General features: G+C 41.8%; 35 protein-coding genes and 1 long non-coding RNA gene across 52 annotated transcripts; 13 read left to right on the top strand and 23 right to left on the bottom strand.

Annotated features, from left to right (window-relative positions):
• Positions 1 to 1,644: 1,644 nt before the first annotated feature.
• dcaf17 (ddb1 and cul4 associated factor 17) lies at positions 1,645 to 6,793 on the bottom strand. Its single transcript, XM_062403436.1, has 14 exons — positions 6,659 to 6,793; positions 6,454 to 6,557; positions 5,708 to 5,798; positions 5,475 to 5,611; positions 5,290 to 5,368; positions 5,047 to 5,136; positions 4,848 to 4,955; positions 4,553 to 4,655; positions 4,283 to 4,425; positions 3,513 to 3,622; positions 3,271 to 3,358; positions 2,760 to 2,843; positions 2,491 to 2,646; positions 1,645 to 2,401 (listed from the first exon to the last, which is right to left on the bottom strand). Exons 1-14 carry the CDS (start codon positions 6,785 to 6,787, stop codon positions 2,294 to 2,296), a joined length of 1,530 nt encoding a protein of 509 aa, XP_062259420.1. The 5' UTR covers positions 6,788 to 6,793; the 3' UTR covers positions 1,645 to 2,293.
• Positions 6,744 to 12,703, top strand: mettl8 (methyltransferase 8, methylcytidine). The gene is made up of 10 exons (XM_062403438.1): positions 6,744 to 6,868; positions 9,483 to 9,639; positions 9,888 to 9,979; positions 10,078 to 10,436; positions 10,577 to 10,626; positions 10,938 to 10,998; positions 11,361 to 11,500; positions 11,846 to 11,952; positions 12,064 to 12,129; positions 12,406 to 12,703. Exons 2-10 carry the CDS (start codon positions 9,488 to 9,490, stop codon positions 12,558 to 12,560), a joined length of 1,182 nt encoding a protein of 393 aa, XP_062259422.1. The 5' UTR covers positions 6,744 to 6,868; positions 9,483 to 9,487; the 3' UTR covers positions 12,561 to 12,703.
• A 620-nt stretch (positions 12,704 to 13,323) lies between these two features.
• On the top strand, positions 13,324 to 25,104 carry tlk1a (tousled-like kinase 1a). 3 transcript variants are annotated; one of them, XM_062403435.1, is made up of 22 exons: positions 13,324 to 13,506; positions 16,323 to 16,444; positions 16,554 to 16,625; positions 17,348 to 17,386; positions 17,693 to 17,768; positions 17,866 to 17,909; positions 18,103 to 18,198; positions 18,288 to 18,374; positions 18,483 to 18,575; positions 18,715 to 18,825; positions 18,907 to 19,043; positions 20,424 to 20,612; positions 20,745 to 20,811; positions 21,329 to 21,426; positions 21,616 to 21,697; positions 21,785 to 21,876; positions 22,050 to 22,139; positions 22,233 to 22,402; positions 22,499 to 22,634; positions 23,272 to 23,383; positions 23,475 to 23,582; positions 24,003 to 25,104. In XM_062403435.1, exons 2-22 carry the CDS (start codon positions 16,328 to 16,330, stop codon positions 24,171 to 24,173), a joined length of 2,187 nt encoding a protein of 728 aa, XP_062259419.1. In that variant the 5' UTR covers positions 13,324 to 13,506; positions 16,323 to 16,327; the 3' UTR covers positions 24,174 to 25,104. The 3 variants fall into 3 exon arrangements, with proteins under 3 accessions (XP_062259419.1, XP_062259418.1, XP_062259416.1); XM_062403434.1 differs by having other exon boundaries at positions 13,324 to 13,797; XM_062403432.1 differs by lacking the exon at positions 13,324 to 13,506 and adding an exon at positions 13,849 to 14,222.
• A 180-nt stretch (positions 25,105 to 25,284) lies between these two features.
• On the bottom strand, positions 25,285 to 30,963 carry LOC133967779 (Golgi reassembly-stacking protein 2-like). The gene is made up of 10 exons (XM_062403437.1): positions 30,729 to 30,963; positions 28,451 to 28,531; positions 28,154 to 28,357; positions 27,979 to 28,065; positions 27,766 to 27,896; positions 27,020 to 27,149; positions 26,796 to 26,925; positions 26,593 to 26,649; positions 26,391 to 26,504; positions 25,285 to 26,052 (listed from the first exon to the last, which is right to left on the bottom strand). The coding sequence occupies exons 1-10, from the start codon at positions 30,957 to 30,959 to the stop codon at positions 25,817 to 25,819; spliced, it is 1,401 nt and encodes a 466-aa protein (XP_062259421.1). The 5' UTR covers positions 30,960 to 30,963; the 3' UTR covers positions 25,285 to 25,816.
• LOC133967781 (uncharacterized) lies at positions 30,148 to 31,814 on the top strand. The gene is made up of 2 exons (XR_009924063.1): positions 30,148 to 30,474; positions 30,651 to 31,814. It is a non-coding gene; the product is annotated as an uncharacterized LOC133967781 (long non-coding RNA).
• A 14,347-nt stretch (positions 31,815 to 46,161) lies between these two features.
• On the bottom strand, positions 46,162 to 60,492 carry LOC133967298 (glutamate decarboxylase 1-like). 4 transcript variants are annotated; one of them, XM_062402661.1, is made up of 18 exons: positions 59,646 to 60,492; positions 58,739 to 58,980; positions 56,967 to 57,029; positions 55,740 to 55,895; positions 55,035 to 55,277; positions 54,789 to 54,879; positions 53,067 to 53,179; positions 51,937 to 52,052; positions 51,747 to 51,826; positions 51,609 to 51,663; positions 51,081 to 51,197; positions 50,846 to 50,910; positions 49,671 to 49,749; positions 49,360 to 49,509; positions 49,159 to 49,266; positions 48,794 to 48,883; positions 48,075 to 48,291; positions 46,162 to 47,939 (listed from the first exon to the last, which is right to left on the bottom strand). In XM_062402661.1, the coding sequence occupies exons 2-17, from the start codon at positions 58,848 to 58,850 to the stop codon at positions 48,118 to 48,120; spliced, it is 1,812 nt and encodes a 603-aa protein (XP_062258645.1). In that variant the 5' UTR covers positions 58,851 to 58,980; positions 59,646 to 60,492; the 3' UTR covers positions 46,162 to 47,939; positions 48,075 to 48,117. The 4 variants fall into 4 exon arrangements, with proteins under 4 accessions (XP_062258645.1, XP_062258643.1, XP_062258644.1 ...); XM_062402659.1 differs by having other exon boundaries at positions 46,162 to 48,291; positions 59,646 to 60,490; XM_062402660.1 differs by having other exon boundaries at positions 46,162 to 48,291; positions 58,739 to 58,947; positions 59,646 to 60,490.
• Positions 60,493 to 67,989: 7,497 nt separating this feature from the next.
• On the bottom strand, positions 67,990 to 70,945 carry sp5a (Sp5 transcription factor a). Its single transcript, XM_062402830.1, has 2 exons — positions 70,660 to 70,945; positions 67,990 to 70,306 (listed from the first exon to the last, which is right to left on the bottom strand). The coding sequence occupies exons 1-2, from the start codon at positions 70,708 to 70,710 to the stop codon at positions 69,215 to 69,217; spliced, it is 1,143 nt and encodes a 380-aa protein (XP_062258814.1). The 5' UTR covers positions 70,711 to 70,945; the 3' UTR covers positions 67,990 to 69,214.
• Positions 70,946 to 74,015: 3,070 nt separating this feature from the next.
• On the bottom strand, positions 74,016 to 131,800 carry myo3b (myosin IIIB). Its single transcript, XM_062402321.1, has 37 exons — positions 131,772 to 131,800; positions 131,621 to 131,683; positions 131,192 to 131,372; positions 129,140 to 129,274; positions 127,852 to 127,956; positions 127,507 to 127,606; positions 126,145 to 126,221; positions 125,363 to 125,508; positions 119,483 to 119,548; positions 117,199 to 117,354; positions 115,206 to 115,290; positions 114,996 to 115,112; positions 114,296 to 114,400; positions 114,049 to 114,132; positions 113,731 to 113,933; positions 113,556 to 113,654; positions 113,360 to 113,474; positions 113,139 to 113,265; positions 112,220 to 112,430; positions 111,282 to 111,429; positions 109,538 to 109,691; positions 109,295 to 109,383; positions 109,028 to 109,157; positions 101,224 to 101,303; positions 100,441 to 100,461; positions 99,281 to 99,358; positions 98,085 to 98,290; positions 95,084 to 95,195; positions 94,657 to 94,819; positions 94,153 to 94,233; positions 92,625 to 92,721; positions 91,107 to 91,161; positions 90,072 to 90,195; positions 80,905 to 81,005; positions 80,480 to 80,526; positions 79,943 to 80,096; positions 74,016 to 74,124 (listed from the first exon to the last, which is right to left on the bottom strand). Exons 1-36 carry the CDS (start codon positions 131,798 to 131,800, stop codon positions 79,964 to 79,966), a joined length of 4,023 nt encoding a protein of 1,340 aa, XP_062258305.1. The 3' UTR covers positions 74,016 to 74,124; positions 79,943 to 79,963.
• A 7,277-nt stretch (positions 131,801 to 139,077) lies between these two features.
• Positions 139,078 to 177,279, bottom strand: ubr3 (ubiquitin protein ligase E3 component n-recognin 3). 3 transcript variants are annotated; one of them, XM_062403470.1, is made up of 40 exons: positions 176,611 to 177,279; positions 175,445 to 175,584; positions 175,094 to 175,246; positions 174,611 to 174,766; positions 174,197 to 174,237; positions 173,908 to 173,974; positions 173,694 to 173,824; positions 173,320 to 173,548; positions 172,413 to 172,592; positions 171,544 to 171,677; positions 171,302 to 171,388; positions 171,161 to 171,226; positions 170,986 to 171,075; positions 170,757 to 170,885; positions 170,600 to 170,652; positions 170,358 to 170,491; positions 170,047 to 170,132; positions 169,810 to 169,951; positions 168,935 to 169,031; positions 167,495 to 167,636; positions 166,595 to 166,699; positions 166,333 to 166,503; positions 164,910 to 164,942; positions 163,643 to 164,088; positions 161,849 to 161,937; positions 159,031 to 159,180; positions 157,950 to 158,083; positions 157,353 to 157,463; positions 156,769 to 156,969; positions 155,623 to 155,759; positions 151,686 to 151,771; positions 148,377 to 148,482; positions 146,857 to 146,954; positions 145,673 to 145,797; positions 143,711 to 143,818; positions 143,388 to 143,513; positions 143,040 to 143,219; positions 142,208 to 142,417; positions 141,957 to 142,096; positions 139,078 to 141,525 (listed from the first exon to the last, which is right to left on the bottom strand). In XM_062403470.1, exons 1-40 carry the CDS (start codon positions 177,042 to 177,044, stop codon positions 141,408 to 141,410), a joined length of 5,565 nt encoding a protein of 1,854 aa, XP_062259454.1. In that variant the 5' UTR covers positions 177,045 to 177,279; the 3' UTR covers positions 139,078 to 141,407. The 3 variants fall into 3 exon arrangements, with proteins under 3 accessions (XP_062259454.1, XP_062259453.1, XP_062259455.1); XM_062403469.1 differs by having other exon boundaries at positions 146,857 to 146,957; positions 176,611 to 177,278; XM_062403471.1 differs by lacking the exon at positions 164,910 to 164,942 and having other exon boundaries at positions 146,857 to 146,957; positions 176,611 to 177,278.
• Positions 177,280 to 177,819: 540 nt separating this feature from the next.
• Positions 177,820 to 179,929, top strand: mettl5 (methyltransferase 5, N6-adenosine). Its single transcript, XM_062403473.1, has 7 exons — positions 177,820 to 178,094; positions 178,181 to 178,295; positions 178,371 to 178,555; positions 179,015 to 179,097; positions 179,239 to 179,290; positions 179,362 to 179,411; positions 179,813 to 179,929. The coding sequence occupies exons 1-7, from the start codon at positions 177,995 to 177,997 to the stop codon at positions 179,852 to 179,854; spliced, it is 627 nt and encodes a 208-aa protein (XP_062259457.1). The 5' UTR covers positions 177,820 to 177,994; the 3' UTR covers positions 179,855 to 179,929.
• Positions 179,472 to 184,013, bottom strand: ssb (small RNA binding exonuclease protection factor La). Its single transcript, XM_062403472.1, has 12 exons — positions 183,861 to 184,013; positions 182,849 to 182,939; positions 182,660 to 182,763; positions 182,015 to 182,189; positions 181,696 to 181,803; positions 181,514 to 181,617; positions 180,986 to 181,057; positions 180,867 to 180,909; positions 180,622 to 180,762; positions 180,348 to 180,534; positions 180,120 to 180,245; positions 179,472 to 180,030 (listed from the first exon to the last, which is right to left on the bottom strand). Exons 2-12 carry the CDS (start codon positions 182,903 to 182,905, stop codon positions 179,951 to 179,953), a joined length of 1,197 nt encoding a protein of 398 aa, XP_062259456.1. The 5' UTR covers positions 182,906 to 182,939; positions 183,861 to 184,013; the 3' UTR covers positions 179,472 to 179,950.
• Positions 184,014 to 185,708: 1,695 nt separating this feature from the next.
• Positions 185,709 to 189,820, bottom strand: klhl23 (kelch-like family member 23). The gene is made up of 4 exons (XM_062401891.1): positions 189,645 to 189,820; positions 188,268 to 189,545; positions 186,729 to 186,881; positions 185,709 to 186,650 (listed from the first exon to the last, which is right to left on the bottom strand). Exons 1-4 carry the CDS (start codon positions 189,649 to 189,651, stop codon positions 186,340 to 186,342), a joined length of 1,749 nt encoding a protein of 582 aa, XP_062257875.1. The 5' UTR covers positions 189,652 to 189,820; the 3' UTR covers positions 185,709 to 186,339.
• Positions 189,821 to 191,492: 1,672 nt separating this feature from the next.
• On the bottom strand, positions 191,493 to 198,454 carry phgdh (phosphoglycerate dehydrogenase). The gene is made up of 12 exons (XM_062402993.1): positions 198,223 to 198,454; positions 196,901 to 197,052; positions 196,746 to 196,811; positions 196,588 to 196,642; positions 196,305 to 196,403; positions 196,082 to 196,214; positions 195,493 to 195,641; positions 195,232 to 195,384; positions 193,504 to 193,642; positions 193,141 to 193,268; positions 192,814 to 193,036; positions 191,493 to 191,950 (listed from the first exon to the last, which is right to left on the bottom strand). Exons 1-12 carry the CDS (start codon positions 198,358 to 198,360, stop codon positions 191,796 to 191,798), a joined length of 1,590 nt encoding a protein of 529 aa, XP_062258977.1. The 5' UTR covers positions 198,361 to 198,454; the 3' UTR covers positions 191,493 to 191,795.
• Positions 198,455 to 201,168: 2,714 nt separating this feature from the next.
• Positions 201,169 to 204,961, top strand: LOC133967424 (cilia- and flagella- associated protein 210-like). Its single transcript, XM_062402849.1, has 9 exons — positions 201,169 to 201,229; positions 201,365 to 201,564; positions 201,656 to 201,829; positions 201,914 to 202,119; positions 202,279 to 202,435; positions 202,505 to 202,644; positions 202,730 to 202,922; positions 203,682 to 203,846; positions 203,937 to 204,961. The coding sequence occupies exons 1-9, from the start codon at positions 201,184 to 201,186 to the stop codon at positions 204,294 to 204,296; spliced, it is 1,641 nt and encodes a 546-aa protein (XP_062258833.1). The 5' UTR covers positions 201,169 to 201,183; the 3' UTR covers positions 204,297 to 204,961.
• A 1,350-nt stretch (positions 204,962 to 206,311) lies between these two features.
• LOC133967091 (cilia- and flagella- associated protein 210-like) lies at positions 206,312 to 208,826 on the top strand. The gene is made up of 8 exons (XM_062402320.1): positions 206,312 to 206,494; positions 206,582 to 206,755; positions 206,849 to 207,048; positions 207,275 to 207,431; positions 207,501 to 207,640; positions 207,756 to 207,948; positions 208,229 to 208,393; positions 208,485 to 208,826. The coding sequence occupies exons 1-8, from the start codon at positions 206,312 to 206,314 to the stop codon at positions 208,824 to 208,826; spliced, it is 1,554 nt and encodes a 517-aa protein (XP_062258304.1).
• A 1,090-nt stretch (positions 208,827 to 209,916) lies between these two features.
• ppig (peptidylprolyl isomerase G (cyclophilin G)) lies at positions 209,917 to 217,382 on the bottom strand. The gene is made up of 13 exons (XM_062402515.1): positions 217,259 to 217,382; positions 216,693 to 216,776; positions 215,231 to 215,305; positions 215,031 to 215,138; positions 214,354 to 214,398; positions 214,180 to 214,267; positions 214,041 to 214,070; positions 213,798 to 213,937; positions 213,489 to 213,663; positions 213,219 to 213,404; positions 213,041 to 213,131; positions 212,808 to 212,941; positions 209,917 to 212,365 (listed from the first exon to the last, which is right to left on the bottom strand). Exons 2-13 carry the CDS (start codon positions 216,751 to 216,753, stop codon positions 211,384 to 211,386), a joined length of 2,115 nt encoding a protein of 704 aa, XP_062258499.1. The 5' UTR covers positions 216,754 to 216,776; positions 217,259 to 217,382; the 3' UTR covers positions 209,917 to 211,383.
• Positions 217,383 to 218,208: 826 nt separating this feature from the next.
• fastkd1 (FAST kinase domains 1) lies at positions 218,209 to 224,470 on the top strand. The gene is made up of 15 exons (XM_062402514.1): positions 218,209 to 218,492; positions 218,630 to 219,128; positions 219,207 to 219,275; positions 219,782 to 219,907; positions 220,278 to 220,676; positions 220,784 to 220,894; positions 221,279 to 221,410; positions 221,497 to 221,983; positions 222,066 to 222,180; positions 222,262 to 222,390; positions 223,177 to 223,308; positions 223,412 to 223,525; positions 223,687 to 223,831; positions 223,918 to 224,032; positions 224,158 to 224,470. The coding sequence occupies exons 2-15, from the start codon at positions 218,794 to 218,796 to the stop codon at positions 224,251 to 224,253; spliced, it is 2,505 nt and encodes an 834-aa protein (XP_062258498.1). The 5' UTR covers positions 218,209 to 218,492; positions 218,630 to 218,793; the 3' UTR covers positions 224,254 to 224,470.
• A 556-nt stretch (positions 224,471 to 225,026) lies between these two features.
• Positions 225,027 to 228,334, bottom strand: klhl41a (kelch-like family member 41a). The gene is made up of 6 exons (XM_062402516.1): positions 227,176 to 228,334; positions 226,834 to 226,991; positions 226,624 to 226,731; positions 226,342 to 226,527; positions 225,478 to 225,624; positions 225,027 to 225,360 (listed from the first exon to the last, which is right to left on the bottom strand). Exons 1-6 carry the CDS (start codon positions 228,259 to 228,261, stop codon positions 225,249 to 225,251), a joined length of 1,797 nt encoding a protein of 598 aa, XP_062258500.1. The 5' UTR covers positions 228,262 to 228,334; the 3' UTR covers positions 225,027 to 225,248.
• An 802-nt stretch (positions 228,335 to 229,136) lies between these two features.
• On the bottom strand, positions 229,137 to 232,500 carry bbs5 (Bardet-Biedl syndrome 5). Its single transcript, XM_062402723.1, has 12 exons — positions 232,316 to 232,500; positions 232,040 to 232,122; positions 231,896 to 231,961; positions 231,559 to 231,608; positions 231,205 to 231,332; positions 230,977 to 231,112; positions 230,625 to 230,720; positions 230,330 to 230,392; positions 230,063 to 230,197; positions 229,816 to 229,899; positions 229,552 to 229,575; positions 229,137 to 229,456 (listed from the first exon to the last, which is right to left on the bottom strand). Exons 1-12 carry the CDS (start codon positions 232,375 to 232,377, stop codon positions 229,355 to 229,357), a joined length of 1,029 nt encoding a protein of 342 aa, XP_062258707.1. The 5' UTR covers positions 232,378 to 232,500; the 3' UTR covers positions 229,137 to 229,354.
• A 1,223-nt stretch (positions 232,501 to 233,723) lies between these two features.
• col28a2a (collagen, type XXVIII, alpha 2a) lies at positions 233,724 to 249,230 on the bottom strand. Its single transcript, XM_062402319.1, has 34 exons — positions 249,095 to 249,230; positions 248,241 to 248,815; positions 247,680 to 247,700; positions 247,506 to 247,565; positions 246,266 to 246,319; positions 245,352 to 245,396; positions 245,233 to 245,259; positions 245,102 to 245,146; positions 244,970 to 245,014; positions 244,449 to 244,502; positions 243,254 to 243,322; positions 243,060 to 243,128; positions 242,867 to 242,935; positions 241,143 to 241,211; positions 240,143 to 240,211; positions 239,942 to 240,010; positions 239,657 to 239,725; positions 239,482 to 239,553; positions 239,232 to 239,300; positions 239,074 to 239,145; positions 238,861 to 238,929; positions 238,644 to 238,712; positions 238,470 to 238,538; positions 238,298 to 238,366; positions 238,109 to 238,177; positions 237,824 to 237,892; positions 237,489 to 237,557; positions 237,322 to 237,402; positions 236,934 to 236,969; positions 236,812 to 236,848; positions 235,693 to 236,250; positions 235,260 to 235,558; positions 234,905 to 235,169; positions 233,724 to 233,923 (listed from the first exon to the last, which is right to left on the bottom strand). The coding sequence occupies exons 1-34, from the start codon at positions 249,228 to 249,230 to the stop codon at positions 233,724 to 233,726; spliced, it is 3,717 nt and encodes a 1,238-aa protein (XP_062258303.1).
• Positions 249,231 to 251,496: 2,266 nt separating this feature from the next.
• On the top strand, positions 251,497 to 255,964 carry LOC133967192 (ATP synthase subunit beta, mitochondrial-like). Its single transcript, XM_062402466.1, has 10 exons — positions 251,497 to 251,646; positions 252,288 to 252,458; positions 252,548 to 252,722; positions 253,286 to 253,407; positions 253,486 to 253,670; positions 253,747 to 253,905; positions 254,056 to 254,178; positions 254,264 to 254,476; positions 254,819 to 255,020; positions 255,113 to 255,964. The coding sequence occupies exons 1-10, from the start codon at positions 251,550 to 251,552 to the stop codon at positions 255,217 to 255,219; spliced, it is 1,554 nt and encodes a 517-aa protein (XP_062258450.1). The 5' UTR covers positions 251,497 to 251,549; the 3' UTR covers positions 255,220 to 255,964.
• Positions 255,612 to 260,075, bottom strand: zgc:172182 (coiled-coil domain-containing protein 89). Its single transcript, XM_062402467.1, has 7 exons — positions 259,936 to 260,075; positions 256,946 to 257,418; positions 256,587 to 256,717; positions 256,375 to 256,511; positions 256,219 to 256,295; positions 256,031 to 256,130; positions 255,612 to 255,936 (listed from the first exon to the last, which is right to left on the bottom strand). Exons 1-7 carry the CDS (start codon positions 259,981 to 259,983, stop codon positions 255,850 to 255,852), a joined length of 1,053 nt encoding a protein of 350 aa, XP_062258451.1. The 5' UTR covers positions 259,984 to 260,075; the 3' UTR covers positions 255,612 to 255,849.
• Positions 260,076 to 260,929: 854 nt separating this feature from the next.
• Positions 260,930 to 306,218, top strand: lrp2a (low density lipoprotein receptor-related protein 2a). Its single transcript, XM_062402062.1, has 78 exons — positions 260,930 to 261,002; positions 265,947 to 266,054; positions 266,508 to 266,630; positions 267,075 to 267,191; positions 267,603 to 267,713; positions 267,809 to 267,922; positions 268,050 to 268,166; positions 268,684 to 268,827; positions 268,922 to 269,041; positions 269,244 to 269,372; positions 269,819 to 269,988; positions 271,503 to 271,726; positions 272,373 to 272,579; positions 272,681 to 272,883; positions 273,156 to 273,296; positions 273,487 to 273,690; positions 274,253 to 274,445; positions 275,029 to 275,154; positions 275,322 to 275,452; positions 275,672 to 275,809; positions 275,896 to 276,177; positions 276,320 to 276,559; positions 276,967 to 277,086; positions 277,558 to 277,674; positions 277,834 to 278,214; positions 278,847 to 279,095; positions 279,714 to 279,925; positions 280,049 to 280,233; positions 280,337 to 280,565; positions 280,697 to 280,874; positions 281,045 to 281,173; positions 281,977 to 282,143; positions 282,582 to 282,725; positions 282,869 to 282,978; positions 283,412 to 283,589; positions 283,720 to 283,933; positions 284,012 to 284,251; positions 284,427 to 284,615; positions 285,709 to 286,641; positions 286,733 to 286,898; positions 287,081 to 287,239; positions 287,334 to 287,623; positions 287,702 to 287,902; positions 288,389 to 288,631; positions 288,738 to 288,863; positions 289,579 to 289,698; positions 290,255 to 290,386; positions 290,987 to 291,188; positions 291,299 to 291,594; positions 292,110 to 292,776; positions 293,514 to 293,684; positions 293,773 to 293,996; positions 294,163 to 294,340; positions 294,819 to 295,015; positions 295,124 to 295,369; positions 295,489 to 295,617; positions 297,248 to 297,367; positions 298,452 to 298,568; positions 299,005 to 299,121; positions 299,239 to 299,376; positions 299,541 to 299,663; positions 299,804 to 299,932; positions 300,156 to 300,287; positions 300,399 to 300,530; positions 300,647 to 300,790; positions 300,903 to 301,068; positions 301,159 to 301,287; positions 301,377 to 301,600; positions 301,716 to 301,895; positions 302,473 to 302,592; positions 302,786 to 302,876; positions 303,045 to 303,112; positions 303,959 to 304,076; positions 304,161 to 304,281; positions 304,436 to 304,546; positions 305,107 to 305,223; positions 305,310 to 305,381; positions 305,482 to 306,218. Exons 1-78 carry the CDS (start codon positions 260,930 to 260,932, stop codon positions 305,650 to 305,652), a joined length of 13,977 nt encoding a protein of 4,658 aa, XP_062258046.1. The 3' UTR covers positions 305,653 to 306,218.
• On the bottom strand, positions 305,688 to 312,230 carry rdh1 (retinol dehydrogenase 1). 2 transcript variants are annotated; one of them, XM_062402063.1, is made up of 5 exons: positions 311,617 to 312,230; positions 310,169 to 310,499; positions 309,071 to 309,329; positions 306,996 to 307,159; positions 305,688 to 306,917 (listed from the first exon to the last, which is right to left on the bottom strand). In XM_062402063.1, exons 1-5 carry the CDS (start codon positions 311,758 to 311,760, stop codon positions 306,691 to 306,693), a joined length of 1,125 nt encoding a protein of 374 aa, XP_062258047.1. In that variant the 5' UTR covers positions 311,761 to 312,230; the 3' UTR covers positions 305,688 to 306,690. The 2 variants fall into 2 exon arrangements, with proteins under 2 accessions (XP_062258047.1, XP_062258048.1); XM_062402064.1 differs by lacking the exon at positions 311,617 to 312,230 and adding an exon at positions 311,015 to 311,431.
• Positions 312,231 to 313,217: 987 nt separating this feature from the next.
• Positions 313,218 to 327,733, top strand: LOC133967669 (bile salt export pump-like). The gene is made up of 28 exons (XM_062403265.1): positions 313,218 to 313,432; positions 317,786 to 317,876; positions 317,956 to 317,968; positions 318,083 to 318,131; positions 318,838 to 319,076; positions 319,157 to 319,241; positions 319,339 to 319,472; positions 319,553 to 319,724; positions 320,144 to 320,268; positions 320,370 to 320,544; positions 320,641 to 320,754; positions 320,852 to 320,962; positions 321,050 to 321,175; positions 321,261 to 321,464; positions 321,555 to 321,725; positions 321,819 to 322,008; positions 322,723 to 322,795; positions 322,889 to 322,997; positions 323,106 to 323,276; positions 323,362 to 323,466; positions 323,981 to 324,142; positions 324,373 to 324,576; positions 324,673 to 324,914; positions 325,015 to 325,171; positions 325,261 to 325,458; positions 325,542 to 325,748; positions 326,016 to 326,162; positions 326,766 to 327,733. Exons 2-28 carry the CDS (start codon positions 317,828 to 317,830, stop codon positions 326,964 to 326,966), a joined length of 3,933 nt encoding a protein of 1,310 aa, XP_062259249.1. The 5' UTR covers positions 313,218 to 313,432; positions 317,786 to 317,827; the 3' UTR covers positions 326,967 to 327,733.
• Positions 327,734 to 327,970: 237 nt separating this feature from the next.
• LOC133967351 (glucose-6-phosphatase 2-like) lies at positions 327,971 to 330,073 on the bottom strand. 2 transcript variants are annotated; one of them, XM_062402760.1, is made up of 4 exons: positions 329,827 to 330,073; positions 329,628 to 329,737; positions 329,239 to 329,553; positions 327,971 to 329,155 (listed from the first exon to the last, which is right to left on the bottom strand). In XM_062402760.1, the coding sequence occupies exons 1-4, from the start codon at positions 330,042 to 330,044 to the stop codon at positions 328,644 to 328,646; spliced, it is 1,155 nt and encodes a 384-aa protein (XP_062258744.1). In that variant the 5' UTR covers positions 330,045 to 330,073; the 3' UTR covers positions 327,971 to 328,643. The 2 variants fall into 2 exon arrangements, with proteins under 2 accessions (XP_062258744.1, XP_062258745.1); XM_062402761.1 differs by having other exon boundaries at positions 327,971 to 329,032.
• Positions 330,074 to 331,444: 1,371 nt separating this feature from the next.
• spc25 (SPC25 component of NDC80 kinetochore complex) lies at positions 331,445 to 335,484 on the top strand. The gene is made up of 7 exons (XM_062403370.1): positions 331,445 to 331,558; positions 332,501 to 332,679; positions 333,223 to 333,288; positions 333,551 to 333,697; positions 333,798 to 333,923; positions 334,283 to 334,381; positions 335,273 to 335,484. The coding sequence occupies exons 2-7, from the start codon at positions 332,529 to 332,531 to the stop codon at positions 335,395 to 335,397; spliced, it is 714 nt and encodes a 237-aa protein (XP_062259354.1). The 5' UTR covers positions 331,445 to 331,558; positions 332,501 to 332,528; the 3' UTR covers positions 335,398 to 335,484.
• A 509-nt stretch (positions 335,485 to 335,993) lies between these two features.
• nostrin (nitric oxide synthase trafficking) lies at positions 335,994 to 341,483 on the bottom strand. The gene is made up of 16 exons (XM_062403369.1): positions 341,412 to 341,483; positions 341,154 to 341,239; positions 340,984 to 341,067; positions 340,698 to 340,760; positions 340,530 to 340,611; positions 340,384 to 340,446; positions 339,446 to 339,544; positions 339,225 to 339,350; positions 338,689 to 338,787; positions 338,465 to 338,590; positions 338,029 to 338,137; positions 337,823 to 337,911; positions 337,588 to 337,713; positions 336,390 to 336,645; positions 336,216 to 336,308; positions 335,994 to 336,130 (listed from the first exon to the last, which is right to left on the bottom strand). The coding sequence occupies exons 1-16, from the start codon at positions 341,436 to 341,438 to the stop codon at positions 335,994 to 335,996; spliced, it is 1,665 nt and encodes a 554-aa protein (XP_062259353.1). The 5' UTR covers positions 341,439 to 341,483.
• Positions 341,484 to 343,068: 1,585 nt separating this feature from the next.
• Positions 343,069 to 359,287, bottom strand: cers6 (ceramide synthase 6). 2 transcript variants are annotated; one of them, XM_062403177.1, is made up of 11 exons: positions 358,875 to 359,287; positions 357,273 to 357,378; positions 357,054 to 357,184; positions 352,033 to 352,090; positions 350,385 to 350,435; positions 350,181 to 350,273; positions 347,657 to 347,785; positions 347,201 to 347,307; positions 345,557 to 345,713; positions 345,364 to 345,387; positions 343,069 to 344,055 (listed from the first exon to the last, which is right to left on the bottom strand). In XM_062403177.1, the coding sequence occupies exons 1-11, from the start codon at positions 359,042 to 359,044 to the stop codon at positions 343,897 to 343,899; spliced, it is 1,185 nt and encodes a 394-aa protein (XP_062259161.1). In that variant the 5' UTR covers positions 359,045 to 359,287; the 3' UTR covers positions 343,069 to 343,896. The 2 variants fall into 2 exon arrangements, with proteins under 2 accessions (XP_062259161.1, XP_062259162.1); XM_062403178.1 differs by having other exon boundaries at positions 358,811 to 358,877.
• A 1,309-nt stretch (positions 359,288 to 360,596) lies between these two features.
• Positions 360,597 to 386,218, top strand: stk39 (serine threonine kinase 39). 2 transcript variants are annotated; one of them, XM_062403214.1, is made up of 19 exons: positions 360,597 to 361,299; positions 363,031 to 363,143; positions 363,345 to 363,453; positions 364,248 to 364,386; positions 364,699 to 364,754; positions 365,809 to 365,918; positions 366,108 to 366,209; positions 366,824 to 366,957; positions 367,093 to 367,141; positions 367,753 to 367,818; positions 370,409 to 370,480; positions 371,528 to 371,650; positions 372,834 to 372,863; positions 373,255 to 373,311; positions 374,398 to 374,453; positions 380,616 to 380,668; positions 380,876 to 380,944; positions 381,441 to 381,505; positions 384,702 to 386,218. In XM_062403214.1, exons 1-19 carry the CDS (start codon positions 361,185 to 361,187, stop codon positions 384,774 to 384,776), a joined length of 1,593 nt encoding a protein of 530 aa, XP_062259198.1. In that variant the 5' UTR covers positions 360,597 to 361,184; the 3' UTR covers positions 384,777 to 386,218. The 2 variants fall into 2 exon arrangements, with proteins under 2 accessions (XP_062259198.1, XP_062259199.1); XM_062403215.1 differs by lacking the exon at positions 370,409 to 370,480 and having other exon boundaries at positions 360,600 to 361,299.
• Positions 386,219 to 388,143: 1,925 nt separating this feature from the next.
• On the bottom strand, positions 388,144 to 389,468 carry b3galt1b (UDP-Gal:betaGlcNAc beta 1,3-galactosyltransferase, polypeptide 1b). Its single transcript, XM_062402851.1, has one exon. The coding sequence runs from the start codon at positions 389,238 to 389,240 to the stop codon at positions 388,254 to 388,256; it is 987 nt and encodes a 328-aa protein (XP_062258835.1). The 5' UTR covers positions 389,241 to 389,468; the 3' UTR covers positions 388,144 to 388,253.
• Positions 389,469 to 431,924: 42,456 nt separating this feature from the next.
• On the bottom strand, positions 431,925 to 450,037 carry xirp2b (xin actin binding repeat containing 2b). 2 transcript variants are annotated; one of them, XM_062403282.1, is made up of 9 exons: positions 449,905 to 450,037; positions 447,153 to 447,314; positions 446,381 to 446,509; positions 445,620 to 445,709; positions 445,292 to 445,349; positions 445,098 to 445,186; positions 434,450 to 444,065; positions 433,499 to 433,629; positions 431,925 to 433,329 (listed from the first exon to the last, which is right to left on the bottom strand). In XM_062403282.1, the coding sequence occupies exons 2-8, from the start codon at positions 447,201 to 447,203 to the stop codon at positions 433,538 to 433,540; spliced, it is 10,125 nt and encodes a 3,374-aa protein (XP_062259266.1). In that variant the 5' UTR covers positions 447,204 to 447,314; positions 449,905 to 450,037; the 3' UTR covers positions 431,925 to 433,329; positions 433,499 to 433,537. The 2 variants fall into 2 exon arrangements, with proteins under 2 accessions (XP_062259266.1, XP_062259267.1); XM_062403283.1 differs by having other exon boundaries at positions 449,901 to 450,032.
• Positions 450,038 to 471,104: 21,067 nt separating this feature from the next.
• csrnp3 (cysteine-serine-rich nuclear protein 3) lies at positions 471,105 to 499,192 on the top strand. 2 transcript variants are annotated; one of them, XM_062401941.1, is made up of 6 exons: positions 471,105 to 471,313; positions 472,856 to 472,897; positions 493,416 to 493,584; positions 496,663 to 496,922; positions 497,111 to 497,407; positions 497,552 to 499,192. In XM_062401941.1, the coding sequence occupies exons 3-6, from the start codon at positions 493,422 to 493,424 to the stop codon at positions 498,680 to 498,682; spliced, it is 1,851 nt and encodes a 616-aa protein (XP_062257925.1). In that variant the 5' UTR covers positions 471,105 to 471,313; positions 472,856 to 472,897; positions 493,416 to 493,421; the 3' UTR covers positions 498,683 to 499,192. The 2 variants fall into 2 exon arrangements, with proteins under 2 accessions (XP_062257925.1, XP_062257926.1); XM_062401942.1 differs by lacking the exons at positions 471,105 to 471,313; positions 472,856 to 472,897 and adding an exon at positions 489,266 to 489,602.
• A 4,846-nt stretch (positions 499,193 to 504,038) lies between these two features.
• Positions 504,039 to 513,307, bottom strand: galnt3 (UDP-N-acetyl-alpha-D-galactosamine:polypeptide N-acetylgalactosaminyltransferase 3 (GalNAc-T3)). 2 transcript variants are annotated; one of them, XM_062403314.1, is made up of 12 exons: positions 512,072 to 513,307; positions 511,332 to 511,629; positions 510,504 to 511,038; positions 509,544 to 509,716; positions 508,956 to 509,105; positions 508,528 to 508,762; positions 508,327 to 508,444; positions 507,527 to 507,727; positions 505,489 to 505,620; positions 505,114 to 505,215; positions 504,872 to 505,024; positions 504,039 to 504,771 (listed from the first exon to the last, which is right to left on the bottom strand). In XM_062403314.1, exons 3-12 carry the CDS (start codon positions 510,998 to 511,000, stop codon positions 504,658 to 504,660), a joined length of 1,875 nt encoding a protein of 624 aa, XP_062259298.1. In that variant the 5' UTR covers positions 511,001 to 511,038; positions 511,332 to 511,629; positions 512,072 to 513,307; the 3' UTR covers positions 504,039 to 504,657. The 2 variants fall into 2 exon arrangements, with proteins under 2 accessions (XP_062259298.1, XP_062259297.1); XM_062403313.1 differs by having other exon boundaries at positions 511,332 to 513,307.
• Positions 513,308 to 513,420: 113 nt separating this feature from the next.
• ttc21b (tetratricopeptide repeat domain 21B) lies at positions 513,421 to 523,855 on the bottom strand. The gene is made up of 29 exons (XM_062402575.1): positions 523,716 to 523,855; positions 523,255 to 523,384; positions 522,801 to 522,911; positions 522,521 to 522,687; positions 522,283 to 522,405; positions 521,216 to 521,373; positions 520,630 to 520,714; positions 520,403 to 520,501; positions 520,097 to 520,289; positions 519,898 to 519,995; positions 519,482 to 519,682; positions 519,199 to 519,328; positions 518,952 to 519,109; positions 518,244 to 518,468; positions 517,912 to 518,150; positions 517,646 to 517,718; positions 517,049 to 517,159; positions 516,824 to 516,962; positions 516,356 to 516,462; positions 515,948 to 516,136; positions 515,628 to 515,738; positions 515,454 to 515,535; positions 515,188 to 515,338; positions 514,942 to 515,103; positions 514,646 to 514,841; positions 514,132 to 514,356; positions 513,848 to 513,968; positions 513,686 to 513,753; positions 513,421 to 513,603 (listed from the first exon to the last, which is right to left on the bottom strand). Exons 1-29 carry the CDS (start codon positions 523,737 to 523,739, stop codon positions 513,526 to 513,528), a joined length of 3,954 nt encoding a protein of 1,317 aa, XP_062258559.1. The 5' UTR covers positions 523,740 to 523,855; the 3' UTR covers positions 513,421 to 513,525.
• Positions 523,856 to 528,199: 4,344 nt separating this feature from the next.
• Positions 528,200 to 548,408, bottom strand: scn1laa (sodium channel, voltage-gated, type I-like, alpha). Of its 3 annotated transcripts, none has more exons than XM_062402572.1 (26): positions 548,145 to 548,408; positions 547,190 to 547,308; positions 546,912 to 547,001; positions 546,686 to 546,814; positions 545,608 to 545,699; positions 544,797 to 545,009; positions 544,635 to 544,698; positions 544,339 to 544,480; positions 542,444 to 542,647; positions 541,857 to 542,126; positions 541,028 to 541,396; positions 540,112 to 540,244; positions 539,785 to 540,023; positions 539,510 to 539,683; positions 539,070 to 539,426; positions 537,736 to 538,215; positions 535,654 to 535,783; positions 535,394 to 535,548; positions 534,905 to 535,078; positions 534,688 to 534,810; positions 532,978 to 533,250; positions 532,773 to 532,829; positions 531,914 to 532,051; positions 531,663 to 531,767; positions 531,305 to 531,575; positions 528,200 to 531,194 (listed from the first exon to the last, which is right to left on the bottom strand). In XM_062402572.1, the coding sequence occupies exons 1-26, from the start codon at positions 548,406 to 548,408 to the stop codon at positions 530,002 to 530,004; spliced, it is 5,958 nt and encodes a 1,985-aa protein (XP_062258556.1). In that variant the 3' UTR covers positions 528,200 to 530,001. The 3 variants fall into 3 exon arrangements, with proteins under 3 accessions (XP_062258556.1, XP_062258557.1, XP_062258558.1); XM_062402573.1 differs by having other exon boundaries at positions 535,654 to 535,774; positions 537,715 to 538,215; positions 541,058 to 541,396; positions 542,450 to 542,647; XM_062402574.1 differs by having other exon boundaries at positions 541,058 to 541,396; positions 542,450 to 542,647.
• Positions 548,409 to 549,536: the final 1,128 nt, after the last annotated feature.

Below are 549,536 nucleotides of genomic sequence, written 5' to 3'. Positions count from 1 at the left end.
TATTTGTTGTCCCTAGAAGTTCAGATGCACTAGTGACTAGTCCAATACAATTTGAACCTCACCATCTGGGGTTCCAAATTTGTAAAATTATACATTATATGTATATTGTTATCATTTTTCAGTAATTTGAAATAAATCCTGAAGAGAAAAAATTTGGGTTGTTTTGTGTCTGTACAGGACTACTTTGAAAAGCACTTTGCATTTTTAATGTTGGTGCTTGTACTTTTACTTTTGATACTTAAGTACTTTTCAACACCAGGTACTCTTGATACTTAAGTACTTTTAATAGGAGCTACTTTAAGACTTTCACGCAAGTCATTTTCTGACAGGTGACTTTTACTGTTACCGGAGACACTTTCAGGTAAGATATCTGTACTTTTACTCGAGTATGACTTTCAAGTACTTTATACACCACTGTTAAAAACCTATTGTTAGAGAATAACCCACTAATTTCAAACCTTGGCTTGGCTGGATGAAATGCTTCAAAATGCATGTGCTCAGGCCCGCCCAGTGCTGCTTTGCAGTCCTAGAAATTTTAGAAATTGTATTTTATAGTTTTCATTTAAATTTTAATGGGACGGAGCCAATGTAACAAGTTAATATTCTTTCTAAATGCCTTCATTAGACAGATCTGCTTTTACTTTTTATTTTTCTTTGACAAATCTAAGTCTAGACTACAGATATAGAAACATAATGGTACCATCAGACACAAGTCAAGCTCTTATCACTTGTTTTTTGTCAGCTATTAAACTAAGATGTTATAGTTTTATGATTCCACACTCAATACTAATACAAAAAATAAAGTGAAAATAGTTTAATAATAGTGAAAGCAAGCAGAAGTAAAACCTGTAACAATTAATTGTAATTAGCTATTTGAGTGGTAAAACATTATGATTGAAAGCTGACACAGACATGTGACTGGCCGAGTCCAAATGCCCAAGATGGCTGCATTGGTTTCTGCGATATTTTGGCATGAGAAGGACGGACTCCTCAATAAAATCTTGAAAGAATGGATTTTATATATTTTTTTTAATTAGTTGTGTGCTTCCGAGAGGTGTATCCAGGGACTTTGGGAGCCAAAGGCCAAAGGGAGCTGGGTGGCCCTACATCACACCAAACTGACCCCATGTACCAACAAAGAAACACATGGTACCAAACCACATCATTTCAATTTTCCATCTAATCCAACACCATCCCAAGCAAATCATTCTGTGTTTCTAGTATTTTGTCAAACTCACTTAATATCAGTAGTTAAAATAACTCAGTATGATGCAATGCAGTTCAATGGCACCACAGACTAAAGCTTTCACTTCATTATACAGTTGAATCAACAACATATTCCATAACATAATAACCAGCAACTGTGTATTTAACATGGAAGGAAATAATAAAACATAAGATGTACAATATATCAGATCACTGAAATAGACGCAAACAGACCTGTTGGTCCTGAAAATGTGTTAAATCTCAAGTAATTCTCTTTAAGGGTAAATAATCATAGCTAAAGATATTAAATGCTGGAGGAAATGCTTAAACTTAGCTGTACACAATGAGACACTGACTGTTTAGAGTAATATTTAAATGTTGTGTTTTAACTCTTCAAACAACTACGTTCTTGAGTATTTGCATGAAACACTGGATGCATTGTCTCCTTTTATCACTGCTTTTTAATTTGATTGACAGCTGCCTGACATCATAAGCAAACAAGTAACACCAGTGGGAAGACGCTTGGAGAAAAACGCAAAAACGAAATTCTCTCACATTAAACCATCAAAACTGTTGTAGCTTTGGTGGAAAGCCGTCTCTTCTTGTAGAGACCACATCAGTAACCGTACAAGACTGATTGTGAAACATGGTGGGAACTTCAACAAGCTGCAACTGTGGCTTGGCACAAACAATATATGCCAGTTATAAAATCATAGCCAAGTTGCACCAGCTTGTTTGTGGAATACATTGAGTTGTGCGTGTGAAAGCAAGAAGACGATAAATAACATGTCAACAACTTATAAATATATTAATATTTGGAAAACCATCTTGGAAAGACAATACGTATGTATACAGAGCAAGTTTTAACAATATATAATTTTAATTTAAGAAAAAAAGTGTATAAAAACGTTCACTTCACACAGTCCAATGAATACACACAAACAAACAGTTACGCACCGATTCAAAGTGTGAAAAACAGTATTGAGTTAAACTGAAAACTGTTAAAAAAACAACACGTTTGAAACAAATATTTACACAATTTAAAAATTAGCTATTAAATGCTTCCCAGCGGCTTTATTGAGGTCACTTATTTCCTGTTGGCTTTAAGTTTGTAAACATGGCAGCAGAAGTTGGTCTTCTTCTGTTCAATGTGAACAATGGTGTCTTTGTCAAAGAACAACTCGTGCCGATACGTCTAAAAACAAACGATAAGAGCACACGCGTGTAAATTCACATACACAGATCCGTGGAATAACGTTGGTGTGTTCATGTGGAGTTACTCACCTCATCCCAAGGTTCATGCAGATCAATTCTTCGCTGTAGCTGTCCACTTTGGTTGTCATGCAGTCGGATGTGAGCTCTACCTTCTCCATCCTCACCATTAGTGAGCACGACGGCCAAAAGGTCCAGCTCGTCCTCGTATTCCACCAAACGGAAAGTCTGCGAAATCAACCTTCTGTCACCACAAACACCGCGAGGAGTTCTTTGTATATATAGCTATAATATATTTATTTGCAAACAAACTGCGTGAGCAATTTAAAGTATCGTGATACCTCTTGATCTGGGTCATCATCCAGCTGTTGAAATCTTCTCTTCACTGTGCGGCCTGATGAGGTGACAGTGACTTGTGAGGTAGGCTGTTGAACAGTTGAGCACAATTGAGATTCTGTAAATGTGACATTAAGTCCACCTCTACAGTAACATCATCTACTTTGTGCCTCTTTTGTGGGTAGGAGTCATTGCATGGGATTTCCATCCACTGGTACGGTGACAATTATTCTTGTGTCATACGTACACAAGAATAATTCATGATCAAGGTAACGTATGTTTGACGCACACTGTAACTTTTCTAACACGCAAGAGGAAGACTACAAATATCTCAGGATGAAAAAGAGGTGACATGCATGTAAAAGATGCCGACAAAGATGTCAGCTCGGAAAGACAACGAGATTCGAGAGCTTTCCCTGACAAGTGTCCTACTACTGTTGATCTAGAAGACTTCGGGCTGAAATTTCTACAATCTTGATAAAAGAAAGATATCTAGATGAGTAGCATTATACTCACATTGATATTTCGAAGGGTCATCAAAGAGAAGTCCTTTACTACCTTCGACGGCAAACTACTGTTCAGTTCATCAAGGATTTGAAGGACACTGAGGGAAAAATAAATTTTGTGAAAAAACAAACGTCATATGCACCAAACAATATAATATTTTTGGCTGACAAAGGTTGATGTCACACCTAAGCCTAATTTCACTGCCATTACTTTACCAGCATTGCTTTGTAAAGGTTGACTAAAGTACTCACTTGATGGTGGTTGGTCCCACATGGATGATTCTTCCGGAGTCATCAGGATGAAAGAAGATACTGTCATTCTCCAAAGAGTTGCAGCTCATGTTCTGTACTCCATTTGTTGCCTAAAGCCATACATACACAATAAAAGTTAAGAATTAATAACTAATTCCAGACAAAAGCATGAGCAATTCACCTTATTAAAAAGGTAAATTGCATACTATTTAAAAAATAACACCATCAGGATAGTTTTTTTTGACACTGTAATCGTTGCAGTATTTGAAGTTTTCATCACAGGCACATTACATTGATCAGAGCAGAAAGAAAACTGCAGTAAGTTTTCTTTTGGAACCTGTGGCAACTTAAGTATGTGCCAGAGTTTGGACAATATATTCTAAAGCTCTATTAAGAAATCTGAGTGGTATTGTCAAGAGACTGTGGAAATCTAACGTCAAAAAAATAGAAAGAACCAAATTTGATACATGCAGCAAAGATCTGCAAAAAAAGTACTTGGCCCATTCTGTGGGTTTCTGAATTGCGGTTACAGACTTGGTTCCGTCCTGCCTTGTGCAGCAGCTGAATACAGAGGCTGTCAAAAACATCTGTGGCCATTCTTACCGTGACACTTTCAATAGGCTCTGACCAATTTTGTGGCAGTTAATTCTATCATACAAGACTGGGCATGGCTATTACAGTCGAGCATGTGTTCCATTTTATAGTCCAATTACCACAGTTATTGAAATGTGTGAGGGTGATGGTTAATGGTAAGGATTCTTTAAATTTACCATAATATTGTCCTTGAGTGAGCAGATGCGGTGAGTTCCCTTGTGATTTTTATGCGGTGGTGTATAGATGTAGTGCCATGGGTACCCTCCGATCTGGACTCCATTATTCGTGCAGGACACCTCGAAAAGCACAGGAAGACATTCTGTGCAATAAGATAAAAAGAAACTCATGCTTACTTTGTAAAGAAAAACATTTACTCTCAAAGTAGCCAAGGTGCTTCTAACTGAAAAACAAAGACAGCATCAGTTTGAACCGAAAAACGGAGCTACCTGTGATCTTTATGTTTACTGGGATACCAAACGGAGCCTCTCCCACTTTTTTGCCTCCAAGAAGAGAACTGTTCTCTCCAAGCACTAACTTCTCCGTCATGTACTGAGAACAAAGAAATATTCCTCAGTTAAACAGATCTAAGCAGCTACATAAACCAAAACTATGAGTGAATATTCAATAAGTGAATATTCGCAGAGACCTAATCTGTATTCTGGGAGCTATTCTTTATATTTTGATGGAATAAAATATTCACCTAGAAAAACATTGGGTTAGTTTTCACATAAAATGACCAACCTTTTGCACGATGTGTTCAAAGCTGTACAGCTTCACAGATTTGTTGCTGTGAGAAACAGCCAGGACACCTTGAGACAAAACAACATCGGTAACACCATTACCAAATACCTGAAAGAACAAGATTTATATGTCAATAATAATATATCAATCCTACCGACACATTTGAAACATGTAATAAGTTTAAAAAAAATCTGCCTACCTTTCTGTTAATCTCCACAATGCCTACAATCTGCAAGGGGAACACATGAAAGATGGCCAAGTGCAACACTGTATTGTGAGTGATACCTGCCTGTGGAATAACAAAAGGAAAAAGTTGTTTAATCAAATAAATAATTTACAGATTTATAGTTCTACAAGTGTCATTATATTTTTTTTTAGTCCGTAAAATGTGTCATGTCCCTATTAAATTAAGCATAAACCTAAATAAAGAGATTGACCTTACTTGTCTTTCCAAAGGTGTTTCTTTCTTTTGAACAGATTTAACATAAAACGTTTCTTGAGAAACTTCCCAGCCAAGATACCTTTAAAACAGAAAGCAACAGAATGAGGTGAAAATATTGTTGAAAGAACTAGAATGAAAAATAAATGTATTTATCTCCAACAGGAAACTCAGAGCATTGACAATACCTGAACTTATGGTTTGAAGAGAGGTAAACTTGTTGCATCTCTTTCCCCGTTTCAGCTGAGAGGCGATACAGCCAGTTATTGGCTGTCAAAGTCAAGAGACTGGGTTTCTGATCAGAGGGGGAGGCCAAAGATTTGTCCTGTCAAAAAAACACATGAGACAAGAGTCTGAAAGGAGGGTTGTCGAAAAAGGTTCAATGAAAGTTTAGTACTGCATGATTTTTAGTGACACTTACAATTGGGCTCTGACACAGCAGGGCATCTTCAAATTTCTCCAATTTCGACCTTTTAGGCAGTTTGTACAAAACTCGAGGCTCAGAGTGAATACTGCAAACACCGGAGGATTGAATCATCAATGAGCATGATGTGATGCATATACCCAATTTACAAAATAAACCACAGGAATAATTCATGTCTTCAAAAAGTGTTTATTTTCCACCTCTCCGCTAGTTCTCCCTACCAAATTTTGATTATGTCTTCTATTATATTACTATAACATTGAGATGATGTTTGGTTCTGCATAAAACAGTGAATGTCTCTTAGTAATAATAGCTTACGAGCTGATAAACACACTTTTGAATATATTTTGACTGTATTGTTAACTCAAAGAAGATTACTATCAGCTTTTTTCTTGTATTGTTTCTTGTCTTTTCCAGACACAGACGGAGAAATACTTAATTAGTTGGCATAGGTTGACTCAAATCCTTCATTTATGTGTTCAAATACTTTCTAAGTGCATAATCACATAGAAAGGTATGTTATTGTAGGCCGCTAGTATAGTTAATATATTCATTAGCTGCATCTCACAAATAGTTTACAGTATGGTAATAATCTTCAGCATTGTGATTTACTCTGAGATACATTATTCGACTCTGTTTTTGTTTGACTTGTGTTATTTTGAAAGGTTTCGTTCTGAATCTGTAACTGAATGGGATTACTTTACGATGCACATACTTATATTAATTTATGTATCGATACTCACCAACTGTAGCAGTTCTGGTAGTTTTCAAAGTAGATTTTACCATTCTCGTACATTATGGTCGATTTGGAGGTCTTGCTCCACACTTTGATGAAGTCCCTGTTCTCCTACAGAATAAAAACACATTTCGTTAAACAAAGCATGTCAGTAAAGAATCAACTTCGACCAACTGTCCCCTGGTGGTTATTTAAAACAGCCTCTCCATCACCTGGAGGAGGATGTTTCGGAGGATCCTCGTGTTCAGTCTGATCAGGGTCCCAGCATCGGTGACACCGCTCCTCCTCCAGCTCAGCAGCTGCGCGGCGTTCACGGCCCTGTTTCCCCGGCACGGCGCCATCACCAGGTGGCTCTTCAGTCTGCAGGCGAGCGGTCCGGTGACATGTCAGGAGACGGCAGCCAGAGGTGACCCCGAAACCAGGTGAGCGAAGTTTCCTGTCTCGTCTGACAGGTGTTCACTATATGTTTGCAGCGGGTTTAAGGGCTAGCAACAATATGTTTTTAGCTTCATTCGAAAAGACGTACCCAGCTAGCTATATAATGGCCCAGCTTAACCGGAAGCTGCTAGAGTATGATAAACTGGTAAGGTGTTGTCAGCAGCTGTAAGTAAGTGGAGGCTAATTTATCATGTTAAATGATGTGGCTTTATTTAGCAGCTAGCGCCACAATGTTTGTACGGCCGTCTTCTTCTACGAGGGAATTGAACTCACGACATCCTCCGTTGTGAATTGTTGCGCCTCCTCTCCGCCGCCGGTACTACAACTCAGTATTTTTAAAAGATGATTATTGTTAAAATCTTGCCTGCACAATATATTTATTGTATGGGAACACATTTTTTTTAAGAAGATTTTTGTGTTTTTAATCACTCAAATGCACGCAGCCACCAGGTTTGTACCGTAGATAGAGAGAACTCAGCATATCAAAATATTTTCCCTGGGAATATGTCATACAATGAAATTCCTGTTGCTCTTCCACAGAGACACAGGATTGTCATTAAATCATTTGCAGTGCATAATGAAGGAAATCAGGCTCAGGCAACAGACGGACCAGGTTTGAATCATAATACTTAAGGAATATAAAAAAACTGAAAAGCAATAAACACAATTTAGTGTTGTCTTTAAAGCCGTGGCCAGTCATCTCTCTACTACGCAGATATTAAACTGTGTGCACAACTTATTTATAAATATATTCTTCCCACCAGATAATTATCTTGTGCGCACAATAAAGGAACAGCACAGGATAGAGAAATATATAATCTTTTGAGACTTCATTATGTTTAAGCTTTTCCCAGCTCTCTATTTCAAAACTTAGTAACTGATATGGCAACATTTGGGCTGATCTGGGCTTGGTTCCGTATGGGATAAAAGTCATTCCATATTCAGAAGCTTAAAAAAGGCTTTGAAAGGTGGAAATTTGCTTTAAAAATAAACAACATTATTTTATATTTGAGTTTTCCTTCTTCAAATATGCAGGATTGTTTTTACATTATCATTTGGCAAACATATTTTCAGCACTTCGTTGTGTCACTGTTTGGCATCAGTTTGTTTGCCAGGTTTGAAAGCTTGTAAATACTAAACATTGGTGCATGTGTGTTATTTGATAGACGTTTCCTCCTTCAGTCCTCACTTGTCTACCTGAAATATGTGGCCTACATTGTTGTCGGTGAAGAAGCGTCCCTCATCCTTCACATTCGGCCTCACGTGACTCCAACAACTCTTAACTGTTGGTCGAACACCCACCGTAGCACTAACAAAACATTTGCATACAAGGGCATATGATGTCGAATATGCATTTCCACAAAATTCCTCATTATATATTTGGTATCTTTGGTAACATGGAGATTTCCTCTAGAGTGCAAATCAAAGATTTGTGGTCTGGCTTCACAGTATGAGTTTATAATCACTGGCTCACCTCAGTGTGGTAAAAAGGTGTGGGATCCTTATACAGTAAAATAGACGGCCAGGACCATTTATCCTTCAATTATCCCGACCACCTTCCCTCATACAGTGTTTCTCTTCGCACTATTGAAGAGATTTTGTTTTCCATGATTTCTATCTGAAGACCATTCACTCATACAATTATCAATACATACTACATACCATTAATTGACCCTCATGTGTCTGGTAGATGCCATTATATTCCATTCATCATATTCATTTAGTTATGTACTTATTGTGTGTTTTATTTTGTTTACTCAATGCTTTCTATCCAAAGATTGACAACAATAGAGCCGTTTGGAACTAGGTCAGTTTTGAGAGGCGGTGGTCTAGTGGCAGAAACTTGGACTATGGGCAGAAAGGCACCAGATAGGTCAAAAGCATAGGTTACATTTCCCTACCTGCATGAGTGTGCCTGTGCATGTCTGTGCATGTGTTTGGGACTAATAAATGCATCTTTGCTTCTATTTCTGAAAAGTTACACAAATTTAGAAAAGAAGAAAAATCACCATTTCCACAGAACAGTATTCATAATGGAAACAGTGTCTCTGTCGTAACATTTTATTAATCTTTCCTGAACAAAATCCTCCTTGTTATGTGAAAGCCAAAACGATTCAGGATTGTTGATTTGTTGTTTTCAAATAGCAACTCGAGTCACAGCACACGGGGGATGTGACTTACTAATTAAATTTGTTCCCGACAAAACCAAGATCCTAAAAATAAACACAAGACGAAATCTGTATGACGTCTTCATTTTGGACGTCATACAGTGTTTGTTTGCTCATAAAATATATTAAAATTGTTTACTGTGTGGAAGTCCCGTGCTATGTAATGTAATTTCGAGACTTTGTTATTAAGCCTTTTCTAACAGGTTTTGCGTGAATGATTTACATTATTCCTGAAAATAAATCCCATTTTAAACAGAAAACAAATATAAAGATGTTGATGACAATATCCAGCAGCAAAATATCAAAGATAGTATCAAAGATGAAACAATGTTAGCATTAAACAGCTACAGCTCCTGTCAAACTATTAGCTATATAGGTGCACTGGCGAAGCATTGTTAAAGGTTGTTCAACTCTTGCTACATTTTTACAGAATAAATGCTTTCACTGCGGAGCGTCTCTGCGGCCAGTTTGGCTAAAGTTTTCAGAAGATTGTCCACAAGAAGAAAGAGCACAGGAGGAAGACCTTCAGCTCCACTGGGTTCACGGATTCTGACCAATCCTGATGACATCTTTAAGCACAACATGTGGTCAGTGATGTTCTGGTATTGTTTTGTCACCAAACTGTTCTTGCCTGTCAGTGGATTGAAGGGTTTCAGTGTAGCTGTGCCAATAACATTAAGCTGAAATTTAGGCTGCATTTTTATTAAATTTGTAGAAAAAAAATTGTGGATTTTCAATGGTGTAGTTTAGTATTTTGTATACAGAATATATTTGGTTAATGGTCAAATATAAGACAGTGTCTGCATTGGATAAAGGATAATGTTTTACATTTTAGGGATCATGTTCAGTGGACGGAGGAAGACAAAGAAAATGCACGGCAGAAGGCACAAGAAAATTCCTCTGAACATATTCCTTTAAATGAACAAGGTTCGAAGATATTCATGTAAAATATTTCCCCAGATAAATTTTATTTATGTTACATGGCAACAAAATGTTAAACGATCTCTTAAATTCCATCCAATTAGGTAAATTTGACACAGAAGCTGACCGCTACTGGGACGAGTTTTATGAGACGCACCAGAACAAGTTCTTCAAAGATCGCAAGTGGCTGTTTTTAGAGTTCCCAGAACTACTTCCACCAGATAGAGAAAGCCAAGAGGCGACCAAGCGACAGGTTGATCAGCAGACAGAAATCCTGCGACCTTCTGGATCCAGCATCATCCAGCACCTAGAGAGCGGACACCATCAACACAGTGTTCCCATTCCCCATCACAGACACCCCTCTGATTATCAGGCCTGTCTGGGAGGATCGCTAGAACAAAATGAAGACGTCATACAGATTTCTTCTTTCCCTGGACAACATGCATCTTTCAGAATCTTGGAGGTTTTCAAAATTTATACATTCAATTTTCCACATTTTGATAATTTCCTTATCAAAATGTGTTATAGGTGAACCATTAGACCATTAGCTTTGGAATATTTCCTTACACAGAATTATCAACTAGATGTTTTCTCTCGTGACAGGTTGGATGTGGGGCTGGTAACAGTGTTTTTCCCATTGTTAATTCCATAAAGTAAGTAAATATTTTTTTTATTTCCCTATATCAATATATTTCAGTGTCATCAAATCTCAGTATTGTTTCTATTTATAGACAAAAAGCTATTTAAATATACCCATTAACAAAAAGAAAAAAAAAGTTTATTTATTTATCCTAAAATGCAGCAAAACCCTTTCCATTTGTTTTTTCCCAGAGAGATTGCTTAAGATTGCTCACATTTTTTTTCCATCATGGAGTGTGAACTGAGTTTTGAAGCCACAAAATAGCTTCATCAAAGTGTATTAAAGTATATGTTCTGATCTTAAAATCAAGGCTCTTTTTCACAGAGCAAAAGATGCATTTCTATACTGTTGTGACTTCTCTTCACGTGCCGTCCAGATCGTTCAGGTAAGTTACTCTAATATTGCCTAGGATGAATACATTTCATGGTAATACATCCAGTTGTTTTTGCATAATCCTCCTAACTCACAAGCAAACATAGCGGGAAGTAAACAAAATCTCCTTGTCGGAGGTAATAATTAAAGTGAATGCAGTTACTTTGAACGTGAATTTCTTCAAAGTAAACACTTCGGGGGGGGGGCAGGGCAATGGTCAGAGGTCAGAGGTCACAGAGCCAGAGGAATGGTTAAAACATGTCCCGTAGAATATGATAAAGAAGTGATAACAATCCTTATCTTGGCCACAATTTGGAAATGGACCCTGTTAATGACCCTGTTTGGGACGAAGCTAACTTTATTTTCCTCATATAGACCCATCCAGACTATGACGCCTCTGTGTGTCACTCCTTTGTCCATGACGTTCGTGAGGAGACGGCCTCTTTTCCCTTCCCTCCGCAGAGCCTGGATGTTATTCTGGCCGTCTTTGTGCTCTCCTCCATTCATCCGGAGCGGTAGGTGAAGGTAATAACTCAAAGATAGGAGAGATTGACGTCATTTATTTGTTTGTCCCCAACACACCTTCACTCCCTCGCTTTATCTGGATGTTATTACAAAACCCATTGCAAAACTTGTTACAGAGGGCATGGTATCATAGACGTGTGCAGGTGTTTGGTCGACATTAAAATAGATATAACCAACTGCACTGACATGATAAACCTATCACACCAACATTTCAGCTCAATGAATGACAGTACTCACATACATCATATATTGTGTCTTTTAATAGTTAGATCATCAGAAGATACAGAACTATTAATAAATATTATTGTCCCGTTAATTGATTATTTTGTTGACAGATTGCAAGGAGTCGTGAACCGACTCTCTACATACCTGAAACATGGAGGGGTCTTCCTTTTCCGTGACTATGGGAGATATGACCTCTCACAGCTCAGGTTTAAGAAGGGTGAGCCTTCAAGTAATGAAAAAAACAAGTTCGCCTAATTTAATGTGAATTCACTATACTATTTTTACTATTGAATATGCTTAATATTTTCCGCTGCTCTTTTAAAACCAGGACGATGCTTATCAGAACATTTCTACACACGAGGAGATGGAACCTGTGTTTATTTTTTCACAAAAGGTATTATTCTGATTTTCAAGGAGTAAATACTTGGTCACAGGGCCATGGGTACTAAAGAGGACACTTAGATACATTTGGGGTAATTTAAGAATGGGGTGAGTGAGTTTATAAGCTGTATTGATGATTTATTTTAGGAATATATAATGAAAACAATTGTTAGACCTTATTTTGAGTGTCAGTTTTTTCTGGAGGAGGGGGGACTTGATTATTGACGTCAGTGTGCAAAATCCAAGCTACAGCCCTTGTGATTTTTTTAAAATATATATTTCTTTACAGAAGAAATCCATGATTTATTTTCCAACGCTGGACTGGGAGAACTTCAGAATGTGGAGGACAGGCGACTGAAAGTGAACAGAGGAAAGAAAGTTACAATGCACCGGGTTTGGATGCAGAGCAAGTACAGGAAACCACATCCACCTCCGTCATCCTGACCTCCCTCCATGCAGAGTCCTTTTTATAAACTTCACGGTTTATTAATTAAATCCTGATAACTGTATTTTGTTTCTTCAAACGTAGTATGTGTACATCACCTTAACTGTACACAATAAAAGTATTAATCATGCTTTTAAACAAAGCTGTGGGTGATTATTTATATACGGTGAACATTCATGAAAGTGAAATGATTACAATTCACTTAATTATGTTAAGGTGTTGTAATTATTATTGATTTATTTTTGGTCAAGCAAAAACAAAAGAACATTTGGACTGTCAATTTCCTCAAATTTATTAACATGAGTATTCTTATTTCATAATACCGCACTCTTCAGCTAAAAGCTGGTCTAATAACTCAAATGTAAACTTATTTACGTGAGTATTTCCATCGTGCCTTACACTTAGGACAATCCGGGATTTAGTATAAAAGAATTAGCTCAGAAATGAAAATCAACAGAAAAAAGTTTCAAACTCATCAGATTGTTGTTTCTGTCAGATACTTTTTTCTAAATTGTCGAAATGTTGTCATTATCACTAAATCAACATTCTGAAGATGCCTTGCTCTTCACATTATTTGTTTTTTAACATTGTAACACAGACAATTATCCACACCTTTTTATATATAGGTTATCATCAGAACTTTTATGGTGGCCTTCTATAACTTTTCTTGATATGACCAATTAGATTTGTTAATTCATGGGTCTGAAAAGTGACCAGTCCCCAACTTGAGCCTAAAACTGCACAAAGATCATTTGTGCTGCGCGAGCGATTTGGGGTATGCACGCATCTTTGCATGTTTTCTGCTTGTTGTCATTGACGTGAGGGGAAAAACACGCATCACCCTCGCGATAAGAATTTTGCACACGTTGCGTGACGTTTCATAGCCGAACCACTTGAAGACGGAGGTGTCCCCGGAGCCAGGACGCACTGCCGAGGTGTGGAGAGGTTCGTGTCCTAAAACCAGACAATAACTCGATCATCTCACCCAGCGGCGGGCGCTGTGTCCGCGCTAAAAAAAAACAAAAAACACCCTTGCCTCGACCGTTTGCTCCATTTCCCCGCAGCCGTGGCACATCCACCGTGCGCGCTGCCACCTACACACGAAAAGTAGCTTGATGAGTGTCCAAAGTAGTGGAAGTTTGGAGGGGACGCCATCTTTGGTCCCAGCTCTCCACGTCCCCAACACGGACCGTGTGTTCAGCAACAAACCGCGGCGTTGGTGAAGGCCCCGGGAAGGTACCGTGAACCGTTTTGAAACGCTTGTGTCTTTTCCCTTTCGCCCCTGTGGCTCATTGTGCGCCGGACGCCGGGGAATTGCCCCTAAACAAAAATGGAGCGATGAAAATGTTTGTATGGCGAGAACCTGCTTCGCTAGCTAACGATACAGAGAACGCGTCGGCTCCAAAGTCCATTGAGCCTGTTTGGCTAGCTCGTAGCACCGAGGACAACAGGACCGTGCTCCCGAGCCCAGGCCACCGCACTAACCCCGGGACGTGTATATACGTGCGTAATGGCGATAAAACGAGCTTTACACCGGGGGGAGGTTAGCGCTGGAGTCCGTGCATCTTTCTCTAAAGCACGCTGCCGTTAGGAGAAGAGCCAACACTAGTCAAGTTGCCCGAAAGACGAACAAGATCGATACATGCGAGCAGAGATGTCGGGTAAATTCCTGGTGATGCTTTACGTTGTATGCAACGATCAACGCACAGGCTGTGCATCCCATTTAACATGTATTATACAGTGTGTAGTGTTCACAGTGTGTGTGCATGTGTGTGTGGTCGTATCAACCTTGCACAGGGGCAATAGCTCAGCTTTAAATGTGACTACATGCACCTAACGTCAACTGCAACTATGCTCCTGGCTGTCTGCAAGGGATGCTAATGCACTGAATGCTAGGTAGCCTCGTTTGACCTCAGTGCAACTAAAAGAGCGAAGTGTTGATGGAAGGCTGTATGGATGCCCCAGCACACACAACAAAGATGGGTGGGATAAAGGCTCCTTAGGGCTTTGCAGCACACACACAAACACACACACACATACAAATGATGCATGTTTGGTAATGTTGTTGTTGATCTCATGTGGCTGTCACTCATGTTGATAGAGCCTGGTTGCACCCTCATCAGTTTCTACAGGACTTTGTAATGATGCTGAACTTTTGCTTAGTTTCGAGAATTCAAACAGCTTTTGCATTCCTTTGTATTATCACTGCTGCGTGCAATGAGTGGGGATTAATGTGTGATGGCTGCCTACACCAGCATGATACTTTGGGGTTAATGTATGGTCACAACTATATGTGCTCTTTTTTTTTTCTTTTCTTGGTGCCTTGAATGAATCGAGGTAATCCAACCCATACTGCGCCAGAGATTTTTAAGACTTCCCAAAGTGTCTGCCATAAACAGGTGGTCACTCAGCCAGGCAGCATGGAGTCAAAATGACATCCACAGCCAGGGCTGTAAGGGTTCAACCGCTTGTTCCTGCAGGGGCTTGAAAATAGATAATAGTCATGCACTGAGGCCTTCATGGCAGAAACAAAGGGAAATCCTGGTAGGCACCACATGGCTGATAATGTATTTATGGCGTAAAACTGGTATGAACATTGTGGGTGAAAGGTGAGATATGGTTACGGCCTTGTCTCTTCAAATTAAAAAAGTTGTACAGAAAAGCCGCAATGAGAAGGTTTATGAAGCCACAGCGTCTCTCATAAAGGTTAAGGTTTTTATAGGAACAGAGTCAAATGCCTTCAGGGACCACACCTCATGAATTATTTTAGTGCCTTTGTTAAAGTTACGGAAACGCAACAGTTGATCTACCAGCCAATTCTTTTTGCATACAAGTTACACAAGGATTACAGGGATGAGCACGAAATCATGCCGTTTATACTGCAAAATCATCAGGCAAGTTCATGAGGAGACGGTTTCTACCTGGCCCTCACAGGGGGGCAGATGCATGAGCAGCATCCCTACTGTAGTCTCATGCAACCCAGCTTAAAAATTCATTCATACTTTAGTTAAAGATATTAATATTGGGTATATGTGTGGATAACTAATACAAATAGGCTCTGTTTTTTATTGTATGGTTTTTGTTTGTTATTTCTCATTTTAGAATCTCGTTCTCTGAAATGAATTTATAAATCCCTGCCCGCTGCACTATACTCCACAGCCCTTTATACATTCAAAATGGTTGTCTCATTAAAAGCCAGGTTTGGTGGGCAGACCCCTCAGAGTCTGCAGCAGCACTGAAGCCGAGGGAGCTCATGTAACAGTCCCACAGGAGCACAGTATTCATCATTGCCTAGCAGTTGATACATTGCTCTTGTACTCATGATAATAGAGCTTGTGAGGAAGAAATGCATGTTACTGTTAGGCCTGCTCCTCCTCTCCATTTTGTGTTGTAACAATTTTTTTCTGATAGATTTGTTATATTTGGTGATAGTGGTATAATGCTGCTAGTAGCAGATCTGATGGTGGCAACAGGAGTGAAATATTAATAAAAAAATCCTTATCTCTTCAGTGCTTCATTGATGTAGAATGAAAGCTGTCTTGAGAATACCACTGGAGATCGGGCATAAGCTTGGATTTGGCCTATATCCTGGTCTAGACGGAAATATTATCACCTGTTTGAGATTTATCCCAACTCTGCTCTCGAGCTCATCGCTACTTTGTCATCTGTTTTGTTTTTGTTTGAGTGGGCATTTAAGGGCTCCAATTAAGCTGATCCTTAAATAACCGAGGCGTACTGTGAATTATTGCTAATCCTCCCAGGCACCATGGAGGAGCTGAACAGCCTGGACCCCCGGAGACAGGAGCTGCTGGAGGCACGCTTTATGGGCGGGGTCAGCGGCAGCACAGGGGGCAGCACTGGCAGCATGAGCGGGGGAACCAAAGTGAGTGAATATATAGCAATGTCCGTTATCTTGTTGTTATGGAGTAATTGGTGAAATACTATTTCTAGAAAACAGTTATCTAAAGTAATGTGTAACTCTTTTATTTCAGGGTTTGACCAATAATGAATGTTCCAATCACAGTTTTGGAAGCCTGGGATCTTCAAGCGACAAGGAATCAGAGGTAAAGGTCCAAATCTTTGTCTTACAGATACCTCTTTTAGACAAATGTGTGGGTATGTGCAGGTTAACTTGCTAAAAAGGTGATTGACTCATTTCACATTGAAACATCGTAATCGAGGTAAAAGTTTGAAATCGCGATATTGATCTGGAGTCATATCGCCCAACGCTGTCACCTCATGAACATGAACACTTTCATTCTGACACTGTGAATTACAAAGCTCTGATATATTTCTAAATCAACTACTCAGTCATGTGGCTTCATGCCTTTGGGAACCTTCATTTGGGAAGCTGACCATTGTAATAGAGTTTGACTAGGACTTTAACCTAGGGTCCTTACATGTGTCACTGAGATTGATGCATGGGCAAAGAATGAGATGTCAACCACCATGTTGTGTCCTGACATTTCACATGGCTTCAAACTGGATTTTCATGTCCTCCTGTACACTGCAGCAACACACCCAACTCACTGCCCCTTGATAAAGTCTCCTAAATGTCCTTTAAGAATACAGTCACACATTTGCTGTATTTGTTGACAGACACCTTTACTGCATGTAGTTGATTGGATTTTTGTCGTCATGGAAAGAGTGAAGTAGTGGTGAGAAATTCGGACTTGATCCATATTTCCAATAAGGTCTTCAACTCGCATGTGAACAGAAAGTGATGGTTACCACGAGGTTCATTCTATCATGGTTTTGTTTAAAACTCTTTCTTCCCACTTTATAGGGTTCAGACGTGAAAAGAGGCAGCTCTCCAGCCTATTCGGTAAGTAAATGATCATATCTGGAAATGTGGTTGCTTCACAAGTGTTGCTCAGTGCAGTTGGCAGCGATCCCCCTAGGTTAAGTGATAATATAAAATAAACAATACAAAAAATGGAAAGCATGCGTGAGAATTGCTTAATTCATTTTCTGATAAAATATTATTTAATAAGATGAGATGAAATAAGATTGTTTATCATTAGAAATCACATTTTATAGCAAAACACGTACTGTATATACTTTATGCTTGTTGTATTTATTTACTTTTACTTCTTTTTTTTACTTTTTTACTTTTTACTTCTTTTGTTAGACCCCAGAGAAGAAACAACCAGAAACTCCAAGAGGCAGAAAAAGGAAACCTGAGATCCAATCAGAGAGCAGCCAAGGTGAGCATCTTCGTGTTTAACAGGTTTTACGTTGACTTGCTTTACTCTTTTGGAGTATTTTGATAAAACCCAATAAATCTTTATTTTACCTTCACAGGAAAAACCATTGCGCGAGGACCCAAAATAAGTGATTATTTTGATGTAAGTTTTCTGTTTGGTGTGAGATGTTCATGGATATGAAGTGATGTGTTAATCTTCTGTTAAATACGTCTTTATTAAACATCTGGCATAATCCCATTCCTGTTTCTAATAACACCAGTATGATTTAAACTGAGCCTCTGGCAGGTCTGCAATGTTAAGAAGGGATGTCGTTTGTGTCCTCTTACCTTTTTAGTTCCAGGGAGGAAATGGGTCCAGTCCTGTGAGAGGTCTGCCACCAGTGCTTCGCTCGCCCCAGAACTCACATTCCTACTCCACTCAGGGCTCTGCTGTGAGAACCAAACTTACTCTTAAAATCTCCTTTGCTGCTCTAGTTGTGTTTGGTCCCGTTACTAAACGATGCTGCCTCTTCTGTTGCAGGCTAGACAAAATAGCTCATCTCCCACTAGTCTGTCTTTTGGGGACCACATGATGCATCCAAAGCAACTAGCAGTCAAATTTGTTCAGGTGTGGTCCACGACTGACGAGAGTCCAGTCACCGTAACTTCCTGTAGTCACTCTTGAATGTGTGTTGGAGCTCAGAGAGTTTTTAAAATGTGGTGTTTCTCTCTCTAGACTGACCTTACAGTGTTAAAACTGGCTGCCCTTGAAAGCACTAAGAACCTTGACCTTGAGAAAAAAGAGGGCAGAATAGACGATTTACTAAGGGTGAGTAGGAAATCTCTACTCTCTACTTGACTGGCATGTGATGTTAATGTCATACAGACAATGTTGGATGAAAATGTGTTTGGTGAAAAATGCATAGTTAGTATTTGTCTGACTGTTGATGTTTGTTCTGGCTTTGTAGGCAAACTGCGATCTCAGGAGACAGGTAGATGAACAACAAAAATTACTTGAAAAGTACAAGGAACGCTTGAATAAATGCATCACCATGAGCAAGAAGCTGCTCATAGAAAAGGTAATTGTGTTGTTTCTCCTTATCCTTTAAGAACACTCAGCGTGTATGTTATATATTTATATGTTTTGTTTGGTTCTTCAGAGCACTCAAGAGAAGCAGGCTTGTCGAGAGAAGAGCATGCAGGATCGACTACGTTTAGGCCATTTCACCACAGTGAGACATGGTGCCTCGTTCACAGAACAATGGACAGATGGTTATGCCTTCCAAAACCTTGTGAAGTAAGAATCTTATATTAGTAATGAATAATTTGATTATACTTTTTATTCGTTTTGCTTATTATTAAAATGTTATTTTACCTGGAAACACCTGCAAGCTTCCCAGTACAACCACTCTGATCAAGTGTCCACCATTTTCACAGTTCACACAGATCACATTACTACTTGTGATCACCTCCTCAGCTTGAAGCACTGTCACTGTTCGATCCCCAGTCTCACCCATCTGCATGCCGAAGTGTCCTTGGGCAAGATGCTGAACCCTGAATGGCTAGAATAACTAAATGCGAATAGATACACTGTATGAATGTGTGTTTGAATGGATGAATGTAGAACTGTTCTGTAAAGCGCTTTGAGTGGTCATCAAGACTAAAAAAGCGCTATATAAATAGAAAAGCCAAAGCCATTTACCTTAAAGGGGGAAAAAATCAGGCACGTTTGGGTGACTGATATTTATGAGTGTGTGATATTGTTTAAATTAATATCTGGTTTCACATGGGGCCAAGTTGGGCCTTGGTGGGGCCTTTATAGATACAATGAATGGAACACAAGTAGGGGATAGCGGGGTAATGTGGGACATTTTTTATATTTGCTCCCATCTAGGCGAGCTAAAATGATATATCAGTAAGATTTACACTTTTCCCATTAATTTCCCCATCTCATCGATGAATATTCTCTTTACCTCAGCTACTGCACCCCAGGCTACTGATTTTACTTTCCCCTTTCTCTTTTTTCTTTATGAATCTTTTGAGGGTTGTCTTATCAATATTTCTATCCCTTCCAGCTTTTCTTAAGGACTTCTTTCCTTGCATGACATCAGCGGCTGCACTCTCCATCTCTGTGAGGGGTGTTTGGCCCCAGGTTGTCTTCCTGGTGTATAGTTTCCTGGCATGATGGCTTTTCTACAATGTTTATGACATTAAAAAGAAAACATATATAATGTAATATAACACTAAATTATGTTTAAGACTAAACTTAACTTGTGCTCCACAGCATTTGTCCCACTTTACCCCACAGCCACTGTTTTAGAAAAAACATCTCTTAGCAATTCAGGCTAATCTTCAGCTAGCATCAATCACATAGTTTTATATGTTGGAAGTTCACCAACATGTATGATATAAGTTTTTTTACCCGATTCAATTTGTTTTGACACAACAGTGGATTGAGTTCAAAGCAAGACATACTTTCCACAGCACCAGCACCAACTTCTCCTTCATGGCAAGGGGGGAATGGGAGGGGCTTGAAAACATAATGGTCAAATGACCACAAATGTGTTCCGTTGCCTAGATACAGGGGGTATCTCACATTACCCGATGTCCCACATTAACCCGCTCTCCCCTATAGAAACTGCTTAATTAACGAAAGTTGCGGTTTTCCCACCAAAAGGCAGCAAGAGTGTATAAACCAACAGAGAGAGGACATCGAGAGGCAAAGAAAACTTCTTGCCAAGAGGAAACCTTCATCCTCTAGCAACTCCCAAGCACCAACCACAAACTCGGAGCCAAAGCAACGCAAAACCAAGGCAGTGAACGGAGCAGAAAATGATCCCTTTCTAAAACCCAGCCTACCTCAGCTGTAAGTCCTGGACTCCTGTTAATCATAGATATCAGAGCAGTCCAAATAACTTCTACCAGTAATCTCTTGCAGCAGCAGTTGTAATGCAAATGTAACATGACTGTTTTTCCATATGTCTCTCTTCCTGTTTAGGCTGACACTAGCAGAGTACCATGAACAGGAAGAGATCTTCAAGCTGCGACTCGGACATCTTAAGAAGGTTTGTCAGCTGCTCAAGCAGGCAGACATTTTGTTATCTGTCCAGTGGGGAATTTGCTTCTCTGTGTATGGTGACATAAGAGCTTGTTTATAAACGTAGTTCTTGAGTTGATCAATTAGTCCAGGACCTCTATAATGGGGAGTTTTTACACAGTTAGAAGGCAAGACCTAATTGGAGTCAGTAAATTATTAAATGCTGCAAAACTTTTTCTTTATAAGAATGATTGAACATATTCAGCCTGATTCTCCTGTTTCCTGAGCTGAACTGCTGCTGCTTTTGTGTGAATCCCCCTAAGGATTGAGTTAGCCTGTCGTTTGTCGACGTCTTCATTGTTTTCCCGATGAGTAAGCCGTGCAGACAGCCCCTGACAGACTCTGTACCAAGTCAACCGTTAATATTTAATACAGAACTATTCAACTGTGCACAAGTGGGTTTTGATGAGCTCCTCTCCTTGTAGTCAGTACTCTGAAGTTTCTTCTGAGCCTTTTGTGTGTTTGTGCATCTGAATCATTTATAGGAAGAAGCTGAGATCCAGGCGGAGCTGGAGCGTCTGGAGAGAGTGCGCAACCTTCACATTCGGGAGCTGAAGAGAATAAACAATGAAGACAGCTCACAGTGAGTCTGAATCGATGTCTTTGACAGTTACTGCATTGCCACTGGAACATGATAAACTCACAAGGCCAAGGAGCTTCTTGACTTCTGTCCCGTTTGTCATGAGACGGTATAGGTGATGCTGAAGAATCTGTCTGATACTTGTGTCTCCATCTGTAATTTTGTTTTCTTTTTTCTTTTTTCAATCGCCAGATTCAAAGATCATCCAACGTTGAATGAACGATATTTACTTCTGTACCTGTTAGGGAGAGGAGGCTTTAGTGAAGTTTACAAGGTACGTCATTAGATGTTAATATCGTAGGTTTCAATATAAAGACAATTTATTTTCACTTATAAGCCATCGTTATTTTGTGTCCTTCAGGCTTTTGACTTGATTGAGCAACGATATGCTGCTGTGAAAATCCATCAACTTAACAAGAACTGGAGAGAAGAGAAAAAGGAGAACTATCACAAGTATGTAACTTCACCTGCTTTATGCCATCTTTCATTATTCATCGAACGTTTAAACAAGTTCTTCTGATGTTATTCCTCTCTATAAACCTCAGTATCTGAGTGTCAGTGCAGCATCTGCACTTTCCCGCTTTGGTTACGAATGGACATGTAATAACCCCCCCCCCGCTCCACAGGCACGCATGTCGGGAGTACAGAATACACAAGGAACTGGACCATCCCCGGATCGTGAAACTTTTCGACTACTTCTCACTGGACACAGACACGTAAGTCACTTGATGCATTTACGAAACCTTTCATTTGGTTGCTGTGAGACATCACGTTTATAATTCTGATCACGTCTGTTTTCCATTCGATAGATTTTGCACCGTTATGGAGTACTGCGATGGCAACGACCTGGATTTCTACTTGAAGCAGCATAAGCTAATGTCAGAGAAGGAGGCACGGTCCATAGTAATGCAGATTGTGAATGCACTAAAATACCTGAATGACATCAAACCCCCAATCATTCACTATGACCTTAAGCCAGGTACATATCTCCCCCCCCCCCCCCCCCCCCAACAACTTTCGACAGTGTCTACTTCATCAACAACACTGTGCTGACTTGTTGTCTTTTGGTTTCCAGGTAACATCTTGTTGGTGGATGGCACGGCCTGTGGGGAAATCAAAATCACAGACTTTGGTTTGTCCAAAATCATGGATGATGACAACTATGGTGTGGACGGCATGGACCTGACATCACAGGGTGCAGGCACCTATTGGTGAGAACAAAACAACCCACATACACATGCATTAAACTACATGTAGGCAGTACTTTCATGTTGCAGCTGTTTGACAGGGGTTCAGGTTTAACTCTTTTTTTTTTTTTTAACAATGGGGTAATAAAAGTAATATCTACATCCTATTAAATAGCTGACCATACAGCAGGGAAGTACCGCAGAGACACACGCACGACCAATCACACGTCAGTGTCCCCTATCAACTTTGATGTTTCACTCTTTTAAAAGCATCAGACATTAATTAAACCACACACTTGAACAGACACTGGTGTGAGAACTACCTAAAATGACAGAAACTATCTTTCAAACAACGTGTACTTTCATTTTTTTGGTCCACTCCACTTGCATGTCGGAGGTGTAGTTTATGGCCTTTACTGCAGTTGCCATGTTGTCCATATTTATGCACAGGATTGCAATATAAAGATCTTGATTCAAAACGTAACCACTAACATGTCCAATAAATGCATTGGACAAAAAAGTAGATGGGAGGAATTAGAGACGTTAAAGGAGCACGAGTATCTTTGATTAGTACGTTATTACAGCACTAATAAAGTTATTTACCATCACTGGACATGGAGGTTTGTACTAACTAAACCATTTCTTGTTTTATTTTGGTCAGGTACTTGCCTCCTGAATGCTTTGTGGTGGGTAAAGAGCCTCCAAAGATTTCCAACAAGGTGGATGTTTGGTCTGTGGGCATTATCTTTTTCCAGTGTCTGTATGGAAGAAAGGTAAGTTGGGAAAACAAGATCTTTCCCTTTTTAATGTTTGTTTTTGTTTTGTAATTCATGCCTGATAATTGTGCTTTGTTATACTTTGCAGCCTTTTGGCCACAACCAGTCACAACAAGACATCCTGCAGGAGAACACCATACTCAAAGCTACAGACATCCAGTTCCCTGTCAAGCCAGTTTCCAGCAATGAAGCTAAGGTAAGTGAACTTGTGTTGATGCCCTGTCCACACTAATGTGGATATTTAGCATATCAGTTTGGGGCCTATTGTACACAAACAGTGTTTGAAGTCACAAACATTTAGATATTGCCTTCAAAAGCTCACATTTTAAAGGAGAGTTTGTGTCTGTGTGTGCATGTAAACTGCAGCATTTGGGGAAACAATGACATCACAGTTTATTTGTCCCACTGTGGCTTTGTGTGATGATCATGCACCAGAAACCACAAGCTCACTGGGCGGGCTCCAGTGTTCTCCTGTGATATTTGACAGATTTATGTAAAAATGTGATATTTTTTAAAAACAAGGTCATGTTCATTTTTCTAAAAAAAAATTCCATAATAAAAAAATATCCTACTCCCTGACCTTGACATTTTGCACACTGCCCGTCCCCCCTTCTAGGCCTTCATTAGGCGGTGCCTGGCGTACAGGAAGGAGGACCGCATAGACGTCTACCAGCTCGGAAGCGACCCCTACCTTCTCCCTCACATGCGGAGGTCGAGCTCCTCTGGAAACCTTCAGATGAGCGCCGGCAGCTCCGGACCAGCCTCCTCCAGTATCATCTCATACTGACGCCATCGAACTGTGACAGAAAGGCAAACTGACCAAGTTGCTCCTACGCCCGCAGCGCTCCGCTCTTGGGATAGGCAACAGCCAGAAAGGAGGGAGGAGCAGGACACAGGTGGGGAGATCTCACCTGACACCCTCTGACCCGTGCCAGGCTTCTTCTTCCCCACCTGGACTTAATAAATGAAGGGACAGTGAAGGGATGTTTTTTAAAAAGGACATGGGTAACAGGATCTTTCGACGGTCCGACGAAAGCACTGAAACTGACAACGTACCTTGAAGAAAAAGTGACTGTGCACTCTGTTCAGATGTTGCAGATGGATAAAGCCTTAAAGAACCGAAGGGAAACTTGGCAGCCCGCCGTTAAGATTAAATAACATGGTCCTGCCAGGGTGCAAATGATTCCGCTGCTAGAAGTTCATATACTGTGAGGAGAGGACAGTCATTGTTAAGTAGAACTACAAAGATTTCACTGTTGATTTGGCTAAAATGTTTTTGTTTTGTCTTTTTTCCACAAATATTAGGCTTTAATTTGAGTTACCTAGCCATGGGAATGTAATGTTGTAGCATACAGGTGGCATCTAGTGACATGTAGGTCGGGGCAGCGTACTTAACTTTTAATGCACAAAGTAACCAAATGTAGAAAAAAATTACAATGTATAAAATCCTATGCAGGAATATTAATTAACAGGTAGATTGGAAGCTGTTTATGCTGTACAGGTGAATTCTCAAATTTTGAGCTGCAGCAGTAACGTGTACAAAGACTTAAAAACAAAACAAAAATCTCCCCGATGTAAAACTAGTTACCTGGAGTGGTTTCATTTGGCTGCTTTGTTGCTCTTACTTTTTCAAGGGCTCTATGTTCCACTTCGGGTATAAATTGTACAGTTCTGCTAAGAGTGAATAATAAATGCCAGGAAACCTTTCTCCCATTGAATAGCGTTGAACTGTGTTTACTTAACGTCCACATATTAGGATGATGTATACCAGAATTTACCAAATTTTATGACTGAGATTATACTGATCCCATGTGGCTTTGTTCGGTACTGCATCACTACGCTAAGGGATGCTCACAACATGAATTTAGGCGATGAGCATAAAAAAACGAAACCGCGGGTGAGATAGAGAAAATACATCAGTTTAATCAAACAGATACTTTTTGTACAAAATCAACAGTTAAATATTTCATGGCGCCAACAGCAAGCAAACCTGCTAATAAACTGGAAATCACAATCATGTAGTCATGGAGATTCAGTAGTTTCACCCCGAAAGAAAAGATGCGAAGAAACCGTTAGCCACATTTTCACACTTGCTTAGAAAAACCACATCAAGTTTGTTAACATATTATAAAATAGTTGTGGCCTATTTTTTTAAGTTGTCCTGCAACAGATTAATTTACTCTGCAGAGGAGTTTGAAACATTCATGTCCCTCTCTCACTGTCAAACCTACTGGACGGGGCTACATTTTTCTTTAGACAACCATTTTGTAGGATATCTGGCCATTTGGCTGCATGTGTGGAAAAACATCGGAGTACTCACACAATCTTCAACAGTGTGTAGGAGCAACTTGTCAACAGAGTAGTGCAGCTAATAGACTGTGTGTTGGAAAGGCTTGAGAGTGAACTGACATCCTCAAACGGAGCTCTCTGCTAAGAGGAGTCTGAAGACATTGGGATATTTATTGATTCAGAAGCTGTTGCTGATGAAGAGACTGGTGTTCTGGTCAGTGAACTGTTCATCTGGAAGGTGGAAGACGGAGATGATGTGTATTGTGTAGCAGCAGCAAATGTGTTCGCTGTGATGGGGGGAAGAACAAAGTCAGACGGAGGCAGAGTGAAACCAGGAACCACACCGGGAAGGTTTAGTGGAGGAAATGGTGGGAGACCTGTGGCGTAAAAAACACAACAAAAACAAGATCAGGACAGTGTTTGTGGAATTAAACCATAATGAAAGAATGCAATGCCTACATACACCTCTGAGGTTAAATATACAGTGTGATTTTAGTCTATAGCTTTTGGTCAGCTGAACAATTGACAATCATATGAAAAAAAATGGATATAAAGGTAGAATGTGATCTATCAAGTTATGAATTAAAGTGCTAATATCATAATTTCCCTGGTCTAAAAATCATATTATGTTAAGACAAAATAACAAACTACAGACTTGATACTTGATATTTTTTACAACTAATCCAAGTTCACACCAACAAAAACAATACAATACCTGGATGTTGTAATCCAAATCCAGGAGGCAACGATTGGCCAATGTCTGACAAGGACATATTGAGGTTTGGCAAATTCGGAAATGGTGGAAGACCTCCAGGTAAATGCATTAAACCTGTACAAAATATGATTTATACAAATTAGACAATTTGATGTTGTTATGAGTGAGAGTAGCTACAAGCACAAGAATAATTTGGACTCACCTGGTATTGTCAGAGCAGGATTGACCGACAGAGGAATGCTTTGTGAGGGGGGGGCTTCTGAAAATAGTCATAACACAACATATTGTTGAGGACTCCTGGCTTATAACTTTTACTATTTGTAATTTTGTCCTTTCACTTTTTGAATTAATATCACGTCGTCTGCACATAATTCAAACCGCTAATGTTAATCCGTTAGATGATACCTGTCGGTAGAGAGTCGGTGGTCGGATTACAGTTGACCGACAGGCCGGCGAGAGACAGCTCTAATCCAGTCGATGCAGAAGACGATGACACAGCGACTGGAACGGTTGGAACGACGGCAGAGAGATGGACCTGGGGACAAGACATCGTCTCAGCTCATGCTCACGACATGGGGAACCAAGATGATATCAAAATGAAGTTTGTCTTTGGATGCAAGTGATGATACCTCTGTGAAGCCATCTTTAGGTGAAGGATGTTCCTCAGGAGTCGCTGCAGGGAAACTGAACTTCTTGCCCTCTACGAATGGGAGAGTAGGTATCCGGTGCAGGTAGCCATAGCCAATCCCACAACCTAGACTGAGGTGAGAGAAATCGTGTGGTATAGTAGCAATTCAAAATCCTGCCCAGTCACTGATGGTTTCCACACAAACACTAATGTTAAGGCCATGTGTCGATGGAGAGGGAAATATTGATTTCTACATTTACTAATAAAAGCAACGAGATCTAAAAACAGCATGTCTAATAGAAATTGGCATAAACTAGAAAAATATGATTCTCTTATTTTTTTTAAACAGGATTAAAGAAAACTTTTCACCAAATGTTAAATGACAAATTTGCACGGTTGTTTTCAGAAAAGTAGCAAAAAAATCGAAAATAAATTCTGTCATCCTTACCGAATTACAACAATCAAAAACAAATCGAGTTATCAAAATAAAGACAACTAAAACAATTAACACTAATTCCAGACAGAAGCGGAAAAAAATCTGTACGATATTTTACATTTATATCGTGTAAAATTAGGCTTTAAACTTAATTATTCCTGGTCACAGTCGAAGCAAATATTTAACAACTGTGCCTGAAACATTATGCTTTTATGTCCCTGTATGAGCCTAAGACAAATCATTGTGTTCTTTGATTGGTTTCATAAAAAAGGTTCAGTTCGGGTAGAGGATTTCCTTGACGATGGTCATACCTGCCCTCTCCGCCCCATCCACCATTGGGCCTGATGATGACCTCGCGGCAGTTGTCTGTGTCCGTGTTGTAGACGTACAACTTCAGCTCCTTCCCTTCGTGGGTTTCAATGAGGGAGAAGAGGTCCTCGCTCTGTTCAGAAAGCAGAGAGGCACGGTGACTCGCTGTCCCCTTCACGACAACACTAGCGCGACATCAAGCATCTGCAAAGTACCTCGCTCATCACCGTGTCGGCTCCTATGATGTAGTCAGCGTGGGCCTTCAAACCAGCCAGGGCTGCAGGTGAGTTTGCCTCTACTTCCTGTGCTCCAAAAAAATATCAAGTAACTCATTCGCATTCATCTTTGACTTGTTTTTGACGCATCTGCTTTGTTATTTGCACCTCTCACCAAAACGTGCCAGATGTTTTCATTGGCTCCTTCGAAGCTGCAGAAGCGAATGCTGACGCCCAGCAGCCCCTGTCCTCCCCACATGTTGCTGGGTGTGACGGTCGTCTCCCTCACTGCCATGGACTTGCTGCTGTACAACAGCATCTTGATGGGCCTCTCCACGTTCACCTTCAGCAGCTCCTTCAGGGTGTCGTTGTCTCTGCTCTGTCGGCGGTCCAAACATTCACATCACGTATGAGACAGAGGGAAGCGGGGTCCAGCAGCTACAGGTGGTTAATGTTCTGATGGGAAACTCACCAGCCTCGTCTCACAAATGGAAAGGATGAAATCAAAGAATGGCTCCAGGCCTGCTTGGCGACCAGGGGAATTCTCCTGCACCTGTAAAACACAGCATCGTAGAGATAGGACAATAAAGCCTACAGGGTGAGACCTTAATGTGAAATACTTCATTCTTAGATAAAGGCAAAGGGCAGTGGTGGAAGAAGCACTCAAAACTTTAGCATAATTACATTAGAATAAAGTGAAGATACACAATTTGTAGTATAATCTATATTCAAAAGTGTACTAAAGTAATTATCAACAAAATACAATTTATCACTGAAATAAGAACAATAATCAATCAAAACATTTTTAATCATGTCATTAGTAGGTTTAGTGTTGTAGTAATAGAAGTCTTTCTCCTTCCTGATGCACAGATCACGATAACTCGATAACACTTCCTAGAAAATATTTCTGACATGAAATAAATCTGCGTTAACTGGTTATCTTGCTTCTTTGAGCAGCCCTCCCAGTTTGATTACTGCATTTCCTTAACGGATGCCACACTTGAACTTCAGAACAACTTAACTTCGCGGAGTTGACTGCTGCTTAGAGTGAAGTGATGAATCCAAATAAACAGCAACAATTTAAACATGGATGCGAAAGATCCAACTTTTCCGTCCCACACACTGATCTCAAGGTATCTGCCTGATTCCAGTTTCCACCAACAGATATCCCCACAACTCAATAATAGAGAACTCTTCACCATGCCTCACCGCCTCAGAACAAACTTTCACAATTGTTTATGTCAATCATCGTCTGTTAAAAAGACCAAACTGGCTACAAGGACTGTTGCTCAGCAGTGATATCTGCCCATCTTTTTAAAGTTCCAAACCACAGATTGTTTTCTCTTCCAGGGAGGTTGGGGTTTGGTCCCCATTTGTTTGAACTTGCTGGATTACGCAAAAACTCCTTAGATACATTACCATGGAATTCTGTAGGCGGTGGGGTCGGGAAGGAACACATTACATTTTTGGCACAGAAATGAAAATTCACTCAGTGTCTACTCACTCATCTACTCATCTAGGGTTTGAGTCCACAGAAGTTTCAGGGGTAACAGTGTTGCAGCCAAATCCAATACAATTGAAGTAATTGGGGATTAATTAATTCAATCATAAAGAGAAAAGACAACATAAAATGCCTCCATACTGCTCGTGTGTTGTCATTAAAGGGTTCACACGTGGATCACAGAGGACATTTTGGCTAACAACATGGTGTAAATAATGAATTTGAATGTTGGGGCTTTATGGACACTATGATGTATTGTATTTGAATTTGATTTGGCTGCAAGTGTTTTGTGGACTTAGACACTTCAACCAGCCCTCTGTCAGAGGGCATATTAGAGATGAGTAGATGATGAGTAGATTTTCATTTCTGGGTGAACAATCCCTTCAACATTTAGTCTCTGAGAATAATTCACCGACCTCCATGAATAAAACAAGGCACATTTAGGGTACTGATATCAAAGAGTGTGTGTGCAACGTGGGACTGTGAAATACTATGAAACAGTAACAGAAGATTGACAACTGAAGATTATGTCCAAAGCAACACAATGCGTCTCGTCCAGAGGAGGCCACACGTCCTCACCCAGCTGTACCAGCAGGGAGGTGCAGGAGGCATCAATGGGAAAGCTAAACGTTATTTTTGTTTGAAATCCTCACGTGGGAGGTCCACGCCCTTTTTCCAGAAGCAATGTTGTTATTCCGGTTACTCAACGAGACAACATCCAGGTTATCACTCTTTAGACAGGCTGTGGTTATCACACCGTGACACAGAGGAGTTCGCCCTACGGGGCCCTGACACGAGAGGAAGTCCGCTCACGTCCGCAAACACTACGCATGCGCATGTCAATAAAGGTGTCAAATCGATCATAAACAGCGATTCTGTTAACAAGCGTGAGGCGAATCAGCCGCGACGTAAAACAACGAGCCGCGTGAAAGACACACACACACACGCACACATGTGAGGTTTACGTGAGAGTGAACGTTTCTCCAGGTCTACAGGTGAGGGGCGTGAACCGCAACGCTTCATTCTACTGCTAGCCACGAGCTACATGGCTGACAAACTACAGGAGCCTCTCCGGTCGCCCATCACACGACTTCTACTGGATTAACCTGAGCTGGTTCATTTCCACCAGAGGGATTGTTAACACTAATGTCTGCCCCTCCTCCTCCTCCAGGTCCCTGCAGCTAACAGCAGGTTCGATGCCAGCAGCTAACAGAGTAAACACATGAACACAGCAACATCCGTCTCTTACTCTGAGGACGTGGTAGCCTTCAGTTCCTCCTCCGGGGATCTCGACGCTCTGAGAGAGCCCCATGTTTCCCACGAATGTGTGTGTGTGTGTGTGTGTTTGTGTGTGTCGGGGTGTCAGCAGCTGCGGGAAGCGGCTCTCCTCCAGATCATGTCCGTATTGCAGCGCTGTGTTTCCGGCATGTCCTGACTCCTGACCGCCTCCACTTCCGCTCCTGAGCAGCAGCAGCAGCATCACTTCTCTGTGGCGGCTCAGTGGCGACAGGACGGGACTTCACTCCTCCTGGTTTAATTAGAGACAGGTCTGATCTTTCTTGTTTTGCACAGATGGATTGACAGCTGCCTCCAGGGCCCCCGAGCCCTCAGGGTACTTTTATATAGACAATAATGTCAGAAAAGTTTAGTCAAATTCTGGTGATTGTGCATTTTCCTAAATATGTCTTTGTTGTGTTATCATCCAGTGACAGAGACTTCTCCGGATGGAAAATGAAACAGAGATAAGATAAGATAAGATACGATAAGATAATTAAAAAATGTATTGATCCACACAGTGAAATTCAGAATGGGGTAGACAGGAGATAAAAAAATGATGTATATAATATGTTCATAATATACACCTTTCACTGCTGCAATAATGTTAAAAATCATTGAGTTTATGGAAGAGTAATGTTCTTGAAACAGCTTTGCAGGGGCGCTTGCAAAGCTGTTTCACTGCCTATGTACAGGCGACATAGGCGGTGTTGCCAACTCCTCAGTAAGGAAAGTAGCTATTGGCATTGCATAATGTAGTGGTCGCTGTAGGACGTACAAAAAATGCGAAAAAAAACACCCTAAATATGCTTAGAAATAAGCGGAAGCATATTGCATTCTCTTGAGAAAAAAATATATATCTCGGAAATTCCGAGATAAGTTCTCAATAAATAAAGAAACATAACTTATTTTAATCCAAGTGAATACAATACGCTTCCGTATTCTTCTCTCGATTTTTTTTTTTTATTTCTTGTCATTGAAATGCCATCACTTCTCAAAGTAACTTCATGACTGTATTGCTGTATCTGGACCCACATACATAAATCAATTTTGACCTGTATTGTTAAATTTGTTTTTTTCCATAAGTTTGGTTTAGTTTTCAGGGCCCTGAAAGGGTTCAGTTTCACCACGTTCCACACTAGAGATCTGGAAATGTGTCGATTCTTAAATGCATCACGATGTGGACTCTGCAACGATATAGAGACTGAACTCAATGCAGAGCTGCCAACTCTCACGCTTTCGCCGTGTGACACACGCTTTTGGATGTTTTCACACGCACTCACGCCACACATCCAATTTCTCACGCCAAATAAAAACGGATCTTTGAAAATAAAAACTATGACTAAATCTATTTTAACTTGTTGACGAGACGAGACGAAAAGAATGGTTTTTAAGCTATTAGGCTGCAGCTATATGTTTTTATTTATTTAAAAATAGGGTTCTTCTTATTTCATACATTTTCCATAAATATGGGGAGGACTCAAATAGCCCTACATAGCTCTGCGTTTATTTTATTTCAAAGTGGTGTTACACTTCCCTGTGTATTGCGTTTGTTGATTTCCTTTGTTGTGACAGGTAAACATATCAATAAAATGTCAACAGTTTTCTTTATTGTTGTTCTATAATTACATAAATGCAACAAACTATAGTTAAGTATAGTATAACTTTATATAAAACTTTCTTAGCTTTGTTATCAAATATGTTTTGCAGCTCCAGACAAATTTTATTTGGGGGAAGAGGGTCCATTGTATTGCTTAAAAAGGCTACTGTTTAAGCATTTAAGCACTTAATTTGTTGCACCTTTTTGTTTGAACGTGTGGTGGGAGGCTTTGATTAATGAAAATATTTCTCCCTAACTAATCTTGTGTAATTTTTTGCTGAACATAAATCATTAACTGCTCTTAAGAATACAATTATTAACAATATAGCTTAGGTTTCAGTTAAGAATTAGTTGAATACCATTTTAATCAAAATGTCAATCAATCTACCTTGGTCAAATCTTAAACAAAGGTCTATTAATTCAGCTATATTGTGGTACATAGAAAGTCATTGAGGCACAACAATAATTTTCTGGTTGAATGTTCAGCTCAAGTCTAGAAGGCCCTACAAGTCATGATCAGAGGAACATGGATCAGAATAAGTTCAGGTATTGCACATCTTTAGCATACCACCCAAAAATCCACTAGAATGCAGGAAATAACATCTACTTAAACCAAAATGTCCTGAGGGTGGACCTTCAGGTATGTCTTTGCTTCTTAGAATGTAACCAATGTTGTCCATCTCCAGTAGGCCGCCCCTATCAACGACTTCGGGCCCCAAAAACCACCAGAATGCACAACATGGATACAACGCCAAATTCCTATTCACTGATATTTGAGCCACCAACGTGTGTGGCTGCCTGCGCTACAAAATGTTGGTCACCCCCAACAAAATCTCACTCCAAGGTTTTTTGAAAAGTTGGCAGCTCTGTCAATGACTCATGTTTTCCAGTGAAAGTGAAGATACATTGACACAAACAGGGCCGGCCCTAGCACATTTGGTGCTCTAGGCAAGCTTCACTCCTGGTGCCCCCCCCCCCCCACACACACACACGAAAACTTATTATAAAATTATTTCTTTCTTCGTCGAAGTTGCTTGGACACACACACTCTAACCATACGCCTCAATGTGCTAGCATGCTCTGACAACACCAAGGAGGTTCGTACCTCAATTTTTGCCTCATTTTACCCTAATGTTAGATACATTTTTTTAATGTCAAAGTATTGGTTGGAGATATATGTTATGGGTCCCAAAATTGATACCACAGCAACAAAGTATATCTGTAGAATACAGCATGAATGCAGCAGCAGTAACGACACGGAGCATTCACTTCCTCATCCAGACTGCATCTTATTCAAATTAAACACAATTTCAAGTACAAGCATTTATTTGAGTGTAACTGCATTTTTAAGTGCATAAAACATACATTCAATTATTATGGTGTCTCTTTCCTCCAAACATCTTAGTATACATCATCACTCATAAAGAAATATAAACATTTACAATATAGACCTATTGAACATTAGCTTATAACTGGTCTTTATAAGTCACAATAACAATACATGAATTACAGAGTCTGTGTGTGTCGGAGCTGAACTACACACTGTAAAGTAAACAATATACTATCGCGACCCGCCTGCAAGACGACGTGCAGGTAAAATAAACACCTATACAGGCGAATGTAGCCCCGCCCACCTAGTGCGCGAGTGTCTCTCCTCACTGCCCAGCGGAGTTTCTAAGTTTTACCAGTCAACACGTCTCAATGACACCCGTGGTGATCAAGCGAGGCTTTAGGAGCTAACGTAGGTGACTCTCACCCACTACTAACCTGTAGAATACAGGATGGAAGCAGCAGCAGGAACGACACGGAGCCTTCAGTTCCTCATCCAGACTGCATCTGACAGTACGGGGTGCAACTGCTCCCGTGCCAAACGTTCCACCTGAGTGCTGCTGTCATTCACTGATTTCTCTAATGAAACTACTTAAATTACTGTCAGAGTAATTAAATATAATATTTTTGGCCATACCACATAGAGAAGGGGGCGCCAAAAACTCTGCCTAGCAAAAAAAAAAAATATTTTATTTTATTTTATTTTTTGCTCTGCGCAGTTTTTGGCGCCCCCCTCTGAATGGCGTCCTAGGCAACCGCCTATGTCGCCTGTAGGAAAGACCGGCCCTGGACACAAACATCCCGCTCTGTAAGCCAGGGCAGGATCAGCGGCAGCTTTGCGCACGCGCGATTCATTTACAGTCTGGAGGACGCGGAGCGTGGGTCTCCTCTCTGCACTGACTGCAGCTGGGAGACTGACCGCCTGTGAGTGCGTTGGGACGGCGGAGGGGCACACGGCTGAATGATTCGTGCTTTCACGTCAGTCTCCAAAACACCAGAGTCCCCAATATCACCGAAAAAAACCGCTAGATTTGTTGCTAGTAGCTTTTGACAAAAAAAGTCAGGCAAATTAAAAATCTGGCTTTTTGAGGGCTTTCACATGCTCAAATTCTTACCAAAATTTGCAGAAAAGTCAAGAGAGTTGAAAATTGATGGATTCTGGAGAAATTTTCAATGTGTGTGGTAAATTGGCTTAATGGTGCACCCCGAGAACCTTTGAACACTTTCACATTGACCGATCTTCACAAAAGTCCAATTAAATTTATATAATTTATATAATTTATATAATTTTAAATTGAATATAATTTAATTAAATTTAATTAAATATCCTGCGCAGAAGCCCATTGCGCACATTCTGCGCTGAAGCCCACTGCACATTCTGCGCAGAAGACCATTGCGCACATTCTGCGCAGGATTTGTTTTTTATTAATTTAATTAAATTTAAATTAAATTTTTTCTCTTTTTTTATTTAATTAATTTAAATAGTGTAAGATATTTTGCAATTAATAAGTGATTGCAATCACTGCCAATTTTAAGAGTTCAGTATAATGCCGGTATGAAGATGGGAGGCGGTTGGGATTGAACCTTCTTATTGGGAAACCATCACCCTACCGACTAGGCCACACCAACTGTTGGTTCCCCATGTGGAACTAAGCACAATAAAAGATGGACAAATTATCGTGTGTGTGTGTGTCCGTGTCATTCTATGCTGCTTTTGATAATCAGCTCAGAGAAAAATGTTTCTACTTTTCTACATATATTTGACAGCCTTACTTAAAAGTTACTTTTATATTTTGGGATTTAGATACTGGATGCTTGTTTCCTTTTGATGTCCTGAGGCTGCCCCCTGCTGGCTACTGGGTTCCTCTGCACTCCAGCTGTTGTCTAGCCTGACATTGTCAGACTCACAATTCTAGTCAGAATGTGAGTCTGACGCCGGGTTCACAACGGACGCGGAAGCGACGCTGAAGCGTGGCGTAAACTGAAACATGCTTCTGCGTTTTCACGGGCCCGTAAGCGCAAGAGCCCTTCCGGGTCCCATACTACTTATGTATCCCTCCTTACGTGCTGACGGGTGTCGACCCCCTTTTCTAAAATGTACGGCAAAGCTCCGCAAGCTCACTCAGCCCGCATGGCTGTGATTGGTCTGCTCTACATCCTGTCCGGTGTGTAGTTTCCGGTTTCATGCCCCACAATACCGAATCACGGAAGATTTAGAACAACGAATATGGACCAAATAGATGAGCACTTGGCAGAAGAGATCCGAAAGTATGACCACTTGTATAACCCGTCACTGACTGGCCGATTTGTCCGCCAGAAATAGGCTATGAGGAGCCGGAGTGGCGATGTAAATAAACATTCGACGAGGAAGAAGATGTCTCTTCTTTGTGTGTTTTGTTTTCGAAAAAAAAGGTTACTCCGCCTAGTGTTCTGGCGGTGAATTGTGTTGCAACACGCGCAACACGTTTAGGAAGCATAAACCAAAACGGATCCGTCATAATTAGGCCTTTAATAACAGCTGGCTCCCATCCATTCCCACGTTAAAACTTTGTGCCTCCGGTGTGACCGGCACAAAGCCGTGCAGCGATCTACTGGATCAACGGGTGATATTATTAGCGCTGCCCGGCGTTCCACGTTCTCTGTTCCTCTTTCAAAATGAATGCGCTGTCAATGTCTTCTAAAACAGACTCAATGGCAGCATCTATACATCTCAGCTCACCAGCGGCAGGCATGTTTGTTGAAAACAAATTCAACCCGAGGGCACTTTGATGACGTGGTTGATTACGTTTCCGTTGATCATCTGTCAATCATCGTATAAAGCCCGCCCTGACAATCTGATTGGCCCGGTCGGGGCATAATTTTTTCCCAATGGAGCGACTCCAGACCGAACTGCCCGACCAAAAATGTTGTGGGCGGGGCTAAGTTTGTCTGGCATCCAGGCTAGCTGTTGTCCTGAATGAGCTTAAATCATCCACTTGTCAAAGTGTAGGTGTGCTATGTCTTGAAAAACAGCTTTGGATTCCTATGACTTGTCTGTGCACATTCACTAACTTTCTGGCGGCCAAGTAGGAATTATGAAATGTGAGAATGGACAAAAAAAAATAACTGCACTTGTGTAACAGTGTATTGTATATAGCTGCATCATTGTCAGCTGTAAAGCCAGTTACAGTTTTAGGTTGGTCCCATCAAAAAGTCATTTCAAGTAAAGTTTAAAAAAATAATAAAATCAAACTAACAATATCAGCAAACAGCTCGAGAAGGCCGGCCCTGCAGCTTTGAGTAAAGTTATAAAGATATTGAGTAAAGGGAAAGCTACTGCTTTGCCGGTTGTCAGGTTGGGTGCCAGTATTCCAGATCCAGCGGCATGACGTGTAACATCCTCAACAAACAAAGTCCAGTACATCACTATACGGGTCAGGATGTTTATAAACATGATACAAGAACCTCTTCTCTGAGTGACACATTTGTTAATGAAGTATTGAATAATTACACTCTCCAGCCATGGTTTATTGAGATATGTCAAAGTTAAAAAGCCTTTCAAATCAAGCACATCAGATTTCTTCATGATGACAAAGTTTTTCATGAGTCACCTTGCAATAGTGATGATTCTACTTGATTAGAATTCTCACTTCCGATGGCGAGTAATGCCTTGCTCAACAGCACCACAGTGCAGTGAGACGTTCAAGCCTGGTGCTCACAGAGTTCTGTCTTTGTCTTGTCTTTTTATTGTCTGGTGTAGTGGATCTTAGCTACACACGAGTGTGTGGAGTGGAGTGTTGATTAGATATACAGGATCAGGAGTTTTGGAAGGTTAGTGATGACTGTCTCAGCCGTCATCATCCTGTCAACACAGCTCAGTATCATCAGTGAAAATCACGGCTTCACTTTTGAGATGTGTTTATTTATTGTTTCAGATCCTTACTGCTTTTGATCTGATTGTATAATCAAGTCCGAGCAGAACGGAAAGCCAGAGAAGATGTGAAAGAATGAAACAGTGATAATAAGGGATATCATCAATGCTGGGAAGAACACTGGGCTGCAGGAGCAGATTGATGTAAATGTAATTGAATATCTCTATGGTGCAGCTGCTCTTATCAAATAATTTGAAATAAACTTGCTCAGTATTGTGATTCTCCTCATTAATCATCGCTTATCCTGTCAGCCTTCTCTCTGCGGGCCACACTCATGATATTTTTAAATACACATTCAAGAGGATAGATATTGGTGTGAAAAAGCACATATCTTGTCTTTGCCCTTGTTTTCGAGTTGAATACAGTTTTATCCCAGCAGATTTTATTAAATTGTATTATCATCAGTATTTTGATATATTACGTATACCTGTTTTCTTGTTGTACCTTTTACTTTGAAAAGCACTTGGTTCAACCGAATTGTTTTAAATGTGGTAGATAAATCAAGAAGATGTTGATATTGTTGAGTTACAAAGTGCTTCACTAGAGGATAAAACAACAATTAAACAATAATGAAAAAAAACATTAAACGCTACACAGTTACTTCTTTTCAATTATTATTTTACAATTGGTCTCCTGCTTGAATTATAAATACCCAAGTAAACTGGTGGCTCTGACAAGCATCTTAAAACATTTCTGACAGACGTGTTAATAATATGAGCTGTATATTTCTAATATTTAAAAATGTTTGATACTACTGTGTGTGTGTGTGTGTGCGTGTGTGTGAACTATTTGTGTGTGAACTATGTGTTGTGAGAACGACTGTATGTGTTGGGGTAGACTCCCCACTGACGACCAAACAGTGGGTTGTAAATACTTGGGGCCAAGCTGAAACCAGTTTGGCCAGTTTTCAGTCTTAATTCACACCTTCCTCAGACAGCCTGGAGCCGACGAGGACAAAGGATTAAAACTTTTGGAGGGAAAACATTCTCCAGCAGGCCTGAGAATCTCCCCCTGGTGGTTGGAAAATGTGTGAGTTCCAAGCCCCGCCCACTAAGGTCGGAATCCTGACATTCTCATTGGCTGAGAGCCAACTGAACCCTGTGACCACTTCCGGAGGAAGCAGGAAGACCTCAGGTGGTATAAGAGTGCTGAGACGTCAATAATCGCTGCCATTTTTCCCTGCTCTGAAGACGTCAACAGACCCCTCCGGGTCTTTCCAGATGATTTAGTTGCTAAAGGGGGCAACCAGAGTTATTTTCTTTAATTTCTTTCATTGTCTTTTATCTTAAGTTTGATCTTACTTTGATAGAGACTATTTTTGTTTTTAACTTGAAAAGGCCGTGCACAGGAACTCGCTCGCTCGCTGGCCGAGCTCAGAGACTTTCTTTCCAAATCAACAGCTGCGTCAACCGCTGTTCATCCCTGCAGAAGAGACGAAGCCGAATTCCGTTCCAAGAGCAAGAGAAGTTCGCTCGATTCGGCCCAGCGCTGATCTCCGTTGCAACCACGAGACCCACCGGAGCACCGCTTAAGAGGCCAGGACACTGATTTGTTTTCCAGGAATCCGCCCGTTCGCGCGCATCCTGAGGTTTAACGAGACATTCACTGGACTCCCGGAAATCCGCGCCCCACGCGCAAGCAACACCGCGGAGGTCACAGTAAGAGCTTTATTGTCTGGGCAGAGACTAGTTTAAATACTTGGCGTGTTATCGTTTGATTGTATGTTTTTTATTTGTAGATCGCTGATCTGTTTTTAGCCGTTACACGGCGGACCGAGACGTCACATCCGGTTCCTTTGTCTACTCTGTTTTTGAGAAGCGCGCGGTAACGAGCCGTCGCTTCCTTTTAACGTGTTACCGTCAGAGATATTGTGCGGAGATTTACATCTGTTAAAAGATAAATCTCACTTAACTGGACTGCCTGCTTCGCTAGTAGTTGTCTCTGACGATGTTTCCTGATCTCTCTCTCTCTCTTTTCTCCTAAACCTGTTTATACACACATCCGATCTGTATTTAGAATACAGTTCATGTAACATAGTTAAATCTATATTTAGAGAGGCTGGACACATCTGGAAGCCATGCGGCCGAACGCCAAAGCAGAGACAAAGAATTCTCTTTGTCTGAAATCCCTTGGTGTAATTCATGTGACGACCATCAGTGTGAGCTCCGGCCACATGGTGTCATTAACATAGACTCCAATTTGAATAACGCAAGTTAAACCACCATTTTGAGTCTATTATTGCCACGCCTCCTCTCTCCCTCTCCTCCCATTCTGGCTCTAAATTCATAACGGCTCCGCCATCTTGTTTTGTAGAGTTTTTAGGCCTTGATTCCACGAATCATGATCGGCCGCCATCTTAGATGTGACGTCACCACGTGACTGCGTCATCGCCACGCCCCCTTCATTTTCTCTCTCTCGCTGTCTCACACACCCACACACACAGAGACAGATTGATAGACACACACAGATACACATAGATGAATACATGTTTTCTAAATTGTGATAAGCGGCTGCTGTTATCTTTGAAATATGGGAGTTTGTTAAAATGATGAATCATTAAATAACACTAACTTTATTTCACATGCACACACATAGACACAAACACACACAGAGAGACACTTTGACACAGACACACATACACCGAGACAGACATACATAGGTAGACCGCCGGTTTTACATGTATTTTCTGAATTGTGATAAGTGCTGCTGCTGTGTTTATCTTTGAAATATCGGAGCTTGTTAAAATGATGAATCATTGAATAACATTATAACTTTTCCCTTTTTAATAAATGCTTTTGTAATTAAAGTATCTGTAGTCTGTGATTATTTGTGCATATGTACGTGATTGCAGCTGGATTATGATTGCCTTTGCTCGAACTTAGAAGCCTTCACTGTTAATTCAATAATTATTAATATTAAATATTGCGATTATTGATTTGACATTTATCATTATGAGACTGATATTTAAAGATTGATTGTTGGTCCCTGTAACCAGGGTGGTGCCCCGCGACAATAAGCAATGATTACAGATTTGTATTATTCTTAATTGATAATTTTATTGTTTTGATTAATTATTTTAACTATTATTAATGGATAACCGTATCATTTCTAATTAAATGTGTTACTATTCTTAATTAATAGCTTTATAATTGTTCATTATTTTTGATAAATAATTGATATTTTAATAATCATATTTCATGATTATTAATAATTAGCCAACGTCAAATCTACTCCTACGATTGCACAACATATGTGTTGTGAGGACTACGTGTGTGAACTGGGTGAACATTCAAATCCCAGGAGATAAGACACAGACACATGCTGAAGGCCTCCTGGACACAGGTTGAAGGCTTCTTCAAGGTCGTGGTTTGGGGAGAAGAGCACAGTCTCATATTTGTAGCCCTGATGCAATCTTGGCAGCTACACAAGCAGAAATAGTACGTAGTATGCATAAACAGAGATAATATTTAGTGCGGTATAAAGGCACATTTTCCATTACACTACCACCTTTCTTGTAAGAAGATGTCAGTTGAGATGATTCTTCGAACGTATCATGTCCATGGACAAAGTGGTTTGTTATTGTCCCAAATTGTTGCTAAATGTCACAGACACAACTGGAGACAATCTTGCATCACATCCTGGATATCCTCCCGTAAGAAGATCGCTCTTCATCCTCGCAAAGCGCCGACATTTTCCAGTCCAGTTCACCATCACAGTTCAGGATGTAATAAAAAGATTATTGAAGTCACACTTTTCCTTCACAAGATGAGCTTTTTAACAATAAGACAATTCGAAGTGCATTACATAAAATATTAAAGGCATCATGACAAATTATTGTTATTTGATTTGATTCTCCAATGGGAAAAATCGCTGATTTCCCCCATCATAAAAGTAAACTCAATAAGATTATAAATGTACTTGTTTGTGTTTTCATGTAAAAAACGAAATATACCAGGTGAAATAATCTTATTGCAGAGATCATGTTCATCTTTGGAAAATTAAGATGGTTCACTGTATTTTCTGATGTTTTAGGCTTGATGACCATGTCAAATAATAATCATCATCAGGATCAACTGCAGCAGATGAATCAGTAGTAGAAACGATGATAAGGTGCGGCCATTTAAAACTTACATTCTTCATGGTTCCATTGTAACAGATCTTTATTAGCATTCTTTACCACCGCTGAGTTATACACTTTACGTGTTGACACTTGCTCTTTTAAGGTGCAGATAAATATACTCTGTATTTCAGCCGAAGCCTGCTGACGCCTGAAAACTCTGTGATCACCGCTCTGGATCGCAATCACAGATTTATTTCGTCTTCGCTCCAGTGAAGAATTTACAGCTGAAGCCGCAGAGGAAGAGCCCTGGGCTGTTGTTCAGGCATTTAAAGCACAGACACGGGGGAGGCGGGGGAGGCGGAGGAGGCGGAGGAGGCGAGGAAGACACTAACAAAGAAGTGGCCAGAAATTAAAATGTCCATAATTTGATAAATATCTATAGCTTGCTGGGCTCCCCGTCCAACAACCACTCACACACACGTACATACACAGATTTCAGAGAACATCACGAGTGGTTACAGTCAGGGTCCCCTCCTCTTCTCTCTGTACACCAACTCTCTCGGCTCTGTCAGTCACTCACATGGCTTTTCCTACAACAGCTAAGCTTATGACCCCCAACTAATCCTCTTTTTCCCCCCAATCTGAAACACAGGTGGCAGCACGAATCTCTGCCTGTCGGACTGATATCTCTCAGTGGATGCTCACACACCCCCTGAAAAAGAACCTTGACAAGACTGACCTACTTTTCCTACCAGGGAAAGGCTCTTCACCCCACCGCCTGACTACTATCTTTGACACCTTCGTGTTATGCCCCGGACTCAACAGTCAACTCTCCCTAACTGTCAACTTTACTGCAACAACACATTCCTGTAGATACATGTTGCACAACCTCAGGAGAATATGTCCCCTTCTCCCTCAGGAGACGGCGCAGGTTCTGGTCCAGGCCCTGGTCATCTCACGCCTGGACTACTTCAACTCCCTCCTGGCTGGTCTACCTGCTAGTGCTATCCGACCTCTGCAGCTCATCCAGAATGCAGCAGCTTGACTGGTCTTTAACCAACCTAAATTCACTCACACTACTCTGCTCCTCCGCTCCCTTCACTGGTTACTAGTGGCTGCCCGCATCGCTTTCAAAATATTAGTTCTTGAGCACCTTGCTATGAACGGATCAGGTCCAGTCTACATCCAGGAGAAGGTCAAACCTTACACCCTAACTGTTTTCTGTCCTGGCTCCTAAATGGTGGACTGAGCTCCCCAATGACATCAGTAAAACAGAAAGTCTACACAACTAAAAACACATCTCTTCAGACTATAACTTGAATACAAAGTAAACAAAATAAGAACTTTAGTTCAAACCAAAAAAATAGTAGCACTTAAATGGCACTTACTTAAGGCACTGTAGTTTTGCTTTCTTGAAGAAGATTGTACTTTCTTGATTCTTGGGTTTGTACCCTCATGGTTGAATACATTTATTATAAGTCGCTTTGGAAAAAAAGCGTCAGCTAAAAGAAATGCAACATAATGTTTGTTTCTTAATGCCGTGCATGTGTGAGGAGTCATTTCTTTGCAGGATGAAAGGGTTGTGTAATAAATACCTGCTCCAGGCTGACATGATGTTCTCTGCTGTGCTGGGAGACAGAGATATAGACTGCTAAGTGAATTAGAAAAGCCTGTGTTAAAATGACAGAGCACAGGAGCCAAACACGAGTAAGCAGTTATCACGTCCTTAATGTTTTTGTTCATTTTAATTTCAGCAGAATCATGCACACGTTTCCTGCCCGGTTCGGACCTTTGGATCCTATTCAGGAGAGAAGGAAATGCAGCCACCACTTGAACGCTTTAGAGCTCTGGATGACATTGTGCGCTATCATCTTGTGCCGGGTTGTTTCATTCATTTTGATAGCAATCAGTGTACAAATACTTGTTTAACTGCAATGTAATTGCTCCTGGGCTCATTTATATATTCTCCAACAGAGACATTTATCAGCAGCGTTTCAACTTCAACGAGCGTCACATTAGGTTTACACTCCCCAGCCGTGGAAGTTACAGTCTCTAGACTATTAATCTCCTGCTTAAAATTAACTTTCTGCAAGGATTAATCTAGCTGTGGACATGCAGTCAATAAGAGGAGGCTATTTAGATAAGTGTGACCCATTATGATTATTTCAGAAGTTGGAGGTGTGTCGCAGTTTGTTCTGTTATCGCTGCTTTGCTTTGTCAGGGGGAAATGCTTTGGCTGGAATTTATGAACAAACAGGTCACAGATGCAAGTACACACCTTTTACACACAAGAGTCTCTGTAGGCCTCAGAGTTGAGTGTGGGAGCATATGGCTCATGTTTCCAGGAAGAATATGCACCAATACAGACCCACAGTTCATTCAGTTTTTTGGAAGGCAGCCTGCAGTCACAATCATCTTCATCATTTCATTAGAATTGCCTCACACAATGGGAACGTCAGTATCTGTCTGTCAGGAAGCTAATGTGGCTGGGGGTTGTATTTGGCACATCAGGAAACTACCTGACATGTCAAGAAGTAACTTGAGTGAGAAGGAACAGATGGGTGAGCGCCCTGCAGCATGTTAGAGGAAACTTTGCATACAGATAAAAAACCTGTTTGTGTGGAAATAAAAGAGAGATTTTTTTTGCCTTCCTCACTATTTCAAAGGGCTGTTCATGGATTTAGACTTGTTTCAGGGGTAATGTTATGGTTAGGTGAGGATACGAGTTTGGTTCACTTTAGGTTTGGGTTTAGACTTAAAATAGGGCTAGGGTTGAGTTAGGGTGGAATCAGGGCTGAGTTGGGGTTAGGGTTGAAGGGGGGTTAGGGTCTTTGTGTTTCCGTGTGTGTTTCTGTGTGTGTTTCCGTGTGTGGTCGTGTGTTTTTCTTTGTGTGTGTGTTTGTCTTTGTCTTACCCTGTTTTTCAGTGTGTGTGTGTGTTTGTGTGTGTGTGTCTGTGTGTGTTGGTGTGTGTGTGTGTGTCTGTGTTTTGTGTGTCTGTTTTTCAGTGTTTGCCTGTGTGTGTGTCTGTGTGTGTTGGTGTGTGTGAGTGTGTCTGTGTGTTTCTGTGTGTGTGTGTTTGTGTGCAGGTGTGAAATGGAGGGTGAACAGACTGGTGCAGAGACAGACAGTGCTTCACAGTCTGGTGTTCAGAGCCTCCTCACCTTCCTTGCAGACACAGATGCTCCTGCAGAAACACAACTGCTCCCACTACCCATCATTTCACCGACCTGAACAAAAACTGGTGGCGATTCTGATCGTTCAGCACGTAACTACTAAATACTATTCATATAGTTTGAGTTATATAGAAACCTGCTATTTCCATTCTTCTATGATACGTCCCTATTTGAATTATTATCAGTAAGGTTTTCTGCATAGTTTCGAATAACTGATATTTGTGCAGCCATTCATTCACAGCAGCCGATTGTCTGATATCATTTGCATTTAATCATTAGAGGATCCTCCGACACCTGCTTCCAAATTAGCCATGTCATTACACTTTGGCACGTTTAACCGTCGGTGATACTGCCGTCCTCAGAGTGATCAGCAAACCCCAAAAATATAACCCATTCTCCTTTTAGATGTGACTATGAAGTCAAGGGTGATCATTTTGATTGCACCATTACGGGTGGTTATTCCTTTAATCCCCTGTTCCCCTGGAACTTTACAAAGCAGCCAGGGACACCGAGCCCGTAATGATTGCTGCACTCAACCATGAAACAAAGAAACAGCGTCTGCCCGGTGGAGGATGGGAGCAGAGCCGGCGAGAGACAGAGACCGTCCCTGCGCGACTGTGTCGAAATAAAACGCAGCCAGGCAGCGCGTTGAAATAGGCTCTGGGGGGGATTGTTAAGAGAGCACAGTGGAATGCATTTTATGATAAATATCTTAAAATTGTGAGTAATGATAGGAGAGGAGGAATTGTCAGGGAGTTCTCGTGAAATCGCTGCTATGAGATGATGGAACAATAAAGAGTCCCTCCACGGTGATTAATCCCACCAATTGGTAACAGCCAGGTGGAATGAAAAGATAGAGGAGAAAAAAAACAAGCGATGGACAACATGCACATCTTCCCAGAATGGCCCTTTTTTTTTTACCCCACTGCATACATGGAATTTATTAAGAATATGTTTCTCTAAAGGTTGGCCTCTCATCTGTAAAGTGTGACCAGCTGGTTTCAATCTCTCTTTGACAGTGACTGATGAGCAGTGACAGTCTTAATAATGAACCTAACACAGTATATTTAACACTGTTTTCATCACCTCGAGAGTTCACAACCTATTCTTCTGCTCATAAACATGATTTATAATTGATGACTTCAATCAGAAAATAATGCAATCCTTAAACTTCATGATCTCAGGGACTCCAGCTGCAAAAGACTCCATTTTTAGTTTTTATTTTATGTGTGAGTGTCAACAATATTTTTCAAACCGCCCAACCACATAAAAATAACACATAATATGAATTTTTAACAGTCAAAATATATGTGCTCATGAACGACCCATATGACACATAAAACATTTTTTTATTTGGTTCATTAACAAGGCTTTATGATATTCTTATTCTTATTCTAATGCTTTACCTTTTCACCCTGGTCCCTGTTTGTTGGTTTGTAAGCATGACTACTCATAAACTACTGGATGTATTTCCATGAAACTTGGTGGAAGGATACACTATGAACAAGGAAAGAGCCCATTACATCTTCTAGAATCACTTTGTTCAACATTTTTTTTTTTTTTTTACATTTTCACAGATTTCCAACAATTCGTGGACCTTGATGAAAAAGAACCAGGCAGACTTAGGGGATATCTATGGAAAAAAAAAGGTTATGTCACCCAAAAGCAAAGTTTGGATTAGTTCTCATCATACTCTCACAACAGTGTTGTTCATCACATATATTTATTCACTCAATTAGGTCAAAGGACCTCAATCACAAACTGCGAAAATCGTCTTTAGTAGCGCTGTGGATGCATAAGTGATACTCTTTAGATGATGGCATGAAGTTAAAGTGCCTACATTGAGTTAGACAAGGGACGCTTTTATCTCCCGCTAATTCAGGAATGTGCATCGGTTCAATAAAATCTTCTTACAGTAGCAAACACTGTGCATTGAATGGTTCAAGCAAAGTTCTTAAAAAAAAATGATCCCAGGTATCCTCATCATAAAAATGTAAAAACCCAAAATGTTGCATATTATAGTTTCACTCCAACGAATACAGTATGATACAGACAATCATGTGTGCCTAGGACCTAAGCTAACCCACGATCAAGGTTTAGCATTGTGCTTCTTATCAGCAGCAGTGGCAGCAGGCGCACTGGCAGTCAAGCCTCCCACATCGAGCCACATGCCTGGACAACATTCAATCAGCGAATCACGACATTGCACAGTTACACAACATAGATTGCACTAAAGTTTAAGGGGCGGTAGATCGAAGTGTTTTTATATAAACATCTGAATGCATCCATAAGGGCGAGTGAGGGTCGTGTGCGTGTTCATGAACGTAACTCAACCCTTCTTTGGTTCACAGACACAGTAGAAGGATTCAACATAAATGGAAACATTGTGATATTTCAACAGAGCACATTACAAGTGGAACAGAAGAGCAGATAACCTACTCACGATTATATCTCTCCATATAAATAAAGTTATTCTTCTATTTCATACTCTACCGCGTGGTTGATTTACATATAGGATTTTTCTCACCGTAAAACTCGGACACGTTTGGCACAAAGGCAATGTAACAATACTATACACAATCTACACAAAAATCTCTAAAAACACAGCACTCCAGCACAGTACCTGCTACAATGAGTGTGTTATATATCCCCACTTATGTAATATCAAATAACAGCTATAGGGTACAATACGGCGGTGCTTGATAATTACATAGACCACATGAAGCACCAACACTCATAACACCATATATATATGAATATTTTAAATTGATTCTATTTATGTCAATGTTGAGGTTCCCTACATTGTGCTCTATTACTTGTGAAAAAATATTTTGATATTATTCTGTTTTCAATCGTGATTTTCATATAGAACAATAGTAAAATTACATTTCTATACCTGCTCATTGACAGAATCACCCAAGTGCTCAGGTATTCTTGCTTTTTTTCACATTTACGTGAAGAGGAACCTGCGTCCAACTCATCACTTTGACATTATACGTATGAATTGTTTGGCAAGAATAACAGTGTGCTCGTGTGGTTCTCTCAAGCTTTGACTCATGTACTTTTTACTCCCACACCCGCTTGTGCAAATGTTTTCAATATCGTTGCTGCTAAAGACAGAAAGAGACAGAGAAGTGACACACAGGGCATATTGTTATTCAATGTGCATTGTAAGCAAAAAAAAAAAAAAAAAAATCAACATCTGTATAAAACATAAGGGACATAAAGCCAAGCTCAGGGCTCACCAGCTGTCTCGGCGGAGTGGTTTTTATTTGACAGGGGTGGTGCTTACAAGTCATTCCCCAGTCGCTCCATCTCCTCGATGAGGAAGTCGATGTCTGACCTGGTGGCGGCATGGTTGGAGATGACCATGCGGAAGAAGTTGACCTTGTCTCCCTGTGGCTGGTAACCCACCATGGTGCTACCGGACTCCATCATCAGGGCCTTGATCTTTGGGGCCACCTGTGGGAGGGCAAAAGACATCAGCATATCCACACACAATTGTTTTCATCAGTGTTTATTGCGTCGTGCAAAACCACTCAACTGATCTCCATGACATTTTGTGGACCAAAGGATGAAATACGTTTTATTTGTATTTTAATATTTGTATACATTTTCGAGCAGATCCAAATCAGCGGGCGTGGTTAGTTTTTCGCTTTCTCAAACATTGCAAGATAGGGCGTATTTGTTGATTTATCAGAGAATGATTTATGGCTCTTGATATAACAGCCTGCTGATATTAGTATGTATGACATTTGGTGCAGATCCAACCAAAAAATCTGGCCCTATTCAATTTAAATGTGAGGTCATACTGTGGACTGTTGGGCCTTTGCACTCCGCTGATGCCATTTCATTGTTTCTGTATGACTCCCTGTCTCTAAGCAGGTACTCTAAGAGTAGCAGGTACTGAGAGTGAAGGGGAACTACAAACAAAGCTCAAAAAGGCAGATTGATGAGTCATTACCTTGTGTAATCTCTCGCGTTTCTCCTCACCATCGGGGAAGTTTCGCAGGCTCGGCGGTATGAACCAGAAGCAGACGTTGGTGTGCTGCGGCTGATAAGAGGAAATTGCAGCAACACTGTTAAACACGCCTCGAAACAGTGCCTTCAGCAATTTCATCTTTTTCTTAGTCAGTGTCAGCAAAGCAGAAAACAACTCGATCAATCTTAAGACCAAGCTAATATATCAAACATACAGGTGAAGCTCATTCATCAAACAAAAAATGCAGGTATATGTGAAGGGGAAAAGTTCAGATGAGTTGAGTTATAACAGGTTTCCTTAATTATTAATGCAGATCATCGCCATTAAAGGGATTATTTGGGTCTCACCTCCCCGTTGAACACCATCTTGAAGCCCTCTCTGTTCTTGATCTTATCGTAGAGGTACGCCGACAGATCCAGGCACTTGTCAATGTGCTGCTCGAATCCTTCTGTTCCCTTTTAGATTGAGAGATGAGATTAAGGAGCTGCTATCGTCTCATTTTAGATACGACAGCATTGAGTAAGGCACCGCTCTAGATAAATACACACTTTTGCCTTCCACATTAGCCAGAACTTGAAGATATCCACGTGCCGTCCGCACTGGATGGCCTTGTCGCCGGTATCGTATGTTGTGTCGTACTGTTTATCTGGCTGGAAGAGGTAGCCTGCAGACATGGAGTTGCAGCTTTGTAGTAATCCCTGCAATGGAAACAACTGTGATGAGACATAAACAGGATAATAAAGCAGAATAAAGCAGCGTGTGAGTGTGTGTGTGTGTGTGTGCATGCATTTGCGATTATTTGGGCACATTATTTGTGTGGTGGCCTCTGTGTGCAGCAGGAAAGTGAGAAACCACTCACCCTCTCTCTGACCAGAATGGCAGAGCACTGCAGTGGCACTCCCATCATCTTATGAGGGTTCCAGGTGACTGAGTTGGCCCTGCACAGATATTGACACAGTAAACACAGCGCTGTGTGTGTGTGTGTGTCTGGAAAACAGAAGTGGCAATCTGAGAAGTACATCAACATTTTCAATTTCATTCCAATATCCATGCATGTGACTGAGCTGACTACAGATCTGATATTTTACACAGTTTTTTGCTCAGATTTTAAAGGTAAATTCCAACAAATCACTATTTCACTTTCCCTGGTTTGGGACGTTTGTTGCACATCATTACTCATCTCTCTCTTTCCTTATTTCCTGTCATCATCACGTTGTCTGCACAAAGGGATTCAACAGCCCCAAAATAAATTCCATTCAAAAGATGGGGGAATTGCAAGGGACACATTAAAAAAATCTAAGCACCACAGACTGAGATATCCTGACTTTTATTCTGAAGAATAAATCAAGCCCATGGATGTATTAAAAGAGCTGTTTACCAAACCTTCATGTTCTTGCTCTACCAATAGACTTTACTCTGGGATGATAACATGCGCATAATAATTGCTTTTCTGGACTCTGAGGTAGTTTTACAAAAAAAGAAAAAAAAGCACCTTCATGAAAACAGAGTAATAATCGACCTCATTTCGGTTGTCCTGAAAAACACCTTTCGATCCACTGGGGATGTGTGCTGTTGTAATACCCCGACTGTGTCCACTGAGGCTGTTCTCAGCTGTGACTGTATGCTACAATTAAACAGCTCCTAATGATGAATACCTCACAATACATGGTAGATCAGAAGGAGACTATAAATAAACATGGCCGACATGTCTCATTACTATTCAGTAATGAAGCCAAGATGGATACTATCGCTGCCATCTTGTTCCCGCCTATACACACACTTACCAATGACATGGAGGAGGCGGGGTCTAAAACCTACACTGCAGCTAGCCAACGGGTGGTGATCGAGATTTTTTGGATTAATTTTTGTGCAACAGTAATGTCGTCTCTTTTTATATACAGACTATGTGTTAAAATAACCTTGATGACAATACCAGTATTTGTTGTTTTGTATCTAGCAAGTGAAATGAACTTGATGTATAACATTGGTGAGGTGCGCTTTAAAAGAATATGTTAATGTATTGTGCTCTTTTACCTCTCGACTCCGTTCAGCTTGTGTCTGTGTTTCCTGGACATCAGCAAACCTCCTCCCCAGGCTCCCTTCAGACAACACAACACACTTATTACAGACTTATGAAACAATGGTCCTAACTAAAGCTGATATCGACGGCTGTTGTCTCTTTTCTGGAATGAAAATTATCAATATTCTCTTACGTCCACGTGAAGCCACATGTTGTTTTCTGGAATGAAAATTATCAATATTCTCTTACGTCCACGTGAAGCCACATGTTGTACTTTTCGCAGATGTCTGCAATTTCATTGATGGGATCGAAGGCTCCGTAGACGGTGGTACCGGCGGTGGCGTTCACGAACATTGGAACGTACCCCTGAAAACCAAAAGCATTGGGGAAAATAGAGAAAATGAAATACTGGCTGTGCAAATTCGGGGCAGAATTCAGGTTGTCATATTCCTTCTCTGCAAGCTATTGTTGACATCAAAGAGACGGGGCTAAAGCCCATTTCCCAAATAATGCACTCTTCCTGTCTGTGCCTTTTGTCGGGGCATAATTGCTTTCCAATTTCTCCCAGTCTGCACATCATTCTAGCTTTGAAGAACTACTTGCATGAGAGTCGCATCACATGTGAGCAGAGGGAAGCATTAACCCCATTGAAGTAACGCTGTTGCTTTGCTATACACAAGTTCTTCCTCCTCATATAAGTAAACCCCATATGAGACTTTCTCCTTGAGTAAATAAGTTAGTGGGGACGGTGTTTGACTCATTGTTACTGACATTCACCTTTTGCTTGGCCTCTATTACTTTGGCTTCCAAATCCGCAGGAATGACTCTCCCTCTGGAAAAAGAAGAAAGCGTGCAGTAAAAAGATATTTGAAATTTCACCAGGTTGTGTGCGCGTATGTCAAAGGTAAAGCAAACCTCTCATCTGTCTTCAAGAGGATCAGGTTCTCTGTTCCAAAGCCCAAGGCTGCACTGGCTTTCTTGATGGAGTAATGACTCTATCAAAACGAAAATATGTTGATTGGTCACATTCAGGTTGAAACTGGTTCACTTGAGATTTGCAAAGAAAAGAACATCAACTAGGACATGGAGATCTTGTTGGACTGACGTGCTCTGAGGTGAAGAGGACCAGTCTGGGTGCAGCTGCCATGCCACGGGTCTTGACTTCGGGAAAGAACTTGTATCTGGCAATCATTACACTGTACATGTTGGAGATCGCTCCCCCTGCAGACACAAGGCCCATGTCATAAATCATTACATTTTAAATATCACTCATTATTTTAAGTAGAGTCTCCTGGTCTCCTTGTCTCTCTATGTCTCTCTGTCTCTCTGTCTCTCTGTCTCTCTCTCTCTCTCTCTCTCTCTCTCTCTCTCTCTCTCTCACTCTCTTCTGTCTGTCCCCTCTTTTCCAGCCAGCTCTCCTCTTGTCCCCGTTTGCTCACCCCCACCGGTCGAGGCCGATCGACGCCCACATTGAGTCTGGTTCCGCTAGAGCAGGTGTGCCCACACTTTATAGGCCTCTGAGCTACGTTTTGAAATGACCAGCTCAACATGATCGACCAACCAAATAAAACATATAGGCATTGCCGGCAACACAAAAATGATACTGTGTTCCAAGACGGGTCGCACCCCTCCCCCAACCCCCCCCCCCCCCCCCCGTTTTTTTTTTCATGTTGGTATTGGCCGTCATTTTAGGCAAACATGACTTCAAACCACTGATATGTCTTATTCAGAGACACGTGGTATATTACACGTGGAATGCATTATTCAAAATGGTGGTGCTTCTTTCAATTACACTGCCAACTGTAGGAGATCCTTTGCCAGATTCAGATTCATTGCTAAACTAAACTAGGTTTACATTCAGTGGAGTGCATATACCTCTGCCAAGGCCCAGCAGTAAAAACACTCTATCTAACAATTTGAAAGAAAGATAATTGTAAGAAAATAAAGTATCCTGGCTCAGCCATTTTATTTTGGATCTGTAGCTAAATTTAATCACTGCTTCCTTGGGTCATGTCTCACCCCTCCTCAAAATTTCGTAGAAATCAGTTGAAAACTTTTAGCCTAATCCTGCTTACTCAAATACAAATGTAAAACAAAAAATACAAACAAACATGGCTTGGCGAAGGTAATCAGAAATGAATGTAAAATAAAAGTTAAGCCACTGATTGTATGTGAGAGTCTGACATGTTTGCTGTGTTTTCTGTTTGATCACGACAGGAGCGGTTTGACTTTTACCTGGAGAAAATATTCCATCTCCCTCTCCTTCAGGCCAGCCAATGATTTCTCTCATCTTCTTCAGTGTCAGCTGCTCCATGAGAACAAAGACAGGGGCGATCTCATAGGTGAACCTGAAATCATAATCATAATCATGAAAATTATGATACACTCTTCTGTACACAATGTCACTTACATGACAACATTTCAATGCAGAAATGGAGTCTGCATTGAAATGACATAGAGAATGACACCGACTTACAGCCAGGGCTCACTGGTGGAGCATTAGGAGTGGGAAATGTGATTTAAACCCAATGACAATATTTAAACTATAACACCACTGTACCCAAAATGGATTTAATCTTTCATGTAAACATTGCAGAAAGAGTAGAATTGCTATCAGTTACAAAACAGATGTTTTTTATATTGTCTTAAATCTTGTTATTGCAGAATAGTTTTTTTTACATTTAAATTTCTTACAGAGCAGTTTACTCCCCCCCCCCCCCCCCCTGCATACTCTCTTCGGTCTAACAGAGGAGTTGATTTGTGATTAGAGCTCAGACGGCCTTATCCATCTCCTCCTGACCAACATGTTTGCATACAGTCAATATCTCTCCATTCATGCAAAAAGACAGAAAATGAACAGGATGTCGTATGTGCCCCTGAGCATCTTCAACATATATACACACACAGAGCGGCGGTACCGAGGGAAATACAAGTATAAACAAGTCAGATGCCACTTCGCAGACGTCACACATTCATTTCCTTGCATTCATTCATGCAGACGACACTCGCTCGTTGTGATTATGTAAGACCCTCGGTGCGACCATCAGTCTATTAGTGTCAGTCAATATCTGCCGGAGGTAATTAGGGTTGATGTGGTGATTAATGAAGGTAAATCACAAGTACGTAAGAAGCCTCCGCCCTCTGGTTTCAACTTATGCTCTTTTGATGGTGCCAAAAAACACAACAGAGTGACCTCACTGGAGATGTGAGCCGGTGTACCACAGATTGAGCCAGCAGACAGGAGGCAGACCACAGACACTGATCAAGGCTTCGTGGACCACCGGGCCACCATGAAGGTCCCATAACTACAGGTCTATGACGTAAACTTGTAAAAATGCATAAAATAGAGCAGTCCTTATTTTTGTTTTGTGCTCAATTATCATTTAGGGGACAAAATATAAAAATGTGCAGGGTCTAATACTGTTCTGCATTATAGTGGAGATATCTCCACAGTACATTGTTGTATAAGAGCCATTGCCGAGTTCCAGTGATGTTTACACATACACTGTGTGCAGATGGTCTGGGGGGGAGAGGGTGTTTCTTCCTCCTGGCAATGGTATGTCACAGGATCTAGCGTTACATGAAACAAAGACACCATGTAAACTGTGAATGCGAATCAATATGCAATTTAGCTTGCCTGCAGGGCTGAATTATGTGACCACAGCCCGTGCACAGGCCAGCATCGACAACACTGCGGGGGGAGAAACTGTACAAATGTCTTCTTTTGTTCTTTTTATTTCCCCGCTTGATTGACAGCCTATTAGACGCTGCAGGGCATTCTTCAGCTAAAAACAGTCATTACTGGATGTCACTTCAAATGAGAGCTCCTCCTCTTCACGGGCCATTGAAAAACAAGGAGTGCGAATAAGCTTTTCAGTCTGAATTTAATATGATCATTATCTGTGGCTATAGAGTGCAGGGATTTTAAAGAAGTACTGGATGCGTCCCTGTACTCACATGTTAGTGTTGGCTGTAGAGGTGAGCCACTCTCCGACCAACCCAACGATGTCTAGTCCAGTGGACAGCTGGTTAAAGAACCTGGGGTGGCCTGCAGCCATCGACAAAGAGACAACAAAGCAACAGAAAACAATTCATCATTTGAGATCCGTGATCATTACACACGACATGTAAGCTAATGAGAGTTATTGATCGCGACAGGCCATGCTGCACCCCCCCCCCCCCCCCCCCCCATGCCTCTCTCACCTGTCCTCACTCCATATTTCAGAGTGTCCCTGCAGTCCACCAGGATCTGCTCCAGGGACTCGGGGTGCTCGGACAGCTCCAGGTTGAAGCCCTCCATGCCCTCCAGCAGCTGGTGGGGGTGGTGGAAGTCCAGGATCTTGGTGGACCGGTCGAAGCTCTTCCGGATGTAATTGGTGAGGATTTCCACGACCTCCAGCAAGAACTGCATGGTCTGTTCTTCTCCATTTTTAGCAGGCAACAGATCTACCAGACAAGAAATATACATCCATTAAACCAATGTTTGTTTGTGTCTCTTGTGTTTTTATCTAAATCTGAAGCTTACTATCATGCTGTGGATTTTCACAGGTATTTTTCACAAGTTACTGTTGGATTCGGTGGTGACCTCAGAGTTTCTCAACTGGCTAAGAATTACTTTTCTCAATTGCAGATTTTGAATCCTTACTTAAATCCTTTGAATGCTAAAAGCAGTTTTAAAGCATCAATTAGTCAATGCACATATACAACATGACGCAATTAAATAACAAGAAGTGTCATTGCATCTAAGGAATTAGTTTCTATCGCTTGCATGTTTAATTTTTAGAATCCAGATTATTTTCTTGGATTTTCTGTATTTAATTAAACTGTTTATGTTAATTTCATTACATTACATTTTATATTAATTGAACGATGTTTCATTTAAATTGAAAATAGTATATGCAGCCTTACCTCTGGCGAACAGGTTGGAGAAGTCCGTCTCCGTGCGTCTGAAGTGCACGTCTCCGCCGCCGTTTTCGCTTGACATCAGGTTCTTGGCCGCTCGCTCTTTGAGGGAACCCACGATCCTGCTCCTCTCCTCCAGACTGTTGGTCCCCTGCAACAATCCTACAAGGTTGCAGGAAGACGGGGAATCCGGAGCATGGTTACACTTTGCATACATGTTGAGAGCGACAATTGGTTTTGTTCAATATACCACAACAGGCCCACTAATAATAACAACAGGGTTCCTGCTCTACGACTCCTCGCATAACCCTCCCTCTGTCTCTCTGGCCCTGCTCTGGGGAATCAGGACACTACTGTCTCTGTTTTTGGGGAGGGGGCGAGGGTTGGGGAGATGGTCCCAATCATGCACTGGGAGTCCCATTCACGGGCGGGGGGAGGGAGGGGGGCTTTGTGGGAGGTTGTGACATCAGCACCAAACTCCAACCAAGCAAACACAAATCGTCGTCATCGCGTGGCGGCTGTAAATTCTTGTCAAAGCTCCTCCGACACTGCGCGCACTTCAGGAAACGTCACAAGTGGACCGATAACAGCACAGGCGGCCCCGAGGCACACGCCAGACGGCCGCGGAGATAAGAATACATGTGCATACAGGCATGTGTTTATCACTCAAAACTGCAGGAGAGAGTAAAGCGCACTGGTAAATCCAGAAATCTCATCTCCAAAGTGCGCAGCAAGATACGCTTGGTTTTCCTTCTTGTGCCAAACTATCAAGAATAAAGCTTTATTTTATTTTATTTTATTTCACTTAATTAAACGGGCCCCAATCAAACCAGTAGATCTTGTCGGTCAAAAAAAAAAAAAAAAGCTTGAAACATTGCGCTGCGCACTGACGTGTGACATGCACCATTATGCTGGGTGTCGGTCTGTCCTTGGTCAATGGTGCTTGAGACTCCAATAGACTCTCAAACTCCAACCCAGGGACCAATTAATGCTTTGACAGTTAATGCACATTGCTCCCTAGCTTCCATCCAGTCTTAATGGTTCATCCTTGATTGGATGAGATTCCAGTATCAAATTTGTCCATGAATTCACCTAGTTTTCCATTGCGTAAAACCATGAAGGCCATGAAGCCTATCAGTGGCTCGAACGCCAGATATGCTATCTATTCGCAATAATTAATATTTTAGCATAATTCTATCAGAAATATATAATAATTCAAAATAACAGACTTACCACATATCTTCATTCCCAATTTCCTAGTACATCCATGTGCAACTCCACACCAAGCATCATAGCCTGAAATTATTGTTCATCAGGAAAACAATTAGGGGCCTAATAAGTGGTGGTGCTCCCCCCAAAAATTACATGGTGAGTTATAATCTAGCATGGAGCAATAAAATGAACTGAAAATAAATGGAAATGTATGAGGTCGAGTGCTAAAACAAAAATAGCCACTCAGAGTATATGTCTAGGGATTATTTTTGACCATTTAGTCGTTGCACTCCCCGGGCCCCTGTCTGGATTAGCCCACTTCCACTCAACGTGTATAACCGTTCATGACTTATGGGCGAGGACGTAAAATTAATTAGGCGTTTGGGATCCACGCCAGCCCTCAAAGATCTAAGTGGGTGAGGAAAAGGGGAAAAGACAGAAAGATGCTGGTTAAATATGCGAGCATCAGTCGACAGGAGGCGGCTGCCCGGTGACAGATAGAGAATTACTGGCGTTATCAAGGGCTTCCAGCCAGTGAGGGGATGGGGCACCGTGGATGAGGGGGCAAAGACCAAATCCTGAAAAGCAGCCTTTTGGAGGAGGGAGGAGGGGGAGGAGGAGGATGGGTGGGGGGGCAGTCCCATTCCCACACCCCAATTTAACCCTTGCTTTGGATCATTAGATAAATCATTGCCCTGCTCAGCTTATTGGACGCATTTTAACTCAGTCCTCCCAATGACTTTTTTTTTTTTTTTGCAGAGGAAATTAGATGGGCAACGAGGAGAAAACCAAGAAGACAGACAATGGAATGAGAAAAAGGAAATAAAAAAAAGGGCAGATGTGCTGACAAATATCATCCAGACTATATGTAGCAAGCATCTGCAGAGCTGATGCTATAAAACAGGTTAATATGGACAAAACATTTTATTTCTGCATGGGCCTAACACAATGGGTTTCACCAGACACATATTCATTCACAACGCAAAGCCAATAAGCCCTTAAATTCAAATACTGGCGAGATAAAATTACCATAGCAGGGTTTTCACTTGATAATCAATGTAATGGCTTTTTTTTGTTTTCTTTTTTGTTGTTAGAACACATCTACACCTGTCACTTGATTTTCTGTAGACCTCCAGCTCATTCATCAGTGAGATTCAGGCTAATATACATTTTTTTCTCTGTGGTCTCTACAAAGCTTAAATGTGCCATTAGCAGCCATTTAATACAAGTGAATTAACCAGCACTTGAGGGGTAATTCCCCACCCCCCCCCCCCCTCCGCCCCCCTGCAGCCACTTCAATCTACCGGAGCACATTCAGCCAAACCAAGTGGCAAAGAAACAAAAAAAAAAAAATGCAAATATGAAGGCACCAAAATGAAAATAGTCTACGACCAAAAAATACAATTTTGGAAATTATAATCACGATGACAATTAGCAGATTTTGTTAATGCATCTATATTTGAGCCTTTCTCAATAAGAACAGAGCCATGACAGGAGCTGCCCTCAGTGTGTGACATCAGGGGCGGCGTTCCTGTGTCTCAGAAGCCGGGAGGTCCGCAAACATGATGGGGGGGGGGATGAAATGCAGCGGTGATTTGTGGCGGAGGAAGCCTTTTTAAATGGCAGTGGATTTTTGTTCTTACCCCCCCCTCCCCCCCCCCCCCCCCCCCCACCCTCAATCCATCCGCCCCCCCTCTCTCTCCCCCCTCTCGATGGGAAATGATGAATGACGATGCCCACAAAGTAAATAGCGCACTGCACGTGAAACAGCCTTTTATCTGTGATGGACCTACTTGAGCCCGGTGGTCGTAAATTTGTCGAGTTGGGATCTGCGTCGCCGCCGCCGTTGGTGGAGGATGAGGAGGTGGTGGTGGTGGAGGAGGAGGAGGGTGCAGACGCCGCCATCGCTCCCGAGTCCCTGTGCCAAAGTCTTCACCTCACCAAAAAAAAAAAAAGCCTGGACACTTTTCTTTTCTTTTTAATCCCCCAAAAATCTCTCCTTCTATATGACCCAAGGGAGAAAAGTAAGGGCTCACTGGCAGAGAGGGAGAGAGAGAGAGGGAGAGAGAGAGAAAAGCGCACAGGGATCGTGCAGTGAATTTGCGGTTTAACAGGGAAACAGATGTAACTTGACAAGGGCACAATGTGTCTGTCAAGTTGAAAATGCAACTGGTCCAGGCAGGAAGGGGAAATTTAAAATAAGAATAATAACTAATAAACAGTGGATGACAAGTTCACCCTCAACTATTCAGTGACAGGGGCAGCATTATATCTTGATCAGGCTGGAGGAGCCTGATCAAGATATAAGACAATAAATAGCCCATGGTTAATTCATGTGTACAGCTACATATATCATATCCTCAGGAATATATACAAAATAAATACAAAAAAGAACAAATTATTTGGTCTTAATGTTTTTGCAGTAAAAGAAAATATCAGCTCAAGGTGATTATTCCCTTATTGACTCTGATGCAGGTTGAAAAATACGATGTGCACCCCTCTCTAAAACACTATGAGAATAAAGAGCAGCAACAGTTTCTACACATTCTATTTAGAAGCCAAGTATGTCCCGACCTCATATTTTGAAGGCAGCAGACCTTATAAAAACACCTGTTAGAGCATCTCTATCTCCATCCCAGCTCCGTTTTTGACTCTTTTTCTAATAGAGTGACCATCCCGAAAGAGAGCAAAGCCACTCACCGTGATGTTGTGTATCCAGGTGAACAGGTGCAGTCCAGTGGGGGGTGAAAGAAGAGAAAGTGAATTTACCACCCAAAAAAACGGAGTCCTGCACGAGGAACGGGCTGCTGCATGCGTGCGCTCTCAGGCAGACTCCAACAACAATAACAGCCGCTTGCTTCAGTTCCCCACTAGATCCATATCAAGGTGACCTTGCTGCCGCTGCTGAAGTAGATAGGACTTGTTCCAAGCGAGCCTCGTCTTGTCTTGTTGTCACTGATGAGTCACGGGATCCAGGCTGTGCATTATCTCCACCGGTGCATGCTGCATGTCTGTGCACGGAGCAGATGGGTCCGCAGGCACAGGCAGTCGGAGAGCTCCACTCTGAATGGCGCCCCTGAAGTGAGACTTTTTCGTTTCTTACAGGGAAAAGTGTTGTTGTCTGCGGGATCTATGCAGCCCAGCTCCGGTTTGAATCCCGGTTTACGAACGTGGACTTGAAGTTTGATGCCATGATGAGCAACACATTACACGGACGGAAGAGGGGAGGGAGGGAGGTGGGAAGGAGACGTACTTGTGTGTGTATGGCATGGGCCAAGAGGACAATGGAAAAGCACTGCCCGGAACATCACTGCCAGGAACCTGACAGCTTAATTGTTTCCAATTATTTATTTCACCGCACTTCCTTCACGTACACGATTGTGACATCACTGGAAAAATACAGATCAATGGCTCTTGCATCACTCGGATTTGAACACGAATTGTTGATGAATAAATTTCGCCTTTCTCTTCAATTTTATTTCATTTTCCTTGTATGTGTCCCGTCGATGGTGTGAAGACGTATCCTGAATGATGACACACACAGACAGAGAGAGAGAGAGAGCAAGAAAACCTCCACAAGGTGGCAGTGAGAAACCAAGAATGGCTTTTACCCAACGGCTCAAATGGGCCATTCCAGAAATACACCAGCAAGCTAATTATAAACCGGAGCCATTAATGTGGAGCACGTCACCATCTTACATGATCACAGGGACATGCACAAAGATACAGCCAATCACATGCAAAGGTCACCCATGGAGTCTCCATGCAGGAGAGTGGTTCTGGACTGTGCTCCTTCTGGGTCAGGATTGAAGGTAACATCACATGTAGTAACACCGGTGGTAGCGTGTATAAGGAAGGCTTCCGGTGTTTTTTCAGCACTGTGGAGCTTCACGTGTTGCCCATGTGGAGGTCACTGTCCAGCCCTGACTGCTCCGAGGACGCTCGAGCCTGGATCAGGGGCTAAATTGAGCTGTGGACCCCTGTCAATCTTCCAGTTCACCCCACCTATATGTCCCATGAAACTGATCTGAGACTTGTGTTTATACTCTTGTCATGTTAGTCCGTTGTGTTGTCTATTAGCTGCATATTCTCCTGTTTTCCTTTCACATGCTATATTGTACTGTACAGTCTGAACCATCCACCACTAATATTTAAGGATTTTAGGTCCATTCATTTATTTCCTCTCCCCTTTAGCTCTATGTCTGTTTCATTATAGGTACACTGAAGACAATGTAAAAAATCATTTTCTGTGCACTCATACTTTGCCAATAAAGACAAGACTGATTCTGATATTTATATGTTTTGAAGTTTGCACACGATAAAAGAAATTCTAAAGATTACATTTTGACAATTTGTCATGTATGTACTCCAACCATGGAAATATACAATTTAGGGCAGGTCTTGTCTCGTACAGGACCCGCCCTAAATTGTATTTTTCCATGGTTGGAGTACACACATGCCCAGACTTGACATGCATTTAAGAATTTATGTCTGTTTTGACTTATTATTCATAATGCATGGTCTCAAAGACACCCCTTCCTAATGTTAGTTATGACACTATCTACAGTCCTTTGTCTTTGAACTATAACTGAACGTTCAGTCAAAAATTTGATGAGGCTTCACCAGCCTGAGTTAGTTAAGTCCAGTTAAAACTTAAAAAATGTTCAGTCTCTGACAAAATTCCTTCTTATTTTGGAAAGAAAACAATGTGGAATCACACGGAGAGAACTTTACATCGACATACATATGTGAGAATTAGTGTATGTAGACATTGTCATTTCTAGGCTGACATGTATCTTTTAAGGCCTATATATTATTTCAGTTTGTATCGTGCTTTTGAAATATGTAATTGATCAAATAATCACTGAGATACCATAAAGAAAAATGTGATTTTAGGGTGGTTCCGACCCCTGGCTGTTTCATGCTTAGCTCATTGGGTAATTAAACCTTTGTAGAATCAATTCCTACCAACAAATAAACTTACAGTCAATGCCAATAGGTCTTTGAAAAAAAAAAGAGAAACCCTGCAATGGTATTGACAAATAAGCAGTTTTTCTGTTTTTTGCAGATGATAAGTGTAAAAAAACAGAAGATGTGAAAATCCAAAGAGAAAGGTTGTGACGATGGGTTTCAACAGTATGAGACTCACCACAAGGGGGCGCATAATCCAAATCCAGAGAATCTGAATGAGGGAAAGAGAGTGTGTTTGTGTGTGTGTGTGTGGGGGGGGGGGGGGGGGGGGAATTGTGAATGAGCAGACTATTACTGAATTAGTGATTATTTTCACTGCAGTCTATGGACAAACTCTCATTTGAACATGACTAATTGTCTGAATTGCCAGTGACTGAAAAAAGCCTGTGACGGAAATAAATAAATAAATCTCTTTGCGGGAACTAACTTCTCCTGGTCGTGCTCATGTGTCTCTGTGAGCCTGCAGCTGTCAGTGAATTACAAGAGCAGCACACAAATCTGGCTTTAAACACAATAATGACTCTGCCTTAAGTCCTGTAACAACGCAAATCATCACGTTTGAATATAAAGAGATAATTAAAGTTATTCACGTGGCAATTTAATAAAACAAATGGATGAATTAAACTCATGTGGCACAGATTAATTGCAGTGAGGATTAAGAATGAAATAGGCTATGGCTGCTACTGTGTGAAAACCCTTGTTTTATCTCATTAGAGCAGGTGATGCTCCAGGGCCGTAGTCAGAATTTTCAGAGGAGCTGGGGCAACGTGTCCAAGACTTCTGTATTTTGGAACTGCCTCCTGCAGTTTGCTGGAGCTCCCTAAACCCAAAAAATATGGAGCTGTGTTTTAATCATGTAAGTGTATGGAACATAGTTTATGGAGCAAGTGCAAGTCTATAAATTCACTTCTGCTATTTTAACAACAAAAACTGTTTTACCAGGTTTTGGTTGGTCACTCATACAATTGCTTTCCACTGGGTCAAGATAACGATGCACCAACAATACATCTGACCAACATGCTCAGGTTCTGGGCTGGAACCTGATGGCCGACCAGGGCCTTGCTGTCTGTGTGGAGCTTGCATGTTATCTCCGTTTCTGTGAGGTATTTTTTTCTGGCTATTCCAGTTTCCTCCCACAGTCCAAAGACATGCAGGTTAGGTTAATTGGAGAATTGGCCATAGCTGTGAATGTGAGGATGGAAGATTGTTTGACCCAATGATGGATAGATGACGTGTTCGGCCCTCGCCCTCACAGGATGGTTGGATAGCTGGACAAAGGGATGGATAGATGGATGGAGGGATGGCTGGATGGAGGGATGGATGGATGGATGGTGGGATAGATGGATGGGGGGATGGAATGTTGAGTCAGGTACTAACACATTGATAGTAACTTATCAGTATGATGCACCACTGTATTTAAGAGGGTTTAAAAAAACTTAATAAATAACCAGCAAAAGCTTGTTAGCTTAGCATTCACTAACAAGCCTTTCAGCTATTAAAATAAGTAGGAAAATGAGGTATAAATCCAGGAAAAAAATGTTTGTGAAAAAATGCTAAGCTTTTTGTATTAGCTGCTAGTTGTAGTAGTTGTAATAGGTGATTTTTTAAAGAGAAGGACACAGACACTGTATATAGGAACCCAGTCCAGGCAAATATAATGCATGAAAACCATTTTTTTTGCAAAGACGCACGAACATTACTTATAAGTCAGTTTTTTTTTAGCTCAAATTGGGTCAAGGACAAAGTGTAAACAAGGTTTAATGCTCAGGGGATGAAAAAGTGTCCATGGGGAGTTAATGGTTCAAGTACCCTCACTGCGTTTTATTACTGGGCAAACACTGTGAAGCTATGTACATGCTTATCTGCATCTAAACATATTTATGTATTCAATAAAGAGATGGGAATCAGTTATGAGGAAAAATCTGGTTTTAATTAGACTTTAATCACTGTGTACTGATATATTAAACATGGAGCCCAGCGTGAGACTGAATCTGCCTGACCCCTCATGTGTAAGCTTCCATTCAAGAGTCACCATTTTAATCAGAGCTGGCATGAAATTTCATCTTTATCATTTTAACAGTTTTATTTGTCTAGAAATAAGAAGACAAAGTTAGAATCCAATTTAACAATTTTTCATGGTTTAAATACCCAGTACCCCTTTTTCTCCTTAAAAGCCAATTAAAATATGCAAAAGTACAATCCTTTAATTTTCTCATAAAAATGTAAATGACTTAAAATGCCTGGTTACAATCAGAGGAATTATTCCAACAACGGAAAATAAATCTTCGTGAAATTACAAAGCAATGTCATCTGAGTCTTTGTCAAAGTTACATGTGTAGATTAAATAAACAAAGGAACAACAGGGATTTTATTTGTTTCAATTTCTCCAGCTGTTGTGATTTCAAAAATTGGATGAGATGTAATGTGGTCATCTCAATTACACAACAGGAGGTTTATAGTGTTTGACTGAATGAGTCTGTTCTGTTCGAACAAGAAAACTTCCCAACACCTCTGACTGCTGCAGACAAAAACATCTCTGTATTTCAGTAGCAAGTGTCAGAGAGCAGATGGCTGTTCATATAAAGCACATCACGAGTCATTTTGCTGGATCACATCATTTTCTTCACTTCAATTCAAAGATTTGTCGTCACTGACGGTGGAGTTTGTTCCCTTATATCTTAATCAGGGAATCGCATCATTTGTTAGTTTCACTTCAATATGTACAAGGGTAAGAAAATTCATAAAAGTTTACAAAAGCTTTCTTTGTCTGATTAGAATTTGATGGTTGTCCATGACACAAAAAAACGATTTTCTGATCTGCAGGTCGACATAATTGGTCTCTGAGTTCCGTAACTATTACAAATCACTGTTGAAAAGTAAATCAGCTCTGGTGAAGAAATGGCCTGGTCAGATTCAGTGAAAGGTCAAACGTCATGGTTTGGGTTTAAATACATGCTCTGTTCAGTTTTGACACACAATTTGTTTTGGGTCAAAATGTGTACTTGGCAAAGGTTAGGGTCTTCGTCAACGTTAATGTTTGGGAACATTCGTCATTGCTGTTGTCCAACACATTGTGTATTTATATGTAATGTCTAGCACAGTCATTGTCGTGACATATTGCCAAAATGCTGACAAAATTGCCAAACAACCTACATTTCATCTAGTTCTGCTTGAATCAACTCAACAGGAAATCACTTCTTCTCGTGGTTGGCAGTAGTGCAGAACTCCAGCATAACTGCTGTTTGGAAGCAGCAAAGAACAACTGATTTTTGGGAAAAGACAATTGTAACATTACCTGCCTGAAACTAATATACTTTGGAAGACATTGTATCGGAAAGGTTTCATATATTTGCATACTCGCAGCATCGGAGATGTTTCCGCTGCTTGCATCAGTATTTGAAAATGGATACTTAAAGGTTCTAAAAACCTATCTTTGTTCAAAATGGTTAGTAAGTCAATGTGAAATATTTTCTGCATTATGTTTTTTATTTATTCTCACTGTTTTGATGTGAGTGTGGCTCAGTTAGGAGACAGGTGATGCTCCCCTTATGTATTTCCTCTCACCAGTCAGGCTTTAACTTTTCGTCTTTGTCAATCAAATATATCCAAACCATCACTACATGAATGAGAACTATTGATCCAAGTGATGTTGGAGCCAACATTCATTTATCAAATGTTCAAACTGTTTTTTACTCGGCCTCCTGAATGTAAAGCAGCAGCTGCCAAATCGGAAGCATTAAATAATTATCCTCCATCGATGCAGCCATTTACAGTTGTTGACATCAGGATTTAAATCACTCCACAGCCTATCAGTCATTTTATTTTGATAGTGTGCGTGGAGCCAAAGCCACAGTGAAGTCAGTTTCTGTCTGATGAACACTCTGACTGAACTCCATCTCTACAGCTCACATGACCAAAGAGAATTATTCAATGATCCATTTGTAGGTTTCAATCGCTGTTTTCAATATGATTGCTAAACATGGAAGTTAATCTTTTATCATTTCAGCACAAACCCAGAATTTCCGTTTAGTATGCATATCAACATTTATATAAACACTTAATATGTAGTTTATAAAATGCTAGAAGTCAGTTGTAACCAGATAGAAGGCTTTTTACAGTCTTTACTTATGTAATGTTTTCTACAGTGTGTTATAGAACAAGTAGTAACGTGTACAAGTCATTCACTTACGTCATTGCTTCCGGAGCTTTGAGCTACATCCTGTGGTCATCATCAATGATTTGTATTTTATTCACGAAGAGTGAAAACTACTCTCTCAATAAATAATTTAATATCATATATAGATGCTTCATATTCATAACAACATAAAGACACATTTCTATGATATGTCCTAATAAATGAATACAACTACATTGTTTATATACTTCTTATATATTAAATAAGGGGCATTGAAAGTGTTAATGACAAAGAAAAAGATTAGGAATAAGTATTTATTCTCTTCCCCGAATAATTCTTTTTTTTCATAGAGGAATAATTTTGAGTCACATATGGACAATGGCAGATGAAACTAAGTCTAGGTCATTAAGTCTTTCATTCATTTTTGGAAATACATTTAAAGATATTCTATGATAATGATATTCTTCTCTGTGAGCATTTAAGCATTGTGGTCTTTTACAGTGCTAAAGAACAGTGAGCCTCACAATGCCTCTGTCTGACTGCGCTCAACTTAATATTGGCATCATTTCTATAATAGGATCATGAAATTTGGATAAAGACTTTACAGTTCAAATGGTCAAATCTCCTCTGATACTGTACATTTTTTAATCTTCATTCCTCCTCATTCTTTTGTGATGAATGTGTGCTAATACTCAGGCAGATTCTCCATTCTTTGGCTTTAGTGAAACAAATCCCGCAGCTTCACTGGCACATCTCAGACCAAGTGCACGAGGCAGCAGTCATTTATGACTATAGAAAGTACAGAGATATTGTGTACTGTGAATAACTGTATTGTCAACTGATGATATTTTCAAAAACACAGTCCTGATTGGCTGATATTTATAATTATCACTAATGTAAATAAACCTTTCAAGAGACCAACATTGTAATAACTTGTTGTTATTGTTTTCTACTGTTAGTTTTAGTTATTAATGTATATGTGAGTTTATTTAACAAGGACAAGACGGATGAAAATGGCTACATAAGAGTAAAGCAGTAGAAGGTGTTGCATTGAGGCCATCTTTACTCTTTTACTGTGAATGAGTTACTTTTTTTTTTAAAGAATATTTGAGTTTATCTTTCAAAAGGGGGCGCTGTTGAGGCAGCAATTGACAGTTCAAAACTCCAGTGAGTGGCAGCAGTTGTCTTCATACTGACATTTTCATTGATCCCACATAAGACAGTCAGGACGACAGGGTGAGGGCGCGGTGCAGGCAGCGGCTATTCTCAGATCTTCCCTAGTTCAGATCTTTTAAATGGTGAAAAGTTATTTCCTTCGATGCGATTATTAATTTCATGTAAGAAAGCCTCAAACGGTTATAGATTATTGTTTTTCTTGTCCCCAGAAGGTCATTCATCACTTAAAGTCCCCAGACAACACTGAAAAGTCTTGATGGAAGAGGTCAGCATGAAAAACAATCGCCCAAAAAGTAGTTGCACACACATAACTACACGGTCGTACCACAAAGCAGTGCCTTTGAGCAAGGTGATTCACAGTAAGCTGCTGTGGTAGAGAAGTTAGTGATATAACTTGACAGTAAATGTAGGTGACATGTCCTTAATGCCCTTAAAAATGTATTAGAGTTAACTCAGAAAATGACCATCTTCTCCGTCCATCCAGAACCTTAGTGACGTTAAAGTTAGACATTTAAGCTGCTGTATATAATGTTTATAACATGACTCCAGAGATATCTCTGTTAAGAGGCAAAGTGTCAATCTGTTACTTGATCTCAGAGAACTCAGTCTACGGTTTCACTACAAAGTTCTCAGAGGTAAATGTAAAATGCAGAAACAAATAGACCACATCTATTGGAGTGCATTGATACATTTTAACATCCGCACACTTTATTCAAATGTAAGAAATAGACAAATATACAAAGTGAAGAAAATGTACGATAATTTCCCAACAACTTATTTATTTGACTTAACCTTTTGAAGTTTATTTTGCATCTTTTCCTATAAAAGTAATTTTGTCATTTTTAATTCAATGCCCCTACAATGAAACGTTAAAGTGTGCAGTTTGATTGAGTTGTATTTTAGAATATGTGCACCTGTGTGCACCTATGAAGCGCTCAGGTTATTCAGTGGAGAGGAAATATTTACATGAATTATGTCAGATTTTACACAGTTGTTGGCTGATTGTCATCACTCACACAGCTACATTTGATCATTAACACTATATTGGGAATTGTTTGAGATCATATATATACATTTCCAACATATTTCTGTAAGGATTTTCCAATACAGTGCAGACCAACACAACCACGGTCACCTCACTGATACCTAAATGTAATTTAAGATTGTTGTTTAAGGTCATATGAGACAAAAACAAGTATGCGTTAAGACTGTGAAATAAAATCTCAAAATAATATTCAAAGACCTATTTATGGGGTAAATTACTTTTTTGACCTTTATCTAGAGTTACAAAGTAAATATCACATTTGTTACCACAAGGGACAACATCTGGTTATCACATTTACTGGTTTTAATTTAGTTTAAAATGTAGAGCTTAACTTCCAAAACTTTTGACACCAGTTTACAGAGCACACACATATTATTCCAGGTGATATCATATGCAGTTTCTTAGCAAATATAAAACCCTGACCGTCTCGTCGCTCATATAACTGAGGGAGATGGAAGAATTATTCTTAGAAGGGGAAATGTTATAATCTTTATTCTCACACAGTATTTGGGTCATATCAACAATAGCAGATCTTTTCAAGAGCATGCTTTTAAAAACAGCCCCATATGGAGCAAAAAAAGGACACTTTCATTCAACAAAAGCTATTAAATATAATGTACAGGGGCGTGAAATCTTCCACCGAAGACAATGATCAAAACACAAGTTGAAAACTCGTCTTCCTTGATACGACAAAGACACTGAATTCAAACTCATGAGCTAGAACTTCTCCATGGTCCCAAAATTTTACTTATGAAACTTTTATATTTACACAGCCCAAAAAAATGTGTTACACAGACCAGCAATGTTGGGAAGTCTTGTCAGGATGTGAGAAATCAACCGAGGAGAGAAACAAAATGCCCTATGTACAGAAACTGTTAACTAATGTAGGACAGACTGTATTGCACTATGATGTCTACGGTTTCAAAAGGACTATAAAGTGGGTTACAACATATTCCTCGTGTCCTCCCTTTTGACGTGGTCAAGAGTCTTGTCGTGGCACTTGCCCTTTTTGTTCTGGTGCGTTTTCACGTGCTTTGCCAAGTGGTCACTCCTCATGAACCTCTTGCAGCAGTCCGGGCACACAAAGCGCTTCTCCCCCGTGTGAGTCCTCAGGTGTCTCTGCAGCTCGTCCGACCTGGTGAAACTCTTGCCGCAGAACAGCCAGTTGCACACGAACGGCCGCTCCCCGGAGTGCCACCTCAGGTGCGCCTTCAGGTGCGACGTTTTCCCGTAAACTTTCCCGCAGCCCGGTATGTGGCAGATGTGCTGCTTCTTCTTGCCGGGCTCGTCGCTGGACGTGGACGACTGGCAGTTGGGACACCTGCACCTCCTGCACCGCCGCGCAGTCGCCAGCGGGGACTTGGTGTGCAGGAGCGCGGCGATCTGCGTCTGGTACTGCGCAAAGTCCGTGTGTCCCAGCACCAAGCCCCGCTGCAGCTGGAAGCGGTGGTGACCCAGGGAGGCAGAGTGGCTGACGTGGTTCCCCTGCTGCAGGCTCCACCACGGAATATCCTCCCCGGGGTTCGGGGACAACTGTCTCTGCTGCTGGTGGTGGTGGTGGTGGTGCATAAGGCCGGAGGGTCCCGTGACAAAACTTGACATCGCGGTCGGCATGGGAGCAGGGGCCGCGTAGCTGACGGCGGGGACGTAGGTGGGGGGGCAGGTGGACTGCAGGGACTGCATGGAGCAAGGCAGCATCTTCACGGGGGAGAAGTCATAGGGGTACGAGGGGTCCGCCGGGGGGGTGAGGGGCAGTTCGTGGTGCGCGCTGAAGGAGCTCTGGATGTGCGCGGTCAGCTGGGGCTTGGAGGATAGTCCGAAAGTGGAGTTGCCGGCCAGGCTGCTCTGGGGGTTCCCCTCGCTAGTCCACGGGTGAAACAAACGCGAGGGGGAGCCCAGAGTGGGGTCGTACTGGACCTGGAGGAAGTCGGTGTGGTTGGATCCGTGGTGGTGCCCGATCCGGTTACAAGTGGCGGCCAGGAGAGCCAGCGGAGAGTGCTTACAGTTCTCTGGAGAGGAGTTCGGAGTGCGATCCTGGATAAAGGACACACGTATATTTTTATAATACAATCATTATTCAAGACATTTAACGAGGTAAAGCGTTCATCGTCTTTTTTTTTATTATTCTTCAATGCTGGGATGGTTTGAATTGCATGCGCACTAAATCGATCCCGCAGCCTGAACCGTGTGGATGTGACATAAAAGTTGACGCAGGAATCATTAACACGCATACTATTAGTGTTGCCAATTAAATTATATGACACCGGGCTATCAAAAAGTCTGGAGTGCAGCCCGGTGCGTTAGACGCGCGATGCAAATCCTCGCGGTTGAGCGAGTTTTTACAAGTTTATTAAAAGTCGTGAAAAAGTAGAAAGTGGCGCACCGACCTGAAGAAAAGCCTGGAGTGTCTCATTCCGCAGCACCGCCACCGCCGCCATGGTTGAAAAGGCGTCCTCCTGCCTCTGGACGGGAATAAGCCAAATTCAAAAATAGAAAAATAAAAAAAAAGTTGTAATTCAGATAAATGTGCGCATTGGCGGTGGGAAGAAGAGCTGGTGGAGCGGTGCCTGCCTCCTCCTCGGTGGCTCCTCTCTCCCGGATCTCCTCGGTGTATCTGAAGACTGAGGGATCACTTCTTAGGCTTTGATAAGGACTTTGGTGGGCCGCCAGCCAGTCAGAAATAAGATTTATTACTTTGAAGTTCGCCGCTGCCCAATCATCAAAGAATGGCGGCTCTTTGAGAGGGGAAAGCAAATCCTTTGAATCCACAAAGCTCCAATGGTGTGTTTGTTGGTCTGGATAAAGGGGCTGATTATTAGGGGGGATGGGCAGGGAGGAGATAAAGGCGGGACAATTAATGAAGTAATCACTATGTGGGAAATGTATATACACAAATAATTGGATTTTCTTGATCAAAGACCCCTCACGCCGCCTGGAGACCCCGGTATTGGATGCTGTAAGTCATCTGATCCTCTTTTTGTAATTAAGGATTTGTAGCAGAACCCTATGTGACAATATGACATTGTTATCTCTGGAGATCTCAGAGAGCAGTTGCCTCACTCGCTTGACGGAGGGGAGAGAGAGAGAGACCTAAATCAAGTGACTCAACACAAAGTTCTCATTTCTAATTTGAATTAAAAACCTTGTCTTTGTTGTGCCTTTGAACCGCAACACAGCATTAAACACTTAATTATGCCCCCACTGGCTTGTTTCAACGCTTCTCTCTCCTTCTCGCATTTCAATCAGATGTTTTATCACAACTTATCACTAATTGAGATTTCTCTTTCTCTCGCCCCCTTTGTCGAGCAATACAATCTTAACTCTCAAGCTAATTCAAATGAATGTTAGTTAACGTGTCACACAGGCGGAAGCTCTGTTTTTTAAAATCAGGTGACAGCAGCAACACAAAAGTGACAGCTCTGTTAGGTTTCTTTATCCTTATCCTTTTATCAATATATCTGAGGAGGAGGTTTACGTTAAAATATCCCACTGCAGATTCCAAATCAAACAGATTGTAATTTAAAGAAACTTTAAAACAAAGGCTAGACTGACACATCACATCACATTTTCCCTTTTTTGTTTAATGAAGTCGGACGTATGCAGTTTTCACGAGATAACATCCAAACTTTGGTGGGAGAGCAGTTGAAATGGAAGTTGTAGTTTTCTATATCAACCCTCTGATCTTTATCTGGCTTCCCTGCAGAAACAATCACTGTCCTCTCAACTAGTTTGGAGCGGCAGATTTTGAATTAGATCTGTTCCTTTGAAGGGATTAATGTTCCCAGTCCTCTCCCACGGCTTTATACACAGTCATGAGGGAAAGGAGGAGTCCTGCTGGGCTGCACTGGAGCCATGTTAAACTACAAAACTGGCTACAGGAGTGGTGTAGTCACACCGTCGAATGATAATAAAATAAAAAACAGAGGAGATTAACCTTGTTTACATCAACTTATGGCAGCTGTTGGTGAAGAAGCGCATCGAGTTAAGTTTATAGAAAATACGCAGAGAAAGAAAAGATCATTGCTTTGAATTCTGAGCCAAATTTACACAAGAGAGTGTTTGTACATTTGTTGGCGCTTTCACACCTTTACTGAAAATCCTCCTGCAGGTCAGGCTATAAACAAGTAAGTTACTTTTATGATCAATACGCATTAGAACAACTTTTTAATAAGGCTCATATTCCAAATCCATATTATTAACTGATCTTTACCGCAGCATTAACATTTTGATTTACCATTATCAAATCCATTAGCGACACTGGTGACGTTAATGTATTTGCTCAGGTTATCTGGGTGTCGAATGATTTTGACATAAAGGAGATAAAAACAGGTGAACAGATTTGTGTTTTGTGTTTCCAGGTCATTTTCTACCAGTTTATCAAATCCGCAATATGTTAGTAAGTCAATGATAAAGATATTCACTGTATATGTTAAAACAGTATCAAGCAAGAGGAGGATAGACACAAGTGAAACGTTTTTTCACACCATGGCAACCCTAGAATTCATTAGTATTCATTGCTTATAAAGTATTAGCAAATGATTTAATAACCATGAATAAATAAAATCATTAGCTACGCCCGTGTTAACTATTTGTAATGGCCAGCTCACCAGAAACATTTGACCATTATAATGAAATCATAATAAAAAAAACAAAGTCAGTTAGCTAGAGTGGTCTAACTGAATTACAATAAGTTTGCATCTGTGCAGCAACAAGCTGTCAGTTTATCTTTGTTAAATGGACAATCCACCCAAAAAATCCCTTTTTCTGCGTTTCTGAAAAGCAGGGATGTGGACATTAAACTTGAGTATATTAAATCTGCCTTAGGGCGGATTTGAACTTAAATCAGCTTTACATGTGAGCTGTCATGCAATGCAAGGAAGAAAATCTGCCATAGGTGACAACTGCATCAATGTTAGGAGCCATCAGCTTAAATTATCAGTATCTTCCTTTGAGATACTCGGTTCAGCCCAAAATGTAAGTTCTTACTTTATGATGCATCTCAATGGGACTCCATCTAAGGGAGGATTCTGCCGGAGCAGGACTTTGATACAGTTTGTAAGAAATTCCTGACTGTGTGCGTTGACACAATGTCCAGTCCCCGAGGTAATTTACTTGCTCCAAACCCTCACCGTCTAATGGCCGTGACTCAAGTTTTGCAGGTCACTTCAGCAGTGGTTTGGCTAAAAGAAACATTTCCTCTGGCATTTGATGGGGAAATTAACTTGAAGGAAACCCTACTGCAATAGTTTTCTGGCTGGATACTCAAAGGTTTGAACACGGTATCAGTCAATACCATCCGTGTACTTCATAAAGTACTTAAAAGCATAAAGTAGAGAGTCGATCAACAGAAATGCTGGTGAGAGGTGCAGACACGTACAGAGCTGCAGCAGGGATTAGCTGAATATTTTAAAAGAAGAGAAAGTCTTGCAGTGGATACAGGAGACAAAACTGTCAACAGTTGTCGCAATGGAATCAGAATTTTAAGAATCTACCAATATTAAAACTCAAAGAAAAACAACGAGGTGAATAAGTGCATCACATCGCATTTCTATTTTGCTTAGAAATGGGCATTTCTGAGTTTAAATCGAAGGGCTGATCAAAGAATCAACTCATAATAATCACGTTCAATGAAAGTGCTCATGTATTCTTCTACATACTTTTAAAGGTTTTGCATAAAATATGAAAAAGACAATTAATTACAAGGAAGATAGTCAAAGTCAATGGTTTAAATACATTTATTTGACTCATATAAAACAGAAATTTTCTATAAATAAATAAAAATATACAATAAATGAAAAGTGTATTGTTGAGATGCATTTTTTTTGGTCCAGTTCGGTGATGAAGCGATCAATCTGCAGAGGAGACAGAAAAGCACAACCCGGACATTATTCATTATCATTCTGCAATTTTCAGGTTAAATCATTTAATGTGCAACTTATTGAATTGACCACGGATGGATGTGCTAGAAGGGAGCTGTGTGTGATTCTGACATCCTGAGTGAACTGACAGTTCAGCTCCGTGGATTTGACAGAGTCGAGGGGCAACGGCACAACATGAACCCCTTTTTAACTTTCCCTATTCTCTGGACAGTTGGAGCGAAAACAGGTTCCACATCTGTCTCATACGAGAGATATCAGAGACTTGGGATGAGGGAGGGTGAGGGAGAGGGTGAGAGTGTGTGTGTGGGGGGGGGCTGCATATGTGAGAAGGAGAGTGAGGGAGAGAGGGAGAGGGGCGAGCGCGAGAGAGACGCTTGGGGCTACTGGGTACTTGAGCCGCTATAATGGTGTCTCGTATGAGAAAACATCTGTGAATTTCCTCAGTGATCTACAACAAAGTATAACTCAGAGCAGTCACTCAGAAGACCTTTGAAGTTGCTGTCTGACAGAGAGCTGCCATTGTTCGCAGCCCCCAACACACAGAAACTCCAACTTTGGTCTCACTAATTTTCCCTGCAACGCGATACAACTCTTTTCTCTCTCTCCTCCGAGCCTATGAGGCAGGGGACCGCTGCATATTCAAGAGCAAAGAGCAAGGCCTTGGCAATGTGCGGGGTGGGCCTTGGGTCATGTAAGGCAGGACAGGTCATTTTACCTTCTCCTGGCCCACCCTGCATGTGTTAATCCAGCCTTAAAGAGGGGATATCCTCCCCCTCTGTGATGATGTACAGCTGGGGTCACAGCCTGCAGCGCTCTCCCAGGAAAAATTACAATAAAAAGACATCAGTTATTACACTGCCATGCCAGGGACAGGAGGTCCTTAAATAATCAAGTGGTTTAAAGAGAACTGGTTGATGTTATTGAAAAGATATGATAGAATCGCATAACAGTCATTCACTTTGGTGACGACTTTCCAGTAGATATTGCCACAGAGCACTTGAGCAAGGCACTAAGAGCTTGATCGTTTCAACATCAATCTTTGCAGGTTAATCTCTGTATTTTAACAGTACGGGAAGATTCCTTGCTGCACAAGGTTTAAATAATCTAAAGCCGTTTTCAGACATGACCTGCGGGGAAGTCCGGAGAATTGGGTCTTTTCACACATGCACAAGGCAGCGGGAGGTTGTCTGCAAAGACGTGCTTACGACTGCGACAAATCCTCCGCATTATTCAGGCTAGAGGTGGTGCAGCCGGGAGCAGAGGCAGGAAGTGACGTGAATTCCACTGCGGAGATCACGTGATTTTCTTGACCAATAGGCATTGGGGTCGGTCTGCAGACAGAAGGTATGTAGGTGTTTGCTTAGTGGTCTGACTCTACTGCTGATGTACATCGTACCCGAAATGTAAAGAAATCCTGCAATAACACGGTGAATCAACTACGGAGGGTCTCCATTCACAACTAAGCAAATAAAAGAAATACATGTATAGGAGCCGCTGGGCAGGTTTTTAGAGCAGTTTTACCACACACCAGTTTATTCTGACCTTAATAAAAAAAGATTGTTTGGTTGAACACCAGGTGATACGTCCCTGCACCTCCTGGCAGTGGCGAAAAAGACAAGCTTCTCCGTTATGCATTCCAAACTGAAACAAGGCCGCGGTAATTCTCACACTGTTAACCGTCCAGCATTTATTCAGCGGCAGCTGGTCCCACCATCTGGGAAAGCAGTGCCGGGGCAAAACAAAACAGGTTACACCTTTGGCCATGCCAAGTCTGCTGGTGCCCCAGTCCATCTACAAACTGAGGGAGGCTAATCACAATTTCACGCTCTGATTTGTCAAATCCCGCTCCAGCACCGGAGGCACTGAGAAAACTTTTAAGACAATAAATTTCATGGTGTACAGGATAACAGCTTTTCCATACGGCTCCCCTTGTTCTATGTGAGCCTCCTCTTTATCCCTCTTTACAGTGGCAGCCTGTTCTGCAAATGAAAAGGGAAGCTGTCGTTTTGACCAAAACATCTGGTCAACTCCAAGAGTAGCAGCCTTCATGCATGCATTTAACATTCATGCAAATGTTGGACAACAAAACAGTGCATAGAGAGCCCTCGACAAACTGCAGGTGTGAGGAAGCTGAAACAAAAGCCACTGTAACCCTAATGGCATCCCCTTGTCATTAACAGACCTTTGATGTATCTACTCAACAGACTCTTTTATCTCCTCCTTCCTCTTTCCCTCTCACTCTCCCCTTCTCCACAGGCTCGACCAGTTTCTTTATTAATGCCGTCTTTAGGGAATGTTCTTTTTCTCAGAGCCCTCGACGCACTTCTGACATCTGGTCGCCGCTCACGTTATGCCACTTTCTTTGGCGCCAATCATTAGCCGGCAATGAGCGTCACAATGCTGAGTATGTAGCTACTTAAGGCGTTTGTTCATCCTCTCTCCTTGAAGTTCAGAGGAACAAAAACTATTAAGGAAGAAGACGCAACATTAATTCTTTAGTTATGCAAAATGCTGTTTTATGCAACCATAATGTAGTGTGCTATATTCCATAGTGGGGAAAAATCTAACATATCTGGATATCAAGAGCACATAAACTGCATTAAAACCGTATTTGAAAAGGCTGCACATGAAATACAGGTATTCAAACTCTCCCTTTGAACTCAAAGGATACAGAAGCAGGACAATGTTGGCCTAATCGTGCGCTCCCTTTGAAGTGAGACAACACTATTAGGTGAAAAGGTAAGTATACTTCTTTAGAAAATGAAAGCTTTTCATCATTTGTGAAGGCTGCAGCTTGAGCGATTTTCATAAAGGTGATTTAAAACTTTTTGGAACACAGTGTTTGTGGCTGCGGCTTGGATGGAGCTCTAATGAAAGTTCAGCACATGCAAGAAAAAAAGCCCAAATGGCAAAAATAACACCAGCAGCAACGGCAGCCACATTAAAGGAGCCCCTCTCTAGCACGCCAGATGTTGTCAGATTTAATGAGGAAAAACAAGAGGGAGTTGGATTTACGAAGTCGCATTAAAGAAAACACAGGTGTCGGGCCTCGAAGGCGGACTTGACGCTCATTCAGGCGACCGGCAGTCCGAGCAGACGCAGGCGCATCAGTTCATTAGGTCAGAACATGTTTCCCGGGAGTGACAACAGCATTTTCATAACATTTTTTCTTTCTGCAACGCATAATCAGCTAAGCAAGGCAATTACGTACACACCTCCGCTCATATGCTAACGCGGGCAATCAGCCAGGGAGTTAATTTGGCAGTGAAAACCAGGGGAAGAAACTCCCACTCTGGCACCATTTGTCACCACAGTCCAACCTTGTTATTCAAACGAGTGAGCCTATTTGAAATTCCTCTCTGTGGTAAAACAGGGCCAAAATAATCAGGGGAGCATGATCACACTTAATTGATTCAGTGTACTTTTAAGATGCACTACAGGGTGCTGGGGTGACCTATTTCAGGCTGCTCTTCAGAGGAACCGACTATCCCAGCAAGGGAGTAATGCACAGCGAGGATTTTAATTATTGTAGGATCTGTGGCTACGACCGGAGGTGAAATGCTTATGAACTAACTGTGACACCACATTATAACACTGCCAGTGGTCCAGACTATTACTTCGGAATTTTCAGTCGGGTTACATATGGCAAATTGAAAAGACTTGTGATATATTATTGATGGAGCTTAATTTGATGAGTTTTTTTTTCAAATCATGGAATGAGCTTTTTGAATAATGATGGTTGATGTGTGTTACATCTTTTCGTCGTCTTATACTGGTCGTGGTGAGATGTAACTAAGTACATTTGCATTGTCCATAAGTCCAAATACAGGTCACTTTACTTGTATCTACATTTTTGCTACTTAGACTTTTTAGTAGGAAATTTGTTGTTAAAGTATACTATATGAGTTCAAGGTTATTTATCACTAATATTAACGATAATCCAATGAGATAATAAGTAGACAATCAATTGAACAATGACAAGAGCCGTTTCTAATACATGCTTACATACTTTTACTTACATTTTTTATGTAGAACTCTTACTTGCACGATAGTATTTTGTTGTATTTCAACTTTTACTTAAGATTGAAAACGTAATTCCTCACTGTGGCGAGTTTGTGTAAGCATTCCGCCTATTTGGATGTAGCATGACAAGCATTGTGGTCGTTCACTACAACAAACAGCATGGTCATGGTAGGAAGTGTTTTTCAGGTGATAAAACTGGTGGTTTTAAACCATCTATCAAGTAAAAAAATTCTATCGTACTGTGTTTTAATTATGGATGAACGCTAACGTTTCATTGATGAGTCAGTCGTCAGCGACTCAAACTGCTCCTGACCTCCGCAGCACCGAGCAGAGGGATTTGACAAACACTTTGGGCCTCTTTCAACCCACCAGGATTCTCATGAACCTGAACCTGAAAGTGAAGCCGGTCTCACTGTCTAGGCAGTGCTCTAATGTTTTCCCTGCTGAGTATAAGGAGGATGAGATCCTCAGACATACCACCCTACCCTTCCTATTAAGATCAAAATCTCCTCTCAGGCCCTCGGGTGTCAACAAAGGGAGATGCAGTAAATGATATGCAAATTGAAAAGAAAAAAAACCCCTCTACAAATCAACTCGCCAGCCCTGCATTTCCGACACTTCACATCTTTAGAGAAAATTCCTGTATTTAGGGTGAAATTCAAAGTGAGGTCTGGCTCTGCCTCTGTGAGGCTATATGTGGTGATTCCAGCACTCAGACAGCACAAAGCCCCTCAAACTACAGGCAGCTCGCTGTGGGAGCCCTCATCACCAGAGTCTCAGGGTTCAGAAAGGATCTGTCCACGACAACAAACATAATGCTCGAAATAGGTAAATGTTTCCGTGTCAGGAAAACACCACAGAGTCTAGAAACACACGGCAAGATGAAGGGGGAGGGCCCCTTGTTGTAAATGTAAAGTGGTATTTAAATGATGGGTCAATTTAAAAAATCTTATAAAGGAAATAATAAATTAGAATTCTAATATTAATGTCATGTAAATGTTAGACCCTGACAACATCTACTAGTTAAAGCAAAAAAAAGGATTAGCTTACTCTTCTTGATTTCACATCAATTTAAATTGAATACTATAGCTATATTGACCATAGTAAATTAAAGATATACATTTTGTCTAATTTACTTAATATTTAAAAAATATCTTAGACTTAAGACTGAGTCAATAAAATAAATAACATATATGATACACAACAAGATATATTTATCAAAACGTCACCACCCCTCCTCTGCACCACATGATGATGTTACATGTAACGTCATTAATTTATTTATTGATGCAGCATCTTTAACATTTCACAGCCATTTAAGAGCCAGCTAGTAATTTCTCATTCAGTGAAGAATTCAAGACCCTTGTAAATTATAAAAATCATAATGATAATATTAATTTTTTCACATTGAGACATACGATAGCAGCAAGTCAAGTAACAAGACCACAAAAAGACTAGGAGGATGTCTAGAACCCCTCTTCTTACAAAATGTAACGTCTCTCACTATAAGAACCTCAGAAACAGAGGAACTGTCAATTCACTTCAGGGAAAATAGCACAATCCTTATAAAAGTGTTGGTATAAAGTCACTGATGAGTAACTTGTTCCATGTGAACACTTTCTGACCACTTAAGATTCAGAGCTGGGGCTACTGCCTGTGCACGGCGCTTATTTTGCACGGCTGCCACCGGCTCCACACACCACAGCACTTCCAACACGGAGGATGTTCTTTGGAGTGTCTGTCTACATGTCTGCTGCATCTGTCTTACCGATTGACATGGTTGTAAGGCTCAGCTCTGACTGACGAGCGGCCCAGCAGAAAGGGCGGGAGAGGGGGCGGGCGCGTAGTCCTCCTCAGGGATCGACTCCACTGTTGACAGTAATTTGTAGTACTCATCTTCTCCATCCAGCACTTTGATTTGACTGTGATGTGGACGAAGGAAAAGAAAGTGGTCAGAAGTGGCTGCGCTACAAACTGAGTTTTCGCGATGGGATAAAACAGACATACGGAAATAAAAACAATATTTGCAGATGAGGCGTTCAGGTGCCTCTTCTCGCTGATCTGACCCAGGACGTAATTTATAGAACAAATACATGTCAGACCTTCAACAACTTAAATAAGCATGCTGACAAAGCCCTAATATGTAACCCCCTCTCTAATGACGCAGAGCAACTGCTCATAAAAAGCCTGTTATTTTCGGCTCTCCATTTACATTATGAGAAAACAACTCCATTTCTGGATTCTCCTATTCCACAAAGGGCCTGCTCTGTTTAGAGTTGCTGTAAGTAGGAAAGCAGTTATTTACCCAAGTTTTCTCGGCTTCCTCTTGCTCCCCTGGTAATCCAGAGTTCTCTGAGGAAAGGGCCAAGAGCACACAGTCAAAAGACGAGCAGAGAGTCATTAATTTTTAATTCAAAGTGATTTTGTGTTGAATGCGAGCAGATGCTGATAATATCAGAAGTCACAGCATAATTTTTTTCTGATCAAAGGGCTCAAGTGAGTCTGATGAAGCATGCATCTTGCTCAGCTTTGATAAACCACATCAATTATTCACCGTGAAGGCAGACATCCTGACATGAAAGCAACAGATAAAGAGCATAAGCGCATGTTCAAGACAAGAGGCAGAGAAGCGTGGGGGTGGGGCTCCAGGGTCTGGCACAGGTAGGTTTAATTGTATTATCATGTGGAACCAAAGTCAGACAAAGGCCTTTATCGGCACTTTGAACTCACATTTAGCTGGTTGTAGTACAGGCTGTCTTCAGGGCTGTTGAGCAGCTTGGGCTGCTGGCCCCGCCGGCGAGGAGTTCTCTGCTGCAGCTTCATCACTGGACCTGCAACAGAGGAAAAACGAGGGCAGTGATCCAGCTGAGAAAAAACAACAACAACAACAAGAAGCGCCAAAATGACATCGACGGCAATGACAGCAGCAGTAAACAGATCCTGCCCTCGACTTTTCAAAATCTGCACCCTCGTGTGTGACAAAGTGGCAAACATTTGAAATTTACTTTGGTGAGATTATGTCATTTCACTGATGAGCTGACTCAATAACAGCTTAACGTTACACAAATCCACACATATGAACCAAATCGAATTATATCTCCCCTCACAGGTACACAGATGACGACAAGTTAAGTTTGCTAAACAGCTCCACTGGAAGAGGCTGAGGTGAGACCGTGGCGTGTTTGGTATATACTGTGGATAAAACTCACAGAGAAGGTTAATTTATTTCCTGAATGCTCAGATCAGATCTTAGCAAGCCTTGACAGTAGAAATCCGCAAAGATTTTTGCAGACGATTGTGGTCCAACTAGAAACAGAAGATCGCATACCTACACCAAGGCCCCAAGGGTCATAAATTCTGTCAAACATCACCATATTTCAAATACTCATAGAGATCAGTTCCCTAAATGTTTCTCATTGTTTTCATCAAGATCCGTGAATTATTCCCTGGGAAATCAGCGAAAAACATCGAAAATGTGATAGAGTGTATTTTAGTAAGGTGCAGGACAAACACTGGTTTAATGTAAAATCCTCAAATAGTTCTTGAAATAAAACACTTTTCAGAGTGCGATGAAAAAAATCAACTGATATCTGACTATATCTGAACAAGCCACAAACAACATGGGTTACCTAAGCTTGAGAAACAACCTTGCTATGTCCAAAAGTAAAACCATCAATCTATAGCTACACCTCCCTTTTCCAGTCTCTATGCTAAGATAATCATCTGTTGGTTCTAGCTCCATTAGACATTCCCTAATTCCCTCAAACGATCAAAAGTGTATTTAAATTTGTTGGTAGGTTGATGTTGAGACAGGGCTTGGCTGGCGACATTTCCAGTCTCGATGCTAACTAAGCTTATCATCCATTGGTTGTCAATTCCTACGGCACTTTTCTGATCTGTATGAGCCCTGGGCTATTTTTAAATGCTTTTGATTGTATCTTTATATAGCACAGTAAAATGTATAGATGTAAAAGCAATATTTCCCTCGGCATATTGAGCCCATGAAACACAGACACATCCTGAGAGTTGATCTTCACCTTGTTACCTCCTGAAACGCACACATTCACATTCAGATTCCCAACCATTGAGCGAGTCCTCTATGGCTGCGTTAAGTTGTTTTACCCCCATTTAAAAAAACTAAACTTCTGTGAATGAAATCTGAAGAATCGATGAATTATAAAAGCACAGACAGTGAAATGGAATTGATGTCTCACTAAAGATAGAAAAGAATTTTGATTATTCAAACACAAGTAAATTATGAAGCCTTACCACATTCTTGGAATTCGCTTACAACAGTGCGCTTTGGAGCTGAGCCACCTTTACAAGGAACTATATATATTTAATGTCAGATAACGTTTCATCTTGTTGAGACAGGACATTTCTTCATCATCTCTCACTACCCCGGCTTCTCTACCTTGACTAAAGCTGCATTTGCTTTTTCCATCTTAACACTACTTTGTACTCACTTTGAACAGACCTCATCACATCTCAATCCTATACATCAAAGAGCAGGCCCCTCTCCTCAGCCCCCCCATCTTTCCTCGGTTTTCTTGATGTTATTCAACCCAGCGCAGGTTTACTAAAGTCACACTCCTTAAATGCCCAGAAAGTTCCTGTCAGTTCAGAGATATTAGCCAACTTTTACCTTGAATCTTATCTCTCCATGCCTCAGAGGCGCTAACCAGCCACTGTCTGAATCCCTGCTGCCCCTGAGTTTTTGAGGATATTTGGATGGAGCTCATGTAACTGTAAAAAAATATGGCTCAGTATATTTCCTCTTAACAAGTAGCTTGTGTGGCTACATCATAATTACTTTTAATATTTAGATGTTACATTGAGATAAACTACACAACATGTTGTGTGAAACCTGAGAGTGTATCTGCATCACAGGTTGAAAACAGATTAAACAAACATGCACAAATAAACATTTGTACCTTACTCTTTTAATAAAAACAAAACAGTGTCAGTATGTAGGACAATGTTGGGCTAATCATGCAGAAATGGGTTTGATAAGCAAATGTTTAATTCCCCTGAAATTGCATCAAAGCCCTCAATCACAGATAATGAATTCTGACGGCCTTGGACAAAGTTTCGGGACTGAATCCTTCTTTAAAACAGTCTGCAAAGAGCCTCTTAGTGTTATGCCTCAAGCATATGTTTTATCTTAATAAAATATGAGTTCAAGAAATATGAAAAAAAGTGAGGCACTGACCCAAAACTACATTCAGAGCTAACATTAAAGAATCACACTTCCTGTTGGTTTAAGACTCTTGATTGGAACTAAGAGAAAGGAACTGCTGAACATTTTAAAGCTTTTATCTCAAAATCTCAATCTGAAAGAATGCAAGTACCACCATCTTCATTTTAAATACTTAAAGTTCAAGTTCCAATGAATATGGCAAATATCTTATTTCTGTTATTTTAATCTGTTTGTTGTATAAAGGATATACGACACGACAACTCCTCAAAAGTGAAGCCAGGGTGGTCGCCCCCTAGAGGCTGGCTGCAGTATAGGTCATAAACCCAGCCTCCTCCATGTTAATGCTGATGTTTGTACGAGTGCTAATTTTGTAAACTAATTTCGGGTTTAATTAGTTATGTGAAGCTTTATAAACAGGGTGAAAGGTCATCATTGATAGCTGAGACTGACTCATGAAATGTACATTGGAGAGACAGTAAACTTATGGCTCCATCCAGCGATTACTACCGCGCAAGCTATAGGTCCAAATTTACACATTTCTGGATAGTGGAAGGAAGAAGAGATGTTTATATACAGGCTAACTCATTAATACTTACATGTAGCTCAGGAGGATTCCTACCCTGACATTTTAACTAGCTCCAACATTCTTAAAACATTCATGGTTAAATGCCTCAGCAATTCTTGAATAGGCTGCCATGAAACTTGGTTCACATATTTATGCTCCCCTCATGATGTACTGTAATTTAATTTGGCAGATGCCGTGATTTTTCTAGCACCATAAGTCGTTGAAATGTTATTTGTTGGATTTTACATTTTATAATCAAAAACCTGCAAAAAATGACAATATTCAGATCATAGCGAGTCTTTAGTGCTTATACTAGCATGCTAACTCAAGATAGCTCAGGGATGGTAAAAATGCTGTACCTCTTAAACCAGTATTGTCACTGTGAGCATGCTGACATAAGAATTTAGATCAAAGCTGCACTGTGTCTAAATATAACCCCACAGAGCTGCTGCCATGGCTGTATAGACTTTGTGTTGTTGAGAATGAACAACAGAGCGGAGTCTCAGGGATTGAGGTTGTCTCACATCGATTTCAAACACAAAGTACGTCACTCCTGTCAGTTATGCGACTACAGAGTAGAGATGTTATCATTATTATTTTATCCTATACATTATTAATAATAATAATACATAATTGTACTAATTAATTATCCAGTATTAACCATAATGACGTGTGCCTTATTTTTATCAGATCTAATCTTTTTTCTTAAAGGAAAATGTACAACACAGGCCTGCAGCTCAGTTTATAGAAAATAATTACAATTTAAATCACTGTATTAGTCGAGAAAAACACAATTTGATGTTCTCCTAAAAATCGTTCAGGCCTTAATCTGTTGGCGCCCACATCCTGCAGCTGATCTGGAGCCCAGAACATCACCCATGGGAGTTGAACATCTCCATTTATCCATCCTGACCTGCAGCTATTAGAGCATGTAGCAGATCAGAGGATGGGTCAAGCCTCCCATCTCTGTGCCTCTGTTTGGGAAATCACTGCCATTTGATCCGGGCCAGCCCCAGAGGAATGCTGCTCCTGCAGATATATTACAGGCAGGGAGGCAGACAAACTGGCTTCTGGCAGGGGAGCACGGCTTGGACAAGGAGAGGCAGAGCTGGGAAGGGGTCAGACAGTGGCTCACGCTGGGGGTTCGCTAAATGATCGTGGGTAACGTCTGCTGTTTAGGGTGGGTAGGAATAATGGTCGACTGGGAATACAGAGGCTCTGTGGTTCATGCAATATTGATTCCTCCCTTTTTCAAAAGAAAGCCTAGCACGGTTCACTCCTCTCGGTGAGAGACTCACATATTGTACAAGTTTGCTTCTTGAGATATAAAAGGGCTGGAATCCTTCTTGAGATAGGTATTTCTTTCATTTTCAAAGAGCGCCAGATGACTCGTGTTACGTCTCTAAATGCCACTTTGAAATCCCTTGAAAAATCTGAATGCTCCTCAAAAAACAACATAAAAGAGGAATTTTTTTCTTCTTCTTCAGTTGAATAAATTAGATGTGTATCGATTTACTTCCCAAATCACGTGCCACAATCACCTGACTCTCCCAGACCACAGAGAACCACTTGGGCTTTGTTTGTTCAGATGGAGGGAGCAGAGGCACCAAAAGGCATGGATTATAAGGAAAAATCATCATCAGAGCGCTTTGATGTCTAAATGAGGCATGTGCAACCCAGACCACTCTCTTTTACTCACAACCGCCTCTTCTCCCACACACTCCTACACACACACACACGCACAAACACACACACAGGCACATAAACCCAGACAGACGCATACAAACATGTGCATGAACACACACACAGACATTACTTGTCAATGGCAAACAAAGACCCTAAACAGATAGCTGCAGTCGAAGAGAACTTCCAGAAGTTTCTTAGGGTTCCAAGGATCCATTACCGCTCTCGTCATTTTGAACATCATACTTATAAAGAAACTCATGTGCTTTGAATTACAGGACACGCTGGTCAGGTCCTGCAGATAATTCAGAAAAAGGAGTCGTTACCGCATCTGTTTTCACTATTGCGGGCTGAGGATGTTGTTAGTTGCAAGTAATTTTTCACACTGAAATCAATCATTTGGCCTGACAGCAGATTCGGGAACTTTGACTCCTAAAGAAATGTTTGCGTGGAAGAAATCTCTCAACTTTGTGGAAGTCAATAATTTGTCAGAGGCATAATACATGTAACTGTGACCTCGCCGGATGAGTAAAAAGTAAGTAGCGAGGAGGGAGACGAGAATGACAAGGAAACCGAAGCAAAAATGGATTAAAATATGCAAACTAACAGCATTAAGCTCCTGAGTTAGATAACACACGTTTTACTCCAATATACAAATTCTGTCAACAAAAATAAAGGAATACGATTTCTGTGTGTTTGGAAAAACTTGTCCAAACTACGTCAAGTGACTCAATCCGCATGTGCGAAATAACAGAGAACTTGGAGCATCATCTTCCACCTTGACTTCATGTCTGGGGAGATTATTCTGTTGGAATTGTGATGATGAGTAGTTTGGAAGTACATCCTGTTAACTACTCCCACTGACATTAAGAGGATTACGTAGGTAGCGTCAGACAGAGGCAACTCCTTCCGTTAAGTTGAGTCTTTTCCTATCCCCTCCAAATCTCCTCTGCCGCTTCACAGAGCCTGTAATTTGCCTAAAACTGAAGGCATCCGGTTGAGTCGTGGAGATACGCCGAGACAGACGGATAAATCAGGAGGTTGAGAGACAGCGAGAGGGAGGGAGAGTATTTGTCTAGAGAACATGGAGAGGGTGGATCATTTGTCTGGCAGATGCATGTTGATACAGTGATGCCGCCGCTTTGGTGGTGGTGGTGGTGGTGGGGGGGGGGGGGGTGGAGCAGCACCTGGTGGCTGCGGATCTCGCGGAACATGTGGGAAGACGTTTTAAGAGGCGAGGGAGGGAACGAGAGACGAAAGTGAGATGTACTGGTGGGTGTGGGTTTGACCTCAGTGTGGTCCACGTTTTCCAATAAGCTCTCCAGCTGTGGCTGTAAAGCACAGGGACAACTCCGGGCAACAAACAGAATCAATTCTTATTGACTGCACCGCGCTACGCACTGGCAGCGCATCACTCTAAACGATAATTCGAAGAAAACTTTCTTTCTCCCCTCCTCGTCTCATCCCTTCGAACAGGTTAACCATTTCCCCGAGTGCAGAGGTAATTGGTCTCTGTGTTGTTGCTCTGTTTTATCAAATGTCTCTCTCCTGACATGTATGTTTACCACAACTATAATCTTCAAAAAGCCTGTTAACATAAGTAGCTCAGTTTTCATAAACCATAAAGTCAGCTCTGACTGATCCTCGGCACCATCCTGTTTACCACGCCGAGGAGCATAAGCAGCGCTCTGATCGTATCTGCCGCTCGCTACCAAAAGCTTTCTTTCAGCAAACGCCTCTGTGACTCATTTATAAATATGTTGTGTTAATATTCAGGCTTGGGAGACAGGTGACGAGAGGTGGCATATTTTATGAACAGGCAGCTTACACGACGACGGAACTTTTTCACTGACAGAACACGGGGGAAATCAAAGGTTGGCGCTTCAGACGTCTGAGAATGCCTGGAGTACAAAGTGCTTTAATGCTCTCTTCACGCCATAAAATGCAGCACTGCGGGTATTTGGCTAAAGAGGGAGACTAGTTACCTCGCCCTGGTGTCAGATACACAGTAAAACAGAAAATTCACTGATTATCTTGTCACTTGCAACACCAGGCTTTGGTAAATCACTCAGAAAAGACCCAACGTCCGTCAAAGACACTCGAACACGCCCCGGTGTTTTGGCACTAATGGGACCAGGGTGTGTGCGACTGATTCTGGAGGGGTGGGGTAATTCAATTTCCATGGCTAATTTTCTGTTTTTCTCCACTGGTGTCCTGAAACACTCCAGGTCGGGCTCCAGCCCCCACCAAAAAAGAACCCGATGCGATCACCAGAGGCGACAGCAGGATGAGACGCAGGAAGGAGTCTGGTCTCCAAACATCTGGCAGGGCAAGGCGTCCATGACTCGCTCAATCTCGGGATGAAAAAAAAGGGCCCTCAGATCTGTAAGGATCAAAGTGTGCCCTGGGTGCCTGAGCCACCGTGGCCTCCCTCAACGTATTCAAATAGGGCTTCCTGAAAGAAGTCGCAGCCAGAAGCAGACCTTAATAATCGCTGGAGGGACGGGGCGCATTGAATACCTGAAAATCTGTGTGCTCTCCACAGAAGAAAATCTTAATAGTCGGAGAAGCCCATATCGGAAGAAGAAGAGGATTTTTTTTTTTTGTCGACAGGACATTTAGAATATAGAATATATATAATAGAATAAACGTGGACTGACAGATGTGATGTTAGGTATGAAAGAACATGCTCGAAGCCACGTGTCTGACTTCTTCCAATAAATGCTGCAAATAAGTCTGAAAGGTTTTAGGTTACAGTAGGTCGCAACCTCCAAACCTGGGAGTTGAGAGTCCATGTCTAATGTTTGCTTGGAACTTGGTGATGAGTAAACTCTTGAAACAATTTATATTAATCTGGAAACAATTTGAACTCTATGAAGATGGATTTAAAAACTTTGGCCTGTGTACTTTCACAAGTTAGGGTAAAATAAAATAAATAGTTGGTATTCCTATTTTTTCCTGTCAAAACTGGATACTTTTTTGTGACCCGTAAAAAATCCTTCAAGTTTAACAACCTGAGAAGTAAAACTGCTCGTAACTCATATCCACACTAAAGGTGCAGTGAGTAAAGAGTGGAGGAAATACCGTATTTTAATTGAGAAAAAGTAAACAAGAACAGCTTATAAATATTTTTTAATTATAAAAGTACTTTCTGAGTGTAACCTTTTCCCTAATGTGACAATGTAGTGGAGCACAATGTACAAATATTAGTTCATGTACGTAGTGGAGTAAACATGAAAAGTACCTGTACATAAATCTACTTAAGTAAAGAACAGATAGATGAAAAATGTACTTAAGTACAGTAACAATGTAAATGGACTTTGTTACATCCCACTACTAGAAAACAGCGAGTATACAGCTCTCTTTAACTGGTGCATTGGATGATGGAGCTGAGTACTATGTTACATATCACGGTTCACATGGTAATTTAAATACTGTACATTTAAAAATTGTTTGACTAAAACAATGAAAAAAGGTGGATCTCTAGATTTCAAGCAGCAGAGAAATAATAAAAAACAGAAAGTCCAACTGTTAAATCGAAGCTTTGTGTTTTAAAAGTAATGAAAGCTCCTGTGACCAAGGACAAAACACCCAGTAGAGCAAAAGGCCCTTCTAACCAGCATCGAATGCAACTCACATAATCACTCTGACATTATAAATTCATCAAACACTGCCTCCCGTCAGCTGCAGTGATGCCTGGGAGCGGAGGTCACCTGTGTGCAGCATTACCGAATTAGCCGCTATCTAACCCAGACCTGCTGTGGCGTGCTGACACTAATCCCGGGCCTGCTGGAGAGCCCTGTCTGTGTTACATTATCATGTCTAATCCCAGTAATCTCTCAGCCGCGACGCTAAATGCTATTCCACCTCCGTCTCTTACCTCATACCCCCTGTAATAACATTAATGAAGGGCCGGGCCCCCATTACCCAGGCTACCCTAGTGGTGGGCTGGGTGACGGCCATAATCGGAGGCCCCCTGCGCAGCCACCCACTCAGCCTTCCAGGCAGGCGGGAATTAATGTAATTCATCGCCCGGGGCAAAAAGCAAACCAAACATATGTTCAACAAATCAGGGTTTGTGTATTTTCTTGTCACCGTTACTGTGCAGGTCCATTAAGAGCAACTGATGAGATCCTTAGTGAAGGACTCACCGTGCAGGAGAGCGAAAGCTTTGAAGTGCTCGTGCCACTTCCAAAGAGCCCCCCCCCCCCACCACTTGCCATGAGACGTTTGTGATGAGCTGACCCGGGTTATTAAAATACCGCAGAAATGATCACCCATAATACTCCTCTCCCTGTGCTGTCAACAAAGAATGGCAGCAGGGGATTGGCTGGGATGAAAGGTTGAAAGGGGGCCCGTATTAAAAATGGCACTTTATCCATTAAAGCGGGATTTCTGCTCTCTCTTTGTGTAATTACCTGCACCCGCCAGCTCTGCGCTCGGGCTTACCTTGTTTACACTGCATGTCTCGCAGCCTGGCTGTCTCCCTGCAAGGCTTCGTTACACTGTCTTCCGCTCTGCCTTTGTCTCTCTTGAAGTCTTTCACTTGTCTGTCTCGGCTGTCGGGGCCAACCTTGAAAGAGGAGGCGTAAACACACCCAGAAGAGCAATGTCAATGGAAAGCGCTGGATAAATAGACACAGGCAGAAGCAGGCTCCGTAATTTTTTTTCAATTTAGTCATGTAGATGCTGTATTCATTTATTTACAATTTACAATTTGGCACTCACACCCATTAATGTGCTTTGCAATGTTAATCAAATGCTAATGCAATTGCATATCCCCCTTTAGTAGCCCTACCTCCCAGCAAACAGCACCACACTGACTTAATTGTGAGGTTAAAAAACAGCACATACAGACTTCCTCTCATATTTAATTTTATCTTTGAATAAAAGAGCTATAGGAAAGTATTAATCTGCTTAACATTTCTAAGTACATCCTCCAAAGGATTTTGCTTTTTTAATCTTACATATGCTCAGCAGAGTTACTGGCAAAAACTGTACATTTTCCTCATTTCATCCTTTCAACATCAAATGGTGAGCAGCAAAAATTGGATCAGACTTCAAAGACTGTGATGTGCTCCAAGTCACGGAGTGGCTCTTCTATTTCACATATTGAATCCGAGCAGGATATCAAAGTGCTACCAAAGAACCTCAGGTCTTTACTAAAAAAGGGGTCTAACATCTGTAGAAAGAGGAGCGCAAAGACAAATCACCTCGGGGAAGAGCGGGCATTTATTCTCAGCCGTGAATTTCCAGCCTTTTGATTCTCTCGCTCCCGTACCACCCTGTCTTCTCCGCTGAGATGGAGGTTGGAGCAAGAGAACTCTTTTGTCTCAAGGACTCAAAAATTCCCAAAGAATAATCTGGGTTAAAGCTGCTTTTTTATTTTATTTTATTTAATTTTTTTTAAAAGGAGCAGCATTTTTACATATATGGCTAAAGTCAGGCGTGAAAGAAAAAGCTCATTTATATGTGGCTACTTACATTTCCTCTGCATATGTGATCTGTGTGGGACTCTTTGCTCTTCGGGCTGACAGACCTGTGTAATTAAGACGCATCTTTAGGTGCAATGAACATAAATATCATTAAAGGCACATACATTATATTTATGATATTTACATATTAATAACTGTTCAAACAGTGTTAACATTAGTTGTGCTCAGGGTGATTTGTATTTATCTCCTTGTTTAGTGTTAAAAAACAGCCTTAGTTCATGATTATGCAATGATTATGCATAGTGAGAGAGAGAGAGAGAGAGAGAGAGAGAGAGAGAGAGAGAGAGAGAGAGAGAGAGGTTTGTTTCTGTGTGATCACTCATTGTTGAATTATTTAAAAACACAAACACACAAAAAAACCTACAACAACATCTGCCAACACAAAGGTGCACACCAGTCACAATCACGCTCGGGGTCTAGAAAAACAACATCTCTTCCAGTTTGGACTGGGTGATGCAACTGGAGGCCCCGCTCTTTGGATGCAAAACGCAGAATTCATGCGTGGCAGCGAGGAGGGATATCAAAAGGGAAAAGAACAGCATGTAGGTGAGAACATAGATCTTACAGGAGGAAAAATGGGCCAGATCATGTCATAATAAATCTATATGGAGAGATTCCAACACTGATTAAACAGAATTGTTGAGTGGAGGTTTGAAGTGTTTCTCACCAAGGAATATGATTGTAAACATGGAGAGAAAACTCCCTGATGAGGCTGCGCTTGGTTTGAGCGTATAAGGAGCATAACATTTTCAGATGTGTGAATCTGGCATTTTTAGAGTATTTAAAGTTGCCCACGATTTGAAAGCAAAATCTTAACATGTGAGCTGTTTTAAGACATCAACATGATTTGAAAACATCATACTCAGAATCATTGAAGTTGTCCCTATTGTAATTTTCATGGATTCTCTGACTCTCATAACACAGAGTAATTCAAGCATAACTCTGTACTCCCAAACCTTACATCAGAGGATTTGTAATAAACTGAATATTGAGAGTTGCGGTGCCGCCTTTCTGCTAAAAGCCTCCATGGATACCACGTGTGCTGCTGTTCGGTCGGCGGCTGCTCTCCTGCTTAGCACATACTTTCTTAATGACTGGCCTGCCCATATGCTGAATAAACACAAAGTTCTCAACGAGTACATCTGGAGACCAGTGAAGCGCCCGGCTCTGTTTGTGGTCAGACAAGTGTGCAATCTGGTGGAAAGATATTTATTACATTTATAAAACTGAAAGAGGTGGGTCGCGCAGGGGAGGAGCTTCCTCTGCTGCTTGAAACAACAGCACGTTACAGGGTGAGAGGAGCCCGACCGACAGGGCTGGAGATGAGTGAAGAGTGTGTCAGACCTCTTGTTCAATAAGTCGTCTCTAATGGTCTCGTTCTCAGTTGCGTTTGAAGACTACTGTCTGAAATGGGGGGGGGGGGGGGGGGGGGGGGGGGGATCCAACTGCAGGGAAATAGGGTTTTGATGAGGACAGACCCTGAAGGGCGAGAGGTGTCAAAGTTCACCTCGTCTGCTCCTCCTTGGTGGTCTTACTGCCGGCCTCGGGCCGACATCTGGGCCTCTGGGGTCCGTGGTCACGACGCACCCGATGGCCTCTGTAAGCTGCACAGAAAATATACGTCAGACATGCTTTCACATGGTCAGAGAACCATTGTCCTCCCTCTGATATATGTCTAAACTACATTGGTAAAGTCCACTGGGGCAGTTATCCAGTCAAACATAATTAACAACTGTTTATCAAAGCTTTACGACAGATTTGTATTAAAAACAATGCATTCACTGGGAGAGCTGTGTTGAACAACTACACACATACTGAAGGGAGATGGATGGTAAATGGAGCCCGCTGATTTACTCCGTCAACCGGCTTTGTGTTTTTCTTGTAAAATTATATGCACAGGAAAGCAAAGCTCAAGTACATTGTTGAGCCGTGGTTCTATTTTGCATGGTCTAATCTGATCGATGGTGAGCATGTCCCCCAGGCCCTGCTGAGATCTGAGAAGCCACCAGGCTCATGCATTTGAAAGGCATCTGTTTATTTTCAGAATGCAAATGCAGTCCACCTCAAAGGCTATAAGCTGCAGAGAACACACAATGTGAATGTGCTGGAGTGCTCTGCCGGGGGGCTGAGGCCCCACTTATGTCAGGTTCAGGCCCACCCCCACCCACCCCTGCACCCCACCCATCCAACAAACCCCGGCGGCCACACACAAACACTTTTTCTAAAGAGAAAGACGGTGGCGGCGGCGACGGAGAGGGTTTTCTCACACCAAAAGCATGTTTACCCATTCTGCAGCGTTATTTACAAGGGCTTTAATGGAGGACATTTACACAAGGTGTGCAAGCAACCGAAATGCTCCATGTGCCAGATGAGGGCAGCCCTTAGGGAAGCCAGGGGAAACAATGCCAAATCTCCTCCTTCTGCCCTCCTCTCCCCTGCCCCTTTTGGCACCCACCCCTGTCCTCCAGTGAGAGGCTCCAAGGAGGGAGTGGATGGGGGGGGGGGACCCGGGAAGGTTAATGTGCCCACTTTGATCTTCGTCAAGGCACACTGAGTAAGAATTAATTTACATTTCAGATGAAAAGGTTGACAGTATAAAAAGGCATCTTGTTTCTGGTATGTGAGAGCTGTGTAATAGGCCAGGAATTTGAGAGAGGAAGTCGTGAGGAAACAGAAGGGATAAGCCCCTCTCTTGCCTTTACTGGGAAAGAGATGAAAGGAAAAGAAGGATCTCAGTATGCACTGTTCTCCTGAAACATGGGGACCAAATGCTGCCCAAACTTTCAAAAGCTTTCCTTTATGCATTATTAATTAATTATTACTGTTTCGTGGGCCACTCGTCGAGATCAAAAAGGTGTTTCACAAAGATGCAAGGTTTTTGTGCTTTTATCCCTTTTCGCCTTTTGAAAAACGTAGGGAAAAATGGGATTAATTTTTTCCACCGGACACGGGTCCACAGTACATGAGCAAATTCCAGGAGGTCTGAATTTTGAATGTATGAAGAGCTTCAGAGGAAAATATAAACATGTTATTACCTGACTGTATGCGGACAGCGGCCCCTTCCCGCTCCTTCTTTATTTGCTTGAGGTTCTGCCGAGCAACGTAGCCCCTCCAGGCTAGAGAGAGAGAAAGAGACAGTGTGTGTGTGTGTGTGTGTGTGTGTGTGTGTGTGTGTGTGTGTGTGTGAGAGAGACAGATTGCTGACCTACCTCTGTGAAACAAAATAGACTGCAGATACTACACAAGATCCCACTTCAAAACACTGCTAAACCAGGTGGCAGAGGGATGGATCCCTTTGAACTCTCTGAGGTCTTATTGTCTGCTCTGAAGCATCGCTCTCAACCCTCGCAGGTCAAGCTCTGGTTATCAAACTCATCTCTTTTATGAAGAGTTGCCGATGCATAATAGACTTGAGGTCGTTAAGAAACCAATACTGTCAGAATCACTTTGATTTGGCACCTGTTTAATTGTTGCAAGATAAAAAAAGAATGATGTATATGTTTTTTATTTAAATCGGAATAATTCCCTCTCCAGTGTACCTGACTGGATGATGATGGCGCCGTGTTTTCTCTTCTGCTTCTCTTTTCGGTAACGCCGGGCGCCCAGCCAGCCTTTAGTGTACGCCTGCAACACCACGACCCGAGCGATCACCTCCCGCAGCAGCAGGTTGAGCTGCTCCACATGGTAGTACCTCAGAAACACCTGACAGGACATGAAGACCAGGTTAGAACGTCCCAGTCTTGTAGTTCTTTGAACTAACACTCATTTGATAGACAGTTTTGTGCCTCCATAGCATGACTTCATTTCTTAATCATCGGCCGCCTTTCTGTTTTTATTGTTCTTTGTTTTCTTTCTTTTTAACAAAAACTCTTGATCACATGAAATGTTAAAACTATGCTCAGGTAAATGTGATTTCTGAACACAGATTTCTTCACCGTTTTAATTCTCAGGTGTAAAAGAGGTTACCTTTGTTTTCCCCAGTGCCCAGTCCTCTAATTTGGCCCGCTTCAGGATGGCAACCGCGTTCTCTATGCTGGTGTCAGGCATCTGGTGAGCCCGAAATGCAAGATAGTAATATCTGTGAGAGGAGGAAAAGAAGTTAAGGATTCACAAACTTTTGAAGTTTTAGTTTAAGGTTTCACTTTACTCTAATATTTTTGTCTTTTTCATCTGTTCCAAAACCTTTTGGCAGGAACACAAAGACAGTGTCACCAAAAAGTTGAGATGAAATGCAGCATATTGTGAAAAAAGATGTTTGAGTCATGAGCAGCAATTAAATATTCAGGCATGTTTTCACTTAAATATCTTTTGGAAATGTTACGTATTAATTCACAGTACATTAACATAAAATAGACAAAAGTTGAAGAGTAGTACAATTAAAAGTAGAGATTTTTAGAAATACTCTTGTCACATGAGGTGATTAAAACCATTGTCATGTCTGTAGGCTAAACATGAACTTAATATGAATCTACCTTCCCAAGCCTCTTAACTCATAAATTACAATTGTGAACCTCTTGTGAAAGCTACTGAATCTCCTGGTAGTTTACTGTATTGACGTGAGTGGTATTGATTTGACTATTAACAACAACAAAAAAAGCCAAAATGATTAGAATTCCCAAAATGTTATTATTATAACTTAAAATTTTACCCCAATGCTTAATTTGTCTGAGTCTGCCTAAGTAAAGTATAAATGTGAAACTTCGAATTATTGGATGACTAAATAATCCAAATGTGATTTTAGAGAAACCTGATTATTCCTCAGTTGTGTCATCTTAATCACAAACATGTGGCTCCTCCTCAATGTAGGACAACAGTTCCAGGATACTTTACCTGACCATGTTCAAAAGAAGCGACAATGAACTTTGCATACAACTTTATTGAAGCACCACAGTTAGAAAGTCGGATGCTCAGTCTGAGGTTAAAATCGAGCCGGACTGAGACATGAGTCTCAGACAGAGGCCCATTGTTGCAGCTCTTTTGAACTGATCATCGTCTCGTATTTCAGTGACCACAGACGATGCCCATCAGCCTCGGCCTATCAATGTGCATCAGCTTCCTTGCATGTGTTATGGCTGATGGTGTCTGGATCTGTCCCATGATCCTCTAGTTGTAGTTTACAATATACCAGCATGGGACAAAGTGGCTCTGACTGTTTGCTCAGAGGACATCAAGGCTCCAGAACTACTGGTTAATCTCTTGGGTTCTGGCGTTGGTCAAAATCGAAGAACAACAAGAAGAAGAAAAACTTCTTTGAACTCCCCGTACCCGCCTCAGTCTACAGCCTTTCATTCTAATTCCTGTTGATACCTGTTATTTCTTTGATGGTAAATACAAAGCACTGCTTGGCAACATCAGACGAGCCTTTGATATGAGCACACAAATTGAAATCAGTTTTCACTAAAGGTGCAGTTTATCCATTCGGGTCTGTTTGTACGACTTCTGCGAGGCTCAGGTTGGATGATATGGATTCAGTGGTGAGGTTAAAATGTGGTCTGAAGTTGTAACACACACACAAACACACGCACACACACACACACACACACACACACACACACACACACACACACACACAGACATACAGACAGAAAATGTTTGGAAAATTGGGTCCGGACTTTCTCTGGACTTTGCCTTCCACAAATGACGAACGCTAGAGGTGATTGTATTGGTCAGCTCCGTTCACACAAACAGAAAATGTCCAGCACATTAGGGTGAGGGGTGGCGTCTGGCCGGCACGAGCAAGAGACAGAACATGACGTATAAATACCATTGCTGGAATCACGTGTTTTTGTTTAGAGCACATCGACACCAGCGTCGGCTCCAATGGCAAAAAGCTGTGGGACCTCATTGTCTCTCTCCCAGTTGACATCTTCTTTGGCGTCTATTTGTATGGATCCTCTTTTTCATCCTGATATATTTGTTTAATTTTTATCCCTAGCTTTTCATCTGTCACGTGTAAGAAATGTCATCTAATAGTCCACTTGCTCGCAGTGAATCTTCTGGACAATATCCTACTTCATTCCCACATGAGCTCAGATGATCCATAGTTTGTACGAGAGCGCTGACAGGAGGAACTCCAGAGAATCTCCGAGGTAAATGACTCGGGTATTTGCGTCCTCACATACAGCCCCTCCGTGTTAATTTCGGGAGAATATCCGGAGTTCATCTATAAAAGCAGCTATAAAGTGTTGTGAGGAAAAACCATGTGGTCATTCAAAGAGCAAATTTCTAAAGCTTCACTAAATCCGTGAGACTTGTCGACAACGTTCTTTCTCTCCTAGAGGCCACAAGCCCAAGTTTATTAAATGTTACATCATTTTAAAGTCGGCACATTAGAAGAGGCTGGAATATTTTCAAAGTTTGAGTTTCCTTGAATTTTCCCACAGACATGTCTAAAAATGTGTGTTGGTTTTTGGAAGGGGCTGAGAATGTTTAGGTTTACTACTTTTTAAATCTGAACACAAGTGTGCAGCATAGTTATCGGATCCTGTCCCACATTTTTAACAACAAAAACAACACCCTTACATAATGACCCCCTAATGAGGAAATCTTGTTTTAATTGTGTTCTAATATATACCAATGGGACGAGGAGACTACATTAGAGCTTTTCCAGGTCACTGAGTTAAAGAACAAACTCTTTATGAATAGCAAAAGGAAATCCATTAAAATGCATCAGCCCTTATAATCACAGTTCCTCCCTGTTTGAGCTTTATCCATATTCTCCAGACTGGAGTATCCACCCAGCTACAAGAGTTGTAGGATTTAGTCTTGCACTATCACTAATGACTGCCAATTAGTCTGCCTCTTGCTCTGCTCAACTTGTACCCCTATCTAATTAAAGAACCGGTGTTTTTGTGTGATGCAGAGCATGGCTCCCTTGTTCTGCACCGTCTCCAGGGTTATGACGGTGCTCTGCATGTGTGCGTGCCGGAGAGAGGATGTGCCGCCTCTGCCTCCGCGCCGCTCTTACCTGTTGACGAACTCTTCGAACAGGATGCGGTGGGAGTAGCCCTGTCGACGGATGTTCACCGTCTCCAGGATCCCGGTGTAGCGCAGCTGCACCATGACCCGCTCCTTGCAGAAGCGCAGCGCCTGCCGGTCATCGTTGGGTTTGATGCAGCGCACAAAGTGGGGCTGACCCACCACCATCTTAGACAGCAGGTCCATCAGGGAGTACTGCAGGAACACGATGAGACGACAGTAAACAGTAGGCAGGGGCGAGAAAACACAAGAGAGCGGTTAAATTAATTCACATTATCAAAGTCTGGTGCCATAGTTCAGTCGGGATGATTTGCACATCAAAGAGAAACCGACTTCTTCCAGATGAAAATGTGTTTCATTATAAAGTTTAAGGTGAATAGTAACTGGCAGGATTAATCAGTCCCAATGGGATTGACCAAAGTTTTTCATTTTCATATAACAAATGTAAATAACTGAAGATTTTTGTAACTTTGAGGGCAACAGAAAATGATTATACATTATGTCCTGCCTCCCACTCTATCCAGGTGCCATCCCTCGCCTGGTATGAAATTTACTGTTGTTGTGAACACATTTGACCTCAATGTAAAATGTCCATTCCCAATTTTTCAGACACTGGAGGGACCAGAGACCAAATTGTGCCACCTACTTATCCAGCAGACATGAATTCAGATTAGAATGGATTGGGAGAAGAACTTTTGAATACCTGATAGAGTGACGTCCTATTTTGACTCCTCTTTAGCTCATGTATGTTCTGCACCAACTTCCTATACACTAGTATCAACTCAAAGTAAGTATATTTATATTTCTGAATGTATATCTGATCTTAATTTGGGGGGAAGCCCGTTGTCCATGTGTTCTCCCAGAGAAGTGGCTGTGTTTGTGCTTTTTTTGCTTTATTCAAAATGTTTCATCATGAAACAACTAGAGTTCTTTTTTAGAAAAAGCAACATTGAGAAAGTATAATCAAGCTCAAAATAAATGTATCAATATTTGCGGACATTATTGTTAAAAAATGATTACAAAACTTTGTTTGACAATCAAGTTACTGTGAGTTTTAATGAAACTGAATAGTAGAATCCCTATAAGAATATCTTATAGTTCTCTTGCTCATGAACGCATGTTTTTCTTTAATGGTTGCATGGTGTGTGATAGTTGCTGGGAGGATGAAAGAGATCGGACACCTACACGGAAGTAGGAGGCAACTGTCTGTCTCCTCATGTTGGTGGTTTCTTCCGGGTGTCGCATCATCTCCATTGTGTCCACCTGGACACAAACATTCACACTGAACACCCAACATACACAAACAGGCCCGACTCAGGCCAGGAGCATCACTGAGAACCAGGCAGATTCAAGTGAGACGTTGTTTATTTGCAACCTGACGTCCTCTGTCGACTCCGTAGAAATAAAGGTATTATTACAGCAGGTCTCCAAACGGGCCAGTTGGGAATTCACAGCTGTACTAACTGTGCCGCCTGTATAACACAGCCCCATAAACACTTAAAGCTAACAATCTAGAGAATAATTCTGCACTGCTGTGGGGCATGGGAAAATTGTGGATCGTTCTGAGTAATGAGACTAGCCGTCACAAAGCAGACAGTCATCCTGACTACGACGGATTAACGAGGACACAATATAAGCTTTCTAATGGCCTTCCCAGTTCATGGCTTCATCAAAATTAATGATGCAGTGGATATTTTATGGTAAGTCTACGTAGCAAAGCGCGTATGTTAATACTTGATTCCATCCCATCACAGAGAGAGAAAAGGTACGTCAAACGTGATCTGCTTTACACGAACAGAGGAATCAGATTCATTGAGAATCGTACAGAGCTCCCGGTATCTAGGGCTAACTTCCACGACTCTTAACCACCTCCGCGAGACACTAATTCCAAAACTTTTCGTAAGTGTCACTTCTACTGAACTCTGATTGAGAACATGACGGCATACATATTACATCAATCACACCGAGTCGATATTAAAAAAGTCCTTTCTTGTTAAAGAATAGCTGAGTAGGTGCTTAGTGGAAGTTCAACAAAGTTTTACTAGTGTTATTTCTTACCCCAAATGATGTCCTGTGTTTGCTTCATATTATGTATTTCTTTAAACTAAAATGATATATCACAGAAACTTTGTTCATATTAATGTATCAGAATTGTGAACATTTTGAAAACATTTTTCTTACAAAACCAGACTGTAATTGAGGATAGAAAAGTGAAGGAAAGTTAGAGAAACAGAGTTAGAGTCTCAGTTTGGATTAAATCGATGCTCGGTTGATTTCAGTGAATAATATATTTTTCCAGAGAGAGCTGGCAATTTGAAAAGATTCATTTTTAACAGAATTCTTACCTTCAATAGGTATTTGGGAGACTTTGAGCACAGCACATGTTGAAGAATAAGATGGAAATAAAGGAAGAGAGAAATAGATAGACAAGAAGTAAAGAAGTTGTTGTTTTTTTTATGTAAAACAAAAGGTGATTTCTTATTTCCTTTACACAGACATAATAATTCAACAACATACAAAACTGCTTTCACATTCATAAGAAATAAGATTAGACAAAAAGTAGTATGTCTCCCCTTAAATAAAGTGAATCAGAAATGATGTGAAATCAGAAGAAAAGTGAAATAAGAAGAAAATTGAAATCAGAAAAAGTTTGTCCCTGCAACTGATCCTCATAAAACACACATGTTGATGACATAGAAAGTGACTCAAACAAACTCTGCAATAAAAACATCAGAATGAACATGATTAATGACTATTAATATATTTTTATTGTGGTCCTTTAAAAGTTACTACTCAGAGACAGAATTATCATAGAAGATTATCCTAATAAAACCATCATGGCCTCTTATTGACACATGTACTTTAGCTGCTGTTGTGATTTTTAGAGAAGCTACAAAAAAGTGATTCCAAGAAACAACTTTCCAGTCGTAGACACCGAATGCCAGATGGCGAAGCAAGACAGCAAACATAATAAGGGACTCAATTAATGTGGCGTGCTACAGAATGCAGTTTTTTACTGGGTTTCTCTTGGTGCAATGTCTATCAGCAACAAATAATACAAAAAATAAACAGTACAAACAATATGCTATCAGATGTGATGATTTGTGCTGCAGGAGCACGTGCCTCACCTTGGTGCGTCCTGAACTGAGCTGCGGGGGCAGAGATCTGGAGGCGGCGGTGACCCTCACCCGGGATGTCGCCAGATTTCCTGTTTAAGAATAAAATAAATAAGTTGCTATTCAAAGGTAGTAACATCAGGACGAGGTATGAGCGATTATTGTGAGTGAACCATCCAGCATTTTGTGTGATTTTCTTTTTCAATATACAAGGTAAAAAGAAAAGTAAGGTGAACAACTCCACTACTGTATTAACAGTGTTAGTGCTCATATACAGCACAGTATAAAAGACAGTTCTGAAAAAAGCCTAAATCTGAGCTGAATCCCATAGACTCAGGAGAGCAGCTGGGTGCACAGCAGTCCAACAGCCCCACACACAGCGGAGAGGATATGAACGTAGCATATGCACGACAGTCTGAACATTTCAAAGTTTCTGCACAAGATGTCCAAATGTTTTCTCTGGCTATATCTTCAGAGGCTAAACTGTGATTAATAGCAGTGAAAGAAGCCTTTGAAGCAGGATTGGTGACATCAAAGTCCTAATCCATGGGTGGCAGGATTTTTATAATGAGTGGGAAGTATCTTAACACATTTCAAAGGGTTTACTCCATGAATAAACAATAGCTGCACAGATGTGCCACACACACCTTTAGAAAAATACGTCTGCAGACACAGGAGGCAGCATTACCAGAGCAGCCGTGTACGGCAAGGAGGGAAACCTTTGTAAGTTTTTAAGATAAAGCTGAAGTGACAGGCCAACAATTGTTCTAGATTTTTCCGCCGCACACAGCCCAACTTTGAAAAATGCAAATGTGCAGTCGGCTTTTCTCCGTGTAACTTCAAGACTCAGACATCAGTTGTTGAGGACATGGTCTGACAGCGAGCCAGAAACTTAAAACACTGGATCAGTGCCTGCCTTCCTCTGAGGACCCCGCGCTATCAAGTGTGTGGACGCATCAATCAAACGCTGGAGAGATCAAAATCAATTTATGATGGATTAATTAACAAGCAGACCACTTCTAACTTTAGACAAAGAATGTCCCTTTTGTGCCAAAGGTTTTGGCGTGAGACAACAAAGCAATGTGATGTCGCTCTATCTCTCACACACACATACACACACTTGTCTTTCATTAGTTGAGGACACTCGTTGACATTACGCATTCTCAAGCCCTTTACCCTCGCTTTCACCATCACAGCTAAATGACAACATCTATCCCTCACCCTATGCTAACATGAACGTTTAAACTCCCAAAAAGCAATTTTAAAATGTGAAGAAACACAAACCTGTCCTCAAAACAATGGTTTAAAACAAAAATCTACACAAAATCAAAGGCAATCACAAACACAGTCACTTGTCATTCATTAGCTGAGGACACTCGTTGACATAAAGCAGTCCCTGGTCCTTTCCTCTAGTTTTTTCCATATCACACCTAAATACCCGCCCATAACCTAAAATAAAGTTTAACCTGAATCTTAAAACCAAGTCAGAACTTTCAAAAATGGCCTTTGAAGTTGTGAAGATGAGCCAGAATGTGTTTCATTAGTTGAGGACACTCATTGACGCATTCCCTAGGCCCTTAGAAGTAAACCTTAACCCTAAAAACAACCCATGGACAAAGTGAAGATGGGCAAAAATGTCCTCACCCAGGGAAGTCCTGGCTCAACATGGTCTCCTAATAGAAATCTGTGAAAGTATGCACGCTCGCACACACACACACACTGCTTTAGTCAAAACAACCAGAAACATATGATGGGGGAGCAGATCAAACGACTCTCAAGCTAGCAGTGATGCTGCTTTTAGCTTTTGACAGTTATCTGCAATTTTTTTTTTATTTATCTCATTTATTCTGCTTTTAATACATTTTGCGTTCAGCAAACAAAACTCACAAGATACTCTGGGAAACATCCACTTTGTATATTTTTTACTAACATGCTTGAAAACGTGATCACAGGTTCAGAATTACAATTTAAAAATAGGAGAAAGTGTAAAATATGGTTACATGGAAATGTGATCAGCTAATTGCTTAATTTAAACGCGTGCCTGTGAGCTTGCATTATGTTTAAAATCACAGGGACAGATTTAACATCCTCAAGACTGCCCTTCAGCACAATCCACACAAAAATATATATATATACACACACAAAAAAAAAAGTATGATATTTGAGAACAGGAGCCATTAAACTGTGTCGGGTATATTACCAGCACACAGGCAGGGAGGGCCCCGCTCCAATTAGCCCAGAGTAAAGCTGGATGGATTAATTGGAGTGGGTCTTGTGCAAATGAAGTGCGCTCTCTCCTCTCCCCATTAGTGCTGCTGGGCCAGATCATCTGAGCACATTTGTCATGATGAATTAGCGGCTGCGGGTGGAACGGGCCCGTGGAGTGTCACTGTGCTTTCACGCCTCTCACTTCCATGACACCATCAAGGGGAGATGAAGGGGCTACGCCACGATGAGAGAAACTATGACAGTTGTACCTAAGCCGCGCAAACGGCCACTCGCTGCTTTCTTCGTGTATTCCTTGGCGAGTCGCATTAATTCATTCTTCTGGCGGGTTTCATATCCCCTCCTGACTCCATGATTAGAGCACGGGTTAATAGTCAGCGTCCTCAAAGATTTCCGCCTCCCGAGACATGAAACCGAGGCAACACCTGTGATGTCCGGCCTGAAAGAAGACCTTCTAATTTAGATACAGTGGGGGACTTGTCTAATGATGTGGATAATAATTATTCAAACAGAGACGAGCGAGGAAAAGCCAGATTTATTCTTAGTGGATTGGGTACGAGAAGAAGGCCACATGTGTTTTTTGTTACAGCGAATGGCAGGTCGGACTTTTGTGCTCTGGAATGATGAAAATAAAATGAGGAAAAGAGACATTTTAATGTGAAAGGTTAATAATTAATAAAGGAGAGCGGTGAATATTTTCCATCAGGTCTTTCAGTCTTGAGAAACAGGAGGTGGAGCAGTATCCCACTGATCGTTGTTGCTTCATGCATGTTGCTCTTGGCATGGATTCCCAGGACAAACACAGAGTGGTTTGTGCTTGTTCGTGTGTGTCTGTGTGTTTGTGTGTGTGTGTGTGTGTGTATGGTGAGTGCATAGAGAAAAAAAAAAGACCTTCCCTGGCATCTGTGCGTTCACTTTGAAAATTAAGCCCAGCAAGAATCCTGTAGGAAAAAAAAGAAAAAGCTAAAAAGCTCAAGCTGGCAGTTGTATTGGGGTTCTATTGACAAGAATAGTCAATGTGCTTGGGATTAAAAAGCAATCCCGCGTTCAATATGACACCTCCCTGCACGCTTTTATGAGTGCCAGTGTGCGCCTTGTACTTCAGAAGCTGTGGATCGAGCTGTCGACACGGGGGACAATCAAAGTTGTAAGAGAGTGCAGCCATCCCGAGCTGAGTGAGCAGAGGCTTGCTGGATATCTCCGCCGCTCTCCCGCTCCCTTTTTGAAAACATGTGATCTAGAAACTCAACTCAGCAACCAAGCAAATGAGATTAAAGCACCCGTAACCCCCCCCCCCCTGCCAACCCTCCCCGCCACCCTCCATAACCACCGCCGTTTATGCCCAGAGATGGCTCGGGGGGCTGTTGATTTAAATGCCATACACCACTGTCAGAGCAGATCAATCATAAAAAAAGCATGGTGTAATTGGCTTTTAGTGACACAACACAGTGTTGAATTTATCAAAGGATGTTGTACCATGTGACTTAGGAGAAGCGACTTGTGTGCGGGGCCATCGAAAATCCCACTGCTGACTCAAAAAAAAAAAGAAAAATCTCCAATACCACGATTAGGAGAGAAAATGAAAAAAGTATGAGTTGGCGACTGTGCGAGTGGAAGTCTGGAGGAAGACTGCGGTGTCTGTCCACTGGGATGAAGAAAGAGGCTTCAGCTTGGAGAGAACAAAGAGCTGGAAGTGTCATAACGCTGGGAGAAGCCTGTCACTTCTACACAGGAGCATCTCCTGACATGAAGGGAGACCCAGAGGGTCGGAGAGTGGCAACTGAGGCTTCATGTGAAGATGGAAAACCAATATGTAAATTGTTCCACGAACATGAAGACCTTCTCAAAACATCAGATTTCTTACGAGATCAACTTGTGTCGTTAATTCACACTTTTTAATCAAAATAAATGAATGAAGACAGAAATTCATGCCAGAAATCATATCACTCAATAAATATGAGAGGAGTTTGGCCTTATTCAATTGCCATATAAACACTACAATGAAATTAACACAATTTTCTAAAGATGTTTTCAGACGTGGACTGAACTCTTACATGTCTGAGTGAGAGACTCTGGAGTTTCTACGGACTTTCTCCGCCTGGCTCCAAGTATGAAGTCTGCAGAAAGTCCATAGAATCTGCAGCGGGAGATCCTCTGCATGATTCACCGCACAGGAGTGTGTGTGTGTGTGTGTGTGTGTGGGGGGGGGGGGTTGATGACGCTTCTAAAACATGACTAACAGTAAATCTCTCCGGGTGAGAAAGCTGTTTAGAGAGTTTGTGGTGATAAGAGCCGACGCTGTTATCGATATGATGTAAACAAAATCATGACACGATGCCTCCTGCCTCCGCCTGCTGCTTGTGGTGGATTATATCTGAAGAGTTTATCCTGTTGTATATGAAAAGTACCTAATAATAGTAAATGGATAGTACTATGTTCACCTCTGACATGTAGTAAAACAAAGGGATAAGGAAATGAATGCTCAAATACAGCATTAGAGTAAATGTACTAGATTTTTTCCACCACTGCAGAGAAATAAACAGTAAAACCACATCAGTCACCAGTTTGCAATGTTTCGTTTACCTAATGAGACTTGTTCAAGTCATAGTCATCTGCTGTATACGATATTTTTAAGCTACTGATTAAAAACATTCTCAAGGACGGAATAAGTCCATTAAATCTCTGGACTTTTCAGCCTGATAAGATTCTTTTCAGAGGCAGTTGGCTATGATGTTAACTGAAATAAGCCCAGTTCTCATACTGGTGATTGTCCTACATACAGCATACATTATGAAGTACAATATAAAATCCTGGCAAAGATTAAATGCTGTAAATCCATATTCAAGACAAATTCAGGAAATAAATGTCTCCACTATTTGTGAACCTCAACTTTTCATTGGGAAGCACATCTCTCCTTTTTCATCAAGCTCTGACAAAGGACTGGCAGCCTTGAGGTGCAGTGTGTGTATGTGCAGATGTGCTGTGCTACAACCAGCAGGGCCAAGCAGCCCTGAGGCTACACAACACACACACAACTCACACAACACACACACACAAATAGAGAGACCCATACTGTGACTGCAGGCTGCCCGGGCCCTGGTAGGCCCGACTGAACTCGGCCAATTCAAACAGTGTGATCCCCCTGATCTAGGGAAGGCCCTGGCTCTGAGGAATTTGTCCATGCAAATACATCCCATTTCCTCTGACAAAACACCACCACATGTCCAAGCTTCAAGGACCCACACTCTGCACGGCTCAAGTGGCCGCGCTATTCACCACCTGGGAGCTTTTTACTTTGTGGGGCCTTCCTGGTTTCCTACTGTTCCACAAACATGATCTGCGTCGACACCCAGAGACACCGGCATCCCCAATCTGGTGTGTGGAGAATAAAGCAGGTCGTGGTCGTCGCGACAAATCAGATAAATCTGGACAGAAGGTCTGTGTTAAAATTGAGACTAAACATTATATAAAGGAAAATTATGTAGAGCAGTGAATTATTTTTATGTATTACTTCAAATTGATATGTGGGGTCAGTGGAGGTATAACCATTGAGTGTGTGTGTGTGTGTGTGTGTGTGTGTGTGTGTGTGTGTGTATGTGTGTGCGTATAGCCATATTTGGCTTCCATCAAAGAGTCAGGCTGCAGGTCTATGAGGGTGTCCCCTAGTGGTGACACAGTGCGGAGGCGACCCAGAGTGTGAAACCACCCTGGTGTAAAACAGATTTCCATCAGATCCCCCCAGATAATGGTAATTTCACAGATAACAGTGAATCTATAATGTGAAGTAAAATGCAAATTAAATCCCCCACATATTTTACCCTGAAGAATAGATTTGTAATTTTCTTATGCTATACTCTATCTCACTGTAAACAGCGCTCCATCTTTTCCAGAGCGATAAGCCGGAGCCCGAGTGTTTCATAGCTTTTATCTGATGAGAATGATCTGCGGGTTTCGCAAAACTGCAATGAGAGAATTCAACCCCCAACTCCACTGAAACAACAGAACAGAAACGTTGCAGGCAAACTTGCTCTCAATGAAGACGGAAAAGAACGTGTGCACCGACTGGGAGCTGTGGTGAAGCTTTTAAAGACGTAGAGGTTAAAACGACACGACGCAGAAACAGTTTTCTTCTCTGATGCATCATTGCATCCACTCGATCCGCCAGCGCAGACAAAAGTGCAGCGGAACAAAAAGGAAATAAAGAAGCTTTTAGACTGAACTGAAGCTATGTCAACAAGCAGTAAACAGTACCTTAGTGCACTGACATTAAGTGTTCATTGAATTTGTTTTTATAATGTGCACTCCCGAGAAGCCGTTAATTGCAGAGAGAAGTGGCTGAAGGCTCCCTCGTGCACAACCTGCAATTGGAGTTTACAGACACATCACACAGATTTCTAGTGGAGTCTCGGCTGAGGTGCCTTTTGTGAAGTGAAGCGCCATTTAATGCCACCGGGAGCGAAAGCAGCCATTTACAGGTCCCTAGAAAGGAAGTGAGTCACATAATGTGGCTTAGCTGAAATAAAGGAGGAAGTGAGAATCTGACAATTTAACACATCTATTAGCATTTCGGCTAAGTCAAGTGACCAGGAGGCCTCGGCTGCGGCTAATGACGAGCACATTAGCACCTTCATTTAACTAACAGAAAAGAGGTGGGGAGAGTTGCTTTTGTGTTCTCTAAATACTGTTTCTTCATCCCCCGGGTATTTAGAAACCTTATCATAAAAATATCCTACTGCACCCACAATCTGTAGATAGCATTCAGCACTCGGAAACCAAGAGGGACAGCTTAGTGAAAATAAAAACAGAGCGCCGTGCAGAGAGCTGAGCCTCTCAAGAGATAATGGAGACTGCAGATTTATCCAAGCGCGGCACACAGAGGCTTGAAATGAAGGGGGACCAGGAGGTGCCTGGGAGCCGCGTCTTTACGAAACCCACTTACCTGAACGTTCGTGGGAGCAGGAGACACCAGCACAATTCAGTGAGTAATACAGTCAGAGCCCGGCATTGTTAACAAAGAAAAGTTTCCATTTCCATTTCTATTGTGGTAAGCGGGAGAATAATGCTCCTGTTAGCGGCAGGACTTGATATGTTCTAAACTGCTATGTAAATGAGTATGTTATGTACATGTGTATTTGTATCTATATATTTATGTGTATATGTATGTTTATTTGTATGTGCATGTATTTGTATTGATGTATCTGTATATTTATTTGTATGTGTATAATGTAGGTGTATATGTATGTGTATGAGAACGTGTAGGTGTGTGTATGTTCATGTATTTGTGTATGTACATATACATGAGTATATGTATACAGTATATGTAAACTGTATGAGAATGTGTAGGTGTGTATGTTCATGTATATGTGTATGTACATATACATGAGTATATGTATACAGTATATGTATACTGTATGTGTATGCATCTGTATATTTGCATATTTTTAGTATGTTTATATGTATGTGCGTGTATATTTTTAGTATGTTTATATATGAACATGTACATACATGTATATAAGTATGAGTATATATGTAAATGTTTATAGGCTTATGTATGTGTATATGTTTTTGATTGATGAATGTAGAAACCTACCTATTTTAGTCAAGGGGCTGGAAAAGAGCTGCTGCAGAAGTTTGTCCTCTGATGTTCTCAGCACCACAACAATGTCTGCAGGAAGAGTGTCTCTGTTCTTCTCCAAAAATCCATTCACATTGTACATCACCTGTAAACAGGGCACAAACAACACACATAGATACATTAGCAAGTATTTTTAATACACATCTAAATCCATACTTTTGTCATGGCAGGGATCAAATCAGTAGATTGTTTGTTGCATCGATCCAAACGTTTGTTTGATACCTTTCCAGCATAATGTTGGATTCCAAAACAAAGCTCTACACGTTTTGGTATCCAGAAATACTTGCAGCGAAGATTGTCGTCAAATTTATCTGTAAGCAAGAAAAGAAAAAGAAACACCAGTACATAGCAATGAATTACACTGATAATTGATGAACCTATTTTGACATCTGACCTCTCATTCCATTCTGAATGTTTGTTTCTTGGAAACGTGTGCGCATCTGTCAGGTGTAATTCCAGTCTTACCCACTAGGGTCTGGTCCGTGGCCTGAGGGAAGCGGCTCTCCTCATCCAGCAGGGACAACAGACCCATGGGCTTCTGCAGGAACATGTCCAGAATGGGCCGGTTGTCCTCGTACACCACCAGGCTGGCATCCACTCCCTCACTCTGGTACTCCATCTAATTAGAACCAGCAAATGTAGAACAATCTAGCTAATGATTTCTATAAATGACCCAATTAAACAATCTGGGCTAAATATGATTTCTGCATGTTTGGTGAAAAAAAGAGAGAAAAGTTTCTCATCAACAAAACCAAACAGCAGCAGCGTGTGTGTGTGTGTGTGTGTGTGTGTGTGTGTGTGTGTGTGTGTGTGTGTGTGTGTTTGTGTGTGTTTGTGTGTGTGTGTGTCTAAGGCTGAAGTTTACAGCATAATAGAGTCTTTACTGAATGCATAAAACAGAACAGCTCTGAACTAACAAATAGAGTCACTTACTTATTCAGAATTTATTTCAATTTGCAAATAACCCACAGTCCTATCATATTATTGCATCTATTTAATTTCAGATCAAAAAGTTGGTTTAAATATATATTTTACAAATAAAGTGGAACCATTGGATCTAAACCGTCCTCATGTTTAAGTCATCGTCACTGAATAATCAGTTTGTGTGCACAGCCAGAGCCACAGATTTTGTTGATACCCACACTAAGTAAAAGTGCTTTTCCACTGAGCGTCAGGGGCAGCTGGCACTTCTTTGTATAAAAGCAACTTTTCCAGGAATGTGAAGCCGCTTGAAGCTTTATTTAATGTGTAAAAGTTGCTTCTAATAAAGGTTCCAGTCCTGCAGAGGGCTGGAAAATGATAATTAATGAGCAGTTCTCATGCTAAGTGAAATCCTGCCTCAGTTTTTCTTATCATTTGTTGCTGTATGTATTTTTAGGTACAGCACAATGAGTTTGCACACAATGGAATTATTACCTCAGCCAAGGAGGTTAGTTTGTTTGTAAACAAGACTACGCACAAATTATTGGATGGATTTTTATGAAATTTAGTGGATGGAGACAATATGCGTCAGGGAAAAACACAAAAACCTTTGGTGCAAATCTGGATCAAAGAGTAGATCCAGGAATCTTCGATCCAGATTTGTGAGTCGCCTGCTAACGTATTTGTGTTACCATTCATATCTATTCAACATAAACAATTAAGAAAATAATTACAAAGACAGTTAAATAAATGTCCAAAGTATGTTTGGAGGTGTTTATTGTTCTTAATAGCACACGGATCGACTGAATCGAAAAAACTGGTTTCTTAAGGGAGCTGTTGGACCGAGGTGGAGGTTTGTGCTTTATTGAGTGCAATTCTAGGATATAAATAAAATTACCTCTCCTTCTTTTCCCTTTAGGAAGAGCGTTGCAGTTAACATAGACTAAAAGGCTTTATGGTAAAACCCCGCTTGATTAATGGCTTTTCATTTCCATCAAGGAAAATAAAGACTTCTCGCACTTCAGGGTAAACAACTTCATTAAATCAATTAAGAGAGTAATCTGGTGGTGCACAAAAGTACAAACAATCCTTTACACATCACAGCCTGGCTCAAAGAGAAATGTTCCTGTTCAGAGAATCTCCTCCCCGATAGATATAACAACACACATAATATTGTAATCACTGATTTCCAGAACAGTGTGTTGTTGTTCTTGTTTGTCGCTTTCATAGAATCTTTCAGAGGTATTTTACTTACCACAAATAGCATCCCTGTGTGTGTAGAACTGACCTGTTCCAGGGCAAATATGTGCTGGTTGAAGTAAAACTGGATCTGCTCGTTTGCGATGTTGATGCACAGTTGTTCAAACGAGTTCTTTTTGAAATTTTCGAATCCAAAGATGTCCAGGATTCCCACGTTCATGCCACTCTCCGCCACACTTCAAAGAGGGAAAAAAACGGGGACACGCAAACTTCAATTCTTCTATGTCACGGAATGAGCACATCCCCAGCAGCCATATTAATTGATTAAACTTTAATGATAATCCGAGTTCAACCCAAATAAAGAGTCTGGTCAGGATGGATGGGAAATGATGAACATCGGCTTTAAAAATAGTCTGAGCTTCTTAAATGTTTGTTATTTCTGTCTCTATAGATTAAACACCCAGTTATTTTCATCGTCGGCACAAACAACACATTTCTACAACACAGCATGAAGACTTAACGCTGGGTGTTTTATATTCGGAGCTCGGAGCTGCTGCTTTCCACGATCCGTCATTAACCACTATATGTAGAGGTCACCTTTAGCCCGGGCGACCGGGTTATTAATGGCAATAAGGAAATGGCAAAGATGAGTGGAATGCAGACAGGAACTCTGAGCTTTTGTACATCTCAGAGATGAGTCCTTGACAGTAGACGCCCATATTTATGAAGGAATTCTTTTGGATCAATGAACAGCCCCTTTGCAGTCTCTCTGATGTCTTTTTAATCATCCCAACATTATTTTCTCTGCACGCAACTCAGTATCAAAAATTTATCGAAACTCTTTTCTGCTCTCCTTTTGCTTGCCCATTGATATTCTCCTCTGCAGGTTTGCATCTACCTCTGCAGACTTCCATAAAGGTCGTCGGAGCTTTGCCGAGAGGCCGCCTGATCGTTGGAGACAAAGACGAAGACAAGAGAGTAGTGGTGGACGTCTGCACCGATGCTCATCACCGGAGGACAACTCACCAGACATTCATGTCAGGCTGCAGCAAGGAGTTGATGCGGTTCACTATCCAGCTGAAGAGGCGTCCGTACAAGGCCTTGGACATGGCGTCTCGCACGTCCGTGGCTTTGTCCACGGTGTTGGTGCGGATGATGGTCTCACCTCTGGTGACCACGCACTGAGAGGTCAGCGCCTCCTGGAGCTCCTCAGGGCCGATGCTGAGGAGAGACGCAGCTAAGAAAGAGGGATCAGAACATTTGTTTGACAATGAAGATCTTGTCTGCGTCTTTACATTTGGTTGCAGCTTTATTCCTGAAACTGTTAAAGTGATCAACAGTAATTGTGCCACAGTAAGTAAAGACCTGTGGCAGCGACCCAGAGAGCTGATTATCTGTTTATTCAAAGTTCAGTGAAGCTCGACTCAGAACTCCTGTTAGTAGAGAGATGTAAGTGGATAGTGATTCTGTGCTTTTAGATGCATTATGGTTTCACCTGCACTAGAAAAGTGTTTTCCTTTAATTAAAAAGATAGTTAAAAGCTGAGATGAACCATTGTTTGGTTTTGTGTTGTGTGTGTAAAAGTGCCCAGCCCACACAGACTCACAATCAATAATGAATCATGTATCACAAAAGAGCGTAAACTATTACACAACATAACAACAAATATAACCCAGACTTTTTAACATGTGTCTTTCATTCCTCCTCTCCCACGCGCTGCAGATAAAATCCAACACTAAAAGGTTTGATTCTTAAAACCAAAAAATCATCAAACCAGAAAATATGTTAGGACAGATTCCATAAAACATCACACGAATAAAGCATGAAAAATAGACTCTCTCTATTAATCTCACCTAAATCACATAAAAGTCTCTGTTCTCTCTGGGGAGACCATTAAAACTCTTTGGTCCCATGTTGAAAAGAAGGTTATTACGTAACGACTCACCGTTCTCTAAGGCCTCTGAGTTTGGTACTTCACTCTTATCAGTCTGGTGTTGGGACGTGATGGCTGCAAATTCAATATTGCCTGTGTTCAAAATGGCTGAGAGGATTCTGTAGACAGAGTTGACTTCCTAAAGAACAACAGAACAACACATTTGTTTACATAGAACCAAATGGATCTACAGATGAAAGCAGTGTAGAGCATTTAGTTGAATATTTAACCACCTCTTCGGTAAAGCCAATGTTCCGGAAGCACTCCTGGATTGCGTCAAACTGCTCCGTGTACAGTTTGCTCGACACAATGTCTTGCATGACTTTGCAGTGCTGGTTGTCTAGGTACCTGCAGATGCATATAATGTTAGTTTCCGCGATGGGAAGTGAAAGACAACAGGATTTCAATGAGAAAAGTTGCAGCACTCACCTGGGAGGTGTCTTGTCTGGAAGCCTGTATGTTTTCAGCTTGTCTTGGTGGTAGAGTCCGGCGTATATGTAATAAAAAATGTGGAAGTTTTTCTCCCACCTGGAGGCAAGGAAACAGAGTTGTCAGAAATATGACGTGTGCAAACCCAACAAGATGGAGGCTGCGCGGTACGCACATGGCCTGTTTGATGACCCTCGACTTCTCCAGCAGATACTCGGATATCTTGGCCCCGATCACGGCTCCCGTCAGCGTGAACTTCATCTCCAGGTACTTCCCAAAGCGACTGGAGTTGTCATTGATCGCTGTGCAGGCATTTCCGAAGGCCTCCACCAGGGGGTTCACCTGCAATATCTTTTCACGCAGCGTCCGATTGTTTGCCTGACAACCAAAACACATTTCTTAAGTGAGAGCTGTGGTGTGATTGGTTGATGAGGTTTATGCAGTATTCAACAATATCAGATTTAACCACAACAGAATGACCCCACTGCTGTACCTTTCCCAAGAAGGTCAGATGTTGAACAATTAAATGAGCGCTCTCTGTTTTCCCAGCGCCACTCTCCCCACTGATTATGATGCACTAAAAAAAAGAGAGATAACAACTGGGGTGACAAAAATATTAACAATACAGAAAACACATTATTTAACCAAGTTAACGTGTTTAAAACGTATCATATATTGCTTTCAATAGTCTTTTGTAAATATAATGAAGTTTTCATCTTCATTATATTTCTACAGAATACCTGGTCTTTGCAGAATGACACCATGCCTTGGTACGCTGCATCTGCAGTGGCAAAGATGTGTGGAGGGTTGTTGGCCCGCTTCACACCATGATACAGCTTAGAGAACTGAGGAAATACACATGGGTACATATTAATATACGCTTCTTAATAATCCCCCCCCCCAAAAAAAAAATCATATTAACATAAGAATATCTGTTAAAAGTAATTTTCACACATTAGCTATACACCCACACATTAACATGTTTGTGTTCCTCTGTCAAACACAATTTTCAGTTTGCAGATGATGTTTTCTTGTGAAGGGAAAATCTCCCAAAATAAAGATCAGGAATGTAACAAGAGAAAAAAATGAAGGGAAATCACCGATCGGGTTTTAAAAGAAACTTAAAAATGGTCAATTACACAATGTTTGTGTTGAAAGTAATGTTTTTAAGCCCGATCTTAGGCCAGATTTTCACATTGTTTATAGTACACATACAACAATCAGCCGCACCATTAAAAAAGGTAAAAGGTTAAATGTTGTGCTAGCTTTTCTTTTTTCTTTTTTGCTTCGTATGACCTATAATTAACATAATCTACACAATACGATTTAATTCAGTTGACTGATGGTTCAGAATGACCTCTCTCAAAACATGTCACAGACACACACATATCAGTATATTATAGTATATGGGAACATTTGTGTGATTGGTCGAAAGCCAACCTGGGGAGAGTAGATGCTGAGATTCTGGAAAGGGTTGAGAGCGATGAGGATGTCACCAACGTAGGTGTACACCTGGAGCTCATCAAACCTCTTTTGGAGATGGCTGATGATTGTCTCCTGCACACAAGAAGAAGAAAAAAAGACATTGCATCAGGAACATTATACCCGCCGCCGATCAATGCACGATGAGATAAACACGTTAAATCTTACCTCATCTAAGAACTCCAGGTTTACCAGATCATCATCGGGGCAGCTCTCTATTATGAGGGTTTTACGAGTATTGATCCGCTCGTGCCTGTAAGAAGCCAAGGACATGATAATGCCTCAGTAAAGGAACCACCAGATGAGAGGTGGTAGTTTGACTGGCTGGATGTGAGACCCAGTCTCTTCCCAGGTTTGTGTGAAGCCCTTAAAGCCTGATCCTAGGGGACACATCTCCAACTATCAGAGGCTGTGATTGCACTTCATCTGTGTTTTGACCGATCACTATCCAAGGAGCCCCAGGGGGAAGAGGTCAACCACCGGCTGGTTCTGTGGGGCTGCAGTAACCCCAGGGGAGAGTGTGAGAGAAATAGTCTGTGAAGGCTTTAAGTGCCTGTATAAATGTTGTGTATGCGCAGCACACAGTAACGTACTGTTCACAATCAACCGTCTATATGAATCGATTCTACCACCCTCTATTTTCCATGTAGCCAAAGCAAAAATTGTTAAGTGTTTTTATTCAGTGGTGTGTAATTGACCACTTGATGAAGTTACAATGGCTTGAAAATAGACTTTTACAAGATAAGTTTAAACTTAAAGGCTTCACGCAGTTATGTATTTATCCTGTATTTATATAAATTGAAAAGAATTGACTTGAAGCTGGGTGTCACAAAGGGCAGCGGGGACAAGTGATGTAGGTAATCGATGGATGGATGGATGAGAGGATGGATAAATGTCATTGAGTAGCCAAAACATGTTGTTAAATAGTTTTTTATTGGATTTGCAGGCAATAAGAAAAATACTGAATAACACAACCTTTTTCCAAAATTTATGAAAACCCCTTTGGTTACTTCTCTATCTTCAAAACATTAAATAAAAATCTAAATCACAAGATATATCTATATTCTATTACAATAAATAATCAATCACAGTATATAAATAAAGATATTCATGCTTCAGGTCATGAACTGTTTCCTCCTCTGCCTTTGTATTCATCCTGTATTCTGAATATAATGGAATTACTCAACATCTGCTCCCGATGAAGTGACTGTCATCATCATGTCCCTTTGGAGAAGGACTTGGGACCTGTGGCCTCTACCTCCCGCTCTCCTGCTTTGAAGTGAATCACACTATTCCACCTACGGCAGCCACTTTTAAGTTCCCTATGTCTTTATTCTTATCTGAAGTCATTGTGCGCTGATCTGTGGCATGAGAGACTAAACCAGGCGAGCCCAGTTCTCGCCCTACAAGCTCCTAATCCCATTATCCACTTTCACTGCGGACAGGAATTTCGGGATCAGGCTAAGGCAGCGACTCTGCACACTCGCGGGAGTAAACAGAGCTGGCACAACATCAAGACTCTCAGTCAAGGGCAGGTTCAGCAAACTCCTTCATAATGAAGATTAAACATTGCCAACGTCAGTATATTTCCCCAGGAAATAACAGGAGGCGTTCTGTGCTGTCATTCACTGACATGAGAGTCATCATATCCCGTTTGACAATAAACTACCTATCCATCTATAACTAAGGAAAAACATATATAGCTAATTGATAAACAGCAAATAGAGGAGTAATTAATTTTCACGAGTAATTTACCCCAGGAAAAGTAATGCATTTACTCTATCACTGGTTTAATCAGACTGGTGGGAGAGTGCTTGGAATCAAAGACTTGTCCCCATCACACAGTTTTTCTCATCCACTGGTCTAAATAGCATTTATTAAACTAAGGTTAGTCAGCAAAATCACTCCTTTGGAATTAGTCACTCTCCCCTAACTTCTCTTTAATCACATACTGTAATGTCCATTACTGGCGCTCATCATCATCATCTCTATGCTCGATTGTAAGAAGATGAGACCCTGCCCCCTACTGGACAAAAAAAACAGCAACACTGAGTCAGTGGCCGTCTGCAGCAGCAGAAATGACGGCACCCGAGTGAAGAAAATAAGCATTGTTCTTCAAAGAGCCATTTTCTATTTCATATTTCATCTCAAAAAAACTTACTTGGTTTTGGTTTTGCAGCCCAACTCTTGCTGCTCCTGGATGAGAGAAGCCAACTGCTGCCGGAGAGCCAGCTCTTTGCCGTGGGCCTGCTTGATGAAGGGATGCTCCAGGAGGTGGGTAACAGATGGACGTGCCTCGAAATCCTTTATCAGGCACCTTTAAACACACAAAAACAACACACCACTACTTCACCTCCACACTTACTGTCAGTCAGCGTCACACGTCACAAAACACACAGCTAAGTGCGGAGTCACCTGAACATTTTAGAAAGCTGATTTGTCTGGGTCAGCTCGGGCTGATGGTCACGCCAGCAGGGAGCAAGTGTTTTAAAGTCTGGGTCACTAATCTGTCGTTCTCTCTCTCTCTTCCAGTAACACATGGTCACTGTCACCATGGCCCCGATTCCCAAACAAGCCCTGCTGGGGCAAAGAGGTAAGTCCTATCTGGGATGTGCAGTGTTTGCCAATAGGTGATGTCACTTAGCGATACTGGCCGGCGGCAACACTTCAGCATCAGTTTGTCTTTGCTGCAGAGCCTCAAAATATTGACTGGGACAACACAGCGCACTGAAAACCCAGAGCAACCCGTCCGTATTAAAATGGAGGTTATGAGGCCTGAAATCCTCACCTGAACTCAAGAAAGCACCAGCATCAATATTCCACATGTGCTCTGTTCATTTGTTCAGCTAAAGACCTGAAGCATGTGACTGTGTGTGTGCAAAGAGCTACAACACCAACAACTGCAGGCGGAGGGAAGATAGGAGAAAAATACCAATCTAATTAGGAGCTCCTAATCTACACTCAAATTCTGTTTCTTTTATCAGTTTGTTTGGCTCTGGAAGTTAATTCCATGAATTCATTAGCACCAGGACATTAAGCAGAGGTTGCTGCTATTAGCAGGGCTGTGCTGCCGGGATGCTGCAAGGCGGGCTACTTTGTCACAGGAGTCGGCCCTTTGCCTGCACATGTGCAGACACCGGTGATGGATTTATTATCCTGGACCCCCCCCCCCACCCTTCCACTTCTCCCAACACACACATGCAGACCTGACAGGACTGAAAAGGCTTCAGAAACAGCCTGCAAACCTTGATAACATTGTCCAGCCTCCTCCCATTGAACACTGCTGGGCTTTGTTTGGGGAGATTAATTCTGATATGATATCAAACAATCCATTAACCCAGATTAGAGAGCTGCAATTCATACAGTATCCAATGAAAACCATTGCAGTGACACTTTAGATGTGTAAAAACCAGTATCACTTAAATGTGTGTTGGCTGGTTTAGGAGGTAATATGCCTTGACGCTGTTTTGATTAATCAATATCTTTGGTGACGAGGCAGAGGGTCTGTTTGTTTTCTCAATTGCTCCCCTTTCACCTCAGCATGTGTTACACACAAACAAATAATTCTTGCCGGGCAAATTGAATTCTATTTTCTCATTATGGCGGAGGCTCACACACCTCTGCATAGCAGATATTACGGCTGTATATTGTGCGCAACCATTACAGGCCACCCCCTGACATTATTAGCTTTGCACAGTGGAGGCATCGAGAAGTTATCTGGGCCACAGATGGAGCTGATAACTCAGGTGAATTAGTTTGTTCCTCTGTGGCAGATTTACACAAATGAAAGTCAATGAACAGAAAGACAAGAGGGTTGATAAAATCTGGCTATAAAATATCAATTTCGATTCCTTCCATGTTTACATGCACCTTCCTGCCTGCTGATAACATACGATAGCTACTGTGAGGCTATCTCTGCTCATGTCTGTGTGTATGTATGCCCCCACACACATTTTAACACTTTAATAATAATAACTCTTGTTAATAATAATAACATTATTAAAATCCTTCCATCCATTTATACATATTTATATATAAAGAAATAACATTCTGCCTCTGTTTTTCAGAAAAGGTAAAACAGTCTTTTCGGAACATTAGATTTCTCCATTAACTGTGTGTTTTCACGACCCTTTTAGTGAGTAATTAGATAAATAAAGTTTATTCATTGTAGCACTTTTACCAGAGCAAAGTCACAAAGTGCTTCACATAAATAAAATAACACCATAAATGGAGTAATAAACAATAACTGCATGCATTAAAAGACAATTCAAATGCAGGGTTTCGACTCCAAGGCGCAAGGTGAGACAAAGGCCTATGGGTATTCACTTGTCTTTTGAAAGGCTTTAAGAGATGCTTGGGAAGTAACGGCTTTCTTCTTAAGACTAAAGTCTAAAGACAGAGAGAGGACGAGGGCTGACAACTTAACGAAGTTAGAGGAGACTTACTGTCCGATGAAATGACAGAAACTCCTGCACCACTGTTCTGGATTTCGTAAAGTTGGGGAGGGATTTCTGCAACAAAAAACCGCAACATGAAAAAGTCAGCACAGTGTGTGAAAAACTGAATTCATCAAAAGCGTGTAAACGACCCCATCGTTGCTGCAAACTAAAGACTTGTCTCCTGAGTTCTGATGACCAACGATCAGCAGCCGGCGGAGAGGGCCCTCGGAGACTCCTGTGAGAGCCGCTGGTCTGAGGAGGAGCTGGTCGGGCTCCAGGTCTCTGGCAGCCACAGAAAAAAGTGACAAATGATAACAGCTCCTCCACTGTCTGGCAGCAAGCATCTGCCATTGGGAGCCAAAAGTTATGGGAGCTAGTTATACCTCTGTCAGCAGCATTTATGGAGGCCATCCATAATGAGGCTAACGCTTTTCAAGTGCACAGGATGACAGGAGGCAGGTCTGTATGAGGAGCCAAGGCTGGACGGGCCTGAGTACAGTCATCTGCACGGGGAGCTGACAGCTGGAGGCTGAACCTTTTATCACTGTCAGGCAAACAGTGACACCCCCGGCGAAGATATTTATTAACCGCTTTAATTAGCTCACGCATGTTGGTCCACAGAGCCGTCAATCCATCAAACACAACATGCGTTTGGATTTAAAACATTTGAAACTCCTTCACAAACAAACCAGAGTGAGACGCTACGCTACACATAAAACCACTACGATATATTCAACGTCTGTTTTCCATCTCTTTGAAAAGGGATGGGAGGATGTCGGGGCACGGAGTCTGTCATGTTACGCAGCACTAAGTTGGTGGAGTCTTTGATAAGGATTCAGGCAGCCAATCCTTTCCAAAGTGCAGATCAAAGCCTCTAACTGACTGCTTCAATGCAACCTCTAATATGAGCCTGAAGACACGTTCTCGCCTTGATGTTGTACCACACTGCTTATACATTACAGAGTCAATACAGCAGCACGGCTGATAACACCATCAACTGTGCTCATTGTGCTTAGCAAATTCAGGCATCCCCCCCCCCCCCCTTCCACCATTTGTGAGAGGGCTGGCTCATATTGTAAACACAAATGGCTTATTCCAATCTAGGTCCAGGCAGCGCTCGTACTGTCAGACGTTCCTCACAGTGGATTGAGGCAAAAAAAAAATCACAGAGGTGTCAAAAGCGTTTGACGGCTGTTACTAAGCCATGAAGGAAGACAAAAATCAGCCCCATGCATGCTGGATTTATAATTCTGCTTAGGGTTTGAATATTCCCGTTTTTCATTCAAGCAATTCTCCGGTTTGAAATGTACATTTGTCTTTGTTACTTTGTGATCAAGACTTTAGAGCGAGACTGATGTGGATTACTGCACACCTCTGCCGGGGTCCCCTTGTGAAACTGACCAACCCCCCGAAATATGTCTGAATGTTTTCATCAAGATCCACACATAATTCTTTCCGCCCGATCTCACAACGTTAAAGAAATCAAACCTGATCAACACCTGATCTAGATCTGCACCAAAATTGGTCATGCCCCACCTCTCCACAAAATGTAATGGAAATCGGTTGATTTATTCTGCGTAATCCTATTAACAAACAAACAAACAAACAAAACAAAAACAAATCTCGATTTGAAAACAACCTACTTGGCGGAGGTAGAAGTTGGCAATCATTCTGAAGATGATGATATCAAACCCTTATGATTAAGTATTAAGTTTTATGATTGAACCTTGATATCTTACGGTTTATCCATAAACTAAATTGTTAATATCTATAAATACAAAAAACACCTATACAATACAATATAAAGAACTTAAAGATAATATAAGTAAAGTGTAAATATAAATGCAAATCTTTTCTGCATTGTATGAAATACAATTCTGTGAAATAAAAACATATTTGCGCATATCAGCCGACATAAACCTGTGCTGTAAATTGAAACTTTAAAACTGTACCATTATTATAAACGCAAATACCAATCTGAAATGATCTGTTTCTGTATCAAAAAAATTCACAGTTTACATCATCTAGAATGGAAATCATGAAAACTCTGGAGGTGATTAATGTGTCGAAAGAACAGGCAGCAATACTGAGGGGTCCTCGCAAATGTAAAAGTGGCACAAAGATAAATCTACATTTGCTATAAAACTATCTTAAAGCTGCCTTGCATAACCTTGCTGGTGCAGAATTGATTCTGATACAATTTGAGGAGAATAAAGAGTATACGCTTGAATTCACTTACAGGATTCATGCATTTCTTTGACTTACTGTAGAGGGCATTGGTTTCTGAAAGCAGAAACACAGTGGCCTTTAGACAAGGTAGTGAGGGCCCAAAATGAAGACCTATCCAGTGAATAGACCACCCGTTTGAAATCTCAACTCATCCATTACCTGAGCCGGAGCACTGGCACTTCTTCGAGCACACACGCATGAGCACGGAGAACTGCTGCCACATTTATCATGTCTGTGGCGGACACATCGCCGAAATGCAGCAGCTCTCCGAACACCGCACATAGCAGTAAAATAAGTGCATCAAAGAAGGAGATGATACAGGAAATGTTAAAATCATCCAACCAGCCAGAAACCTCTGGACATGGGTCAGGACTGGATCAGAGTCTGATGATGACGATGATGTGGTTTCATCCCTTTATTCAAAGACACTTTTTGTACACATAAAATGTGCAAAATCAATACAGTCATTTTAGATAGTGTCTGGTTTTTACAGTTATCAGGGATTTGTTGAGCTAAACGTTGGCAGGGTTCTCACGATGTTTAAGAAGTGAAAGAAAATCCTGGATCTGTACAAATGTTATAGGTTTTATGTCTCACCCTTCCACAAAATATGAGTTCATAGATATCGGTTAAGTAGGTTTTGTGTAATCCTGCTCACTAACAAAGGTAAAAACACTTTTACTTTCCTTGACGGATCCGGGATTAATCTAACATCAGGACTTCATGGAGCCGTGGTAGGTAAGGTGATCGGTCAGACCACAACTTTGATCCAGACATATTTCAAGAACTATTTGGACCAAAATCTAATTGTGGATGATGTTAGTATCAAAGTGATGAACTATTATACCTTTGGTGAATACCTGACCTTTCCTGTTGTGCATTTAAGATCACAACATGTGTTACCTACATTACCCACCAGATGGATCGGCACAGAACTCTGGACAGAAATTCATGGTCCCCAGAGGATGAATCCTTATGACTTTTCGATAGTCTGTCTTTTCCCTCTACCGCCACCTTGAGTTTTACAGTGGTGATCATGAGTGAAACAACATAGATATCCCTGTCCCTCACCAGGTCTGGGTTCCTCTCCCTGAGCCTCATGATTTGATGTGATTAGCCTCTGTTTCCTCTGACACGCCATCATTTACTCCTCCCTCACCCGTTCTCTGCCTCCGCTCTGACAGATACGACTGCCATTAAATATGTGGCTAGTATCTGCGGCCGATCTAGCCGAATAAATGCAACCTTGGGCGTCTTTGCCAATCGCCTCTAACCTTTACAGCGCATTTTACACACGCTTTGGTTTAACGTTACATTGGACACTCCGGGGCCGTGCCGAGTAAAGAACATCGGTTCAAGCAATTAACCTTCGCACATATTAAGTATCGCACGCCCCCTTTTGTCTTGAGTGTCTGTAATTAATTTTGCAGTTGATGATTTTACAACTTTGCCCTCTGACACGCTCCATTACCTCCATTCATGGTCACCACGGACATCGCATACCTGTCGAACACGCTGTAACACCTTCAATTAATTTTGATCACAACAAAGAGCGAAAAACACCTTTGATTCATCAAGAGAACCGAAGTTACAACACCAGAAATACCAGAATGATCTACCTGAGGTTTAAACGCATGCCTGGGTGGACAGTGTGTCACAACTCATCAGGCATCGGATATTTCTGAAGCACAAACAGACCACGCACCAAGGTGACCCTAATTCATGGAGCTCATCAGCTCCCCTCTGACAGATCTCAGAGTTGCTCTTATCGTTTATAGCTGCTGGGACAAGATGCCTTTCCACCCGTGCATGTTTCCACTTGCACATCCAAAACTGGGACATAATGGTTCTCTGCTGCTGCTGCTGCTACTGCTTCAGTCACTCTGTATGTTGACATTGTCCTCGCCAGGAAAAATGAATTCTTGGGCCTGACAAGACAGACTGACTTTCTCTTTTGTGCAGCAGCCAATAAGGAAGTAGTCGCACTACAGAGGGCTGACTACACAATACGAGAACATATAAGGAGGATGAATAACATTACCTGCAGCTATGGGAGTATTTTACTGTCTTAGTCTGTTTCAGAAGAAGAGGAAGGATAAGGTGGATGATACGCACGAGATTAACAACATGCCAGTGAAACCATTAGCCTGGAAACATGCAACTGTAAAATATCTGAATAATGAGAATGCTTATTGCATGTTTTAGTGCTTATATGGATTTCATACAGCATGTGCTACCCAAGGACAATACTTCAGACAAGGCTCCCCTGGCAATGGTTTGTGACGTATTAAATAAAAAATCGAAATGTCGAACTTTGCAATCATCAAAACCTGGTGAAGATGAATCTCTTTGATTTAATCGTGAATCACTGTCGCCGCCACTAAAGACCCAAAGGTGAGGCGCATTTCCATACTTAGAAAGTAATTCAGACAGGAGTCAAAATTTACGGCACGTTTTCCTGTGGTCTGGTCTGCCACGCCGCGGTGATGAGAAAATATATTTGAGATAAACGACATGTTAACAGAATCATTTCATGGTTCAACACATTCCCTGTGATTTACACCGCCACTGAGGAGCTTTTAAAAGGTCCCGATTCACACACAAGAGGGCAGAATATCTATTTTGAGTGGGACAGAGATGGAGAAATGTCAGTCTCAGATATACGTCTGATTCCGTTGACATCCTAGTTATCCCCAAAGTCAAAGACACTAGCAGATCCGCAGCGATGAAACAGGATTGGACATTGACAAGGGCAAATGCATATGTCCCCTCTTATTATGTCTGCTGATGAAGAAACATGGCTGACAGAAACCACTCATCCAGATCCAGGTTACTTGGGGTTAGAATCTCTACATCGCCACATTTTCTCCCCACCCAAATAAAGTGAGGTGCATCCCTGAGAAAAACTCATCCCTCTGCATCCTGCTTCTCACCTTCCCCTTTCCCTGTAATCATCCTGAATTCTGGTTAAATTCGGGTGCTGATGAAAATCTGCACCGGCGCCCATAACTCCTGCCCCACGAGCCGCCCCGCGTTCCTCCCCTGGCTTGGCGGGGAGGAGATAACATTGTGACGGGGAGGAGATGACAGCCTCATCTCAGTGTGAATGGAGCTCATCAACAATGCAAATTGCAATCAGAAGGGCATATCTCCACCTAACTGAGAGATAATTGCGCGATTGTGCTGATAACAAAAGGTCAACGGCGTGCAGCCACTAACTCTCAAATGATTATCAGACGCACACACAACGTCTCCAGCAGGGAATATTTCTACAGATTAATCACTGCATTGATTTAAAGCAATACAGCAAGACAATATGCTACTGCATTTTTTTTTTATGATAAATATTTTAAACACTGATTATTCAGCAGAATGCTTCCTTTAATGTAAGAAATAATGGAAAAATATAAAAATGCAATGGCAACAAAAACCACGGATGAAACCACAGAGATCCAGTTTCAATTTCAGGGGAAATAAAAAATAAATGTCAATTTGAAAAAAGCTAATGTCGTTTTCCCCTTTATCACCTTTGCTGTCAAATTCAGTTTGTCATTGTCCTCCTCACTGGAAGAGACGAAACTGTGTGTGTGTGTGTGTGTGTGTCCTTGTGTGGGCCGCCTCCAGCTGTGTGGCAGGAGCGCCCCCTGGTGGACTCACCGTGGGATCTTGAAGAGGGCTTTGACTGGATGCATCTCAGCCAGGGGGGGGTCTCCGTCTGCCAGCTCGATGGCGGTGATGCCGAGGGACCACACGTCACAGCGGGCGTCGTAGGAGTAATCATACTGCTGTTCACAGGCTATGACCTGGCAACACATTTCATATTCACCATCACCGAGTCCCAATATACAGGTTTTCATCGAAGCACGTTCGGAAATGTGCCAGTAAGGTGACATTAGCAGATTTTACCAAAACATTATGTACCTTAATAAAGCACTTTAACGATAAAGACAGGCTCACAAAGCTCTCTCCTACTTTAAAGACAAGAAACTGGCAGAGTTACACACATCTATATTTATGGACTATTTAAAGCACTGAGAGGTGGGTCAGTTCACTGGGCCCTGGTATGAGCTTCTCCCTCCACAGTCGATAATTATGACAGACACTACATTCTAAAGCCTGAGTTTATTCTAATTGCCCATGAGGTGCCTCTCCCCGCCGACCCAATCACCGCACATCATTGCTGCCACAGAGTCAGCCGAGGGGCCACAGACTCCCGGGCTATTAACCTTGAGGCGACCTCGAGAGCTGTGCCCATGGAGGGGAATACACAATGACACAGGGGAGAGCCACACGGAAATAACCCAGGCTCTCCTCCCTCTCTCTTTCCTCTCTTTGTATCACATGAGAACAGACTTTGTTCCATTAGGCTCCGAGACACTGTGGCTATTTCACTGCTGCATTACTAGAGAGGCGCGTGTGCGTGGAGTATAGACTCTGACCTCAGGAGCCATCCAGAACGGAGTGCCCACTGAAGTGTTCCTCCGCAGCCGTGCACTGGTCAGTTGAGCTGAAACACCTGGGGGAAAAATAATAAATTAACATTAAATCAAGTCTAACAATAATCAAGATTTAGATATTTAGTATTTCTATCAATGTGAAATTACTGCGGATAAAAATAGAATTTATAGCAGAGACTAAGCGCTCGAATTAATCAATAAATCCTGGCGTCTAATTTACTATGGCAACCTGCCAAGCAGTAATAATAATGGGCTATAATCATTTCAAATTATGTGGGACAGATTTTTATCAGCATGGGTCCACTTCGTCTCCGCTACACAGAGGACATAAACTTGCCTGGGGGTGACTCAAAGTCATTTGCCATAACAGTTTTCTTTTAATATGCAAAGGATCAAATAATGCAATTTAAATGAGCAATAATAGCCTTGGGTCCAGGCCACAGTCCGTGGAATAACTGGAATCACCACCTCACGGGGTCGTATGCCTCCACCAAGCAGTTAAGAAAAATGATCCTAATCTCCTCTTCTGCTCCAAAGGTATGACTCTGAAGAATGGTCATAGAGTTTTTTTAGAAAACATCATAATGTCACAGTGAAGTTGAACTTTGATATGTTTTCATCTGCCCTTGTTGGTCTGCTAGCAGGATTGCGCAAAAACTACAAGATGAATTAATACAAAACCTGGTGGAAATATGTGGTCAATGATGAACTCATTAAATTTAGCTGTGGATCCATATTAGGGGACAAATCCAGGATCCTATTTGTAGTTTCTTTAAGTTTAAGATAAGACTGATACCCAGGGATTCATTCATGGATCTTAAAAAACAAAAAGATCATTCAAGTTTAGGGGTCTGATCTTTATGAGGCACTGGTAGAGGTATGTGCTCCACTGATGGACATTCTAGATTCTAGTTAGGATAATTTTAACCTTTTAGATATTTGTCTTAAATTTTGTCATGTGAATTCTTGATTTATGACCAGAATCCAGCTTTGAGGTCAGAGTAACCTTTTCGTTTGGTAACCAAATTCAAATCAATTCATCCTGGAATTGAAGTGGATGTTTGTAGATGTAGTGAATTACGCTCCAGGTGTCGACCAAACTCATAAAGAGATGCAGTGCTGAGTGAAGGACAGGAATGCGTGAAGCACTTTAAACAATTAGTCCTGTGCTTGTGTTCCTGCCCCGTGCTGCTGACACTTCCCACAGATCAGTCAAATACAAAAAGATAATCTCACAATCCACCTCAGAGACAGAGATAAATCTGAGAGGCAATACTCAGGCGTTGATAAATTTCTTTCCTTCTAACAATCCATAATGTGGTTTAATTGCCATTTTCAAATTACCAAAGTCGACCAGTTTGACTCCCCCCTCGTTCGTCAGGAGGATGTTGTTCCCTTTGACGTCACGGTGGATAATCCGGTTGTTGTGCAAATGCTGGAGACCCTTTTAAACGAGAGGCCAGAAAACACAAAGTGCTCAGCATGAATCACAATCACAATTTGTCATTAGTGAAAATCTGAACATGATGAATCCAAAGTTGAGTAGTGGCAGGAGCGGTTAAGGAGAAGAGACATCCATTAGCACCTGCCACACTTCACACGCTGGGAATAAATCCTCAGCACGTTCTCTGCATGTTTGCATCCCACCTCCTCCCCAACACCAGCAGCTCTGCAGCGGGGCCGTCTTACCAAGAGGGAGCTGCACAAGATGTACGAGATAACGGGCTCCTGCAGACGCTGGCCTCGCATGAGCAGACCTTTGATGAGTTCGGTGACGGAGCCGCCATTGCACAGCTGGGAGGGAGACAGAAGTACTCACAGTGACTCGTCCATCTTTCACAACAGTCGTGATTATGATTCATAGGCAGAGCTGGCCCACACACACACACGCACAAATACACGCACACGCACAAGCACAAACACATGCACACGCACACACACTCAATGCAGCTTCCCACTGGCGGCAGGATGGCATCAACATTCTATAGATGAGTTGTCGTTGCAAACTTAGGAATACTACTTTAGAGAAAAAAAGGTTTAACTCAAGCTTCCGCTTTTTCTGACTTTAAAAATGTTTTGGGGTAAAAAAAAACAACAACTGTATTTTGATGTAAGGGAAAAATAGATAAAGGTGCGATGTGTGATCCTGTAAAAAAGCCACAACATGACAATCGTTCTATTCAGTTTTTCATTCAAACAAACTACATGTATTGTGCGTAGCCCAATTTTTCATAAACTGCTAACTAGTAAACAAAGCATAACACGTGATTTCCAGCTATGGCTGCTTGGGGCAATTAACAACATGTTAATATATCATTATCAATGCAATTTTGAGTTTCTAAAAAACGTCTCAGCGAGTGTATTTCATCAATGGCTGTTGCAGTTTTTCTCTCATTATTTTTCATGGGTGTAGCTAGCTAGCTATTTAAGTGGACAAACACCACACCAGAGTGGTTTGATTAGCTGAACCATAGATGGTTTATAAAGGGTTAGGGTTAGCGCATCTACCATTCCTCCCACTATCCAGAAATTAAGCTAGTATGACCCAGATACGATCTCCGTCATCTTGAACATTTGCTGCCACACTCTGCACATTAGTGAAAAGAGTGATGGAGCGATGACCTGTCGATACATGTGCTCGACCAATCACGAGTCAGTCTCAGCTGCTAACCCCAGTCATTTTCAACACCAAATAACTAATTGAACCCAAACTTACAAAAACTACACCATTAAAGAAATGATTTGACTCTTGGGGAATCGCACTGAATTTTATATTTGTCAAGAGTAAGGTTACAGCCAGCTATTATTTAATTTAGCACAAATAATGGAAATGTGAGGGGGTGTGTTTTCCACCACTTTAGCACCAACACACATTTAAAAAATCCATCAAAATGCTAAACTGCAGTGTGCTACGGATCCAAACGTGAGTGCTCTGTGATCCACAACCTGCAGGAGAAAGACGTAATGGTGAGCTCACCTCCAGCACCAGCCACAGCTGTCCGCCTGACAGATTGTCTGACTTGTAGAACATGCCGTAAAACTTCACCACATTGGGGTGGTTGGACAGGGACCTCAAGATGTTGTATTCAGCCTCTATCTCCTCATCCACATCCTTTAGACAGCGACAGACAAGACAAGCTGAATTGGATTGTACAATTGCAAGAGATCTAAACAAACACATGTAAACAAACCGTTACAGTGACAACAGTAATAAGATTGAAATATTTCAGGCTGCATTAGATTTCGAAACGCTGCAGAATAACGACAATCGAACAGCTAATGCAAGGGTTGTAAACTCGGACACAGTCGAAACGGGAGGTACTGGGTGCTAATCTATTTCTGGAAGCACTTTTCTATCAAAGTAAATCTCTGAAGGGACGGAAGAGCAACAGTCAGAGAGGCAGAATTCCTCTTCCTGGATGTCTGAGTGATAATGTCAGCAGTCTAATCAGGGAGAGGGATGGAGGAGGAGGCAGCTTCATCTTCATGGGCATCAGGGGAGCCTCCTGGTGGATTTCACTGCCAGGATGGAGATTGTTCCATTCACACAAGCACAGGCCCCCTCCAGAGACAGAGTGTCACGAGCACAATGCGCTGCAGATGCAGAGTCTGCGGCGTCCTTATCACGCAGACAAACGAGTGGAGGACACAGCCACTCGGAAAAGAGCTACACTGTGTGGTGAGGGTGTGTTGGACTTAACATGACAGGAAATAAATGAAAAGGGGGAGACATTGATGTATTTCACGGAAGCAAGAACAACTGCATCAAGATGGAGAGAAGGGAAAAAGTAACTTACTCTGTTTGTGTGGCTCGCATGCTGAGACAAGTTACATAGTTATAAGGAAAAACACAGAGATTTTAGTCTTTGCCTCTTTCGGGCTTCTGTCACAATATTATGAGTTTTTGTAGTCATGAAATGAAACTGTCAGAATAAAGGCTTGTGGGCATTCTTTCCTTCTCCACTACTGATAAAAGCAACTTACAGAGAGATGCAATACACACACATGTCAAATCAATGAATAATCTAATTTACCAGACAATCAACTGCACATCAAGATAAAGTATATTTTAAGTTGATACAGGGACATTTGATCCACAGGAAGTAGCGTAAGGATCCTGACGTAATCAAGCACATGTATGGTGTTTGATAATAAGAGCCACACATATATGTGAAGGACTATGTGGAGGTATGTGCCTTACTTTTTGCTTTTTTAGGCAAATACAAAAATGACTAGATCTAGTTGATTTGACACTTGAAGTCATGTTGCAGTAAGAAGCAACTTCTGCTTAACAACAAGGAAACCACGGCCTTAAAGCAACCCTATGTCACTTTTACTGAGCCACAGCCCTCTGCAGCCACATATGGTGATACATTCTGTCGGGCTGTGGGTCTGAGCGATTATGATATAATGGTTTTCATGGAGAGAAAAACAAATCTATCGATGTGTTCACTGAACTGAAACACAACTCAACGGTGGATATTACCCATGATTCCCGGCTCCTTGAACCAGGAGAGCTGCTGCTCTAACAAATGCACCAAACTCTATTTAGAACTTTTAACTGATCTGCAGTTCAGAACTACTTTTGAGTCTGGCATTTGAAACTGCGACTATCGGTCAGTTACACACTTCTCACAGTAAATCATACTCATTCACTAAACATAGAATAGGAACTGACAGTCAAAGTGAGGAGTGGGGATGAGAGGGGAAAACATTCCTCCTAATCCAAGTCAGTGAATCATAAAAAAGTTGTTTTTAGGTTAAAAAGTTTCATAATGTTGCTTTAAATAACTGCGTGGTTGAGTTACTGAATGCTCTGATACATTATATTAAATGCAAAGTACTACTTTAGACTATAACAATAAATACTACGTTGTGACTCCTTCTATATCATCGGCATGTGTCAGCCCTTGCCCCATCACAGTTACGGATAGTTCAAACAGTTTGAGGTTATTATTCTGTCGAACAAGGCATAACAATCGTAGCATAAAACTTTCTCCAAAGTAAATAAAGCTTCTCTCCGACTCACATTGATTGGGTCCAGAACTTTCACTGCCGCCTCACTTCCATCCTTCTTGTTGGTCACTCTGTAGACTTTGCCATATGTTCCTTTCCCGATGGTCTCCACGATGTCCCAGTTACCCGACGGATCGCCCAGGCTCTCCAGGCCAATCATGCTGGAACTGTAGGGGTACAGGCCGTACAGCGACCTGCTGGAAGATCAACACAATCTAGAATCAACAGTGACAATTTCAAATCTCACACCAGGACAACAATAATTCCTTGTGAATACTTTTGTTGTGATCATAAAGGTATGTAAATCCCTTTCTAATTCCTGACACTCTGTCCTACAAAAAGGAGCCACACAGGCTTGAACACTCTCACCTCAAGACAGAGAAACACATAATGCTATACAGAGGGGCAGGTAATTAAAATGGATGAGCAGTGGGCAGCCCACAGTGCACACGGGTACATTTGCTCCCAAAAGGCCTCCTCGTTCAGCTCAGTGAAGCAACTACATCTGCCAGGGGAGACACTTAACAGGTTTAAAGCAGAACAAATCAAAGCAGCGACAAAGCTGTAGGTGGAGAGGACAAGACTCTACTCACATGGCCAATGTTATTTTCTTCTGACTCATCGGGGTTGAGCAAAAAACTCGCCTAAGGAGTCTCCAGTGACCATAATACAACAACACCTGTAGCAACAGGAAGGGCTTCCTCCGAGAGGCCGGGCAACAAGTGGCATTTCACAGCAGCACTGAATTAGCCCTCTCCACGGAGACCTTGTCACCGCCCGCTAAGAAGTGCAATCTCCTGGAGAGCAATTGGATTGGTCGGAGATTAACTTGACAAGTGGCGTCCTGAATGAGCGGTGAACCGGTAACACACCTCCACACAAACAGTTTTGAAAAATGATTACAACGTAAAGGTGTTTTATAAAATGTCCTCGGCCCTTGACGCGGTTATAAAGACCGATGATCGACCGGATAGAAGAGGCCGACGTCGATCACCAGGCAAGTGATGTTTTAGCATGATGGACGAGGAGATGATGTTGCCATGTTGGGGCGACACGCATCCTATTTTTGGAAAATGACACGTATTCCAGATAAACATGATGGAGGGTAATGTTTGTGTGCCGCTTGTCATAAACATGTTATGCATCACAGAGGTTGTGCGACCCTGAGGAAGGGAAGGAGAAGTCGTTTTTTTTTTTCCGAGCTGCAGATTGATGTAAAAGCCGTTGAATGATGTCGAACCCTCAGGAGGTGCAAGCACAGATTCATGAATTGTTGTGCACGCAGGTTGACATTAGATGGATTTACCACTGTTCCCGGGGAGGCGTTCAAACGTGCAGCGCGGAGATACAACAGATATCCTTCACTGTGTCCTTCACTGTGAAGCAGCCTGTGACAGCACGAGCCAACTATCTCTTATAATTACACTTTTTCACATCACACATTTAAAGTCTCTTTTTGTCTTCCGGTCTAATCAGCCATCTTTGACTCTTCTGAAGTTAATCGTCCATCTCAAGCCGACCATGAATAATGCATCGCAGCTGTCTTATTAATCAACAAGGTCCAAACCTGTTTACCTGCCATTTATAACTGTCGCTCTGTTTGGTGACATGCACAGCGCGTTGAACACATCACCGGTCGCCTGTTGCCAAGGCACCTTCACCAACTTTTCTAACAGATGGATCTTATTCCTCTCCGGCAGCACCACGTACCTCCGAGAGAATGTTTGACTGCAACTCTTAAATCCAGGTTTAAGCCCCATGTGCAGGCAGACGTGACACATAGTTAAATGCACAACCTACTTGACTGTCTATTATTGTACAACTATCTCATTCTGCAAGAGCTTTCAAAGTACAAACCAAGTGTAACACCAGCTTGAACATCACCAAATGATTTGAGTTAATAAAAGAATCTATTGTTTGACCATCAATCATCCAAACCACAAAAAGTACTGCATATACTTAAAAGCACAAGGTCACTAAAGCAACAGTTTTACGGCAGCCCGTGTACAAATATCTAATGTGCTCACTCACTCATTTGCATCTGTTTAATATTAAAACTGGAGTTCAAAGATCAATAGAGCTCAGATCATAGAGCCACAAGTCAAACTTACCTGTTTCTGTGAAAGTGTTTGTTTCTCTCCCGCTCAGCGAAGTGCACCGGACTAATTCACGCCAATCTACAGGGATTAATAATTCACCGGTAATCTGCCACCTGATCCCCGGCCCTGTTCAATATTCAAGTGGCAGATGTAGCTACTCATAATGGCCTGCTGATATGAAGCGTCTCGGGTTGCACGCAGGTTACCAGGAAGTTCCTGATAGTTGCTAGGACACGTGAATTGTCGTCCTCCCCCCCCCCCCCCCCCCCCCCCTGAACACAGTGTACTTTACACGTTCGGCTGTCGCTAATTGAGAAGACAACTTCTGACATCTTGGTCTCCTGAACTTGAAAAAGATTCAAGAGAGCTGAGCACAACGGCGTCTTTAAAGTCATGTGTCTGTCCAGAAGGGTACAGGAAGCACATATCTGCATCTACATAACAGAGCTGACATGCTGCAGAACCAAACACACTGGATGTTTCTGTGGAAAAAGTCCCAAAGACCTAATCTAACAAGGACAAGAGTCACATCAGCTGGGAACAGCCACGAGACAAAAACAGCAAATGCAGTTACTGAAGAAGAAGATTTATAGTGTCAGATCTTCTTATTTGCTGAAACAATTTCCTTCTCTAGAGCATTAAATGAAATGTTTATAAACTGTAGATATATGTAATCTGCAGGGCCACAGATAGAAATGCATGGCCCTGGGACAGTGGGGACTACAAATATCACTATATGGATGAATTGTGAAGCTTCTCTAGCTTTGATGATCACTCAAAGTGCTTTACAGTACTCTTTTTCCATTCCCACATTCATAGTGGAATCTATGTGCAGCACTGCTCTACTAACAAACTGCTGGTGCAGCCGTAAGGGCCAATTTGGTTCGTGCTCAAGGAGACTGGGGTTAAAACTTTAGATTTTTCGGTTAGAGGACGACCCGCTTCCTCCCGAGACAGAACCGCCCAAATTTATATTTGTATATACAGTGGAGGAAATAATTATTTGATCCCTCGCTGATTTTGTAAGTTTGCCGATTCACAAAGACACAAACAGTCTATAATTTCAATGGTAGGTTTATTACAATAGTGAGAGATGGAATATCAAAAGGAAAATCCAGGATATCAAAAGGAAAATCCAGGATATCACTTTAAATAAAATATATAAACAGACTTGCATTTTATCGAGTGAAATAAGTATTTGATCCCCTGCCAACCATCAACAATTCTGGCTCCCACAGACTGGTTAAATACTCCTACTCCTTAGATACACTGAAAAAAACATGTTACCTGCAGCAAAGACACCTGTGTGTCAATCAGTCACCAATCACCTGTATAAAAGACACCTGTACATTCATTCATAAGTCAGACTCCAAACTCTCCACCATGGGCAAGACCAAAGAGTTGTCTAAGGACATCAGGGACAAGATTGTAGACCTGCACAAGGCTGGATTGGGCTACAAGACCATAGGCAAGAAGCTGGGTGAGAAGGAGACAACTGTTGGTGCGATCGTTCGAAAATGGAAGACGCACAAAACAACCATCAATCGTCCTCGTTCTGGGGCTCCTTGCAAAATCTCACCTCGTGGGGTATCACTGATGATCTCAAGGCAGCTGGGACCACAGTCACCAAGAAAACCATTGGGAACACACTACGCCGCAATGGATTAAGATCCTGCAGTGCCCGCAAGGTCCCCCTGCTCAAGAATGCACATGTACAGGCCTGTCTGAAGTTCGTCAATGATCACCTGAATGATTCAGAGAAGTCTTGGGAGCAAGTGCTGTGGTCAGATGAAACCAAAATTGAGCTCTTTGGCATCAACTCGACTCGCCGTGTTTGGAGGAGGAAAAATACTGACTATGACCCCAAGAACACCATCCCCACCGTCAAGTATGGAGGTGGAAGCATTATGCTTTGGGGGTGTTTCTCTGCTAAGGGGACAGGACGACTTCACCGCATTGATAGAAAGATGGACGGGGCCATGTACCGTAAAATCCTGAGTGACAACCTTCTTCCCTCCGCCATGGGCACTGAAAATGGGTCGTGGATGGGTCTTCCAGCAGGACAATGACCCAAAATATACGGCCAAGGCAACAAAGGAGTGGCTCAAAAGGAAACACATTAAGGTCATGGAGTGGCCAAGTCAGTCTCCGGACCTTAATCCCATCGCAAACCTGGTAATTAACTACAAGAAACGTCTGACCTCTGTGCTTGCCAACAAGGGTTTTGCCACAAAGAACTAAGCCATTTATTGGCAGGGGATCAAATACTTATTTCACTCGATAAAATGCAAGTCTGTTTATATATTTTATATAAAGTGATTTCCTGGATTTTCCTTTTGATATTCCATCTCTCACTATTGTAATAAACCTACCATTAAAATTATAGACTGTTTGTGTCTTTGTGAATGGGCAAACTTACAAAATCAGCGAGGGATCAAATAATTATTTCCTCCACTGTATTTACATTCAGCCTTATAGGTTTCCATAATTCTGTGTTTTCTGCCAAATGTGGGTTCTTGTGTATGCACAGTAGAGACAGGCTGGGATATAGATAATATGAACATAGACATTGACTGAATATAAAGTTGGACAACACATCTCCACTTCCTACCACTATCTGTCACGTCCTCCGTGTAAAATGTCAAACCTATGGTGCAGACATACAAAGGAAGTTTTGGCAGAGTGTTAAATAAATACAAAACTCGAACTTTCCCTGAATAGTAGACTGGCTGTTCAAGATGGAGGACACACGAGCAGTGGGTTAGAACAGGACACCAGGGTTCCTTGATGACTGCTCTCAGGTTTCCCTTTGTTTACCATCGTGTGTCAGCGCCTGAAAAAGATCGACTGGATCTGCAGTTAAAAATGCTGCTCTGTCCTATGTGGCCCTGTCAAGTAGTTTAAAAAATAAATAATCCAACATCAGTGAAGTAAACATACATACGACTGTAAACTGTGTAAATCCTGGGATGTTAGCGTGTCTATCTGTCGCTTTGGGGTTAAGCTTGAGCTAAACCATGCACCGAGGTCCGAATGCAGCCCAGGGACCAGACGGGGTCTTTCACACTAGAAAACAACGCAAAGTAAAAGTGAGTAATCTAATTTTCTGCTTCCATCAAAATCGCACAATCCCACCCTCTCTGGTAAAGCCCTCCGGGAACTTGGTAAACCCTTTGGTAAGTCTGCGGAGAGAGGGGAAAAAAAACCTCTCATGTATAATCCCTTTTAAGGGGATATGAGGAGGCTTTGCAGTAAACCTCCGGTAGCCACGAGTCAGGCCTAAAGCCCTGTGCCCTTGTTGTCACCCTGGATGACCAAAGTCTCACACGTCCAGACAACAACACATCTTTCCAACGTTAAGGCCTTTAAATCACATCTGTGCATCCACAACATTTTCTAACCAAGTCTAACTCAGACTGAATCAACTCAATGAACCAAGAGACAACACTGTGATCAGTGTGATGACTCAGCAAAACCTTAACCACAAACTTAAAGTAATCATAGCTATTTTCATAACGCCTGTGACGTGATGCAGTGCAATACTCCTGTTTCTGCACAAACAGTAGACAAAACCAAACCAAAGCTTAATAACAGCAGAACTTGACCGTCACTTCTCTTTACCATAGATCTACAAGCTCATGCAAAAACATCAAATAAAGTACTATTCATATTTTGTCATCCACTCCCAGATAAAAATGATATCCTAAAAAAGATAAACATCGAACTTTTAAGAATATATCAAATGTAAGCCAACCTTATATCATAAGACTGGATCTGCAAAATGCTTGTGTAGATGAATTGGTGAAACTGTAGCCGACTTCAGAATCGGTTCTAAGAACAAGGAAATACTTAAATTTCTCAACATCAAATAAATAACTTTTTATATTTTGCCATCCACTCCCAGATAAAACAACATCCTATTGGAGGTCTTGCAGAAATGAGATACAACATGAAGTATTATTTAACCTTATAATAAAAACCTGTTCCATTAATGCTCACCTATTGGACCTCTGAGGTCTGTCAGTGCTAATGATGATGCATTTATGTGATTTGGATGTCTTCCCTCTTAACACCTCTGTAAACTCCAATGAAAGGATTAACACCACCATATGAAGGAGCCTCTTCTCTACAATGTAAAATAATAAAGCCTATTGGCATTAGAAGAAAACCCATCTGCACCTGATTAGACCTTGAAGGTATGTTAGTGTGTGTATTGTGAGTCCTACCTTGACAAAGCTGCCCCCGTGTTTCCATCTCTAAAATCTGCAAAACATGGGAAAGTGTGTGAGACCTCAGCTGATCCCTGCACACTCCTGTGTCCATCTTTAGACGAGTCAACATATCCCATCACCGGGGACAGTTTACACTGGACTCACTGCTCTGACCTAAACCAACAGTTCTCTTCGTGCAACTTACCCATGTCCACAGAAACATCCCCGAACTGATTTCCCTGTTTACTCAGAGCAGGATTTGAATAATTCACGGACACCCGAGCCTGTTTGTTCAGCAGGACCGGAAGCTGTGATCTCACCTGCATCACCTCATGCACACACAGAGGTTTGTTCCCGTTTCTGCTCCAGATACTTACCTGAGGACAGGTCCAGTGAAGCTCTCCCCAGCACCAGCATCTCTCTGCAGCAAACCCGTCCCACAGTCCCGGTGATTTTACCCAGAGAAAATTCCTCTGCGGCTCCATAGTGCTATCTGTTTTCTCTTTGTCTAACAGGCAGAAAACCAGAGGCTTTGTGCGGCCTCCTGTCATTAACCCGGGGGCCTCCCTTGTTTATGAAATTTCAACCCAGTTTCCCTGGAAGAAAAAAGCTCAGTCACATGGTAACTGAAGCCCAACACACACTATCTGGAATAACTTTAATAGCAGTTTCAAGGAATCAACCAAATACTTCCTGTGTAGTCATTACTACTTGAAAAAACTTTTAGGAGCAGGCATTTCAGTGGTCTCAGGAGTCTACTGCACAGAAGACTATTGGGCCAGGCATTCGGAAAGAAATTAGAGGAGCAAGATAATTTTTTTCATTTAGAGCGTGTTGAGAAATGTTTTTATTTTTCTTATTATGAAGATAAAGTTCAAACATCGAGAAAAGTTTGTCACAAAAGATTGTTTTTATTTTAAACAGAGAAAAAGCTGAAATGTCGAGAACAATCTGAAAAATGTTGGATATTGACATTGAGGTAAATTGTCAAGATTAAAGTCTTAATAAATCATTTATTTGAAAAGCCTATCGTGTGAAGTGTTTAACATTGTAATTGTTGCTCAACATTCTGACTTAATTTATAAAATACTAAAATATATTTCCCTCTGTAAGAAGAAAAATAAATATTGGCGCAAATTTTTTTCTCAAGTCTTAACCTAATAATCTTCGGTGTACTTGTGTACTCAACTTGCAACATTTTAAAAACATGTACAATCTTTGAACACAACTGTTTTCATGTACAAAGTCACATTACATGTTGCCATGGTCATAGGATGTGCTCTGGAAGTTGTCTCTCTTAAGACCCTCGCCCGACACAGTTGGATGTCTGTATCTAAAACAGACTCATGTGACCATAACAGCCATACAGTGATAATTATATGAAGCAATATTTTTAGCTTAATGGAGCCAAATCTATAGTGTCTTGAAATCATATGTCCTGTTAACATTTATACCTACTACAAGTGACTCTTTTAAAGAGTATTATACGTATTAATACTACCACATGAGAGCATTAATACTAAAATAGAAAAATACAATCATCTGGTAAATATCGTCGGCAGGATAATTAAAGAAAAGGAGAAGAATCGGTGTGTTTATATTTTATTCACATATGTTACATTTGCATTAAATGTCCAAGTCACGCTTTCTGAACAAACTCAGAAAGTTTGAGTCAGCACCTACAGTAATATACTGTATTCTCTCTTCATTCATACAGGAGAACACACAAGAGCTTTCAGTTACTTTTTACCCCCCCCCCCCGTTACTCATTGGCTATTTTGGTTGCGGTCATTTACAAAGTTGGTACTGCAGAACACAGAAGGGAGGAGAAACACAGTAAACAGAAAAAGCAGCATGCATGAATTCAAGACAAAGGTTTTCAAGTGTAAGCTTGTTCCTTTAAAATTCTTTGATGCAGCATAATGTGGCCCAGCATTTCATAGCGAGAAAAAAAAAAAAACATCAGGGATATAAGCAGTTTGTGCTGCTTATCACTCAGAAGAAAAATGATATTTTGCAGGCACTGGATAAATCTCCTCCCCTCCAGAAAAAAACAACGGATGATAATCAGAAAAAAAAAGTAGCTAAGACACTTGAATAATTGTGGTGTAAAGGATGTCATGCACAGTGTAGACCAGATACTCAAGTTTGATGATCTTGTAAAGTTGGAATGCAACTATAAATCACAACTACATGAGCTATCACAGTAAATGCTCTGTACTGCAGTTTTGACTCGACAATTAAAAAAAGCATCAAAAGGAAAATATTTTTTTTCTGACAGCACAGACACACGAGGCGTATCGACTTTTCTTAACAAAAGCAACTTAGATTCCATTGAGTTTTAAATCTTCAGAGAAAACTTTTGATGAAGCTGATATAACGTTTCATTTCTCATGTGGTGTTCAGCTCTGCCAGTGCAGCAGGACACCCAATCAAAATGTATATGACTTCGATTCTGGGGGTTTGAATTCAAGGTTTCTGTGGAGCAGGGACAGCGAGTTTAGCTCAAAGACTGTATATAAAGATGGACGACATGATAGATCCCCAAAGTGGAGCTAAATGATCTTGATCACCCCCTAGTGGCCGGCTGATGTATAGGTAATAAAACCTGCCACCTCCATGTTAGCAGATGGGAAAATGAATCAAACATAAAAGTCCAAACACATGTCGGATACATTTTTCTAAAAGATGTGTTCTTTCTCTATCACTGTGATGTTTGTTTAAGTGTTGATTTTTCTGGTAACTTTGCTTTTATTTACTTATTTGATGCTTTTAAAATTAGGTGAAACGTCGTACTTGACAGCTGATAATAACACGCGATTGGTCGAGTGGCTCCACACCACAATCACTGCTACTTAAACTCCGGTTCCAAATGACGTCACAAGCACAAGGTGGCCAAACCTGTGTCTAGGATATTTAAGCTTAATTTTTGTTCAAGGTGGAGGAAGTGGAGACACGTCTACCATCATTATGTACAGTCAATGGTTTAGCCATTTAAAGAGTTGGCATTGGAGTTGCTTGTTCAGAACTATCCAGACACAAAAAGAGCAGATGGGACAGGACTAGGTTAAGTGAAGAGGGGAATCTTGAAAGAAAGCGACCGCAAACCTCCATAAACATTAAAGTGAGTTGGAGTCAACGTTCCAAACCATCTTCTGTAAACCCAAAGCACAACCTTAGAAAAAAAAAAAAAAGTCTTCACAAAAGTTAAAATCACTTACTTGAACAATGAGCAGCAGCATTTATTTAAATATCTAAAACTTATTTTTTTAAACAGCAAAAACAGAAAAAAAGAATTCCTGAGGATGGATTGCAACAAGACCCATTAAAAAGAAAACAAAAGAGTCTTTGCTCGTTTGCAAAAAAAACCTCTAGTGTGTTGATGGGTGGACTTGTCCTGTCGAGACACTGAGTGCAAAAACATCGCTACACTCATCAGGAGCTTGGAACTCATGCCAGTACAGCAGAGCACGTTTTGATAAATAAAAGGGATATGCAACAACATCAGACATTTTGAAAAAAAGTTTTCAAACTTTGCAGGGACTTCCAGCACTCTCTACCGTATGTCGTTTTGAACCCAGATAAATATGCAAGGCTTCAAAAGCCTGCTCCAAACCAATTTCAAATTTGGGCAAAGTTGTGCTTGCTTTACTTAGATCTCACCAATTTATTTATTTTCCCCTGTTGAAAACCACACAATAAATCACTTAAACACACACACGTGTTAATCTTTAGGCATGATTGTACACCAAACTTCACATAAACCAAGGCTGTGCCAGCAAAAACCCTCACCGCAAGTTTGTGTTCATCACGTTAAAAAGTCCAAAATATGTTTGATCGAGACAGACGCATGAGCCAGACAAAAACAAAAATCCTTCTCCGTTCACGGGTTGCGGTTTTCTCCGGACTGTGGAAGATCTTAGAGTCCATTATAGTGAGGCCCCCAACGCTTATTGATGTGGTCAAAGGTGTGTGATACCCACTGGTGCTCCAACACTCGATACCTCTCCTCACATAAGAAGAGAGGCTTGCCACGGCTGGAGAAAAAAGGCCAGAGGGGAAAACAAGAGTGAGAGATGTGTTTTCACTGCAGCAACAGGTATTAAAAAAACAGAAAAGAAAAAGCTGCGTCCTAAATCCATGCTGGATAGAAACCATGCGGGTTTTGGGGACGTTGTGTGCTTTTACTACAGAAACATCAGCATGCACACTGATATGTCATATTACTTATAATATAATACTTGTATTACTTATTATACTTATTTCTAAGATTGCTGTAGCGCACCATTGTTCACATCAGGGAATAGTTACTCTCTCGAAAGTTGCGGGGACACTATATGGGAGTTTGTATTGGTAAATACTGAACATAAGTATGATGAACACAGTATATGTGTATTTCTATGATTTAACAGTTAAAAGCTCACTGCACAATATCATGTCTGTAATGGCTGCATGTGATGTTTCATACCGTAAATCCCGGTCCTCCTCTCCGTGAGCATCGAGGTACACAGAACCCCACAGGCAGAACCGATGTCCGCGGATGATGATGATGACTGAGGCGTTTATCAGTAGAAAGATGCCTGTAGCTGCGCCACAATGCTGCGAGTGCTACAAATGACAAGCAACACGTGAGTTTCACACGGACCGTAACACTGACAAAAAGCTGCGATAATTTATATACAGTCATTAACAGTTTGGCCCCGAGTTTGAGTCACTTACCAAAACACATTCACAAATACCCTGCTGTTTGCAACACACGCCTTTGAGACAGACGAAGGCGCCGCACACGAGGCAGAGAGCAGGGTCCTTTGGCACCTTCTTGCAGGCAGTGCAGGCCTTCCTGTGATAGTACTGGAAGATGATATTGTAGTTGTCAGGGAGCTGCAAAAGGCGAGGGGACGCCCACTGAGGATCCTGATCAAGCAACGTCTTCAGAGGAAGAGAAAGGCAAGAGTCAGGCCACAGTGCACCACAGTCAGTGATTATTCCAGACTCGTTTATATCATAAAACTCTTCAGCTTTAGTCATCAACAAAAATAACAACAAAATCCCTGCAATATAAAACTGACTATGCTAAATACAGTTTTTTAAATAAGTTGAGGGGGAAAATCTGAGTAGTTTACTAAATCTACCCAGTTTGCATTCCTAGTTTTTTAAGATTTTGTTCAGCCATTAGATGTAATAAATAACACAACACCTTTTAAATCCAATATAAATTGACATGCGATACAAGTTTCCCCAAATGTGTAATATCCGAGATGACAGCAGTGCTGAGTCACAGGGGCGTTAGACACTGGGTTATTTGTGCAATCACTCTCCTCACAGACACTGCTACGGACCTTGTCAACCAAGGTTGGAACTAAAATTCTTAGTGTCAAACACAGTTTTAGTTTCATGAATCATTTACAAAGTGCCAAGTTCAAAATATCTGCTTTGAATTTTGACACTGCAGAGAGTTTGGAAGTCCAAGAAACAAAAAAAAGGAATTAACTTCTCATTAAATGCGGATATTTTCCGTGTAACGTTTAGGTTTTGACTGAAATTCACGCACCACTGACTGCTCAGCCTGCATCTGAGAGAGCCCCTGGACCTCAGCACACCACTGTGTCACCAGGTCGAAGGGGCTGACCGTCCACTCCAGGAACGAGGCACTGTGCACAGTGTTAGAAGGCTGAGGGGCCGATGGTAAGAGCCCCACACACGCAGCCAAGGACGAGAACTCCTCCTCCTCCTGACAACACACAAACAAGGAGAGGGGGTCAAACTCATGCCTACTTACCTCCCGAAACATAAATACATACAAAATGAATGCAGAGTACGGGCCGAAGGCTACGTCCATTTCCATTTCTAACAAAGAGCATAAATAAGCCTGTAGAATGACACTGATGTTATAACATACCATGCAGCCAGTGAGGTCATCTCCATAGAGGTGATGCTGCAGGAGGCTGGAGAGGCGGAGGAAAGGCAGGCAGAACTGCTGGAGGCTGAACTCGATGGACTGCGGGGACCACACACTGGAGCTCAGCTGGAAACAATAGCAACACTTGATCAATAACCGGCAAACAGCTCGGTGATAACACTGTGATGTATATCTCCCCCAGGAGATGAGCAGAGATACTAGAACACTGTCTCTCACCGTAATGGCCACATGAGAGAGAAAGACACAGAGATCCTGAGGGCGGTTATGTTAGGAAGTGCTAAAGAGTCAGTTTCACGTCTCACCATTGACGTTTCCTCAGCGTTCACCTTGTAGATACTCTTGTCCTTGGAGAGTTCACCGATGGCGTGACTGAGCAGCGCTTCAAAACACCTCTCAGCGTTTGCAGCATTCTGTAGCAGAAATGCAGAATATTCAGAGCAAGTTATCGAACATTAAATGACAACGATTTTATTTTTAGTCGAGTCTGCGATCGTCTCTTTAGTTTCTCTGTGATGTGAAATGAGAAAACACCAAACTCCACTCGCTTCTCTCTCTGTTACATCAAAATTAGCCTGTATATGCAGGTTATGTAAACACGGTAGAACCTGCTAAAAGAAAATGGTGATTGATGCTTTTCCGTTTGCCAGAAGAGGAGTTCATCTTTCTGTTTTCTTTCCCAGTGCGTCATATTAGACGTCATGAACGCAATGGAAACTGAGAAGCTCTCTGACCTCGCTGTCTTGCTAAATTAGCACATTCACCTCGATGTCTCATTTCCTGAGATGATTGAATCAATTTCCATTGCAGACAAAAGAGATTGTTTCTGCACATAAGGTTTATTCAGTTTTGATTTTTCATTTCACTTGTAGGCCTTCAGAAATAGGTAAGACATATTAACCATGGACAAAAACACATAAAATTATCAAATTGTTCTGACTTAATCAATCTCTTGTTAGTTTTCAATTGTATGAAGGTCACGAATCATGATACGTCCCGTATGTGTCTTCCTGTTCCTCCTCTTTAGTATAAAATCTGATTCCCGGTAGAATATAATGACTTATGCAGAATAAGCACGGGACAATCATTCTTTGCACACAGTATAACATCTGATAAGTGGTAGAGACATTACTGAATGTATGTTCGGATCAAAATTCAACTGGTTTGGCGTATTTTATAAAGAGGAAAAGCTGAGAGCATTTATCAAGCTGAAGGTGATAGAATATAAAACAGCAGTCTTATCTCGCCTGCCGTCCCTTGTCATAGATTTATAGAGGAGGAATTTCTAATCCATGGATTTCTTCCCTCCAGGCTCTGATCTTTGCTCAGACTTTATCTATTCTAACAGCCTCAATCTAATTACAATGACGCTCTACCAAATATGGATGCCGTTCTCGTCGTGGATTTGAAATCCATCTTAAAGGCAGCCTGTGAATTCCCGCATTACTGTTTAATGACAGCGTAGTAAGAAGATAGGAATCCAGGCCCCCATTATGAATAGAAACACCCTGCAGGAAGACACTTTCAGCTATTTGTCATTTGACATTCAAGGCAGTCGCTCGCTAATACAGATTTAATAGACTGAGGACAAATAGCCAATTAATGCAACACTCTCAAGTAATCACACTTTTCCAGATAATGAAGATCGATACTGTCGACTGTGGAAAGCATATAAATGAAATCGGAAAGGGCTTAATTCATCTCAATACTTCGTCACAAACAATGATTTACTGAGGTTGTGGACGTACTGTGGTTCCAGGGAAGTGTTCAACGAGCAAAGAATACATGTGGACAGACAACATATTCCCGTGTGGGCCTGAAACTGCACTGAGAGCAGAATTCTGTAACGGTTTCCTTACATAACATTTTTTAATTTTTTATGAGGAAGGAAAAGCAACAAGTTTGTTAAATATAACTAATACACACAATGTGTAAAGTGACGATTAATGTACATGTAACTTTTGTTTGTTTACGAGGAAACTCCACAGGGTACCTTTCTGTACACTTAATTAATTATTAGGCTACAGAGAATAATTGACTACAGAGGCAAAGCACATAATAAGCAGAGGCAAATCAATAAAATCAGCAAAAAGTAGAAAGAAAAGAAGAAGTATTTAACTTGCCCTGACCCTGTTTATAGCACTAAAAGCTCTGAGCATTGCAGAGCAGACAAAAGAAAGAAAGTGTCAACCTACACAGAAGGAGGTCAAATTAGCATGTGATGGTGAATAATGTCTCAGAGTCGTGTCAATTGATTTGGCTTCTACCTTCTTGAGTGCTCCGGACGTGCTCCAGGCCTGCCTCTCCTCTGGGCTGAACTTGGTCGACAGAGCAGTCAGAGCCTGGATGAACTGCAGGTTGTACAGCATCTTCACCACACAGGTAAAGTGCTCTACGAGGGATGAGAGAAGGTTACACAGTGAGCATTAAAAAGTGCTCTTTGAGGGAGGTTGGCCGTCATTCACAAGGGCTTTGTGCTCGTTTCCCCTGCATTGTATGGAGAGCCCGACTGAACAGTGTGCAGGATAATTACCAGAGCATGTCAGGTGGAAAATGAAGCCTGAAAGACATTTAGATTTTGTACGGAAAAGAACATCAGAGAGTGGTGTTGGGTTTCTTTCACAGCAAAGTGGTTGTGTTGGTCACTGTGACATGAGTCAGTACACGCAAGAAAACAGAATTCAATAAAGGTCATCCCTTTTAACCAACAAGTGCACTCAGGACCAATCATGCCTCTCCCTTTCTATTGCTCACTTTAGACAAATCAAGAGGATTATTTTTTGGTTTAAGCATATTCATTCAGCACACTCCTTCATTAATGTGCCTCTTATCCTGTTATTCAAAATAAACACTAAAAATGTATTCTCTGTTAATGTTTTTGCAAGAGCCAAACCAATATGGGTTTTTGAGGGAGAGGCCAATATCGATATTTGGTCTAACAAAATATTAACAAAAGACAATTTATGAACCCAAACAACTCCTTATTATATTGTTATAATTATATACAATTTCCATTGAAGGCTTCTTTCCACTAAATCCATCTTTGTTGTCCTCCCTGTCCCTTCCAGCGGTCAACCCAATTCACTCATCAATGAGATGATCTGCCTGCTGCGACTCTTCTCCCATTAAATGTGACTTTAGTGTGTCAGGCCAGGTCTTTAGGGACCCCCCCATTACGTTTTGTTTTAAAGCTCTAAGATTGAAGAAATGCAGCGACAAGTCAAAGATAAGGGGCAGATGAAATTGCAGCCCTCCCATCGCCAGGGTCGCCTCTCTCTGAAGCTCACAGTCAAAACAGCAACAACAGGAGCGTCGATAAGAGATGTGAAATGCTTCTGTCCTGCACTCAGCCCTGATTACGCCTGATAATGGAGTTGTCCTTGTGGAGCAGCCGCTGAGCGACTCCCCGCTCTCTTGTGGTGTCATGATACAGACAGAGGGGACCGTATACCTTTTCGCAGAGGCTGTGGCATCGTTAGCACAAAGATGATCAGGAGGGAAGGGACGTCTCGAAACAGCATGGGTACCTCGGGTCTCTCTTCATCGAAGCTGCTGTGAAAAAGAACAGAAGAGCTTTTTATTACATTGCATTTATATGCAAATTCAAATGAAGATAATTGCAATCACAATAATGTGATAGCAATTTGGCATTCTGGTTTTATCTTTCTATAAAAGTATATTTTCCCCTCATTGAACTACAAAAATATGGACAAAAATAAGCGGCCTGATATTTTCAGTTTTATTTAATAATGCTCATTCATGTCCTGGTGTCTAACACTTTACATATCTTTCTGTCTTAAATCTTGACTGCATGTAAGAACGAGCTATTTAATGTACAAATTAATTCTGTTGTCAGTTGTCATTGCACCAGTTGGTGAGAGATGAGCTTTAACAACCTTTCCTCCCTGTTAACGCTGTAAGACAGCTTTTCGACCTGTTACTACTGAAGTGCCCACAGCCATATAGTATTCTCGGAGGAGCCATTAGGTGTGTAAAAATACTTTGTCGGGGTTTGAGGAGGGAGCACCGTCAATGACATCCTGAGGCGGTCAACCTGATCTAGCCCAGTTAAATAGGACAGAGTGATGTTTCCACATAATGTAAAAAAAAAAAAAAACTGCTGCTGGCCTGTTTTTATTGGAGAAACTTAAGAGGAACGTATGCATGTATAGTGTATATTCAGTAGTCGAACCGGGGTTGAAAGCTCTGTCTTCTATTGCTTTCCTCAGATGCACAGTGGAATTAACTGGTGAGTGCTCTGGTAATGGAAGGTATTATTCTTTAAGTGCAGTTCCTCTTTTTCGAAACCCCTGAGGCCTTTCAATAGTCGAGTGGAGATTGGAGCCTCGTTGAATTGTCAACAGAGGAGAAGACATGTAAATGGAGACTGCACGCAATATGAATATGTAACTAGGTCTTAGAGACGTTGAGGTGGAGACACAGGGAGTGGGCCTTTTAAAAGACCCCTATTTGTTAAGCAAATTTGAAACTATATACACAGCTAGACGTGTGCTCTGATAGCTTTTTTTAAAAACCCTTTTTAAAATACTGCTGCTTTGACCTGGGTTTTAAAGTTATGGCTTATCAAGCCCTCAGATATACAGGGTTCAGCATGCTGGTATGGTGCTGGTGCGGTGCAGTTGTTCTCCTTACAGTGTATTTGACAGGGTCGTTTTTGTTCTCTGCAGAGTGCCCGGTAATTTGCCAGATGCAGCAATTATTGGTATCTATGGAAACCACGCGGGGTCCCTTTTTATGTTTTTAGCTCGTCTTTGTGTGGAAGGAAAAGGCTGTTGGGGGCAGGAGGACATGGAGGCGTGAAGAGAGAGCACAAAGTGGTTCTTTGATTGCATGTTTATGAGAGAGCGGAAAAGTGGCAGAAAAAGTAGCGACGGGGGAGTACGTGACGCGTGCGATCAGATTTATCGATGTACTGTTTGCGGCGCTGCTTAAAGAGAGAGAGTAACTCACTCTGCCTCTTTGCTTTGTGTAATGTGAGTCAGCTTAGTCCAGGGGTTGTAGGCTGAATCAATGCTGTACAGACGCATGTGCATGGCCAGCACATGGAACAGCTGATCTGTAAAGGAGGAGGAAGGAGGGGGGGGGGGGAACAGAACACATCATTGTTACATTCTCACAAAGCTCTGACAGGCACAACACCAGCGTGTGTCTGTTTATCTCAGTGCCCATTGTCACAGCCCAGCAGCGGCAACCAGTGCAGATGAGAAGGATGAAAGCCGTTGACTTGAAGTGACTGCAGGCTAATGGTTTGACTCAGATAAAACCAGTCCAAGTCAGGTGGACGCACTGTGGTTCCTCTATAGCCTCGAGCGAGTGTTTGGTCAGGTCACACCTGTTCGCTGTTAAACTAATGGTACATGAACAGAGACCCCCTGTGCACGCACAATCTCTCGTGTACACACTAGCTTTTAATAGCAGGACATTTCAGAGCCTCTAAAGTCTTTGCCCAGATCAAGCCTGTACTATAAAAGGTGGAAGCACCAAATGCATGACATTATAGCTGACTGGATCTGGGTGAAAGGCAAGAACTAATTTTAAATGCTTCGTATTGAAAGTAAAAAAATATGCGTCTCGTCTTTCTTAATGGTCCCGGAATAAATTAACCTACTTTTACTAACTGTGAAATCAGAAGGTCTCGTAGAACCAGTAATTAAAATTGTGTAAGAGAAACAGATTAAAAAGCTTATTTGAAATCAGTGCCACTAAACCAATCACTTCCTTTTGTTCTCATCTTGGGGTGAATGTAACAACGTCCTGTTGAACCTAAACCTTTATCCATTGAGGAACACTAATCCTATTTAATTTTGTTTTACAGGGAATTATGATACTGTAATGCACTTCTTCCAATAATCAGCGCTGCAATTTGACTCGTACGGGAATCGTCAATATCTGGAGCAACACTGCCCTCCGCAGGGTGACGTTGAAACCGCAGTTAGAAAGCAAAACGTGTCTGTTCCAGTCGCTGGTTACATCCCATTTGTCTTCACTGTGGCATCGTTTCCGCTCTTCCCTCACCTCTTGCAAGGAATTAACCTGGGAGCGGCAAGGGTAGGAAGGCAGGAAGGTAAATGAGAAATAGACCAGGGGTGAATGATATCATGATAGTAATTTCCAGCTACTCACATTAAACTCCAAAATGTATGCAGCTTTAGTTCCAAGATCTAATCAGTTGTTTAATCATAGAACACCACATCTCACAATGTTAAAGAAGCATAAGCTCCTAGGCTGAGGGAACAATAAAGCATGTTATTCCGCTTCCCACGCTACTGAGACACACGGGAAAGAGGGGACAGTGGGAGTTGAAGCATTTCCAGTGTAATGGGATGTGTCCTTTTGCCCGACAAATTTAACTGTCCTCTACAATGAAATGAGAAAAAAAGAAAGAAACTTCACATGTAAATGACTGTACTTTCATGCTACTTGCCTGGTTTATGAAAGGTGTAACCGCCAACTAATCTTTCTCTAGTCGGATCCACCTGACTGGACAACATGCTTAAATGTAGGCATCTCACTTTGTTATATTTATATAATAATGTTTCTTCTGTTTCCCATGTTCTAACTCTTGATGAGAGGGGGCATTTATTATTTCTGTATTGCCAATGTCTTTCATCAGTTGACACACATTTTGGTCAAACACACACGGTTTACAAAATGGACCTTAATCACAGAAGAGGTTTTGATCTGTCCATAGATTTTTGATGGCAGAGTGACAATTTCATAAGTCGTCTTGGTGCATATGATCATACAGTGCTCTACGTACAATGTTCAGTTCATCCGGGAGAAATCAATGAAGAAATTCCCAAAAGGAGTTCTTGAGATAAAGGGTTCACAAGAATGGGACATGTGGACCACCCAGTAACACCTTCCACCACTGGTTGTCGCAGGCACGGAGGCATAGAACTGAGGCGAGTGAAATACAGCAGTCAACACCCTCCCAAGTCTGCACAACTGAGGTCAACGGGATTCACCTTTAAACTCCCTGTACAGTAACAGCCACACCGTCCCAGAGATTAATTCAAATATTTGCAGTTAAATAAACCAAGGACAGTCTATTTTGAGGCCGGACTCTGGAGCCGATTTTGACCATTTCAGTGGAATTGCGGACAGCTCGTCTCTGAGGTCCATCATACCCTCATCAGCTGAACAGAAGAAGTTCCTGTTGGGAAACAGGCTTAGGAACCCCTTGGGATCTCACAGTTAGCACACGTCTGCCTTTTTCCTTCAGAACCATTTCCCGAAGAAGAACGAACAGTAATGTACTGCAACTGAGTAAATTTGGCTGTCAGTGCGGCTACATGGTTAATGTAGCTCATAAATGGCAAACCTCTAGTGTGAAATCTCTTTTCAGCCACTCAAGGATGACAGGCCATTTCACTGCAGCCGCCGCAACTTTGATAGAATAATTAAAGAAATAGGAAATGGAGCGGAGTGTGAACAGGAAACTTTGACATCTAATAGGTATATATGACTTTGTCTTGCAACATAAGGTCATTCATTCACAAATGCTCATAAAAATTGTAGATTTTGATCCGAAATCAATGTGATAAATATTAGCAGTGATTGATGTTTAGCTTTGATCACCATTTTCATTAGTTGTGACACAGTCGACAAAAACATTTGACCCATTTGTCTGCTTCATTTACCCTGACTGCCCCCAACAGTTCACCTGCAGCAGTCTCTGTCGTTGCATGCCATTGCTAATCACCCCTCAGTGTTTTTCTTTTTTTCTTTTCATGGTTCATTGCAGTAACATTGAAGAATGGGTTTGACTGCAATTCACACAAACCTGCCCTTACAAATGACAACCACCATTTCATTAAAAAAATATATTACCAAAAAAATCTGTGGAAACTATAATCGGTTACACAATATGAAATAAATCAAGTCTTATTTAGCATCTACCATTATTATTTTAGAATAAACCAAACATACAGCATAAGAATATTATTAGGAAAAGGGAATTGGTTGCTCGGTTTACAAAATGTATTTCTATTGTAATTCTATTCTTATCAGTCAGTACTGGAAACGATTCATTCTAATGTTGCATGTGCAGTGTTGATGATATTATAAATTTATACAGGATCCATAAAATAATCCATAAAAACATAATTTTTCATCCTTGTAATTAATGATCCCATATGTGGAGCAATATCAGGCTTATGGCTCTCCAACTGACATAAAATGTCACACTCACCATACACAGATTTAAAGGAGACATTATATGAGATATAAAAGTTGAGGAGGTCTTAAAGTACTTACTAAGACATGAGCGTTTGGCAGCTGCACTGGCTCCTCCAGAGCGCAGGTTTCCTCCCCGATGCACAAGCTCCAACTCCAGGTTGGTCCTGAGGAGACAGAGCCTGAGCATCAGTGGACAGCAGGTACACATGTGAAAAGACACAAACACTACACAAAACCCTTTAAAGTAAACTACTCCGAAATGTGACAATTTTCCATGGACGCTTCACAACTGACTGTGTCAAAGATTACTCCTGCTTTTAAAGAGGCAAAACTATTCCATTTATTTATATTGCATATCCGTTAAATATATATTTACATTAAATCTCAAAGAGAATCTGCATTCACCCCAGACAGAAACCACAGACATAGAAATATAAGAGAAGTCTCTCCAACTGAAGGACTTATTTCTACTTGCCATAACCTGTTAACCTCCTTTCAATCTAGCTGTAATAAATTTGCCAAGCAAACAGTTTAACGGCCACCCAACAGACAATCAGTTAATCTAGATATCCTCTATCCTGTCCTTTTCTCATCTGTGGTTTGAGTCCAAATTAGCTTTGTCCACTCTGTGGAGAAAGCTGCAGGTCTGGTCTCACTCATTTACCTCTGGCTTATTCATATGTATAAACTAATCCTGCTCAGTCATACTACCAGTCAAATTATTGTAAGGGCAAATACATTTTAACTGGTTTTCCATTGGCTAAAATCGTACAGTTTTACACAACACACAGTTTCTCGTGTTATACCTGCACATAGATGTAGTGAAGTAGGAAGCAGTTATTGAAAATAAACACACAAGTCTGCCCAAGTGTGAACGCAGGTAGATATTAAAGAGTTTTTGAAAAAATATACATTTTAGGAATTTATCATCTGTTCGAGTACTGAATTTATGAGGCAAGACTAACCGGGAAGATTTGCCTATTGTACGCATTTTCACTTTCATTGTATTGATTGAGGGTTTAAGGATAGTGAGCCATATGCTGTGCAGATTGTAAAAGCCCCTTGGGAGAAATTTGTGATATTGGCCAATACAGAACACAATTGACTGGTCTCTAAAGGCTAGTGTTCTAACGTGGGGGAGACACACAAACTAATCCCTACATTTTGGGGGCAGTATTTCTTTAAAAACCAGCCATAAAAGCAAATTGTACTCGTTTTGAGAAAAGGAGTGTGGGCAGTGGTATTAATGGTGCTGAGTGAGTATCATCATATTCAGCTTCTGGTTACGTGGCCTGCGTCTTTTCCAGTTTGATTAGGAAGATTAAAGATGCATTTCTAGTTAAGCCATTTGCCATTTAATGTGCCTGTTTAGAAGCAGCAATTCCGTATCAAATAAGTGACAGCTTTCCAAGACTGATTTTGCACAAGCTGGACCATTAGCATAAAAGCTGTTCCAGCTACGGTTCACTCATAATCCACAATGTGCATTTCCCATGCAGATCCAAACACATTCTACACCTAAATTTTAATTCCTCAACAGCAAAACAGTGAAAAAATAAACTAAAAGCTTTAACAAAGTACATAGATGGCGAAAACAGATTGGAATTACTAAAATGAGACTGATCTTAGCCTGTTTTTATCCTGCCACTGGCCATTTCTTTATATGGGCTGGGAAGGTGGGGGCAAATCCTTGGGTTTCCTGGGAGAAAAAGCAATTTCACATAGATAATGCAGCCACGGTGAAGCTCCATCTGGCTTTTGCTGATAAGAACGCCCCTGTGACAGAGGAATTTTCCACTCCTCAGGCAATTTGCGTTGTTCATTGAACTTCAGAGAGCCAACAGGCACCGAGACGTACTCAGGGGATGTTTCTGTTCAGGGTGGAGGGTGGAGGGCTGAGGGAGCCACAGTGTTGGGTGGGGAAAAGGTTTCAATGGCTACGCTTCAGGAAGGGAAGGGAAGGGCTTTTATGGAATGGGAGTGGTGTGGACTTAATAGACCCCAAGGTGAACTGGAGGCCCGTCATTTCGCTTACCTGTATCCAATCTGTTGAGAGGATACAAATACACGAGAAAGGGACCAGGTAATTTTCTTCCACAAGATTACACTTCCGGCCTATTCTCCAGAGGATAGACATACAATTAAGATCTCTAGTGAAAAATTAACAGGAAGATCGAAGTTGAATAATGTGCGTCTTACAAGGCTAGTTCACCCCAAGATGACTCGGGACTAATGAAGAGGACCTGCAGACCTGGCAATGAGCAATCAACAGAACTGCAACTCAACTTAAAGATCTCTGACCACACAAGCATTTCAGAGCATTTTTAATCAGACAGCTCAGTTTTAATCCCTGTCCATATCAACAAACCTGAACAAGTATATCGCTTGCAAGCTTACACAAGAAGCATTTGGTTGTTAGTTGTAGAAAGAGCTAGATGACAAACTAGATGCACCAATTGCGAAAAGTAGGTGCAGTTGTATCATTGCTAACGGCTGCTGTTAAATTCTGTCTTTTACAGAGACAACAGGGTCAGCATCGCTTGTAGTTGATTATCCATGTTGCGTTCCACACTGGTAGTTGAGGCTTAATCCAAGTTCCAAACTTCTCCTTGTTAGTAGCTCTAAAACTCTGTAGTGTGGATGCCAGTCGTATACGCAGTAGAGGTACGGCCTTTTTAAACAAAAATGTAGTTGAATGCATGTGGCCAACGCAAGTTTAGAAAAGACTACTGGTCATAAAATTCAGACAAAGGACGTGTTATAAATCATACTCAGTTAGATGTCCCATCAATACAACTTCATTGCAGCACATAGTGGCAAAGTTGCTAATGCTGCTTTAAAAAAAAACTCTTGAAAGAATTCCAGAACCAATATAGCAAACAGTCAAATGAGAAATATGAAGAAAACTAATCAAAAGCCTTCACAGCTCTCTGAACAACTGAGAAAAAAGGGAAAATAATCCATAGACTTGCTACAAGTTCTTTGCAACAACTGCAGTATTGAATTTCAGTTCCAGTTTAAGTAAAAAGAAACGGATAAAGTAAAACTTGAACACTGCAGAGGGGGCATTTCTGTCTTTCTTCTACAGCGACAATCACTGTTATTCTATAAGATGGGCTGACCTTCAGAGTCAAGAGGATGAGCGAGTTGGCATTTATTCCTCTGGTCTCAATAGTCAGTGGTGTGTGAATGGGTTTGAGTGCTGCAGACCGAGAGGTCAGAGCCCACAGACAAACAGACACACAGACACACAGAGACAGAGAGACAGAGAGACAGAGAGACAGAGAGACAGAGAGACAGAGAGACAGAGAGACAGACAGCACTTAGATCTATGAATGGAGCTCTACATATCTCATATGAGTATACAGTATGTATAATTTATATACATATAGCCAATACACTATTTGCCCAGTTGTGTTCTCCAACTCCTCCAATGAGATGCTGGAAAAGTCCAAGGCCAGTTGGGATATAAGATCCCTTCTGTGCACTCTCGGCTTCTGGGCTCCAGGGTCACCTCCTAGTTGTACGTGTCTAGAATACCTTCATATGTCCATCCAGGAGGAATCTAAGCAGATTCCTGCCCAACATTAACCATCTCTATTTAATGCATAGGAGAAAGTGCTTTACCCTACTACTAAAAAAAATGCAGAGTTATTGCTTAAGGTGCCGTTTCCTCGTTACCACATCAATCTGTACCAATCTGCATGTTGAGACAATTTGACTCCTCCCCTCGGGACAGTGCCCGATACAAACCCTCACCACACTGCCCAAAAACAAGAAGTCTTACTGAAGAGTTACATCTGAACACCATATTTCAGATGTGATGGAGCTTCCGTCCATGAAAATGACAGATTAGTTATAAGGTACAAATCCTGGTCAAAGATGTGCTGGCTGGGTGGACACACTCCATCATCCCTGAAGTGTTCTTAGAGTGCTGAAGATATTGGTTCTAAAACCCCCCCAAAAAATACTGCATACTGCATCCCATCTAATATCCAGGTGACTATGCTCTTACCTGGCCACCGAGTACATGAAGAGGAAGTCGTTGTCAGGAGAGCCAGCGTTCTTGCCATAGTCCATGTATTTCTTCTGGGTGGTGTTCTTGATGTCTTTGATAACCAACTCCATCTCCTTACTTAAGTTGGACTCCGTCTTTAAAAAATAGGAACAACATGAAGTCAATATTCTTCTGGAATGAACTTTGGGAATCTAGCCTCAATTCAGAACCTACACTTATCGATCAAAAGAACTTTCCAGAAATCTGCACAGAATGATGAATTCACAACTTCCTTGAAATGTCATCTAGTGAGAAACTTTAAGATGGAGTAATTTACCATAAACTCATTGACCCAGTACGTAATCAAAAACAACTCATCTTTCCAAGTGTTGTGTTTATGATTTAACTTTAATGAAATTTCCTCCATTAGCAGTTTGGACTGCGTTTATGATAAGTAATGCAATGATTGTTTAGTACACAAACAAGTCATGATTTTATAGTACAGTTCTTATATGCCCCTTGCTTCCAGAAATTATAAGTACTACTATTAAGAAGTGAGCAATCGTACATCAAAAAGTTTTTATGGAGTAATCTTGCATCAGGCCAGTATGATTACTGGACAATTGCAAGGGCAATACCAGGTAATCAATTTAATCTCAGACACAGTATAGTTGAATGGTACTTTAGATATTTCTAATAATTTACATTTAAACCTCCATGGAATACAGTAAAAGTAAAAATTTAAATGAAATGTTACTTAACCCATACACTACTAAAACATGCTGTCAACAATTATTAGACTGATCAAGTACCTATATTGTGATTTGTAATAATCTGGATAAAACATGCAAAATCAACTTTGTGGTCCTTAAAGAGTGTTAGTTTACCATTAATACTAACCACTAATAAACACTTACACTTTGAGGAAAGCAGGTACTTGATGAAACAGGAGCTTTTTTCCTTATAGAATTAACCGCCCTGTTCCATTTACATCAGTGGTCAACACCCCCTGTGATTTTGCATCAGCTGATTGTTTGTTCTAATTACAATCACTGTCTGTTACCACCAGCCCCTGATGACTGTGTTACAAAAAAAGCTGTGTGAAACATACAGGATACTTTGATGCTATTAGTGATGAACCCCAGGATTTTATGTAAAACTTACGGGAAAGGGTCCTAGTCTCTCCTGAAGATCTTCTACTTCATTCACAAGCACACACAACTTCTTGTTTGTGGGTGCGTGCCAGGCTCCGCCCTCTGTGCCCCGCCCAGGGCGACAGGGAAGGACACTATTGGCAAACTGCCGACAGAGTGGGCATGTGAATTCACCCTTGTCAACCGAGAAACCCTGGAGCACCTGGTCATTCTGAAAAAAAGAAAAGTTATTTCATTAGTAATACATTTCAGGATTTTAAAATTGAAGAAAATATCATCCAGTATATTTGGATCATACTGCAACTAAACGTGGAAAATATAAATAAGTGGTGGATTTAGGCCTCATGTGATTTTCAGTAGTTTCTTTACTTTATGTAATACGACTGCCTATTGACAGTTCACCAGAGTTTAAAACTGTATTATGTGTCTTATCAAAACTTAAAAAATTTACAATACTCAATTTCTAATAATATGACACAGATAAGAAATCAACTTGAGCAAGAAACGTTGACTAAAAACTTCAAGTGTTGGAAAAATTGTGTGTGCGAGTTGTCTGTCTACTAATCACATAACAAGGTCCAAGATTTGTCTTACCCTCAAAGACTCCATGTAGGACTTGTGGCAATCTATGTGCAAAGTGTGTCCACAGGTCTGGACGTAGACGCCTCCGTCCCAACCTATGGACACAGACTGCAGACAAGAACTCTGCACAATTCAAAGGAGACAAATGCCATCAATTAGAGAATGCATATAGGTCTGTCTCTGGATGTTTTGCGGCTCTGAATTAGCAAACTAACTAAAAACTATTTAACAAAGTGAAAATAAAGAAGCATAGTATTCTGTTGTGTTGTACGAGGTATTCAAATGACAGATCATTTTCTAAATAAACTGTGTCGTATTTGATTATATCCAAGGGATAGATGTAATCATTATAGATGAGTGGTCGGCATCAGGAAATGTAAAATAGGGCTTTACAATTGCTACTGCATTTGGCAACATATATTCATTTAGAAGACCATGCAACGTCCTGCAGTTACTTCAGGAGTTTCTTGAGCCAATTTCTCTTTGGTGATATTCCATGAAAATCAAGCAGTTATGTTGCAAAAATAAAACCATATCCCTAATAGTGTTCTAAGCACATTTTCTCTCTGGTATAAAAGGTATTGTTATTATTATGAGCGATACACCCACATCTTTGAAGAACCGTTGCATTAGCGTGAGCTTGACATCATGAGCCACTCCACACGTGTCTGCAGGATAGATGTGCTCTTCATCGCTCGTCGGTAGCTTCTTAGCCTCTTGGTTTTTGCAGCGATGCCCAAGCACTGGAAGACAATCACAGCAACTTACGATTAATTAACCTTTTGATTTATCTGTTGATTTCTTTTTCTTCTTTTGGGTAACCAAAAATGTAGGCGAACAGTGACTAATGCATCATAATTTATCGAATCACAAAATCACATCTATAAAATGAAACGTATTTTGCACTGCTCACCAGAAAAAAAGGAAACAAATGATATTTAATTTTCGATGATGTAAAACATAACAAAATAACAATTTCCGAATGCAGAAGCTGAACCAAACTAAAGTCTGAAATTTTTGCATGATTAATTATTATTATAATTGATTGACTAATTGCTTAATGAACTACTCATTTCAGCTCAAGATAATATGGTTTGCTATTACTTGGTGTTAACCATAATGAGATGTTCATGCGTTTGTAACACACCGAAATAATAATAACATCACAACATATGCAGCTTTCAATGACAATGGTTTCAGGTCACTTGAAAGGACAATGGCATAGTAAACTATAATGGACCTGCTGTTTTTTTTGTTTTTTTTTACGAGGTGTTTTTTGACACTGAGGTCAGAGCCTTTTGAACGGTTTTACAAGTTGACTAATTTATAATCAAAAATACCATTTATCTGGATGACAGTGAATGATCCTCCCTGTCCCCAAAATGGGAAAGAAATTACCTCTTACAAGAGCAGTCTCCATGTACAAGTGAGCAGGGATCAACATGAATGATAAATGAGCCAATTAAAACAAAGCTTAACCTGCCTATTTAACATGTGATTCACAATATGGTGGATCAAATGTGATAGGAATGTTTCTGGCAGTCAATGGTGAAATAGAAGGTGATGTTTGTAAAGGACTCATCCTGTTGATGTGACCCGACCAGGCTGCTTTTTGTCAGGTATTTTGAACTTGTAGAAAGAAAATCAGGACAGTTAAATTGGAAGAGGAGGAAGCTGGGAAGTGTAGTACCTGAGGATGCCTGCAGGAGAACTACAAGGCCAGTGGGACGGTCCTCAGTGGACGGTCCACTCTGGCCACAGATGACACAGTCATAAAGAACTTCGGACTCCATCACCTCAGATGCTCCAAGATCCATAGCTGCCTCGGTTTCAGGGGATTCTGTCAAAAAGAGCAGAACCAGTCTTCAAGAATTCAAGAATTCAAAACTTATGCTTCTTTACAACAGTTATGGGCAAAGAATAGGGATTGACAGCCAAAATGGGATTTAAGCAATGAAATATATATATGTACAGTCTATATGGCAATACCGAGAACATAAATGAATGCACTAGTTGCTACTATTTGCGTGATTGCCACAACATTACAGATTAATTACTGATGTGAAATTAGTTTTAATTGTTAAGAACTGTGTTCAATCTGTCCAGCATGTATTGTGTAGAAATGTCAAGCTGTGTTGGAAATTGATTTATTGCTTTTTGGAATAATATGTTCTCAGGAGAGGTCACTGTGTTCCTGGGGAAATAAATGTTGTTTGCATTAGATGTCAACGCTACAGCTTTGCCCCCGGCCATTCCAGTACTCAGATACATGCGCACGCGCACACACACACAAACACAAGGTAAAATGAAAAGGACACACACTGAGGGTGTGCTACAGCTTTATGCTTCCGACAGCATACATTTGTGATTCCTCTTTTAAGTTTTGTATTCTGGTAGCAGATAGGTTTTTTAATGTGAAGTTGTTCTTTGAGAGAAGCTTTTTTGCCAAGGATAATTCACAACACTACTAAACACATCTAGACTACAACAACAGACCTAATGAACAGTCATTGATTTGAAAGGAAAAGGTCACAACATTATTGATCCAACTAATCTCTGTTAAGAATCACGTCCAATACTCTACGGCACAAAGGATTATTTCTTTCATAGACCGAAGCTACAATGCAAACCTCACAGTGAAGGCCTGTGGATTAACTCAAGTAACAGAGACAGTGATCTGGAAAATATTAAAGATAAATTCCTCACTGCAAAATTATCTCAGAAATCTCTCTCACATATCTCAGAAAAACGATATATACATGATTGATTGATTAATCACAGTGTTTGAGTGCGTTTACTTCAGATTGCTTTACCATCAATTTTAATATTTCTTTAATATAATAACATCAAATTACCACTCTGAGATCAAGTCCTTCATCTCATCTTTATCTTTTCCAGTAGCAACCCCAATGTCCAGGTGGGAAACAGAATGTGTTAAGCTAAAAACTGGGTTCCTTCTGCAGGAAACCGACCGCCATGGTCTTTAAGTGACTTTGGTATATTCTGTGACAAAATCGGATTCTAAGGACGACTTCAAGAACAAATAGCAATTCCAGCTGCATAAAACATAACACCTCTTGAAAACCTATCACGAAGGGCAGGTTGGAGGAGAGATGCCTTTAATATATTTCCCTACTAAAATAAAAACAAATGCTAGATCCTACAGGCAAATTCAATATTTCAATTCACATAATTGGATTTATATCATCATCTTTCAATTACATTTAAATGTAACTTCAGCACAAGGGATCCTTACGCAAAAATTTGCTTGAGGCAACACAAACTAAAGTTACTGCTCAGGAGGAAGTGTGCAGTAAGAGGTCAGAACACGGTCCTGCCACAATTGTCCGTCCGATCACAGCAGCTATTATTCACTCACTAACAATGCTGTGTCAGAGTGGGTCCTGGGAGTCCAGCCCACTATTAGTGCTTTGATCCTGTGTGCCCTCAGCCAGCAGCCGCCCACACTCCCACAGGAGCACTCTCCTCTCACTTTCTCCTAACAGGCCCTCAGCCACGGACTCAGACCACTGTCACCTTGTTCCAATGTGAAAAGGGAAAGCAATGATAGGTGCATTTTAGCCAGCGGTCACTTTCTTTAAAAAGGTCTACAGAAGCAGGATGTCCTTCAAAAAAAAAAAGAAGTAATGTGTGTGCTTTATTAAAAAGCTGTACATGTATGTCAGAACAAAAACAAGTTTGATAAGCATGATTTGTCAGACTGGCTGTAATATCCGTACACAGGACACGTACATTATTTTTGATAATATAAATTCCCACAACAGAGCTCTGTATAAATAATGTCTTTTCAATTATTTATATTAATTTTATTGTTGTTTATATAAAAAAAGAGATCTATTGTTAAAAGAAGACATTCCAGAGAATGTCTGCTGACAATAGAGTGTTTACCACATCCAGGGCCCAACAGTCCCCTTAAATTCACAAAAAAAAAAATATATTTCTCACACTGATGAGAATTAGTTCCCTTAATGTTCCGGATCATTTTTGGGATCAAAATCCATGAAAGTTTTGAGGGAATCAGTTCAGTTTCTTTTGTGTAATATTGCTTACAAACATACAAACTAACCAACTACCAGATTAACAAGGGTGAAAACATAACCTCCTTGGTGGAAGCAAATTTAACAAACATGTATTCTTGAATATAGAAAAAAAATTGCATTCACACCATCCAAATACTCATCATATTTTCAAGAGCCCTACATTAGAAAGAAAGGGGAACTCTATTTGCAACTTGTTAAGCACCTCCACCACACATCTAACCGTATGCATGTGTTTACGGAGGAGAGTCAGTACCTCATTCACCGTACATTATACTGTCACCATTCATCACTTGCCTCAGTTGGTTATTGTAGACTGAATTTTTCACTTTGATTAAAAACTACAGCGAGCACATCGCAGTGCTCTGCTGCTTTTTTGCATATACAGAGCGTCCTGAAGTGATTGGTGGCGAACTTTCTGCAAACAGAATTAAATCAGCCTTTTCTTACCAACATCCATGGCTGTTTCCATGAAACTCTTCTGCCTGGAAGCAAATTCAGCGAGCAGTTTCTGCTGTCTCTCTCTGGCCCTCTGGCGTCTGAAAAGAAAGAACGAGCAAAATATTATTTAATGAATCTGCAGAAATATGACTTTTATAACGCTACCAGTAACATCGCGTCTGATTTTAACTGATTTAAGCTTTGCTGTGAAAGATGAAAATCTGTTAATCTATTAATTAAATTCATATAGCATATTTCATACAGAAGTATGGAGGTATGAGAGACTCAGTGTGCTTTGCAGAAAAACAGAGAAAACATTAAACAGATCGCATAGAAAATACATATAGATGCTTCACACCAACTAAATAACCTAAGAGACACCAGGACATATATAAAACTACTGCGTTCACACTTTATCTCATACACACACACACACTTTCAAGCTTGAGAGCGAGGAAATGTTTTAAGTTGTTTTTAAAAGAAGATACAGTTGCATTAGAAAGCTTGTTCCACAGAATAAGACCATAGTGACCTAATGCACAATCACCCAATTTAGTTATGATTGTAGGTACATTAAGGAGACACATCAAAAGGCTGGTTGTTAAACTAACCCACTTTCCACTGGTCAAAAAACACGAACTAACATCCGCCCTTTGTGTGCAATAGGAATGGATACAAAAGGCATTCACTCCAGAGTTGAATGACTCCGCAGTAGACATGGGTTTTAAATCGGGTCCGATTGGCAGTGATGAAATGTGACACTCGGGTGAACGCGCAAATGTGGCAAGACAGCGAAGTGAAGGAGAGTGGCTCAGTGTTTGACTTGTTCATGACGTCGAACTCGATTTTATTTTGTATTATTAGTGGATTTTACCGCATTTCGAAAACCTGCATAGACCTGTTCACTTTTGGTGTAAAAGAGGTCTAAAATGGAGAGTTGAGCTCAACTCTGAAGACGTACGGGGTGAGAGCTGACTGTAAATTAAGTTCCTAATAAGAGCACATAAACAAATACTGACAGGAGCGTTGCAGCTCAATAATTTTCCACTGATGGCTTCAGGGGTGCAGACAACCAGCCTGAGGAATGGGCAGCAGCTCCTCACTCCTCGCTGCCCAGAGCCCACTGCTGCCTGACTGTTGCCATGGAAACTGGCACTAGTCCCAGTGAGTGGGACTCGATTCTACCTTTACCTTAGTCTGTGGGGTGAAACCAACCCCAAAAGCAGGCCATTATCACACGGTTATAGCCCATTCCATCATCGTTAGAGGGGGGGGAAGGGAGACGCGGACTGGTGAAAAGCCAAAACCCACCGAGTTTGATTCGATTTGTACTAAGTTTACTGGCTTCATGATGACACATGTGAGCGCATTAGGATATTGTCTTTCCACAAAGAAGGTGAGTAGAGAATTGACCTCTTCAGAAATAGATTATAATCTTTAGAATTAGACAAAAAGGCTTTGTCAATGGCACATCCTAATGGTGACATACAGAATATTGGCATCCCGACACTCTGCCCATCCAGTGCGTAGTGCAGCTGTTGAAAAGATAAAGTGTGACAGGCTGCCGAGAACCATGATTAATTATCACTGCTTTTGATTTGCATTCTTTTTTACATAAACCTCTTCCTGGCAGTGGATATATAGCGGGAAAAGTGACAGGATACACATACATTGTCCTTAGCTTGAACCAGGACTTGAAGCAAATATACTGTAAAGCACTTCCTGAGGACAATTTGATAGATTATGTCTTCTATAGAGGAATGCAAAATGGAGCTGTACAAAAGCACTCGCAGATTACAATACCTCTCTTCTTTATCCATGGTTTTCTTGTCAGATGGACTGTTCTTCTTTGGTGGCACTGGAGGACACACTTTTCCACAAATGTCCTGGATGCTACGCTTGATTTGGCAGCTGCGCGTGGCTGCCTTGGTGAGGATACGCTCAATGGCCGTAATGCCGTCTCCGTGAGCGTGACGGCTCGTGTCCATATCCTCCAGCCAGGTTGGTGACAGGGAGTTCGGCCTGGACGACAGTTTCTGGTGGAGCTTGATGAGGAGAGACAGCATGCTCTCTCGGATCTCCAGGATCTCCGTCACCAGCTGGGGAGGTGTGCCTGGCGGGACCCAGCGGGTTGAGGAGCTCTTGGGCCTGACAACCTGGGTGGCCTCGGTGTTGCTGCGGTTGATTATCTCCTGGAACTTCCTCCTGCGCTCCGCCACGAGGCTGAAGACCTGAGCTTCCCGCAGGTTCTAGGAGAACATTGAACGGACAAGAATTACACACCACCGCTTTTTTAACATTAGTTTTTTACATGGGCCATGTTAATGTGATGTTCCATGATTTAAGATACAGAAACCAACTGTGAATGTTGTACAAATACTGTCACACACAAACTCATTTAACATCACTTGATACACATCAAGTATCAAGCCCCCACAGTATCAACACAATATGCAAGAAGAAAGAGAAAAAAAAACGATGGTTGACTTGTCTTCAAACACAAACACCCTCTCCTACAATTATGTCAGTAATGGTCTGATTGGCTTTGATGGATTGAACAGGTGCTTCATTACCATAGTCTGACCGGGACAATATATATAAATGTCAGATTAGATGTCCTTTTTAAAATTTCAGCTGACGTCTCACGAGTACCTTTGCTGATAGTGCTCAAAACAACCATATTCCGGAGAAAATTCTAATCTTCCCCATGTAAAAGCTCACAAGCCGTCTGAAGGATTGCCCTGACCTGACAAAAAGGACCTGAGCTGCACCGTTAAATAAACATAAATCATATACCCCAGTAAAGGCGACATCAATCATACTGACATGCGGTTAAAAAGCGTTTACCCAAACCTGCATTACACACATAATTAGTTTCAGCAGTCAAGAGGGAGGGAAACTGCTGAAGCACGACATTATACACACGCCATAACACACCAAGGCAGACCTCCTTTGAAAGGCACAAAACAAACACGTGCACGGGAATTCTTTGAGAGTAAAAGATCACATGGACAAATGCAGCTGCTGGTGGCATCAGAGCAATCAGCCTTGTTTAGAAAAAGACAGCTACCTCTCTCCAATTCCCTGAAAGACGTCTGGAGTTCTGTGGAGCAAGTACAGCAAAGTGAACAACAGTGATGATGATGATGATGATGATGTTACAGATGAACACGCCATGAGCACCAAACCATCAATGTAACCTGGTAAATGAAGCATGCACAGGCCAGGGCTAAGCTGAAAGAACACATTGGGGGAAAAAGAATATCAAAAAGAATCTTCCAAGTCGACAAACACTGAAACTGTCAGCAACACCTGTAAAGTCAGTTAATTACTAATGTATGATTTTGTGATAATGAATCAAGTACTTCACACATTCAGTCCCTGCTTTCCAAGTTAAAAGCCATTGTATTCAGTACTTATCACTACTTATACTGCTGAATTATTTAAAGCTGTAGTTCAACATTTCTGAAAAAACGCTAACTTAACCTCTTAGTAAGGGCAACATTCATCAGGCCTTAACCATCATTATTAAGCCAGTTAGATTAATTTAGCACAAAGTCCAAAAAGAGAGAGAAACATTAGAACCTACCAGCATTTTTTTAATTCACATAAAAAGCTAATTTTTACAACATAATGTGGCAGCTGTTCTTAGCCGGGAGAAGTGACTCTTTAGTTTGCACTAGTTGCCTCGGAGTGTTGATTTTATCAGGGGGGTTTTATTAAGTCTTTGTCCTGTGACAAATGTTCTTGTTATTATTATATACAGTTAGTTAATAAACTTTTTTTTCTTTTTATAATAAACATTTCAGTCAATCTAGTCGAGCTAAACCAATCAAAACTTCATCACAAAAGATTTGATCAATATTCCGAGGGCTTTTCCTTTCCTCTTACCTCTGTTACCAGAATTTCATATTTGGGTTTTCCTGGTAAATGAGTTCCTACTTTCTCAATGTATTTCTGAGTGAAAATAAAGGTTGAACTCAAAGCACAGTAAATACGACTGAAACAGAACCCAATATGTCATCTCCTCTTCTTTCACCAAAAAATATGAAAGCAATTTTGGTCATCTAGTTTCACATGAAGCCCCGGAGCGAGGGTTGACATTTCTGACAGCAGAGGTTGTGCCAGTGGACTGGAGCAGCCTGAGAGTGAGGACAAGAACTCAAACTGAAGTACAGTATGAGTGTAGCTGGATGCGGACAAACTGTTTTGAGCAGGAGCAAAGGAAACTTGTACATGTCGAGCTGATTGACGGGAAATCATTTCATACCTTAAACATTTACTGAAGACGAACTGCCCTCAAAACAATTGAGGGCACTCTTGTATAAAGACAGGAGAGAAACTCTACATTTTGTGCAGCCAGGAGGAACACAGTGAATAACAAACTGAGCTAGACTCACTAGAAGTCTCACTTCCAGATGTTTTTATTTTAGCAGCATTGCAGTGTCATTAATAGCACTGTTACTCAGCTGAGCCTTTAGCAGAACTCTCACCTGGCCATAAGAGGAAGCTTCGGTGCTGGTGCTGGGTGGGGCCTCTCTCTTCACTTCTGGGGCCGTTTCAGGGACCCGAACCCTCACAAAGTTGATGACATGGTGCAGGTTGGAGAGGAGATTGGTGCCTGGGAACCAGCTGTCATGGCAGTGCTCCTCAATGCAAGGCTCCTTAAGGTATAAGAGACATGTTTTAAAAAAGGATGCTGGTTTGGGAGTCTACACAGTGAGAAGACTGCTACTCACAGGTCTTGTATCTCACCTCATTGTCCTTGTTGTCTTGAACTTGGTTGTCCAAGCCCAGCTCGATCAGGTACAGCACCATGCACAGCACATGCTCCGACATGTTCGGGTGATCCATCCATATCTATAACATATTGAATCATTACTTTAACCTGAGGAAAATGTTTCTGCAAGTCCATCAACATTTTTGCTTGGACTTAGACCTGTAATGGTACCGGTACAAACAAGATCCCCAAACAAATGGGATACTGGTGGAGATGTTAAATAGCAAATACCATTTTCCCCTTCTGGATACCAATTAGGATATCAGGACTTTGCAAAATCTTTGTGTTGACAGTTACAACAATGGTGCCCTCCTTAGGCACAGTCCTGCTTAAGGACGTTGTTGCTGTTTTGCTTGTGGGACCTAACAGCTTGAAATACTGCCAAACTGCTAACATTTTAGCTAGCTCTGGCTAACGCTACACTACTGGGAATGACTTCTTCTTAAGCCGCTCTAAAAACAGTACTTGCCACAGTACTTGCCAGTAGCAGTACAGTGCAACTGCTGCTGGGGAGGCGAGGAAGTGATTTCCAGGTAAAGAGGATGCTGGTATCAGTATCATGAATATCTCTTATTATTGATACTGACTATGCCAATGCTCTTCCAGTTAATGCACACCTCATAATGCACTGGTCCTTTTGTATCTGCATTATGGCTCATCTACATAGTCTGTTAATTTAGTGCTGCACCTTCTGTGTTTTGTCGTGATTTCAAGAGCAAATTCTTGTGACGTGTCAACACCAACTATTTGCTAAGTCATTTTACTTGTGCATCAATTAAACATGGCAAACCGAGTCACTTCTGATTAAGTTCAAGGAGTAAATTGAGATGCAAGGGCAGCACTGTATCATCACATGAATGGTCTTTGAGGCTCACCTTGTAAAGCAGAGTGAATATCACAATGTGCAGTGTCTTGCAGTGCAACAGCTTGATGAGGCCTTTGTAGCACGGGTGCAGAGGAGTCCTCTCCTTGTAAGGCGGCCAGGGGTTGCCAGTGTGAATCCCAGACTGTTTCAAACTAAGACAAGTAATCATCGACAAGAAAAAATGATATATTAGCAGAACAATCAGATTACATGCTACAGAAGTTTGAATTTCGACACTTTGATGAGGTGACACTGTTATAGAATAATTCACTGTACAAAAGATTTCAGTCTATTCAACAGCACAGCCAATGGGTATCATGGTCACGCTCGCGATTAGTGATATTGGGATCATTGTTATATAAAACCAAGGCCAGCTTGACAGGCCATCCATCATAACCAAACAGCGTGAATGAGCAACATGAGGCTGGTATCAGACTGAAGGTGGCACTGGCAGCTTCAATATGCTTCAAGGAGAAATATAGCTCCATTCCATTTGGTTTTGAAAAGAAAATACTGGCAGAGAAAAGAGTACACTGCATTAAGGACATACATGACTGATCTATCCAGACTTTGAAATAAACTTATACTAAAATGATATCGATTTTTGGGGGGCTTATGCCGACACCTTTATTAGGGAGATAAAATATTCCAACACAGGTTTATATAGATATTTAAAAAAAGAAACAACTCCTAAATTGTTGTTATAACAAAGAAATTTAACTGATGCTTGATAGTCTTCGGTTTAACCATCAACCTTTATTATAAATAAAAAACACAACCAAATATATGTATAATATATTATGAAGAAATGTATCTCTTCTACAGTTATCATTCTGTAAAATTAAAGTTTTCATTATGTTGTATAACAGCAAACAAACAATAATACCGATATGACTGTGTAAGGTTCATGTCGGAAAGTATTATTGGCCGGGCTCTACTAAAATCCCATTGTGAAAAAGGTCACATCCCCAAGTACCATTTCCAACCCTGAAGGACGCTGTGGTATACTTAGCATCCCCCACACACTCCAGTAACCTTTTAGAAAATTAAGTCCAAAACAATTTCCTTCACCACCTTCACCGAGACGTCTCTAGTGCAATCAAAGAAGAAAGATTTCCCAGATTCTAATACAATTTAGCCTGAAATAATAAATTGATTTTTCTCGACAGCTATCTAATTGGAAGCAGCTCTGGCACAGAGCAGACCTGACCTTTCTTATCATGTCCCTTCATGAGCAGGTGAGAGAGGGGACCCTGTGACACTGAACAGATCGTGATGCAGGTTGGCTTTGTCAGGGATGACTGAACATTAATACTCCCACTAAAGAACAGAGTATTGTCAAGCTGGATACAGATAAAAAGGGATTTCTGCCATGACATTCTTAAATGAAAACCACTGCTGCAACCAAGAAATTAACTGAGGGGAAATTAAGGCTTCAGTGTTCACTTACAATGCTGAGTATCTGTCCATTGCTGACTGGACGTCACGCCGGTAGACTGTTCTGAGAACGACCATGATGGGATCAAACTCCTTTTCCCACACCTCGGCTAATTGAGAAAAGGAAGAGAGATTGATTTGTTAACTCTGCTGCAAAGTGACAAGGATTCACTTTCTCACCATTTTCACCTCATCTTTATGAGTGGTGTAAGCCTGACCCCAAGTGGTCAGGGACATAAATGACAGTGGAATGAAGTTTTCCCAGTGATTAAAAATAGCAACATAGCTCACAGATAAGGATCCACATTAAAGTGTTCAAGATCAAAATACAATTATAGTATAAAAATAGTATATACCGTAGTGTATTAAAGCAGTATAGTTTATGTACTCAGGATCCTCTGTTCTGACTTATTGAAAAACATTATTGTATGTGCCAGAATATACATATAAACATTGCTCTTCTTACTGTAGAGCAATTTAAACTTTTCTATACCCACAATATTCAACTTGTGCAAAAGTAAAAAATATTTGTTGGACTGCAGTATTGAGCTCTTCACAATTTTCTCTTAATCTGAAATGCCAAATTCCCTTCACATAGCCTTCTGACTGTTATAATTAGACTTGCTCAGTGAAGGACAGCACATAGAAACATCTTCCTCTTCACTGGAGGTCCTGCAGGTATCGAATTCAGTTTTTTATACCTGAGTGAATGGGAACTTTGAGTATGTGCAACATTGTGCCAAACTTGATATTAAAATAAGCCGGACAGGCCACAGTGCTATGGTGTCACTTTTAGGCACTTTGAATTACAGGCGTTCCAGCACAAGTATTCAGTAATTTCAAATGACAGGGTACTTGTTTGAATGTTGAGTATTTAACTCATCCTACCTTTAGGTGTGTACATGCCCTGCTGCATCGAGCCTCCGGGCTCAAACACTGGGGCTTTGAAGTCGGCCACAGAAGAGAGCATCTCCTCAAAACTACAACTCCCTGGTACGATGCCACTCTTTGGGTTGGGATTCTCAGGAATCTAAGAAATTACTCTTAAGGAGAAAAAAGATTGTCTGGGGAAAACTGAAAATATCTCTAAGCCATGTACTGCATCTCTTAAATACTGAAGGATACAAGGTCCAAGAGTGCACTGTGTGTGCGGTCATTCATACACAGCTGCGAGACCATCTCAGATCGAAGGATCTCATCGTCCGTCATCCCTGTTGGTGAGAATGAGTGAGAGTGAATAACTCACAAAGTACAGCCCAACATTAAAATCAAACATTAATCGTTTTTCAATGTCTCCCAATGATGCAGCAATAAGCCATGAGATGATGATAGCACTGCCCGTTATAGTTTACAGATCTGTATTCACTGTAGAGCTTCTTTATCATATAGTAAGGTATTTCTTAATGTGGCAATCACTGTATTTATGTACAACTTACCCAAATGTACACGCAGGCTCGTGAGTATGACCAGGAAGGTCAGAGCTCCTTCCAGCATTGGTCTCTCCTGCTCAGAGTCTAACACGGCGTTCTGATGCTGAGACGCCATGGTCAGCAGGTCGACCACTTTAAACCTGTGTTACAGACAACAGAGTGTAAAGTGCTGGTAAGACTACTAAGCTGCGTGTGAATTTAAGTGCCTGCTGCAGGAACAAGAAATCTATGTGTATGAGATGCTTCACCTCTCAAAAACACTTGATATGAAGTAGTCTGGATCTAGCCTCGACGCACACACCTGTAAACCAAGAAACATGTGCATACAATAATTTAGAATAACAAAACAAAAAAATGATATAAACTGTGAAAATGTATATATGTATGGGATTCAGCAATTCTAACCTGGAGCAGATAAATATCTGGGTCAATCATGGAGTTGCAGAAGTGCGACTGTACGTAGGTCATAGCCTGTCCCTTGATCTGTAGTCCATTCCTGACCCACATGTTGCTGTGGATCTCGGACAGGGATGCCTACAGCCATAAAGAAAAGAGTGTTCATCAAAAAGTGGCTACGAGAACAAGCAGATGAATACAAAATGTAAATGTGTTCATTGGGCTGTGAATGTCAGACCTGGATTTGGAGTGGATGCACCATGATCTTCATCAGCATCTCTTGGTCAGGCAGGAGACTATCCAGGTCGAGGCCTTGGCACTTTACAGCCTGCATTTTAAACCACACGATGAGCTTTAAACCACATAAAAAGATACGCCTGCGTGTCTTTAAGAGATAACACTGTCTGACATACCTTACTGAGGAACATGGCATAGTAGCGGTGCAGTGGCAGGTGAAAAGTCACTTGATTTGGAGCAGGCTATGAGAGACACACAAATCGTGAGAAACAGGAGAGAGGAATGTTTGCTCATAACACATGGTTGTTTTAATTTACCTCGTCTATGAAGCCAATGGAATCAAACCAGATCTGAAGGGTCTCCAAACAGTAGCGAACCACAGTTTTAGTATATTCCTGAGTCTCCTGTTAACACAAAATGTTATGTTTTTAAAATAAATGCAGGTTTATACATTAAGGATTTTAAGTATAGATATGTATGCAGCATGTTCCGGTGATCAAGACCATCCGGATATGGGAGCTGTGTGTGACAGCTGTCCTGGTTTGAAGTCGGGACTTACTTTGACTTTGCAGTGTGTTAAGAGACCCCACATTGGCTGTGCACATGCCTCAAGCTCTGCTGCAAATGCTGCATAGTACGTCTGGGACTCAAACTCCACATGTTCATTCAGCTCCCGCTTATTCAGGTTCATACCTGTCACAGCAGGAAATGATTTGAAAGGTTAGAGAGTTGACACATGCTACATGAAGTCTATATGCTAACATAAGCTAGCATTTTTTAAGTTGACTGAAAATCTGGTGACCCCTTATACAATTCTCTAAACTCATATGTGCCAGCAAACTGTTATGAAACAGAAGAATTAAATGCAAAAATAGTTCAGCAGACATGCATGCAATCTAATAATGACACTGCACATAGCCTTTGCAAGAGGATACTCAAACCCACTGTGCAAGGGTGAGTGTTATTTTTAGGGTGGTGGTGGTGGTACAGTTCACATGGCAAATGAGCAGCACTAGCCTCAATTCTAATTCAGTGACAAAGCGTCATACACCCCACAACACACCCTTTCTATTAGGGGTATTTATACCAAGGGACAGATGAGGTTGCCTTTATCTTGACTAAGCATATCGAGGGAATATAAAGTCTAAATGAGCTGTGATTTAAAATCAGCTGTTGTGTTTGACCTCATGTTGCTTCCAATCTCAAATGACAGACATATCTCATAGATAGCGGAGAAACCACCAGACTCTCACAATAGAATAAATGGGGAACAATCAAATTACAAACAAATACAAATTAACACATCTTTCTTGAGTATTTGCCTCAATTTGTGCAACTATTATCTGAATGTTAGAAATCACAACAAACTCTGCAAACTTCAGTGTATGAGTGTGTCAGTTTACTGCTCATGTTGAAATCCTGTTTTACCTTGAAAGAATGACACAAAGCTCATCCAGAGCATCAGCAGTGAGTGGTCCTCCAGGAACTTTTTCGCTACACTTTGGTGTGAGAGGATGTTAATAAAATCACTAACTAACGGCCAGTAGGTGTTGTTCTTCAAAAGGGCCTCGCTACAGTTCACCACGACATGTCGACTGTTCTCTTCATCTAAAAAAAGGGGGGGGGGGGGACAAACGTGCACGTTAGGTTAATATTCATAGGAAACACATTGAAAGAAATCGGCAAATATATAGAGCGACAATTCACTTGCAACTTCAACACCTGGCTGCCAATACAGAAAGACGATGTCATGTGCAGAGTTTAAAGATAAATAGGACGGCTCTCAAATGATATGTTGAAGCTCATTTCACTCAGACCCTGTAAAAATTACAAAATGCCAGAGGGATGAAACATCTGTGCATGTTTTTGTCTACACCGAAAATGATTAGAACACACACAAAAAATGAACAGTTGCATTTCTTTGTTTGAAAATTTTTTTCATTTTTATCTCATTCAACAATTTACAGGATGCATGTACCAGTTACTCCACAAATAAAAATTGGATGTGGTCTTTATGAATTAAGAGTCAATGATGAGCAACAAAGACAAAGGACCACCTTGTATGATGCCATCCATTCCCTCGGCCTCAATCCATTATACAAGATCTTTTGACTAAGTGTGTGCAATTTGATATTTTGAGATACGACATAAAAGCTTGATCTTAAAACTTCAATTTCAATTTGATAAAGCACCAGTTCTACCATGTTCACTGGCACAGACTTGGTGCAGTGATCTGTAAAAAGCGCCCTTACATCGGTCTACCTCATTCTTTACAATAATAACATGTGAAGAGTCCGATGAGCTGTGCAGAATCCCACACATCCTGACAACTTACCTTGAAGTTCACTTTTGATAAGGCAACTCTCCATCATGTAGAGGAGGACTGTGACCATTATGTCCAGCAGGTGACACTCCTCTGTCATGTGTCGAGCCAGCTCCTCATTGCTAAACAGCTGCACACTGATATGTACGATGCGATTGGACATGGTGTCCGACTCGTGGCTTTTCATCAGCGTCTTCATGATGAACGCATAATGCTGAACAAATGTCTTTGTAAAGGTGATCTGCCAGAGAGGACCAGAGGAAAAACCCACAACACAATTTAAGCAGACTGTTACGATGTATGATTTCAATTCACTGACACATCTGAGAGGGAAATTAGAGAAACGCAAGACATATTTGTGAATAAATGCAAACACAAAAAAATACCTTGTAATCTTGATCTGGCAACATGTTTAGTAAGAAGGTGACCATCTTCTGAGGAAACTCGTACTTTATTGTCCAAAACAGCAACTCCTCCAGAAAGCATTTATGCTTCAGAGAATCAATAATCCTTGGGTCTGAGGGCAGAAAAAAGAATCACAATAAATTAGGTAATTCAAGGTAAATGTATAGATGCATTATATTTTCATTCTCTTTTTACCTTTGGTACTGCTGCTCAGCTTCACCCTCTTCCTCTGACCAACAGATTGCCCAGCATCTTGATCTTCCTGGGAGTAAAAATAAAACAAACACTAATAATAACTGCACATCAGTTCACACCAAGTTAACTTCAGTGAATCTGTTAAATTGTGATTTATCAAAAAATGTTCACATATTATAGATCTTTATTCATGTACTAATAAAAAGTGGCAGACTAAACTTGTGAAGCCTGAACGTAAATTAAACTGTTAATGGTCATTAAGATTTTAGGTAATGATGCTGACACAAACCTCTTTACTAGACTCATCTGGGGGCCCTGGTGCATTGGTTCCTAAAATAAATAGAAGCATACATAAATAAACAATATTTTTTTATTAATTAAATAAAACAAATACATAAGTATCAATTTGCCACATCTTGAGACATTAGACAAACACAAAGCACTTTTCTGAAATATAAATTGTTTAAAAGGGACAATTTGTAGGGACAATTCTGAACAGCAGTATTCAGAATTGGTTAGAACAAGACGTGAAATGTTCTAACACATTCACAATCAATTCGGCAAAGTTTGATCTCTCAAGCAGTAATGTCTGACAATGACTTATTATTTCTGGCAAGTGCAAGACTTTGACCCCTGTGAGGCAGATGAATAAGGATAAGCCGTTTCTAAAATATGCTTCACATTAAATATTATGTTATCTTACCCAATAGGACCAATGCCCCAGCACCTCCTTCAGCACCAACTGGGACATCAGCAGTGGCACCTTGACTTTTCTCCTCCACAGACACCAGACCGGAATTCTTTAAGGCTGACAAATACTTGTCATAGTTCTTTTTAGCGTGCAAATTCTCCTCTTGGCCTGCAACAAAGAAGAAAAACACTCAACACTGTACCAGCAACAGTTGTGTTGAAATCTCCAGCTGAAGAAAACAGAATTTTAGGAAAGGGGATCTTGCCTTCTTTCAATTACTTTATTTCTTAATAGTGATCCTCAATTTGACTTCATATTTTATTTCTGGTTTTGTTTTTTGTATACATGAGTAGATCAAGTACAGTCTACACTTTCCAAGCAAGTAACCGTTTTACTTCAACAGCAACAGATGAGAATAAAACAATAGCAAAGTGACATTAGACATTAGGTCTCACTCTGTGTTGTTTTAACACAAACAGGGGTGTAGATATTTACCCATGCTCAACTCTTTGAATGTTTGCTGATTGGTCAAGATCTTCGTCAGCACAGTCCTCATTGCTCCGCCCATCTTCGTCAGCTCCTCCAGGAAAGAGATCTGAGGCTCCAGCTGCTGCAGGACTTTCTGCAGATCTCTCTCAGCTGTGGTGTCTGACGAAGCAAGATAACAGAGAGAAGCCACAAGACTCAATACAAACTTGGGGATGTAAACGTATCTGTCTGACACAGCAGGCCGTGTTTTGAATTTGATATGGTTTCAGACACCAGACATTTTTTACTGGTTAAATTGGTCACAATAATATTCCATATCTTTATTCAGAGAAGGTCGTTGTTGTGAGTGTTTTTCACCTGCTTCGACGTATCCATCCCTCAGGTACTGTATGATACACAGGATGAAGCGAGGAAGAACCATCTCAGACATCAAGAGAAGGTCTCGAGGTATTGAGGGGATATTTTCTCCCGTTCTCAACCGATGTCGTCTGCAAAATCTGAAGAGAAAAACACAAATGTTACTGTTGCAGAAAACTCGCCGACCACAAATCTGCCAAAATCTCTCAATTCCCTTTTTAATTCATTTATTATTTAATTCTTCTGACCTACATGATCAGGAAAGAGGCTCAGCAAAGATTATTTATTTGGAATTTCATAAGAGTTGAGTATTGGGGTTGGGCTGATGTTAAACAGGTTTAGGATTTGTTGATTAAACCAAGGTGAGTGCATGGGAGGTATTTGTTATCTCATTAAATGCACATGGTGTGATTCATTGCAACACACAGACTACTACATTTCACACTCATATTGCTTAAGACCACACAGTAATTGCAACACACAAATCTACACACAAAGTAGTTATTATCAGTATTTTATTAGGTGGTCATGGATAAACTCGTATTTTGTATTATTTTATGGCTGTCTGTAAATGTGTTTGTGTTCTTTTTGCTTACTTTTTTCTTCAGGAAGCTCTTAACAGAAGTGACATTATTATTATTATTAAAAGACTAAAAAGTACAAGGTGGGCCACTGTCACATTATTTTGGTGAAGTATTTTTTTTGTCCATCTCTTTAATACAGACAGCTTCATCACGAATGTTGACATGTCAGACAGACAGGTTTCCACTGCTCATAGAGCCCACAGATAACAGCTGGATTAGCCTTAGCAACACATCAGTGTTTACGGTTATTAATGACACAACATGCAGACTCGTGTTTGTGTCACAGGGATCTGTTGTAATCTCCAGCTGTGGCAACGAGCATGACATTAATGTTATGGTTGGAACGGCTGTGCTGGTGAACCATCCAGGATCACCTGCTCTATCGAGCCTTTGCTTCGAGCAAATTATCAAAATGATCAGAACGTTCTAACATGTCTCTCCCACAAGTTACCGACGACAGCGCAGTAAATAACCAAGTGGGACTATTTCCATCCGAGAGCTGTCAAAGCGACACCCGGCTGAACCCGTTCTGTAGCTAGCCAGCCAGCTAGCTAGCTTAGCTCGCTGCTAATTCGGTCTCACCCAGTCTCTCGCATGACATTACTGTCTCCACAGTCACAGGCCCCGCCAGCCTGGCTTCGGAACATGTTGAAGTCATGGCCCGTGTGGTCGCCGTTGTTGAAGCACTCGGCGCACAGGGACATGCACGGGGAGATGCCACAGGTCCGGCATCGGTAAGCCACGAAATTGGCGGTCCACACCAAGCCGCACAGGGTCGCGTTGTCATAAGACCGGACCGTCTTGCAGAACTCCTCGAAACCTTCGCCTCCTGCAATGAGACATTTGCACCAGTCCAGCGCCTCCGTGTCCGCCGCGGGCTTCTCGGGATTTAGCACCACGTCGAGCAGCTCCTGGAGTTGCCGGACCCCGCTGGTGTCGTCCGTCCGGGTTAAGTCGGCCTTCAGGTGGACGGCGGTGGTTTTCTTGTCCCGGCGCAGCAGCAACGCCGCCATCATGCACTCTGGCTTGTTGTCCACCAATTTATTTTTGTTGTCCTGTTTCCATGTTCTCGGACGTTCTCGCGATACGACCCGTCGCCTCGCTGTCGGCTGGCGGACTCCCGGTGGGCTCTCGGTCCACAGTGAGTGCAGATAAATGTGCTGTGAAGTATTTTAATCCCGCTGAGCCTCGAGCAGGGATTTGATCCAGCGGAGTCTGAGCTGACGGTCACACGGAACACACACAGGCACCGCTGGGTGCGCTGGTGTCTAGGCAACTGATAACCTTGCGTGGGACCGTCCTTTCATCATCATCATTATCATCATAATCCTCCTCATCATCATCATCATCATCATCATCATCATCATCATCATCCTCCTCATCATAATCGTCACCATCCTCATCCTCATCATCACAATCCTCATCATAATTATCCTCCTCATCATCACAATCCTCATCATAATTATCATCATCATTATCATTATCAACCTCATCATAATGTTACCACCATCATCCTCATCGCACTGATACAAATAAATCATTATTCGAGTGCACCCATATATGAAATCAAACCAGGAAGACCAGAACATTATTTAATCTCTCTCTCGCTATATACACACACACAGGGTGCATCCTATATATATATACGTGTGTGTGTGTTTTGTATATGTGTATACATATATGTATTTGTATGACATTTTTGTATGACCCTATTATTATTTTCTCTCACTCTCTCTCTCTTCTCTCCTAACCCTGCAACAGGAACAGGAACTATCGAGATTGGCCTCGATCTGGTCGGATTGTTTTGAAGGATGCGCACAGTGCACACTCCCCAGCGGAAGTCGCCTAAAACCATGCTGAATGTTTACACCCTCACAGATCACAGCTGAAGAAGATCGTGAGAAGTAGCTGATCTCTGGCTCGTGGCGCTGGATCCTCGCATGTTGTGTTGTCCCAGTCGCCAGTGATGAAACTGAAGGAGTTGGAGAGCTGTCTTCAGCAGGTGGACGGGTTTGACGAACCCAAAATCCTTCTCGAGCAGTATCCAACCAGTCCTCACATTGCAGGTTGGAGCAGATAAACATGTGCTTATTGGGAGAGTTTGTGTGGAAAGATTGTTGTCACTCACTTTGTGTTTTATTTCTTCCTGCAGCACGCATGCTTTACACCATCCAGAACACATTTGGGGACATTGAGGGCAGACTGGTGGCAGATCTGGGATGTGGCTGTGGTGTCCTCAGCATCGGAGCTGCGATGCTTGATGCAGGGTGAGAGCTTTTGATTGTCCTCACGCATTTGATTTTAAATAAGTTTCCCCTCCTCACACCCTCTCTCCTCTGCAGTTTATGCGTTGGCTTCGACATTGACGAGGACGCACTGGAAATATTCAGAAGTAATGCAGAGGAATTTGAGATTTCCAACTTGGATCTGGTCCAGTGTGATCTCTGTTCTCTGGACCAAGATGCTTACGCCTCCAAGTTTGACACCGTAATAATGAATCCACCGTTTGGGACAAAACACAACCAAGGTGAGACATCGTTTTAAAACTGCTGCTCCAATGATTCAGTATTTCACATCCATTAGGTTTGGCAGTTCTGAACGACAGTTGTGGTAAAAGGAGATGGTGAAATATTCTGATTTATAGAACGTACTTTGCGTCAAGATCCAGAAATACTCTATACTGTAATTCCCATAATGCAAAAGTGGCTTTTTTCTGACTTTATGTAACCTTAAGTATATAATGGACATATTTTATAGATGAGACAAATTCCCATGTTCACAACTTACTGAACAAACCTCCTTTGGAAAAATGACTTCCACATCTATATTTTTGCAGAGATTTTCACTTGAGATCAAGATTTGCATGAACAACACAATAGTTCTGCACATTCAGAGCAGCTTCCTTTGTTTAAATTTGTAAAAAAATTATTGCATGTACCTGTATCTCTTATATGTAGTTTTTATGTTTCTTTTACTCTTGTTTAAGGGATGGACATGAAGTTCCTAAAGGCTGCTTTAACAATGGCAAAGACAGCAGTGTACTCACTTCATAAAACATCAACACGAGAAGTAAGTTCATACCAATCACCTGCTGACCACGTCCTTTCAATGAGGTCAAACCTAGTCAGATCTCAGTTTAATAAATTTCATGTCTACAACTCTGATATCTAAAGTGTGTGTAATGCCTGATGTGTAATCCTCCATCTACAGCACATACAAAAGAGGGCCAAGGACTGGGGAGTTAAGATGGAAGTAATAGCAGGTAGGAAAAATACAGGAAATATCCTCTACAATTTAAATATTTGAAGTCTTAACTATGCGTTTTCTTTACAGAGCTGAGATATGACTTGCCAGCCTCTTATAAGTTTCACAAAAAGAAATCGGTAAGCAAATGAGCTGCCTCACAGACATTGTCCTTCAGATATATGAATATGACAAACACAAACCTTTTTTCATTTTAATAAATGTTTTATTTGCTATTCACATATGCAAACATAAAAAAAAAACTAAATAGCAAATAAGATGTTCTCACGTAATGTAGGAGTTCTACAAAGGAAAAACCAAAACACACACAATGGCGCACAACGCTAGATGTCACACGGGCCTTACATGACCAACTAAAATGTCCCAGTGAAATCAAATGACTGTCTTTATGCGGAATATGATAAAATTAAAAAAAATCTTACAAACAAAAGGTACATAATTAATGTAGGAGGCGCAATATAATACAGGGACTTAAAAATGCTGAAAAACTGATGCCAATCATTGCAAATTGTTTCTCTAGGTCGACATCCAGGTGGATTTCCTTCGATTCTCCAAAGCCTGAAGCTTTCACTGGAATGGATTTAAGTTGTCTCTGCATTTTAACTGTTTATAATAAATGTTTCCACAAAAGAAAAAATCTCTGGTTGCGACCGTGTGACTAAGATCCGTTTTCAGTTTTGATGACCTTTGCTGGAGGACCGTCTGTATCTTCTCGTTCTCTCTTTGGGGCAGCGGGTGCTGAAGAAGAAACGCAAAGTAAATACATATAAAAGTCTATAATTATCTTGCCGTACCAAATTAGGAAGTACTTAAGATGCTGCACTCACCATCGTCCTCATCACCACTATCAAATCTCGACTTTTTGCCTTGGTACCGGCCTCTGCTTCCATCCCTTCCACCTCTTCCCCTTCGTCCTCCTCTTCCTCCTCTGCCGCCTGATCTTCCTCTACCTCCTTTAAGGCGAACAAGATGGATCAGTACAAACTAATCAATACTGTAAATAACACTCATTTAATTGATTTACAAATAATTTAGTTGGGAAGTTTACTATTCACCTCTACCCCTGGACCTGCTGTAAGATTCTTGTTGAGCTTCGATGATCTTCTTCAGCTCCTCTTTCTCCTCGTCTCCCTCAAGCACCTGCCATTCAACACTATTGTTCTTGATTTTTAGCTCTCCTTTGTTTGCCTCCTTGGCTTTTTCAAAGGCCTCCTTTGCGTCTCCATCGAAAAGGAGGGTACCCTTGTTTGGAAGGTAAAAAAAAATATTTTAACAACCCGATCTCTTCATCCTGAGTTCAAGGCTGTGAGTGGTGCAGATTTTATTTACCTCTTTAGCTCCTCGTGTAAAGTCAACCCACTTTATCTTTCCGTGCCCAGAGAACAATTCATGAAAGTCCTCTCGGGAAACATCTTCGAGCTCCCCTTTAAACTTCAACAGGCACCCTGTCTGTTCGTCCAGGAGCAGACCCTGCAATTCAAATAACAATTTATTATTAAGGTGGCCATAACACATTTGTATGAGTTCATCGCAGTGGCTGAATATAAGGTGATTAACAGTTGAGGGGATCTTACCATTTCTTTATCTTCTGTATTTTTCTGCAGTTGCTCCTTGTCTCTGAATAATACATTTGTCAGAAATTTAGTTTATAAACTGAATACTAGGACAAAAATAGTATTGCATTTGTACTTACTGTTTTGCTTTTGCCTTTGACTCTTGTTTGAACTGTTTTCGCTCCTCAGCCTTCTTTGCATGGTAGTCTTCCCTGAAAAGATAACAGCAATCAAATGATTACTGTCTTAAGTAATTAATCTATCTGGGACATTAATCTGATCCTCGAGATCTTTGGATCATCTTAAGTGCATTTTACCCATACAAACATATTTGAAAATTTCTCAAAAATAAGTTGATAACGTCCTGGTGAACTCAATACCCTGTCAAATGTAGATTAATGTGATAGTATACCCATTATTGTATAAAAGACACACTACCAATAATATTTTTTACATTCAGCGTAATCCCACAGCACATATCCATGACACCAACAACATGTAAGAATGACTAACAGTACTTTCATTATCCAGTTTCTCAAAAGCGGCTCAGACGAAGCACCTGGAGTTAAAATAAACCCTGACAGATATGGTGCTTTTCTTTTTTCTTTAATCACTACAGAGTTTGTCCACTGAAGATAAAGCTTAAGCCAAGAACCAGCAGAACTTACCTTGATAAGACAATCATCTCATTGTCCTTGAATGATTTCATGTCTGAACGTTCAAGGAACTGCTTGGATGACTCTTCTGTGTCAAAACAGATGAACACTGATCCCTGCAAAGACGGAAGTATTAAATATCTCCTCCAAAAATACAGAAAAACTAACTTAAGTGATAAATACAAAAATATTACCTTGAACTGCCTCTGCAGGTTTCTCCTCATTTGAATATTCTCTATGTCGCCTTTTCCGCTCAACCACTCCTGAATCTCATCGAGGGAGGTTTCAAGAGGAAAGCCTTTCTAGATGTTTAGAGATTTGAAAAAACATTACACGACACAGCAGCAGATATCACAAGCTCCAAAGTTGGAAAATAGAAGACTGTGACTGAATTTAAAATAAAGTTTTAAAACAAAAATGGCTCATGTATATTTCAATACAGTGGGAATACAAGAAAAATAAAGTATCAACAAAGACTTCTCTTTATGTGTGGGAATCAATCCATAAACTTACAATGTACACAGATTTGTGTTTAACGACGTCTTTGTATTCATCGTTCAGCTCAGGTAAGGGTTTATCTGTCAACCTCCTGATTTTTGTCTTGTCTTCATTGATTTCCAAGAGGCCGGACTTGGATTTCTCGAGGGCTGCAACAATGACGCTGCTGTCGGTGGTTAAACTCTTGAGTCTGGGAGGAGAACAAAACTGTTTTAAACACTGAGCAGGAAGGAAAGAAAGCAAGAACAGCATGCAACAGCATTTTACTAAAGTAGCAGTGCATAATTACAGACACTGGATGATACTGAATTACTGCTCTGTTAGGCTTGATGAGCGTTCTCATCAAGCAGATGTGCCGAGTCACACCGGCATACCAGTTGAGCGGAGTTTCTAATAATTATGAATGTTTATTTGAGAAGTGTGGCCGTTTTGTGTACGGGATGTTGTGGCTTAATGTGATGTGGCTGCTAACAGGTTCACTTAAGGGACAGGTTTGATGGAGCACATTAACCTGGTCCTACCTGTTATTTAAATTGTATTTGTATAGGCCATATTCACCAACCACAGTTTGCTTCATAGGGATTAACAATCTGTACAAGAGGCTCCTTTCAAAGCCTCTTTACCAGGCTTTGAAAGGAGCAGTTTGAGAGAATAGCAAACCTGTTGAACTTAAGCATGGTCTCCAAAGGCACCCAGCCTTCATCCTGCTGCAGTTGTTCTTTCAGAAACTTGTCCCTGGGAAGATTGTGATCTCCAAAGTAGTACTAGGTGAGAATGAAACAGATTTCTGTCAGTTGTCCAGATGTCCTTGTTACATTAATATAAACAAAAATGAAGCATTGAAATTACCTCTACTTGTCGTGCCACTTTCAATTCAATTGAAGACATCTCTTGCTTTTCTGCCATGATTGTCCAGTGGAGACAACAGTAACCCCAGGTCCTAAAACAAAAAACAATTATTAAGACTACAGCAAATAAAACCACAACAAATGTGCTGAGTAATGGCCTACGTCATATAGCTCAATATGCACTGCTTCTATCTTCTCAATAATGGAGAAATATCCTCCTTCAATTTTGTTCCAGTCCAAATTTGATATTGAGTTGAGTTTTTGATAACTTCTAGTATCGCAGGGATGGGTTGAAGTTAAAAACTGTGTACTCCTTAACATATCACTGCCAGAATTATGACATATTGCAATTTTTATTATTACAAAATTGAGTATCTACATTTGTCAGCTCGACAGTCGCTGTGTATGATAATAAAATAAATAAAATGACTGCGGATTGCAAATGGAAATAAATGGAGGGCCATATAGGGGCCAAAATAAGACAATTGTAGTTTGTTTTAGATAAATACCAACAAAATAACCCCAAAACAAGATTAGGCAGATGCTCAGCAGCTGGAACAGAATGATCAGAAATATGGAAATCCAATCAGCAGTTTGAAAAACTGGCAAAATAAAAATGTTTGAGCCTGATTGCCATGAGGAGTGGACATTTTTCCTTTACCATGATCTCACGCTGCCGGTGCTGCAGCTAGCTTGATGGCTAACACGCTAGGCTAGCTTGCGTGCACCAGCTGTACACTCGAGACATGTTTTGGGCGCAGACACGCGGCTCAAACGTGTTTAATCCAACGTGAGACTTGGTCGGCTGCCAGTTGTATGTACATGTTAAGTTAAATTAGTTATTTTAGTCATTAAGAAAACTGCGTAACGCCTGTCTCGTGTCAGCATGTCGCTAAAACACGCCTAACGTTAGATAATGTCTATTGCGCTCGTTTGTAAAGCTGCTAACATTAACCAGGTGACACAGAAACACTATAAAGACCGATATTTTATGTTAAAAAGGTGAAACTTACAGTACGAAGAGTCGTCGCTAGCAGCGGGTTTTCTGCTGAAATCTAAAAGTGCTTCACTTCGTCGCCTGCACGTTGTGGGACTGCGTGCTACGGCTAACAGCGAGGACCAAAAAGAGTTTGTTTTAGCGCTACAGCTGCTCCACGCTACGGGAGCAGACATGTGTGGTGCCGCTCTCAGCCTCAGGGTGTCGCTGTGGTTCCCCCACAATAACTACTGACATAAAGAATCAAGAAGACAGCGTTGGCAACATTACAAAACATGCCCTCATATTTAAAATGGCTTTGCAACATATTACGATTTTAATTCAATCCCTTCCAGTTTATTCATTGTTTCCATTTTACTCTTTGAATTGTCTGCATTTACATAATGTCTTGATGTACAATATGAAACCCTTTGAATATCCTTGTCGTTAAAAAATGCTATAGAAATGAAGTTACTCTGCGTTTACATTACAACCCAAACGAATTCACTTTAATTCCCATTTTATGCATATAGGACTAGATTGGGAATATCCCTTGTACGTTTGAAGGTCTTCTGCTACCTCACTTGAGAATATGCTTAGGCCAAAGGCAAATCTGACTGGCTACTGGCTTGTATGGCAGCACCATGAAAGCCATGTGGCCCTCAAAGTAGATCAGACATCATTACCTCTATGCCTTTTTAAACTAAACGCTGTCCCATTTTAGAATATAGGACAAGATGGAGAATATCCCCTCTATGTGAATCACACAAACTAAACCTACAACATATACTAATACTCAGTGTTGTGCATGAACGAACAGAAAACAACCCGTTTAATTGCACACGTTCACTTTTATGAGAACGACAAACTGAACGCAACTCAATGACAAATAATGAATTTGAACGGTGAACACGTTCATATTGTAGCGTCCTTGCTAATAGACGACAGGAAACTTCTCTCTTGATGTGTAACTTTATTAAAGTCCAGCGAACACGACACACTTCCTGTTCGTAACTCCGACATTTTCTACCCAATAACTTTTGGACTGTTAACAGATGCACACACAGTCAGACAAAAGCCTGTACTGATAGCATATCATGTCATGTTGACACAAATTAACAATAATGATGTCCACAATCGGGGCGAGAAGAAGGTGTTTGAGAAGATTCCAGATTCATTCACTAGACTGGCCCTCAGTAGAGCTCAACAGAGCCTTATAGGTTAATCTCTGATCCATGCAGCTTCCTTCTACCAAGTTGTGTGGTTATTGATCCACTATGTAAATTTAAATATATTAAATATAAAAACAGGAAAAAATTAAATAAAAACAAATTCCTGTGCAATGGGCTTCTGCGCAGGATGTGCGCAGTAGGCTTCTGCGCAGGATCGCTCCATGAAGAAGGAGGAGCAGATGTTTCTTTACTTGGAATGCGGCCACTTTGTTTCTCTGATAAACAGCAGGAGAAACACTCGCATCACCTCTATGTGGTCTGTCACCTCTCGTTATACACACACTTTCAGCGTCTTCTCCCACAATACCCTGGTGCACTACGTCACACACTACAAACTTTCCTTAAAGGGGCAGGCCATACCTGCGACACAACAGCTCTCGGTCTCATATACAGATGGCAAGAGAAAGCAGAGAGGGATTTTTACACACTGTCTGATAAAGATTCCGACAGTAAAGGCAAGATGATGGATAAGGTTTTCTTTAACAAGTTAAGTCTTTCATTCTCACCTTCCACCTTAAAACTATGAAAGGAACTGAACTGACATTCAAAGTCTGTGTGAAACATAAAACCTGTCTGTAGCTGGTCAATGTCAAATGGAGTCCAGTGTTATACATTTCATGGACGTAAATAATAAACGTAAACAGAAATCACACCACAGTTGTAGATATTTATTTAATCAGTAGCAGCCTGGTGGTGCAGATTTATAAAAAAAAAGATGCTTTGAAGTGTCACAGTGCATCATTGGTCTGAGCTGGATCCTGCATTTCTCTTTTCAGTCTTTCCTTTTAATCTGATGAAACAGAAATACTCAAAAATGTTAAGTAAAGTATTAGTTGTCCCTGAGGTTAGGAAATAGACTTGTTATTCACTATATGGACCATAGATTGTGTATAAAGATGAATAACTTGACTGCGCTGCAAAAATTAGGCCAATGCAATTCAAGAGCCACCTGCTGGGTGTTTCTTCTGTTTAGTTTTAATTAGTTATAATGTATATACAAATGTATTGACAGGTCCCTACGATGGCTTCATCCCCTGATCACTACTGCAGAGACTCTGGTTCCATAGTGGGAGGAAGTGGAGCAATGCCATTCATTTTTATAAACAGTCGATCCTGGACAGTTTGGCAGACGTGTAACTCTTTACAGTGCCGAACATGGGCTAGCTTGGCATCTTGTGTGACGGTTTACATGGCATTTGCATTTTGACAGAATACTGTTCAGACTTTCATCGATTTGGCACCAAATGACAATAAATAAACATAGAATGTGATGAGGGTTTGACATTACACGCTGTGAACACACACACATCCATGGGATCTGGCCGGGCTAGGAAGAGTCCCCACCATTTCCCATGTGTCCAGCTCAGGGTCGTACTTCTCGATGCTCTGCAGATAAGTCCCCTTTGAGTAGGAGTATCCCCCTGTTACATAAATACATCCATTTATTGCTACGGCCCCGCACTCCATCCTCCTCTCCTTCATCACTGATATTGACCTCCACTCGTCTTTCTCGGGGTCGTAGCAGTCGGCGATCGTCGTCTGTCCTCCCACCAAATACAGCTTGTTGTTGAGAGGCACAGAGCACAGCCCGTATTCTAAAAACACAGAATTTTAACATAAGAAAATGATATTCAGACCATTATCACTGATGTTCTTCTCTCCTGCGTTCATACCTGGATGGGGACTTATTGTAATGATGCTCCACTCGTTGACCTCTGGCTTGTAGACCTGGATTTTTTCATAGGTGCAGCTTCCTCTGTAGCCATAGTGGCCACCGGTTACATAGATTTTGTCCTCCATTACACAGGCAGTGGCATTTCCAACACCTTTGAAGAGAACAGAGGTCATTTGCAACATCTGATCAACAGCTCAATATGTTTGACTGACTTGGGGGCAGTGTGACAAGCTGTAAACACCACACTCCTACATTATCAGGTTTCAAAGTTGATATGGTGAATTATTATCAAACAGGTTAGACATTCAACAGACACAAAGCAGCCACAGTGTGTGTTTCTATATCTGGCCACCTGTAGTCTAATGTGCAGTTTGTTTTAAGCTAAATTTAGCTCACCACAAACTGCAGAGGGAAATATTTTGGTTTCACCAACCGATGCTGGGCTACGTTCACCATCTAGTCATTAACATTGTCTGTTATTTTGTGAAAAGGGGTTTTACAGTGAGCTTTAGAGCTTTTTGCTCATTCTAGCTGGCTGCCCATGTCTGGTGAATGAAGAATGAACAACAAAAGGGAATTTGTGGGCTGAAAAACCTTGGTTGGGTGATTATTTTCTGTAGGTTTGTCACAACAAGCAACAAATGGTTGTGTCATCTTATCTTAAAGAATATTATGAGTGTAGCTTTAAATTGTAAATGAAATCAACCAATTTTCCCAAACTGATTTCTCTATCAGCTTTCTTCAATGTATAAGGGATTGAACCAGCACACTGATAACTGAGCAAACTCCAGCTACTGATGAAACACCTCAGATAACACTGATCAGAAACAGGAGTGGGCCTTGTGTTAGGATTCTTTTTGTCTTACTGTAATTCCATAGGTCAAGAATGAAACACTAAGCTCAAAGTTGGGGTTTTAAATGATAATATAAATTGATGAAATGTACAAACTCTTCTCAGTATCATCAACAAATAGTTATTTTCGGAAAACGTCAATTTATTGAGCATTCATTCTTGACTCTGGAGAAAAAGAGAACTAGAAAGTCTCAATAGAAGGTCTATGATCTGTTCAGGTATTTCTGTCAGCTTTCAGTCATGCAACACGAGCTTCATCAGGAGATCTGAAGGCTAAGGAAGGACTTTGAGCCCCAGCTGAAAGGGTTTATTGGATCTTATGAGGATTATTCGTGTAAATGGTTCAATTCTCGAGAATTCTGTAAAGACATCTGTGAGAGATTCTCAGACAGTTGTACAATGTACGTAGGCAACTGGACCTGCTTGTGTTTTTTGAAGACATTACACCTCTCATCCGAGAGTCTTGTTCAGTTCAGTTGTGGAACAGTGTAACCTCAGGTCAACAGTGTATTTCAGCTTCTGGCCTCTTGGATGACAGTTGAAAGGTATTCAAGAACCACAAGCAAGTCCAGTTTCCCACGTACACTGAGTAAATTTCCACCAATTGATGAAGTTCATGTGATTTGATCGGAAGCTAATTCATTCATTTTCCTGCTTTTCAGTCAATCCATAACAATTATTTACCTTGGATCATTTTGGCCACTGGAAACCATTTCTTTTTCAAAGGATCATAAAATTCCGTCTCTCGCTCCGGAGCTCCTCCTCTGTAGCCTCCGATGGCGTAGATACAGCCATGCAACGCCACGGCACAGTGGTAGTACCTCGCTGTGATCATGGAGCAGCCCTCGGTCCATTCGTCATAGTCACAGTTATAAATCGAAACAGCGTCCAGGGCCTCAACCGTGTTTGTCCTGTAGCCTCCCGTCACATATATATTTGCTCCTAGTGAGCTGATGCTGTAACTCTCTCTGTCGTGGTCAGGCATTGCTTTCCCTTGCACCCATGTGTCACTGACAGGATCCCAGAAGTGGACCTCACACAGTGGGTGCCAGTAGTAGCCACCGATGATATACATGCTGGAAGACATTTTTCTACTTGCACACAACTCCTTGCCACTATTGGACATCAACGCCTGAGTTATCATAGATTTGAATTTCCCATCACTGCTCAGCAAGCCCTGCCTGAGCACCTCTAGAGACACATTGAAATAAATCTCATCCAGGTCCATTTGGATGGAGTGCAGCAGGTCCACAGTATGGTGAACGCGGTTATCCAAATCATGGGTCACCCACTTGACCACAGCATCTATCAGGACCTCATCCCTCTGCACAGTATGGCTCTGTGCGGCCACCACCGCCCTCATCCTCTCATGGTCCAGCTCCAGGAACTCCTCCTGCAGCAGGAGCTCTGGGAACCTGCTCAGCGTCACTCTCCTGGCCTCCCTCTCCAGTGCAGGACACAGGTGCAGCTGTGCGAAAGCGTGCATCCCCAGGCAGTTGTCCACATCAAGGAGGCGGATGAGGAACTCCTCGCACGCTTGTTTGACAGGGATGAACTGCAGGAGGTCCGCGGCCTCCAGCAGGCTCTGCACGTTGCTCTCGGTGATGCGCACCTGAGCCGTGTACACGTAGTTCACCAGGGCGCCCAGGACCTCGGCGCGCACTCCGGTCAGGGTGATGCTGCTGTCGGACCTCTCCCTCATGTCAGCCGTGAACATAACCTTAAAATAGGAGCTGCGGGCCGACAGCAGCGCCTTGTGGCAGTGGAACACCTGCGCCCCGGAGCCACCGCACTGGAGGGAGACGTCCGTGAAGAGGCCGCTGACGTAGAAGTGCCTGAGTGCGTCCAGGAGCTGCGATGGATGATCTCCATCAGTGAAGTCGTACGTGTAGATGTCGCCTTCTTTGTGTGACATGGTGTCTGCAGGAAAAACACACGCGTGGCAGTGATCCAAGGGCACATCTAAAGCAAAGGGCAGCACAGTGTCATATTCCCATGTATAATGAATGACAGTCACGCTGTCAGTTATTTACCTCTTTGATATAACAACACAGGTCTTACCTCTCATCTTATATCCATGAATACAGGCTGCAGCTCCACACACACACACACACACACACACACACACACACACTCCTCTGTGTCCTCTCTCTCCTTGAACAGATCTTCTCTAACAAACACATGAAGCTCAATTTAGCTCAGGCAGGACGGTCGCAGGCAGCTCCGATCCTATTTTGGTATTTGAGTGCAATGGACAACCCCCCTCAAGCCCCCTACTCCTCCTCCTCGTCCTGCATCTTCCTCCCCCTCCTCGTCCTCCTTCTCCTTCTCTGGCAGTCTCAGGTCTGCACCAGCAGGTCCTCCATTGACAGGAATCACCCCCCGCACACCGCTACTTTCTCTCCCCGAGCCTGAATATAAAAGCGACATCCACGATCACAGTCCCGTGGTGCGTTCAATGACCCCGCGTTGTGCAGGAGAAGCTTCGTTGCTGGAATACAAATGTTATTCTGTGCTGCTCCACTGCCTCTTTTCGCCATTCATGTGTTTTCCCCTCTCTCTCTCTCTCTTGCGGTTGCCATGGCATCCTGAACCCACTTCCAGCATGGTCAAGGGCTTTGCCTGTTAATCCTAACAAGGATTAGAGGTTAACAGAACAGTGCTCACAGAGGTATGTGTAACTGCAGGAGCTTGTTTACATTCGTTTCCACTGGTGGGGATTATTTCTGATACTATGTTTCTATTTACCATCTGAAGTTTAATGGTGAATTTGCCGAACAAATCATACGGTCAAACATATGAAAACATTCAGTTAAATATTAAACCGCTGGTTCCCTACCCTCATTGACTTGGGACCTCTCAGAGAGGGCTTATTGGGGCCTCCTGTCTCAGATGTTCCATTTATCAGCTCCACCAAGCGCATCAATATGAATTTGTGGGTATTGAGAACAAATGGCATGGCCAAACACAAAATGTATAATAAGTTCTAATAAATACTAATTTCTAAATGAATATGTCTTATCAATGAAAATGCCCTTACAGTACCTAGAAAGAATCCCTATCTATGTTAGCCAACATAGCAAACAAATTTGGGGCTGAAAAAGTTGGAAAGAAATAAGAAAAATATTTTTAATCCAGAAAACCAAGGTCTTTATTATGTTTATCATATTCAGTCATTTTCATTCAATGTCAAGATATGATTATAGGGGGGCTGTACAGGCTGGTTTTGGATTATTGGGGGGTTAGAACACATCCACACCACAGGGACAGTCCACCTATAAACTTCCCTCATGGTTTCATCAGTTGAATTACTATAAGAGGGCAAAGTGGGCAATTGTGCAGATTTTGTTAGTTGGTTTGTGGTATACGTTCTGCGTGTGCGCTCTACTGAGTGTAATTCCAGTTTTGAAGTAGTGATACTTGCGTCTTGTTTTAGAGAAAATTGACCTGAAGTTTAAGCAGATGGGAGAGTAGAGGCAAGTGGATTTGAAATACAGAACTTGAGCTGAATGCATTAAACGATTTTGGAGAATGCTATCAAATCATTCTTTAAGTCCTGTCAGATTCAGACAGTAAATGTTTTTAAAAGTCAGGAACAATCATATTGAATGAAGAAATGGTCCACTGCAAAGGGGGACATTTATAGACAGAATTTTACAAATTGTAGAAAATTGTGTTTTTGGTTGCATTGCTTCATACTGTTGGGACATTTTAAACAGGTGATGAATCATATTTCATTGACTGTTTTCAATAAAATATTTATGTTATTTACACCTTTAACTTGTCAGTTATGTTGAACAGTACCATGATGTTGTCCAAAACCGCATGCCCCGGATCAATTGACATAAACTTCGCGTGTAATTCATTCTTCAATCTCACAAAGAAATTATAAAAAAAACATTCTCCGTGTTTTAGTTAGTGTATTTTATTTCACATCTCTGCTTTGAAATGGTCAAATAAACTGTAAAAGAACAAGTCACTCCATCTTCACTTCAAAGGGCTCCTAACCCATTTTACCACTGGAATGTTATCAGAACGCAAGACATTTTAAAGTGTTCAAGTGTTTGAAACCAGTTCAACCTCTAAACAAGTCATTAGCTATAAACATGAAGACCAAGACAGATCAATTATATTAGACACTATTGAACAAGTTAGGCTTCTTCAGATACTGAATGTTATCCAGGCACTGGAGCGGTTCCTGCTGCCGTCAGTTTAAATGGCGAGCTGTGCGGACTCCTTAACCAAGGACTTTAAGGCACCGAGGTCTCGCAGGAGGGAGGACACCCCCACACAATACCACAGATCACCACTGCGGTGTGAGGGAGTGCTAAAAGACTCGATCTCCACTCCCTCTGTGGCCAGCACTCCTAAACAAAGGACAATTGAAAAGAGAGAGAAAAAAGGTGCGAGTTTAAGGCAAAAAATAAATATAATAACTCAAGGAAAAAAATGTTATTTAGTCATTAGAGATCACATTTCAATTCCATCTTTTATTTAAATGGAAAGCTTGAAATTAAAAAAGAGCATCTGTAAAACTAAATACAGGTTTTCTGACAGAAACACATGAACTTAATTTTCCCATTCAGTGGCTTTAAAGTTCTGTCAAGTCCACTTGTCGATTGATGACTAGACATGATAGAAAGGTTGGTAGTTGTGCCCATTACACACAAAAAACACATATTTCTGATCCCATCTCTCGACAGCTGGGACTATCTTTGTAGATGGTTGTGCATGTGACCTCAGAGTGTTGTCAGTTTGGCTGTTGTATTCGCTAAGATTTTTGATTAAAGTGCATTGAAAAAGAATAGCCTTCAGTTCAATTTGTAAACGTTGTTGCAACTCTAGTATTATTGTGGTTTCACTACCAGCAAAATAAACATTGTTTCAACAGATACAAAAGATACAGAAAATTGGAACTATCCAAAGTAGATGGGGAAAGGGCCCATAGATATGGATGGATGAATTCCAATTGTGAGGGTGTGCCAATATACTAATGTGATCATTCTGATAAAAGTAAGATGTTAACGATGACCTCTACAGGCTCATCTGTGCTAGTTTTTCAGTGTAAAATGCTGAAGCACAAGAAAGGACTTAGCCATTTAATTTGTAAAGCTGAAAAGACTTTCAATACAGAGGCAAACTGGTTCCTTTCTTTTAACTGTGGCCTTATTCAAACACATTCAGTTCTACAAGGCAGATTTGCACACAAATGATCTTCAAAGTTTCTCACCAGCCACAGAAGCAAGGAGCTGTGGACTCGCAGGGGCTTTGAAGAACAGCAGATTCCCAGTGAGACGGACCGGTTGTCTGAACACACTGTTGCTCAGCTCCAGCAGCACCGGCACACCACCATGAACTGCACCGACGGCTTTGTAGCTGCAGCCGTTGGCCTCGATCTCCACCGTGCACACTCCATCAGCCGCCTCGTCAGTAGCACAGTGCGCTTGGTTTACCTGAAGGGTCAGTTCACATGCACGACAAGATTATTCCACTAAAAACTAAAAAGACACACTCCTTGTTGTGAGATTGCATTTGTCAGAATGAGATGACACTGTACCTCGATTCCAGATTCCTTGGCCAGACTCAGGACATTGATGAGGTTTGGGCAGCAGCCAGATTCATGATTCAGCAGTCCAACCAGGACTGATGATGTCATGTAACCGCCAGAGGATTTCATGCCATCACCTGTTTGTAGAAAACAGTGAACACGAGTACCTTCCAGTTCATTTAATAAAAACAGATAAGAAATAAACATAAGATCACATCTTTTACATTGGCTCATGTACAACTGATATCAAATACACCATCTGAATCACAATCACACCACTAGAGGGGGGAAAGCGCCACTGTTGCAATATTGTCCTCCTCCCTTTGAGTTCACTGGTGAAACAAGCTGTACATATTTATAGTATAGCTTTACCTTGAGTGGTGATCTTCACTTGGCTGAACGGTTTATTAGAGCTGGAGCACGACTGCAGCACGGCTCCAATGGCTTCTCCGAGTTTAATCAGCAGATGAGATTCCTGGGAGAAGGTGCTCGCTAAAACTTGAGCATTTACCTAGAAGAGATAAAAAAGACATGTTGGATTGTATCAGGGGTGTTTTCGTGAACGGAAGCAGATGCTTTAAGCAGCACACACAGTCAAAAGATTACATCTCAATATCAAAATTCAGTGAGATAAATGCATATTAAGTCAGATAGTAGTAGTGAAGGCCTGCTCCTTTTACATGAACACCGGAGTTATCCAGATTAGATTGTTGATGTTTTGACTTGAATTGTTTCAGGTCGCTTTTAAAAACTGATAAAGAGTTGTTGCTTTCTCTGGGATACAACATAAAATAATGTTATAATTCACATTCTTAGAAGAAAACATGAAGGTTATTGAGAAATCCCTATAATCTACGGCTGTACTTAATCACATTTAATAATCTCTATTTAAACATAATGAAATATAAAACATGTTCTATTTGTTCGGTCTCTCGCTGGAAAAAGACACAATCCTTCACCTACAGCACTCGGGGTCTGAACACATTCACTGGTGATATCTGAATGTTAAATAGTGACTGAAATGTAGAAACCTCGGAACCTATCAGGTGCTAGTTCCCCTCAACCCCTGCTGTGACCTGGTTTTAACACACGTCTCTGGTGTGGCCATGCTTTGACAAGTATTACAGAATCGTTGACTGTAAAAGTAAAGGCTAACTTGGAGGATTATGTGACCACTGCAGATTAAATGTGTTCGAAGTGGTTAGATGCATCGCATATTCCAATAAAGTGAGAGACTTGTGACATCTATGAGACGGGATGAACTGAAAACCGGTTTTCATAGAATAAGTCTGCAAATGGAGATTATTACCAGAAGTGTGTGCACAAAGCTGCGTGTTCTTAATGCATTAGTTTGATACTGTGCATTGTGAGCGTAGAAGAGTGAAAACTGTGAGAGCTCATGCGGAAAAAAAGCTTTGTGTGTGACGTCGCTGTCATCTTGCCTTTCAGGTAAAGTGAGTGTTAGTGTCGCATGGGTTCATTCTGTTCTCTTGTTACCTACCTTGGGTTTTATGCAATAGCTTTAAAAAGAGAAACACAACATGGATTTAACATGTGAAACAGCTTATTTGCCGTGAAGATGAAAACTGTTGCATAATGACATTTGTGGCTCTAAAACAAAAAACAACACCCACAGAGGGCACTGTCACATATACACAAATGTTTGCCTCTTGTTCACACAAACAATCTGCAAACAGCCACTTCCTGTGTCAGAACAATCCGCAGCATGGCTTGGCGTGGAGTTTAACTCTGGTGAACTTTGAGCCACGACATTGGCCCCCATTCGTGTATGTGTGACCGTGCCCTTCAAGTGTCATAGGCTTGTGTTCCTGGATCAATTTAAAAGTCTGCATTACAAACTGAGTGAGTTGGAAACAACTGTGGGAACAGTTGTTTAAAAATGTTTTAATTTTATTACTGAGAGTTATGGTTTTATTGTTGTCGTTGATTTATCCATTCCAAGTCCAGATTTTCTCCAGCTTTCATTTTCACCATCTCTTACCAAACCAGCTTTATGGAAGGGCAATACTAAATTCCTAGTGCACCTCTTAAATATTCTTTGCAACCCAAAAAACGGGTGTGACATCTGGTACAACTTACTGCTCCAACCAGTTTCTTTCCCTTCACCATGTCCACAATCTGCAGGGCGATGTCCTCCCCACAGCGAGCCTGAGCCTCCTTGGTGCTGGCTCCCAGGTGAGGACAGCTGATGGCGTTGGGATGGTTCACCAGTGCGCGGTTCTTCGGTGGCTCCTGTGGCCAGCAAAAAAACACATATCCATTGAGGAAAACTGTTTAAGTTGTGTTACCCGGTCCGTCATGATCAGCCTGACGTGTGACAATAGAGGATCGTAAACTTGCCTCAACAAAGACGTCAAGTCCTGCTCCTCCACACTGTCCGGACTCCAACGCTCTGAGGAGGGCGTCCTCGTCGATGATGCCACCTCGGGCGCAGTTCACCACCTTCACTCCTTTCTTGCATTTAGCGAATGATTCGTCGTTAAGCAGACCTTGAACACACACAAAAAACATCTGATAAGTGCAATCTACAACTCACGAGTACAATGCAGCGTATTAAAGCGATGTAATATGCAAAGATTTCATTGAGCCCCTTCAGACCTGGTTTGAAAATCCATCCTGAGACATCCGAAGTACAATGCACCCAAATGTGTCTTGAGATCCCTTCGCTCAGACCCCGTTGCCAGGTGGTCTGGGACACATGTAGCCACATTCCTTTTACTGTGTGAACAAACATGTTTCCTTGGCCACATGTGAAGGACCGCCTACCCAGCTGAGGTCCTCCGACCCGCTGCAGTTTCACAGTTTCTTCATGTTATTTGCAAATAGGGCCGGGAAGTGAGATCCAATCACAACCGTAGCGCTGTCCACTGGCTGGAAGTTAACACCAGGTCTGTTGCTGCTCAGTGGGGAGAACCTGTGTAAAACTCACCCACAGTAGAGGGCATCAGGGGAGTGTGGACAGTAATATAATCACACTGGGGCCAGAGCTCCTCCAGCTGCATCTGCTCCACCCCCCAGCTGGCCGACACCTCCGGTGGAGTGATGGGGTCATAGCCGATAGTCTGAAGATAGAGAAAAGAAAATACATCAGCATTTGTGTCTCATCTAAACGTGTGTACACCGTTTCATCGTGTTATAATTTGTTTACTTGCCCTCATTTCGAATGATTGCATCCTTGAGGCGACTTCTTTTCCTATTCTGCCAAGTCCCACTATGCCGAGCACTTTGCCATAGAGCTCTGCACCCATGAACTGTAAAATTAGAAACAAGACAATGACCCTGATTAGGAAATCCACAACTACACAGATCCAAGTGTCCTGTCTGATTTATTGCAGACTGGACCAACAATGGAGTCGACCATGCGACGCTAAATCGCTCTGTGAGCCGACTGAGGACCCCGGTCGTTCAAAGGGGAGAACCAACATCTCTGCTGACCTTTTTGCGATCCCAGTTCCCTTGTTTCATCGACATTGCAGCTTGAGGCACATTTCTGCAAACACACGGACAAATTAACGGAGAAACCACAGTGTTACCGCGCACTTAAAAAGACTGAGAATATCGACAAAAGCTCATGAATACAGAAGTCATGTTACCTTGAGAGGCTCATCAGCAGGGCACATGTCAACTCTGCAGCACTGATCGTGTTCCCACTCGGTGTGCTGCAGGAAACAGTCTCCAGTTAATGAACTGCACATTATATCGAGGCTGCAATCCAAGTCTAATTTTTATAAAAGGCCTCCAGACTTACTTCATTACAATGATGCCCTTCTTGGTGGCAGCATCAACGTCCACATTGTCCACACCGGTCCCAGCTCTCCCAATGATTTTCAGATTACTAGCAGCATTGATAACATCAGCTGTGACCTTGGTTGCAGATCTCACCACGAGGCCATCGTAGTCCTGGGATGGAGAGAGAGGCGCATTGTTGATTAGAAATGATTTGATATCTGTAGTTGATCGAATGAACAGTAACTATGCAAAGCGGCAAATTAACCTGCGATTCCAAATCTTCCAAAACCCTGAGTTCACACATTCAATTCTGTCAGTTACTTTGCGGTTATGCTACATGTTTGGACATCTGCACCACAATAGCATGATATGAAATATACATATATAACATGGTATTAAATCACCTGGTGAAGTTTTCTAGGCAAATTGTGCAAAATAAGTTAATACCTTACTGTATAACTTACTTATTTAGTATATAAAATAATAAGTTCCAACACTAACTTGTTTCATTTAATGTGAAGCACAAATCCTACTTGTTGGAATCAGTTTGTGTGTTCTGGTGTTATCGAGAATCAAAAGTAATTTCACAACAAACCTAAATCAAACAAATGCTTTTTAAAAAGGGGGAGGGGCATGACCCAGGGAAGAACCTATGACATTTTGGTGCAAATCCAGATCAGATGTAGATCCAGGATTTCTCCCACCACTCTCTTTAGATGACTAATATTTATGAATATCTGGTGCAGATCCACCTGAAATCTGTACCTGGTGAATTTAAATGTGTGTGGGACAATAAATGTATCTTATCTTATCTCCTGTCTGTTTGTCACTTTTTATGATATATGTTGTGCAGATATAGTTCATTTAAAAAGAGCAACATGGGGTTAAGAAGAATCACTGTTTCTCTCATGTTGTGGATCCATTTAGTTCGTGGTGAGAACAGATCCACTTCAACCCTTTTTCTTATTTCTGTGTAGTTCCATGTGATTGGAGAAACTGGTAAAACCATGGATGAGTTGCATCAGCTTCCCAAAGGGGGCGGTGCTAAACTCAAATTCAGGCGATCACACCTCAGCATGGTGGGAATGCTCTGGGAACCGAGGCTTGCAAATCAACGTGCGCACTCTTCTAGTGAAAGTTTGAATGAATCTAAAACTACTGTTCGCCTGATGCATTTCGTGTATCAGGCGAAACACACACACCGACAACTGCAGCAGCAAAACGAATGACAACACTTTTTAGAACAGGATTGGGAGGTGAGAGAAAAAAAAGGTCTGCATGTTGCGTAGCAGGAAAAAAGAAAAGAAGACGATGCACGTGGAAGCAGAGAGACAACTTCACCTTTATCTCCGCGATGAGTTCATCCTTGGACATTTGCTGCTTCTCCGTCACTCGGATGCCATTTTCCTGCAGCAGGGCTCTGCAGCGAGGGTCCACACTCTCGCTGATCAACACGCTCTTGATGGAGACAGGGGCCATCTTTGTGCGGAGGGGTTCTCTCGGTGCCGGGTGGTGGATGAAGTGGAGCTGGGGTAGTGCTTGTGCTTGATGCCCGGAAGAGAGAGAGTGATGGTGGACGCGGGGAGTTTCCCTCTGCTGGTTTTGAATGGTTCCCTCGGGTTTGGGGACCGCCCCTCACTCAGTTGACCCGCCCCCATCATGTCTACTGTTACGCAGCTGCCCGTTTGCGATTCTCAGATAAATAGTGAATTCTTTATGATAATCCGTTTCTTTTTAATAGGTACTCACCACATTCAGCAGATGTAAGTCCAGAGGCTCTGAATCATCTCTTCATGTTGTTAAAGTTGAGATGAAAGACTCTTTTGACGTCATGACAGGCTCCAAGAACCCAAAAGCCATGAGGAGTGGACGTTAAACAATATATTTATATCATTTTTTCAAAGATTTTTTCTTGTTGTCTCCCCATGAATATTTTTGAAACCATGACACGTACCCCAGGGCTTTTTAGCTTCTATCATTTGTCTTCTGTTTTATGTTGAGATATGTTGCATGCATGTTTAGGATTATGACTTCGATAAATAAAAAAAATGTTTTATTTAAAAGGATGAAGAAGAAGATGATGCCCCAACCGATATGGTCAAATAATAACAAGTTTATTAAGACATAAATAAACAACATAAAATAGATGAAATTGAAGAAAAGGTATACAACAACAAAAATATTATTATTACTAATAACAACAATTATTAATAATAACTTTCCTTTCTTATCTTCTTTTAAGATGTTGAATAATATACATCAGATTTCTAAAATTTGCTGAATCTGATGCATTTACTTGTTGGAATTATTCTTCCTTCTGCCTGGAAGCATATTTCCACCCTCATGCTCAACAGTTGGTAAACAGGAAGCTACAGACAGTGTGGTGCAGAAATATGATACATTTGTTTTGTTCAAATACACCAGGATCCCTTCAAGCAACATCAGACTTGATTTTATCTTCTCACACTGAACACTCGCTGAGGTCAGACGAGTTCAGTCTTAATTCAAGAGACAGAGTTGATCACCTGACTGCTGCACATGACTGCCCAGCCAGTGTTGGCTCAGTATTTAAACGTCCAACCCTTATATATATATAAACATACATGCTTTTAACTCTGGTGTTAAAATTCATGTCATTTGATTTTCAACAGAATCTGTGTCTGTATATTTTAATGTAAACCCAATATGATGGAAACAGGTTTCCCTGACTCTGTGTTGAATAAGAGTTTAAATACAAACCTGTAGTTATAGCTTAAAACAACATGCCCTTGTTATGTTACTAAATTATCACACTATGAGCTCAGATGCTTTTTTAAACATGGTTCAACAAAGTATTTATGTTAATTATTCTCAATGTGGGCACCAAAATTATGATTGTTATAAAACTTTTATTGAATCCGTCTTGTCCGTTTCTATCGTAGCATGGTTATCAAACCAGAATCTGATCTACAGGATTAAGCTTGGTCATCTTGTGGCCAGCAGACTCATTCAGGTGAATCCAGGTCAGCTCTCTCACCTCTATGAGCACGATCCTAAGGAAGGTCCGGGCCATGTTGGACTGTGCTGATCTCCCCCTGCACAGCTAGTTTGTGTGTCTACCTTTAGGAAGAATATACAAGGAAGAGGAGTTCTTACCCATATATACAGTCTATGGTTCCTAAAAATGAAAAAAGAAAATTCAACCCCTTGTGTCTGTATACTTTTGTCTTTACATGACAATTGTTACGCCAGGCCCAGGAGCAACCTGAGCATAAGCCAAAATAACAAACAAAACAATCTATAAAACCACAATAACATCCCTACATCCAAAAGTAGCAAAAAAACAACGCAAGGCTTCTCTTCCCTACAATTATCAGGACTGCTCCGGATATCATTGAAAAGGCAACACACATTAAATACTCTTAACAAAATAGAGATAACACACATTATAGATCAGACGTGTGATCAGACGCATAGCTGTGTTGGGCGTCAGGAACTGGCAGGTGAGCGTTTTAAAGTCAGCTCCATCAGATCAATCCTGCAATCACCTGCCGGACCTGAAACACAGACCGAGGGAAAACACAGACTAGGGGGACAGCACCACCCCCAGGCAGGGAGGAAGAACCACACACAAACACACAAACACACACACATTCCGTTGCCTGGATACTGCGCAACAAATCCACACTGACTTGGCTGTAACATTTGCAACAGCACAAGGTCATTTCATCGTCTTTTTAAATAGATAATATATGTGATAAAAAGGACCTGCGAGGTTCAGCTCAGACGCCGGAGAGGATCCAGTAGAGGAGGTAAAAGAAACAGAGGTTTGGGGGGTTGATACGAATCAGAATGTGTGATTAGTTCATAGGCAACATGATGAGAGCTTTAAAATGTATGCAATTTTATTAAATGGAGGAATCTACTAAAATGCAAAACAAGCCCAGAGTATGTCTGAAAACTTTAATATTCTAATCTACACAAATTTAAGCTAGTTTAAAATAATACATTACACTGTACTGTTAAGTATGATATAACTGTTTGTTGTTTAGACTATTATGAAATATAATTTGTTTGCATTTAATTGTATTTCTCATATGCAAGTTAAGGTCATCTATCTATCTATCTATCTATCTATCTATCTATCTATCTATCTATCTATCTATCTATCCATCCATCCATCCATCCATCCATCCATCCATCCATCCATCCCCCTTTCTCTCTCTCTCTCTCTCTATCTATCTATCTATCTATCTATCTATCTATCTATCTATCTATCTATCTATCTATCTATCTAAAAAAATCTGTTTTCTACATGATCCCATGACAGAATTGTTGAAACGCTCATCAGTGGGTTCAGGTGGACAAAGTGAGTAACACATTCAGGATTTTATTTCAAATAATTAATTAATCTAGGGTTTGAATAAACATACAGTGCTCTTGGTGTAGTGGTTCGTTTACAGTTTTGTCTTCCTGGGTTCCTCCCTTTTAATCGTGTCTTCAGCAGAGGAAACCATCAACATGTTCCAGGCACCTGATCTCCGACAAGTCACCGTGTTGACCAAAGATGAATGGCAGAGGATTCAAAATGAAGTTAAGCAGGCTGATAGAGACAAAGAGAGAAGCAGAGAAGCAGAGAAGCAGAGAAAAGCCCTGCACCTGAAGTCAAAACAGATGGTGAAAGAGTGGCCAGACACCATCGCTGTAAGTCTTCCTTACAGGGCTTCTCGTCCGATTTTATTTACTTTTAATGGTTCCACCTGTGAGTATGAGTCTGTACTCGTTTTAATCAAAGAATCAAAGGCAAAAGAAGCTTGAGGCGAAGAAGATCCGGGAGCAGATCGAGGAAGAGAAAAGGAAACAGTTGGATATAGAAGAGGCCGAATACAATGACCAACAACGTAAAGAGGCCATTGTGAAAGCCAAGACTCAGCTCTACTATCAAACCGACCAAATCAAAGGATTACATGTTAGTATTGCGTATTGTTTTTTAATTGTGATAGGCTGCATATTAATATTGTGGGATAATAACAGAATTTGACTATTTCTACAGAGTGCACTCTTGCTGACAGAGGTGTTGAAGGAGAGGGAGGCTCAGATTGAGCTGAAGAAAAGGACAAAGAGTGTCTCTAAAGATGTGGAAAAAGAATTCATCAATTTGGCGGGGACCAGAAAGGATGAAGCTCTGAGGGAGGAGGAAGAGAAAGCACTCCAGAGGAAGCTTGAGAAACGGGCTATTGCAGAGGAGCTGAAAAATCAGTGAGTCTCACATCAGAGCAGTTTCACTGGCTCCATTTAACGTCATATTTGTTTTAGAAACAGAGTTAAGTATCACAGTGCAGCCCCAGGTTAGAGCCTGCAGGAGAAGTAGAGTATACAAATATCTGTTCACATAAGAATGTGATTTCTTTTCTTGAGGATGAAGAAACATGAGTTGGCCAAGGAGCGACAAGAGAGAGAGAACGAGAAGGAGGGAGAGGAAATCCTTCGCCTTCATGAGCTCTATCTGATGGAGCAGAGAATGGAGGAGGAAAGACAGGAAGAGCAGAAGAGAAACCTGAAGCAGGCTCAACTGGTAGGGTCGTAACAACACATGCTGTGTCGTATTATTTTCATTTTTCTAACACACAGCTTCACTATACAGGAACATGTCAATAAAAGAGACCTCATGAGAGCAGCAGAGGCCCAGAAACAGGCGGTTGAAGAGGATCAGAGGAAACTGTTTCTCTCTGCGAAACAAAAAATGATGAAGTTAAGGAAAGAGAAAGAAACTGAATTGTTCAGGTAAGAGGAAGCATCTCTTCATCCAGCTCCCTGTGTCGACCCACTCATCTGCCTCCACATCCCAAAGAGTTGCTCTACTCCACAGAGAGGTCCAGAGGCAGAGAGAGGGGCTCATGAAGAAACTGACGGACCAACAGCAGGAGCAAACTGTGAACGAGGATCAGAGGATCGCGAAGGCCGTCGCCGAGCAGGAGGCCAGACGTGAGCAGACGCTGAGGGAGGAGGAGGAGAAGAGGGCTGCAGGGTTGAAGTCCATCGCTGAACACAGAGAACTGATGGTAAAGAACTCATGATATAACAGCAGGAACAGCTTTTGTTTATCAATTTCATTGGCACTTTAAATTAAGTTTTAAACCTGTGAGTCAACATTTAAAAAAACACTTGTAGCGACAGTGATATAAAGTTTCATGGTTTCAGGGATTTTTAACAAGTTCAATTTAAGCAGAGGCAGATCAAGATTAAAAAAAAGGGGGGGCGTAATTTACACAGAGGGCCCAGTTATATTTCCAACATCCATGAACAATTCCTGATTCAGTAAGGTGCACAAGTCATTCCTTGTTCACTGTTAGCTCTATGGCTTTGAGCACACAAAGGTTCCTTGTTCAAGCACATTATGTACTTCAGAAAAGATTAGGAAATACAAATTCTCGACACATTTTCATCTAAATTGTGAATAAGTGACTTGTTTATTAAAAAAAAGAAGAGAGAAAAGATTGCTGAAAGGAAAGGGGCACTTCAGCGGCCAATCAGATATCATTGAGAAATCTTCAACAGATGAGCATTACAAACTGCTTTCAACCAAAAACATTTCTCCCCAAAAATATTTCTTCTTTCATTTGAACAATTCTTATGGCTGGACAGGAGTGGCATTAAATGGTCATTCGCGTAACTTATATTTGGGCCTGAAATTCTGAAACCCTGACATTTTTGGCTATTTAAGACTTTTTACGACCCTGTGGAAACCCTGTTTGTGCTGCTTTAATCAGCTGAATCAAACCAAATGTAATCACACTTTTAACACAACGCTGTTTTATCAGAGACAAGAAACAGAGCAGAGGGACAAAGAAGAGCAACAGAGATCCAGAGAAATGCAGGTGGCTAAGAAAGAGGCTGACAGCATATTTTGTGAGAAAGAAAAAGCGAAGGCTCAGAGGATCCGAGAGGATCTAAAAAAGATACAAGCCTGCAATTCAAAACGAATGGTAACGACACAGATCACCATCACTGCACCATCACAGGTAACAGCAGCCTTTGTTCTCCGAAAGTAAATCTCGATATTTTTGCACACCCAGGCTGCAAAAGCTGCCATGCAACAGCAACTGAGACGGGAGGAAGAGGAGTTTGAGGCAAAGACCAGAGACCTCCTGGCTGAGGAAGAAAAGCAGTTTCTAATCTATTCACACGAGGTCATCCATGCAGCAGCAGAGGCTCAGCGAGACGTCTTCCCACTTTGCAAAGCGGCAAGCGAAGGGATCGGAGGAGGACTCGGTCCTGCTTTCGGGGGAGTCAGGCCCAGCTACATGGTTCAGGACCGCAGCGGTGCTCAGATGCCTAACTACAGCTCTGGTGCTACCCAGAACATTAAAGAGCTTCACGAGACAGTAGATATCCGAGAGGCAAAGAAGAGACTGGGGTTTATGTGGGAAGACTAACATGTTTGCAAGAGGAGTTGTTCCCATCTTTGAGTTTGTTTCAGTTTTTGCTGCTTAGGCAAACTATCTTTGTGCTTTTTCCGTCATATTGATTTTACTTTTAATTTGTCACCTTTCTTTGCATGTAGGGTTGGGGGGATGTTCCTAATCTACACTCAAACCAATAAACTACATTAAAATGAAATAATTTGTGTTTATGAAGTTTGTGTAAATGTGTCCTGGAACACACTGGCACAAAGAGAAGGAAACTGAACATCTAGTATTCGTATTAACATTGTATAGGCTGAAAATTAATTTCAGCACTCTATGATTGACATATACACTAGTGACAGAGCAGTGAACAGCTTTAAGCAGCACTCTTTATCTCCCCTCCCATTTTCGTGGCTTTGTGATCAAACAAAGGTTAAAAAAAAGTTCTTTAGGTTTGTGTATCCTTTAAAAAGCACACAAATGTAAAAAAAACTATATCTAGTTTACCTTTTGGTGTGTGTGTGTCTGTGTGTGTGTGTCTGTGTGTGTGCTTGTATGTAGCAATACAGCAGGTTTACATTAATGAAAAACCAATCCAAAATGCCATTTTTGAACTTTGCAAATTGCTTTTATAATTTATCTTTTCAGACTGGAGAATGAAGTGGCAGCTCATGCAGTTTGGTTTTTGGTTTGAAACGAACTACAATAAAAAATGGTCACAATCTTTTTATTTCTCATTTAGGAGTGAAGGTACAGTTTATGTCTAGACCGGGAGCAGAAGAGAAGTATCCAAAAAATGAAAAGCCAAAGGGACTTAATAGGCAAATCTGGACTCAGAGACAGATATAAGAAGTCCTTTATAAGTTCCGCTTTGGGATCATTTGTGGGGAAAAGCCGGGGGGGCTCATCGGGAGGACCGGGATGATTCCTGGTGGGCCTGACTGACATTTGGGCCTGGAGGGTTGGTAAATGGGTTGACACAATCCCTCCAGCTCCTCCTTCTTGTCCATATTTGGAAATGTCCAACTCCAAACTGCCAAGATGGCGCTGGTCAAATGCTGCTTCAAAGCGGCAGCTCAGCAACAAATGAGAGATGTTACTGTAGGTTCAAAGGAAGTGGCAACCCATAATGTAGAACCTATGATTGGACCCTTTGATGATAAAGAGGCCAGCCCATGTGGAAAAAAGCGTGACAAGTTCTGACCGATGCAGCTGCACAACAAGGTCCCTTTGTCAGCTTTTTAGATAGATCAACAATATATGTGATAAAATGACATCCGAGGTTCAGATGAGCAACCGGAGAGGATCCTGTAAGAGAGGTGAGAAATAAAGAAACAAGAGTTAAGGGGTTGAGGTAGATATGGATTCATTTTTCTGGAATATTAGCAGCATGATGGGTGATTTAAAATCGTAATATATTATATAACCAAGAAATGAAAGAAATATATGAGTCGCTACCACAATGCACAACTTCAGAGTAGCCCCGAAGCCTTTTATGTCGTGTTTCTACAAATAAATATTTAAGCTAGCTTTAAAAGGACAACATTCCTGTACCATGGTGTACATGTTAAATAGGATATTACTATACCTATGTTTCTTGTTAATAATAAGCAGTATTATTATTGGAGTAATGACTCTGCCAATCTATCTATGCATGTTATTTGATTTGTTGTGGTGGTGTGTGTGTGTGGGGGGGGGGGGGCATAATGGAAAAAATAATTATTTTAAAACACCAAAACATTTAGCCCGCAAAAGATAAGTTAAAAATGGTACGACAACATACACATACCAAACAATCAGCAACAAAATCCTTTCAGTCAGTGTAGTACAAAAAAACAGAAGCACACTTTTTAATTAACAGTGTGACTTTTCATGTCTGCTTTTTCGAACCTGCAACTAGTTACAGAATGGACACTGCCAATATTCTAAGCAATTAAAACGACCTCAGTGTGCTGCACTAACCAGCCAGTGTATAGCAGATGTTCCACCTTTTAATATGGAGGAAATTCATTTGTATTCTACAACATTATATAGAAGACAGCAAGATGTTCCGGGCACCTGCTATCCGACAGGTCAACGTGTTGACCAAGGCTGAATGGCAGAGGATTCAAAATGAAGTCAACCAGGGTGATAGAGACAAGGAGGGTATGAGAGAAGCAGAGAAGCAGAGAAGAGCCCTGCACCTGCGCTCAGAACAGATGGTGAAAGAGTGGCCAGACACCATCACTGTAAGTCGTCCTTACAGGGCTTCTTGTCCGATTTTTACTTTTATTGTTTCCACCTGTGAGTATAAGTCTGTGTTCGTCTTTATCAAGAATCAAAGGAAAAAGAAGATGGAGGCGAAGAAGATCCGGGAACAGATTATGGAGGAGAAAAGGAAGCAGTTGGATATAGAAGAGGCCGAATACAAGGACCAACAACGTAAAGACATTGTTGTGAAAGCCAAGACTCAGGTCTTCAATCACACCAACCGAGTCCAAGGATTACATGTTAGTATTGCTTTTTTTTTTTATTATTGTAATAGGCTGTATCAATGTACCACCTTTTCGTTTTGGGATAATGGATTTTTAACATTTCTACAGAGTGCACTCTTGCTGACAGAGGTGTTGAAGGAGAGGGCGGCTCAGATTGAGCTGAAGAAAAGGCGTGCCTCTAAAGATGTGGAAAAAGAATTCATGAATTCGGGAGAGAGCAGACAGGATGAGGTTCTTAGGGAGGAGGGAGAGAAAGCAGTCCAGAGGAAGCTTAAGCAGCTGGCTTTTGCAGAGGAGCTGGAAAAACAGTGAGTCTCATACCAGATCAGATTCATTGTCTCCACAGTTATCTCAGACATAAGCATCACTGTTGATTAAGTTGCATGAAAATGTGCATTTAACATCTTATTTATTTAGAAACAGTGCAAAGTATAACAGTGCGGCCCCACTATTTCTGTTTGAGACATATTTCAAGTTAGAAGGCTCGAGTAAAAAAAACATTTGGTTCACGAGAATGTGATTTCTTTTCTTTAGGGTGAAGGAATTTGAGTTGGCTAAAGAGCGAAGAGAGGAAGAGAACAAGAAGGACGGAGAGGAAAACCTTCGCCTTCATGAGCTCTATCTGGTGGAGCAGAGAATGAAGGAAGAAAGACAGGAAGAGCAGAAGAGAAACCTGAAGCAAGGTCAAATGGTAGGGGTCTTAACAACACATGTTGTTTCAGATTATTTTTATTTTCTAACCCACAGCTTCACTAAACAGGAATATGTCAATAAAAGAGACCTCATGAGAGCAGCAGAGGTCCAAAAACGGGCGGCTGAAGAGGAGCAGAGGAAAGTGTATCTCTTTGAGAAAGACATAGAGATGGAGTTAAGGAAAGAGAAAGAAATGGAATTGTTCAGGTAAGATGCAGCATCTCTTTATCCAGGTCCCAGTGTAGACCCACTCATCTGCCTCCATGTCCCAGTGGTTCCTCGATTAACATAGTTTAAATGTATGAGTTTCTCTACTCCACAGAGAGTCCCAGAGAAGAAAAGACGTGTTCATAAAGTCCATGACGGACCAACAGCAGCAGGAAACAGATATAGAGGATCAGAGGATCGCCAAGGCCATCGCCGAAAGGGAGGCCAGACGTGAGCAGCTGCTGAGGGAGGAGGAGGAGAAGAGGACTGACTTGGTGGAGTCCATCACTGAACACAGAGAACTCCAGGTAACACCGGTTCAGATTCTACCAACGACCATAAAACCAGGTCATGATATTATAAATGCAAACCTTTGTTAATCACAGAAGTTGTGTTAAATGAGCATCAACATACCTTTCAATTAAAAACACTGAAGACCTAACATTAAATATAGTTTTTTTTTACTTTTTAAGGCCTTAAGTTCTGAAAATACATTTTTAGACAAAGCAAAAACCCTGCTTGTGTTGCTTTGTCCTGCTGAAGCAAACTAAATGTTACGGCACCTTTAACAAAACACTGTTTTATCAGATATGCCGAAAGGAGCAGAGGGACAAAGAAGAGAAACAGATGTGCAGAGACATTCTTGAGGCCAAGAAAAAAGCTGAGATGATCTTTCTTGAGGAAGAAACAGCGAAGGCTCAGAGGATCAGAAAAGATCTAAGAAAGATCCAAGACTGCAACTCAACACAACTGGTAACGACATATCTCACCATCACTGCACCATCACAGGTAACAGCAGTCTTTGTTCTCTGAAAGTAAATGTCGTTTTTTTCTGCACACCCAGGCTGCAAAAGTTGCCAGGAGGCAGCAACTGAGACGGGAGAAAGATGAGTTTGAGGCAAAGAACAGAGACATCCTGGCTGAGGAGGAAAAGCAGTTTCTAATCTATTCACACAACGTCATCAATGCAGCAGCAGAGGCTCAGCGAGACCTCTTCCCACTTTGCAAAGCTGCAAGCGATGGGATCGGAGGAGGACTCGGTCCTGTTGTCGGGGGAGTCAGGCCCAGCTACATGGCTCAGGAACACAGCGGTGTTCAGATGCCCATCAACTCTGGTCCTACCAAGGACATTTATGAGACGGTATTTATTGATGAAGCCAAGATGAGAATGGGGTTTATCTGGTGAAAACTAAGATGTTTGCAAGAGGAGTAACACCTTACTATATTGTTCGCTGTTGATCCCATCTCTATTTGTCTTTTCCTGTCATGATATTATACTTCACGATGGTACAGAGATATTCCCTTCACAAGGCAAAATATTTGCTTTGAAAAGTAACTGAGACCTTTCATCACCAAATTCGAATCATTTCTTCCTTGAGTCCAAGTGAACATAATAAGCCGATCTGAAGATATCATGATCAAGAAAAACAAATGTACTCTGAGAGGCCACCGTGACCTTGACCTTTGGCTACCAAGATGAAGTGGTTAAATCCTCAAGTCCAAACAATGGTTTGTGCCAAATGTGAAATGATTCATTCACAATGGTACAGAGATATCCCCTTCACAAGGCAAAATAATGCTTTGAAATGTCACTGAGACCTTTCATCACCAAATTCAAATCATTTCTTCCTGGAGTCCAAGTGAATATTTGAAGAAATTCCCCCGACAAACAGACAACACAACCATTGCTCTCGCTCTTGGCAGCATGAAAATCTGTATCCATTTTGCTTAACAGACATCTGAAATAACCGAATGCGATGTCTGAAAAAAATAAAAGCAGCTTGGTTAATCATTCGACCTTGTACAGAAGCCACATGCATGATCCGAAATGAAGCAAATACGGGTTCGTCTTTCGAAAAACAGACTCTTCTCTCCGGATAAACCAGGTAGGATGAACACAAACTTATCTAACTTCACTCTGCAACGTCTGTTTAATAAAAATGCTGCACACGTCTTGGCATGCAATATTGTAGTTCTGTTTGAAGAGGACTAAAAAATGATTTATATATAGAATGAGTTATACTTAAGATCATTAATAATATCTATTATTCCCAATACGGAAGGGGGAGATAAAACAGATCGTTAAGATTTACGGCATTTTCCATATTTAATTACTGCACTTCTGCAGTTTCAGATGGGCTCATTCCAAACAGAAATGTTAAGAACAGGCACTGGACCAGTGACTGAAATGCTGGAAGCTGAATGTTTGCGATATTAATTGTTTAGCTTTGTTTATAATTATATCAGTATTAACAGAATATCAAAACAGATTCAAATCCAAATTGAGCACTTTAATCATTGAACACCGTAGTCCAGTACTTGAAACCAACTTGCACAAAACACAATTATACAAACTGATTTTATATTGTACTTACAGCATCATAATGATATTTCTTCTACCAAAACAGAAACGCAAAAAAAGAAAGAAAACAAAGAACAATCCAGATATATCACAAAGTCAGTTAACAGTTGTGGATGTAAAACAAAAAAAGATTTTATCCATTGATATCAGGGCTAAGCACACATGCAAGTAGTTTTGAGTGGGCTCTTCCTGACTAACTGTGTAGTGAAAATAACTTGAATGGCAGGCATTTCCCAAATTTGGAAGAGGCAAGTCATTCCAAAAACCAACTGCTTTAAATAATAATAAAACAAATTTTAGTACAATATGTCATCAGGGGAAAGATTTAATTTATCAAATTTTTTACAGCCTGAAATCAGAACTTATAAGCCAAAATATACTTAACCAAGTATTCAAAAAAAACAGAGTTAAAAATAAAATAAAAAAGTTCAATCCAATCCCTGGTCATGTACAATTAAAATAAAATCTGGTACTAATTCTAGTTTCTTTTTCAGTCTCAATTCCTTCTCTTTTAAACGGCCTTGCAGCTTCAGCTAACCATCAAAAGTGACAATGAATTCACAATCCCCATTCAGAGATAATCAGTTCAGACAAATTTCATGTGCTGCCTCAGTTTGTTTAAGTTTAAGCAGTTAAATGTTTACCGTTTTGTAGCGTTCTGGACCCTATAAATGAAAGGTTACAAACATTTTTGAAATCAGTCCAATAGATCCCCCCCACTGGGAACAGCAGATTCTTCAATGTTATGGGGTAAATTTACTCTTTTATTCACCAATCAAAGGCTCAACATATTCTGGGTCTTTGCAAAGAGTGCGACAAGATTACACATGTGCTAAACAAGAAGTCTTACGAGACTTGGATTGCTGCAGCAAGACGGGAGTAGAAATGTTAGTGAGTACTGGAGAGAGTTTATATTTTACTGAATCTATAATGGCTGAATCCTTTCTTTATGTGGACTATGTCGATATTACCGACTCCCTACTTACAATTTAAGCCTTTAGTGAATAAAGCACTCTTAGTGGACTTTTCATGGACCGTTGCTGTTACGCCAAAGGATTACCTCGTAGCCACGGCTGCCATGTTGTGTAAACCCACCGGACTGGTTAGAACGTTTTTTTGAATACAATTTATTTACACTGCCACATATATAAACAGGAACCTGGTAAAAAAAAATACCAGGGCCTGTCTTACTTTTAAAAGTGTTTGAAAATAATTTCTAAACTGAGTTTTCTAAGTTCTCCTGAACAGTGACGAGTTTAGTTTTTTGCAATGAATGAGGAATGTGAATATGTTCCACTTTAGTTAAAGGCTGCATGTTTCTATAGTGGGTATAAAATGGAGACAAACAGGAAATCTGTTCCTTATGTCTACTGTCACAGGGTCAGTCGCTATCAGAGCTGGAGCTTGAACTCGATTTGTTCCTCCTGCTGTCCTTTCTGTCTTTGCCTTTTGTACTATCTGGTCTTGGTCTGGATCTATCTGGACTTCTTCTGTCTTTAGATCTAGATTTACTTTTTGGTCTTGTCTTGGACTCTGGTCTCTTTCGACTTTTACTTTTCTCATTTCTGTCACTGTCGGAGCTGCTGCTGCTACGTCTTCTCCTTTGACTGGCAGCTGCTTTGTCTCTTCTATGAGATGATTGGTCCTTGCTCTGATCACTCTTACTTCTGGAGCGCCTGCTTCTGTGAGAGTCTTTAGTCTTATTCCTGTCTGGACTTCTTGAACGATGTTCCCTATCCCTGGATGTTCCTCTCCTCTTGTTCTCTCTTTCATCAGTGCGTTGTCTTTCCTTACTCCTGCTATGTTCCCTGCCCATCTCTCCGTCTTTCTCTCGTTTTTCTTCTTTTTCTTTTGACGGTGAAGATCCGTGTCTATCCCTGTTTTTGCTACTTGATCTATGGCCATCTTTTGAGGTTGTTCTTTCCTTGCTTTTGGACTTTTCTCTAGTTCCCTCACCACTTCTTCCTTTTGGGTCCTCTTTAGGTTTATCATCAGATTCGTGGCTCTTGTTTTTATCTTTACTATGATCAGATTCTTTTTCTTTCTTGTCACTGTTTCGGTTTTTGCTCCTTGAGCGACCTCTCCTGTCTTCACTTTTGTGCTTGTGACCCTTATCTCTGCTTTTTGACCTTCTACTCTTCTCTCTGCTTTTACTACGACTTGGAGATTTATCTTGTTTCTTTGCCTTGTGTTTGCTAGGCTTCTCCTCCTCAGCTGTTTCTTCCTCTTTGCTTTTGGATCTATGTGACCGACTTTTCTTCTCTTTTTTACCCTCAGAGGTTTTTTCATGCTTCGTGCTGGAGGATCGTCGCTCTCTTCTAGGTGCTTTAGCAGCTTCATCCTTGGCTTCATTCATATCACCTCTGCAAAAGAAAAAAAATGCAGAACACATGTCAGTGACAGAACAACAACTGACATCAGGCAGAATTATGCTTTCAGTAATGTGAAAAATAACATGACTTTAATGACACTTGAACCATACATGTATCCTGATTCATGATGACGAAGTGTGAATCTGCCAAAACTGCAGGTGCAGCCTGTTAAGCTTTTTAATATTTAGATTTGAAATTTTGCTTTACAAATTCCTTTCACGATCAAGACAATATCTCAGTATTAATATTCAATGCAAAGTTGCATCCACGGTATATTTTGGTAATTTTACACTTATTTCATTGTCTTCCAACTGCATGTAATGTAGTGCAATCACGATCGAGTGATCAGACCTACAGTAAAAGTTAGGTTAGTTCAATCAGCTGAAGTTTGTTTTAAAGCTGTCCACAAGCATCCGAAGTCTCTGCATCTTACCGGTCCCCCTTAATCCAGCGCTCTCCAGTGACGGCTCTCATCCTCTGACGCTGCAGCTCTTGACGCCAGTGTGGAGGCGTTTCACTTCGCCGAAAACGGTCTCTGGACCTTGAACGAGACGGTGTCCGGTACCTCTGGATTGGAGAAATGACACATCAATTACTTCCTCTGCGAAAAGACATTAAAACGACGGCTCAACAGAATGAACGGTGACAAGAATTTGGTCCACCTACCCTAGGACCTCTGCCTTTGATTTTCCTGCCAGATTTTGTCATCACCAGTCTTCTGTTGTATGCTGACTGAGAATTATATCTTGTGCTAGAACTGGAAAAGAGGTAAGTATTAATTGACAGAGCCAATTAAATGCTACAAAGAGTTATTATATAATAAATGCCTGTGAGGCAGACTAACCTGTCTCTCTGCCGTTCCTCTTTATGTCTCTGATCCTTTTCATCCACCTCATTCGACTTTTGGGCGGCCTGTGGACTTCTTCTCATGAGGAATCGGTTCTCTGGGATGGCCGGGATTTCTTCAGGACGTACAGTAGATGAAACCGTCTCTTCTTGGTCCTTCTCTTCAGCACTTTCAGCTTCTGACCTAGAAACCATTGTGGCTCAATATAAAGACACCAAGTACTGTTTACAATGCTGACAGAGAAAATGTGAAAAACTCATTAGGTACCTTTTCTTGTCCTTCTTCTTCTGTTTCTTTTTTAGCTTCTTTGCCTTTTTTTTCCGCTTTTTAGATTCTTTCTCGGACTCTTCAGAGTCAGAGGAGGAATCTGAGGAGCTTTCAGAGTCGCTGGAGCTACTGCTAGAACTGGAGGCTCTCGCTCTCTTTTTTTCCTCCTTCTTGGCTGCAAATAAGTAAAATTGTGTTATACAACAACTGCTTTATAAAATCTAAAAAGTGTGCCTCCTCAACAGGAGATTAAGTTGGTATTTTAAAAATCATTAAGTAAAATACTGAAAATGCTTTGCACAAACAAACCTTTAGATTTAGGGACCAGCTCTCCACAGTTCAAAACTTTCACGTCTGAATAGGGTCTGCTGTTAGGATCTGTTTTCTGGTTCTCCATGGTTTGAACCACCTCTTGGCCAGAGATCACATGACCAAAAACCACATGGACTCTGAGAAAGTAAAGTGGTGTTGAATTTAAACCGTGAGACATTTAGTGTACATTGAGCAATATGCAATCATGCAGACTTCAAATAACAGTCAAGCGGTCTTTACCCGTCCAGATGCGGTGAAGGTTTTGTTGTTCTGATGTGTAACAGCGAGCAATTCAAAAGACAAAAGGATATCATTATTATGAGGACTTACAGATGACAGAATGATACAAAAATAAATACGTAATATAAACAGTGCTTACATGAAAAACTGGGATCCATTTGTATCTTTGCCTCTATTGGCCATAGACAGGAGGTAATCCTTGTTGTGTTTAACAGCGAAGCTTTCATCTGAGGGAAAAGGAGAAGATTGAAATGTCACCTTGAAGCCAACGTCAATTTGGAACAATTGACAGCTCTGATGGTGGCGTCTTTACCTTCAAAAAAGCCTCCATAGATGGATTCACCTCCTTTTCCATTGCCTGAAATGTGAAAGAAAGAATAGGTTAAGGAGCTGAAGCAAAACAAATAAATACAAATTGTAGAAACTATTGATTGTTGTATACTCAAGACAGAGGCTGATAATAGCTTTCTTCCTGCGTTCATTATAAGATGCTGTCCCAATATGCATAAGTTATCTAGGAGGTAAAACCTGAGCGCACACTTTACCATAGCCTTTGCTTGAGATTGACATCCAGGAAATGTAACAAAATATCACAGCCATGCAGACCACAACAGCTGGGATTGGTCCTTTTGATATCTATGGTCCATCCCTCCTGCCTATTGTGCTATGTGGTAATTTTAAAGTAACAGTTGTTTCATATTTATCAACTTTAACTACAACATGATCTATTCAGTTTCAGGTGCCATTGTTTGAATTAAACACACAGTGGTACAGAAGCTCTATCTGTTATCTGCGTTTTGATGGTATAATTGCAACAAAAACACTAGTGCACAAATAGACAAAATGCTGCAGGCCACAGTGTAGACACTATGTTGAACCTGTGTAGAAATATAAACCAGGTAAGACAGTCAGGAACTGCATCTTGGCATGTGTCACATTTGTTCTAAACGAAGTACACCATTCACGAGTGTCAACATTTTATTAACTCACCTTCACTGAAGTCTCCCCCTTGAATCATGAAGTCTTTCACAACACGGTGGAACAGACATCCTTTGTAGTGCAGAGGTTTCATAGTTCCCTTACCGATGCCTTTCTCACCTGGAGGTCACATCAGCAATTATCATTATTCCAGGTGTGATCAGAGATAAAGAGCTGCTGGAATATTCTAGGCGAGGAAATGACATATTCACCTGTGCAGAGGCATCTGAAGTTCTCACATGTTTTGGGACAGATGTCGGAAAACAACTCCACCACAACTCTGCCAACTGAGAGGACACACTGGGTTAGAATGGTTGACTTGAGTTTTAACTGAGGTGAAACCCTATACTCTAGTTTTCTTTGTATGGTATGCACCCAACTAAAACTAATGCAGTCAAAGCCCCCTTTCAGAAGTGAGAGATTCAAACACAAGTGGACAGTTCAAAGTACAGCACATCAATTCACACCTGGGATAAGAATGTAACTCTATACGTCTCCTGTGACCAATTCTGATCGGATCGCCCTTAACCCCTTTATAAACAAATATTGAGTTTGTTTTTAGATTTTTAGTCAATATGACAATACAAATGTGTCTGTCTATGTTTGTGTGCAAGAAACAGTGAGAGGAAAATCTGAGTCAGGAGAGGCTGAGTGAATAACTGCGCTGCACAGTTCCACCATGCAGTAAGTTTTTACCCATTTGGAAAAAAAGGAGAAAAAAAAAATGATGTGGTGTTCAGCATGTATATAGTGGTGGTGGCTACAAACACATCAACATATGGAAACAGGGAAGTACAATAACATTTGAATCACTGTGAAACTGCAACAGGGCAGAGGACGTCAGCTTAGGAAGCAATCCTATGTTATGTGGCCCAGGACGGATTCAAACTCACGCAGCGAAAAGAACATGACTGCATGTGTCCCCAGACAACCTCTTGATGTGGTCTGAGTCATTAGATCTCAGGATGCACAGTTGAACTGAGAGCTAATCACTTATGACCAGATCACTCAGGACAAATGCTAATGTCAGCCCAGAACAGGGTGTCATAAAACATCCCTGATATGAATCCTCCCTTCAGGGAGGTTATAATGTTCAGGTGACATTTTAGAGGGATTCCTAATCCTACTTTAGGGCCAATCCATAGGCTGTAGTTTGCGGTGTCGTATTCTATTGCACTACACTGAGACTTGTTTTCAAATTTTGTTTTGTACACAACCTTCATACAATTCACATTTTGTAGAAGTGTTAATTGCAATGCAAATTTTCTAATTCTTAGATGATTCGCGAAGCCGACGACTCTGCATCTAACAATCTTTCATGGACTTACTTTTACTTACTATCTACCATTTAAAGCACTTTCTAGATAATACTGATTGAATTAATTGATGAAAAGGCAACCATGTGTAATCAGTAATAGAGAAGATGTAATAATATATAGAAAATTGAGGAAACATTGAGATACATTGTTGTGCACTCGTATCGTGAGGCTAGTGAAGATGCACAGCTCTTCTCGCTCCTATCTAAAAGGTGAATCAAAACAGACACTGATAATCCACATGGAGTTTGGACTCTCTTAAAAGACTGCGTCCGTATTGCAGAGGTTTCCCCGGTGACCTCGCAGGTGAGCGAGCGCATCATAAAGTGGACATTGTGAGGTGAGGTTCGATTCTTACCGAGCACATTACTGATGCCAACGTCGAAGAAGCACCGTGTGCGCGGAGCCTTGATCCCCATTATAACCTGAACTGATCAAAAACCTGCAGGTGAGAGACACAGATCACAAAGATGAGTGACATCAGGATGCACGAGTTCAAGAATACAGTGAAAATCTTGGTTTGTTGAATCGTTACTGAAACCCACTCATCACAATAATAAACTAGGCTGGTGTTGACTGTAAATCAGAGGTGTCCAACATGGCAGGTCAACAGGGGAAACGGTGCTAAAACAGCAGAATTATAAACAATATGACCCGAGCTAGTGTGTTTTCTCGTAAGCTAACGTTAGCTAGCTAGCGTTACATATACAGTGTTGTGTTGTAATTTTCCCCGTTTACACGCTCATATCGCGGCTGGTTCACGTCTCTCCAACCAGCGCCAGGCCTGGTGTTAGCATTAGCACGCTCAGCTAGCCTCAGGCACACAACACGCAAGGGGAAGAACACAGCGCCACACGGATGGTCTCGCTGTGTTAAACCGCACAGAGAGGTCGCCATGATAACGATAATGTGAAAGCACTTCACCTGGGCAGGAAAGGAATCGGTCCATACAGCGAGCGGCTCCTCACAGGCAACTAAAATGAAGTTTCATTCAGCGCTGCGCTCAGGGTTTCTAAAGATGGCGCGTCAACGTCTGGGGAGGCTCGTGCGCACGTCGGCTGAACGCGAGTGCTTTGGTGCCCCGAGTAATACCTGTCAGGCACAACCTCGTTTAAGGCTGCTTAAAGCAGAGTTCGGCCCAAAAATGAAAAATCTACTCATTATCTACGTACCCTTATGCCGATTGAGGGGTAGGTGAAGTGTGTGAGTCCATCAACATTTACTTTTTGACTAAATGTCAAAAATTATCCTCCTCTGGAACCCCGACACGTTCGTTGGTACACACTGCACACAAGCTGTTACTTATCGTATCTGCCTTGACCTTGCTGTGTGTTTGTTTTGGAACTACCCTATTTTTTAAATCACTTCAGTACTGTATCATCAACTCTATCCATAAAAACGTTATTTGGTACATACATGCACTATTTGTGATACTATGATGACAGATTTTAAACATGTTATTATTTCTCTTTCTATTTATTTTATCTAGGCTAAACTTTCCGGTCATTATATCAAATTCACAGATTAAAAATATAAACTTTTTGTTATTCACAGCACAGGGGTCAGTACAGGTTTTCATAAGTCATATTCATGTAATTCATAAATATAAAGTTTTTGTTTAAAATCTGTTCTTTTTTCCCCTGTCGAAAATCATGAAATACTTTTCTACTTTTATAAACATGACAACTGTCATTTTAGCCAATAAATGCAAAAATATTAATATAGATAGATTTCATACAAAGTTTTAAAGTATATGTTGACATTTGCCTCCATTCTTATCTCCAGGATGAGCGAGCAGCAGCCTGAAAGACAAAACCCAGGGTTGATAACTCTCTTGCGTCACTGGCTACGGAAGTGAGTCACTGTAGCACACATGCTAGGTGATTTTGACTTTGAATGAGCGATTTTTAGTGCGACCCTTGTGTTTGTGCCTCATCTATAAGTCTGTTTCTGTATAACCTGCAGAGACACCGCTAAGAGCAGGGCGAGCAGGGGTGGTCCGGTCATTTCAGTCATCTGAGCTGACTGGTTCTTCATCCACGTGAAGACCTCGTTGCAAAACTGAACTGCTGTCAGTGGTTGTCCACTCCAGTCCACACCAGAGGAAAGTCACAGGAAGTGTCTGAGTGGGTCTGTTTCCTCTCAAGCTTCAGAGCAGGTGAGATCCTCTGAACACAGACAGATCTGGCATGTCAGCTGTTTGTCTCTTTAATGTTATAGAACCAGAGAAAATGTTCGAAATTTAGATTTAGATGAAAATAATGTGTGTTGTTGTGTTTTTTTCTCATTCGATAGAGGTCCTTAAAGGTGCAGCTAACAACTACCACCCTGACACTTAATGGGAATGATACCAGAGGGCTGACCCTGCTTGTCAGTTCGACGTGGACGGTGGTGGTGGACACTGATTGCACAATGAAGACCCCAGTCTGCACTTAACCCGGAGCCCCAGGCCTGTGATCATGTTTCGCCTCCGGCGTGTGACCTCCTGCCTCCATAGGCTCCTCCATGGGGGCACGGGGAACCGGGACCAGGTTCTGGAGCAGCTGAGGGTCTGCTCGGCCGAGGACCAGGTGCTGGACATGGTGGGCAAGAACAAGGCCAAGCTCACGGTGAGCCATGTGAGCTGTGCTGTGGGGATGCTGTGGCAGTTCCAGAGGGAGAAACCTCAGCTGCTCAGGACCGTAGAGCTCATCAGGACCCACCCACAGTTCCTCACCCTCCGGGTTTTGGCTGAGAACAAAATCGCTATAATGGATGATTTCATCCTGGTGGACATGCTTTATAATTTCCTCAGGTACCTGAACACACAGACACCATTATCTTAAAGAGAGTCTATCTGAATTATGAAACTGTATTATTTGTTGTCCTGCAGGCTGAATGTGGATCCACATGACTCCCTTATACAACAGCTGGTTTCTGAAGCATGGCTCAGAATAGACAGGTATGATTATATTACATTATTTTGTTATTTTATCTTTGTTTTTCGGCAATAAAGGGCTCAACAATAATTTTCATCACTGATTTATCTAGTATTAATAAGTATCTTCTTCAGTTAAATGTGTGATTGTTTAGTCTCTAAGATGCCAGACAATTGTGAAAAATCCTCCATCATTATATCCACAATGTAATTTTGCTCAATAATAATTTAACAAAAATTGCGATAGATAGATATGCAGATATGTTTTTTCTGTTAATAAAGAGCTCAAAACCACAACCTCCTCTCAGGAGAAAAAATCTTAAAAGAAATAACGATATCACATTTATCTTGATAATATTTGGCCCATGTTACCCAGCCCTCGCTGATCTTCGCATTAAAGAAGCTGGAACTTGCTAGTTTACTGCTTTATTCCTTGATAATAATGACTGCAGCATCAAAGATGTAAATTGATTTGATTTATGAAACAAATGTTTGATATTAATGAGATGTTACAAATGTTTGTTTTTCAGATTTCAGATGGCTTCCCTGTCCAAGTTTGCCATTTGTCTCAGTGATCAGCACCTTCAACACAGTCCTCTCATGGGCCACATCACCAGTATTGTGGATCAGAGGTTGTCGTCCATTGATGATGCCAGGTTGGTTCTTTTCAGACAAAAATCTAAAAAAACTGTGACAAATTAACTGTCCCCTTAAATTCAGTCAATCTGCACTCAATTGCACACATTCATAAATATCGATCCCCTAAATATACCTGATTCTTTACACTGAGGTCTGTGCAATAATTCTTGAGAAATTCACAAACATTTAGAACGATCTTGATCTTGTTAAAGAAAGTTAAAAGAGGTTAATGGGTTTTTTCTTGGCTCATTCTCCATCCTTCTACCAGTCAAATCAGTTTGGTAGGTTTTGTGTAATCCTACTAAGAAACAGACTATGAAAACCTCCTCTTAGGATTAATCTGAATCATCATAATGTGTTTATTTACCCTGGCATCGTTTTTCTCAGGATCCTCACGACGCTCATGATAAGCACATCATCCCTGGTCTCTACCCGGCTGCGGGACGCCTTCGTCAGCAAAGCAGATGAACTCCTGGACACCATGGATCCCTCAAATTACAATAACCCTCGCAGAGTGGTGCAGTTCCTCCGCAACATGAAGTATAGCCATCGCCCTCTGCTGGAGAAGTGCAACCAGATCCTGTTGTCCAGCATTCCCCGGCTGGACGCAGAGAATATCAGCATCATCATGGGGCTGTATCAGGCCCTGCAGTTCAACAACTGTGACTTCAGGCTCGCTGTGAAACAAAGACTGGTAGAGCTGATCGATTCCAGCACTGATCCTTTCTCCTTCTCTAAACTGTTTGTGGCGCTGACTCCCATGGCCAGTCCGGAGATCCGAGAAGGGTTGGTATCATTATGAGTGGAGTAAGAGTGCAGTGGAAATCCAGCCCCTTCACCTCACAGCAGTCCTCGAGTGTCACCCGTCTGCTTTGTGCTCTCCCTCCATTCAGGTTGGAGAACACGGCCTTCCTGTTGGCGGATGAGCTCAGTGCACAGCAGGCCCTGGCTGTAGCTGAAGCACTGGAAGAAATTCAGAGCAGGAACCTCAGCTTACTGAACAAGTGTGTTTATATGTCTGCCTTATAGCACCTGGATAGGATGTATGAAAAAGATAAAAGATTGTACGTTGCTTTTTTATTTTTTATCACACTATAGACCTCAGCAGAGGGAGCTTCCCTGCTGTCATGTCATCGGACACATTCACGATTTTTCGCTTCTACATTTGTGTACATGTGACTGAAACAATTAACATTTAAAACTGTAAACACCTCCCACTCAGGTTGTAGCTTGTTTACTTTTCTTTACAAATCTAATTTCAGGGATCTTTATCATCATTTTGTATATTTTATGTAAAGATCGTTAGATTTTCTAAACATGTTAAATATTTTGTGAATATTTTTAAGAACATAAAAGCTTAAATATTTTCTTCATCCTTTATTTTACAGAATTGCATCAGTGGTCCAGAGGAACCTTCATGTGTATAAACCAGTGGAAGTGGCCAGAATCACACAAGCCCTTTATCTGTTGCAGTACCAGAACCCTGAATTCTTCACCAAACTAAGAAGGATTTTGGTCAGGTAGGTTTTCCCTTGAAGCCGTTCTTTGTCTCATCAACGCTGTGATTGAACGAAAAAACCCTGATGACACGTCTACACATCTGCAGCTTTTTGCAGCACAGCGTCTTCCCCCACGAGGTGACCATGCTGACCCGCGTCCTGTCCATGCTGCCCAGCCCGCGGCTCGAGGAGGCCGTGAAGGCGCGCGTGGAGGCAGTGGTGCCGCAGTGCAGCCTCAACGACCTCAACACCATTTCTTTTGCCGTCGCCAAGTGGGTACGGAACGATCCGTCCTACCGCCACGGCACTCCCAGCAAGTACGTCCGCCTGCTGCAGACCCTGAACCGCTGCGGCCACGAGAGGCTGCAGACCTCCGACCGGCTCGACCTGCTGCTCGAGGAGCTGAAGTACGTGTCCGGGGAGTGGTTTGAAGAAATGCTACTGCAGGAGACGATGGCCACGCTGCAGAGAATGGCGGATCAGATCAACTGGACCAGTGTGCCGGAGCTGGCTTTCTTTTTAACCAGGATGAATCACCTCTGCCCTCCGCTGATGGACCGAATCGCCAGTGTGGCCATTAAAGAGATTGACAAGGTGCTTCGAGGACCATCACGCCACACTGAATCTGTAATCACTGATTTTATATTAACTTTACATTTCCTGTGTCATTTTACAGATTCACTACTCCGCGACATACGCCACCCTGCTGCCCTTCTCTGTCCTGAGTTATGATCCTCCACAAGCAGACGAGTTGTATGACGTGTGCATTCAGCGGTTCACTCCTCATATCAGTAAGTGAATATTGGGATTACAGACTTTTATTTGTCCTTATTTAGAGCTTGCACTAACACCAACTTGTTGTGTATTCGCAGGTTCCTTTGACCCACACCTGCTCGTTCTCCAGGCGTACTCGCTGGCTGTGGCCGACAGTTTCCCTGAAGAACTCATCAGAGAAATCTTCAGTATTGACTTTCTGGGAAAACTGGATTCCCAACTAGAAAGTATGTGCCCAGTTGGTAATTTTCTACTTTTTTCAGACATTTAATAGACACTCTAATGGAGAAGGGTAAAGGTGGATTGTTACAGTTGTAATGTTTCACTCAGGATCTGTTTGAAAATATTAAATGTTGGGGGTCTTGCATTTCTTTGCAAGACCGCCATGTTTGAGACATTTCACCTCTCATCGAACAGGCTTCCTCAGCTCTAGCTGACTGCTGGGACTCCCAGGTATTTAAATTGTAGGGTCGTTAGGAGTAGTTGAGGTTACCTGAGAGGCTGGACCCACCCTGCTGTTGGTTTCACTGGGAGTTGTTGCGGGTCGTCGAGAGTTGTTGACCCACCTTTCCCCTGTGAGCCATGAGTCCTTAGGTGTGAGTTTCAGTGAAACTTCCCTGGAGATGAACACAGGACTGCGTTTAATGTGGCTGATAGATAGTTTCTTAAACCTCCTCCTCTGTTCAGAGATGCTGTTAAAACAATCCCTTTTGTAGATAGAGGGTCTATATTGCTCTGTCCAGTTCTGTGGCAAAAGTCGTTGAGTTGGTGCAAAGTCTACCTGCCTGTCCATGCCCTCAACAGTCGGGCCGTGAATCTCCCCCCAGAAGTGCTAACCCTCATATAGCAGTGACTTCTGGCAGATAAATGAGGGAATATTTTCCTCCATGAAAGTGGGGATTGCATTAACCTTATAATTACGTGTCCTTGTTCATCATTGGCAAACTAATCATCTCGAAACATAAACTCTCTTTCTCAATAGGACACGTTTAATTTCTTGTTATGTCTTTCAGCTCTGCCTGATTCCCTCAACATGCGGACCCGACTGCGCCTCATGGAGCTCAATCGGGCCGTGTGCCTCGAGTGTCCTGAGTTCCAGGTGCCGTGGTTTCACGAGAGCCACTGCCAGCAGCTGCAAAGGAAAGGTAACGTGGTTGTCTAATATGTTCCAGAGTCTGCCGGTTACAACTTTTCAATACAAATAAATTTATACTATCGACCGACTCTAAGCCAAAATGTCTTTCTCAGGGAATGGCTCTGTGGGTCCTGTGCAGCAGCAGATCCACAAAATGCTGGGTGAAGTTCTTGGTGGCATTAACTGTGTTCAAGTAGCCGTCGTCACTCCGTATTTTTATACCATAGGTGAGTAGTATTTGAGTATCTTCTATGTAATGAAATGTGCTTGCAGTTGGCAACACAGGCTTAACGTGTCCCTTCTAAGATCTTCAATGGAGGTGAATGGGGAATAGTCCAGATTCCTATGATGGAATGAATTGCAGCCAGGTCTTTGTTTTCTCTTTTAGACTTTGAATGTGTTCTGGACAAACACCTACAGCCGCTGCCGTACACTAACCTGAACACACTGCAGATCTCTGACAGAGGGAAGGCTCACTGGGGGGTGAGCTCGCTGGAAAATGACAAGCACGAGCTGCCACCCGGAGCTCAGCGGTAACTATTACAGAACACGGCCTGAAATATCCAACAGGAATAATGAGTCAGAAATCCGATGGACACTGTTTTTACCCATCTTTCAGAGTGGCTGTGAACTTTCTTGACTCACGGTGCTTCTGCAAAAACTCCCACCACATGAAAGGTGAAGCCATGATGAGAAAACGACACCTTGAGATTCTGGGATATCGTGTTGTTCAGGTGAAAAGACTAATTTTCCAGTGGACGTCTCATGAATCATCTCTTGTACTGGATCTTATTAGTTGCCAGTTTAATGTTGTATAAAAGATGGAGAGTGAAATAATAAGTGTGTGTTTTGATTACAGATCCCTCACTTTGAATGGAACTCCATGGAGCTTTCAACTCAGGATGCTTGGAAGGAATATCTAAAGAAGAAAATATTCAGAGAGCTTTCTTTATGAAGCCGTATTTATTGAAAAATTAAAGAGATGTTACATTGAACACTTTCAGCATGACTGAAGAGATACCTGTTTTTTGATATAGTTGTTTAATAATCAAGTGCTCCTTATTTTTTGTCAAAGAGCCTAAAATTGACATGAATCTACCTCATTCATGTTAAGAACGGTTGTGTATAATGTGCTTTTGTATTAAATATCTTAAAAAATAAACAAAGTGTGAAACATTTGTTTTGTTCTATATTTTTATATATTTTTTAAGTTTTGTATGAAAATTGACAGTGTGTTTATAATTCATTGTTATTTTGTATTACTATGCTTTCCCCCCAGCAGCCCTCAAGGAATAAGTGGTATGGATAAGTGATGGATGGATGGTTTTATTATCTGCATTAACTTCTTTATTAATATTTAAAGCATTCAAGTAATGTGCCTTAAGAGGAGTCAATGTGTAAAGTCACTGCATAGAAACATATAGAGCGTAATTCCAACATTCATCATCGGCAGAAATCAGACTTGTTATTGTTCTCGTATTAAAAACAGCAATTATGTCTTGTAAGGAATTGAAGTTTGTCAGACATATGTAAAGGGGTTTCATGTCTGAAGTAAGGAGACTTAATATTTCAGGAGTGGTGTAAAAGATGCTAATGCTCATTGACATTTTGTAAAATGGAAGTGAAGGATAAATGTGGTTGAACATAAAACTAACATGTCAGAGCTGGCGATGATTTGCCAATGCCGAAGAGTCAAACTAGACATTTTAAATGAACAGAAGAGGAACATTTCAAGATGAACAGGAGATATTTATTTCTATTCAAACCATTTACTGAAGAAACTACAAATAACAATAACTCCTACATGTTAGACATTATAATGATGATAAATTATGATAAGAATTCAGTTACTCGGACGTGTTTGATATGTTAAAATGACATTTGACCACAATGAAGCATTCTGAGGATGTACTCTTCTACAGCAGAAAACTGAGTGTCCCTGAACTGTTATTACAGTTTGGGCATCCTGGCTGCATTTAGACGCATGGACACACACGATGCTCCGGCTGCGTAACGCATCTCTTTGATCATACCAGTCCACTGTTTCTTGTCATCTTCATACCTGGCAATGAAGAGAAAAGATGTGAGGAGAGTTGTCATTGCACAAGAAAGTCACCAAAATCGTGTAAATTACCACAATAAAATATGTTGGATAATGCAAGAAAAAATCCACACTTACTGCCAAATGTCAGTGATTTCAGTGGGTGCAACCTCTTTGTTCTCATTCTCCATCACAGCGAAGCCTCCCACAGCGTGGAGCAGCCCACCACAGCTGACCAGGTTGATTGAAGTCCTCTCCTGGGGAAACTCTGTGAAGGGTGACCACCTGCAACACAGTGACCTCAGTTGTAATAATGTGATCATTTCCCCCTTTATGGCTCTTGATTGTTTATCTTCCTAGTGGATTTAAATCAATGGTTACCGACCACTCCCACACAGATAATTCAGATAGATTAAGATCGATAATTAGAGGAAAAAAAACTATATTTCAGTGACACATAATCTTATTTTTTATCTTATCTAAATTCTTTTCAAATTTTGGGTTTGGCGATTAAAGATCAGGTGAACTGCAGAGGGGTCACAAACCAAGAAGATTGACAACTAAAAAGTGTCATGTATATTTGACTGAAATTGATTTGAATGTTATAATTGAAGATAAAAATGTCACAAGAACAAAATATTATAGACATTCAAAGACAACGTATTCTGCTCATATTCAGATTCACAATTTCAATCCTGGTTATTATTGAGATTTCCATGCTCTGATATTCAGTAAACGCATCACTTTCCTCATATAGCTGCAACTCCTCTGTATATTCTTTACGGAGGACTCTTGTCTTTTTAACTTGACAGATCCAAACCTGACTTAGTCTTTTACAGACACAAAAAACACACTCCAGTAAAGAGAAACTGAGAAAGCCGTAAAAGTGTTAACTTTTACGGGGAAATGTTAGAGTGATCCCAAAATCAAATCCAAATTTAGTGATAAAACACATTGTAAGTTTATAGGGTCCATAGTAACCTAAGGTATAAAAGCACATACTTGTTGGTTGCAAAGTCATAGGCTTCACATGTAGCTGTGAGTCCTTCATCATTGATGCCTCCAGCCACAACGATTCTCCCTTTGTGGATAACTGCTCCGAACATCGATCTGGGCGTCGTCATGGAGGCCAACTCCTTCCACTCTGACCTCTTGTGGTTGTATGCAAACATCTTGTTGGTGGATTTACTTTACAATTGAGACAAATTTATTCCCCTAAGTGTTAGCATACTGTGCAAATCATATCTTGTCTTTATATTTAATGTTCTGGCATTGCGGTCTTACTTGTCATCCGTTTTGCCTCCGACACAGTAAACCAGCCCGTTCTCAGAGACAACACAGTGGCCGTGGATCTTTAGGGGCAACTTCTTCGTCTCACTCCACTTCATTTTTCTAAAAAGGGCAGATAAAGTAACAAAGCATATGTGAATAAATCAATAATTTTCTATATAATCCATTGAATTAAAACCCAATTGTTTGATGGGCTGAACTTACTCAGTGTCATAACACAAAACGGTGTCGTGTGACTCGTCAGCCTCTAAATCTTTTCCTGCTACAGCAAAGATGAGATTCTCGAACTCCCCCATACCGAAGAGACACCTGGGGGAGGCCATCGGTGGCAGAGCGATCCATTCAGAAGAGAGACTGTCCAACTGGAAGACACATTTTGAGATATTTGTTAAAAAAACAACCATGAAAGTGGATATATTCGAATGAAAATTAAACGTTGTCTTTCGGTCAATACACTCGGTACAAGGAATCAACCACTGTCTACTAATGTGTAGTACCGAGTACTGACCAAAAGGGAACATTGGTTATAATACAATTTTTTCTTACCTGGTAGAAGTAACATTGCAACGGGTTTTCTTTGTCTTCTTCATCGACAAAGAGTCCTCCCAACAAATACAGGTTGTTCTTCTTCGATGTCAGACTGACGTGGTTCCGTGGGATGTGCTCCGCCATCGCAGCGAGGAGGCATTCGTTCTCCTGGCTGTCATAGGCCACGGCAGCAGTGTCACTGATCATTAGCACCATGTCTTTGGCATACATGCCATATCTGCGGTCATTGTTAAGGTAGCCGGGCAACTTTTCCTCTTCTCCTTCCTCACCATCTTCTACCTTTTTCTTCTCGGGCAGCTTCCCCGCGAAGGCGTCCTTGATGACTTTGATTTTCTTGAGAAGCTCTGGATCTGCCTTGATGAGGTCGTCTTTCTCTACCATTTCCTTGAAGTACTTCTCTGGGAGCAGACGGAAGCGAATGCAATCGAAAGCCTCTCCCAAGGATTTCACATGCTTCTCTTTGTCCTTCCTGATCCACTTCATGAAAGTCTCAAACACCACTTCCTCCTTTTCCACGTTTAGTGCATCTGCTCCCATAATAGCAAGGAGTTCAGGGGGAGAAAGCTCTAAGAAATCCTCATCCATGGAAATGGTCTCAAACCGATCGGCGATGTAATCTCGAGCAGCTATTGCCAATCTGGCGGAGTTCAGCATCAGCGCCAGCCTGTAGATGGCGAGGCAGTTTTTCTTTGACAGCTGCTTCTGCAGGTAGTTCACACAGACCGTGAACACCGAGGGGATCTGGAAGCGATTGGCAACAACCAAAATATCCTGCACGTTGTTCTCATTGATGTCTATGTCTGCGGAGTACATGTAGTTCACAATCGACTCCATAATATTGGGATCCACGTTCTCCAGAACAAACTCAGAATCGTTCACGTCCTTGCCATCCTCAGCGAAGTAAAGCTCCCGGAAATAAGGACTACAAGCCGACAGAATGAGCCGGTGGCAGGGGATGCTCCTGTCTCCCACTTTTAAGATACAGTCGATTAACTTGTTCTCATTCAGGAGCTCTTTGAGTCCGTCCTGCAGCAGGGTGCTCTGGAACAGACGCAGATCGTCCCTCATGGCTTGGGGATCCATTCTCTCAGGGCAAGGAGTCGATGAGCAGATGAGTTTTCTACCGACTGTCCCAGCTTGTGAAGGCAGAACTCTAGGCAGTTGGGTCTGAGGCCACTTCAATATAACTGTGCCCCTCTAAATATAGCCGACCACCCCATTCAAAAAGTATTCCGCTTGGCCAAAGGGGAGAGCTCACCCAGCTGTCACAGAGCAGGAACAACTGTGACGGCCTTGTCACCTTGGTGATTAGTGACAACATTGTTGTACAGCCGCTCAGAAATAACCTCTGATCTTTTCGTTTGATTCACCTTCCGGTCTAACTATACGAATATATTCTTAAAAGAATTTCAGCATAGTACATAGTAAAAGCACCACACACTTAATAACACAATGTTAGGACCATCTTCTCTACTGTACACGATGATCGATATGGTTTGTATTTACCACAATCCAGTGTGTTCAACGTACTTCTAGATACTGAGTGTGGAGTACGTCACAACCCTGGACAGGGACAGTGAACAGCTGCGGCTGCAGGAGGTGACAGTTTGTCCTCCTTTGACATTTTTTAAATACTTGTGCAGCTTTGTCGAGATCATTGTGTCCCTTCCCCACACAAATACAAACACTCGTTTTGTATTATATTTTACTAATATTCAATATACATTTTTATAATTGTTCAATGCATAGATGAGTTTACAATTGACATTTATCACATGTTTATATGTATGTTTATGTCATTATATATATTTAAATATTGTCTGACTTAAAAAGGTATATTTTCTCTTTGTTTGCTTTATTACTTTATCAAAACTCAACAAACATATATTGGTTAAAAAAAACTACAAACACCTAAATATTGGGAAGAAAGTACTGTACATTATTTATTCAAATACATGTATTTATTAATTTTAAAACTGTACAAACCTTATTATATTTCACATTCTACCAATGACAATAAAATATACTTTATACAAATCACTCCAGAATAAAGCATTCACACATGATATTGTATTTTCTATTTATGTGTGTATGGATGAGCTGTACAACTTTTAACCTGAGCTATAAATAAATACATTATTTTCTGAATAATGAAACAATGAACATGCACATTATTTCAGCCCATCACTTCCCACAGTCCATTGAGTGTGAAGCCATCTTTTAGCTTTTCGATGGCTAGCCCCAAGTCCTCAGAGAAAACTGGCTCACGGTCTTGTTGCTTTGGAAAAACAATGAACAAGTTAAGTTTAGCATATTTGACAACACACTTTAGGATGATGATTATCATTATTCATTATTTGAGCAACATCTTACCTTATTGCCATCAGCAAAGTAGGCCTGAAAGCAAACAAACAGAAACAACAAAAACATATTGAGTCAAATTAGCTGGGCCGCTGACTGTGATAATAGGTTATTGTTGTCTGATGAGCTCCACCCGTACACACAGAAGCACCAGGCAACATAAATTCATGTTTGTTCATTAAGCTGAGGGGCATTAGCTCACAGCTATTCTGAGAGTCTGAAAAGTAAACCACTGACTCCCAGAGGAGTGACGCGGTGGCCAACAGACACACTCACAGTGAAAGCGTCAGTCTGCTCATCGGGTTCGATTTCCACATCATCAGGGGGCTGGTCCACTGTCAGTTCTTCCAGCGGCTGGGGCTGCAATCACAACAACATCAGCTGAACATAGGGAAACCTGTCAAAAACATTAATGAGGGTCTAGGAAAAATAAATCCACTTGTAAAAATTATAGCATCATATTTTAGACTTTTTTTAAATTGGTTTGTTTACAGTGAGATTACTGAAAGACAGATATTTCTACCTTTTCTTCCATTTCATAGTCCACTCCAAAGATGGGGTTGGCAGAGTAAACCTTATGCAATGAGTTGATTTCCTTCAGGGCATCTTGAAGCTTATCCACAGGGTCAATCTTAAATCCGAGCACGTAGCCCCCGCTCTAAAACCAAAACAGACAAAGCATGTTCGTCAATTACCAGTGAATTGATCAGAGAAGGGACTCCTGTCACTAGTATTCAGTATTCTTTGTTTTGTGATTAGTGGAGTTAATGACACTCAAAAACAAGTTTACCTGACGTGAACTCTCTATCACCAAAGCCAAGCCAAACTTTGAGTCTCTTATCCTGATAGACCACTTTGAGGCGAGGGGGGGGGAACAGATAAGACAATAAGAACAACATTAACAGGGATGGTATGTGATTGTTTCTACTGTCTACATTATAGTATCTAGTCCCTATATTAAAGAGATATCATTTCAAAAATATTTGTATCAATGAAGAAGCAAAAACTGTTTGTTTATTAAGAGTTATGTTAAATAGAAAGTCTAACCCTTGGTTCATTATTGATATTTAGTGGTATATACTTACAATCTGGAGGTAAGGAATGCTGACATTGAAGCTCTCATTCATATTGGCATGCCACACAATCCGAACATTTGTGATGAAGAAAGTCCCAAGATTACCCTGAAAGAAGTCATCATCACAGGAGTTATAATCCAATCCAGTAACTTTTTTACTTTTGTTACACTTACACTGCTTATTACGATGATTAGAATTATTACAATTTGGAGTACACAAATCTGAAAAAAATTGAATTTTGCATAGTACAGTAACCTGGAGCTAGTCCAGGTTAAATCTGTATAGGCAAACTTAACATTAGGTGAACTTGTAAATGCTAAATATTCTTTCAACAGACACATTTCAAGACGAGCGCCAGTACCTGATCACTGGATAAATTCCAGACTCCATTGATTTTATCATACACTTGCTCCCGGGGCAAAAGTCTCAGCTGCTTATTTTGAATGAGAGCCGCTCGCAGCTTCAGGTCCCTGTACATCTTAGAGGTCTCATAGGCCCTGCAACCAAACACAACAAGCTAGAGACATTTAGGAAATGTATTTGAAGTAGGAATGTAAGAGGACTGAATATTTCCACAGCTTTGTCTTACCTGTGCACAGCGATGACAGAGGTAAAGAGCCGTGGACTTCCTGGAACCACATTTGTAAAAATGAACTCAAATCGTGTGTTGTTGGACTTTGTCAAGATGTAGAGGGCTTCAGTTTGGCCTCTCAGTTTCTGAAAAAGAGCATTCAATTCTTGAATCTCCATTCACCTTTATTACTAATATTCTTCATATCATATTGACAACAGTTTGTTAAAAGTTGTTGAGGTTGGTAAACCTTGAGGCAGTGCCCATACCATCTCAAGTATGCAGTTTATGCAAAACAAAATTATGTGGAAGTATATGTCATAGTATTACAATAAAATATATAACAATAAATACTTAATAAGGTTTACTTACTGAATTAGCGGTCCTTGTTGTGATGTTAATGATAGAGTTGTAGCCCACAGCTGAAAACCAAAACAGATTTGCATTTAAATTTCTCATTAAGTGTGTGAGACTTTTTTGTTTAATTATTCAAAACTATTGTTGCTTATAAATAATACGATTTGGAGGAGGGACATGCTAAAAGGAAAACCAAATAGTGGGTGCACAAGCCAAACAAATCTAACCTCTGGCCATAACTTAACTGTTTTAAAAGAGTCATTTAATGCCCCTTCCAAGAGAGGGCAGAAATATGCAGCTGATGGTGAAGAGTCAGACGAAATAAACAAATCCATTTGACAGGTGAACTTACACAGATTGACTCTTGGCAGGGCCAGCGAGTGCCAGATGATCCTCAGGTTCGTTACCAACAATCGTCCTGTAAGACAAAACGGACATGGTCGGTTATTAAGTCTCGGATCGGCCACACACTAGTTGTCCAAAGAGCGTTAAAGACCTCTATCTCCGTTGTTTCCTTTCGTGTCCTCTATGGAGTCCAGGCAGTCGATGAGCGCTTCTCCTGGGCGAGTTTTCATCTGCCTGTGAACAGCGATTCGTTGAAAGACAGGTCGGTGTGTTATACAGTTATAATACTCACATCTACCACATGGCTGCGCTTCATAAACACCGTGGACACACAGTTATTGGGGAAACGACTATTAGCTGCAGGCCATGTAGCGTAGCTGAGCTAACCAGCTGCTACGATGGAGAAACGAATTCCGGGTAAACTTACTGCGCTGTTATGTCGAATCTCACGTCTCTGTCTTCCCACAGAGCGTCCAACACAGACGCCATGACCGCGGGTTACAGATCCCACAGGTCAGTGTACCCACGTTCACTACCTGTGGTCGCTTCACCTGTCGGACACACGACCACTCGGTTAGCTAATCGGCTAATCTGAGCGAGCCCGTAGCGTCATAATCACCGTGGTAACAGACGGTGGCAGAGGAAGGCCAAAAATGTGGCGGAACCAAACTGCGGAAATAGAAATAGATCAAACAATTTAATAAACAAATAATGAATTATATAAATAAAATTACTATGGCCTTATTTAAGTATTGTATGTATGTATGTATGTAGGACGTCGGACTCAAATTATTTCTGATTGGCTGGTGGAGGTCTATCAAAACATAAGGCAAGGCTTTACAACTTTTTACGGATTGAAAAATTATAAACTTTAAAAGATTTTTTTTTGCAAATTAAGCGATGGTACTTTTCATAACTAACAACAAAAACATTTATTAGTCTGTATTGTGTATTTATTTTGTATAAAACTAATATAGTGTGCAAAAACTATATTTAATTATAACAGTAGGAACTCAAAGAAGGGTGCACAACATATTTTACTACTTATAATAGTATTAGTAATACTTTGCTGAACAAGCACCTGTGAAACACTCAACACCTCTTGTTTATATTTTATTATTAAAAAACATACAAAACATAGTACACACACGCTGCCCAAGTAGACAGGCATTTAAATTGGTTGATTTCAGAATGCTTCAATGTACAAGTTGCCACTTTTACCAGACCTCTGAAAACAGTACCCACAATGGCCGGCCATTTATTACAGCTGCACAAAAATAGTCAGGACATATTTCAGCATATCAACATAATGTAAACAAACATCTCACTATTGCTATTTTATTAGAACTATATTAACTGTATGTATAGCATACATGGGTCAAGTAGGCAAAAGATCTAAACCATAGCTTATTTATAGATTGGATTTGAACTGTAGTTAATTCCCTGAAGTTGTCGCTTTAAATCCAGAACAGCAAGGATTAAGACTATTTTCTCTTCTGTACAATTTCTTTGAGGTAATACAATCAGTTCTTGTAGAAAGAGGTTAAAAAAGTAACATAATGGCACTTTATCAGCGTTTGATTCAATTTGTCATGACTATCTCACACGGCTTTGCTATTTAACCAAAAAATACAATTGTGTGACAAAAGTGCATGAAATGTTTTGAACACGTTGAAAGAACAATTCAGAAGAATGTAGAATAGAAATGTCAACTTTCTGTTACGTTCTGCTTCTTTCTTCTGTTCTTTTTATCCAGCTGGAGGCAGAAAAGTGTAACAGATAGATATGAATAATAATGGTCCAACAATTTATAATATAGTTGCTGTTAAAAATCTCTAAAAGTCACCTGTTCTGGATAGAACACAAGTCTCCTTGCATTCGTCCTCTGTTTCATAACGGTTGTCGTTTCCGCCACAGCCTCCATACCAAAACTGTGCACAGGCATTTGCCTGCTTGTCATAGTACCAGCGGGTGATGTAGTCTCGGCAGGTACCTTGGTCCAGGCTGAGGTTACAGCGGGATTCAATAGCGGCCTCTGCAGGAGAAAAGGTGTGTAAGATCTAAATTTGATTTCATTTTATTTACCCAATGAGAGATTAAGATTAAGATTAAGATGCATTTATTTATCCCAAACACATGCACACATGCACAGACACACTCATGCAGTTTTAGGAAATTTAGCCTCTGCTTTTGACCCATCTGGTGCAGGACACACAGAGCAGTGAGCGACCATGTACAGCGCCCGGGGAGCAGATGTTGGGGGAGTAAGGTGCCTTGCTCAGGGGCACTAGACAGGGTAGGGAGAATCCTCTCGGATTTTTGGACAGATCAATCCAGGTTGGTCTTTTGTCGTTTCTCCATGGAGTCGAACCAGAGATGAACCAGAGACATTTTCTGCCCATATTCCAAGTTTCTGCCACTAGTCCCAAATCGATTCCGATTATTACAACATGTCACTTTATTAGTTGTATCTAAGTAACTGAAACCACAAATCAGGCTAATATAATAATCCTGCAATAAATCATCTCTTTATGAAGTTATAATGAAAATTAAATTTAGAGATGATGATTCAACTATATGGTCGTTTGGGAGGCAACAGTTTATGGTGCTTTTAAATTAAACTTCATTGTCTTGAGAGGTTTTTCTAATAATATGTCCGAGCCGGGTGGGAAGAATATAGTATAAAACAGCACCATAATCTGCAGCCTCCAAAATGACCATACAGTTGTACTAAAACCACTCACTTCACGGTTTCAACGGAAACAGAGCATTTTAACCCTCACTGGTGTGGATCTATTGCAGGGGTTGGTTATTTGGTAAGCAGGTTTTTGTATAAAGATCAATGCACAATGGAAATGGAGGATTTGCTCGTTGTTGGAGGTGATGAAACAACATAACAAAAAAGTATAAATAAACAGGAGAGCCAACTCGGTCTTGAACTGCCCTTAATGAAACCTGTGACATGTCAGAATGTTCTCTGTGAAAAAGGTCTACTGAGCAGGAGTGCAGCTCTCACCTTCAAGAAGGACTGGGGTCACCACTGGATGCAGTTGATTCGAGTTTAAGGATGAATCTGAATCCAGCGTTGAAGAAGATGCTGCTGATGAGGATGAGGAGGACGAAGATGAGGAGGACGAAGATGATATGACTGCTTCGTTGGGTATAGAGCTTTCTATCACAGAAGGTTCAGGCACTGTTGTTTTGTTAACAACAGCCACAGTGGTGCTGGCCCGCACTTGGGCTCTGATGTCTAAGTCTTCACCATCATCATCTTCCACCACCTAGAGTAAAATGACATACATTTTTTTAATCAGAAATGAATTTTCAGCAATAAGTAGAGAAAGAATAGAATTTGAGTATTTCAGCAAGACCTGAAAAGGGAGAGGATCTGCACTGATGGGCAGCGTGAAAGTGTCTCCACGGCCTCTGGTGTTGGTGCGTCTCTCGGTTGGAATCTCCTCTTGGTAGTTCCAAGTATTCCCGTTGTTCCCATGTCCATTATTTCCATAAACATAACCATTATTACCATGGCCATTATATCCATTGTTTCCATTGTGTCCATTGATACCATGCCCATTGTTGCCATTCCTTTGTCCATTTGTGATGCGATTGTAAAAGACTGCGCCGTTTTCATCTTCACAGAACTTATTGACGAGCTGAGACTCCAGTGCTGAAAAAAACAAATTAACTCATCAGTTAATTTAAGGAACTTTACAACCTTTCAGCTGACAACAATTAGCTTTATATTCTAATGAGGACCCATTTTAAAGAATGATATGTACAACATCTGTCTGTGAATATCACCTGGTAGTGTGTTGAAGTCATCAATAAGGTACATGTGTTCACTGTCAGGGTCAGAGGCAATGAGGTTGAGTTCCTGCAGAAACTCGGCCTGTGTAGGATCAGATGAATTGACGATCCCCAGTGCATACATCTCGATGTTGGCAGCATGAGCCTCCCTCACAGCTAGGTCAAGCTTAACAGGCTCTCGCTTGTCGGTCTGCCCGTCGGTGATGACAATGGCCACTTTCCGGACTCCAAGCCGAGCGCTGAAGAAGGCCTCCTGAGTGGCTTTTCTGATGGCGGTGCCTGTATAGGTGCCCTCGCCCATGTAAGGGATTTTTCTGATCGCCTGCTTGACCTCCTGTTTGGTCATGTAGCGAACCAAGTTGAATTCCAAATGGACCTCCAGACTGTAGAGGACCAGTCCGATCCTGGTGGCGTTTCGACCAACTGTGGTGCGGTCCACCAGCCGTGTGACAAAGTCTTTGATGATTTCAAAGTTCTCGGGGCCGACACTTTCTGAGCTGTCGATGACAAACACTAGTTCCATGGGCCTCTCCTTGCACTTGATGCCACATCCTGAAACAAAATAAGGTCCATAGGTGTTAGCATATCTCACACATCTCCAGTACTCTAGGTTACCTTATGCTAGCTAAGGGCATAATCTACAGTCACATCAACAGCTCTGTTACAATGGGCAAAGGCAAGGCTCTGACACAATGACATTGTTCAGGATCTTAAATTAGCTTGTTAGGCTGCTAAAATTAGCATCAGACGCAGCTGAGTCTGATGGAAAGGTCATTAGTTTGGTCATAAACCCAATTTTTCGTTGAAAAGGAAAAGTCAGTGGGCCACCAGAATCAAAAGGATTTATCCTCTGTGGCACATGAATTATATAAATAACTTCATTGTAATCCATCCAGTAGTAAAGATTTTTTGCTCTGGATCCAAATGGCTGAATTAATTCTAGCTTATTCAAAATGCTGTTGCCATTATTTGGACCAAGCTAATAAGATTTGAAAACACAATACTTATGCTGTCAATCTCACTTTGCCTCTACGTTTATAGCAGTTGTGAAGTTAAAAACTACCAGAAACGTAGTTAAACATAGATTAACCCCGAGTGGATGTTTGGTCTTACCACAGATTTCTTTGATCAGCTTAATAATGTCTTCTCTCTGTAAAACATGGACAATTTGTATTAGTATAAAATCTATTTCATTTGTTGAATGGATCAAGCATTTGTTGAATTTATAAACTTACCGTCAGGCCTGTTTCTCCTTTTGTTCCTGGCTTCCCCTGGGGTTTGAGAAAAGTATAAAAATATCACCATTTTCACTTTGTGGTAAGTAGTTTAGTTTCTTTGTCATAGAATTGTGATGCTAATACTAATACTAACAGTATACTATTGTTCATTTGTTTTACACACAAACACTTTAACTCCATTGTTCTGGAATAAGAAAAGCATAAATTTGACTAACTTTCATTTTTCTGCCTCTTGGTACATTTTACAAGGAAATGAATTGAAATGTCTTCTTAAGTCATCATCTGATGAATAACAGTTCCCTCTGCTGTTTTATTTTGGACTATATATGTGTATTAATCATATAAATGCAGTAAGTTAAGTCAAAATGTCAATGTCAGTACTTACTGCTTCACCAGCGACTCCAGTATCTCCCATCTCTCCTTTGAAACCTTTAATTCCCCTCTCACCCAGTAATCCACGATCACCCTGTATCAAGGAGAGTATTGTCAGTCTAGTCAAAGACCTGTTGATCTCATAATCACATTTTTTAAAGCTACATAGAAATTTCTCACCTTAGGGCCAGGAAAGCCGTCTCCGGGTGGACCTCTTGGCCCAGTCATACCTTGAGATCCAGGCATTCCCTGAAATTAGACTGTTCTGTAGACTGACTCCGCATGGGACACTCAAATTCATCCAGACTCTTGAAAGATCTTAAATTACTTTTATGATTTGTCCTGCAGCTAGTTTGTCAGACAGTTGTCTACTGTGTAACTTGTCAGAAATAATTAATTAAATTATATTACTTCACTCTTGTTACAAGGATGTAGAGTTACAAACCTGATTATGAGAAGCTTGGTAAATGCCAGAAATAAAGAATATCCACAAACTGTAAACCACAATTATTTACCTTTGGACCTTGAATGCCTTCGCCTGGAGGTCCAATTGAACCAGGGGGTCCTGATCTCCCAAGATTACCCTTAAAACAAAGGTTAAGAAGTAATCATGACACTAGTTTACGATCAACTTGCATTTAGTCAATGATCAAATTCATCTGTTGGAAAATGTCTAATCGTATAAAGTATATTGTGTGTGGTTTATTTTATCATGTATTAGTCGTGATTCAGATTTTAATATCAATTGAAATTGAGTGATTTGAGTGGTTTGTATCTCAATGTTCAGGAATGTTATTTACCGGTGGTCCTGGTAAGCCCTCTCCAGATGGGCCAGGCAATCCTGGCAACCCTCTAAAGCCAACATCACCCTAGAATAGATATGAAATAATCAAATTGAAAATGAGCATCACCATATTCACAAATACACTCCCACACAAACAGAAAGACAAACAACCAACAAAAAAACAACACCTAGACTCGACACAAACCTTGGGACCAGGAATTCCAATTCCCTCTGGGCCTAGTTCTCCTTGTAAGCCTGGCAGGCCTGGAGGACCCTAAAAGACGATGCATAGATTACTTCACACTGTGCCAATGTCCACAGGGGTTTATAAACTAAAAGATATTAGGATTTGTGAATTCTTGGTTTGTAATACAAACCTCAGGGCCAGGAAAGCCTTCTCCTTTTGGACCATGTGGACCCGGTAAACCTGGATGACCACGATCACCCTGGGAACAAAATTAATTGATGAAGACCAATAACATGTTGCAGTCCATACAAACATTGTCCTTAAAGTTCTATAACACTCTAAAATAAAAGATAATGGTATTTACCTTTGGACCGGGCAGTCCAAGGCCGGTTTCACCAACAGGACCATGGGGCCCAACAGGACCTTGATCACCCTGAAGACATGACAATCAAGTCAAATGGATTCTTGGCTACAACAGTATTTGGTTGCATTACATCTCATCAGACACTATCAGGAAATTACATTTGATGTGTGGTTATAGTCTCTCTGCCAAGGTAGATGATAAGTGTATATTAATTTACCTTTGAACCAGATATAGACCGTCCTGGCTGACCTGGGGTGCCCTGCTGACCTGGTATTCCACGTTCTCCCTGGAAAGTGAGAATTGGTTAAACATGTACAGTCTCTATTTTGACAATACGTCAGATGCCAATTGAAGATGTGTTTTGTGGTTGTAGGAAGAAGCTATCATACCATAGCAAAATACCACAGCAAAATACCACATTAGCTCTTACCTTTGGTCCAGAGGGTCCTGAAATCCCTGGAGGACCATGTAACCCACGGATACCCCTCATACCCTGGTCACCCTGGACAGAAAGACATTATCTGATTAGCATTTTACCTGATAAAAAGTTGAACTACACAATGATATATGGTGTAATTTAAATCATACTTTCTCCCCTTGAGTTCCAATTCCTTGTGCTCCCTCAAGACCTCTTAAACCAGATAAACCAGGCTCCCCCTAATAGAGGAACATTAGAAGAGACAAAGACACAATCTTATTAACACAAAGAGTTCTTGAAATAATCGTTTTTCTCTTAGTAAGTCAGTGGACAAAGGGAAGGACGGTATGGTTCAGATACAAAGAGGTAATTGGGTTACACAGTAGAGGATTTCCAATAAATTGGCATTAAATACTGTACCTTCTGTCCTGGAGCTCCATCTTCTCCAGGGAGACCAGGCAGCCCACCCAAACCAGCTGTTCCAAGCTCTCCCTGTAACAGCAAAATAGGTTTTTCATGGATTTGGTACATGGGCAGTGATAATATGGACCTTAGCTTCATTGAATTGTTTAGTTGGAGACATGTTTTGGATTACCTTTGAACCAGGCTCACCAATGCCTCTCTCTCCTGGACCTCCCTGCTCTCCTGGTAAACCTTGGTCTCCCTAGAAATAGAAACAGAAAAATGGCATTGGTCATCATTAAAAATGTAACGAAGCATCAGGAGCAATCTTTACCCAGAGAATGTAAGCCTTAAGAACTTGAACCCTTGAAACCCTTGAAACCCTTGACCTTGACTGTATGAGATGATAATAAATACTGCACCAGCTCTCTCTGACCAAACAATGGACTGTTGAATTTGAAATGTTTTCTAAACAAACCTTAGATCCGGGTAAACCTTCTCCTGTTAGCCCTCTGACTCCTGGTGGACCTCTTGGACCCTCAACACCCTGTGTAACAATAAAGAGTAGAAGAATATAATTACTGTAGATTCTATTATTGCATTTGTATGTGTCAGAGAGTGTGACAGAGACATGAGATACACAACTTTTTCAACATTTAGAGAACAATTTCTTGCTGACCTTTTCTCCCTGTATGCCGGCTCCTGTCAGTCCAGTTGGCCCGAGAGGACCTGCAGGCCCCAGTTCACCCTAAAAGTAGAACACCATTGACAGGTCAATATCGTAAACTATATAAAGACGGAGGAAAAGAAAGCCCCCCTCCAAAAGTGAAGCTAAATCCCCCCCCTGGTAACTGGTTGTAGTATAGTGGAAGGGAAAGAGTAAGTTTCCAAAAGTACATGACAAAATAAAGTGTTTGCAGAGACGGTTTCTGTCATTTTAGACAGTCCTTATCACACTGCTGTTTACTGAACTGCTAATTTTCCCGGTTAGTTTGGTTCTAATTAGTTAAAATGATACTATACAAACGGGGTGAAACATTATGATTGACATCTGAGACTGACTCAGAATTTTATGTTCACCGAAGTGGAACATTTTTTTCAGCTTGCCAATAAACAAGCAACAACATGAAGACAATGAGTAAATTTTGTAGCAATGAATGACATAAAGTCTTAAAAACAGGCAACACAAAGAGACAACATAAACAGGCACGTACACAGGGTTGTATGGCACGCAAAAGGAGTTCTTGTGATAGCCTACCTCTGAATTGGATGTCACTTTGTGGAGTTAACAATAATTCTGTCTCAAAACAAATTTTTACGTGCCAAAGTTACTCTACAGAGCCTCCCAGAGCTAGGGGTTCTATCTAATCATACTACAGACACCAGCCACCTTATCGAAACCACCTGTCTGATATTCTGGCGGGTAGTTTTTATGCTGTAGCTGATATGTATTACCTTTATAGTCCCACATTATTTATAGCACATGGTGTAGCCCGTCTTTACCACCATTAACTTTAAACCTTTCCATTTTAACCAGATGTTTAATGTAGGTCTCCCTAAACTCCTCTTGGCAGAGTCTTGTGTTTCAAAGAGTAGATAACATTTGGGCTGCTTTATGGATTTCATTTGGGCCTTTGTTGTGTGAATACTCTGTGTCAGATTATAAATTTATAACCCACCCTGTCTCCTTTGATTCCTGCACCCTGCTGTCCCCTTGGCCCCCTCGGTCCTGGGAGCCCCCGATCACCCTGTGGAAACAAAATTCAGATCATGTTCGTCAGTTACATTACAGCCCGATTGGGTCAAAGCCAAATGTGCATTGTTCTCATGAAGAGAGTATGGAGAATGAACATGTTAGCGCCTGTTAGCTTTTCATGATTGATGCACAATGATCCTATGCACAAGGAATGATACAGTTTTTTTTTTCAACTTTTTTCATGGCCGCATGATTGTTCAAGTTTTTTCCACTGCCAATGAATAATGAAGTGCAAGGGGGTGATGACAGGAGCTGAAAATAACTGCTAGTTTAATTAAATGCAGACAAGCCGACCTGATCTGAGAAGTTGATCACCTGTGAGTGATCCCCCTTTTACAAGAGGTAGAAGAGAGCGGAGAAGTAAAACTTACGACAGCCAGGAAGTCTGGCACAGGTCGAACAGATGTGTAGTTGCTTGAGGACATTTCCCAGCGATCATTTTCTCAGAGCTTCCTTCGACCAATAAAAGTGTCCTAAGGTTTCCTCAACAACCTCATAATTATGTTCCTTACATTGTCAGATTTACTGACAAGCTCTGTCATGAGCCGCTGTAAAATGAGATATAGTTTACATCTTGTAATTTCACTGTTCAATGCTTTCTGTTTTGAACACTAAGACAAGTTGCTGTCATTTATAATCCTCAAGTATAGTTTTAGGCTGTGAGCCACATGCTATTGCATCCAGTCTTGAATGTCACGTTAAAACTCTGGTTGAAGCCCTGCAATGTGCTTCTGAATGAGGAGCAATGTTCCATTGTTAGGCATGTTGCAGCATGGGAGGAAAAACAAAATCACAGTTTTTACAGGTTTAACACATCAGCTGCAAAGCTTGAACAAACACCTGAGCCGTGAGCCATAGAGTTGGAACAGAAAGAGATGTGGTTTTGACAGATGCAGGCCTTGAACTGAAGAATGCCCCTGTTACCTACAATTACACTGAAAGATCAGGAAGTTTGTCAGCACATTGTGTTTCTGTCTTAATTGTAGGCCTGAAGTTAGTTTCAGCATCCAACAATCAATTGATGTGGTAATTATGCAAGTGGGTTTGTAACTCGGTCAAAATGAAATCAGGTAGTTATTTAGGTTAGGTGGTAATGAAACAACTGCTTTTAAACTAATTGGTTCATAAATCTCTGTTTTGCGCATCAATAACAGAATGTCTGCTGCCCCTAATTTTATATTGATATCGTGTTGATACAGGAGCGACACAGAATTAAACACGGGAACATGACTCAACAGAAATAACTATGTATTCACTGTCATCTATTAAATGATGTGGAATAACCTAAGAGAGTGTTACAGTGGTTCAAGCTTTGGTTCTTTGGATACTTTATGACTTCTTTGTTTTGATTTTCTACTATAGGCTTTGATTACATTCCCAGAAGCACTGTACAGATTATATTATTACAGATCCACATATTCACCGCTAAGCCATTGCCTCAGCAGCACTGGAGGTTAAATGCTTTCTTCAAGGGCAGCTTGACAGAATCATCAGTGCAGGGGATAGAGGGGTCTTTGCTCACTCTATTCTACTCTCAATAATGTATTTATCTCTTTTTTAAGTATGTTACAAAAGCAATATTTCATACTCTAGTTTTGACCTAGACAATGTTACTGTTGGTTGATATTCTCAAAATAATAGGCCTACCTTTGGTCCAGGGAACCCTTCACCCTGGGGTCCTTTGTTCCCTTGAACGCCTTGAGATCCTTGAGGTCCCTGTAAACAAAGCCAGAGTGTTGAATAAGTCACCCAAACATTAAATTGAATAAAACATTTAACAATTTACCAATGATACAACTACGGCCACAGTTTGCCACAGACAGTTTGGTTCTTAACTTACAGGAAGTCCAGGTTCACCCACTCCTTGAGGACCATGAGGACCTGGCCTGCCCTGGAACCCCATGTCACCCTGTAGATTGATATAATGATTTAGTTTAATAACAGCAACCCAAATAAATAACACCTAATAAACAATCACCCCTTTAACTCATAGTAGAATAGCTTAGTCACTGGATCATCCATTTCACAACTTACTTTTGGTCCAGCAAGTCCAATACCAGTTTCCCCTTGAATTCCTGGAGGACCAGCTGGGCCACGTTCACCCTGTGACGACAAAAATAATAACTATTGACAAAAGTGTACACCGGAACTTAAAACTAGACTTGATTGACAGACGAACATGTAGACAAGATGCTGAAATGAATGCAGTCAATCTTTCAGCTGTTGTGTGTACTGTAAGTTGGGTAATCGGCGAGGTATTTGATCTCTTCCCGCAGGTCAGGACAAATATGAGCGAAACTCAAGCTCCTGTACTGTCTCAATGTTTATCCCAAAACGACTGTGTCAAAATAAGTGAGAATTGGTGGAAGCTCTCTGTTGTCTTTTTTTCTTTCTGGTTCAACTTCCTGGATTCATCCTTTGTTCCTGTCTGCTAGTGCTGCTGGATAGACAAGACTTCTGGCTTTTTTTTTCATCTTCTGCCAACTGGCCCACACACCTAGGCTTCATCCTTCAAATTCAATTAAGGCGACTAAAACAACATTTTAGTTTTTGATGGATGTTATCAAAAAAAGCTGACGTGAACTGTCATGGTTGACAGCCGAGAGTGAGAATTTGATTGGTCGAGAGCATGTATTGGTTTACCCTTACGAATCATAAAATGATGGCATGTTTATATACAGCATGACAGGTAAAAATGTAATAATTTTGCCTGTTTTAATGTAAATGGATCATCAGTTGAATTTGAGCATTTGCTGCATTTCTTCCAGCAGTCTCTTTTGGGATCTAATGCAAATCACACGAAATAGAGACCACCAAGATTGCTGTTAATCTTAGCAAATGCCACCTACGAGCATGACCTCACATGGCGAGCATATACATTGACGATCCGTGTATGTTATTAACAGGAGCTCTTGTTGGAGAAGCTGACAATGCTGTAGGCACTTTCTAGTCTGTATTTAGTAACAGGATACACACAGGAGAAGCAGTAGTACGATTTTCTTTTTTTTAATGTTGGTGAATAACAGTAATAATGGTGAGGATTTCGGCTCGTTGCCAAATGTTCATGCAGGGGTCTATTGGCAGACAAACAGGCCTCTGTGCAGGATAGTTATGACCCTGGGTGGTAAAACTCCAACCTCTTGTTTAAACTTATCATAAAAGGAAATGTAAAGGTCACAACAGATGTGCACGATGAGCTGAAGAGAGAGTTGTTTAGAAAGGGGCTGACCTGTTTTCCCTGAGGGCCCTCTGGTCCGATGTCTCCATGTGGTCCTGGTACCCCCTGCAGAGACAACAAACAACCATTAATTAGAAAACAACCAGACAGTTGGTTTGTACATTACATGTATGGAAAGGAGGAAGTGTTGGACATAATGTGGTAATTTTTTAGCTATTGTTATGTATTTTCCTCTAGTTTGACATGTCTGACTTTTTATGAGAGATTCAGGGATTGCTTTGTACCTGCTGCAGTGTTAAGTTTTTAATGAACATTGTCATTGACTGACACTGTAGTTGTCGATTACGAAGTTTGTTGTACTGTGTAGAATGTCATGATAATTTTATCTATACTTTTAATGGTTATCTACAGTATCTGAAATACGTTTTATTGTACTTCAAGTTGTACGTATCCAGAGTATTTTATGGATTGTAGGTAAAATATCTCTTTGTTCTCTTCTGTGTGACTGTTTAAACAATATGAAGTCTTAACAAGCAAAGACAAGCTCTATAAACAAGTGAATTATGACTCACCTGTGGGCCTCTGACTCCTCTTGAACCAAGTGCACCTTCAAGACCCTGGAGGAAAGAGATCACAACATCAAATACAGTGTTTTCAAATTGCAAACATGATATTCAATGAGAGTCGTGTCAGTACCACCGTACCCTGTCTCCTTTGATTCCTGGAGTGCCACATTCCCCCCCCTCACCCTGTGTAGAGATTACAAGTAAAGCACAGGTCCATTTTGTGTGCAGCAATATAAAACATCATCATTGTCAAAACCTGAATTGCTCACCTTATCTCCTTTTAGACCTAATTTCCCCTGCAAATAGAATAAATTAAATATGTGTGAACAAACTAATGTGACAGTAGAGAATATTTTTTTTAATATTGGTCATAAATATCAGCATTTACCTCAGCACCTTCTCGTCCAGGTAGTCCACTCAAACCTGCTTCACCCTGATATGAAGGGATTACACAAACTCATTATATTAATCAATGTTAGTTTGTCCAGCCTGTTGTAGAAGTTCAGAGTCTGACCTTGCAGTTATAAACAAGTTTAAAAGAAAAACAAAAAACACATCAAACATATCCATCTGTTACCTCTTAATGAACTGAAAACTTCAGACCCTTTAAAATCCCTGTCTATAAGCCCCATACAAAGAATTAATTAATATTGAATATATTTTAAAACAACAAATTCTAAAATAGTGCAATTTATACAGGAACAGATCCATGGATAAGCAGACTAAACACCAGTTGGCATCATCTGTTATTGAAGGAAGTTACAGCTACATATTATCAGTGCAACAATACAGATTGTCACTCTGTCTGTAAAAAGAGCCTAGTAAGCATACAAAGTAAATAAAATAGGGCCCTATAGCGAACCTTGGGGTACTCCGTAGGAGATCAGTGAAGAGTAAGATGCAAGAGGTCATAATATGCTCAATATTTGCATAAATACTTTTTATTTGTCAAGTAGAGCACAGAATCTCTTGGGTCAGTAGCTAACGTTGCTCCCAAATTACATCAAAATGTGCATATCTTTTCAAGATTATTAGCATGTAATTTATCTAATCCTAAAACTAATCCTAATCACAGATAACATGATAAATAAATAAAATCTAGATAACATAAGAACAAAACATAATAAAAAATTTCCATTAACTTGACACAAATATACATTTTTAGAAGTCTTGCTCAATGGATCACAATTAACAGATACTGGATCACGCAAAACGGAAACATATAATTTAGGAGTGCACTCAGGAGGGTAAAAAAAATTCCCAGCCAAGAATGTCAGCCCATATGTCAATCAAACCGCCCACCTTATGCCCTTTGAGCCCCGGGGTTCCATCATCTCCGGATCGACCTTTCTTTCCCTAGAGAACGGAACAAAATATGGGTCAATATTGGGATCATTTGTTCTTCTGAGTGTTTTCTCTCCAGTCAGTATGCATTCAAATCACTAATGACAAATACACAAGTCCATGACACATAACCTGAAAATGAAAGATTGTCTCTTATGTTGTTTGCAAAGTCAAAGTGCAAGGATTTTGTCCACTACAGACAGACAGAGTCTAATAAAACAGCTGGCCTCGTGTCTGAATGTGTCGTACGGGTGTGCTCTTGGATTTGAGGGCTGAACCTCAGTTGACGCCATTAGTGGGCATGAAGTGTCTTGTCCACGGAGCCACAGGTCATTGTCTGTAGCTGCACCTGGACCATGACTTTCAGTTGCTGGTCACTAGAAATTGCTACTTTTTGACAATTAAACTAATGAGAGCAATTTTGAGAACCTTTCTGTCTTAGTTTAAGAATTTGAAGAATCTCTCCGAGGAGAAAGCACCTGGTTAATGACCATGCAGCTGTCTGTCAGCAACGTGACTACCCGTCCGGTTGCTGGAAAGCTTCACATTACCTGCGCTGTCTAAGAAGGAGAGGGATCGAACGGAAATTGGAAGTATGTCTGAAAGTGCAAGTAGATACTAAGAGGGGCTTTCTTCCTCTAGCATCAACCATTACAAACAGTAGAATATCTGGCTCTCCATACTGCACTCCCTCATCCTGTGTCCCTGTCTCACTGACCTGGTGGTAGAAGGGGTTGCATGTTAGATTTATGGTGGCTAAAGGTCCAGTTTTACAGGGAGAAGAGCCCTGAATGTGGTGCCTCTGGTTTCCATGGGACATCTTATGTTGCATGAGAAATGCACAGTAACTAGTTGGGACAGGGCACTCGGAGTAGCGACAAACATATGTCTATGGCAAATACAATCCCTGGTCTCTCCTCTTGTTTCCCAGTTGCCATAGGTTTGCTTATAGAGTGTAGGACGGCACCACCTGTCCACTTACTGCGAGTTTGCAAATGCCTGCAAGCTATACTGGTGGGGGAAAAGCAAACAGTTCAAAACGGCACAATTACCATACCTCACATAACAGGATCAATGTCAGATTTCTTTGCGCCAGATTTCTGATAACGTTTGTTTTGTCAAACATCTTTGACACTTCAAAAGGAAAACTGATCTTCGGTTGCAGGGTATTTTGAAAAGTTTGAGGATTAGTACTCACCGCAGGCCCACTGGGCCCCCTCTCCCCTTTCTCGCAAGCACATCTCTGAGCCAGAGGGCACTTCAAAAAGAAGAGACATCATTGCAAAGTTGTCATGGCTGTAATTCTACACAATCAAAGTGGGCATCACCTACACATTATTAAATGTCTGTATCAGTTAACTTTAATACTTACTCCTTCGTCAGCCAAGCCAGTCTGCAAAGAAATGAAAAGGTTTATGAAAAAACATTATAAGGTTTGTTCATTTATTGCCTATAGATTTTTTTAATAACTCAATGTAGCACAAACATCACAAAAAAAAGCTGATAAAGGAAGATAATATTCCTGAATACTTCTACGTTGAGCATCTTCTACCCTTCGAGTTGAAGTGGAATGAATTGCATAGCTTGTGCGTTGCTGTAAAGAAAATCCTTGTTTAAATGCAACTGTTTCCACATAAAGGAATGTGATGAGAGATTTTGTCCTAAAAGAGACGCTAAGCCTTTAAAGGAAATCCACGGGATAAGCTCATCAAAACATTGAGTTTTTTGTGTAGATTCTCTTGAGAAAACTTAAATCCAGAGCTGTCACACATACATTATCCCTTTGTCTCTCTGCTGCATTGTCATCATTCCATCTCTATATAAATACCTGAACAAGCCTGTATGTGTCAACTCCCAAAAGATGCCTCGTCAAGACAAATGCACGACTTTTCTTCTAAGTGCTCTCCGCTGAAAGATAAGGTATTTTACTCACAATCTCAGTCACGATTTTCTCGACTATGTCTTCGTCCTGTAAATTGCGGAGGAACCGGGAGGCAGGGGAGCTGGCGAGCAGACGCAGCTGGTCTACATTGGCTGGGTCATTGGCCGACCGGGTGATGCCCAGGGTGAAGAACTTGACACCCTGGTTCTTGGCGTCAGCGACAGCCGAGAAGATGTCAGGGTTCCTTGGGTGGGAAATGCCATCTGTGAGGAGGATGGCCACCTTGATGCTGCCGGGACTGGATTCCTCCAGGTAGATCTTGGTCATGTTGGTGATGGCGTAGGTGGTGTAGGTGCCGTGCCCGATGTAGATGATGGGAGTGATCCGGGTCTTGAAGTTCTCCGTGCCCCTCCAGTCTTTGAAGGTTTGCTCTGTGATGACATGGCTGCTGTACTGCAACAGGGCCACTCTCAAACTCGTGCCGCGGCCGGTTTGCAGTCGAATCCCATGGAGTCTGTCCACCACGTTCATGGCAAACTGCTTTTCCTGCTCATGGTTGTCCTTAGCGCTCTCAGAGCTGTCCAACAGGAAGGAGAGCTCCAAGCTGCAGTCCTCGTCTTGGATGGCTGCATGCACAGAGAACAAGATGCAGCATGTTCCATTGTCATTACAATCCATTTTACAGGGTTGTTCTTCCAGAGATTTCAATAATACACTTTCTTTGGATTTCATGTAAAAATCCTGCATCTTTTCAGGTTTTATACAATTTGTATTGATTAAAACATATATAAATCCTAAATAGGATGTCTTTGATAAGACATCCTGAAAATACTGAGTGATATATCACAGCAATATAATGAGCTCCAAAAAGACTGAATATACGTTTTTTTCATTCATTTTCTTACCTTGTCCATCATGAATATTTGCAGCCAGAGCTTTGCCTCTGGATTTCTTAGCAGTTTTCCTCTCCTCATAGAGGTCCTGGGCCCAGACACTAGTCAGTGCAGTGACTAGCAGCACCGATGTAAAGGAGGGGAACATCCTTGTCCCAGCTTTGGAGAAAAATGGCAACAAGAATACAAAGTTCCATCAATGTTACTGTCCACAAAAAGTAGTTTGAGCATCTAATCAAGTGCATCCACACTTCTTATAACAAGACAACAGTTTTATTGCAGCAGGTTAGAGGAATAAGTCCTAAAAACAACTGAGTTTCCACATTGACTTACCTTTCAGTCAGGAGTGCTGTACCTCAGTTTGAGTGCAGCCCGAAATGGAGAAGTGATGAAGGCAGCAGGGACGGCGGGGGGCCCGAGGTGCACAGCTGGCTCCGGTCAGCTCATCGATTCTGCAGCAGCCGCAGACGTCTGGAGCAGAGAGTGAGGGACCCTGAGACGCTCACGCGTCCTTTATAAGACGGCACCTTCGGACCACATCCCATGGAGCCCTGCCAAGACTCCAGTTCTGCCCTCAGGCAGGGGGGCGGCTGTGTGCAGCAGTGAAGCAACATTTGCTGAATTTAGTGTTTGATCACTACAAGCACAATAAACTGCAGATACATAGGTTAACTAGAAGGCCAATAAATTATTTTATTACTGCAGATTTAAAGTTATCATGTAGTGCAATTTGCTACACTTTGTATTTGACAATTATAGATCTTTAACAGCTAGGTACAACTACTAAGTAATAGTTAGAGTGAGCTACATCAGGACACAAAATACCTCTATGTCTTTAAAAATTTGGAAAGTACAGCTTCAGGCTCTTTGTTTTGATTGAGCGAGAAGGAGGGGTTTAATTGTGGGGCTCTACATGGAGACTTGGGAATAGAATTTCAGTTTTTATTCTTGCATTCCCCATTTTCAGTGTTTAGAGGTTGTGTTGCAATTAAAACAGTTTGCATATTAGAAAAGCATGAATACAAGTTGCAATAAAATAACACTAAGGATTAATATAAACAAAAATTTTCATTTAAAAAAAGCGGTATAAAAACCCCCATTAATGCCGGTTTAAAAACCACAAGTAGGGTTATAAAGTTTAGAGCCCCTAATGGAAATGGCCTGGCCATCTTTGGTCCACACCCTGGACTTTGGAATGACCAACAGCCCCACCCGAGGAAACAAGGGTAAAAAGGTTCAGGATTTCTTTTTTATAGGAAGTTACCAAGCCATGATAAATGGAGACAGGATGCTAGAAATCAGATTCTGTTGTGTTTTACAGTGTATGGTAAAAACTTTCGGAAAAAAGTCATCAACAAATATAAATTGGGTTAACTTTATTAAAGTCTCCAAGGAAACAAAGATCGACAATGTCTTCTAAACAGATCGAGTCTCTTTTTTAAGATCAGAAACAGATTAAAGATATCTCTTGTTTTATTATCATTTCATGAAGAGGAGGGTTGCACTTAGAAGGCGAGTGAAATGCAAGGTATCTTTCAGAAGATAAATTGCTGAAAGCCCCTGGTGGTTCACCTCTTAGACCCTGAGAGATGACCATCTGACCCGTAGTCGTGACCTCTTAGCATACTCCTCCTGCTGTGATTTAAAGACGCATGGAGTCCGGTCCTGTGCAGACATGGCTTAAGATTCATTTAGCATTCTGCCTGCTGTGCTCGAGGTGAAGAGGCTTTGTATTCCGAAGCTTCAGGCAAGAGGCAATTAGAGGAGACTCCCTGACACAAAGGAATGTGGCGCTGAATGATCGCTTGGCAAAATTCAGCCCGTCACTTTGTTTTATGACGAATGGCAGCCGTTCACGGTGTGTATGTGCTGCAGCAAGATTTATCAGATGTGGAAAATGACTTTAAAATCCGTTCATTTACTTTCATCACAGACTGAATGCTTTTCTGCATTCTTACATCAGTTGTATAGGATTTGGCTGAAATGCACGCTGTACCCCTGAAAGTCTAAAAACGTTTTGTGGACTAAAACACTTCAATCACCCCCCCCCCCCCCCCCCCATCAGCATAGTGGTGAGTAGATATTGAGTGAATTTTCATTTTAGGGTGAACCATCCCTTTAATGATTTATGGAGAAGGGGTGAGATTAAAATAGATTTGTACTTCTTCTCACGCCTTTTTGAATATGTAGATTAAATCATTAAGCGTTTGAGTTTTTTACCCACTTTTTTATTTTTTTAAATATTATTGTTTCAGTTGATTTGTTTTTCACCTGTTTTTATCAATTCTCGTGTTCTCATTTAAATTAATGAATGTCAGGTGTGAGGCTTTAGGGGGTGGGCGCTGCCTCCCTGCGGTTAGAGCGGGTCATAACAACACTGAAAAAGGGCTCAGCAGTTCCTCTGATCACCTGTAGGTGTCAATGTATATGTCTGTGCGACTTCACCTTCAGTTCAGCCATCTTTAACATGTTGGGCTATGCAGGACGTCGCGCTCTGGGGGCTCTCAGCCCCGGGATTAACTCCCTCAAGACGGTCAGCACCAACCATGCAGCTCTTAATGCGAGTAAGTGAGCACTTTGTGTTTTCCACGGTGCGACTGTCACTGTTTTCTCTGGGACTGGTTTTGTGACGCAGCAGGTTCAGCGCACAACTTCCCCATGAAGTCTCTCCGTTCACTTCAGTCAGCGATGAGGAGATAGTTGTTCAGCTGGAGCTGCTCGAGTAAAAGCTGATATATGATGACAGTGTTTCCTTCAGTCGGACTCTGTAGCTACAGTAGTGGTTTGGTTCGCTCACTGCAATGGATGACCTTGCAAAGTGACTTTGTACAAATCAACTGCGACACAGTTTCAGTGACTTGGTTTGACTCTACAATAATACTTGTTTATCACTGTAATTCGAATTTGATGGATATGTTGAGAAGTAAATTGATTCTGTTAACGTTTTGCATAGTATTTTTATTTTATTTTATAAAACAAATTTAACTGTTACTAAGTTTATAATGTATTCTTTTAATACGCATGGATATATTGATCATCATTCAGTCTTTTTCTAGAATCTTAGAGATATCAAATCAAACCTGTAGAAACCTAACAAATAGAAAGCTAAACTATATTTAGATTTTTCAGATCCAGCTGCTGCTGTCGCACTTTCAACTTGTTGCCATTTATATCATTGTCCCCTTTCTGTCTCTTTCCCCCTCAGGCAGGGCTTATGCAGCGGCTGCTCAGGCTGCACCGGCCCATGGCCGCATCGTGGCAGTGATCGGTGCTGTGGTGGATGTGCAGTTCGATGAGGGCCTCCCTCCCATTCTCAATGCACTGGAGGTGGCTAACCGGGAGAGCAGGCTGGTGCTGGAGGTGGCCCAGCATCTGGGTGAGTGGGTTGAAGTTTGTAATGCAGCTAGGACGCCTGCGATGACCTTAAAACACTGTCTTACCGTCCCGTCTCATGTGTTTCTCCAGGTGAAAGCACAGTCAGGACCATTGCCATGGATGGTACTGAAGGTCTGGTTCGAGGTCAGAAGGTTCTGGATACAGGGGCCCCCATCAGGATCCCTGTGGGTCCTGAGACCCTGGGCAGGATCATGAATGTCATTGGAGAACCCATCGACGAGAGGGGTCCAATTACCACCAAACAGTGAGTATTCTATTGAAAAGATTGATGCTGGACTTCTGTATTTTTTCTGAACCCATTTTCGAATATGACCTTCGGGAAATTTGGGTCTGGACATTTTGCCAGAGTTTTCCTTTCACAGAAAGAAGAAAACAGCAGGAGATTGTCCAAGTCAGAAAATGATGTCAAGCTGTGACGTTTAAGTTAATCAAGCTGAAAGCAGGATATTACAAATCAATTCTGCTGCGGAAAACACATGTTTTTGTGGAAAATGTCTGGAGCAACCTACTTACGTTCTCATTATACTGCCTCTACAGTCTGAGAGCAGCTGTAATGTCAACAAATCCCCACTTTCAAGACCAAATTCTCTAAATCATTTCTGACTTCCCTACCCAGTCTGTAGCGGCTACAAACTCATTTATTTAACTATGGATGTAACCTTATAATACTACATCACAATTTATACAATATAGTTTTTAAAACGGGAACGATTTAATTTCCTATGTGGGTGATTTGGGACTCTTGTTGACAATAAAGTTGTATTCTATACATTTCACATTAAATCATGATAATTATTATGTGTACAGTACTGCTGCTATTCATGCGGAGGCCCCTGAGTTCACGGACATGAGTGTGGAGCAGGAGATCCTGGTCACTGGCATCAAAGTGGTCGATCTGCTGGCCCCCTACGCCAAGGGTGGAAAGATCGGTTGGTGTATTTCATTACCAGCATTTCTTTTTGACACATTCTCCTTCATGCTTATTGTTTAATGATGTGTTCCTTCAGGTCTGTTTGGCGGTGCTGGTGTGGGCAAGACTGTATTGATTATGGAGCTGATCAACAACGTGGCCAAAGCTCACGGCGGTTACTCCGTGTTTGCCGGAGTGGGAGAGCGAACCCGTGAGGGAAATGACCTGTACCATGAAATGATCGAGTCCGGTGTCATTAACCTCAACGACAACTCCTCAAAGGTCACGATCTCTAATTAGATCACTGTATTTGTTATAACACACAGTATCTAAACTTCCCGGGTCTTCATATTCTCAGGTAGCGCTGGTGTACGGTCAGATGAACGAGCCCCCAGGTGCCCGGGCCAGAGTGGCTCTCACTGGTCTCACTGTGGCCGAATACTTCCGCGATCAGGAGGGACAGGACGTGCTGCTCTTCATTGACAACATCTTCAGATTTACACAGGCTGGATCGGAGGTTCACTATGCCAGATTATCTTCCAGAAATTTAGCAGATGTCATGAATGGAACAGTACTTTTTGGATCTCGTGTCTGAATGTTGGTGTTTCTCCAGGTGTCTGCCCTGTTGGGTCGTATACCCTCTGTCTGAATGTTGGTGTTTCTCCAGGTGTCTGCCCTGTTGGGTCGTATCCCCTCTGCTGTGGGTTACCAGCCCACCCTGGCCACTGACATGGGTACAATGCAGGAAAGAATTACCACCACCAAGAAGGGCTCCATCACCTCAGTACAGGTGAGAAGACGCAAGATAGGAATCACATTTCAGCACACTCTGATTTCTTGGTCTATTCATAGCCCAACTGTAAACTGGGTTACAGGCCATCTATGTGCCGGCCGATGACTTGACCGATCCTGCACCTGCCACAACTTTCGCTCACTTGGATGCGACAACTGTGCTGTCCCGTGCCATCGCTGAGCTTGGAATCTATCCTGCTGTGGACCCTCTGGATTCGACCTCCCGTATCATGGACCCCAACATCGTCGGGACCGAACACTACGATATTGCCCGTGGTGTCCAGAAGATCCTTCAGGTTAGCCTCATTGTGGAGCTAAAACATTCTTGATATGGGTGCTGCCATCTTGCACTTTTTAATTTGGAGCCAGAGTCTGCTGTAGTTATCATGGTGTGGAGCCATATCCTGCTGATACACGCACTCGACCGATCACAAGTCAGGCTCAGCTATCTATCAGGCTGCCAAACCACATTTTTATAGCATCAAATAACTAATTAAAACCAAACTTGTGTGGAAATTAGCAGTTGAACAGGCATCAATGTGATATGATTCTATGAGTTTGACTGACTGTAAACAACTGCCGCAATCCATAAACTTAAATGAAACCTTGTCTCACGGTTAATCTGTTCTTTTGTTTAGGATTACAAATCCTTGCAGGACATCATTGCTATCCTGGGAATGGATGAACTGTCTGAGGAGGACAAACTGACGGTGTCCCGCGCTCGCAAGATCCAGCGTTTCTTGTCGCAGCCTTTCCAGGTCGCTGAGGTGTTCACTGGTCACTTGGGCAAGCTGGTGCCTCTCAAGGAAACAATCAAAGGATTCCAGAGTATTCTAGCAGGTAGAGTGCTGCACCGACGCTAAGACTTTTCTCAATAAGGGGTATTTAAGGACATTTGATGGTGATGACTCGATCCTTTTCTTTCTTTCTAGGTGAATATGATGCCCTGCCAGAGCAAGCGTTCTACATGGTGGGTCCGATTGAAGAAGTCGTCGAAAAGGCTCAGAGACTGGCAGACGAGCACTCTGCCAATAATTGATTTGTTGGTTTTACGAGATAAACATTCGTACAGTATCACTTCTGGTAGAGGAACTGCTGAAGTGTCAAGTTACATATGATGTGCTGTGGCCCCATTTCTGTTGAAATGTGAAGATTAAATAAACATGTGATGTTAACTTCTGTGATGGACTTTCATTGCCAGCAGTTGGTGAGCAAACATTCTTGGTGAAAATTAACATTAGGTTTTCATTTTTATTTAAACCATGTCTCATTGGTAAGATGACAACACTTATATCATAGTAAAGGTCAAGTTCTCCAAGGTTTTTGTTCACCTCCTGCCAGCACTTGAAAACAGCTTGGTTAATTTTAAAAGAGGCACTGGACAACTCACTCTTCCTTTTCCTTTCTTTTTATTTTCAATCCACCTAAGTGCACAATTTTTATGTTGATTGTAGAATTTCCAGTTTTATTTTTCAGAGGTATTCAGAGTTTATTTTTTTTCAGGTTGACACTATATAGTAACAAAACATAAATTTAAATGTACATCAAAAAGAGAAAACAAGCTTGACACTCTTCTAGACAATAATATTCACGCTACTCTTAATCAATGTGAGTCAACTTGTCATTTTCATTGACTTTTCTTAATGAGCCGGTGTTTCTCTCTTAAAATTTAGCCTATCATGTGGCGAAGTTTCTTATTCAGCTCCCTCTCCTGTGTCAGGAGGCTGGCGCTGTGTTCTCTGAAGGCATCGAAATCCTGCAAAAATAAATTAAAGAAGAAAACATGTTGGGTATGTCCTCACTTCTTTATGGGCGACTGATTTCACTTTTCAATGCTGCAGATTTCAAACCTTTTGAAGCCTCTGGTACTTTGTTGCGGAGTCATTGAGAGCACACTTGAGCGACTGCACTTTGACGTCTGCGTTCACAGTCTCTGCGTCCTGCTCAAACCTGCGTCAATGTCAAAGACCGATGGAGACATTACTAGTTATACTACTAGGCTGTGTGATGTAAAATAAAATGTTGATCCAAACTTTACTTGTCTTCTGCTTCCGTTCTGGATTTCTTCTCCTTTTTCCATTTTCTCTCCAGCTGCTGGATTTCATCTTGTTTCTCCTGAATTTAAGACCAAGGTGTATTTACATGAAGGGACTGAATCACTCTTAATTTTTCAAAAAACACTCTTTTATATCACCTGTATAACTCTCCCTCTCTCCATGGACAGAGACAGCAGTTCTTCCTTCTCTTTCATAAGACGTGTTGTTCTTTTCTTCATGTTGATCTCCTGCGCAGTGCACTTTTCTTCATCTGTTTGTAGCTTCAGCTTCAGCTCTGAATGTAGACCACACTTTTATAAAAACTTGTAACAGTTGCACTTCAGAGATTGAGAAAACGTCGACTACTCACCTTGGCACATTTCTACAGCTTCTCTTTGCTGTTGCTCAGTGTCGTGCAGTTGATCAAGTAGCAATGCTTCTTTGGCTTTATGTTGAGTCGCTTCTTCCAGGAGTTTTGATTGACATTCAGTTAAATTCTTCCTGAAACAGAAACGCAAAATATCCAGCATGCAGTAGCAACTTATGGTTAACCAGTTCCATCAAAATTGACATCTCAATATTGCTTGCATGAAGTCCAAATTCAGTTTTTACATTCTACAATCATGCATAAGTCTGATGTTGATTTTTACTTTTCAGTACCTTTACAAATAGATGAATCCACTAAATGATTCATGGTTATTGCTATATGAGCGATTTTAATAAACTTACTGATAGTCCCTTTCTTTATTTGTGTAATCCTTTGTCAGCCGTTGGATTTCTTGCATCAGTTTTTGTACCAACACTTCTTTATCTTGCAATTTTTGGGAGAAAAGTGTGTCATTTTCTGACTGCAGCCGTTTGTTTTCCATCTTCAACTGGGCATTCTGACTTTTGTGCTCATCCATAAAGACAATAATTGCTTGATTGTTGGCAGCTAAATCATTAAACCTCCTCTCCATTAGCTCTGCTTTCTTTCGTTCACTGTCCAGCTCTCTCTGGTGGTCTGTTACTCCGCCCCCCTTCTCTGTGTTGATTTTCTGCAGGGCTTGGCATTGGAGTGTCAGCTCATCTGCTCTCTGTTTCAGGATGCAGATCATACTTGACTGTTCATTTATCCTGGACCGCAGCATTTCTGTTTCAGTCCCATCCTCTGTGGAAAGACTCAGAAGTTTGTCCAGTGACCTCCGAAAACTGTCCATATGCTGGTGGGAGGGGGAAATGGCAGATGATAAAACATGATAGCCACAATTAATACTACTTATTATAACCACATGCTTATATTAATAGACGGGCACATTTAGCAGCTTGATAGCTAATTCATGCTGTATTTGAGCTTTTAAAACAAATGCTGATGAGAAATATAAACAGAGGAGAACCTTTTACCCTTAAACAATAAAAAAGGTGTAACACCCTTCAATGTAAACAGCCTTTTCTGATTTTTTTTTTTTTTTCAGGCAAATTAATTGGCTTTTTGAGGGCTTTAATATGCTCAAATTCGCAACTCATGCGCAGAAGTGAACTGCGCAGGATTAATTAAATTTAATTAAATATAATTTAATTTAATTTAATTAGCAGCAGGAAGGGAAATGATTTGTTTTCTACCCTACTGTGAATTCAACTTGGACAATGGACTTCTTTAGCCTGAGTACAACCCAACAAAACTGGTCTTTCTGTGACTTTTTATTAAATGTATGTTGACAGAAATTTCTTTTGGAAAAAGAGCCACTACATAAACAAAAAAAATATCCTTTGGAACATCAAAGTAAAAAAACATTCCTTTGGAACATCAGAGTAAAAACCCACCCCTGGATCAACCAAACTGGAAAAAGGAACATCCAACTTCCTGTGGATCATTTGATCCACTAAGACACATTCTAGTATTTAATGGAGATCCCCACGAGACATAGTGCAAAGCTGCCAACATCTTCCTGAAAACATTTTTCAAGAACATTTTGAAAATAAACGAAAAATGTATTCTGCTCATATAAAGAGAGATATAAGCTAGACACCTATTAAAGGTGAAGATGTTCAAGCGGTACAGGCTTTTGCTCTTTTTCTCCGTGGATGCTGCAATGCAACAGAACAAGTCATGTCCATTGAGGAATTGGAAATGCCATCAAACATGAGAAACATTGTGCTAACGTTGCCCTTTAAGCTTCGAGAAAAGTGGAGGGGCACTGCCTGTGATCTTCAAAAGTGCAGAGGGCCAATGATTACTAATATTTGTTATTTTTGCATTTATATTTTTAGACACTAGGGGGCACTAAAGACTAGACCAGGTATGATTCACAGTAAAGGCAACAGACGTGTTAATGAGGGGGCCCAGGGAAAGGAGCATGAGGAGAAGCGCATGTATATGTTTGTTTTTGAACAGGAAAATAAATCTACCCAACTGTGAGTTCAGCGTGGATAATGGACTTCTTTATTTGCCTGAGTAGAACACAACTAGACTTGTTTATTTTGACAGACACATCCTTTGGACCAATAGCCACTACCAAATTAAGACATGAGGAGTATTTCAACCCGTAATCACTTTTTATAGACGATGCAGAATGCTGACACTGGCACTAATAGCTGATGCGACTGTCGGGGGGTGGTTAACTACCCTCTGCAGATTTAGCTGTTCTACACATATTTTGTTAGATGTCTAGAGCTTAATCGAATTACACTGTCCTATTTTAGTTTTCGGGGAACATTTTGTGACTTCAAGATGTTTAACTGCTCGATGTCATACTCAAACTATGATCTCCAACATGACCCGAATATGAATTGAGGACTCTATTAACAACTTGTGTAAAACATCATAGTCAATATGACATCTTATTCAGAGCAAGGTTGAGTTGTTTTATCCATGTAAACATGCTCACTGTTTTTAAAATTACCCAATTTACTGAAGTTGCAACGATGAAAGTGGCACACCTGGGTGATATAATTTCAGTCAATACAGTCTGATTCACATACATTCGAGCATTTACAGTAAAAGTACAGCTGTATTGTAAGCCAATACACATGTGAAAGTTAATGTCAAAGTATTCATAAAGGCAAACTATTTCCTGCCACTTGTATAATTTTATGTATCGATTGTTATTATTATGCATTTATGTTAAAAAAGCTTAATTTATCATCACAGTCAAATCTAGAGTTAACTGGGAAACGGTCCAATTTACAGTTGAGAAGCTGGCATCAGTGAATATTTGGAATTATGGCCTAGAATTGGAAACAAACTATTAAAAAATCTAATTTCTAACAATGACCTCATCATTATATCTCCAAAGTATTGATTGTTGTGTGTCAGAATCTGAATCAGATTTGTAGCGAAGTGGCATTTCAACACACAAGGAATTTACTTTGTTGTTTGGGAACATAACAAACATATCAAGTAGGAAAAAGATTCCCAAGATAAAGCAAATTAAGAGTCACATACCGAACTTCGGGGGGAAATACATAGACAGCTACCTAAACTACAAAAGCATTGGGTGAAACGCTATAAAATAAAAGTAAACATATAAGACTAAAAGTTTAAAATTTATAAAGAAATGTCATGCAGACTGAGTGTGTTTGCAGGTAGTGGATGTGTTAGTGTGGTGGACGAAGTCTCTGAGGTTCACACAGCCGTGTAAACACATTAGTAACATTCATTGTAAGGAAACTGTGAACTCACATTTCTCTGCAGACTCGTTAGCAAACAGTGATTTTTCATCGTTGTCACATTTACATACCTCAGAGGAGCTGAGGACCTTCTCAGCAATGCTCTGTGGGGCTGCCATGTTGACTAGAAACACATATTCTCAGTTCTACGTGTTGTTTTTGTTGTTGTTACTTTTTGAAGTTTTACGCTCACGTCCGATTTTACGCAAGGAACTTCTGAGGGTTTCAGTTGCTCGGTCGCTACTGGCAACAGAGACGGATACGTTGCTCGGCCGCAAGATGGCGCCGTTCAGCTTAAAACCGGTGACCAGTGGAGGTACGCACCGTACCAACAAACAACGGTAATCTTCTAAGTGTTCCTTAAATCCCCTTTGTCAGTTGTGCGTTACTTTATATTTCAACGTGGCAGTTTTATTGGTCGCTTTTACCTCGTGTTGTAGAAGTCTGTCGTGTATCAATTGAGCGATATCCCTACGCTTCCCTAAATTAAATAAATGGATTTATAACATCTCAACGCTTCGTTCTGAATGTGTAAAATACTCATAAAGTGAATTATTATTGTGTGTGTACATTAAATGCACTGTGTGGGGGTTGTTGGTGTAAAATATGCCGCAACAAGTCTACTACTAATCAGGCTCGGACCAGACACGCAGGGATTACGTGACATCACCAGGCCTCCAGGACTCCCTGGTTTATTATGGTTATTTCCATTAGTTCGTATAATCGAATAGTCCCATGATTGTTTTTCCTCAGCAGCAGCGACTTTAAATCCCAAGTATGGAGCAAACACACGGAGCCGAGTGAAAAGAATTCACCGGCACACGGGACAAGTCGGGCCCGCATGGCGTTATGCAGATTCCAGGGCCAGAGGGATTTATCCGGAGGGCCGGGGCTGGGGCTGGGGCTGGGAGGGGGGGAGCGGCTCCGGGCCTTTGTGCACGCCCCCTTCTCATCAACTCGCGGGGCCGAGAGAGACAGACAAGAGGAAGGCAACAGCATCCCAGGGCCAGTCCCCCCCCCCACAGCTCCTCCATCTGCACCGCGGAGCTGGACGGACCGGCCAGAATGTGGAGAGCACCGCTACTCAGACTCCTCCTCGTCTTCGTCGTGTGCTGCGTGCGATGGTGCCACTCTGAGGGTAAGTGCTGTGATTTATTTTATTTATTTGGGGGGGCTTTATTTTCCAATTTATTTATTTCATCCACACTCAGTGACACCTTAAAGATTCACTGGGGCAAAGGGAGGGTTGTTGAGATACCAGAGATCCCCCCTCCTCCCATTGCACTTGTTGCTCAATTCAAAACAAACCTCAGTGGAACTGAACTTTTTTCTTTCATTTTTTGCTTGGCTGAATTAAAGATAAAGGTGAGAGCAGTTTATTTTTTATAATAAAGTAAGACATTCAAATTGGGTGAACGCTTGAAAACAACCCTGCTGCTGACTGAGAAAGCCCCTGTTATCCCCGAGCTACTCGATATCCTCCACTCATGTTAATGTGGCCTTAAGATAAAGTAAATCTGGCTGTAGAGCTAAACGTTTTACCACATAGTATTGCTTTAAAGGTTAGGCACAAAGCCCCCCCCCCCCTCAGACTGATTGGAAGTTCTCCTGAGGAACTTTTGCCTGAGCTTTACTGTTGCTAGGTAACAGAAAAGAGCATGTGACTTACAGACAATCTGTGAGGACTGAGGGCTGCTGGTACAAATCTCATTCGGCGGGGCAGGTCGCAAAAATCACTGATTCAAACTTGATCGTGCCCCGGAGAGGGAAGGACTTTATTGTCCCAACGCGAGACGGACGAACAACATGCTGTGATGCTGCTCTTTTGTACATGACAGTCCTCGTGTTTGTCTCCCTGTGTTTGTCGCCCCGGCTGGATCCTGCTTCTCAAATTGTAATCTGCTTTCTTTTTGCTCAACCCTCAGTACGTAAGCTCCTTAGTGTGAATCAAGCAACTAATTACACTGCAGGTGCTGCAGAGTGGAACCATTTCTGCCTAAGGAGCAGTTTAAAGTTGAGAGAAAGAACTGTAAGGAGAGTAAGGTCACAGCTACTGCTTTTCTTATTGATTCATTATGGAACGTCCTATTTCCTCACTGGCTGACAGACACAGAAAAAAAGAAAAGAAAAGGTCAAACTCTACATGCCAAAAAAAGACAATATATATCTGAGACTGTGGCATCTGAAAAAATGTTACCTGGCATTTCCTCTGAATCGCAGCAGTCTCAGTACTCACAGCTGAATTTTGATGACGACAACTGAAACAAACAAAATGAAGTCTTATCTAAGAAGCACAGTATCTTCAGTAGTAATCTGTGTTAGATTAACACACAATAATACAGGTTCGGAGACTGGTGGGTTGTGATGTGGTTCCTCCATATATCTTTCATCTGAAGGTATAAAAACAACGGCTCATTAATGAGACCAGTGACCACCACAGTGGAATAAGCTTCCTGAACATTTCCAGTTAAGCGTGAATCACATTGGGAGTACACGGTACAGATTACAAATGGTTTATTTGTGTAGTTCCACTTTGAGGGGACAATGTACTTCCCCTAATCTCGGCTTGATCCTCCGCCCAAATCCTTAAGTGTGATAGTTGTTTCTTCCGTAACTTTCCGTGACACACTATCCCGGCCTCAGCCTTGAGTCCGATGCAGAATGCTGACACTGGCACTAATAGCTGATGCGACTGTCGGGGGGTGGTTAACTACCCTCTGCAGATTTAGCTGTTCTACACATATTTTGTTAGTAGATTGTTTTTCTCCATTAATCATTGGCCGCTGACATCCTAATAACCCATTAAGTTCACAACAACAACAACCTCAATTATGCTACTCATTAAGTTGTTACTTCATGAGAGGACTGTGAAACAGTATAATGAAAACAGACATGTTTACTAATGTCTTTTCAGTCTGCTAAAGTCTGTCTCAATTTGATCAAACATATTTTCGGTTTTAGTCTCTTATGACGTTGATAAAAAAAAACATTGCGGTCAAACTTCTAAGGTCATACAAACTCGCCGGCATGTGCACGTTAAACCTCATGCCGGCTTCTTTCCGGTGTAGGAGCCTAAATCCTTGTGCAACAGTAACACAGCGTTAGAAAAACAAGAATGCAGTTGGCACCGATCAAGAGCAAATCCTTTCTTTTCCTGCTGCTCCCTGAGTCTAGGTTACAGACACCGAGGATGGAGTCCAGCCCTCCAACTCACAGCTGGTGATCTGTGACTCACTGCACTGAGGAGAAATAAGTCGTCCAGTGGATGTTTCATTGCATCGTAACAACTTAATTCTCTGTTACATTTTACACAAAACTCATGTTGAGTTTCCCGCAGTAGTAACCAGACCAAAGCTTTATCCCTCGCTCCATCCATTTCTTCCTTTTGCTCCCATGCCACTGCCAAAGCCCCCCCGTTTTTTCAGTCTTCTGTGCGTCGCAGTTCAAGCCAAAGTCACTTGTTTGGCAATTGACTGCATTCTGCTGCTTTGATTTCCATATGAAATAGGCAGCAGCACTTCACTCTGACAGCATGGACAGGTCCAGTGTTTCATGCTGCCAGCAGCCGTTTTCACAACTCTTCTCCACACACACACACACACACACACACACACACACACACACACACACACACACACACACACACACACACACACACACACACACACATTCAGTCCGTTTGGAAGAATGCGGCAAAACAAGACGATGTCAGTGAAAGCTTGACGACATCTTTCAGGGACCCCACGTGACAAGAGGGAGATTCAGAGGGTTTCAGTGGCAGTGCCCAGGTCTGCTTAATGGGTGGCCGTGAGAGGGGAGCTCGCGTTTTATTTTTGCTTGACCTTATCGCAGGAAGTGAGCCTTACTGTACTCTGCCTCCTCCTGCCCATCTCCAGAGTGGCATTTTTATGGCGACACTTCCAGTTATGAGTTTGCAGCCCTGCTGGCACCTCTTTTGTGCCATTGTAATTTCACAGTGGGGTTTAAGGCTTTTGGGGGGTTTCATTCTAATGAAAATTCCTCCACTGCTCTTCTTTGTTGGTCAATAGTAGGGCGTCCTTATCTTTCTGCATGGATGGTGCGGTGTGCTCTCCTGCTGTGGGTTTAAGTTGCTAATTTTGAAAACACAAGGCTGGAAAGAAGAGAAAGGAAAACCACCAATAAAACACAAAGTACAGGTATAAAACACTCATTAACTGACTCGGACTAAACCTTCTAATCAGTGGATTTGCATCATTCACTCAGTCTTGTATGTAATATTGACAGAGGTAGTCGGATTGCCACTTTGTTATGATGTAGGGATAGAAACTTGAGGATTAAGGAAAACTTACAAAGGTGATGTTCTAGTTAGGATGTAAGAGGAACCCTCACACAACGCAGCGTTGTTGAAAGGTTCTGCTTCACTGTATCTGTCACCTTTCCCAGAAGTGATACTGCCAGGAAATACTGGCTACATCTGAAAGCCTCCTGTCGACGATGCTCCTGGGAATACGTGGTTTGAAGTTGACAAACTGCAGGCCTCAATGTATGGGAGCTTTAAACATCTTGATCTTTTCCAAAGCAGATTTTATTTATTTGTTAAGGACATTTTTACGGTTTTCTTTCATTAATAGTGTTATTATTGTTGTTTGAATGTAATAACTTTACATTTAAATAATAGGAAAACATTTTTACTGTACACTTTATTTGTTTTTTAATCTTTGTTGATCCGGTGTTGTCATTTAATACTTAAAATCAACAAATATGCCTTTATTACAGGGAAAATTTTGTATTTTTGTTTAACAGAGAGCATCTCTTTGCCATTCTTATACTGTACACTTGTCCCTGCTGCCAAGCTATAGATGATGCTGAAACCTCAGGGATCACTGCCTTGTAACAAAGGCTTCCTTTGAGCAGATCGTGAGCAATTTTATCATTAGTAAACTGAGCAGGAAAAACGGTTTGCTTCCCAGGTAGCTGCTGCAGGAGTTAAATTTGCAGCCTGGTTTTGCCGGGTTGATCGTGAAGACGTTTGGTTGGTTTTCAGTTAACCTGTGTTTTTAAAGATTTGACTGCAGTAGCACATGCAGTGATCCCAACAACTGATGTGGAAGTCATCCATCTTTTAGAGAGTATATTAGATAAAAGAGATGATAAACTCCCTGATTTAAACTCAATAAAACAAAACTTAGAAATGTTTAATATTGTATCTTTAAGATTTTACTTTGTTACTGCACATACAACCACACATAGGCATATATATGTTTGACACAACATGTCTCTTTAATTTCTAGTAGCTTTAAGGCGTTACAGAGGAGTAATGCAGCATTTAATTTTGATTATTTGATAAGTTTTTAGTTTTGCTGTTAGTCTATTGTGTTGAGTGTTTTCAGAATGCAAGATACAGCAGAACAGACATAGACCACCAACCCAAAGCATGCACCACCAATCACCACCACGCTCGTCTCGTGAAGAATTTGGGTTGAAATGGTGGTGGTACCACCCAGTACCACTATTTATTCCAATTACACCTCAGACCGGACAGGAACAGCATGCACCATAAATCAGGCTGTCGGAGAGACAATCAGAATTGCACATTCCTATTTGGACGGGTCTGACGGAGTGCTCTGCCACTGAACTATGCTGCCTGAATCAATCTCCCCTGGAAAACGTCAGGGAAGGTAGAGTGGTAGCACCTTATCTCTACAGATGCCACTCAGTGAGCACATCAAAAGGAGGCTCGGGATGAGTGCAGTGAAGGTTGTGTAACTGTCGGGAGGACGGCTGGCACGCTTGTCTCCAAGGCTCGTCAATGCTATTAACAACATGCTCCATCAGTGGAAGGCGTCTCTGCCCCCTCATGCCATGTTTTCATTAAATATACAGTGTTTAGGTATTATCTGATCTCTTTTTTATGACAGGAATGAGTAGAATAACAAAGGTTTGGGAAATATTTGAATAGTGATATGATTAATTATTGAATCAACATTTATATTTCAACAATTTAGAAACTGAATGATAGTAGTGGATAACAGTCATATTAGCATGCAAGAAAATGCTTTAAATGAAGTACTGAATTAGGTCAAATTTTAATTGTTCACAGGATGTGAATTGGGGCAGTTCCGCTGTGGGACAGGCAGATGTATCCCAGGTAACTGGCGCTGTGATGGGACATCAGACTGCGTGGACGACTCTGATGAGCATGACTGCCGTGAGTTACTCATCACTCATTATGTCATGTTTATTATATGCCAATATATTCTCTGAGAGGGTTGGGATCTTCATGATTCTCGTTGGATGTGCCATCCCGACCTGATCCCTCTTATTACATCAGTGGTGAGAGAAATACTCACAATTACATAAATATTAGTTTTCGGTAAAAGAAAAGAAGTGATGTTCTTTATTAAGACTTTAGAAGAATATACTTCTCTTTAGCACATCATCATATTTAACTTCTTAATCTGAAAGTAAACTATAGTAGCCAAATGTAGTTATTGAGTGTAAATAACAATATTTTCCTTAGAAATTTTGTTTAGCAGAAGTAAAACACTAAAGTACAAGTAACTTAAAATCACAAGTAGAAGAAAATATAGCTCTACCAGTGGATTTCAGTCCACTGTTATAAATAATGAAATGCTCTGTGTGTGTTCCCATGTTCCCACAGCTCAGGTATCATGTGATGACAGTCACTTCCAGTGCTTGAGTGACGGTGAGTGTATCCCTGATCTGTGGGTGTGTGATGATGAGGAAGACTGCGAGGATGGTTCCGATGAGAGGCAGCACTGCCGTGAGTATATCTTACCATATCAGCAATTCTTTGTCACCTGAAACCTTTACACACACACTCACACACACACACACACACACACACACACACGTATATATATATTTAATTTACCATGTATAATATCACACTTTTAATTGAAGTACTCAGATGCCTTTTTTGCTGCAGCCCCAAATCAATATTGTGTGTTTAAGTAGATGTTGTTTACTATAATAAATTTCAAAATGTCTTGCTGTTTAATTAAGTTTTATTTGGTGTTAGGTAACACCTTAATGTTTTTTATTACAAACTTGAATTAAAATCTGTGATTTGGAAAAAAACGAAATGACCCTGGCAAAGGTTCTGTGAGGATGAGGAGGTTAAGTATTTTAATTACAGTGTTGTATATTTCCAAGTAGATCCAACTTTATCTATCTGGCTCAAACCTTCCTATGTCTAAATCCCCAGCTGGACCAACGTGCACCAGTGGCCAGTTCAGCTGCAGTAACAGGGCGTGCATCCCCGGAGAATACCAGTGTGACAGACTGGCGGACTGCTCAGATGGGTCGGATGAGAGAAACTGCCGTAAGTTTTTGTCCAGGGTGGATTCCTTTTTTTTTTTTACATCTCAGGCTCCTGAGGCATTTTAATCAATTTGTTAAGATTAAGAGGCTCGCTGACTGACAGAATGGGCCACAATATGCTTCTTGTTGTCAAAGGTTGATTGCAGATTCCTTGGTGGATTAGTCAAGCTGAAGTTCAGCTGCTATGCCATTATTGTCCCGACATGGTAGACCCACAGCACTACACACTGTGGTAATCTCACAATTGCATAAAGAATGCTGCGGCGGCTGCCGTTGTTATGGTGGCGGTGTTAAATTTGAGTTCTTTATCCTTCCCATTCCCGCGATTTTCACATTTGAAAGCTGAAATGCACACAGTTGTCAGGAGGATTTGAATACATTGCATCCCCCTGATGATGATTCAATCTTCCAGATTACCCCGAGTGTACACAGTTGAGATGTGCTAATGGGGCGTGCTACAACCGGACCCAGCGATGCGACCAGAAACTTGACTGCCGCGATGGCTCTGATGAGGCGAACTGCAGTAAGAAACCAGTCAATTTTAGAACAAGGCATTTCCAAGCCACTGTCACTTGTGCTGACCAGTAACTATATGGTTTCCTTTTGTGTCCTTTTTAGCACAGCAATGCAACACGGGCCGGTTTCCGTGCCATAACGGCGAGTGTGTTCCTCAACGCTACGTCTGTGACCATGATGACGATTGTGGAGACAGAAGTGACGAGATAAATTGCAGTACGTAGCCTCTGTCTCTATATCCTCTTTTTCTCTTTTATCTAACCACATTGTCAGTCTAATAAATCATATCTCTGCCCACAATGATTTAATCTTTGATGTGTATTCAAACTCTCCATTTCAACAGCATATCCTACCTGTAAGGGCAACTACTTCACCTGCCCAAGTGGCCGCTGTATCCATCAAGTCTGGCTTTGCGATGGAGAGGACGATTGTGAAGACAATGCTGATGAAAAAGGCTGCGGTATGGATGTAGTTGGGAACCAGTTGTCGTACGTTTAGTTCATTTTTAGTGAGACAGGAAAACTGAGTGGGTTTACTGGGTTACAACTGGAGCTCTCTGTGTGAACCAGATTCAGCTCCAGTCACCACGGTTGATTCGGGGCGAGCGAGACACTATGCCTGTGCTCCTTTAAGTGCGCTATTCAAACGCCTCTTTGTGGCACAAGATTGCGCAGCCCCCCCAAAGGGCTTTAGAATTCCTTCACACGGCTGTGAAGAGTGTGTGTTTTTAGAGGATGGGCTGCAGTAGCCCTCTGAGCCCCCATGTGACCCCCTCAAAGCTCCACTCCCCTGCATCGATTTAAAGGGACAGTAAATTCCCTCACAATTAAGTCCTAGTCACAAATTTCTTTAGACCAGTGCCGCATTCCTGTGGAACCCAGTGTAAAATCCCAACAGTCACATTTAAAGCCTAGTGCTGTCCTATTTTTTTTCCCATGTATAAGTATTGAAAGACGACGAATGTGTTTGGCCTACAGATAATGTGCCGAGAGAGTGTTACCCAGGAGAATGGCCCTGTCCCTCCTCGGGCCTGTGTATACCCATGGATCAGCTGTGTGACGGGACAACTCACTGTCCCGACGGAGAGGATGAGACCAACACCACCGCTGGCCGCAACTGCAGTCAGTACCATCACAACCAGTGTACACGGCTGATATCGCAGAAACCATGCCACTGAATTGTGTTCCTCACCGCTCTGGTCTCTGTGTTGGTCAGGTATCTGGAGATGTGCCACTCTCAGCTGCGAGTACCGGTGTCATGCTTCTCCCGAAGGAGGGAGCTGCTCATGTCCTTCTGGCTACATTGTCAACAGCAACAATAGTCGCTCGTGTTTAGGTATATATATATATATATTCCTATTGTGACATTGCCCAATGATTTAGATTTTTTTGTATGTTTACTGATAAAGTAAGCAGTAGATCTTTTCATACCTGTTTGGAATCATTAATAATGTGAAAACACCTTTTGAATATGCACTGTGACTCAAACGTTACAAAACTGGTGTTTAATCCTCATCCGCTCTGATTTCATGATGAAGACTTTGATGACTGTTCGATGTGGGGTGTGTGTGACCAGCTGTGTGAGGACCGCGTCGGCTCCCATCGCTGCAGCTGCCGCGAGGGCTACACGCTGGAGCAGCACAGACACTGCAGGGCCGACGTCTCCAGTGAGTGTTGCACCCTCCCCGTCCAAACTGGGTGGTTTTACATGCAGTATGCTCCAATTCTGAACATATGAACGGTCCACCCCATTGAAGCCCACTAGCACAGACCCACTTCCCTTCTTGCAGACCTCTGTGGCTGCTCTGCTGAGAGCTTGTGCTGCTTTGTGGTGCATCGTTGCGTGCTGAGTGTTGTTTTAGCTAGTCTCTGTCCTCTGTTGAACATACCGAGAGTGTTGACATATTTGCCTTTGAAGAGTATGAGTAAAAAAAAAATGAGTGTGAAATGACAACGGATAGAAAGTCCTCTACCTTCATTAATCCTCTACCTTCATTAGTCCGAGTCATGGACCTGGAATAATGTGCTGCATTCTGTACATGTAAAACTTTTTACAGATGCAGATTCCATCTTGCTGTGTTTTGTGACTTGTTGTTTGCTGTTTCCTCTGCAGCTGGAGTCCCTTCTTTGATATTTTCGAATGGCAGAGACCTTTTAATAGGTGACGTCCACGGCAACAATCTGCGCACTTTGGTCCATTCACAGAACCGAGGCGTTGCAGTGGGAGTGGACTTCCACTACGCTCTGCAAAAGATCTTCTGGACTGATACAATTCAGAATAAGGTACGTTTTCTTATAACCAATTTAAATATTCAATGATTTATTTATTCTTACTACTATGGTAATGGAAAGTGCAGTTCCCCCACAGTAGTCTGTTATGGCTGGGTAACATTTCATGAGTGGTAGACTAGTGTCTTCTTTGAGTAAATAATGGAGTTGGACTGGAGCTGACCGTTACTGAATTCTCGCTGTTATCTGTTAAAATATCAGAAATGCTGATACTATAATAATGGGATTGCTGTTGGCTCCTTTGTGGCTGAGTCATAATGAAGGGGGGAAATAGATGTGGAAAGGAATCCAAATTGCCTGATCCTGATGCCCGTCTGATAGGCTGGTATGATGTTCACATACCAGTGTGCAATTTTTGTAATTGGATCTTGTTCGAAGTTAATCACGCTGTATTTGTTTTCAGTGGCACTGTACATGTACATGCATTCTTTGGCCATCTAAAAAGTCTTTGTTCAGCCCATGCCTTGGCTCCTCGATGGTTCGAGCCGCAGCCAAAGACTAGGACACATCTCTGACTGGGCATCTGTGTGTTTCAGCCACCTCCATGGCAGCATGTCAGATTCAGAGTAGGGAGAGAACAAACAGGGCATGTGAATGCTACTGGAAAGGTTAAACTATCGGGCGATTTCCACATCTTCTGTTTCTCTGTAAACAGGTCAGTTGAAAATCCTGCTTTTTTAGATGTCGGGATTTTGTTTCAAAAGAAGCAGAGCAGTGCACCCGGAACCAGCTGCATGCCACCGAGGCTTCCAGACAGAGAAGCTAGTGTCATCACAGACCTTTTTTTTTTCCTTTGTCACAGTAGGAGAAGCACTGGTGAAAATAATGACATCAATAATGGCTGAAGTCCATCGAGCTGCTTCAGTTTCAGGACCCTGGGAATGAGTGCGTCGGTGCACTGTCACACATCTAATTACACCTGAACAAGAACAGAGCCATTGTTACTGTTGTCACCAACACCTGTGCTTTTCCTGCTGCGACATTTAAAACTATCTGCTGTGAAGACCTATGGTATCTTTAGAGTGGTAGGTTCAGATGATTATCTCACAGATTTAAAAATGTAAGACAGTTTAATCAGATTAAAATCCTCATGTTGTGTTTCTGACGCTGCCATCGCTCGGCAAGAAATCACTGAAATGCAAAGACGGACTTTAGTTTAAAGAAAGAAGAACATAATTTTGAAAGATACCCACTTGATTTGACGAGCTTATCCCAAAGAAGCCAAATATTTGCTGTAGATAAACTTCAGTAGTAATTTTTACACCAAACCAAGACTGTGGATTTTTCTCCACTCACCTACACTAAATAACTAATGGGATCCCTTAATGGGAAGGGTTTTCAATTGCAGCACCCAATAACCCATCCAATACACCTACATGTATGTGGGTATATACTAAAATAGTCTTGATAAAATCTGGATCTGTCTTTAAATATTTTTCCTTTATTTTTAGAAGCAGTATCCACCTAAGGGCTAAGTTCCCGACAACAATGGTGTGTTTTGTCTACAGGTGTTTTCTGTGGATATGGACGGTTCCAACATGCAGGTGGTTTTGAACGTATCAGTTGACTACCCGGAGAACTTGGCCGTGGATTGGGTGAACAATAAACTGTACGTGGTTGAGGCCAGCGTCAACAGGATTGACATGGTGGACTTTGATGGAAGTAACCGGGTCACGCTCATCACCGAGAACCTCGGAAACCCTAGAGGACTGGCACTGGACCCCACTGTAGGGTAAGCACATCTCCTGGTTTCCATCCAGCTTTCCATTCAACTGTCCCCCCATCCCCACATATAGTATCTGTCGTGCTCCATTGGCATGGAATAATGGGGGGGTGTGTGTGTGAGATTAGGAGATTGCCCTGGGTGGATTAGTGTGGAGCAATGTAAGTGATGACCCTCAGTGTAATCCAATAGTACAGTTCAAGGGGGGAGGTTGGTGGTGGCTGCAGAGAAGTTGCTCACTGTAAATTAAACAGCATTCTGTTGAGAGGCAGAGCCGCCCACCTGGAACATGGTCTGAGGCTGTGGACACTAGAGACCAGCAGATGTGGATTTTGGGGCTAATGTTGATACTAATATTAGAGAGTACAAAATGTCAGATATATTGGCTAGTAGTTTGTTTATTTATATTTTTAAATGGCAAGGATAACTAAGATGTCATTATCAAACGTTTATGACTAAGAATTGTAGTTGAATCTTGATATTTTTCAATTCAACCATACACTTTATTAGAAAACACTATTAATACAAAATTAGAAAATAAAATTTTTTGTAAAGGTGCATATCGTCAAACGCTGATACCAATATATCAATGAAAGGGTAAATGCTGAGTATTTTAACGGCCAACTGATAAATCTTTTCCCCTCCTTTCACACAGGTACATGTTCTTCACAGATTGGGAGGCGCTGAATGAGCAGCCAGGCCTGGAGCGGGCTTTCATGGACGGCACAAACCGTCACGGCATCGTTTGGAGTAAACTGGGCTGGCCTGCTGGTCTCACAGTGGACATCGAGGCCAAGCGCATCTACTGGGTGGACAGCCGCTATGACTACATCGAAACGGCAACATATGATGGCCTCCACCGGTACAGATACCACATGGGATCCCACAAAATGAAGACAATTACAAGAAAGATGAATGCGTTGATAATGGAATAAATCATTTTATCATTATTTCCTTTAATAGGAAAACAGTGGTCCATGGAGGTGCCGTGATCCCAAACCCATTTAGCATCAGCCTGTTTGAGCACAGTGTCTATTTCACGGACTGGACCAAGATGGCTGTGATGAAGGCCAACAAGTTCACCGACAGCAGTCCTCAGGTGGTTTACAGTACAGCTCAGACTCCACATGGAGTAGCAGTGATTCATCAGCTGAAACAGCCTCAAGGTAAGACCCTTACTGAGCCAAGCGTGCATTCTTCAGAGTGGTCCAGCTTACAAACTTGTCTCATTGTTCTACAGAACTTCAGTGTAAATTAACCCCAGATTTTCTGCTGTTGTTTCAAAAGGAAGAGTTACAAATAGCTATCGTTGAAGAAGATCACAGTCCCTAATTTGTCTCATATGAGTGTCTCATGCCATTTACTGAATTTCCCTCGGGATTAATAAAGTATCCATCTATCTATCTATCTACTGGGATTTGTTTTGTCTTGTCTCCAGTGCCAAACCCTTGCAGTGCAGACAGAGGTGGCTGTGAGCAGATCTGTGTTCTGAGTCACAGGAGTGACAATGGAGGACTAGGTTACAGGTGCAAATGTCGCATGGGCTATGACCTCCATGCTGATGGAAAGCGTTGTTTGGGTAAAAGAAAGTTCTACTATTATTAATTTCACTAATTATACCAAACTCCCTAAAGATATAATGCACCTACACACCACCAACCAACATTGGTGTCATGCCATCAAACCTCGGCTTACTTGTTTCATTATGATGTTGTGGTGAAACATAGCACTGATGTCTATTGTTTTGTGTGCTGATGTTCTCATTGCAGCTGTGAGGCAGTTTCTGCTGTTCTCCAGCCAGCTCTCTGTGAGAGGGATCCCCTTTAACCTCTCCACCCAGGAAGACATCATCCTGCCCATCACAGGATCACCTTCCTATTTTGTTGGGGTGGACTTTAGTGCCGAAGACGACGCCATCTTCTTCTCAGATACAACCAAAGATATCATCTACAAACAGAAAGTGGATGGGACAGGTGAGAATCATGTCGCTGTGTGTAAGGACTACAATATCGTAGACATTCACAACAATAGTAGAAAAGCTCAGCGGCTAAAATGTTTACAGTGTTTTCTCTGTGCTTACATATTTGGAGCAGAGAGCTCTACCATGTGATTCAGTCAGGCTTATACAGGGAGTTATGGGAGTGCCTGATGGGGCCGACTGGTACAATGGGGGAGTGAATGGACACGAGTATGGACAATGGAAGTGAATGATAAAATAAACTTAAAATCTAAAACTAATCTTCTGAGTAGAGACTAATCAAGGGTGGTTTACCGAGCAGTTTTGATGTTTAGTTAATAAACGACCACTTCAGCCGTGGCAAGTCGTTACTAATGTGGTAATCCCTGAGGAGTCACACCGGACCAAAAAAAAAAGAAAAGAACCACCACTGTCCTGATCTGCGATGTTGTTTTTGGAGCTGCTCTAGTTTTTTCTGTCCTGTCTGGTCCACACGGGGAAAATTAAAGCTGACAGCCTATTTATTTAAATGTGTTCCTCTTTCATCTCTGTGGTAAACTGTGGTCTGATCTGTACAGGGAGGGAGGTGCTGGCAGCCAATAGAGTGGAAGGTGTGGAGGACCTGGCTTACGACTGGATTTCAAAAAACCTCTACTGGACTGACCCGCGATACCGGAGCATATCGGTCATGAAGCTGGCCGATAAGTCGAGGAGAGCCATCGTGCGTAACCTCAACAACCCGAGGGCCATCGTGGTGCATCCTCTCCTCGGGTAAATCAGTATAAGATCCTTAGACTTGCTTGTACCCAAATGTAATATATTAACATTTTGCTTACACTCCACTTTAAGAGGTTAAGTAGGTAATGCAGGGTCACATCTGATTCTGCACTTTTAAGGTTGATGGGGTACAGTGTTATTCAGACTTGTATTGGGAAATATTACTATCATGCATTTATACTGCCCCAATAAAAGAGCTTTAAGCCAGTTTACACCTACACCTACTGAATGTTCTCCACTTTAATTTGTTTTTAGAATATTTCTTTGTTTTTAAGGATAGGGAAGGAAATCACTGCAAAAGCAACCATGTACAGTAAACCTGGTCACACACCTTGAAATGTACTCACCAATTCATAAACTGTATCAAACAAGACTCCTTATTTAGAACAAGCTCTTATTTCCGATTGCCTCAAAGTCAAAAGACCTCTGTGTCCAGCAGCTGAGATTAGTTGAGTGTGAAGGCCAGTATTGTAGTTGGATTAAACCAAAAAGCTCCATAATGTGAAAGAATCTAATATAAAAGCTTTTTTGATTGAAATATGATTTTTGATCCTTGTTTATTTTATTTTTTTTAAAGGTATATTTTTTGGACTGACTGGTACCGGCCAGCGAAGATTATGAGGGCATGGTGTGACGGGTCACATGCCCTGTCTATTGTAAACACCAGTCTCGGCTGGCCAAACGGCCTAGCTATCGACTGGAGGTAAGCCAGAAGTCCTACAGCCTCATAATACACCATTTCACCTTCTTAATATCACTAAAGATACATCGTTTTTTTGTTTTTTAAACAATGATCTTGTATTTGAGTATTTGTGTGACTGTATTTTATTTCTCATCCTCCTCTTGTTTCTCTGCTTTAATCTCACGCAGCTCAATGCGTCTGTACTGGGTGGATGCGTTCTTTGACAAAATTGAGCACAGCAATTTTGATGGAAAAAACAGGCTTTCATTGGATCGCATTGCCCAGATCTCCCATCCATTTGGTCTCACCATTTTTGAAGGTAATAAGCCTGGTATAAACAACAAGTCTCCTGTAAAGTTCCAGTCAAGTAGAATGTGTTTGATCTAAATAAAGAAGAAGTGCCCTCGCACACTGTCTATTAAGATTGAACTGTGTTTTTTCAATTTAACTTTAATGCTTATCATGTCAAAAGAGCAATTACTGCTACAAAGAGGTGATGAAAAATGAAAAGACTTTCTGTTGCTCCCGTCCCAATAAGGTTATGCATATTTCACCGACTGGCGTCTGGGTGGCATTGTACGTGTGCGCAAGACTGATGGAGGGGAGATGGTCATCATCAGAAGAGGAATCAGCCACATTATGCATGTCAAATCCTTCAACTCCAACTCTCAGATTGGTCAGTAGCCTCAGTCACTGCTCCTCTCACTGTCTCCTTCATGTCAGTCATATTCCTTGGTAATCAACCTGTGCTCCCCTTCTCAGGTTCCAACTTCTGCAGCAGGCAGACGAATCCTAATGGCGACTGCAGCCACTTCTGCTTCCCGGCCCCAGACTCTCAGCGGGTGTGTGGTTGCCCATACGGCATGAAGCTGTCGCTCAATCAGCAGACGTGTGTTGAGGACCCGTCCAGCGAGCCCCCCACGCTGCAGTGCGGAGCCAATTCTTTCTCCTGTGGCAACGGCAAATGTGTCCCAAACAGCTACAGATGCGACGGTGTTGATGACTGCCATGACAACAGTGACGAAGTCCACTGCGGAATCAACAGTAATGCTTTTCTTGTAAATCCAGTTTATTGTACTGGTCCAACCTGACCAGAGTATAAACCAGTTTCATGTCCTTGGTCTTTTAAAAAAAAAATTCTCTTCAGTTTTATGATGTTTAATCAAGATCCTCTGTTTTTTCTCAGACAACACTTGCTCCCCCTCCGCATTCACATGTGCCAATCAGCGCTGTGTGCCGGCCAGGTGGCGCTGTGATGGGCACAATGACTGTTTCGATAACAGCGATGAGATCAACTGCCCAACACACGTGCCTGGAACATGTCCTGCCGATCAGTTTACCTGTACCAACCATCGCTGCATCCCGCAAACTTGGCGTTGTGACACTGATAATGACTGTGGTGACAGTTCGGATGAGGCTGACTGTCGTGAGTATCCTGATTGAGGCTATCAATTTGAAATTAATACAATTTCTTTGTCAATTCTAAATGCCAAATAGGTAGAAGCAAGGCGTCAAGGAGCCCACATTTAGTACAGTGGCAGATCTTTATTTCAAGAGCCAAACTACAAGCAATGTCTAAAGAATGAGTTTAAACTGCATTATACTAGTTTAAAGTTTTTAGTAAAGTAATGGATGAGCCTATGTATGTGGCTTTAATTATAAAAACATGGATATGAAAGCTGGTTAATAGTCACATAGTAACATTAATTAGATTATTACTGAAAGATTGTTTTTTTTCTGTGGAGAAAACTCAGACCAAGTAAGCCAGAGAAATTCGCTTTAAGGAAGAAGTTCCCACTCTATATTCTCATATTCTACAATTTGTGTTGACAGATCTGAGGAGCATTTGTAATCCTGGACAGTTTCAGTGTCCAGACCACCGCTGCATAGATCCCAGCTATGTCTGTGACGGGGACAGGGACTGTGTGGATGGGGCAGATGAGCAGGGATGCAGTGAGTACCTCTCTAGATGACAGTTTTCCCTGGACATGCACATAGTCACAGGTCTTAATTGGTCTCTACTTGTCTTTTGAGTGTTTTGCGGATAAAATCTATTTGATTATTTTTTTGTTTATATATTTCTATAACTAATAGAAATGACTTGAGATTGCTAATCAGTTCTATTTGCTTCATATCTCAAGACCATGTCGATTTTACTTGGACCTAACTGTAAACTTGCTTCAGTCGATCCTCTCAGTGTGACATGTTATAGGCCGGAGTTATTTCAGATTAGCTCAAGCATGTTGATAACTCTAAATGTTGTAGAGGTCAATTGAATGTTCTGAAAAATTCAACAAGCATTTGTTAAGCCTCTCAGTTCATAGATCTCATTACCTGTGTTTCACAACCATGTAGCTCAGCATACATGCACAACTGCAAAAATATGGAATATCAGTATTAACATACTCAACTGGATCTTTTCAGTCTATAACTGCACTGTGAATGAGTTCAAGTGCTCCAGAGGTCACCAGTGTATCAACTCCTACTACAAATGTGATGGAGTCTTTGATTGCAGCGATCGCTCGGATGAGCGAAACTGTCGTAAGTATTTCCCTTAAACACATCCTTTGGCCCCAGATCATAAACCTGAAGCATCACTCGATCTTGCACGATTATGCAAATAGCTCCTAACATCCTTGAATATTGATTCTTTGGTCTGTACAAAAAATGTATTTTATGGTGTTTCCTAATATATTTCAGCGACCAGGCCTCCAGGGATGTGCCACCACGAGAGTGAGTTCCAGTGCCAGTCCGACGGGAGCTGTGTCCCGTCCACCTGGGAGTGTGACGGTCATCCAGACTGTGAGGACGGCAGCGACGAGCACCACGCCTGCCCCCCTCGCACCTGCCCTTCCACACTCTTCCGCTGTGACAATGGCAACTGCGTGCTGCGCAGCTGGATTTGCGATGGGGACAACGACTGCAGGGACAGTAGCGATGAACGAGACTGTCCCACGCCTCCTTTCCGATGTCCAAGCTGGCAGTGGCAGTGCCCGGGCCACAGCGTTTGCATCAACCTGACCACAGTGTGTGACAACACTCCTGACTGCCCTAACGGAGCTGACGAGTCTCCTCTCTGCAGTAAGTCTGGTCTCTGCTTTTACTCTCGATTGTTTTATTACATTTCCAAGTTTGCCGGTCTCCTCCAACTCAATTAAATTTTCACATCACATGACAAACAGGATCAGACTCATAACTGATTTTGTTTTAATGCCACATTGTGTGTTTCTTCATTTCTGCTTGATTTCACATAAATTCTGAATTGAATGTCACCTGTTTGTCCTTGGATTCTTATTTTGAAATCATGCATGTGTGTGATTTGACCTGCATTAACCTGAAAATTATGTGTGATCTCCCTTTCTTGCCTTTCTCACAACTTTCAGATGAGCCTTTGCCAGGTAGGAACCTACTCTCAATCATTGGTATTAATTCTGCTGTATAGTTTTTCGATCGCTTTCAACTTTCAACATAAACAATATCGATAATCAATAGTCTTCGATTGGTTCAAAGCATGATCAGAGGTATGTTGTGTTTTGCAGTTCTAAGCATACTGAATGACAATAGTTAGTGTTTCTTTGTTTTTTATCATAGAGTGCTGTGTTCATATCAATTAAATCATTTGATGAATTTTTTTTGTTGTATCATCTCCTTATTTTTATTTTGAAATTAAGACTTTTCAGTCCTAACTTGTGCGTCCCCTGCTTTCAACGCAGATCAGGAGAGCTGCTCTGACAACAATGCCGGCTGCACCCACGGTTGCATCCAAGGGCCATTCGGCGCCCAGTGCACGTGTCCTCTGGGTTATCAACTGAGCAATGACTCCAAAACCTGTCAGGATATAGACGAGTGTAATCCCCCTGGACTCTGTAGCCAGCACTGCTTTAATGAGAGAGGTTCTTTCCGCTGCCACTGCCAAGATGGTTATACTCTTGAAGCAGACCAACGGACCTGCAAGGCCTCAGGTAAAGAGGGACTGTGTGTCTTAAACCCTGTGTGTATGTAGCATATCAGTCCCCTGGTTGTTATAAATAACCTGTTATTTTCATTAAATCAGGAAAATAGGCATATTATTAATCCTACAGTAATTTGGATGTCAGCATGTTATGCCTATTCAGCACATGTCTGAGTTTTCTCCACTATGCTGGCTGCTGGGTAGGAATGAACTATTATAATGTGTGTGGGGGGGAGGGGGGGGCGACTTGGCCACCGGACTCCTAGACTGACACTCCCCTGTGTCTCTCTGTGCTGCTCTGATTTCTTAGATAAGACAAATAACATATATGTCACTCAGTGGCCATCACTGGTATAATTAGGACATAATCACCAACAAAGGGCTGTTTATAGGGAGCGTGCCTGACATGAGCTCCTCTTCCACACAGATAACCTGCTGAAAGGCTTTGCAATACAATGGGTCATTATTTGGACAAAAGCGCATTCCCTTAGGATTGCCATTTGAGTAGGATTCCATTTAACAGTCCTGTTGTATAGTTTTGGAAGACATGCAAAAGCTGATAAGTGATCTTATTAGCTTGAGAATGGACATGAACAACAGGTAACAGAGATTTGACGTCTGTTTACAGATTCCCGTCAGGCCTTCCTGCTTGTGGCCAGTAGAAATCAGATCATGCAAGATGACATAACAACTCAGCCCAACGTTGTCCGCTCACTGGTCCGAGATGGACGCAACATTGTGGCCCTAGACTTTGACTCGCTTGAGGACCGCGTTTATTGGTCTGATACCAGCCAGGACAGAATCTGGAGCGCTCACAAAAACGGCACTGACAGAACTGTGGTAAGATTGATTTGTTCCATTTTTCTACCACAGATATTTTTGACTGTTTATGTTTCGTTATGTACAGTTCAACAGCGTCACCAGTAACTCATCTGTGACTAAGAGTGAGTCTCTTTTGGACAGATATTTGACAGTGGAGTGACTGTGACGGAGAGCCTTGCTGTAGACTGGGTGGGCAGGAACCTTTACTGGACTGACTATGTCTTGGAGACTATTGAAGTGTCTAAGCTGGATGGCACTCATCGGACGGTATTAGTCAGTGAAAACGTCACTAATCCTCGAGCCCTGGTGCTGGACCCAAGGGACAGGTCAGTGGCACTCAAATAAAATCTGTGTCTTGGAATATAAGACATGAAACAGCTTTTAAATGTGGATGCAGTTGGTTTTCAAAGTGGAGGATTTGGTTTGCAGTTTTCACCTGATGTTCTGGACCGACTGGGGAAGGAACCCCCGCATTGAGAGGGCCAGCATGGATGGAAAATTGAGGACCGTTATCATAAGCAACAAACTGTACTGGCCCAATGGTCTAACCATAGACTACCCAAACAACTTGTTGTACTTTGCTGACGCCTACTTGGATTTTATTGATTACTGCGATTATAACGGCAACAACAGGAAACAAGTTCTTGCCAGTGACCTGGTGAGTGTACGAGAAGGCAGATTTTATTGTGACAAGAAATCATATTTATTTATTCAGTAAACAGTACATTTTTCTTTTGAATAGTATGTGTAAGATGCACTTGTTTTTCTTTTGCTACTCTCTATGAAAAGGTACTGCAACATCCCCACGCAATTACCATTTTTGAGGATTTTGTGTATTGGACCGACAGATATATCAACCGTGTGATGCGAGCCCATAAGTGGCATGGGGAGAACCAAACAGTGATGCTGTTCAACCTCCCTCAGCCCATGGGCCTGGTGGCAGTACACCCAGCCAGGCAGCCAGCAGGTATGGCAAAGACAATTACATACGCCAATCTCTGACCGGTGTGACGCCACCAGAATAGATTTGGTTGATAATGAAGCCTATATGCAGCAAAATAGAACCTCTATCCTCTACTGTTTGTGGGTATGCATCATGTAACTTGGCGTGTGTCTGTGTGATTTGACAATGTTTAGGTGAAAATCGCTGTCTAAGGAGCCCCTGCACTCACATCTGCTTGCTCTCCGCGGTGGGGCCCAGCTATTACTCGTGTGCCTGCCCCTCAGGCTGGACACTGGCAGCAGACCAAGTCACCTGCACCAGAGGTATGCATCCTGCCAAATGAAGGAAAACACTCATCACTCAGTTTGATGAAAATGGAAGTCAGGTCAGATCCTGGTGATAAGTACTCATTGGGTATTCGTCTAATTGTTGTAAAAGAGCACACTTGTTATTTTAGCAATTGTGGTCCTTGCATTTGCTGCCATATCAATGTAGGTAAGAAGGGACATCTTTGAAAACATTCAGGTTGTGTCCAGGTACTTGTCAACAGTCTCCCATTTAGATTTTTGTGTAAACTGCTGTTCCAGTCATAAATATTAAGATCATATAAGTGTGTCTTTCAAGGTCTCGAGAAGACAAAGGAGCTTTAATTCAGAGCCCAACGAGTCCCCCCCCCACCCCCAGGTCAACAGCTTAACTCGTCTCTGGTTTCAACCCATTCAAGCAAAGCAGAAGACCGTCTCCCCCCTGAGGGCCGACGATTATCCAAGAATGAAAATGCCCTGCAACCATTCACCGATCCTAATCTCTGATGACAAAGCAAATTAGATTGTAGGCCCAACTTTCACCAGTCAATCCTTTTTATAGATAAAGGGCTGTTAGCTTGGTAGTCTAATTTTGCACCAGATTACCAAAAAATGAAAGCCACTACAAAAGTATTGAATTACAAGTGACCAAGTCCACTAATAATGCTGAACTAGCTTAGTTTCAGAATCAGTATTGAAATCACAGTCTTTAAAAACAAATAGCTGTTGTTTATGTTTGTTTATGTTTAATTGTTGGGGAAAAGAGTATGTTATTCTATTGAGTTTATTGATGAATTCAGTTTCTTCTTTTTTACCTGCAGTTGAGGATCCCTTCCTGGTGGTTGTGAGAGATAGCATCATCTATGGAATTTCCTTGAATCCAGATGACAAGAGCAATGGCGCGATGGTCCCTGTAGCTGGGCTTCTGAATGGCTATGATGTGGATTTTGATGACAACGAACAGACCATCTTCTGGGTGGAGCACCCGGTAAGTTACGGTCCCAAGACAGACATGCACTGAACTCCGGAAACAAAAAGAATGCAAATATCTTAGGATGAAAAAGAGGAGCCATACACAGAGATGATGTGGACGAAGATGTTATTTTGGAAAGACATCAAGATAATAATAATTAATAATAATATTTGACTGAAATTAGCATAGTTTCTGTTTTCGATACATGCTGGGGTGAACAAGGATTTTATGTGTTGCTCAGAGAGGTAGTATAGCTATTAAGTCTACAGGAGACATATTATCTGTGTTGGACTTTGCATTTTACAGTTCAGTTCATCATCCAAGGACAACAAGGGTTAACGTGTAAAAAAGTACTCCAAAACTAAAACATGCCAGAAAAATATAAAACCAGATTCCTTCTGCACCTGTCATTCAACGGTTGTAGAGATTAATCATTCGTCCTTTCTCCACCAGGGTGAGATCCACAGGGTGAAATCAGATGGTACTAACAGGACAGAGTTTGCCCCTGCAGCCATCCTGGGCTCGCCTGTCGGCCTGGCCTTGGACTGGTTATCAGAGAACCTATACTACACCAACCCAGCTACACAGTCTATTGAGGTGAGATAAATATGACTTTGCCTTGTGATTGTTTTTTTCCAGTTATCACTGATATTTCCCCTTGTTATACCAACATTTAGGGATTAAGGCTGTGTCACAACACAGGACAGTAAAGGCATCTGTTTGTGTATGTGCTTGTTCAGGTTTTGAAGTTGAGAGGCGAGGTGCAGTACAGGAAAACTCTAATCACAAATAACGGCTCTCCAACTGGCGCTGGAAGTCCTGTTGGCATCGCCGTGGACCCAGCACGTGGGTAAGCCCCATTTAACACAGTCCTGGCACAGCCCCTCATCCCCACAGCTACTGAGCTCCAACAGCCTCCTCATCGCCATCTGCTCTGCCTCCAGAGAGAACTCAACCAGCGTTACTGAATACCACGCTGCTCTCTCAGACCCCAGCGACATACAATAGAGAGCGGTCAAGAAACAAGAAAAACAATCCCAAACCTTCCCTCTTCACTCTTCACTCTTCACTCTTCACTCTTATCTAGTATTACTATTTTCATGATATTACTATGTCATGAGGAAGTTCTATTTTTAGAAGTAAAAGATTTTTCACCCAACAGAAACAACATAAAACAACTTCTTTGACCATAAATTAAACAATTACAAGACATATGTCAAGATTTAATAAATAGAAACAAGAGATCGATGACGAAGAACACTTATCTACTTTTGTACTTTCAGCAAACTGTACTGGACAGATCAGGGGACAGAGAGTGGAATTCCTGCCAAGGTGGCATCTGCAGACATGGATGGCCTAAACCCAGTCACCCTGTTCACCAACAACTTAGACCATGTTGAGTTCCTCACTGTTGACATCCAAGAGAACAAGCTGTACTGGGCTGTGAAAAGCAGTGGCTCTGTAAGTCTTCAACTTCTTTTCATTCTGTAGATTTGTCTCAAATGTAAAATGATAATAACCTTGAAGCTTGGTGATGATACAAAATGCAAATATTACTCTTGACTTCCTGTCTGGCATTGAACCTCCACAGATAGAGCGCGGTGATCCAGACGGGACTAACCGTATCACCATAGTGGCCGGCCTGTCTCACCCCTGGGGTGTGGCGGTCTATGAAAGCTACCTCTACTTTACTGACCGCGACTTTGAGGTCATAGAGCGTGTGGACAAGTCCACGGGCGGCAACAAGGTTGTGCTGCGTGACAACGTTTCTGGCCTCAGAGTTCTGAAAGTGCATCACAGAGAGAGTAAGAAACACAAAGAGACATCATCAGTTGTCACTCGTTGTTGCCTCTCCCTCTGTTTCTCACTCTGTTTTCTCTCAGCTTCTGCAGGCTCATCCAACGGCTGCACCAACAACGTGGGAGTGTGTGAGCAGCTCTGCTTGCCACGGCCACAGGGTCTGTTTACTTGTGCGTGCGCCACGGGTTTCAAACTTGGTGCTGACAACACGACCTGCGCTCCCTACCAGTCCTATGTCATCATCTCCACTCTGTCTGCAATCAAAGGCTTCAGTCTGGAGGGGGAAGATCACTCTGAGGCCATGGTGCCCGTGGCTGGGAGAGGTCAGTGATTCTCATCAGATTTAACAATGTAAATAACATTGTTTAAATCCCTTTATTATATAAAAAAAATGTAAAACTCAAATGAGGGACTCACTGAGTTTGAACTGTTCATGATGTGGTTGTTGTGTTCGAAGTAATGCTAATGGCCTCTAATGACCTGGTTATCCTCTTTCAGGCCGTAATGCTTTACACATTGATGTACACATGGCGTCTGGTTTCATCTACTGGTGTGACTTCAGCAGCACCGTGGCGATACAGAACGGGGTCAGACGGATCAAGCCAGATGGCTCAGGATTACGTAGCATAGTGACATCTGGAATTGGACGGAATGGCATACGAGGCATCGCTGTCGACTGGGCTGCAGGTACGCTGTTGTGTCAGCTTGCAAATGTGCTCAACACTATTTTTTTGTTGAACAACAAATGTGTCATTAAGTCACTGAAGCAAACAACAGTGCTAGGTTTTGATCTCAGACATTCATTTATTGTGTGCCATTAAAGCTACGTCTCTAATTTTATGCAAGCCATATATTTTAATCCATGTAAAGTAGTTCTACAACACTGAGGTAGCAGGTTAAATGCAGGCCAAAGAGGATCTTAGTCACAGGAGATTAGGATCACCACCATCTTATGTTCATATTGTAGAGCGGAGGAGCTCAGTGAATGGAAGTGAAAAAGATATCAGCTATTACACTGGTTATCAAAGGGTTTTGTAATGGAGATAGTTCAGAGAATAAGTAGCTTGATGGACACCTACAGTTTTTCTCACTTTCCCTAAATCAAAAACAAATAAATGCTTGGGACAGATTGCTTTGTGTCGGCCTATGGGGTCAAGTAACTTAATCATGATCCCAAAAGCTTTCAGAATTGACTACTGAGGGGAGGCCAAGAGGCCCTCAGACTTTGAAAAACCCTGTTGTAAGACATATACCAGTCTTCCCTTTAGCTTCAGCAATGGAAGATGCTATTTAAAACTGCTATAATGGTCTGATTTGTTTGTGTTGAGTCTAAATTTGCGCATTACAAGACAGCTGACATATTGCCCAACTAAATCTATACAAGATTCTGATTATATTTGATCAGAAAACTAAAAGAGAGTTGGATCAATGTGAACTTATGCTGTGATACAGGTCCCAACCAGAAGACTGCCCGGTCACAGTCAGAGTTAAGAAGCTTTATCACAGCGTCTGACTCATGGTGCAGGGAGATCAGTCCCACACTCGTGACAGGGGAGAAGGTTTAAGTAGCTAGCTGAGAAAAAACAGAGATATCTGCAGGCGGAAGAATTTGTAATTGCATCACTGAGACTAAAGACATCTCAGAAAATCTACCATCCTAATATCAGCTTGTCAGACGTCTACTTTAATCTTGACATAAATAGTTTACGATTGATAACCTCCTATGATGTTTAAACATGTAATGCTGTTTTGAAATCAAGCCTTTTGGATCCATTCTCAGGGAATTTGTATTTCACCAACGCTTTCCTGACCGAGACATACGTGGAGGTGCTCCGCCTGAACACCACTTTCCGCAGGGTGCTCCTGAAGACCCAGGTGGACATGCCACGCCACATCGTTGTGGATCCCAGAAACCGATACTTGTTCTGGGCTGATTATGGCCAGAACCCCAAAATTGAGCGAGCACTCTTGGACGGGACCAATCGCACAATTCTAGTGTCATCAGGCATCATCACTCCACGAGGTCTCGCTCTGGATGGGCAAACTGGCTACGTCTACTGGGTGGACGACTCCCTGGATATGATTGCTCGAGTCAGCCCTCAAGGAGGGGAGACAGAGATCGTGAGGTATGGCAGCCGCTATCCGACTCCTTATGGGATCACAGTGTTCGAGAAGAGCATCATTTGGGTGGACAGAAACCTGAAGAAGGTGTTTCAAGCGAGCAAAGAGCCGGGGAGCACAGAGCAACCTGCTGTTATTAGAGACAACATCAACATGCTGAGAGACGTCGCCATCTTTGACCAGCGTACTCAGCCAATCACCGCTCAGGAGCTTAACCACAACCCCTGCATGGAGGCCAATGGAGGCTGTGACCACTTCTGCTTCGCCCTGCCAGATTCTAGCATGGACAACCAGTACAAAAAATGCAGCTGCGCGTTTGGGAATCTTGGAGCAGATAACGAAAGCTGTGTGGTGTCAAGGGACGATTATCTCATCTACACAACCGAGAGCACAGTGCGCAGCCTGCGCCTTGACTCTGAAGACCATTCGTTGCCCTTCCCTGTGGTCAACGTTCCTCGCACCTCCGTGGCGCTGGATTTTGACATCTCAGACAGGAGGGTCTACTTCACCCAGAGCTCAGGCGCAGGAGCAAGCAAGATCAGCTACATCAGCCTGTCCTCTCCCACCTCAGCCCCTGTAGTGGTTGCATCAGGTAGGTTTAGTAATCATCCTATTACATTTGGTAGCATTCTTATTATGGATGTAGGTAATCAATGTTTTTTGTGCCCTGTGTGTTCTGACAGATCTTGGCGCTCCCGATGGCATCGCTTTTGACTGGATAAACAGAAGGATTTATTACAGTGACTATGTTAACCAGAGCATCAGCTCCATGTCGGTGGACGGCTCTCGGAGGTCTGTTATTGCCCATGTGTCTCGACCAAGAGCCATCATGTTGGATCCTTGTAGGGGGTAAGACACACTCGTGGGCTAGGTTGATCTGGGATTTAGAAGTAAATGCTTCTCGGCTGGCATGAAGTGCAACTATAAAGTGCACCATCCCCAGATCCATTTGGTGCATTACTTTGTTTCATGTACACAAAAGGCACAAAAAAGAAGAAGAACTATAACAAAAATGCTTCCTTGTTCCACAGATACATGTATTGGACAGACTGGGGAACCCATGCAAAGATTGAGCGCGCCACTTTAGGTGGAAACTTCAGAACAGAGGTTGTGAACAGTAGTCTTGTGTGGCCTAATGGACTCACGCTGGACTATGAGGAAGAGAGGCTGTATTGGGCGGATGCCAGCTTGTAAGAAAAAAAAGATACCACTGTTGAAGTATGGACACTGATTTTTCTACCACACTATCCTCAATCTGCCGCTGTTATTTTTTTCCTCTGCCAGACAGAAGATTGAGCGATCCTCTCTCACGGGGTCCAATCGGGAGGTCATCGTCGGCACCGCCATCTACCCCTTTGCCCTGGCCATGTTTGGCCAGTTCATCTACTGGACTGACTGGAACACACGTAGCATCTATCGGGCCAACAAGCACGACGGTTCTGATCAGCGGGTCATGATTCAGAGCCTTCCGTCTCGACCAATGGACATCCACGTCGTAGCCAGCAGGAAGCAGCAGCAGTGCGACAGCCCCTGCCAGCAGTTTAACGGAGGCTGCAGCCATATCTGCACAGCAGGTACATTTAGGTCATCATTACCACTTCAGCATGATGTCACATCTTTTGTCCCATTAATTGAAATTAATGAATTCATAGGACCTAACGGAGCTGAATGTCAGTGTCCGTCTGAGGGTCGCTGGTACTTGGCCGACGACAAGCACTGTATCCCTGATAACGGGACTCGCTGCCAGCCGGGACAGTTTACCTGCCTGAATGGCCGCTGTATTCATGCCCAGTGGAAATGTGACAATGACGACGACTGTGGAGATGGCAGCGATGAGTTGGAGAGGGTCTGTGGTAAGGTGTTCTCTAAGACAAGGAGTTTGAATTTACTGTGTTGCTCACTTGGGTTTCTTCCTCACTTTTAATTGAATTAATCAAAAATGTCACTGCTGATTCTTTGTAATAGCTCTCATGGTGGGCTTAGTTCTCTTCTCTTTACTTCTTTACTCTCTTTTCTACTAAATCTTCACTAACACTTTTTTTTTCTCTTATCTTATTATCTTTATTTTCTTAGGACCTAAACCTCAGTTCAACTATGTTGGTGTGTATGCTTTCACTTTGATGATTAAAGTTCCTTTCACATGCTCCCCCTTCCTAAATGATAACACAAATCAACACTAACACCTGAATCAATCTGCTCATATCTTTGCATGCAGTCCCCCAGTTGCTGTCATCTTTTATTGCGTTGTCAGGTAAAATGAACCTGTGTGTTTCTGTGTGTGTATCTCCCGTCTTACCCCTGACCTCGAGCTCTGACCTGTCCTTGATTCCGATTGGCAGCCTTCCACACATGTGAGCCCACTGTGTTTACCTGTGGTAATGGGCGCTGCGTGCCCTACCACTACCGCTGTGACCACTATGACGACTGCGGAGACAACAGCGACGAAGTGGGCTGTCTGTTCCGACCTTGTGACCCCAACACCGAGTTCGCCTGCAACAACGGCCGCTGCATCGCAAAGGACTATGTCTGCAACGGCCTCAACAACTGCTACGACAACGGAACCTCTGATGAACAAAACTGCCGTGAGTATCTGGATTTGATCACATGAATTAAACACAGGTACATTTCTGTGAAATTGAAGCAGTCAGTCAATTTAGTAAATTTGTGCTAATTTTATGATTGTCTTAGCGGAGAGAACCTGCCAACCAGAGCACACAAAATGTCAGTCTACAAACATCTGCATCCCACGATCATACCTGTGTGACGGAGACAACGACTGTGGGGATTTGAGTGACGAGAGCCCTACACATTGTGGTGAGTTCAGTTACAGCTCATAGAAGAACAACAACTTTTTTGGGGGTTTCTGTTGATGATTTTTCCATTTTGTTCTTTAAATTGAATTTAAAGAACAAGGAGCTTACAGGAACTATTTTCACATAAAAAAGCATAGCTATAAGAAGTATAAGTGGAATCAAATTCATTAGGAGTGAAAAGTCCACCAAGTCCATCATTCTCCTTATGAAACCTTAAAATTGGATATGTCATAAATATCGATTAATTATTCTTTGAGAAATCTACAAAAATACACTTTATCTCGCAATGTTAAATAGCGTGAAAACAAATTCCTCATCCCCCTGATCTAGATCCAGACCAAACTTAAATGAGTTCTTCTCTTGGTCATTCCCCACCCCTCTAAAAAATGTCATGGATATTGGTAGTAGCACTCAAAGAAGATGGCAGAAAACAATCAACAGTGCACAAAGTGAATTTATACAAAGCCCTGTAGGTTCACAGACATAGGATTGATCAGACAACCCTTTACAATTAGAAGAGCGCCTCTACAAAAGGATTTTACAGGAAAATCATTTAGGTAAAAATAATCCAAAGTGTTCTATAACTATAAATTAGACTATGATGGTTTGCAAATTTCCAAATCCACTCAATCTATGTGAAACAGGATTTAAAAGAGCCAAGAACAGATCAGTCTTTGTCCTTTAAGTGACTTAATGCCTTTTTATTCTCTATGCAGCAACATCCACATGTTCCCAGAGTGAGTTCCGTTGCTCCAGCGGCCGCTGCATCCCCGCCCACTGGCACTGTGACGGAGGGGCGGACTGTTCTGACGGCTCTGATGAGCCCCTCTCCTGCAGTGAGTGTCACACGACTCGTCTCACCCTCAAAACGGGGCCTGTGTGCTTTTGTGTGTCTGCCCCTGCCCCACTATCAGCTGCTTGGGCATTGTGTGTCGGTGTCCGTCCGCCAATCTTCGTCTGTGTGCTGGTGTGAGAGAGCGCTGTGAGTGATGTGGCGGAGGGTGCGAGTCGCTGGTGTATTTCTTTGTTGACGATGTGGTCAGCCAGGCCTCCTATTGTGTGCGGCATTCCTCTGTGGTGACGCCCCTCAGTGTCCTCTGACAAACACCACCTCCCCCTCCCTTTGTCCACCAGGGGTTACAGAGCCTCACTTTGGCTTTTGTTTAGATAGCTCACCATGCATGGGAATGTAGAGCTGCAATGACTATTTTGAAAGGCAGTGTTGTGGGGGGGGGGGGAGTAACCGAGGTAATTAGTAACTACGAAAAGTAACAGCAAAGTATAAACATTTATATCGGATATAAATCAGTTCACATACATTATAGAGTCACAGAGCTGTATTTGTTTTCCTGCACTCAGCCCAGTTTAATGTCCCATGATTTGTCTCTGCAGTCACATCGGTCAGAACCTGCAACACAGACCAGTTCCGCTGTGATGATGGCAGGTGCATCGCCTCCTCCTGGATCTGTGACGGGGACAATGACTGTGGGGACATGAGCGATGAAGACGAGAGACATAATTGTGGTATGCATCCTTAACTTTCCTTTTTCCTCTCTCATTTTGTTTTATTTAAACGTCTCCTTCTGCATCTTCCCAGTTCTTCATCTCCTCCCCTCTATTCCTACCACTTCTCCACTTTGCTCCCCTCCTGCCTCATTCATCCTGTCGTTACTCAGGACTGGATGGATGGATTAGGATGCCCACCACTGGGGAAGTGTTATGGGGGAATCGCTGGCAGTCAGCGTCCAGCATCTTTGGTTTCCTGTAGAAGGTCTCCAGCCGAAGAAGCTGACATTCCTGATTTCTCCTGCCTCACTCATTACTTTTGTGCCTCTCTCTGGCTTCCTGGCTCAGGAAGGATCAGGACTCTTATGTCTCACCAGTGTGTGCTCTAACAATAAGATGCCTGAAGCTAAAGTGTTCCGCACGGCTGAGCCCCTGTAGGAAACCTTCTTCAAACAATGCGAATCAATCGCTCCAGGTGGATAAAAAAGTTGAGGTCATGGCTGGACGTTATAAAACACAGATTGGAATGTTTGGCTCTCCAAAAATGCTAGTTGACATTTGGTCAGATGTTATCCTTCTTTCCCATTCCTGATTTTGTTTGTTTATTCTTTTTTTCAGCCAATCGCACATGTTCAAGTTCAGAGTTCACCTGTGTGAACAACCAACCTCCTCTGCGCAAATGCATCCCCCGTGACTGGTTGTGTGACGGAGACGCAGACTGTGCGGATGGATCAGATGAGCATCAAAACTGCTCACGCAGATCCTGTGGCATTAACGAGTTCACCTGTAACAATGGCCTCTGCATACGAAGCTCCTACAGGTTAGACCAAAAAAAAACCATTACAGAACAACGACATGAAATCTGTCAAATTTGTTTCTGAAAACTTGAAGACCTATTTTTTGTCTGGCCTGTTTTATCCCTCAACTCAGGTGTGATCGGCGAAATGACTGTGGAGACAGCAGCGACGAGCAGAGCTGCACCTACCAGCCCTGCCAGCAGCACCAGTTCACCTGCCACAACGGCCGCTGCGTGTCCCACGACTTCGTCTGCGACGGGGACAACGACTGCGGCGACGAGTCTGACGAGCTGGAGCACATGTGCCACACGCCGGCGCCGACCTGTCCTCCTGCAGAGTTCAGATGTGATAATGGCCACTGCATCCCCCTGAGCCAGATGTGCGACAGGAATGACGACTGCTCTGACAACAGTGACGAGAAGGGATGCGGTGAGTGAATATACTTTGACTCTTTCGGTATCTTGGTCTGCAGTTGGGTTTTGTTCAGCTGGTGCATGCTCCCTCTAGAGGAAATGTCAAAGAAGTGATGGAAGTGGTATCAGAGAGGACAAGGCCACAAATCTAAATAAAATTTATGGAAAATTAAAAAAAATAAAAATGGGAGAATTGTACTTATGAATGAAGTATGAATGATAACTCCTTAGTAGTTTTTGAGTCCTCTTTACTGTACATACAACAAATAACATTTTTACTACACAGATCTGGAAATAGAATCAGTTATACACTCTGATTGTGATTGTGACTGTAGATGTAATATGCAAAGTTAAAGTAAGAACAATGAGTCAAGTTGAAATAAAATATTAAAAAGATATCGTTAAATAAATAAAAGACGACAAATAATACAAATTTCCTTATAACTTCTTTATCTTCTTGAATATTGGGCTGACGTTTTTTTTACTTTGCTAATAACCTATAGTGAATGTCTGGCTTTTCTCTCACTGAAGGTATCAATGAATGCACCGACCCATCCATCCATCACTGCGACCACAATTGCATCGACACGCCCACCAGCTTCATCTGCACCTGCCGGCCGGGTCACCACCTCATGTCCGACGGCAAAACGTGTGACGATGTGAACGAGTGCGAGGAGACACCGGGCGTGTGCAGCCAGGTCTGCGAGAACACCGTCGGCTCATACGTGTGTAAGTGCGCCCCGGGGTTCCTGCGAGAGCCCGACGGCCACAGCTGCCGACAGAACAGCAAGATCTCCCCTTACCTCATCTTCAGCAACCGCTATTACCTGAGGAACCTGTCCACAGACGGGCAGGCCTACTCTCTGATCCTGCAGGGCCTGACCAGTGTGGTGGCGCTGGACTTTGATCGCGTGGACAAGCGCCTCTATTGGATTGACGTGAGCCGCCGAGTCATAGAGAGGATGTCCTTCAACGGCAGCAACAGAGAGGTGGTGGTCAATGGTGTTCTACACGGGGAGGGCCTCGCGGTCGACTGGGTGGCGAGGAAACTCTACTGGGTGGACAGCTTCTTGGATTGTCTCAAGGTGTCAGAACTGGACGGGAGATTTGTGAAGAAACTTGCTGAACACTGTGTCGATGACAATAATACCTACTGCTTCGAGAACCCCAGAGCCATTGTGTTGCATCCAAAATATGGGTGAGTAGGAATCAAATCTCATAGCAGAGTGAATAATATACTGGCTTGGTTTGGCTGCTGTACTTGCCCACATGCTCTTATCACAATATATTAATATGAGCATATATTATTAAACATTTAGAACAATAAATCACAGAGGTTATATCATAGGTACATTTTTCTCCAGAATCTGACCTTATTCTGACTTTTCTGACATAATGTGTATTTGTAAAACTTTATCTTAAATTCTTGATTTTTGATGATCATCACAAAAGTTTATTGGATGTAATTTTGTTGCATATTATTTGTTGTTAATTTACTAAAGGACTGTCCAAAGACCCTTATTTTAGTTAAGATTTTGTACGTTTTCGGAGCAGCATTTCATTTCCTGAGGTATTTCCTTGAAAAACAAAACTATTATTGGAATGACATTCCTCATATTTGTTGGAATTCTTTTTTTGTCCTATCCGCATTTTTCCGTGTCTTGCTGACCTGATGTGGACGGAGTAGGACCAAGTCTTTTTAGGTCACTCTAGTAAATTGCCAGAAAATAATTATCTTGGAATGTACCAACTGAAAAATGAACTGACAGTATTTTACCAATAATCATTTACAGATTACAAAGTAGCTGTGAACTGAAGCGTTATTCCTATTATGATGTTTTCATTTTCAATATTTAGTGATAAGGAAAGATTCCATATCCACACATGTTGCATGTAGAGATATGATCTTAAGTGATTTTCTTGGGTTGCTGTTAGATACGTGTACTGGACAGACTGGGGAGACAAAGCGTTTATAGGCCGTGTTGGGATGGATGGACTCAACAAAGCAGCCATCATTACCACCAAGATCGAGTGGCCCAACGGCATCACCATCGACTACACCAACGACAAGCTCTACTGGTCCGACGCTCATCTCAACTACATTGAGTAAGTGCGTTCGTCAGGAAGTGGTCACACTCTGTCGTCCTGCAGCGCAGCGAGACCTGTGACCCTTGACCTTTTTGTTCCCCCTCAGGTTCTCAGACTTGGACGGTAAACACAGACACACGGTGTACGATGGAGATTTGCCTCATCCGTTCGCCCTGACCGTGTTCGAGGACTATGTCTACTGGACGGACTGGAACCTGCGCACGGTGGAGAAAGGCAACAAGTACGACGGCTCGGGTCGGGAGGCCCTGGTGAACACCACACACAGGCCGTTTGACATTCACGTATGCCATCCCTACAGACAGCCAATCGGTGAGAACTTTATTTCCAATAGACTTTTATGTCGTAGGCAGTTAAAGCTGTTTGTCATCTTGACACATCCTTTATTTATCTACACAGGTTTTTACTAATAATCTGAACAATACCTGCCCTGTATTTTCCCAGTGGTGCTGAACTGAGGTTTCTCTCCCCCTGACAGTAAACAACCCCTGTGCGGTGAACAATGGCGGCTGCTCTCACCTGTGCCTGATCCGTCACGGAGGACTAGAACACGCTTGCGAATGCCCCGATCATTTCATGACCGTCCAGATCGGCGGCCTGACCCGATGCCTTCCCATGTGCACCAGCACCCAGTACAGATGTGCTAACAACGAACGGTTTGTTAAGATTTCTCGTTGACTTAATCATGTGACATGTAGCGTTTTAAAGACATAGAAAACCTAGAACAAAGAAAGTTTGACTGTGGTTGTGAAGAGTGATGGCTGATGTCTCACTGATGGGGGTTTTGTTTGTATCATCATTCCAAAGTAAGCACACATTTCTCATGTCCCTGCTGTCAACACTTCTTGATCTTTTCATTAACTGCGAACAAAAAGATAATTCCGGTAACATAAGCTGTTAACTTGATAATGTCCTTGTTTTCTCTATTTGCATTGGAAAACTGCGCCACCTGCTGTTGGTGCTGTAACAACCATCAGTTTTTATAGAAAAATCTTCCTTTTTTGTGGCAAACATGATCCACTATAAAAATGCTTCATATTATAAAATCATGTAAAATGCTCTGCTCTATATAATTACTCACATTTTTAACATGATCTAAATCTCTCCTTTTTATCCTGACCTCTGGGCCAACAGTTGTATTCCTATCTGGTGGAAGTGTGATGGTCAGAGCGACTGCAGAGACGGCTCTGATGAGCCCCCTACCTGTCCACCTCGCCACTGCAGGCTCGGACAGTTTCAGTGTAACGACGGAAACTGCACGAGTCCTCACTTCCTCTGCAACAGCAACCAGGACTGTCATGATGGCTCAGATGAAGACCCTATCCTGTGTGGTAGGTTGTGTTCTTGTGAATATTAGTGTTATTGCCTGTTTTCTTTTACTGTTTTACTTGCAGTTGTGTAATTTCCCCCGTTTCTGTGTGAATATGTCTTCCCTGTAGCTACACACCAGTGTGAATCCCACCAGTGGCAATGTGCAAATAAGCGGTGTGTCCCCGAGTCGTGGCAGTGTGACGGAGAGGATGACTGTGGCGACCAATCGGACGAGGACCCCGCCCACTGCTCCGCCAGGACCTGTCGCCCCGGACAGTTCAAGTGCCGCAACGGACGCTGTATCCCCCAGAACTGGAAATGTGATGTCGATGACGACTGTGGTGACAACTCTGACGAGCCACTAGAGGAGTGCAGTGAGTAATATTCAGAGCTATTAGACTCCACAGAGTTTCATACCATGAAACTCAATGGATTTTGATATTCTATACCTTCATTAATCGTCTGCATGACTATCTTGGTGTTTTCTCCACAGTGGGTCCGACCTACCGATGTGACAACCACACAGAGTTTGACTGCAGGACCAACTACCGCTGTGTTCCCCTGTGGTCCGTTTGCAACGGCCACAACGACTGCAGAGACAACAGCGATGAGCAGGGCTGCGGTGAGTCCGTGACCGAACCGAACCCTTGCTCGCGTCGTGGAAGTGAAGACTTCTTATTTCATGGTTTCGATCATTATGACACTATTGCAGCTCATGTTTGAGTTGATGCAGTCCCATTTGGTGTTTTCACGATGGTAAGGTTGATTTTGGAGCGGATTAAAAAAAGTGACACCTTGCAAACAGGAGTATGATTTCAAGCAGTGAGTGAAGGGGCAATTAGCCAACTCCTCGGCCTCCTGTGGAACATTACCCAGTGAGGTAGTGGGAGACGCTGATGGAGAGGGTCTCACCACTCGTCCTCCCCCGCAGCTCGCCACTCCCCGAGAGCGCCACGGATTTATGAGCTGTCCGGTGGAAGGGATCCACGTACGTGCGCGTACATGTGTGTTGCTGCTCTGTCCTTGCGTGGGGGCAGGGTTCACACAAGCCTCTTTGTAATTTGCTACAATCCAAACACACTCACCGCGGCCCTCCCATCTCTTATCAGGGGCTCCCACTCCATTAGTGCCATGCCCGCGCAGGAGGGGAGATCCGCGCTAATCTTCCTGTAAGAATGTAGCAGATGGGCCAGGTGGAGGGCAAGCAGGGCAGGACTAGCTAACTTTGCGCTATCTTTGACCCCCAGCACCGTGTGGTAGAGACAGCTCAGAGCAGCTCTCCTCCACTCCTCTCCCTTCTGTGCTTCTCATCTCCTGGAGTCTTATCCTCCACAGACACGTACTGGCATGGAGAGAGGTCACCCATCTGTCTCAGGCATGCTGCTCTCCTCCCTTCATCACTAGTGCGCTTTAATTAAATAAAACGAGATGCCTTTCATTTCAAACTGACATTTTCATTATTACATAAAGGTCTAAAAATGTCCTGTCGTAATGTGAAGTGATTGCTCTAATTGATACGTTTATCTGCTGCAGCTTCTCGCTTTTTTTCTCATCTCAGACTGCTCATAATAGAACTTTGTGATTTGATTAATTAATTAAAATTAATGATGTAGTGAATAGATGAAGTAAAAAAACGTTTAAAACTGTAAAAATGATTGTATTCTGCAACAATTCAAACCTTCATAGAAATTATAGTATTAAGTTTGAAACATTATTTACAATCTTTTGAATGCTGTTGGATTGTCCTGTGTTACACTAAGAGGCATTTATTATATTTTGTTTATATCAATTATAAGCAATGAGAGTAGTTTAGATATTAAAAACATGTCGCACACAATAAAGTTCAGCATCACCACAAACAACAACACATCCCAAACATCAAAACATCAACTGAACATGGTGTCTGCAATGAAAATATCAAGAAAATACTGAAAATATGATTCCTTAGTGTCTTATTAGCACAAACTTCTCAACATAGGCCTTTTCTTAGAAGTTACATTACATTTTGTATTGTAGGATTATTGTAAACTAAGTAAACTGCAGTGTTGTTGTGGTCCTACCACACTTACAGTACAGTATAAGTGTTGTGAATTTTATAGATACAAGTCTCATGTGCCTAAAGAAAAAGAAAGCCAAGGTCACATGTTAAAAAGCACTTACCACTGGGAAAAAATGTTCTCCAAGTTTCTTTATTTCGATGTGCATTATGTTGTAGGAGAGCGTCTTCATTCGTGTGCCTTCTCCTTCTCCAGATGAACTGACCTGTGATCCTAACGGAGACTTCCGCTGTGGCAACAACCGCTGCATCCCAGTGAGATGGACGTGTGATGGGGATGACGACTGCGGGGACAATTCAGATGAACGCAGCTGCAGTGAGTCCTGTTTATCATCACTGGCAGAGTTGTAGCATTCAAGAGTGAATTACAAGAGGGTGAACAGTGAAAATCAATGTGGATTGTTTGGTAGATTGTAGATTGTCAGGTTTATTATGGGATTTCTGCTTAGTTTCATTAAAAAGTCAGAATGAAAATGAGATGTTGATGACAAAGAATAGCCATGCTATCATTTCATCGGATCCAGTTTTGTAAGAGGCTCGACACTGCTGCCGACAGCCGAGTGCTGAGAGCGGAGGTCTTATCAGCTGCTGGAGAAACAGGCTGTCTCCAGCGTGTCAGGCAGAGGGTGAGGGAGTGTGTCACCCTTTGCCCTGGAGAATTTAAACACGTCGGCTTACATGTCAGTTAATAAGAGTAACGTAGCCCAAGCCGGGACGAGGGTGAAATCACAGAGGTACCGCTCCCCTTGTTGCTGCGCTGGTGAAACCATGAGAGTTTATCTCTTGTGAACTCATGAGCTCACTGCAGAGTAACGGCTGCACACGCTGCTTTTGGATTAGGGTGGGTGCTTTATGTCAAATTAAGGAAAGAAAAGAAAATCGGTCATTCTTAATGTATTTTTAGAAGTTTGAGAAATACAATTAGACTTTAGTATAAGAAAGTGGCTTCAGGCTTTGGGTGTTTATTGCCTGATTAGTTACCTACTCCAAGTAGGTTATGTTTTCCTCTGTGTTTGTTTGTTTGTTTGTTTGTTTGCTAGTGAGCAGGATTACGCAAAAAACAACTCAACTGATTTCCATGAAAACATTTTGGGGGGTGGCGTATGTCTCAAGGTAGAATCCGTACATTTTGGTGCTCATCCATTTAAGGGGGCGGAACCAGGAATTCTATTTTCCCTTTCTTGATAATGTTTTTTTTAGTGCAGATCCAAATAAAAACAACATCTCTTGATTTAAACGTGGTTTTGTGAGAGCCCTGTTGGGCCTTGGAGATGGTATGAACTCTACTGCCTGGTTGATTTTGTTTGTTTTGAACATGGGTACTTACATCAATATGAAGAAGTTCTACATTTCTCTCGGTTCTACGCTGAGTTTTCTGTTCTTCATGTTTCCCCCCTCAGCTCCACGCGTGTGCACAGAGAGTGAGTTTCGTTGCGATAATCTGCGCTGCATTCCCGACCGTTGGGTCTGTGACCATGACAACGACTGTGAGGACAACTCGGATGAAAGGGACTGTGGTGAGTGGAGGGTCTTTGTTTTGGTTCGGGGGGGGGGCCTGGCTGTTTGTCAGTAACGGAGTGCGGCACTAAACAAAGAGGCAATAAAACTCCAAAGATTTGAAGGATAGCGCAGACAGACGGGACCACCAGAGAGTCGTTTATTCAAATAGTTTATTTACGCCTGTCCAGCTGGAAGGATTTCCTCCATAGAGCGCTGGTGGTGTTCAGCCCAGAAGGGTTAATTTAGATCATATACAGGAAATAGAGTATTTCCCCATGTAGTAAATAAAGACAAAATTCTGGTAATGCAGTGAGACGTTTAAAAAAGGTTTAGAGCTCATCTTAAACGGATCTTTATTGTAATTACAAAGACAAATCTAGTGCTTCCCTCTTGTGTGTGTTCACTTGTATCTGAAGTAATGTTGGGTTTCCTGCCGGTTCGTCTCGGTTGCAGAGCTGCGGACGTGTCATCCCGGATACTTCCAGTGTGGCAGCGGACACTGTATCGCCGAGCGTTTCAAATGTGATGGAAACGCAGACTGTCTGGACTATACTGATGAGATGTCATGTCGTGAGTGTCCCACATCTAATGGCTTTCAAGCGTGTATTTTTGATAATCCTCACGTACAGCGTTTCACTGAATGGCTGTGTGACTAATTGAATTTGACCGAATGGCACTTACTTTCAGCGACGCGCTATCCCAATGGCACATACTGCCCCCCCTTCCTGTTTGAGTGCAAGAACCACGTGTGTGTCCAGCCTCAGTGGAAATGTGATGGAGACAACGACTGTGGAGACAATTCAGATGAGGAGCTACACCTCTGCTGTGAGTCAACACAAACACAAGTGCCGCACGCATGAAACCACATGTCACATTGTGTGAATCAGACAAACCCAGAATCGCATTATGCAGCATTTGGACAAATAATCACTATTTGTGGATCTAGTGAAGTCGCTGTTCTCAGACCTGCTGTTTCTGTGCGTCCGCAGTGGACATCCAGTGTGAGACTCCGTTCCGATTCCGCTGTGAGAACAACCGCTGCATCTACAGCCACGAGCTGTGTAACTCGGTGGACGACTGTGGCGATGGCTCCGATGAGAAACAGGAAAACTGTACGTGTGATGCTCGTTGTAACACTGACCTTAGTTTAACATTTACCTACTCAATCTAAGGAACTCATACTTTTTTTTTTTTAAACCAAGTTCAATGCATCAATGGCCGCTCTTGAGCTGATGTGTTTCTCTCCATCCAGGCCAAACCCCCACTCATGGCCCCTGCACAGACGATGAGTACAAATGCAGTAATGGACAATGCATCCCTCTGCAGTATGCCTGCGATGATTATGACGACTGTGGAGACCAGTCAGATGAGCTTGGCTGTCGTAAGTTACACAGTAAAAAAAAAGGCATATTGCTAACTCAATCCAATAGTTATAATTATTATATCTTATAAAATCACCTTATCTCTGGAAAGATGAAGTTTAAGTAGTTAAATAAGGTTATCTTGCATTAGATTCATTCAGTTCCACCTACAGGATTGCATGGTTTATGTACGAATAAGGTACATGAAGTTTAATTAAATTTTCTTTAATCTGCTGTCGTCAGACCAAGGCAGTGGGCACATGTGCAGTGATAACATCTGTGAACACAACTGCACCGACCTGACGGAGGGAGGCTTCCTCTGCTCCTGCAGGTCGGGCTACAAGCCCAGAGAGACAGAGAAGCACACGTGTGACGGTAAACTGCACCATCAGTTAGTCAGTCATGCACTCAGTCCATTTACCCACTGACAGATCACACCTTCATTTCTTTTTCCTCTGTTTTAATTTCCTCTGCTTTCGCCAAAAGATGTGAACGAGTGTGAGGTGTACGGGACGTGCCCTCAGGAGTGTCAGAACACGAAGGGCAGCTACGAGTGCTTCTGTGCTGAAGGCTTTCAATCGTTCGGGGAGCCGCACGGGACCGAGTGTGCCGCCCAGGGTAAGAGCTTAACTTTCGTGCTAAGAAGGTGCACATATCCTCCTTTATTTCTCATTAAAGCCAAAGTCTGGATCATAATTGCTAACTGCTCTCGTCCCATCTCACCTTCTACTCAGGGAACCCACCAGTGCTGCTCCTGCCAGACAACGTTCGCATCCGTCGTTTCAACCTGACGTCTGAGGAGTATTCAAACTATGTGGACAACGCTGAGCACATCCAGGCCCTGGATTACCTGTGGGACCCCGAGGGACAGAGCCTCAGTAAGAATGATGCTGTTGTAGACCATTTCTTCTTCTGCTTTCAGAAGCGTATATATATAAAACAGCAATATCTCAGTTTGGATAACCTGTATTCCCCCCGGATGTGCTGCAGGTATTGTGTACTGGACAGTGCTGGGTCGAGGCTCCCAGTTCGGCTCCATCAAACGTGCCTACATGACCACGTTCAACGATCACGGCAACAACCCGGTGAAAGAGCTGGATCTGAACCTGAGATATGTCGCTAATCCCGACGGCATCGCGGTGGACTGGGTTGGAGGGTAAACTACCAGGGTTGAGAATTCACTTGTTTAAAGGCCACTCTAAGTTGCATTCAGCTGCTCACTGGGTTCCTTTTTGACCATTTGCAGGCACATATACTGGACAGATTCTGGCACCAATCGGATTGAAGTGGCCAAACTGGATGGGCGGTACAGGAAGTGGTTGATCCACACTGACCTCGACCAGCCTGCTGCTATTGTTGTCAATCCATCACTCGGGTAAGAGGCTGTTGAGTTTTAGTATTAAAAACATGTTGTTGCATCTTGTTTTACGTCTTGAAAGAAATGGTGTACTTTGTGTGTGCCAGAATGATGTACTGGACAGACTGGGGCAGGAAACCCAGAATAGAATCAGCGTGGATGGACGGTCAGAATAGAGTTGTGCTGGTGAAGGAGGAGGACCTGGGCTGGCCTACTGGGCTGGCTCTGGACTATCTGAATGGAAACAGGATTTACTGGTGCGACTCCAAAGAGAACATCATCGAGTCCATGAGTCACGACGGCACAGACAGAAAGATCATCATATCGGGAGGTCAGAACACTGAGATACAGGGCAGCGTGGACACTGAACTGTTTTCATTCAAATCACACGTTAGGTAAAGACTGAGTGAGATGTGCATTAAAGTCTTGTGTTTTCTCTGCTCTAGATATTGGACATCCCTACAGTCTGGACGTCTTTGAAGGTCACGTGTACTGGACGACTAAGGAGAAAGGGGAAGTGTGGAGGACCAACAAGTTTGGGAAAGGAAACAAAGTCAAAGTTATAACCATCAACCCGTGGCTGACTCAAGTCCGAATTTACCAGGAGCACCGACACAACCGCTCAGGTCAGAACACAAAGCGACTCAAGTGATTGTGCAGCAAAAGAAAGAAGATTTACTACACAGGGAATATTACAGGGAATCTGTGTTCACATGAAAATTGTGTTGGGGATGTTTATTCATTTATATTGTATTTTTACAACTTACTATAAACCAAATACTACAGAAAAAGAAGACAGGATAGTGATGAGCTTTTATATGTTTAGTTGTGTCTTTTTATTCAACCCCAAATCTGATTGATGCATCCTTGATCACACACACACTGAAATTCTACAATAAACAACAAGTTATATGAAGGAAAGAAACCAAACTTTAAAAAAAAGTAACAGCATGCATCATCAAATATCCCAACAACTCCTTGGGATTAAATCTGTTGATTAAAAATGATCGTGGAAACAAAGAGCAGAGCTGCTCATGTATTTTCGATTTTCTAAACATTACAGTGAAAAGATGTATATGTAGTGATGTGTAATGAAATATATAATCAACCCTCCCCAAGCTTATCTTAAAGTAAGCATTCTCTTTCATTGAACCACACCTCACAGTGTTGTTCTTCTGTTCTTCTGTGCTCTGTCCTCTTCAGTGCTGAACCCTTGTAAGAACGTGTGCAGCCACCTCTGTCTCCTCCGGCCTGGCGGCTACACCTGCGCCTGCCCACAGGGCTCCTCTCAGGTGGAGTTCGACTCCAACGAATGTGATGCAGGTGAACCACAACAACAGCCCGGCTGCATGTAGCTGTCGTGTTGTCATCATTTTTTCATTCATTGACATTTCTCAATCTCTGTTTGCTCCTGGCTGCTCCTGTGTTGCTTCTGTGAGCTTGTGATGGTTGTGATGTTGTTTTGCCGTTTTATTATTTATTCATCCCGTGCCTACCTGGCGTTTTGCTCCTTCAGCCATTGAGGCTCCTGTTCCGATGCCCCTTGCATGTAGATGCATGAATGGTGGAACCTGCTACACCGATGAAGGTGGTCTGCCCAAGTGCAAGTGAGTGTGAATGCAGGTTCCATTTATACCAGTGAATGATTCTCCATCAGTCATTCTCAGTAATGTGTGTTATACTTGATGATCAACCTTTTCATACATATTGTAAAATGCAGTTTTCCAATGTAAAATCTCCCAGTATTCAAAATGTATTCTGGTTGTATTGTTTAGATGTCCATCTGGTTACTTGGGCAGCTACTGTGAGATGGGGAAGTCACGAGGAGCTCCCGCAGGAACAGGTACTGTGTTTCCGATACCATCCACCATTTTACAATGAGAATAATATTAACTTTACATATATGGTACCTTAAACAAAGGGGGTTTCAAATATGATTTGACAAAGCAGGGAAACTTGGGGGCAATCATAAAAATCCAATAATTATGAAATTGAAGCAATAAGAAAAACATAAAAAGATGACATCCCATAAAGGCAAGTCTGTAATGTCTCCTGCCTTGAGGCTCATGCTGGTTCATAAGAGGTCAACATTTCTGTTATGTAGTTTGACGAAGCCGAGCTTCACAAATCTTAAAATGAATTCTAAATTAAACAGGCAGCCAATGAAGAGAAGCCACTCTCGGGTTGATGTGGTGTCTTCTTGTAAAATCAAAGTTGTTTTATTTCAAAATGTATGAAACAGCTCATACTGCTTAGCAGTTTGCAGGATTTTTTCGGTGATGAGGTTAATCGGTTCTCTCACGTGTACTGGCCGTCATGTGAGGCCTGTTGTTCAGTACCAGTCGTGTCATCTTGGATTTACTAAAGCAGGACGAGGCCAAAGGTGATGAAGTCAAACTTCTTTCTCATCGTACAGCTAATGGTTAAACAGGGAAGCAAAACAACTTAGAAAACTGCCTCAATCAGCAAGTAAAGTACATGTTGACCGGACAAAATATAACTTAAGATCAATTAATAACCAAGAAAATTGATGACTGTTTACATTCAGCAAAAATAACGGGTCTTCTAGAAGTCATGAAAGGTAACATACCAGTCAGCAAAATATCATTAGAGAATAATATTTAGCATTTTGTTGTGACAAGTTCCCATAACCACACAACTGAATATTTGTCACTCTCCATGTGTGTAGCTGTGGCTGTTCTACTGGCCGCCATTATCATCCTGATCACCGGAGCATTGGCTGTCGGAGTTTTCATCAACTACAAGCGAACGGGATCCTTCATGCCCTCCATGCCCAAACTCCCCAGGTATCTCAGCTCTTGTCCTTTCCACTCAGTGCATGTTTGATGATCTGAAACTAAACTAAGGTTGTTGTTTTTTTGTGTGCTCAGCCTCAGTAGCCTGGTGAAGTCCAGTGACACCGGGAACGGGGTGACGTTCCGCTCGGGTGATAACGTCGACCTCGGACCATCACACATTGGAGTGTCATTCATTGACACGGCCATGCAGATGGTGAGTCCATCAGGGAACGTTGTTAGCAGTTAATTCAGTTAATGCATTCATGCTCGTCTCAGCATTAGTCCGGAAAAGTTAACAATTGCATAGTGTTTCATTTGTGGTTGAATGTATACTGAAAGATGGATCTTATTAATATCATATCCCATAGGAGGATAACTTTGCAGTAGACACTGGGAGGCAGCCAATCACATTTGAGAACCCATTATACGCCACCGCCCCCGGGGTTTCTGGAGATCCTGCTGTCATTTATGCCACACAGGTACTCGTTAATGAATGTGTCTTATCTTTTAATATGTCTCTCACACATTCAGGCTTTATGTCAACAGGGCATCTCAGAAGAATAGGATGAACTGAGTTCATTGAAACATACGGTTGTGAATGAAGAGAATCCTGCTGGTTGGATAGAAAACAGTTCATTGACATTGGGATATCCTACTATGACATTTTAACAGAAGCTATGTGTACTCTGGTTAATTGAGTATTCTGTGTCCCTATGAAGTGAACAATATTATAAAATATAAACAATTTTTATATGTAACAATATGTTTATATTTATTTAAATACATATACGTACATGGAATGTAAAATAAGCTCTGGTCCTGAGGAATTTGTGGCTCCAATATTTGATATTGGATCATTGCAGGTATTTATTTATTTTAAGATAATTCAGGACTTTACGGACATCCATGTTTCTCCTGATAAAAGCCTAAATCTTATTCGATTAACCCTTCTTGGTGACACATTTCTATCATATATATGTTAACCCTTTTACCGCAGTTTTCTTGGCAGAAGAAATTACATCCTTGTGTTTTCGAACAGGTGACGGTTAATGTGAGCGGTGAACAGCTGCAGAACAACTTTGTGAACCCGGCGTACCACGTGGATCCGAGCGTGGGCGTCGTGAACACGTCTTCAGTCAGCACCAGACCTGTTCCCGTGAGTCAAGTATCTATTCACATACAACCACAAGTACCTGAATTATTCAGGCGTGAAGTCAACTGATTGCTTGTGATCTTTCACAGGAGTCAAAGTGGAGCTTATTCAAACGGAAATTAATGCCAAGCTCCCCGTTTGAGAACCCCACGTATTCAGAGGTGAATTAAGACATGGTCAATCTTTTTCAGAAAGAAGTTGCAAAAGAAAAAATGGTGATGTTTTTTTCCCCATCGTTTTCACCTCCCCATTGTTTTGCAGATGAAAGACGAAAAGCCTGTGAGCAGCAGCGGGGGCTCCTCTGCCCCGGAGCCCTCTCCGTTCATCCCCCCCGCCAAACCCCAGAGGAGGGATCGTCCGAGCACCTTTTCACCGACCGAGGACACTTTCAAAGACACGGCCAACCTTGTCAAAGAGGAAAGTGACGTATAACCCCCTCTCTCAGAGACAGGGGGAAAAAAAAGACACACTTTGCACAGAATTTATTTTTTTATGCAGCCTGTGTACAAAAACTCAAATTGTCCTAGAAAAGAGAGATACATCACTACAGAATGAAGATAAAAAAAAGTCTTGTGACCATGCCTTCTGACATTTCTTGCCAATTCTTGTGTTAATGTTCCTTTCTTTATTCTGATGTACAATATGTATATCTTTGCACTGACGCTGCTGATAGAAATGTTAATAAATATGTTTGTATATTTGTAAATTTGAACAGAAAGATTTTGTCAGAAAATATCTTTGAAATAGGTCCCACGCATAGATCAATGTAAACACAATGACACGTATAAAAGCATTCTGAATGTACAGAATTTATATGATCAAAGGTTATAAGTGTCGGATGATGACGTCTTTGCCACTGAACAAAACTGAGGATGGATTTTGTTCATCTGTCACGTTTATATACCTCATTTCAGGGCTGAAAAATTCAAGCAAACCCATGTGGATTCTAACTCATGAGCCAAAACAAACATGTGAAACATACTTAACGTTTCCTTAATCTCATACCTACATTCCCTGACTATGTGACATTGAATCAACGTGATCATTTTTTTTTTATCTCTAGTAACGATATTGGAATAATGGCCAAAGTAGTTTGGGACAATACTTGAACACGCCCCATGTATGTTGCATGGAAATTAATTTATGTAGTCGATGATCTGAGAGAGCGACACATGACCTGAGGATGTAGAGAGTCATTTTATAAACAAGGTGAATGAATCCTTTGCAGAATGATCTGTTTTGTATCTTAATGAGGACCAATTAAAAGTCTACCTGTGATCATGGAGAAACGTGTGGTTTAAATACTGCTGCTGAGACGTGAATGAATAAATTTGCTATTTTGTAACAAAGTCCGGGTGTGTTCTTTTTTGTTTGTATGACGTTCATTCTCTCGTTTTCATACATTTACTCCGCTCACGGTAAAAATCTGTGGGTACCACGGGTCAGTAGTTTTAATCTAGAGATTGTCTTCTAAATTTCTCTCGTATCTTTGGGCGAAGGAAGAAGCATGTTGATGACAAAGTCTGAAACGAATGATGGCAGATAGGACAGAGGAATCCAGAGGAGCTTGGCGTCCCAGCCGGCACTGTAACGGGCCCGAGGGAATCGAGCCGTCAGCGCGTGCTCCATGCACCGGGTCACCTTGGAGAGGTCTGGACTGCATAGTAAACCCATGGAGAAGCTCTGAGCTTTCAAATCTGATCGAGAGGAAAGAGGAAATCATTTAGATGTATTTATTATGAGACACTTGCTGAAGGAAATTCACTTGCACTCACATTCTTCAAGGTACGTGGCTCCGTATGAGGCTTGTACATCTTGAGGGAGGCGAGTCCACAGCCTCCCCAGGTCGGCCTCTATGAGATCCAGCCGTGTCACAGCCGTTTTGAAGAAACCAGGCTCGATGATGCTCACTTTCACCCCAAAGGCCTTCATGTCCTTCCTGGACAGGAGAAACAGACGATAGCGTTTCTTTACTGCAACAAACGTTTTTCTTACTTCTGTCAATTTTTCTTCAAAAGCAGGTTTACTAACAGCCAACATTTTACGGCTGTGGTGTAAAGTAAATAAGTTAATTTACTCAAATCATTAACTTAAAGGTTCAGTGTGTACGATTTAGGTGAAAGGGATCTATTGGCAGAAAATTTCATATGAAATAATCCTAGTGATGTTTTCACTACTGTGTTTCATCTAAATTGTACAAATTGTTGTTTTCTTTGACATAGAATTGTCCCTTATATCAAAATACTTATATTTATTCAGGTGCTGGTTTATGGAATTCGCCATTTAAAAAAAATGTTTTAAAGTGAAGGCTGCCAGAGTTTCTCTGTCATGGTTTGAAGGGGAGTGTGATGTGAGGGTGCAATATGAACTTTCACCACTAGATGTCAATAAAATCTCAAGACTGAACCTTCAAATACAACTTGGCATAGGCGTACACTCTTACTTTAATTATTTCTATTTTCTGCTCCATAATACTTTCTCTTGTCCTTTAAAAAAAAATCATCGCTCTATTCCTTTTCCAGTACAGTTATTTCCTCCACAAGGTGGGTTTCCTTCTGTGTTTGTTTGTTGTTAGGAATACACAAAACTTCTCAACCGAATACCATGACTTTTTGTGAAGGTACGGGAGCTAAGAAAGAACCTGTCCATATTTTGGTGGGGATCTGGATCAGGGGGCAGATCCAGGATTTTTATTTTTTATTCAAGTCCTTTAAGGTTGTTTTGATGTTAGCATTTTTCCAAAATTTTTGTTGATTTCCCAGATAGTACTTCATGGATCTCGATGAAAAAGACACGTTTCTTCAACATGAAGGAAAATATGACGATTTGAAATAAAACACAATACTCTGTTAAAGATGAAATCATGGTCTTGTCCACAGATATAAGTTATTAGCTGTTAGAGCAACTTTTTTACATTCTTTTATTCAAGCAACCCAAAGAGGTATTTCATAGAAGCCTATTGTGACCCCCCCCCCCCTTTCTGTTTGTCTTGGTTGTGCTCTTTCCCTTCCAGGAGGTGGCAGCAGAGTGGAGGTCGTCAGGAGGTCTACCTGGTTGGGTGGTCTCGAGCCTATAGCCGGCCGGCTCAGTCTCTTTTGCACTCTCGCTCAGTTCCCACAGGTTTGGGTTTTATTTGTTATTTTCTTTCAGTTTTTTTTCCGATTTTTACTGACTTAGAAGCATCTTGTTTTTGTCTTTTGGTAAATAGTTTGATTCAATAAACTCATTTTTGATTGTCAGCCATTGGTGTATTCTCCCTCCCATTTCTGTTTGTTTGAACTCAGAGCCAGTTCAGACAAAATACTAAGAGAAATGTCACAAAAAACAGAGACATGTTTGTTTTTCCGGATCACCCAACTGTTTACAAAGTTCGCTTCAAACCAAATATTGCTCCTCTGAAATAACCTGTCAAAGCTGTCAAGTGTGTGTCGACATGTTGTGTACTTTCTTTGTTGACTCAGTTCAAACATTTACTTTGACCCGACCGAGTGATAATCAGAATTACAGGGCTGTAAAGCCTCTTATATAAAGTCAGAGGCCTCGGGTCATTGTTCTGGACTCTTATTGTCTCTAGAGATTGAGTTTGATTATCTTTTCTCTGCTGCGATATATATATATATATATGTGTGGTCTTTTATTTCATGTATTTGAACAAAATGTAATTCGGTCTGTTCCTCACATCGATATCTGTGTTTTTTAACACTAATTATTTATGATTTGACTTCTCTCCAAACGCCCTATTGGGAAAAGTTAATCTTTAGCCTATTGGACACGACAGGTTTGTTTTGTTTCTACCACCTTGTCTAAAGCATGTTAATGTTGGCATCATGGGGTGATGAATCACGTCTACCTGAGGCTGTCAGAAAAGGCCTGCACTCCAAATTTGGACAGGCAGTAACCTCCACCAATCATAGACAGTCTGCCCAGAATGCTGGACACGTTCACCACCCTGCCCTGGGCTTTCTTCAGCAGCGGCAGCGTCTGGAGCGTCACCTCGATGACTCCGATCAGATTCACATCCAAAACCTTTGTGAAGTCCTGCAGATCCATCCACTCTATTGGACCGATGGGTATGGACCTGCCGGCGTTGTTCACCAGCCCCCACAGACCTGCAGAGAAAAGGCCACAGGGATCAGCTTCTCTTCTTTATTTCTCTTTTGAAAATAAATAATCATTGAATGTCATTTTCACAGATATCTGAAATGCCTGTGAGAATCATTGAATGTCATTTTCACAGATATCTGAAATGCCTGTGAGAATGTAAGTTGTGACGTGCACACAGGTATGAGTTTGAAATCTTAAAGGTTCAGTGTGTCATATTTAGGTGAAAGGGAGCTATTGGCAGAACATTTATATAAAATAATCCAAGTGATGATTTCAAAAGTGTGTTTCATCCAAATTGTAAGAATTGTTGTTTTCTTAACCCTAGTACGGCCCCTTTATATTCAAACACTTTATATGTACATCAGGCATAGGATAGGACCTATAGGTCCTTTTTTACAGTAGCCAAGACTGGTACACACACACACACACACACATACACACACGTACATATATAGAGATCTTGCTTAGTACAGAGGGTTTATTGTTCAAGTAGAATTGCGACACGGTGGAAAAAAAGGGTAAATCTACAGTAAAAATTGAACTAAGTGTAAAAGCTTGTAAAAGTTTGAAATGAAGTCAGATTTCATTAATCTGTAAAACAGATTTATGCTTTACTCTCTCTGAAAGTTAAAGTGCTATCATCATGTGAAGGATGAGTTGATGATGGGATGGTCCAGGCTCCCTTATCTCCCCAAGTGCCTCACTCTGACTGGCACTCTGTCTCTCTGTCTGTGTGTGTGTGTGTGTGTGTGTGTGTGTCTGTGTGTGTGTGTGTGTGTGTGTGTGTGTGTGTGTGTGTGTGTGTGTGTTTGTGTGTGTGTGTGTGTGTGTCCACCCAGCCCACCTCGCTCTCCGACCTCTCTGCTCACAAACTCCACCGCCCTCCTGATGCTCTCACTGTCTGTGACATCCAGCAGGAGGGTCTTCAGTCTGGACGAGGCCGCCGCTGCCAAATCGGCTGCACCTTTCTCTGTGAGACAGGCTGCTATCACGTGGACACCTTTTCTGTCCAGCTGTCTGGCCAGCAGATTCCCAAAGCCGCTGTCACAGCCCGTGATCAACACGTGCCTCTGGCCGAAGCCCCCGACCCTCTGGGAGTCTCTGATGTACCAGCGGATGACAGCGAAAGCGGCCAGAAGTAAAGCAGATGCCAAGACCAGATGTGACAGGGTTTCCTAAAACACACAACTCACTTTGGATTCAAACTCTGACTCAGGTTAATCAGCACAACAAACGTATTCATGCAAATGGTGCAAACAGAAAGAATCAATATGTAGATAAACTGTCAGTTGACACCTGAAGGGAAAAGAATGAGGTTCTTAAAAGCGTAACATCCACGCTCCCCCGCGATGAACATGTATGTAAGTTTGTCTATTTTCCAAGAACATGATCAAACATTATGAACAAATAACCTTCACTTCTGCACTGTACACTCCCTCATCATTAACATAGATCCTTATTAGGAATGAGGAGCAGGGATCTGCAGCAATAAAACAAACCAATCCATCCATTATTCATACAACTTATCCTCTGAGGTTTATAGGGCAGACCCCTGGTGACATTAGGCAAGAGGTGGGGTCCAGCCTGGACAGGTCACCAGTCCACCACAGGGTAGATATACAAAGACAACCAACCATTTACACCTACAGAATAAACCTAAGCTGCATGTAACTGTGAGAGGAAGGAGAACCTGGAGAAACCCCACGCAGCCACAAGAAGAACTCCAAACAAAAGGGTCCTGGAGAAGCTTCAGGCAGCCGGTCTTTATTTGTCCCAGCTCAATTACTGCACGAGACTGTAACAGTTTCAGAAACAAAGCTTGAGCCAGCATTACCACAGGCTAAACAAACAGCCCATTACAAACAAACGCCCAATTCAGAACAAACATGTTCAGAACAGACACTGCAATAAATTGTATACATTTAAGAAGAATAATACCTAACATCAAGTTCACTTGTCAGTATTTAGAGAGTGGGATGAGTTTAAGTCCACTACACTCTTCAACACAAATTGACCAGAGACGATACAAGATTTTTGTTTGTGGGGCTCAAGTTATATAAATTAAACACGTCTTGATTATATTTTTGTGTTATTTTCTACAACACAAACCTCACCACATGTACCTGCACTGCGCCGGGTCTCCGCAGTGGAAATCCCAAAAGTAGGCAAGAGAACCTTTAAAGCATTTCTTTCCCCCACTTGACCACCAGATGGCACAAATAAAAAAAGATAAATGGTTCTCAAAGCATGTGCTCCTTAGTTTGACTTGAATAATGAAAACAGCACACATACCATGGTTGCCTTTGTTAGAGGTGTGTCTTCCTGATCCAGAAAATGTATCAAATGCGGTGAAGATCCTGTCTCGGTCAACACTTGACCCTCCGTGAGAAACTTAAGTTTGTCTGACTTCCGTGTGTCTGCAGACTCAAGGTCCATTTGTGGATGTAACTGTTTCACCAGCACACGATTGTGTAATAGACTACACCAGATGACATGACCCCTGGATTTGATAACTCCTGTCCCCTTTACCTCAGATACCGTCTGAAAACACTGCGAATCGAACCAAAGGTTGCAGAGCAAATGCTGATTATGGTCATTGATATTGAAAACAAACAACGATCGAAGGAGCAGGTTTACACAAGTGGAGTGGAGACAAAGTCCATCAAGACCAGGAGCCCACTGAGGTCAGCAGGAGGAAGCATCTTAAAGAGTCAAAATTCTTCCGGTTCTGGCTCCGGACCCTGCTCACCATCTCTCGCCTGGTGACAAACCTGCTGTCCTGGAACCTAGCATTACTCCCCTCGACTTGGATATAACCTTCTGGACCTGTCATCTCTACCCTGATCGCTCCTGCCTCAGCCTAAAGCTCCTGGCTCCCCACTTCCAGCTCCAGCTCTCCCTAAACTCCAGCCTGGCAATAACTACCTTTCACCTATTCCACCTATCTCCCTCTCTGTGTTTTCGCGCCTGGGTTCGCCTGTCCAACAGTCTCACTCAACAACATTTACCCCAAGAGACCACATTTAAATTCCCTAGCTCTAGATTTTCTGAAAAATCCACAAATATGTTTAAATGAATCCCACATTGTTAAAGAAATTGAAAAACAATTCCAATCCTGGATCCACCCCTCGGCTCTTCCCTGACCCATACCTAATCTTTTCTCATAATCTGTCAGTTAGTTTTTTGTTTAATCTTGCTTACACACAAAGCAACAGAGAGGAGTGAAGAAATAACCCTTTTGGCGAAGGTAACACAATGTCAATTTTTTTTATAATAGCTCTAACATCCAGGGTATTGAGAGAGTTTGAAAAGACACAAAAGTCAACAAAATGCAAACATTCGTCATTGAAACATTCACCTATAGCAGGGGTGTCCAAGCTACAGCCTGCTGGCCATCTGCGGACCGCCATCCATTTGTTACAAAAATTACAATTTAGTAGCACTGAAATGGCACTTACTTATAGCACTCTGTTTTGCTTTATTTTTGAAGAAATTGTACTTTCTTGATTCTTGAGAATGTACAATTTGAAACTCTAATCCCTTTTAACTGTAATCAAATGGATTCTTGCAGCCCTTGGAGAACCTTAAATTAAAACGAGTCCATTGACACAACTGTGTGAAAAGCTGCAGCCGCAGTTGCAGAACCATGCGCCGGCCTTTATTGTAAGTCGCTTTGGATAAAAGCGACAGCTAAATGAAATGTAATGTAATGTAATATAATGGACTATGGCCCACTGTATTGCACTTCTCAGTGCCAGGTGGTGCCAAACTCAACAGGGGGGTCATGGCTGCGTGAGTGGCCCAGTCCTTCGTATTTGGCTCTGTATGTGGCCCTCGGGACCTATAGGAACAAGATATACGTTTTAGTTGTTTGTCCGAAGATCGCAGACTTTTTGTCTGCCCTGAGGATATCACAGTTACTCACAGGATGTGTCAGAACAAGTTCTTCGAAGACAGTTAACATGCAGATGATCAGCCTAACACTCAGAACCATTTTCTGCAGCAGAGAGGACACAACCGGCAGCTCGTGCAATTGGTGTTTTGGCCTAGCAGCGACAGCGATATAAGGATTTACTTTGGAGATCTGCAGCGATGAGCTCAATCAAAGGTGCGTTATTCACTGTAAGTCTGTGAGATGATTTACAAATCGTTGAAAAGACTGGAGCAGGACACAAATATGGGGAGCCTCTCCAGAAAGAGTGATAGAGCAGCTGCTTATTACCTCCGCAATGGAGGTTTTGTTTCACCCCTGAATGTTTGTCAGTTGCTTTTGTAGTTTGTATGTAAAGAATATTTTTTCAGCACGCAGTCAAAGCAAAAGTAAAAGTCCTTTATCCGTTATGTAAAGGTTCACATTCAAATTAAACTGTGGTGGATTATATGTCCCAACCTGTCATTCGTAGTCAATAAAATCTCTTAATGAACCTTTTTTAACTAACACATCTTAATGAACAAATATGATTGAGGTCTCACTTGAGGCTTACATCAGATATTCAAATTCCACCTTTGGGATACTAGTTGAGTTTAGATGGAATACATTTACGTAGATGAAAATTAAGGTTTTTTCATGATCTGTGATGAAGTGCATTACCTGCCATTGTGAAAAAATTGACATCTTAAAGGAGCTAGGAAGAGAAAAACTCTGCTGGTGGCTTTATTGTGTTAATTTGCTATATATTTTTTGTCTTTTTCCTTCAAATATTTGCTTATTTGCATACCTCTACAGTTGTCGATGCAGTTAAGTTTTAGAACATATGTGGCTTTCTAAAGGTGAAAAATGGAAACAAATTAATTTTAGTAACTTAGTAGATGTTTTGGGGGGGGGGGGGGCAATGCCCACAAGAACAGTTAGTAGATGGCCTGGATTAGGGAATTTGCTCCTTCTTTACAGCCATGATATTATTACAACACAGGGGATTGGTAATGCAACAGGAAGGAGGGGGCTCGAGTCAAAAACACAGCGTGGTAAAGGGTGACTGCTCTGTGAGATTCCCTCCCATTGGGCTCAGGGTAGCCTGGCATGATACTTAGAATTGGGATTTAAAGAAGGAAAAATTGACTTGTCATCACTCATCCACAGTCAGGACGGCAGATGTAGGTTTTCCAGTATAAAAAGTAAAAAAAAGGGTTAACGTCACAAAAGACAAATGTTAAAACCAACATGAGGGGAGCGTGCATGCAAATACTTTGGTTATTATTTATTCCTCAAGTTAAAACAAGTTTCATGAAAACTATTATAATGAATAAAGTTGTGAGCATGGTGTTACCATCCACCAGAGTTTGATTTGGTTATGCGCTATACAAAAAATCATAATAATTGACTTGAATGTTCATGCTGCTTGATCGAAAATGTCAAAATCCTCCATCATTTGTATTGATTCGTTATTTATGCATAATACTTATACTACTAACAATATTTTGTGATATACTTAGTGTATTAGTGTACTAACAATAACTATCGAATCATTTACAAATTGAAAACTAACTTTTGTGGCTCAAATTGTAATTCAATCTTTGATACAAATCAAATCAAATCAAATCAAAGCTTATTGTCACATGTACCAATGACAGCGTCATTGAGCATTGAAATTCTTGTGACATGGCAGGCAACATCTAGACAGTAGACGACTTTACAAAATAGAAAAATAACATACTATATAACATATAACATCGTAACATATAACATAGTCAAATGAAGCAGCAGTTTACAGGGTGAAGGAGTGGGGAATATTAAATTAGTTAATATGAATAATATATGTGAAGTAAGTGTACTTGTATGAGTGGGGGAGCAGAATGTACATGGTGACTGTTCAGAGGGTCAGTGTTGATTGTTCAGAAGCCTTACGGCCTGGGGGAAGAAGCTGTTTTTGAGTCTGGTAGTCCGTGCTCGGATGCGCCGGAAACGACTGCCAGACGGCAGCAGTGTGAGAATACCACAGCCTGGGTCGCTGTGATCCTTGATGATCTTCCGTGCTTTTCTGAGGCATCTTGTGTTGTAGATGCCTTGCACGGAAGGGAGATGGCAGCCGATGACGCGCTCCGCTGTCTTCACCACCCTCTGCAGGGCCTTGCAATCAACAGCGGAGCAGCTACCATACCAGGCAGGAGTGCAGCCTGGGAGGATGCTCTCAATGGTGCACCTGTAAAAGTTTGTTAAAGTTTTTGCAGCCATGCCAAACTTCTTGAGTCTCCTCAGGAAGTATAGGCGCTTTTGTGCAGTTTTGACAACAGAGTCTGCTTGTTTGGACCAGGTAAGGTCATCTGTGATGAACACACCGAGGAACTTGAACTCGGAGACTCTCTCTAATACAGCTCCATCAATGTGTATCGGACCGAGACGCCCTCTGCATCTTCTTGAAGTCCACGATCATCTTCTGGTCTTGCAGACTTTAAGAGACAGGTTGTTCTCTTGGCACTATGTTTCCAAGCCTCTAACCTCATCTCTATAGGCGGTCTCATCGTTGCTAGAGATGAGACCCAGGATGGTAGTGCCGCTGCATATTTCAGGATGATGTTAGAACTGTGTGTTGCCACAGTCCTGCGTGTACAGGGAGTACAGGAGGGGGCTGAGTATGCAGCCCTGAGGGCCTCCTGTACTTAGGGTCAGTGAGGAGGAGGTTTGGTTACCCATTCTCACCACCTGGGGTCTGCTCGTCAGGAAGTCCAAGATCCATTTGCACAGGGGGGTTTTAAGACCCAGGCTTCTGAGCTTGGGGACGAGCTTGGCAGGCATAATTGTGTTGAACTGGGAGCTGTAGTCCACGAACAGCATCCTCAAATATGTGTTGGCCTTTTCCAGGAGGAAGAGGGTGGTGTGTGTTGTCAGGGCGACGGCATCGTCCGTGGATCGGTTAGGGCGGTATGCAAATTGGAAGGGGTCAAGGGTTTTCGGAAGGGTAGAGCAGATGTGGGTTTTGAACAGCCGCTCGAGGCATGAAGCACCCAGGTATGAGGATGATGGTGGCCTGCTTGAAGTAGTTGGGGACTGATAAGAGATGTAGGGAGAGGTTGAATATGGAGGTGAAGACCTCCGCTAGCTGGTCAGCGCACCCCCTGAGGACGTGGCCTGGAACTCCATCGGGCCAAGATGACTTTCGAGGCTTCACTCTCTGAAGCTCTCGCCTCACGTCAGCCACGGTCAGGGACAGAGTGCGGTCGTCTCGGTCCTCGGCCAGTCTCGCGGATGGAAGGGTGTTGGTTGCCTCAAACCGTGTGTAGAATGTGTTGAGGTAGGGAGGCGGCATGCTGATCATCACTGCTATTTCTCCCTTTATAGCCAGTGATGAGTCGCAGGCCACCCCACAAGCGTCGGGGGTCAGAGCTGAGGTAGTTGTATTCAAGTCTCTTTTTCCATCTCTGATGGCCCTCCGCAGGTCACATCTGGACTTCCTCAAAGCCTCCGGGTCACCAGAGTTATAGGCAGAGGACCGTGCTCTGAGCTCAGCACGGACATTTTGGCTTTTGGTTTGGGAAAGTCCTGACACTGACCCTAGGGACGACGTCATCTATGCATTTGGAGATATATGAAGAGACAGTGTCTGTGTATTCGTTAATGTCCCCATCAGCTGCAACACAGAACATCTGCCAATCTGTTGTTTCAAAGCAGTCCTGGAGAGTGCTAATGGCTTCAGCACTCCAGCGTTGAACTCCCCGAAAAAATGTTTTTTCCTGTTTTAGCTGTTGTCTGTAGGTTGGGATGAGCATAATGGAAGCGGGATCCAACTTCCCAAAAGCGGGGCGTGGGATGGGTTTGTAGGTGTTCCGTATTTGCGAGTAACGATGGTCAAGAGTCTCGTCACCCCGATCGGGAAAGTTAATATGCTGATGATATTCCTCTTATTAGCCCTATTGAAGTCACCAACAACAATAGAGAATGCATCAGGATGTGCATCCTCAAGTCCATTAATAACTCTGTACAGATCGTCTAACTCGCATGTTTTGTCTGCCTGCGTTGGAATGTAAACAGCTGTGATTATAACGGAGCTGAATTCACGGGGAAGGTTAAAAGGGCACACTTTTATCGATAGCAGCTCCAGGTCTGGTGAGCAGCGTGTAGACAACGCAACAACATCTGAGCCCCAGCGAGAGTAAACCATCAAGCACACCCCTCACCCTCTGCTCTTACCTGACTCTGAGGTTCTGTCCCGCCGGTAGATGGAAAAAATGGCCGGGGTGACGGCGGAGTCAGGCACCATAGGATCCAGCCAGGTCTCCGTGAATGCCAGCACACAGCAGTTCGCGATGTCCCGCTTGAATTTATCCATGCGTGTAGTTCGTCCATTTTATTGTCCAGGGATTGAACATTCGCGAGTAGAATGCTCGGCAGCAGGGGATTGCAGCATCTCTTCCGAGATCTGCACAGGATACAGAAGTTTTAATACACAGTTGAAAAAATGCATCCCACTAATCTGCATGGCGAACGATTAAACTTCCAAATAAAAATATTGAATCTTTTCTACAGTTGCCAAGTAAGCACACACTTGCCTGAATCAGGAAGGTTAACATGAAGGAAGCATTCAAACTTACACCGATACCAGGTGTCGATAAAGGAGGTGAGTGAGCTTCATTCATTGTGCAAAACTGATTAACTAATTACGTACAATTCTAAATATTGTTTCCCTTCTTCCTCAGCCGATCAAAATGGGTAAGTTTTTGTTGGGCGGACCTGACATATACATAAAATATACAACGTTTCAGACCACAATAGATTTGCTGTTGTCATGTTATTTATTCCCTTTGTAATTTACATGTTTGACAGAGATGAGACAAAAAAAGAAAAAGCACTGAGCGTTGGATTCTTTCAGCTGGTAAGTTATTCAAATTTGGGTGTGAGCACTAATTTGACATTCACAGAACCATGATCCCAATCTTCATTTACCAAATTATACCAAATTGTTCTAAGCTGTATTCTAAGACATTATTTATGTGACTTGGTACATTCCAGTATGCTTTTGAGTTATTTTGTGATGTAGTTATGTTAATGATTTTAGTACTGTGTGAAGCTATGTGCATGGTGGAGAAAACCCTACAAATTTTTGGGTCACCTAAGCCACACTCAGGTGTATTCCCTTGTCTGAATGATAATTCATTTTTTAGACAGAGTAGACCAAACTATCCAGTGAAGTCGGGTAACAAGTTCATTGGGCTTGCCATTTTGAGTTTGATGGACTTGAAATATGTAAATAGCATACAACAACAACTAGATTTATAATAAACCTAGCTTAAAACCAATAAACAAGTTTTCTGCTTCGTTTTCTTCGATTTTTTAAAAGTAAAATCAAATTGTACAGTGTTGGTACTAACTGCAACCTGCAACTGTATTACATCTTAAAATGTCTTTTTTGCAAATTTAAGTCAGATTTCAACTTTTTTTTCAGCAGTTCTTGGCAAATTCTTTATCATCAGCAGGGAAATGCATTAATTAGTTAGTTAATAACTGAGTCCTTCTATTTCTACAATCTTAAAATATATATCCAGCATACAGTTTGTCTTCATTTGATTTTTTTCTTGCAGTTCCAGTTCGCCAACACGAAAGAAATCGCTATGATGGTGGTGGGGAGTTTCTGTGCCTTCGTACATGGCACGGCGCCATCTCTCATGCTCCTAGTGTACGGTGTTATGACGGACTCGTTTGTGAATCATGAACTTGTGGTCCAAGAGCTCAAAGATCCAAACAAGATGTGCGAAAACAGCACCATTTATTGGATCAATGGCTCAGTTTATGAAAAAGCTGAAACCACCACTTTCTGTGGGTGAGTCATGAGTTTATTGCTGATATGAATGTTGTTAAAGTGTGCAGGAGCAGTTGTTAACTGCTTTATTGATTTCACAGGACGGATATTGAAGCAGAGATTACCATACTTGCATATTACTATCTTGGACTTGGAATGGTAGCTATGATTTCTACTTATTTGCAAGTAAGTATTTCTCCTTTAATTTATTCCCCCCATTTTGCCTTACTATAGTGTGGCACGTTTCCTCTTCTAATGGAAATCATTTTGCGGCACGGTGCAGATTACGTTGTGGGTGTCCGCAGCCGCGAGTCAGACTGACAGAATCCGAAAGACTTATTTCCGAAAAGTCATGCAAATGGAGATTGGATGGTTCGACTGCACCTCTGCTGGCGAACTGAACAGTAGTATCACTGAGTGAGTCTGGGGTCCCTGATATCAATGCACGGCTGTGAGAACGCTTTCCATAGCCTCTGTTGTCTTCTGTTTCTTTACAGTGACATGTACAAGATCAACACTGCCATGGCTGACCAGGTGTCGATCTTCATTCAGAGGATTTCCACGTTTCTGTCTGGCATCATGGTTGGATTCATTGGGGGCTGGAAGCTGACTTTGGTGGTCCTAGCTGCGAGCCCATTGATTTGTCTCGGTGCCGGACTCTTGGCTATGGTAGGGGTCCAGTTGGGAAAAACACATTGTGTTTAAACAGGGGCAGTCCTGTGGTGCGGTGCTTGTCACAGTAGGAAGGTTTCAAACCCGGTTCTGCCACTGTCTTTCTGTGTGGAGTTTGCATGTTCTCCCTCTGTCCCTGTGGGTTTTCTTCCTATTACTCCAGTTTCTTCCCGCAGCCCAAAGACAAGTAAGGTTTGGTTGGGTTTAGGTTTATCAGTGACTCTCAATAGAAATAAGAGGTGTGAATGGGGTTGTGAGTGGTATTTTGTCCCCTGTGGTTCGCTCTCCAGGTTTTTCCTCCAGCTCCCTCAAAGGATAAGCAGTATACATAATTGATGGATGCACGGACATTGTGATTAAACAAAGAAGTGATATGTTTTTAATGTTTTGTGTCTTCTGGTTATTTCGTCTTGAAGGCTCTGACCCAGCTGACCGAAAAAGGGCTGAAGGCCTACGCAAAAGCAGGGGGAGTGGCTAATGAGGCCCTGTCCTCCATCAGAACAGTAGCAGCCTTTGGTGGTGAAGAAAAAGAAGCAGAGAGGTACTTTGTCATTTTCTAACAACTCAAAAGGTTTTCCTGTTTTGCATGTGATGATGGAAAAAATGCTTCTGCATTCAAAATGAAGTGAAAATTCTGGACAGGTACGACAGAAACCTTGTGGAAGCTCAGAGATTGGGTTTGAGAAAGGGCATGATCCTGGGACTGTTTCGGGGATACTTGTGGTGCATAATTTTCCTCACTTACGCTCTGGCCTTTTGGTATGGATCCCAATTGGTCATCGTGACCAAGGAGATGACCCCTGGTAGCCTTATCCAGGTATGTAAATTCACTGCAGCATCGGATACTTTTTCCAATTTTGGCCTTTCAGAAACAGGGGCAGTTGTTTCACCATTACCTGCTGTTTATTTGCAGGTATTTTTTGCAGTGCTTATGGGAGCTTTAAACCTGGGTCAGGCATCACCTTGCCTGGAAGCCTTTGCTTCTGGTCGAGCAGCGGCAAAGAGCATCTTCGATACAATTGAGAGGGTAAATCATGATGATGTTAAAGACTTGATTACAGATACAATCCAGATTGGAAAGATCACATTTTAAGAGAAAGGTTCTTCTGCTGTTGTGTTCACAGGAACCAAAAATTGATTGTTTCTCCGATGAGGGTCACATATTAGACAAAGTGAAAGGTGACATCGAGTTCCACAATGTTACTTTCTTCTACCCGTCCCGGCCCGAAGCCAAGGTGATTTTCTTTGCTGAGCAGATCTGACTATCCACATCTCACTTCTCAAGACTAAACTCATCGACAAAAACCACCAATTTGTTACAGATTTTAAATAATCTGAGCATGCAGGTCAAAGAAGGAGAAACCACAGCTTTTGTTGGGCCGAGTGGATCTGGAAAGAGCACGGCAATCCAGCTCATCCAGAGGTTTTATGACCCAGATGAAGGAATGGTAATGATCTGACTGATGACACGTGACATCATTGGGAAGATTGAAGCCTCCAGTGTAGCATCTCATCTGAAATTTGCATTCTCAGGTGACGTTGGACGGTCACGACATCCGCACTTTAAACATCAAGTGGGTCCGCTCCCTCATTGGTATTGTAGAGCAGGAGCCGGTGCTGTTTGCTACAACCATAGCTGAAAATATCCGCTTTGGTAAACCAGGAGCCACCATGGAAGACATCATCCATGCAACAAAAGAGGCCAATGCCTATAATTTTATAATGGCGCTGCCCCAGGTATGTTTCGATAACCCACATTCTGAACCTGTCTTAATGCACACCATGAAACAATTACTAACCACAAAGGCCTTAATTAATATTCTACAGAGATTTGACACTTTTGTGGGTGACGGTGGAGGCCAGATGAGTGGAGGCCAGAAACAGAGGATCGCTTTAGCTCGAGCTTTGATCCGAAACCCTAAGATCCTTCTGCTGGACATGGCCACGTCCGCTCTAGACAATGAGAGTGAAGCTGTTGTCCAGGAAGCACTTGATAAGGTGAGGCACTCTGTCACTACACTACATGACACAACACACTTCATTACCTCATTGTGTTTTGTGGAATAAAACTAAAAACTGGAATATTTGCAGGTGCGCATGGGCAGAACAACAATTTCTGTAGCCCACCGTCTTTCGACGATTAAAAATGTAGAAGTCATCGTTGGCTTTGAGCACGGGCATGTAGTGGAGAGAGGAACGCACAGTGAGCTGCTGGAAAAGAAAGGTGTTTACTTCACCCTGGTCACCCTGCAGACCCAAGGCACATCCAGCCAAACGAATGGTAGGCTTGCATTTCCCAACCTCAGGCTACTTTCACACCAAGAAAACCTGCCTCAGAAAATAATGTTATGGCCTGCATTGTTTGGCATGTGTTTAGAATTATGTATTGAATAGATGGAATTTGATGGGCGCTGGATCAAAGAAATTTCTCAAAAGTTTGAACATGAAAGATCCATGCTCCTAAAGCTCCTGTTAAAGGATTTATTTGCCATGTTAAAAATTAAGTTCATACAAATTTGACATGAAACTAGTGGAATATATGCTAATTAGCTTTGCTTGTTGTAGTCCTACATTTTAAACGTGACATCGATGACTTCCTTTACTGATCAAGAGGGCACGCAATAGGTCCAGCTAATAGTGAGTGCCCTCTGCTGGATCAAGAGGCGAACTACTTCTATATATTTCAACATCTTCCCAGGGGGCTAGCTGAAAAAAATTCTGAAAATGAAACTCAGACATTTGCGTTCTCTCATACAGCACCTAAAATGTTCGGACATCAGTGCATGTCTGTAAACAGCGTATGTTGGAAATTAAACTACTGTAGCCCGCCCCCTCAGTATTTGTCGCCCATTATCCACAATTTCCTTACAGTCCCATGGTTTGTTGAAACAGCTCATTTCAAAGCGCACAGCAGGAGTCACATGGTAATCCCCTTACGACACACAGGAAGGATGCTTCAGAAATGTTATTAACGCCCTACTGATTTCCCCCCCAGATGAAGTCAGTCCTGCTCAGAGAGAGGAAGTTGATGTGAAAATGAGGAGTGGCAGCTGCAGGTCCAATAAAAGGTATAAATCCAGCAATAAAAAAACATGTAAATGTGAAAAAGGATCATGATGCCAACATTATAATAATTTAATGTTCTGAAATTATTCTTTTAGGAATTCTGTTCGTCTACGGTCTCACAGCACTCTGTCAAGCCATGATATCCCTGATGCTGTATTAGGCAGCCTCAGGATATTTCCCAGCATGGAGATTGAAACAGAATATGTACTTTCTTTATTTTTATTATATTACACCGTTTTTTGCATGTAATATTTGACTTTTATTGTAAATTATCCTGTGGGGATTAAATTCAATCAATGATTTTTTAAACAGAGAGATGAGAATGAGGATGATGACGATGAAAAAGTGGAGCCTGCCCCAGTTGCGCGTGTCCTTAAGTACAACCAACCAGAATGGCCCTACCTGCTGTTGGGCTCGCTGGGAGCTCTTGTCAATGGCTCCGTCCTCCCAATCTACGCTATCTTGTTAAGCGAAATTATCGGTGTAAGGAATGCTCCTGAGTATTACAATCGATTTATACTCACTTTTTACTAACTTTTTATTGATTCCCATGATCTTTGTCTTCCAGACTTTTTCCATTCCCGACCCGAATAAACAGAGCCAAATAATCACCGGGATATGTGTTCTGTTTTTCATTATCGCTGTGGCTAGTTTCCTTTCACACTTTACACAGGTTTGCATCATCATTTTCTAACAGGGAGATTCAGTGGGATTCATCCAACTGGGATTTATGTGACAGATGTACTTAATTTTTTTACCTTAAAACCGCAGCTTCAAAGTTAGTGAGTTCACTGACTTGCAATGGGGATAATGGGGCCCCTTACTAAGTGGGTAACTGGCAGTTGGCTGCAGCTGAAATGACCAGAATCTGATCAAGGAAGTTAAAGAGTAACGCTAATCTGTATATCAGTTTAAAAGACTTAGAAATCATTAAAAAACTGTGTTTATCTCCAATGTTCAGCAAGGTATCTATTAAAATATCAAAATTATTGTTGTTACAGCGGTAGCTCTTCTGGCTCTAGAAGCCTGGGATCTTGAGGAATATCAGTTTTGTTTCAGTTTAGTGAGTGGGACTGCACAGTCAGAGCTCCGGTTTGTTTTAGGACAGGAGCATAACTGAAGTTAACTGTTACATGCTGCTGCAGAGAGCACGGTTGCTCAGTTAAAGTTTTGCTTTACTGTTCCAGACATATGCTTTCTCCAAGTCCGGAGAGCTGTTGACCCGTCGTTTGAGGAAAGTGGCCTTCCAGACCATGTTGAGACAAGAGATCGGCTGGTTTGATGACCCTAGAAATAACCCAGGAACTCTGACAACCAGACTAGCCACTGATGCATCCATGGTCCAGGGAGTAAGTGGCATTTGTTTAATCCTGTACCTCTATTTCACGTTATTTATAAAACAGTGGTTCAGCAGCAAAGACCACACCATCGGTAAGTTGAGTCCAATGATTATGAGCAATGATGTCCTTGCTGGGTTTTGGGGAAGGAGGTTGAGGTGTGGTCCTGCTCTTGAAACTCTGCTGGATAGCTTCAATTTTGATAATGTCTGTTTCACATATGGTTGGTTTGATTTTTGCAGGCAGCGGGTCCTCAGATTGGCATGGTCATTTACTCATTGACTAGCATGGGAGCATCTATTATCATTGCTTTTTACTTCAGTTGGAAGTTAGCTCTGGTAATCCTGTGCTTCCTGCCTTTTATTGGGCTGTCTGGAGCATTGCAAGCCAAACTTCTGACGGGTTTTGCAAATCAAGATATGAAGTCCATGGAAGCAGCAGGGCAGGTAGGCTCCTCCTTCAGTATGATGTGAACATTTTCCACTTAGACCCATTTATATTTATTCATTTCACTGTAAAAATCATGTAATATTTGCATTCAGGTGTCCAGTGAAGCTCTTAACAACATCAGGACCATTGCAGGCTTGGCCAAAGAGAGCTTGTTTGTGGAATCATATGAGAAGGCATTGGAGCCTCCATTTAAATCTGCCATAAAGAGTGGCCAAATCTATGGCCTCTGTTATGGATTTTCTGAGTGTGTCATCTTCCTGTCGAATGCTGCTTCCTTTAGATATGGGGGCTATCTGGTTGTCTCTGAGGGTTTATCCACTGAGACAGTTTTCAGGTTAGTAAAACTTCACATTAATCAGATATGTTTCGGCGTCTATATTGATATTCATTTTCTGTTTTGTGGCATGATAACCGAGCATATGTTGTTCCTTCAGAGTGATTTCATCAATAATTATCAGTGCGCAGGCATTTGGCAGATGTGCCACCTATGCTCCAGATTATACCAAAGCCAAAATCGCTGCAGCTCAGTTTTTCAAAATTTTGGACAGAGTTCCAAAAATCAGCTTGAGTCCCAAGAACGGAGAGAAATGGGTTCGTGAATTTACTAAATAAGATGGAATAATGATTAATTTGATCATGCTGTTACTCTGAAATGATGATGCCTTGTTATCTATCTTTAGGACAACTTCAGAGGTGAAATTGAGTTCCTCGACTGCAAGTTCACTTATCCAACACGGCCAGATATCCAGGTTTTGAAAGGGCTGGTTGTGTCGGTGAAGCCTGGTCAGACTTTGGCTTTTGTCGGGTGCAGCGGCTGCGGTAAAAGCACCAGTATTCAACTATTGGAGAGGTTTTATGACCCAGATGAGGGACAAGTGGTGAGTATACGGATTTAGACCTCAGCACAAAATGAGTGTTGTCTATTTCAAAGCTATTGTTGATGTCATCTTTTTATTTTCAGAGGATTGACGGTCGTCTTTCACATAGAGTCAATGTGCCGTTCATAAGAGCTCAGATTGGCATGGTGTCCCAGGAGCCGGTACTGTTTGACTGCAGTATAGCAGAGAATATACAGTATGGAGATAACACGCGCATCGTCAGCATGGAGGAGATTGTAGAAGCTGCTAAGAAAGCCTTCCTTCATGACTTTGTAATGACATTACCCAATGTAAGTGCAAATACATTAATTACTCCCACTTTACCATTATCGGATATGATCCAAGCTACAGAACAGCTACTGAATAGATTTAGTGTTGAGACGGTCAAATGTCAGTTGAATACCTCAAAACTCATGTTTATACAGGTGTCTCAGTGACTTTATCACATGTCAGGTCCAGATTTACCTCCACAATAAAAAGCTTTCTAAACATCACAATTGCTGACCTCATGACCTTTGCCTTTCTCCACTTCACCCATTCTGTTTATCAACATGTAGAAATACGAAACTCAGGTTGGTACTCAGGGCTCCCAACTGGCAAGAGGAGAAAAACAGCGAATTGCCATCGCCCGGGCCATTGTCAGGAAGCCCAAGATCCTGCTCTTGGATGAGGCGACCTCTGCACTGGACACAGAGAGCGAAAAGGTGACACATTTCTTAACGCTATCAAACAACATAACACACGCCAGGTTTAATCGTGTATTTATTTGTATATTTATTTGATCAGGACAGTTCTAAATAAAAATACTATTAATGAAGAATAAAGAAATGTTTAATCTCTGTAATTCCATAATAAATCTAAAATCAAATTTTCCTCTGACGTCCCTGCAGCCAGTTTAAACAAAGTGACCTGAAATAAAACACAACTATCTATCATATATATAATTATAGACAGCTATGGATAATCCATATGGCTTGTACATATCATCCAAACTAAGTGTAAAACAAACTCAGGATTAAAATGCTACGTCTGAGATTAAACACATTATGAAAATTAAAGAGTATAATACATAACATACAATACAAAGCGACAGACATGCATGTAAACTAAATCACATGACACGTAAGGGGAATGATTTCATATGGTGATGCCTTTGGTTTGTTATATGCCTTAAGTTTGTTTTTAAAAGTTAGACAATCTCTTAAAATGTATTTTAATCAAATACATCCTCTCTTTATTTACACAAGACACCAAGAGGTCTTCCTGGAAGTGGGACTGTTAATAAGAAAGATTTGTTTTTCCTGCAGATTGTCCAGTCTGCTCTGGATGAGGCGAGAAAAGGACGAACCTGCATCATCATCGCTCACAAGCTCTCTACCATCCAGTGTGCTGACGCCATCGCAGTGATGTCACAAGGAGTCGTCATAGAGCTCGGCACACATGATGAACTCATGGCCAGGAGGGGCGCCTATCATAAACTGGTCACAACCGGCACTCCTATCAGCTAGGCCCCTTGAGCCACGTTTGATGAGCATTGATTTTTAAATATATGTGTTTGAAAAGGCCTTAGAGTACTTTTAATTATTGGCCTGTCATGTTGAGGTGTCACACTGAAAAAGTCTTCGGTGCACTGACTCAGAATCAGAACTACTTTTTTGATCCCAGGTGGAAAGAATGTTTGTTACAATGCAAGTATGGAAATGGAAGCATTTAAATAAAATATGTAAAATAAAAAAAAAAAAAATGAAATATTTACAGCTTCTCCCTGTTGTCACCTCTGATAACCCTCTTTCTCCTCGTTAAGGATGGCTTATTGAGAAGTGTCACATACAGAGCTGGGCAATAAAACAATATCAATAACTGTCACAATATAATTGTTCAATGTATATAAATGTATTGCTTGTGCAATGTACAAACACAGTGAGGCAGAATAAAACATAATTGATCTATTGATTTGAAATTGCTCGAAGAAACTAAGCGATATTAACACAGAACAGGACATACATACACACATATAGATAGATAGATAGATAGATAGATAGATAGATAGATAGATAGATAGATAGATAGATAGATAGATAGATAGATAGATAGATAGATAGATAGATAGATAGATAGATAGATAGATAGATAGAGAGAGAGATAGAGCACATACATCAATGTTAGAGAAAGGTACATTTCGGACATGTTGTTGAGTTGAAGTCACGGTGCAGCACAATCTCAATGTTTTATAAACCTGATATCTGACATAAAATAAAAATAAAGCAGAGTCTCATTTTTCCTAACATGTTCGTGTTTTGTCATTGATATACTGAACTAAGGCAAACATTTTTAAGACACACTTCTGATGAAGATATTTAAATATGTTTTAAAGTTGACATATAATTACAACCTGAGTTGGGCCATTGATTGTGTTCATGTTCAATGTTCTTTAGACACTGATACGAAAACCCTGTGTTTATTTAGAAGAAAATATACTCTTGAATACAAAATAATGCAAAATGACTTTCCAATAGAGCTCTTTAATGAAAAAACAAACAGTTTTATTTACAACAATCATATAATATCATTGATGCTTCACATAAACACTGACACAACAGGCAACTCAAACTACACCTTTATAATTTGCTATGTTCAGGGCATGTCTCAATGAGAGGCGGTGGACTAGTGGCAGAAACTTGGACTATGGGCAGAAAAGGTCTCTGGTTCGTCTCTGGTTCGACTCCACGGAGAAACAACAAAAAGACAAACCTGGATTGATCTGTCCAAAAATCCAAGAGGATTCTCCTTACCCTGACTAGTGCCCCTGTGCAAGGCACCTTACTCCCCCAACATCTGCTCCCCTTGTGCCCTACATGGCTGCTCGCTGCTCTGTGTGTCCTTCACCAGATGAGTTAAAAGCAGAGGCTAAATTTTCCTACCTGCATGTGTGCCTGTGCATGTCTGTGCATGTGTTTGGGACAGATAAATGTATCTTAATAAGGACCAATATTTCATCATATCAGACATTCTATTTGCTACTATAACCCTGTTAAGTAACTTATTTCAAGATATATTGCAGTTTCAGCTCTTGTGTGCAGTTACTGGACTAGGAGTCTGACAAGTGGTGTCAGTTTATCCAATGCCCATGTCTTGTAAAGCTGTTTAAAAAGGGTTGTGAGAAATCCTTCAAACTCGTTGATAATCTAAGACAGTTTCCTGTCCTCATCTCCAATCAGCAAATGAACACAGTAAGGAATAACAGCCACCACAGCGAGAGGTACTGATGCACTCTTACAGAACGACAGTGTGTAAAACAGAACCTCAGTGTGAGTGGGCATTTTCATCAAGTCAAAGAGCTGCAGACATGTGAGAGTTGCGGCCACACACATGAGTTTGAATCTGGTTTTGTTGCCGTTCTTCCCCTTGCAGCTCTGGAGGAACATCTCAGAGTTGACGGCCAGGCCCAGGCCAAACAAGGCTCCCAGGTTTCTCAAGAGACCAGCAAAAGGGGAGGTGTCCAGATGGATCCACTCTGGGTTAGCGCACCACTTCTTGGCTTTGGTGACAGACCACAGAAGATCAATGCCCATCACTTTGAGGAGCAGATAAAAGCCAATGGCAGAGGAGAAAAGAAAAACGTTGGTCTGTATGTAAACTTTCAAGCTCGCGCTGTAAACTGAAGGGATATGATCAAACACGACAGCAACCAGCACACCTGAATAATAAAAAAAAAAGTTCATCGTTACACAAACAACAACAGCAGATTGCGTTTGTTTGTGAATGCACGATGGAACTCACCCGATAAAAGGCCGAGGATAACCTGATGTGGGAAATGTGTCGCAATAAAAACCCTGGAGATGCAAACGCTCATCTGAATGATCCAGAAAGTCATCCACAGACCAGACCTCAGGAGACGAAACCTGAAAGGACTCATTGAGACATCACCAGTGATGAGGAAACTACTAACGTTAGGGAATAATTGCAATATATCTGCCCACCTCTGTAAACTCTGTACAGATGAGGCACTGGGGGAGGGCCTGGTGAAGTGGAGAACAGAGGTGATCATCACAAACCACACACACGATGAACCCATGGCATGACCAGATGGACTACCTGCAGAAACACATCAGGGTCACTAATGCTTTCAATGGGATTAATTACCATCACATTGCAGACATGGTGCTGACCTGGCCCTGTTTCACACGTGATTTGAAATTGCTCCAAACGTGGGGCTGAATTGTTGTGGTAGAACGTGGTTTCTTGGACCCACCAGTAAGGCCGCTGACCAAACAGAATCCTAAAAGAGACAAGCACCAGATTATAGATTGCATTCATATAAAATGCACTGAAAGTTAAAACATTAGTCTGTCCTGAAGGTCGGCTTACCATTTGAAAATTAGATTGAGCCAGTCTCCTATAACAGCCACCCATATCATCTTGGTGCCCACTTCACGACTGAGATGGAACCAGAGGGGGAAGTAAACTGAGAAGATGTTGCGAGGGTCGCCCACGGTTGACATGAAGTTGAGAAAGCTGTGATATTCCCTGTAGTTGTTCTGTAGGTGCTGGATAACAAGCACGCCGCTGCCGTGCACTAAATCCATCTGAAGCTCTGTGTGCACCACTGCAAACAGCTGATTCCTCAGCTCCAGTCAAAGCACCATGAACCCACATCGCACCTCAGATACCTTTATATATCTCAGACCACCGTCATAAATCATTGGACGGGACCATGGAAACACCTTCCATCTCTCTGGAAATAAAACAATGTGTCCCCTGGTCATGAGGGCTCAGCATTTTAGGACATGTTACAAAAACTGTTTACACCCAAACGAGCCATTAGATGTTTTACAGGCCATTGCTTTTACAATTGTTAAATATTAGCCATTGTACACACTGAAAGAGACAGGACCCCGTGTGACCCTGTGGAACCTTTCAGCCTCATTAATGTTGTTATTCTCTGAGAACGTAGCAACAAAATGGGTTTCCCATAAAACCGGGACTGGAAAAGACATCCCATCTGCCATCCACATCTGGGAACGCTGACTGGCTCTGTCACCATTAGTTGTTTTTTTTGTTCCATATTACAACTACAGTTGACTTTGTTAAAATATTAACATACACAACATTATCAATGTTTATATGCTGCTGTAGAATAATAAAGTTATTAATTCATTACTAGTTTTTACTTCATGCTGGTTCAAACCTAGCTGACCTTCCTAAAACTCACCACAAGGTGGTGTAAAGTCACAGCAAAGACATTGAGGTTTTATTTGCATTGTTTGGTCCTCAAGGTGTTCCTGGTTTAAACTGAAACATTCATCAGTAGATTACAACTTAAATTAAATCAAGTTTTCTATTTAGGAAAAATATAGGATAACGTGGCGTCTCTGATTGTCACTGATCATATTTTACCTAACTTCACATTACTGTGGAAAGTGGGTTGTTGGGACACATGGTGGATGAGAGGAGTCATCAATAGGACTATTTTATTAACTTGAACATTATTTTGACAAAATGTCCCATCCATTAATCTAATTTCCAACATAGAAAACCAAATTTTACAAATCTGACCATTTATATCAAGCAATGCATCTCCTACATCTCTGATTGAACAACTAAAAAAAGCTATAAAGATCTATAAGTATTGTAAGCTTTACAAGATTTTTATTCAAACAGTTTTTCGTTATTTTTCTGTTGTTTGATTTAGCATTTTCAGAATCAGAATCAGAATCAGAATTATTTTTATTGCCATGTATATTGCACATACAGGAAATTGCCTTGGTGTGGTTGGTGCACTGTACAAACAACAATATAGAACAATATATACAGTAAGAGAGTTATGGGCACGTGTGATCCCCCCTGTCGGACTTTTGGTTTGATAAGTGTGGACTTATGTTCAAGATGTGTCTATGTTTATATTTGTCTGTCTCTGAATGACTTAACAAAGTTATAAAAAAAAGGTGGCGAATACGTCATTTCCGGCGCTCTGTCCCTGCCCTTACACCAGTCAACAAACAACGAAGAAGAACAAGCCACGCCTTTTCATGCTAGCCGCCTATATTTGAAAATAACGTCTGTTTCAGCAACAGGACGTAAAGAGAAAAGAGCTGAAAACGTGAGTATACTATTCATCATACTTCTTTATAACGACTCTGACATTTACTCCCACGTGCAACGGAGTCAGCTTTGTTCAAAATGAATCTGTAAAAGGACCAGTCGCTGTCTTTTTGCTGCGGAAGTAGGGTAAACTGTGTTGAATCTCCGGCTAACTGCTAATGTTACCCGGCTAACGCTAACCTGCTAACGCTGCCTGTCGGTGTCATCACTCGCACTGTTTTCACATGTTGTCAGTGACGTCGCACATAGATAACCACGTTAACATCACTCCGCAGTGTGAACGCAGTGTGTTAACGCACAGAGGGGCGAGTTAGCACTCGATGCTAACAACAACGAGCGAGTCGCTCTGTGCTACATTCACCTGATAAAGCTTATAAACCAGTCTTATTAGATGTTGTTTTCAGGGACCATATTGTTGATACCGCACCGAATTTAACTCGTCATGAAAGTTTAGGATCTTTCGATCTTTCACCTCATGGGTGTTGCAGATAGCAGACTGGGTTTGTTAACTTATCTTTAAAATCAGTGGTAGCTGAAGATGCAAATATTAATAACGCAGTTAAGTAGTATGTTTTTAATACTAATAACAACTTATTTTTTAAGTCACTATCTGCCTATTCATTTATACAACCGTACTATTTTACATGTGTATGTATTGAAGCAGATAGGAGTATTGATTTAGGTCACATCTTTTTGTATTGTTTATCAATATGGCAGGTGCCTGGTTCCCTCATCTTAACATTACCATTTAAAGTTAGTTGATCGAAAAGCATCTGTTCTTGCAGCCAGATGTCAAACATGAACAAATCATAAATATATTGGGGATGTTACAAGTGACAGTTTATTGTATAAATCATACAAGCAATGTATACATTTTTTTTCTTAAAAAGTTTATTGTAAAGTTAGAATAATGCTCATCTTCCAAGTTTTTCTCTCTCAGATCTCAGATTGTCCAACAACAGAACACCATGACGTCCATCACTGATCCAAACTCCAGTGTCATGTTCACCAGTGCAATGGAGAACAGCCACAACAATCTGCTGAAAGAATATGGGGAGATACTGGATACATCTACAGAGTTGTGTCAGTCCCACAGACAGTTTGTGAAGTCTGCTCTTGGTATGTTCTATTTTCACATTTTGTATCTGAGCTTGGTTAAATCTTTCAAATGTAAAGCGACAACTAGAGTTTACGTCCAATTATTTTTAACTTTTTAATTGTAAGCTTCTTTCTCAATCACAGCAATTCACAATATTAACAGATATGCATGCTATGAAAACATGCAACGACTGGGTGATTGTTCAAACCCCTACCTTGAGTTATTAACAGTTACTAACTGGAGTGCAGATTTACCTAGTTCAGACCTGGTATTAATATCAGATCGAGTGGAAAGATCTAGTTCCTGTAGACACATTCAGGACCCATTCTAATGCCAGGGGTGAACAAGCTGTCCACTTTTGTGATTGTGTCACTCAGGATAGATATTAATATCAGATCTGAATCATTATCACTGTAAAACATAGCTTCAAATGGTGAAGGGCTTTTGCAAAACAGGAGCAACACCAGAACAAATATTATTTGATATCAATATATGAGTTTGTTGTTTTCTTTTTGCTCTGTTGCGTGGTTATTTATCGATTTTTGTTGTTGTTGTTGTTGTAGATACATGTTTAAAGAAATGCAAGGATGATGAGATGCTGTTTGAGACGATAGAGACGTTCAAAAAGGGTGAGCTGCTGCATTAGAACATGGAGCTCTGATCTTCGCCTCACACTCAGTTGTTATACTTTATTTATATGTTAACAAAATTGATGTGTCTGAATCAGCATCACCATCTGTTTCAATGATCCAGCACCAAAACAGTTATCTTACGTTTTCTTTTTCTTTTTACACAAATCTTAGGCCCATATTTTTGCTTTGGGACAAAATATTATAACACAGATTCAAAACCTCTGTTGTTTCTGCGACTAATGCAATGTTTGTGCCCCAGATGTTGAACAGAAGACTGTATCATTGAAGCAGAAACAACGTGATATTTCTGAGGTCGTATCTGAGATCCAGCAGAAGGAGATGCAGAAAGATGACATCATTCAGAAAATCGAAAAACTTAAACGGGAACAAGCCAAGCGAAAAGAGTGTAAGTTGTATATTAAAAAATGTAATTCATAAAAAGATCACAGAACTAGATGTATAACTTTAGCATTCAACCCTGAACTTATTATTATTTTCCCTTCCAGTGATAGTGTCTCAAAATAAAGCAAACAAAGACAGACTGAAAAATCTCCAGAAAGCCAGAATAGTCTTTCAGGATCATTTGGGGATGGAGATACGGACAATTCTTGGCAAAACACAATTGGTTAAAGGTACGTGGTACGTGGTTAAATGAACAAAGATCACCTTGTTCATTTTCATATTCAGTATCTTTATATATTATTTATTGTTTTTTTTTGTGAGTTTAAGTTTTGTAACACTCAGCTGGTTTTCTACCTGCATACCCATTCTTCTGACCCGAAGCTTGTGGACTCTTTCTTCTTTTGTTAATTTTATTACTTCCCTAGAAAAACACAGTTGTTAGTGTGGAAATAACTCTACATCGTAATAGTTAGTCATTTGATGTGCAGCCATTGATTACCTGAAAATCATAACAAAAATGATATCTTGTCTTAAGATCATGTAAATGTGACTTCAAGATTTACAAATGTGTGTTTTTGTCCTTGTGAAGGTGAAAAGCTGCAGTTTGTTTTCCGGAATATCAACCCCTCAAACCAAGACAGCGCCTACATCGTCACAATGGGGATTAAGGAAGACGGAGCTTACCAGAGTAAATTTGCAGACAGACACGCACTTTATGCAATCATAAAAAAAAAAATCTGCCTGTTTATAGTTTTGTTGACGTAAAGACAAACAAAGCAAACATGAAACATGTATCTAAAGCAGCAGTCTTCACTATTGTTTTATGCGGGCCAAACTGGCAGGGCACTCATCTTGAGTCAGTTTGAGTCAGTGTGAGAGTCAACCGTACATCTTAGGGTGTGTGATCTCTAACGTTACCTGATGGGGCAGATTTAGTTGCACATTAAACTCGAAGGGTTTGGTCAGTGGCGGTGAACAGCTACAGTACAGTTTCTGTGGCTATTGAAAGTGAAGTTAACCCAAGGGGAGGATCAAACCAGTATTCATCTGATAAACCAACCTGCTGCATCAGTTCACCCCCCAACTCCAGCACATGTGGGACTTTAGCACAGGAAGCAGGGCGGGGTCTCAGCTCATCAGAGAGTCAGATTTTTGATCCTCCAGCATGTATTTCAAGGTGTCCTTGGGAAACACGTGGCTGTGACAGCAGTGTGTGAATACGTGAGTGATGGGGAGGTGCTGTATTAATGACTTAGCAAAGTGTCTCATAAAGGTTTATAGTAGTATAAGACTGACATTAGACGTGTATATGAGATCGTCTGAACACTGTAGTGAGCAGTTCTAAACTTGAAATTGACCTTCGACATCAGTGATATTTTAGGATCCCTCATCAATTTGTTTTATGTCCATCTTGGACATAAACCATAACCAATCATAAATCAGGCTCAGATATATATATATATTCAGGTATATATATTTTTTTAAACAGACCTTTTAATCAAAAATAAAAATGTAAAATATACTAATACTTAAACATTATGATTTCCATAAGGCTTACCAAACTCTTCCATTTCTGCAGTTGTGTCTAGTGACCCAGTGCTCGAGTGTTTGCCGGCATTGGAACGTCGACTTCAGGAGACCAACAATTTACCAGCATTCCTGGCAAATGTCAGGAAGGAGTTTATCTCTCAGGCACGCTGCTGAGATCAGAACGATGGAAGGACACACGTTCCTGCTGCGCTGTGGACTTACGTAAACAAGGAGGAACCATTGGAGAGGAAGGATCTTTTTGTAAAGACAATTTTTAATCTGTATCTACAGACCTGAAAACACATTATCAAATGTTTGTGTTTATGGATCTTAAGTACAGGTAGGTTCCAGGAAAATAATTGAAAAATCACATATTGATATGTTTTCATTTATATTTTAAATGTATTTACTCCTTTTTCAGTATGTTTTTATTTTCCTGTGTTCCATTATTAAAACACATAGATTTTTTTTTTTTTTACAGTAATTCACTTCGCTTGCATTTCATGTGGCTTAAATAATGAAAAATTCTAACAACAATGCAAAAATAACAAAAAGAAACAGTGACAAAAATCATCCTGTCGGCAAAGGAAGGTGTGTCATCAAACTGAGTGCAATTGGATTTATTACAGATTTTAAAACTATGAATATCATTAAGTCACTACATGGAGGGAGGGGAACGTGATTTGTTAAAAGACGTCTCTTCCATTTCTTTGCCGTGCATCGTAGAAGTGAATCCTCAATTCATGGTTCCTTTTTAGTTTTTTATATATTCAGGCATCAGATGATTGGACGCTGTCTAACACAGGCAGCTCCTCCACATAGGTTGATGGGAAATGTCCCGTCTTTCCATTTAGTTGACCAAACCACCAACCATTGTCCTCTCTGGTGTAAATGTCTAGAAGATCTCCTGTGAAATACAAACAAGTCCCTAGATTAGTTTTTCCATCTTCCTCTTGTCGCTTTATATCATTGGCGTCGGAGTTGTAACTCACCTTCTGTCAAAGTCAGTTCATCTTCCTGTTCAGATTGGAAGTTGTACAGAGCCTTGCATTTTCCTACACTCCTGAACGCTGCCGTTGTTTGACCTGTAAATTGTTAATATTTTTTCATGTTATTGTAAATGTATGTGATAGAAATAAATCTTAGTGTGTATGAAAGTGTCTTACCCTCTTGTTTGTCCTCGCCTGTGTGAGGGGGGGTTCTGTTATCTGTGCTGTCACACTCCGCAGCCTCACTGCCATGTGTTGAAGACGTGGAGGTGACCTGGTCACTGGAGCCCGGTGACGGCTCCACAGACGGTTGTGTCACAAACTGAGCCGGCCCTTTGTAGATGATGGATGCTCTCAGTGACTGTCGGGATCTGAATGGCGTCCTCCTGAGCTTGACTTGACGCGTCAGCTGAACCACACTGTGCTCGCAGTCCTTTGAAGAAATAATAGTGGGTTGAGTTTTATTTATGTTTCTTAAAAAATGTTTAGGAGAAAAATAAAATTGTATGTGGCTGATTTAAACCTTATTTTCTAACCAAAGGATCTGGCTAACCAGTAATTTCTAAAATCAGCTCATGTTGTGTTTGTAAGTACGGAAGTCAAATGGACGGCTAAAAGAATTGGAAAAATGGATATGTATATTTTTTTTTTATCAAAGCTGAAACAATTTACTGACTGAACATAAGCAGTGACTATCACTTTATTATTTTTTGTTATTATTTAAGCAAAATGCTCAACTTCCCAGGATTTGATACTTTACTTTGAGAGTGACCCAGACCCATGGATAATGTTAACAATAATAATAAGTGAAGAATAATCTATTTTAAGATGCCTTAATATTCTTTCATTTAGGAAATTGTTTGGGCATTTTCCTATATTTTCTCATATTTATAGATCAAGATATTAAGTTAATATTCAAGGCATAAGAATACCGACAAAACAATTGAGATTTAAGTAAAAATGTTGACAACCTTTGTATCTCAAATAACAGCTAGAATAAGGGGTAGTTGATATCATGTGGGTGTTAAGTTATACAATAAAAGACTAAGAGCCTCTGTCCTTCTGGGACATGCACAGTCATTTTAAATCAGCAGTCACCCTGACATTAATTGCTGGATTTTGGCTATTCTCTAAAAAAACATTACCAACTGAAGGCTGTCGCGCTGAGCAGAAACCTTTCCACCGTCTCTTTTAATCCAGGGAAAGCTCTTCACAATATGAACTGTACTGTGGCTCTGCTTTAAATCCAGCCATTATGCTGAAGCTTAATTGGTTCTTCCCTCTTTCCCAGGACCCTTCGTCATTAGTTCCGTCAAACTAATCAAACATAAGTGACACCAGCAGTCTGTCCTAAAGTTAATACATGAAGTCTTACCTTATCTTTCCATTTCACGATGCTGTCGCTGAATCGGTGAAAGGACTTGGGTTTTCCCTCCAGTTCTGACAGTGACACAGAGAGTTTGTAGTGAGTGGCCTCGAGCAGATCCAGTTTTAGAGAACACTGCGGGCGGAGAGACAACGTTAGCCTGTATGCACATATCTACCTTACGATGAATTTAAATATTCACCCCCACTATCCAGCTGCTACACACACAGTCTCCAGTGCTCACCTCATCCAGCTGCTGCTCAGTCTCCTCGAGGTTCTTCTGGTTTGAGAACGAGGGATTCTCCGAGTATGTTTTCATCAGCTTTTCAATTCCTGCAGGAGGAAATGTCCGAGGTGTCTTAGAGACCAATGCCAATGACCTCATGAGCTCTGTCAGGTGTGAATCACAGGTTCAGGCTGAGCCGTGGTCTGTGAGTGAACTCGACTAACCTTCACAGTCCTTCTTTGTCCTCGTAATGCCGTCCTCCAGACGCTGGAGTTTGACTTTGATGGCCTCGCTTCGTCGCTCCCTGCCCATCAACGATTTGCTGTCCTCCTCCTGTTTAATCAGAACACGGATAACATGTGTTTAATATATCAGTAATGGAGATGCTCTTGGTGTAGTATTGACTGGTTGAGTATTTTAAGGAAATTGCATTTGCGAGTAAACTTTATTAAATCAGATTAATTCCAGGAAATCTACCACCCCAAGCACTTGGAATGAATGTTTATCTCTGTATGTGCAGTGTGCACGCTCCCATCAACTCCCCCCCTTGCAGAGATGTGTCTTTGAACAGCTCAATCCCTGTATAAGTCTGAGGCCTGCTGTCAAAACTCTCTTCAACATGCAGCTGCACATTCTGAGTGTAAAAATTGCAAAACTTACGAAATAATCAGCCATCAAAAACTCTGCTGTGTTGTCGTCGGCTGTGATTCTGTTTTCCTCCACCAGCATCTGTATGTCTTTATCCATGTCCACCTTTTGGACCAGCAGTTCTATCTGTCTTTGGCCCTGGAGAAGGCAGGAATGTATTCTTATATAAGTTCAAAACAACCGTAGCGGGCTTTAGAGTGTGTTTGCGAGCAGGGCTGAACATCAAGGCGCCTCACGTGTTTGAGGGTCTGGCCGAAACCGGACATGTGGAGGTTGTATCTGTTCAAGATGTTGCACAGGACTTCGATTCGCTGTTTCTCCAGCTCCTGTATGATCTGAAAGCAGAATGTAGTGCTGTGATGCTTTCTGTGCTCCAAGTTCAATCCCTGCTCAAAACACCAAGGACAACAAGGTCAGAGTGACTGCACAGATCAAGGATCACAGCTGCAGCATCACCCTGTCCAGCTGCAGCGTCCTTGAACCAAGCCTCCACATGTGCTGCTGTTACGTTTTCTGCATCTGTGTATCTCACAGAATAAAGGATGAAATCAGTTTCAGAATGAGCTGGTAATGTGGAGCTTCAAACCTAGCACTGGAGTGGAAGACTGACCCGTATAAACCATATCTACAGCCAAAAGCTCACTGGTTTAACTTTTCCTAAAGGAGGCGTCCTGGAAAAAGTCTGAACTTTCCTTTTCGCTTAAAAAAGAGTCTGGATAAAGACGAACAGCTTAAAGTCAAAGTTAGAACAGTAGGATATCATTTTCAGCACCTGGTAGCAGTTTTTCAGAGTGTTTTCCCATTTGAGTCTCATCTGGTGACCCTCCATGTTAATATGAAAGTACTCGTCATCCACCCGTGACTGCACCTCTGCAGACTTAGTCATCCTGTTGAGCATCTGACGACAGAACCGGGAAAAAAACTCATTAGCGGCCACGTCCGTTTTAATTACAACTCTGTTATTAAAATCGTTTGCTAACTAGTGTACTGTACCTTTTGTTTTTCCTTTTGTGTGCTAATGTGAGCGTTGTTGTCAACAAAGTTGAACAGAGCCTCGTGTTCTCTCGTTAGTCCGACTAATTTCTTCTTTATCTGTTTTTCACACAAGAAATCACAGAACAACAAATTTGTACAGGTAAATAATTCAGCATCATGCAACAGATCAGATTTGACTTCAAACTGAGTCGCCATTAATTATTTTTCAATTTATTTTTGTGCTACACTGTTCTATCCAGTTTCTTGTGTGGCCCCATCGTGCTGTTTATCATATATCTTCTATGTTTGTAATCTTGCTGTGTCATGAATGCACCGTAGCTGTATTTGAAAACAGCCTAAGGCAAATTTCTAGCGATACACATTCAACATAGTATTCATTTATTATATGTTACTTATTTGCATTGCACATTATCATACATTCATAATGCAGGATACGCTTTCATAATGTGTTCTGTCTCCTAGCAACAGCCCCAGGTAATTTTAAATACATCATAAAGTCAAACATGTCAGTGGCTCATGATCCACGTTTTATATGAAAGGTTATGAAGTCACCTGAGCGGGCAGCGCTGTGTTTTCTGTCAACATGAGCAGGAAGTTACCGCTGATTTGTTCCTTATTGACAATACAAGGATCTTTAACACGTCTCTATTACTTGTCACACAAAATGAACATTGTGATTATAAACTATTGAATCATTGACCGCTTAGAGAACGGCTATCCCACTTTGAATGGCTCATCACTGTTTTAACACAACATAGTGCATTATGAATACTTTGCAATGCATAATGTAGGAATACACTATACATTATACATGCTGTAAGGGCCTCACTGTAAAGGTCACCATGACATTAGAGAGGACAGCCACACAAACCTTTAATGGGTTTATGGATTTGTGTGATAATAACTATATCTGTGGCGACAACTGGAGGATTTACCTTGAGTTGATCACTCCAGTTAGCAGTGACTAGCTTTCCAGTTCTGTCAATGGCACTGTCGAGCTGTCCAAGCAAAGGACAGGTTAGAGGGACATTATGACAGGGAAGAATCAACAGTAAACTGAAATAAAGAATAAACTACACACAGGCTTCTTCCTCTTATTATGCTCGTCTAAGACTTGTCGTATTTCCAGGATTGCCTCTTGTTGAAAAGCATTTCCTAATGATCTGGAATGAGAACAACAACAAGTTAACCCCGGATCTCCTTCACAGCGTGTTTGACAGGCACAGTTACGAGGTGAGCTGAACACTACCTGTGGGCGTCTGCTCTTGAGTACATCTCATCTGACACATGACACCAGGCGCTGTAGGTGGAACTGAGCGGGGGAGGCAGCAGGAAAAAGGTTAGAGCTGTGGTCTAATTATCCTGACACCTACCTGTGATGCTGCTCTTGTCTAACTCGCTCAGGGTGTGTTGTGTTTTCCCTAATAACACTATTTCCATGCGCCACATGGCAGCTAGTGCCCGGGAGGAGGTCACATCTAACACAAAACAGACGAAAAGACGGAGCCTAGCCCAGTTTCTGCTCTGTCCCTTACTTGTCAGACATTCCTTTGGAGGCCCGGATGAGTCTGCTGGCGAGTTTTTGCAGTCCTTTCGCGTACGTCAGCTCCAGCTCAGCCCTAAGAGAGGGAAATGAACTGAGTCAAACAATAACCTGTGTAGCCATTAAAAGTTGGTCCGAAGGCCAAAGCTGCAATGAACCTACCTTTGCTGAAAAACTGCCATGAGCTCTTTGCAGAAATTCTCCCCGGATTTAGAGAAGCGCTTCACATTTTGATACAGTTGGTTATACTGGAAAGAAAAGGAAAAGGCTCCATGAGATTTTTGCCATATAGAATCAACCTTCCACCGAAGACAAATTGAGATGTGATGGTTCTCATTGTCTGATCCAGTAATATCCACACAACAACATTCCTTTTTTCGCTCGTCTGCTGTAAACTTAGAAAACCTCAGGTATACTCACAGAGCAGGTGCTGATAGGATCCCTCATCTTGAGGCTATGGCTGTTTGTTGACTTTGGACCTAGAACTTTGACCACCTTCCGCTGAAAGTCACTCATGCGGAAATCACCTGAGCTATTGTCAGGGCGCCCTATGAGGAAAATTCCAGTGAGTGAAGAAACGTGTGAACTCAGGCTGAACGCCAAGTTAGCCTGGCATCGGTGCAAAAGAGAGGGAGAGATATAAACACTAAACAAAGGCCTGTTCTTGTTCTTATCTGTCATTAGAAGTCTATGTGTGTTGACATGTGGAAGTATTGCATTCACCTGAGAAAATGTTTTTCTCTGAATTACCGAGATCGCCTACAGTAAAAATCTAAGAGAAGCATTTAAATGCATTTAGAGCGTTGAACTAAACTGTGTCATCCGGTTTTATTTGGGCTTGAGGCATTGGTGAGATTCTTGTTTCTTTAAGTGATATCGATGGCATTGTTATCAATACATAATAAAAAATAAAAATTTAATTTCCGTTGTTATTTGAACAAGGTGCTTTAGAAAATATATGGGAATAAAACAACGCAGAACATAAACAATGTAAGAAAGACAACTTAAAGAAAAATACTAAAAGAAAAATCCATTTAAACCAGTTAAAAATCAGGCAGGAAATGGCTTTTCTATAAAAATATGTTTTAAAAAATGATTTAGAAACAGGTGCTGGCAAGTCTAACGTAATACACTAGTGATTATTAGTGTATGGGCTTTGTGCAGACATTTCCCGACTCTGGGAGGGGAATGCAATAGCAGTGCTAAAATTAGAATGGCTTTATCAATCTATGTTAAAAAGAAGCAAAACCTGGTGCCAACCCTCTCTATAAAAGAGATGCAACTTGTAACTACAATGACACTCAGTAGAGCCCATACTGCCGCCAAAGCTCAACAGTCTCCTTGTGAAGCCACATTTAAATCCACTTGATCCAGATTTTTTCTTATTTCACACACTCATACATGTTATTCTCGTAAACATGCCTGATCCAAGGATTATTCCTTGGGAAATCAAAGTAAATGTTGAAAAATGCTCCATCTCATAGTGTCAGAGAAAGTGAAAGGATTCCAGGATGGGAATTCACACCAAAAGTTAACGGGGTCTTTGTTCGGTCATGGCCCTTCACAAGGTTTTCAATGAACTTTCATTATTCTGGTAATCTGCTTTGGTCGAAGTTGTTCAGTTTACACAACACTGACACACGATAACCTTCATCTGTCGGTGAGTCAGAGACTGTACTTACTTCTCATTGAAAATACAGATGTCAACAAAAACATCAATGATGACTCATGCGCGTTGTCAGAGGCCTGAAACTGAAGCAGATAAATGAAGCTGATCCGTGATTCATCTTTTACATCTGATACACGCTTGCGCTTTTCCTACTGAAACCCCCCCCTGCTGTCATACGTCAAATAATCAGCATAAATCTCAACGTTTACTCATGAATAATCAATGGATTAATTCTATCTCAACACATTATTGATGGCACTCCAGCATCAGTTTGCCATTTAAATTTCTTTATGAAATTACAATCTGCCACCGGAGTTTGATGAATAGGATTCCCGATTAGACATGCTCACACATATCAGCAGTTTTCATTTTGTTATTTTTCATTGAATAATTCAAACGATTCACGTCCAACTCGTAGGAGAGCAAATGGCCTTTAATGAAATGCTTAACCAGAAATGTACCAGAATACTTAACAAAATGCTTTGATAGGGAATACAGCCTCGAACCATATCTGATGCACACACATTAATACTGTTGTTGACAAATATACAGTTTGAGCGGAGATTGTTTTACTTTCTTCTGTTTTGAAAATGGGAGTAAACTTCCCACATTACAATCCATTCGTGAGTAAAGACGAACTCAAGTCATCGTTTTTTGGCAAATCTTTGGGGGTGTAGCATTGAACCATAAGCCCAGGTCTCCAGCGGGTGCTCATACTCGTCGTGATGTGTGGCGTGGGGGAAAAAAAATGTATTATCTTTAACACTGACATCAAGGTAGAATAGATGTCTGACTATTGCATGTCTGCAATTACATTTAGAAAAAATAAATAACACAGAAAGAGACAAACATAAGGAGAACACACCCCCAGTATGCCGGACTGCTGTTTGTTAAAGTAGCATGCTTACACCGGAAAGTTGAATGCTTTTCATTCATTGGCTAAACAGAAAGTGGGTTGTACCGATAGGAGTGCTTTGATATTTCACTGAGTGCATTTCGATGCAAATATGACAAAAATGCAAAGATGAAAAACCGCGTGAGGAAATTAGTAAAGTATCGAACCAATAACAAAACTGCATTCACAAAATTCTTATAAGAACTTTCAGTACCAGACAGGCGATGTTTTTCATGTGTCCACCACACACTCAATTACACAAACACACACACACACACACACACGCATAGATTGATGGATGGAGCCTGTATTATGGCTCCAGTGTTGTGATATCATCTTAGTCAGTGTTCGTCGGGATACGGGGCCCCCGTCAGGTAGCCGTTGGTCCCGTGACTTTTGTTGGTGCCGTTGGTGGCGCTGCTGTGGTGCTTCTGACTGGGGGGGGGGCTGTCGTCCTCGTCAGAGCTGGACTCGATGTCGCTGCGGTCGTCTTTTGACACCTGCAGAAGCGAGAGGGACGGGGGGGAGGGAGATTAGATTCTCTTCTCGTTAAAATTCGTGTCTGAGTCATTATCTGTGGCAGCCATGCATGATGGTGTGACAAATGGGCTTTTGCATATCAGACAGGGAGGTGTTCTGCCAATCAGTATTTGCCAGCAAGCCGCAAAAGCCATAAAATCAATTTGCAAACTTAAAATACGGAGAAATGGAGCCGTGACCTTTATTTTTCCCATAGATCGTTTAATTGTTTGTCTTTAGAATGTCAGAAAATAATGGAAAACGACCCCTTGTGATCTCACTGAGGTCGAGCTTGTTTTTTCCTTCAGTGTTCAATTTGGAATGAATTAAACTAAACAGCGGCAAATTCTAACACTTGAAAGTCACAGTTACAGTGAATGTTAAACAGTTAAACAGAAAAATGACAAAAAAACATAATTCTAAAATACATAATATATTTAACATGCCAGGTGTAGATTAATCCAGACGTAATTAAATACTTGTGATTTATAAATAAATTGATGTTTACAGGAATACTAATAACAACCTGAGAGAAATGGTAACGATGAGATGGAAGATTAATGGAAGATAATGTTAGCATTAGCAACATGCGCACAATGCTAACATTTGCTAATCTAAAACTCATCAAAAAGTACATCTTAGGCTGGTGAGATTATCATCAGTTTTGTTTTTGATCATAAATCAAAGTTTTAAAGTAGACCTATTATGTCTTTAAGTCTTTGTCATTAAGTGTTGTCATATTGGTTTTTGTAGAAGTTCTGCTAAGTTATTAACAGAGTAAGGTGACCTCCTCTCCTCAACAGAAAACACTGCTCCTGAAGCTCCTGATTATTTTTTAAAGGGGGCAGGGCCTTTCCTACACACAACGGAAGCAATCGACCAATCAAAGCACACTATGCTTCAATGGGCGGGGGAGAGGGGCCTTAAAGAGACAGGAGCTAAAACCAAGTCTTTCAAACAGAGACTGAAATGAACATAATATGTAACTTGTGAACAAATTCAAATCTGAAAAGGAAGAAGATCCCCATGAGCACCTGAAGTACTTGTACCCTATGCAAATCTAATTTCTCCTTGATATTTGTCCGTCTGGACCAATAGGGAGGACTGACCAGCGGTCTGACACTGCTGTCCCTGGAGCCATGCTGCTGGTGGGGCTACAGATGCACTGATTGGGTTAAAGCTGACTGACAATCAGGATCACAATGGATGCGATGATGTCATGGCTGTTTGAGAAATGAACAAGTAAGACAATGTAAGATATACCACGTGGATGAGCTGTTCCTACTTACATGTAAGGGATTCCATTTTCCCACCTTGTAGGTTGCAGGTTAGCATAGAGAGTAGAAAGTGAGAGTTAAAACAGATGATTGAACTTGCTGCATGGAATATTTAGACTTACTAGCGGTATTTATACTGGTTCTTGCATGAACCGGTCTAAATGTAAATGATGTGGTTAACAGAGGAGGATCTGCAGTGACTCACCTTTCCTTTGGATATGGCTCGGCACGCTGTCTTCACTATGAGGTAGGACCAGAAGGAGTGGAGAAGCTGCAGCAGGACCAGGAGCAGGTTGAAGACCCACCAGGACGGGTAGGGCCCAACGATCTCCCAGCTCTCAAACAAGGTGGTGTTTAAAATCCTTCCATAGCAACAGCAGACGAGAGAGAGAGAGAGAGAGAGAGAGAGAGAGAGAGAGAGAGAGAGAGAGAGAGAGAGAGAGAGAGAGAGAGAGAGAGAGAGAGAGAGAGAGAGAGAGAGAGAGAGAGAGAGAGAGAGAGAGAGAGAGAGAGAGAGAGAGAGAGAGAGAGAGAGAGAGAGAGAGAGAGAGAGAGAGAATTAAACACAAGGATTAAATGCACGCTCTTTGAGTGGGTGGATTTCTGTGCGTTCCTGAGGAGCAGGTAGACAAAGGACTGAAATGAGGACGGCTCCGCTCCGGCTCTTTGTCTTTCACGGAGCATCTGGCCTCTAATGATGCATTCACAGCGCAAATAGATTTTTGTTATATTTATAGTTGTTGATGGTTAAACACATGTAAATCAATAAATCCAAATGCTATAAAGATCAGCCGGTGGAGAAGAAGCATCGTCTGGCTCCATTACGCACAATCAAACATTCAAGTATCTGGGATAAATGTGTCCCTCGGCCGATTCATCCAATCGGCTGTGTGTGAATCATACTCCAGATACTGACGCCATGGCAACAGCTTTACAGTAATGACAACTTTACTACCAGTGTGGTCAGGGCTGACTAAAGTGTGGTGGAGCATCATCATAATCTAATGTGGAAAACAAAGTGGGGGTAGAGTGGGGGTGCCCACTACTTCCTTTGAGAATAGAACTACTTATTAAAGACAACCAAATTTAATCTATATGCTGGAAATATCCTTTTTTTGCCGATCAAGTATCGAAGGTATCTACACGGAGAAGCAGCCGAAAGCTAAATCACATCTCCCTTCACTTGTGAGAGGCGTGAGAACACTGCCGCTGATGACTGTGAGATGTGCTGTACCCACTTACAGGGGCCAGTAACTGATTAGTAGTAACCCTGCAAACGTCATTACAATCATGGTAATTGGCATTCATCAGCTTCTGCAATTACACTCTCACTGTGGCTAAAAGAAAGCAACAGGAAGTAAATTCAAAAATATTTTAAATCTGCCTCTGTTGTCTGGCACAGCAATTTGGATAAATTAGCAACAACTTGAAAATGATAAACGACAACAAAGCAACATTTTGATTGAGAAACTAAAACAATCAAAATGATAATAAATAAAAAACATGGATGTTTAAAGAATCAGGGGAAACTCTCTAGACCATGTTTCCTTTGATAGAGCTCTAACCATAATGATCTGCTTTTCATTTGTGGATTTCTTTGAGAGGTCCGAGCTGCCGTATCCATAGTAACCATTTCTTAGCAACACACATTCACAGAGATGAGTCTGAACTCCAAACCGTCGAGGAGAGAGAGGAGTATACAAAGAAACGTGCGGACAAACTCGCATCTACAGCACAGATAGATACCCCAGAGTCACTGGCTGTTATTGCTCTTTCATGAACACCAGCCATCAGAGGGATGCCACGAATGATAAAGAGGAAGTGTGGTGAGTGAGTGAGTAAGACTTACCAGACAGGGTAAACCCCCAGTCTGGAACTTATGAAGAGAACTGCAAACATTGCAAACAGGAGGTTGCACAGAATCTGACATTTGGCATAGTTGGCCATCTTGGCAGCCTGGGGAAAAGAAGATCTACAGTTAATGTTGATGTAAACAAGTGAAATACAGTATCCTAATTAAAAAGCTTGTGTTTTTATCATATTACCAAACTACACAAATCTAACTGCATTGTAACTTGCTAATGCCACCTGCCTTAATGGAGCATATTTTCATTATAGCTACATTGTCTTATATATATCTTGGTTCACACACGTTATTTCATTTTATTATACTTGTACGTCAATCTACTTTATGCTAAAGATTAGAAAAGTACCATATAGATAAATTGTATATTTGAAAAACGACATTCCAAAGCCTCCACCCACACAACCAGCCAGCTGTGCCCATTCTCCCAGCCGTCCTCACCTCTATCAGCACGTCGGCTGCGTCGTGCAGACACATGACCAGAGTTCCCACTCGGGCCATGTTGTTCACGTAGGAAAATGTGATCAGGGAGATCGTCGCCACGTGATGAAGGAACATGATCAGGAAATCCTAGAGACACAGTTACACCAAAATAAAAAGGTCACACAACTACAGAACGTACTTTTAAAGCGGGTTCAAGACTGTGGGGAGTCACTGCAGGCAGGACTAACCCAGAGCTTCTAGTACAGTACAGCAATGTGGTCAAAGGGAAAGGGAACTGTGTGCACACACTGTGGCCTTGGACATTTTGTGTTTTCAAAAGGACAAAGGCCCTACTGCTGACTAATATCAACTGAATTTGTGGAACCAATGCAGAACAGAGTGGAGCCTCTTTTTCAAAACCAGCTGAAGGAAGCACTGCACATGTTTATGGTTTCACGGCCTTGAGATGCACATGTGATTATTGCATGGAGCTGTTTTGGGGGGGATGCTCGACATGTGCCGGTGTGATTTCACAAGGCTTCTAAAAAGATGACACAAAAATGATAAATCACCACTTACACAAAAAATGAATGTACATCCTTAGTGTTTGAGCATTTTGTTCCTGCAAATGTGTCTGACTCTGCCATTGTGTCTGTTACATACTGTAACAAGCAGATTGTTTAGCGAAATACCTGACAATACCACCAAGTAAAAATACTTTGCTACAAGTAAGAGCAATTCATTGAAAAGGTTTCTAAAGAATAAAGTCAACAAAATGTACTTCAAGTATCAAAAGTAATCAATGCAGAAAAATGTCCCCGGTTTAATCATAAGATTATTATTACTGATGCAGTATTTTACTGTGGTCATGGTGGAGATATTAGTAAATTAATTGAGATGCTTTTGGGCTGTTTAATCTAGGCTCATCAAATATATTTTGTTCTCAAACTCTTAATTTGTATAGATGCCATATAAATTTAGTGGAGCACAAGATATAATAGTTTCCCCGGAAGAATAGAAAAAGTGAAGTTTAAAGGGGCATGAAATTAAAGGAAGTACAAATTAAATAAAGAGTAAATGTTCATATTTATTATATGTTGTGGCTATACTAAACATCTATGTATGTATATTCAAAAATATCCGTCAGTGTAGTTTTGGCCCCGTCTAGGTAGGAGTCCTTCTGTTAGGGATTTCCCACATACAGCTCCTATGGGGGACTATATGGAAGCAGTCAGGCGGCACGGGGAAACATTCCTCGAGCAAATCTTTATCTACTCAAACTCCTCAGCCCAAAGTGAACAAGCACCGGTCCAAAGTAGCGAAAGAATGAAAAGGAGGATGAGGAGAAAAGGCGATGATGCAAGATGCAGAATGAAAGCGAGGCGAGAGTGTGCAGGGAGAACATACTGGAATTGGCAGGGGGTGAAGAGGACCTCCTCAGTGTAGTACTGTGCATGAAAAAACTGAAAGGAGAAACAAAAACAGACAACATGCCAACAGTCAACAAAGAGATGACAGAGTGGAGGCATATGCAGCATGGCATCATGGGGGCTGCTGTGAGTGCGGTGAGAGGAGTGTGGTTTTGGAGAGGGAGCTGGGAATGGATTGGAGACAGGAGGAGTAAGATTATGGCTGGAAGACATGCAAATTGATACTTAATGAACCGTCTCTGATCCTAACCACCGTGCTCACAGCACTTTACAGTCACATTCACACACACTTACATACAGCGGCTCTATATATAGGACTCCTCTCACAAGTTTTATTCACACACTGATCGAAAAGCCATCGGGGTTCAACTTTAGGTGTCGTGCATACATCTTATACTTAACGGGTTAACACATTAACAAAAGACATAGTTGTCATATAATGTGCTTGAGTACTCGAGCCGCACTCTAGTGTGTACAGTATGCATCAATTAAACATTATATTGTTATATTTGTTCAGTATTTAGTGTGAGTGGGTAATAAGTTAGTAAAGTTAATGATTAAAATTGAAGTTATTTTCATATATAATTATGACTGCTTAACTTCAAATACATTCAGAAAATGTGTTATTTCTGCTAAATGTGCTCTTTTATAATTTTGAGTATTTTATGGCATCATCATTACAAAAGTAGTAATGTATGTGCTGAACACAAAAGCTGTTACTTGAAATCAAACTCTTCACCAACCATAGACTGTAGAACACCAACCATGTCTGTGGAAAACTTTTTATGAAGTTGAACTCAATTTCTGAATGTTTAAAAAAAACCTGCTAATCCTTTCACCCTCGAAGAGTTTTGCTATTTCACACATCAGTGAAACTACACTGAGGCCGAAAACCAAATGCCCACAAGCAAAAAACACCCTCCAGAGTCACGCTGAGAGTCTGAAAAGAGACAGTCGGACAAACGAATGTTGCTTTGTGAAAACACAAAATGCAACTGTCTGCTTTCAACACAAAAAGTGAATAAAAGAGTCACTTTTTCCTGTAGTGAGTCTTTCTACAAACATCCAAAGAACATGCAGTTTGTCTCGGTGGGGCTTGCTGTTGCGCTTACCTTCCGCCTGATGTCTGTGAATTGGGAAAAGAGTAAGGACAGGTAGAAAGACAGCTCCAGTACATAATAATAATGGATGTCCACGGTCAGTGGCTGCATGGACACACAAAGCAACAGGGTGAGAATTACACATCTGTCAAGTAGGAGTCATCTCACTGTATCGTGTAATAACTGAGGCAAACTGCTGTGTTGAAGGAGGCTCACCTGGTAGGGATAGTTGTACCAGCACTCTTTAGTGTTCCATAACCAGGGAGTCTGCAGACAATGGAAATGAAAAGATGGTTAAATCAATATGTTTTAACCTTTATGAAACACATAAAACTAGATGGGATTTTGAAATATAAAACATCACAAAAAGCTGTTATAGAGCATATTTTTATACAAGTAAAACAAAGTTGTCAATGAACCCAAACAACCTAAAATATATTCTTTGCCTGAAAGCCAGCTAAAATACTTACAATAAAACCTAGAAAACAGGCAAACAATATTAATGCAGTGTCGTGGGATTTATGTAGTTCCCATACATGCAGCTGGAGTTTAATATTTCCTTGTAATTTCACATCTAACACAGGGATATCAACATGGCCACTAAAAAATTAGTAACTCCATTCAAATATTCTGAATGAAACCATGGAGGTTTATAAAAACCTGAATGAATGTTAGTCAGGGATTTTCTTACATGCTCAAACCAGAGGAGTGAGGGCTTGGTGATATTATCAGGACCACAAGAGAAATGGTGTGCTCCTTAAGAATGTGTTATAAGCAAACAGTGACCATAGCTGTGACTGAGTTTACGTCTCCTGGGCTCCTCTGCAGACACACTCTATTAATAACGCCCACAGAGAGTGGAGCTGCTGCTGCTGCAGGGACAGACACAATATTAACTGTTTTCACAAAGTGCTTTGTCATGCAACTTGTTTCTGTAAGATATTTTCAACTTTCTTCTGTCTCAACTATTGCTCTGGTCCTGTACTCTTATGAAATACCTAGAATCCATTTTAGCTGTGTATATTTATTCATATCTACTGGACTCACTCAGCTCAAAGGCCTTAATTCCTGAGAACCAGTCTCTCCTCCTGAACAGCTGCTGGAGTTCAACCTTTCTAAACAGGGATTTATTGGGCTGTCAAACTGGAAACGCTCGAAGCCCTGAACTATTTTCACAAACCAGAATTTAAAAAGGTCGAAATGTTTTTAAAAGGAAAAATGTTCGATGTGGAAATATTATCAATATGATACAGATGAGATATCCTTTTTAGAAAGGTTTTAATGCAGTTATTAACATAAAACTTGCAGTGCAGTTGGTCTGTCTGTAATTTACATGCACAAAATACTGTATAACAGTGATTGTAATGGACTTAAAGGGTAAAAACTGGTGCCCACAGGTCACTATGTTTATTTAAGCTGTTATCATTTTGCAGGCAGACTCTGAGGTGGAGTAGCTATTGAAATGAGATAAAATGACCTTAATAGTACATATGTTGACATTGAATTTCCAGCAGCTGAAGTTCAAGATCAAAAGAAAGACTGAGTAACACAAACTCTGGCTGTTTCATGGAGGGTATTATTCACTCTAATGTTCGACATCCGCTTCCCCCTGACCAAATGATTTCCCTATTCCTTTATCAGTGAAAACCTTTTGGACTGGACTGTTGTTGAACTCAGTCGATTCTCAGTCCCTGCCTCCATCACCACTATGTTCCTGTTGTCTCATGAAGAGAAACCAACCCATTCAGAAACCTCATGATATTCATGCTGATTATGAACATGGCTTCATAGGTCAAATGACTCATACTAACTTAAACAGTGATGCTCAGGAGGTTGGTGCTCATTTGTCAGGTAGTAAACAAACCTTTTTAAGGAAACGCACTCCGTAGGTAAATATGTACAGATAGAATGTAAATCTCCACCTGAAAAAAGATAAAGAAGAACATGAAGATTTTACAACAAAACCGATTTACACACACTACCTTTCCCCTATACCATGGTTTGATCTAAAGGAAAGGTTACAAACGGTCAAACACATATTTATTTATAAGTAAAATTGTTAATCAGAATTCTTTTTATTGCCATGTATATTTGCACATACAGGAAATTGCCTAGGTGTAGTTGGTGCACTGTACAAACAACAATATAAAAACAACAATAGAACAACAATATATACAGTAAGAGAGTTACTGTATAGATAGTGAAGATGGAAGGGTTGATGGGCAGAATGATGGATGGATAGATGGATGTGCCATTGACAGAAGCCCTAAGTCAAGCAGTTTGATCACATTTATTTTCTTTCTTTCTTTTTTTTCTTCTTTCTTTCAGGTTAAAGACCTGAATGTGATTATTTTGTCGTATTGAAATGTTTGGTCCTTATTTGTGAAGAGATGTCAAAAAAAATCTTTCTTTCTTTCTTCATTATCTTACATTAGCAAGAGAAGCAAAGTGTATTTACCTTAGATCAATTCAGAATAGCATAGCTGCATCACACCCTCTAATCGAATGCAAATACATTCAAATATATGACCAGTGGATTTGCATGCTGATGTAACTTGAACTGTATGCTGCTCATACAGTTTGTTTCTCGTGTTCACTGCAGCACACTGTGTCTGTCATGCCTGAAATCCAAAATCTGAAGTGGTGCTCCTCTTACTTCCTCCCATCTGCAGAGGAGGGAGACTCACTAATAGAAAAGGGGGGATTAGTGACTTAGTGACACTGGGAAGGTCCTGTCCCAGTCCAGCCTGTTCTGATGTGCTTTATACAACCCTGCACAGCATTTAGCCACCACAGCTACACCACTGTGGGGAAAGCGATGAGGAGGTCAGAGGCTGAGAAGAGACTGGTTCAGCAGACACTTCCAGGATCAGAGCTCTGCTGAGCAGGGAGATGTGAACATACACCCAACTCATAACAGTCAGCTCCTGGGAGGAAGGATTTAAGACCAGTCAACTAGCACCATCACCCTTCTACACAACTGTGGAGGCCTCATCACACGAAATAACATACAGGCGAAAGACTGACAGCAAGGCCTCAACGACAGACCCTGGGGTCAAAGTTAGAAGATAAATACCGTGCATGTTATATACCTGGTGCGCAGTGAAAACTGTTGCATGGCAACTGGTTCATCAAGCACGCGGGAGTCTTTTTTCAAGTGCTGCTGGATGGCTGCTCTATATGTGCAATCATAATGACTCACAGCAGCTCACCGTGGATAGACCGTTTTTTCTGAAATCAGTCACCGATGTTGTTTTTTTCAGTTCCGTTTCTTCAGATGTGGTGTTGATTTAAAGTGGTTGTAGAGAGGAACAGGCCTTTGTTAATTTTCTGCTCTTGAAGATGAAGCCGCATCTCACTAACTAGGCTACACTTATAGTAAATTAGTGCCAGTTAGTACCTGGGGTTAAACTGGTCCTGTGTACCACTTGCAAACATTTTTGACTAATGTGCTGAATGAGAGAGAGCATGTGTGAGGAGTCGTGACACAAACAGAGTGGCCATCCTTTCATAAGCGCTTTTAATTAAACTTAAAACCTCTTTCTTAAGTGGGACAGATCGGCTGATATGCATCAAACCAAATGTTCCTGTTCAGACTGAACTTCGCCTGAAGGAGGAAATAATTGTAAGGGGCAGCTCTGATTGGATGAGACGCTCTGAATGAAACGAGGCGGGCTTTGTTCCGAGTGCAGCACCTAGGATAAAAAGCATCATTGAATTCTGCTTTACTTCTCTGGGTATCTAAGCAGCAGCTGACAGCGACTGTTCTCTTTCAGCTCTTTCAACACAACAATTAATCACAGGGCAGTAACTGTGATCAAAACTCAGAAAGCCTGGATACATTCCCCCTAAACACGTCTATTACTCTTCAGGCATTCATAACTATCCTTCTCCCCTTTGTACGTTTCTCTTACGTGGTTGGATTATGAGGGATGATTTCAAATTGTCCACATGAAAACGCTTTTTAATTGTCGGTTATTTTTAAAGTTTTTTGAGGGAAAGCAGGGGGCGTGGCTGCCGTCTCCCCGCATCACAAGAATGTGGCTCATCGCTCAGTGTGATTGGAAGAAGCATGTGTCGAGGACAAACATGCCTATTAGCTGTCAGCGTGGTGTCTGAGTGACTTCTACAGGGAGGTGTGCTGGTTGAAACTATGAAAATCGTAAACCTATTGGTTAGAGGAAGAACAGTAATGAGGAGATTGCTAATCTCTATAGATGGCATCTATGGATTGCATCCTGGTACTCAGGCATAATCCTCACACATGCAGACTGGGATTACATTGATTAGAGTCTCTCAATTGACTAGGGTGTGAATGGTTGTTTGTCTCTGTATGTCAGCCCTGGTGGTCCAGGTTGAACCCCGCCTCTTTCCCAGTGCCCTCTGGGATTGGCTCCAGCTCCCTCCAGAACCCTTAAATGTAAAGCGGTATAGATAATGAATGGATGGATGGCTACTGATAGCAAGTTTCTATAGATTTAAAATCCCTTAATTAAAAAAAGAAAACTACTGCAGGCTTTGTTTTTTATATCTGCTGTATATAAACAAAAGTAATGAAAAATTGAGTGATCATAGTATTCATTTTACTTATAAAGATGACATTCTGCTTTGTCCACCCACTTCGAAGACTTTACATGCAGAATTATTTTCTACAGACTTGTCATCCCATTGTTGTCTCTGTCTCTGTGCCCAGTCAACAAATAAAGCATTAAATAACCCCCAACCGATACTCACTGCATAATTCTTTTTTTACATTTTGGTTTAAAGTATTAAACCAAAGTGTTGATTAGTGAGTTTTAGCGGTACTGTTAGATGTGTTGTGTTACTTTTGACCAGATCCAGGCTCAATGTGTCTCCCTGTTTATAGTCGTGGTACCAGACTGAGGTAACCAGCTGCTTCTAAGAACATTTGTCAAAACCATTACATTTTATTAACTGAGGCCAAAGATAGATACAACAGGATAAAAATAGTAACTATATTAGCGTTATTAAAACTCGTCATATAACTACATAGTCTCTATGTCTTAAGAAGCTGTGAAGTCATATTATTTTGCCCATGATCATTTCTCTGCTCTCAGTAAAAGCAGGGAAGGGAGAGGAGAGAAGAAGATGAGATCAGACAGTTAAGAGCTATTGAGGACATGAAAGCAGAATCCTGCCCCAGCCTGTTCTAACCGAGGAGAAGTGAAGAGAGGAGGCGTTCTCAGGTAAAACTACACGGTAAAAAAAAAGAAACACTGGGACGTCTCGTGATCTCATGACGCAACATAAAGTACAGTTCATACTTCTAAACATGAGTAACCTCTGCCACTGTGATGAAATAATACTACATCTACACGTCATTTTCCCTGATCTGTTTCTAAGTATATAAATTAAAAAAAATGTCTTGCTCTATAGTGGGAATAAAACAAGGCGGTAACAATAGGTGCTAAACAAACTCTGTTAGGACTCTTCATTATTTCCTCGACCAAACGTGCCTGCTACCGACTGTCTGCTCAATGAACAGAACAGACAGCAGATCAGCCGTCCTGACAACCGAGAGACAAAGACTGCTATCAGTCTGCAACAGCTGTGCATGAGGGCATAATTAGAGCACAATCGCCGCTCCGAGGACTGAAGCCATACAACGCTCGGAGAACTGCATCGTAAGCAAACTGAGACAGACAACCTGGCCCGACTCCTGCACAGCCCGGAGTCGTCCGCAGTCAATTACGCTGTGGGCAGATAACGGCTTTGGTGCAATTGTTGCTTAAACAGAATGAATGCAAGCTGAGCATTTTTGAAAAGGTCATAGGTATTCCAGTGTGGAAGAAAGATACTTTCTCTCTGTTTGGTGCTTTTCCAGGGATCCACTGGAAAGTTGCACTGGGAGTGGAGCGGTCTAATCAGCCGACACCGTCCTCCCCGAGTGAACAGCAGCCCTGAGGCTCCCTGGGTCTCCGACTGCCAGACTGGCTCTGCTGGTGTCAGACATGAGACCGGTCTGACAGCCACTCTCGCTCGCTGGCCTCTAACATCACACTGCTAAGTAACTACAATCTCCCCGATGGCCGATGCTCTACTGCAGATTAGCCGGTTCTCTGTTGCAGCCTGAGTGGGTTTGTTGGTTCGCACTGGGACACGGTCGAGTATTATTCCCTCCGCGGCACGGGCCACTCATGTTGCAATCCTCATAAGCCCTGTAGGAGACGGTGTAAGGGTCGACCAAACCTGAGGGCGCTTCATAAGGGCCGGAGAAGGACCACAAGAGATTCATTGTTCTGGTAATCAAACAAAAAATCCAAATACTCCAGCTTCTAAAAGTGAGGATTTGCTATTTTTCTGTTATAGAATTACAAACTTAATATTTTAGGTGTTGCTCTGGCGAAACCAGAAATGTAAGGATGACATCCTGCAACTTTGCTGAATACATGGTGCTTAATTAATCTAGATAATAACCAGCGTGGTGATCGATAGTGAAATATTGTTAAAATATTAAATTATAGGCCTAAAAATCACCTTCAAATTACAGCGATCATTTACCCATGTAAATATGCTGTCACTGTGGACGTGTGCAGCCAAAGTGTTTCCCTTCATTTCCATACGGTATGAAAATGAACATCATACCTTTTACTAATGTCCTGTTTTCGTTATCGATGAGTGCAAACGCAACGCAGTCTATTCAAATCAGCCCTGACCCAAACCTGAACTACAAACCAACACTGACTTCACATTACACATAACAACCATATGGCAGACAGGATTTTCACTCTGACTGGGTAAATCTACGCCAGGAAAGTTTGTGCAAATTCACTTTCACAAACTTGGATGCTAGAACATGCAGAGGAAAATGTCCCCCAGCTAAAACGAGATGTCTGTTGTGGTGTAAATGGGATTTTTCCTTACATGCTTTCACAGAATCGAGCGAGGGTGCTGGGCTTCTCCTGGTTGCGCCGCTGTCTGAACCAGCGCTGGATGGTCCGTACATCCCAGTCGAGCTGCTTGGACAGGCCCTCCAGCCTCTTCTCATCTGGGTGCTGGCAAGGCAAAAATAAATATGTTGGATCTATCTGTCACTGTGGCACAACAGACTGTAAACAAGAACAAAGAGTGCACGTGCTCCACCTTGGTTATAGCGGTGAAAACCTTCTCCAGGATGGCGTTGGGCTGCGCTCTCTGCGGCCCGTTGGTTTGGATCTTCAGGCCCATCGCACATGGTCGAGCAATAAACCTGCAAATGAACAAAACTTTATAATCATCCTCAACAAAGAGACTATCCCTAATGTGAATTACATGTAGGAGCATTTTTCACATTTAAGGATGGGCACAGAAGGCATTCACGTGTCAGGAGGCACATGGATCCATCATTTCTCTGCTGCTGGTGGGTAACAGTTGTCTTCATCTACTGACACATGCATCTGCTAGTTCTCACATCTTATTTTAGACTACATAGACGTGGCAGTATGTGGGCCCCTCTGGGCAGCTGTGGCTCAGGAGTTGGAACGGGTTGTCCAATAACCAGAGGGTCAGTGGTTGGATCCCAGTCTCCCACACTTGTTAGCCAGGTGTCCTTGGGCAAGACACAGAACCGGGAAATTGCCCCTGACGCCTGTGTGTGAGTGATGTGTGATAGAGGAAGTGTACAGTAAAGTGATTTGAGTCGTCATCAAGACAACAAAACCACAATATAAATACAGTCCACTAACAAATTGTATTCATTATGTGGAACTTGTGGAAGGTTGACATTTCCATATTGAATAAAACAGCTGGAAAACTAAATAAGAGCGTGAAGATATTTCCTGCATTTTCGCCATATGAACTATTTTACAGATTATGTGCAGTCTGGAAAATGGTAAATTATAAATTGCCTGTGAGCAGTCATGAAGCTTTCTATTAAAATTATCAAATAAGTTCAAATAAGATTAAAGTATTAAGTGTATTTTATGTTAAATAAAAAGTAATGCAGAACCAGTGCCAGATAGAAATGACAATAAAATGAAATAAGCAGGTTACATGAGACAGTAAACAAATACAAAAGTGGCAACAAGTAGTAATGATAGCAGGAGTGGGTATTGATAATGATAGTATGTAATTTGGAATTTAAATAAGTAAGTTACATGGGACAGTAAACTAATAGTATGTAAATACGCTATATACACACACAGCATCACATGGATTCAATGGATGATTAATAATTCACACACTTGATTTTCGGGGGGCAACATTATGAGCACGAGTGAAGGTGTGAGTGTGGAAGTTGAAGGCCTCAGTCACTTCTCCCCAAAGAGCCTCCTGACCCACATATTGCAGGACGAGCATCATGACTCCGAGCCTCACTGTGTATCGATGACTGCCAGAACTGGGTCAGTGGAGTGAATAGATACAGAAGGTATATCCAAAGGAGGGTCCCGGGCTGCGGAGTGAGAGGAGGGCAGCTGGATTCGGTGCAGGCTTTCCAGTGATAACGTGGCTGCACTGACAGATGCATCAGACTGTGCTGCAGGCCTGCAGAGGGACTGACGATCAGCCCCGGTGATTTGTGGGCTAACCGGAGAAGATGCCATTGTTTGGGTAACAGCAGTCTGACTAATAACACAGGAGCGTGCAGCATTTCCATCCACACAACCCCCCCCCCCCCTCCCCGAAAAAACCAGCACAGCCACCTGGATGAAGATGAGGAGGATGATGGTGGTGGCGGCGGTGGTCGGTGGTCGCCGTGGAACCCACCTTTCAAACACCAGCCGGATCATGAAGATGCAGAAGGCTACAGGACACGCCAGATACAGATCCTCGGCTTGCGGGAACGTCGCCTCGTCCGTGTTTTTTAAGTCAGCCCATGTTACGTTGTGCGGGAGCCAGAAGCGCTCGTTCCAGAACCACGCCAGGATACCGGCCATCTCCCCGCGGCAGACTGTGGGACCGGGTCGAAGGAGAAACGGAGGGCCCCTGGAGGTGTCTTCCTGCGGCGATCCGAGCGGAGATATCCGTGTGAGAGTGGTCCGTGTCCGACTGCTCCCCCCTCGGCTCCCCGCTCCTCTCCGTAGGGAAGTCAATCAGCTCCGCGGCCGCTGATTGGTGCGCGGAGACGTCGCGCAGCACCGCCGCTGCACGTTAAACGACGTAATCAAGGTGAACCACAGTTTATGTCGATACACTGACACCAACACTGTTAATCACCAATAAACTGATAATACTTGAATGGGCTTTTTGTTTTCTTGGTTTTGTGTGTTTAATGTTTGTGTTGTTGTTGTTGTTGTTGTTGTTATGTCGTGGTGGGAATTCAGTTTAATAACGCACACACCATTTGATGCGTCAACTTTTACGTGTTTTCAAAAAGCCGCACTCCGGCTGATCGTTCCTCAGTTTTTTTTTGCAGAACAATGAAATGTAAGCGCAGATAACATGGCAACGATGTAGTGACGTTCACCAGGACAGCACAGCTTGGTGAACCACGCCCCCTGCCGACAGCTCTCAGGTAGTAAACAGTGAGACGTGAATCTGACCTGGATGAGTGAAGACGAGTCCGAACATGAAGTAAGAAGATGGTTCAGAATATTAACTATTTCTTTTATTTTAACATGAATGCACATATTTTTTACGCGTCTGATCTAAGGCCTGAGCACATTTGGACTTGGGAGATTTAATAATATTGTTAGTTGATTTTAATTGTGCTATCATTTTTTAGGAAATGTTTTTCTGTTATTTTTACATTTTGTTAAAACTATAAATAAATAATTGTAAAGATGTTGTGTACATCAAAAACAATGAGCACTTTTAACTCACATTTTTTATGTTGGGCATCAACTTGATCACCTCTTCCTGGCTACATTTAAGTGATTCACTGTATGTGGGTTTGTATTGTCAACCTCTCACTCATTAATGAATTTCCCAGGCACACTGGGGTACTATACTTCACTTTATCACATATCAGATTTAGACCATGTATATATATATATTTGATTAATACTGAGGAAATGTAATGGTTGTGTCAATGAACATTGTAAATTTGAATTGTTTGTAATGTAATTTATGTTGAAGAGATGACAGAGTAACAGTTTTTTAATATTATGTTATAAAATTCACGAAAAATATATTTAAATATCTTGTTTCAGATGTGGTTTAATATTATAAGCATAACGTACTTTATGCATATAATATAAAACAACATAAGATATAATATAATATATTACAAAGATACAATATTATATAAATATTATGTATATGTATGATAAAATACATAACAGAAAGTGTGAAGAGTTCCAATCACAAAATCGTAAAGCTGGAGATGTAGTTACTTTATTACAACATAATTACTATTAACAATAACAACAATAACAATACCACAAAAAAATACTGAAACATTTTAACTAAACCTTTCAACTTAACTGAAAAGAAAAAATAAATAAAATCTTCTTTCACAAAAGGTCTTATCTCACAAGACATTCAAAATACTCGATGGCTCCATCTACTGGCCAGCGTCAGAAGCATCGGCTGCAGTCTCGGCTGCATGTGACTAATTGAATCGTCACATTTCCGTGACACTTCTTACACTGAGCAGCAGCCAGACAATTTACTGAGGGTTAAATCAGTAGTTAACTGATAATGGATCAGCTGATAAAACACATGGATTCATGTAACAGCTGAATAAAATACAGTCTGACTGTCTTTTCACAGGATTCATAATAATTTCAACAATAACAGATCATTTCAGTCACGAATGGGTCGAACCATTCCGCGTGGGTGACACCACCAGAGTGAGCATGAACCCATCATAGAAAGAGAGAGCGTGTGCACGTGTGCGTGCTCGTGCATGTGGGCCGTTACTTTCCGGGTTGAGCTCATGGGGAGCGGTAGTTGCGCTGCCAGCTGACACCGAGGAGGGAGGTCACTCTCTCTCTCTCTCTCTCTCTCTCTCTCTCTCTCTCTCTCTCTCTCTCTGTCTGTGCCTGTATCTCTCTGTCTGTGAGTGAGGCTGCGAACCGGAGCATCATCATCACCACCACCATCATCATCACCACCGCCATCATCATCATCATCATGGCGGATCAAGGCGAAGCTCCGGCCGCCGTCCTCCCGCCTCAGCAGCCGGCGGCAGCGCTGACAACCAGCTGGCCGATAAGCCGGGAGTCGTACGAGCTGCAGGAAGTCATAGGTTAGTACCGGGAGGAGACACGCGCCGCGCCGGCTCATCCGCCGGGACTCGCGACCGCGGCCTACCGGCGTTTTCTCTGCAGCCTCCAGCGGTGCTTTGCAATGCGGATGTTAACTGACACTACCGGTCCACAGCAGATGTGTGTGTGTTTGTGTGTGTGTGTGTGTGTGTGTGTTGGAGTGTGGGTGCATGTTGTGCGTATGAGCGTGGGTATCTGTGTGGTGACATGCATGTTACAGCTCGTTGTTGACAATGTCACATTCCCTCGGTGTGTTTGCTCTGATCGTACACACTTACTCGTGAGTGGCACGTGTCCACTTCATTGAATAAATCACGGATGATGCGGTCGTGTAAAGAGTGTGCTAGTTGTGTTAGTTGCGTTATCTGTGGCACGTGCATGCTGTTATAATTGTACCATGCATTTGCTATGGTGTCTTATCTGTCCATACAGTATTATTATTATTCATGGTAATTGTGGCACTGATGCACCGTTGTTTACAAAAGTTTGTTTAAAAAGTCAGTAAAAGACCCATTTTCCACTAGGACTCCTAATTAGTGATCATTATTTATATTATTCATAAGAAATGTGGTCCATATTCTCATAAATCGCAACACATCTTATTTATATATGATAAATAAACGATGAATAAGGCATCAGTTATACCTCATAACTCAAGTTGAGTTCTTGAACGTGCCAAAACTCAAAGGCTCACCAAAAGCTTACTTGGTGATAACTTTCCATAACAAACAAATCAATAAATTGAACAGTTGTTAAAGCACAGTAGCCATCATCTTATACAGGGCAGTGAACCGAGACACGCTCACTCACTTTATTGTATTGTTTATGTAAAGCTAGAGTAAAGAAAAACTGAGCACATATCCACTGTCAGTGTAATATAGATTGTGTTATTATCATGAACCATTTGTCTTGGTGTTTCCTGACACTGTTACAATGCAGATCGCAGTCATTTATGGAAGAACCTTACTATCGAAATTAATTTTGCCAGGACATCTGACAACGCTTTCTTCCTCAGTTAGAAAGTTTTACTCCTTTCCACAAGTCACAACATATTTACCAAATACTAAATTCATAATAATGCAGGAATATACATGAAAAAACAATGAAAATCTCAAATGTACTGCAAGTTGCCAAAAGGAAGTTTCCTGAGCATGCTTGGGTGAACGCCTGTGCTGTGCAGATGAGCTGACGAGTGGTATCATCGGCGATAAGAAATAGCTGCACAGCTGTGTGCCGCTGACTGTGTTGACTTATGGAGACCCCCCTCTGGGTTCTCACAATCAGCTGGGGAGCAGCCAGATCTCATGTGTCCTCTACTTTGTCTTATCTACCACCAGCAGTTGGCAAGCGTGTACATGTACTGTACGCTGTATGTTGTATGTTACAGCTTCCAAGAACTCCACTTGTCCTGCGTGTACTGCATTTGTGTTGAAACAAGCCTTCATGGTGGGGTCGGGGTGGGTGGGGGGTGGGGGGTGGGGGGGGTCCTGTACTTTAGGTCAGCTGATGTCGTAGCGCCGGCCTCATGTTCAAGCCTGCTCACGTGAAAGCTGAATGCCATCACGTTAACACAAAAATGTGGGGGGAAAAAAATGGCCACAGGCAGACGTTGAGTTTGAGGGTCGTCTTCCAGCTTGCGCGTGCAGTTTGTCTTTTTGCCGTGTCCCTCTCTGCTCCTGTCCAACGCTGTCATTGCTCTGTTGTGATTCCAGGCAGCGGGGCCACAGCTGTGGTGCAGGCGGCCCTCTGCACCCCTAGACAGGAGCGCGTGGCCATAAAGAGAATCAACCTGGAAAAATGCCAGACCAGCATGGACGAGCTGTTGGTGAGTACGATAAATACGGGCTATTTCTCTCAGCGTTGGATGCACCCGTGTTTTTGTACCTTTTGTCTCACGCCTTATTTCTACTCTGCCTCTTATCCATGCTAGCATTGTTCCCTTTGTTCATATCGAGGTGTATAAATATATATGGACATATGACATCCCTGGCGATATCAAATTCCTGTCGTTCCTCTCTCTCAACAGAAAGAAATTCAAGCCATGAGTCAGTGCTACCACCCAAATATCGTCACCTACTACACCTCCTTCGTGGTGAAGGATGAACTCTGGTTAGTGATGAAGCTTATGAGCGGAGGTAAGCTTCACCCTCCGAGCCGCGTGGAACCAAATCCTACCTCTGGCTTAATAATACATGAATGTTCAGTGAATGTGTTGATGCACAGTAAACGCCTCCTTTTTCCTGGTCTGTGCTCTGACCTGCTGATAACTGGGAACAACTCAGGTGGGGTTAAGTTGTACCGCAGTCAAAGAGACTGTATTTCATGCTTTTCCAGTTGAAATGATCGACTCATAGCGCTGTACAGTACAGGTCACTTTCACCCATTCACATATACAGTCATACAGCGCTTCTATACACACAGAGTTCATTACATTTTTGCTTTATTTTGAAGAAATTGTACTTTCTTGATTCTTGTCGTCCTGGGTCTGTACCCTCGGGGTTGAATGCACTTATTGTAAGTCGCTTTGGATAAAAGCGTCAGCTAAAAGAAATGTAATGTAACATTCATTGTCAGCCGTCAAGGTCAGTATCTTGCATAAGGAAACTTCGGAAATATGGCTGGAGACGCCGGGATTGAAGCACCGACCTGCTGGTTGATGGACGACCCTATTGCAGTGGTCTAAATTGGAAAATTTAAGTTGTCTTAGATACTATAATGAAGGAGTTATCAACTTTTTAAATTGTATGAGCCTTTAGGCCACTGTTTTTTACTGTGTACTCTAAAAACATCAAATCTTAGCCCATATAAACTTATATACTTTTCAAGCTAAGTATTAAGGCAGTGAAATAAATTGTGCTTGTTCGTAGATATTGATCATGTCATGACTCAGTCTCACTGTGTGGCTTATTTTCTGCTGTGTCTGTTTTAGGCTCTATGCTGGATATAATCAAGCACACAAGCAAAGAAGAGGACAGAAATCGAGCTCTGGATGAGCCTATTATCGCTACTATATTAAATGAAGTGTTGGAGGGTCTGGACTACCTGCACAGAAATGGACAGATTCACAGGTAAACACAAGACGTTTGCTTTAGTTTCTGATTCAGTTAGAGCTATTAGAGAATATATTTAGTCAATCGTCAGATGCTCTGGATAAAAGATGTAAATAAATGCAAAAGGAAGTTGAAAAGCTGTTATTGTACTGATCTGACTGCAGCTCAGTTCTGTCCACTTCCTGTATTTCAAGGTCGTTGGGAAACGACCCCTCTGGCCAGAGGTCCTGGTGCTGTGGCCTGTGGGACTTTGTTCACGCGAACATAAAAATCAATGCTGCGCCACATGACTGTGATGGTTTCACTCTGTTTGTGTTTTGTTGACCTCAGGGATGTGAAAGCTGGGAACATACTACTGGGAGAAGATGGATCTGTTCAGATTGCAGGTTGTTACACGCTCAGTCTCTTGTTAAAACTAAAATCCTCAACACAAACTGAATTTAATGTTTTCAATTAATAGATTGTACTAATTAAAGAAAAATTGTAATGCCTGTTTTTGGAATCATACACTAAGAAGGACTGACATGCGACATGGTTAATTCTATAATTGCTTTTTCAGTCTCTACATTCAAACTGTCTGTTTCTTGTCTTTTATTTAGTTTATTGTTAGGGATTAATTATTGTCTTAAAGTAAATAATACATTTACAGAACCAATAATAAGCATGCGGATCACACAACTTTGCCCGATTGTACTTTAAAGTTTCATATAAAATGCTTTTTCCTATTTGGGTAAAAAGGGTTTAATAATCAGTAAAACCAGACAAAAACAAATCCCCCTTTTATCCTTCAATCAATGACCTGAATTGATTGTATTATGCTTACTAGAATTGATTTGGGTTTAACAGTCATTGATAATGTTTTTATTGACATTTAACCACCCGTTTATTGACACTTCCTGTCACTCTTTTCACCAACAAATAGAAAATATTGTCCCTGCCAGATTTTTCTCATATCCTCAGAGTTGTGAGTTGGAAGCTGATGAACAGTTGTTATTACTTAGCTGATTCTATCTATATGATTTAATGGCATTGCATATTGGGACTTAACATTTTCAGTGTAACTGCTACAGTATAAATGTTACCCGTGGAAATAAAAGGTTAAAATTAATAATTTTATTCTTCCTCAGCTCGACTAAAATCCTTAAAATATTTTGGATTTTGCATTTACTCTAACTATTTGCTACTTGTGCTTATTTGGATGTGCGGTTTTGACTATTGGTAAACAAGGAGCAATAGCAATCATAGAAGCGGAGATGCTCACAACAGGAGCGATCAATGGCTAAGTCCTCTTCAATAACTAAAATTTAAGTGAATTTATTATATCATATTATTCCTGTTGTACTATAATATTTACCTCCACCCTGCATTTTTATCAGAAAAGTCTCCCTTATATTTTGGAGAATAGATTTAAACCATGTATTACTTATTGTTGTCTTTAAGATTTTGGAGTAAGTGCGTTCCTAGCCACAGGGGGCGATATGACCAGAAACAAAGTACGAAAGACTTTTGTCGGCACACCATGCTGGATGGCGCCGGAGGTGATGGAACAGGTCGGTCCATCTCTAACTGTACATGTTGGTCACAATGTAAATTTAATTATCTTATAATATGTTTTTTTGCTGATCCTAAGAGATATTTATATACAAATCTTTAATATTTTTGTTACCCACTCGGATCATGAAATTAGCAGAAGGTCCAGCAAACGTATTCAGGTGATATTGCTGTATTTCTGTTTCCAGGTACGAGGTTATGATTTCAAAGCAGATATATGGAGTTTTGGAATTACAGCCATAGAGTTAGCGACGGGCTCCGCACCCTATCACCGCTACCCTCCCATGAAGGTGAGTGCTCTGCATGTGTTGTGGACAGAACTTGGTGGAACGATGCAGGTCAGGGAAGAAATAATAAAATGTTACTGCAGATCTAGTATTTTTTATTTATTCACTTAACATTGCGAGATAGTGGGTTTTCAGAAACACATTTATCAGGGAATAATTGATGGGTCTTGATTGAAAAGATTTTGCCATGTTTGGGAGACTGATTTCTGGAAGAGTGCACAATTTGGTCCAGCTTGATTGAATTAAAGCCTATTGGGCACTGGTGGAGTTGTGCGCTCTGAGGCCATTCTAGTTGTGTTGTTTTATCAGATTGCTTCCCTATAATTACAGCATAACTTGTAGCATTCACCGGCACAAGCAAAGAGGAAGTCGGTATTCATTAACATCTTGGCCTACTAAACCAGTTGGGTTCTTAGTTTTTTTTTTCAAAAGAATGTTTTCAAGTTTCACCATTAAAATGAAAGACGCCATACTTTGAAAACAGACATTTAACCAATAGATAATAACCAGCTGCTTTTACTGTCCACACCATATCTACAGCTTCCTGCTCGGAGTTTCTTTTCCTCATCTGCACACATCCATTCGCTGCAGTGTGACCATTTCTCCTGTCGTTTCAGGTTTTAATGCTTACCCTACAGAACGACCCACCCACTCTAGAGACGGGGATCGAGGACAAGGAAACGCTAAAAAGATACGGCAAATCGTTTAGGAAGCTAATAACTATGTGCCTGCAGAAGGATCCTGCCAAAAGGTTAGCGCCACACACCGTATATATCTACCAGATATTCCTGCGCTGAGAGCTGATCAATAAAAGTCCCTGATTAGAATTCAGCCAGTGCTGCGTTGTGATGTATCTTCCAACGGTTGTGCTCTCCTTTATCTGCAGGCCGACAGCTGCAGAGCTTTTGAAGTGCAAATTCTTCCAGAAGGCCAAGGTATTTGTTCCAACTCAAACATTTGACTCTCCACATCAATGCTTAGTTATGACTTGCACTTTCTTCATTTAAGTTTATTATGTTATATGTACTCTGACACTATAGCAAAAGTCCACATATTTAATACAGGCATCTTATAGTAATGATAGCAGAACAATTATGAGTTATACATCTGTCTCTTGTTTGATTTTATATTATTGTAACTTTGTTATTGTTAATTTAATTATAACAGTACATAACTTGGATAACTTATAAACTTGCTCTAAGTAGGACATTTATATGTTCATGTTCTGGCTCTGAGGTTCTGGCTGCATTCAATGAAAGATACAGGAATTATGTGTCATCTGGCTGCATAGTTTGTAGAATGTTAATTTTATGAATGTGATTCAGAAAGATCAAGTCTTTGAAACTGACTCTGGTTTAGTCACTGGTCTAACTTTGAACATTTTAAAAAAGATCCGTCACAAGTTTTTTTTTCTGATCACCACCACTTAAAAACTCAACAATTGAGATTCTCACGACTCATCATCAGGTTTTGATTAATTCGTCAGCCTTCTATTTATGATAATAATTGTCATTCACAAATTTTGTTTGCGTTTTCTCTCTTGCAGAACAAAGAATACCTGATTGAAAAGCTTTTGTGTTGTGCGCCAAAGATTTCTCAGCGAGCGAAGAAGGTTTGTTTACACCAACGTTCCCTGTAAAATACCTCAATTATTGACTAAACATGAACAAAAAAAAAAAAATTGAGAGCCGGGATTGACTGAAGTATCTCTTTACGCCAGAGTGATCCATTTACAGTCAACACAAGCTGCGCACTCGGACTCTCCTCAGCAGCTCACACACGTCATGCCGAACCCGCTGTGTATATTATTTCAAATGTGAACCACGTCAGAATGAAGTGCCATGGATGTGTCAGTGGCTCCCTGTGCAGTCCTGTGGACGCAACAGGATGAAATGACTTGCTGACGTCAGGTCACAGAAGGGAGCACATCACTAGCGCCGTGGCCCACATGTTAGTTGGGAGGAAGTGCAGTTTTCAGGCACAGCCGATATTGGCTGCATGTTATCACTCTGCGAGGGCGGCCGGGACCGAAATGGGGGCAGAGGGTCCATCGCCGGGAGGCACGTCGGCCGAGCGCGAGGGTGGAAATTCACTGGCACGGTCGGGTGTAAATGGAGGGCATGGTGGAGAGCAGGGCTGTTAGTGTGTGTGACGTTAGCGTTACGCGCAAACAGGGCAGGGTGTCAATACAGAGGGAGGCCAACGGTGGAGGGAGCGTCATGGTCCTGTGGAGGTTTGTTGATGGTTAATGTGGTAACTGTAGGTGCCTTTAGCAGCCATGCGTCGGAATTGAGACGGGGCCTGTTTCTAAACAGTGGGATGAAGTTTTGTCAATACTGTTTCGAGGCAGCCTCCACTTCCCCAGATTGGAATGAGTTTACCGTCGTCACCGACACAAATTCTGTAGGATTGGATCTAAAAATGAGTGACAGGGTTAATGATTCGCACTGCAAGGTCTTTTCCAAATGATCATTTGAATGCCTCTCGGCAACAGTCCCTTCATGAAAACACATTTGAATTCACGAGTCCTGATTTTCGTTTGGATCTGCACCAAATTGCACACACTCATAAATATTCACAGAGAAATTTGTGAAAATGTGGAGGAAAAACTATTTATGCTCTCAGTCAAAATTGAATGGGTTCATTTCTGTACCATGTAATCCATGAAGTCGTTTTTGCAAATTCCGGTTAAATAACAGGTCAACAAAATGCAGAAGAAAATGTATAGGTTGTCTAATGATAATTAAAAGTGGAAATCAAAATGTATATATAAGTTATCATAAATGTATTTGTTGTAATATTTATTTGACCTTTTTAGAACACCCAAGGACACCTTACAATATATCATATATAAATACATGAATGGATCAGGAGATGCAAACACCTGTGGATACAACATATGAAACACAACAAGAGGTCAAAAGTAAAACTAAGGTCAAATCAGAGGTCAAACCTACTTTTTTACAGATGAGTGTTTTTTATCTGTAGAGTCCTGTAAAGATTGTAAAAGAAATAGGCCGCACATGTAAAGCATACACAGCCAGATCGAATCTGACCACCTGAAACTTTCAGTGGATGAAATCCTTGAGCCAATTTCCCTGGTACTTTTTTGCTGATTTGACCCACAGAATCGTCTACAAGCAACACTGTAGAAACATTGTTTTGTCAGGAGGCTTCGACCGCTTTCATAAGAAAACTCCCTTCTGAGAATTTCACTCAGGTGTCCCCCAGCCCTCAAGTTCAGCTCGTCTTTACGTCCACAGCCGCCTCACGTCTCTCGCCCTCTGTGAGCTGCAGTGTGTTTTTTTTTTCCCTCCTCTGCCCTTTCTGCACCTCTTGTCCCCTGGCGTTCTTGTTTCTGTACTGGTTTTTCTGCGTGGTGTTCTGTGGTCACAGTAAACACATGCAACGCTGCTCCCAGGAAACCAGCGCTGTGTGGGTTCAAGAGGTGAAACTTAAACCCAAACGGCTAGAAAAAAAAAAAAAAGCCTCACCAGCTTTAAAATTGCCCTGGTTCTCCTTGGTAATCCTCCAGTGAATGAATAGGAGATGGCAGATCCTGTCACCATTCTACTCAAAATAAATAAATACTTCCTTTGATTAAAAGTGGGAGAAAACCGGGAACAGTTCCCTTAGAAAGAAGAAGTAAGTCCGGGAAAAAGAAAAATACTTTCTTACAGACAATTATGTGTCCATGATTTAGTTATGTTGGAAATATATATGTAAAAAAAAAAAAGCTGATATGCAGTCATTCAGTTTAAACAACAGGTAGATGTGAGTTGAGTAACCAGCAGGGGGCACCCTGACACCCCCAGTTGAGCCTCGGATTTAAAGGTTTAGGTATCAGGATAACATTTTATTGGTTTATATCCAAGGTTCTGGGCTGGTCTTGTTTATTTGTAACATAATGAAAAGTGGGAAAATAAAAAAGGAATTATATTGAGTTAGTGGTCCACCGACTGCTCATATGATGATATATTACTGCACAGATGTTTTCCGAGGCCTGAGGCTTTTTTACCAGAATGTGCAACAAATTCTTCCGTGAAAATACTGATGTGGCTTCTGCTCTCACATTCTTATGTCGCGATGTTTCACATTCACTCTTATTTCCGTACAACTGCAGTGGGCGTCTCTGTATTTGATGTGAGTGGCGTATCATGTGTGGCGGCGGAGTGAATTGATCTGTGTCTGTTTTGCTCGAGGACCCTGAACACAGACGGGGGAGCCTTGGTGCTGTGTCAGGTTTGGATAATAATCCTGGCACCAGCAGAAGGGTATAGTGCTGCTTTCAATTTGACCTTGTAGCGCTGACGAGTTTATTTGACCCTGGAGGTAGCAGCTTACAGTTGTGTGCTGCCGCCCCTCCTCTAACGCTGTGGTGCTCTCATTTCTTAACCCTTCCAGACTAGTGCTGCTTGTCGTGCTCGCTCTTCCAGGCTGTAGAGCTGCAACAGTTGATATATGCTTTATCATTGACTCTGCCTTAATGATCTGCTTTATTGTGCTGGTAGCTGCAGTTGTTGTTGCTCCTCGTGTTGAACCTGAGTTTTCCCTTGTGCTGTCTTGTGCTCATTGTGCTGTACCCAGCCGCTCCCTACTAAACTGAGTGTTAAACAGCCGTAAGGTTAATGTTGGAGCACTGAGCATTTTTGTAAAGCAATATGTTTTATATATCAGATAAAGTTAAGAAAACAGGATACAGACATTTTTAGAGTTTTATCAGTCAGTCTTTTCATATGTTGGTAGATCATAAGGTCCATTCATATTTTTGTATAAATGTTTTCTTAAGTTGATTTGGTAGATTGAAATGTCGACAAACATGATCTAACATGATTTGTCTCCATTTAAACAATTGCTTATTCATAAGTAAGTCATTGTAATGTGAAATATATTCATTCATATATCATTTGGCCAGTATGAGCTTTTCACAGATATATCCTAAAATATATAAATATATATGTTTTATCTAATTCTAGCTCTATAAATGCTTGTATTATTGTTTTTTTATTTGTAGTTCTTCATTGTAAAGTTCAAGTTTAAACTATAAAATATCAAACATCTATTACAATTCTTTTTTATAAGCTGTGATAACAACATCTTAGGAATCATGGCCCAACATGTGGGTATAAGAAATGTTTTTACCGGATAAAAACGACATCCGAAATCCTTCTTGTAACATGAAAAGCAAATCCTTTATCATGTTTTCCCATTTTAACTGGATTCATGGGTAGAGCACAATGTATATCCACATGTGATAAAACAAATCTACGAACGGGGTCATTGATATTGGTTGTGCCGGCTCTGTGCCCACCACGCTCCAGGTGAGGAGGGTCCCAGGCTCCAGCGGTCACCTGCACAAGACGGAGGACGGAGACTGGGAGTGGAGCGACGACGAGCTGGACGAGGGCAGCGAGGAGGGCAAGGCTGCAGTGAATCAGGGCAGGGTAGGTGAGACCCCACCAACACGTGCTCCAGCTGCATGTGTTCTTTTACATCAGGTCTTTTACAGTTATATTCAAATACATACAAGTGCAGCAGTGCGTTTAATCACATTTAGCACTTGTCTTGTTATAAGCTGAAACCTTGAGTGTGACCTTGATGCATGTCTTGTCTAACCCCCAACCCCCCCACTTTGTTTGACCCAGTACATTCCTTACCTCCCTGATCAGTGAACGTTTTGGATGGCGGATGGTTGACTGTCTCTCTGAGAGAGGCTGTCCTGAGGTGGCTGTAGTGAGCTGGAAGGTAGCAGCAGGGACTGGAGGCAGGCGGAAGTAGAAAGATGTGATCAGAGCACTATTTGATAAAGATTCCCCCAGCTTGAATGTATGATGCAATAAATACCAAAAGACACGATTTAAGATATAAGTTTATAGTCTGATAGCCAGTGGGCGATTTGATGGGGAGGGGAGATGGTAATTTTGGATGCATCTCACTTGTTAACCTGCCGCCCCCCCACCCTCTCCATTTCGTAGTAGCGAGAGTAGAGAGCACAGGCAGACAGGCTGTTTAATTGAATATGTAATTCTAGTCTGCCTGGAGCATTGAATCCTCATCTGACTGAGGTTTGAGCCAGTTAGCCACGCCCTGCCACTGGCTCGGAAACATCAGTAATGTAGCACAGTGGCTGTCTCCATGCCACTGTCTGTGGGGCTGAATGTTAAGTTTAAATGTATATTAACTTATTATTTGATAAACGGTTGTAGAAAGACCTTTCTAAAAGTCACAGAAGGAAGATACCTGGGATGGGAATGTGAAATCAGAAATACTGCAGTGACGGTTAAGGCGTCCTGCACAAAGTCCTTTTGGAGGTGAACGTAGCTGTGTGTTGGTTTGTTGTGTGGGAGCAGAGGTGTTCTCAGATTTTTGTTAAACAAAAAAACAAATCATCTACTGCTGATCTTGTTTTTACAAGGACCTGTTTTTAGTTTCCTTTCATCGATCCTAGGCCACCTTTTAGCAGCTGTTCTATTTCTTCATGAACGTAAAAAATGTGTTTGGACAAGCTGACACATGAAAATTGAAAAGTGCTGTTAAAAAAAAGAAGGAAAGAAAGTAGCAATTCTTATTGTGGTCCTATGAATATGAAAATATAAATGTGTAAAATGTATATGTGTTTCCCTCCAGTCACGAAGGGTCAGAGATGAGGCCAATGATGTAAGTTCCTCCCGTACACTGATCCAACATGTCATTAAAACAATATGGTTTTACTTTCTGTTTTGGTGAAGAGACTTGCTGTCATAGACACACAGGCTTTACTTTTTCTACCGTTGTGCAATTCCATAACTCAGCACAGGTCGGATTTTAAGAATTGCAATCAACTAGCAAACTGGGCCTGAAGCATGTTTTAAGAGTCATGAACTCAAATAGGAGTGTTTATTTCACCGCACATTTAATCTCAACAGCCAAGTGCCCATTCTACAATGAAGCCAGAAAATTCATTTATTGTATTTACGTAGCTTTCCTGCATTGTATTTGTAAGATGAATTATTTAAACAAGCATTTTAAAGCATTTGTGCAATTATGCCTCTCATTTGATTCCTCCTAGAAAGAGGAGGATACCAACAATGTTCCCATTGAGGGGTTATCTATTCACCATCCCCAGGTGAGGGACTTTGGCCACAACACTAATTTGTCATGAATCAATGACCTTGACGCCACAATGATTGTTCAATATGTGTGTGTGTGTGTGTGTTTGTGTGTGTGTCTGCTGTTAACGCAATATGAGGACTTGTCTTCAGGGTTTCCGCAGTGTCTTAAGAATTCTAAAAATATTTAATCATCTGAATTTTGGGCCTTAAAAAGCAATAAATATGTTAAAGAATACATTTAGGTAGATCTTAATTATGTAACGTTCATTTAACGTTACATCTTTCACGCTGGAACTGTATTTTGTGAGGTAACATGGGTTAAGAGGGTTATTCACTTCCAGTCTATATTACCTGACAAAGGTCTTAGATTTCATTCATTGTGGTCTTAAAAAGGCTTAAATGTAACTTGTTGAAACCTGCAGAGACCCTGGAGGAAAAAAGGCAAGTTCCCATCATGTAAAACATTACATTCATGTGTCGTGTTCATGTTTTAACGTGAAGGCATCGTTAGGTTTAGTCTGAGGTTAGCGTAAGGCTAGGGCTGTGCAAGTGCTTACTATGCTTCAGGTTAGAGTAAGTCTGCAGAAAATGAATGTAAGTCACTGTAACATGAAGTCATGGAGACACGAGTGTGTGCACACGTGCGCGTGGGTCTTGTGGCGAGATGCCCTCATCAGTGATCACTCAGAGTAAATGGCTGTCTGCCTGACAGTGCCGGCTCACAGCCTGTGCCTATCTCACCCGTAGACTCGCTGCCATTCAAACCCATTTTCCGAGGCTATTGTCTGTTTGAAAATGAGCCAGAGTAGTTTGAGGTGTAGTCTTGTGCTCGGGTCGTGAATGACAGCTACACTCAGCAGTCATTGCATCCAGCTCAAATCCATCTTTTGGCTCTGCGGAAAAAAAAACACACACCCCAATGCATTGTTCCCTTTCCTTACCCTCACACATTTCCCTGCTGCTGCAATGCACTGTCAGAAACAACAAAGCACATGGACTGAGTGGGAGTTCACTACATTCTGTGCAGAAAGCCTTCTACTGCAATGTCTCAATCTATTTGTGTCCAATTTAAACTCATCATCAGCTGTTTTCTCATGCAGGTTGAGCCGTATGGAGAGAAACCAGAAGGTGCTGTGAACATGGTACTGCGGCTAAGGTGAGACTGATGATTACAGACAGTTTCCTCCATCACATGCTGACACACAAGAGCAATCTTCCGAAAATATCGACTGGAATCTCTCCAGGCAGCTCGGGGTCAAAACCACTTTGGATAGCGCTCTGTTTCTATGCAGCAGAAGCGTAAATTCCGAGCAGATTTTTTACAGATTGCGTTTCGCATTTCATCATCACTTCCCTTCGTCATTTAAATGCAGGCTCGTAAAGAGACATCATGATCTGTGCTCGCTGCAGAGGGGATCTGGCATCGCCACAGATCCCTTCATCTCACTTTGTCTCCCCGGTCATTTCGCAGGGAGGAGCGTTACACTCCACTGGTTCTCTGGCCGTGCTCTGCAATCGGCTTTTCTCCCTCTTGCATGGATGTCACAGTTTTGTTTTGGTTCTTGTGTGCCTGCTCAGAATAAATACACACTGCTCTGCTGTATAAAGCCCGATTTGTACTCCAACTCATAAGAAAGATTTTGAAGCCTAAGCATGTGACCTTGGCTGTTTTGAGTATTTATACTTGGAGAACACTTATTGAGGCAAAATGAGTGTGAGTTTTGTGTACTTATCCAGCGACTATGGATGAGACACGCTGTCAAGTGGACCAATCTGCATTGCTGCAAAGATGTAATTACATTTTGAGGGAGATGCACTTCAGGATACAGAGTTGTGTATGCGGCTTCAAATCGCACTGTTGAATTCAGAAGTATAACGTGGCCCTAAGGCCTCAATTATATTCAATTTCATGAACAGACGGCTCAGACAGTTGTTCTTCATGGACTTCGTTCCTGTTCACATAGAGGACGAATGGGCAGTTGCTGCCCTTGTCAAGTAGTGGCCACTAGAGATGTTCTGATATTGACACCAGCATCGGAAATGCCTCTGACTGACACTGCTGAAAATGAACTAAAATCCACGTGCCGTTCTTTTCCTGGAAAACACTTATTCTTGTGCTGTCCTGCCGTTGGTATGTTGCTGTTTTCAGAGCGGCAAAGAACAATTATTGCAATATTTCATGCTTTTAAGTTCCATGAGTCGTGAGCCACATGCAAGACTTCAGCTTTGGAAGATGGCGTCAGTAAGTTACAACACCAGTAATAGGCCATGCAACAATGAACAGGGTTAGTAGCATAAAGCTAGAGGCACAGTCCAAGTATTGGAATTGGTATTGGAAAGTGAAACATGGTATTGGAGAATCTCTAGTAATAACGCAAGTGTATTGAGACATCTTCCTCATGTCCATGTTCTCATGACAAAATCTGCGTCGCGCAGACCCTGGCAGACTCACAGGTTTAGAAAGTATGAAGCAAATACTTCCACAGGGGTTTTCAAAGTCTGAGCTTGAAAGCCTCCCCTCAGACACAGTTTGGAAATCTGTCTAATCATGATTATTTTATTTGAACTCATGGATCATAGATAATGTCCTGAGGCACAACGACTGTGTTGCTGAACTTTAACAAGATCAAACCTATTTAGACAATGCTAAGTGACTCGTTTCACTTCACTGAGACGCCTTTTTTTATTTCATGAACGTTTATCGAGCCTTGTCGATTTGTAGATCCAGAATGGCCTCATAGATACTTACTCTCTCACATTATATACATACACTAAACATCCTGAGGGAATGTGAGTATTCAGAGCACAGGCTCAGATCAGCCATTGTGTGAGAAAGAGAAAGAGAGGCCGTTTTTTAAGAGGTGCAGCAGCAGTAGCAGCAGCAGTGGACAGAAAGTCTGCCTTCCTGCAGCTCCCTGATGAGCTGGTTGTCGAGCCCTCTCTTGGCTGAACAGACATATGAAGGGCCGTCCATGGGCGTCCAGTTCGAGCACACAACGGGAGACGGCTATCTGTCCATTGACTGCTGAAAAGTTATTTCTAACCCCTGGATGAAAATGAATAGTGAGCACTTATGGTTCTGTTCTGTGCTTTTACCACTTACACAGGAGATGTTGGCTCAATCTGTGGATTCTTTATAGCCCAGGAAGAAACAGATTCAATCTCTTTATTAGTGGTGCAGTTACAGCATGTGTAGGATTGTTGCTGAACATCTTATTAGATTTGTGTGTGTGTGTGTGTGTGTGGGGGGTGAGGGGGGGAGAGTTGGAATGGTTACTTCAGAAAAACCTTGCAAAAGAAATCTGTTAAAGCAGAGTCGTGTAGCACGGAGAAATGTATTCATCGTGTGTAATGTGAGCAGCATTAGTCTGTCAGGTCATCACCTCTCTGCTTTCACAGCCAGAATACTCAGTGTGTTAGACGTATGAACATGTGATGGATGCTTTCTTAGATGAAGTCCAAAAGCTTATTGAAGGTCTTAAATACTCATCGATGCCCTGGTGGAATATCGAGACCTTTCACTACACCCCCTTCTTTGACGTGCTCTGGATCGATGATGGGATTTTTGTATTATGCTCCATATTCCCCAAACTAGAAGATAGACTCGGCAGAACCTTTGATTGTATTTGATGTCGCAGCGCGATAGAAGAAACCCTTTGAAAGCCTCAGTAACACTGAGTCTCTGCAGCAGGTGTCTCCTCTGACTTTGATTCATTAATTCTATCAGCTTTCTGCTTTATTTTGAGTCTGAACTCTGGGATGAGGGCAAAGAGAACGGGTGCAGTGCAATTTGTTCCTGGCTGAGGAAGTGTTTCTTTAAATGGAAATCTTTTAGATTTTTTAGTGCTGAAGAGGATTTGGCTGCTTCGATTCAAAGTGAATCAGCACAGAAGGTGTCATTAGATGAGAGGCTGCATTCACATTTTGGGCAACAGAAGAAGGGATATTTATGGACTTCTGAGACCTTCGTAAGAGGCAGTGTATCTGAGTCGGGTGATTAAATGAGGGACTTATGTAAAGTAGATGTTTGGAAAATTTGTGATTATTTTCGTTAATTATAAAATAAAAATACTCTGCGACAACTGTGATTTTCTTTCAACTCATATTATAGTTAAACGCCTCCTGTCTTGTTTGAACCCACTCAAAGCGAGTGGGAGCCAAGTTTGTTCATCCTCTCCGCTGTGTGACGTCTGACTGATCAGTGGCCATCACCAGATATTTGGAGATTGTCTAAAGCAAGTTATCGATCGGTGGCTTGTTAGTCCCCACCATGCTCCACAGAAGTAAAGCCAAATTATCTTGATTGCCATCTGGTGGCTGGCTGCAATATCAATCATAAATTCAATTCATCATTCATCCTCCATGTTGGTGGATGGGACAGGTTATGTCATTTAAGGTAGTTTTTATCACACTGATGTTCGTTCAAGTGTTAATGTTGCCGATAGGTTTGGTTTTAGTAATTTGATGCTATCAAAACGGGGGGGGGGGGGGGGGGGGGAGAATGTCTTGATTGACAGCTGAGACTGACTCATGATTGGTCGAGTGGGACCTCGCTCCCCTGGCTCCATCCCCCGACCACTATGTGCAGACTCTGGCTCCAAATACACAAGAGGGTGACATTTTGGCTTAATTTCTGGATAACGGGAGGAAGTATAGACAGGTTGTGTATCTTTAAAAAAAGGTCTGTGATTCTCACTATTAAGAAAATTAATTTTTCTTGATGGACCTTATCAGTTGTCAGGTGCAATATTATACCAGCCTGTAGAAAAGTTAGCAAAACACACAACAATCAATTGGACTATTTGTAAAAGTTTTGAAAGCCATGAATGTAATTGGGTTTGAGAGAAAAAAATAAGCAGCTAATTGGCCTCCCCTGTCAACAATGCAGGAGCCGAAGCTGATTAGCATCAGGCTATGTTAATAGTCGCAGTGATGAGGAGAAAAAGCAGCTGCACTGTTGAATTTTTGTCGACGTTTTGCCTGGAACTGACTCTGTTTTTTTTCTCCCTCGTCATATCTCACAAAGGCACTGAGCTCTCCTGAGAATAGCATTGTCAGCAGTTTAAAGGGGAAGTAATGACTTGCATAATATCCTCGGCTGCTGGTGCAATGTCCTTCGGTTAGCACAGAGAAAAAATTGATTTCCCCTGACCGGAGTCCAGAGGTGACATTTCCTTGCATCTTCTTAAAGTTCTTGTTCATTAAGGGGAAGCAGAAGTAGACACATGTCGGGGTCACTCCTTCAAATATCCTCCTTATTTTAGGGTTTGTGAAACATGAATATATAGTTTGCCTGTGATATCAGTTTGTAAAGAGATGCTTTGAAGACTGCAGTGTTGGCTTTATTGCCTGATGTAAGTTTTTTTTTAACCAAATAAGGCAAAACTTTTGACAGATCTTTAATTACGATATAAGCACTTGATATTTCACGATTTTCTTACCCAATGATACCAGTTGGCTGCTCCACTGTCAGTCACCTCTGTGATTGACAACAGGGAAGAGCAGAAATCATTTTTAATAGATTCTTCTGGGGATTGCTGTCACTTGAAATGTATCTTTATTAAAAATCAGACCTGTCTGTAATGGTGGAAAAGAGATCTGTCAAAATAACTAAAGTGGGATTATTCCTCTCGCATCATCTCACACACAAATATAATGTGTCTAAATAAACAGTCAGCGAAATGCTACTTTTAATGCTGTTAAATCTTGACAGTGGTCAGTCTACTTTATATACACCTCGTCCCACATGGTCCTGATGGAGTCTGTCAGAGCCTTTTCTAAACACCCACTGCAGTGGTATCTATGGAGGAGGCAGATTTAAGGAACCTTTTATTTTGGCGGGGTGATGATCCTCCAATGGGTCCTCTCTGTTTCCACTGCTGGAAAATAGAGAGGTTTCTCCTCATCTGTATGCTCTGCCTGAATATTTACTGAATCTCTGATTACATCAGACGTCACAGTGAAGTCTGACTAAGGGATATTAAATCCTCACTCAGACTGTTTTGTTTATAACAAACTCATGGTGGATGCTGTTTGTCTTTGGTCGCGTGTGTTTGTGTGTATGTGTGTTGACTTATGGGTCTAATCTCATCTGAAATGAGAGTTGTACGCTCGCCGTGTTATTTATATAACCACAGTACAAACCAAATTCATCTGCTCCTGCCATAGTTCTTTAGAGAATAGCACCGACATGTCCGGCTACTCCTCCGTCTCACTCACCATAAAGACAGATTTATAATGCAGGTAATGTAAATGAATGCAAGTTGATTCCGCGAAGAGGCTGGAGGGCACATTTTATGAGTGCAATCAAATGCACTGGATGTATACATGCATATTATTCACATTTTGCTGCAGTGTAGGAGGCAGGATACAAACCGCTTCAGAAATAGAGGCACATTGTGTTCGTGTTCATTCAATTGAAAACATTTCATCATAATTAAACACAGAATTGAAATAGATTCATATCTCTGTCTGTTACATGCATCATTCAAAAACATTTATCCGAATCCAATATAATGTGCATTGCTTTTTGATTGTTGACTAATGTTGATGGGGTGAACGGGAAATGCTCCAAATGAATGACAATATGGAGGAGATGAGCTGCTGTTGTTTTCATGTTTGACAACTATCAATAATTTTGAGGTCTGGCTTGTTTCTGCTGCCCCCAAGTGGGAAAGAAACAAGAAAATGCAGGTTTATGATAGCATTCTTAATAAAATGTATCTATAGGTCACCTTTAAAATCTCAGGCAAGGTGCTTTACAGGTTAGAAATAAAGAACTGAAGGCAAAATGGAGAAGATAATAAGAGCCAAGATCCCAGAGGGGCCTGGTCGCCCTTGGTCCTCAGTCGGGACTGTGGCATGCTGAGTACGGCACATATGGTGTCAAAATATTCTAAACTCACTTAAGTGCAAATCCATTACAAGCCTTAAAAGTCAACAATACAAATCTTGAAATCAATTCTAAAATTCACTGGAAGCCAAAGAAGAAGGGCTGAAATCAGAGGAATATGCGGAACTAGTGAGAAGGATGATAATTTCACACACTTTCTTCCAAGTTTGACAAACTCACAGCTGAGGTCCGACAGTGTTTAACATCCCATCTGTGCTGTTTGCTCACCTCATCATCTGTTCCCCTATTTCACACATTTCAAGTCATTTTCATAAATGCAAATAACGCTGGTCTCCTGCTTCCTTCCGGATTTCCTTCCAATCTGTCGTATATCTGCTCCTTTTTTTCAAAGGGAGATGCAGCATCTATTTATCTGACATTGTGGATACCACTCGTGCAATCACACCCCCTTGTCTTTCCTCTCAGGAACTCGAAGAAGGAGCTGAACGACATCCGCTTTGAATTCACTCCTGGCCGGGGTAAGAGCTCAGCTTCTAATTGATTTGTATGTGCTGCTCCCTTCGTAATAACATTTTCAGGCTCCGTGAATTGTTATGTGTGTAATGGACGAGGCCAGTGTTTGTAGTGGGAAATGCTCATGAAAGTATCTAATGTAATTTCTAACACAATTACCTGGAGAGTGAATTGTTGCACATCCAATATGTGTTACGTTATTCACTCCCCAGACACAGCTGACGGTGTTTCCCAGGAACTGTTCTCGGCTGGTCTGGTCAACGGGCACGATGTGGTTGTTGGTAATGTTACACCTGTTTATTCTGATAAATTGTGTTACCATAAAATATCACACAGAGAGCTTAGGGATGTTATCTGGTGAGCTCATAGAACCTGACATTATCTTAACTTATATAAATGACTGGTTTTTTCGAAAAATATATGGCAACCAAACTGGCGGCTGTGGCTCATGAGGTAGAGCAGGTTGACCACTAACCAGAACATAGGTGGTTCGATTCCAGTGTGTGAGTGATGTGTGATAGAGAAAGTGTTGCACATACAGCACTGTGTGAATATGTGTATGACAAAACTATATTGCGAAGATCATCAAGACTAGAAACGAGCTTTATAAATACAGATCATTTACCATGACCGTTTTATTTTAAAATTATACAACAACCGTTATATATTGTCCAAAAAATGTAGATAAACCATAAAAACGGTTGACACAAAATATTTCTTTCTTTAGCATTGACATGTCCTGAAATGTATTTGTTTCTGCCATTATAACCATAACAGTTGCTGTCAACCTTCAGAAGATTGTCGATGACCCGACTACATACAAAGTATTGACCTTTAAGCTGGTGAGTCTCCGGATGACTGATGGTCGACGACAGCCTCCCGGGTTTGTCGTGCTCGACGGCGTCTCGCCGTAAACAGCTTGTTGTTGATGAGAGGAGCGGGAGAGGTGGAGTTATTTGGAAGGACACAAACAGACCAAATAGCTTCGGCACCAACCCGTCATCTGTCGCTGAAGCTCTTTCAGTCAGTGAGAGAGAGAGAATATATTTTAGGGCTGTTTAGTCGTGTTTTGTGTAATGTTCAGTGTCATCATTCTGTCAGCGTCTCTTCATCTCCAGCACGAACAAAATCCTGAAGGTCAAACACCGTTTTCATCCAACAGCAGCACCGTCTGTCTCTCTGTCTCACTGTCTGTCTCACTGTCTGTCTGTCTCACTGTCTGTCTCACTGTCTGTCTGTCTGTCTGTCTGTCTGTCTGTCTGTCTGTCTGTCTGTCTGTCTGTCTGTCTGTCTGTCTGTCTGTCTGTCTGTCTGTCTGTCTCTCTCTCTCTCTGCACTCTGTCTGTCTGTCTGTCTGTCTGTCTCTCTCTCTCTCTGCACTCTGTCTGTCTGTCTGTCAGTCTGTCTGTCAGTCTGTCTGTCTGTCTGTCTGTCTGTCTGTCTGTCTGTCTGTCTGTCTGTCTGTCTCTCTCTCTCTCTCTCTGCACTCTGTCAGTCTGTCTGTCTGTCTCTCTGTCTCTCTCTCTCTCTGCACTCTGTCAGTCAGTCTGTCTGTCTGTCTGTCTGTCTGTCTGTCTCTCTGTCTCTCTCTCTCTCTCTGCAGCCATCACTCGCAATTGATTCTTTTTTATATGTGCACTCTGCAGGTCACATGGGGGGGGGGGGGGGGTCACATGTCCTCCATGCAGTAATGGTTATCCGGAGTCCAGACTCACTATAATACTTCATCTGTAATCACAGCAGAGGAGAAGCCAGACAAAGAGTAATTGCACTTCACGTATGAACCACTTTAAGACGTCGCTTTTCTGTGGCTATTAGAGAAACAGGGACATTCGTGTGGGGGGGATTGAAGCAAAGCAATAATGTCAGTTCTGCTGGATATGACAAAAACATATCAACGATGTTTTACTGACCTTTGCCTAGTTGTGGGTAAACAACAGCTGTGCTTGGGGTCACTGTGCTTCACAAAGTGACCTTTCTTCCCAGTTTTCCTCCCCAGCAGCTGCTAAGTGTTGCATGTAGACGGCAGTGCAGACGTAGATACACCATGTAGATGTATGCGCATATACTTACATTGGTATTGGTTACCTCTGCTCTGCACTGCAGACTGGGTACAATCCTCTCCCAAGCGAAGCGTTACTGCTGCAGTGTCACAAAACCCAGCTAGTGGGAATAATGACCCTCGGTAGGGGAACAATTTTATGCACTGTTCATAGTGTGGGTGGCACCTCTGTGACCGACCTGCTTTTATAGCACTAGCAGCATGTTGATCAGACAGCTGCAGGACTCTGATCCCCAGAGAGATGGAGGGTCTGTCTCCTATCTGGTGTGAATCAATGGAGGACTTCAGGTTAGGTCACGCATTTCCTTTAGAACAGCTGGATGGAAAAGAACCTCTTATCAACCTTAGTCAGCGTAAGAAAGAAGGTGAGATGAGTTGCTGGGAGATTGACCTGTCAGTAAAATATATATGTATATATATATATATATATACATATATATTGTGCCTTATCACCAGGAGCTGTGAAACTTGGGGATTCAAACATTTTACATGGACACCTGAGTATCACATTTGATTGTTGAGCTCCCATTCCAAATCAACGGACATTAATATGCTGGGGAAATAGCCTCCACTCCTCTGGGAAAGCTCTCCACCCGATTTTAAAACCTGGCCGCAGGGATTGGCTCCCGTTCAGCCACAAGAGCGCTGGTGAGGTCGGCCACCGATGCTGGGCTGCGTTCAGCGTTTCAATCCATCTCAAAGGTGTGGCATGGGGTTAATGACTCTGTGCAGGTCAGTCAAGTTCATCTATACCAAACTTTAAAAAAAGCCATTCCTTTACTGACCAATGTTTGTTCACAAGGGGATAAACTAAATCCTGAAAACAAGCCCAGACCAAGAGTAGATTGAAGAACTTTTGGTTATTAAATATACATCTCTTATCCCTTCTAAACATAAATCAAGTTAAAATTTAAGCTGTTTTATTTCGTCCTCCAATATTCTGGGGAGGTTCTGATCTTATGAACTGTCTGCAGCAGCACTGGCACAAGTTCTGACCTTATTAAAAATAGATTTTCCAGAAGTGACCTACCAACATTAATTCCTCCCTCTTACTTTCTTTGTAAAAAATTGTAACAGTGCCATCGTATAGACCCGCCAGAGCAAAACAATTGACATTTGCAAGAAGTACAAATAAGTCAATAACCGACTCTGCAGTTGGCTTTAGCTCCATGGAGCTTTCCTCACAGCTCATATGTTTTGAGTCGGTGGAGAAACTGAGGTTAAAAGAGAGTTCAAATGTAAGATATCAGAAACACACCTACAAATGAAGCCTAATGTTGCCCTATGTCTGCTGCGTACCCTAGATGAGTGATCAGGTTAGATGCAGTAATATAACTAGATTTTGAAGCAAGGGGGGGGGGGGGGGTGGACTGAATGAGATTAGCAATTGATATCAACCAATCAATACCGGAGTTATTGATATGGGGAGATGGTCTCTTTATGGGATCATCATATTAACCTCTTTGTGAAGCAGTTTAACTAAACCTGACACATAAAGTTCAGAGTGAGAAAAGTGAATGTGAATTGACATATCTTTTAGTTTTAGTGTCTTTTCTCCTGTATTTGTGTGTTTCTAATATTGGCCCTGAAATGCAAATAGCAACAGTCACAATCACAATGGGAAATCACAACAGCAAATAAGAAAAAGCATCATCAAAAACAAACACTGTAGATGCTGTTGACAAGGATCATCGCTGTGTTTTTCCAAATTTGTAGTGTTTCTTGTTTTTGTTTTGTTGTTGTGCTTTGTTGTCCATATGATTCCCGATTCAGGGCCACCGTAGTTTGTAGATAGATTCAAACCCTGAACCAGGTTGTTTTCAGAGTTATGGGAGTAATGAGCGCACCAACTTGCGGTATTTTCATCCCGTGCTGTTACACTCCAGCTGTTCTAGAGATTTTTGCAGGATTAGTTTTGTTGATGGAGATAAAAGTCTTGCCCCGCTGACCCTCTCGGTGTCTTCCCCCCCGCTCAGGAGTCCGGCTGTGACGACACGGAGATCCCGGACGAGGTGAAGCTGATCGGCTTTGCGCAGCTGAGCCTCAGCTGATGCTCTCTTTACGCCTGAAGCAGGTGAGACAGTTCAGGGCAGACAGACTGAGGAGCACACACCACCAATTCCTGCAACCCCATAAAAAAAACTCCTCCTCCCTCACTCCCCTCTACCTCCCCCAAGGCTAAGCTCTGCCGCCGCCGCCTCACCCCCTTAGCGCACACCTCCCTGCTCACTGCCCCCTGACCTTTAACCTTGACAACATTCCACCGCCCAGCGCACGGAGCGGGATCAGGAGACAGCCCAGGAACCTAAAGATGAACTCAGGTGGTGAAGGAAGATGATAAAGATGTAGCTTTGAATGTTATATTTATAAAAAAAAACAAATATTTTCCTCATTTTTATTTGACATCTCATTACCTCTGTTTTTCCGCAGAAGCTCTCGGTATTTATTGAAATTAGAATGATTTATATTTTTAATTCTCTCACACCTTTTTGTTGCCATGGTAAAAAAAACAAATTTGCTTTAACTCTCAGACTCGCTCATTTGTGACGTTTGTCTGAGGTCCGTGTCAGAATGTAAGAATTGAGTTCATTTACGGGGACAAGCACATTTTCATATTAACATAATGAATGTCTAAAAGGAACATGAATTGTATTTCCTCGTCAAGACCTGTTTTAAATTGACGAGAAAGGAACCATTTGCTTGAGTGTGCAGCTTTTAAAAAAAGAAAAAGATAAAAAAGAAGCGAGACCTGGATGTTACTGTGTATAATTTGCTGCTCTCGACAGTGTTATTGCTTCAAAACGCTAGAGGTGCCTTGTTCATTTTTCTGTGCCTAAGGAAGTAGTCAGAGAGTGAGACCACACAAAGACCAGAACCTGCTGATTTTCCATTTCACAAATGTATTACTCCAGCAATGACACAGCTCACATGAAAGTATCTTAATGACACACGCTACAATGCACTTTTTGCCCCCCCTCCCCCTCCCCCCGACAAGCTGACGCTTATGCCCCCCCGGAGACATGTTTAACTCGTGTGCTCTCATCACCAGACGCATGAAAAAAAAGAAATAACAGAACCTGTGCTCATGTAATCCGCTCTGGTTTATGCGTTTTTCAGACGCCAGGCTAGCAAAGACAAAAATCCTCTCACTCTGTCCTGCAGCACTACGAAACATTCTTTTTCTGTTCCCAAAAATCATTGTAGTTTTGAAATGTACTGTACAACAACGCATCTGAGGATGAAAAACCAAAAGGCATCTACTGAGAGGGTGACGAGCCATTTGTCTGTTCAAACAAGTCCTGTAGCTCTGAATCATTTTTAAGAATTGAGGTGGTTAATATTAACTTGTACTTAATTCTTTATTTTAAGACGTAACTTATTGTTTTCTATGTACAGTATGTGAACCATTTCAGCATATTACCCCTGTTCCCTCTGTAATCAGCTGATGTCAAGTTTCTGACGAGGAGCGACGAATAAAATATTGCTATTATTTAAAAAAGGTGTGGACTTTGGAGTTTTTTTTAAATAAACATATATACAGTTTGCTATCTATGAATGGTAGCTTATTTAAATGTTAGCAGCTTTTAGGTTGATATTATTATCTCCGCCAATGAGGTGATGTTTGTTTGTGAACTGGATGACACAAAAAACTACTTGATGGATTTCCATGAAACTCAGTGGAAGGACAGGAAATCAGCCGTATTAAGGGTACTGATGTCTATGAGTCTGTGAAATTTGATACAGACTTATTTATATTCCACATTTAACCCCCATCTTTAACCTGTAATTCCAGATAACATATGACTAAATGGTAACATAGATTTTGTTTTAAATAACTAAATCAATATCCCTGAAGGGATGCACCTGAAAACAACCTACTGCTGGAAAACAAATCCAACAATAAAAATAAAACTGCATTACTGATGGAACTTGAAAAAGGCAACAGATAAAAGCAGTAATATAACTTTAATTATTCAAGTACTTGTTTTTTAATGTAAAAAACATACAATATATAACAACAACCCCTTGCGGGATAGATGCTTTCACAGTAAATGTCACATTAGCTTGACAATACTCCAAAATCTCTGGGGGGGGGGGGAGAACAGGGGGAAAGGTTTTGGCCATGGAAGCCTCATTTTCTGAGAAAAACAAAATGTTGCCAGGATGTCCGCAGCGGCGCTTCAGCAATCACTGACCCAGCAGATACATGTGATACAACAGCCACAGTCTTAGCTGCTGTTTAACTCCTTCTTGCAGGACGTGACACTGCGTTTCTCTTGATGCTTGGGGAGGAGTTAGAGTAGCTGCAGACGTATTACAGTGCACGTTACAGAGCGCAGCGGCCGGACTAATGAGGAGCTGGCGGCTGAGGGACACAATTACCTCGAGGGGGGAAAACAACCAAATCCATCGTTAAAAAAACTGAAAACTGAAAAAAACATACATCTGAGTTTGTCCGAGATAAGAGGCAGTGAGAGGATGTAATGGCAGAATGTAAACGTAAACAGGATCAGGCAAATTCATGAAAAAGAATAGCATCATGTGTTTTCAGCTTTGTGGTTTCATTGATACCAATACTGGGGGGAAACCTATTTATTGGAAATTATCAATTATCAGTCACCTGGTTCTGTCTGGGGGTTAACCAACTGCAGAGCATTCCCAGCACTATGTTTGACTTCATTCATAAGAAAAAGTGCAAAAACTGGACGACAGATAATCTTTTCCAACCGAAAACCGACTTAACATTCTCTTTGCTCAAGAACTGTAAGCAATAAATAATACTGACTTTTTGACGTGTTATATCATAGATGCAATAAAGTTATTTCATATTGTATTGTTTCCTGCACAGTTGTTTCAGCCTGCACCCTTCAGGAATATTGAGGTGCTGAGTCAGCAGTCATGGAGCTGGTACAGATTGTGTCTTGCTCAAGGACACTTAAAGGCTGTGTAAACCAAAATCAGTCTTGGTCTCTTAACATGCCAAACAAGTGATTACTGAAAACAGGTGAAAAGAATGGGAACTATGTAGATCTGAATTGTGAAATTTGACTGTTTTACAGCATCCCTCGGTTCCTGACTTTTAGGACAGTCTGACAGGGTGACAGCGCTGACTCATCATACATTTTATTGGTCGACATACATGACGAAGTGTTGCCCTCATTAACATAGCCCCCCCCCCGAACTATACAAGATCTTAAGCACCGTAAAATCAATGCTTCTCTCTCGCCGCGGCTCAGTTGCTAGCTGTGAACAGACGACGATGCTATGAAACACAACACACTTTGGTGAACTGTGAACACCGGGAGACTTTAGCTTGGTTGTACTCCGTCAAGTGTTTTGGTTTTTCGTCAGCACCTGAAGGCAAAACCCGGCCCGCCAGACGCGGACGCCAAGCCCTGTTAGGGAGAGCTGTGCAGCAGCCCTCCGTGGTTTACATCAATCAGCGCACGACTGATGAGATTTGAAAAGGAGCAGAAGGCAGAAAAAAAGATTGAGACAGTCATCGTTTAGTGTTCCTCGTGTTTCCGCTAACATCTCAGGTGCTTCTTGCTGGACATGTCATTGAATATGCGGTGCATCTCCTCCGGGGAGATCTGGTGGACGGTGATGACCCGTCTGTACCTGCACAGACTGTAGGCCATTTTCCAGTGATTGAAGCCACTGTTCTGATAAGGGTGTATACCCAGCTTACGCAAACACAGTCCCACGTACACGTCCTCGAGGTGCAACAGTCTCGTGTGGAGCGAAGTCTTGTAGATCTGCTCAGCCACATCCGATGAGAACACGTAGCCGGTGCCCGAGCAGAAAGGAGGATATTTATTATCGGGGTACAAGTCTCTGGGCATGTACCACTTACTGCGCATGTCCCTGATGGGACCGCCGTTTATCACGTAGCCGGTGAAATACCTTCTTCTCGGCTTGGTGGTGGGCTTCAGGAGCTTGTAAATCAGATTGTCCATGTTGACGAAGATGTCGCTGTCTGTCTTCAAGATGTACTGCGCCTTGGGGCAGAAGGTAGTCACCCAGCGCATACCCATCATGGTCTTCAGGGTGAGGTTGTGGTACGAATCGATAAAGTTCTCCACCACAATGTCGTGAAAGATCTGACTCTCCTGCTCCACCATCTGGTTCAGGACGTTGTCCGTGTTCCTCCCCAGCAGGAAGATGGTGAGGATGCGGATGTCGCCGAAGGTGCTCTCGTCGCCCCATGTCTCCCGGATGGCCTGCCGAGCGTCAAACTCCTTGTGCGTGGTGCTGATGAGGATGACCAGGAAGGGGGCGTCGCCTTCGCACTTCTTGGCCTCGTTGATGACAAACTCAAAGGCGTGCGGGTTGAGGGGACGGGTGCGGATGTTGGTGAAGGTGATGTTTTGGGGCGGTTTCACAGCCTTCCGAATGGACAGGGACATGTGGCCGACGTACGTGGATGTCGGACGAGATATACTCAGGTACCACAGAGCGCTCGCCCAGCACACCACTGTCAGAAGGTATAAACATGACACCTTTGAAGGCATTATGCTGCATGGAGGTGTGCTTTGACGAGTTGGATCTTATAAGGCTTTCTTTCCAACAGCCACGGTTCACCTAGCGAGGCAGCCTTAAGCTGCTTCAGCGTGCAGCTTGACATTAATTGTGAGTAATGGATTACTTTAGAGAGAAGTGATGCTGCTCGTGTCTTAACGCAAAGGGCTTCGATGTTGTATGGAACTCCAGTTTCTCTTCATGACACTGCTGGTCCTCCATCTACATCTGAAAGAGACAGAAAAGAATGATCCGTATCAGAAAGGTGCTGAAAACGTACATTTGAATACAACGTGACAGAGTAAAAAAAAAAATCCAGTTCAGTGAGTTGTGGCATCTCTTTCATCATCTACAGCAACACGTCAAACAAATAAAGACATAAAGAATCTCATATTATATTTATAAAATAAATAATCTCAAGGACTGTGGGGACACGCTGCAGAGAAACCTGATGTATTGAACTTATCACATCGGTGTTGGAATCAAAAATCATGAACTAGTCGTTTCTCAAATTAATATGTTCTCTCTGAGTGAATCTGGTTGGAGAAGGAAAAGGACTTAGATGACACCGCTGGATAGAAGACGTGTGGGAAAGATTGTGGCGCCGTGAGTCGTCTGACAAAAGTGACTCCATGCCAGACATTTGTATTTTTCATTGCTGAGATTGTTATTCATTGGCAACCCACACACATTGTGATGTGAAGACTGTTTGCATGCTGTGTTACATCACTGGCTTGCAACGGGCCAAATGTAATCTGCCATATTATGATTCACATTTAAAGATTTACTATTTACTTTTCCCTCACGTAGAGCGATACACAGAAAGTGTTTTTCATGGTTTGTGACCCTGCTGATGTTTTCATCAACATTTCAAAAACCTCGAGTGCATTTTTTTTTCGGTCTGAAAACTGTGTTGTTGTTGATTAGTATTGAGATTCTTATCTTAAATAATATTATCGAGAAACATGTGAAACATACTCTATTAAAAATGAAAGTCGTGCATTGAAGCATTAGTACCTTTATACATTATTTTATTTTTACCTTGTTTGTTTTTTTGTTGGTTTGTAAGATATGAAAAATTCTACATGACAGATAACCATGAAACTTGGTGGAAGGATGTGACATTTTGGTGCAGATCCGAACAAATGGCTGGATCAAGATTTTTTTTCACTATCTTCAACATTGCATTTTTTTACATTCTCATCATGGATCTTGAATACAAAATCAGGCATCATTTGGAGCCCGACTTTTTTCATTTGATTGAATATAAGGGGACTGATGGGCCTTGGCAGAGGTTCTAATTCAATCTGATACACCCGTATAGTCAATTTTCACTATCACAGTTAGTCAGATTGGACCTGACGGGGACTGTTGATTAGCCTCACATTGAAATTAAAAACCTTGGTAAATAACTTATGCCTGCAGCTGTCAAACAAGTGTAGAAATTAGCCTCATATTCCAATTAAAAACCTTGATAAGAAACTTGAGACTGCGGCTGTCAAATAAGTGTTGACAGTATTATACGGCGGCACAAAGGGAGCACTCTGCCACGATGTGCTTCTCCCTCGAGGTGTGTTCTCCTCTCCTCCTCAGTTTGCTCAGTGCTGCACTGCTGTACCGGCTGCTTGTTACAGAGCTGACAGATATTTGGCACGTCTCGTCTCTGAGCGTCGTCATTCTGCAGCACGGACGGTGGCATTTGTTCTGTGCCTGTGTGCAGGTGGCTGAGCCCAGACGCTGTGTGTAAGCGTGTAGATCCCGAGAAGTGACTCGCTTCTTCATCCTGTGAAGGCGGATGAGACGGCGCTCTTCAAAGAGGCCCGGGCATAACGCAATAAATATCTACGTTTTGATCTTCAAAGGTGAAGAGCAGACAATTCAAAACATAATGACATGATATGGATTCAATTTTATGCCATTAACGGCAGTCTATACCCATAATGTGGACAAAGAGACTCTGTTAGACTGGAACACATGGCATTAACGACAAGAGACACCTAACAATGCAGCTTCTTTTCTTTGTAGAGAGTTTTATCTGCAGACCACGAGGGATACACCATCTTCTCTTGCTCTGCGACTGCATCTATATAGTTTGTATTGTGTGACAGCTCCAGAATAGATTCTCTAACAGCACATTATCAGTTTTGACGCCGTCTAACAAAAGCTGTTACTTCTCCGTTTATTTTGCTCTGAACCGTTTTCCCCAGAGTCTTGCAGCAAAACTCTAACATGAGAGTTGTTCACAATATCAGACCTCTCCTCCTTTTGTAAAATGACTGTCGGATCTCGCAGGACTGGGAAAAGCAAACAATTGTTTATATTAACGGCGGTTTACTGAGACGCAAGACACACACTGACACACAAACACACACACACGCCAATATTTGCTGGCACCTGAGGAGCTTGGAGGGTCGGGTGCAGTGAGGACAGACTAACAGTAACAACGACCGCTCCCTTTTTAAGTAAATATCACCGGAAAAGAAAAACCTACACGAAAGTATGAGGCACATGCTGTTTTTACATTTACACAATCGGCCGCTGCATTCCCATGTTGCTTTGAAAAACTCATTTTCCAGACTAGAGCAAAACTATTTATGAGCCAGAACTGTGGCAATGTTTTTGTGACAAGTCTGTAAAGCATAACCTCCGGTGGCTTTTCAGAACAAACATTTCTAATCTGGCCCCGGGTCTCTGATGTGCACAAACACCACAAGATGAAGCAGACTTCTCAGTTTGTCCCCGACTCCATTTCAAATAGGAGAAAGTGCATTCGCTGCTTGTGAATGTCTCCCATTAATTAGTTGGTAATGTACTGAGGACGCTCTCTGCCTAAGTAAATCGGAAGTGGAGGAGTTACATAATGGCCTGTTGCACCACAGTTGACAAAACAGCCTTGCTGACAAAATGTGGCTTTGGGAAACGGCTCAGATACAGCTTTATATTTTCACATATTTTTTTTTATGTCACACAATCAAACCGAATGATAAACTAAGTGACTACTCACATAAGAGTGGATTGCAGATACAGTATGAATGGGCCTGTTTGTCATTGAAACCAGACAGTATCAGCCCTAAAATAGTGAGCTATGTGGAAAATATAGTCAAATGTGGTGGGGGAGAGTGGTTGACAGATTAGGTTCAGGTTGAACTGGGAGCAACAGTCTGATCTTAAGAGACACTGCGTAATCATTCTTTCTGCCCTGATTCCACTTCACAGACCGACAGTTTCTGAAACAATGTCTGTCTACAAATGAATCATGTAAAGATTTTTCTTTAATAGCATTAGCAGAAACTCTAGTATGTTTCGAAGTTTTGCAAAAAAGGAGAAAGTGGAAAAGTGCTTAAATAAAATTATCATCAAAGAAGTTGCAGACGGCTAAATCCAGTTTTTCACCCATTTGTTTCTCTTGACTAAAAAAGGTTTCTTGGTTGTTTTTCTCTTCTTCTAGTAGCTCCAGGTCAGGGGCTAGAGGAGTAACATCACAAACACCCAGCCGAAGATTATTCCTACAGTGGCTGGCCCCTGAAGCGCCCCTGTCCTGTCAGTACTCTTTGGCTACTTACAAACAATGCTAACAAAAAATGTGATGGGTTGTTAAGATTTTTCTTTTCTTAGCTTTTTGGAAGTACACAATGTGCTGAGCAAGGAACAATTTTCAAAACATATTCACTGTGTGGCTGTGCTCAAAGCTATAGAGCTCACAGTAAACGAGGAGTGACATACATGTGCACCTCACTGAAGCAGGAATTATGTATCGATGTTGGACATATAATTGGCCCCTCTGTGTAAATTGTGGCCCCTTTATTTAAAAAATCTTAAATCTGCCATTCACCAACTAACTTCAGGCTGAAGGTAAGTCTTGGCCGGCTGAATTAGAAGGAAAAATAAGGGGCAGTGAGTCCAAACTCTGACACTTCTATGTTTAAGGTCACATTAGAGATGGGACTGGAGCAGACCTCTGCTGAGCCATTATTCCAATCTGCCTCCATCATGGTGGAAGTCACACTGAGAGTCAGTGTTCAAATCTGCTGCTCTGTGTGACCAGGTTGTTCTGGTGACTGGCAGAAAGTATATGTAATATATATATACACATTACGGTTTCTATAAGGGGGAGGAACCAGTGTAGGTGATGGCTCCTCTGAGCTCTGGACCTTTAGGACATGAAGCAAACTACAGAAGCACAGCGGGGAGGGCAATGAAATGGGGAGATAATTAGCCCGTACTCCCAACAGAGACCCAATTTATCAAGATTTATTACGTAGCAAGAGGTAAACTTGCACAGGGAACACAGCACAAAGACAGCCATTCATCAAGACATGACAGTGCGTTCTCTAAGCCTCTGGCCTGACTGTCTGGTGGACTGGCTTCTTAGAAGGGCCATTACACTCTCCTCCGCACACAACCAAAAGGTTTTGATTCATGGCCCCGTGACCGTCTATTGACAGGTCTCTAAAGTGTATTTCCAACAGCAGCGCATATGAACTAATAGATTGCCAGATTGAATTAACTGCTCCACATTAAGCTTGTTGCTTATTGTGGAGAGCCTGTGCCAAAAAAATGTAAACTGATTACCTTGGCTTTCATTAGACACAACACTCTTACACATTTAATCGCATTGCACACACACGCGCACAAACACACCCACACACACACCCACATCCACACCCACACCCACACCCACACCCAGACCCACACACACACACACACTATTGTCAGAACTTTAGATAACAATATCAATTTAACCTTAGCTTTAATTTTTTAATGTCTTCCTGCGCTCTGCGTGAAGACAACATATTATCTACCTCATGCTGTTTTGTGGAAACACCTCTGCATCACTGAAGGCTCAGCAGTGCGTGGATGATGTTAGGAAGGTTGGGTTTCTGCTTAGTGGCGGATCAAGTATTTTTCCCGAATCCCAATGTACACAGAGGGGCAAATTTGACACATCCATGCAGAGTTGTTCGTCCAGTAAGGTGCACATTTAACTAATTCATTGTTTGCTGTGAGCTCTATAGCTTTGAGCAAAGCCACACATCATTGGATATATTTAGAAAATTCTTTCCTTGTTCAAGTGCATTGTGTACTTCAAAAAGAGCTTACAGTTTAGGGTCAGTTAACAAACTGTTATAATAATCACTAATGTTGGTAGTAAGTGACTAGTTTATCTTTGGCTACCAAAAGGCCAAGCAGAACTTTGTGCCAAATTTGGAAGGAATCCGTCAAGGCGTTGAGGAGATATTGTATTAACAAGACAACATATTGACTTTGTGAGGTCTGACAGTGACCTTGACCTTTGACCCTGGATCCACCCCTGCTGCTATGTTGATTCCCGTGCGCAGACTTTCAATTTAGGGTTTTTAGTTTCAACTATTTTCACAGTGAAAAGTAATTGAATGAAATATGAAACACTGATGACAGGACCTCCTGTCGGAGCGGAGATGGGTGGAAAGTGATATGAAAATGGAAGCACGGCGAGGGGGTAAAGTCCTAAATCCCCCCCCCCCCCCCCCTCCACCTCTCAGTGCTCTGATCCTGAACGCCACATTTATAAGCTTCCAGCCGATACTTCAGTGACCTTGGGAAAAGGAGAGCGACTGTGTGCATACTATCACAGCTATTCCAAGACGCCGTTCACGGCATTGACTCGAACCTCTTTGTATTTTATGAAGCAATTTCTCTTGCTAGTTCTCTATTATAAAACATAAATCGAACAAAAAGGCAAGTTGAAAAGACAAAGTTTGAGCTACAGTGCCAGATCCTTTCTACGCAAGCAAACTGTGGAAAGCTTCTCCGTCCCTTTGAGTATGAACGCTCCTCTCCAGTAAAGGCTGTTGTGTACTGTGAGATCTGTTGTTCTGACAACACAGATGGCATCTCATCAAACACACACATCGTCTAAGTATCTCTCTCTCTCTCTCTCTCTCTCACTCTCTCTCTCTCTCTCTCCATCAGTGTGATACTGTAGACACGTTTACTGTATATCACTATTTATTTCTGCTGAGCTGTGCCCATTACTCTTTGCCTCTAGAGATCTACAGTGAGACCATGGGTGTAAATAAATATTATACATGAATACAGGCTACAAGTACATACATCACGAAACAGTGATATGATTTCATTCTCAACTCATCCATGATTGTACGTTTTTATATTGATACTATATGTTATCAATTGTATATTTTCTTTTGATATAAATATGGTTTATTATTATTAGGATATTCCTGTTATTGTTAATTTGCTGACTCTTAAAGGTTTGTTTGTGTCTCTCTCAAGTTTTTTGCCTCCCTCCTTGCTGTATATTATTTATTTATTGATTTTATAATGTATTTTTGTATCATTTGTCATCATTGTCTTATTATTTGTAATTTTTCGATGTATTTTTGTGCTAAATGTAAAATTCATGTTTTTGTCCATCACAATATCATTCAGGTAAAAATTCGGTGTAATGTAAAAAGTCATGAGAAAGTAAAAGTTGTGAAATAAAAAGATACTTGAGAAAAGGGACATGTTGCAGTAAAAGCTGGTTTATAAACAAAAATAAATAAAATACAATAAAAGTAACCTGCGATAATCTTATCATAACAAAAAGGAGGAATAAGTAAAATGAGGTTTATTTTGAAATTTCATGGATCCATTCCATAATTTGTCTGCATTTATATAGATAACATATTTCACTTCTCTTAATTTATTATAAACATAATCCACTTGCAATTCCCAAAATTAATTTTACATCTTTCACTTCAGCCAAATTATCAGAACATGTGAAGATGCAAATGACTTTTTATTCCATTTCAACTACAAGATGCAAAATGTCTTATTTTCCTAATAAGTTACTTTGCATGGCTCAAATATCAATATGAAACCAATACACTCTGAGAAAGTCACATAGCAGTCCACCCACAGCACAATGCACCAAAAATACAGTTTCATTATATTCTGCATCCGAGTCCTTGACTCGAGAGAGAGAGAGAGAGAGAGAGAGAGAGAGAGAGAGAGAGAGAGAGAGAGAGAGAGAGAGAGAGAGAGAGAGAGAGAGAGAGAGAGAGAGAGAGAGACACATTTATAAGCAGCTAAAAAGAATTGGTTTCAGTTTTTTTCCAGTCCTGTCTTTTTTCTTATTGCTCCCTAACTGAAACATTGGGGATAATATTGTCATTTACATATCTTGTGCTTAGGGCTCCATCTAAATTGTGTTCTGCTATTATAATAAGACAAACACTGGGGAAAGTCTATACAGGCGTTAAATGAACGATGCTACTTTGGGCTGTGTGAAAACTTTTGATGGATTGAAAAACATAAAGGTGTTTATTCCATAGGGAGAGCAGAAAGCCCCCTCGAGTATCGTCGTGAGAAAAAGTAATGTGAGTTCATAAACGCTGATACTGTGTGAGCGTATCTCTAAACACACAGGCGCTTGGGTGGACGACTGTTTTCTGCTGTTTACACAGTAAAACACAGGATTAGCTTCACAATGGGCTGCTATGGCAACAACAAGGTTTTGCTAATTATGGACATGTATACTTTGAATTAGGGAAGTGAAGTGCAGAGTAATTCTACACATGGGGAGTTGTTGAGTTGTTGGACTTTAAATCAAATGGAAATTACATTTAAGAATAACATACAGTGGGGGGGAGATACAGTGATTGAAGTAGTATTCTGTACTACTACTACTACTACTAATATATGTTATACTTTCACCGTAATATTCTATTACTTTAACTGTATGAGTAAAATATGTATGAAATGTAATTAAGCAGTGTTGTAAGAATTGTTGCTGCGTGTGTCCAGCCGACTATATCGTTTTCCACCCACAGTGATCAAGCCAAGGAGCACATGTTAAAAATAGAAGGCTGCTCTGAGGAGGAGAATCTGAATCTGCCCTTTTTTTCTGACCCGCTCCAGAATCTAGTGGTTTCTTCCTCGGCTCATGACTCACCACTCCACAATTTTATGAAAAGAGTTTTTAGCCATTTGCAGACATGAACTCGAGTATATGATCATACAGTTTCATCTTCCTGAGTTTGCCTTTAACATATGCAGAACATAGAAGGAGATCGTCCGAGTCAGATTAGTTCTAATTTTCTCTCCACTCCTCTTCATCATCCTGAGATATTTGTATTCTTTTCATTTTTTCTCTGTTCTGCTTCCGTCGCGTGTTTGAAACGTCCTCACACACCCACTCACTAGTAATGAATTCTCCCAACAATATCCTTCTGTATTCTCACATGGACTCATTGTGACTCAGTGCATGACTGAAAGCAGCATTTGAGAAACCCTGCTAATAAACAGATAGACAGAGAAATAACTGTCAATGAAAACTTCACCTGGATTGTCATCTTAATCACATTTTTTAAACAATTTAGAGGAAACAGTTTTAATGAAAGTTTATGCAACAATGTGCCAAAATACGATTTTAGTTTTTTATGGTTGTGTGTTTTGCAAAACTCATTTCAACAAGTAACTTTTGTAACAAGTCCTAACTTCAAGATCATTCATCTCCATCTTTGTGAATTGCAATTGGCTTATTAAATAATAGTATAACTGTATGAACAGTATTTATTTTCTAGATTAATATCACAAGAACAAAAATATGCCTGAAGTGAAATGGAAAAATTATATCTCTTTTGTTATTACTTTAATGAATTAAAAATGTATCTAATTTATTTAAAAAATCCCTGATTTATGATTTTTAATTCTGCGGCTGGAAAAACAAACGAGAAAAACAAATTAGCAGAATATAAATGTAATTACTTATGGACAGGGTTGTAATATTTTTCCACAAACGTGCTACTTACTTGTTGTGCTATATTTTGAATAAGACTTTATCTCTAATTCCAAAATATTGATTATTCATTATCCTTAGGCAACCCCCCCCTACTCCTGTGGGACACTACTGTTCTTAATAACCAGCAGGACACAGAGTATCGGAGGGATCCTACCTCCAGACACTCGCTGGTAAAATGATTGTTGCCAATTTTAAGCCTGGCCACTGCGCAGACTGTAAATAAATAATAAGCTGTGTCTGAAACAATAAGATTAATTTGCAGGTTTCAAAGGGGGGTGAGAGACAGGCAGGCGGGCGACCGCTGCCAGAGGAGCAATGATGGTGACAGATGAACCAGCGAGGGGATTAAAACGTGGAGACATAGATCCTGACTCGCTGGTTTTTCGTGAGGACTGGTCGCATGTTTTTCTTCCTATCAGTCGCTCTGAAAAATAAATGCGAGCGTGCAGAGGAGTCGGAAGCTTTCAAAGCAGAGCTGTGGACAAACAGGAAGCTGGCGTCCTGCTGGGAGGATGGCAGCACACTTTATTCCTCAACAGATGCTGCCCAGTGCCCACTTTTTTTTCCTTTCCAAAAGGCATCTGGAGCTGCACATAGAATGAAAATAATTACCACGGTGCCAGCAAAGGACACGTGGTGAAAAACATCAGAAAAAATTCTCGCTAATTACAAGCCATCAACCACTTTGGATAAGTGCAACAAATTGCTACCCAATGAGATACTTCCATTCTTTCTTTATGCTTGCATGACTCATTCGGAAGTAAAGTAAGTATCCACCAGATTGGTCAGTGTGGGATAATATCAGTACTGCAGAACTTTGCACAGGCACACTGGTCGCTCGTGATGTGAAATGAAGGAAAAAAGTTAAAAACTGACGGCCTAATATTAATATAATAAGAACTTCAAGTCGGAAGGTGCATGCAGGCGTCCATAGTAAGGATTGTAGGCATGACAGAAACCTGATAAATCTTCTCGGTCAATAAAAATAAACGAAAGATCGATTCTAGTCACGGAAAAATTATGCTAACTAAATGCTATTTCTCTCTAAATATCATCAACTTGTCAAAAATGTCTCTTCTTCTTCGTTAACAAGTGGGCTGATGGATATTCAGTTTCAAAGCACTAGATAGAGGTAATGGAAAAAAAAAGTCAAAGTGTATATGAGGAATAAAATGGGTGTTTTCTTCACTCCAAGCAGCCGATTGACAGAATGAGCTAAAAACTAATACTCATCTCTCAATTTATGACACCGAGGGGTGTGAAAATTGATTACACGATTTATTACACATAGCTGATTCGATAGAACACAAATCGAGTCCTCTGCCCTCTATCAACAGATGAACCACTCTATAACCTAAAATCTGTTACTTCTTACAAATCTGAACGACTGAAAACATTGGATAATATATACGTTCCCAATTTCACCAGTTAAAAACTGTGATGACCAATAACTAAGAACTGAATCTGTGTATCAAAGATACAATAATGGGCAGAAAATAAATGATTCTAACCCTGTGCTGAACTTGTGAAAGACTTCTCATCATTGTTGGACACTTTGAGAAGAGATTTCTGAAAACTTTTAATTTATATCTTTGCACTTATTTAGACCTGTTTTATTTCTTATTTCTTTCTTGGAGTGTCTCTCTGACTTAACGTCCCGTATCTGTCTGCTTTCCCTCGTTTATTGATCCCCTGCCCCATTGGTTTGACCCTTTATCTTGTTAACTGTGTCTAGACCCTGTGTTGCACTTTATTCTGTGCCAGTTCTTTTCTGTCTACAAACCAACAATCCTCCAAGTAATTCTTCCCTGTGAGTGTATTTCGCTGTGAGTTTACCTAAATTGTAAGTAATAATAAAGACTGTTTCATTGGATTTGTCCTGGAGTGACATCATGGGCCTCACGTGTTCCTGTTGTCTAGATGACATAGTGATGTTGATCTGATATAATGATAAGAGAGATTTGTTTACTAGTAGAACAACATTGGAGAAGAAATGGGATTCCTTTGTGTAGTTGAGAGCCTGAATAACTCTAATAATTGATAAGGCCCTGGCTGTTCTTCACTCTGAAACAGAGTAGAAAACAGTATAGAAAAGAAAAGAGTGATTAATTGCTGTCATTATACTGAAGAATATGTACATAAGATATTCAAACATTTCACGGCGAGAGGCCACTGATATGAGAATAAAAAAATGAAATAAGAATTCTCGGATTAATTCTAGGAAATAACAGTGGCTCATGTTACTCCGGATGCTTTTAAAATACTTAATTTATTCATTTTGTAAACTTATTTGCCTAAATTTTGTTTGTCCTTGACAATTCTACAACAAGTCCAACATCAAATTGAAACAGAAGTGACACAAAAGAAAATAGTCATTGGTTAGTTATCTACTTTCTGTCTAATACTGTCCTGTGTTTCTGTGTCTTGTCCCAATTATTGTAATGTGATGGACCCTCATTACTGAGGCCAATGCACTAAATTAAACAGGTTGTAAAACTGCAAAGAACAGCATCAAACTATAAACCCTACACATTCCTCTCAACCCCACTCTCCCCGACAGAAACAGAAAAATATACCAAGGCGTCATCTCATCATTTCAACTTTAATCTTAATGGTTTGAAGACCATAATACAAATGTTCGGAGAAATCAATGTTCCCCTTTTTCGGCCCATTAGATGCTGTGTATGCTGTCGGTTGCACTTTTGCATTCTCCAATATTTTCTCTGCAAATGATCCCTTAAAATCTCATTCCACGAAGTAGCTGTTATTAGGATTAGAGGTCTCAGAGGGAGGCTGCCAAACAGATGGCAGGTGGGCACATACGACAGATTTATGGGTTTAATGCAATCAAAGTCCAGAATTAAGTGAACACCTGATGATTTGATATGTGAGATTAGGAACCTGAGTCGGGAACATTTTTCCTATCAAGGGAACAGTCAGTGGCGTGTCGACGCTACGTGAAGACGAAGAGCTTGCTGGCCAGCGGGACAGAGATAGGGTCAGCGCCAGGATCAAGAAACCAGTAAACTCACAAATCTTTTCCTCTAGCCCAGTGCCTGGAGGGTTCACCCTCTCTGTATTCACGGGCGACAACGCCTCGCCCTAGACGCGCCTCAAAGCATCAAATCCCCCAGGTTGGGTTGCCGTGCCACCAAAAAGAGATTTACATTTCACTGTCTGTCTCATAAGAATGTGGAAACGCCTCAGGCCGTACATACGGTTATACAAACTTACAAAGTAAAATCCACCCTGAAGGCCAAATCCCAGCCACTAGCTATCGCTTAGTTTTCCCTTCATCTCAATCAATTGTTTTACTTCTTAACCTGCTTGAGTGTATTTGCACCTCACAAAGGTAAATCAGATTTATGTCGTGCGGCCCAACGAGCTCTGACTCTTGACTGAGAGGGATGGATGTGGCCGGGTTTGAAAAATGAGTTCTGTGCTCGAGTGAATGTTCCTGAGCGGCCGAACAGCCGAACACCTGCAGTCCGAGACAAACAGGTGCAGGTACTTTTGTGGATTACCTAAATATGAGATATTAAACTTAGTGTTTCTATAGTGAAATATATATACGTCTGCTATGTGCATGAGCACGAGGATAGAAAGCATATTTGCACCCATCATGTAAAACCTAAAGACCTCTTTGCCATGTCATTAAATGATAAGGTGGCAGTTTTCTTCATCCCATATTTATCCCATATACCAAAGTAAAATAACTTAACTAACTCTCGTGTTTCCTGTTAAACCAAAGCCTGATGCAGTCTACTCCTCCACTGATCTCCATGGCACACACTCACAGTGGGTGACTATGAACATGGACACTGGTTTATTTTGACTCAATCCTTCCTACTGCTGCCAAAAATAACAACTGCATCCCCGTGTTGGTGTTAATCTGCAGCTAAAAATAGTCCCAGAAAAAATCTCCTACTTAAACCCGATTGAATAACATTCCCTAAATGATGGTGTCTAGGTGTTTTGAGGAATTACTTAACCATTGTTGGTTTAGCATTGTCCGGTATAGAGATTTGTTTGCATAACAAAAACGTACTATGACAGTATAGAGCAAGGGTTGAATAATGATGTATGGCCTTGTAATTTATCCCACACATGACTGACACCCGACAAAGGTTTAAGTATATTGGCTCCATAATGATGTAAATATTGAACATGATGAGACAGGGGGGATTTCCAGAGCTTCTGGCATGAAGTTATTATGCAGAGGATTATCTGTCACAAAAAGCCAAATGTACATGTAAGAATCAGTCCTCAAATGTCAAGCAGGCACAACTTTGAGTGATGTGTTCAGTGTTACGGAGAGTGCCCTGGATTTTTGGCATTAGCACACAGCCGAAGGATAAATAAATTGGATTGTGGCTATCCGGGCATCGGCCCTGGCACACAGGCTCCCAGACATCATCAGGCTTGACTAAACTCCGACATATCTACCATGAGTGAGTCATTTTTCCATCCTGCAAAATGATTCACTTTTCCTACTGTGAAAACAAGGAACTGTTTACATCGTCAATGTTCATGAAAATGTCGATAAAAGGGTTTCACATGTTTTGTTGTTGTTGCTTTAGTATGAATGATGTTTTTACTAATATCACATTGTGTACTTTGACAGCACATACTGACATTCATGCAGCTGAGGTACAGGACTCACCAGGTTTTTATAACTAAGGCTTTGGGCTGTGTAGTCAACTAGTTCCAAATTAATAGCTTTCAATGAAATGTAGTAATTCTATGAAATGTGATGTCTCACTAAATGCATCATTCACATATATAAAGATGGTCAACACATGTACACTCCCTCTCACGATCCAGAAATTAAGCCAAAATATCACAGACACGAACGCAGCCATCTTGCTCACCGAGGAAATTAACAAACTTACGTCAGTGTGTCCACTAAAATGATAGAAACCATATTTGAGACAAATTTGATGTCCACTTTCACTTTTTTAGTGCCGTCCATGTCCCATCCACTAAAATGGAGGATGCAGTACTTATGAACTTTACTACAGCCAACCACCAGGTAGCGATTGACATGCTTTGGCTTTACTTCAGAGGAGTCTTATCGTCCATCTTCAAATACAGTCTTCGGTGTGATTAATAGCATATCCTCCAACTTCCTGTTAATCGGCCCAGATCTGCTGGTAATCCTGGTCATGTGTCTGTCCTCAGAACCAGGACTCTGAACTGAAATTGCCCTCCTTGCTATGTCTGACGTGGATAGATACAAACAATTAAAGGTAGCCCTTTGTGCTACTTCCCCCTAATTATAATTCATAGGCAGCACATAAACATTTAATGCAGCTCATAATAGCATACTACAATAAAACAAGGTAAGATGATGTCTTTAGTGTATTAATGGACAGTATTTACAACATCTCCTGTTAAAAAAAATCTGAATTTGTCTACTTACAACTTTGTGTAAACGTGGCAATGTTTACAGGCCGACTGCTACTGCCGGTGCACACAGGAGGAGTTGTGGTTATTGATGAATACATGAAGAAAGGCCTAGAGCTGCCTACATCAACATCATAGTGTGCAGTGCATTGGAAGTTTGTTGCCATGGCAATACTGGCATGAGAGAAAGCAGAATTCATAGATCACACAATACGTTCACCTTGAAGTGTCTCAGTGAAATAGTTTACTGGGATAATTCAACTTTTGAAGCAAAACTTCAGGAGCTCTTAAAACAGCTTACAAACTCTGACCGCCACTCACAAGACTATGGGTCATCTCATTAACCCTCTGAAAACTGACGTGGCCTCTATACGCCGCTGTGGGAGACTGTTGTTTACATTAACCTATTTACATCCATTTTAAATAAATAACAATAATATGCCCTGTCTTGTTCTTTCACCCCCTCACATCAAACGCTCATGATGACGTCAATCATGAGAGAGGCGGTGGTCTAGTGGCAGAAACTTGGACTATGGGCATAGAAGGTCTCTGGTTCGTCTCTGGTTCGACTCCACGGAGAGACAATAAAAAGACGAACCTGGGTTGATCTGTCCAAAAATCCAAGAGTCTCCCTACCCTGTCTAGTGCCCCTGAGCAAGGCACCTTACTCCCCCAACATCTGCTCCCCGAGCGCCGTACATGGTCGCTCACTGCTCTGTGTGTCCTGCACCAGATGGGTTAAATGTAGAGGATAAATTTCCCTACCTGCATGAGTGTGCCTTTGCATGTCTGTGCATGTGTTTGGGACTAATAAATGCATCTTAATCTTAATCTTAAAACAATACATAACATACAGCAGATAATGTGGTAACAACGGGTGGCTGCATTGGGGTTTTTCAAAATTGTTCTTTATATCATTGTGTTAAACCAAAAGCTAACGTTATAGACAATTATGTTTTTACCCTCCTCGCCGAAACTCAGTCCTCAGAGTTTCAGCTGCACTTGTTTCTTGGTCTCTTTTTTCCTGTGAGAACTTATCTTTCACTCTTTTGTGTACCTGTCACTCAGAATCAGAGAGTGACCTTCATGCGAGTGCATGTGCAACCCCTTACCGCCAGAGAATGAATTAAATCCTTGGGAAGCGCTGTCCCACCATTATTATTACATTATTATTATAATATATTATATATTATCTGAGGTTTTTGTGTCTCCGGACTCTTCAATAAAGGCAGACTACGAGAAAAGCCCCACACAATACAGCACCTCAAAGAAATTACAATACAGTTAAATGACCACGATTTGCTTTCACACAGGTGTATTTGTCAGTGGTCATTATAGATCTTCCAATTAATTAAAGTCCAAATAGATAAAGTAGCTGAAACTGTCCAATCGAGTTTAAAATATAGGGATAAAGTCTCATTTAAAAAGGATTATTTGGAGACGTTGTTAAAGTTTTGCTTTACTTAATAATTTAACAAAAAAATATTTGATGAGCCACTCAGCTAAAGAACAGGATTATAAAAATCTTTAAGTTGATCATTACTGTGCACCGGCAAATATTTTCACATGAAGGTTGAGAAGCTCCAGCGCAGGGTTAGATGTGCTCCAATTTCACCAGGCGAAGAAAGATGTTGTTCACCTTTGGACTGTTTATACATGATGGAAAAATCATTTCCTCCCTCCCTGTTGATGATCCGGCAAGATAGGAGAACATTTCGGTGTGTTGAAGAAGAGACAGGCCTGGTTGCGTTCACAGAGTTTGGATGAAATGTGCTGACTTAATGAGAGGATTTTTTTGTTTTTTTTTCCTTCTATGGAGCTTCTCCAGCCAACCGTGTCACATCACCGAGCAGCCAGGTATGGTCGTTAGAGGGACAGATGGTGATGCGGCTGATTGGTCTCTCTGCTGACCTATTTGAAGGTGTTCTCTCTCATCATGCTTCTCTTCGGCAGCGGCGGGAAATGGAGGAAAACGGTGAAAACAGCAAAAAGCAAAGTGCAGTTCGGTTTAATCTGCTGGGCGCCTAACGTGGCTTTGATGTGGGGGAGACTTTGTGAGACGCTCAGTGAGACTGGGAATTACTTATGATTAAAAGATAAATAAATGTTGTCTTCTTGCATGAAGAAACTTTGCCATTTTAGGACAGTTCTTTTGCAGGAAAATCATTTGCAGAAATGTGGATTGAGTTAGAGAGTAAAGATGATTCTATTTTGCTGTGCAAGACAAATGCATGGGCATCGAGAAAATAACAAGAAGGCTGCTTCATTATCCGAGCAGATGTTTTCCATTTTTTTCCAGGCAATGTTTTCTTCATTATGATAGTAACAGTGGAAAGAGGGAAACAGGAAAGTCAAAGGACAGAGGATGTAATCGAGTCGGGTCTTCAAGAGCTACACTCTTAACCAGGTGAGCTACTGATGAGGCCCCATGAGCAGCCCTTTCTTTTTAACAACCCGATTTTAACATATAGTAAAGCCTGTAATCTCTTAATGATGTCTCTGGTGTTTTGAATTTACATCTGAAACCGAAACATTTCAAATGCACCAGAAAAAACACATTATGCTGTAAAGAATATATTCAGCCAGATGGAAAAACATAGCAAAGGTGGCCGGGTTTTAACTATTTCACTTTTAGTGAGGCTGTAGCCTTCAGCTGCTTTCAGACATGCACTGAGGTCCAGACAGCTCCCCTGAAATGATGGAGGGGCTGTATGTGAGAATGCAAATGTTGAAGTCTTTGGCACAGTGGGGCTCTGAGCTACGTCAATAGTTTCTGAAAGTATTTTTCTCAAAACAAAATGCAAATTTTCACTGAAAGTCATCCTGTAGTCAAGACATTTCTTCAGTCAGGAAGTTCAATCAATCTCAAATCTCTCACTCTCTCTATACTTATCGATCAGCTGATTGGGGGGGGGGGGGGGGGCGTTTTTTAAATTAGAGTCTGCCACAGTCTCTTCCATCCAATCGTGGGGCTGCTCCACTCAGGTGTCCCTGCATGCCTTCATGTTCCAGAAATGGGCCCGTTGTTGTTAACACATCTGAGCCGACAATTCCGACAATCTCTTGCTGTGTTCTTCGTGATGTGAACGAAAAGTTCACGTCTGCAAACAGCTATAAAGTGCCTCCTGCTGATTCTATGAGGGAAATAAACAGTTGATGTTGTATCCCTGCTGTTGGCATATGGGGATCCTCATGTCAGCTGCCAGCCTCAAATATGCATGTGAAGAAAGACGGGAAATGTTTATGTCTTGCCGGCAGCCTGTTACTGGCACAGCTTCGCGAAGTTAAAAATTAATAGTTAGTTAAAGCGATGACTTGGCTCAGTTAGTGTTTGTGTACTTGGCAACATGGGCATGAAAATCAGGGTTTAATGCTGCCATAGCTGCTAGCTTTTTGATTGCACTGAAGCAGATCTCTGATGTCGGGCCTTCTGCTGCCGGATCGTTTCTGCATGTGTGTTTCTGCCGAGGAGATTTTAGTATATTATAACAGCATTTATTGTGAATTCCCGGAATGTCTCTTGTTGATGAGTATGTGCATCACGGGGCTTCAATGCTGCCCCATGCAGGCTTCTTAAAGGTCAAAAGTGATTGTGATGAGTGTCGGAAGTTGAATTAATCTAGCTGCATTTCTGAAGGTTGTGGTTGTTCTGGATCCTGTGCTAGGAAGCAGGATGTGTGGTTATCAAGTTATTCAACTCTGGGTTTTGAGTTTTAATAAAAGTAATTCACCATGGCAACTTATGCTGAACGCCTAAGAGACAGTGAGGTTTGAGATAAACCTGTCGACAGCCAAACCTCTGACCAATCAGATCACTGGAAAAAAACTGAATAATGGAGGAAAACAGGATCCTGACAGAGACAAACGAGTTCACAGAAATATACTTAAATGTAATATAACATAAGGTTATATATTATAATATTATACTACATTAAATAATGTATTATAATATGTTTTTGACAAACAGAGGGAGAGTTTTGCACAACAAATGAAAAAACATAAAATCTAATGTAGTTTAATTTTAATTGGACAAAGATTCTTTAAATCTTTAATTGATGCTATTACTTTCTAATTCAATCACTGCAGCTAAAAACATCACAAGGAAATACTGTGACAATAAATGGAAGTGGAACCCTCATCAGTGTGTTAGTAGCGGCTCCATAGAACAGGTTACTCAGGACAGTGAATGTTAGATTTAGTGAAACCAGATAATAAAAATATGTTGAGCTTTCCTGTAAAGTATATTACACGGTGGTTTGAGGAATCTTCTTCTTCAGAGGCTGGTTTGTAAGCAAGGGGTGAGAAGGCCAGAGCCTGGAAACCAAGCATCTCTCTACATTCTTTGTATTCACATAATAAGCTGCTCCATGTGAGTTACCTGAAGGAGATTTTTATCTCTGCAATATTGAGTAGGTTTAAGCCTTAGTATAAGCTCGCCATTCACATCCTCGTGCACGGCACTGTTCGTGGGAAATGAAGTCATTTCCCCTGGCAAGCTGGAGGCAAGGCTCTGTACAGGTCTGTCTCTACAGGCATATCTATGACCCCCTTCAGCACTGTCAATAATGATGGAGCGTAGAGATTCTCAGATGGCTCCTGGAGGGCGATCCTAGAGAGGGTAGGTAAAGGGGAGACATTCTGCTGGAAACCATGAAGAAAAACCCTGCAGCCAGTTTGTCTAGTCAAAGACCTGCACACCAGCAAGAAGCAGTGCTGCTGGAGGAAACAAGCCAATGCCAAAACTTTTGCTTTTCCTTTTCTTCTTCTGTCAGTGTTGCCGTGTTTCTCTCAGCAGCGACACCTAATGACCGTTTGTTTGGGAGCAAACGTCACCGAGTTATGGCAACTCCACCGCAGGTCAAAAACAGAACGGCGTCGTGTTGACGTCACAGTTGATGCTCACAAAGACGGATACATACAGTAGTTTCAAGGTTTGGGTGGAAGAGTGTCCCTTCTTACTATTTTGCTTTAGGCAAACTGACCCAAAACAGACAAAACATTTAGTTTTGTGATTTAAAACCTATTTTCCAGTTTAAATTATTTTCCACTGTGCAAAAACTATACAGATCAGCCACAACACAATAACCAGTTAGCCATTTTAATGTTGTGGCTGATCAATCTAAATAAACTTCTGTTTCAGTATGTCACAACACATCCTGTGGAGTAGATCCGTGTCCATTTATGGCACAACCACAGCTAAATAATGAAAAGCACTCCATCCCAGTACTTAACATAACCAGAGGAAATTGTATAACCCAGAATCGACTGAGTTTGCCAGAAAAGACTGGTCTGCAGTGAGAAATAAACCCTCCTAAACAGGCAAACAGTGTTGGCTTAGAGGTATCACCAGAGACTCCAGTCCCAAGTCAGACTGTTGTGGCGTTTATTTAGTCCAAAATTTTGTGCACTTATTAACCACATTCCTGCAAACTGTACTTACTCCATATGCACAACTGTGGAGCAGTGAGCCCGGGGCTGAGAACAGAGAGAACCAGCCCTTCTCTATGCACTGAGAACTGCTCAACACCGCCTGCTAGACGCTCATTCGTCAAGATGAATTTTGACACTTAAGATGCGGGGACAGTTGTTGATGCTCCCCTCCTTCGATTGGTCACTTTGTCCCAAGCCTACCTCTGATCTTCTTACCCTCTTCCCCTTTATCTTCTCTGACAGCTGTTAACCTCACAGAACGTTTTGCTGTCGACACAAAATTCACGATGTTAGTTTTGCGCGCGTGGAAACTGTTCTGTGCACTCGCAGGATAGAAATTCTCCGAGTTTTTTTTTCCTATTGCCCGTGAAATCTCCAGACTAAATAAATACCCAAGATTGGGATGATGACCGGGGGGATAACGCACAGCATACGGCTGCTAATCAAACACCTCCCTGTCATTAACCTGCGTAACTATCACTGTAATCACTTCAGCCTCCTTGTTTCTCCGCGGCTTGACGTTGTTTCACCACGCTGTTTCCTAAATGAAAGGTCAACCCCACTGTGCCTCTCGAAACAGCTGCACGTTGCAGAGCGAGTGCAATTCGATGTGTCAGGGCTGTATCTGATTGAACTGTGGCCGACTTTGGGAACAAAATCCAATGCGTCTCACCGGGATCCACATGGAAATTAGTGGGAGGTGAAAAAGGACCCATCAGGTCACAGTGGCTGCACCGTACAATCATGTAAATTATGATTAGACCTTATTAGTGAGCTGGACGCCACGCTGATGAATGAGCTAGTGATTGTGAGGTATGACTGTGTCAGCTGAAAAGAACAGATCTTTGTAATTGATAACATTAAAAATGACTGCTCCCAGGGTCCTTTCAGCCATTGTAAACCAGAAATTTATAACAAGTCAAAATTTCCTCTCTAATAAAAAGAGTGTGACTTGACCTGAACTATTTTGTCCACTGCACAAATCATTAATATTCTTACACTTTTCTAAATTGCCAATGGATTATAGACAAACTACTATAAACTCATCCACACACACATTCATGTCGCACTTCTCTATATGACGTTGTTAAGAAATCACGCACAGCCCTGTGTGTTTAAATATGGTATGCAACTTCTACATGAAATAGAAGCGCAACTATTTGTTTTCATGCTTTTTTCATCTTAAAAACATCAAAAGAAACACCACAATTTTCAGGCTTTTTGGTTGCAACAATCCTAAGAGAGCAAAACCCAGGAGAGAGTAAAAAATTTGAGGATCCATTATCTTTAATGGTAAAATACAGAAACACACAGATAATGGTGGGTGTTAACTGTAACTGTACAGACGATGCTTTGGTCTAATGTCGCAGCACGGTTTCTTAACACTTTACTGCTACAAATACTGTTCCTTGTCTGTTTAAGTTAACGTTTCATGTTAAATTAGTTTGATTTATAATCTCATGGTTTTATCATCTTTAATATGTATGTTTAACAATGAATCATTATTACTTATCTTAGTCTGTTTTATCAAACTTGTGTTGATTATATATATTGTTTTGTCCTAACTTTCGTGTATTGTTATCTTGCCCTTTTAAATTGTAATATTTTTTTATTTTGAAAATTTTATTTTGAAAAATTTGTTTTTCAAAATCCTATGTTTTGTCAAGCACGTGTCGAGCACTTTGAAATGCATATTTTATGTTGGTAAGGATATTGAAAGCAATATTATTAAAAAAAATAGAATCAAGCTCAATATAAATCTAAGAAAAAAATCTAATATATAACTACAGAGTGTGAGGATGTAAGCCATACAACAAAAGCGACATGAGTAAAACCTAAAAACTAAAATATGTTAACAAGTTATCGTACATTTTTCAGAGGTGGAGGAACAGTGGACGTGTATTGAATGATGATTTAGGTTGCAGATTATTTTAAACGCTTTTTCTGAAGGAGTGATAAAGACAGAATGTACTAAGTACACCAACCATGTTCCTAATGGGGCACTCACCTGCAAGTTAACAGGGGTTGGTAAATGTGTTCTTTATGAAGACAGGCGTTGATGTACGGGAGTGAAAGCAGCTGTGGGACCTGCACATGTGACAGGAAGTAATCAAGCTTCCATTACGCAGAGTGGCTCGTCTCCGTACACCATGTATCCAGAGATCTCACTCTTGCCGCTCCAAACGCAAGGTCACGCTTATTGTGAATAGACGAGCGTGACCCTCCTGTCACTGCAGCCTCTCCCTTCTGTCGTGACATCAGCATTAATGATGGATCATTATACAAGGGGGTCTGGCATTGTCCTCTCATTACCTGACAGGCTGCAGCTCCCTAACCCCGACGACACCTCGGAATCCACTTATCCCCGTCCGCTCCTCCCGCCCAGCGGCACAGTGAAGACGCTCGCAGCACTTCACCGTGACACACGTTGTTGACCCACAGTCGCACCGGTGATTTGCTGCACTTGAGTTACACAACAGAATAAAGGCACGGTGGTGTGAATGCAGAACTTGATGTCACAGCGCACACCCACGCCATGCACACACAGGCCACAGCGGAGTGTTTGCTATGGCCACGCGCACCCACCCACAGACGCAAGCAAGCACAGCACAAATGAAACGCAAGCCACGACTTTCTTTACAGATAACACTGTGTACTGTGCTTTGTGTACCCCTCAAAAAAGGCCTGGGTTCTGTTCGGCTCACCGCCCTCTCTCCTCTCTCTCCTCTCTCCCTCAATCCCAAGGCTCTGTCATGAAATATGCATTCACATTCAATATGACGGGAGCCAAAGTCAACACACACAGAGAGCCCAAGGTAAGAGACCTATTTCCTTTGCTGTGGCTCAGTTGTAAAACTCTGCTTCTTCTAGCTTCCAGCCCCTTTTCATCAGTACAGCGCTCTGGATAATTTATGATACAAGTTAAAGCTGTGAGGCAAACACAATTACAGCTGGCCACCATGAGTCACTCTGTCAAACACCTTTTGTCTCCATTGATCATCAAGGGGAGAATCTGACGCTAAGTCTCCGGCTCTTACGCTCCAAATCCAGTCTCTCAGTGAGTCAAGATTTCCTCGGCTGAATGTGCATTATTTGTCTTTGAACTGTCGCATAATGCAACCAGGGCAAGTGTTTATGCAAGCATGGCGCAGAGAGCCAGCAGGCCTGGGGAGGAATGCTGGGAAACATTGCAGCTCCAGGGCTCCAATTACAGGTACAGGATGGGAGAATGCCGACAAAGGACAAGTGTCTCTCGCCTAAGTTTGTCCATGAAAAGTTTAGGGCACTCTGACGCAGCGTGGCAGAGTCGTGCAAAGTGAAAAAGACAATTAGAAGAGCCAAAGAAATTGGAAAGTAAATGGATTCAGAATGAGTCGGTGTCTGGGTGCAGAGGTGAAACTCTTTGCAGTGTAATACAAATCAGTAATTCTGAGTTTGTAAATGTAGTTTAAAACACCAGACAGAACCTGTTCACATGCAGTTGATCAAGGCAAATATGAAGAGGTATTATTAATACAATTATTAATAATACAGTTTTTTTGGGGAGACAGGACCATAACAGATCAAATATTCAAACTAATACACCAAGACAGTCTGCTGTCACAGAACATGATTTCTGAAAATATGTACCACTGACATACATGGCAGGTCTCCTCCATCATGAGCAGACACAGGGAGCTACACAATTAAAAAAACAAAATCAAGACCATCTTCATAGATGCAGCGGCAAAGTGATTTATGTCCGACATTGTCAGAAAAAAAAGCACGGCGCCATCTCATATGTTGTGCACGGCAGTTCGATGGCCACAGTGGCTTAATATGATGAATGAAAAGAATAGTGGAAGAAGACGTGGTAAATGTTGCTCCAAATCCACGTGTTCTATTCTATTTTCCCTCACCTGAAATATCGAGGCTCGAATGTGCACAAAGCCCTCGACTCGGATTGGAAGTGACAGAACCAATGAACAGATCTGTGCGGCCTATTTGGGATTTCTCTGCCTGGCCAACGTATACACACCATCTGCTGTGGATATTTGCCGCCTTCATCTGATAAGAATTGTAGTTATTATGCTTTAAGTCAAAAGTGCACACACAGTAATAATATCTGCATCCACTAAGCCATTTTGGCTGCGAGCCTCAGTCTGCTAAGTGGTGTGCAAATAGAGAAAGTAGATTACCATAATACCACATTGCTAGTGGCGGTAAAAAGCACCAAGGACACACACAGCAACACACACACACACACACACACACACACACACACAAACACAAACACGCACACACAAACACGCACACACACACACACACACACACACACACTCACGCAACACACAGCAACCAAAATGTTAATGTGTTGTGCCAGGAGCTGAGCTAAAGCTTCAGTCGCTACAACAAGTATGAATATCAATATCATTAATTCAATTTTAGTGCATTTGATTTGGAACCGAAAGAAATTAAAGTAGAATTATGTCCACAAATTTACTAAACCAATCAGTTCATGCAACCTGCATGTTTAATTCAAGGTTGCAGCCAGCAGCAGGTTAGCTTAGCTTAGCATAAAGACTGAAGACAGGGGGAAACAGCTAGCCTTGCTCTTTCACACTACCAGCCCCTCTGACGCTCACAAATTGGCACGTTTCACATAACGTGTCACTTGCAGATATGTAGACACATTGGTAGCATGGCTCATTGGGTTCAGACGGAAATACCTCAGCAAATACAGATGGATGAAGGAAAACATTTTGTCTTCATGGTGCCGAGATTAACGGCAAAGGCTTTAGTGATCGTTCTCCTCTGACATAAAGTTTATATCTGTGCATTTTCTGACATGAGCTCCAGAAAAAGCCTGTTAAATTGGTTCTGGATCTTTTCACGAATTTATCTTTTACATATGAAAACGCAGTATGAGATTGTCCGGGTCAGAGCCATTGTCAGCAAAAGGAAAAGGACCAGGACATTCAAGTGAAGGGTGGCGCCTGAGTCGGGCAAATAGGGGCTTTGCATTCAGGAGCACGACGACCACCAGGTGGCGCTACCACTATGACGCCTTCTCACTTGTGTACCACGACTGGTACTTCAAATACAAATATTCACGTTCCTCCTCAGGATCAGTTGTCATATCTCTGAACGAACCTTTCAACATGTAAAATAGGAATTTGTTGGGTTTCACAGAACACTTACAAAACTAATAACATTCTCATTCATGATGGGATAAATTTAAGTGTTTGTTTTTTGGCACCACAGTGCCAAACAACATGCTAGCAGTGCTTCTACCGTGGCCGTACACTCTCAGTGTTGTTAAACTTCTTGCCAGAGTGAAACCAGCTGTTTCCCCCCTCGCACACCTTCCCCCACATAAAGAACTCTGCTGTGTGTCTGTGAAATCTGTGTGTGTGATGCGTACCTGACTCGACAGAGAAAATCTATATCCATCACAGCAGGGCAAAGAAAGTTGATACTTTTTAAAGAGGAGAGGCTCTAGAACTGCCAAAGTGAATAACATAACGACAGCCTGCCATTCATTCAAGTTCCAAAGCGTAAGAGAAGAAAAATGATTTCTTGCGGTAAAAAAGAAAAGATAAAGCTGGTGTGTCTTGAACATACAGCAAATAACTATAAAAACCGGGCAGAAAATCAAGAAACCACAATATAGCATGTTGGTGTTATGTAATATAAATCGGTTCACATAACACTATTTACTATACATCTTTTATTCCTTTCGACAGCCTAAAGGTTGACATTTCACTTCTCTTCTCGCTTTGTGTGCTTTGTCCACTCAAACATCTTTTGTACATGGAAATACACTTTTGTCATTTGTTTTAATTTGGGCAGTTTGTTCGCACATCTAAACTCCCCCACGGGAACAGATCAAATTCATTCCTACTGAGCAAACACGATCTACGCTCCTCTGGAGACGCCGCGCCTCTGAGACCCGGCATATGGTGCATTATTCAGATTCAGGATGTGTTCAACTGATAATTTATGACTCTGCAAAGAGTAATTTATGACGGGCAGGACCAAGCAACCAAGAATATTTACCCTGAGAAATGTCACGGTAATATTTGCTGTGTGCAATAAAAGTGACAAGGTACATATGAGTCCGGAATAAAATGAACAAAGTTATTAGAAAACAGATTTCTCTATAAATGGTATATACATCCATGAGGATTTCTATCTATCTCTCTTTTTCTACTCAAGAAAGAAAAACTATGAAATCGACGACTAGATGTTTGATCACAGAAGGAAAAACTTGTGTCTTATAGAAGAAAACAGTCGATTTTTAGATCACTTACTGTTCTCTTCATTATTTATAGTGTAAAAGCAGAAGCAGCTGTGTTTCCATCTCCCCTGGAGTCTGAAAGGGACATTTTTTTTTTTTAAATTGCCCTTCATTCAGGCTGTTCTCATTGTGTCTGGAATTTTTTCATTTCAGGGTCAGTCAGGATGACCTGGCACTCTGCTGTCATGTACCGTCTATGTAATTATCTCTCTCATGTCCTCAGGGATTTTGCCAATTTCAAGTATTGTGGTTTTGCAGCGGTTGAAGCTGTTTCTCCAGCTGTTGTGTACAATATGACGGCTACTCACTTTAATTGAGTGGGTGCAGACATTCTTGCCATACACAAAACGTTGTATACGTGATACTTAAATGTGATCACTGTTGTTTTTCATGTAATAAACACAGTAGTCTGCGTTCGTTGTTTTTCTGGACAACTACTTTACATTTTTTTTAAGGCAACTTTGGTTGTTTGTTTACCAAGTTTAAAACAACCTATTCCATTTTTCTCGGAAGCAAAAGGCATCAACTATAGCGTCATACTGTTGCAAGAAGTCAGAGGTCGTGGTCAAAACTCAAAACCTGTGATATCGACTCTGGAGACAAAATATGACCAGACAAACCTGCAATGTGTATAGCTGTTCATCAGTTTATCCCCCACTCCCCTCAGATGTATAACACTATATAAACTACAACTAATCAAAAAGAGAAGAAAATCTATATGTATCTTTTTGGTTTGACAATTTTATTCAGAGCTCCCTTGAATATGCAGTGTTACTCCAGGTATTTTTTTAATAACAATAACTATCCCGTTAGGATTTGACACTTTACATTTATAAACTGTGTAACTGACACTGACTCTCAGTCTGGCAAAAGGCTCCTCACATCACCAACTTGCACACAAGCTTGAGTGAACACATGATTATATTTTTCCCCCATAATGTTGCACCTCAGCCTCTTCAGTACAAAGCTCTGGAATCAAACTCAGTCCATGACTCTGCTGCTCTGCCTCCACCCAGAACTCCTCTAGCTGCCACAATCTAAGACGCTGCAGAGCTGCCTCTTCCGCAGACCAGACCTCTCTCCCCAGCACCTGCATCAACGGTGCGTATTGTTGAGTGACTGTAGCAATAGCTCATCCCTGAAGAACAGCAGCCGGTTGTAACATGAGGGGGTTTATATAAAGCAAGGGGCCTGTGTCCTCATAAAATGAAGCCACGACGCCCCTCGGAGCTCGGCTGCCTCTCCCTCATGGCTGATGTGTGATCACCGCTGCCAAAAGGAGTGGGGGCCTTCCTGCTGAGCTGGACCTCCTCATCCAGAGAGCTCGGCAAAGGAACGCTGCCACCGAAATGACAGATCGTCACACATAGTTAGACTGAATGTCTTTATTCCGTATACTCTCTGCCAATAGGGAGGTTGACAGTAGGAGAAGCTTTACGACCAGAGCCAAGAACAATCAGTGTAAAGCAGATGGTGCGCTTTGAGGAATCGTCTTTTCCGTGTAAAACTGTGCGGAAATGGATCTTAAAATTTGTCCTACAATAAACCACGAGCTAAATCCTTTCAGAAGCACTCGATATTTCTCCCTATATTTTCCTCAGTAGGTTGTGATTGTAGCGTTAAGCTTTCACGATTGCTCTAAAGTTCTGAGGTGCAGTCACACATTGTCCAGAGAAGTGCCTCATTATGCAGATAATACTCGGTGCCGACAGTCAGAGGCGGATAAAACAGAGCAGCGCGGTAATTACAGAGGTAGATTCATCATGTGGTTACAGTCGGTAATTATGTCGAGGCTGTTTAACTGTAATTCAGTGATGAGACCGGAAAGTAGAGAATGTGCAAGAGGCTGCAGAAAATCTTCAAAAAACTAAAACAAGTAAATTGTGAAAACTAGGAAACAAAGTGACAGGTTCCTCTGTGTAACCTGCAAAGTGTGAAATTTTGACTTACAACCACCTTTTCTGAACTCTTTCAACATCCATATGACATTGATGGCTGCCATCCATCCATCCATCCATCCATCCATCCATCCATCAATCGTCTATACCACTTGTTCACTTAATGGCCTCAGGGCGAGAGGCGGAGTACACCCTGGACGGTTCACCAGCGTATCACAGGGCCCTGTCGGCTGGCAGGTTTAGTTAAAGTCCGTTCACCGAGCTGTAAATGGATGCTTTCACTCTAATGTTTTATTCCAAACTGTGCGTCTGTGCTGCAAAAACAAACAGAACAGAGGCAAATGGACTAAAACAACCCAAAAAAAGAAAAGATTGTAAGGTTGTAATACCAGAGAATAGAGCAGCCCGTGTTTTGATCTGTGTGAATTTCCATTGGTATTTCTTGGAAGCCAAACCGCAATTAACACAAGCAGACAGAAAACAAACCCACAGGCAGGACTGTGTTCTGAGAACTGTAAATCTCATAAACACAAAGTACTTTTCTGTACAGTACATGGATCTGTTCGGTTTTTGTTTCCCTCCGTTCAGTTGTTCAAATAACACAGAGTTTGAGAAAGGTGTCATGTGGAGTAAACCGTTTTTGAACACAGGAAACATAATAATAATGATGATATCAATAAAGGTTAACATCAAAAAAAATTACCAGTAAGGGGAAAAACAACTATAGCCACTGTATCCAGTTTGAAAACCCTGATAGAGTTTCCCACTGAGGCCACTTTCTTTCCTGGTTCATCTCTACTGCACAGAGTGGATATGAGATCTGGTTGGTAATACGACTCCTCCGATGACACTGTGAGATACAGGCCTGCAGCGAACTGAGCTACGATGCTTTGTTCACCTTTCAATTCCAAAAATAAATCCAGACCTTAAAGGCACCTTCACAGTGCGTCTCAGCTGGGGCTTTAATTCAAACTCTAAATTAAGATATAAGAAAAACGTCAAGCTGGAGGTGTGTGTCTATATTTCAGTTTGGACTCGTTGTTTCCAGTTCAAATGAAATAAAAAGTCTCACAACAGACGAAATATAATAATAATAAATCACAGAGTGGAATAATAGGGTATATGACACAGCAGTAGCAGCATATTTCATATACATTTGGAGCTCTGCGTGACATAGAAGATGGATTGCAGCCGGAGCACTGACACTGGAAATGTCCCCAAAGAAACTCTGTCAAAGCAGCAATAACTAAATGTTGTCTCCTCACTGATACTTGAAACCGTCTCGAGATGTAATAAACTTAGTCTGGAGAAAAGTTTGTAATGTTTGCCTTAATATATTTCAACCTGCTTTGTTCCTCTTTAGCGATTTCTAACCTACTTGATAACACCACTGGTACCATCACTTTCAGATTTGTTCAAGTTAAAACAAAATCATCCAAAATCATCTGTTTTAATCTTCTCTTCCTGTTCACTTCGTTATTCAGCATATTCATAAAATCCAGCCATGAAATCGGGGGGTTAGGTGTAGAGATACATTTAAGCTGTTTTAAAGCCATGAGTGGCATTTCTTTCATAACAAATGTTTATGATATGTAATTTTGAAGAACACAGACATATTCTGGGGAATGTAATAAGCTATAGAGTGGGCCACACACAAACAAACACATATATATGTGTATGTATGTGGTTGCAACTTATATATATATATATATATATATTTGGAGTGTATTTGACATCGAAAAGCTTAATTATTACCTCATGAATCAAAACCAATAATGTATAAAACACAACGATAGTTGCGGCCCCAGTTGGGAAAATGAATGAATGATCAAACTATATTATTTGGTTTTCTTCAGAGTAAATTTCTTTTATGCCGAGGCTCTTAGAAACATAATAAAAATATCTTTTATCAATACTTGGACTTGAGGGAAACGAGGAGACGGAGGTTCTCCTCAGGAATACAAAGGACGGAGTATCTGTGGAAAAGGATTCGGGTCTTTGAGCACTTGGACACAGAGTGATTAACCTTTATCTTTCAACCTGTCTCCTTCAGACACCATTAGCACGAGGACACTGAAAAGAAAAAGATAACGCGAAACAACTAGGGACATTGGGCATGTACATCTCGTTGACCTTGTCACAAAGTTTTACTACAGACAACCTGATGGAATGTTTTGTGACGTGCCAGTACGCATATCAAGAAATATAGCGTGGTGCTAAAATTAATAAGTCATACACTATAAAGTATACAACAGCGCTGACCCTGGCCAATGACACTGTCATCCTAAGTAATTACATCCCTGTCCGTTAAATCGAATTTATTTGTTTTTATACAAAGCCCAGAAAGAATGATGCTAATTAATCTGAAAAGCAGAAATGTCGGACGACTTAAGGAGAGATCCATATTAAAGAACAAACAACAACACACACTTTAACATCCTTCATTGCAGTGATGCTATTTCTCTACTTTCAATTTGTAATGTTTTGTTATTTTTCCCTGATTCCTCTCCTTGCAAGCTTCTTGAGACGGCCTCTGTTACTGTGTCTCTTCCTCTGCCACTGCTGCGTCTGTGCCTTGGCCCAAGTTCTGTAACCATCTTGTACCCTCTCACATCTTAATGAAGTCGAACCATCTGGTCTCTTTCTTGTTCAGGCAATTTTCTTTTCCAGCAGAGCCATGTTAGCACTAAACATAAACCAGGTCCAGACTGAGGAAGCTTTCCTAGGCTCTTTTTATAACCTTGTTAACGCAGTTCGTCTTAATTGGACAGGTTTAATCGCATTTCTTGCATTGAGGTTCTATTTTTGGGGGCCTGTATATTTAAGACACATCTAACCCATTTTGGTTAATTTTAATTATACATAAGGTGATCGAATACCTTTCAACTAAAACTCATTCACTTTAAGATTATTTTTAAGACGTTTCATAATTTACTTAGTTTTGCTGTATACTACACACTAGTAACTGTACTGTAATCAAGTTAAAAGGAGTTATCACAATTTGTAGCCTTATTTATGGTTTTTCCGCAGTCCTTGTGGTACTTTACTTTAGGGTTACAGTATTTTTGTGGTAAAATCTGTGACTCCTGAGCTGTTTTCACAAATGCACTGAGGTCTAGACTGCTTCCTGACATTTTCCAGAAGGGCTGTATTTGACAAACGCAAATGTCAAGTCAGCTGCTCCAAACATTTTCTGGAATTTTCCCAGCAAGTCCCAGGATATAATGTCCAGAAGAATATGGCAGGAAAAAGTCCAGCAAATTCATAGCTAGCAAGTTGATGACGGCTCTAACGCGGCAGACGCAAGCTTGAAGAACACAAATATCACGGGACGATTCAGAAGAAGACGTCAACTTGGAAAGATAATGAGATTCAAGGGCTTTTGGCTATAAAGGCCGAGGCCACTGTCGAGTTGCTATCAACAAAAACACTGTGCTATTCCCCAGCAGAATTTATATATTATATTATACAGTATATTATAATTTCCTGCCTCCTGCAATCTCTACCCAGGTGCCATCCCGAGCCTGGATTTTGTAGACATGTTCCTGAGATCCAGTTCCCCCAGCGAGTTCATGTCAGAAAACTGCTCCAGTAAAAGACAAAGCACAAAGCAGAGGAGGAAAACTCTATTCACTGCTTTTCCTCTATGTCTGAAGGCTCGGCCCACAAAGAGATCACTTCCTGACTTGTGGCAAACACTGAGACTCCATAACCTCACAGGGCCATGCTAATGAAGCTGGAGTAGGTGACTGCAGCTCCAAACCAGGAGCCAACATGCTCTATGTGTGGCCTCTATAACCAACCAGACATAGTTTAACATGTCAACTCTAAGACGACTATTATTCTATTGTCGCAAATATACAGAATATAGCAGATGATTCAGTGCAGATGTCAGTAAAACAACACTTGTGTTTACTGAACACACACAAAGAGACCCATCAGAGACATCAATATTGATATCAGCTCTGAGAGAAATGTTTATGTATTGAACAACGCAATGGCCAATACTATTACAATTTAAGAGGTTAAGAATTTCAGATACCATGTATCAGCCAATATATATATTTATATTTCAAACCTATATATCAAACCTTTATGAGAAAGGAATATAAGGTTGGTATTTTACAGTTGAACCATATACTTGTTATACCTGTGCAAATGTTTTAAACTGAATGCATATCTTTTCCTGCATTATTCTGTCAAGTAAAAGTTTTCATATCAGAACATATCGGCAAACCTAAATGCTGGTACGTCTGTAGAAGGCTCACAACAGCCTATTTTATAACCTTATAGGCTTTAGTGTATATTGCTCTGTTGATCTAATGTTACTGTTCACTGAACGATACAACTGCCATGATACAGTAAGGCGTCCATGTCAGAATCTATACGTAGGTGTGCAACATATGACATTTACCATCCACTGAAAATCAATTCTCGACCAAACCTTTCACCGCAGCTTCTCCTTCTCTAAAGCTCACTGAGCAAACACAGGTTGAAACAAACAGAGACTCTGCAGTTCATAAAAATGTTCTATTAGAGTTAATTAAGATAATGGAAGCTGTAATGGGGGAGGAAACAAGGAAAACATCTAACAGGGAGGTTGCACACTAAATCAATTATTTGAGTCATCATCATAAAAGCTTGTGGCCTGTTACGTGAGTTCTTCACTAAAATCTTTATTCTGCAGCGAAGAGATATGTCATTGGTATTCTGTCGGGGACTTTTTTAAGTCAAACCGAGAAATGCTTTTCTCAATGGAGCCAGCACACAAGAGTTCGAACAAATCCAACAGCTGACCTCCAAGGTTACGACCGAATGGCTCGCTGGAGATTTAGTGCACGGTGCTGATCAGAACATAAACAAAGGGGCAGAGAAATGTCTCACACCATCACTTTAAGATAACACAGGGACCCATTCTGATTAATATCGTATGCAGAGCACAAAAACATATAAAGGAACACTACAGTAGATGATCTAACGGAATATCAATTAGACCATCTTAATGGTTGGGTGTTTTTTGTCTCTACCCCAGAGAGAACACTGTCCTGAGATAAGGCTTCTCCATACAAATTAATTCCAGTTGGGTCAAATCAAAGTAGCTGGCCTTAGCACACGTTTAACGGCGGAGAAGTAGCTATATAGCTTGAGCTTTACTGCGCCATGAAAACAGAGAACACAGTGTACAGTGTGGCTTCATCCTCTAATTTACAGGATCAGTGTCATGTTGCCTCAAACAGTGGAACCGACACCGCCCACCTACCTCCATGTGGCCTTTACGTTGGCATGGTTATTAAGCAATACATCCAGTAGAGGGCGGCACACAGAGCTGAAACTTTCTGACAAAAACCAACATGGCGATGGTGGAGGAGGTTGTGATAATGTGCATCTTAAAATCGAGGTGAAAGCGATTGGTCCTTTTCAAAGGGTTTGAGTGTCACCGTTCACGTACTTTTATTACCTTCACGTTGGCATGGTTGAATAGCAATACATCCACCAGAGGGCAGCACAGATTGTAGAGTTTCCGACAACAACTAATAGGACACGGAGGGACAGGTTGTGATAATCTACCTATTAAGAAAGAGACTGTCCCTTTCGTCTTGAATGGTCTCCTCTAAAAGCTCCATTGTTTTAATTTCTTTCTCATGTCCTTTGTTGAACTATAAGCTCCACTCCCCCCCCCCTCAAGATTTCCTGTGCTACTGCTCCTTTTATTTGAGTACGGACAGAAGGCTCCGTCCTTTTACTAATGTATCCAACGTTAAGCATTAAGATGCTTGAGAGGGGAATGTAAACTGTACTGTTTTTGGCTACATTTCTTTGTTTTTATCCTGTCCAACTGTTTTTAAAAAATATTTTCCCAGTTGACCTCAGACCTGTGGATTCTTTTTTACATTTGAACGTGTTGAATATGTTAATTGATGTCTCAAAGTTGTTTTTCTCCTGCCTACAGTCAGAGACTGGCCTGTAGGAAGATGTTTTTTTCCATTCAGTAACACCACAGGCTGGTCTGCCCGACAACAGCTGCTGAAGCTCGAGTTTGACTGGAAAAATCTTCTGCTCACAAGAGATACTGTCATTTAGCTGGAGCACCTTTAAGATGGAAGTAGGAAATACACATCCACCTCAGCTCAGCTCTCAAAAGCTTTCAAGACAAGGTCCTTAATCTTCTGCTGATATTACTGCAAATTATCCAATTACGCCATGTCTCTTCTCCCTCCTCTGTCAATGCCTCCATCACCTCTCGTTAATACCTTGTGCACTGCTTGGTGTTATATCACAATAAACTGGTACTGGTACTGCCTAATTGATAAATACACCTCAGGGAAGCCAAAAAGCAAGATACAGTGTTTCTGTCTGCTCTAGTTTGGTTCAACTTGCCCCCCCCCCATCCCTTTCACACAGGAGCTTCAGTGAAGCAAAGAGAAGACGATTTTTCTCAGACACATGACATTACAATTCTGTCTCTCTCCAACAAATCAATAGGGATCCCTCGTGTCCGCTGATTTCAATCAGGTTTTCTCATTAAGAACGAGAGAGCTCTTTTCCATCTTTCCTAGTGGCAGAGCTGACGCACCGCCCGTGGGGGGTGTGATCAAGTCGTACTGTTGCCGAAACTCAGAGGGTGTCGTCACACTGCACAAAAAGAAAGAGCATCTACAATTACCGAGTGGATGAGGTGAAAGAGTTCTCACAAAGCTAACTTCTCCAGGAGGTCTCCACATGCACGCTGAAATGAAAAGTGGGAAAGTGCTCGAGGATTGTTTTGGGGGCCAAGTTAACTCCAGTTTCCACTAAAAAGCTCTTTTACAAGGTGACGGCTCTGGTGCTTCAGGATATATAGATTCAGGACATTCACCCGCTTCACTCGAACAACAAAACACGGAAATCAGAGTCAGAAATAATGTTGCACTAAGTGCATTGTGCTGTATGTCGCAGGACTTCAGTACTTGTCGTCTGCCCGAGCTGAGCCTCGTACATTTTCTGCATTCACCGACGAGGCTCCTCTTCCCTAATTGGCTTGGGATTTTGGAGGAATATCAATTCCAGGCAGGCTGTTCCCTGTCAAGTCCGCGCCTCCGGTACAGTGTCACCTTCACAGCCTGTCCTGTGGCTCTGCACTTCTGAGGGAGACCAACAAGACTGAGAACTCAGGCACTGTTTCCTGTGATGGATCAAGGAAAAGGGATTTAGAGGCTGACTTCTCTGATAAGGAGCGCCACATAAAGGATCAGCTTAACAAAATTGACAGTAAGGCAGTGGCAGAGACAAAAAAAGCACATGCACAGAAAGAAAATAAATCCAGTTTACCACAGTATTCTCTCTCCGACAGGTTCTGTTTAGTGTCTAATGAACAGCTTTGTTTTGTCGACTTCCTGTTTTGTCGCACTGGGCCATAAGTGACACAGCTATAAGTATGTTTACCACAGGGCCCTGCCAAAGAACACGTTGAGGAAATATTCAAACCGGGTGAAATGTCCTGATCAGGGTCAATATTACTGCAAAGACTCTCGCTCCGAAATACGTCAAACGACTATCTTTACACAACGTGCTGATTCGGCTACACAAGAAAAACGTTACTCAGCTTTGTCTTTGTACTATTTTGCTGTTGTTGCTCATAATATATCTGCACCTGCATTATGCATGAGGTCCTGCAACATTTTGTCTTGTCTTGCACTAGGCCGACATTGTGCGTCAACCAAGCTAGAAATCATTTCACACCTCTTTTACGGTGCCCACATAGACTGTTGAAGGACTCACGATATGGTTGTGGAAACTTCTGGAAACAAAAATGGAAAGACTTGCATTATTCAAATGCTGGAGGAACAGCAGCAGGTAAACATATTGTATTGTCCTCATGCACAGCATCTGGATGAAGGGGGGGCTCGAGTGCCTGTGGTCGCTGCTGTAACCGTCAATGACCCATAAGACTCAGCTTTTCAAAAGAATTCTTCCTATACCAGTTGCAAGATGCATATTCTGAATCACTGCAGCGAAAACACCTCTCAAGGAAGAACATCTATGAATTTTGAACAGTGGTTGCTGTTGTAAAAACTACACATTTTGTTATGCCAAAGGATGTTATTCAAGCAGAATTCAAATGGTGTCTGACTAAACAACACAATATGTGTGAGCAGTGCACCGACATATTGTGTTGTTTTTTGTTTTTGCCTTGTGGCGATAAAACCAAGCTGTGACAGCCGGGAAAGGCAACAGGGAATTTTTTTTGTTTCTTTAATCAAAATAAATTCACTAACTCATAATATTAGAATAGGATTAGGTTAATGGAGGAAAAACAGTGTGTGTTCCTTCCTGCCGAGTAAAACCAGCATCAGGCTCCAGCAAAACCCAGTGAGAGTAGGATGCACTGCACAGAGATCAGGATGAGGAGAATGTAAACATGTTAAACTGGCTGATTTGTATCACGTTGCATGTTTAACTGACTCAAGCCAAGAGTTTCCACGAGCAGCATCTTCAGTGGGAGTGAAACTGAGGGGACATGACTCCAGAGGGACGAGATGATGCTGGTGGACAGAGAGCTAATTTACCCCATGACTGCATCAGAGGACATTTTGGCCTTTACATCTTTCCAAACTAGTAGAAGTCTGCGGTGATTATAAATAGATCCGCTCTAAACGTTCAGTGAGCGGCATGTTCTCATGTCTGTGTGGGTTTTCTCCAGGTACCTGAGGCTTCCTCCCACAGTCCAGAGACATGCAGATCAGGGTTGGGTTAATTGGAGACTCTAATTTGACCGTAGGGGTGAATGTGAGTGTGAATGGTTGTTTGTCTCAGTGGGTTGGCTGTGTGATACACTGGCGACCCGTCAAGGGTGTACACGTCCACTTGCTCTACATGTGGAATGGGCTCCAGTCTCCAACACGACCCTCAAAGGATAAACAGTATACATCAGGGAAATAGGACCCACACATGGCAACACGATTTATGTACCTCTTGCAAATTGACTTTACTGAGAGCATGGGACTGAAACAGGTGGAATGGTAAAGTTTATAATATCATAGTTGTTTAGGATAAGAGCAATATTGTTGTGATTGATGATCGGATGCAAATTCCTCTATTTTAAAGTCAGGAGTAGCCTCAGGCCAGGTTCAGACCAAAGAAGTTGAAATGATATTCCGGTCGGGTTCGATCCCGCTGTGTGGGCTATCTACTTGATTTTTTTTTTACGCTTTACCTAATCGGGAGAAACATCACGCGTGGGTCTGGAAACAGGAAAACAGAACGCCTGTCGAGTTCAGGTCGGTCAGGTTCGGACAGAAATTACTGCATGTCCATCCACCGCCCCCGACCTCTACACCCGTACACTCTTGCTTTGTATGAGGCACACTCACAATGAAATTGGGACAGCATGAGAACAACTGCAAAAAAAAAGCAATGTGTCACATTAAATCAACTCATGGGTCAACGGCAGTTCTCGACAGCACTTTGTTCGGTTTCGTGATGGAGAATCTTTTTTATCTGGCAGATTTTTTCCTCTGGAGAGCAATTTGTTGCCTCTGAATGTGTGAGTGTGTTTTTTTCCTTTTTTTTTTTTTTTAGTAAGTCAGAATTGTAGAACTACGAGAAAAATAAATCAGATTGGAGCCGAGGCTGGAGACTGTTACAGAGCTCGCCGTCGCTCAGCTGAAGCAGCCTGTCATTCAAAGAGCATATGTGTTAAAGGATTACAACACGGCTCAGTTATGGTAGACTGGGGTATCACACTGGGCCGACTAATGGAAACGTCCATAAGCAATAATTCTGTGAGGCAAAAAATAGCAGCAGACGAAGAGCGGAAAGTCATTAAAACTAATTGCACCACTACTCACCCTGAAACTATTATTTGTATAATAGCAGTGATACTAGAATTAGTTAGTTGCATTATTAGCCTATTATTTTCTTTATAGCGCATTATTCAAAAATGTTTTCGTTCATTCGATCCAATTGCACTTTTCCAATGGCATTTTCTCCTGTTGCTGTTTTACTTTATTATTACTCAGCTCCATAACTGTTCAGTTAGATAAAATGAGAGAAAAGCTTTCTCAGCTGTAACGTCTCATAACCGCTCTCAGCAAACAGATTCAGATGACTCCGTCTGTCTACACTGTATTTTAAAGACAAACACAAACTAACGCACCGTTTAATGAGCCCAACAAGCTACAGGAGAGACGCTAAGCCTTCATTCATCGGCTCTTATCTCGACAGTGGACTTATTGATACTCTTCTTGTACAACAAACAACCCTCGCTACATGTACACGTACGTTTCAGCTTGAATGATACGAGTCAAGATGTTAGCAGTCCCGGCATTAAAGCAGCTTCTTTAAACCCTTCCCTATTTGCAGTTTCAGGGTCACAGCTTGAGCAGAGCCTGTCCAAGGCCCTGTTTCGTCACTGCAATAAAAACTGCTTTGGTCTGCTGGTCACTGGGGAAATCAAGTCAAACTTCAAGAGACCCTGGCTCAGACTTATTCCTCTAATAGGGGAGCCCGAATCCAGTCATGGGCTGGAATTGTTCCTCGATGCCTCCCAGTGAAATGCATTCCTTCACTCTCAGTATTTGTAACCATGAAATAATTGATAAGAAAAAAATGCCCGTACTGGGATTGTGGTGTCTTTTCAAATCAGTGTCTGAACTAGGGTGCCCATAATTGCTTGTTTGTAAACTATATATATATACTATATGCCTTAATATGGAAACAAAAAAATGTGAATACTGTCATTAGCAAATATTTCACTTTGCTTATTTAAGAATGCACTGTAACTTAAAATTCAGAGTCAGTTTTTAAAGGCTGATGCAAGACTGATGATATCATTTAATGAGCAAGAGCAGAAAAGCATATAATATTGCATCTATGTGTGCGTTCTTAGCAGGACTACACAGCAATGGTACCTTAAGGGAAAAAAGCCATTAAAGACAAAAGGCAAATTATACATACAGATAATCAAATTGCGTTGTTTTAGACAGATTGCAGTGCATTCTGGGAAGTGGGAGGTATGTTAAAAGACACAAGGATTAACGCCCTGCGGTTATATGCCTCTGCCAAACAGTTAAGTTGTAGTTTACATGTGTGCATATGTATGTGCAGTACAAAAACATAAGCAAAGTGTGTCTGTGTGTGTGTGTGGGGGGGGTATGTGTGTGTGTGTGTGTGTGTGTGTGTGTATGTGCCACTTCTTATCTTTCCTTCTTGTACCTGGTTAACCCACGTCTCAAGTTTTCTCCCCTCTGATCCTTCTCCCTCGCCATTCCCTCTTCACACCATCCTTTCACTCATCCCTTCTGTCATCTCCTCCATCCTCCCTCAATCCCGTGCAAATTTCTCCCTCCCATCCTCTCCTCCTTCAGGAAGCGTCTGACACATGACAGATCCCTCACACTGAAGTCTCCCTGTTCCCACCTTCGAATTCTTGTCCTGAATCAGCCCACTGCTTTGAGTCGAGATGTATGAGCTGGTTGCACCTAAAAACAACAAAGTTCCTCAATCCTGAAATGGAAGAGAACATTCTTGCCTTGCATTTTGATATATGTCCTTGTTGTTGCTAATGGATCCATAATGATTTACTGGGAAATAGCTGTGGAAGGCTCCAGAGTGTGTGTGTGTGTGTGTGTGTGTGTGTGTGTGTGTGTGTGTGTGTGTGTTTGTGGGTTAAAAGCATCACACATGTCAACCTATTATTAGCTATAGCCCAGGCTGTTCTGGACAAGTAAATACTCCACTATTGTCTGGACGTGACACAATAGCCATTATAGCCCTAAACTGCCATGATGCACCGCATTAGATTATGCCAAGAATGAAATCATGTTTTTCGCGGATTTGCAAGACACCCTCAACTGACACCATTACATTTCATACAAATACAAAATTGCCACGTTTTCTCTTTTACTTGTTTTCCACTGACCTATTTAATGATCCTCTAGTTCAAACAAAAACGCTCAACATACAGATACCTGGAGAAAATCAACATAAATGCATATTCTAAGACTAATGTCACGTTGGAAGCAACACTGGCTAAGAAAGACAGAACATTTAAACCAGGGATTAGGCTTCACTCTCCCTCGTCTCATTACACCTTGCAGAAATGCGATTAGGGAGAGCAGTCGCAGGAAGCAGGGCACAGACACAGACCTGCAGTTATGGCAGGAGCGGGATGAGCAGCCAACAGACAGTCTGGCACAAATCACCGCTCGCTGTCTACTGGTGGAATGACATGTAACGGAAACCATCATGGGGTTAAATGAGAAAGAGGATTAGCGTCGGATCCAGATAATGATCTATGTCCTGGCGACGGCAGCAGGAAGAAACAGATCGTGGAGACGGCTCACTCAATCCAGACTTTGAACTTGTCAGAGTATTTTCATGAAATGGTTTGCGACACGAGATGCACAATAAGATATGAAGGAAGAGAAATATAATTGTGTACTTCAAAGGGAGACAAATTAAGGTTAAAGTGATAATCTTACATTTTTGAAAGATGCTCAATGGATTTTGAGGATAATATTTAACTAAAATAAGTTTAAATTACGTCCTATTTCAGGGAGATTTGTATGCATGTCTTACTCAAGACTATCTGTCCAAGCATAAATGGTTTTATTAAATATTAAAAAAAAAAAACATTTTCCCTCAGTTTCACTGAAGTTTCAACACAAAACATAAGTGGAGATGATTTCTTATCAGAACATTTATTTTCTAAGCCGGCCCGTGTCTAAACTGGATATCTCAAACCACACATCTGACTCACTGAGCATTATCCATAATTGAACCTCTAATAAATAATACTGTAATCTTTACTGTTTTAAAATATCAGCCTTATTGGCTAATAGGAACATCTGCTTCAAGTACATTTTCTATGAGATGCTCCCTCCATGCTTTAGGGACGAGAATAAAAAAAAATCCCAATAGAATGAATAAATACATGTGATTAAAGTTTGATGGGCCACCGTGTAACTTGGCCATCCGCACCGCCCATCGTCCTGGACAACCTACGCATTTCCACAAGGGTGCAGGGGGCTGAGAGCTCCACGGTGCCCCATAGGACGGTGATCGGTGATAAGCCCGAGTAGCTGCATCGCCACAGACCCAGACAGGTAGCTTATCACCGGACTAAAGCGCTGATCGCAGCCCGTAACAGCTGGGAAGCTGCGGATGAGCGCAGGGAAGCATCCGGAAAGGACCTATTATTGTCTGAGGCGCAGCTGCTACAACCGCGCAGAAATCAAAACAATAAAAAGTAGAGACGTCCCTGCACAGGCGGCCACATTCCGCAGGATGAGTGAGGCTCAGCCCCGCAGCGCACACGCCATGATGGAGAGGAGGAGAGGAAGGGCATCGCTGCTGCACCTACCTCACTCAGTGTCTCCATCCCACTCCCGACTTGTGGTCCTGATGCTGCTGCCGCCGCTCCGACATCCTCCTGCACTGTTGTTCCACAATGAGGAGGGGGAGCACAGGGGGAGGGGGGACGTGATGGTAGCGGAGCCGGGGCTGACGCGTGGCCTGACGAGGCGGAGACGGCCAATCAGAGAGGAATCCCAAGGATCCCCCACCAATCCGCTCAGAGAGGGAAAGTGCGGAGCGCGCGTGGACACAAGCAGCAGGGTAGATTGTCTCTGCGAGAGGATTTCAACAAACTCCTGCCAAGTGTTCTCCAACCAAAGATCCCACTCTGTCTGCTATCCAGCTGAAAACACCTCCTCACACAACCAAGTGTGTGCAGGGGTATTTAGTTATATACTGTAAGTTATTTATAAAGAATCTGGATCTTTCTAAGATTATAGGTGCATCTCTAAAACTGTTCAGTGAAAGGCTCAAGGGGTTAAGGCTGTGATAAAGGCTAATGTGAAATAGTGAATACAAATTAAAGGATAGAATATTAATATATTAACCTAATATATGTATAATTAATATATATATATATATATGGACAAACAAACACAAACCTATACACACATATACATATAATATAAAGGATACAAAACTCACACAATGTGTATACACAAATAAAAGAACTAACAGTCTAATCTATGCAATTTATGTTGTATACATAGGTATATAGGCTACATAATATATATATATATATAAATATAAATATGGATATTCATACATAAATCATCTTTTAGGATATATATTCAACAGGGTCAAAATGCTAAAATGTATACTTTGTTGTGGGCTGTGCAATATTTTCACATCAGTATTCAAAAGTAATATATAAGGTAAATGCTGCATACAACACCCTATTTGTGTCCCTACTTTATCTTATACAAAGCCTTATTTTTTAACTTAATAAACTTCCTCCCCACATGCTGAAATACTAATCCCTCCATATAAACTAACATCTATATCTTGTTTTGCAGTTGTTTAGGTGGTCAGACTTGACAAATTGGATGCTAAGCTTCCACAGTGGGCAGCAGTAAGAGGATGAGTGCCCACATTTGGTCATTGGCTTATTTTAGACTGGCAGTAAAAAATAATTTACGGCGTGGTTTCCTCCGCCTCTGTAAATCCCACTGCATGTGCTTAAGCTGTCCCTCATCCTACTGCCTGTTAATGCCCAATTTCAAGTGTTCTCATATGGCTACATACAATTGGTTGTCCCGCTGAAGGGACACCTGCAGTCTGAGCTCCAAAACCCCCCCTCAGGGGTGGGGATAGCTTCTAAAGGAGATTATACTGACTGTGTGAAAGGGATCTGCTGACCTGACCCTGTCTACTCTGGGCGAGGCTTCTGTCAGATGACGTCTGACAAGCTCTGTGACAGCTCGTCCTCTCTGCGTTTGATATGGATGAACTCTGGAGATGGAGCGACAGATTGACATTTCACATACGGTACACTGACGCTAATGTATAAAGTAGGCCAGAGACTTTCAAAGACACAGACAAATGAAACGGTGACATTCATACGTTTTATTGCTCTTAGATCAGCAATAAAGAAAGTGAACCAGCCTGACAGCATGACAAAGTCAGGAATTGTCTTATATCGGTCTAATCTAAAAAATACAATTCTTCATTGCAAAATAGTTGTCGTTCAAAGAGAGGATACAAATGTCCAAAACAAACATGATCCCCACCAACTCACTGGTTTATATTATATACTTTCAATATTATAAATAAAATAATTCCAATAAGCTTTTTAGTAGTCTGCACACCAGGTGCTAAAAAGACAAATGCAAAAATGTTGATATGTTAAAAGATAAAAACCCTGACGAAATAATACAACAGCAGAACAGCATCACCATGCAGTTACAAAAACAAATGACTGATTTGTACAATTAACCAATTAATGGTAGACTAAAACAAAAAGGGTGAAAAGGAAACTGGGAGGGCAAATTATATTTGAAAATCTCTTTTACAATGCTAATACATATATTATTTTACCAGTATACTACTAAATTTGACATTATAATGTCTTTACTAACAATTGTTATCAGGTTATTAGGCGTCGAGCACGAATAGTGCAAGGTCCCTATTGAAGTGCAATAAATAACTTAATATAGTTTTTTTCTCAAATTTGAAAATCTGATTATTTTGTGTGAAATACTAAATGGAAACAAATTTATAAAATTCACTGGATGTAAAATTACACATAAGCACGTCAGTTCAAAGCACACCACTACACATCTGCTTCCACTTTCCACATCTATCTCTATAAAACTTACTGCTAAAACCTGCTTTTTCACACCATCTACGATACAGTTTGTCGTATCCTTACATCTCTTGTTCCCTTTCGATTCGACTTACTGAACGATCTTCAACCAAACACTTCCTAAACTGAGCTGCCGGGACACTCCTGTAACACTTTCTATTACCGTTCATTGTCGTGTGCTGCTCTTCTTTGTATTTACTTGACTAAACCGTGTATTTTGGTGACTTTCTTTCAAAGGGTACTTCTGGGAACAGCCTTTCTGTGCTGTTGTTTGGGGGACCTGGGGGAGTTGTCTGGAGGGGGCCACTGCGGTTTAGTTAGCTGAATGTCTTCTTCTATTTTAAAGGCCATCTTTGGGGGATCGGCCTGTGGGGGCCAAACTACAGATATTTTATTGGAGTGTGGTTTGTTTTCATCTAACACTTTAGTCGTTTCGTTTTCACCGCTTTGTGTTTTGTCTACTGAACTAATGCTGCTCATGGAATATCTCCATTCAAGTTTCTCATCTGAGGGGATAGGTCCACCTCTTCCTGCGGGAGGTTTCAGCCCAAGTCCATTATCGTGGTTCCCTTTGGACTTGAGGAGTTGTTTGTAATGGTGCAGACAGTAGAAGTGTCCGTGGAGAGAGACGTAATTTCCAAGGCTACAAGAAAGAGAAAACACCTCCTGTTGTTAGTTACACAACATTAAAAGCATGACATTGTTTTCTGAACAATTAAGCTGTGATTAAAACACCAACAAATGAACTAATTAATATTGCAAAGTTCAAATAGTCCATTGTGGGCTTTTATTTGAATGAGTGCCACATTTACCTTAATTTATTTTTGCAGTGCTCACAGCAGAAACAGGATTTATGGTACTTGTTTTTGTCCACTATCAGAGCATCCATTGGATAAGCTCTCCTCCGACACAGTGTGCAGAGCTCCGACTTCGGAACTCGAACCTGTTTGAAAGAGATAAAATGCAAATAGTGAGGTATTTTTTCACATATACAACAGAAAAGCATTTTATCTGGGCTGCGTCACAATGCAATAATGAGCCAGAGCTTTTATTTCAGTTGTTATTATTGTTATCTTGCAAATACAAAGCAATGCAGCACATAATGGTTGCACTTAAAAGGTTACGTGTCATGCTCATTCATTCCTTAAAACTCGGGCAACCGCTGTCAGAGGGAACGGTTAAAATGATTCTTCAGGTTTTAGTTTTATTCGCTTCCATTTTATACAGATACCTGCAATTTGCTAGTAGAAAGAGACAGACTGTGAACAGTCTCTGTTCAAGGTTGTTTGCGGGGGTTGGATGTAATTGGCTTCCATTTGTATTCAGCGGGAAAGGACATTCTTTAACAACTCCAGGGCAACTCGGCAGACTCCTTTTGCTGATGACGGCCGTGAGAATATTAGCAGGCTAACTTCCAGAAGTAAGAAGTTAAGGATGACCTCCTAACCATCAGCATGTTAGTATTTCCATTGAAAGCATGTTAATGAGAACACATCTGACACAGCCTCACAGAGCTGCTAGCATGGCTGAAGAATCCTGGTCTTGTTGGTTATTACCGGCACCTCTGGTCGTAAATAAACACTTAAGTAATCTACGTATGTATATATATATATATATATATATATATATATATATATACATATGTATACACACAGTGTTGGTAATTCTGCTTTTGCAACACAGCACAAACAAAAACACTCAAATTAAAGCCACCCGTTGTCCATGCCATTCAGTTCTGTGGTGTCATGCTGTTCGGGTTTTACCAGATGAGACAATCCTTGTTTCGCTTGACAGAACTTGGGCCGTCGTCTCTTCAGAAACAGAGTAGCCAAGACTCTTGAAAACTGTCTCACTCTCCGTCCACGTTTTGTGGAAGTTCCTCAGCAGCTTCTCCGTAGCGTCTTCATCCAACGTGTCTGTTCGCCTCGCTGCTGCAGCTTTTCTTTTGACTACATCGGCGTAGGAGAAAGGAACCTGTTGGCTTGATGCGCTCTCCGAAAGCTCGATGACAGCTATCCTTGTTCCGATGACCTCATTACCAAACTCATCAACATTTGAGAAATGTTCTGTGATTGATTTGGCTTCAGAGGAGGCTGATGGTTTTGCTGGCACAGCTACTGCCTCATGTTTCTGGAGAGGGAGGGGGGTGCTCTGCCGTGAGCCTCCCCTGGTCTCTTGGGTCCTTTCCCGCTTTGAAGTGTCTGCTGTTGTTTCACTCAGATTTGACTCAGGCTCCTCGTGATCCTCCCTCTCCTCTCTGAAAGAGGAACTTAGCTCACCCAGTTCAAAAACATTTTTAATAGCCTGGATGTCAAAACTTGGCATTCCCTGTTCCAGGATGTCTACTTTCTCTTTGTTACAAGCTGTTCCTTCCGTATTGTTGTGAAGCTGCTCTGCGAGTGGGATGAGCTCTCTTTTGAAACACATCTTCTCTTCTGATGATTCAAATTTATTTACAAGACCATACAAGTCCGCTCTGGGAAGCTCATCCGTTTCTTTGTTCTTATTTTCTGCTACATCCTCCTCCAGGTCAGGGCCCAGTCGTTCAGGGATGGCGATGGGTTCCTTCCGCACGTAGGTCTTTTCAATCTCAGCCTTTTGAGCATCTTCAAAAAACTCTCTCTTTTCTCTGACTGACGCAGACGACAGCTCTGAATCTTCTTCAAGATCTGGGTTATAAGGACACAATGGTGCTCGAGTCTCAGACTCACTTTGTGTTTCATTCGCTGTCAAAGTCTGAGCCTCCACAATTTGAGACCCGATTTTGATTTGCCGATGGAATGATGCAGGCGGTTCCACAATCTCTGACTTCTTCTCTGATATCTGCTGTGGAGCAAGAAGGGGCGGTGGGGTGACGCCACGTGAGAGCTTGGCTGTTGTGTCTTTGAGACGAGCCAAATTTTCTGCTCTGTCAAAAGTTGGAGACGGCGTTATTCTATTGAGGCGAGATGTCGGTGTGTCGCACCTGCGTGGTGGTGGCGTGGGAGGTGTGGGAGGCCTTTGCAGCAGGGTAGGTGATGGGGTTACCCTCTGGGGTGAGTTGGATCTTCGTGTGGATTCTATTGTGATGAATGTCGGCGAGGGAGATCGCATCCTTAGTAATGGCGAAGGAGCGCGCAAGTCAACAGACTTGAACTGACTCACTTCTTCCCTCCATACTTGAGATGTCTTTTTAGTTATTTGGTTATCAATTTTGGCAGAACCAATACTGATCTTGGAAATTCTTTGTGTTGCCCCACTAGAAATCGCCTTATCAGAAACTGAATCAAATTCATGCTTCTCCATTGTCTCATTATCTTCCAGATGCATTAGTTTAGCTTCGGCCAGTTTCCTCACATGTGAGAGAATTTCTTTATTTCTATGTGCATCACTTTCCACCACGGATTCCTCCAGTTCACATCTTCTCTGTGGACTTATGAGCCAATCTGGGAGTGCATTGAGCAGAGTCTTTAAAGATTTAGAATCATTTTTTCTTTGTAGCTCTGTCGTGTGAGAGATTAACACTTGGACCTCTCGCCTTTGAGAATCCCCATCTGTTCTTCCGGTTGTGGACTTTGCCAACTGAGTTTGTTCTGACTCGCCTGTCACTGTAATTGGGACATTCCTACTTTTTTTCTGTTGTTCCTCCACACTCTGCTGAAGAAGCGTCACTCCTTTCTTCATTTCAGACGACTTCAAGTCTTTTTTAATTTCTTTTTGCTTTAGTTTCTGATGGTCTGTGGCGATGACTTCTCTCATGACTTGCATGTGCTCTTCTTTTAAACTTTTGTGAACTTGGGCAACTGCAATTGTGTCCTGTGTTTGATGGGTAGTATCAGTCTTGGTTTCTTTAGCTTCTACCATTGATTCTGTGGAAACATCTTTACTTTGACTTGGCGGTGATCCCCCTTTAGACCTTTTGGACTTCTTTTTCCTCTTTGTCGGAGTCGGAGTTTCTAATTGGACGTCTGTTATGATCTCAGAAGCAGCGAGCGCTGAGACAGGAGCAGGCGAGGCTGTGACTTTCTTAATTCCAAGTTTTAACTCTTTGGAGTCAGTGATCACTTTCACCCTTGTAGTTTCCACCTTCAATTCTTGTGAAACACTCTGTTTCTGACTCTCATGTGACATTTTTGTCTCTACTTGCTTCTCTTGTTTGTTGTTCTTTTTCCCCTTTTGGTTCTGTTTGCCTGTTTTTCCATTTGCGGTGGCAGCTGTCTTGTCTGTTTGCACTGACTGATCAGAAACCTTCTCTTGGCTCTTGGTAGGAGATTGATCATTCTTTTTTTTGTTTTCACACGGTGGTGATTTTGACTCCTTTACATTTTTCCCTATAGTGACATTGTCTGTTTTGGAGGACTTATTAGGAAGGTTAGTGATTAATTTGGTTGCTGTATTGTCTGTAGTCTTCTTGCTCTCTGATTGCGTTTTGCTTGATTTAACATTCTCCTCAGCAGTGACAGAGCGTTCAGGTTTAAGCATCTCGCCTTCCTTTTCATTTTCAGATTTGTCGGATCCCTTTGTTTTCTGACTTTTAGACTCCTTTCTCTTATCAGTCATGTTTTCTGTGTTTGCAACCACAGTGTTTGACGTGTGGACCTCGCCAGTAATGACAGACGCCGCAGACTGACTAGAGGAAACCGAAACTGTCTTCTGTGATGTCGAATGCATCTGTTGTCTCACTGAAGTCTTTTGAACGGAGACAACCTTAGAAGTCTCAGAGACAGTTTGCTGTTTAGCATTAGATATAATCATAGAATCACTGAGCATTGTCTCCTGACTGGCACTGACTTTGCCATGGGTGACATTAACAACATCCTTGGATAAATCACATGGTGCTAAATCTGAATGAACATGGAGAGACGTCTTTTCAGCTTGCTGCTTTGTGATTTCTGATGTTTTGGTATCAAACTGCTCTATGTCCTCGTTGGAGAGCATCTCAAGAGCTGCAGTAACCGAGTCATGTATGTAAATTGGGGTTGGAGTTGTTGGTGGCGTGTTTTCGTCTCTAAGTTTCCGGAACTGTTCTTCTGCTTTTATCAGAGGAGTTTTGAATTTAGTCATTTTACCTTTCATGGGGGGAGTAGGAGAAGACGGAGGGGTGAATTTAGTCATTATCCCCCTCATGTGGGGAGTAGGAGAAGACGGAGGGGTGAATTTATGCATAATCCCCCTCATGTGGGGAGTAGGAGAAGACGGAGGGGTGAATTTAGTCATGATCCCCCTCATGTGGGGAGTAGGAGAAGACGGAGGGGTGAATTTGGTCATTATCCCCCTCATGGGGGGAGTAGGAGAAGACGGAGGGGTGAATTTCACAGGAGCAACATAAACTTTCTGTATTGGTCGTGGTGACTCAGGTGGTGGAGGAATTTCATATGAGACAATCTTCGATGTATGTGTTGTTGTCTTTGATAGGCTTTGGCTCATTTCTACCTTTTTCTCCGATGTAACCTCCATCTTCTGTGTTTTGCTGATCTCCACTTTAGGCTCCAGTTTCGGGACTTGGTGTAAAGTCGGAGCTTTCACTTTTTTCACAGTCAACCTTTTTGCTTTGGCTGGTGAAGGGTGAATTGCCTGGGCTGGCATACTCTCCAGTTCTTGTTGAGATGGAGGAGGTGGGAGGAGGTCCTGCTCACTGGTGAGGGGTGGTGGTGGAGGAGGAAGCTGATCAATGTCAGAATCAACAGAGGGAGGAGGAGGAGGAGTAGGAGGAGGAGGAGGAGGAAGGTCAGTGTCTACTACTGGAGGAGGTGGAGGTGGGAGAGGCAGTTCAGGCTCTGGCACTTGTTGTTGTAAGATGTAAACACCAGTTTTTACTCTGGTTTTGTCTTGTTTTGTCATTCCCCTTTGGTTAGAGTTTAGATTACGAAACTCTGTCTTCACTGTTTTGATACCATGGTTTTGAGTTATAGTTTTATGCTCCACCACAGTGGTCGATTGCTGAGAAGACTGCTCCACAGTACAAGTCTTTGCTGCAACAGCTTCAGTTTCCTTCAAGGATGTTGATGTTTCCACCACATTAGATGTTCTTAACTTCTGAATGTTCCTCTGTGCATCAGCATTCAGGTTTTTAACGGGAGGGCTCTGCTTGACTCGAGCTCTTCTGTATGCCCCTTGCCTGACTTTGGTTTGAGCTTCCCGCTGCGCTGTTTCCAGCAGAGATTTAATAGTGCCTTTTACATCCCCCTTTATCACCTCTTCTTTCTCCAGCTGGGTCTGCTCCTGCATGTCATATAATGACTTAATTGACATCTTGACATCACCCTTTACGTCGCCCTCGTCGCTCGGGCTTCTTTGCATCCTCGGTGAAGGTGGAGACTCCATTAAGAGCTGAATGGTCCCTCTGATGTTTCCCTGCACATCTATTTCCTGCTGACACGTTATCCTTTCACTGGAGGCATCGTGTAGGTTTTGCATTGCCATGTTAATATCACCCCTCACAATTTCCTCCTTTTCAACCTCCCGCACCGTTTGCTTTGCCAGCTCCAGAGATTTCAGCGTGGCCTTTACATCTCCAGAGACCAAATCCTCAACGTCAACTTTAGTTCTCGATGTTGCTGATTTCTCAAGCGATCTCTTAGCCCCCCTGATATTTCCTGGTACGATATCTGGCTTCTCCACTTCCTTGTGGTGCTGCTGAGCCTTCTCGAGACACCGCAGAGTCTTCGTTAGGTTTCCTTTCACCACCTCCTCTTTCTCCATAACAACAGTCTGATTCACCGATTCAGAGAGGGAACTCATAGCGGCCCTTAAATCCCCCTTGATGATCTCCTCTTTTTGCAGTCTCTCTACTGTCGGCTCCGTCATGAACTTTTTAACTGTGTTGTGAACATCCCCAGGTGTCACATCCTCTACTGTGCGCTCAATTTGCATTTGACTCCGACCGAGGATCAGTTTCGTGCCCTTGATGTCACCTCCGACGATCTCCTCTTTTTCTTCTCTCTCAGTTGACGTCTCTTCAGTTCCTAGATGGAGCTGTTTGAGATAGTCAAGTGCCCCAGATTCAATGCATGTGGAGTAAAAGTTGACATTTCCTTTCTCAATATCATCCACCCTTATCTTTGTGGCCTGATCTGTCTTGTCATAGCTGGACAGTTTTTGGAGGGTGCTCTTTATATCGCCTCTTACGATGTCTTCTCTTTCAACATTGGCATTCTCTTGCTGATTGAGAAGGGAATATATTGTCATCTGTACGTCTCCCTTTTCACCCTCCTGGATGAGTATTCCATGTTTTTTTGACCCGTCCCCACTGAAAAGGTTGTTTATAGCTTCCCGAATATCCCCACTTAGTATCTCCTCCCTTTCAGTAGAGCTGCCTGTTTTTTGGCTGAATAGCTCCTGCATCGTTGAACTAATGTTGCCCTTCTCCTCTGAATCTATGATGATCTGCTGCTCGCCTCGTTCCTGTCTGGTCAGTAGGTTCATCATAATCGTTTGCAGATCTCCGCTGATGACGTCCTCTCGTTGAATTTCTGGAGCCTGCGTATTCATTAACTGATACTTTGCCATCCTCACATCGCCAATTTCATCAGCTTCAATGAGTATTCCCTTCGACTTCACCATTTCCTGACTGTAAAGCTCCTCAAGCGTTCCCTTGACGCTCTTCCCCTGAATTTCAGTCCTCTCCATTTTGGTCTCATTAAAGTCATCCATTGGTGTCGTTTCAAAGAGCCATGTCGCTGTCTTCACATCCGCTTTGGGGATCTCCTCTTGAGTGACGGTTGTCTCCACATCTTCATCTGCTTCTTTAATGTGGTCAAGAGGATTTTTCTCAAAGAGCCAGACTGACTGTTTAACATCTCCCTTTGCAACCTCCTCCCTCTTAACAGTTTCAATCAGATTTTCAGAGCTCATGCTCCTTATTTTATCGATTGACTGGGTTTCAAATCTCCACTTCGCAGTCCTGACATCACCTTTTTGTATTTCACTTACATTTACCGTTCTAACGGACTCCTGTGACGAGGCATCCGACTCAAAGCGGTGTTTATTCATGCTGACGTTGCCTCCTTGAATGTCATCAACAGTCTTTGTGAATTCCTTCTTTTCTTCAGCAATCCTATCAAGATTTTGGGTTTCAAATCTCCACTTGGCAGAGGTGACATCTCCTTTTTGAACATCCTGTTGTGTGACAGATTTTATGACATAAACCTCATCTGTGTCATGGATGGCGTCGAGAGGCTTGGTTTCAAACAACCAGCGGGTTCCCACTACATCTCCTCTTGATACCTCCTCGCTCGTCACAGTGGTGACCTCGTGGTAATGGCCCTCTTTGTCTTGAATAGCGTAAAGGGGCTCAGTTTCAAACATCATGGTGTAATTTCTCACATCACCTTTCTCATCTTTGTCGCGAACAATCTTTTGTATTTTCATCAGCTCCGAGTCAGTTTCGGCCGACACCTCGTGGATTTTATCCAATGAGCGTGTTTCGAAAATGAAACGGCCTTTATCTACATCTCCGCCTTGTACGTCATTTACTGTGCGGCTTATCGATTCTTCTTGGCTTTCGTGTAATGTATCAATGGATTGGTTTTCAAAGCGCCATTTGCAGGTCCCCACATTTCCTCGTAGTATATCCTCAGTCTGAACTCTCTTGAGCTTTTGCATCACTTCGTCAGATGTTGAAGTCATGATATCTGAGGTCTGGTTTTCAAAAACATACTTCATCCTCGACACATCTCCAGACCCGATGTCAATCTCAGTGACGCGCTTGAACGAATCCGTCTCCTCCCCGGTGAGGTTCTCCAGGTTATCTGTCTCAAAGAGAAAACAAGCCGTTCTCACATCCTTCCCTCGAACGTCCTCCTGATTGACTGTGCACGTTTTCAGAACTGTCTCCGTCTCGTGGAGAGTATCAAGTGCTTGTGTCTCAAAGAGCCATGTGCACGTTTTGACGTCTCCCTTGCGCATTTCTTCAGACTCATTTTCACCCTTCAACTCAGATCTTTCGCACAGGATGTCCATCGGTTTGGTTTCAAATAGCCACTTGCAGGTTTTCACATCGCCCTTCACGACATCTTGTTTTGTACTTGTCTCCACAGTTTCTTCATCTTCGATATTGCTGAAGTACTTAATGGCATCGAGAGGCTGCGTTTCAAACAACCACTTTGCAGTTTTAACATCACCAGATTCTATTTCTTGCTTGGAAATACCTTTGATGATTTGGTATCTATCCATGGTTTCGTCAAACTGGTCAATTGGTCGAGTTTCAAACATCCACTTGCAGGATGTTACGTCTCCTTTTACAACCTCTTCACGCCGCACTGTTCTCACCTCATGAAAGTGGCCCGAGCTGTCTTGCATGGCGTAAAGCTGTGAAGACTCAAACAGGTTTTTATTTGATTTCACAGACCCAGACTGCGCACCCTCTATGAGGATCTTATGTGATTCATCTCTCCAGTTTGAATCTGTGCTCTCAAAGATTTGCTTGTAGTTCAAGACATCCACTTTATCAATTTCCTCCAGGTCGATTGTTCGAATTACTTCTTTCTTTTCCTCTCTAATCTGTTCCAGGGGTTGGCTCTCGAATCTCCATTTCTGATGTCTCACGTCACCTTTTTCCTCATCAAGTGCTGCTGCTTTTTTGAGTTTGCCCACCTCTGCAAGCTCTTTCAACTCCTCATCTGGATTCGTTTCAAAATAATGCCTGGCTGATCTCACGTTACCTGCGATAATCTCCTCTTTTGTCATAGACTGAGTATTTGAATCATCTTTCAAAGTATCCATTGGTTGCGTCTCAAATGCCCAGCAATTCTTACGAACATCCGCCCTGCAGCTTGTGCCATCCTCCTGCGTGAGGTCTTCCTGAATATTTACGGTTCGTGTAACCTCCTTTTTGTCCTCTCTTATGTGCTCCAGAGCTTGACTCTCAAAGCGCCACTTTTGGTGTCTCACATCCCCTTTCATTTCTTCACTTACTGTTGCCTTTTTAAGTTTTCCCACTTCTGTGCAATTCCTCCTGGCTACTTGAGGGCTGGTTTCAAAAAAGTTCCTCGCAGATCTCACATTGCCTCCGATGATATCTTCCACAGCCTGAGGTCTGGCGTTGGAGTCGTCCTTCAGAGAATCCATTGGCTGAGTTTCAAACACCAGGCAGTGTTTGCGCACATCGGTTCCAATGAGCTCTTCCTTCTCCATCTGAGAGCTTTCCCACTCGTTGAAGGAATTCAGAGTCTTGATCTCAAACAGCCACCTGCCCCAGTCTCCCTTACTGCTGTCCTCCATGGAAAGACTGCATACAAGTTTCAGAGGTGATGGCTCTCTGTTTGTCATGTCCAGGGGTTGGGTGTCGAAAAGCCAGCGTGAGGCAATGGAGTTTTCTAATTCGGTTTCAATCTTGCGCACGGATTTAATCTCCAGCATCTGGCTCGATTGACCCATAATTATGCATTTAAACTGAGTGTCAAAAGTGCTTGTTATGGTTTTCACGTCTCCGTTAATTTCCTCCAACACTGCCCTCAGACTCAGCAGGTGGCTCTCGTCAATGGTCTCGGTGTGCCCGAGTGTTTCCATGTACTTATTGTCAATCATGTAAATGGTGGCATTTCCATCCTCTTCAGTGAACGCGACCTCTTTAGTTAAATCCTCCTCCGTACGCATCTTGTTCAGAGTGTCCATAGATTGGGTTTCAAAAAGCCACGCCGCAGCACGCACGTCCCCTTTGTCAAATTTGTTGGATTTATTTCTGTATTCTGTGGAGTTGGGATTTTGTGAACCCAGCTCATCTATCTGCTTCGTCTCAAACATCCAGGCTGTGCGTCTCACATCTTTGCCGAGAATCATTTCCTGTTGGGTTATTTTCTTGTCTTCGTCCTCCTCCTCCTCATCGAGAGTTTCATCTTTGATGGTGTCCAGCGGCTTATTTTCAAACATCCAACGCATGTTCTGCACCTCGCCCGGAAGAATCTCCTCCCAATCCGCGTATTCCTCATCGTTCATTTCATTTGGACTAACATCGTCGCGCTCGTACATGTACTCTTCTCTCTCCAACTGGCGGATCTCTGTTTCATTGTTGTCGCTCAAGCACTCTTTCTCGATATTCCTGCGAACCTCAGGATGAATGTGTTTGTATAGCCGTTTCAGCTCTGACATGCCCTTCTGTTTGAAGTAGGCCTCTCTGTTTAGTTGGTATTTGGGGTTTGCTGGCTCTGGAGGTTCGGGTGAGTAATGGCCCTCTGGAATATTATCATCGTCTAATGGCATTTGTAGTAAGTCGGGGGGTGGGGGTGGAAGATAGTCAGAATCCTCAGCCGGTGGGGGTGGGAAGTCTTCATAATCCATCACTGCAGCTGTTGTTTCTTCTCTCGCTCCAGCAGCAGCAGACGCCTCGTAGACCTCACAAGCCAAGGCGTTGTTATGTGTGACATTTGAGGACCACTTAGCACGATTGATGTCACGTCCAATCTTTTTAAGGAACAAAAACCACATTTGTGGGTAAATACCTATAAGTCTATTCCATTACTCCCAGGCAGAGCTATATGTGCATTACAAGTCACCTTGCTGTACCACTTGCAGATTAAGTACAGAATTTACATCATATCACGTGAATAATGCAAACTGATCAGTTTGTAGAGCTGCTTTCCATTTAAAGTGATAAACTGGTAAAACATTGCTTCGCTTTCATTGTGAAGCTGGAACAAGAATACCTACAACCTCAGTAAAGTCTACATCAACACTGAACATGGGCTTTCTTGTCTTGACATTGGTTTGGTTTTAATACAGCAGGAAGTACAGAAACAATGAGGAGGAGCCACTGTGGGTGTTGGATGATGAGTTGCAAACAGGCTGCACACTTCCAACTCAAAGCAAGTTGACTAACTTCATGTGTGTAATACTGTCAGCAGAATGAAATCAGATCTAGATTCCAATTATTTACATTAAAATTACTTTTTTACTGGCTGCACTGTGAACACACAACAGCTGCTCTTCTGCTGTATTTTTGATAAAGAAACAAACTGATGTTTGCTGCACTATTAAAGTGATGCTGCACATTTAAATCAGTTTTTTGAGCAAACTAAATTATACGACTGTTAGTTGATGAAACACATCGATGCTGGTTTGAATATCAAATGTACTAGCATTACATATGGGTTGAAAATGGCTCTGTACACCACCTAATGTTTAAACTGTTGTGAGTATTGGCCTGCTTACATAGGGTGAACCATTAGGAATGTCTCTATGGCATGACTCCCTTAGCCCCACCCCCCCAGCTCTGCGGGGCATGTTTTGAATTTCCAGGGAGTGACACTTCAGACGAAACTTAGGGGTGAAGTTACACTTTAAACAGCACTTGCTGTTACCACCAGTAAACCAGGAAGAAAATATTACAGATTTTCACTTGAAATAATAGATCAAGTATCTTAAAGTACACATTCTTAAATTCCCCAAATGAAAAACGCTTCTGTGTATTTGCCTGACTGAAACTGAAATGCTTACTTTGACTGGTTTGGGAGGAGCAGCTTCTTCTATTGTTCTTTCAAAGCGATCCCTCAGTTCTTTTGTAGTGTACCTGGGAAGTTCCTCTTCTAAAAATCAGCACAGACGTGAGAATAAAGGGAGGCCTCAAATTTGCAGCGACAGTCTTTATAGCAGAGGATAGAAATATCCAAAGGAAAAGAAACCCATCCTACCTGTTTCATCTTGATGGTTTTCATAACTGGATGCCAGGTTACTGTCGCTGTACGACACCTGTTTTTAGAAATGAATGAAAAAATGTTTGAGCATCATCAAGTACACAAATTGAACTCGTCAGCTACACCCTTCAAGCGCTGCCCATGTTTTCATTAAGTGCTTTCAATCCCAGCCCAGACTGTTGTTCCCCACTACACAAACATTAATTACACAAAATGGATTGATTGCAGTCTGCTCCAGTTTTTTTTCTCAACAAGGTTATTAAAGAGTCGATCTCATTATCAAAGCCACGGCTGCGGAAACACAGTGGCGGGACAAGTTCAGTACCATCGTCTCCTGGTTGAAGTTGAGCTGTTGGCTCCCCGGGACGATCTGCCTGCTGCTGCTCGACACAGTCACCTCCGAGTTTGACGTCTCCTGTGAAGATGAAGAAGACGGCCGGGTTGTCAAACATGGGCGGAGAAAAACTGCGTCCACGCCGCACAAACCCCGGCGTCACGCAAACGACTCCCAATGTTTCATTTCACACATAACCACAGTGCCTTGTTCGTAGCCACAGATGTGAGTTCACTCCGCTACAATTTACTCCGACATTCAAAGCTTCACAGTACATGACCGAGTACCACACAGAGACAATGTAGGATGCTCACTGCGGTTCGAGATAACTAATCACAGATGGAGGCAGGATGTCAGAGAATGTGCCCGGCTGTTCACTCACACTGTACCAAGAGTCTGGAATAATGAATTCGTTTCCACCGCTTTGTTCAGTTCAGCCGAACGCAGCTACAGTCTAAGTGTTATGAAACTCCCAGGAGGTTTTTCCATGAAAGCTATTAGAAGTGTCAAGTATTGTCTGTAACATGAATGCATAGACTTTTCCTCCGTTCGGTTATCGGCGCCATAAGTCGATTTGTTCCTTGCAAAGCTCCCCATGCAGCGATGCAGATGAGAAGCTAGATGGAGGAGTGAAAAAAGAAACCAGCTCAGGTAGGAAGAAGCAATACGGTCATTTACCCACAGTCACCTCTTTCATGCTGTTAGTGTCATCCTGACGAAGGTATAGAGACACTGCGTTCTAATATGTGTACCTGCACAGTTCGGTGATGGAAATGGAACTGGGTTACATTGTGTGATGTGGCCGTTTCCTGGGTCTCAAATTGTTTCCTCACACTGGCGATTCCCACTGGCAGGGAGCAGACCTCCGATTCCTCCATGACCTAATGAAGCAGGAAATATTATTAGCTGCCTCCATTTCTTCGTGACCTGAAATCACACAGATGCTGCGAGGGCTGGTCTCTGCTGTGAGCAAGCAGCTCAGGCTTGTTGTAAAATGTGTTGCAGCCAATGCTATATGTGTGCGGTTTGCTTTGTGCAGACTCACAAATGCAGACAAACTCACGTATATTCTTTTATGTCATGGCTCCAAATTGACATTAGAGATTGCACAAGCTCTTCAGAGCAAAGCCACCCATATGTTATACTCTATATGTTGACTGCACCATCCCTCTATATTCTGCCCTGTGAGGGGAGTCTCATGTTCCCCCCACTATTTATACATGTACATGCAATATCGCTCACCCCGTTTTCCCTGCTTCAAAACTGTCATCAGCTCCACTAATAACTGCATGACCGCACCAATAATAATGGTGACAATACCTTCTCAGTGTAGTTCAGCTAATGTGCAGGTAAGAGTCTCTACCCCACAACATACACACCAAGAAAGCAGACAAACCGATATAATTAGCCACTTAGGGTTGGCCTATACCTTAGGCAAGTTTTCTTTTTCAGTGCAGGCAGAGCTCTAATAGTAGTACGTGTCATAGCTGAAGCGACACCAAGTCCATGCACGAGCGTAAATACCCCGCTGGGGATGGTGTTGCCCGCTCGCTTGGAGACAGCTGCCTGGTACATGGCCTCACAGTTGGTCAGTGGGATGACCTCTGAGTCCGCAGAGTGAATCCGGTTCCTCTGGTTCAAAGCTTACAGGAAGTCCTGCCCTGGTTAAACCTGCGCTGCCAGCAGCTACAGCACAAATAGCCAGCAAACTGTCACAGTAAGATCGCCTCTTAAATGTATTATCTGGTCTTTTCTAATTTTTCAAGAGGTAGCACCTTTATGTTCTCACCAATTTAAAGGGCCAATGTGTAATATTTAGGTGAAAGGGATCAATGGGCAGATATTCAATATAAGATAATCGTTGTGTTTCATCTAATTTGTAGGAATTGTTGTTTCTTTACACTAGAATAGGGCTGTTTATATTGAAATACTTTATATTTGAATTGGGAGCGGGTCCTCTGAACCGAGGCAGCCACGTTTTTTTTTACAGTAGCCCACGCTGGCCAAACTGAACACCTTTTGGGTTTTTATGACAACTGAATGATACCACAGGTTCTCTTTCAGGTTTGGAAGGGGAGGGTGAGAGAAGGGGTATTCAGCTGCAACGTGCAACTTCACCACTAGATGTCCCTAAATTCTACACACTGAACCTTTAAGCAGTTTGAAAGTACAAATCTAGAAATATGAGTTTCTGGTAGACAAAATGGCTCATGTGGTGATTTTTCTATATTTTGTGTATAAATCATTCAAAATAAAAGCCCCCGAAGCACCATTCTTCTAGTAGTTTGTAACTACTAGTTAGTTTTTAACTACATTCACAAAGGCAACAACGTTTGAGGCAGAGTAAATCTTTCACTGTGATACAGGCAGTGCTCTTGTGTTGACATCTTTAAAACGATCCATTGATTTAAATGGCATCCCTCTTTAAAATTAATTACACATCTGTCCCCTGACATTTATTCAGAGCTGTGGAGGATTTATTAAAAGCTATGTAAGTGATAATGATATGAGGTGATAAGATATTGGTCCACACTTAAACATCTGAAACTGCTCAGCTGTTTCTTTTTTTTTTTTGACATGTTCCTTCAATATCATTGTACCTCTGGTGTTCTTAGTCAATTTCCTTGAAAAGCCCACTGTGATGACACCTCAAGGTGATCATCAAGCAAGTGGGATTAGCTGTGACATGGATTTTCATTGGAGACATAATTAGATTTGATGAGAATTTATGTCTGGAGCAGCATCAGCAGTCCAGAACCACGAGGATATTTTCATTATCCCACTGAGTGTTTTAATGTGCTGCAAGAACAGTCAGTGAGATAATAAACTCCTCCACCAGCCACCCAGGTAGTCTGCTGACTCAGCACTTACAGCTGCTGTTTGAATTTAAAGTATTCACACATGCACTGATGCAAATAACAGAATAAAATATCAAGTACAATCTTCACTCTACGGTTGAGACTAACAGCACGAGGATAATCATCTCTGCTTTGCTCTGCAGTGAATTAACTCTGTTTGCATTCAACCAAAGTGATTCTACGATAAATGTCAACAACTGCCTGCGTCAGATGATATTTAACAGCTTCTATATTATTTTTGGCAGCAAGGGAAACACATAATGGTTGCATATTAAATGTCAAAGTACTTAAAATATTGAAAAATCAAAAAGTCAAATTTTTTCATTAGTTTTTTGAATTAGTTAGGTGGAAAATTAGTCTTAACCTTTTGATAATGTTGTATTATATCATGGCAATAACACACTTCATAGCAACTTTTGGTGCATTATTTCTCCCATTGGCTGTATTTGTAGGTTAAGTCAGTCACCCATCTATTTTAGCCTTGGAGGAACAGTGGGTATGTTTGTCGATTGAGACAGATAAGACAACTTAGCATTACACAACTCTCAAATGAAGACTTCTAGTTCAGCAGTTACTTATATGCACAAGTTAAAATTTTGATTATAGCAGTGAAACTTACCAGTGGCATATTTCAGTTCAGGTTTTTGGGGTCATATAGATGCACAGACTGTAAATGTTTGTGGTTGGACCTTAATTTTGTAGCCAAAAAAATGTGTCAACAGTCTGAGTATATCTCCTGACACGTTAGGTCGGGGTTGAGGGCTCAAATAACAAGAAAGTGAAGTAATCTCGGCGCCACGTACCTGCAAAAATAAATCAAGCCTATTTTAAACTTAACCATGAAGGGTAGTGTTACTCAGTATAATAAAGAGGAAAGCTGGAAGGTCAAGGCTCTTCCTTTCCAAGATATCCTATATTGATATCCCCGTTTATTTGTAATTCAGCTTCTGTATTCCTCATTTTATGGCTTTCCTCACAACGTGGAAGTAGAGCGACATAACGCCTCTGGGTACTTGGCCTTGGCACAAACAGCTCAGCAGCTCAGAACTCCATCTATTTGAAATTTGTTAAAAGAATAAATCTAATCGCTCCTCAAGCCCCAAAAAAAGAAAATCTGATAATTTAGTGTTTCAGTCACAGTTTATTCCCCTGCAGGTCTAACATAAGATTATATTTTATCCTGGTATTTTTAGTGGATGTGCATGGGGACAATCTTAAGGAATTTTTAGAATCAAGAATTCAGAGCCAATCGTCTTACAAGATATCCAAATTAAATGTTATTCTATATTCCATATATTTCCCTTGCTTGTAGATGTAGTAACATAAAACATAATTTCAAAAGCCAGAATCAGTCACATACTTTCATTAAAATCCAATTGGCACAAAGACTCAACTGCTCACGAGTATTTCTTACCTACCAGGATGTAGTTAATTAAAAAAAATCTATAAGCTCAGCAGGTAGAATCCCACACGGAGGCCACGCAGCCTGGTCTTCCCGAAACCAAAAGCAAATCCCAGTGTTGGAGACCAGCTCCAGAAGTACGTGTCCACCTCTGTCCACCGAGCAGACAGTGACAGCTGATTTTATTTTAGACCCTCCGCCCACTTGCAAAAGATGGGCCTGGGCTGTTTTTTTTTAGAGAGTCAGGCGTCTGTGCCTCTCATGTCAAGTCCTCAGAAAATCCATATTGAAATACTTCCTGTGACTCCCCTGCAGAGGCTTGTGTACTAATAAATCAGGCCACCCGGGTTTCATCATCACGACTCCCATTGGAGTGCATTGCATTCTCCAGCAGCTGTTACCACCTGTCATGATACGCCAAATTATGCACATACAAGTCCAACAAGTGCTCCGATAATCTCTCTTTATTCTCTATACTTCTGCTGAAAGTGGATGTTGGGCAGGTGCGAAGTGACAGAAAAATGTGTTGAAATGCGGTTGTGCCGTGTGCTTTGTTTTGCATTCGGTTTGGAATGAGGTCAGTGATGTAATGTTTTTTGTTGAGAGGGGTCAAAGGGGCCGTGAATACGACAGGAGACACCTCCGAGCGTGGAAGAGCATGCCAGCTCATCTTGTTTAGGCCCAGCTGGAGACATTGGCGCCGGCCTGGCTCTGGTATCTCGTGGAAGCCGGTTTTCGGGAGCTGACAGGCCTGTCAGGCATCTACACAGCCCCGTTCATCTGCTGCCTGTGTAACTCATACCTGAGTTCCCAAAGAACACCTATTTAAAAGCTTTCACCAAACCACAGAGTGGACTAAGAGGCAATGGATCCAATGCAGCCTTATAAAACATAGATTATTGGACAGTTTCATGTTGAATTAGTTATAATAATATGAATCAAAGTCACAATAATTTTTCTGTCAAGTATAAACAGGAGAGATAACGATTTCTAAAGAATATCTGAACATTTGTGTGAGCGCTTCAAGGCCTCTTGTTCTTTTCATGACGACCCTGCTTTATTCAGCAGCAAGCTCGTCCTCTGTGATCCATAGCAGAAATAAGTTATACAGTAAAGAAAGAAAATATATTAAATTCACACACACACACACACACACACACACACACACACACACACACACACACACACTCAAACACATACACACACACACACATATACACACACACACAGACACACTACCCATAAGCCCTGCCAGCAGATAATAAATTATTCCAGCAAATACCATAGACTTTCACATATTGGAAGATACTTACACATGATGCCAAGAAAAAAAGACCAGTCTGACGAATATTAAACTAAATATTTCAGTGTTGACTACTTTTGCCAAGTCTTTGGCTGAAGAACTGTCCAGCTCTCAATCGGATGTGTGCACTGACTTTTATTAAAGGCAAACAGAGCTGCAGAACTGAAGCGATGGCCATCATCCAAACCAAAGCTTCCACAGACAATAGCCTGCTGTTACCACAGGTGGGCTTTGGATTAAAAGATGGATGCAAACCGTGACACAGTCACAAAGCAAACAGAAACATTCACATTCTGTATGGAACTGAACGCTGTTCTGAGATCAGACGAAAGGACAGATTTTACTTGAGCTTCAGAATCATAGAAATTTTTTTTTTAACTTGAATGGGTTAAGGACCGACTGCTTTACTGTTGCTATACTTAGGTACATTTTTCATGTATCTGTACTTTACCTGAGTGGATTTATTTCCGGGTGCAAATATCTGTTCTGTCTCCTCCACTACATTTTTACTAAGCACTGTGTTCCCATTGTTTTTTTACACATTTACAAGTGATCAATAAGGAGAGGGGGCCTGGTCCACTGATCCAATCAGAGCGGGTGGGTAATATTGGACCCCGCCTCCTTCTACAAGTCCACCTGCAGCAGAGCTCAGACGGATTCAGTAGAGGTCACAGCCGAGACCATAATGATGTAATAGATTATAGCTTTAGGGAATAAGCCACTCTCTGCAAGTATTTTTACAGTTAATACTTTAAGTACACTTAAAAGGAGAACTTCCTTTTACTCAAGGAAGTTTGTTAGTGTTTACTTGAGTATGTCTTTGTCCATTCCTTTTTTGTCAATATATTTGATTGCAAGTGAAATGTTTCAGCACTTCTTTCATCACTTTTGTGGAATTGTACATCACAGGATGGTGATTTCTACATTTTTCTTACCTTTACTAAAGTTTTTGAAATAAATTATAGTACTTGACAGTTTTGTCTGTAAATCCTGTCCATAAGTGCTGTTCAGTCCACACGGCACATAAACATTTGAACACTTACACAGTTGGTATTGTTTTGGCTCTCTCCTCCAGAGCAATGCTTTTGAAACAAATCAATGACCATCAGCTGAATGTGCTGACTTGTGGTTGTGTTCTAAGGGAGGTGATGTAAGAACACATCTGAGAAGGAAACATAGCCCCTTATTATATTATTTATATTATCATAGATTTTTTTGAAAAAAGCAGCAGAAGGTTCACCCATCATAATGCCCTCAAATTAATCCTGCAAAGTGTCTTCAAACACCTAATATTAATAATAGTAATAATAATAATATACTTTATTTGTGTAGCACCTATTCCATACAAAAAATGCAGCTCAAAGTGCCTCACATACAATATCGATGAAAACATAAACATTATTAATAAAGATAGAAGTTAACTAGAGAGTCAGCTGTGTAACTCGCCCATTCAGAGCCTTGTGTGTAAGGAGAATAACCTAAAGTCAATCCTGTGTGTAACAGGCAACCAGAGCAGAGCAGCTACATCTGGACTGATGTGTTCCTTCCTCTTGGTTCTAATTAACAGCCGAGCAGCTGAGTTCTGAATGAGCTCTATTGTTTCCTTTGAGAGGCCTGTAAAAAGTGCATTACCGTAATCCAGTCAGCTAGAAATAGAAGGCATGAATCAGCTTCTCAGCATCTGTCTGAATTATAAATGGCTGAACCTTTGCTGTGTTTCTGAGGTGGAAAAATTTGGTTTTGTCCCCTTAGTTAATGTGTTGCCTTGAAACTCAGATCAGGGTCTATCAAAACACAGAGACCTGTAATTTCTGATTTAATCCAAGGAGATAGCTGACACAGATTATTTCCGGCATTACTCTTTTAGATTTTTGCCCGACTAAAAACATTTCTGTTTAGTTCCTCATTAATATTTAGGAAATTATTACTCATGCATGTATTTATTGCCGAAAGACATTTAGTGATGGACTAAAGAGCTTTATCATCATTTGACTCAGCAGCAATGCACAGTTGTGTATCATCTGCGTAGCTATGGAAATAAACATTGTCTCCCAGTGGCAGCAATTACACTGAGAATAGTAAAGGTCAAAGGCAGCTCGTCTGTGCAACCCCGAAACAGCTGTCATGTTTCTCAGACACTTGTTACATTGTTTAATCGTTGGTGGTCATAGCCAAAGCAAAACATGTGTCCCTGTCCAAATACTGCATGACCAGGAGAGTAAGTATTGACATTGGTATATAGACGTTTTATGCCATGTCAGGAAAAGGAACAGGCTTGAACTTTCAAACATCAATATGAAGCTTTGGGACGTTGCCCAGGAACATGACAAAAAATTATAATTTACACTGAATGCTAAAAGAGAGGAATTTAAAATGACTTAAGACAGGCTGGGTGAGTAAATGCTCTGTAATGTCTCGATAACTGTCAACAATGCCCATGAGCAAGGCACTGGCTGCTCCCTCCAGAGAAGTGGCTCGTTGACAAGCAGCAGAACTAGAGTTTGCTGGAGAGCCTCGGAGAGGGAATTTTTAAACCTCGCTCAATTCAAGGCCCTCGCTATAAATATCGGTGAGGTTTTTTTGTCCTAGCGCCTGATTAAATAAGAGCGACGCCCTGAGGAGAAGACTCTGAGCTATTTACATTACGACATCTAATTAGGCTTCAGAAGAAACAAAGGAAATATCGAAATTCACGAGGGCTGACGTTTCCGCCTGATGTATCCTGTCACACTGAAAACAAATATGTTTCCGTGTTAGAGACAATCTGGAGATACAATAAAATAATGTCATAATCTTAGGAAAGCTGTGTATATCCACTTATATAACAAAGACATTTAAACACAGGTAGCACTTATATCTTAATATGACACACAATATTATCTACATGAAGCCAACATTTCCTGTTTAATCATTTATTCTGATTGCACATTCTCTAATTACAGAGCAATAATACTAATTAAACACATGTCTCTGCGTGAATGTTAACAAATAACACACTAAATGGAGAGATTCACCTGGAATTAACTCGACATACAAATGTGAACCCCTGTAGTCCTTCAAAATACACCAATCCCCCTAGAAAGGTGAATTAATGAGCAGATCTGTCATTAGAATTACAAGTTTACTACAACAACAAATTGTATTGAATGAGCAGCACAAGTGGACTACGACAGTCGATGTGTGCCTCCTCTTGTTTATCACCTCTTGGCTCTGACTGCTGACACATAGAGGAGTTTTATTTATGCTGTTGCTGTTCTTCTGTGCTCTGTGGTCACATCCATAACTTGGACCAACTTGGACAGCACATATTTAATACTCCTTTTTGTAAATTGTGTGAACAGTGTTTTTTCGTTTTAGGATCCTCTCCCCCAGCAGAGGCTCGGCGCAGATCACATCATTGAGCACTGCATGTGGACCACAAGCCGATAGCACCATGGGATGCATGACAATGAGCCACATCTCAGCCAGATGCCATTAGAAGCGAGACTGTGAATCCCAAAGATTTCCATACAAACGCACTGGTAAGGATTTTTTCGGGTTATATTTTTTTCAAACCTGAACTGTATTCATTCATTTAAAGAGATGAATAAAAATAATCCCAAAAACCTCAAAATAAGGGATAATTAGTTGATGCAACCATAAGTTAGAGGACTCCATCTTTCTTATGGTTTCTTACACTCAGGACTTTGTGATCTTCTTTTCTTATTGCTTTGGATTTTTGATCATCTCAAGTGCAGGACTGTCACGTGCTATTTCTGAGGTGAGATGACGAGCCTGGGTCTTCCATAAAACCCAGCAGGCCAAACAGATGATGTCACGTCTGAGAGGCCCAGTGATATGCTGTATTTTAAGAAGAGGCATGAGGTAACTCCAGAATGTCTGCACACTGTGGCGGCATGTGGAGGGGCAGCTCCTCTGGGCCGCTGCTCTGTATGTGGTGGTGTCTGCTGTACACTTTGTGCTTTTGACAACAGGCCACCACGTACAGCACAACAAGGCGCCACACACTGTTGTCAACCATCGGAAATGTGTGTCTACCAGTGGTAATGATCAGTTTGCATTGGGGGGTTTTCATGCTTCCAAACAGCAAATTCCACAAAAGGGGTAAAATAATGCAATGAACTGTGACACTTGGTTGATTGCAACTAACTCTATTATTCTAAAATGGCAAGCAATATGTTCATTATCAGGACGGCCATTATCTTTGACAAGCTGCGTCTCCTGAGGTCCACAGAAAACATCACAAGATCTAATTTATAGCCGGCACATAATGACACGCTGCCCAGTCAGATGAAGGCAGTTTGTCCTCAGTGACTCAATGAAACACATGAGTCAACAGCTGAAAAACAATATTCTAGTTTCTGAATTCTGTCACTTTTCTCCTCTGGCATCATTGACAGCAGCTCTGTGAGGCTGTATATAAAGTACAATAGTGCTAATGCTAAATCATCAACACGCTAACATGCACACAGTAACATGCTGATGTCCAGGGGTGGATCAACGTGCAAAGCCAGAGGTGGCACTGGCCCCAACGGAAATCTGATGGGTCCCTGAAGTGCCCATGTCCAGTCAGCATTTTTTAAATAACATGGTCAACAACAACACTAAAGAGACATGTGACAATTTGTTAAGAGGGTTCTTTATTATCGAAGCTTAAAATGTGCTTTGACTGTAAAACAATTCATGAATGTTGCAGAGGTATTTTAGACTTTACAACCTGAATTCCAAATGTGTTATATTAAACCACCACCATTATTCTCTGAGAAATGTATTTGGAAAAAGTTTGAAAATGAAAATGTGAAAGAAAGTGAAAAATATAATGGATCCACACCCCTGATGTGGATATGCAACATCATTTAATGGATTAATTAAAAACTCAGAAATGCAGATGACAACACAACCTTGTTGGCAGAGGTATTGATTAATAAGCAGTGTATTCTGCTGCTGCTACAGCCTAACTATTACTTTCATTATGTGGTGAGAATCTGTGATCGTTTGCACTGGGCTAGGCTGCAACAGCATCCTTGGATAAACAATAATTGGCTTTCGTAGGACGCTCTGATTAAAAACCTCAGACTCAAAGCTCTCATTTAGTGATATTACATATTTAATTTAAGATATTAAATGACTGTAATCAACAGCAGTAATGAGTCTGGGTTGTTTAACCTTTTTTGTTTTTCAAAGTCTTCTGAAAGTTGTAGAGAGAGCTCATCTGAGAGGAGTGTAACTTTTATGTGTCAGCAGTTTTGTTAATCACAGAGTCCAAATGATCCAAAAGAGAAAGAACATACGTCGCAAAAGTAGAGGATATCCACAGCTGCGGACACGTTAATAATAGAGTATCATTGATGGTAATATGCATAATTCTTTATCTTTATGTATGTATATGGTCTCGGGGCGCAGCAGAACGACAGCAATGAGGATAGACGCTTAGCTGCTAATCAGACCTGCCAGGCGCAGGACGGACTTTCCTTTGGTTTCCAAATTGTTTGCAAATTAAATAAGCCCCTCAAGGTGTTTCTCCTGCTGATCTGGTAAATGAGGCAGAACTGTTCTTAAATCGAAGCAGTGGCAGATCGCTGCACGGAACCCGCGGCAAAGGAAGCGCCTTCTCCACGCAGAGCTCAACCTTCACATCTCGAAAACTCTTCACGGGCTGAGATCGGAAATACTTGTGAGGGAGGGGAATGCTAAGCGGCCACATGAGAGACGCAGAAACAGAGATCCTCTGATCAAAATACATCTTTCCCCACCTGCTTTAAAATATCTATGCTCGTTTTGAGATCGACACTGTGATCTCGTATCACTCCCACTACAAGTCAAACAAAGTAATGGAGGTGTTGTTGCTCTGGGCATGAACACAGAAAATATCTGGAAACCGTGATGCCAACATGCCTATTTTTGACACTTTGGTGCTGCTGTGCACGGATTAGTTGTTCATTTTAGACCCAGGGAAGAGTATTTATAAGGCAATTATAGCTTCTCCCTCTCCAAGTTTGTCCCTGATATATTTAGGCTGGTGTTGGGTCACTGGCTGCAGTAGAAAGGTAGTTTCCAACATGATCATTTTATCGTATGAATACAAACAACACAGTCAAACACACACACAACCAGTAAAATTTGAAAATTGCTAAATTTAAAGTCATGGAATAGCTCTCATGTGTTGTTATCGAAAGGGTAATAATAACAATCCTGCAGGAAGGTACAGCTTTGTCCCTGCAGACGTCCTGCTGCTCGTGCTTTGTGTAAACCACAGAGCCACCCTGAGCTCGGAGTGTTCGACACTGAGGACGGGGAGGGGGGGGTTCTATAAAAGCTCCAATCTCTAACTCCCAGCTGTCCACAGCTGCCCTTTAGGAAAAGCATCAATGGAGAATGCTAATGGACAGAATGGATGTGTGACTCTCTTGAAAAGGTGACAACTGTTTATAATGCAGCTCTCACTCCTCTTCATCATCTCAAGAGTAATTGGATATTTTGAATACATTTTCTTTTTTTCTTTTTCCTTCGGCTTTCTACAGCAGTGTTCAAACACAAATTAAATGCTTCTTCTTCTTCAAAAATAAATAATCAAATATCACTCTGGCTAACGATGGCTCCAACCATATTCAAACACAGAAGTTACTGGAAAACTCACAGACGGAACCAGACAATTCAGCTCCCGTGCTCTTCAGCTGCTGATGGTCTTTGATGCGTGGAGGGAAGTGTCTTCTTCCGGGTGCTGCCAACCCTCATCCACAGGTACTTTTTGCTTTCAGGCCGCCAGCCAGCCTTCAAAGCTGCGAGAACACAAACCAGGAAAGACTTTGTTCAGGCGCTCAGCGGGGCGGGGGGGCTGCCTCTGCTCACTACTCACTTTTTGTGTGTGCATGTGGTGAGTGTGTGTGTTTCCTTGTGTTTTCTTCAGTGGATGTTTGTGTGTGATGTAACTGGATTTATGCTAATAAAGCTTTTCCCCACTCCCATGACTTGGGTGAGGAAAGCGAATGAGACATGCACGCACAAAAGCACACACAGTTGTGTCTCTCACTGTAGAAGATGAGACAACCCGAGCTCGACTTTCTAGTGTCTAGAGAAAACATTCCTTAACTGTAGTTACTAACCTTAACTGCACACACAAACACATATGTTTACAAGCTTTGCAAATCAATATGACCCTAATTTTGGGAAAGGAATATCTAACATTAACCGAGACACAGAGGACTGAATTGAGTTAAAAACTAGTGAGGCACTAAGAGCGGATATCTGCCAAGTCCCTACAGACCCCTTATATTCAATGCACCAAATTTCACACACTCTAATTTATATTAGTTCCCTAAACTTCTGTGATCTATGAACTATTCTCTGGGGAATCAGTGAACATGTATAAACAGAAAAAGAAAAGGCCCAGTTCAGCCTCCTGATCCGGATCCTCAACAGATTTCAATAGGTTCTTTGATGACCCATCTTTCCAAGATACTTCACGGTAGTTTTTTAGTGTACTGCTGCGAACTAATATACAAACAAACTTAGATGAAAGCATAATCCTTTTGACAGAGGCAATAATCACGGAGGTGCAGAGCGAGGTCATAGCACGAAGAAATCTTCACCGCTACAAAAAGATTTTTTTCAGCTATTTGCAGTTTCTCTAAAAGATGAGAAAGTCATGTCCCACATGAGCAGTCAGCTTGAAATTCATGTGAGTGATATCTGATATTCTGACCCAACACTTCACCCATAATCCCACCACTCGTTACTCTTAGAGAACTGCTGGGATCAATGGTATGCTATTGAGCGTGGGTTGAATTCAGTTCAGGTGAAATCAAAATAGCAAGATAAAGATATTTTGAGAATAATCAAGCAAAATTATGGAGGTTATAAATGCAGTCATCATTTTTTACTTTACTGAAGATTTGTTTTTTTGGTGTCAGATTCCTTCACGTTTATTCATCTTTCACAGAGCAGCTCTTAATACCGAAGCTTTGCCATGGCAACCAAATAGTCCAGTGAATAGGGCACTTCTTCGAAGTTTATAAAACCTTCATCATGTGTGAACTTCCAATTAACATGTTGTGAAATGTAAAAGAAAGTGAACACACAGTGCGTCAGCCTCACTCGCAGAGTACGGCTGGCGTGATGTCGCCGGGCCTCCTTCCTGGCGAACATGTGACTGGAATGCATCGAGGTAGTTTAAATATTACAACATGTTTGCTGAATTGGGTCGAGGGGATCACGCTGCAATGACCTTTTTTTCCATAAATCAAAGTAAAGCTTCACTAACCACTGGCGAAATTCACCACTTTACGGTTCCACAGTCATTTTTAATAATAAAGACCCAATCCGTCATAGTGACAGTGACAAAGTGGCAGTTTATTCAACCTTTCATTCACAGGTACACCAACAAAGATGTAACACCCGCTGTGTATTTTTCTCCTGTTATGATTAAAACTAATATGGAGAACCAAGTGAAGCTCAAACCACTTATCGCTTTAATTGAATAAAGGTGTTATCCAAAGTATTATGAAAAGCATGAGCACTTTCGTGACCAGATTTCTTTGGAAGGTTTCCCTTTCAAATGACTAAAATGACACAGGGTCTCTAGGGAATTCTTACCATGTGCTGTTTGGGGGGCCCACACTTTTATCAACTTGATTTCTATCTGCAGAAACAAATATGACATCTTCCTTTAATCTGGGTCACTCTCACAGAGGAGGAACCTCATTAAAACGGACTGGTGAGCACGACTTCCCTATGATCATTATGGGGGTACTGTGGTAGATACTGTACGTGGCTCCTAACTGCCTCCCACCCACCACTGTCCATCAATTGCAGAGTCAGGTTTCTGTAAAATAATCAGCCGTCACTTTTTATGCATCCAGATTTTGGTTATTCGCCTCATTGGCGCTGTGTAACCACTGAGCTGAAGTGAAAAGGAGGGAAGGATAATGGTGGGCGAACAATCTTCACACGCAGCCCTGACAGATCCTGAAGGATACAACAATCACGACGTGCACGTTGACACCAGGTGGAGGCAGAGCCGAGGAGCAGTCAAGAGAAACCTAAATATCCCATTCCACTCAGGTAACCTGTAATCATTACGATCGCTCTCATGAATCATTCGTTGGATAAGCCTCTTAGACAATGACAGGATGCATTTTGCGGGAAAAAGCCCACACATCATGTCAACATTCATAGCAACAGGGCGTATATTTAGCGCCTGCTTGTCCTATGACATCGTCATTCCTGACACCCAATCTCGGCACCAAAGCCACGACAGAAACTCAAAAATAACCTAAAAATAACTGTCTCAAGTGACAAAAGACGGGGCATCATGACTCGAAGATGGCTGACCTACATTACGGTCAATAAAATGTTCAGCGTACGCCAATGCAACCTAACAAACAAGTCCATGTCTCCCGAGCAGATCTATTGATAAATAATGTAAACGTTGAAAAGGCTGGAGATGGTGAAGACTTTTAAAATTGTGTTACCTGATTACATAAACACTTCTCATTGAAGGGACAAAGTTGACTTTCTTTTTCCATCGCCATGACTATTTATCATCCCGAGTCCGGTCCTGTCAACTCTTTCAAACTCATCGATCAAACCAGAAAAAAAATCTATTCTCACTGCATTGTTCCACTTCACCCGGGTTGATTTGCTGCGACAAGCCGAGGCAAGGTCAAATAGCTCCAGCACTTGTTTGGTTGAGTTTGTATATATTCAGCTGCGCTCCAGCCCTAGGGCAAAGTCTACCTTAGTTTTTTGTCCCGCTCTGACTAAGAATGCCGACCCACAGAGACAGCAATGTTAGGCACTCCAGACCTGAGGCGAGTCCTGAGTTCCCACTGGCCTGTCTCCAAAAGCGGTCCAAGCACCAGAGGAGAATCAATATGTTGGTCAGTAACGTGGCTACAGTGATCAGGAATCATCTAGGTTTGTAATGAGTCTCAGAGTATCTCCGATCTCTGATGCCTGGTAACAACGTCTGGATGATTAAAATGTGTTTCGCCTGATTGGGTTCATTTAAATTAGCTATTTTCTGCTTTTAAATGAAAAATGTTTCCCACATATCGGATGAGTCTCTTTTCACTTGCGTTTACAAATGTGCTGCAGCCGAGTTACTCGTTGTTTGCATTACAGTCATACAGTTTTTAAATATACAGTATATGCTGAACCAATATTTCATTATTTATAGTTCAGGCTGATCAATTTCAGGAATTAACTATGCAGTATGGGATAGGATAAAAAGGTGAGAGGGGATTTAGCACATGTTAAATATATGTTCTATGTGGTAAATCATAAAAATGAGCATTATTTAAAAATATTCGAATCAAACTCTAAATATACAGAGCATGTCTTTGATATGTGTTTTACTTGATAGCTTTTAATAATCTCGTTCAAACTAAAATAGATATCATAGCCCCTATTAAAAACTACTGCAATAGCCTCACCTATTAACACCTCTCCGTGTGTTGATGACAGGTTACAGGATCTTAAAAGGCTGTGCAGATAATGGGAAAGGAAGTGTAAAAAGACTTAATTGCATACTCCATTACGTGAAACTTAACCTTCAGTTAAACTCAAACGAAACAGAAATAATAATCTTTGGTCCCTTGGTCCCTTGGCAACCAATATCAAAACAACAGCAAAAAGCTTAGTGTCACATTTGATTCCCATCTGAACTTTAAAACACATGTTAATGAAATCTTGACATCTATTAAATCCTGCTACTACTATCTACGAAACATTTCCAAAATGAAATCAGTTTTATCTCTCTCTGACTTAGACAAGTAAAGAGAATACACGCCTTTGTCTTTAAATGCACTTTATACATAGTCAGACCCTAACTGGTTTGCAGCTTGTTCAAAATGCTGCTACTCATATCTTAACTAAAACAAACCGCAGGTCTTATATCACTCCAATCCTTGCATCACTTCACTGGTTGCCTGTTGAATTCAGGATTGATTTTAAGATTCTTTTAATAACTTTCAAAATTCCACCTGGGCAGGCCCCTATTTGTGTTTAGCTCTTGACTCACTGTCTGGATTGACTACAATCCCAGTTGCAAACTGATATCGGCAAAACCTGTCCTTGTTAACCGACCCTAGGTCAAGGCTGGCTACTTCGGGTGGCCGGGCTTTCTCTGTCAGGGCCCCGAGGCTCTGGAACTCCCTACCTGACAAGATTAGGCTCGCCAACTCACTACTTATCTTTATCACTGCTCAAAACACACTTTTATAGGAAAGCATTTTTTAACATCCAATTTGTAACTCTGGTTGTTTAATCTCCTTAATTGCTTTTATCTTTTGCAACCCCATTTTGCTACCTATAAGATTAGGTATTGAGTTGAATAGAAAAAGAAAAGGCATAGAGGTAATGATGTATGATCTACTGAGTGGGTCACATGGCTTGCACAGAACTGCCATACAGTACAAGCCAGTAGCCAGTCAGATTTATCTTAAGCCTCAGCGTCTATTTTGGGTCTTGCCACACCCATCCACAAAATTTCATGGATATGGTTCGATAGTTTTTGAATAATCCTGGTAATAAACACAAACACAAAAGGCAGAACAAAAAACACCCTCCTTGGAGAAGGTAAATAAGCAGGCCATCATCAGGAACTCTGCACACAGAAATTGTCGGGTGCGAGGTTCAACTCCACTAAAGCTGATACACTTTGGCACACATTAATTAATAGGGCCGTCAAGACATATCCTCATTTAACATAAGCATTAAACTGTACTGTACAAGTCAGTGACTGACACACAAAGATGGAGTATAGCTGTACTGTGGAGAAGCTTTTGGTTCTGCTCTGCAGTGGCTGATGTAAAATCATATTAATACTATGACATATATGCTTTAGTGTTCACCAGACGGCCCACAGTGATTCATGTTAAGTAAATTGTTTACGAAACACAAACTCCCATTATGCAAAATGAACCATGCTTGATAAATCAATGCTGCGGCACGAGTGTTGTAAGCATATTAAATAAGTCACATCATCTTTAATTAAAACATATCACCACTGCATCGATTTGGACTCGTGAAGGATTCAGAGTGGAGACAGATTTTGAATGAATGTTGTAATAATGTTTTAAAGAACTAGTGCAGTGCCTGTTCTAAACCTGACTGTTTACTTTAGGATTATTCTTTGTTCTTATTGTGTCTTCATCAAACAGTTCTACAATAAACTGTCACTTTTCTATTGTGTGTACGTTTTGTGCAGACTTTTGTATAAACAGTCTATTTTTCAGAGTGAAATCCCAAAACTTTGGGTTCGTCCCACCTGGTTTAGCTGCAATGCAGATTTCATAGTCATTGTTTTACATAAAATCCTGTTCACTCAATTTTCATTAATATTGTGTGGCATGTCCATATCGCACCAAACACGGCGCTGCACTCTCTCTGGCAATTTATCATACTGTGTGAAGTCAATAAAATGAATGTTGTTTTTTTGTATTTTATTGATTTCAAGTCTTTTTTTCTTCATGCATATATATTTAAGCAAGTCCACCCAGTGACCGGCCTGCAGCAGGTATGTTATTACAGAACTAATTAAAAATGTGCATAAGGTAGTCAAACAGCATCATCCAGTGGAGGAGGACCAAATGTGTCTTTGCTGTTATTTACATACATTTTGTGATTAACCGGGAAATCAATTTCAGCTGGGTGTTTTTTGTTGCAGGCTGCAACCTTTAGTTTCAGTAATTAAAGTTTAATTCATTCTGCCTCTCCTGGAGAAACACTCTGGTAGAAGGAGGAACTTCAAAAGAGTCCGTTTATGAAATATTAGTCTTCTCATGCGTGTGACTAACAGCCATCTAGTGGTGAAGTGCAGTTAATACAAAGTTAGTGTGGTTGACCTCACAGCAGGCGATTCATTAATTTCCTCTGCTGAACAGCTTCATCCTTTTCCTGTTCCTGAGCTGCTACAATTACACGCCGAGTGTACAGAGACATAAAGTGCTAATGACTCAGCGGTTATCCTTTGGCCCTTTGGTTAATTCCACATCACAACATCTATCACACAACAAGTATTTCCTATTCCTCGGCTTGGAGGGTTGCACATGTATCAACTGTAATATATTGTTGCTCCAATCATAGAGTCTGAATGCAAATGAAGAACCAGCTGGCCATCTGAAACAGTAGCTCCCTGCTCCTGAGCCCCACGCAGCACAATGTGCATCCAGCTACGCCGGCTATTCATTATTAATGTAAGAGAAACGCTGGCCACACGCTGTCTCATAGACTGAGTCATCTGACAAATGTCAGTGCAGGCAGCTACACATGCCTCATGCTCCGTTTGAAACACAACACACCGCTTGTTACTGACCCAACCAGGATCTACTATTGTACACATTTGTCATAGTTGTCATGGATACCCTTTCATTTACGTTCATCTGCAGCTCACAGTGTAGGAATCTGGCACAATTTGCTCCCACACACTGATAATCGTACATTTATTCTGTATTCTGCTGCATCGTATTCGTCTATTAAAATCAGTCATGTCTGTCCGATTGCTCTCATTGTTGCGCTCAGTGTCAAATAACTCTAAGAAATGTTAAACAGAGAGAACTGCTGTTTCTAAAAAGCACACAAGCAGCAAACATTGGTTCAACTCAAGCTTTGACTTTACCAATAAAGAAAGAGGAGATATAGATATGAACTTCTCGCTAAAAATCTATTTTACCTTTGTTATTCTACATTTTCAAATGTTTGATTATATATCTGTAAAAAGATTAGGTCAAAGATGTATAGAATAGTCTTTGAATGGCTCTAAATAAAACAATTTGAATGGGGAAGAGTCATCCGTAAGTGGAGATAGAATATTAGAGACACCGAACCCAGGTAACCAGTTGCTACCATTGTCAAGTGTCAGACACAAATGCAGGAAATTCCTGACTACAGCCTGTTCCAATTTAAATGTTCTCACAATATGCATAGGTGCTTTTCCCAAAAAGTTCATATATTTTGTCCATTTTCTTTTTTTAGATTCATTTTACTTAATTTTGCTACTGTGTCCCAACCTTTCCGGGCTACTGTTTTGTAAATCTAAGTTTTCCATTTTTGTTATTATATAAATCTTAAAACATCAAATAAGTAAAGAATAATCTTGGAATGATTAATGAGGATCCATTTTTAGAAGTTTCTCTGAGGTATTTGGATTTGACTTTGAACCCTGCCCCCTTACAGCTGCCTCGGATATTGTACCACTGGGTTGTTCATTATCTCGTGTACAAATCTGACACAATAAAAGCCACTCTCCTAGCTTAACAAATCATCTTGATCAATTAGAAATTAGCTTTTTATGCCCACCTACAATCATTGGGTCAGATTTATCGGGCTGCCTGAGGTTGGAGAAACAAATTCAGCATTTTTTTTCTGCAACCTGGTTCATGTTCTGGGCCTGTGTTTTAGAATGTCATCTTTTGAGCCTCTTTCTCATATGTCTAACCCTGTACCTATCGTACATTCATATACTTATGGATGTGATGTGAAATAAATTTTTGTTTTTCTGTGTTTTATTTTTAATACTTTAAGTTTGTCTACAGTCTAAGTTTTTATATATTTGTTTGCTTTCTTGATTGTCCTGTTAATGCAACAAACATTATATATATAGTACAAACCAAAAGGAATGACCCTAAAACTCTGATAGAGTATTTGAAATGAAGAAATCCACATGACAGTGAAACAAACTGAAACGAAGCATGGCACACCAAGGTTGACCAATTCTCTGGCTCCCTCCCTTCTATTGGATTGTATGAGTGATGCCTCCGCAACAAACCCACCAATGAAAAACATCCATCACTATCACTTTCCATTTGACACAATCAACACTGAACGAGCGCATGCTGGTGGTTATGTTTTGCCATTTAAAGCTTTGGCTGCTGGTTGGTGGTAATACTACACACCTCGGATACAAATAACCCAAAGCCATTGGCCGTTATCAGCTCCACACAGTCACACACACACTCAAATAGAAGATTAATTGTACTCACAGCTGGTGAAAGTAAAACGTATGATCCTCTCGGCAGCCCACCTTCTAATACCAAGGTTTCTTTAATCCTGACGTGTTTAAAGGTTTTATTTTAAATCAATTAGCGGGCGAGCCGGAGAGGGACACAGGACCGGCCGCCTCTCACTCTGGTCCATCTCTTGATTGAATTTCCATCATTGTGCAATTGTATCACCAGGGAACTCGGACAGCTGGAGGGAGGGGGGGGGGGGGGGGGGGTAACAGGTCACCACACTCGACCAGGTCTCACTTCCTCTTCAGCCTGAGGGGGCCTCTATCAGAGGCTCTATGAGGGCACTGGATTGACATGCCAAGGCTCCAGAGAGCTCCCTGAAGAGAGACACAGTAATCCTGGTAATGTGTAGAGTTCTTCCACACACATGAATACACCAAGATGCATACACACAATCAGATGTAAAAGAAATATGGATGGAATTTCTCTGAACTCACATTTTTCCTCTGCAAGTTTCTGGCAGTTGCTGCAAGAAGAGAAGACCAGTAAGAGAAAAGAGAATTATTCAGGATAGATCTGATCGCCGTGATGAGTTGAGAAAGGGACACTGGATACCGAACTCTGTTAACCTGAGAGCGATGCATAATTCAGAGCGGCCAGAGCCGAGTGTCAGGGGTAGCCTGCTCCTTTATCCATTCACATTCATCAGGTTACACCGGTGCTTTCCACTGACAGGAGACCACTTTCCTTCACAGTGAAACCCAAAACTACCACACACACAAAAATATCCCTGGAGAAAGAAACTGTTAATTATGCATTTTTGTACTTACCTAATGTGAAATGTATAAACACATTTTTTATGATTAGTTTTTTCCAATTTGTCTTGTGCTAACATAAAGTGCAACTAACACCAAATTCTCATTAGTACGAATGTGGATGCCAAGACGGAGTAATGCTGAATTAAACAACATTTGGGAGGAAAGAAGACAATTTATGTTTGGGTTTTGAAATTAAGCCACTTAATGCAACAACAGTTGGTGCACTGTCAAATTCCCCAATCCAATTTACTGATAGTGTTTACTTATTTGTGTCCCGTAGTGCAATAACGGCTAATAGTTCAGAAATAATTATGCACTATCTGTGTGTAATGCGCATGTGGTCCCTCTGTGGTCCCTCCCAAGATCTATTTCTAGGCCCTCTTAAATTATTTCTGATAATTGGAACAATGAGTTTGACAAGAGAAGACGGCGTGAAAATGAAGATGAGATAGTTACAGATAACAGTTCAGCAACGCTCCCACAGTGTTTTACCATTGTGTATTATTGCGATTTAAGCCATTGCTAAATATCTGATTGAGCGATAACCAGGTGTATGTGTAAACACCTCATTGGCTCTGGTGTTGTAGTGGTTGAATAATTATGTTTGATTTGCATAGTTGTTATTTGAATAATCCCACTAAGGGCCCCAGGTTACTGACATGTTACTTAAATGTTTTACATAATACTACAATTTTCACCGTTTAGCCTTTAACATTGGCATGTGTAGAATCACACAGTGTACACTTTGAATTCAGTGACGGCTTTATGATCCAGTTCTGAATTATTGTACAGGCTTATACTGTACTTTTACATATTCTTTTTCAGTTTTTATTTGTATATTGTGCTGTAATTTTCATATTTATACAAAAATTTTATTTGATCCTCTTACAATGAATAGAAATAAAAATTGGCAATTGTCTTGGTCTGTATATCTTTTTTTTTTACATGGCAGGAGCAACTGCCACAAAACTTAATATCCCCAGATCAGCATTTCCCTAGAAAAACAGAGGAGAGTAACCTCAACCAAAGCCAGGGGGCGCCAGATGCCCGGCTGTGCAGAGGAAGAGGGAGATCACAGCATTGAGGAAGACTGTTCTTTTTTATGCTCTTCATCCTTTCAGGTGTAAACAGGGGGAGGTTGAGTCCCACGACAGGAACTCGTGAAGGTAAAGAGAAAGACCAGGTTACAAAAAACAACTTGTTAAAGCCGATGGACCGTTACTAACACATTAAGAATTGCTCTCTAATTTCAGGTTACCCGTTATAGTGGATTTGGACGCTTGGCCAGAGGGGGGTGCTGCAGCGTCAGAAGCAGTTTTCAGACATGCACTGAAACCCCAGATAATCGCTGAACATTCTTCGGAGAAGCTACAAGTGAGAACGAACATGTCAGAGTGAGAGCCTACATACTGCCTCTGGAGAATGTCCAAATGAGCCTTTGAGAGAAATCGTTTGATTTCTGGTTTGAATTGTATTGATTAACTTCTCTTAGTTTGAGTTACCTGCCTGGACTCCTCCTTCCTGGGCCAACCTGAACTGAGGGCGGAGCTTGATTCTACCCAGAGGCCTAAGAGAAGGACCAAACAAAGAGTGCTGACATCATGGGGGGGAATAGAGTATTTTAGCTTTGAGATGTAGTTTCTGTTTTTGTAGTGGTTTCCAGTTTTAAAGGTAGACAATAACTTATCCTTACACAAATGAACAACCATTAAAATACTGTTAGTTAAAATGCAAAGCTTTAAACTCAGCATTTCTGCCTACAGAGCTGTAAACAAATGAGATAATGTAAACGTAAGCAAATTCTACAACTTCAGTAAACCATGGGTTAGAGTTAGATATTGATTTATTCTCTGTGAAAGTGGTGGCATCACAGAATCCAAAATTGTCCTTTGGTTATTTGCTGTTGTCCACTGGCAGATGGAACGCTCCTAACATTACACTTCAGACACCTGCATTTAAAAAAAACAAATACACAGAATGAATATGCTACATCCTGCCTCCGCCTGCTGCTCCACCCTCTCACCAAAACACTCTGATGAGAAAACTCACTTTTGTTTAAAATTGTGTATGGACAGATCATGTGTTATATTGAAGGCATAGGCAGTTTTTGTGTATGTAGAAATATTGAGCCAGTATTGCATGCGTACAAATGTTACACTCCCTTTCATCCTCATTAGTCAAGAGCGTAGTGTCCTCTCCTCCTGATCATAGAATCCCCAGAACCAACTGCACCCACTCACCCGTTTGGCTCCATGTGCAGCAGGTGGACATGACAAGAGGGTTTTGGGGATTAATCTGGGCCTACAAAAATCACTACAGTTTGACACTGTGGCCACAAGATGGCAGTTTGCTTCAATTATTTATTTTACGCTCAACCCTGAGTCATACTGAGACTCCTCTTGAGAGGACTGAAAATGAAACAATGCCTTCCTGTTGCTTCTTTTATGAGCTACCACAATGGTTGTTTTTTTTTTGCATTTGGCTGATTTAACTTACATTACAAAGCCGGGACTAATAAAATGCGATATGTATAGTAGGGCCATTATGGGTGCTTGCCAAAGCAGCTGTTTCTTTTATATGATCCTCTTAACTTCATATGTTTCATTACCATTGGTGACATGTCTTAAAAGATACTTATCCAGAGTAACAGTGCATTAAAAGGGGGTTTATATAAATGCTGCTGCGATGATGAACAGTGGCAGATCTAGGAATTTTCTAAATCAGGGGCTATAAAGGGGCCAAGATCTACACAAAGGAACCAAGTCCAACATCAGTGCACAACTCCTGATTCAGTAGGTTTACATTTTAGTAATTCCTTGTTCCCTGTAGCCACATATCATTCGATATGTTTTGAACATTATTCCTTGTTCAAGCACAATGTGTTCTTAAAAGCTTGGAAAAAATTAGATTGTTAGAAATGTTAGTAAGTTACTAAAGCCCCCTTTGCTCTCGTCAAAAGAACAATTAACACCAGCAAACTGCCTGGATTCAATCATTATTCACCCCTGGGTCAAAGGACTCTGCAGTTGACGCAGCTTTTAATTGGCTCCCACTCATATGCCACATACCAACATTTGTTTTGGCCAACACGATCAGACTACCTCACTGTCATCCGTCTTGAATATCATATGGAAAGATGGTACTTAGGCGCTTCTCTCCAGATCTGGGCCACATGTAAGCCCCAGTTGGACTGTATGTCAACCAAAGGGGCTAAAGAGACCCAAATTAGTCAAGTGTGCTATTTGGGCCATATTCACCATTTACCACATGGGCCAGTTTAGGTTCAAATCCAGACTACACCTTGCCAAGACTGCAGCATGTTTGTGAGGGGTTCAGCATCTTGCCCAGGGACAGTTGGGCATGCAGAAACTGCACCTTCTGGTTGGAGGGCGACCGTTCTACCCCTTGACACAGCAGCCCGATGTATGTTAACGTGACACTCGGGTGAGTGTGTGGCGTGAGATTGCCTCAGTTAAAGGTGCATTTGCGAAATCGAACCAAAAACTATATTCCCTCTAATGGCATTGAGAAATGAACCAATCGTCTGTTTTAAGAAGGTTTATTGGGTAACAGGGTTTAGGTATAAAAGGTGTAATTTGTATTAAAAAAAAAATAGTACTGACAAGACAGTGGCACTTGAGGGGCCAATCAGACTTCAGAAGGGCCCAGTGTCACCCTGGCCCCACCCCTAGATTCACCACTGGTGGTAAAAAGCCCATTTTCATCTAAAACAACTTTGTTTATTGTCATAGTATATTTATTATACTACAGTATTCAGGTGAAGTCAAAGGCAAAGAGATGTTTAAATCTTCAGAATCAACCAGAAAATCAATCCATTCAGGAGATATTCAGGAGATAATAATGACAAAGACTTTTCATTTGTTTAATAAAAATGCCTGTTTTATTTCATTTTTTTGTAAATGAACTGTTGCCTGTGTGAATCCCTTCCCGCTTGGCACAGTGGCTCTGCGCGGAGGCTCCAGTGCTCGGGCGGCAGCAGCGGAGCTCCGTGGCCGCTCTCCTCACTCCACGATTGGACGGAGCGAGTCACGTTGTCCGTGGAGCTGTCAGTGTGCTGCTGCTGCTGCACCATTGTTCCCCTCCCCAGCAGCCGGAAGAGTTGCCTGTGAAAGCGACTGTGGTGTGCGTCAGTTGTGCCGGTTTTGGCCCCAGGACCCAGTTCACGCTCCACGGGAACCCGGTACCGGGCTTTTAATGGTCTCACACACACACGCTGGCTGGAGGATTTCTGCAAGAGAGGAAGACGGTGACATGGTTCAGAGAAGGAGGCTGTGAGGTCCATTGAAAGAGAGAGAGACGGCAGTGACTGGATGAGAGTAACAGGAATGAATGGTGAGTCTGATCAGATCTTACCTGATAGGTCTGGGTTTTAACACATTGATAAGATGGAGAACTCTAAACCTTATACCTTTGTTTCTCATATCATTTTCTTGCATTATATACTATTGCATGTCTGTCTGTACTGCTGGGAGAGGGAGTCCTCACTTCTCCCTGAGGTTTCTGCTTTTCCTCCTGTTAAATAGGTTTTTGGGAAGTTTTTCCTCACATTATAGTCAAGAGAATGTTGCAGCTTATAAAGACTGTTTAAGGTAACTTGTGATTTGTGAATATGGGCTGTAAAATCTGACTTGTTTTAAATGAGATATGTTAACCTGCTGTTTTGTTACCGCAACATGGCAAAGGTCCATTTGTCAAACTCTTCTGGAATACACAGCTCAGGAGTCACTCTGCAAAGACTCTATGCTCATTCAGAAAAATTAGAATTATACCAGTTTGTCCAGACCAAGATTTCTTTGTTCCATCTAAACCACTGACCATTGTTATCCTTCACCAGCTGCGGATATAGGATTTTTCTAAATCAGGGGCCATCAAGGGGGCCACAGTTTTTGAAGAGAGCCCGATTGTATATGTCCAACATGCAAACATTTCCCGATTCAGTAAATGCCATTTAAGATACAAAACAGCCCTAAACCCCCCTTTTCTTGGCTCTGTTGGCTGCTGGGTTCAGAGCAAAATAGATTTGACTCAAAACAGTTGTAAAAATCTGTAGTTTCATATATACTAATGTCATATATTTCAGGAAACTCTAACACACACAAAAGAGTGTGGTCATGGCAAACAAGCCGGGCAGGATTCGGACAAAACTTTGGAATAGATGTGTTTACGCAAGACACATATTAGTGAGTGTAAGTGGGTTTGACGAGTGGAAAAAGGGTTTTAAGAAGCATCTTTAATTCATTCCTTGTTTACTCTTAGCTCTCTAGCTTTTAGCAAAGCCACATGCCATTTATTATATTTTGAAAATGCTCAACAAATTCTCATATTCATTGCTAGTACTGATAGTAGCGATTGAATAGCTGATTTTAAAACGGACAGGGGCATTTCAAGGGCCAATCAGATTCCAGCTCCGCCCCTGAGCCTTACTGCTCTATGTGTACATATGAAATGGTCACAGATCCAAATGGAACATGCATGTTTGAGCTCCTGCGCCTTCTGGCTGTTTAGTTTGAGGTGTGTCACACAGGCTTCTTTACTTAGGAATACAGTTGACTGGTCCACGGCCAAACTGGCTGTGAGAACCTCTCATATGCCGACCACAGAGAGAGGGGGGCCATGTTCCCTGGAGAGCCAAATCAGCCCCCATGCTACACGAGGAAAGAGTGTCTCACAAAGAGATTTAGATAGAGCTCCGTCAATCATCCACATGCCGGAGGTTTCCTTGTGTAACGATGCATTATAAAAAAAACAATGGCCTCTAACAGATTTTCTTCAAGCCACTTTCTAATTGACCTCTCCCGACTCTGGAAACGACGCAGCCTCTGTAACATTGGCTCCGTCACTAAACATCCTTTTTTATTACTCCATCCTTCACAGAACAGACGTGGGTCCCTGCAGCGTAAATCTATTTAACTGAAGGTAAGACCACCTCCGCCGCTCGCCGTCTGAAATAATAATGCTTCCACCAGCTTTCACAACACATCAACATATTGAATTCATGCCTGCGAGGTAGATTGGTGCTCAACTGTTGCTGCACTGCCTGAAAAGAGACCCCCGATAACCAGTTATGATGTGATGTGGAGGCAGGCAACAGTGTTTAGTCAATGCAGACAGCTGTGCCCTTCTCACTGGATTATACCAGAGAGATGCCTCTGATATCCCACTGATGTAAAGATTCTTTCTAGAGCACGTTGGGTTGTACGCTTGATATTTATTTTGTTTGTCTGTAATTCAATAAGTTACAATCAAATGGAAATCACAGACAGTAAAGACGGAGATATTTTAGTGTTTTCTACGAAGGCATCTGATTTGGTTATTTTAATGTATTTAAGAGACGACGATCATCTTCTGTATTAGATCTAAATCTGGCAGCATCATTATCCCTCGCCACCGTCCTCATGTTCCTCCTGTAGCCTCTTTTGTCACAGAGGAAAGGAAGCACCCTCAGTCCATCGCTGTGCACCAGCGTGCACTCAGACATGCGACCGTGCACACACAATCACACAACCACTTCCATCTTTGTGATTGAGATCTGAAAGGTGATGTGGGGGTAGGCACCGTGTCTCTCTGTGTGTGTGTGTGTTTGTGTGTGTGTGTGTGTATGTGTGTGTGTGTGTGTGTGTGTGTGTGTGTGTGTGTGTGTGTGTGTGTTTGGGTAGCGGGGCCTCTCCTCGCGACTGTGTATTTCTCCTCCTCGATCCATCTGTTTCCTCAATCCATCAGCACCCATGCAGTCCTCAGAGGAGCAGGATTTAATTAGTACACGTGGCACCGAGTTAAAGGACACTGAAACATTGAGTAGACGTGTTTACTTGTGAAAAGCGGCATCATTAAGCGGACTTATTTGAATCAGGGATTCTGCCCGTGCTGCCATTACATACTGTAGCACAGATGGCTGAAGCCTGATAACAGAGAATGCAGTCTATTCAAGATTTGCAGGGAAGGTGTTGTGGCTTAACGGCACTAAAGAGAGTCTCTCTGCAGGAGGCGGGTGTGGGTGAACTGTCTGGCTGCAAAGGTTCTCACGCACGACTGAATTCATTTTTTTCCCCTTCTATTTGGGAACAACTTGAATTTGTGCCTTTTGAGGTCGACCTGGAGGTTCAGACAGATAAATGTCAGGATTGCAAGAAGCAGGTTTGGGCTCCATGCAAGACGAATACCAGTCTGCAGGAGTGATAATTGTTGAGCTATATCTAAAAACATTATGGATTGTGTTTTAAAGATATATGTAATTTGTATTTTCCAAGTTATATGCTAAAAACGATAGTATACTAAATATTAAACCATGCTACAACATTCCATGCAGCATAACAAACCTTATTGGAATTGAACCAAACAAAATAAATGAATTACTCATGCACATAGAAATATCTTGATACAGCTCTTCTAGAATCTGAGGGCACTGCTAGATAGTATTTGTTTCACCCCAGTTACCATGATACCAGAATAGTACTCAGTAGAGTTCATACCTCCATCAAGGCTCAGCAGTCTCCTCATGAAACCACATTTAGATTCACTGGATCTGGATTTGGATTTGGATTTGCACCAAAGTGCATACACCCATCAATATCTATTCCCTACAAATGTCGCAAGATCCATTTATCATTCACTAAGTAGTCAACAAAATGTATCTTATTTATCAATATTAAGAAAATAAATTCCTGGATTTGCACCAGAATACGATGGTTTATTTTGTGACCTGAACCACATCCTTCCACCAAGCCTCATGGCAAATTGGTTCTGCAGTTGTTTGAGTAATCCAGTTCACAAACATACAAACAATGGTACCAAAAAAAAAAATGCTGAAAACATCTATACCAACCACCTAAATATGTGGACATATATTATTTTTTTTATGATTCACACACAATTCTCTGAAAAACCAACATCTCACAATGTTAAAGAAAGAAGATAGAGACCCACATTCCTCTGGCTCTGTCTGGGGTCATGCTCCTGCACCTCGCCACAGCATTTAATGGAAATTGGTAGTTTTTGCTTAATCCTGCTAACAAACAAACACACAAGGATTAAAAAATGACCTCCTTGACTGAGGAGATGGGTTTCAGATAGTCCTGAAATTAGCAGATTTGTCACCTCTGGTCACATTTGATTGTTTCATCTTTCAAGTAATGAACCTCTTATAATAGACTAACTGGCAAGTGATTGCTACATCATTGTGTATTTGATGTATTTTTTTTATATCTCCCGTCTCCTTGATGAGTTAAGACACATCTCGCCCTCTGGTTCACAGCATTTTGCCCTTTCTCTAATTCTTAATGTTTCAAACTGAGCTTGGGTTTTTCATGATTTGTGCCTGTAAGTGTTCTAATTGGCGTCTTCTCTGTCTTAACTCCAAATTGAAATCCCAGCATCAATGACCCGCATCACAGTCGTACACCAATATCAACATTTTATATCACCGAGCAGCTTTGTGTGCTGCAGCAGGGTTCATGCTTCCAATGTAGAAGCTTTTGATGTGACTGTTTTTTGTGTGTCTTCGGCTCCTTCCTGGCTGAGCTCTGGGCGTTCACCGTTCAGGTCTGTGCTCTCTTGAGATGTTGCCATGACACTTATTTGGAATCTTTTGTCTGTTGTCAGCTAATTAAGTGTTAAGAGAAAAAAAACTGTAATGTTTCTGCCTGAATGAGTTTTTATTTGTCAGTGCGAGGTAAGCCTCTGCATTACAGCTGTCAAAGAGTATTTCAATTTTAACTTCACAATTAGTGTTCTGATCAGTGATACATAAAAAATAGTTTTTTTTAAAAAAAAGCAAATTTCTAAGAATTCTAGATCAAATAGGAGAGACATGTTCATTCATGTACAGAGCTATTCATCCATCCATTCATACGGAGACTGATTATCTTTGAGAGGCGGGGTTCACCCTGGAAAGGGCGTCAGCGTATTTCAGGGCTGACATACAGAGAAAAACAACCATTCCCTTTCACATTCAACCTTTGGGTCCGGGTCTAAAATCATTTAAATACCGCAGTCAATAACGATTTCACTAGGAATGTAATTGTTTTAAACCTTCCTCTTCTCAGCTCCACTATGACAGTGCGAACTTCATTCTGCCATTTTTATAACTTGCATTTTGAAAAGGTTTGGGTTTGGTTATGGATTAAAAGGGTTTATAAATGCAATTATTTTTGTATATATAATTTCTGAACTGATTCATCTTTTAAAATCTGGATCTCTCCAAGGCATTGAAAGCCTCTTCTTATCGTGTCAGTGTCCTGGTGACAGGCACCATTATAAATAACATGCTTGTTCACTGTCAGTCAGATTTGATCAAATCACACCCGCAGAGTCCTGATTAAGCCTGGAGTGGCATTTACTCATATTCAACTATTAAATTCTTAATCAATAACACAGAAGAAGACATGTTAATGTGTTTTTGATTGTTGCTTTTCGATGACAATTTAATATTATAGAGGAGCTTTGAAGTTATGTTTCTTGTACTTTACATCCAGAGAGTGTTAGTTTAGTTAAACCTTTTTGAATGTGATGGCAGCATAAAGCACGTCTCATGCTCTGAGGAAATTCTTTGTGACCAAAAGCTTGAATGATGTGCTGAGCCTTTTCAAAGATTTTATTGCAGCCCAAGTTTTAACCAAACATCTCTCATGACCGCTCTAATCAACAAAGACCATGAACTTAATTAAAACAAATTATCTTAAATTAAACACTGTTGCCAGACATCATTTTGTGACATCACAGCAGCAGTTTCAAATAAAAACGTTAGAGATGAGAAATAAATACCAATTCAATCAGGAGAGACTAATAAGACAAATAAAAGAGAAAGTTTGAAGTTAAATGTAATTTATTGAGAACAGGAGGAATGTTAGAACCCAGCAGGAAGTAGGTCACTCTGGGAAGTGGTTTGGAATATTAGGTGCTTTACTGTGAAGGAAACTTCCCTGGATCCCATAGACACTGGTGTTGGTGGTGGGGATGGTGATGAAGGATGGAGCTTGAGGTCAGTTCTTCTTCATGTGAGGAAACAGACGGTCTGATTGCAGAGCTGGTGAAGGGGTGGACGTGTTTCACCAAACTCCACAGAGCTGAATCAACTATTGACAACAGAGAGAAAGAAAACCTTTAAAGTCTGACAGTTGGTACGTGATTGGCTCAAGGCAAGTGTGTTAGGTTGTGATTAGGTGGAGACGAGAATGAGCTGGTGGATCTCAGGGATAGTGGTTTCAAAATCAAAGTACTTTCAGACATGAACTGTCCCAGTCACTTGCTGGGGACTTTTTGGGGCTCTTTTCCCACAAGCCCATGTGAGAATACAGCATTAAAATTCACAATGAGTGAATGAACACGTGACGGACACGTGAAGTGAAGTGTATCTGTCATGTCCTGCCTCCTGCATGCTCTACATTCCCGGGATATTCCTGTTGTTGAGAACGTGTCGGACTTGTGCTGAATTCTTCATATGTGAATGAAAAACTTCAGGAAATGTCAAGAGAACTTTTATTTCTAGGCTTTTTCGGTTTTTAGAAGACATGCACAAGGAAAGCTTTGTATTTAACATTTTAACTGTCACGTGGTACAGTGTAAATTATAATTTTTGTTAAAAACATTTAACCAGAAATGATGCATTCAAAAAATGAATGGAATTGATTAATGTCCCTTATTTCACTTTCACAATGATAGCGTTGTATACAATTGTATACATTTGATAAAACATGTTGGATAAGAGTTTGATTCGATTCTAATTTTATTTTATAGCGCCATACTTTATCGTAACTTTTATAGGGATTTTATCAGAATCATGAAAACATAAAGTACTGACTTTCTTACCACTATAGTTCACCCTATACTGCAATCACATGCAGAGCTGGCCTACTTCATGAATTTCCTCAGATAACACCGCAAATGCTTTGCATATGAAAAAAGCGATTCAAGATCTCTCGACATGATGCTGGCTATATATAAATGATAAGGCTTGTCTGCAGAATGTGAACCCCACATCCCACAGCTTTCCCAGCCTGTGTGAGAGATGAAAGCAGCCCCGTCTCTGTGAAATGTTTTGGCAGCTCTGTTTCTGCCAGCAAACTGGCTTTTGCGAACTTTCAGGTGACATGGGAAAATAGAGTCATAAATAAAATATAGAGCCATGAATAATTTAGCCGAGCATTGTGATTGACACAGGGGTGAGGGCACCTGATTATGCCTCACCGCACCGTGTGACTTGTATTACCGCAAATCAAGCCATTAAACGTGGGTTCTATATTTGTGTGTACATACTGTATTTTGATCACTGCTTGTAACGACAAAGACAGCTGTGATGCTCAAAGAGATATCTTAAGAATGCGTCTGTATTTCATTAAAAACCCTGCTAATGGCCTCTGTTGTGAAATAGTACAAATGCACACACAGTTGTGTGAGGAGTGTCACAAACTGGCTCAACATATGTGACAAGGAGGGGAGACGAGTCAGGATTGAAAGTGCTAAATGAAAAGGTTTTATTATAACTTGAACAATTATATGTACAAAAAGCATGAGGTGTGGAGAGTAGTGGCATCAGTGGTGAATGTAGTGTATGGATGAGTGAGATGTGTGTGCTCCTGTTGAGTGTACAAGGAAGACGCCAAAAAGAACCAAGAACCAAGAACCTGTAGCGGCGTGGAGCCTAGGAGAGAGAGCGAGACAATGAGACCAGGCTGGCTTATATCACCTTGGGTAGAGGCCTAGCCAGGTGTGAGCACCTTGCCCTAACGACCCTCCCTTTCTGCCAACTCCTGCAGGAAGTAATCAGCTGCATGATGCTAGCAGAAAGGGAGGGGTCGTCACACCCCCCTCCATAAGAACGAGGTTCCACCTCGTGTTATACATCAAATAAGTGTCAATATGTTCCAATCTGTCATGGTTCATACGTTACCAATAACTGACAGTCAGTACTTCACTCCCCCCAGGCTGCATCCTCCAGCACATCCCTCCATCCTCACCAACCCAGCAGCCTTGGTACCAAAGGAGCATTTTAAGGGAATGAAGAGCCGAGAGATGAGCAGAGGAGAACATGGAAATGAGAGACAGCATGAACAAATAGACTAAGGGTCCACAGGTGCCCGAGACAGGGCATCTGCCATTACATTGTCAGTCCCCTTAATGTGTCGGATGTCTAGGTTATATGGCTGCAGGAACAGCGCCCACCTCATTAGCCTCTGATTAGGATTTTGCAGTGACTTCAAGAAGGTGAGGGGGTTATGGTCAGTGAAGACAGTCAGCGGAGATAACCCTGAGCCGACATAGACATCAAAATGCTGCAGAGCCCAAACAAGTGCCAAAGCCTCCTTCTCAATCACTGAATAGTTGTATTGATGCTTGTTAAATTTTCTTGAGAAGAAGCTCACAGGACACTCTACACCCTCCGCATTCTCCTGCAACAGGACGGCCCCCACACCCACATTGCTGGCATCTACATGAAGTTTAAAGGGCTGATCAAATCGTGGCGCTGCCAGCACTGGGGCTGAACACAACAAGGCTTTTACACTGTCAAATGCATTTTGACACATTGAAGACCAAATATATTCAGCTTTAGCTTTCAAGAGGTCGGTCAAGGGTGCAACCACAGATGAAAAGTTCTTGCAAAAACTGCGGTAGTAGCCTACCAACCCTAGGAAACGCATCAGCTCTTTCTTGGTGGTAGGGGGGGGAAACTTTTGCACTGCCATGACCTTGGCCTCCACAGGTCGAACCTGGCCTTGACCCACCACCTTCCCAAGATAGGTCACAGTGGCTCTGGCAAACTCACACTTGGCCAGATTTACTGTCAAGTTGGCCCAGACCAACCTGTCAAAGAGAGCACCTATACGCTGTACCTGTTCTTCCCAGGTGTCAGAATACACCACAACATCATCTAGGTATACTGCACAACCTGTAAGCCCTGAAACAACCCGATTCATTAGCCGTTGAAATGTTGCAGGAGCATTCCTCAAACCAAATGGCATAACAGTGTACGAATACAAGCCAGAAGGAGTTATGAAGGCTGAAATATCCCTTGCCCTTTTGGTGAGTGGGACTTGCCAGTACCCTTTGAGAAGATCAAATTTGCTCACAAATGTGGCTGAACCTACCATATCAATACAATCTTCCATACGAGGAAGTGGATACAGATCAGGTTTAGTGATACTGTTCACCTTACGATAGTCAGTGCAGGGCCTCAAACTAGCATCTGCCTTTTTTACTAGGAGGCATGGGGAGGCCCAGTTTGATGAACAAGGCTCAGCAATATCATTATCCAGAATGTACTGTACTTCAGCCTCCAACTGTCTCCTTTTTTCATCTGACACACGATAAAAACGCTGCTTGATGGGCTCAGCAACTCCAACATCTATGTCATGCTCAATTAAGTGCGTTTGGGTTGGGGTATCAGAAAACAGTGATAGATAGCTGTTAATTAGTTTAATCAATTCATCACGTTTAACCACATTTAAGTGCCCGACAAGGATATTTAGATCTTGTAACGTCTCTGAATTTTTCAACCGGCCCCGCAACAACCCATCATCTGGAGCAATATCCAACCCTTCCTCCTCAACTACCACTAGTTCAGACATGGAAGAGGTCAAAACAGGGCCAGAGACCAACATTGGCTTGGCTGGAGAGCTCTTCGGCAGTGGAGACACAGACTCACTAGTGTGATATGGCTTCAGGAGGTTTACATGACACAACCTTGTAGATTTTCTACGGCCAGGAGTTTCAATCAAATAGTTTAGATCAGAGACTTGACGCACCACAGAGAAAGGACCACTGTACTTAGCTTGAAAAGGGGAATCTACCAGAGGCAGAAGAGTAAGTACACGGTCACCTGGGTTAAACTGGCGAGCCTCAGCCCGTTGGTCATATCGTTGCTTCATCTGGCCCTGTGACTTCTGCAGCTTTTGCTTAGCCAGCTCACCTGCCCTGTACAGTTTCAATCTGAAACCACTAACATAATCCTTAAGATTTGGAGGTGGTTCCTCTGGCAAACAACCATCTTGCAAAACTGCAAGTGGGCCACGCACTTTATGGCCAAACACCAGTTCATTCGGGCTGAATCCAGTACTTTCCTGGATAACTTCGCGAGCTGCTAACAGCAACCAGGGCAGCCCACCCCCCCAGTCACCCGACAGTTCTGTACAATAAGCTCGCAACAGTGATTTCAACGTTTGGTGGAAACGTTCAAGCGCACCCTGAGTTTGCGCATGGTAGGCTGTTGATTTGTTATGCTTGATGTGTAATTGTTTAAGCACCTGAGCAAACAGATGGGATGTGAAGTTAGAACCTTGGTCAGACTGTATGACTTTAGGGATGCCAAATACTGAAATGAACTGAGTCAACGCTCCAACCACGGCTTTGGCTGTAATGCTGCGAAGTGGGTAAGCAGCAGGATACCTGGTAACCTGACACATTACAGTCAGCAAATATGTGTGTCCAGATTTGGACCGAGGTAGGGGCCCCACACAATCAATAATCAAATGCTCAAATGGCTGTCCAATGGCGGGGACTGGCTGTAGAGGAGCAGGTTTAACAACCTGATTTGGCTTGCCAGTGATCTGACAGGTATGACACGTCTTAACGAAAAGAGCAACATCTCTCTTTAAGCGTTGCCAGAAGAAATGCTGCAATATACGGTGGTAAGTTTTACGGACGCCAAGATGACCTGCCACGTCACCATGTGACGTCTGGAGCACTTTATTGCGACAGTTTGTAGGGACAACAACTTGGAAGATTGGCTCTCCTACAGATGCATCACCATGTGACAGCCACTTCCGAACCAATAGCCCATTTAGGAGGAAATAGCACTGGGCAGTATCCCTCACCTCTGATGCTGGCACAACTTGGTCAAACAGCTCCATTAAAGAGGAATCAGCCTTCTGTTCTGCCACTAGCTCAGCCTGAGAACCCGCTAACTGGTCAACCAGCAAAGAATCTGGCAACTCCAACCACTCTGGCTCCACCATCCTCTGAGCATCACGACTGGCAGTACGAGTGACGGCACAGGCTGGGAAAATGTCACCCAAGTGCAGTGGTGTCACAGAGGGCTCTACTACAGTGGGGAATGTAGGGGGCTGCACTACATTAGGCTGACCATCGGCCCACACCTTGTCACCAGCCAAATCATTCCCCAAAATCATATGCAAACCCCCAATAGGTAACTGGGGACGAACACCCACTGACACCTCCCCCTGAACAAGACCACAATTTAGAACCAACCGATGCAATGGGACCGAGAATGGAACCATACCCATCCCCAGTGTGATTACACATCCACCAGTATCAGTCCTGGATGAAAATGGTAACACAGACTCAAGAATGAAAGAATCTAGTGCTCCAGTATCTCTTAGGATTTTAATGGGAACCTGCACACAAACAAACTGGCTCAACATATGTGACAAGGAGGGGAGACGAGTCAGGATTGAAAGTGCTAAATGAAAAGGTTTTATTATAACTTGAACAATTATATGTACAAAAAGCATGAGGTGTGGAGAGTAGTGGCATCAGTGGTGAATGTAGTGTATGGATGAGTGAGATGTGTGTGCTCCTGTTGAGTGTACAAGGAAGACGCCAAAAAGAACCAAGAACCAAGAACCTGTAGCGGCGTGGAGCCTAGGAGAGAGAGCGAGACAATGAGACCAGGCTGGCTTATATCACCTTGGGTAGAGGCCTAGCCAGGTGTGAGCACCTTGCCCTAACGACCCTCCCTTTCTGCCAACTCCTGCAGGAAGTAATCAGCTGCATGATGCTAGCAGAAAGGGAGGGGTCGTCACAGGAGTCAAATGAGTTCACAGGCCCTCAGCATCTTCCTGCCAGAATGTTCTCATACAAGTCTGTCAGAGCGGTGCACTGGCCACTAAAACGGGCAATTATGCTGCTCTTACTTCTTCTACAAGATGTTGGGATGAAATGGCGCGGCTATGATGTGTGGCAGTGATCCTCCTGTCTACCCTGGACCCATGTGCTCAATAAGGAGCTTCCTCCATTGTTCTATGACGAGGAGGAGCAGATCAATGAAGCCCAGCACTCGGCTGCAGGATGGAGGCTGCAGCAGGCATCGCCAGGCTGCGCGGCTCCTCCGTGTGCTGAGTGCTGAGCAGCGGGCTACACTCCCTCCCCCCTCTCCCTCTCTCTCCTCCTCTCTCTCCCCTGCCCCCCCCCACCCCCCCCGCCCACCCACCCCCTCTTTCATGTGTGTGGAGCAGATCTGTCTGCAGCCTCAGGCAAGTGCAAGTTAACAAATGTACAGAGCGCATGTGAAGTCTCATTTGCATAAATCTGTAGATGTCGCAACATTTCCTTAAATGGATTCCCTTTGTGTTTAATTGGGTAATGTTTTGGTCCCCCGTGCATTCTGTAATTCTCTCAGAGCCGATGGAGAGTGACGACGGCCGTGTTTGACGACTAATATTATTCATTTGCATAATTTGCACATCTGACCTTTATTGCGAGCTCGACGGTAAAACAGCAAATGTTTACTGTCACTGTCACTGCACAAAATTGCCCAGGTGTTTTTTTCTTCTCGTCGCTCTGTACCTCACTGTGAGCAGCGACAGACAGGCCAGCTGCATTTTGTGGATGGATAATAAATGAGCTTGCCGTGCAACACCGCAGCTAAACTGCAGCAATTCCGCAGGATTCATTAAAATAGATATCGGTGGGAAGAGTTTTCTATTTCTCCCTTTCTTGCTGTTTGATTTTCATCCTCAGTTGCATTCCCTCCTCCTATTTGCCATGTGCTCCCCTCGAGATCTCCACGGACAGGACACATGTGACATGCGTTTTTATTGTGTCATTCCTGAACACCATGGTAGTGCACGTAGATTAAGGCAGATGCCCCCTGACCTCTTGCAAAACACATCGTACTTTGGCCTTTTCATGTTTAATTTAGGAATGTACCCCCCGCCCCCCATGTACCTGACGGTGTCACTGAATATGTGAGAACTGTGTTTGTAGCAGGGATCCTCCACTGACATCATCTGTAGCTGTATTAATCATCCAGGCCATAGCCTCTCCTCAGGGGAGTACAGCTGAGACCCAGCCTCCCTCTCTCTCCATCTATCTGTCTCTTTATCTCTGCTTCTCTCTCTCTCTCTCTCTCTTTTGAACATCTCTCACTCTCTCTCGCTCAAGGTTGCTGTTTACGGCCGAGCGTGACACCGGTGATGGATGAGATCGAACGCCGCATCAGACTGGCTGCGTGGCCCGGTATCTTTTGTGGTTTCAGGGTTTCTCTCTCTTCTCTCCTCTCTCTCTCTCTCTCTCTCTCTCTCTCTGCTCCGTACTCCCATCAGTTGGTTCCACTAGAATGCCCCCCTCAGTCACTCAAAGTCTACCGCCATGAAAAAACTGTTTCTCATATAAAAAAAAAAGAAGAAGAAGAAGAAGAAAAAATTTATAAAAACATCTGCCAAGCCATCTGGGTGGATAAATGTGTTCCCCTCACTGTGGAAGCACTCAGTTGTTTTCGGTGATGCGACCGGCCATATTGGATAGCAAAGGCGTTTGGCAGATACAGATACAGAACAGGGAGGCAAACAATCTACTGTATATCCCCTACAAACACACACACACACACACACACACAAATACCTCTGGCTTTTGTTCAAATGATGAGTCTGAAAGTCAATTATATGTTCATCCACATAATCAGTTTCCTCATATGTGACTAATTAGAGTTTAATATTAACCAGCAACCTTTCACGGCAAAGCAGATGGGATGTATATTTAAAGCATGGATAATGTAAGTCTATGTAGGGTGTGTGACTTTGGCCTAAAGTAAACTGTATGTGAGTGCTGCTATAATAAGCCACAATAATACGTTTTTAACCACCAGGGAGCAGACAAACTCAGAAAAGCAACAACACAACAACACAACCTAGTCTGTTCATAAAGAGGGACGACACGTCTCCACTTCCTCCAGTTGTACAACAATGAAGCTGAAATATCCTGGACACAGGCGCCGCCATTTTGTGCTTTGGACAGAATTTGGAGCAAGAATCTGTGTAGTAGGGATCGTGGAGTGGAGCAGCCACCAGGTGGTGATCAAGATGATTTGGCTTCACTTTTGGGAAGCTGTTATGACACGTAGTCTAGTTCCTGGACCAAATTTCTGGGTCATTACATTGCTCTCCACTAGGAACTTGTTTTCTTTGGCTCTTCTCTGTTTCCTGCTGGTAGAGTGCCCTTAGCTGGTCTGAGTCAAGCCCTCTGGAACAGAGTACGTCTGCACGGCTCAAAACAGCTCCACAAAAATAATCTTTGTATTTCTAAAAATCCATGAACACAGCAATACCTTGGAGCCTGCTAGCCAGCCTGTAAATGAGATTACCGTAGACTTTTATGCAACATCCGCCTGATGCTTGATGATGGTAGAAATCCAGTCCATATTTCCTCTATCTTGCATGATGATAATGATGTCCGCAATTTTCCGGAGGCAACTAGCCTGTTGGTGCTGCATGTTATCAAGGCATCTGCTCCAGGAGAGGAGGCATCTGAGTTTGGCAAAGCTCACATAGCTGATGTGGTATTTCTGAGACAGTAACAGCTTTGGAGGAGAGACAAACTGCCTCTCCTGGAAAACCTCTGTCTACTCACTGTTTAGGACGGGCCCATTTATCTTTTATACCTTTTTGAAAAGCACAAAGGGTGTACTGCAAAACCCTCTATGAATAATATCCGATGACATTACATCTTGTTTAATGCAGCTCCGACGGAGAGAGGCCCTTTTGTGTTGGTCCTGAACTCTGTATAGGTTGAAGAACCCTCCACCTGCTACGCACGACGTTTGAACATACTGTCAGATAGATTGGGTGTTGATTTAAGGGATAAGGGTGGGTGCTGTGATTCATCACGGGTTCACTCCAGTCTCTACCATTAAAGGCTGTGATTCACAGCCACTCACAGTCGCTGATATGCTGTCATGACGCCAGACGGTTCAGAGTCAGACTTCTGGTTAGATCGCTGAAGGGTTTATATAAACATGGTTTTTACACTTTATATTTTCAGGCAACACATGCACTCCCTATACTGGGTCATGTACAGGACCCTGGAAAAAGCTACTGCAGGAATGTTTTAGAGACATAATTCAAGACCTATTAAATAGAACCTGACAGATACAGATTTTAAAATTGGCCGATGCCAATGCGTTATGTCAAAAATGTAAATATCAAACACTTATGGCACAGAAATGTAATTGAGGCTTGATTTTTATCTTTATCATAAGTGATTTTTTAAATTTTATTTCAAATAAAAATTAAACCAACATCTGCGTTGTTTATTTTCTGTATATTTGATATTGGTTCGTATTGCAAATGCAGATACCGATATGTCATCAGCCAATATTTGCCCAATAGACATATCATGGGTTCACGGTCTGTTTCAAGAATAGAACAGAACAGCTCATACATACTCTATTCTCTTATTTGTCTCGGAACTAGAGCACTGTGTTGGAGGTGTAATTAAAAATATATTCAAAATGTACCTTTCATCTGTGAGAGTGGGAATTGAACGGTTCTTTTGCATATGACCTCAATCTCCGTACGGCAACACAAATAAAGTCAGATTAATTTGAAACCTTTTTGATTTTGCATGTTCTTTGTCAAGTAGCTCCACTGAAATTAAAAAGCCTCTTGAAAGTCAGAGCCAATATGGGTCAGCATCACTGGTGCCGTGGTGGAACAAATGCTATCTCCCCAGCTTATGCTTTGCATTTTTATGTAATGGGGCAGCGTGTGCATGAGAGGCTCGTGGATGAATCATTAAAGGAATGCAGATGAGGCTGTCTAATAAAACATTTCAAGGTGCTGAAAGAAGTGAATGGAAGAACAACGTGTTGGGGGGGAAGAGATGAAAACATGGTATGAAATTCATTATCATAGTACACTCTCGTTATTCCTAAAATTTTCACAAGGAAAGTGTTTCCTCTACTGTAGTGGTTCATTTCATTTGAACTGTTATTAGGAGCAGAATTACAGGTCAGTTCCTCATGTTGCAACCAAGTAGAGAATATGACTGAACACAGATAGAGTATTTCACTTTCATCCATACCATTGGGATAAGAGTTGTTCCAGATTGTTCATTTATTGTCTCTGAAACTGGTTAAAAAATTGCATTGAGCGACCGGCCATCAGAACCATCAAGCGTAAGGGAATGGAGCCAGTCGCAGCTGACATTGGGCCAAGGGACCATTAGTATGACAATGTAGTTTTAAAGACAAATAAATAGGTATCTGCTTATGCCACCTACCTCCATTAGGACAGATATACTGTTAGTAGCTTTGCTGTCACCTGTCAGGAGGCCCAGAATTAGACCCCACAGAGCCAGTGGGCACAAATCATTGTAACACCTCCCCGTACATATAGGTATGACTGAGTCACTGTTGATCATCACACACACACACACACACACATGCACGCACACACACACACACACACACACACACACACACACACACACACACACACACACACACACACACCCAGAACTGTCATTTTGAGATTTTAGACATAGTCACAAGTAAAACTGTGAAGTTAATGGGATCTGTGTGTACAGGGTAAAGTGTATTGTTGCGGCTGCAGTTGTGTTACTATGCTTGGAGCCATAATAGCCTATACTGTAATCTCTGAGTGCTCAGCAGAGTACAGTATGTACTGTATACATCTACCATTTCAGAGGACCCATTACAAAGTCAATGCTAAAGGGATATAAACCCTTACAGTATGCGCTGCTACCACAGCTGGTACTGCTACTATTTATCAGTATTATATGTTAAAAGGCAGCTCAGATTACCTGAAACCTCATTAACAACATGGTGAAATAATGAGATGAGTAAAAAGAAAGAAACATTTCCTGATTAAATCCTATCATCCTGTGCGACTTCATTCTATAGATATATTTGCTTTTAAAGGGCTGTTGCTGCTTCCTGAAGTGGCTCGATAATGGAACAGACAACAGGACGGAGGAGGGGTGCAGGAGGAGGTTAAGTGAGGACAATGATGAGGATGCAGAGCAGTGCAGGGTTGAATTAAATTGCTTTTCTTACAGATGCAATAAAGAGAAAACAGATTGTTTCACATAAAACTGTGAATATAATTTGGCTCTGACAGATAGTTTATAAACTATACCCACCTTACCCACATTGGATTTAAATTATGTCAATTTATGAGCCAGAAGAAATGCAAATCTGCTTCGAGTGTAACTGACCATGTTCTGCATCGCATTTTGAATTTTTGTTTTTACAGTATATAAGATAACATTTTATTTCTACTACACTATAAACTGTGTTTATGGTCCCATATGATTTAATGACTGCAATGCTGTGCTGGCTGTAAAAAAGCCTCCAGGCTTAAAGCTGCTCTAGAAGAGGAAGTGCACGTCCTTTTCATATTGACACACAGTCCAACGAGTGCAGGAGTGATATCGTGTCTTTGACTGCACAAGCCGAGGCCCCTGCACTCACTCTCCTGCAGAACTTCCTGGCATAGGAAGTGTTGCGAGCCCGTGCACTACAGTCCTGACAAATCGTATTTCCTGTGTTTGAGGTATATGTCGGTCTCTTCCATGTGTGTGTGTGTGTGTGTGTGTTCTCCAACTTCCCTCTGGGACTTGTCTGCACAGATCTACTTTGCAGGTGGATAACTGCCACTTTTGATCTTGTTCTGTTGATTAATTGGATGCATCCTGGATTATTCTTTTTGACCTTTTAGTTTTTTATTTTGTCGTTTCTCTTCTTTTAATAGTGTTATTCTTGGCATCAGATGTTTCCCCCCTCCTTTGCCCCTCTCTCTTGCCTCTCTACCACCCCTTCCTCAACCCCCCTCACTTTTCTATTCCCCCCTCTGTACATCCCCCCCCCTTTACACCTCTTTCACACTGCCCTGCATCACACATGCACCCCCCTTTATCCACCTCTCCCTCCTTCCGATTCCCCCATACCTCTGCCTACATCCTCTTCCTCCTCCTCCTCCTCCTCTTCCTCCTCCTCCTTCTCCTCCTCCTCCTCCTCCTCCCCTTTTCCGTCCCCCTCCCCTCCCCAGCTCATGTTGGTAAAAATATCTGCAGACAGCAGGAGCAGAGGCACGCCTGACTCTCTCTCTCTCTCACCCTCCATCTCTCTCTGCCTCCCTCCCTCCCTCCCTACCTTTGCCTCTCTTTCTCTCTCTCTCTCTCCCTCTCTCCCTCTCAGACATCCCACCCATGTGATCTCACAGGCTGCCTCTGCTCTGCTCCACTCTACTCCAGTCGGGCTGCTGCCTTTCAGCCGGCTGCAGCTAATGAGCCTTTGTGTGGCCACAGAGAGAAAGAGGAGAGATAAAGCGAGGTAGAGGAAGAGAGAGGTTTAGTTCAAATAAGAAAATCGTTCATCTTGCAACAATAAAGCATTTGGTGCGGGCAGCGCATGCAGGCCTAGCTGGAAAATTACAAGAGTCTCTTTCTCTCACACTCCTGCACACTTATTTTTTTCCTCTCACACTCGTGGAGCTCAGGGGGTCGCTGCAAGTCAGCAACAAAATGGGAACCTCTTCATTCATCACGTCTCACCTTTCTTTTTTTCATTTTGACTCGCTGCATTTATGATTGTGCGGCTGCTGTGCTGCTGTGAGAAGAGGTGAAAGGAGGGACAGTCTGCCAGAGGATACAGGTCAGTTGTTCCTGTGAGGGCCAGCACACACACACACTTACACACACACACACACACACACACACACACACACACACACACACGCACACACACACTGAAGTGTAATGTGGTCATTGCAGGACTGATGTGTCATGACTTGCTCCAGATGCCATAGGCTTGCTGTCGTCACTGGTTGTGAGTGTTTTCGAGCCTTGTGTGTTGTCACATCCCATTTCTGTGCGAACTTGGTGAATGACGAGTGGCCTTAGAATGCTTCTTTTATTGTATTTAGAAAGCAAGTGTGCCACAGTGCTGTTAGCGCTGTTGATTAACGACAAGAGTTGGCTTCCACGCTGGATGTGTGCACAGAGAGGCAAACACAGGGAGGGGCTTTCCAAGCTGGCTTCTGCTGCATTATTTTTTTTTTCTGGGATTTTCTCCATCGTGCCACAGTGTATGCTGCCCAGCCGTGATTACTGGGAAGGCAACAGTGCAGACAAAGAAAGAAGGAGCTGTGGGAAAAAGAAGCAGCGAGCTCTGTTTTTTATTAAGCCATGATGATGAAAGAGGTTCATCCGAGATCACCCTGAGCGCTGTGGCCCATGATGTCATGCAAGTCCATGTTCAAGATTTTAACTTTTACCGCCTGCTGTCAGATGGGAAATGAACCAGTGACGCATCAGTCTGAGAAAGGAACTGGTTTAACAGCATTTGCTTCGAGCCCCCACGTACAGAGTGTAACACTGGAAACAGTCGTATGGCAAGGCACTAGTTGAGATAGTGCATTAGAATCTCCATGGAAACCACTTTTGGTATCAGAGCCCAGTGCAGCATCAGCTGAGGGATAAGCATATGAATGGGTTTCCAACAATAGTATCTAAATAGGACCCTTTCTCGGAAATTGACCAAAATTGCACTTCTGCCGGAAATTTCTACTCCTGCTGTTGTGAATCGAATCAGTTCTCATGTGAGATTATAGCATCTTTAAACGTGGATGGATATTTGAAATCCCACAAGGCTAATTTGATATATTTTACAAGGCATCGGTCAGTGTTTTGTTTCAATCTTTCAGCAGAGAGAATGGAATGATTGTTTCTCTTCATCCAGCTCAGTCATTGGCTTTACGGTCTAAATAACGATCTACTCCTGAACGACTATCCCTTGGTTTTTCTAGGAGCTTTCCCCAAACTGGCTCCTCTCTCCTCCACTTCCTCCCAGGTGGACCAGGCCTCACATTCCTCGGTTCTAGGTAGAGCTGTTGACGTTGGAGCTTCTCCAAATGCTGGTGGTGCCACGACACCGCACCGAACAAGCACAGCTCCCCCCAGCTCCCCCCCCCCCAGGAACAATGACCCTCTTTGCTGCCAGCACCGTGGCACCTCTCTCTCCTCGAGCAGCGTGTCTCTCAGGCAGCATTTGCATCTGTAATGACTCAGTAGCGGAGCCCAGATGAAACAGCGAGGGCTGTCTGTGAATGGAACTCCCCCGCAAGCTGCTCTGGCAGATATAGACAGAGTGGGATTGGGTGAAGAAGATGCACACTGTCTTTACAGGCTCCGGCTTCCAGGAGAGGGAAGGCAGTGAGGGAAGAGCTGCCAGTCATAGCAGTCCTCTCGCTGTGCTATACGAGCAGCAGCAGGGCTGTTACTGGATTTTATTTATTTTAAAATGAGACTTGATGTTCCAGCTGCTGCTGTTAAAACAGGGAACATGAGACAATTAAATACTTTGAATGACTGCGTTTTCAACAAATGTCATGACTAGTGACTAACGTTGCATCAGTCCTCAACCCTCATCAGCAAGACGGCTGGACGGGGACAATAACATGACAGTTATAATACATAAATGATTTGAGCCAGCTCCAGTGTAGTGGTGATTAATTTTAGTGTATTGACTGATGGCTCGGCTCTTGTTTATACATCACAGAGAGAGAGAGTTAATGGCCCCTCTCCACTGACACTGAAGTTGTTTGGAACGCGTGTGCGAAGGCAACCGTTTGAAGCCTTGACTATTAATGGATCATCCCTACAACTATCTTTTCGTTCAATATTGCATCAACTCTACTACAGATTCGCCTCAGGTCCACACTGCAGGAGCCGCTCAAATTTGGAAGTTTGGAAACGCTGCTGGCTCCCTTTTAGTTTGAAAACTCAGGGTTTGCGTCTTAGGCTTCATCCATACCACTGTCTCTCTCCACAAGAGCGGTGTTGCTCCATAGAAGTTTAATTACCCGGTTGAAACATGAACATTCACACGCACCGGGGTGGTGTGATAGGAGCCTGCAGAAACGAAAAGGTCTCAATCAGAGGTTGTGTTTATGTCATTATTTTCAAAGCAGCTCCGTTTCTGCCTGTCTGCACTAAAACACAGCCCAGAGTTTTCCAACTGAAATGGGACCAGCAGTGTTTCCTAACATCTCCATTTTACCAACTCTCAAATCATGCAGTAGTGTGGATTCCAGGCAGATCCCTGACAAGGTAGAGGCGTTTTCCAAAAAAAACCTGGTAATGTGGATGTTAGTCCGGGTTGGCAAAAACTGAGATATCTGGAAAAAATTGAATGATGATGATTGGGTCTTCTCAGTAACGACGTGGCCTCCACTGCTTTCATCTGGCTCCTGTCACACAACCTCCTCCCTGAAGAAAGTAACTGGCATTATCCTCGTCTACCACTAAAAAACCAACATGGATAATCGATGACAAACGTTGCTGACCCTGTTGTCTTTGCTAATAACTGTTGTGCCGTTACATTCCTCCTTTTTCAAATCAGCTTACATTCGTGGGAGATGAATGGAGCAATCTCATTGTCCAGCCTTCCCACTTACACCTGCACACTTATTCCCAGTGTACTTGAGCAGTCACGAGATATGTGCTATCGTGCGTGTTATTAAGGATTAAAGCTAATACAGGGCCTAAACGCTTGTGTGGACAGAGATCGTGGTAAAAAAAATGTAGTAGTGTAGATGTAGCATCTGTATGAAGAGCTATAACCGCCACTATTTACTTTCACCGACACAGAGCAGCTGTGCAGGATAGTGCTGCACCTTATTCAACCACAGAACCTCCCAAATAAATGATATCACTTTGGCAGTTTCACTAACAAAAGGTCTCCGGCTGGGTGATATTTATGGGTCCATTTTGCCTATTACGTTTACAGTGCCGTATGAAGACACTGCTATTGACTGCATTTGTTGCAGATTACAAGACAAATTATGGCCTGTCAGTATGGATTTTTTTTACTCTGCTCTGTGGTACCTGCATAACAGAAGCTTGCAACAGGATGTCACTTCCACAGCAGCTTCACCAATGCCTCCTCTGGTGCTACAGATAGCTATACGTGCAAATCACTTCATGGAAAAGAAGCTCGGGCTTTGTTTGCCCCGGAATAAAAAAGGGTTCGGAACGGCTCCTTTGCTATAAGATGACATGCAACATATTTGAGCCTGTAGCTGTGTAATGATTTGCTTTCCAGGTGTATAGAGATCAAGTATCATACAGTATTGTTTACAATTAAAATCTCAGCAGAAGACGAGTTGGTCCAGTGTCTTTTTTTGTCTCCGGCCTCAAAGACACTGGAATGAGCTAATTGTAAAGAAGACCTACTATGTAATTAGTAGCTTTCTCCTTCCACCTCGTCTGGGAGCTGGATACCGGCAGGAGAGATTGTGTGTGTGTGGGTGTGTGTGTGTGTGTGTGTGTGTGTGTGTGTGTTCATATGAAGGGGGGATGGGGTGCATGTGTTGTCTCACTGCTAATTGAGTGTGCTGAGGATTATGAAGGCCCCTAAACTGGATATTAAATAATATGTGGCCCCTCTCTCGTCTCTTGGTTTCAGGTGCAGATGCGGCAGGCCATGAGCGGAATACTGAAGAGGAAATTTGAGGAGGTGGAATCCACCTCCTCCCCGTGCTCTTCCCTGCGGGAGTCTGATGATGAGGTCTCCTGCAGCGAGAGTGGGGATAGCAGTGACAGTGTCAACCCCTCAGCCTCAGGCCCTTTCACCCGTGAGTGTCCGGGTCTTTATAAGTGCATGCATTGTGCATCGTGTGGCCAACGTGTGCTACTGATGTTAAGATGAATGTTATCGAGTCATCGCAAGGAAAAAACGAAGCTAAAGCGCTGAAAGGGATTTTTAATCAAGATGGGAATGACCCTCAGAGCCAGCTTGATTCTGTAGCTCACGATCAACACAGCATGCAGGTCAAAGAAGCAAATGGCCGTGTCTGTTGATTCAGGAGTATAACATGAAGACATTAATATACAATACAATATAAGACATAATGTAAAGTGTAAGAGTCCATTGCTGTAATAAAGGGAAGGATACACAGGCAGTTTCCCTCAATATGATCAGCATCAGTGTGAGAAGGAGCTGCTGCAGGCTCAAGCTGTGTGTGTGTGCAACACTGCTGACACTGTACATGCAAATGAGCCAGTCTCTGTGATCAGCACAGCCGCTGAAAGCAAAATTATGAAATATCTGCTTAAATAAATCATATCATTTCGATGGAATAGCCATTTGTGAGGAGTAAGAGATATAAAGTCAAAATGCACATGCACACTGAAAATGAGATGTGATCCAAGGTTGATAACAACAGAGGTTGCAACTTACAATTTGAACCACAGCCAAGGAGCTTAGGGGACGGATCCAGGAATGTTTTTTTCTCACTTTGTTTTTATGACGCTTTTTAAAATCCTCACCATTTACCCAGGGAATAATTCATGCCTCTTGATAAGAAGAAAACAGGCTTATTTTGGAAACTCATATCAATTAATGTGTGAAAGTGGCTGCAGCTTGATATAATTTAAGGGGACTGTTTGGTTTCGCTGGACGTATACGCTAAATTGTGAGCCACTGTATTTATTGATAAATTGATTATTTTCTCAATCATTCAGTCCAGTCAATTAACTGTTTGATCTTTAAAACAGCTTTACTGGAAAAAGTTCCGCATGAGGATTTGTATGCATAATCAAGAATCCAGAACTAGAAATGATTCATTTTACAACAGATTAAAACCAGGAAAAGCAGCAAACCTTCACATCAAAGTTGAAACTTATCAAATTGACTTTTTGTTGAATGAGACTCAGGCAATCACCAAATAATGGCAGATTAATTTTCTCCAGAAAAAGCTTCTTTTTTTTTTTAAGAAGAGGTCGCAGCGATATTAGGATTCTTGGCAGATTGTCAGTTTTGCTTTTTGAATTAACAAATGCTTCAAAAGAGGTCGGGCACTGAGAGATTCCACAGTTCTCCCTCGTTTGAACTGACTCTGTATTGAAGAATTCCTTTTAATTGAGTAATAAAGCAACCACAACAAAAACACGTCCCCCTCCCCGAGCAGGTTCAAAAGGACACTGAAGTCGTCTGCAATAAGTAACAATGAGCTCACGGGACTCTTAATGTCTGAGAAATGTGAGTGAACTGGATCACACAGTTGTAGACTATTAATCCTTTTTGGGAGATTGTGAAAGAATTTAGATGTTTGATGGCAAAGAAAAAAATCTCAGTAGTGTGATTCTGAAGGAGCTAAAGACAGCAGCCTTTTTGGAATGAGAATTTTGTATTCATTACTTTAGTTTCTATTTAATGTCAAAACTACAACTACTGAAATGCAGAAGAGTGTCTATTAGGCATCTTCCTGCGGGGTGGGGTGGGGGGGGGGGGCGCATAAGTAGGGTGCTGCGTCCCTGGAGGCTGAGCCTTTGCCTCAGTGTCAGCTGCAGCTGCTGGTGGCTGTGGGCTTGAGAGGGTCGGCTAACAGCGCCAAGGGAGCTGTGCACCATTAAGACTCCTGTGAAGTGGCTCGTGCATAAGCGGGGGGCTGACCCTGTCGGCAGCAGGATGAAACAATGAAGTGATTTTATGACACAGCGCCAACACTTGCTGACTATAGCAGAGCCGTATACATGTAATATGTTGGTTTAATGTAAGGGAATGGAATCGCAGGGTAACTCACGATATGACACGATAAGCGATACATGGCCCATATGATAACACTAACACTCTACAGAAATTCTGCACTATTGAATATATGGCAAGACAATCCTACAATAATACATCATGATATCTGTCTAACTGAAGAAGAAAATGGCCCTAAAACAGTTAAAGGCAGGATGTTATTCTCTACAATTTGGTGTCACTTTCATTGAGTTTGACACAAACTGAGATGATCTAATGTAAAATAGCCATAAACTGGCCAAATCATATATCTATGTACGAAATAACTTAATATTGATATTTGGTGCCGACATATTGATTATTGTATCTCACGAATCAGGACGATGATATGTATTGCAGTACTGATATTGTGTCCCACTCGTATTTAATATAGGGATTCTTGAGAAAAGCTAATTAACGTGTGCTGACTGTTTTGACACCAAGTACAAGAGAACACCTGTTCTGTATTTGTTCTTATGAAGGTAATGAACCTCGGCTGTGTCGCCCCTCGGTCTGACAGCTCTACATCTGTAATGAAATGCATTGTCCCTCTTCCGGGGGGGGTGGAGAGCTGTTAGAACCAGATGGTTTCTATTTGTCCTGTCTGTCTGATATGGCTGTGAATGCCGGGAACGCTGCTTCTGTGAACCAGGCCTCCTCATCTCTGGGCCAGGCGGGGGGGATTATTTATGCTCCACCGTCCCCCCCCCCCCCCCCCCCTTTCCGCCCCTCCTTCCCGTAGTGCTCTCCTTAGAAAGGCACCGAGGACTCACAGGCCAAGCAGAACCTCAGAGATACCATAAAACCCTTATTTTACGAAAGGTGTGCTAAGTTCAAGATATTGAGGAGCGCCATGTAAAGACGGCAAGAAAGAATTGCTCATATTTCAGGAGTCTCAGCAGATCTGTGGCCCGGGTTTTATAATAAAAACGTCACTTATCTAAACAGGCTTTAGGTGGCTATAAAACTCCAGAGAAAAAATGTATGCAGGATAAAACATCGGCTGCGCCCGAGTGACACGGGGATCTGCAGTGTGCAGCTGTAATTCTCTCCATATGGGATTATTAAAATGAAATGATTAATGAGCGCACCACTTTATTAACTGTCAATGTTTGTTGTTTTGTTTTTTTGGCAATTTCCTTTGCAGCTGATTCCATATTAAAGCGAGAGAAGCGTGTGCGCACCAGGAGGGTGCATTTCGAGAACGTGACGGTTTACTACTTCGGCCGGCGACAGGGCTTCACCAGCGTGCCCAGCCAGGGCGGCAGCACACTGGGCATGTCCAACAGGCACAGCTGGATCAGGCAGTACTCACTGGGCGAGTTTGCCCTGGAACAGGAGAGGATCCATAGAGATATGCTCCGAGACCACCTGAAGGAGGAGAAACTCAACTCGATCAAGCTCAAGGTACGTGACTTGTGATCGGAGCATCAGTCAGTGGGCGTCGGTATCAAACAGGCTGTGTTAGGAATTAGAAACGACTTTGGTCTGAAAGACATTTCATCTTTTTTTCCCCCTCTGTCTTTGGGCTCAGCTCTTTGTTCTCTCACTTTTATCGACAATGACTCGAGGATGTGACTCCCTCTTGTTTCCAGCTGACTAAGAACGGCACGGTGGAGTCTGAGGAGGCCAACACGCTCACGGCAGAGGACATCTCCGACGACGACATTGACCTGGACAACACAGAGGTGGACGAGTACTTCTTCCTGCAGCCGCTCACCACCAAGAAGCGTCGGGCGCTGCTGCGTACCTCCGGGGTGAAGAAGATCGACGTGGAGGAGAAACATGACCTGCGGACCATCCGGATGTCCAGGGAGGACTGCGGCTGTGACTGCCGAGTCTTCTGCGACCCTGAGACCTGTGCCTGCAGCATCGCGGGGATCAAGTGCCAGGTAACTCCCGTGACATGCACATGTTCTGTCCATGTTCTATTTTCCTATACAGCTAAATATACTGAGGCGAGATGCAGGTGCAACACAGATCATCTATCAACATAAAATGAATTGCATAGTAAAGCTAGTTTGTGTTTCCCTCAGGTGGACCGCATGTCATTTCCGTGCGGCTGCACAAAAGAGGGCTGCAGCAACGCAACCGGCCGAGTGGAGTTCAATCCCATCCGCGTTCGGACCCATTTCTTGCACACTATAATGAAGCTCGAGCTGGAGAAGAGTCGTGAGCAGCAGCAGGCGCCCCCAGCCAACGGCTACCGCGGCGAAACCAACGAACTGGCAAGCGGGAATCCTCTGGTGCAGTCCCAGCACAGGTTGGAATACTCACTGTCCGACACCGGGCCACAGACGGCTGGCGTCCACCTGCAGAACATGGACGAGATGGAGGCGCCTCTGGACGACGAGGAAGAGGACGATGAGGACGAGGAGGAGGAGGAGGAGGAGGAAGAGGAGAATGAAGATGACGAGGATAGTAGCAGCATTTGCAGCGGACTCTCTGACTCCAGCACACAGAGCTTAGCAAACAGTGACTCTGAGGAGGAGGAGGAGGATGAAGAGGACGATGAGGAGAAGTCTGAGGGCTTTGGGACGGACTTGACTGCCCCGCCGGTGTTGCACACTGATGTGGTCCCTCTGTCCGCTGTGCTGTGTTACAGTGACAGCTCTGTGTCACATGACAACCACATGAATGGAAACGCTTATTTAATGAACTCCCCTTCGGCTGAGTACTATCAGCTGGGGAGCTCCGGGGCCGTCTCCAGCGGCCAAACCAGCCAACCCAGTGAACCCTATGGGGAAGCCTTAGCATTCCCAGATCCGGTGGGCGTGACCAACGGCGGCGCGGCACAGGGGCCGTTCGACGTGGCCGCCGGGCAGTACACGGACTACTCCAATCAGGCTGCAGAACAATACGCAGCCAATCACCACTTCACCCTGGCCAACGGGGCTCCGGCCGCCCCTCTGACCTGCTTCACGGCGGATCCGGAGAAGAAGGTGCTGTCCAAGGCGTCGCCCGTGGAGCCGCCTGAAAACCAGAACCAGACGCAGTTCCAGAACTACCTGAACAATAACTCCCAGGGCTCCTACAGCTCATGTATGACAGCGGAGCCGCCACAGCAAGACTCTGGCGTTAACAGACAATCTGATCTGACCTTGCTAGCGAACAGTACTAAGAACCTCCCTTTACCAGACCATTGCCCCGAGGTCACAGCCATTTAGTGAGCCACATGTTGTTAAGTGTTCTTTTCACCGGAGCGTCTTCACCGGAGCCTGACCCAGTGGTGTTTCAAAGGGAACATATTCATGGTCTATTTTTTTTTTTTTTTAAATGATCTGACCTTGCATTTCAAAGCAATTCACATTTCAGCTGTAGCTATAAAGGCACAGGCTGATGGACACTGAATGTTTCTGCACAGGAGCGAGGAGAAGTAAAAAAAATAATAATCAAAATATAAGTTATGTCATGCTGTGCAATGTATCTTGTAATTTCAGATGTAAAGTTCTAGTTCAAAGCAGATATCGTTCTGTAAATGTTACTTTTCTATGTCTACTGTTTGTGTCGGATGTGCAAAAAAAAAAAAAAAGGTTTATTGTCCGTTTATTTATTGTTTTTCAGAATTATGTGCATAACTTATATATTGTAAATGTTTTGAAAACGACGTGCATGCTGTTTAAGGCGAATCTCTGTGACATTTGGGCAGGAAAAAAGAAAACTGCTATCGTTTTATATATATATATATATATATATATATATATATATATATATATATATATATATATATATATATATATATATATATATAAAAAACGTGTTGAATACATAATGTACATTTCTCTTTTTCTTTTTGTCACTATTATTATATGCTTTTCTATATGGTTTGGAAAAGCATGAACAAAAGCCTGAGCTCTTCTTTGTATGTTGTATTGTATGGAATACAATGTCAATAGGATAAAATGTCGTCCCACATGTGAGAATCAATTCACAGCCTTTTTTGCACTGGGGGGCATCAACGGTGTAAAACTAAAGCCACCTCACGTCTCCTTCCCTGCGTTCACTGCAAGTGTCGCTGCAAATGAAGATTTATCCTCTGAAGCATTTCATTAACAAAAGGATATTAATAAAGTAACACTTTGACACATCTCTGAAAAGTACAAGACACTCTATGACTCATCGTAGACAATAGAACTATCTTTATCATCTAATTAGCTTACCAGGCTTGATTTGAGAAAAGTGCTAATCGCTACATTACACGATCTAAGAACTAGGATGTTTATTTATCTGAATCCAATAATGATGTTGATTTGTTCCAGTGAACCGTCGGGTGCAATAGTTGGAGGGTTTTTCTTTTTAGGAGGAACTGAGATTGATTTTAATTAACCGTCTTTTTCACTTGCATTGGTTTTATAAAAGAAAACAAGAAGCTACAGTTTCAATAATTGTGTACGGGGGGAATTAAATGTTCAAGGTTGACAATCAAAGCTTATTATCAGATATGATTCACTTCAGTATTCACCAGATGACTCCTGGGTCATATGAGCCATTGAAAACCACAGCCAGATGATGAGAAGTCTTCACCACAAATCTGTAAATAGCCATTTACCACATCTTTGTAAAAAATCACAGACGAAAAAAGGGAAATTGAAAGTTACTGCTCAACAACCTGGAGACTGCAATAATTCAGTGAACGGCACTACAGCAATATGTCGCTGAGCTCTTTGCTCCTGCATGATCACAGGTATGTGTCCCTCTTCCCAGCTTGCAAACATCTGCCCACTGTTTATAATCTCGGGGGGCTAGCACCGACGCTCTGTTGATCATGCGTCAGTGGCATCAGCTTGGGCCCGACAGCACAGACTCACTGTGCCAAGGCATAGAGAGCGTGAAGGCTACAGACACGATACTGACACAGCATCCAGTGACAAATCCTGTGTTTGGTTTTTATTTTCCAGTATTTATTATGAATGCTATATTGAGATGTATTTATTGTGGTTTACTTATAGTCTGTATTGAGTAAATTGCTTCACTATCGTGTAATAATCTTTCTCTGTTTCATGCTGGTTGTGAGTTGTACAGCTTTATGTGCCTGATTTATTTACTGGTCTCTGATATTCCGTGAAATGCACATGTTTTGCACAAAGTTTTTTCCAATGTGTTTGTTTTTTTGTCTTCCCCCCCTCCCTAAGTGTAGATAAGACAAGTTAATTTTCAATTGCTCCGTTTTTGACATGATTTTGGAATATGTTGAATTAAAATTGCTCTTTTTATCTTACTGCTGCTGATGTTATATTGTGTTAAAGCTCAGATCAGGCCAACAGCACCGAGGACGTTGCTGCCAAGCAACCTTGTATGAGGTGAGCGATTTCTTAGAGCAAAGCGCCCTCTGCAGGCCACATAGAGTATAAATAAACTGTGTGAAAAAGCTCTTCATACGAGAATTAACATTAAAACTGAATGAAAATATTAAGCAATTTCAAAGAACATTTTGAAATTGGATTTAAAAGCAGTGGTAGATATAGAGCACTGCTAGAAGACGACTATCGGCCGGCTCAAACACTCAAAAAATAAATATGCCTAATAGCCGACTTTATGCATCTCATTTACACAATAAATGTCCATATCACTTTTAAATTAATGAAGTATTTTCTCTCATGTTAAATTGTGAATGAGTCAGTGATTTGATAAACATATACATCAAAATACTAGATATTTAGATACAGTTGCAATCAGAAATATTCAACCCCCTCACCTCAATAGACATTATAGTGATGTGGATGACAGATAATGACAATAAATGACAAAAAAAACTCATCAAACAACAAAAGATATTTATTGATGCGTATTTTAGTTATTTTGACAACAGAAGTTGACTTAACTTTGAAGTTCAAATGAAAAATGTAACTCTTTCAACACATGTGCATGTGCAGTATTATTCAACCCCCCCAGCTTCAGTACTTTGTGGCGCATCCTCTAGCTTTTATAACTTCTAAAAAATGTTTTCGGTAAGTGCGGACAGGCTTCTTACACCTCTCGATTGGATTCTTTGCCCATTTTTCAAGTGCAAAAGCCTCTAGATCAGTGATGTTTGATGGCTTCCATGCTGCAGCTGCCTTCTTTAAATCCCACCAAAGATTTTCAATCAAATTTGAATCTGGTGACTGTGAATGCAACTCCAGGACGTTCCAGGATCTTTTTCTCAACCAAGCTTTGGTGGACTTGGAGATTTTGCTTTGGATCATTGTCTTGCTGGAAAGTCCAATGATCACCAAGGTTCAATTTGTCAACAGAAGGAATCACATTCCTCTTTAAAATGGCCTGGTATTTCTGTGAATCCATGATGCCATGTACACAATAAAGATTGCTAGTTCCTTCCGCAGAAAAACAGCCCAACATCATCTTTGACCAACCTCCATGCTGGACTATGGGGATGGTATTCTTCTGGTCATAAGCCTGTCCTTTCACACGCCAGACATACCGCTGGTCCATACGTCCAAACAGTTCCAGTTTGGTTTCATCAGTCCATAGAACTGTCACCCAAAACTCTGTAGGCTTATCCAAATTCCTCCTGGCATATTCTAGTCGACTTTTGATGTTGCTTGTGGTCAAGAGCTGAGTGCGTCTTGGAGCCGGCCATTAGGTCCTTTATTATTCAGTGCACGTCTTATAGTTGCCACTGCAGCACTTGTACCAGCCCTCATCAGGTCATCCTGTAGGTGTCTTGCAGTCACACAGGGATTTATCTGAGTTGTTCTGACTAAGTTGCTGAGGGTCCTTGATGAAATTCTGGGCTTTCTTCCACGGCCAGGCATGTTTGAAGCTGCTCCATCAGTTGTAAACTTCCTTATAATGTTCCCAATTGTCTCTTGGAATATCATTTTTTGGGGAATTCTTCTTCTACCCAAGGCCTTTCAGGTGTGATGAAATAATTTCCTCTCTCAGCTTTTGTGTAAGCTCCTTTGTCTTTCCCATGATTGCAACTCACATTGAAGACCTTGATGGGTGGGGTTTATATATGCATCACAGCTGAAGCAAATGAAGGATCAGTATAGAGTTCCCAAAGGCTTAATAATGTTTCAACTCAACTTTAGGACAAAAAAACTGTCAGACAGCTTTAAAAACAACAATATTGTATAGGGGTTGAATAATTGTGACATGGCTATCTTAACAAAATATACTGCTACACACAAATACTACATCATGCATTTTCCGTGTTGATTTTCTTTATCACTCAACTCATAAAGAAGGCATCCGAAGCAGAATCTTGACCAAAGAACAAGATTCTGTCTACTTTAATTGATAAATCCTTAAAATCTTTGGGGGGTTGAATATTTCTGATTGCAACTGTACATGAAGTCGACATTTTAGGCAGAATTATTATTTGTTTGTAGCAAAGGAAGCAAAATCCTTGACATACAAAAGGTGCTGGGTTGTTTAAAGCTTTTAAGTACATCAATAAAATCATAAATAACATCTTAAACTCCAAAGAGACATACTAAAGAATTTATTGAGCTAAACAATAACACCTCAATACCAAGGCACTGTTTACAAAACACCAGTTTCCAGCTTAAGAAAACACTCACATTTGACCTGTTCCTCACAAAACACAATCATTTACATTGTTCCACTTCGGTCTAAACACCAGTGCCTGCACCAGAAGTTCATGCGTGGACTCCTGCTCAGCTGTAGAGGACGAGTTTGAGGCATTCGATCTGTAAATAAAGTTCATAGGGCGCAATCATCTTACATTGAATGTTTCCTTTCAAAAACACAGACGTGTAAAAATTGGATCACTAAAAGTAAACACTGCCATGATTGAGAGAATTGAACAAACATTCATGATAATGCTTCGACTTGCTTGTGTGCCCTTTGTAAAAAAAAAAATTTCAGTAACTTGAACTTGGGATGAAAACAAAGTCTGGTGTTTGGACAAACTCTATATCTCGTGTTTGAGGGTCAACTCATTTCCTTTCAACTTAAACATACAGATCCAAACAATGAATTCAAAATGTCACTAATTTCTTTTTTTACATCTCCTTGTTTTGATAAACTTTTTTTTAAATTAAAACTCTGAAGCTTAGAAATTCACCTCAGGAGATAATTAAATTAAATAAATCGACTTCGGCCCTGACATGAAGACAATTCCCATCACACCACTGCAGAAGTCGAATCCCACCATACAACCAGCCATTCCACCACCATCCCCCAACCACTCTTTCCACCCAGAATAAAATGACATCCAAGGCACTGGACGGTACCAAACAGTCTTCCCATATAAAAAAAAACAAAAAAAAAAAACAACCCACATTTAATAAAAGGGACAATGCACACCGCAGCTATGTGTTTCAGACTTCCTCTTCTCTTGGTGATGGGATTTCTTTGAGTCCAGCTTGAACCTCATGTTACCTCCGCCGAGCAGGTGAGGTTTTAGTCTTTCTTAGTTTGTTAGCAGGGTTACACAAAAACCACAGGACGAATTACCACTGACCCAATTACCACGTGGGTCAGGGAAGAACCCATTCGCTTTTGGTGCAGGTTTGGATCAAGGAGCCGATCCAGGAATCAATCCCCCCCCCCCCCCCCCCCCAATCTTCTTTAGTGCGATAGGATGTTTTAAAAGATTTTTGTCAAACATCTGTCAAAAATCTTGATACGTTTAGGGGACTGATATTTATGAGTGTGTGCAATTTGGTACAGATCCAAATTAAAAAAAAATCTACTTCTAGTGGAATTAATTGTGGGGGCCTTGGTGGAGGTATGTGCTCTACCGAGCCATTCGGGTTTACAATGTTCACGACCTGCTGTGCGTCTTGTGTCAGTTTCATGTTCATGAAGAAAATTATGAACATGAAGAAAATATTCAGTGTTGTCTTACCTACCTAATACTGCACGGCTGAGAAGACTCGGAGAAGTGAAAGCATCTCAAACACAATCTTCATTGCTCTATGAATGTCAGTTCACAGTCTGTCTGGGGCTTATATCATTTCAATGCTTTTCCTTCCAGCAGAGAAACACTGGATTTCTCCCAAAGTTCAAACTCTCCAGCAGCAGCAGTTCAGTTCTTCGATGTATAAAAATAAATTAAAAACTCAATGTCATTGATCTAAAAAAAAAAAACTTGCATTATAACTGCATAGTTTAGTATTCTGTTTGCCTTATGCATATGGAGTAGCTACTTGTAAAATGGCAGTTCGCACACTTAGACAAAGGACCAGAGCTGGTATCTGTCTGAGGGGTTGCACTGGGTGAGAGAAGGATGCTCATGACGGGCACTCAGACACAGGTTCAGTCCCGGGATGAAGAATAACTGGTTCTACGTGAAGGACGGAGAAAGCACTGTTAGTTTCTGAAACAATACATCACACTCTCGTCATCCGAAATTGTGCAGATGCAAAAAGAGAAGCTCTACTCACATCCTTCAGTACCCATTTTTGCTCCAGTCCTACAAGTGTGTTCCTGCCTTTATACTGGCAGTCCTCCAGCTTCAATGCCCCGCTGGCCCCGTGCAAACACAGCTCCTTCTGAATGTTGTGTCTAATCTCCTGATGTGTGGAGTATTCAAAATACTACGGCACAGGGGGGGAAAAAAGTCATAAATCAGTGTACAGCAGTTAAAACCATTCATACGTTTTGCCAAATACGTTTTCCAACTGACCTGGTTCCCTCCTTGTCCATGACATGGGTACATGATCAGCTCTTTCCCCCCCTCATTGTTCTCGCCAGCATCCAGACATGAGTCTTTGCCCACACTTTTCACCTACAGAGAAAGAGAAGGGGAAGGGGGGGGGGGGGAAGCAGTGAGAGGAAACAAAATGAAAAACCAACATCCAGTGCAAGCTGTTCAAACAACTTCAGCCTCTGGAGTGCTTTTCGGTGGTGTCAAATTGGAACTGCTCAGTATACCCTCTGGAGATCCTATGTGGAAACCCACAGTGGCTAGACAGAGCTCTGAGGTTTGGAAAGAGAGAGAGAGAGAGAGCTGGTGGGGTTTGGGGTTTGTGTGTGTGTGGGTGTGTGTGGGTGTTCTTACAGAGCCAAAGCGAATTGGGTTGAGATCAGGCAAGAAGACCTCCGGATAAACGTTCTTCAAATACCAGGAGAAGCTGTTGCACTGCAGCCGCGCCCGGAGGTCCACACGTTTGGAGGTGTCTCCAAATGTCTTCTGTTAAACCAATGACAGCCAGGATATTGTTTGTCAACTCCCACTGCAGACACACTGGACACTTACATTTTTTATTTTCACTACCATTCTGATATATGTGGATAAAATATTGCCTTCCATGGAGGAAATGGATCCTGAATTTTATTCAAATCTGCACCAAAAAGCAACCAATCATAAATATATCGGTCCTCTTAAACAAATTATATTTGATCTAGATCCATTATTATTCTCTCAGAAATCAGTGAATGACACCATATCGCCCGTAATGCTAAAGAAAGTTTATAAATAAATCCTGAATCTGCACCAAAACTTATTGGCTTTTACTCTGACCCAAACCACATCATTCCGCCAATTTCTGCGGTAATCCTTCTTGTGTTTTTGTTGGAATCGTGCTAAATAACTGACAGATATTTCATGCAGATGAAAATATAACTTCCTTGGCAGAGGTAATTGAGTCTAGAGCAGCTCTGTGAGACCACCTGAGCACAGTGTTGGAGCGAAATGCTAATAACAGCATGCTAACATGTTCACAACGTTAACGGGGAGAGCGTGGCCTAGGGAATAGAGCGGGTGTTCTGCAACAAGAAGGTTGCCGGTCCGAATCCCACTCTTTCCCATCTGCATGCCTAAGTGTCCTTGGCAAGATACTGAACCCCCTAAAATGGCCCCTCGTAAATGCTGAGTGTTCTAAAAATGTAAGTTGCTTTGGACAAAAGTTTCAGCTAAATGACATGTAATGTAATGTAATGTAATGTTAATGTTTACCATGCTCACGATCTTAGTTTAGCAAGTTAGCATTTAGCATCAAACGCACAGTTCAGCTTAGTCAGAGGGGAAATGGTCGATCATGAAAAACGAAAAACTGGACAAATGAAATATTTTGACTGGATAGTTGCGCTTGAGGAAAAGCTAAGGGATCACCAAAGTTATGACAATTCATCCTCTGGGGACAATGAATGCCAGCACCGAACTGAATGGCATATCCTTCGTATAGCTTTTGAGAAATTACAATCAAGAACAAAAATGTTAACCATGGACATTTGTACATTTTGTATAAAAAGCATTATTAAAATATAGTTCAGTATTAATAACTGACATCTCCATCGACAGAGAGAAGTTCTGAACTGTCGTCCAATTATAAAACCACTGAAAAAGAAAAGACAAATAAATGCACATCAGCCTAAATACTCTACTTCTGGACAGTCGATGACTGTGTTCCCGTGCTCTAATGACGCCTTTCTTCAACTCATTAACTGGGGACGAGGGTATTCCATCACTGCTCCTTTTAAGCTGAAGCGTAACAGCACATCTAAGAGGCTTCGCTGGCACCTCGGCGCTCTCGAACAACGAGAGCTCTTAATATACTGACGAGGCGGGCGCTCACACGAGTGCACACCAATATCTGCTACAGCGGATTCCTTGAAGCTCTGGATGATGACAGTGCTGTCTGTTTGAAGCCAGCGGGAGAGGGGCTGGGCCACTTTGTGTGGTGCAGCCCTCGGGGAACAGTTTACAGCACCTATGGGACCACATGTTGGGAAACGCAAAGGGCCTGGTGACATTTACCAGAGTCGACTTCCCCTCAGGCCCCTTTTACCACTCAGTCGTTTAACGGCTCTCAGCCACTAATGGCTCATCTTTTTCTCTATGTTTCAAAGAATGTGTTTCACATCCACGGAAGTGTGCATTGAGAACTATTGTAATCCGAAGCTGTATGTCAGGCAAGGCATTATCAGACTTAAAGCTGGAGTTACTTAAGCTAGTCTCTAGGGGGAGCAGTCCTAAAAACCTGACATTATGATTATAGATACAAAAGAAAGATAAAGCTGCTGAGCAACTTTCACAGAACATTTGAATGTGGGATACACACACAGGCTTTGACAGGGACAATAGAACCAGTACATACATCTCTCGCTATCTGCGCGGCTTGCTGGTTGCGACGGTAGAAGATCTCCTTGTAGTCGTCCATCCACACCTCGGCCAGACGGACCTGGTTGCGAGCAATGACCTGCGTGCCCTTGGGGAAGGTGTGGGGGCTCTTGGTGCGGAACACGTGACCCACGATGGAGCAAGGCAGGATCTCCAGCTGTCCGCCGCACTGCCACACCTGCAAGTTAATGGGAGCGACAGCACAGAAGTATAATGACGTGCACTTAGGAAACATCTGCAGCCGTGGACACTGGAGTGATTCAGTGGGTAACGAAGGCTCGGGGATATTTAACAATTCTGCAGCACATCCAGAAAGAAGGTTTAAGCCGTGGTCAGATATGAACCCCTGGAGAACATCCGCACAATTGGGTCTGGACTAGTTTGCCTTTGCACACACGAACAACACAACAGGAGATTCTCCACTCAGAAGTGTTGAAAACAACATGGAAAACTCTTCAGGTGGGGGGGTGGTGCAGCAGACAGAGGCAGGACATATAAATTCTGCTGCTGACATCACATACTCCCCACGTGTTCTATGTGTATGGTATGGCTTGTTGTTTTATGACTGTTCCCTGGTAGTGAATCCTTCGGAGGTTCTCTTGCTGTCTTTCATATTGGCTCAGTCGGACACTATCCAGAGTTTTTACAAAGAGGCTGGCAGGAGCCTCTATCGGGACATTTACGTTCTCACATACAGCCCTTCAGGAGAATGTCCGGAGATTATCCGGAGTTCCGGAGTTCAGTGTGTGTCTGAAAGCAGCTTTAGTGTTGTCTTACCCTAAATGACATTTCAATATTCTCCCCGCCCCAGATTTCCATTTCTTCATCATAGCTTCCGATATCGTAGAAATATTGTTTGGAGATGGAGAAGAGCCCGCCAGCGAACGTGGGAGTCCTGTTGAGACATTTGCGTTGAAGGTTGTTTATTATTTCAACTCGAGTTGATATTCTATAGTCGTGCGTCGTTTTGTTGCTTACTTGATGGGGTATGTTTCATCCTTCCTCCTCTTCTTCTCATGATCTGGAAGACTCTCCCAACCAAACGCCAGGCCCCAGTCAAAGTTTCCCCGGTTGTGGTTCTGGCCGTATGGCGACGGCTTCATGAACTCAAAGGTGTTGAGGTCGATGGTCGTGATATCGGGACTGACCACTGCGGTGGAGTTCTCTGCTATCCTTGCCAGCAGCGGCTCCAGCCACCCGTTAAAGCATTCACCTGTTAAAAGACACACAAACAGGAACACAACCAGCAAATAGTTAAATATAGATAGAGATGTAATCCGACCGCCTTCGGCTTCCGCGAACAACACACATTGTGGTTGTTGGCCTGTGGGTGTGTAGGTTTGGGTGTGGCAACTATGCAACAGGTTTTTTTTCGTGTGTGAGTAACATAAGGGCTGTTGACTAACAGTGGGCGTCCAGGAAGGTGAGCGTGTCACCCGTGGCCACGGCGGCACCCAGCAGCCGAGCGGTGATGAGACCTTTCCTCTCTCGCTGTCGCACAACTTTCACAATGCTCAGCCGCTTCAGATACTCGTCCAGCTCGTCCTTCAACGCATCTGAAAGAACAGGATCTCAATCAGACACAAAGTGGAGTTATGAGGGATATATGATATATATACATATTCAGATGATAATGTGAGTGAATGTTGCATCTTTTAAAACAGCCCCATGAAGGTTAATGTTCGCCAAAGTGTTGGACAGAAGGGGACCGCTCTCCTCTCCACCTCCATCCGACCTGTTAACAAGCGTTAACTCTGACTCATTTCTCGGTGCAGCCGCCGCTAATTCCTCTTAGGAAAGTATTCACCAGCAGCCCCTCACTTCCTGCCGTAACCCACTTCACGGGCCACAGAAGGAGCCGAAGAGCCGCCCACCCAGCATGCAGCGTGAAATCAAACCAGCCCCGAAGAGAGAGAGCGAGAGAGAGAGAGAGAGAGAGAGCGAGAGAGAGAGAGAGCGAGAGGCAGTCCTGAAAGGCCCCCATTGAGTTTTACCGTCCACGCTGGCGTCGTCCACAAGGATGATCTCCTTGAGGAGAATGGCCGGCGAGGTGTGCAGGACACTGTACACTGTCCTCAACAGAGTGCTCCAGGCCTCATTGTGAAACACGATTATCACACTGGTGGTTGGCAGGGGGGGGCAGCGCTTGAAGGTCTGCTCAATGCATCTGCAGTGGGGGGGGGGGGGGGGGAGAGAGAAAAAGAAAAAAAAGAGCACAAAGATGTGACTGTCCGGTTGCGGCTCCTGAGCGGCACAATGGTTCTAGTTACTACATGGGCAGGCTCTCCCCTGGGGGGTGTCCGTTTCGAATGTGACACTGCATGTGTGGCAGCCTTTGAAAATACCTGACATATCAGAGCCAGGGAGACCTTGTTACTCATCCCCTATAAGACAGCCAGTGCATGGGCCGCCTTTATGTCTTTGTCATGTCCCGACTGCACACTGACATGTACTTGGATGTGCCGTAATTAGCCAAACACAAACCTGCTCCTTCCTGAGCTGACCACAGTAGCTGGGCAGGCATGCTGAGACAAAGTCCCAGTCAGAACAATCTCCTCTGTGGTTTTTCCATAGTTGCGAAAAAAAACTAAGATGATGAACTTGTTTGGGTTAGACGCTGGGTTTTGCCTCACCCCTTCTGTATTACTCTGCCTTTTTCAGCATGGGAAGTTATATTCTTGGCCAATACGTGAATCTGTGGAGTAGTACTACCAAACTGGAGTACAACATGTACAGCAGCAGGGATGCATTCTCACCCACTAGGTGGTGCAATTACATGAGGTACATTTCTAAAAATCAAAGTCATGGAGAGAATGAATTAAACATTATTCAGTTGACAAAGCTCACTCACACAGTGGTCTTCCTGTTCTTTCTTGCAAATTTCCACAGAGACTCATTAGAGTGATTTTTCACAGGTTTATCAAAAAGCATGGAGATGGTGAAGGCTGACATACTCAGGTGGTCTGGTGTCTGCTCCCAGGTCTCTGCCCAACGAGATGCGGTCACTGGCGTACAGGTTGAAGCAGTGTTTCTCCTCACCCCTCTCCTTCTCCTTCTGCTCCTCGGGGCTCAGCGAGTCTGTGTGGAAAGGTTTCCCGGCAGCTCCGGGGGAGAGGGGGTTCTGAGGAGGCCGCTCCAGGGCCGGCCTGAGCTCGGCCGCAGTGTAGCGACCCGGCAGACAGGACGTGTCGTCTGCTCTGTCCTGCTGACGCACCGGGGCTCGGATCTGCATCTTTGGGATGGCATCCCTGAAGTTATTGACAGCCCCCATCACCATGCCCAGCATGGCATCCCGCTTCACCGCGATCTCCCTCAGCCAGGGCTCCTCCTGTTGGTTCTGGCTCCCCACTTCCCATTGTATGAGGAACACAAACGTGACAAAGACGAGGGCCACCGCCACCAGTTTGAGGGGGTGCAACCTCCTGCGGAGAACTCTGCGGAGAGCTGTCATTCTTCTTCAGTGGAGACCAGGCTGCCTTTGGACTGCAGCTGAAATACATACAGTCACATGAGTAATGGCACCTAACGAGGAATCATATCATTTGAGATCCTGTCAGGGAGATATTACAGGCAGTGCCATGTCACTGAATAAACATAAACACCTTCAGCTGAAAGTTCAAACATTGGAGTGTAAAGCCTTTGCTGTTTGACATAATAAAAGCAGCTCCAGGTGAATCTAGAACCAACCTGCTGTTATCTACAAACCAAATATTGACGAGTGTCTCATGAAATCAGCAAACTCCCCCCTGATCTAAGTTCCAGCAAAGAAAGAGTCCACGTACCATGAGGCGCAGGAGGAGTGCAGAGAGTTAAGGTTGGGAAAGACCTTTCAGTTGTTCCCGTGGGATCCGGCTCACCGCATCCTGCTCGGACCGGAGATCCTCTTGTCAGATCCTTGTTGAACTCCTATAGCGAACTTTCCCGTGGAGCCAGTCACACGCGAGGAACCGGGATTTGCTGTTTTCTTGCTCCTCACGAAACTTCCGTCTCGTTGGCTCAAGGTGCGCTGCCCTCAGGTAGAAGGAGGAGACGCGTCGGTGCGCCTGCGCAGAGGAGAGCTGCGCGTGTCCAAATCCATACCTGAAGAGAGAGAGAGAGGAGCCGGTGACACAGCAGCTCAACTGGTGCTTCCGGTCACAACTTTGAGTTTTGTTACAGAATCCGCTCGAATCCCGGCGGAATCAAACACTTGTCCTGCCGGTAGAGCTCCGCGCGGCGACTCTGCCTCCGCGGGGTCCCGAGCCCAGTTCTCCACGGATTCAATACTGGTGTCATTAATGGGATTTGTTCTCCTGGGCATTCAGCGGGACAGTTGCTGGGTTACAAATAAGCGGAGGAACGCACAGAACCCCACAGACAGCCAACCGCGTCCAATCGGGCTGTCTGGGGGGAAAGGCACCAGAGCCGGGGACACCGAGACACTTCTCAAAACCGCACATGCACGTGTGCGTAAAGTTTCGTGTTTAAGCGCCTGTGCCCGCGCTGAGCGTTCGGAGTTGAAAAAGAAAAAGGAGACACTCACCGGTGTAACTTTGTCCGCTCGCTTTGACGTCCCTCTGGTTTGGCTCATGCTTGATGCTCGATGGGGGGAAACGCAGCGGACTCCAGCCGCAGGGAGCCCGCTCAGGCGCCCTGCTTCTCCGCCTCTGACACCGAGTCCATCCGCAGAGGCGTCCTACCCCCGGCAGGAAGCCACCTCACCGTGTCCAGTGAAATGTCCACTGTGTCCTACTTTCCCCTCCGTCATGCTTGGAAACGAAAACACCCAAAGATTTAAAACAAGTGCCTACTGTGTATTTCTTCATAAGAAAAACAATCAATTAGTGAGTAAGAAAATCAAAACTTTATTTAAAAAGTGGAAATATCTATATACATGTAAAACAAAATTCTAATAAGAATTAGGGGTGGGAATCACAGGGTAACTAAAGATGTGCTGTGGCTCACGATAACAATAACATCATGATACAGCGATTTTACCGATAATCAATATATGGCAAGGCAATTTGCATCGGTGTAAGTGATGAAGAATACAAAATGCCCCTGAAAAGGTAAAGTTCAGCAGTTGTGTTTATATTCTCTGCAATATGGCGTCACTCTTTAAAGTAGCACATTGTACAAAAAGTGCATTTTATCTTTTCTTAGCCTCAAGTCCAATATAAATAAATATTGTTATCTGGCATATCGATAATTGCATCTCATGAGTCTTAATTAATCACAAGATAATATTCATTATGATTTATTATATAAATGAGGATAATATATAAACAAAATGCATGTACAATAGATACGATTAAATACTAAAATGGCACTGAATAGTGTTCATACTTCTGCCAAGGCCCAACAGTCCCCAATTGATACCACTAGATTTTTTTTTTTATTTGGATCTGCACAAAATTGAAAACACTCATAAATATTAGTCATGCCTAGTCTTTTTGAGATCCATGAATTATTCTCGGAGAAATCAATGAGAATGTTGAAAACCCACTGTCATGCAAAGTGAAAAGAAAACTCCTGGCTCTGTCCACTTTGCACCAAAAGTTGTTGAGTTCATTCTTCCTTGTGTCACTCCCCAGCTTTTGCATAATCCTGGCAACAACAAAACTTAAAGTGCTGGATGGATGTATTAACAGATGTGGGAAACATTTCAGTTTCAGATTAAGTTCTGTTATTGAGATTGTAACAGCCCTTTGTTTTGAGTTCCCCAAAAATCTGTTGCAACTTGGAGCTTGGTGTCTTTGTGAGGGAAGAAAACGCTGCATGTGCCTGACCCCCCCCCCCCCCCTACTCTGTGGTTTCCCTTCAGGAATGTCAGCAGCACATTCACATACTTACATTCGACAGTGCAAACCAAACAATGAAGAGAACTCCATCAAATATGAATCATTTTTTATTACAGAAACCTTGGTTCGATCTCTCACGTATAAGCAGACTCTCTCACACATACACACACACACATACACACACACAGGTCCAACACTACAATCTCAGGGAAGTGCGAGCTTTGTCCAGGATGTCCTTTCTCATCCTCGGATAATTTGGATGAGCAGACAGAACCTGTGGACGAAAGCAAACATGAGTCACGGGATCTAAAGAAGTTTCAAGTTCTAAAACTGGAACCATCCTCAGGTGTTCTCACCTTATGACACACGTCTATGGCATCCACATGCCTCTTTGCTTTTAGGTAGTTGAAAGCAAGCTTGTATCCTGAATTAGAAACAGACATAACAAAGTATGAAATATATATTTTTCTCTTAATGTCGTTACAGAAACACCTGGATGTGATTCCCGCTCGACTCACCAATGGTCGGGTTGGTCCGATTTCCATATTTCCAAGCCAGTTCATAGTTGAGCGCTGCATCACGGAAGGCTTGTTCCTTTTCCATTATGTAGCCCAGATATTCATAAGCTTTGCAGCATGACTGTGGAAAACATTGCAGTTGTTATCACAAAGTATTTGAATAAAAGCCACTGCATTATCATAAAAATAAATCAAAATATTGGAGAGAAAGAATTCTGTGTGATTTTGCATCAACTTTTCCCAGAAAACAAATCCTTGTGAATCACATTATCTTCAGTTCTGACCTTGTTGTGATTGAGGCATCTCTTCAGCAGGTCCCCGGCCATGTCATACTTCCCTGAATGGATGTAGATGTCCGCCAGCAGCAGCCAGCTCTTCTCGAACTCGTCGGCGTCAATGAGGCTCCAGTTCATCTTAGCGACTCGTTTGAGCTGGTTCCTGGCTCGCGGCGTTTGTTTGAGCATCATATACGCTGTCGCCAGGGCCAACAGGGCCGGGACGTTGTCTTTCTGGATTTAACCAAAGAATTTCGGTTGGACAGGACTAATCTGACAACTGCCCCCCCCCCCCCCCCCCCTTTCAGTAAGTACATTCAAAAATAAAACGTGATTAATCCTTAAACACATATAATTCATAAAATTCCTTGGATTCCACACAGCGCACGGTGGAGTTTATTATCAAATGGAATGACTGACATTAACAGGGAGCCTGAAATAATGTGCAGCTCCCGGTGGGAGTGTAGTGACACAAGCGGGACGGAGTGGTGTTAATCATATGCGCCATCTGGAGTTTACTTACCTCATTGTTTGCGATCTCTGTGAAAACACCCAGAGCTTTCTCCACATTGGCCTTCTGTTTGGTCGCCAAAGAGCAGTAGTTCTCCAGGATGCGGAGGTGGATGTGTCCGCCCGGCGTCTGAGGCTTCAACTCCTTCAGCAGCTTCTCAGCCGTCCTCACCGCGACCTGCTCCGACTCCTGCTTCTCTGTGGAGTTCCTGGTGAGTGAAGACGAGAGGTTAAGTCCGAAGGTTTGAAAACACACCAGTATAGAGTTGATCATTTCGCTTGTGAGCTCCTACTGCAGCTGCCGCCTACCCAATTTCACCATCGAGATTCTCAAACACTTCTCCTCCCATGGTGTCATTGTCGGGGTTTAGGTAGATTTCAATCATGTTATAAACTGCGTTTTGACCCCAGTCGTTGTCTTTCCGTGCTTTGTTAAAGTGTCGCAGGGCATCGTTGGGTTCTCCTGTATACCTGAGCAGCAACAGATTAATCACGTTACACACTACGATTCTAACACAAGTTGGCATAATCAAGAGGAAACACTTCCATGCATACCACAGATAAAGTCCTTTGCAGTAGTTAAACCCAGGGTCAAACTTAGTCCTGGAAGAATCTTTTTCGGCCATATCAAGGAATCTGGGCACTTCTTCCAGCTTCCCGGCCCTCCTCAACAGGTCAATAAGACGTGACAGAGTTTGGTAGTTGTCTGAAACAAAGAACACGCGTTTCCAAAGGTCATATCCTCAACTCACATTTACATTGAGCACCAATTTGTGTTTAAAAAAGGAAAAAAAACAAGGAAAGAGAAACATCTGTTGCACCTGGTTTGCGCTCCAGGAGCTGCTGAAAGTGGAAAACCGCCTGTTCATAGTCCTGCTTCCTAAACAAGATGTCAGCCATCATCTGAGGACGCACACGTGTAAGAAATTAGTTCTAGGAATTGGTTCCAAAGAAAAGGTTACACACAATTGTGGTGGCAGTCAGACAGAACAAACCAGAGTTGCGTCCTCATTAAACCGGTCGTTCTTCAGAATGACGCCGCACTGCTCCTGGCATGCGTCCACCTCATCCAGAGTGAGGCACAGCCGAGCCAACTCCAGCATCACCTAGGAACAGGGAGGGCATTCATTTCTTTAAAGTTGATGTGACAAGATTATTTGTGGAATAATGTAGGGAAGATAAAAGAGGCCTTGTTTCCCTCATAAACAACTATGATCACAAAATTGTAGAACTACAAGGGCGCGGCGCTAAAAGATGCTTGTGAACCACAGCTGCGGTGGGCACACAGAACGGTTTTTGATTCGGCTGCACTGACCTTGCGATCGGTCTCACAATACACAAGAGCTTCTTTGTAGAATTTGACTGCTCTCTCATAGCCCCTGATACTTGTGTAGTGTTTAGCGATCTCGGAGCAGATCTCCGCCGCGAGCTGCTTCTGCACGGGGACGGCGTCGGGCTGCTCCAACTGCACCCGCTTCAGCACCTTGGCCTGCACATCCCGGGCCTGCGGACAGCAAAAACACAACCTCACCATCCGAATAACTACAGCACTTATCATCATCATTTCTATTTAAACAAGTAAAAGATGATTGGGATTCAACAAGGCTTGCATTATTTGATGTTGTTTCTATCTTTTTAGGCAGGGAGGTAACGCTTGGAAATAAAAATGAAACCGAACTGAAACAAAAGGGAAAACCACGAGCCAGAAATGGGAACAACTCACTCTTTGCAGGGAAAGCAAAGCTTCCTCATTTTTTTCCACCTTAGTTTGGATCTTTGCCAACAGGACCAGATAACGACAATCATCTGAGAGAACCGCTAGTTCATTCCCTGGGAAGGTCCAAAGGCAAAAATGAAGTTGGAAACAGAGAAACACAACAATTAAAGTTAGACATTTTTATGCAGCTGTAGTGTCCCTAAAATAAATACACTATATCTGAAAACAGTACTTGTCAAGGTTATGGTATTTGTTTGTCACATATCTGTTCAAATGCATTATACCAGTGATGGTTTTCAGAGATGGTAACAATACAACCTTGGGGCCTGTGGCATCAGTGCTATGTGCAAAAAAAGAGAATGTACAGCCCCATATGAACACAAACTATCCTCATGACCAGATTCTCCTTCTTATTGTTGTGTTAGACATGGGCTGTCTACTGTGTGTATGAAAACAGTGTGAGACCCTCAGCACCTGGTTCATGGGCCAGCGCTTCATGCAGGACCCTCTCACAGCGCTCGTACTGCTTCATCTTCATCAGCAGCTCTGCCAGGTCATAGCGCAGGAAGTTCTGTTGCTCCGTCTTCAAGGCAGCTTCGTAGTAGTTGATCGCCTGCGTCACAGCGGCGCTATTAGTGTCAGCGGGCCGTTCATCTGTGTGGGAATGCTGTGTATCGTTCAGTGAGTGTACAAACAAACCTTGACGTAGTTATGAGTCTTGACCAGGGCTTTCCCGATCTTGCTGGCTAAAGCACCATCTTTGGGGTTTTTCTTCAGGGCCTGCTCATAAACACTGATGGCCTTCTCTGGCTGAGGATCGACAAAACAGGAAGAAGCAGTGTCGACATTTGTTTGGTTTTAGGTTTTTTGTAAATATTATTCAGGCAGATAGGGATGATCACTTTCATGTTGTGAACATTAGATAAACACATTGAATGACGCCGCATGCTTCAAGCTCAGAGCTGAGGCTAAAGCTGCAGATTCCGGCAACCAGACACCCAGAGTATACGTCAACATGACGGTCACTGCTTCCCACTTCCTGCTCGTGAAGCTCTGTTTATTTGAACCACAGGGGCTGGACCCTTTGATCATGGCTACGTGGCTAACTGTCCCCCTGTCCTTCAGTCTGGCTCGGTACATCTCTGAGTTTTGCTATTTTGGAAAAGGCATGAATGACTTAGCCTAAATAAAAAAAGTAATTAGACAATTAAGACAGATTTTAGTTATTGAAAGCATGTAGCACCTTTAAAAAGTAATCTCAGATGTCATGAGAAAATGAAAATATCTCCCACTTACTTCTTGAATGTTCATGTAGGCATCCCCGAGCAAGAGATATGTGTGAGGGCTGGGCATCTTCTCCACCATCTCTCTGGAGAAAAGACAAGGGAAGATTGCTACAGGTTCAGCCGGATGATCTGGGCACTGGGACTGAATATCCTAGTCATGCATTCATTATGATCCGGTATTAGAACTCATAGGGTTTTTTTAATTGAATAAGAATTCATAGGTTCTGCTACTTTCTTACATCAAAATCCATTTCAGATTCCAAACGTGCTGCTCACCTGTAACAGCTTGCATACAGTCGTTTCTCTTTTCTGTGGTTCAGATATATGTCTGCCATCTTCTCCTTGGCCTGGATGTAGTAGGGCTGCTCAGGGGTTATGTTTCTAAGCATACTCAGCGCCAGCTCGGTGTCACCGCGCAGCAGGGCCAGGTCCGCGTTGGCAATGGTGACACGTAGCTCCTCAGGAGTTCCCGAGAACTCATTGATGGCATCTTGCATCACCTTTGCTGCCTCATGCTGTAATATTAAATACATTTATAAGCTAATATTATCCTTTTTACTTCCTTCACGGCCAGACACGAGTGTAATACCAGACGGTCAGCATCATACCTGTTTCCCGTTGAGCCACAGGGCCTCGGCTAACTCCAAGAAGACAGAGACACAGTCGGCGGGGCTCAGCTCAATCTTCTTACTCTTGGACTTGGATGCGGATCCAGCTCTGCGGACCCCTGGAAGAGCCATGGCCATCTGCAATGTCTGAATAGCCTCCGTCAGTTCGCCCATTTTCTTCTGACTCTGAGCCTTGATCAGGTGGTACAGAGGGTGTTCTCGAATCTGGAAAGGGAAAGCAAGTCGTGATACATTCGGACATGTGATGCCTGCAGGTGAACAATATCTACATTGTCAAGACATTGCCCATAAATCTATTGTGGGATTATTGATTCGAGAAAGATATAACACTCACCACAGAACTCTCTTTGATCAGCCTGACTCAGCTGAACTGCCATACTAACGCTGACATTGATTTTGTTTAACCTGACTCTTAACCTGACTTCAGCTTTTAATGAGGCCAAACCTGACTACGTATCCAAACCACTGTTGGCATTTACAAAAACATGCTGTTATCTTGTCACTGTTGACAATACCATCACAAGACCTGTATATTTACTGGTTGCTGTTTTATTCTTAAAATTAATTTTAATGTGTCTAGCTGGGGACAAGCTGACATTGCTGTAACTGTTATAGACAAAGGCATAAGAGCTGTATTTATGTCTCTTACAGATTTAGCAGCCAATGATACGGTCATCCTGATCTTACCTCAAAGTTATGGCTGAGGCAGAGTTCAAGAGACTGGGCACACAATGTGAAGTTGCCCTGCAGCAGATGGATCTGCGCCATTAGTAGATGAGCATCTGCATGAGATGGACACTGCTCCAAGCAGTGATGTAGACTGCTCTGGGCAGCGTCAGTGTCACCTGAATGAACAGAAGCAGCGCATTTTAAATCAGAAGCGACTCGAAAACTAACAACAAGTAATCCTATTTATTTGAAATGCACTGCTCACCAGACTGAAACCTGACTTTGGCGAGCAGGAAGACCCCTTGGAGGAGACCTGGCACGATCTTGACGACCGTATCCAACAACGTGGCACAGTGCTGGAGTTGAGGAGCAGGCGTCTGGCCCTGGGCTAAAGGCTAAAACATGAACAGTAAGAGTGTTATTTACTAAAGATAATAACATCTGCACATCTCTATCCTACTATCCCAAAATGAGTGAAAAATAGAACACAATTATTGCTGGAAATCTTTTATATTTGACTGAGTCTCTCACACTAAACCCATCCGTACCTTAGCAGGACAAAGTGCCAGATACTCTTTGACAATCTCCAAAAGGAAGTCGGGGTTGAGCTTCTCCAAGTACTCCGTTCCCAGAGGCAGACCCTGCAGTGTGGAGAAGTGTGTGTCCACCGCATCGTTCAGCAGGTTGGTAACCTCTTCCTGTGGTCGGTGCTTTTTCACCGCCAGCAAAGCACGCAGGTACAGTAGCTCCTAACAGAGTGGGGTTGTGAGAAGGAGAAGAGCAAACACTATTAGATTAAAGCAATGTGGTCAGCAGGAGGACAAGGGCAAAACGAATTACTACTGCTGCTTCTTGCCAGATTCTCTTGTTTAGTCTTTTTTTAGTCCTTTACAGAGAATTCTAATAATAGACGAAAAATACATTTCATGTTCTTGTCTGTCAGCATTTATAAAACAGACATTACCCCTGATTTTCCAATAGATTGTTGAATCTCTGTGAGAAATTCTAACTGTTGTTCTGCGTCCTCAAGGTGGCCTTCTATCAGCTGGCAACGAATTATGCCTGGGTAACAGAAAAGAAAAAACATTTCATCTTCAAGTTTAAACGTATGAAAGAAAACTAAGTGTTGTGTAGACAAACGATTGATTATTGTATCATGTTACCAGTCAAAGCAGAAACACTGGTCTCATCCAAGGTCATGGCGGTCTTGTACCACTTCATGGCCTCCTTGATTCTGCCCTGAAGGACCATTTGGTAGCCCAACTCCGTGGCTAAGTCGGAGTCCCTTGATGCCACAGAGAAGGCTCGCTCCACCATCCTGAACGTTTGTTCAATCACTTTGTCATTTCGTCCACACTTAAAGGAAAAACAACAACAAGAGCCGTCAATCACAAGATTCCACGCAAGTCAAGAAATTATTTAAAAATGGAGCATTGAGAATTTAGAGAGCATATTGAATATCATCTTACGACACGAGTGAAGGCGAGAGACATCCTGTAGAGAAGCTCTGGGTTATGCGGCTCCAGAAAATCCAAGTTGCTGATGAGGTTTGAAAGCTGCTTCACTGACTGTCAAGGGAAAACCGTTGCAGTAAATTGATCATCAATCCCACTTATTTTTTGTTTTATTTTGGTTCCTGCTGATTTGCATTCCTGTGAGTTTAAGGTAAGAAATTGTGAAAATGGGTAAACTTTACCTCAGTCACATCTCCTTCTCTACACAAAGAATGTAGAGCCAACATCCGAACTGCCTCCAGGTTATTTTTATCCTTCTGTAAAAGCCTGAAACATGACACACGGTGCAGTGAATGCAGTTTATCTTCTACATTTAATAAGCTTGGATTGATAGTAATAGAACATACGATACTGCTGCACTACTGTATTGAGCTTCCAGTCGAATAACACTGGGCGGCCAAAGATTGTACAGCTACAACTCCTTGAAACTGCATTTGACTCCTGCATTTTTGGCTGAAAAGGCCTTTTTGTGGTGTCTGACACTGGCTAAGGTCCAGAGGGGGTGAACAGAAACAATGGCTTAGTCAGTATGCACTGGTTTGAGGCATCAACCTAGTGTTTCATTTGCACTTGAATACTGAGCCATTTGTAAAGGCAGTTAGCTTTTTTCAAATGCCTGGTGGTGATTACAAATGTTTCGTTGCACTTCCTGATCTCACTACAGACGGCGTAACCGCTTCTCAAGACTCCGTGAGAGTGAGGGAGAAGGTTCAGAAAAGCTTGTGCTGACAGAGATGTGACCTCTGTGCAAGATTTGGTAACAATTACCTGTGTGCTGCCTCAATGGTTTGATCCCAGTCTTGAAGGCTGAGCAACAGTTTCATCTTCTTGATAAGAGCTGGCACAAACTCAGGGAAACTCACAATGACCTGGTTTACCATCTCCAGGGCTCCGGAGTAGTTCTGCCGATATTCATAGTATTGTGCCTAGAACAAATCAGAGCATTCCTTAGGGTCTGACATATGCAAAGGCTAGATAGTGTTGAGGTATTATTCACCATCCTCACACATTACTGTATATGCCACTATATAGTGTATATACAAATTATACCCGTACATCATTAAGAGAATAGTGCCTGTCTGAGATACTCTCTTCTCTCTCCATGCAGTACCCAAGGTCAGGTTATAGACCTTGGGCCCCACCAACAGTTCATTGTAGTGTCTACGTTGAGGGAATTTCATATCTAACTCAGATGTGCCCAGACAGAGAGGCACCAACGTATTTCACCAGGGACAAGTGGTTAGGACACAATGTGATTTAGGAATGCATGCTTAAGGCTTCACTTTAGGATGGGATGTGAAAACCTTCATTTAACAAAGAGAGTGACAGCAATTCTAATCATTCATTGATGTGCTGTTGGAATGGTTGACGCACATAGAGGGAGATATACTGGGATGCTGTGGGAGACATCTTAGACGCTCTGTTAGCGTTTGTATATTGTTCCACCGTCTGGTCTCCTTGATGCATCAAGTCTACAGTAAAATCTTCTGCACATAAGACATAAGCTGCTGCCTGAGTTCTCCTGTCACCAGCTTCCAGAAAACTTCCATAACAGATTGAACCAGGAATAAAAGTCTGTCCCTATTCAATAAATAAAAAGACAAGATTGCCAAGTCTCCAAAGTGGCATGGTGTATTGTCCAAGAGAACTGACATATAGTTCACATAATGAATGGAAAAGCTGAATATAAAGTCAAATTATGCAAGAAATCCAGCACATAGGCAATTTTAGACAAAATATAGTAAGGAGGATATGGAGAATAGGAGAAACAATAGCATCATAACATTTTCAGCTGAGGTAAAGAATGCCTTCAGAGTTTGTCGTTCTCATCTCACCTTTCCCATCAGGGCAAAGACATCTGCTTTCTCCTTCAGTCCCTCATCAAAGTATTTTCCAGCCTTCCTGGCGTAGGCGTCTTTCCCAGATGTCACATCTATCCAGGCTTTGAGGATTGTCCCCTGAACGAGAAGTATCAACGTGAATTTTACAAGCCATTTTATACACTTAAATGCTTTGCATAAAAATGGAAAAAATAATATTGATTTATTTTTAAAAACACATGATATATCTCACCTCTCTAGAGCCGTTGGACAGTTTGATCATCCTCTCTGTGTACTCCCTCGCCTTCTCATTTCGGCCCAACAGCCAAAGAAACAGCCCAGCATAGTAAAGGCTCTTGGGAGATGCACTTTTACGATCCTCTTTGACCTTAGCATCAAGTTCTTGAATGATGTCTCTGTCTGTGAATGCAGTGACACTTACAATTCCATCAACCCATTTGTCCAGTTCCAAGTTTTAGTTCAAAGTCAGACAGCCATGATATGAATCAAGGGGACTATACTGCATGGATTACCTGGGTGTGTCTTCTTTTTCTCAGCGTAGACAAGAGCCATCAATGTGCAAAGAGACACATCCCGACTGTCTCTCAAGGCTTCCAGCTCCACAGAGGCTTCTTGAATCTGATCTGTAGAGAGACAACCACATAAATGCACGTGCAGCAAAGACACAATACTCTGATCAGAACTGGTTAAATATGCAATGGGATATTATGGGAAATCTTCAGACAACAAATTATTTTCACAATTCGAGAATAATGTTCTAATATTATAAGAATAAGCCAATATGTTAATGAGAAATATAATCATAATCTAATACAAAATATGGAATAAAATCGTAATTTAAGTAGATAAAAAAAGTCAAGATATACCGATAACAAACATTTGAACTTTATTCTCGTTATAAGTCATTCTGGAAATCTCAGACTTCGTACCAAGGTTATGATTCGTATTATGGGTTTTGAATCCTACCTTGCATCAGGGACCCATAAGCATGGAAAAAACTGCAGACGTGATCATGGCCAAACTTCCTCTGAGCAGCTGCGGCGGCGTCTACAGCGTGGTTGAAGTATTTCTCGTAGCAATAGTACTTGATCAAAGCCTGTGTGGAAACAGAGAGGAGGTCAGGAGCGAGAAGGAAGAAGCTGTGAATAACCAAGACATCCCAGACACACGCTGCCTGGGGATCAGTGGTGTTTCCACAACAGGACCAAACAACGACGTGCAAACCAACGGAGTACTGCGTTTAGCTTCGGTTCACGTTAGCTAGCTCGTCTGTACCGTTAGCCGATATCTGTCCTCGTCGTTCGCTGCTGTCTCATTTTAAAAGGACAGTTGTCTCGCATACATCGCTAACCAGCTCTTTATTATTATTTTCACCACAGGCTAAAAGCTAGTGTCACAGCACTGTGCCATCAAAACAAAGGGCTCACCAGCGTTGTCTCTTCATCCTCCATCTTGACGGAGAAGCTTTGTGCTCTTTAAAAATAACCGACCTGAAACTAACTATTACTTTAACCCGTGAGTTGTGTTTAAGTGTAGAAAGCGTCGGTGGTTCTTGGTCCTCACGCCATCTTGCCCCAACACCTTAAGCGTTGCCTGGTAACTTGGTAACGAGTGCGTGTATTAAGGGTTATTTTACCCCGAGGTTTTCCTTTCAGGCACAACCTGAGAGCCGCCGACTCGTGTACCCGTGCCATTACGTGTTGTTGGAAAGAGCTAAACCAAAAAAATGCACCAAACTGTTTGTGAATATGAGATAATTTAATTGTTTTGATTAGTTGGACGGAGGGTGGTAAAGAGTTCAGGGTCTGTCAGCTTGGTTTGAAGCCTGACAGACCTAGTTTAGGGAATAATTTCGCCAAATCGTCGCCATCTTTGAAATCTACTCGAGCTAGTTTCACCTTCTGCCTCCTAGGTGGCGCTGTTACCCCTTTATAGAGTAAAATGTTACTTTTATAATTATTATTACTAAGATATAAGTAGCAATAATAATATAAATTACAATAACAACAATATCAATAATAATAACAAGAACAAGAACATTCTTGTTCTTCTTCTTCTTCTTCTTCTTCTTCTTCTTCTTCTTATTTACTATTTAGCTGTAATATTAATACAGGTCAATTTTGATTCATAGTAAATATGAAACAATTTATTGAATTTTAAAATGTGCCATGCCCTTATAAGGCAGTATGTTTTTAGATCAAGTTTATTTGACTTATATAAAGTAACAGACCACAGGCCTTTGAAATATTTGTTCAAAGATAATAAATATAAATTAACTGCTGGCACATGGTAATAAACTGTTTCCATGTGCCATGACTTCATGAGGCAGCATGTTTTTATTTGAAGGGGATTTCACGCAACATGCAAAAAAATATGTTGCATGTGAAAGTAAGTTTAACCTACTTTGAATATATGGAAATAGTTTAAGAGGGCTTGGTGGCTTGGATTACACTCATGTTGCATTAATGTGGTCAGTAGGCTTGGTGTTGACTTGGCCTTCTGTTTACTAGACCTATACATAACATCCAACTTCTGTTACTTTGTAAGATATATTGTTCATGTTAGCCAAACTAGAAAGTTGGTGCAAACTGTCACCCATTGACCCAGCTTCGCATCGTTAATCATGTGCAGTGGAAATATAATTTCCATCAGGCCGGTGTTAAATTGTGGCCCAAAGTTACGCAACCCAGTTCCATCGAACTCCTGATGTCTGCAGTGTTGAGCCCATGGCAGGAGCAGCCAGTGTCCAGCATGGCTGCAGCTGTTCCAGGGGAGACCTTTCCATCCCTTGTCAGATACTATTTAGCACTAACTGTGGCACATAATCATTACTCTCTGCAGCACACGTCAGTGGAAGAGCAAATCAGATTGGTATCGAGTTCTGAGCGTGTGCAGCAATGGTAAATGTCTGTATGCAATACTTCACTACTTATCTCACAATGTTTTTTACCATATTAATACGCATGATTCTTAATATTTACTTATTTGTCTTTATTATGTATTAATCTAAATTTCATACATTGTCATTCCAATAATACTCATACATATTATCTGCACAGGGGAAACTCAAGGTGTTGTACTTAGCAAAAAGCAATAAATACTGCTTGTGTTGTTGCACTTCCAAAGAATGCATCTGAAAGCCTATTAGGGGAACTACTGTGGAACATCTACCCCCTGGGATATGCTGCTATAGCATTCTAATGGCCATATCCATTGTGGTTTGTACAGACCATTATTGATCAGAGAGCCATGCCCAATAATACAATCAGTTCTCTTTCCAGTGAACTCGTTTATTTCCTGTTTACAAGTTTATTGTAATAAATAAGAAAATTCCATGTACTAATTTGTACATAAAATGTACTGTTTTCATGTATTGCATTTTCATACATAGATGCAGTAATGGCATTGTTTGTAAAAAATCTTTCGATTGAGAGGGTGCTGTCTGTAAACTGAATTAGTTGTGATTGTGTGTGCTGCTGTGAGTTACCGGGTGAGTGTGTTTGTCTATTAGCACATCAGGAAGGTGGTGTTGGTGTTGATGGGGGGGGGGGGGGGACAACCACCCCCTAATCTAATGGGATTTTCTCCCCATCTACCTACAGCAAATAGAATTACTGAGCTTTGATTGGGGGAGCATTCTCAGATTTCTGTCTAAATTGTTTTCCATGGCATGATCCTCCGTGCATGCCAGTGGCGAGATCCGAAGCTAAGTGGACGTCCTTCCTCATATGACATGTCCCCACATTACTGCCCAACCTGCAAGACGTCTCGCCTGCAGACGGCAGACGAACTTCCGTCCCAATTACAGTTAAAGAGTCTTTATGTCCCGTAGCCGAGCAACCGGCGAGGACAATCTGCAAAAATCACTCTTGATTTAAAGGTCATTACACCAAGCAGTCTGTAATGCCACCTGTTGCCATGAGGGGGCCTGGGATCTGCTTTCAGTGCCACACTGCCTTTCTGTCTCTCCAACATTTAAGATTATATTATAGGAAAAAAATACATCTTTTCTTTAACAGAACAAGAAACTTTTGACCTTTTCGTATACAAAATTTGACAATTTGTCTCCATCACAGTGACTCTGGTTTTGAGAGCACACTGGTCGACGTTCATCAAAGTGGATGTGGCACAAATTCGTAATCGCATCATCTTTGTGAGACAGAATAGAAGGATTAATCAGCACTTTGCCATCAGCCTTCTGTTTACTGCCCTCAGGATTCGGCCAGTCACAAAAGGTAAGAGCAACTCTGGACTGTAATGAATATTTGGACTGTTGTTAATAATTAATAAAAATGTTCCACCCACTTAAGATGCTAATAGTTTCCGGCACAGTAGCCACAAAGCGCACTCAGAAGCCAGATACCAGCTTCTGGCGCAGATGTTTTACACTGCACACAAACAAATATAATGAATCTTCAGACAGTTTCGCCTCGAAATCTCCCTTCTTAGAGAATGAAGCGTATTTATGCAATTCTCAATTTATTTTGAATAGTGTTTTGTCACGTCATTCAAGATTATTTGCTTAAAGTCATACATTCTTAAGTGCTTTCAATATCCCCAGAGATTCAACAGATCAATACAAGTCGAACCATTAACAGTTTGAGTGCTCGTTACATTTTCACATGAAATAGACACTGATAGCTTCAACATTTTACAGATTCTGAAATGACACTAATGCGATCAGCAGTGTAGCGGTCATCACGCTAATAACTGTAAAAGCGATGTAGTTCGATCTTCAGATTTTTCATAATGAACTCCGACAGTTACCCATCAACTTCATTCAACTAGGATTATTCAATCTTTGCCTGATGTCAATGAAATTAGTTTATCAAACAAAGATAAGGTACAGAAGGTCAAGGAGTCGTAATGCAGCTTTAGGGTTTGATAGATGATTAAACTTCAACAATAAATAATAATTAAAACTTCTAATGTAAGAAAATAAGCATTTCTTAATTTTGAATGAAAAAACGAAAATCTTATGTGTGCTCTGAATTTCTAATTAGACAGTTAAGACAAACTATAATGGTGCTCAGTGGAGGGCATACATCCTGCAAGGCCCAAAAGTCTTAAAATGTACCAATTAATATCAGTCCACTAAACGTGCCCGAGGTAATTCCAAGAGAGATAAAGTTGAACTGATCTGACTATGAAATAGTGTCTCTAGTTTTCATTTGTGTTTATTGGGCCCATGCAGGCAGTGTACTTTCATGTGCTTCGACTGTCAACTGCTGTTAAACCATGTGAATCGCTCTATGTTCAAAGTTTCAGACTATATGGTGTAGGCAACGTTACACAGGCAGACTCATGCTTACATATAATACATCAAATTAAATGACTGAATACGATAGCATAAATTCATTATGGTATAAGGTCTAGACTTTCATCTTGGCTGCAAGTCTCGCTTGCCAGTTTAAGATTTTAATGCTGCTAGAATCAGCCTCAATGTGATGGGTGACCTTTGACCTACAGACAGTCTTTCCAGCCCCCATCATTAGAAGTTCTAATAGGGGGGAAAAAAAGTAAAAGAAGAAAAGCAAAACATTATTTCACACTAAGATCTCTGCACTGGCCTCCTGTGAAAGTTGGTCCACACCAAATTTAGAGTTTGTATTGGAAAGCAAGGTATCAATTGTACACATATATAACAAAAACACAAATGAAGCACACGACTGGCGAAAAACACAGGCCATGAACAATTCACGCAATTACAAATAAACTGAGGGGCATTGAAAAAATGAGAAAAACACAGACAAATAAAATGAGTGAGAAGAAGCTAACCTGTGGGGGGGGGGGTCCTTTCATCCACCTCTCACCCCGCTCTCATGGTTAAAGATACGGAACATCCATATAAACAGGACTTTATAACATAAATGAACATTTTACACATGATTGAGGTACATGACATCTTTATTCTTTTCATTGAAATGGGTAATAGCAGTCTCTCACATGCAGTTTATTTATACACTACAAGCATTATGCATTTGAGTGATGGGAGGTGTTTAACTCTATGTAATCAAAACATTCTTTAATTATGCACAAAGTACCCGATTAATGGTTTTAATTCATCATGCAAAATATATAATATACTCACATGAATGGAATTACACTCTTATAACATACTAAATGACAGATGTAGCCATGACACAGTTCCGGGCGGATGGCGATGGGAAGAAGTGACGGAAGCAACACAACTGAACGCCCTTATGAAATGTAAACAGAATTAGGAAGCCGCCAAGGGCACGTGAGATGTGTGATGCCGTGTCCTCGTGACGATCAATCAGAACATTCTGAGTCGTCTTCATCCTATTGAGATATCTATCATGATAAAAATCGAGAGGTAACCTGTGTGATACAGTTCACAAATCACACAAAAAAATAAAATAATCGTCATCCCATTTGTCCAGTCAAAAATTTTAAATAAAAATATGCTGTTTAATAAAAACAACCTCGAAAGAAAAACTACATAACATCCCCAGCAATCATTTGTCTTATTAAGAATTCCATATGACAGTTTTCACATCTCCCGCTGCATGGACCTGTCAGCCCAAATGAAACAGAACCAGGGGGATGAATCTGGTTTTTATATCAGAGGTACAGAGGTGATGCAATACAATAGTTTATCCTCCATTAGCTCATAATCAAAGTAGAATACACACTGAGGTTCATCATCAAATAGGAAAAAAAAACATGAGGAGAGGGTCGACACATGGAGGACATCGACATTTTTGGAGGAATCATACATTTTGAGTGACATTGTTGTCCCCTCCAAAAAATAAGAAAATTGACATAACACAGACGCTCTCCTGAAGCAAGGTGTGGTGGGTCTGGTGTTGAGTGAGGTAACTTAAAACAGGTTTAGACAAAGTGAGCCCATGACATACAATTTCCAGTTTTTAAAGACAAACCCCCGATTAAGGATTGGTTTATTTCATGATTACGACTGAGAAACACTATTAACACATGAATGATTTTTATAATTCAACAAAATTGAACGTGCAAAGTCTTTCTGCCAATTGTTACCGCTGTGGGACTGAGGCTCAGACACACTGTACTTGAGTATGAATGGTTTTATTTGGACCTCAGGCTCTTTCTGTAAGGTGTAGATAATGTATCCTGACTATCGTGGTTTCATGAAGCAATGATGGAGAGGGAGAGAAAACCTGATGAAAAGAGAACACGAGCATGCATAATCATGGAGAAACATTCATGCAGGTTTACTGTTAACTGCAGCCGTCCTGACACCATCTCTTGGATTCGTCAAGTATTCTCAGTGCTTCCTGTTAGCATGACGAGCAGTTTATCTCATTGTAAAGACGACCCCTGAAGAGGGCCCCTTTGAAGAGTAAAAAAAATGTAAAGCGTATTAAAAAAAGACATTTAAAGAAATACAGCAGCGAGTGATATAAGAATAATTCAAGACACTGGATAGCAGAACTATCTGCAGTAGAAGTCATAGCATTAACTAACGTGTCTGTCAGAACACTTTGAGGAATGTTGCCCGTCTTCAAAAAGTCATTATGGCTCCTGAAGCCAAAACAGTCCTACTGCATGAGCAACTTTCCATATATAGGCACCAAAACCCTTAAGGAAACGTGGTCAGTGTGGCATAGATATCCATACGGAGGAAAAGAGTCCAGCGAATGTCTCAGCCACTTTCAAATGTTGTAAACCTTTTAATGTTAATCACAAATGTCTGTGTTTCATCTCCAATACTCATTTATCTTTCTCTTGGACATCTTTGCCTTCGACCTCCTTTTCGCTTTTGTCCTTTTCATATTTGTTGTTCCCGTTTGTCGTCACGCCGTCGCACGACAGTTGAGAGGCAGACGACGGGCCTAGTTCGCCTTTATCAGTGCCAGATTTTCTTTTCAGTTGGTCTGTGATGACCTCCTCATTGTCAATGAGCGTGTCACTCTTTTGAATGTCATCACCGGGTGCGTCAGAGAGATCACCGGCAGGATTGTTCTTTGCATACAGTCTATACGCCCTCTGGATGACGACGGCAGACACTTCCTCGTGCTTGCGGCGGAGAGTGGTGGTGATGGGTTCGTAGGACACTTTGGAGGGATTGGAGGCCATGAAGCGCTCCTCCATCTGCCCCCTCAGGATATCCATCTCCCCACCCTCACCGAGAACACGTTTTGTGAATGCAAACAGGATGTCCAGGCAGTGGATGCGTTCGCCGCTCACCATGGGTAGATCCATGGACATCAGCTCGAGCTTGTTAGGCTTGGCTATGCGCAGCGGCGGGTCCAGGTCGTCGGCGAAGTCGGACAGCATCCTGTACTCCATGAACTGTGACACATGAGGATCAAACCTTTCCCACACCTCATAGAACATTTCAAAATCATCCTCGCTCAGTGGGTCCGTACTCTCCTCGGTGGCCACGCCGAAGTTTTCCAGGATGACAGCAATGTACATGTTCACCACAATCAAGAAACAGATTATGATGTAGCTCACGAAGAAAGTAATCCCCACAGCAGGATTTCCGCAGTTTCCTTTAACATTGCTGCCAGGATGCTCCATGGTTTCATTACAATCATCTTTGTTTTTGTTGAGCATGGGAGCGAGTAGGCCGTCCCACCCCGCTGACGTGGTGATCTGGAACAGGCAGATCATGCTGTTGCCAAACGTCTCAAAATTGAAAAGGTCGTCAATGCCTGACTCTCTCTTGACGTAAGCAAAGTTCGACATGCCGAAGATGGCGTAGATAAACATCACCAGGAAGAGCAGGAGACCGATGTTGAACAAGGCAGGAAGTGACATCATCAAGGCAAACAAGAGTGTGCGGATTCCTTTGGCGCTTTTAATAAGGCGGAGGACACGCCCAATGCGAGCCAACCGGATGACTCTGAACAAGGTTGGCGAAACAAAATACTTCTCTATAATATCGGCGAGGAAGCAACCTGAGGAAAGAAAGCAGAGCCAATGTAATAAACAACATATACTGAGAAGTTATTTATGAATAATTCTTATTTGAATTGATATCAGGCGAGCTATCAAATACGGTTCATACCAATGATTGAAAGGATGACCACGATGAAATCAAATATATTCCAACCATTTGTGAAAAAGTAATGACGGAGAGAGATCATCTTCAACAAACATTCTCCACTGAAGATGCAAATAAAGACAATATTAATTTTTCCGAGAATGATTTTCTTTTCCTCTGACTGGTCCTCAGTTTCCACCATCATGGTCACCATATTGAGCGATATTAGAACCATGATCACGATATCGAAAGCTTGTTTTGTGGTGAAGTCAAAGACGAATCCTTGAATCTTGCTCTGAAATAGACATGAGGCAGACAAACAGACATTAGGCGAAATAATTATGAGTTCATGATGCAGTCAGTCATAAATAAGGTCACATACCGATGGTCTAGGAATAGGCTTTTGTGGCTTCTTTGAGCCCAGCTTTTTCATGGCATTGTAGTATTTCTTCTGTTCTTCAGTCATGAAGATGTCCTGACCTCCAAAGTAAAGAGGGGACAAGAGACATGTTAAATCACAGCAAAGGTGATTTGGAGCAAAACGTTAAACAGAATGCAATGCTTCTATATTCTGTGAAATTTCCATCAAATAAAAATATCAAATATTGTTTCAAAGGGGGATTGGATAATTATCTTTTTCTTTTGCTGATTGAAATTGTCTATGATGACACCAATGAAGAGATTGAGTGCGAAGAAGGCTCCAAAGATGATGAAGACAACAAAGTACAGGTACATATGCATGTTGTGCTCATACTCAGGTTGTTCCCCTGCCTGTAAAAAGGACAGAGAGTTGAGATAGTGTTGAAGTTAGGATTTTTAGATTTACGGCCTGGTAGATTTGGCAACTGGTACAATTTTGCAAATCCTCGTATTCTGGAGGAAACAAACACTCCTTAAACAGGACATTGGTGTATTTCTGCATAGCTTCATAGTACATCTACTTCTTGTTCTGTGGACAAAAACTGCCAAAGATAGCGGTTGTATTGTATTGTGAACACATTTTTTTGTTTTGGTATACAATAGCAGTTACAAAGCTTTGACACAGCACTGTCAAACATAATACAGGCCATTAAAGCTAAATATCTTGCCATATAAAAACATTCATTTCATCTTAATTCCTATAAGACATTTAAAATTGCCAATATACTATACAGGGTGATAATTACATAATTTAAATTAAGATGAATTACTATTACTGAACCATCTTGCAGTTGAATACCCTTCACCTCACCTTCCGGAGCTCCCAAGCATAAAACTCAAAAGGTGTTTGTAAATATAAAGTATTTAAATATAAAGGTCTCATTATAGCGTAAATACAAAACAACAAGATAGATGAAACACACTGGTGAAAACCTCACAAGGATTGTTTTTAATTCAATTTCAGCAGAAAGATCCCTTACACCTGAATCTTATTCACTAAACCTTAAAGTGAACCATTTAATTATAAAATGTAACATATGACAGGATTAAATGCAAATTAAAACTGGGTTACCTTGGATCGAGAGTCCACAGCAGCAAACATGATATCCATCCAGCCCTTAAATGTAGCCTGGAGAGAATTCGACAACATGAACAACAATATCGTGCAAGAACTTCAATCTTTCCATCATTTCAAACTTTCTACCAATACTGCAATTAACATATTTACAGGATAAAAATTGCACTTGCAACACTTCCAAAATGATTCCGTCACTTACTACTTGCAGCAGGGCGAGGTAACCCATACCAACATTGTCAAAGTTGATTTTGACATTCTTCCAGCGAGCCTCTTCGCCGAGGGTCTTACAATCGGACTCGTTATTCACAATCGATGAAGGGAAACGCTTATTCGAGGTTCTGTTGACACAATGGTAGTACTTCCCCGCAAACAGGTTGACTCCCATGATGCTGAAGATGAGCCAAAATATGAGACATACCAGCAGCACGTTGAAGATGGAAGGGATGGCTCCCAGCAGGGCATTGACCACCACCTGCAAACCCACACGCAGACAAAACCAGTGTGTTCAGCAGGCGGAAACCTCAGAGTGGAGCCATGTACAACTGATACACAACACAGGATAATCTGGCCATGGTTAGATAAGGAAAACACAAGAGCGAATGTTCATCGCTTCACCGAAGCTCTGATAACCCAATCATAACTGCATGGAAAAGCTGGACAAAAGATCATTCTGGAAGGAGGCAGAGAATTGAACTATGAATGTACTTTTTAGAAACAGGCAGGAGGACTCCACAAAGTGGGTTCACTGTAAACAGGGACATGAATAGATGTGAACCTGGCACACAACATCCAAATCAGTGACATTAAACTGCAGCGCGACTGATGCACATTACAAAGTAGTCATGCAAATGAGGGAATTCACTGGCTGCCACGTGAGGATAGAGCGTCATCATAACAGTGCTGTACATCTAGACCACCACAGTGGGAAAGCAGCTGATCAATGGGCTGCATTGATTTCGCCGGCCGACATTCCTCCCCTTGAAGTTACATAAGTGATCAGCCGCCGTTTAAAACAGAACTTTCTTGCTAAGGGATAGAGACGTGGAGCGATTCATATCTGTCTGTTCAATATGACGCCAGAGCCAGAAACACATCTACCTTGGATTCAAAGACAGCTAAATCCACCAAACAGCAGCTCTGTGGCTAAATTATTAACAACTAATTCCTCCTCCTCGCAGGTAGTAAATAATGTGCACTACATGCTCGGTTTCAGTCTTCCAGCAGGGGGGCAGTGACTCCCTGAAGTATCTTGTACACTCTGACGTTTCAAGACAACCAATGGAGAGGTCAGTGCACCCAGAAGTATGCAGGCACAAAACTGCCAAGAGAAACACATGTATTGCTGGGATTCCAATAGAAGAGAGATTAAGATGCATTTATTAGTCCCAAACACATGCACAGACATGCAAAGGCACACTCATGCAGGTAGGGATATTTAATCTCTGCTTTTGACCCATCTGGTGCAGGACACACAGAGCAGTGAGCGACCATGTACGGCGCTCGGGGAGCAGATGTTGGGGGAGTAAGGTGCATTGCTCAGGGGCACTAGACAGGGTAGGGAGACTCTTGGATTTTTGGACAGATCAATCCGGGTTTCGTCTTTTTGTTGTCTCTCCGTGGAGTCGAACCAGAGACGAACCAGAGACCTTCTCTGCCCATAGTCCAAGTTTCTGCCACTAGACCACCGCCTCTCCCGATATCATGCATAAGGGCCCTTCCCTCCACCCGAGCCTAAACAATCCCCTAATATTCAATCAAGCCGCATCAAATTGTACACACTCATAGATATCAGTCCCTATATCCCTGGGATATCTTCTGCTGTTCTGCAGAGTGAGACTTCACAGGTTCTGTGCTCTGTTTCAGACAGTGCACCATGACTTAGAGTGGGGGAAAATCCTGTGACGCTTACCCGCATGCCCTCGAATCGTGACAATGCTCTTAGGGGCCTCAATGCTCGCAGGGTTCTCAGAGACTTGATTGCATCGAAGTCAGAATATCCCATGAGGTTGGCCACCATGCTGACCAGTGACACCTGGAAGACACATGTCAAAAGCAGAACAGACAAAACATACCCAATGAAAAAGAGAATCACACAAAAAAAAAAATGCGTTTCTGTTTCAACATACGTCCACAATGAGGAAGTCCAGCCAGCACCAGGCATTGGTGAAGTATTTGGCAAAGCCATATGCCACCCACTTCAACAGCATCTCAAGAATGAAGATGTAGGTGAAGATTTTGTCTGCAAACTCCAACATGGTTTTAATGGTCTTCTTCTTCTCAATGTAGACATCTTCAAACGCCTGTATGTGAGCAATAACACAATGAGTATTTAGATGTGAATCTACAAACATGCACTGTCACTGTTATTGTAACAAAGATTTTAGGTCTATCAGGCAAATGCTTGACACTAAGAACATATTCTTTACGATTACACTTGTCAATCTTATTCAAAGTCTTAACCTTATTGAAAACGGGAAAAAAAATGTATACATTTTTATCAAACCAGTGACAAAAGGCTAAAAGGTGACACTGCCCTTATTACTCATTCCGACAATCTGGCAGTCAGGTGTCCGATAATATCTTTATTGACGTTTTACCCCCCTATAGACACTAACCAGAGCTCCACTGCTGAGCAGGATCATGAAGATGATGAAGCTCTCAAACCAGTTGTGCTCCACTATCCGGTAACAGGTCTTTCTTAGCGTCCACCACACCTTCCACCAGCCCACGTCCACTTTCACCTGACAACACTTGAACCTCTTCACACAGACTAAGCACAGACAAAGGGGGATATGTTAGTTTAGGATGGGTTGGAGTAATACAGAGGCTGTTCTAGTGTCAGTAATAGGTAGCTCAGGTGTGTGTCAGTATTCACCTTCAGGAAAGCAGCCATCAGGATCCATACATTCCTGAAGGTCGGAGTCAAGACACTCTCCCTCCCCAGCCCCAAAGCCGTCCACGGTGCTGCCCTCGGAGATGCTGAGCTGCCCGTCGTCCTCTACGATCTGTGGAAGAAGCCAAGGGAAACAAGTCGAAGATGAGTGAATACAACAGAAAGCCATGGCAAATGGGTTGACATGCTGAGACAGGGGCGAAATCCAAGGGCTAGACCTGTCAGTTCTCTTTTCTTTTAAATAAACTAGTCACTTACCAACAATAAATATGATAATTTGTGAATATTATTATTTTATTTCATTTTACCAGGCACAATTTTCTAAATATATTCAATGATGTGTGGCTTTGTTCAAAGCTTTAGAGCTAACAGTACAAGGAATGACTTCACCTGAATGAATCAGGAACTGAACATTGAAGTTGTTCTTAGAATTGGCCCCCTGTCTGAATTGTGGCCTCTTTCTGGCCCCTGATTTAGAAAAATGCTCCGTCTGGCCAAATAGTTGATTAACTCAATTCCTCTCTTTCCGGTATTCATACAACAAAATTAAAATTTTGCAAGACATGTCACTGTTATATTTTATCCGCGTCTGATAAAGATCTCGGCTTCATATCTTGTTTTTTTAAGAAGATATCTGTTGAATCAAATGTAGAATGGCAAAATTAAAGAAAATGCAAGAGTTAGTGTGTCCTGTGACAAGTGTTATGATTAAATGTCAATATTAAAACACATGTCGATTTTCTCCCTGCAGTACGAACATTAATGGGGCGTCATTACATTGACTATGTCCAGACAAGGCAACAAGGAGTCGTCATTACACTCATTACCACCTGGGAGATAAATGGACTCAATTCGAGTTTAGGTCCTTATAATTGGGGGGAAAAAATGGTTGCATAGTCACTTATATAGTTACGAGTTACGAACATACTGCAGATATGCTTTTAACTGTCAATTTTTGTTTTTTTAAGTACAATATCAGATATTTGTTCTTTGCCTCAGTCCTTTGAAATATATGTTAAAAAATAAACCTTCTGGATTTGAACACTAACGGTAGCCACATGTTGTCTCCTCTGGTCTGTTGTTGCATCGCTCTCTACAGGGTGTGTCTCCTAATGGCTGGTAGATGGGAGTAGCCTGAATGCCTTACTGGAGAGTGCAGAACCACTGAGCTGTCCTGGGACCAGCTAATGCAATGCAGGATGTATGATATAAGCATGTTACTGAGACTGCACTGAAGTCTATGTGTTTCTTCTGCTGCTCCGTCCATCCATCCCGTGTCATTAGAGCTTTGAGTTCAATTTCGAGTTACATCAAGAGTATACTGGGGAAATTTATCATTATTATAATTATAAGTGTAGTTCTGAATGAGGTTAAAATCTACAATACATGGTGATTCGTGGTGCAGCTGTGATCCAATTCTGAATGTTATTTTCAAATCATATATGTCTTTGTCTGTTTAACATTCTGTTGTATAAACAATAGCTCTCAACATAAAATATTCTTAATAGGAAAACAAAAATTACAGCTGGAATCTAAAAGATGTAATAATATGTCTAAAGTTTATCTACTATTTTATAGATAAAGTCAGTGTGTAAGTCAATAAAATGAATATACTAACTGCCTATGTAAAAAATTCATATTCAAATTAAATGACTAAAATACATTGCAACAAATTTACAGAGACATTCACTGTATTCCTTTTTCTCCTTTCAAACTGAAATCGACTTTCCAGTTCAAGGCAGACAGGCCCCGAAGAGGAAGATTCAGTTAACCGGCACTCCGATTTAAATGGCACATAATGTAATCTGCACACTGGTATTTTCCGGCCTATATGGCCTGTCCTCATTAGAGGGTCATGGTATACAGGGTCTTTAAGCAAGACATCACATGCCATGGTTGAGTGGTTCAGTGATGGCCATGAAACTACCGAAACACTAAAATCCTCTATCATGTAAACTTTAGTCTGCTCGTTATACGGCTGTTGAGACTTGGTTTCAGAGGAGCATTATCTCTGACAGTAAAGGCAACTTGATCTATCAGAACAATCCACAAAACCTTCCTCACCACAGGGCATCCTGCCGGTTCAGACGAGGCAGTGCTGATGTCCTCCGTGTTGAGGAATTCAAAGTCAGACTCGCCCACAGCGATGGGGACAGTGACGGTCAGACTAGGATTGTTGATGAAAGACATTATAGAATCATCGCTCCTGCTGCTGACGATGTACTTGTCTCCATTTTTGTCCACCCCAGTCACGTCCCCGTTGCCATTCTTAGGGAAGTCTTTGATGGTGTGGTTGGGGACGCCGTTCGGCCCCATTGGTTTGTGGAGCTCATCCAGAGGTTTGTCCTCACTCTTCGCTTTCTTCTTATCCCTGAGACAGATGCTGTTGCAGCTGCTCTGGAGCATGGACTTGGCGAAGGCTATGCCCCTGTGAATCCGATCAATTGCAATCTGCAAATTGTTGACCTCGCCGACAACTTCCTGTGCTGCCAGGTTGTCGGCACTGAATGAGCTCAGCAGCAGAGCCAGGAACAGATTCAACACCTAGTAGATAATGACATTACTTAGCATGAGACTTTGTTATCTTTTAGCGGTTGTACTTAATGATAAGTACAAAACATGTTGGTTTTTCTTTCCATCTACATTCAACAGTGTGTTATATCAGTTTAAGAGTAGGACTTATTGACCTAACGTTCAGATTTGGTCGTACTTTTACTCGATACCCTGCTCTCACACTCAAGTACAACCTGCTTGTACTAAGATTTCCTGCGCTCAAGCTGCAGCTCTTCTCCTTACACTCACACTAGTTCTGTTCACAAGTGAAATGTCTGCTTTCTGATTTCACCTTTGTTCTTGCATTGTTTTTTCTCCTGCACTTGGATTTTTTTGTGCAACAATTCTTGCAAAGCTCCCCAACCAGTACCAAACCAGGTGTAGTAGTGGCTTATTTTGGTTAATTTTGCTGTTGGTACTGGAAACAAAGGGGGACAAGAAACTGGGTGGCATCTATGTTTTTATAGTTGCAGCTCCATGTTGAGCAGCAATCTGCTGGACTCCTACTGACGGGAATGCCGGTATAAGCAGAAGAGGGTGGGAGAGCCTGGACCCAGTTATAGTACTACATACCAACATTAAGGGACAGTTTCAATCGTCAACACCACACATATGAACTATATAGTTGGAACGCAGGTAATATGAGCACAAGTAGGGTAAATTTGAGTGCAAGCTAAGGGTTTTGAGATGGAGCATTGCAAAATCTGAACGAGAACTCAATAAATCATACTCTCACTGAACTGAAAAGATATGCATTTCATGGACTGCTATTATTTACATCAACCAGCATCATCATCTATAAGAATGTGACTAGTAAAAATTGACAATAAGAGATGGGAATGTACCACCAGGTTTCCAATAACCATGACCATCATGTAGACAACCAAGCACTTGGTCTTCCCAGCCACCTCCATACAGTCCCACATGGTCTCTATCCACTCTCCACAAAGCACTCGGAACACAATGAGGAATGAATGGAAGAAGTCGCTCATGTGCCAACGGGGCAGAGTGCAGTCGGCAGAGATTTTACACACACAGTCCTTGTAGCTTTTTCCAAACAGCTGCATGCCCACCACGGCAAAGATGAAGACGATAATGGCCAGTACCAGGGTCAGGTTGCCCAGAGCCCCCACTGAGTTACCAATTATTTTGATCAGTTTGTTGAGAGTGGGCCATGATTTAGCCAACTTGAACACTCTCAGCTGTGAAAAGAAAAGAAATATAATCTCATGTCTCTACATTAAAAGGCTCCTGAACATATTAGACATAACACACGCAGACTTACCAGTCTGAAGGACCTCAGAACCGACATTCCAACCACATTTGCCAAACACACCTCCATCAAGCTTGCAGTGACAATAATTCCGTCAAAGATATTCCACCCTTTCTGGAAGTAATTGTATGGGTCCAACGCAATGATCTTGACGACCATTTCCGCAGTGAAGATACCAGTGAATACCTTTAAAAAAAACAGCAACAACAACACAAAAACTGATCATTAACAAACATGATAACTAGTTTGGAAAAAAAAGTTTACACTACACTCTACATGCCACTAACCTTGTTGCCCACAATCAGCATATCGGAAAACTCATCGGTCATTGGATAATGCTCCATGGCCATGAACAATGTGTTGAGTACAATGCAGATGGTGATGGCAAGGTCTACAAATGGGTCCATGACAATTAATTTAACCAACTTCTTGATCTCTAGCCAGAATGGACAACATTCCCAGATGAGGAAGATGTTGGCAAATTTGTACCAGCAAGGAGGACACTTCTGCCTGGACTCTTCAAGCTCTGATGGATGGCAACAAAAAAGGAGGATATGTCATGTATATCTAATCATTTATCTTTTCAAAACCATGCCATGGTGCAGAATACCTACCCTCCATGGTGCTGGTTATGACACTGACTGTACTATGGGCTCTCTGCCTGGCTTCTGGGCCATCAGGGAAGTCCATAAAGTCCTGGTTTGGTCCCCTAGTGGCCTGGCTGTACACTGTGTCAGTGGTGTCAGCCTGCAGAGAGAGATGATTAGTCCACGTGCAAACAATTCAATGGGTTCACTGTGGCTGCAAACAAGAATTATTGTGTCACCATTTATTATAGGTATCTTATTGCAAAGATGCAAAAATAAAAGGAACTTGAAAGATGGATATTTCTATACTAGTCGACTCCCATTAAGAATATCTTACTGTTAATCTCTATGTGATAACTTGGTACAACAATGGCACCCTGGTAAGATGGTCCGCAGGCACAGTAATGCTTTGTCTATCATAGTGGATCAGGAAACTTAAAGGTAAAGATCAACCAAAAATGAAAAGATTCACTCATTATCTCTACATCACTATGCCGATGGAGGTGAAGAGTTTGAGTCCATAAAACACTTAAGGAGTTTCAGGGGTAAAAACTGCGTTGCAGCCAAATCATAATTTAATTAAAGTAACTAGGGGCCTTCAAATATAAAACCAACAGAAAAAATATATAAATGCCTCCGTACTGCTCCAGTGGTGTCATGCAAGTATCTGTAAACCTTGCGAGTATCGCTGATGTCGTCACGTGCCCCTTAGGCATTAGCTTGTGCGTTGTGTGTACGCAAAACGTGGACGCGGCTCAATTGGAGATTCACAGGTGTGAATGACGTTGTTTAGAGTTTAATTTGAATGTCAGGGCTTGTGAACACTTGGACGACACCACATCTGGTATGGAAAATGACCAGTTCTCATGTCAAGTGTGTGACACAGAGAGAAAATAAACAGTAAAGCAATTAGGACCAATAGGACTCGATGACCCTTTCTTACGTTTGCGTTGGGGGCTGTATCTAGTGTCACTTTAGGCAGACGAAGCGCAACAGGTGATGACGGGAGCGAATTCCCGCCCACTAGAGTCACCACCCCGTTGCAGTCTACTGAGCTGCGCTTGATCCCGCTTGGTGGAAACAGGCGATGCGACAAGAAGCTGCATTGACTCATACTGCTGCTGCGCCGATCAAACCTCCGCGGAAGGAATAAAGAGCCTCTTTGACTAAGGTCGTCCTCAAAAATACTGCTCTCGTCATCGGCAAACTCGTTCTCGGAGCTCACGTCCTGCGCTTGGCTTCGGAAACTGAAAACGCTGGTCCTGCTGTTCCGTCTGGGTGAGAAGAGGGGTCCACGGAAACTCAGAAAGGACTGGGAAAGAAGGATATTCTTCAGTGGGCACATGATACATGTAAAGAAGTAAGAATGGAGATGATGATGTTTTTTAAAAAAGCGATTTCTGAGGTGAAGAAAAAAAAGGAAAATGATGACGATGACGAGGATGATGACAAGGAAACGAGTGGTAAAGATGATGATCATGGTGAAGAATAAGATGATGATAAGCATTGTGATGGGGAAAATTTCAAAATTAATAAAATATCCTGATGAGGACGAGCACGTGAGAACTTGTTGAACACAACCAAGAAGAAGAAGATAATTACGACGATGATGAAGCCAGCGGTGATACAGATGGTGATAATGATGGCGATGATGACTGTCAAAGAAAGATTGCATTTAACCTAACGGCATGACAACTTGAGAGCAACTCATGAAGCACAACGGAAATTAGCAAAATACATATAGTGAATAATGCAACTGCATCGCAAGAAACCTGATGTGCGGACGAAAACTTCATATCATAGTCGAGCAGGTTTGCCTCCACGGAGAAACGGCAGCGACCCTTCTTTATACTGTCCTGCGACTCCGACTTAGGAAGTTTCTCTTCGGCGTCTTTGCCCTCCTCCTCCTTTCTTTTCTTCCGCCTGTTGCGTCTCTCTTTGGCACTTTTGGAACTGAGCTTGGATAAATCGGATGAGCTCGCAGTGCCGTCAGCTTTGTCGCTGCCCTCCCCGTTCTCAGCAGAAGCTATGATTGCTGCTTCCTACAAAATGGAGGAAAAAAGAGCACAATGTGGGTGATGGGTTGGAATCAAATTGAGTGATTATCTCAATGTTTCGTTATTTCTGATTCTGGGTCATAGAAAAGTTCAACTGCACAGCTTGCAAGCACTTAAGCATTTTGAAATCATCCATGCAACATGGACAACAGTGTGTAGGATTGTGTTTTTATACTAATTCCTCACTTGATCTTTTAAAAATTCCCAATAATAGAATATGGGGTTTCACCATGAGCCATTGAGTTTCAGGTGCTATAGCACAAGACTGGTAAAATGACGTGTCTGGATGAGCCTCTGTGTACCTGAACGTCCTGCTGCTGTTTCAGCTGCTCCATCATGGCCTTGTACTCCTCCTCCTTCTCCTTGGCCTCCTTGATGGTGGCCTGGCTCTGCTCCTCATAGGCCATGGCCACTACAGCCAAGATCAGGTTGATCAGGTAGAAGGAGCCGAGGAATATCACCAGCACAAAAAACATCATGTAGGGCTTCCCTGATGCACGCAGAGTCTGAAATGAAACACAAACAATGTTCTGTCACAGAACTGATGCCGAATATTTGTGATCACCAGTACAAGATATTTTACAATTACGCTTACAATACTGCACAATATCATTATCGTGGCATCTTATTGTTGATAGGTTACATCTAAAAACATCAATGATTTGTGCTTCTAGATGTAACAAAAATGATATGAGTTATATTGGGACATTGTGGCTGTGGCTGAGGTAACATGATTGTCTCTGTCCATCCATTTCTTTCTCTATGGCCAAACTGTTGTAAAAAATAAAGCCCTGATTCACATTAACAATAGCTCATTCACAAACCCACATGAAATGTAATCATTATGAATCAATCAAGTCAAATAACCTGTGATTTGCTGCTGTGCCAACACTGGGCCAGAGTTTACATGTGCAGATTCATACACCACGGGTCTATGAAGGAAAAATAAATTACATAGGAGTAAATAAATTATTTATTTATTTATTCATTTATACGTTTACTTACTTTTTACATTTATTTATTTCTGTATTTATGTGTCCATGTGTTAATTAGGTGGGTGGGGTTACTTCAGGAACAAATAAATATGTCCATGCAGGAATACAAATATATCCCTTTACATTGCAAACTCTATTTACTTTTTTAATTTGTTTATTTATCTATCAATTTATCCTTCTGACGTTATTTGTCATTCGTAGGCATCACCCTCAGGTCATACTTTTCTATCATTTCCCCTACAACACTGAATATGAATGTAACCCATTTGCGTGGTAAACGAATCAGGAAGTAGGCCTTTGTCGGTATTAGTGCATACAGTGAACTCTTTTCCTGCTGTTGTTGCCATGGTCATTTTACAGCAATTACACACTGGGTTTGCGTTTATGTATTCAAGGACAGACAAATCTGCTTTTTTAATATGGTTGTCCATTCTAATAACTAAAGTAAATAAGACAAAAAATGCCAAAAAATCTCAACTGTCACCCCTCCACATCATGGAGAGAGTTTGCTGATAATCCTAGGTAATGCTACCCGACACAGAGCTGAAAAGACTTGCTCAGGGGACCCTTGTTTGCTTTCCTTGCTGTGTGTTTGTGTTACAAAGTTGAGCAGCGGCCTGTTCACGGAACAGCCATTCACGCTGTGTTTGCCTGAGCCATATTGGGACTCATTCTTTGTTCCTTTTTGCCACGATGCACCTGCACCTCATTTAAAGGTTTGTTTGGCGGATGTTCAAAATGCTCCCTTCAATACCAATATTGTAATGTGAGAATGCTTTGTCTTTGACAGAGCCCCTCCCACACACAGTGCAAATACAGCGCCCGGAACCACGCTTGAGTTCAAACAATCCATGAGGCCACCACCAAGCACGTTTTGAAAGGGCCACTGAGCAAGTCAAGTAATTAGCTTAATCCATAACACTGCAGCACAGATCAGTGTGGACTCAATGAATTCAGAAAGTAACTCAACGCAGCTTTCAAGTGCTTTTTCAGCTTTTCCGTGCCTTATTGTCACTTCTTCAAAATGGCTTAAATTGACTGACAAAATGCACAACTCTAGAAAAGTCACCACTTTTTAGACATGAACATATCAACAGGAGATTCCTAGAAGCTTCCACAACAGCCCTGAACGGTTCAGGTAAGGCCAAAAAAACGAAAACGTATGGAGGTATGGCCTCAGTCTTTATAATTACACTGCCTACCTGTTGATAAAGGTTTTCCCAGTAATCTTGTGTCATCAGTCTGAACAGTGAGAGGAAGGCCCAACCAAAAGAGTCAAAACTGGTGTAGCCATAGTCTGGGTTCTCTCCCACTTTCAGGCATTCGTAACCCTCCGGACACTGCCTGCAACAAACAGAAAGTCTGTGAATCTCTGAGGGGGATCACACTTCTGCCTGTTCACGAAGCACAGTTGTGTTTTAAGCCGAAACAGAGGCATCGTTCAAACTATATATATTCATTGTGTGTGGTTAATAATGCAGTCAGGGAATAAACTTACCCAGCTTCACTGCCATTTCCACAAAGCAGTGGATCTCTCTTGCCATGAAGATAATAATAATTACCTGGTGGGAAGAGAGGGAAACTATGCTGCAATCTCATTTGAAGATGATGTGATTGTGACAACATAGCAGAGTGGAACAGAGGAGAACCAGCTACTCACTGGCATTATTCAGGTGAGCTGTCATGTTGTACGGTTCTGTCGAGTTGTCCAATGTGTCGTTTAAGTAAATCCGGACACACTTTTGCTTTAAGAGACCCATGAACAACTGCAACCCTATGAGGGCGAAGACGCTCAGGCAGAAGACGGTAAGGATCATCACGTCGGAAAGCTTCTTCACGGACTGGAACAACGCACCAACAATGGTCTTCAGGCCTGCCGGATATGGTATCGCTTATTACACTGATACATTGCCAACATTCAAAATGCATGAGCAAACAATGCAAAGCAATCAGCTCTTTCTTCAAAGGAATACAGTCATTCTTTAATTTTTGTTTTCAACTATTATGAACAGGAAATGCCCTGAGATGAAGGTCTTTGACAATTATGGGATGTTTTAATAGCAAACTATATAAATATTAGGAAATAAATAGTTATGGTAAACTGTTTACCAATGTTAACCAATAGGATCTCAATAACAAAAAGGAAAGTAACACAGGAAATGAGGATCATGCATGTGTGTGATGATGCATGTGCAACAACATATGGGACACACCCTCAGCACTGGTAGCTTGACATTAGGGATTCAGCAGCCACATGCAAGAAGATGCGAGGGGCAGTTTTGTTTAGTCCACTCAGAAAAATCAGCGTAAAAAGTAATTTTTTTTCTGAAGAGGTGGACAGGTAGGGTTTAGGGAGCAGCCCGTGCACATGTCATGACAGTTGCCAGGGGGGAGGTAATTGGGGGAGGAGAGGAGCTTGAGGTGTGGCGTACGAGAGACGAAACTAGCATGCACTCGCACCCACGGCTTACCTGGGATAACTGAAATAGCTTTGAGAGCTCTGAGCACTCTGAACGTGCGAAGAACTGATAAATTGCCCAGGTCCACAAACTCTGTTACATACCTGCAGGGAAACGTACGATTACTGAGGCATATTGACTCAGACAACAACACATGTAGACACAGATTGAAGCCATCAGTGCAACTGTGCATGATTACATTTGAGCACATACAGCAACAAGGCGAGACAAATTGGTGAAATGATAATGAGGCCTCTGTATAAGCATTATAATAATATTCGCCAGGACCCATGTGATACAAACCTTCTCTAACATGGCGAGATTTGTAATTGATACACTTTCTAGTCATCATGACCACTCAATGTGATATACTGTAAATATGCCATTCCCTCATTGACACACACATTCATTCGGTGCGTCCATGTGCAGCCCCTTCTCTTTGTGAACGGGTACTTTTGGTGTTCCCTATCTTGCCCAAAGACACTTCAGCATGCGGAGTGGGGAAGACTAGGATCAAACCGCTGACCCTCTGGTTAGAGGACGACCACTCTACCATCAGACGTGGCTGAGGGGGGTCCTGGCATGCGCTGTCCGAGTGCCCTTCTAATTCCTCCTGCTGTAGACCTTCATCGTTTAGCAACCTGTTCTTTTATAACAAAGAACGTGAGCAACGAGCACTGTAGTTTACTTTGAAGCAATCCCAAATTTAGTGCAACTTCCTGCTGCCAAAGTTGCGCAATATCACTCCAAATGTGACATCCTGGAAATAGTACCCCACTCCTCTGTAGTTTAAAAAAGAACGAATTGGATTGTGACTGCATGCCACGGACAGGGTTCTAATGCTTTAATAGTTTGGGATTTGTTGAATGTCGGAAAAACATAGAATAACACAAGCCTTTTCCTTTGAGCTCTGAAAAGTATTATTTTGCAAAAATGAAAAAATAGAAGAAAAAAATGCTAAAACAGATGATCAAACTTCTTGCTACGAAAACTGAAACCAGTACAATTTGGCTGGTTGCCACTATGTGGGCCTGGAAAACAAGCTCTCGACCATCAAATGTATTAAAATGATTAACTTCAAACTACTTACGCCATAACAATGACAGTGAAATCCAACCAGTTCCATGGATCTCTTAGAAACGTGAACTTTCCTAAACAGAAGCCTAGGGCTAAAACTTTAACGACAAACTCAAAGGTATAGATGCCAGTGAACGTCCACCTGTTGAGGAAAAATATTGATCAGTTAATCAACGTGGTATCTACACTGTGTATGATATATAGGATATGATTTAATGTGAAATTCACAAAGAGCTTACTCCACATTCTTTGTCCACTCAGGCTGTCTGGTCAACGTCATAAATACACAGTTGGTGATGATGGTGCACATGATCATCACGTTGAACAATTTGCAGGCTGCTGTCAAGGAAATAATTTATCTGTCTTTGGAATAAGCTTTTTTTTTAGGATTAGTATATGGGGGTGGGGGGGGGGGAATGTAAACAAGTGTATTGACAAAGAGTGATCAGATATAGTTTATAAACACCAGACTTAGTGTGACGTCAACATAAACATCACGGCCAACATGAAAGGATATGAGTGTACCAAGATCTTGATTGATATTCTTCTAAGAAGGTTGAAAGGGCTCAGGAGGTACAAGGCAGGTGCGGCGTTTAAGCGGTAGATTTTCTTTCCTCTGTTTAATACTATGAAGGTCTGAGAGAAAAAAGAAAGTTAACAAAACCCCAGCAGACTGACTCACAATATCACATTCGAGTTTACAAAAATCATGAATGCTGCCATCATTCGGTCGGTCACACCTGCTAATCGAAGGTTGCTTTGCTCCTGTGGTTTACAGCGCACATCACCAGTGTACATTTCACGAATCACATTTTGTATACTGCAGATGAACCTCATGTATAACCCTTCTTTACTGGCCTTGTCTTCCTGTCGTCTAAGAGTCTAAGCCTCTGGCAAGAAGACAGTAATGCACTGATAACAGCTGCTTTCAGTGCGAGATGAGAGCACCTTCATCTCAGTACAACTAATGCATTGAGTTGACCCATGCACAAAGATCCAGGCAATCCAAAAAGATTGATGACACATTTCTTTTACTCTATTTTGTGAAAATATCCCAATATGCCCCAATGTTTGTCTACTGGGCAGTAAGTGGGAATTTATTCTCCAATGGTACAATGGCTGATTGGATTAGGTCTCTCTGGGAAAAAGCCGATACTTAAAGGTCCAGTGTGTAAGATTTAGGTGAAAGGGATCTATCGGCACAAATTGAATATAAAATAAATGTAGTGAGGTTTTTACTTGTTTGTTTCATCTAAATGCAATGAATTGTTGTTTTATTTACCACAGAATGGACCCTTTATATCTAAATAAAAATATACACATATAATCATTCTAATCCATTCTCTGGAACAATAGTTTAATAATTAGGTTTTGTGGTGACTGCGCAAAACCATATCAAAATTTGAATTGTGATTCCTCTGTGTTCAGGGTTTCCATCAGATCTGCTCAAGTTCGATATCAAGCCAACCTACTCTCTGATTAGCATAGTATGGATCCAGGTCCTCCAGTGGAGTCGACACCATGCCTTTAGGAATGTCCCGATACAGAATAGGGAGACATTTGCCGGCCTCCAGGTCGCCGCTGGCCTTGAGCCCGTTCTCATCTTTGCGTTTTCTCTTTTCGCCCTTGGGCTTCTTGGCTTTCTCCTCCGCAATCCGTCCCTCAATGGCTTTGAGGGACTCGCGGGTGAAGGGGCGGAAGCTGTCTGGACCTGGCGGTACAAGCAGCTGTGCCATGTTTTCATCCTGCACCGTCAGAGTGAACACCTAGCCTCCAACATGAGAAAGGCCTGAGGGGGGTCAGAACAGATATGGAGCTCTGATTAGAGGTTTAAAAATCTGACATGAAATATCATTCTATTGAAAAATGTTACTGAGCGATTAATGTGTAATGATTAACCTCTGGCTAATCATCTGTATTTCTGGTGACAAAGTCCTGTCGACAAACTTTGAGAGGAAGGTGGGAGCAGTTCAGTTCTTTGGTCACAGATCGTCATCTCAGGAAGTGGCAGGCTATAATGAGCCTGGATATGACTGTCATGCACATAAATTCCTGCCGGCTGTGGTAAAATTAGATCTCATTATCTGCTCCTCTGGAGGTAAAATTAAGCTTTTACATGACAATGATCAATTTCAGGTAAGATCCTTGCTTCTCTGCTCCATCCCTCAACATGAAGAGAGTCCGCTTTTCCTCAGAGCCTGAGACAGAGCAGGGGGAAGAAGATTCCATTCCACTAATAGGCCTGACTGGTATGATGTGTTGGCCAGACCTTAGCAGTATAAAATATGAATGCACTACAGACTGCACGGCATCTCTCTGGGTGCCCTGCCACTGGGATCTTTTGCCTGGTCTGAATGTAATAGTGTAATAGAATACTTCCATGCGCTGAGCTCTGATGAAGGAAATCAATCCCAAGCACACTGATCAATCAGCTGCCCTCAGCGCCCAGTTGCACATGCACACTGTTATGTAATTGTGACAACAACAGAGTGGTGTCCAACGCCTCCGAGGTTTCATACATGTCCGTGCACGTGGTTTTCAAATCAAAGTTTTCGGTTCACACCGGCACAAAGCGGAACAGTACAAAGCCAACAGAGACAAAGTTGAGCTGAACGGAGAAACGAAAGAGTGAAAGGTCTGCACCACAGTTATAATGACCAAAATGACCAGTGTCATCGTGATACAAAAGGTTTAAAATGCTCTAAAAATCTTCAAAAAGACACATAGACTTTAGTATATTTTTTGTAATTAGATATAATGAAATAGTACCATATGACCCCATATGCAGCATTAACTTTGAAGAAGGAAGGCTTTGGCTTGTAGGATTGAAAACTTTCTGCGATGCAGTTTCAATGTAAACCTTA

This window comes from Platichthys flesus, chromosome 13 (assembly GCF_949316205.1).
Source record: "Platichthys flesus chromosome 13, fPlaFle2.1, whole genome shotgun sequence".
NCBI lineage: Eukaryota > Metazoa > Chordata > Actinopteri > Pleuronectiformes > Pleuronectidae > Platichthys > Platichthys flesus.
This window is presented reverse-complemented; position numbering and strand designations above follow the sequence as displayed.

Coding starts and splice junctions, on each gene's coding strand:
- dcaf17 (XM_062403436.1), bottom strand. CDS start 6,787: ATGGCGCCGTGCCGGGGAAACAGGGCCGTGAACGCCGCGCAGCTGCTG. Junction 4,956..5,046: donor TTGTGGAGATTAACAGAAAG/GTAGGCAGATTT, acceptor TTGTTCTTTCAG/GTATTTGGTAATGGTGTTAC. Junction 3,623..4,282: donor CACTCAAGGACAATATTATG/GTAAATTTAAAG, acceptor GTATGGCTTTAG/GCAACAAATGGAGTACAGAA.
- mettl8 (XM_062403438.1), top strand. CDS start 9,488: ATGCTTTCACTGCGGAGCGTCTCTGCGGCCAGTTTGGCTAAAGTTTTC. Junction 10,627..10,937: donor CCCATTGTTAATTCCATAAA/GTAAGTAAATAT, acceptor TCTTTTTCACAG/AGCAAAAGATGCATTTCTAT. Junction 10,999..11,360: donor GTGCCGTCCAGATCGTTCAG/GTAAGTTACTCT, acceptor TTCCTCATATAG/ACCCATCCAGACTATGACGC.
- tlk1a (XM_062403432.1), top strand. Junction 18,199..18,287: donor ACTCCACTCAGGGCTCTGCT/GTGAGAACCAAA, acceptor CTTCTGTTGCAG/GCTAGACAAAATAGCTCATC. Junction 21,877..22,049: donor AAAAAGGAGAACTATCACAA/GTATGTAACTTC, acceptor CCCGCTCCACAG/GCACGCATGTCGGGAGTACA.
- LOC133967779 (XM_062403437.1), bottom strand. CDS start 30,959: ATGCTGCTGCTGCTGCTCAGGAGCGGAAGTGGAGGCGGTCAGGAGTCA. Junction 26,926..27,019: donor CTAAAGATGGCTTCACAGAG/GTATCATCACTT, acceptor TCTTGTCCCCAG/GTCCATCTCTCTGCCGTCGT. Junction 26,053..26,390: donor ATTTGGATTACAACATCCAG/GTATTGTATTGT, acceptor TTTACGCCACAG/GTCTCCCACCATTTCCTCCA.
- LOC133967298 (XM_062402661.1), bottom strand. CDS start 58,850: ATGGCGGCGTCTGCACCCTCCTCCTCCTCCACCACCACCACCTCCTCA. Junction 53,180..54,788: donor TCTACAGCCAACACTAACAT/GTGAGTACAGGG, acceptor TTATGATTTCAG/GTTCACCTATGAGATCGCCC. Junction 52,053..53,066: donor AGATGGAATATTTTCTCCAG/GTAAAAGTCAAA, acceptor TTGTGTCTGCAG/GGGGAGCGATCTCCAACATG.
- sp5a (XM_062402830.1), bottom strand. CDS start 70,710: ATGGCGGCGGTGGCGGTGCTGCGGAATGAGACACTCCAGGCTTTTCTT. Junction 70,307..70,659: donor CACTCCAGGCTTTTCTTCAG/GTCGGTGCGCCA, acceptor TCCTTTATCCAG/GATCGCACTCCGAACTCCTC.
- myo3b (XM_062402321.1), bottom strand. CDS start 131,800: ATGAGTCAGAAGAAAATAACATTGGCCAT. Junction 115,291..117,198: donor GGCTGCAAAACCAAAACCAA/GTAAGTTTTTTT, acceptor GGCTTCTTACAG/GCACGAGCGGATCAATACTC. Junction 94,820..95,083: donor GGGCACTGGGGAAAACAAAG/GTAACCTCTTTT, acceptor ATGTCCTGTCAG/GTGTTTCTGAGGTACTACCA.
- ubr3 (XM_062403469.1), bottom strand. CDS start 177,044: ATGATGGCGGCGTTGCTGCTGCGCCGGGACAAGAAAACCACCGCCGTC. Junction 175,247..175,444: donor GGATGGATACGTCGAAGCAG/GTGAAAAACACT, acceptor TTGCTTCGTCAG/ACACCACAGCTGAGAGAGAT. Junction 164,943..166,332: donor AAGCTTCCTCTTATGGCCAG/GTGAGAGTTCTG, acceptor CTTGCTCCACAG/AACTCCAGACGTCTTTCAGG.
- mettl5 (XM_062403473.1), top strand. CDS start 177,995: ATGAAACTGAAGGAGTTGGAGAGCTGTCTTCAGCAGGTGGACGGGTTT. Junction 179,291..179,361: donor TAAGATGGAAGTAATAGCAG/GTAGGAAAAATA, acceptor TTTTCTTTACAG/AGCTGAGATATGACTTGCCA. Junction 179,412..179,812: donor AGTTTCACAAAAAGAAATCG/GTAAGCAAATGA, acceptor TTGTTTCTCTAG/GTCGACATCCAGGTGGATTT.
- ssb (XM_062403472.1), bottom strand. CDS start 182,905: ATGGCAGAAAAGCAAGAGATGTCTTCAATTGAATTGAAAGTGGCACGA. Junction 182,190..182,659: donor ACCATGCTTAAGTTCAACAG/GTTTGCTATTCT, acceptor TTCTCCTCCCAG/ACTCAAGAGTTTAACCACCG. Junction 181,804..182,014: donor AACACAAATCTGTGTACATT/GTAAGTTTATGG, acceptor CTAAACATCTAG/AAAGGCTTTCCTCTTGAAAC.
- klhl23 (XM_062401891.1), bottom strand. Junction 186,882..188,267: donor AGTGGCCAAAATGATCCAAG/GTAAATAATTGT, acceptor TTCTCTTCAAAG/GTGTTGGAAATGCCACTGCC. Junction 186,651..186,728: donor TACAATAAGTCCCCATCCAG/GTATGAACGCAG, acceptor CTGTGTTTTTAG/AATACGGGCTGTGCTCTGTG.
- phgdh (XM_062402993.1), bottom strand. CDS start 198,360: ATGGCCCCTGTCTCCATCAAGAGCGTGTTGATCAGCGAGAGTGTGGAC. Junction 195,642..196,081: donor CCTGATGCCCTCTACTGTGG/GTGAGTTTTACA, acceptor TGTGTGTTCAAG/GTCTGCTTAACGACGAATCA. Junction 193,643..195,231: donor GAAAGAAACTGGTTGGAGCA/GTAAGTTGTACC, acceptor TATCTCTTCTAG/GTAAATGCTCAAGTTTTAGC.
- LOC133967424 (XM_062402849.1), top strand. CDS start 201,184: ATGACAGAATTGTTGAAACGCTCATCAGTGGGTTCAGGTGGACAAA. Junction 202,645..202,729: donor AAAGAAACTGAATTGTTCAG/GTAAGAGGAAGC, acceptor TCTACTCCACAG/AGAGGTCCAGAGGCAGAGAG. Junction 203,847..203,936: donor CCTGCAATTCAAAACGAATG/GTAACGACACAG, acceptor TTGCACACCCAG/GCTGCAAAAGCTGCCATGCA.
- LOC133967091 (XM_062402320.1), top strand. CDS start 206,312: ATGTTCCGGGCACCTGCTATCCGACAGGTCAACGTGTTGACCAAGGCT. Junction 206,495..206,581: donor AGTGGCCAGACACCATCACT/GTAAGTCGTCCT, acceptor GTCTTTATCAAG/AATCAAAGGAAAAAGAAGAT. Junction 208,394..208,484: donor ACTGCAACTCAACACAACTG/GTAACGACATAT, acceptor CTGCACACCCAG/GCTGCAAAAGTTGCCAGGAG.
- ppig (XM_062402515.1), bottom strand. CDS start 216,753: ATGGGGATCAAGGCTCCGCGCACACGGTGCTTCTTCGACGTTGGCATC. Junction 214,071..214,179: donor AATGGATCCCAGTTTTTCAT/GTAAGCACTGTT, acceptor GTTACACATCAG/AACAACAAAACCTTCACCGC. Junction 213,405..213,488: donor AAGAAGAAGGACAAGAAAAG/GTACCTAATGAG, acceptor AATGGTTTCTAG/GTCAGAAGCTGAAAGTGCTG.
- fastkd1 (XM_062402514.1), top strand. CDS start 218,794: ATGTTTCGCCTCCGGCGTGTGACCTCCTGCCTCCATAGGCTCCTCCAT. Junction 222,391..223,176: donor ACTGGATTCCCAACTAGAAA/GTATGTGCCCAG, acceptor TATGTCTTTCAG/CTCTGCCTGATTCCCTCAAC. Junction 224,033..224,157: donor TGGGATATCGTGTTGTTCAG/GTGAAAAGACTA, acceptor TTTTGATTACAG/ATCCCTCACTTTGAATGGAA.
- klhl41a (XM_062402516.1), bottom strand. CDS start 228,261: ATGGATCCCCAAGCCATGAGGGACGATCTGCGTCTGTTCCAGAGCACC. Junction 226,528..226,623: donor GGAGGCAAAACGGATGACAA/GTAAGACCGCAA, acceptor TCAATTGTAAAG/TAAATCCACCAACAAGATGT. Junction 225,625..226,341: donor TATGACTTTGCAACCAACAA/GTATGTGCTTTT, acceptor ACTGTGTTGCAG/GTGGTCACCCTTCACAGAGT.
- bbs5 (XM_062402723.1), bottom strand. CDS start 232,377: ATGGCGTCTGTGTTGGACGCTCTGTGGGAAGACAGAGACGTGAGATTC. Junction 231,962..232,039: donor AGGAAACAACGGAGATAGAG/GTCTTTAACGCT, acceptor TTTGTCTTACAG/GACGATTGTTGGTAACGAAC. Junction 231,609..231,895: donor CCTGCCAAGAGTCAATCTGT/GTAAGTTCACCT, acceptor TTTGGTTTTCAG/CTGTGGGCTACAACTCTATC.
- col28a2a (XM_062402319.1), bottom strand. CDS start 249,230: ATGTTCCCCTCCTTTACATCGGTGCTGCTAGTCACTGCACTGACTAGT. Junction 240,011..240,142: donor CCGGCATACAGGGAGAAAAG/GTCAGCAAGAAA, acceptor ATTGTTACACAG/GGTGTTGAGGGTCCAAGAGG. Junction 237,558..237,823: donor AAGGCATTCAAGGTCCAAAG/GTAAATAATTGT, acceptor GTCTAATTTCAG/GGAATGCCTGGATCTCAAGG.
- LOC133967192 (XM_062402466.1), top strand. CDS start 251,550: ATGTTGGGCTATGCAGGACGTCGCGCTCTGGGGGCTCTCAGCCCCGGG. Junction 251,647..252,287: donor CCATGCAGCTCTTAATGCGA/GTAAGTGAGCAC, acceptor TTTCCCCCTCAG/GCAGGGCTTATGCAGCGGCT. Junction 254,477..254,818: donor GTGTCCAGAAGATCCTTCAG/GTTAGCCTCATT, acceptor TCTTTTGTTTAG/GATTACAAATCCTTGCAGGA.
- zgc:172182 (XM_062402467.1), bottom strand. CDS start 259,983: ATGGCAGCCCCACAGAGCATTGCTGAGAAGGTCCTCAGCTCCTCTGAG. Junction 256,296..256,374: donor AGAGAGGGAGAGTTATACAG/GTGATATAAAAG, acceptor TCTTAAATTCAG/GAGAAACAAGATGAAATCCA. Junction 256,131..256,218: donor AGAACGGAAGCAGAAGACAA/GTAAAGTTTGGA, acceptor ACATTGACGCAG/GTTTGAGCAGGACGCAGAGA.
- lrp2a (XM_062402062.1), top strand. CDS start 260,930: ATGTGGAGAGCACCGCTACTCAGACTCCTCCTCGTCTTCGTCGTGTGC. Junction 280,875..281,044: donor CCCAGCCAGGCAGCCAGCAG/GTATGGCAAAGA, acceptor GACAATGTTTAG/GTGAAAATCGCTGTCTAAGG. Junction 295,370..295,488: donor CGAGCCACTAGAGGAGTGCA/GTGAGTAATATT, acceptor TTTTCTCCACAG/TGGGTCCGACCTACCGATGT.
- rdh1 (XM_062402063.1), bottom strand. CDS start 311,760: ATGGACCTTGAGTCTGCAGACACACGGAAGTCAGACAAACTTAAGTTT. Junction 309,330..310,168: donor CAGAGAGGTCGGAGAGCGAG/GTGGGCTGGGTG, acceptor TTTTCTCTGCAG/GTCTGTGGGGGCTGGTGAAC. Junction 307,160..309,070: donor GCCTTTTCTGACAGCCTCAG/GTAGACGTGATT, acceptor TCTCCTGTCCAG/GAAGGACATGAAGGCCTTTG.
- LOC133967669 (XM_062403265.1), top strand. CDS start 317,828: ATGAAGGAAGCATTCAAACTTACACCGATACCAGGTGTCGATAAAGGA. Junction 318,132..318,837: donor GCGTTGGATTCTTTCAGCTG/GTAAGTTATTCA, acceptor TTTTTCTTGCAG/TTCCAGTTCGCCAACACGAA. Junction 326,163..326,765: donor TGGACACAGAGAGCGAAAAG/GTGACACATTTC, acceptor TTTTTCCTGCAG/ATTGTCCAGTCTGCTCTGGA.
- LOC133967351 (XM_062402760.1), bottom strand. CDS start 330,044: ATGGATTTAGTGCACGGCAGCGGCGTGCTTGTTATCCAGCACCTACAG. Junction 329,554..329,627: donor CACGTGTGAAACAGGGCCAG/GTCAGCACCATG, acceptor GTGTTTCTGCAG/GTAGTCCATCTGGTCATGCC. Junction 329,156..329,238: donor TATCCTCGGCCTTTTATCGG/GTGAGTTCCATC, acceptor TTTATTATTCAG/GTGTGCTGGTTGCTGTCGTG.
- spc25 (XM_062403370.1), top strand. CDS start 332,529: ATGACGTCCATCACTGATCCAAACTCCAGTGTCATGTTCACCAGTGCA. Junction 333,289..333,550: donor GATAGAGACGTTCAAAAAGG/GTGAGCTGCTGC, acceptor TTTGTGCCCCAG/ATGTTGAACAGAAGACTGTA. Junction 333,698..333,797: donor ACAAGCCAAGCGAAAAGAGT/GTAAGTTGTATA, acceptor TTTCCCTTCCAG/TGATAGTGTCTCAAAATAAA.
- nostrin (XM_062403369.1), bottom strand. CDS start 341,438: ATGAGGGATCCTATCAGCACCTGCTCT. Junction 341,240..341,411: donor ATCCTATCAGCACCTGCTCT/GTGAGTATACCT, acceptor TTTTCTTTCCAG/TATAACCAACTGTATCAAAA. Junction 336,309..336,389: donor AGGCGAGGACAAACAAGAGG/GTAAGACACTTT, acceptor AACAATTTACAG/GTCAAACAACGGCAGCGTTC.
- cers6 (XM_062403177.1), bottom strand. CDS start 359,044: ATGGCCGGTATCCTGGCGTGGTTCTGGAACGAGCGCTTCTGGCTCCCG. Junction 350,436..352,032: donor GAGTGCGTTTCCTTAAAAAG/GTTTGTTTACTA, acceptor CATTGTCTGCAG/ACTCCCTGGTTATGGAACAC. Junction 345,714..347,200: donor CTGGGGGTTTACCCTGTCTG/GTAAGTCTTACT, acceptor TTGCTATGGAAG/GATTTTAAACACCACCTTGT.
- stk39 (XM_062403214.1), top strand. CDS start 361,185: ATGGCGGATCAAGGCGAAGCTCCGGCCGCCGTCCTCCCGCCTCAGCAG. Junction 365,919..366,107: donor CGCCGGAGGTGATGGAACAG/GTCGGTCCATCT, acceptor TTCTGTTTCCAG/GTACGAGGTTATGATTTCAA. Junction 370,481..371,527: donor ATCCTGGCACCAGCAGAAGG/GTATAGTGCTGC, acceptor ACCACGCTCCAG/GTGAGGAGGGTCCCAGGCTC.
- b3galt1b (XM_062402851.1), bottom strand. CDS start 389,240: ATGCCTTCAAAGGTGTCATGTTTATACCTTCTGACAGTGGTGTGCTGG.
- xirp2b (XM_062403282.1), bottom strand. CDS start 447,203: ATGTACCAGGCAGCTGTCTCCAAGCGAGCGGGCAACACCATCCCCAGC. Junction 445,350..445,619: donor ACTTCAACCAGGAGACGATG/GTACTGAACTTG, acceptor TTCTAAAAACAG/GTGTCGTACAGCGACAGTAA. Junction 444,066..445,097: donor CTCCTCCCAAACCAGTCAAA/GTAAGCATTTCA, acceptor TTCCTTAAAAAG/ATTGGACGTGACATCAATCG.
- csrnp3 (XM_062401941.1), top strand. CDS start 493,422: ATGCGGCAGGCCATGAGCGGAATACTGAAGAGGAAATTTGAGGAGGTG. Junction 493,585..496,662: donor AGCCTCAGGCCCTTTCACCC/GTGAGTGTCCGG, acceptor TTTCCTTTGCAG/CTGATTCCATATTAAAGCGA. Junction 496,923..497,110: donor TCAACTCGATCAAGCTCAAG/GTACGTGACTTG, acceptor TCTTGTTTCCAG/CTGACTAAGAACGGCACGGT.
- galnt3 (XM_062403313.1), bottom strand. CDS start 511,000: ATGACAGCTCTCCGCAGAGTTCTCCGCAGGAGGTTGCACCCCCTCAAA. Junction 509,106..509,543: donor GGACGACGCCAGCGTGGACG/GTAAAACTCAAT, acceptor CTGTTCTTTCAG/ATGCGTTGAAGGACGAGCTG. Junction 507,728..508,326: donor ATATTGAAATGTCATTTAGG/GTAAGACAACAC, acceptor ATTAACTTGCAG/GTGTGGCAGTGCGGCGGACA.
- ttc21b (XM_062402575.1), bottom strand. CDS start 523,739: ATGGAGGATGAAGAGACAACGCTG. Junction 518,151..518,243: donor TGTGGCTCAACGGGAAACAG/GTATGATGCTGA, acceptor TTAATATTACAG/CATGAGGCAGCAAAGGTGAT. Junction 513,754..513,847: donor TCGGACCAACCCGACCATTG/GTGAGTCGAGCG, acceptor TTTCTAATTCAG/GATACAAGCTTGCTTTCAAC.
- scn1laa (XM_062402572.1), bottom strand. CDS start 548,408: ATGGCACAGCTGCTTGTACCGCCAGGTCCAGACAGCTTCCGCCCCTTC. Junction 542,127..542,443: donor AACAGCAGCAGGACGTTCAG/GTACACAGAGGC, acceptor TCCATTTTGTAG/GAAGCAGCAATCATAGCTTC. Junction 531,195..531,304: donor GGTCATCCTTTCAATCATTG/GTATGAACCGTA, acceptor TTCTTTCCTCAG/GTTGCTTCCTCGCCGATATT.